General features: G+C 39.4%; 4 protein-coding genes and 1 pseudogene across 8 annotated transcripts; 2 read left to right on the top strand and 3 right to left on the bottom strand.

Annotated features, from left to right (window-relative positions):
* Window positions 1-9,121: 9,121 nt before the first annotated feature.
* On the bottom strand, window positions 9,122-17,564 carry DCSTAMP (dendrocyte expressed seven transmembrane protein; the record flags this gene model as incomplete). Its single annotated transcript, XM_079795803.1, has 3 exons — window positions 9,122-9,260; window positions 10,238-10,546; window positions 16,536-17,564. 3 exons carry the CDS (start codon window positions 17,562-17,564, stop codon window positions 9,186-9,188), a joined length of 1,413 nt encoding a protein of 470 aa, XP_079651929.1. The 3' UTR covers window positions 9,122-9,185.
* A 50,161-nt stretch (window positions 17,565-67,725) lies between these two features.
* Window positions 67,726-423,464, bottom strand: RIMS2 (regulating synaptic membrane exocytosis 2). Of its 4 annotated transcripts, XM_079795974.1 has the most exons (29): window positions 422,526-423,464; window positions 377,395-377,427; window positions 376,907-376,993; window positions 365,476-365,686; window positions 340,918-341,228; window positions 281,338-282,263; window positions 264,217-264,425; window positions 262,593-262,712; window positions 259,831-259,930; window positions 258,838-258,961; window positions 257,343-257,389; window positions 256,905-257,017; window positions 246,596-246,726; window positions 244,453-244,624; window positions 241,967-242,120; window positions 238,493-238,561; window positions 236,780-236,936; window positions 235,195-235,311; window positions 208,941-209,120; window positions 207,929-208,038; window positions 172,057-172,157; window positions 150,402-150,574; window positions 149,304-149,546; window positions 117,249-117,490; window positions 75,388-75,529; window positions 71,743-71,855; window positions 71,306-71,407; window positions 69,813-69,952; window positions 67,726-69,390 (listed from the first exon to the last, which is right to left on the bottom strand). In XM_079795974.1, exons 1-29 carry the CDS (start codon window positions 422,699-422,701, stop codon window positions 69,172-69,174), a joined length of 5,022 nt encoding a protein of 1,673 aa, XP_079652100.1. In that variant the 5' UTR covers window positions 422,702-423,464; the 3' UTR covers window positions 67,726-69,171. The 4 variants fall into 4 exon arrangements, with proteins under 4 accessions (XP_079652100.1, XP_079652099.1, XP_079652098.1 ...); XM_079795973.1 differs by lacking the exons at window positions 149,304-149,546; window positions 208,941-209,120; XM_079795972.1 differs by lacking the exons at window positions 149,304-149,546; window positions 376,907-376,993; window positions 377,395-377,427.
* LOC307114069 (ribosome biogenesis protein NSA2 homolog) lies at window positions 367,321-368,993 on the top strand (annotated as a pseudogene). Its single transcript has 3 exons — window positions 367,321-367,338; window positions 367,996-368,405; window positions 368,626-368,993. The product of its transcript is annotated as a ribosome biogenesis protein NSA2 homolog (transcript).
* Window positions 423,465-463,233: 39,769 nt separating the features above from the next.
* Window positions 463,234-486,592, bottom strand: DCAF13 (DDB1 and CUL4 associated factor 13). The gene is made up of 11 exons (XM_079795976.1): window positions 486,460-486,592; window positions 480,944-481,143; window positions 480,268-480,375; window positions 478,687-478,776; window positions 477,440-477,595; window positions 473,910-473,987; window positions 472,050-472,132; window positions 469,323-469,487; window positions 466,907-467,042; window positions 465,590-465,753; window positions 463,234-464,147 (listed from the first exon to the last, which is right to left on the bottom strand). Exons 1-11 carry the CDS (start codon window positions 486,527-486,529, stop codon window positions 464,060-464,062), a joined length of 1,338 nt encoding a protein of 445 aa, XP_079652102.1. The 5' UTR covers window positions 486,530-486,592; the 3' UTR covers window positions 463,234-464,059.
* A 126-nt stretch (window positions 486,593-486,718) lies between these two features.
* Window positions 486,719-499,353, top strand: SLC25A32 (solute carrier family 25 member 32). The gene is made up of 7 exons (XM_079796528.1): window positions 486,719-487,205; window positions 492,759-492,909; window positions 494,823-494,908; window positions 495,269-495,429; window positions 495,811-495,924; window positions 496,484-496,629; window positions 497,765-499,353. Exons 1-7 carry the CDS (start codon window positions 487,052-487,054, stop codon window positions 497,898-497,900), a joined length of 948 nt encoding a protein of 315 aa, XP_079652654.1. The 5' UTR covers window positions 486,719-487,051; the 3' UTR covers window positions 497,901-499,353.
* Window positions 499,354-510,752: the final 11,399 nt, after the last annotated feature.

Genomic DNA, 510,752 nt, shown 5'->3' with positions numbered 1-510,752 from the left:
CAATGGTCAAACCTCCGAGGATAAATGGGAATTTTCTCAGTTTGTTTCTTGGATGATAACACTTTCAGTACTTTGGGATGTGAGAAAAAAAATGGAGTTATTCCTTCCCTGACATAGGTAGCATTTCTATCCATAATGCGTTAAACACGTATGGTGAGACACTGCCTAAATATTTACAGCTCCTCCTGGAGTACAAAGGCCGGAGATCCTGATGAGAGTGTACCTGAGAGCCCCCTGACCGGGCCCCACACCACGGGACCCTCCCCTCAGGCCCAGCTAGTGAATTAAACGTGACCATCCGAGTTAATTCATCACCTGCAAGGGCAGCAGACACCTGGGGGTTGGGAGGTGATAGGTCATGGGAATTATGAATGGCCATTGTAGAATGTCTCCTGAGGAAGCTCTGAGCGAAGTGCTTTTAAAATTATTTTTGGTTTTATTTTGGAGAGAGAGTCCCAGAGCTGGGAGGCAATGGGACGCTGAAGTAGGGGTGGAAGCAGTGGTTTGGTGAGAAGTGATGGGGGCAGCCGCCACTGGAAGGGGGCGGTTAAGGGATGCGCAGCAACGGAGCGGGTTGTGTTGGCTGGAAGCAGACTGACAGAGGAAACTGACTCCCAACCTGAGAAACTCTGGAAAGTATTTGGGTTGCTGGATGTGATGGGGCATTGATCTTTGAGTTCAAGAAGGGCAAGAAAGAGGGGAGCGAGGGTGAGAAGTGACAGAGCTTGGGAGCGCCTTTAAAGGCATCGAGGTGCCACATTTTGCAGACCAAGAACTTTGAGGCCCTGAGAGGGGAAGCTATGTAACCACCGTTCCGGGGCTAGCAAAGGGCAGAGCCAAACTCAGAATCCCGTGCTGTTTCCAGATGAGAAATCAAGACCTGGGAAAGTGGGAGGGCTTAGCTCTAAGGAGGTGGATTTTGGAGAACCCCACTTCATAGCTGGGAACACACACGTTTCCCAAAGGAGACTGTCTGGGGCTCAGGGTTCGACCTCTACTCTACTTTTCAAAATGAATATCTGAATTCATCCTGAACATGTGAACAGTAGGCAAGTTCCTATAAACACCTAGGTGCCTGGCTGTTTTGGGAAAAGTCAGCTGATCTGTGAGAAAGTGAGCAAAAGCTGCCCCCGTTTCATGCTCAGGCTGGGCAGCCCCATCTACCTGGCCAGCTGCACAATTTATATGATCTACACACCCCCGTGGGCCCTGGAGTTTGCGACCCCGGGGATGGGGGGAAGGAGGGCAGAGTCCCTTAGCCTGGGGCTGAGAGTTGGGACTGTCATATCAGGGGGTGAAGTAGCCAACCAAGGAACCCCGAGACAAGCAGGGCCAGGGAGCCCAGGTCATGGAAACAAAAGTCTTGACCAAAAATTCAGGGACAGAGTTTCCATCTGTTTTCAGGTGAAGTGGCAGGATATGGAAACCGGGGGGGGAAAGAGGGGGGAGGGGGGAGGGTCAATCCTCCAGTACTGCACAGTGGTGATGACTTATGCAAAACATCCTCTTTCCTATTTTTAACGGGAGCACAGAAGCTGCGTCAGAGGCCTGGCTGCTGACTCATCCAGCTGAGGCGCCTTTCTCTGAATTGCACAGATGCCATCTACACAGGCTGCAGAGCTTTGGAGAAGCAAAGACAGCGACGCCTGCGCAGAGGGGCAATTGTGGAGCGTTCTGAGTGGGAGCGGGGTGTCCTGGGCCACGGCTTTCTGGAAGTTGTCTAGGATCTCATGGTTGGATGATGCCCATGCTCAGAGGGCAATCATTTATTTGTTTGAGCTGAATGAATGATCCCATGATGCTTTTGCCCTCTAAAGCTTAGTGAGGACTGGTTTCCAGTGTGATGACATGGAGAATTGAGACAATTTTTCAGCAAGACTGTTTTCTGGTTGTATAAATATTCCCGCACCGGGAGTAGACATTTTATTGGAGAAAAGGGATCAGATCCAAGAACAAAGGGTTCTGAATGCTTTACGGGCAAGAAGCACGTTGTGACCAGGGCGGGACTTGAGTGTCAGCAGACACCACAGTGATCAAAGCAGGCAGCCCTTCCCCGTGTGGCTGAGGGGGAAATGGAGCTGTTGCGGTCGCATGCGGCCCTGCTCCAGCCCCTGGGCCTCACCGCTTCAGTGCGCCCCTGTCTGCCAGCTGCCAGCTCCTGCATCTCTCTGCCTGGGGACGTTTTCAGAACCGAGGAAAGCCAGATGTGCCAGGGAATGAACACCACCCAGAGGCGGCAGCAGCCCACAATCAGCAACTGGCAGGAGCTGGTGTGTAAATACCCCAGCCCACACCCTAGGCATGGGTTCCACAATGATTAAGCAGAGAGCAGGCTGCTGGCTTTGATAGGCAAATATCTCCTTGCAAGTTAATGATATAATAATACTAGAGGCCCGGTGCATGAAAATTCATGCACTGGAGGGGGGTCCCTCAGCCCAGCCTGCCCCCTCTCACAGTCCAGGAGCCCTCAGGGGTGGGAGGCAACCCGGCAATCAGGGGAAGGCGATGCCCCCATCACACCTCTGCTGCTGCCATTGCCGGCAGCGCAAACCTAGGCTGGCCCTGGTTACCTGAGCCTCGGGCGGCCCTGGGTGGCTGGGCAGCCACCATCCAAGGCTTGCCTGTGCCTGGGGCCAGCCCTGGGCAGCTGGGGGGCTCAGGGGACTGGGGGACTCCGGAGGCAGGCACACGCCTGCTGCCCTGGTGGGGCTGAGAGGAGTAGGCACCGCCTTTTTGTGGCTGTGGGTGCGGCCATCTTTGAGGGCAGGGCAGTCAATTAGCATATTCCCTCCTTATTGGCTGTGGGTGCCACCATCTTTGAGGGCGGGATGGTCAATTAGCATATTCCCTCCTTTTTGGCTGTGGGCTCCACCATCTTTGCGATGGCGTGAGGGTCAATTAGCATATCCCCTCTTTATTAGATAGGATTGGTTTGTTTTCGATGTGTGTGTGTGTCACATAGTTTACATATGTCTATATAAAATGTATATACTGTCTACATAATATCTATATAAAATAGAGAAATATGCTAATTAACCAGGACACCATAACAGGTCAACCGGACAGGAGGAGGTTGTGTGCACAGCGTCGGGGGCGGGGCAGCAGGGGCCTCCGCGTGCCTGCGCTGGGGGAGGGCCGGAGAGGGAGGCAGGGCCGGACCAGTAGTGGCCGTGGCTGCTGAGGGGTCTGGGGAGCGAGGCAGGGCCAGACCAGCAACCCGAGGGTGGGCAGCGCCGTGCAATTTTGAATCGTACGCTGGGCTCCCAGTATGTGTACATGTATACATACTAAATAATGTAAATATGATGTGTATATATATATTACTTTCTATTTATGGAAAGTGATACGGTTTTTCCATTTACAATGATGTTATAAAGTTGCCTTTTAGAATGAACTTGTTTAGTAAAAATGCTGAGTTGATTACAAGAACATATAAGTAAATGGTAGAGCACGACCTATGCCGAGATGGTGAGAAATCGTGGCGCTCCGCAGGAATGACTTGCTCTGTTCCTGCTTTGTTTTGCAGAACCTCAGGTGCCTCGGGAACTGCCCCGGTGGACAAGAGGAAGGAACGCAGGCCTCCGGGCCCCCACCTGTTTCAAACAGGGCCGCTGTGTCTTTGCTGGGATGGGAATTGCTGATCTAAAGAGTGAATTGGCCCGGCCGATGTGGCTCAGTGGTTGAGCATTGACCTATGAACCAGGAGGTCACAGTTCAGTTCCCAGTCAGGGCACATGCCAGGGTTGCGGGCTCGGTCCCCAGTAGGGGGGCATGCAGGAGGCTTAATTGATGATTCTCTGTCATCATTGATGTTTTTTTCTCTCTCTCTTCTTTACTCTCTGAAATCAATAAAAATATATATTAAAGAGTAAATTGGAGGAAGGGGGTCTACAGCTAAAAAGAATAATTAGGTAATCAGTTTGAAAAATTCAAATGGGGTCCAACACTCAGTTGATCAAAAAATGGAGGCCCAGGGAGTTTAAATGACATCTCCCGGTTCCCACTCAGAGACTGTGACAGAGCCAGGACACAGCCGCATTTACAAGACTCTCAGCCATGTTCTCCCCACTGTGCTCGTTTTCTGAGGAGGCAGGACTTGGTGAGGCCTTGGAGGACGGGAGGGCGTGGACGGAGAGAGAAGATGAGGTGTGCTTTACGATTGAGCAGGGCCCGGAGAGCAAAAGTGTGAAGTGGAATGCAGATGACTCTCCTGGGGGTCAGGTGGAAACAGCCTGTTGACTAAAGGGAGGGTTCAGGCAGAGGAACAGAGAGGAATGAGGTGCGGAAATAGATTGGAGGGGAGCTGGGGAATGCGACTTTACCAGGATGTGTGGGTCCAGATCTCTGAGCTGGGAAATGACATGAGAAAACCTCGCTCTGGGAGGCAGCATGATAGAGAGTAACTACGTTCAAATGTCGCTCCCAGAACACACTGTGCACAAGTTACTTAGCCTGTCGGTGCCTCAGTTTCTTTACCTTACAACAGCAATAGCATCAGAACTCCCTTCCTGTGGTTTTGGTAAAGATTAATGGAAATAATACACCAAAAGCAGTGCCGGGTACCCAGTAAGGGCTCAATACATATGTAACAGCCATTAAGATGTTTTCTAGGAAGGACTGAATTGTGTCGAGAGAAGGAAGTGCCTTGGCTGAGCTAGTTAGTAGCAGAGCCAGAATTAGATGTCCGTTCTTCTCCGTTCTAATTCAACACTCTTTTCTTTCATTGCACCATGTTTGAGAACAACGCATTCTTATTTTCTTGTTTGTATTATTAGCATTCCCACCTGCAAGTCATAGCATGCTTATCTCAATGCAGACATACCATGTTTCCTGTGGGGACAACAATTTGGATCTATTTCTTCCCCTCCCTAATTAATACATCCCATTTAGAGTGAGTACGCTGCTCACTTCGAAAAGGCAAGACTTCGCAGTTTTCAGATCTTCAGCCTTTGACATCGCAGCCTGACTTTGAACAGTATGAAATTACCTATGGCCATAGAACTTCATAAGCATTCTGATTGTTGTTGTGGCTGTAGAGAAAATAACATTTATTTTGATGAAAATGTTATCTTTTCCTTTTTTTCATCGAATAAATCATACTTATGGCCCAAGAGTTTCTGTTGTTCTTTATGATTCATTGATCAACAATGAAAGAGCAAACAAATCAAATGCTGAAACAAATCAAATGACAGGCCGGTCTCCTAGAGTGCCGTCTCCCAAAGAATCATGGACTAAGAGATGGCGGCTTCCTCAGAGATTCTGTAACCCAGCTCCTTCCTCTTTACAGATGAGAAAATTAAGGTGAGAAAGGTAAAGTGACTTTTTTTGCAAAGTCATTCAGCTGGTTGGTGGTACAGAGGGATTTTGAACCCGTTTCTTTCCTGACTGTGAATAGAGTTCTAAAAAGTCTTCCTGTATTATTAGGCAGGCCAATCCAGGTTGACACTTGTTTTTCCAAAGAAAGTTTTATTGACACACAGTCATGTTCATTAATTTCCTTGTTGTCTCTGATTGTGTTCTCACTACAGTGGCAGAGGTGAGTACTTACAACAGAGACCACATGGCTGCAACGCCTGAAATATTTGTTATCTGTCAATTCACAGAAAAAGTTTGCCAATCCCTGGTGTGTATCAAGCCTGGTTGAAATACCATTCCCACCCCCACCCCCCCCAACTTGTTTTTGTTCTTTTTGTTAAGAGTTAAAGAAAGTGCGGTTGGGCAGGGAACAATGGGAAAGGAAGAAGAAGAAAGAGCTGCCCTAGCCAGCTTTGCTCAGTGAATAGAGCGTCAGCCTATGGTCTCAAGGGTCCTGGGTTCGATTCCGGTGAAGGGCACATGCCCGGGTTGTGGGCTCAATCCCCAATAGGGGGCATGCAGGAGGCAGCCAATTAATGATTCTCTTTCATCATTCATGTTTCTATCTCTCTCTCCCTCTCCCTTCTCTGAAATCAATAAAAATATATTTAAAAAATAATTGACTTCGAAGGTCTTTGTCACTATTACTGACTTTGGGTGGGAAAGCTAGTTCTTACTCCCTTAGGATGAGATATGTTTATTTTTTCTCTCTCAGGTAAATTAAGACAAAAATACAGAATGTGTGAAGATACCAACATATTCCATATTATAATTAGGATTGATTAGGTTCTAACAGAGAAAACAGCAGAAATAAAAGCTAAAAAAAGGAAAGACAAGGTTTAACATATTGAGTAGAATACTAAAAGAGATCTATTGCTATGAAGGCGTCTGGGATGACTGGATCTTACTGTCAGAGAGAAGCACAACTAGAACAGATATGCAGTCGACGAGGGCATCAGAATGACACCTGGAAGACCCTGACAAAATGCAGCCACCGCGTGGGGATTCCCGAGATGTGAAACAGTGGCTTAGACTTTAGTGCAATATCCTTTTATAGGCCATGAAAGTGAGAGGCGAAAGGGGAGCTCTATTTAATTACCTCGGGCAGTATCTGTCTGCCTCCCTAAGATTAACAAAGCACATTTCGCAATAGATGTCTCAAGAAATTCAACTTAACCATTCATTTAAATCTCAAGCGGATACGCTGCAATTAAATAAGCATTTTATCTCCTGAGTTAGACTGGTCCTAATAAGCGAGTCTACATCTTGTTTTCAAGATCGGAATTGCCTTTTGTGACAGCACCTCCTTGCTGCTCGTCCTTCGGATGGGGCAAGCACCTCAGCGCAAGGGCAGGCTGGCCTAACATAAAAACAAAACAGAAGTCTCCAGAAGTCTCGTGAACCCTTCCACGTCAGTCAGTGGGAAACAAAAGAGATTCTGCTACGTCAGAATAGTGGTTATCATTTAAAGGAAATCAAAACCCCTTTACCAACCCCTCGAGGGCCCCCCTCCTAGGGAAGAGGTGTAACCTGGGCATTCGTAGTAGGCGAGGGCCGGGAGGCTGGCCATGGTTCCATAAAGGCATGGCCTGCCCAGAGCTTTTGGAATTTACCAAAAGCTACTATATGTTATTTACTGTCTGAGCATCTCTCTGTCCTCCTGACTAGATTGAAAACATGCCAAAGACAGGGACTGTGGTTGAGCGTATGGGTATCACCAACACCTTCTCTGTGCCCTGTTCACATGTTCGCTGTAGATGTTGGTGATGTTGTTAGGTACTAGGTACGTTAGTTAATTCGTAGAATTTAGAAAGGCAAAAGCATCCAGTTTCCTCACAAAATTGAGCAGTTGATTCTTTGTCTCAGTTAATGTGGGGAAGATCCCTCCTCTCTAGAAGGAATAAATACAACATGAGTACAAAAATCCAGACAGGGTATTCGTTTATTAATATGTACATTTGTTTCTTTAGAAAACACAATAAAACATCAGAATATTTAAATAAGCCAAAAATATAAATGCATAGTCACCTTCTCTGATCCTGTTTTGGTTCAAAGTTATGCCAATGACTCAGCATTTTATCAGAGTATGGTCCTGAAAGATGACAATAGTTATTCCTGGGAAAACTCTTCCATGGCTCAGTAATTGGGGGAAACCCTCAGTGAAACAAGGTTAAAATAAAGCTCTCAAAGTTTTTGAATTATGCCAACATGCTTTATGAATCCTCAAGGTTAGAAGGCAGATGGTATGGATTTAGGAACATCACGTAACTCCTTTTATGGAACAACTAAGGGACTCGTGTCCTGAGGAACACACTTTGGGAAATGCTGAGTCAGATGCATTTCTAGTGTAGGCTCCTCCTGTTAGAGAAATTTGAAGACCTAAATCGAAAGACCTGCAGCTCTGTAAAACTTCCTGGGATGTTGGTTCTCCATCTGGCTGGCCTGTTAGAATCCCCAGGAGCTTTAAGCATGCCCGTGCCCAGGCCCCGCCCCAGGCCAGCTCAATCAGGGTCTCTGAGGGCAAGATTTCTGATCTATTAAATAGGGTTGTTGTGAAACCTAAATGAGATCGTATGTGTCAAATGCCTATTCAGGGGCCTGAAAAAAAATTTGGTCTTCAAAAAAAAAAGTTTCTTTCTGGGGATAGTGTCAAATTCCAATTAAGAAATGTTGAAGACACAACAATGGAAAATCACAATTGGGCCGTCGTGGTTTGCATCTCTGGATGCTACAGTCAGAGTGGAAAGGTACGATGAGAAACAGGGTGTTTGCATGGCCTCAAAGCCTTTCCCCACAATATGCTGATTGGACCAGACTAAGGAACCACGACAACTAAATGCGATGTGTGAGCCTGGATTGAATCAAGGACCAGAAGGGATATTAGTGCGACAGTTGGTAAAAAAAAAATTCAATAAATTCTATAAATCATACATTTTTCAATGTTATTTACCTGGCTTTGATCATTGTACCATGGTTATAAGATGTTAATCTTGGGGGATGATGGGTGAAGGATAAATGGAACTCTACTATTTCGCACGTCTGAAAATTTTTCAAAATGAAAATTACAAAGAGAAAAATTTAATGTTTATTTATTTCTTCTCCATTCTGGGACTTTAGAGGTACTCAGATCAATATTCCAGGAGGCTTTTCTCCTTCCTAGGTATTTAGAGTAGAGGGGAAATGGGTCCCTGTACCATAGAGTACATATGAAGCACAGTGAAGAAGAGGCCCAAGATGTGAATTTTCACAAACATTTGATACGACTTTGATAAATGTGGTCCCCAAATAAATGTGGTTACAGGATTTGTTGGAAGAGGAAAACAAAAGGATTCCAGAAAAGGAGGGGAGTAAGAGCCGAGGTGGTGATGAGAAGCAGTGAGGAGCTGCTGGAGATGGGTTTGGGAAGCAGTTCTTGAATAAGGGGGCAGGGGGAAGAGGGACAGTTATGGGGGTAGGGAGTAGCTATGAATGATAATGAGAAGGACTGAGTAGAGACAGAAAAGATTAAAGAGATGTTACTGGCATTATACATGTATGTTCTCCTTAGCATTTGCTTGTGAACCTGCAGTAGAGATGTTGATTTTTTTCTGTTGTTTTTTTTTTTCCTTTGAATATTACTCTATGTTGAGATTTATCCTCAGAGGGATTAGAAAAAAGCTGACCTAACCATTTACCTGATAGACCTCATGAAGAAAGGTAGTTTGCCCCGCAAACCAGGCCCCTGAAGGACCATGACGTATAGATCTCTGAAGCTGGGCGTGAGTGGCGACCACTGTCAGGGACCCGAGAGCTGCTGGGGAAGTGTGGCCTCGGCCTACCGTGGGGGCCGCTCATGGATTGCTTTCCCTTGCAGCGTCCACTCGTTTCTTTCTAAGCACTTTCAGGACCGGAAGCCAGAAATGAATCTGAAGAGACAAAAAGGTGGATGAATGAGCATTAGAGTCCTTTCAAATGCCTCTGACATAAACTCCTTATGGTGGGGCTCCTGGCGTCAGGAAAAATTGCAGAAGACTTTGACATGGCCAGAAAAACGTATCCTTGTGGGTTTCCTGCGTCTTTCATCATCTGTGAGCTTTCTCCTCTTGTGTACATTGTAGATAGCTGATAGCAACAACGCAAATAAATGATTCTTGTCCTGGACCTGCAAATACATCTTATCCTGTAACGTACAATTGGTTCTCCCATTGCCCTTGGGGAAGAAATCAGTCTCCCTTCTCTGAAGCAAATCCCATTTTGGTATTCCTGATGGCCTGTCTGTGTGTGTGCTTTGAATTGGTTGGAATTTTTTTTACTGTTTCCTCTTTAATGAACAACTTAAATAAAATCTTTGACAAGCGCTTATTTTATATGTATATGAAAGTCATTATGTTACCATATGTGTGTATAAACATATATGTATATCATATATATCATCATATATATGTATTTTATATATATATATATATATATATATTTTTTAATTCTGGAGAATGAGCATAGTTTTTGGAGTTTACCAAGCTGTAGTAGATATTTCCCTCTATGTTATTTATCTTTCCTTGACCTGGTAAAGTAACTTCTTGTTAGGCATTGTTCTTTAATAGCTATTACAAAGGGCCATCCCAATAGTCTCTCTACAATATGATTAAGCAAACTCACTTGAAATCAGTGTTTTGAGGACATCTTGTAGAATTCTCTAGACCAGCATTTAAAAACCACAAAGCTGGGAGCCTTGGCCACGTGTATCTGTTCATTTCTCTCCCTCCCTTCCCCCACTTCCTCTGGTGTCCCATCTATTGTTGAGAATATAACCCTAATGTGAAGTGGAAGAGTGCTTTGAAATTCCATTTTGTCCTTCAAACTCAAAATGTCCTTAATTACAGGTATACCCTCATCTTGGCCTTACCTTTGTAAAGTACAGACTCAGCTGCCTTTCTTCTTCTCCTACTGGCTGCTTTGATCTTTTCTTCAGTAGCTTTGCATGCAGGTACTGGATGCGCTCCCTCTGCACGCTTGGGTAGAAGGATGCTGACACCAGGATTTTAAGTTGCATCAGGAAGGAGGACAACAGTCCTAGCACCACGAGTATCACAAGAATAATACTGAGAGGAACCCAGGTTTTAGACAGAAGGAGCTTTGGTTTAGGGATGCAGTTGGGTTCAAATAGAGCTACATGAAAGGGGGAGTCGTGGATGATGTTTTGAGTTCCTTGCTCCTAAAAGGAAAGAATAAAATCATCAGGATCCATGCCATTTCATACTCATTCCTCATCTTTCTCAATGCTGCCCTGCAACACATATCATTTGTTTTAAAATAGTCAGGAAGCTTTGGCAGAAGGAGCTGCCATGGTTCCTTCTGTGTGCTGGCGTTGGAGAAAGGTGAAGGGGTGGGCTTTATCTGTAGCTATTGCAGCGTTTTCCAAAGTGGGTTTGTGGAAATACAGGTTTCCTTGAAAGCGGGTATTAAATAATTTGACTACCTGTCCCTTCTTTGGAGAGTCACGATGCCCATTAGACTGTTGAAGGCTCTGAGAAGAAGGCCGAGAAATCTGTTTAACTTCAGCCAGCAGTGAGCCTAACATATGTGATCACATAACCCGTTTCTATGGAGCACCTGTGTCTATACTTTAGGGCATGTGGGACTCATGAAAGATGGTTTTAGCTCAGCTGGGGGTGAAGGTTTTTGGAGTGTAGCCCCTTAAGACCCTGTCATACCCTCTCCATCAGACCACAAGATCACAAAGCTGTAGAGGCATTAAATGATGTTCTAAGTCAACATCCTAGAGCTTGGGGGTAGGGGAGATTATTCTTAGTGTAATAATACCAAGAATAGGTTTTACTGAAAGTGGCTCTAAAATCCTATTTTTAGAGGTCTCAAAATAGGACGTTTTCTTATTTCTTGGATGCTCAGGAGGGGTGCATTCCTTCCTGCTTGAAGGCAAGAGAACGAATCAGTTCCCCTCAGCCAAATGACACGAGGGCAGAAGATGACATTGAGTGACCCAGCCAAGCCACCAGCAGGAGAAGCGGGTGCTGATTCAGCTCTTCCTTTTCTCTGACCCGAGAAAGTCATTTAATCTCTCGGTGGATTTGTTTTCTAATTTGGTGAAACAGGAATTAATGGACCAGATCCTGTCCGTGAATAAACTACTCCCAGTGTAAATTAAGCACCTTGGGGATGGAGCATTAACCTAACAGACTGAAGTACTTAGTCAGTGATTATCACCCCTGTACCCCAGAGTCCTCGGGGCCAGGAAGAGGTAAATGACTTCTCAAAAAGAACCCAACCACACCCTGAGAACACCATGCACCTTGGACCTACTCTAATACCTGAATAGAACCTGGAAATCCCAAACCAGGGACCTCTATACAAACGTGAAGTGAAATCAGTAATTTCCCCAGCGCTGTGGCTAAGCAATGAAAGGTATTTGTGTCGCCTCTCCTTTTCTCTTATTAAGATAGTTTGCCTACAATTAAATGGAGTGATGTCTATCCCCAGAGCAAAGGCATGCACTCTTTTTAAAACTATTGAAGAAACAAACACACCGATTGAGTCAGTGATGAGAAATCCTGTGCAATAAGAAAGCAGCGGGTGTTCGCTCTGGGGAGAAGTTATTTCGTCTCGGAATCTAAGCGGAGACTTTGCAGTTGGGAGTCAGGGCTTCATAAAGATTGAGTCAACATTTTTGCACAGGGTTGGTGGAGGGTACTATGGAAGACAAATGAACTCTCTCAAAGTCCCGAGCAATAGACTGAATGGTACCCTGATGCTTTAACATGTGTTTACCTCTCTTAGGTAAACAATTTGCCAAGACAGCATTGAGTAATGGACAGAGAACTTACTCTGGCATCAGACAGCCCTGAAAAGTTAACCTAGACAAATGCTACGCACATAGTATGTGCTCAATGAGCAGCAGCTACGGCTATGTTTTCTTACAATGCACACCCATCCAGCTAGCTCAGTTCAGGCCATTTCCCATCCTTCTCCTTCTTTCTCCTCCCCACTCCTCCCCTCTTTCTTCTTTATCTAAAATTAGAGGCCCGTTGCACAATATTCGTGCAAGAACAGGCCTTCCTTCCCCTGGCTTCACTCCCAGCCTCCCGGGAGCCGGCAAGTCCCCACTCCCTGGCCACCTGGGGAACCTGCACGTCCCCGCTCCTGGACCACCTGGGAGACGGCACCTCCTCGTCCTGGGCCGCCTAGAGCCCACAAGTCCTCACTTCTGTCTGGGGCACCACTCCAGTAGCTCCCTCTGTGGCCCCTCTTCCCCTCATAGCAGGCTTCACTCCACTCTGTGCCTGCATATGCAAATTAACTTCCATATTTGTTGGGTTAATTTGCATACTCACTCTGATTGGCTGTGGGCGTAGCGGAGTGGTGGTTATTTTGCATGTTTCTCTTTTATTAGGTAAGAGTAAGATTGTATGAAAGTGGGAGAGACATATTGGCAAAACCTTGAGCTGTTGTCTCTCTTCCTGCTTGACTTCTCCTTGGCAAATCTGCGGCACTGGGGGGGACCAGGAGCCTCCAAGGGCTTCCTGGGGTAAGGGCAGGGCACTGCCAGTCTCAGGAAGGCGCTGGCAGCATAGTGTCCCAGGCACCACAGGAGGGAGTCTGTGGGCAGCAGCCTCGTTCTCACATCTGGTCCAGCGCCCACTGTCCTGCTGTCACTGTGAGTGGACCTGGTGGCCTCCCCCACCAGGACGTGAGCCCCTCCATGGCAGACATCAGGGTCTAGAAATCCTTGCATCCCCAGGACCCAACACCTAAGAATGTGTTTGTGAGGACCTTGTCCTTGGAGAGCTTCTGGGTCATTTTCCAAAGATAGAACTTGGATATGTGCGCCCCCCCACCACCCCCCGCCACATTCTGTCTAAAATGGTGAGAACTCACAAAACAGGCATGGGTGTTGACTGAGAGAGAAATAAATGAGAGATAAGGAAAAAGAGAAAGGAGGAGAGGGAGAACTGAGAGGAGTGGCTCAGTGGTTGAGTGTCGACTTATGAGCCAGGAGGTCACGGTTCGATTCCAGGTCAAGGGACATGCCCGGGTTGCGGGCTCAGTCCCTGGTTGGGGGCGTGCAAGAGGCAGCCAATCAATGATTCTCATCATTGATGTTTCTATCTCTCTCTCCCTCTCCCTTCCTCTCTGAAATCAATAGAAATATTTTTAAAAATAAAAAGAGGATCAGGAAGCAAATGGAGGGGGAGGGAAGGACAGAGGCTCTGACTAGCCACCCCCAGGACCAAGCCTGTCTGAAAAGCTTCATTATCCACTCTGCTGCAGATATCTGGAGCAGCAGGGTTCTCGTAATTAACTCGATTCTTCAGGGGATGCAGAGTGTTCAGAGTAATCACCTTTGAGAAGCAGCCCAGGGTGAGCGGGGGCAGGAGCCTGGATGGCCCTGCTCAGCCAGAAGTAAAGGGGTGAGAAAGTGTGGGTGCAGAAGGAGGATCCAAGCCCAGAGAGAGACATGGAAAGTGGGGCTTCAAAGAAGGGTTTGCAGGTGCCCCCCCTCCCACCCCCTCTAAGATTTCCCCAGCATCCAGCACATGTGGAAGCAGCTGTTTGGGCTAGTGCACTCCACCCCAGAGTGAATTTCCTCTCTCTGTCTCTCTCTCACACATGTGCACACACACACACACACTACACAAGCACACAAACACACACTAGACATGTGCATGTCCCACCTAGCTCAGTTTCACAAACTCTGGGTTATAAAAAAGTAAGACAAGTGTCTGACAACATGCAGATCCTCTGAAATGACCCCATTGAGAAGCCTGTGTTCCAATGTGTGGTCTCTGGACCACCTACTTTAAAACCCACATGAAGTGCTAATTAAAAGCGCTCCCTTGTTTAAAACAGAATCTCTGTCAACTGAGGCCTAAGGTGCTGCATTCACCCCAGGAAGTTCTTTTGTTGTTGTTGTTAATCCTCCCCCCACCCCCAGGTATTTTTCCATGTATTTTTAGAGAGTGGAAGGGAGGGGGAGAGACAGAGAGAGAAACATTGATGTGAGAGTGACACATCAGTTGATTGCCTCTCACACACGCCCCGACTGGGGCCAGGGATGGAGCTTGCAACCTAGGCATGTGCCCTCGGGAGCAATAGAACCCAGGACCCTTCAGACCGAGGGTCAATGTTCTGTCCACTGAGCCAAACTGGCTGGGGCACCCCAGGAAATTCTTTTTTTTAAAAATATCCTATATAATAAAGAGGGAATATGCAAATTGACCATCACTCCGTCACAAAGATGGCTGCACCCACAGCTGAGGCCAAGTTCCCATAAGGAGCCTTAACGAGCAATCAGCAGGGACCTGAGGCTGCGCCCTCCCCTGCCCCCATGGTGCTTGACAGGGGACCTCAGGCCACGCCCCCGCCCAGCGGGGCTTGACAGGGGACCTGAGGCTGTGCCCCCCTCACAGTGCTGGGCCGGGGGACCTGAGGCTATGCCCCACCCCGCCTGGTGGGGCTTGATGGGGGACCTGAGGCTGCGCCCCGCCCTGCCAGTGGGGCTTGACGGGGGACCTCAGGCCATGACCCCACCCAGCGGGGCGTGACAGGGGATCTCAGGCCATGTCCCCCACCTGGTGGGGCTTGATGGAGGACCTCAAGGCACACACCCGGCCCCAGTCTGGGCTGGGGGACCTCAGGCCATGCCCCCCGTCCTGGTGCCGGGCCAGGGGACCTGAGGCTACACCCCCTGCCTGGCAGGGCTTGACAAGGGTGGGAATGGCTGGGTCTGGATCTAGCCCAATGGGGGGGAGGCCAGCCGGGTCTGGGTCTCACATGATTTTGAGGTGCATGTGGGTGGGCGGGGACTTGACTCTGGGTCCCGTGGTGTGCCCCAGACTCTGACAGGAGGAAGGTTTTCATATACATTTTACTAATTTTCTTTCATCTCTGACATTTCTATTATAGAGAAAGGTCAAATAGCAATATTAAATTATTTCCTCTAATTAATCCCCTTTTAATGTGCACGAATTTCATGCACCGGGTCACTAGAATATATATATATATATATATATATATATATATATATATATATATATATATATATATATATATATATATATATATATATTATTGTTGATTACAGATCCCAGGAAATTCTTAACACACTCAAGGTTGAAACCACTGGCCTAAGCTGCCTAAAAAAAGAAAAGTGTAGCTGGTTCCTTTTTTTCCTTTTTCCCTAGGCACTAGCAGCAGCTGTATTTTTTGGTTAGTTAGGGGCCCTTCCTCTTAAACACGACACCGATGCATTAGGATCCCTCCTATGTTTGAGAAGGACTCAGGCTGCCAAGAAAGGCGGTCTCATTCAGAGAAGGCACGCGCAGTCTGCGTGCACAGGGAGTCTGCAGAGAGAGGAATGTAGGCCATAAATCTGACCTGTTAGGTTCATGCCAGGAATCAACTTCATGTTCCACCAGAGACCCCTGTTCCCACATTTCAGTGTCTATTGACTATCGGAAGCAGAAAATGGCCCCCCAACGACATAAGATTCTAATCCCCAAATCTGTAAATGTGGTTTATTTGGGGGAGAGGGAACTTTGTAGATGCGATCCCATTAAGGACCTTGAGGTGGAGAAATTACTCTGGATTGTCCTGGTGACCCTACTGCAATCACATGCATCCTTTGAGAAGGAAGGAGGGAGGGAGGGAGGGAGGGAGGGAGGGAGGGAGGGAGGGAGAGAGAGAGAGAGAGAGAGAGAGAGAGAGAGAGAGAGAGAGAGAGAAGGCGATGTGAAGACAGAGGGAGTGATGCAGCCACAAGCCAAGGAATGCCAGTGGCCACCAGACGCTGGAAGAAGCAAAGAGTGGAATCTCCCTCAGAGTCTGAAGGGAGTGTGCTCTGCCAATGCCTCTGGTTTCAGCCTGGGGACACTGATTTCAGACTTCTGGTCCCCAGAACTAGGAGAGAAGAAATCTGTGTTGTTTTAGCCACTCACTTTGTGGTGATTTGTTACAGCAGCCACAGGAAACTAACACCGGGACCCAAAATGTTCAGAATGATAGACTCTAACACAGGGACTTCAATTTACCCAACATCTGATGGGCTCCTTCTCCATTCGAGGCACTGTGCCAGGCGCCAGAGACCCAAAGGCGGTCAGACACTGCCCTGCCTGGGGAGGTGCGTGATCATTTTCAAACAGCCCCCCAAAGAGCCAGGATACCCCCCACCCGTGCCTGTGAGCGCCTACCTCCCTGTGCAGTTTCAAGTGCACCTCCAGCGATGGCAAGTTTTGGAAATGTCTGCTCACTGAGAAAATGAGCCGATACAGCAGAAAGTCGATGGCTGCAAACAGCACCCAGAGGTAGAGATGGGTAAGTACCGGGAGGAAAAACAGCCCCAGGTTCTTCCTTTCTTTAGGCGTCAGCCCGAAAGACGGGATGACAACGTACTTCTTCCTCTCCTTCTTACTCAGCGGGAGGACACCGGGCCTCTGCCGATGCCTCTCCCCCTCATCAAACCGAACAAATTGTCTGGTGATGTAGGTGTTTTCAAACTTCCAGCCACCGGGGTCGAGAAATCGCTTCATGAAGAGGCCGGTGCCGAGGAGCACCAGCAGCAGCCCCGCGAGGGCCAGTAGCTGCCGTCCGAGGGAGGACAACACCTCGGTCGCCGTCACCATCTGGTACAAGACCCCCACGACTTGGCCTTTCGTGTCATTGAGCTGTGCCTCCAGGGCTTGGCTGGGACTGAAAAGAGAGACTGCCAGAGTCTGGTTCCAAGACACGAGGCCATCCAGTAGGCCCAGGTGAGTGACATGGCCGTAAATCCATTGGATTGCTTCCATATACCTTTGCAAGAGTGGCAGGTGAATGGAAAAGCTCTTTGCCCTTATGTTGCAAGTCATACTGTCCAGGAGCCCTTTAAAGTTGTGGAAGACATTTCCCACGTGTCCAAGGATGACTATCCCCGTGCCGGCGGCAATCAGGGCGTTCCTGCCTTCACGCAGGCCACAGGAGAGGAAGAAGAGGACCACGAAACACCTCACGTGCTTGGAGCAGCACAGCAGAACCCAGGCGGTCATCCAGGAGATGGTGAAGACTATGAACGAGGACAGAAACCAGGAGAAGGCCACCGAGAGGAGGCCCACCGAACCGAATGCAACGAAAGAGCAAATTCCCAAATGTTGGAGGAAGTCCACCCATCCCGGGCTCCTTGGGGACACATACATCCTCCAAAGACGTAGGAAGAGATGGGTGCCCGAGTTCCAGACCCCCATGCTCGCTGTGACCCTGGAAATGAAAAAGAGACTGGGGTCAGATGTTGCTTTTGAACATCCCGAGTCCTGCCTTGTAAAGGGCATGGTGGTAAGGCCATAATTCTTTGCCCTTCTTGGTCCCTACACCCCTTGCAATGTGACTTTCCAGGTGTTCCATCAAGAGATGAGAGAAATAGCCCGGCTGGCATGGCTCAGTGGATAGAGCGCCGACCTATGAACCAGGAGGCCGTGATTTGATTCCCGGTCAGGGCACAGGCCTAGGTTGTGGGCTTGATTCCCAGTGTGGGCATGCAGGAGGCAGCCAATCAATGATTCTCTCTCATCATTGATGTTTTTCTCTCTCTCTCCCTCTCCCTTCCTCTCTGAAATCAGTAAAAAAAAAAATATTTAAATAAAAAAGAGGTGAGAGAAATAGAATCCATCAAGAAATGGTGGGCTCCATTTCTCTGAGCCTTGAGCTTGGGATGACTTGTGACATCGTTGGCCAATAGAATGTGAGGAAAGTGACAGTGTGCCAGTCCCGAGTCCTGCCTTCCTCTTAGAACCCTGCTGCTAACTTTTTGACAAGTCCAGGTGTGCTAGTCTATTGCTGCTGTGGCAAGTTACCACCAACTTAGTGGCTTATAGAAACACATGTTTATCCTCTTTCAGTTCTAGAGGTCAGCAGTCTAAACTGGGTTCAGAGTGCTCTAAGGCAGGATCCATGTCTTTGCCTTTTCCAGCTGGTAGGGGCTGCCTGCTTTCCTTGGCTCGTGGACTCTCCTGCATCTCAAAGCTAGCAACGCTGCATCTTCTTTATTCTGACCTCTGCTTCCCCCTTGTATCTTCTCTCTTTGACTCTAATCCTCCTGCCTTCCTCTCATAAGGTTCCCTGTACAGATAACGCAGGCCCACCCAGATAACACAGGAAAATCTCCCATCTCAAGATCCTTAACATAAGCACACATCTAGAGTCCCTTTGACCATGGAAGGTAACATTTTCACAGGTTCTGGGCATCCAGACACAGACATCCTTGGGGAGGAGCATTATTCAATTTGTCTTATACGGGTTGGGCTGCTGGATAACGAGGGACACATGACCAATTTATTGCATCAACTCAGCCAATAGGTAGCTAACTGCCAGTCCCCAGCCAGTCCCCAGCCAGTCCTCCGGCTGATGACAGAAATGTGTACAATAATAAATGCTTATTTATTTTAAGCTACTAAATTCTGTGCTGCTTGCTTCGCCAGTGCTTGTTCCTTGATAAAAGCAGCAATACTGTATCATGGGTCTTAAAGGTTGAAACAAAGCCTAGGCCAGTGGTCGGCAAACTGTGGCTCTCTTTGGCCCCTTGAGTTTTTAGCTAAGGCCAGCTTAGGAGTACCCTAATTAAGTTAATAACAATGTACCTACCTATATAGTTTAAGTTTTAAAAATTTGGCTCTCAAAAGAAATTTCAATCGTCGTACTGTTGATATTTGGCTCTATTGACTAATGAGTTTACCGGCCGATGGACTGGCTGAAATCAATAAATGGCACTGTGTATGGCCACTTTTTGACAGTCATCTGTTTTCTTGTGCTCTCACTTTACAGACCAGAAAGCATATCCAGGGCATCTTCAATGTGGGATTGGATCGAGGCCACCGTATCTCCACTCTGTATCATTGGGTCTCCCCCTCCGGCCCCTGCCGCTGAGCACAGTTCTCTCCCGAGACTCTTGCAAGGGAAACAAGAAGACCTTGTCACTGAGTTAATTATCTTTTCTTTTCCCCAAGACCTGGCATAATTAAAACGAAGTGCGAGGGGGCTGCTACCACCCTGTCAATCATGCAGATTTAGGTCTGTGATGAACCTGGGCTTGCTTGGAACTATACAAAATCAATTAGAGATGTTTCTTTCTTGATTGACATAAATTATCTAATGAGCATTATACCATATGTATGGGATTTGAATGAAGACATTGATCAATTTTAAAACACTCTCAAATAAATAGATTAATAAATAAATAAACAAATAAACAAACAAATAAATAAATAAATAAATCTCTTCTCCCATGAAATAGGATGGGGCTGCATTTATGGAGAATCTCAATATGTCTGAGCCAGCGACTTCCACTCAGAGTGTGAGAGGGGCGTCCCGGCATTGGCTAGAGGGCGTGAACTGAGCCCCCTTAGGTGAGGAAATGATTCCCCGTGTGGGTTCAGGCTAAATGGGGTTAATGGAGTGCAGGAAGGAGATGGGGAAAGAGGCAGGTTAGAAACAAACCCGGGGCAATTTCTCCAGCCGTAACCTAGAGGGCTTGCAGCTCCGGTCACGTCATCTGAATGGAAGTGCTCAGGTATGGGGAGAAAGTCAGTGTTGAAGAAAGGTCATTGCCACGTGGAACTGGCCTTATCAGAGATTCAAGATGCTCCAAGAGAGTGATCTTACTTGATCGGCAGGAAAGGGAATTGGAACGGTCATTAGAATGGGGACCAGCAGAGGCGTGCAGTTCTTTTTCCTGAAAGCTTGCTTCCATCCAGAATTGGGGTTGGTGTGAAGGTTGGCAGGGTTCCATGCACCCGTCCCCTCCCAGACCTCTCTGACCCTGAACTCGCTGATGGGCCCCTGTTCTCCTGACTCTTTCCCAGCATCACTGGTCCAAGCGAGACCTGCTTCACTGCATGGGTGTGTAGGAGGACCCAGCAGTCAGCAGTGAGCGGGGCAGGCAGGGCTACCCACAGCAGAGCAGGTCGGGAGGGGCTGCCTCCCCTCCTAGGTGTGTCCCTGTTCTCTCTCTTTGTCCTGGCTCTGGGTTTGACCCGAACCATGATCTGACTAACTGACACGCTAATCGGTGTCACTTGCCTCTTGTGTCCTAGGCACCTTGCCTACAGCATCTGCCTGCAGCCTCTGGAGACAGGTGCTCACACGGGGACACTGAGGCTGAGCGTGCTCACTGAAATGTGTCAGCGCTCCCACAGAGAGTGGGTGGCCGAGCGGGACTCAGACCAGACCTCTCTGACTCCTGGCCAGCTCCCTGTCCCCTGCATTGTGCCCGGATTCCACGACTCGGTTACGTGACAGGCTGCTCAGCTCACTGCGTACCTGCTGCAAACACATCCCACAACCCACCTGTGGGCCACAGCCCCACCTCTGTCCGCTCACTGTTTTCTCTCTCATCAACATAGTTGGCTCTGTAAGGATGTGTCTCAAATCAGCAGCCTTCTCTCTAAAGCAGATCTGAAGTCCAGTCCCAGCTGTTTTATTTTTCTCTCTGACCCCTTAGGAGGCACCAGTTTGCTTGCTTCCTAAAAAACTAATAATGTATAATTTTGGATTCATTTTTTCCTTCTTTCGTACAGTGTGTTCTTAATACAGATATTTCTCTGAAAGTAAGAAACAGATTTATGGACACGTTAAAAGTTGAACACTCAGCAATAAAATCTAATACCAATTAAATAGGATCGATGACTGCAATTTTGTCCTGCAAGAGGCACATGTTTTCTTAACAGGCAACAGCTCTAGTATCATCCCTTTGTTTCTGTGCGGAAAACAGCATGGCACCAAAAGACACCAACATTGATGTCTTGCGGGTCCCTTCAGATGCCTGCGGGCAGCTCCCTCTCGCTCCTGCACAGACGCATCACCCTGCTGCTCATGTCTTTCTCCACACAGCCCACTTCTCCCCTCTTCCGCTAATCAGGGAACCAGGGTTTGGACAAGGTGCTTCTTTCTTTCTTTCTCAACAACGTTTTCAAGCAGATCCCCAGATTCCTAAATTTTTGTTTTGTTGTTGTTCCGAAGGTCTAGCGTGGCAGCTGAGAGTCCGCATTCCGGGGATGCTGCTCAGCGGGGACCAGCCCAGGACAGCAGCTCTGGTACCAGCTCTGTCCCCTCGCGCTTTCTGCGACCAGGGCAATGTTCTAGGTCTGTGCTGTGCAGTAGGGTGGCCACTAACCACGCGTAATGACTGAGCACTCGACACAGGGCTAGTGCAGCTGAGGAGGTGACTTTTTAACTCTCTGTAGTTCTAATTAATTGTCATGGAAGCCGTCTCCTGTGGCTGAGGACGGACGCCTGGCCGGCTGGTTTCCACCGGCGAGGAAGTGGAACAGGCTAAGCGACTGGCCCAGCTGTCCTGGAATTGGAGGCGAGCTGGGACTGAGCCCCTAGTTCTGCACCATCAGTGACACACTTCCCAAACACATCAACGTCTCACGGCTGACTTTTCCTGAGCCCCGTTTAAAAATCCTTAACAGGGTTCCCGAGCTAAATGGAGCATAATTTCCCACACAACAAATTTACTTTCAGATTTCACAAAATACATAAGTGGAGAAGTGAACAACCTATAGCCTGTGCCTCTGTCCAAGAACTAAAGAGTAATCATCATAGACAGCAAGTTGTTGACTGAGTGCCTGGCCGCTGTTTTAACGTCTGATACACATTATTGTTAATCTTCAAAAACTCTGTACTATATCTAAATATTTTAGACTAGAGGCCCGGTGCACAAAATTCATGCATGGCGGGGGTTGTCCCTCAGCCCAAGCCTGCAGCCTCTTTAATCTGGGACCCCTCGGGGATGGGATCGGGCCTAAACCGGCAGTTGGACATCCCGCTCACAATTCGGGACTGCTGGCTCCTAACCACTCGCCTGCCTGCCTGATAGCCTCCTAACCACTCTGCCTGCCAGCCTGATAGCCCCCTATCTGCTCCCCTGCCGGCATCATCACCCCCAAATGACTTCCCCTGCAGGGCTGAGGGGACTGGGAGACTCCAGCTGGATGAGGTGGGGCTGAGGGGACTGAGCGCCACCATTTTGTGGCTGTGGGTGCCGCCATCTTTGTGAGAGCATGATGGTCAATTAGCATATTCCCTCTTTATTAGATAGGATAAGGAAAGTGAGGCTCAGAGAGGTTAAGGAACTTGCCTAAGGTCACACAGACTAAGTGGAAGAGCCAGGATTCTAACCCATGTTTAAGTGACACTGAAGATTCAAGATGGGCAGCTTCTCAGACCCTCTAACATGATCCTCAAAGAGGAGCTTCTAAATTTGGTTGAAACACATTCCCAGAATCCCAGTCACGCATGCATCCTGAAATGGGGATGCAGCAATGCCGGCAGAAGCTCTCCCTTCGCTGTCATCTGCATCCGGTGCCCTCCACCTCTCCTGCCAGCCTACTCCCTGAGCCCTCAGCTGGCTGCAGGTCTCCATCCTGGGGTCAGGCCCACCCTGGTCTCAGGTCCAGGCTGCAGAGCCTTCTTCTTAAACGAGCCGTCTGTCCCAGGGCCCGGGGATGGGAGGTGCCTACAGGGTTGGCCCCAGCTCTGTTGAGCCCTTCCTGTCCTGAAAAACCAGAGCAGTGTGGGCAGCACTGAGCATCGCAGATGCCTGCAGGGGTCACACAGGTGCCTTGGAGTGAAGGACACCAGGAGACAGGTATTTTTGGGGGGTGAGGAGTATGAGGCGATGGGCAGTGGAGAGCCTGGGCCCCAGTGTAAGATCCAGGAACAGCAGCCCCCTACCAGCAAATTTTCTTCCAGGCTGTACAGAGACAAGGTTGTACAGTTGCCAGATTTTCCAATTTATTTTTTTTAAGAAAAGCTGAAATCTAGATTTCTTTGGGTGACATCTGATTTTTTTATTATTTTTTTTTTAGTAGGCTCAAATTATTTTTAAACACTCTGGCTGACTGTGTCCACTGGTAGCCAGTTTGCAACCCGTGGTCTTTGGGGAATCCTCACATTACTTCGTCTTCTCTCTGCCTTGCCTCCCTCTGCACCTTATCCTTCCTCTTCTCCGCTGATCTGAATTGCCTTCCCCTCTTTTGCCCCTGGGACGTTTTAAAATCACGCTGCAGGCCAGTTTCCAGTCTCATGCATAAAGCCTTTTCTCTATGCCTTGGGAATATTTATTTTTGCCCCAAAAGCTCCGATTCTATTTTATTCACTTCCCTTGTGCTACTGGATTGCCCCCCCCCACCCCACCCCACCCCCCGCCTCCCTCTCCATTGCTTCTTCCAGCAGCTTCTGAAAGGCTCACCTGGTCCCTTTAACCCGCAGTTTCTCTTTATGTTGCCTCCATTACCAATCATGTTTATTGCCTGACTCAACATCCTTGTCTCCCGTGCATGGAATACCTGCTTCTTGCTTTTACCAACAGCGTATCCCAGAGTAAGTGCCACTTTCCTGCCTTGATCTCTCACCTGCACTTTGCACCACACAGCAGTCGGTGGGGTGGGGGTGCGGGGGGGACCATGCCGGAGTCCACAGGAGAGTGTCACAAGCTGAGGCCCGTCTCTCTCTCACGGGGCGAAGGCTATTCTGTGTGGCTGAGTGCAAGGGAACAAGGGAAGGGACAGGGCTGGCGATGAGGAGCCATGTGGAACCTCGCAGCCTGTCTCCAGCCTGAGTGCACACTTATCTGCTCTCACGCGGAGCTGAGCTGTTGCCATGGGAAACAGAAGCGGCCAAGCTTCTCCATCAAGCCTGCACATGCTAGCAGACAGCAGCTGCAAGGGGCATGCACAAGCTGGGAGGTGCATACACAGTGGGTTCGAGCATTTTCCCCCGGGGCGGGATGTCAGTGGCAGCAACAAAAGCCCAGGCATGGAGGGCATGGGCTCCCAGCCACCACGCCCTCCCCCAAAGTCACCCACGTGGTTAGGGAGTCAAGGGCACCAACATTCCCGAGCACCATCCTTAGAGCACCGATCAACTCTCAAGGTGCAAAGAACCCACGCTTGCCTCACACACGAGGCCCCGTCGGCAGCCGTGGCGCGTGGGCCCTGAAATAACACTCAGGACCTCCGACTGGATGGCGCACCCGGAGCCTCTAGCCTGGGGGACGCTGAAGATGCACATCACCGGGCTGCTCCAGCGCTGAACCGCAAGGACCTGGAGAGGAGGACCCCGGGAGCTGCCCTAATGCTCCCCCCGCCCACCGGAGGAGCACTCGCCTTGGCTGACAACCCGAAATGTCCACGAAGTGAGACCAACTCGTTCTGCCCCTGCGCCCATGCAGAAGCCACTGGCTTATGCTCAACAGGCCCAGAGAGTCCGCAGACACCCTGGGGAGAACACAGCCAGATGGGCACGCCCTCTATTCCGGAGGTGCTCCCTGAGGGAGCCTCGTCTGAACCCACCAGCCTCCCTCACTGTCTTCGGGGCTGGATGGGAATCATTTTAAAGGAAAGGTGGACAAAGGACAGCGTGGAACAGGAAAAGGGCATCGGCAGGGAGCCCTGTGCTCCTGTCGGCCTTCCCCCAGAGCGGGCTGTGTGACCTTGGCCAGGTCACTTCACCCCTCCAGACCTCAGCCCCCTTGGGCTGGCCGGGTTCTAAGGTTCCTGCTGCCCAACAGTCTCTGAAATGAAGGAAGGAGGAGCGGCAGAGCTGGCCCTGGGTGCTGGCATTCACAGCAGTCCCACGCCTGTAACTGGGGCAAAAGAAGAATAAAGCGTTTCTTGTCCTTTTTCTTTCTTTTTTTTTTTTCTTCTTCTTTTTTTTTAAATTCTTGCAAACTTATCATTTGATTGTGAACATACTGTTCTCGCAGCCTGCCAAAATAGCTCGAGCAGGCGCCCGTTTGAGGCGGAATGAATCCCTCAGAACTCGGTTTTAATCATCCCTGCCTTGGGAAAGCCAGCAAGCGCCCGCCTCTGAGAAAGCAGCCTTCACACAAGAAAGGGAAGATTAATGAAAGCTACCGGGCAAACAGAACGTTCACGGAACAGTTCAGTCCATCATGTGCCCGGCGAGGGGCGCTGTCCGAGACGGGCAGCCCCGGCCTCCCCACCGCCCCACCCGAGGCTGGGCCAACAGCGATTACTTCCCCCCAAGGCTGGGGAGACGCTTCAGTCACCACAAGCTACTCTGTCCAGAGGATATTCATGCCAAGCTCTTCCCTGAAATGAGGGTATTCAGATCCCCCAGCCAGCATTACAAAGACTTTCTGATCATTTTGCAGGGAGGGAAGCTGTCAGGAGCAGAGGAGGGGGATTAAAATATCCTCTGGCCTCAATTGTTGATTCTGATTTACTAATATTTAACTTTTTTTCTTGGGGGGAAAAAAAGGCAATTTCAAAAATAAGATTATTCTGAAAGTTTACTTACAGGTTCCTCACGGGCTCTTCTCTATCTGTCCTTCCCATGGGCTGTGCGTGTTGATATAGGGCAGGAAAAAGGGAACCAGGATGACAAGAGGGTCACAGCACCGTGAATCAACTGCTTTATTTCTCACACAAAGTGACTAGGTCATTTCATATTGCCAGAGGGGAGAACTGATGCAAAGGAACTACCGATTTCTTTCTGGTATTTTCCTCAGAACAGACATGATAGAGGATATTGAAATGGGCCGTTTTCAAACACGAGGAGTACATTATGAAAACTTGGATGGTCGGTCTCCTGCCCTCTTTTCTCCTCACTCTCGCACTGCCCACACCCAGCAGTGGGCAGAGGCAGCCATCACAGTCCTCACTGCATCCACAGCCGGAGAGGCAGAGTGCATGAGGGCACCACCTCTGCAGCGATGAGCCCAGACGGGTGTCAAGTCTGTCATGCCTCCCAATCTTGCATGGGCCTCACATTCTAGAAACTGAGCTGCAAGTCAGGAGGACCCGCTTGTGTGGTTTCAGGGAACTAGGAAAGTCTAGTTCCACAAAAATGGCTCTTCCCCTTTGGATTGAGACCCACCCTATAGCCGCTAGAGCTTTTCCTCTTAAAATTCGTGGATTCCTGACAAAATGCAAATATCCCCGAGAAGGGTTGATATAAAGAAAAATATAAAATAATTGTATAGATGGGACCTTGAAAGCTCAAGTCAAACATCATGGTGAAGATACGTAAACAGGTGAGGTTTAGGAGACACAGCTATCAATCAATAAACAATAGGGATCCAGTGATGGTTGTAGGCAAATTAACTTTACGAGAGAATCAGTGAGCATCACTGGAGTGGGTTGGAGTGGAGTGAGTACAGGGGCAGGAAGCTGAGTTAGGAGATAGGACCAGTGTATTGGTCAGGGTTCTCCAGAGAAACAGAACCATGGAAGAGATGATATTGCAACTTGAACCCAAAGGTGGGTAGCAGGCAGAATTCCCTTTTCCTCCGGAGACCTCAGTCCTTTTTCTCTTAAGGACTTCAGCTGATCGCAGGAGGGCCACCCACGGTTAGAGGATAATCTGCTCTACTCAAAGTCTCCTGAGTAAATGAAGAGCATGGGGGTTCGTAGGGAATGTGACTGGAGAAGTAAGGCCCCAGATAGATGTCCAGGTGGAAATATTCATCCTGTGACCAGCCGGGACCACGGGCCTGGGCTTAGAAGAAGACCTGAGGTGTAAAGACAGCTGAGCATTAGCCAGACGGGTGCCTGCAGCATAGCATCCAGGGCATTTCTGTTGAATTCAGTTGCAAATGGAAACTAGGAAACCAAGTGGATTTTCAGAGGGAGGCAGCGTGGAGAGAGAAGGGCAGAAGAGAGAACCTCGGCGTGTTGTGTACTGGGCCACGGGGTGCTTCCTGACACGCACAAGGTCAGGCTGGCTGCTGAGTCATGGAGCTCACAGAACACTCAGGGAAGGCTCAGGAGCACAGCTGCCTCCCGGAGACAGGGAGGAGCCTCTAATGTGTGTGTGTGGCGGGTGGGGGTGGGGGTGGGGGTGGGGAGGAGGTAGGCAGGGAGGCATTTCAGACAGAGGAAACAGCACATGCAAATGCATGGAGACCACGGAGACAGTTGCAAAAGCCTGGATGTGACTGAAGTGTAAGGTGCTAGGGGGCAAGTGATCACAGAGGATGCAGGCAAGCCTGCTGGGGCCACACCCCTAACCGGCCTGCGCACCGGGAGGCTGATTTAGTCCTGAAGCGGAAGAGAGCCTTTGAAACAGGTGTTTTCATTCAAACAAGAAGGTCCATGCTACAGTGTAGATCCCCCACTGGGTCATCCAGATGCAATGCTGGGGTCCCGGGAAAAGGAAGAGTCTGGGAGTGGAGAATCGAGGGCCGGTTGGAGAGTGGGAAGAAGAACGGGGCCCGGGAAATGGCCTTAGACTTTTTTTTTTAAATATATTTTATTAATTTTTTTACAGAGAGGAAGGGAGAGGGATCGAGAGTTAGAAACATCGATGAGAGAGAAACATCAATCAGCTGCCTCCTGCACACCCCCCACTGGATATATGCCCTCCACCAAGGTACATGCCCTTAACCTGAATCGAACCCGGGACCCTTCAGTCGACACTCTATCCACTGAGCCAAACCGGTTAGGGCTGGCCTTAGACTTTGGTGGTTAGGTCACTGGTGCTCTTGAAAGAGCCATCTTGGTAGGGGGCTGGGAGTGAACCGGAAGCGAGAGAGGAAGGGCAAGTCAACAGATACCTTGTAGTAATGCTGGGGGTGGAAATGGAGATAAAGATGGCAATAGCAGAGAAGCAAGGGTTTTGGTTTTGGGAAGAACAGAACATTGCCTATGAGCCTCACAAAGGAGAAGGGACAGAGGAGGAGGTAGGCGAGGAGGAAAGGAAAGCTGCTGAGGATGGTCTCAGCTCTCTCGGAGAGGAGAGGGAGCCTTCAAAAAGGGAGGGATGACAGAGGTTGTGGTTCCAGGAGAGGAACTCTGGGAGCAGCTGCTAAAAGCAGCCCTGGAGGCAAGGAGGCCCCCAGCACCCAGGGGCCACCAGGGGGTGCCCGTGAGTACGGTTTTGAAAGCCCCATGCTTTGGAGTGGGAGAAAGTGGCTAATTGGGTTTAGTTAGGCCTTGGAGACGCCAAAAAGTGGGCGCAGGTTAATGTCCAGGGGCTGGGGCGTCAGCAGGGCAGGTAGGCTTCAGCTGTTGCTGCAAGGTTTCTTTCCTGGCTTCCGGTGAACTTGGAGAATGGAAACGCCGTCCTCAGCTGGGAATTTTCACCTGATTCAGCTCCAGTGTTCCTTAATGGCTTTGAAAATCTGCAGTGAGTGGGCTGGACTCAGAGAGTGTCTGTATTCCTCAGATAAATGGCTTCTGAACAGCAGTGGTGGGGCGGGTCTGATATGCAGGAACCATCCTGATCCTAAGGCCAGGGCCCGGTGGCCACCAGCCAACTGCAGTTGGGGCCTGAACCTCCAGGGCGCCTCTGGGATGCTGCCCGAGGTGGACAGTCATGCTGACATTTGACCACAGAAGTGAGTTTCGATTTGATGAGTTAAGGAAGCATGGCTAATCCAAGGCTCACTCCTGACCGTGACTCATCCAGCCCGGGGATCCCACTGGAGAACCGAGGGTGTTTGTGAGGCTGCAAGGCCTGGCCTGGACATTTAGTAGCTTTTAACCCCTTAAACATTATTGTAATGTTTTATGAACAACCTATTAGAGGTAATAAACATATGTTGAAGGAACAATGCTAGAATTCTAGGCCGTCTCTCCTCTAAAATTCTTTCCTGTTCCTTGCAGGGTGACATTCCCAGGTCTACTTTTCTCAGATCCTCCAAGTTACAGACCTTGCCCACTTCTGCTATTTCAACAGGAAGCCTTCCAGTGCTTCCCACTCGCTTCTCTACTGAAGCCGCTTCTCCCCCCATCCCCTCACCCCTGCCTTTTTGTCCTCTCTGGTGCCTTGTCTAGCTCCATCAGCTTTGTCTCCTATTCAAGTCTATTTTTCAAACAAAACTGTGCACCAGGCCTGGGCAAGATCCCAGGGTTCCCCTGATGGCAGATGCGTGACCCCAGAAGCCCATGTCTGGCTGTTAAGACAGATGCACACGTAAGGGGGTCTACACCCAGGAACAAAGAAGTTGTCTAGAAAGGTTTGTGCAAACACTGAACCCTTTCAAGGGTAGAGGATAAAGTGAGGGAGAACCAGAGAGAAGAGTGAGGGTGAGGCCAAGTTCACTGGCTGGAGAAACTGGGAGGGGAATGAGTAAAGCCACAGGGTCCCAGACGTGCCCGGGTCTGGCCCAGGTAAATGCTCTTCCCTCCTTCTCCCCAGCCTTCCTTGCAATCAGACCATGGGTATGTGGCTCAACCCTAGCCAATGGGAAACAAAGGGAAGTCTTTGAGGAAGTTTTTAGCCTTCTTAAAAAGGCCCTCATAGGACGAAATAAGTTCATCTTCATTATACCGGGTTGTGCCTGCCTTCGCGACTTTTAGAAGAGCTGCATTTTTGTAACGTGAGGGAAGACAGAGGCAAAATATGGGAAGCATCTGGGTCCTCAGCGGCATCTGTAGCCACTGAACAAAGCCTCTCCCCTCTGGCCCCAGACACCTGGTATGAGAGACAGTAAATATCCCAATTGCTCAGCCACTTTTAAAAAATAAACCTTGTTTTTTCTTTTTCTTGTGCCAAGGGTGAACCTGAGTGGGGGCGGCTGAAAGGCTTAGGAAAGACAGACAAGAATAAAAGCTGGGTCTCAGTGGGATGCTGACCTCTCTGATGGAGAGACAGCGACGACGCCCACAAGCCGTGTCTTTATTTTATAGCCGCTGCCACGAGGCAAAGTAAGGGCGTGATCAAGATGTTTACAACATTCTCGTGGGTTTCGATCCTACTCAATCACATGCACCTGATCAAGCTTTGTTTACTTGCAGCCTATATCACTCAGGCATGTGGGGCCACACGTTCAGACCAAAGGTTCAAGCTTCAACTCCAGCTGTTGGCTATCATTGTGCGGGGAGGGCTCTGCCCTCCAGGCTGGGACTTGCACGTGGGCACAAGAGGACTGTGCCCTCTCCTCAGTCCGAGGCTTGAACCTGTCCAAACACTGTAGCTGCGCCCCACATTTCTTTTTTTTTTTTTCATCCTCACCCGAGAATATTTTTCCATTGATTTTTAGAGAGAGGGAAAAAGAGAGGGAAAGACAGAGAGAAATATCAATGTGAGAGAAACACATCGATTGGTTGCCTCCTGCACGAGCCCCGACTGGGCCAGGGAGGAGCCTGCAACTGAGGTACGTGCCTGTGCCCTTGACCGGAATGGAACCCAGGACTGGAGCTCTATCCACCGAGCCAAACCAGCTAGGGCTAAACCTTAATTTTTAGAGCTGTTACAGGTTCACAGCAAAATTGAGCAGAAGGCAGAGATTTCTCATGTATGCCCTGTCCCTCACATGCACAACCTCCCCACTATCAACATTTCCCACCAGAGTGAAAATTTGTTATGATGGATGAATCTACATTGACACATTATAATCACCCATGGTCCAAAGTTTATATCGCAAATCACTATTGGCATTGTATGTTCATTGGGTTTGGCCAAATGTGTAATGACTTGTGTCCAACATCATAGGGTACGGTATTCAGTCATTCAGAGTAATTTCATTGCCCTTGAAATCCCATGTGCTCTGCCTACTGATCCCTCTCTGCCCCGTAACTGCTGGCAACCGCTGCTCTTTTACTGTCTCCAGTTTTGCCTTTTCCAGAATGTCATATAGTAGATAGCCTTTACAGATGAGCTTCCTCCGCTTCTAATATGCACTTAAGTTCATTCCATTTCTTTTCAAGGTCAAGTCACTTGTAAATGTGCCTTTATTAAGGTGTAATACAATTACACTTATTTAAAACAGCATCACAATCAAGGTAGTGACCATGTCCCCCACCCTCAGGCCACCACCGATCTGCTTTCTGCTACAATAGATTAATTTGTATTTTCTAGAATTTCATAGATCGCACCATAGAGTATATACTCTTTTTCTCCTTTTTGTCTGGCTTTTTTCATGCAGTGTAATTATTCGAGGATTAATCCATGTTGTTTCAGGTATCAATAGTTCATTCCTTTTTATTGCTACCAGTATTCCATTGTTTGACATACTACAATTTACTGATAAACCTGCTGATGAACACTTGGGTTATGTCCACTTTGAAGACATTAAAAATAAAACTTCTAGGGACATTTGAATACAAGCCTTTGTATGGGCACATGCTTTCGTTTCTTTTGGGAAGATACCTGGGAGTGGAATGGCTGGTCATACGGTAGGTAGATGTTTATCCTTTAAGAAATGGTCAGTTTTCGAACGTGGCTGTACCGTTTTACTTCCCCTCCAGCAGAGTGTGAGTTTCACTTGCTTCATGTCCTCACCAACATTTGGTGGGGTCAGACTTTTTCATTTCACCCACTCTGAAAACAGGGTGCCGTGGTACATCATTGTGGCTTTAATTTGCATTTGTCTAGTGACTAATGATGTGGACATCTTTTCATGTAGTTATTTGCCATCCCTTTATCTTCTTCGGTGAAGTGCCCACACCTGTCTCTAATTACTAGGCGTACCGGTTACTAATGTGGATTTTTTTCAGTAGGTGGCGCTACACATATGTTGATATATATGCGATTGGATATGTATGCTATTTCGTTGTATTCAAAACTTCATATGTCAAATTTTCTGAAGTTGTTAACATCATAGATATTTTTACACTTAAAAATGTCAAATTTCGTGCCAATAAAAAGATCACTTCCGGGAAGTTTTAATTCATTAATTTATTTAGAAGAAAAGTGCTGCTGAAAGTTATCGTATACTTCCAGAAGCTTATAGTGAACATGCTCCATCTCCAGATACTTGTGAACGCTGGTTTAAACGCTTTAAAACGCTTCCATGTGAAAGACAAAGAATGTCCAGGTCAACCAAAAAAGTTTGAAAACCAACAATTACAAGCATTATTGGATGAAGATGCGTATCAAACTCAAAATCAACTTGCAGAAAGATTAAGCGTTGCTCGTTTGTTGAATCGAACCCAATTGTTTACTAATTTCTGATCGTTTACAAACAATGGGAAAAATTTTAAAGGAAGTAAAATGGGTGCCACATCAACTGAACGAGAGACAAATGGAAAACGGAAAAGTTATCAGTAAAATTTTGTTCCAACAGCACGAAAGGGAGTTTTTTTTGCATTGAATTGTGACTGGCGATGAAAAGTGGATTTATTTTGAGAATCCCAAACGCACAAAATCATGGGTTGATCCAAGTCAACCATCAACATTGACTGCAAGGCCAAATCGCTTCGGAAAGAAGATAACACTCTGCATTTGGTGGGATCAGGAAGGTGTGGCGTATTATGAGCCTCTAAAACCAGGTGAAACTGTTAATACTGATGCTACTGACCAGTTAATAATGTGGATTAGCTAATAACCGGTTAATAATGTGGATTTTGTAATCAAAGAAAAAAACAATACTTTCAAGAGTGGCTTCTTGTCCCTACTTTTGATTGTGGGTAACACTAAGGCACCAAAAGCCCGAGCCCTAAGGGCAGGGCAGGGAGACTGGGCTGCGGGGAAGTCCGGCCCCCTCACTACGCCACCCCTAGCTCAGTCTGCGAGCCTTCGGCCACTGAACTTCTCACCCGCCTTTAGAAACCACATTCTGTCAGGAGGAATAAAAGATTTACATAAAGATTGCAACATAAGATTGAAATAAAAGATTTGTTTTTCATCTAGTCTCTGTAACTCCCCCCTCCCCAACCACACCACACACAGAGTTATTCACTTGCTACTACTAGATTCTTTTTTTTTTTTTGCAAGTAAGCAGGGAGAAAAGAAATGGAAATGTCTTAATCTACTTGTTCCTCCTCTGTAGGCTCACTCCGACTGGCCTTCCTCCATGTCTTGAAAAGAGCCAGATTTAGAATAAATATTACTTCAGCTCTCAAGATGGAAAAAACATCTAGCCAGGAGGCAGAGACTCTGGAAAATCGCTAATAAATCGTTACTGCCTGCTATTTAAAGGATCCATAAGATAAGGCCAGCAATGACTGATGGAGGGCCGTGTGCTCTGAGGACTGATGGGGGAAGTGGCGCCTGCCAGCTCAGAACAGTCTCTGGCTGGGGCGGCCCTGGCCCATGCACCTCGTCAGCAGAGCCCGGCAGCTCCATTCATGGCCCGGGGATCAGCAGTTATTAATGGTGGTTATGAATAATTCAATCAAATGGCATGACTGGGCGAGTTCAGGTATCAGGGGAGTTGCCTGATTTGTGTCCGCAGCATTGAGAAGGCACCAACATGCCTCTTCTGTTACTTTAGTTGTGATGCGGTCACTGGGCAGAATTGGGGTAGGAGGTGGAGCCCGGGCATGCGGCTGGCTCAGCCTCCACTGCAGCTCATGCATCTTGTTCCTTGAGACCTTCCCTTCCCTCCGTAGGTGGCCCTGAGGGAGGCCGCCTGGGCCCCACAGCCGGATGGACGCGGGGACCAGGCTCTTCGTGGGACCGACCGCTCTTCCAGCTGGCAGACCTTCCCAGATCCGAGAAGACGAATCCTTGTCTCCAGCAGCCTGACCTTTCGTCCCCACACATCTCCGCCCATCACACTTTGTTTCTGGGTGTCGATCACGCCTGCAGAGAGGCCTGGGTGGGGTTCCAAGGTGCCCCAGGAGCCTTGTGAGGGAGCTGAAAGTTCTGCCCACTCTCCCCACCCCCACCCCCATTTTCCCATAGGATCCCCAATCCTTAGAACCACCAGAACTCCTTGAACAGTTCACATCTTTCTGCCCTCCACCCCCTCAGCACGTAGAAGTGTTTGCATTCTCAGGGATCGGCGCAGGGAATCAGCTGCCCCCGTAGACAGCGGGTGGGCTGCAAAGTGGGGGGCCAGGGCTGTGGAGTGTGGGTGGGCAGGAAACGCCAGCATCTGGACTTGCCTGAGGATGAGCCATCTTTGGGCAAAATGGCCCAACAAGCAAGTCATGGTGGCGCCCCGGTCATTTCTTCCTCACTTACTTGCCCAAATGCCCTCCGATGCCTCTCTCTTCCACTCGGGGGAGCTCTGGATTTTGCTGCTGTCTTTCCAGTGGGTGCCTAGGCTCAAGGAAACGCCCTCCCCTTCTCAGATTCAAGGTCTCCTCCCAGTAGGGCCTCGCGCCCAGGCAGCTAAGGAGCAGAGTGTGTGCATGTTCCGGGCGGCAGGGCTCCCGACGTTATTGTTTGCTCCGCTAATGACGGTGAAGGGGGCCACTGCTCTCTGCCTGTGCAGGGAGCATCCCGCGGAGTAGTTGTCCCTTGCACAAGGCCCTCAGCGCTCGAGTTCTGGAGCCCAGATCTGGCCCCAAAGTTCACTCTCTCCTCGAACCCTCAGCCCTCCTCTTCTGTGGGGGCCTGGGAAGATGGATCTCTTCCCGGGGGGCAGTGAAGGCCCCTGGATGGCGTGAGTATGCTGTAAGGGCCCAGATCTTTGACCTTTGCTGAGATTGCAGGGCAGGGACTTCAAGAAAAGCCAGGACCTGCAGAGGCTGTGGCTGGAAAATGGCCAACATCAAAGGCTCTGGCAGCTTCTCAATTCCCCCGGGGCTGTCTGTCTGGTCTGCTGGGAACAATGCTGATGTACCCTTGACCGAGCAAATTCAGCCTCAAATGCCTGCTCCCCACGTGATGGAACTAGAGCCTGAACAGAGAGAATCAGGCAGGCAAAGGTCTGGCCTCCTTAAGCGGGAGTGCGGGGCACGGCAGGCCCTAGGAGAGGTTGGGTGGACTGGCACCCATGGAAGTCTGCCCGCCCCACGGTCCCAGCCCAGCCTTCGAGACACCCACACTCCTGAGGTTCACCGGACACCCACCCTGCAGGCCAAGTGCAGCCCGCAGCCCTGGGGTGCCCGCAGACTGCCAGGCAGCATTTCCACACCGTGGAGCAACCACTAACGTGGGCGGCTGCCCATGTGGCACAAAGCCAGTGAGGGGGACGCAGAGGAGTGGCCGGCAGCTGCGTGTCCTCCTGCGTGGGGACCTCATTGGGTGGGGCAATTTATCCAAACATGCCCAGAAGCGGGTCACTTAGGCGGGCAGCAGGGCGCAGGCTCTGCTTTGATCCTGAGGCCCTTTGCCGTGGGCAGGGGCACAGAGTCGGGAGGTGGCTGGTCCCACAGGGGGGGACTGGTTTAGGAAGGAGCGCTGCCATCCACGCTTGGCCTGAAGGTGGCAGCTCCCCCTGTGTCTGGAGCGGCGGGGAATCGCCTTGCCTGCAGCCTCTAAAGTAGGCCAGCTTCTCTCCCCTGGACCGGCTCCAGCCTTTGGAGGTTATGCAACCGCCTCAACTCTGTTTTCAGAGATTCGCTGGTGGAATCATCAGCTCTACTCCACGGCCTGGAGTGGCACGGAGCGGCCCCTGGCGGAAGTCATCACCTCAAGGGGCCTGGCAGGCAAGTGTGCCCTCGGGAGGCGAGTGGATGTGGATGTGAGCCCCTGCCAGGCCACCTGCCAGCCGAGTGGCCTTGGCCCAGCGACCGAGCCCTTCTGAGGATGACAGTCAGAATTCCTGCGATTTCCTCCCTGCCTGCCCGCCCTCCTCAAACAAGCCAGGAGTCACCAGGCCAGGTGGGGTGGAGGGATAAGGAAGTACCCACTGTCCAACAGAAGCTAATATGTGGGTACCAAGCTAATATGTGGGTATTGGACCCAGCGGTGTGCCGCTGAGATGCAGGGCGCCCCCGCTGGGCATGCTGGGGACTGCAGCTCCAGCCTCGGCATCTGGGCCAGCCCAGGAGGGACGAATGACAGTAACAGTGATTACAGCCACCACCTGCTGACGCTGACTGTGTTGTGTGTCCAGCCCTCGCCCAGGCAATTTGTACCCATTGACTCATTTCATGAAAATAACGGCCCTGCATCGGTTGGTACCCAATTTCATAGATGAGAAACCGAGGCACAGAGAAGCTAAAGAACTTGCCCCAGGTCACACAGCTGGTAAGTGGCAGTTCTGAATTCAACTCCAAGGCAAGCTCAGCTCTAGGAGTGCTTTCAAAGGCTAAACTGGGGTGCCTCTTAAAGATACAGTCAGCACCGCTGTTGGCAGAGGCCAACGCAGGATCATGGAGGGACAGTTACCAGGCATGTGAGTCGTTCCGTGTACAGAGCACGGGTCTCTGTCACCTGGCCACCGGATATCGAATGGATGCTCGAGAGCCAGGTGTCAGCCGGCAGAGCTAACGGGCAGCCCGCCTCTGAGGCCGGGAAGGAAGAATCCCCAGGGGCGCTTGCTCCCAGGGTGTCGGGCCCCTCCGGTGCCCATGCCATCAACACCCAGCTCTTTAATTGTGTTCCAAACCCCGAAATAGAGCAGCACAGGCCCCCGACAAAACAGCACCCCCTGGGGAGACTGGCAGCAGAATTAGGTGGGAGCTGCAGAAACATTAGGATGGGAATTAAGTTGGAGAAGAGACGCCTCCGCGGACTTCGGAGACGGCTTTTTTCCCCATTCCATAGATTGCCTTTCACAGAGCAAATTAAACACTAACCATAAAGCAAATGTTCAAGGGAAGAGGGACTCTGCTTTCCTGCTGCCAGCCCGGACGTTCCCGGCCGGGCCTGCCAGCGCGGCCAATGTCCTAAAGCCGGGGGCTCGGCCTCCATGTCCCTGGCCACCTCCTGCAGACGCTGGGGGTGACGAGGGCACATTCCTACATAACTAACCTTCAGCAGAGGGAATGGCAGTGGGGCAGGCACCGTGCCCCAGCCAAAACTATTAGAGCCACTAATTGCTGCCTGCGACGCTCACTGGGGCTTTTATGAACCTGCAGAATTCCCGGGAGCCGCAGGGCTGCGGCATGGAGCGTCCCCCTGCAGGGAAGCAGCAGGCAGTGCACTCATCACAGTGCCCTCAACCTGCGGTCCCTCCCCCAAGCTCAGTTCAGTTCCCAGAGTCTTGCAGCCTAATTTTTCCTGGGGGGGGGGGGGGGGGGGGGAGAGGGGGTGCATGCAGAGGTTGGACTCTCATAATTATATTAAGAGCTTTTGACAGGACCAACCTTTCTGTCTTCTATTTCTGTCTTGTTGAAATTCTACTGTGCCACGTTAATGGCTGAAATAAATGTGAGGGGAAGGACCCATCAACCCTTTCTGGAAACAGGGGAGACAGTGGAGCGTGTGGTGTGCCCAGCACTCGCGTCCATGGGGAGATTTATGGCTTGTTCTTGTGACTAATAGGAAGACTGCCCAGACTTGGAGGTGGGGGGGGGGGAGGAGAGGGGCGGGTAATCCATGTTGTCTCACATTGAGTGAAATGTGCTGCATTCTGTTTTGTGCCAATATCAAATCAGGGCTGGAAGTGGCCCCCCGAGAATATCTGGCTACTCCTCTTCCTATTTCATGGGCCAGCTCTCTCCTTGCACCCCTGCTCCTGTCTTGACCTGACCCGGGGTAGTTGCCTTGTTAGGTATAAAAAGGTTGATGCTGGCAATGACAAAGCTGCCGGCCAGGACCTGCCACTGGCGTGCTGGCCAAGGTCCTGACTGCCTCCATCCCCAGCCACCTGCTTCTCTGACCCCAAGGCATGTTAACAATATAGGAGCCTAACGGTCACTATTGCAGGACTCCTGCGAAGAGCAGTGAGGTTGGAGGGAAGGTGGCCTCTCTGTGTGATAAAAGATAAGAGGTCAAGAAAAGCATCATAGACAAAGAGCCACCTGCTCTCTCCGAAGACCCTAAAATAACTCACATTATCAATTAGGTAACATGTGCCAGGTCCCGAGTCATGCATAGAACATGGCTTATCTCATTTAAGCCCCAGGACAACACTGTGAATTAAGTATATTGACACATTTTGTAGATGAAGAAAGAGAGGCTTAGAGAGTTTAAATAACTTATCCAGTGCCATATGAAGAATGTTTCATGGTTAGAGTTGTATTCATAACTGAGGTTTAAACCCAGATAATCTGAAGCCTACACTTTTTTTAAATGTATATATATTTTTATTGATTTCAGACAGGAAGGGAGAGGGAGAGAGAGATAGAAACATCAATGAGGAGAATCATTGATCAGCTGCCTCCTGCATGCCCCACATTAGGGATGGAACCCACAACCTGGGCATGTGCCCTGACCAGGAATCAAACAGTGACTTCCTGGTTCATAGGTCGACACTCAATCACTGAGTCACGCCGGCCGGGCTGAAGCCTGCATTAAATTGTCAGTTATACACCCAAATGATGCAGAGAGAATGGAGGAGCAAGGTGGGTGTTGTACAGAGTGAACATATCCCCACATTTCATGGCACTCCCTGGGAAATATCTTTTGGGGTCTCCAACACTGACTTCTGCTCTCCTTTCCATCCTTCTCAGGAAGGTTCCCACCAGGGCTTGACAGGCTCTGGAGGGTCACAGGGAGGAGCCACAGCGCCTGGCGACTTTGCTCCTGAAAGCCCATCAGCTTTAGTTCTATGCGTGCCCATACGTCTGCCCATTGCACATTTTAGTTTGGGGAAATGAGATGCCATATTACATGAGTCCCATCATTCCAAGAGTTTCATAATCTCACCCGGAGCTCTCCTCCTGATGAATGCATGCATGCATACCTTAGTGTTTAATAACCAACAGGTGCAACATGACCAGGCTCTCACAAGGCATGCTACTGCTTCACTCTCACCTACGAGGACCTGCATCAGTCAAAGGTATGCTGGGCTGCGAGTGACAGAAAACCAAACTTACAGAGGTTTAAACACAAAGGGCTGTGTCTGTCACACATACCAAGAAGTGTTTGGCTAAATAGCTGATCTCGTTGGCCCAATAGCTCGGTGGTGTCGAGGCCAGCTGCTTCTGGCCTTTCTTACAAGGCTGGGAGGTGGTCGATGATTCTCCAGGCACATGGCCCATTAAACCAAGATGTGAAGCCAACAGCATCATCCCTCTCATCAGCAAGAACAAGGGCCTCCCCATAAGCTTCTGATGGACTTCTGCTGACATCCCGCTGCCCAGAACAGTGTCGTGAGACCACACCAGGGACTGAGAAAGGCAGCTATGGCCCTTTACAATGGAGCTGCCGAGAATAAGGGAGTGGGACCAGCAGTTACAGAGACATTGCTCGTTTGCATGGCACTTATCCAGAGTAGCAGAGTTCACAAGGACCTTCCTGCCCAACACTCAAGAGTTGGTTGGTACACATGATCTCACTCATCCTCTCTAATAAAAGAGTAATATGCAAATTAACCATCACTCTGCTACATAAGCCATGCCCACCAGCCATGCCACACCCACCAGCCAATCAGGGCGAGTATGAAAATTAACCCCAACCAAGATGGCTACCAGAAGGGAGGCTTGGGTTTCCCCGGCAACAGAGGAAGCCAAGCTTTCCACACACTCTGGCGGGCCCAGGCCTCCACTCAAGGATACAAAGTTTCAATTATAGAAGGTAAACAAATCCAAACAGAAACGGCGGCAGTCACAGATCGAGCAGGAGGCTTGGTTCTGCTCCAGGCTACAAAGTTTCAATTGTAGAAGGTAAATAAATTCCAGATACCAGGGTCTCTGCTTGGGTCGCCAGGGGCGTGGCTGGCCTGCAAACCACCACACAGGCCCCTCGCCCAGGCCTCTCCACACCCCAAGGGAACCCCACCCTGATCCAGGACACCCTTCGGGGCAAACCAGCTGGTCCCCACCCATGCACCAGGCCTCTATCCTATCTAATAAAAGAGTAATATGCAGATTGACCATCACTCCAACACACAAGATCAAGATAGCTGCCCCCATGTGGTCAAAGATCCTGCCCCCATGTGGACACAAGATGGCCACCACAAGATGGCCAGCAGGGGAGGGCAGTTGGGAGGGACCAGGCCTGCAAGGGAGGGCAGTTGGAGGCGATCAACCCTGCAGAGGAGGGAAGTTAGGGGTGACCAGGCCAGCATAGGAGGGAAGTTGGGGGCAAACAGGCTGGCAGGGGAGCAGTTAGACATCAATCAGGCTGGCATGGGAGTGGTTAGGGGGTGATCAGGCTGGCAGGCAGAAGCAGTTAGGGGAAATCAGGAAGGCAGGTAGGCGAGCAGCTGGGAGCCAGCAGTCTTGGATTGTCAGAGGGATGTATGGTGGGATCTGGCCTAAATGGGCAGTTGGACATCCCTCGAGGGGTCCCAGATTGGAGAGGGTGCAAGCTGGGCTGAGGGACACCCCCCGCCCCGTGCACGAATTTCGTGCACCGGGCCTCTAGTTTATGGATAATAAAGAACATTACAAACTGTTGAACAAAAATAGAGGCAAAGAAGCACCAAACAGACTGTCAAACAACAGCAGGAAGGTAGGGGAGGGTTAGGGGGACAAGAGATCAACTGAAGGACTTGTATGCATGCATATAAGCACAACCAACAGACGCAAGACACTGGGGCGGGGGGACGAGGGCAAGTGCCGGGGGGAAGGGGAGGCCGGGGGGAGGCTAGTGTGGCGGGGGGAGGGGGGGGTGAAAGACATATGCACTACTATTTGTAATACCTTAAACAACAAATTTTTTTTAAAAAAAGAGTTGGTTGGTAGTGTGAAAATTGGAGAAATGAAGAGACGGAGGCACAAAGAGTTGTTGTACAAGGTTCCTAAAGTCGTAAGGAGGAGGCTGGAGAACGGAGTCCAGCCCAGGTCCTTGCAGTCTGCGCCCTTTATTATGCCATCTGGCTTTATTTAGTAGGTTTTGTATTCAGGCCTGGCTAAGTCACATCACCAGCCTGTGCCTCGGCTTCCGCATCAGGGGCACCATGAGCACAGGAGGTGCACTCAGGCAGTGCTCTGTCACTCCTCCCTCTGTGACCTGGGCACTTCCGGAGTCTGCTGTCCTGGCATCTGGATGGGGCAAGTACCTCGCACACAACATCGTTGCCCGGCACATAGATGCTCAACAAAGGTGTCATTACTATTATTATTATTATTATTATTATTATTATTATTCTCAAGCTCAGTCTTATTTAATAGTTCAGCTCTAACAATAGGGATGGCCCTCTTGCCCTTGATATATCTATTTATTGATCTATTTAAACATTAGATGGTTACTTAATTGAACACAAGCCTCTGGAGTTCAGGGACCTCATATTTCTCTGTGATGCCAAACCTCTGCCCTTTCCTCACCTCCACGGCACCCGCCTTGTGCACATAGATCGATTGGACCTAAATTGGGCGACAGAAGGATTGCGTGGACATGTACATTAATATGATCAGCACAAACCAATACCCCCGAGAAACCCCACAGAAAGCTGGGTGAATGCATCCTAACTCCGGAGTAGAGGAAATGAAGACGGGGCTGAAAAGACCAGCCCCCCTGGCTTTGACTGAACGGTGCACCTTGGGCTGCGTGTTTAGTCCCCGGGCGCAGCCCGCCAACAGGCCTGGGGATGAAACGGAGTCTGGGTGTGTGTGCCGTGCTCATAGGAAGCCGCGTATGACGTGGGCATTCAATTTCTGTAATCTGTTCTAAATTTAAGCATGCAAAATGTCAAGTTATCTCACTCTTTTGCTTCGGTTAAAAAAAAAAAAAAGATTTCGATTTATGGCTGGATGTTGAGAAGTGCTGTTTCATGTCAGATCCTGGCAGGCCCCTCAAAAGCAGCCAGGGACCCAGAAGTCACTTCCTGAGCTGAAGGTCAGTGTGTTGGCCCTGGAATGAACCAAACTTTCATGGGCGCAGGAAAGCGCCAAACGTTCTCTCTCTCCCGCCGTGTTGGGGTGAGGGTTCTTGAGGCTGCAACGGTTCCTGGCACCGCTCATGATCCCCAAGTCACCCCAGCCCCCTCCCCTCTATCTGTCCTACAAAGTGTTTCTGCAGAGCCCACAGGGCACCCCTTTGAGACCTGGGGTGCTGCAGCCCCTGGCCCAGTGATCGGCAAACTCATTAGTCAACAGAGCCAAATATCAACAGTACAACGATTGAAATTTCTTTTGAGAGCCAAATTTTTTAAACTTCTTCTAACGCCACTTCTTCAAAATAGACTCGCCCAGGCCGTGGTATTTTGTGGAAGAGCCACACTCGCATGTGGCTCGCGAGCTGCAGTTTGCCGACCACGGCCCTGGCCCTTGGCCCCTTGGCGAAGGTATGCCCCACCCAAAAGGGCTCTCCTAGACTCAGTGCCGGGGCCTGAGGGACAGTATCTGCCTTTGGGACCCCAAGTCACTTTTCCAATGTCCCTGTGTTTCTGGGACTCAGAGAAGGTGCCAGGGGAGGTGAACTGTGTCCTGGGGTTGTTTTCTTAGGTATCAGCCTTTCCCAACACCCACTTCCTTAGCGAAGGCCTGGGAAGAAGGCTTTGTGAAGGTTCAAAGTGCTCTAAAGGGTCAGAGGGGTGGGCCTGGGAGCCCTGTCTGCTCCTTTTCTATCCAGGCCTGGATCCATCCTCTGTCTGGTCCAGATAAGCAAACCTGTTCATTGTTGTAACTGAGCGCCAAAGTGGCAGAACCCCGTGGTGTGACTGGTGCATTCACAGCCTCGTTAATAGTGTCATTGATCACAAACTGTCCTTTCTCCCCACCGCAGGGGCTGCACCCTCGGCCTCCCAGTCTAAAGCCATCCCCGGATCAATCGCAATCTCATCTTCCTGTTACTTCTCAGCGCATTGCTCTCTGGTGTGGCGAGCCGGCTCGGCCATGGCATACTCCGCCCCAGGGCACCTTATGTGCCACGCCAGCTCAGCCAGGTTCGGTGACCCTGAGAGGGGGCGGTGAAGGATTGAGAAAAGACAGACAAGAGAATGAAAGCTGGGTCTGGGTGGGACGCTGCTCCCGGATGGGGAGACAGCACCATGGATTTATAAGCCGTGTCTTTATTTTATAGCCGATGCCACGAGGCAAAGTAAGGGCATGGTCAAGATGTTTACAACATTCTCCTGGGTTTCGATCCTACTCAATCACATGCACCTGATCAAGCTTTGTTTACTTGCAGCCTATATCACTCAGGCACGTGGGACCACGTGTTCGGACCAGAGGTTCAAGCTCACAACTACAGCTGTTGGCTATCACTGTGCGGGGAGGGCTCTGCCCTCCAGGCTGGGACTTGCACGTGGCCATGAGAGGATGAGAGGACTGTGCCCTCTCATTCGTCCAAGGCTTGAACCTGTCCAAACGCTGTAGCCGCTCTCCACACTCTGGTAGTTTCCTTGTTTATCTTCCGTCTCCAGAGCACAGGAACTCTTGGAGTCCGTCTCCATCATTTGCGTCCATGGAGCCCAGAATAGAGACGTGTTCCATCCACATCGAGGCCCTTTGCAGTGATGGCTCCTGGCACACAGGAAAGGCCAGGAGACGCTGGAGAACCCGAAGAGGAAGGGACACCGGGTTCCCGCCCAGGAGAGGAAGCCCTTTCCAGGAGAGATCCAAAGCCCGGGGGAGAGTGTGGGGGTAGGAGGGAGTGCGAGGGTGGCTTCCTCCTCTCTCCATTGCTGGATCTACAGGAATACAGGAAAAGAATTCAAGTCTGCACCAAGCTTTTTAGTCAAGCACCTCCTTCGGCGATGTGCTTGATGTGCACGTGATCCTCTTTCCCGTCTCTGTGTCCAGGAATAGTCTCTAACCAGCCCCTGGGATCCGTCCCTCCCTCTGCTCCCAACGCCCATCACAGCCGCAGCGGGCACGAAGGGCCACACTGGTCAGCTGGTGGGAACATAACACACCCTCTGTAGGTGTCCATGCCTACCTGCCTAAACTGAGACGGCTATGTGGACGTCACACACTGACTTTCAGAGATGAGACGTCAGTCAGGGAGGAGCCCACGTGGGAGAAGAGGAAGTGAGGCTTGGGGACAGTGCTGGGGAGCATTGCCAGGGAAGGGGGGGGGGGGGTGGCAGCTTTGATCTGCTCAGGCTGCAGAGCAGAATGCCACCACTCCATGGCTTAAACAACTTTTTTTTCATAATTCTGGAGGCTAGCTGTTCAAGATCAAAGTGCTGGCTGGTTTGGTTTCTTCCGAGGCCTCTGTTTTTGGTTTGCAGACGGCCACCTTCTCACTGTGTCCTCACCAAGTCTTTCCTCTGTGTGTGCACACCCCGGTGTCTCTCAGTGTGACCACCGGTCATATTGGATTACAGCAAACTCAGCCTCATTTTAACTTAGTCACCTCTCTAAAGACTCCATTCACCAAATACAGCCACATTCTGATGTGAGGGCTAGGATTTCAACATGGGAATTTTGGGAGGACACGATCCAGCCCATAGTAAAAACGGTAGCAGAATGGAGCCACGGACATCACTGACTCTGCAGGTTTGACAGGATGGGAGGTGGAAAGAAACGGTGCAGCAGTAGTTGGAACCGGCGGTGAAGTCTGGAGTGTAAAACCACTGATTAGAATTGGGATTGTGTTCTTGTTGCAGGCGGCGGCGGGAACGGCACCAGGTGTCTGACAGGTGGGTGCAGATCAAACCTGGGTTCAGCAGCCTCGGTACATGGGTTCTGGCTAGGAAAGAATTGGGAAATCACAGAGGCAGAAGGAGTAATTGCCAGAAGAAATGGGCTTAGGCAACGAGTTATGGAGGCAAAGGAAGGGACCTTAGAGCTTGGAGATGAGGAAGGTAATGGTAACGTGCCTGAGGTAGGGGGTGAGGAAAGGAAAAGGCCCGGCTGTGCTCCTGGGAGGGAGACCACACTGGGTCCTCCGTCCTAAGAGTTTTAAGGATGGAGATTTTAGGGGAGGCCCCAGGGGAAGATATCAATGGAATATTCAGCAGCTTTCCCGGTGTGTCCTCTCAGGGTTCTGGTCTCCACTGGTTGACTGGCCGGCACCAGGGCAGGGGATCATTATTCCATGCAGCTGGTCCTGACGTCAGCTGTGGCTGCTTTTGTTGCTTATTTGGGCCTGGAGCTGAAATACAACTGAGGCCTAGATGTTATCTCTAGGGAGGGTAGGTCAGAGGTTCCAAACAGAGTGACCAGCGATACACTAGGGGAGGAAATTCACCCTGGGGGCAGGTCCCACCCTACAATGGATTGTCCATTTCTAGGCACCTGGCGCTTTCCACCCGGGTGACCTTCTGTACCCGGCCCATGGTCCTTGCCCTGCTCATGTCTGTCTAACTGCCTGCAGCGGTCGCCAACTGGTGGTCCGCAGACCCCTGGTGGTCCGTGAGGTCCGAAAGGTTGGCGACCGCTGGCCTACAGCATTATGGGTTGAATTATGCTCCCCACCCACCCCCAACAACAACAACAAAAGCTGAAATCCTAATTTCCAGCACCTCAGAATGTGACCTTATTTGGAAATAGACTCTGTACATAGGGCCCATGTCATAGGCAATCAAGTTTAAATGAGGTTATTAGGATGAGTCCTAATCAAATTTGACGGTTGTCCTTATTAAAAGGGGGAATTTGGACACAGGGAGACAAACAGAGAAAAACAATGATGTGAACATAGAGGACCGGAAGGATGGATCTATAAGCCAAGAAATGCCAAAGATTGCAGGTCAACCACAGCAGCTAAGGAAGAGTGAGGGAGGACTTGCTTCCCTGCAGTTCTCAGAGGGAGCGTTCGCTCCTTCTGAGCTATTATTTTTTATGCCATCAATGCCAGACGTTTCCAAATTTAGAATTTAAAATATTTATGTACCCTTCTTTCTTAGACCTCAGACCTGTCTTCTGGAATAAGTTTTTTCTTCTCTTTCTAGTACAGCCTGTAGAATTTCCATTAGTAAGAGTTTGGAGGTCAACTTCCGCAGTGTTTATCTGAAAATGTCTTTATTGTGCCCTTGTTCTTGAGAAGCTGTTTTGCTAAGTGTATCAGTGCAGGCCGACAGTTATCTTATCTCAGGTATTTTCTCACTGTGTTCGGACTTCCGTTGTTGTTAAATCAGCTCTCAGTCGAATTGTCACTCATTTGTAGTTAGTTATCTTTCCTTTCTCACAGGCTTGTCTTAATGATCTCTTTGCCTCTGATCCTGGAGGTTTGCTATGATGTGACCAAGTACCTTCTTTTGTCTACCTTTTAAAAAAATTTATTCTGCTTGGCAGTCATATGACTTCCTGAATCTGAGGATTTGTATCTTCATAGTATTTGGGGGAATTTTTTTTGGTGCAGAGGAAGTGTGCTAATAAACTTTTCATCTTGGAACAATTTTGGGTTTACAGAAGCACAAAGATAGTGCACAGTACATACACCCACATCCAATTTCCCATATTATTAACATGTCATGTTAGTAGGGTACATTCTCATTCTTTTAAAAAATTCTTCTTCCCACCAATTCTCTCTGTCCTCTTTTTCTGTAATTTTGATTACATGTATATTGGCATTTTTACTCTATTTTAAATGTTTCTTAACTACTCTCAATTTCCATCTCTTTTGATCCTTGCCCTTCAGAGTAATTTATTTAGATCTATCTACCAGTTCACCAATTCTCTCTTCCCCTGCCTGTGCACATTCAAACTGCTCTTTAACTCACTGATTTCTTTATATTTTTATTATAGTTTTGGTTCCTATAAGTTTTATTTGAATATTTTTCAAATATAATTTGGATATTGTCACTTTGATAGACTCTTGTTCCTTACTTGCGTTTTTAATGCCAGCTTTGTTTCTTTAAACATTCTCTATTTGATAATCCCAATATTTGAAATCTCTGTAGTTCAATTGTTTATTTTTTATTCTGACTCTTATTCATGAACTATTGTTTCATTTTCTGTTTTGCAATTTTTTTCTTTATAAGTGTCTTATTTGCTGCAACTTTATCAATGAAAATTGTGTGAGGCTTGGGTTGAGAATATAACTAATTTCCCATATTATTAACATTTCACATTGGTAGGTATATTCAGTATGCAATAGGTATGCATAATTGAGGTGCCACAGACAAGAATCACCTAGATCCGTGGTTGGCAAACTGTGGCTCTTGAGCCACATGCGGCTCTTTGGCCCCTTGAGTGTGGCTTTTCCACAAAACACCACGGCCTGGGCGAGTCTATTTTGAAGAAGTGGCGTTAGAAGAAGTTTAAGTTTAAAAAATTTGGCTCTCAAAAGAAATTTCAATCGTTGTACTGTTGATATTTGGCTCTGTTGACTAATGAGTTTGCCGACCACTGACCTAGATGACAATGCTTGGTTTGGGAGAGGGGTTACTTGGCCAAGTCTAAGACAGACAGTTGCCCCTATTGTCTGTCTCTGAGTGCTGTGTTGGCTTTTGTTGTTCCAATTTCCCTTTTCTCTGTGGGTGTAACTCGTTGTAAAACCTAGGAGCACTTGTGGTAGCTTTTGATCTGCCTCCCCACTCTGACGCCATCTTTCTGGGCACTGATGCTCTACCCAGGCCAGCAGGATGCATATGGGGCCCAGGGTTTACTTGCCTTTGTACTGTGCTGACTTACCTGCCTGGATTACGGCAGCTGCTTTGCACCTGGCTACCACCACAATGTATATGCTGTGTATATTTTGTATTTATTACCAAACAGTCCCTGAAATACATAATCACCTATATTATATGCACATATTTAAATAACACAGACAGTATGTACATTGTATGAATATACTAGTATATGAATCTATATAGTTAAGCAGTTATTAATGTGATGCTAAAGAGAATATGAAATGAGAAGGAAAGAGATGAGTTCATTCACACATTTGCAAGCAACAAGCAAAATAGGAGAGAGAATAATTTGTCCAATATATTTGCACTAATGAGGCAGGACCTTGAGAGAGATACATATTTTAGCACCTTGTTAAGGTAAATAAGAAGAGAAAACTCTCATTAAGATTTCCAAATATGCCAGCAGTACATTTTGGACACCCCAGTTTCCACACAAGGGAGGGAAGAGAAAGGCTGGGGGCAGGCAGGGCAGCTTCTCGGTGCTGCAGACCTTGCTGGCCCTTGAGCCCTGAGGGGGAGTTAACAAAAAGGTGATGCTCAAAACTTCACGCCATACCAACAACCCTCCCAGACACGTCCTAGTCCAATTCTTAGTTTTCTCTCCAGTCACACTTTGCAGAAGTTGCACCTTTACCTTTCAGCTAGTTAATCTGTTACCATTGTTCCAGTCCTCTCAAAGTCACCATCCAATTCTTTTATATTTTACTAGTGTCCCGGTGCACGAAATTTGTGCACATTAAAAGGTGATTAATTAGAGGAAATATTTTAATATTGCTATTTGCCCTTTCTCTATAATAGAAGTGTCACAAATGAAAGAAAATTAGTAAAATGTATATAAAAATCTTCCTCCTGTCAGAGTCTGGGACACACCACGGGACCCAGAGTCAAGTCCCCACCCACCCACGTGCACCTCAAAATCTCACGAGACCCAGACCCAGCCAGCCCCCCCGATTGGGCTAGGTCCAGACCCAGCTGGTCCCATCCTTGTCAAGCCCTGCCAGGTGGGGGGCGCAGCCTCAGGTCCCCTGGCCCAGTGCCGGGACAGGGGGTGTACCTTGAGGTCCCCCATCAAGCCCTGCTGGATGGGGGATGCGGCCTGAGATCCCCTGTCAAGCCCTGCCAGGCGGGGGACATGGCCCCCCCACTGGGCAGGGGGGGCGCGCAGCCTCATGTCCCCTGTCAAGCTCTGCTGGGTAGGGGGGGGCGTGGCCTGAGGTCACCCGTCCCGGGGCGAGGGGAGTAGCCTGAGGTCCCCTGGCCCAGCACTGGGGCAGGTATGAGCACCTTGAGGTACCCCGTCAAGTCCCGCCGGGTGGGGGGCATGGCCTCAGGTCCCCTGGCCCAGGGCGAGGGGAGCAGCCTGAGGTCCCCCGGCCCAGCACCAGGGCAGGGTGCGTACCTTGAGGTCCCCCATCAAGCCCCACCAGGCGGGGGGTGCAGCCTCAGGTTCCCTGGCCAAGTGCTGGGGCAGGGAGTGCGGCCTCAGGTCCCCTATCAAGCCCCGCCAGGTCGGGGGCATGGCCTGAGGTCCCCCGGCCTGGTGCCAGGGTGGGGGGCACAGCCCGAGGTCCCCTGTCAAGCCCCATGGGGGAGGGGGGGTGGGGTGGCGCAGCCTCAGGTCCATGCTGATTGCTCGTTAAAGCTCATTATGGAAACTTGACCTCCGCTGTGGGTGCAGCCATCTTGTGTTATGGAAACCCCCCCTCCACCTCCCCTGTGGGTGTTGCCATCTTTGTGGCAGAGTGATGGTCAATTGCATATTCCCTCTTTATTATATAGGATTGATTTCAGAGCGGAAAGGAGAGGGAGAGAGAGATAGAAACATCAATGGTGAGAGAATCATTGGTCAGCTGCCTCCTGCATGCCCCATACTGAGGATCAATCAAGCCCACAACCCTGGTATATGCCCGGATTGGGAATCAAACCATGACCTCCTGGTCCATAGGTCAATGCTCAACCACTGAGCCATGCTGGCCAGATAATTCTTAAAATGTCTCTTCCCAGCTCCCCTAACATCCCTTTTAATATATGTAACTAGAGTCCCGATGCACAAAATTCGTGCAAGAGTAGGCCTTTCTTCCCCTGCTGCCAGCACTGGCTTCCCTCTGGCACCCGGGACCCGGGCTTTGTCCGGAAGGTCGTCTGGAAGGATGTCTGGTCTAACTAGCATATCACACTTTTATTATTATAGATTGTGTTTCTCCTACTTCCTGCTTGGGTCTGTGTGCCCAGCACACCATTGCAGCATAGGTTATGGACATGGGTACCTACTCCTGAAAGGGCGCCGGATGAGAAGAAAGCTACTAACAGGACAAGTGGGTGTGTTTAGGTCCCCATTGCCTGGGGATAGGGAGGCATCATATCTTTGTGTGTAGAGGAAATATGTGTGCTCTGAAGTCAGCTTGCCTTGAATGAGGAAGCTCTGAAACATCACCGGTACTGAAATAAACTCTTTGCTTTCCTAGGAACATTTAGCTCATCACTGCTGAGAATGCTGGATCCCTGCGCCAATCAAAGACGGTCCACTGTTGGCAGTGACTAGAAGGCTCTGTCTTGGTGACAATGATCTGTGACTGACCTTCCACTGATGGCTCCACGCTGAGGCCCTGGTCAAGTTTTCCTCTTGTTTCCAGGTCATAATGAGGAAACCTAGATGACAGCATACAGGTAAGATATCGCCAAAGGGTAAAATTCTTTACTTCTTTCTAAAAGATTTAAATCAGAGACAGTGCCTTATTTTATGAACTCACCTGAATGACATGAATTTTGCTGTGATGGAGCCAAAAACAGACTAGTGGCAATAAAAACACAAGCTTATACTAAGAGATAAAATTAAAGGTATCCCTTGCTGGCCATTTTTATTCTCCCATAAATTTTATGTTTATGCCATTTAAAAAAATCCTTTTTTTCCTTTTAGAGTACCTTAAAAAATGCTTACCTTTCTTATTGATCTCTATTTATATGGATAATATTCACATACTTGGTGGTGTGTTTTTTTTTAAATACTTTTTCTTTTTAAAAAATATCTATTTTTATTGATTTTTAGAGAGAGAGGAAGAGACAGAAACATCTATGAGAGAGAAATATCCATCAGCTGCCACCTGCACACCCCCAACCTGGGATTAGCCCACAGCCGGGCATGTGCCCTGACCCGGAATCGAACCGGCAATTTCTTAGTGCATGGGACAACACTCAACACTGAACCACATCACACTGGCACGTTTTATCTCTTTATTAAAGACGTTTTACATTTAATACACTCAAATCTGTACATCTTTTTCTTTAAGACTTCTGTTTTTTTGTTTTATCTTGTTTAGGAAGAACTTTTTTATCGCAAGATTACAAAAAGATACTCTAAATATCTACGTTTTCTTTTTACATCTCCGTCTTTAATCTACCTGGAATTTGTTTTTGTGTGTGGTATGAGATAGGGATCCAACTTTATTTTTTCCCCTTTATGACGATCCCAAGTTACTTCTTACAGGCCTGTTTACCTGCCTTGAAAAGGAATGATCAGCTGGCCAGGTAGTCCTGATGTCAGCAGTAGGATCCTGTTCTGTTCCCATTGATTCTGTGTGTGTTTTTCAAGTGGAAAAAGCGCACGTGAAACTGCTTAGTTGTGACAAACATGAACACTTTGCTGTTTTTCTTCCAGGAGATGCTCTGACCACGGCACTACCACCTCAAATGCATTTCCTTTCCATGTCAAAAGGAGTTCATATACATTTACTACACTCTACACCCTGGATACAGGGGTCCTCAAACTTTTTAAACAGGGGATCAGTTCACTGTCCCTCAGACCGTTGGAGGGCCGAACTATAGTTTAAAAAAAACTATGAACAAATTCCTATGCACACTGCACATATCTTATTTTGAAGTGAAAAAACAAAACGGCAAAAACACCTGCATATGGCCTGCGGGCCGTAGTTTGAGGACGCCTGCCTGGGAGATGCCATCACCCAACATACGCTCCATGCTCCAAGTGCTTAAAGTCTAACGAGAACACAAATTCATACATGCACATGCACACACATGCACACATATAATAAACATATACCTATATAGTTAACATGTAAATATATACACATGCGGATGAGGGGAATATACACTCTAGGGCAGCATGTGGTTATGCCCTGTGAATGAGCTAATGAGCGCCTCTCCCCCAAGTCCCCGAGAGAGTGGGACGGTGACATTGTTATCATTTACTTGGAGCAAAGTAGGGAATTGGTAAATGTTAGTTGAATGGAAATGAAATAATAGGTAGCATGGGAATTGAGAGGAGAGAGAATCTTCACAGTAAAGGTCAGAGAATGTTCCAGAAGCAGCCCTGAGCCGGCCCTAAGGGTTTGGAGAGACGGAAAGGAGGAGGGAGAGGCCGCCAGGCTCAGCTGCCCCTGAGCACTGCCTCCCCAGGAAGCAATTGCCTCTGTTCTCACATCCTCCTTCAGGTTGTCTGGGAGGGAGGGTAAAGGCTGGAAACAGGACGTTGATCTCCCTCAATCATCCGCCTCCAAAAGCTCCCAGAGCCCCCGCAGCTTTTCCAATGCATGGAAATCAATTCTCTGGGAGCAACACCCCTGCCTCTGTCCCCTCCCCGAGCCATCGGTCACAGGGCGTTAGCTCTGAGGACACGCGCTCCCCCTGCGGGGTGGGCACGCACACACGGCCCGCACCGGGCTCAGGCTGCCCTCTCCTCTCAGAGCCCTTCAGGGTCAGCCACCAAACAGCCCGGGTGGCATGCTGGCCCTGAAGATGCTGACCCCGCACGTCAGCACCGAGGGGAACAAAGAAAAGATGCCAAAGACAAAAGGACAGACCCATCCTTCCTCCTGCCCGGATCCCCCACAGGGACAGGGACAGGGACAGGGACAGGGACCACTGACTCACTCAGTACTTACTGAGCACGTTCTCCGTGTGCAGCCAGTTCCAGGAGCGGGACGCACCTCAGTGCAGGGCACAGGCAGACAGCCCTGACCGCCTGGAGCCTGGGACAGCGGGGGAGGGCAGTGGGGACAGTAAACAACTATTATGAATAACGAGAAATAAGTTAATACAAATCCATCTCTTTGCAGCTTACCCCAAATACAATGTATGTACTTGTTCCAGTCACAGTTTAATTCGACCCTACTGGCCATCATGGCCTCTCTCCCCTCCTAAGGCCACAGGGGCTGGTGATGGAGTTCTGCACAGATCAGACTATACGCTTGCTTCTCTTTTGAAAACCCACAGTGGCAGGAGAGCAGGGGAGAAAGGCCAAGCGTATACAGCATTTGACTATATTCTGCAAATCTGAAACTAGGGAGCGTGCAAGTATAAAAGGCATTACATGGCAAGCAATGAGGGTCGGTTCAAACACTTTAAAAAGAAACAGCCTGCATAATAGAAAACACTGAGAAAGAAACGACCTTAGCAGATCTCTACCCCGCAGCAAGCAATCTTTCCCAAACAGCCGAGGCTGGGTCTGTGGAGGGTTCCCTGAGGGAGAAGGCATATGCTTCTAAACGAAGGAATCCTGGGCATTGAGAAGAAAATGCCTTTCAGAACCTTCCATTTACTGTAGATACTCTCACACACACACACACACACACACACACACACACACACACACACACAGAGAGAGCCGTTTTTTATTTCCCTCCTAATCCCTATTTTCTCTGAGAAGTTGATCTTTCCATCAGAGCTCTGCCTACCATGGAACAATCTTTACTTGGCTGATGCTTCTTGTCCTCTGGGGATCAGCTTATATGCCCTCCCTCTCCCCCCAGAAGTCTTTCTGACTAGTCTAGGACCTACCCTCAGCCCACACTTGCCTTCACAAGGAAAGGAAGACCTACATATAATTGATTGAGTCTTCTCAGAACTAAATGTAATTGGAAATTATCTGTTTCACTCATTCATTTCTTTGTTCACTTGTTTATTGTATGTCTGACTCCACTTGAAGATAAGCTTCGTGGGAACAGAAAATTTATCTTGCCTGCTCTCTCTCCAGCTCCTAAAACAGTGTTTGGCAAGAGTAAATGCTTAATAAATATTTGCTGAATGGAGGAATGAAAACCTGTCAGATCATTGAGCAAAGCAGCTTTGATTTTGCTGCTACCTCAAGCAACCATCTTATTTCCGTTCATTTTCCCCCTCAGTTATATGTTCAGTCTCCACTTTAATACACACACACGCACACGCACACGCACACATACATATACACTGAGTGGCCAGATTATTATGACCACCCCATCAGTACTTCGTTGGGCCACCCTTTGCCTTCAATACTGCGGTGATTCCTCTTGGCATTGACTCCATGAGATGATGAAAGGTGATGCGAGGAATCTGACACCATGCCTGATGAATAGCACTGTCCAGTTCTGTGAGATTTGATAATTGTGGAACCAGCTGCCTGATGGCTCTTTTAACTTCGTCCCAAAAAATGCTCAATTGGATTGAGATGTGGTGATTATAGGGGCCACCTAAGTAAGGTAAAGTCTCCCTCATGTTCTTGAAACCACTCCTGATACTCGCTGCATGGCTCCGAGTGCCAACAATCATCCCATGTTCAAAGGCTGTTAAATCGCGTTGTTTACCAATATCTTCAGGAAAATAATCACTTCTACTGTCATGGTAAACAACCTGCTTCCCTATTTATAATCGTCTGGCCCTCCAGCAACTTCAGCGCGAAATTATAGCTAATTTGCCTACAAACGTCAGGTGGTCATAATAATCTGGCCACTCAGTGTATATTGATTTCAGAGAGGAAGGGAGAGGGAGAGAGAAATAGAAACAAAAATGAAAGAGAATCATTGATCCGCTGCCTCCTGTGGGGATCTAGCCCACAACCCGGGCATGTGCCCTGACCGGGAACCAAACCATGACCTCCTGGTTCGTAGGTCGATGCTCAACCACTGAGCCATGCTGGCTGGGCACAGCAGCACCTGGGCATTTGTTGGAAATGCTAATTCTTAGACCTACCAAATCAGAAACTCTGGCAATGGGCCTGAACACTTGTATTTCAACAAGGCCTTCCTGGTGATTCTGTTGCACACTCTAGTTTGAGAACCACTCACTGCTCTACATCGTGTGTTAAGACCTAAAGTCAAGAGAACTGAGTAAATTCCATTACCCCCCCCCCCAAAAAAAAATATCTTTGGGCTTCAGGTTGCTCATTTTTTTCTTAATATATTAGGCCACTTCCTGAAATGACACAGTGCGCAAGTTTGATGAAAGGGCTGGGGTCATGGTTTAATACATATTCTGAAATACAGATTATGTTACAGTTTTAATTTGTCTCTTTGGTTAAATAATCAGAGACCCACTCAAGGTAGCTTAAATAAGGGGGCAATTATTATCAGGAATCACATGAAGTGACTAGGGGAGATCTAAGAAGACAAGACCTAAAAATTGGATACGCAGTCTGTAGCTGAGGGGTGGTTCTAAATTCAAGATTTGTCAAAGCATCTGGGCAGAGCTTTGATGCTACACCACGGTTGTGATGCAATTACATCCGTTTGTGCCTGCTTTTCTTATCCTGCTGCCAATTAGCTTCCTCGTTTAATAATGTTTCTGCTCCTCCATAATTTTGGGTTGCAGGGCTATTCTTTCAATGTTTTCCTCTTGAGAAAAGAGTATGATAGATCTAGCTTATCGTTTGGGTGGCATATTATTGGTCACTTGTAGTAACAGTCAAGTATTTAACCACTGGTACAACACAGACATCAATCAGAATGGAGAATCAACTGATTAGAATAAGGTGTTGCCAATTAGGATAGGCACCGACTATACACGTCGGGCACAGCCATACCAATGTGTGCCTCCTGATTATGAGACTGAAAAAACAGCTATGTAGCTTTGTCCCTTCAGAAGGTACTTTGGCACAGCAAAGGAATCCATAGAGGCAGAAACATGCTGTTTTTGTTGAGTTTTTGTTGTTGTTGTTGTTTTCTTTCTTTTTCTTTTCTAAATATCACATCTACAGAACTCAGCATGGTGCCTAGAGCATAGTGGACACTCATTAAATATTTGACAGAACATATTATGGGAACCTATATTTCTAAATACTTGAATAATACCAATAAATACATTTTAAGTACAAGCTCTAAGTCAAATCTCATGTGATATTTCTTCCTTATAAATGTCTTTTGAGTCTTCTTGTCAAATCCCCTTGCCCTCACCCTTGCTTTACCAACATTCACATGGACCATTTCAACAACCTTCTAATTAATCTTCTTGACTCTAGAATCTTTCTTTTTTTAAAAAAAATATATTTTATTGATTTTTTACAGAGAGGAAGGGAGAGGGATAGAGAGTTAGAAACATTGATGAGAGAGAAACATCAATCAGCTGCCTCCTGCACACCCCCTACTGGGGATGTGCCTGCAACCAAGGTACATGCCCTTGACTGGAATCGAACCTGGGATCTTTCAGTCCACAGGCAAACGCTCTATCCACTGAGCCAAACTGGTTAGGGCTAGAATCTTTCTATTACAACTTCTATACTCTCTCCAAAGCATCTCTCTATTCTAAGGTTTAAGTATTTTGGTTACTTACCATTCTCCTGTTTTGAGAATATGTTCATGAATAGGAAAGGTATAAAGACATACATAAAAGTGATAAACATAAATACAAGATAGTGGTTGCCTCTAGGGGTACAAGGAGGATTTAGAGAAGTAGAGTGGACATCCTGCTGAGCTAAGGAACCAGGGGGTTCTGGGCTGCTGAAGCAGCTGGAATTTGTGGGCCAGAGTGCCTGAGAAAAGGGACCTATAGAGAGAGGTGACCTCAGAAGTCAGCATGAGAATTTACCTCAAGTTCTTGGCTGAGGGCTAGGCTATGTGCGAAAGGGCTAGACCCAGAGATCAAACATTTTGAGGGTGTGAGTGAAAGATGATGCGGAGAGATGTTGGAATTCTAGAACAGCCAGAGTAGAGACACCTCACTGAGTACTTGACACTTTCAGTTAGGACTCCAATCAGGAACAAAAGCCATGCTCTAAGAATAATGTCAAAAACTGAAATAGACCTGCCCTAACAGCGACTGAAACAAACCTGACAGGACCAAGAGAATCCACCAGCAACTTAATAGTAACTTAAATGCAAAGAGAACTATACCTAAGTACCATGTAGTCAGACTGCTGAAAAGCAAAGATGAACAGAAAAATCTTAAAGGCAGCCACATATCCTCATTAAGTTGCAAACAAGGGAAAGCAGGGTATGGGTGACGGCTGACTTCTCATCATAAATAACGGAGTCCAGGAATGGCACCTTTAAAACATACATCAAAAATTAGGGTGAAGTAAAGATTGTGGGGCGTGGCTACAGTGTTTGGACAGGTCCAAGCCTTGGACTGATGAGAGGGCACAGTCCTCTCGTGGCCACGTGCAAGTCCCAGCTTGGAGGGCAGAGCCCTCCCCGCACAATGATAGCCAACAGCTGGAGTTGTCAGCTTGAACCTGTGGTCCGAACACGTGGCCCCACGTGCCTGAGTGATACAGGCTGCAAGTAAACAAAGCTTGGTCAGGTGCATGTAATTGAGTAGGATCGAAACCCATGAGAACGTTGTAAACATCTTGGCCACGCCCTTACTTTGCCTCGTGGCATCGGCTATATTATAGCCGCTATAAAATAAAGACACGGCTTGTAGTCCGTGACGCTGCTGGGTCTCCATCAGGGAAGCAGTGAGTCCCAGTTTTCTTTCTCTTGTCTGTCTTTTCTCAATCCTTCACCGCCCCCACTCAGGGTCACTGAATCTGGCTGAGCTGGCGCGGCACATAAGGCGCCCTGGGGCTGAGTATGCCATGGCCGTGCCGGCTCCCCATAAAAGGTAGTTTCAGAACAACATAAACCTAGAGAACCTGTTGTCAGCAGGCTATAAGAAATGCTAAGGAAAATTCTTCAGGCTCAAAAAGAAATGACACTAGACATGAAGTTGGGCCTAAGGACAGAATGAGAGAGACAGAAATAGTACATATTATTGGAAAATATAAAATAAACGCTTTTTTCTTCTCTTAAATGTTTTGGAAGACAGCTGATTATTTAAAGTGAAAATAATACATTGCATTATGGTGTTTTATTACTTATGTAGACAAAATAAGCAATAACAATAGCAATTAGGATAGGCAGGCTAAATAGAATTTTGCTATTATAAGGTTCTTACATTTTATGTGAACTGGTAAAATATTAACTTTAAGTTAACAATCATAAGTTAAGGACTCATTTGTAATCTATCTAGAAGCAACCATAAAAACATCAATGCAAAACCAAGAGAGGAATTAAAATAGAATATTTAAAAAATACATAAATCCAAAATACAAGGAAAAGAACATAAACAAAAGCAGATAGGCTAACTTGGAAATAAGTACTAGCATGGTACACTTAAACCCAACTAGATAAATGGTAGTACTAAATGAAAACGAATTAAACATTTTTAATTAAGAGGAAAAAACTAGCAAACTAGATTAAAAAGCAAAAACCAACCATAGGCTGCCCGAAAGAGATAGACACAATTTAAATAAATTAATACAAATAATTTAAGTAAAAAGATAAGACACAATAAGCTTAAGAAATCCAGAATAAGTATTTCAACACAAAGTGAAATTCCAGACGGGGAGCATTATCAGTGATAGGAGGGCATGGCGTAATGATAAACAGTTTAATGCGTCAGGAAGATATAACAACCATATGTGTTATATGATTAATAACAAAGGTTCAGAACACACGAAGGGGGAAAGAAAAAGACAGAACTAAAGAGAGAAGTGACACATGTAGTTGCAGGTTTTATGACCTCTGTCCTAGGAACCGATAGAACAACCAGGCAATCAATAAAGATGTTGAACATTTTAACAATAAGTTCCACCGACTTGATCTGATGGATATTTATCAAACACTAACCTTACAGCCAACAACTGCAGATGGCATGTTCTTTTTTTAACATTTTGGGATGGTTCACCACGATAAGCAATATGCTGGACAATAAAATATGAGCCAGCCAATATCAAAAGATCAAAATCTTGCAGGTTTGTTCTCTGGCCAAAGTAGAATTGAATTAAAAAATCAATAACAAGATACCTAGAAAATGTCCCAATATTTGGAATGTGTGCACTTTTAAATAGCCCATGGATGCAAATCGTAATCGCAAGGCATAATAGAACATTTTAGCTGAATGATAATGAAACTTCCCTCTGCCCATAGGCGTGACGACAGTCTCTTCGCTGAGTGTCCTCTTAAAAGCCTTAGCGCCCTCCCCCTTCCCACTCAAGGCCCTGGGCCTACGGGAAGACCCTGCGTATCATTGCATTATGAAGCCTCCACGTGCTTCTCCTGCTCCCATTCTGTTTCTGGGGCTCACTCACGTCCCCCCACTCTCCTGCCCTGCTCTGAGCCAGGTGTGAGAAAACACACCACATTCTAGTTAAGGGCGAGGATGTTTTGAGCCCTCTTCTCCCAGGGCCCCTCGTTCCCCTTTCATACCGTGGTTTGAGGTCCAGCTTTGAACGAAGAAGAGCCCACAGCAATTACACCTGAGGATCAAAATGGATTTATTGTGACAGCAGACAAGAAGTGAGATAGGAAAGATGTATCTAGTAATATCTAGAGATGGCTATTGAAGGAAGGCCTGGTGGACTTACTTGCAAGTAAAATGATTCCTGATACTTTGGGAGCCTGCCGCTTAGGTGACTAAGGTTCGAGGCTCTGTTTGTTGTGACCTATTGCTTTTCTCTGAGGGAGCCCTTGAAGAACTAGATTTTTGACTCGTGATTTGGGATTCTTTCTAACAGTCTTTAGGCACCGGATCTGTACCTAAAGGTCGACTGGATTGCCAGCTTTGGGTGCTCAGAACTCATCAGAACTCAGAACATTCACCATGAGTCAGCCCCACCCTGCCCCTCACACCACCAAAGCAAGCACTGAGGTGGGTTTTTTTTTTTTGTTTTTTTTAGGTTGTTGTTTGGTTGGGCTTTTTAAATCCTAAACAGCTTATATAAGCTTCACGGTGTTAGTACATTAAGTTCCTTGCTACAACAAATCAAAAATAAATTTTCAATTTCTTTCCCCAGCAAGAGCTTGAGATTTGCTAAGAAAGGCTTATGGCTGTCTAAGAGCTGTTTCTCATTCCCAGGTAGGGCCCCAGGTGCTGGTGGTTCAGGGTTTGAGTCCCCCAGCATACGGTCAGGGCCTCACTGTAGCCTGCAGAGGCCCTGCTGCCCTTAGGGGGTCACCCAAGAAGTCTGTTGTTCCTCCCCCCACCCCCTACCCCCGGCAGCCCACCAGCCAGACCTGGGACAGAGGGAGCCTAGGCTCTGGAGGTGAGACCCAGAGAAGACCCTGACCTAGTTCTTGCTCAGGGAACAGGCAGAGACGCTGTGTGTAAGGAACTCAAGGATCTGCCCACAGGCTTCCGAGGTCACCCTGCTCCCATCCGTGTTATCTCTAGAAGCAGCGACTTCCTCTCCCATCGCCCACTCTCCGGGACACGCAGCGCAAGCCGAGGCCAGAGAACTCTCCCAGGGCATTCTGAAGGTCCTATCTTTTGGACGGCTGCCCGGTTCTGTCTGCCCAGCTGCTTCCTTCTGAGAAGGCCCTGAGCGGCCCGGCTGCTTGGGATTCCTCCCTGGGGTCTTCCTCTCACGCAGCCCTGACAGGGGCCTGCTGAGTGCATCGGGGGCACATTCATCTCCAGGGACGACCAGATAAGGTCTGCTCTGAGCGGGCTCAGCAGAACTACCTCCAAACCCAGCAGCTGGTGCCCGGCCGTGGCCCTGAGTGTCCAGAGGGAACTGTTTGTTCCCTCGATGAGACAGACCAGCAAAGAAAAATGGTTTTCAGGGCATTCTAATCAATTACTCGGGTCGTACCTGTTGGCATTTGTGAACACTTATTTCATACTACTCAAGGTGCTGTACGTTCTATACACATTATTTCATTTCATCCCTATGGCAACGCAAGGCAGTGGGCGTTTTACCATTCCCGGTTTGCAGCTGTGGTAGCGAGACTCAGAGAACATAAGTCACATTGTCAAGACGGAATATTGAGTAAGTGGCAGAGCCAGGAACCAGCCAATAAGGTATAATTCTTAAAAAAAAAAAAATCCTGACCCCCCCCTCCCAAAAACAAACAAACCTAGAAACTGGTTTGAGCTGGGCCTGTGTAGTTCAGTGGTTGAGCATTGCCCTATGAAGCAGGAGGTTACAGTTGGATTCCCTGTCTGGGCACATGCACAGATTGCAGGCTCGATCCCCAGTAGGGGGCATGCAGGAGGCAGCCAATCAATGATTCTCTCTCATCATTGATGTTTCTATCTCTCCCTGTCCTTTCCTTTCTTAAATCAATAAAAAAACCAAATTGATTTGTGATATAGAAGTTAGTCACTTACCCTGTTGGGATTAAGTCACCATTTCATTTTATAGTCGTGACGGTGAGAAAAGAAGATACTGGTCATCATCAGACATGTCCTGGAGTTTTCAACTGATGTATTGAAAAATTCAGAGGATATAAGGGTGAGTCTGGCAGGAGTTAGTAATGGCCAAAGAGGCAAACATCTAGGGCAAAATTATTCTAGTATTTCTCTGAGAAACAAGGCGAAGACAGGCAAAACAGAAATATGTAAAACAAATATACAGCTAAAAACAATCAACAATCTGATGACAGAGAGGCCTCACCGATGCGCTGAGGAGGAGGCCCCAAGTGAGGACAAACAGGACCAGTGCGTGTGCCTGTAGGAGGAATGGCAGGAGGCTGAAGGTTATAATACACTGAGTGTGAGGCTGGAAAATGCTTAAGATAATAAAAATGGCCCTTTTCACTTTGGGGTGGGGGTGGGAGGTAAGCGGGGGGGGGGGGGGGGGGCGTAAAGAGTTGCCAGAGAAATGGCAGGCCCACTGCTCAGAGGTAACAGTGGAAAAAATGCGAAAGCATTTCCTAATTCTCCTTTGCTTCTCTTGTCTGCAACTGAGAGAAGAATCTTCAGCTGGAAATGGCAAAATAAACACACTCAAGAACAGGAGCTGATGCCCATGGTAAGCAAAAGAGCTGGCACTAGTGAGTACCCATTTTATGCCAAGCCCATATCCATGTTCTAACCAAATCCCATAACTCAGAAAAGTAGGTATTACTATATATAACCGGCAAGCCCCACCCCACCTCACCTCACCCCCATGCGTTGTTAGCACCTAGATTGCAATAGGAGGAAAATACAAAGACGGTAGATCTATATTTCAGCAAGTCATTTGAGAAAGGCCTTAATGAATTCCCTGAGGGTAAAGTGGGGAAATGTGTGGTGGAGGATGGTACGGGGAAGAGGTTTCACAATGGATTAAATAACTTCATTTGTTGTCAGGCTCCAGGTTTGCGTCTGGATATGCCACTTACCCGTTTTCTTATCTGCAAAATAAAGGTAATTATACTACTTACCTCATAAGGTAGTCATAAGGACATTAATGTAAGTTAGATCACGTACATTAAGATCATTTTGTAAACTTATAACCTATTACATGACAATAACTACTATGGCTATTAATTAATAGCACCAGTAGAGGGTTGCAAAGCTTTGATCTTGAGCCTGTTTTAGTCCACATCTCACTAAAGATCGGAATGAAGGTAGAGGAAATAGCTTTATCAGATTTGCAGGTGACACAGGGCTGGCAGTGAAAGCTAATTTATTTGACGTGTCTTAATTATTCAGCGGTTATGCTAGCGTTAGGACAGGCGTAATGATTTTGGCAGGCTGGAATGTTTGAAAAAACAATTCACTTTTATATCTGTGCTTGGCTAAAAACAAAATTCCATAAGGACAGAACGAGGCAGCTGTCCACGGAAGAAGGGTCCGGGAGATCTGGTCAACCTCCAGCCCAGTCTGAAGGAACTATGTGAGGTGGTTACAGAAAAAGGCAGAATTATGGGTTGTGCTTCTAGAAGTAGAGGCCATAGTATTCTTCTTGGGCCAGCACCCAGCTGGAGTCGTTTGCTTACTTCTGGAGAGACTATACAGAGAAGCAAGATTTCTAATTAAGTGACAAATGGTTGAAGGGATTAGAAGTGCCGGGGAAAGAGAAGGATAAATAGTGGTGGAAACAATTACTTACTACCACCACAGCAATAGCTAATATTTATTGAGTATTTTTATATGTCTAGAATAGTCCATTATCTATGTTATCTCATCTAATCCTCTTAAGCTGAGGTTGGTAGCATTGTTTTCCTGCTTTCCCATTTTATAGTTGATAAAACAGGATAAATGGTTCACTCAAGGTTACATAGCTAGTAAATGAGAGAGCATGTATTTCCACTCAGACTTTCTTATCTAGAACAGGCACTTTCAGCCAATTTGCTATGCTGCTTTCTAAAAGTTGGAGGAAATAAGCTAACTGACAATATTTGGAGGACTGTCATGTGGAAGAGGGACCAGCCCTATGTTATACAGTTCTAGAAGGTAGTGCTAGTCGCTGGAAGTGTACAATTCGGGATGGAAGATTTAAGCTAGGCGACAGGAAGCGTCTAACTTTTAGAGACTATAGAACGGGCTATATCACAGCGTCTATTTCTCCAACCACTTGCCAAGTAGAGGTTAGATGGCCACCTCTTAGGGTTTCTCTTGATGTTATGCGATTGTCCTAGGCAGCCTCAGCAACTCTTTTAAGATCTGTCCTTGGCCAAATGTATTAATTAGGACTCATAACTTCAAGTAGCAAGAACCCAGCTGACTATAGCTAGAATGTGTGGTCTCTCTTGGAAGAGCAAGGATGCAGCTGATCCTGTCACAATGGACCCAGGACCATGAAACCTAAAGGTCTCTCCAGTTCTTATCTGTACTTGGCCTTGTTGACTGTCTTCTCTCTTATCTTAATACAACTTCCATCAGATATCAGAAAACATAGCCACTGGGAGTTCCTGTCCTCCCCCCCCCCCCATCCCCGCATCTAATAGTTTCTGCCACTAGAGATGGTATCTTTGGTATCAAGGCAAAACAAATAAATCTTCACAGACAAGGGTACAGGTTGACCCAGTTTAAGAGCCTGCAGCCTCTACACCATCAGTTGCAGCCAGGAGAATGGGACTAGTTAGACAATGGCAAGTCTCATGGGAGCAATATGGGTGGATCAGAAAAGGATGCATATTAAATAAAATGGTCCTCTGCCCCAAAGGAAAATGACAGAAGGCTGGTACTCAAAAAGCATTGAGAACAACACAGGTTGAAAGCCTTTTTGACTCAACCGTATGCAAACTAGGAACATAAACTTTAGGGTTCAGGAGTCTCCATGTTGACAACAGTAATCTTTCTGACACTATCTGAAGGGGATGCTCACTGTTAAGCTTGAGTGTTTGGCACCTATCATGTGCTCAGCACTGAGCTAGGTACTACAGACCATAGTCTCTATGTTTAAAGTCCTAACAATTGAATGGAATTGGGGACTGAATAGCATTCTGAGAGTCACTTAAAATATAATTATATAGATTAGCCCTTTACAAATAGGTCTAACATTAAGTTTAAATTAAAACTAGCTTCTCAATGAAATTCTCAATGATTTAGAAATAGCCCAGGCTGCAGAAATTTGTATTCACATTCATTCATTCATTCATTCATTCATTCATTCGCACTTCTAATGTACTCACTATTGCTGTAGACACTCTTTACAGTAATAAAAGTGGTAGTCACAGTTCCCTTCCTTCAAATTCCTTACCTGCTGTTCTCTCTGGCTGGAATATTCTTTACCTCATTCCCATCTCTCATTGGTATCCCCTCCTATTTAACTCTTGTTCATTTTTTTACATCTTTGATCCTCTTGACTTGGTTAAAACACCTATTGTATGCTCCCATAGCATTCTGGGAGCATCCCTTTTGGAAAGCTATTATCTTGTACTGCTAACCGGAAGTTCGAGCCGAGTGCCACATCCCCTCCACTACTACCCCCCTCCCCCACCCCCTGGGTCATGTCTCTCAACACCAAAGAATGAGCACCGTGGACTAGATTTAAACAAAAGCATAGTAAATTTATTACAAGCAGATTGACTCCCTGCATGGGGAGGGTTCCCAAATAGTGGATTTCCCATTGAAGCCTTGTAGTCTAGGGGTATATATTTGCTAAAAGCCTGTTCCATATCTACCTGTGTTGCCACCTGATTGATTCCCTCAATTGTTCTTGCCCAGCAACGGACCTGAACTTTCCCTGTTCCTATGCCTCAGTTCACCTTATTGTTGCAGACCCTCTCTAGTTTCACATGCCTCCTGCTCTGAGTCCAAAAACATTCTATTATTTCTGCATGGTTGGTTCCTGCAATGAGGCTGGCTCAAACTGCCGTGTCTGCCCCTGCCCATGTTCCACCTGCCTTTGTTTTCCACTGGACCCTGTCCTATCTGCCTGCTTGTCAAACTAACTCCTTTCAATACTTTTTTTTTTTTTTTTTTTACCCAATGTATGTCTTCTTTAGTAGAATCAAAGCCCCATGAGGACAGGGCTATGCTTGTTCTATTCACTACAATGCCTAGAACACTGTCACAAAAACAGCAGGGACTAGATATTCATTAATTGGGCAGATATTTACTGAGCGCCTATGTGTCCAAGCATTGTTCTTGGCGCTGAGGATACAAAAGGGGAAGAAAAAAAGATATGGCCCCTTCCTTGGTAGAGCTTCCATGTTAGTCAAAGTTTTGATTTAATGATAGACGAGTATCTTCTATCCCAGACAGAACGAAATGCTGGAGAGATTGATTTGAGTCAATGGAGCCACATGGAGAATTTGAGTGGCACCGTTAGTTGTTCTTAATTTCCTCTTACATTGCTGCTTCTCAATACACATTTCACAAAGCAAAGGCGTGTGCGTGAACTGGTTTATTCAGTCCATGAATGCCCACAGGATGCTGAGGGCATCGTGGGTTGAGTGAGTAGAGACAAATACGTGAAGAACATGACATATGTGCACAGTGGTTGGGTCAGTCCAGGCAGACGGCTTTGGTGATTTTTAACCAGTTCTTTCACAGCCCCCCAGAGTGACCACCATGTCCTCACTGTTGCTGTGGAGCCTGGGCATGTGCAGTTCCCGGGGAAATGAAGGTGTGGTGGCCATAGCATTAGGCTTAGCCAGGACCTGCTAAGAGCTCAGTGCTGAGCAGGGAGCTGCAGGAAGGGACTAGCATGGATGATGTTGAGAAGGCAGAAGGGCTCTCAGGAGATGGCTTATAAGGCAAGGGGATTATTATAATAGGAGTGTAGGAACAGCAGAGAAATAGCTCGTTAGAGTAGGAGGTGTTTGTTGAGCAATGAAAAAATATGGGATAGGTATGGGGGACTGGGTTGGAAATGAGTCCTTGGAAATGGAAGAAATGACTATTTTCATGGGTGAACGGGGTTTAGATTTCAGCTGATTTCTAACTAATCAAACCAGCTCTTAAATTCGGAACCAGGAAGGACCCCCATGGAACTCTGCTGGGGTTCCTACTCGGGGTTTGTGGAACTGCCCTGGAGGCACCTGGAGAGAATCTCTCATCATTCATGCTCACACGAGAGAAGCCAGTCTCTGGACAGGTTGTCAAACGTCAGGTTACCACACCTGTGCCCTGGACTGAAAACGCACCCCACCCCACAACGCTGGACAGACACGTCAGTGGAAACACAGACTGTCAAGCCAACGGTCACCCTCACCGTTGTCACCCGAGAACAGCAGAGCCTGCGGGTGACTCTCTGTAACTCTGCGATCCGTGGAGGCCACACTGACTCAGAAACCCCACCCATTACACTCATACAGCCTGTGAGCTGCTGAGGCATTTAATCAGCAAGCACCCCAATCCGGAACAACAACCATCAACCGTTTTTAAAATTAGCAGCTTTCAATGATGTGAGCAGAAATCCTTGGGCACTCTAAAGAACCGCCCTACTGAGGGCCGTCTGCGAAGACCAGCAGTCTGCCTGGTAGGTAGAGAGGTAGGAAAGACCCGTTCGCTGTCTGTAAACCACAGGGGCCCAAGGAATGAGCTGCAGCCGGCTTGGGGTGGGGGTGGGGAGTGGGGTGTCAGGAGAAGAGAAACCAGAGAAAAGTCATGCATACAAAGTCTGTAAAGAAAATGTTTTATTTAAAGTGTTAAATACCATCACCAGAATGAGTTTGATTTACATTAGTTGGTGTTCTTTACAGGACTAATCTGCCCTTTTTTTTAAATTTTATTTTCCAACTGGAATTCCCTTTAGTTTTAAAACATACTATGTACAGGGCAGCAATGGTCACTGGAATAGTGCTATTTACATGACTAAACCACAAGTCGAGGTGCAGACATGTGAAAATTAAAAAAAAAAATACACCAACTTTTAAATAAATACTGCACAATGACGAGTATGTACAAATATTCCATACAGTCATGTCCTTCTTATTAAAATTAGAAAGAATTTATATAGGAATATACACAAAAGATTATGTGACCGCGTCTTAGTATCAGGGAAATGGTAAACGTTTATTCTAAGGGAGAGGACAGACACTGTAGGTCTATGAAACCAATTGTTGCTGGTACACACGTGTCTAGATGACTTCAGTAAAGCTTTACTCATTCTCTGAACGACTTCACCCGGGGCCATCACAGATCTCAGAATGCCAAGACACAGTCTCGGTGTATTTCATATTGCACCACATAAAGAGAAGGCATTTTTAGTGATACTCATTTTAACTTTTGCACCATAGCAAGCATGATAAGTTTTAAATGGTCACCACTGAATTTAAAAAGAAAAAGAAAAAAGCAATTTTGGTGCATGGCTTTAGTTTAAAGAAATGATATGGACGTGGATTTCAATAGTCATTGAAAGAAATTAAATCAACCTATAAGGATGTGTTTACAGAATGTACATAAAGGAACAGGCAGGCCGGGTGGTTTATTACATTAACCGGCGACTTTTCCGCTACACAGGGGGCCTTTAAGAGAAATCTGACCGTGTAGCACCACCCAATGGCAATAACAACTGTCGGTAAAATCAAAGGCAGGGGTTTGACTTTTGGGATTTGTGTGTGGACTTTTGGTGATGGCATCAAAGAAGTATGAATAGGCAGATTGACTTCCTTTGAGTCATCTAAAAATTGGAGCTTTAAAGTTATTTGTTGCAAATTCATGTTTACTCTATTTATTTAGAAATATAATTTGTGAAAAATTGAATTTTACTACAGAAAAAAAAAAAGAATTAATAAACAGCCCTGTGTTCCAGGGCCCCAAAGTTTTAGCAGTGTTTCTATTCACATAGTAAATGGAAACTGGCTAAAGAAATCGCTTTAATTAATTAAAAAGCGAAACCCAAGACCTTCTAGAAAGAATACTTTAACCCCTGTATGAATAATGCTGGTGCTAAAAACAAATTTATTGGACATTACAATGGCCACATGATTTCAGAATTTTCCTGTAAACTAAACTTGGAAGGCGAAAATAAAATTACCATGCACTCACTGGACAACGGATTGCAAAAGTTCAAATATCTTCTTTATCAAATACATGCTGACTTACTTTAGTGCACTCCCAAGCCATGTTGCAAAATCCTTTCCAACATGCTTGAAATACAGAAAGCTCTTATATTTTTTTTTCCCCTTGAGAAATTCATAAATTCAGAAGCATCTACGGCTCTGAATCAAACCTGGGGTACAAGAGAGTATCAGGTCAAAAACTGGTCATTTTTTAGAATAATGTTCAATCTGATAGGGAGAGAGAAAATAAAAGATTAAAAGAGGGAGGAGGAGAAAAGTGAGGAGAAAGATGTGAACAATTTGCACATATCGAACTTCATTGGATTTGTATATTTAACATGGAAATAAACTGAATATTCATTTATTTGTCACAAAGAGAATTTTAAGTAACTTCTAGAAAGTATTTTCTTTTGTCATGTCTGCCAAAACACAGACTAGGATTAAATAATAAACATGGTGTGTCTTTGTATCACCCTGTTGCATTCTTGCCCCTTTTTAAAACCATGCACTAGTGAAATTTATTTTTAAAAAGAATATAAATTGTTGAAAATGGCTGAGTTTTATTTTTTTTTTGTTTTTTTTTTTGCAAGTTGCAGCCCCAAGAAAATAACGTAAGTATTCAGCTAATCTGTGTCCATGCAGAAAGGTTTCTCTAATTTCATTCAGTACAGTGTAGCCTCAGAATTTTGTTTCCCACAGTCCAACACTTCTTGGCGTGAGGGAGTGAGGGCTGCGGGGGCTCCGAGGTCTGCCCCTGTGCACGCTGGCCTGGCTGCTCCCGGCCGCTGCCCAGGGAGGGCTGACGCGCTGCCTCGGACCACTGCTCTGGTCTCCTGCTTTTCACCTGCTGCTTCCTAGACTTCACTCCTTGAACTTATCACATGGCTTAGTGGCTGGGTCGCTCACTGCATTTCTGTGGCATAGCAGGGCTTTGGGGTCAGAGAAATGGAGAGAAAGGGAACGGTAAAAATATAAAGGTGCCATTGAAAAGGGCTTTTGTTGCATGAGACTGACTGATTCTTTGAGATTAATCCATGGCTTCAGATTGGACCCAAATTTGAGTGTCGCTGAACTCCAAACCTGACAGCTCTTCACAGCGCTGCTCTCTCACCTGAGGGCCTTCTTTAGGGCACAATGTGTGCAACTTCCTCTGAGAACACAGGATCGCTTTGTATCCCTAGAAACAGGCTCAGAAGACACAACATTTAAGCATGCAGTGTTACCAGGGTTAGCGACCTGTGATTTTTTTTTTTTGTAACGCTGGTTGCTATGACAACAGTTTTACAGCTGCTATGAACGAGAGTAAGAAGGTCCCGTTGAACTTTCCAGAGATGACTGGGATGCTCTTCTTGTCAGAGGGGCCAAGGTTGGATCTACGAGGGAGGACGTGGGGAAAAGTTTGAACCATCCAATCACCATGTTGGAAAGTTCCAGTTCATCTAAAAGTATCTGGGCCACTCCCATGAAAGATTTGTGATCCATGCGGCCGTAATCCCCCCAGACAATGATCTGTTGGCAAAATAAAAAGGAGAATAACGTTGGTACAATCATGTACGCAAAAACTTGTAAACTAAAACACATTCCGTTAATGTGCTGGCATCAAACATCACGTTAAATAGTTGTATTGACTACTGGGATCGTTGTCTTTCACTACTAGAATCCAAAGGTGTATCAGGAAAACTGTATGAAGTGTGAAGACCATAAGTGGTCCAGGGAGATTTATCACATGGGACGGGGTTGGCTAGTCTGTACTTCACTTTAAAGGAAACAACAGTGTCTACAGCTTTACAGCATGGGCCCCTGCTTTGAAGTTTCCCAAGCCTTTCAGCGGTGAGGACCAGAAAAGGACGTGGTAAGTAAGGAGGCTGGCGACAAGGTCTGACTCCATGAAAGCGCTTTCTTAGGTGAGGGATAAACAGCTCAGCAAATACCTGCAAAACCTTTCCTTGGGGACTTTCTTCGAAAGATAACAGCTGCTGGTATAGGGGTTCCAGCGTTTTTCGTGCCACTTTTGTTTTCTTTTTGGCTACGCAGACTCCATTATCCAGTAGGTACACCTTTACGTATGGTGCTTGGGAGAGAAAAGACAGAGGAGAGTTAGGTGAGGCTCTGTGGTTACGAAATGCCCAACTCCTGGGTGACGTCTGCAACAGGTTAACCTTGTCAGAAGGAGCTGGCCACCCACAGTCACCCGCCTTTCCACACGAGGTCAAAATCATCAGGGAGACAGAAGGTAACCATCGGCCATTCCAGCACTTTCAGGCAATGTCGACAGCCCCTGAAATGATTACTGACTTCCCATCAACAGGTTATACAGATTTGCATTAACGAAGGTTAAATGCGTCTAGTTCCTAACAGTATTCAAGGGAGATGTCTTAATCTTTCATTTGTCAACACTTCAATCTAAGTAAACATGCTTTAATCTATATTGTTTTATTCACCCATCCCCATAAATCACTTATTTATCACTCAAAGGGGTTTTTATTTGGATAGTAAATTTGTTTAATAAACACAAAGGGTTTGTTCATTCATGGTGGTGCGGGGCGCACGACCAGGCTGAGGTTTTGTGTAATATGTCCAATTAGCTGGGAAGAGGAAAGGAATTCTGAATCTCATAGCTTGAGATGTATCTGACAGACTCTTGCTGAAAGCATTTTCACGCATGTAGAAATGATCGTATTCTTTCCAAGGCAGTGGGTCGACTAGCTCCAAGACCTGTATAAATACACCTGCCTCAATCACCACCGCAAGGCTGTACAACAGGTCATATCCATTCTAACTTGGAATTTCTGCAGGGCTGACAAAGTTAAGAGATTGAAAATCACAACCAGCCAGTGGAGGGGCTAAGGTGAGAAACCTCGATTCAGAATCCTCAGTAGCTGTTCTGTGCATCAGATCCGGACATACATCCCTGCACAGTGCAGGAGTCTGAGGCCCATGCTACAAGCAACCCGGTACACGCACGCCTTCCGTACAAAATATGTGGCATCATGAAAATTTATCACGATGCCTCGTTTCCTTTCTACACTACAGGAAGTAAGTCTTATCATGAGACTGTCCTGCATGAACAGGCTACTTGGGGGCCTGTATCTGTTTTTATTCTAATTCCAGAACCTCAAGGATTCCCGAGGAAAATTTTGAAGCTCCAGACAAATCGAAGAATGACACAAAACACCAGCTAATGAGAAAAGGAATCACTAATGGACATGCTGTACTAAGTGAACAATCTGTGTGGTGGTTTCCATTTTGCAGCGGTTTCTACTACATACGTACATACTTATCTAACAGCGTCGATTACCCCTACCAGGCCACCCTCACTGGCGCTCACTCAGAACACACACGCAAACTACTACAGATAACTGACGCATCCGAATTGCAGAATGTGGATGGTGAGCAGTAACAGAAGCACCTCTTCTGCTTTTACCTGGCAGTGTCTTGGAACCTGGTTTGACAACAAGGCCACGGGCCCGGATGATCTCCACCTCCAACTGTCCCTTTTTGTCCATCATTCCCACCTGAATGTCACCTGGTCGTATGTGAGGGAGAAACAAACAGAACTTACCATACAAATGCAGTTAAGAAAAATGCTATGCAAAGGCCTTGGCTTAACAGCATTTCATCATTTCCCACTTCCTTTCCTACATTCATATAGATTTAACATTTGATGAACAGCATCTCACTTTAAAAAGCATGTAAATGAAATGGGGGAAAAATTAGTTGAAGATTTTTTTAAATTGCTAAAATATAAAATGCTTATTCCTGCTGATAATACTGTTAAGAATCCTAGGAAAGGAAAGAATGCGATTCTCCACAATCTAAAAGAACAACAACAGAACAGAATCACGCGCCAGAAATTCTTACCCATTGCAGGTGTAGCCAGAGTCTGGCGCCCCACTAGCTGGGCAGGGCCAAGGCCATCCAGAAAATCGCTGAACTGGCTGTCAGAGGCCAAGCGGACACCAGGGAAGATCAGACTGAAAGCAGAATAACACATGGGATTAAACCCTCAACCTCGGTCTCCAACCAGGCAGCCAGGCTTCCCGGTCGCCCTTCCTGCAGGAGCCGTGGGCACCACTGTTTTGCCACTTGCACTGGTTGGATCCCATGGTCCTCCCTCCTTATTCTCCAGCGGCCCATGTGTGTCACCAGGAGCACTGCTCACACTGCACTGCAGGCTTCCGCGTACGTGTCTTTCTCTTCCTTGTCTGGAGGACGTGGACTATGGTTTCTATTAATAGCGCTCAGGACATAGCGAACACTTACTCCGTGACTGGCATTGTCATACTTGATCATCTTAGCTAACCTAGGAGACAGATTCCATTATTTAACCCATTTTATAGATGAAGAAACTTTTTTCGTATCACTCCCACCAGCACACATACCATTATTTCTTCCACTTTAAAAAAAATTCCCTCCACTAACCCCACTTGCCTCTCCAGCTACCACCCCATTTCTCTCCTGAAACTCCTCGAAAGAGTTGTCTCTCTGTGCTGTCTTCAATGTCTTTCCTCTCACTCTCCCTTGAAACTCTACCACATTTTTCCTTGCTCTCTTTCCTTGCTTTATCTCCTCCACTCCACTAAAATTTCTCCGATCAAGGTTACCTAGTAGCCGCAGTGGTAAATTGAACTGCTAATACTCTGTATTAATTAGTACTATTTAACTTAGCGTCATTTGACACAATGGATGCCTGTTTCTTCCTTGAAACCTGTTTTCCACAGACTCTCTAGTCCAGGTTTTACTTTTTGGCCGCAGTCTCCTTTGCTAGTTCTGCCTAAATATTGGGAGCTTGATCCTTTGACCTCTTATGATTTCCACATCCTCGTTCCCATGGTAATCTCATCCAGTCTCACGGTTTTAAACACCATCTATGCTGATACTGCCTAGAATGGCATCCCCAGCTTGGGACTCTCCCTTGGGCCGCAGACCTGTATTCTAACTACTTAGTCAACATATCTGCTTGGATGTCTAATAGGCAATGAAATATATAACTTGTCCCAAACCCCAAGCAAAAAAAAACACACAAACTCTGTTCCCCTCAAGAGGGTCCCCATCTTAACCCTCAACTTTACCCTTTCAATTAATCTTGGAGATGTCTTTCCTCTTTGTTACAGATTGAACCGTGTTTCCCCCTCCCCCTCCCTCTGGGAAATTCATGTATTGAAGCCTTAATCCCCAGTATGACTATTGGGAGATAGGGCCTTGAAAGAGCTAATTAAGGTTAAGTGAGGTCATAAGGGTGGGGCCTTAATCTAATATGATTGGTGTCTTTATAAGGAGAGGAAGAGACAGCAGGGACATGCACCCACAGAGAGACCACCTGAGGACTCAGTGAGAAGGAGGCCAACGGCGAGGCCAGGAGAGGGGCCTCGGGAGAAATCAACCCTGCTGACACCTTGATCTTGGATTTCCAGCCTCCAGAAGGATGAGAAAATATATTTCTGTTGTTTAAGCCACCCAGTCTGTGGTATTGTGTTATGGCAGCCCTAGCAAACCAATACGCTCTCTTTTTCTCATGTCACATCACATGCATCAATATTACTGGCTCTACTATCAAAATACATCTAGAATCTGACCCCAGGAATGCTGGCCCAAGCCCTCATCTTCTAGCTTCTGCATGACTGCAACAGCCTTCTGAGGGACCTCCCTGTTGCCACCTTTGCTCGCCACCCCCACAGCAGGCAGAGTGATGTTGGACGTCAGAGTGATGTCTGCTCAAAACCCTCCACTGACTTCTCATCCCTGAGAGTAAAAGCAAAGTCCTTACAAGGATATGTACAGACTACACAGACTGTCCACCCTACTCACCGTATCTCACTTCCTGGTCTGTTACCACCTCTGCCCTTACTCCAGTGCTGCCCTCCACTGCTGACGCCTCCCAAGCTCCTGCCTCAGGGCCCCGGCATCCCTTCAGCATAGAATGTCCCTCCCTCAAATACCCATATATTCACTACCGTCCTTCAGATCTTTACTTGGATGTGTCCTTTCCCCCGTCTACCCTACATAAAACCTTACACATACCCTGTATCATCTCTCCTCCTTTCTTTGTTTTTCACCTTAAAACGTATACCACCTAATCTACTATATATTTTAATAGTTTTTCTTCTTTAACGGCTATCTTGTCTACTATACTATAGGTCTGGTGAAGGTAGAGTTTGTTTCCTTTCTTCTATTTTGTTCATTGATACATCTCCAGCACCTAGAACTGTGCCTGGGGTATTGTAAACACTTAATGAATAATTGCTAAGCTCAATCAATTAATTAAAATGAAGCCTAGAAACTCACCCAAGTTTCTATAGTGCCAAAAAGCAGATGAGGACTTAAGCCTATATGGTTCTACAGTCCATCCACTGATTTTGGCTCCCTGGTATGGCTTATATCCCCAACTCATAGCACAGTGCCCAGAACTCCAGAAGTTCTAAGTTCTGTTTGTTGGATGAATTTATGAGTATTCATCCATTTCTCCAAAAAGACTATAAACATCTGAAGTGAGGGGCGGCAGTGTAAACTTTTGATACCCCTAACGCATCTATCTAACATTGTGCTTCGCAAAGATGAGTGCTCAGTGCACACTGACTTAGTACTCTATTCTCCCTCCCTTTTAAGGCATCCTTGATTCACATCAAATCCATGTCTTCCCCCAAACTTAGTCCCCAAATATACAGTTAATCCAAACAGTGTGATGTTTCCATAAGTATCCCACATGACCTTATTTATAAATGCAGAAGCCATATACATCTCTTCTATTTATGTAACCGTGCTAGACAAATGGTCCGTAGGGCACATCATGAAGACTTTGCCAGCAGCGCCTATGGCCTCACACAGGTGAGCTGGCCCATGTGTGTTGTCTAAACAGCTGATACTTCCGTGGGGGTGACAGAGTGAAGTCAGTAAACCCCACTCTCCTCTATCAGTGTCACTCGTGCACCCACCTGCTCATCTGCAGTTGCTAATCACTGTTGGATTGTTGGCGACAAGGCTACACCATCTCCATAAAGGCTTCCACAATATCTCAGGGGCAGCCGATTCAAGGGGAGACTGAGCGGTGACTGCGCACGGGAAAGGCCCCAATCTGCGGCATTCGGCTGCTACGTTTGTCTGCGCCGTTTGCTACTGCATGGAACTAGGCATGCAGCAGTGTCCTGTCCTTTGCAGTAATGACTCTCAGAGCAAAGGTTTTTAAAGTGAGCGTTGTTCACACAGGCGTGGCATGAGTGCTTATTATTTTTGTGTGTTTAGGTGTACTGTTTCAAGCTAGGGCAGGTTTTTAATTGCATGCATTGTGAAAGTCCCCTTTTAGCCTCTTGCCATTAAAGCCCAACATTTTATCCCCAGACCTAGGTCCCGGATATAAGAAACCAGGTATGCCAGTGGCAGGTGAGCCACGTTCTCTCCACAGCAAATCAGTGAAAACCAAGAGGGCACTGCGGAGCGCGTGGGGCGGCTTTTGTGACAGCGGAGAGAGGGGGGCCCGGAGGGCTGCGCTTGGCGGCCGGCCTCACTCACTTTCCTTCGGAGCTGTAGCTGTTCATGCTGCCGTCGGTGGACTCCCGGCTCGCCTGGCGAGTCATCCAGTTCCTCATCTCCACGGCCAGGCCTGTCTCTGTGCTTCTCTGCACCGTGCTCCGCAGCTTCTTACCGCCTGCCTCTGCACAGACAGAAAACAAAAGGGGTGACGGCTTGGTCGTCGCCACCTGGGGAGAAGAAGGATCAGCCAACACTCCGAGGTCCTCAGAGGAAAAGAACTGCGCCGACACAAAGCGCTCTTATTCAGGAAGCAGAGAGAAAAGGCGTTTCACACAATGCCTTGTTGAGTGGGATGAAGATTTTCTAAACATCTTCAAGCACAAAATGCCATGGTTTCATTTCCATTTAAAACAGTGTTCAAACTGGGAATGAAAGAAACAAAAAGTTTCAACCTAAGGGGAATATAATAAGCTTTGTTTTTATTGTAATATTTAAGTGCAACATTAACTTATACCCGTCTTTTTCTTTTTCCTTGCTCTCTGGCATAGTAAAAGAACTAGGTCTTCACATGATTTCCAAAGAGTAGGTGGTGAGCAATACTCAATGCCAGCCTTAACTTTCACATGGAACCCTGTGTTGTGCAGGATGACTGATGTTAGAAGGCAAGGAAAGCTATCCCAGGGAGAGAGCCTTGTTTGCTAATAGTTCCCCATCTGTTGGTAACTTTCAGAGAGATTCCCAAAGGAATACAACAGCCCAGCCATGTCCGGTAAAAAGAGCTTTTTAATATCTGGTCCTGGGGAAGTCATGTCCTCAAGGATCTCCAGCAGTTTGGATCAGTTTGGATATGAGGTTTACGTATAGAAGTCAATGAGAAGACCAAATAGGAAACGGAGTCAAGTACCACAGATGTGACAGAGGTGAGGAGTGCTATCTGAGAGGTCAGGGAGGAAGGAGCGTCCTCATAGAGGGAGCGGAATTTGAGCTGAGCTTGCAAAATGGGCAGACTGGGGCCCAAGAATAAGCAAGAAGACGGGAGGAGTAATGGTGGGGGTGGGTCACATGATAAAGGGCCTTGCATGCTGGCTGTGGCATTGGGAGACTACCAAATGACCTGTAATACTTGACTTCTTGTCAGGTCTAAATATTATCGACATTAACCATGCATATCATTAGCATTTTGGGGATTCAATAAGCTCTCTTTTAGTATCTGATATTAATAATTTCATTTTAGATCAATACATATTTGCTGATATTGCCAGTGACTTGATGAAATTCCTTTCACCAAACCTCTCGTAATATTTGTTCACCATTTGAAACACTGTTTTAAATTTTATCTATTCTCCACTTTCACCTTTGACGCACATCAAAATGCTTTAAAAAGTATATATAAAATAACAGTTATGACTCATTTCCAGCTCAGTTCCATAATCTAAGGTTGATATTTTAAATAATTGATAATAAACATGTTGTACTGATATGAACTTAAGATGATACAAAGTATCCGCCGTTGATGAGAGAAAGCTCTTCTTTACAGAGGAAGATGTTAGTTAAGAAATGTAAAAGGAGCCCGGCTGGTGTGGCCCAATGGTTGAGCATCAACCTATGATCCAGGAGGTCATGGTTCCATGCCCAGTCAGGGCACATGCCCAGTTGCAGGCTTAGTCCTCAGTAGGGGGCATGTAGGAGGCAGCCGATCGATGATTCTCACCATTTGTGTTACTATCTCTCTCTCTCCCTCTTCCTTCCTCTCTGAAATCAACTATATATGAAATGTAAAAGGAATACATTTTAAAATTACCAATCTGTAACCTCCAATGGAATGAATAATTCAAATAAGGCACATTGATGAATGCTAACATCACTAACTATTCATATGAGCAAAAAAAAAAAAAAAAAAAAAATCTTTCCACGGATTAGTTGACTTGCTAAAGGAAAACACACTTTAACACTGGGAGACCTGGCTATCACCATCGTAATCAAGTGGTCAAACTTAGCAGCGTTTGCAGTAATGACTCTCAGAGCAAAGGTTTTTAAAGTGAGCATTGTTCACACAGGCGTGGCATGAGTGCTTATTATTTTTGTGCGTTTAGGTGTACTGTTACACCTAATAGCAGGACAATAGCAGGACAATCATAAGTGCTTCCTGATACAACCTACACAATATCACCTATGGAGTTGTTCCGAACAAAAATATACAACCTGCTTCTCATCAGATCTTTGGAACCAACTTCTAGTTTTCAAAATTGCAGAAGATAGGGTAAAAAGATAAATGACAATTAAAAAAAAAAAGTCAGACAAACCCAGAACATGTCTCTTTCATTCAAGAGAATTGGGGCCTAATCTCTTAAAATAGCTAATATCATGAAGATAAACAAACTAACAAGGCTGAGTAAATTGTTCCAGATTTAAAATATCACAGAGATGTAACTATTAAAAGCTGTGAGTGATGGCTTTAATTTTTTTTTTTTGGGGGGGGGGAGAATAAAAAACAAGAAACCATAAAAGCAAAACACTCTAAAAGCAATTTTAGGACACATAGGGAAAATTTGAGTATAGATTGGCTCTTAAAGGAGATAAGGAAATTATTAATGTTCCTAGGTAGATAATGGCATGTCTAAAAAAAATGTCCTTATTTATTACAAGAAATATTTATACCTGAAATGTTATATTACCTGCAATTTATTTTAAAATGGTATAGCGAAAAATACATACAAGAAAGAGGTTAAAGTGTTTAAAAGGATGGCGAGGAAAAGTAGATCTGGGTATTCATCAATTTAATATGTATGACTTTATTTAGAGCAATTCCCAAATGGCCACATCAAAAGGCAATAACATTTTGTCCAGGTGTGAACTGGAATCATGGAAGGTACTGGGCTGGCGTGAGGGAGCCAGGCCCTGGGAGTCCTGGCCTCTGCATGTGGCTTTCCTGCTCTCTTCCTGCGAAGAATGTCCTGTTAACCACCACCATCAAGTGAGGTCTACAACTTCCGTTAAGTCTGAAAATGTGGAATGAGGGTATGTACGGGAACACAACTTTCAAAGCAAGGAGATTCCTAAAGGTCTCAGGACAAAGCCCTTGCAATGGCAAAGACGAACTGTGTTACGTGTGATGTCTGAGTCTTTCACGGCAACAGTGAGGAGAAAATCGGCTGCTACAGGGTGATAAGAACCAGCCATCATTTGTCAAAGAACAACAAACCGATGAGCATGCGGTCCTCTTGGTTACAGACTGCTGTTTACATGCATCCTCTTCGGAACAACTCAAGAGATCCCATCTTACAGATACAGCATCTGGGTCCCCAGAGGGTTACACAGATCCCTGAAACCGCACAGAAAATGGCAGGGCCGGGGTGCGTGCCCCGTTCCCAGACTTCACATTCTCTGCTATTCACGGACTGACTGCCAGATAACCAATGGGCAGCCTGTGCAGCTGACAATGGAGACAGCACTAAGCTAACTCTGCGCTGCGGGTGAGAGGCCCCGTTACAGCAGCTGGTGGGGGCAGGAGCAGAGCACAGCGAAGAGGTCAGGTCCTGGTGTCAAACTGTCTCTCCGACCACGTACCAGCTGGGTGATGCTGACTAAGTTACCCTCCCATGACTCAAGTTTTCTCAAACTGAAATGGCGTTGGCAATCATGATGTCTACCTCATAGAGTTCTTGTGAGGATTAAAGAAAATTATATAAAGTACTTGGGGGTAGTACCTATTATATAGAAAATCTTCAATTAATGACACTGTTATTACTACCAGGTAGGGAATCAGTTAACACGTATTCTAGCCCAATCTCTACCACTAATTAGCTGGCCCTGTGGCCTTCTCTGAGTCTCTGGTTCCTCATTTACAAAAAAGAGAGGGGAGGATGACAGATGATCTCTGATCTCTTAGCGCTGAAGTCTCCTAGTTTGTATCATTGGTGTATGACCAAGACCATGGTTAATAGCATGCATTGAGGAAGATAATGCTACTCCTTGTCACCTGATGGAATCCAAGAATTCTAGGCAATAGGCTGGGCATTTATAAGAGCTCCTTAAAATAGGTCTTTTAAATGTACTTTTATCTGATACATATATAGACTTATTTTAAAAAGTAAATTTTTTTTTCAGTACCACAAATCCTTTGCATCATGTTCATAATAAAAGTAATTTAAACCAAATATAATTCATTTAGTGTTCCAAATGCTCTGACATGTTATTCAACCTGAAAACTGAACCTATATAACACTGAAGGTTCTACATAAAGTGAGTGTGGTAGGCAGAATTCTAAGATAGCCCCCATGATTATGTTACTTTACACAGCAAAAGGGATTTTGCAGATGTGATTAAGGTTACTAATCAGTTAACCTGAAGATACGGAGATTATCTGTGTGGGCCTAACACATACACACGAGACCTTTAACCTTTTGCACTCGCATGTCGAGTATGACTCGACACGGTTAGCATTAGAATAAAGGAATCGAGAAAAAAGCAAGCGAGTGCAAAGGGTTAAAAGCAGAGGGCTTTCTCTGGAAGGTTCTGGAAAGTCAATTGGGAAGATCCGAAACACAAGAAGGATTCAGTGTACACTTATACTGGCTTGAAGATGGAGGGGACTCTGTGGAAAGGACCCGAGAGCAGCCCCCAGCTGCTGACCGCAAGCAAACAGGGGAGCTGGGTGACCCTGGAAGCAGATTTTCCTCCAGAGCCTCCAGACAAGAGCTCAGCACAGCCACCACCTTGATTTCAGCCACGTGATCCACTGAGCAGAAAACCCAGACATGCCGTGTGTGACCCACAGAACTGTGCATAATGAATGGGTGTTTCTTTAAGCTGCTAAATTTGTGGTAATCAGCAATAAGTACTTTTTTAGATAATTATTAATGGAGAGATCTATGAAAATAATTTATTATAACCATAGGAGTGGACCACCTAAAATTATTTGTAAGAGCTCAATAGCCACGATAAAAAAGTGTATATTTATATTTTAAAGTATATATACACACACATATCTTACCTACCTATAAATGCATAATGTGTGTGTGTGTGTGTGTGTGTGTGTGTAAAGATGTTTAAAAATATTCAGGTAGCAAACTATAGAACTAAGGCCCAGATTATGTTTTAGAGCCCTTAAACCACTCACTCTCCTGTTAGGTATTTTAAGCCAACGTGCATTTGGAGAAAATGCCTGCAGGTAAAAATCAAGTTCTGAACTGCAAAACATCGCAGGCAGAAAGCTGAACACAGGAGGCGCCCCGTTATTCTGCTCTGCTCAGTCTGGTGACTCATTTACTTGGCACAGGCTCCATTCAAAGAAAGCCTCTTGATTAAATGAACTACTAAAGGGCCAGTTTCCCTCACAATATCCGAAAACCAGAAAACCCCGAGTGACTGCACAACAAAAACCAAAAGGTCCTCTTTGCTACCACACGTTTGGAAACCTCCTAAGCCCCCAAAGGAGCTCCCCATGAAAGGCCAAACTTAAAGTCACAGTGACCTCTTTCCAAATCCTATCTCCGTAGGACCCCCGCTGTTTACTCTCCCCTGGAAGGTCTCATCTCCTATTGCAGACAGACTTACTTTAGAGTCAGAAATTTCTTGATGTTAATAAGCAAAATGACTTATGGGAACAGGTTAGACAGGCTCGTAGATTCTGAAACCTGACTTGAACGTTTAGCTTTGACTATAATTTATGTCCTTTGAGTCAACAAGGCACTCTTTTTGCGTTTTATTCAAAACTACCATTTTCCGGAGTGAGTATAATTTGGAGAAGCCATTTTGTATTACATTTAAATCATTTTAACAATGCATTAAAAATAGAATTTCTAAAATTATTGAATCGTAGAATTTCAGAAGCTGTCTTTGGGACCCAGTGTACCTTTGGAGTTTATGTGCTCCCTTATTGTAGCAATGAGAAAGCCGAGGTCCATGGCTAATTCCTCTGTAGTAGCTTTTCATCTTTAAAAACCAGTAATAACTTCAAATTGCGCTTGAACTCCCTTCTACCTCAAACTTGCAAGTATAAGAATTGCCTCCAGCACTCTCCCCACCTCCATGGTGGCCACTGTGGCCATAACTTCCCATCTACAGAGTTTATATCAAGACATGAAAGAGGTTGATTTATTTCCCCATTTTGTCCTGCAAGACCTCAATATGGGGACAGTATATTTGTGTATAAAAGCTGTGCACTGATATTTATGCTTGCTAGAGCTTCTAACTATAAAAAATATAATTAAAATCCCTGAAAGTCTAAACAAAATAGGGACAACTCCCTGACCACTTCTGTTGGGCTAATTCAGGATCTGCATTAACAATTAAAATAAAATAGAATTTCATAAAATTAACAGTTGATTTTCAAAATTGTTTCAGAGTTTAGCACAAATTCATTCATTCCAACAGCTTTTACAACTATTATGAAAGCTATGTAGTTAATAGCTATAATACAGTTAACTACAAGCAGAAGTCACAATTATGGTAGATATTAGGGCTGTTTAAATAGATTCACTTTTCTCCCCACCTCTGAAGCAAGGTGGGGTCATGTGACTTGCTTGGCCAGTGAAATGTGAGCAAAACTGGTCCATATAACCTCAGGGCAGAAGCTTCAACAGCTGATGTATGACTTACCAGCTCTTTGTGGACCCAGATAGCAACAGGAACCTCCGTCGGCCTGGGAAGAGCATGCCATTTTAGGACCAGATAATATGAGTTCAAGCTCTAGTTGGCCGTTTTAGACCTCTGAAGCTGAGTCTTTTGCATAAACTCAGGATCACATTTAGCCTACATGACAGAATATATGACATGTAGTGGTATTTAATGAGTACTGATGAATAAGGATCAGATACCCCAATCCGTATAAAAAGTTTGAAAACTGTAAAATGCTATACAAATTCTTATTTTAAAAATGACTGAAATAATGTAAAATTATCCTAAACGTGCAGGAAGAAAAGTGTGTATAGATAAATGGGATCTTGCCATCCAAAGGGGAAAGCCTTCTGACCAAATTGAATGAAGGGATTCCCTTCTCACCCAAACCCATTGCTTCCAAATCAAGGTGACTGCCATTGAATTGAGAGCAAAGGACACAGAGGCTAGAAACTAAAAGAACAGTAACTTGAGGCTCAAAATCTTTGTCCAGTGAGGTGTTTGACTGGAGTTACCCACACTTGAAACCAACTGGAGTCAAAAAGACTGTAAGCCTACTGAATTTTTGAAGGACCTGTATAGAAAAAAAAGTCTGTTCAACCTGTATACAAAAGTCTGTTCAACCCCTAAAGTAACTACTGAGTTTCCTAATCTGCACTAGCAAGCAGGCTATGAAAGCTACGAGGCCTCCTCTTCAATGTAAACCCCGTAGCTTCGAAGAGTAAAGGACAAAGAAACACTTTCCAGAAAACAGAACCAAAAGTGCCAAGTGAGTCAGCCAAGCAATGTATTCTGCTTTCAATATTCACCATTACTTCTGAGTGGGATTTTATCATTTCTGTGGATGATTGATTGCTTTGTGTTCCCATCCTCTCCTTTCGAAATGAGGATTTTTATTTGGTCATCCTGTTGTTATGTACCATTTAAATGGGATGTATGGAAGGCAGATGACTTGTCTTTCGGTGTACAGGTCACTGTAATGTGAAAAGCCACATCTAGGTGTGAGGGAGAGGACTGCACACCACTCAAAATCCTAGATTTTAACCTGCATGCAGTAAATGTACGACATTTTCAGGTTGTCTTTCTGGGGAGGAATTGACTCTGTTCTATATGCAAAATAAGAGCGTGCATGGATATTTGTGTGGCCAAATCTGCAGAAAATGTTAAAATTAAGAGTCACATTCTTTTCCTTAACCTTCTCCCATTGATTCCCCACCCCCCTTTCCTGTCTGCTTATGCTTATTGAGCAAAGAGGAAAATAATTAATAGCAAACTAGTATTTAAAAAAATTAAATAGGTCATTAAGATGAGCTTAATAAACCCCCTCCCCATTGGTAGTTACTTTTCATTGTTAAGTAGATATTTGTTCATGTTTTTGGCTCACCAGCATCTGAACACTCTTCCTATGTACGAGAAATGTCTTGTTCTTCAATTGTAGAAGTTAAAATTGTCAAGTTTCATTTTAGGGAAGGCGCATAGGGCCAAGGTTCTGTTAATCAGATTCCAACCACTGTCCCAAACTTGGAATCGGAAGCTACTGAAACAAAGCAGCAGAGGTACCACAGGCTTCCATTCTAAGGAGGGCAGTGGCCACAATATGTAGTTTTTGGGAGCGATCCTATGGCAGTGACTCAACATCAATGTAGACACCGGTACACGCTGTGATGTCTGTGCCCAACAGAAGTGGTAGTTCGGCAGGGCTAGTTCTGCAGTATGATGTGGGGCAACATTCCTAACGTGAAGGGCAATTAGACATGCATGTACAGTGGTAAAGGAAGAATAGAAAGGCATAGACAAAAATTTGGAGGTCAAGAGCAAGAAGGCTTAGTTTCATTGATTCACTGGGCTCCTAAGGCTGTAGAAGGAAGCTATCCTATGGAAGAACCAAATTGTTAGACTTTGAGTGCCAAGCCTAAGGAAACCGCCGAAGATTTTAGAAGAGCGGTGTCAAGATCCAGATGATGTTTAAGGGAATTGATACAGAGGCAATGAAGTTAGATAGCAGTGGGGAGATGCAGAAGGTAGAGACAGCAGATTGGGAGACTCAGATGATTTCAAAGGTGAGCTAATGTGGTCCTAAACTATCAAGGTGACCATGGGGATGAGAAAGAAGGAAAACGGAGAGAAAAAGTTGAGGAGGAAGCATTTCCTTGACAGAAGTTGCCAGCTGGTGGCACATATTTGGTCAATAGGTACACTTTGTTTGGACCAAATGATGTTAACATTTTTCATTTAGGTGCCAACACTTTAAAATTTAAATGTTTTAAGTAACATCCAGATTTACAGCTTCTCTTAGAGGAAAAAGTCAGAGTGGATTTGCCAACCCTGGGCTGCTATTCAACTTGGCATCAATTATTTAGAACTGAGCACTACCATTCCTCGATGGACGGGAGAGCTTCCGCCAGCTTCTCAGAGTCCTTGCTCTTCCCCTTTGCATGACATCTGGCCCATTTCACTGACAAATGGCGCCATCCTGGCCCCTGACTTACAGGAGTTACAAAGGAAAAACCGATGACTGAAATGGCTAAAATAAACAGTCCTTTCATTTTAGTCTCGTCAGGCAAAATCTAAATCTTAAGAAATGATACTTCAAAACTAGAGCTGATATTATCATTTTTAGGTTAGCTTTTTCTTCAATTGCTCAAATAGTATTATATATCCGTAGCGTTAAGTAAACCCCCATCTCCTCCAATCACACACCATTACAATATGAGATAGAACAAATGTATAGACTGATCTTGTGTGATCAATAATCACATGTAAGAACAGCAGAGAGCATTTACATGAAACCATAGTCTTTGGAGGCAATGGGGTGCTGCCATTACAACTTTCTAACGGGTGTTCGTCAGTCACTTCGTACAAGCTGTCTCCCTAGGGAAGGTCATCCCCATGACTAGTCTTGAATTTAGTGAACATACGGAAGGCTGAAAGCAAATTTGGGGATTAACTTGACTTTTGTAGTAGAGTTTCAAATTGCTTTAAGGGCACTGTCTGGACACTTGACAGTGAACGATTCTGAATCTTCGATTAAAAAGGTGATACATGATAAGCACTCCGAGGGAAACTGGTGTTCACTTATTTTCTTTAATTCCAAAATCTTTTGCCTCACCTTATCTGCCTAGAATGTAAATCTAACAGAAAATCATCGTATTATTGCTGAATATGGTATGGATTCATTTAGGAAATATTTTATTACACATAATCATCAACTAGCAAAAAATAATATCCCCTAGAAAAGATAACATATTTAGATTATAAATCTGTATCCATGTCCTGTCCCTATTATTGGCATTTTGAAGATGTGTAAATCTATGATCACTGAATTTCAAAAAGTCCTAATCAAGTCACATTATAATTTAAAAACAGTATAAATATAATAGATATTATGTCTACTGGAGAACAGTTATCTGGAATATACCCAAGAACAAGAAAGCAAAAAAAAAAAAAAAATCAAATTATGTGAAAAAAAACCCTGCAAGCTTAAAAAAAAAAAAAAAAAGACCAGTCAGCAATCATAAATTGTTTTGCTTATAGGAATGCCCCTTTCATCCTCACTGAAATCAGCCCCATGGAGATTTATCATCCATGGCCACGTTGTTTAACTTCTCTAAGTCTCAGTTTTCACATGCGAAAAATGATGAAAATAATAACTTCCTTGAAGAATTAACACAAAATCAAAGAAATGGGGCACAGAGAAGGTGCTCAATAAATGGTAACTATTATTATTGTACTTATTTTTTAAAGAATATAGCATATTATAAGAAAATCCAGTGTAATAATAAAGAAACAATACCCAGAGTAGTTAGGATTCTAAACCCCAGAGCCGGATCCGGGGTACAGATCCTAGCTCCACCTCTTGCTAGCTGTGGACTCTGGGCAAGTTGTCAAAGGTGTGCGGGAGGCTCGTCACTGATGCCTGAATTCATGTTTACCTCTCACTTTCCCAGGGCACCCTTCTCTAACTCCTAGATGAGGTTTTCTTATCATCTTTCATTGCACTCTGTACTTCACCTTCCTAGCACTTACAATTACTCAGTTACTCCCATTAATACCTATTTCCATGAGACTGAAAACTCTAAGAGGGTAGGGAGCATATCCAACTAATTCAGGAGCTAGCAAAGCTACTAGCACATAAAATAACCACAACCAATAATTCTGCATGAACAAATGAATGGGAAGAACATGGTCTTTCCATCAACTTCTTGGCACTTCTTCTGTAGAAAGGCAATGTCTGGATACACTGCACAAGAATGAAATGAGAATGTGGAACTGGAAGACAGAGTACGTGTGAGGTTATTTAGTTATGGCACTATTTCCGAAAAGACAAAAAATAGGCTAGCTTTACAACCAGACTGGCTTGCTGAACTGATCTACTAGAACAGCTGTCGGCAAACTGCGGCTCGCGAGCCGAGCTGCGGTTTCCCGCTCTGTTGACTAATGAGTTTGCAGAACCACTGTTGACCACCTCTCTCGATAGACAAGTTGTTCTCAAACAGTGTGAAGTTCATCTGCTGCAATGGACTTACTTTTCTTTATAAGTCAGAATGGGTTTCACAGTTATGACTATAATAACATATTCTTGTTTAGGCTCTTGAGGGTATGTTAGCCACATGAACTTCATGTATCCTCTGTGGGTTGTTTCAATAAAAAAAATTGTGAAGCAACACTGCTCCAGGCCATTGATTTCTAACTTTTACAACTCTGCAGGGTATGTTGAAATACCCTAAAAAATAAATAAATAAATAAAAAATCAGGACTTTCAAGGGTGGTAGAAATATTGAGAAATCAAAAAGCAAGTTAGGATTTCTTCTCTTGGCTGTAAAAGGTCAGTAACTCAGTGGGAAGAACTCTCATTTATAGAAAATGCCTCCTCTCCAGTTACCTGTAAAGAACTATATGTTTCATTTTTTAAATGCTGGCTTCCTTATGGAACATTTTGTCTTGGCAATTCAAGGAGCCATATTATAGGACAAAAACCTGTTCCAATTTAGCCACGTGTAGATGTAGGGATTTCCTTTGGGAGCAGTCTGCAAGGGCCAAAGTTAAACGAATGTACCTTAAATTTTGAAAATCTTCACGTTGATATAAGCTTTTTTCTTTTGGTCACAAAAAAGGCTTTTAGGATGGTACTTTGTAAAGCCAGCAATTCTGGTTACAGCTTAGCGATGATAGTTTAACTGAAGCAAACTCAAGACTGAAGACCTGGTGTAAAAAATTTTTTTTGAGAAACAAGTCTCCCAGAATGTGTTTTATTTAAATGTGATTTTCAGGCACCCCTGGGTTCCAGCTTCGCCACTACTAGGTATGTGACTGTAGCTAAGGATATGTAAATAGTAATCTAGTGTAGGCTGAAACTGAGTGCATAGCTTGTCTTGTTGATGGCCTGTGTTCAAAGGTAACTCATACCTACCATCTGGGTGAACATGGGCATGTTTCTGAACCTCTCTCTGTCTCAGTTTCCTCATTTGTGAAATGGGGATAATGAAAGCATGCACTGCTTCTTACGGTTGTCATGGGCCTAAGAGATTAAATACATGTCAAGTTCTTAGCACAGTGCCTGGCTGACAATAAACGTAGAAATTTTTAGCTACAATTATAATCATTTGCTTACCTAATTTGAGCTTCTAAATTCTTGACGTGTTTACTTTTCTGAAATTTTAAGCATGTAATTATCTATAATAATAAAAGTGTAATATGCTAATTAGACCAGATGTCCTTCTGGACGACCTTCCGGGCGAAGCCAGGGCTGTGAGGGAAGCCCGGGTCCAGGGTGCCAGAGGGAAGGAAGGCCTACTCTTGCACGAATTTCGTGCATCGGGCCTCTAGTAGAAAATAAATGAAATGTACATGTGCACACAAGAACAGCAAAGGACTACTATGAAAATTTTAAACCATGTTTAGGGAAGTACCCTGATATTAAACCTGTATTGATCAATAGCAACCTGATATTGCAACAGTAAGCTGGAAGGAACTTGGGTAGCTCTAACTAGCCAATTATTTTGAAGGCCACTTTCAGACACACTATTCCTCCTCTGTCTTTCACCTCCTGTTCCCCATTGGGCAAAATAGGGGAAAAACTATTTCTACCTCTTCTGAGAGCAGGTAGGTAGTTTCTTCCAAATCAAGCCTCACTACAGATTTCCCAATAAGAAATCATTGATGGTCTCAGAAAGAAAGCACAATAAATCCCGTTATGTACAATAGGGTTTACACGAGGATGATAACCTCTGTATTTATGGGTAAGGGTGAACACAACTTACAACTAGTATATCAATAAATCAATAAACGGTATCTCCAATGTTGGGACGCTATTATCATTCAGCCGTCAGTTCTTACTTTGATTTACAAATTATATTTTCAGTGTCAGTTAAAACTTACAGGGAAGTTCTTTATAAAGAAAACGTGTTGTGTTATCCAAAACTCTATGAAGGGCTTGAAACCACTTGGCGAAAAGCTTGAAACAGTGAGTCCCCTCACCTGTTGTTCTCATCAGCTTCATTATAAAGCCATCGCTCAAACACCAGTGGTGAGAGCCACGGTATCCTGTGCCCTAAGTTCCAAGTCTCCACAGCACAACCCGCCTCTAGTGGTGTCAGCCTTCACCTGTGCATCCTGGGACCCCTGTTTCAAAGTTTTGCTGCTACCTTTAATTTTTGAGCATTTCCGTCCTCGGGCTTAAATGCAAATACCGAGATTACGGTAAACAAAAAACAGAGCGCGGAGCACCCCGCAGGCGCCGCCTGCCTCCCACCGGGACCCATTCAACTTCCAAGCACTTGATGAGTCCACTTCACCAGCAAACTGCTGCCCCAGTCGGCGCTGGGGAGGGAGCTCTCCAAACCACCAGCGGTCAGAACTTGGCTCAGGTGGCGCGCTCCGGGGGTCCCTCGCCCCATCACAGCCCCCGAGATCGGGGGTGGGGGGGGCAGGGACCCTGCTTCTTACAGTTCTCTCCCCCGCCCACCCCCCAACCACCGACTCCCCGAGGTTCGAGAGGTAAACAAGACAGGAACCCCAACTCCAGGCTCACCTTCCTCCTCCTCCTCCAGGGAGTTCATGCAGGGAAAGTAGCCGGCCAGCGCCTCGAAGGAGGCGGAGAGGCTGCTCCGGCTCTGGGAGCGCTGCATGGAGCGCCCCGCGGCGCCGGCGCCCCCCAAGCCCTGTCGGCCCATCTTGGACGAAGCCCCGCTCTTCCCGCGGTACAGGATGCGAGGCGTCTTGGCGGCTGGGGCGCGGCGCCCGCGGCGCGTCGGGGGCCGGGATGGGGCCGCGCGCGACCCTGGGGTTCTGGCCCCCGCCTCCCCGGCGCGGCCCGGCCCAGACGTGGCTCTCCGGGCTGCCGGGACCTCCACCTGTTGGGCCGCAGCCAAGGAGAGCGGATGCAGGCGGCGGCGGCGGCGGGCGAAGACGCAGCTGCTCGCGGGGAGAGTCCGCGGGCTCGCCGGGAGGGCGCCGGGGATCCCGGAGGCGGTGGCTGCAGGAGGCTCGCTGCCCGCCGCGCGTCGGGAGGTGCTGCTGATGCTGCGGGGCCCGCCAATCAGCGGCCGGAGGGAGGCGGCCCGGCACTTCGGCCGCCCGGGAGCCCGCGCCGCAGGGTCTGGGCTGCTCGGACCGGAGTAGCTCGGGCCGTCTCCGCCCCCCTCCCCGCCCCGGCCCGCGTGGTTAGGGCCGGAGAAGGGTGATGGATTAGATGCAATTACGTTAGGCATCGCAGGTGGGTGACAGAGCAGGCACGTTTTTGAAAGTCACTTTCCCTCCCCTCCGTTTCACATACAATATTAACGCTCCTTATGCATCGATCGGAAATACTGAAATTTCCCCCAATTCATTACACAAAAGCTTCCCGGTTTTTAACAAGTTGCACGAAACCTAGAATTAAAGCTTCCACTTTCACCTTTCCTTTATGAAAAGGATAAAAAAGTCAACGGAGGGAGAAAAGTTTTGTAAGACAATCAAGAGCCGGAAAAAGCGCCAACAATAAAAAGTACTATGATGTTGATCAACTTTGCTTTAATTTCATACATTTTTAATGCTTTCTTTCTCCAAATTAAATAATCTGCTCCCTATTGTTGCCAAGAATGACAATAAACGCTGTAAGGCTTCAACATCTAAATAAAAGGTAACATCTTCTTAGTATAAACTTGGAAGCAACACAGACATACCAGATAGAAAAGAGTTTATAAGTGAAATGACATGTCCCATTCTGCACACTGCAAATCTCTACCCCAGAATGTTAAAGCAACTGCAATTCCATTTTAATAGGAGTCAGAAGACTGCCCCCTTTTTGTAACTTTAGACAAACTACTCATCCACTCTATTTCCTACCCAGGGCGGTGGCAACGTAGAGTACAATGATTCCAGTCCTAACCTGTCACAGCTGGATTGTTGGGTATGTGCAACAGGGAATTCAAAGTGCTCTATAAAAAGCAAATTATACAATCCAAAATGGTTCTTTCATACAATAAGGATTCCCTGAGTAGTATATATATATCTAAGTTCTTTGCTCAGAGATTCAAACACTTACTCAATTAATATTAATTAAGCTCCTGGTATATGCCAGGTACCTTTGTAAACACTCAGGACACAAGAGTGATCAAAGCAGAAAAAAGATTGCTGGGAGCTTACATCCTAGGAGGGGGAGAGACATAATAAATAAGTAAATTATATAGTGTTAAAAGGGGGATACATGCAAATAGGAAAAAATTAAATTAAGGGGTATGGGCAGTCTGCAATTTAAAAGGGCAGTCAGTTGCCGAAACCGGTTTGGCTCAGTGGATAGAGCGTCGGTCTGCGGACTGAAAGGTCCCAATTTCGATTCCGGTCAAGGGCATGTACATTGGTTGCGGGCACATCCCCAGTAGGGGGTGTGCAGGAGGCAGCTGATCGATGTTTCTCTCTCATCGATGTTTCTAGCTCTCTGTCCCTCTCCCTTCCTCTCTGTAAAAAAATCAATAAAATATATATATAAAAAATAAAATAAAATAAAAATAAAAGGGCAGTCAGTGGGCCTCACTGACTACATTTGAACAGAGGTTTCAGGAAGTATAGAGGAAGTCAGCCATTCAGACATGTGAGGAAGAGTGAGTTTGAGGCAAAGAGAACCAGTGCCATGGCCCGGAGGTGTGACATGATACAGCGAAGAGCAGGGTAGCTGGAGGGAGAAGGAAGGGAGATCAGAGAGAGAGGCGGGGGCTGAGATGAGGGCAGATCACACACCGTTTTTTAGGTTTGTTAACGATTTTGGCCTTGGGACATCACAATTTAGAATGTACAGAAAATGCATACAAGGTCTCACATCTTTATCAAAATTAGAAAACTTTCAGTACAAATACGATTGCCATCCCATAATAACGACGTTTGGTTGCTTACACAGAATCATCAGCTTTTTTTGCCCGTTTTTCTGACAGGCTTTGTCTTTTCTCATCAATACTCCTACAACTCTCTCAGTTCAATTTCCTGTTTATTATTCACCTTCCTGAAAAAGGAGCATTTCAATAGAACATTGATAAAGCCAGGAATGCTATGAGCACTTTTTCATACCACATTGCTTTTATTCAGAGAATAGAGACTTTCTCACTAAGTAAACATTTCGTTGTAAGAATAAAGGGAATCAAAGAACTTTGGAAATTGAAAGCTCTTTATCAGTCATCTAATTAAAAAAAACTTTTTAGTGAGTCATGAAAATAATGTATTAGGTTTTAATCAACATTTAAAAAATAAAATGAAATAAAGTGTCAGAGTGGAGCCCATGTAGTTACTCATCAATTGTAGTATTGTTTCATGATTATGCATACGTGTTTATATATATGTGTGTGTGTATGTGTACATGCATATGTGTACTGAGTTATGATCAAGAGGAAAGTATCAAAGAAGAGGGATTGGAGCAGGGATATCCTAGGAAAGTATTTGGCCAGGATTGAAAACTTTTGTTTTGGCATCCAGGGACATCATAATGATGGCTGAGAGTCACTTTGCCAGGACATATCTTGGGTTTCTATTAGTGACTGCATGTCTGAGTTGTTTGGGCCCTGCCTTCTCTGGCTTCATATGACCTGGCTTTATACACCAAGAAGAGGTTAGTCTGGAATAGTCCAGATGTATCTACTGCTCCATGAGCATCATTTCTCTCTTGCAGTTTCAGAACAAGGTTGTGCTGGGGAGCTTTTTGATATATATTTTTTTCCTATGTGAGGACCTTAGAGATCCGGAGAAGTGACAGAGAGTGGCACAAGCAGGAGTAGGGAGGACTGGAGAAGAAAGAAGAGAACCACCTTACTTCAGGAAAGAGAGCTTTAAGGAGAAAGAAGAGTGTTGGCATATAGCAGTGGTCGGCAAACTCTTTAGTCAACAGAGCCAAATATCAACAGTACAACGACTGAAATTTCTTTTGAGAGCTGAAAACCGACTTCTGCGCATGGGCCACGAAGTTTCAATCGCACTGTACATGCGCACCCTCACGTAGTATTTTGTGAAAGAGCCACACTCAAGGGGCCAAAGAGCCGCATGTGGCTCGCGAGCCACAGTTTGCTGACCACTGGCACAGAGTATCAGACAAACCACCATGATGGCCAGAGACCTCTAGTCTTGAATAACTTGCGGAATATACTGAACTTATTGAGAAAATTTACAAATATTTTTGTCCTATGCTCAACTTTTTCCCTATGTATAGTAAATAATATTTCTGGTTTATGTGTTTTAACAAGTTTATTTCTTATTCCTCATTCCATTCTAAGTGCTATCACCCCCAAAGGAATTTTAAAATTCACATGAAGATATAAGATTGGAAATGTCATTCTTCCATATGAGAATATACATTCCAATGGCTTTGGATATAGTTCTCAAATGATGCTCCACTATATAGTTTCATTATATAAAACTAAGTGTAGTTCCAGAATCATTATAATCCAGTATTCAAATTATTTTTAACTTCCTTATTCACCGGAAGGTTAGAGAAAAAAAGTGAGTCATAAATATACAAAATAAATTGCCTTCTAAAAGCAAAATATGGACTTGAAAAAAAGATTCTACCATTAAATAGAAAAATAATCTTTTTGAAGAAAAGATATCTAGAGATAGATTGCATATACTATCACAGCATTCTATTTGATAAATATGAAAATAGCACACCAATTACGCTACTTAATTCTCACCTCAATCCTGAGAATGTCATCATTATTTCTTCTTTATAAATTAGCTAATGGAGTCAATAGTATTAAATGACTAGCTTAAGCAGAACATGGAAGTGCAAGACTCAAATTCAGGTGATCTGACTTCAGGTTCAGTGCCCTGTAGACTACATCAGAGGTGTCTCATACCATACACAGTTACACAAAACATAGGTGAGAGATCTAATATGAACTATTCAGTCAATTCTTTGGTTCAGAATTAAAATACTGAAAATAAATCTTTAACACCATAATGTTCATTTAAATTATATGCTAATGTTAAATCTATATTTGCCTTTTAAAAAATCAAAACATATCAATATTACCTAGCCATACACGTATTTCAGTCCATCAGTTCTAACAGGGAAGAAAATTACATGCCATTTATGCATCAGTTTTTGTAATAGTTTCTAAAAAAAAAATCACTAAAATTTTAAGGTTAGTTTTCTGAAACAGAGGCTTGGCTCCTTACGTGAATACATAAAAAGGTCATTACATGAAGTAGTCATACAGCGTGTCAAGACCACGATTAGTTCAATCAGAAACACAGTTGTGCCTTTGGCAGTCTGGCCCTTTTCTGTGCTAGAAATGACGTAGGTGATGAAGATGAGAATGCAAACTACTAGCAAAGGGAAGAGCAGAGGAAGTAAGGCCCTCTGGGAAGTCGTGGGAAAAACACATGGGAAGGCCCTGAGGTGGAGATGCTAAAAAGAAGTAGAAAAAGTACTCTCATTGATTGCTATGCAGCCACAATTGAGTGTTTTCCAGTCAACCCAGAATGGCTGGCTGGGAAAGATAAGAATTGCTCAGGGTAGATTACAGAACCATGCTGTAGACTGGGCAGACTTCTTCCTCTTGATATACATTTTTGATATATATATGTGTATATATATATATATATATATATATATATATATATATATATATATACACACACACACACACACACATATATATATTCATATTCTTGATAATATGGGTATTGTCTCTACCTCAATCTTCACAATGATGTCAATTACCTTTGCCACTTTGGACTATTCCTCTTTGCGGTAAATAATTCTATGCTAAGTAAAAATATTTGTGGGTATATTTTGTGTTATCAAAACCAAGTCTCAGAATCCCCAAATTTACATATTTTTGCTGTTACAAAGTATCTTTGCATTTAAGTCATGAGAGATAAAACCCACATAGTCAACATTTTAATCCTGACTTCAAATTGCTAAAAGTATTTACTAGTCTTGGGCAATCACCCCTGACTTGAATATGAAATGCAAAATATACAATCTTTTCTCACATCCCCAGATTAATGTCAATATGGTGTAAATAAACTGTAAGCTTTTGTGAATTCCGTTTTCAAAAGTATTTTTGCTGTCTACACAGCAGATATTACTCCTTAGCAGTTTTTAAGCCAAACTTTCACAAAGGTTGATAAAGTCAAAAGATGTTTAGGGTATGAGAAGATAAAAAAGAAAGATTGAATGATTATTTTTGTAATGAGATTTATTGTAATTTTTGCCTTTATCTTATAACAAAAAAATGTCAATGGAAGTAAGCAAAATAATTTCTTGATTAGGCTAAAAAACGGTGGTAAGATTTGACTGAGGAATGAAGGGGGAAATCTCTAACAATCTAAGTCATGAATCCTAAAAGCAGAAGAGCTAGACAATGCCAGAAAAGAATTAATATTTGAACTCTAATATTAATTATGGCCATTTACGTAAAACACTGATAATAGCTAATGTTATAGTCTGCATATACTTTGCCTCATTCAATCTTCCTAACACCCTATAAAGTAGCTACTTCTCATTTTACAGATAAGAAAAATGATGCATATTAATTCAGTAAATATATGTTGAGTGCCTGCCACATGCCGGACACTATTCTAGTTACTGGGGATATAACAGCGAACGAAAATGAACAAATATTGCTGCCCTCATGGAGTAATACTAAATAATTTAAATGTTAAATATTATTACTATATTATCAGGTTACATCTACATAACTGTTAGGAATACACTAGACTGGATCTTGTAATTTAAAGTTTTATTTTACCTTTCATGTTCCCTCCAATAAAACCTGCCAGTTCCTGTTTGCTAGCTCTGCAGCTGGACAGAGACCTTGGTTATGCATGAGGAGAAGATGGGCTGGCTGGGTCTAGTGAAAATGGTCAGCCAGGCCCAGCTTTTATTCCTCTTCAAACCAGAGAAACTGACAGAGAGCCTTCATCAGACGCTTGCAAACATTTCAAGTTCATATGTTTGTATGTGTGTGTTTTTAAATCCTCACCTGAGGATATTTTCCCATTGATTTTTAGAGAGAGTAGAAGGGAAGAGGAGAGACAGAGAGAGATGTGAGAGACACATGGATTGGTTGACTCCCACATGCTCCCCTGCTGACCAGGGGCAGGTATGGAGCCTGCAACTGAGGTATGTGCCCTTGACCTGAATTGAACCCGAGAGCCTTCAGTCTGTGGGCCAACGTTGGCTCTATCCACTGAGCCAAACCTGCCAGGGCCATATATGCCTGTTCTTATCTTAGAGTATCATTAACTAGATATCTCTTTAACAGATATGTGGTTTTAGGCAAATCATTTACTCTCTCTGTCCCTTGATTTGTCTCTGCATTGAAGGTCACTGGGCCCCTCCCAGCATTAGTAGTTTGCAGCTTTTAACTTTCTGCTTTTTCACAAACAGCATTAAGACAGTCCCCAGTTTCCATCCCCCCTGGTGAGGGACAGGAAGTTTGGCCTCCTTACTCCGTGGGCACCTCCACACAGCCTGGTCAGATGCTGACTTACTCTTCCTGAGGAGCTGGGAAGGCACAGTGGTTAGTGGTGTGAACTCTGAAATTAGACAGGCTGGAGCATGTATCCCAGCCCCTCTACTTCCTCGCTATGTGACTTCGGGCGATGACTTCAACCCCTGATGGATCAGTTAGCTTTCTCATCCATAAATGGGAGGTAATAATAGCAATGACCTTATAGTTGTTGTGAAACTATCTCATTTAATAGTGACTACGAAGCTCAGAAATTCCAAATCATCAGCTGCACGTCCTCCCACCTCCAATTAAAGCTTGTACTCTGGGAGCATTGCTAATACCAGGCCAGTTTTAGGGTGAAAATAAACTGGTGGAATAAATTTGTCTTTCAGAGATAGATTCATTTTCAGACAATAATATCCTTAACTAATTGGTGAAATTTCTCGCAGTGTTAAAAGTGACACCTAAAAATAATCTGGAACTGGTAGACTTTCTCACGTTAAAAACAAACCTCTCCTGAGAATCTTTCCTGGCTCAGTTCTCCCGAGTCCCAGCTTTGTCCCAGCTTCTCTGTTTCCTCTAAAACTGAACCCAGATTTGTCAAAAAGGCCCAGTGGTTTTTTTAAAACCAGGTGTTCCAGAGGCGAAGGATTGAGAGGCTGAGGCCAAGTTTCTGTCAGACATTTGTATGTCAGAGAGCTATCTGCACACACATTTTCAATACATTCAAGTTTCACCAATACTGTCCATAGAAATTTAACACCAGCCTCTGCAACACTCCTCGGAGGCCGAGGGAGAACACCACACACAAATACTACACATTAATGTAACAGGATCGTGTCAGGCAAGAAAGGTTCATGATTAAGTCAAGCTTGACAAAGCAGCCACCTCAAGCTCATTAATTCCACTTTTAGGGCATACTTTTATCACCTAGATTTCATTCTTCATGATTATAATGTGAAAGTTACAAAGATAATTAAAATGTAACATGCATTTACAAAGTTCTGAATTTCCCCCTAATGATGTATATCTAGACAGGTTCACTATATAGGATACTGTACGGTACATTTATATTTATTTTATATATATTTTATTGTTAACAGTATTACAGATATCCCCTATTTCACTCCCCCCACCCTCTTCTACCAAGACTCTGCTCCACCCTGGCCTTCACCACACTATTGTCTGTGTCTATGGGCTATGCATACATGCATATAAATTCTTTGGTTAATTTCTTTGTGTCTATGTAAGTCCATTTGTGAATAACTGCTCACAGCTTTTATTTCATTCAAGTGGCTAGATGGACTAGGGATAAATTTATGTCCCCAAACGATTTTGCTCTATTGAATCTAGCATTCTCATGTGGGTGGAATGGAAGGCAAAGGGTCCATCTGCCTCAACTACTTGTGGTATTGACTGTAGAGCCACTTTGTAGGTGTAGTAAGTGTCAATTTAAAATATTCAAACTCGGCTTTGCTTCTTCCCTTACTCAACTGAGAAGTAGCTATAACCATTCTTTGTACAAGTCACCAAAGCAAAAACTTAAAAGTTTAAATGCTTTAGAAGTAATTTTTAATGGATTAATTGCTTTAATTATTTCACTTAGCATAATTAAAATGAAAAGTACAGTTTCTACTTGCATAAAAAAATAACTTTTAAAACTTGTGTCGAAAATTCAATGCATTTTTCAGTCCTAAGTTGCTCTCTTAACTTAGTTTGATGATTTAAATAGGTTTCTGCATGTCCGCCTTAATTTATCTATATATAGAAAAGCTTAAGCAACCATTATGACCGAACGACCAGAACAACTGGAATGACCAGTCGCTATGACATGCACTGACCACCAGGGGGCAGATGCTGAACACAGGAGCTGTCCCCTGGTGGTCAGTGCACTCCCATAGCCAACCTCCCGTGGTGCCTCCCTGCATCTGGCAGGCTCTGTCTGGCAGCTGGCAGCCGGCAGGCCCCGGCCGGCCTGGCCCTAATAGGCCGCGATCGCTGGCTAGGCCTAGGGACCTCACCCATGCACGAATTTCGTGCACTGGGCCTCTAGTATATATACAAGAAATGATATAACTAACAGTTTGATAAATGTACTCTTTCAAAGTCCCTTTAACATATCTTTTCTAACATAATTCTTTTCTGTATATAACAACAGCCATACACTATATATTAAAATCTGTGGTATTAAAAATGTATGCCATTTTTTTTTAATCCAAAAATTAATTTGTCTCCTGTAATAGAACTTGACAACTATATTGAGTTGCTGTTACTATCAATGTTTCTTAGTTTCTAGACCTGGTAAATCATTTTGGACTTGGGGGGGTTGGGAAGAATGACAATATCCTGAAGTTTGAACATGTCTTCAGAAGGTACTGGTATAATCTCTGTCCACAGGTACAACTTCACCTGAAGACAATCAGTCACACTTCTAAACACTTGGGAAAGGTGCCTCCCAAGCTCCTGCTCATCCAGGGTCATGAAGTCTTAAAGTGGAGACACTATTCTTTGCATCTCATCCCTTACTTGTTCCTAATAAACTGGAGAAAACTTACTGTGATGCATTATCTCATTTATGACCACTTTGTAGGTATGATGGTTGAACCGTGTTCCCTTAAAATTCATAAGCTGAAGCCCCAAGCCCTAGTAGCTGTATTTGGAGAGAAGGTGATTTAGTTAAAATGAGGCTGTTAGGAGGGGACCCTAACCCACTGTGGTTGGTGTCCTTATGAGAAGAAATCTGGACACAAAAAAAGATACCAGGGACGTGCAGTGCACGGAGAAAGGACCTTGTGAGTGGGCAGCACGGGGCTGGCCGTCTATGTCAGGGGGAGAGAGCTTCCAGCCCCCAAAGCTGTGAGAGAATAAACGTCTGCTGTTAAAGCCACCGTCTGCAGCATTTTATTATGGCAGCCCCAGTAAAGTACTGTAATGTCACGTGCTTTGAGAGGAACTAAGTCTCCTGAGGTCTTCAGCTTTACATTGCTTTCAAAAGCTTTCGTCGGTCACTTTGGTGAAAATTTAAGCAAGTTGCTTAGCATAATTTAGATCTATTCTACATTTTACAACATCTTATACAACTTTGCTGTCTCAAAAAACCATGTCTCTATTCTAAGAGTTTAGCTTTAAAGTGATTATCCATAAATCGAGTGGCATTTTCTATTTCTGCTGTTTTAAAAACTGGTGTTTCTATACCAATGGTGGGTATTATTCTTCCAGTTTAAAGAAAGGTGAATTATCTCTAAAGATAGTCTCTTAAAAAACACACTTGTCAATACATTTTAATATACATAAGACTTAAGTTTCTCAAGGGCAGAAATTTTATTTTCTGATGACATTATGAGGATTTCCAGGGCCTAACACAATAGGTCTTAGTTTGCTGCTTTGCTTCTAAGGACACTATTTTATCTGAATAAATTCTGATAAAGGAGCTGCTTATTACCACTGGCATACTTTAATTCTTATTTCATTATTCGTTAAAAGAAACTACTTTAAAATGAAAACTGCTAATACCAGCTTCCGTGGTGAATGTGAATGAATCATCTGACTACTATTACTGTGGATTGTGGCTTTTGGAATTGATTTTTCTTCATTAGCATTCTAAATCATTACTTATAGATTATATTTTTTGATATTTAAAATGCTCTACAAAATGCAATTATGGCTTATCCAATTCAACAAAGTAAATGATGTTGTGAATACATCTTTCATACCTCCAACTTATTAGAAAGCAAATCAAAATGTTTCTCACTTTTATCACCTGCAGTGTTCAGTACTAGAAGTCTAGATAATTTTTAAAGCACTGACTACATAAGAATTAACTATGTCATTTTTTAGCCACTTAATTAAATGTAATAGAAATGGAAACTCTTATATTTCTAAAATGTCTTAATTCAATATCTTCATTTAAACCTGTGATGCTGAGTTCTTTCTATTCTTTAATTGTTCACTTGATTTCATGACCATCTCCTTCTCCTAGACATCAAATTGAAATGAATGAAAGTTTATTTTGAGACTATTTTGGGAATTAACGTGACAGTTCTGGAATAATACAGAAACCCTAAGTGTTATTACTAAATGAGTGTTGGGAGTACTGATCTACCTAACAATGTAAAATTCTAAGTATGGATTTATGATCCTAAACCTATGTCAAATATTTTAAAAAAGTAAGACAAAGTACATACACTTAATTATGCTCTTAAAATTATTTCAAAAATTGATTCTTATGCTAGGATTAAAACTTTACCTCAGGGTTTGATTGAATCTGATCAATTTAATTTAATCCAGTTAATTAAATTTAAACTGATTTGATTTGATGGAATACAGCAAGCATAGGGCCATAAAGGGTGGGGGACAGGATGAATGGGTCATCAGTCTCCACCTCTCTCCTCCCCACATGGTCCACCTTGTTCACACTGTATCTCCAGCCTCTAGAGCAGTGCCTAGTGTACGTTAGGCCTAACTATCTAATTGTTGTAAATAGAATTCTCTCCAGATACAGATGACTAGAGAGAAGTTGCAATTTGTTGAAAGTCTGCAAGTCCTCCTCTCTTCCTCTTTTCTGAACAGAATTTTAAAAATAATTTGATGTTGATTCTTTTCTATTATGAGTCTTCGAGTTGAGAATCCATGGTAATGGGCCTGCTCTCTACTGGCCAACACGAGTCTTATCCTATATAATACAAGCCTAATATGCAAATCTACCGAATGGCAGAATGACCACTCACTATGATGCACACTGATCACCAGGGGGCAGATGCTCAACTCAGGAGCTTCCCCCAGCCTGCAGGCCCCAGGCCAGCCAAGGTGGGTGCCAGCGGGGGCCCCCTGATCGGCCCGCCAGTCGCCCCACAGATTGGCACTGACTGCGGTCAGGCCTAGGGACCCTCCCATGCATGGATTTCATGCACCGGTCCTCTAGTCAATAATAAAATGACTAAATATTACGACTTATAGCATAATATGTTCTACATGTATGAGCATCTAAATGGAAAACAGTATTTAAAGGGAGTTAACATGTAACAGAGACCTCTTTTATGTGCAAATCCTCCTGGATAGAGGAACACAGGTATTTCCTGGTAGAGTGGAAAGAAACTAATGGTTCCTGAGCCAACTCTATGCTAATGTGTTTAACACATTATTTAATATAATCCATATATGTCATTGCAAGGTAGAGAGTATTACATCTTATGGGTAGAAAACTGAGGCTCGGGGAAGTTGAATAACTTGCTCAAGTTCCAAAAATAAAGTGACCAATCAGGATATAAATCCAAGCCTGTCTGTTCCCAAACTTCAGGCTCTTTGTATTACACCTGACTAGGGTAGAAATTGTATTTTTAGCTCTATGAACAATTTTCCCAGTGACCTTTGGGATGATCACTTTACCTTATTCACTAAACACAAATATAAATAGCTACCAACCTCTCAGGGAGTTCAAAGAATTCATGAATGTTACAAAATACAGCACATAGCTCTACCTTGCACTCAACAAAGATTTGCTGAATTTGAATTTTGTTGAACATCTGAATTAGCTGACTCCCATGAGAAAGGAGAGAAGAGTATATGGAGCCCTGAGAGGGAAAATGGAAAAAAAAATGAAATGTAGTTGGAGGCATAAATATAGACAAAGTAGGTGAAGAGCAATAGATGATGTTGGGCTTCTAGAAAAATTAACATGAATGTTGTGTCGATGCTTTTCAAAGGACTTTTGTTTGCTTTTGTTAGCAACAGAGCCTTTCTTCAGAAATATTATTTCAGATACAGAGCTATTCTTTCTTGCTTTGAAGTTTCCATGGTGTCCCCTGAAGAACTTTCACGGAACCCCTCAGGCCAGCTCAGGGCAAGGTCTGAAACTTCCTGTTTTTATATCTGCCTCCTTCCTTAACACCCGTCTATATACTATTTACACTTAATGAAGGGTGGGTGTTCTCTTTCTCCTGATAACAGTACAGAGATCTACTCTGCATTTCCCTAGTGATGGTTATGATGCTCAAAGACTGAGGTGACTTTAAGCATGTTTTTTTTTTAATGTATTTGTTGATTTAGAAAGAGAAGAAGGGAGAGGGAAGGAGGGAGGGGAGAGAGAGGGAGAGGGAGAGGGAGAGGGAGAGGAGAGAGAGAGAGAGAGAGAGAGAGAGAGAGAGAGAGAGAGAGAGAGAGAGAGATAAGAGAGAAACATCGATCGACTGCCTCCCACACTCACCCTGACTGGGGAGTAAGGGGAGTAAGCCTGCAACCTGGGCATATGCCCTGACCGGGAATTGAATCAGTGACCTTTTGGTGCACATTCAACCAACTGAGCCACACTGGCCAGGGCTAGGGATAGTTTGATGCAGGCGTTAAACCATGGGGTCGGGAATCTGTGTCTCTCCATTTTCGATACTGCATTTTCTGTGCAGACTCCATTCTCAAGGTTCTTTCTACTTGAGGAAAAGATGGCTACCAGCAGTTTCAGGCTTATATCATCCTTAGACCCTTCACTCTCGGGAGAGTTTGAAGCTTGCTGAATAGCACCAGTCTCCTTAAAGGATCTGATTGGCTCATCATCAATCACATGCTCATCTTGATCCAACTACTATGATTGGAGCAGTGTCCACGCTAGCATCAGGGGCAGGCCAATTCCAGCAGAACACATGGATTGGCAAGAATGAGTGTGAAGGGTGATGCCCCAAAGTCAAGTCAAACTGAGCACAGGAAAACATGTTCACTCCAGTGATCAGAGAACTGATCAATGGTGAGCAAGCCCAAGACAGGGAGGTTTGAAAACCAGGCTGACTGAAGTGGTTATGTTTTTAAGAAGGTACCAGTAGAATTCAGGAGCAAAAGAAAGAAAGAGAAAAGATGAAAGATGAAAGAAATGTCCTATTAGTCGTGCGCACTTGTACTTTCACAAGGAGAAGAAAAGACTTACTTGGTCTCTGAAGGAAGGGCGAATAGATTGTGAAGCCATCCACAGGCCTACTTGTCATCAGGATGAGATGAAAAGCAGTCAACAGGAGCCTGCACGAGGATTTCGTGTGGGAACTCAGATTATAAAGTCACTGGGGAAGACTTCAAGAGACATTTTTGCAGTGATTAAGTTGCCAAGGGTGAAAGAGCAGAGAGAACGAGACTCAAGCCTTAGGAATAGAGCAATGTCTTATTTAGTTTGGACACAGCATCTAGAGAGAAAAAACCTAGAGCTGTTGGCTGGACACAAATAGCACCAAGTCAACCAAAGATAAAGACCACTTCCGTGGTAGTATGCGTAGTGGTTAGGTGCTCAGGTTCTGGAATCCAGTAGATCTAGAGTTAAACACAGGATTCTCTCCTTGGTGGTGTGATGGATTTGATTGACATGGATGTTTCTCTCTGTCTCTCCCCCTCTCTTCCACTCTCTCTAAAAACCAATGGGAAAAAATAAAAAATATTCTCAGGTGAGGATTAAAAAAAACCCCACAAAAACAAATCGGAAAACCAATGTTGCCAAAATTCATACCCTAAAACACACCATTTGAGATTGAATAACTAAGTCCTGACCATTGTGTATGTAGAGTTAAATACTGAATCTGAGATGGCCCCTAACTTATGATTAGCTCTCTTAATTTAGGACATAATTATCAAATCTAGGAGGGCATTGGTAATGACTAATTTTTTTTCTTAACTGAGCACATTTTGTTTTGGATCCCTGTTCTTTAGAAGCTTACAAGTTTTCAACGGTATACCCTAACGACCAGTTCTGAAATGCATAATTCGTTTTTAAAATCCAAAGAATACACATTGCTTACTCATGAAAATAAGAATGAGCACAATTATGGTGTACTTTTTTGGTGGGGGAAAGTGATGAAATTTTATCTAAAGCCTGGGCTTGCAGAAACAGTTGATTTTCTGCACTGTTTATTTTTTTTTTTAAGCTTTAATTAAATCTGGGTACATCCATGTGTTTAGTAAAAGCATTTCATTAGGAGAAAAAAGTTAAGAACTAGAAAGTAATTAGAATTTACTTACTTACGACTCTTTGAATGTACTGCTGTGGAGAACGTACAGCATGCTGGCTGTTACTGTTTGTTTAGGGTCTGACAAGCTGTGAAATATGTGGCAATTTGGATGTTTTTCAACACATACTTATTGCAAACCTGGCATGTCCCAGGCACTGTTTCAGATTGGAGTGGAGCAATGTACATTATCAACTAGATTTACTAGAATTGACTAAATTTGATTTAATTGGATCACCTTGAATTAATTGGATCACCTTGATTTTATTGGTTACCTTGATTTAATTGGGTCACTTTGATTTAATTGGATCACTTTGATCTAATTGGATCACTCTGATTTAATTGTATCACAATAAAAATGTGTGTTGTTTTTTTTAAAAATAAACCTTTCCGTATCATTTCAATGCCTAGTAATAAGAACTTCCGACAAAGAAGTACGTGTGATGTTGGAAGGTGTTCACTGTGAAGAGAAGCGTTTTGTATTAAGCCCGGTAAATTTTACCAAAGTAAAGGCTTAAAGAGCCTGGTTGGTCTTACTTCTACAAAATCCCACGATTCCGCCCTGGCCAGTTTTGCTAAGTGGATAGAACATCGGCCTTCGGACTGAGGGGTCTCGGGTTTGATCCTGATCAAGGGCATGTACTTTGGCTGCGGGCACATCCCCAGTAGGGGGTGTGCAGGAGGCAGCTGATCGATGTTTCTCTCTCATTGATGTTTCTAACTCTCTATCCCTCTCCCTTCCTCTCTGTAAAAATATCAATAAAATATGTTTAAAAAAATTCCACGAATCCTAAACAATAAATAATATACTTAAAATACGGTTACATTTACTTCCTTAATTATTGACAAAGTCATTTACAATAATTCAATAAAAACACCTTCAGCCAAACAAATGGATTTCATGCCTCCAAAGAAAACTTTAAGAACTACTCAACATGTTACTTTTAATGTTAAAAGCAAGAGATTTAGTTTGCAAGTAGGTACACAATCTAAATAAAAATAGGTACATTTCTATGCTAGATGTGAGCATGGTGACAGAATAAAAGACTCCAGCTTTGAAATGGTTCGGTTTCACCTACACATTTATTTTCTAGCCTCTTTGAACTCTGCATTGACGTTTCACCACAGCAGGCAACGACTGAGCTGTCGCATCACGAGGTTCCTTGAGATTTATTCTTAAACACACTATAGAGTGTCATTATTATATTGCTCATACTATAAGCACTGAATAGAAATTCGCACAGAGAAGATGACAAAGTGCCTGCATGAATTCTTTTGGAATTTACAAGAACATATATTTTCCACACTTACATTTCTGCAAAAAGTTTGCCTCATTAAGCCTGTGAAGGAAAAGGTAAGAATCATATAATAACTTTTACACAGATCGCCTTTTTCTCCAAAGGCGACCCTTTGATTTCCTCGGAGAAAGAGTATTAAAATCCTCTAACTTGAGACTTGAGACGAGTATTATGGTTTTGTTCCATGGCTCAGTATGCCAACGCTATTTCTTCCCATCCTTTTCTTTTCCCCAGACCTCCCCGTGGAAATACATTCTTTCTTTTATTTTCCTTCGAGATATTCTTTCCCCTTTGAATAATATCCTTTCCTAAACTTCGGGAACACCAGCAGAAGGCTGGAGTCCTGCTGGGCTTTCTTGGATCCTGACTTGATCCTGGAATAGGTAAAAGGCCGAGGAGATGGGATATCAAATACTCTCTAGTACGGGGCAGGAAAACAATCTGGCCTCACGTGGAGAAGCCTTCTGCACTGCAAACCAGCAGACCAAGAAAGAGTATGTAAGGCCTAAAAGAACAAGAAGATGAAGGTGGTGGAAGGCATTAAGGCCACAGGCTTACACATGCCACGAAGGGCCCTTGGAGTTCTGAGAATGGAGTAACCTTGGTGGTCAGCCCTATAGACAAAGGGAATTACTGATTCTCCCTACTTTTTCCTCACCCCTACTCCCTACCCTGGCAATGCTAGAAGTCAGACGCCTGTAAATAGAAACAGACTCATAGATACAGAGAACAGACGGATGGTTGCCAGAGGGAAAGGCGCTTGGGGGACTGGGTGAAAAAGATGAAGGGGTTAAGCAGTACAAATTAGTAGTTATAAAAACAGTCATGGGATATGAAGTACAGCATAGGAAATACAGTCAATAAGACTGTAATAACTATGTATGGTGCCAGGTGGGTACCGGAAGTCACTTTGTAAGTATAAGATTGTCCAGCCATTATGCTGTACACTTAAAACTACAACAAAAACAATATTGAATGTAAACTGTAATTGAAAACTAAAAAAAAAGAGTGGTAGAAATAATTATAACTAAGAAGATATTTAGTGAGGAAGAAAACAAAAGACTTGAACCTTTAGATGTTGACTATATCATTTCAAGTTGAAATGACAAATCTCTTTAATTTCTACTTATATTTACATAGTCAAAGGCACTTTTTTTAGTATAAGGCTTACTCTTTGCATTGGTGAATTTTGCCAGAACTTTGGGCTACAGATCACACTGATCCAGGCAAATCTAGAATGACTGGCTTTTGGCCCTTTGGAAATAATACCTATGTATTATTTAGTCATGTTGAATCGCTCTTCATTCTAATCAGAAAAGAAATGAAGACAAAACGACAGCTTTGAGATCGGGGATAATTAAAAATATATACGCAATCCACTATTACCAGGAAGAAAAACCATAAAGTTTGAATAAATTAATTTTGTTTACTATGAAATGCAATTAATTACTAAAGCAAGATTTTATGCTTTATTTTCAGGGGTTATTGAGTTGTAATTAGGTTCCTGGCATGACATGTAAATGGAACTAAATAAATATAAACACATTTTCATTTATTCATACATATAAAAAGATACAAATAAGGCAATTATACTTCATACAAACCAGGATTCACACTTAAAATATTTTACAACTCACCAGTCAGAACAGATGTAGCTAGTACTATTAGTACACACAAAAATAACAGCAGTAAAAAAAAAAAAAACCTCTTCCACAGACCATGAGTTTTCTGTTTATTTCTTCTCTGCCATATACTTTTGCTAGAATCTGACTTCTTAGCATGATATGTACATGTGTACATATATGTTAAGAGAGTTCCTAAACACAGTACTTTTCAGAGGAGGTAGATGAGTCTCAGTTAACTTTATTACTTCTACAAATCAATCTTCGATTAACTAAAGATTTATAGAAATATATCACATTACTTAGTTTTTTACTGAATCTTTTAGGATTAACCAAAATAAAATAAAAAGAAAAGTCATTCAATAGCAACTACTAATAACTACTATACATTGATTTATTTGGAAACACTTCCCAACACAGAGATTAAAAGAGAAATCGTAGAGACTTGAGACTACAGTCAGTGAGAGTTTTCTCATCTTTCATGCTATCCAATAAAAGTACTGTTTCAGATGTCATGAGGCAGGTAAAGGAGTTATAACAAATGGTGTTCTCTCTCTACAAGTTCTTAATCTATGATCACACAAAGTTAAGTGTACATACTTTAAGAATAATAATTTAAGCCCTGGCTGGTGTGGCTCAGTTGGTTGAGCATCATCCCTTGCATCAAAGGATCTCGGTTTGATTCTCAGTCAGGGCACATGTTCAGGTTGCGGGCTCAATGCCCAGTAGGGAGTGTGCAGAAGGCAGCCAATGGATATTTCTCTCTCACATTGATGTTTCTCTCTCTCTCTCTTCTTCTCCCCCCCCCCCCCCTAAAAACCCCAATTAAAACATATATAAAAAAGAAATAATAGTCTGTAGAAAAGATAAAGTCTTTGCACTTGAGAAGTGTATTTGCCACAGGTATCACTTATATTAAAGCAATTCACCTCTGGCTAGATCACTGCACCTTTATTGCCCCCCAACTTCTCTTCTCTATCATTGCATCTCTCCTCTTCCTACCACACCTCTCACCTCACTACCACCCAGCTAGTTCTGAATGGTGTCTTCATGATTCAGTTAAAGGATGGATCAGAGATACTTAAAACAATGAGGAAGACCATTTTGGTTCTTAGTCAACCCACTTAATGAAAAATGCAACTACAGATAAGCAACTAGGTATCAATGAGATATACAACTGAATAATCAGAGAAAAGCGTTTTGTCTACTTCTTCTAACTCTACGTTTTCTTAAAAGCACATGCTACAATTTATATTTGAAGATGTTTAGGTATTTTCCAAAGTATTCCAAAACATATTCACTCTAAGATATGCTTCACAGACCAAAATGACTCGGTCAAAATGATTCATGGAGACATTACAGATTGTATCTTTTTTTTGAAAAGTCACAAAGCACATAAACATAACAAACGACTTTATAAAGTCTTGCAATTTCTAAAACTCACATATTAAAAGTGTTTGACCCACATTTTCTAGACTCATTTGTCCACAAAACATCAGTTTTCTGTTTATTATCTGTTGGCATCTGAAGATCTATAGGATACACTTTGGGAAATGTTACTATAGACGAAAAAAAATTTCATTTTTATGATGTCTGATAATGTCCATTTTTAAACAGAAACACATTTGAATGAGAAAAGTTAGAATGCAAACAGGCATAGAAGCCCTTAATAAATATTGCTTCTGATCACTTTGTCCTTGTTCCTGTCACTTTGTTAATTCATTTTAAAAACTTACTTCTTCATGCTTTTGAAAATATTGATAGCTGGAAATAGATCTCAGACTGGCCAAAGACCCAATGTCATATAAATACATTAAATAGTACCATGACCTTAAAAAGCAATGAATCATGGATTAAAGTTTATGCTTCAAAGAACTACAGAGGATACAGTACAAGTGAAAACAATTTTACTTTCTCATTTGACAACATGACTTATATAATGCCTATTTTGGGTTGGGAAAAGAAAAAAAAAAATCACTGCTTCTCCTCTATCCCTTTAAAAAGAAAAGCAGAGAGTCATACTGATCCTTTTTCTAAAGTAGTAGAGAATAAGTGAAACATCATTTCAGAATATATCTCAAGTCACTGATCCAATTAATCTGTGATGGATCTGAGCTGAGACACCTTGAAAGCACCTTGCAGGAAGAGAGGAAATTATTTTCAGAAGATCCGAGTTTGCATGTAGAAAATCTAAAGGGAAAACTAAGTAGAATTAATGAGAAACAGTATTAGAATTGATCAGTAAGGTGGCCTCATACACGATTTAAAGCACTGTTTAAATCAATAATTTTAATAAATATTAAAAACAACCACTTAGAAAATGTATTAGAAAAATGATGGTATTTCCAATGGTAATATACGTTACAAAATACCTAGGAATAGGTGGGTGTTTTTTTTTTTTTAAAAAGATTGTGTCATTATTTATTACAAATAAATGGTGGTTTCACATCTGTCAAAAACGGGTCCTGTTTTTACATGTGTGTTCATGTTCTGAATGTACAAGAAAGGGTCATGTGCTTAGTTCGTCCAAGCTCACACACACATCACTAAGTACTTTAAAATTAGGACGGTCTCCTTTTGAACCAATCTGTTTGGATTCACGATTAGTAAAAGAGTATGAAACTAATGAAATACAGTGATAGAAATTAGGAAGTGTGACAGAGCCACAAGATATTTAAAAAAAATTACAAAATGTTACTGAAGGACATAGAAAGCCTAATCAATGGAGACGGCCTATGAGTCTGAATAGAATGAATCAATAGTATAAAGATGCCAATTCTCCCCAAATTAGTCTAAATTTTCATTGTACAGTTTTCCAAGAAAAGAAAATATGAGTGTAGCCAAGAGAATTTTGAAGATGAATAAGATATGGATAGTCTTGACCTATGAGTTAATAAAATAAACACCAAAACAAAATTAATATTTAAAACATGATAGTATTGTTTCAACTTCTCAAATCAATAGAACAGAATAGAAAATCCAAGAACAACAAAAATAAAAACAATTAAAATATGCAAAATATGGGATTTTATATAAATAAAGTTTGGGTTATTCAATGAATTACCTAGTTCTAACTACTTGGAAAAAATAAATTTAGATTTCTACTTTTCACCATCTACAAAAGAAATTCCAGATGCATAAAAACCTCATACACACGTCAAAATGAAAAATAAAATTTTATAGTATAAGAGAGGGGAAGGTTTTACCAAATATGACACAAAACCAGGAAAATGGGCATAGGCAAAACAAGTATTACACTGGAAAAAAGAAATTAAAATAATTAATAAACCAGTAAGAGGTGGAAATATTCTTAACCTTACCAATAATCAAAGAATGTATTCAGTGTCGAGTACTAAATAAAGTGAAAGTGAAAATCTGTACTAGACTGGCAAAGATGAGAAGAAATTAACACTAATATGGCCAAGATGGGCCAAAATAAGCTCTCTGAGAATCTCTTGGAGAGGATATGAATGGCACAGTACTTTTAGAGGGTTATTTGCAACTACTTTTCTAAATTAAAAATGAGCATGCCCTTTTAGCTATTCTACGTGCAGAAACTATTCTACAGGTAAGTCCTGTATACACTTAGATGAGGAGGGAGGGGAGGTAGAGAGATTGGAAGCTTGAGGACTTGACCGCCACTGCTGGCTTTGCAATGAGCCTAGAAGCTGTGAATGAGCCCCAGCAAAGACATGGGGACTGCCCTTCAGTCCCACAAATGGGTGAAATGGAATTCTGCCAGCAAGCAGACGAGGCCGGGAAGAGGAGCCCTCCCGAGAGCCGCCAGAAAGGAACACAGTCCTGCCAACACCTTGCTTCTGGCCGTGTGAGACTCGAAGCAGAAAACCAGCCGAGCCACACTGCGTCTGGACTTCTACCTACAGAGAGTGTGAGATCATAAATTTGGTTGTTTTGAGCCTCTACATTTGTGGTAATTTGTTACAGCAGCAATAGAAAGTCTAATCCCTCAGACTCGGGCCCATCCTCTTTCCCCCTCTGCTTCCATGTGGTAGAAACCATCATCACTAGTGTTTCTAACATGTCTTCTGGAAGCCTAGAATCAAGAAAGCAAGGCCCAACGAGAAATGCATTATGGACACACTATTGCTAACTACCACTGTGCCTCGGTCTGTCACTGCCTTATATCCACACATACAGTGTGTGTACCTTCTTTGCCTGCGTACCTGATTTGAGGAGATCATCTTTAAGCATTTAAGTTTATTTTACCTTCAGAGTCATTTATGTTAGAAAAATTTCTCAGTAGCACTTCGTCTTAGTTGACATGTAAAAGCTAGAAATTGACCGTATATTTGTGTGATCTTATTAAGTAGAGAATCAGCTTAGTTCTGAAAAAAATTAATATATTACAGGTAAGGTATATAAATTTGCTATCCTAACGTACTCCCTACAAAAATAGCTACTATATACAATATAGTTGTAAATTTAAAATAAATTTTCCTAGTACAAAGGCAGCGTGATCACATTTTAAAACAATGAACTAGGCTTTTTCTTTGCTTCATTATTACTCAAGAAAACCACTGAACATTTTTGCTTCGGTTTCACATTCATGATATGATATTACCACCTATCTTATTCCACTAGTGAGAAAAGCAATTCAAGCTTTTTTAAAAAAAAAATGTTATCTCATTTAGATGCAAATGAAATACGGTATATGATTGATCATAATTACAGTGAATTATACTTGAATATATTATTGTTGACTGATTTATAGAACCATATTTCAATATGAATTCACTGGTTGAATTTGTTGCATTTCTTCCTTATGTCAAATAACCATACTGCTTGTAAGTAAATATTTATAAAGGTTGCTCACGATAAAATAGGAGTAATATATAAAACCATGTGCTGTTTCTGCTGTTCAGATATCAGTTCTAAAGTATAAATAACTTCTAAACAGTAGTTAGAGAGAAAGGCTGGTGAAGTCAAATGACGGTCGTTCAATTATTTCTGCTTAATATTTTTCCTTAATATGAAAATTATATCATGTTTACATACTTTTTTCTTTTCTTCATTAGGGAAAGGCTTGCCTTGTGTCTCCATAGCTACAGAGATACTGTTACTATGAAAAGTGCCTATCATTTCACAGCAAGGAGAGAATAAATAAACCAATAATTCAAAGCACCAAATTAGAGCCTGGGAGAAGGAAACCATGCCCGTTCTGATCGACAGCCAGGCGAGGACTGGTGAGCAGGAACAGACTGGCAGGTACCACAGGAATGGTGATAGTGATGGTGACCGCAGGTGGGCAAGGCTCCAATCCAATCAGAGAAGCCTTCTGCACGGTTCCTGACTCACAGCTTATTACAACCAGAAGAGACATGCACAGGGAATCTGCCAATTACTTTAGTTCTTACGATGGGTTCAGAATGGAGAACAGGAAAACAAGCCAGAGCAGGAGAGCTGGAGAGGCCAGGTCATGAGTCAATAATAGCTAAGAAGCCGAAAGTAAGGCAGCACATGTTGCCGGGGCAATGCAAGATAGCACAGACGCAAGCAAGCTAGAATAGTGTATAAAACATGGGGCCAAGGGCTCTTGAGTTTGATACAACTCCTGCCTCAGATGGAACTGTGGATAGAACAACACAGGAAAGAGGGAGGGAGGGAGGGCGGGAGGGCAGGAGAGGGAGAGAGAGAGAGAGAGACTTGCCACCCTGAGAAGCTGGACTGGTTTGGAAACAGATTTTACCCTGTCCTGGGATAAAGAGGAGTGTGAGGTATGCACAAGTATGCAGCTTGGCTCTGTTCTTTGTCTCTTAGAGTGAAACAAGAGACTGGCCACCCCTAGAAACCATGCCCCAGATCTACAGAAATTACTGGGGCTGCCCAGTGATGCTTCAGACGCTGGCATTTCTTTACAGAAAGAATGTCTGCAAGGTGCGAAAGCTTTCTATGAGCAATGATGCTGCACTTTTCTCTAGTTGTGGTTTCTCCTGGTATCTCTGCTCTTGGAAACCCATCTTTGTAAATAACAAGTTTCAACAGGTTTCGGGGGATTCAATTTCTGAAAATGTGAATAGAAAAGTCTCTGTGTTTGTTACTGCAGCTTAAAGGGTACTGAAAATTCATTATGCTAAAACAAGAATATTTTAGCAGGTAACACATCTTTGGCAGCTCTTCAAAGGTGTACTTGGGTGTGGAAAAGAAAGGAGATGATATAATCATGATGGGTTTGATTTGTAGAATTTCTGTATAATTTGTATAATTTTTAATAGTCCACAGTACCTACACAACAACCTTTATTAGAAACACAGTTAATCATATTGATGGAATATATACAATTTTAATAGTTTTTAAAAATCAAAGTGTTCAGTGTTAGTTTGATAGTCCACTTAAAAGTTTAAGCATGGAATTTAAATGCCATGGAATTTCACCTGAGTTTAGTATATAAAAATATCCTCGGTTGAGGGTTAACAAAAATAAAAATAAATACACATCCAGGGAATACTAAATATGATTGAGAGGCTTAAACAGAGGAATACTACAGTATGCAGAATCTGTGAGCAAATTTTATTACAGTTGAGAATGTGTAACTCAGAATAATAAGGCTAATTCATATCTAAATATATAAAGATTATTCAAATATACACAGAATGTGAGCCACTCAGTTTCATTATTACAAAATATAAAACAAAAGAGATTTAACTGGAGGTGAAAATTAAACCCTAGAACGTGATTCAAAGAGAAGACCTGGTATAACTTTAAAACTGTGAACTGTGTGCTATATGATTTAGATTATTACACTTTGTTGAGGAAGGAAATGAACTTCAGTTTTCCATTTCAGTTAGGAATAAGAAATGGACTTTTGAACATGTACTTACTTTCCAAATGAGTAAGTCAAATTGAACACAGATTCTTAAATAACCTTTTTTTTTTTTAAAAAATCTATTTTAATATATTGAAGTATATAAGTCTAACCCACTGCTGTTTCCAGTAAGATAATTTTACAAGCGACAGGTTAAGTGAAGAGCTCAGTCTGGCTGACAGCAGGTCAGAAACCTTTGGTCATCGTCTTCCCTTTGACCCAGTTCTGATTCCAGGACAAAATGACGGCGGGCAGAGGGGGAAGAAGGCCCCCAAGGGCACGGACTTGAGCTACTTCCAATATCAATGGGACCGGAAGGGCTGTGAGAGGGGCCAGTGGCCGCTCTTCTCCTACCTCCTACCTCCTACCTTTGGAAAGGAGGGTCTGGTTGAAACTCGTAGAAGCAGAGAGGCCTCCTTTATGAGCACAGCCCCCCGCCCCTCTCACAACCCTCCACCCCGGGGTTCTCTGTGGTTTACTGCGATTATTTCCTTGTCTTTACATCTTTCTAAGTTTTCTTCTACTTCTGCATTACATGTTGCCTCGCCATCAATTTCCTCATCAGAATTTCCCCACCTCATGTCATTCTTCTCTCTTAGCTCTTGTCCCACTCTCCTTTTCTAAGCGATCATGAAGCCTCCAGTGAAAAGCAATAAATTCCTCACATACCAGAACAAAAACAGAAACAAAAACCCCACCTTTTTGGACTAAAAGCTACAGAAATCACATTCTTGTGTCAGTGCCGAACTTTTATGCCTAAGAAAAGTATCCGAGATCCACTTTCCCACTATTTCAACTTCAAGCATACATCTAGGTTAAACTAGAATCTATGGCCACTCTCCCTCATAGTGTATACCTCGTATACAAATTCAGGTCCTATTCAGTTGAATGTAAATGCCGTTTCAAAAGATCATTTGACTTTCAATTGTTTTTAACAGAAACACACACACACACACACACACACACACACACACACACACGCACGCACGCACTGACAACACAGTGTAACTATTTGTGGACTGTATGAATAAATATAGAGATCGTCAAACAACTGAACACAAAGACAGAAAGGCACCTTACAACACGTGCAATGTTTTATACCACTCTACATTGGTTACAACCCTCTTGGGTGCAAAGTATCCAACTAGAGCGAGGGTGGATGAAAAAATGAGCCAGACCAGGTTAGCATCTCCTATGCTATGCTTTCAAGTCACTTGGTACTTTTCCATCAAGGCAAGCTTTGTAATTGCAACTAATTATTACTTCATTTGTTCAGGCCTGTCACTCCTTCCCACTGGCATATTCATAGCAAATGAGAAAGGATCCCAGTTAATATGCACCCTGGTGCCGGCCACAGAGTACAAATCCAATACATATTTACTGAGTAACCGTATAATGTTATGTTGTCAAATACACCGAATAAGGTAGTGAATAAGAGTGTCAGTTAAAAAAACACACAACTTCGCCTAACAGTAAAAAGTTAGAAGAATTTGTCCACTTAGAGCAGCATCAGAGAGGAAAGATGAATTCTGCCTTAGTGTTTTTCTACAAAGTCTTTGAGACCAAATAGCTTCTTTCAAAGCCCAAGGGGACAATGAGCCAACACTCATACTTTTCCATATGTTGGAGAAATGAATGACCGTTACTCCTGGTAGAATTGTATACTGTTCCGCTAGGGCTTTATTAAATTTCCAGCAAATACCTGCTACCGTCTCTTTGGAAGTCTTCCTAGTAGGTAACTGGAACAGGACTCAATTGAATAAAAAGCAAATAGTAGCTCCATATGCCTATTCAGAGTGTATGGAGTTTTCATTAAAAATGGCCTTTCCCATCCTAGCCGGTGTGTCTAAGTGGTTAGAGCATCGCCCTTGCACCAAAGGGTCTCAGGTTCAATTTCCAGCCGAGGGCGCACACCTCGGTCAAAGGTTTGTTCCATGGACCATGGTTGGGGTGCATTCGGGAGGCAACCAGTTGATGTGTCTCTCTCCTATTGATGTTTCTCTCTGTCTCTCTCCCTTCCACCTCTCTCTAAAAAAAAAAAAAAAAAAAATCAATGGAAAAAATATTCTCAGGTATTAACAACGAAAAACGAGCCTTTACCTTAAAATTGCATTTCTGTTTATATGCCGATGCTCAAAAACCTTAAAGCATTTATTTTAATAAAGTTTAAAGACTTCTTCTGAATGTCCTACAATTAAACTCATTATGGAATCAATTATTTAAATACCACATATTCTCTTGTAGTCTTACTATTGTCTGTTTTAGGTTCGTAATTTTTAAAAATTAATAAACCTTATTTTTAGAGCAGTTTTTGATTTATAGATGTTTATAAATTTTAAAGAGAAAAGTGCAATAAATTAAGTTCTACTAGAGAAATATATTAAAAATTTCAAAGGCTAACATTTATCGTATTAGTACAACACAGTTAAAACAGTTAATTATACGTAAATATTAGCAATTAAAAATAATTTAAATATTATCTTTATGTTCATAAATCAAATTTCTATTTCTATATTAAAATGCAAAATAACATTTTGAAACACAAAATGAAAAATTCTTGTAACAATCATATTAAATATAGTGAGTTTCAACCAGGTTATAAGGAATATCATCAAATAACTATTTCAATATAATATCATTACATAAGGCTCAAATTCCAAAATCGCCATTATAGTTTGTAAGATCAAGATCAGCCGGGTCCAGGGAATAATGCATCTTTCAATTTTTTTGTGTTGCACATTTTCATCTTGACTTTTGTGTATAAGAACCCTAGTATTCAAACATAAGTGAGACTTAATCCATTTGCCTATAATTTATTTGCTGTAAAAGAAACACCACATTATATGCTTTTGTCTGTTAGTTAAGTAGAAGATATACTATTATTTCCATGATACCAGGGAGTTAATGTTTAATTATCAACATCCATTTGAAAAAAAGACATTGCTTTGACTCACGGATTTCTTAATTGCTAACAGAGGCTTTTCTGAGTAGGAGCATTGTATCTAATTTATTTTGGTAGGTGTGGCTTAGCGACTGAATTTTAAACTAGCAAAGCTTTGACTCTCTTCACTGTCAGTAGAAAATCCCGCCATCCCTGCTGCTGGAGAATGTTGCTGCTTGGAGTTTTAACGGGGAAAGAAACTGCAGTGAGGAAATGGATACCACTGGTAACGGCTGCTTCCAAACTGAAAAAAGAAGTTAGGCTGTCAGCAATAAAAATAGATTATTCGCGCAAAACGTGAGGCGTCATCTTCATCACCGTATCTTGCTGGGACTGAAGATGAGCTGGGCTGGCTCCAGCTTGAGAAAGCTACAGAAAGGCAAACAGCTCACAGGCCAGAGCATCTTTACAAAGGGTCAGCAGCTGGCCATCGGGGGGACCACGGCTCAGCTCCTCCCTGAGGAAGAAAGGCATTCAAGACATTGCAAGAACAGCGGCCACGGTTCGCGTCCAAGCAGGTTCATCACTGAAAACCAAAGTCATGGCTCCATTCTCAGGGGCGCTGACTAGTTTAAAGTGCCCCTTTCCCTCTGGCCCAGGTCGTGGTCCACATGGTACTGCAATAAAATGAGCACGAGGAAAAGGATGTGTATTTTCATGACAACTCAGAGATGAAGTCGAAAGTAACAGAAAAAGGGCCTACCCGTCTGGCTGAGCTGAGAGGCGCTGCGACTTTTCCGGGACAGACCGACAATAGCTACCATTTTGGCCCCGATGCTGGAGCGCCGCTTGTGGCCGCCGGGGCCCAGGGCGCCCACCGCCGTGTCCGACTGGCTGCCCTCGCTCTTCTCCAGCGAGCACAGGTCTCCGCTGATGCTGGTGCTCTTGGTCATGTTCTTCCCCGAGGCGCCCGCTTGTCTGCTTTGCATTTTGGACGTAAAGACACTGTAGGCCGATGGATCGTTAAAGAGTGAAGACGAGAGTAAAAGGGAAAAGACAGAAAAGGTATTTTAGAGGAAACATCTGAGATCTAATGACATGTTAAGCATTTATGGGGCATATTTTGAGGATTACAATGTTTCCAAGACCAGGGTCATGACTGGGCCTTCCTATTCAGGGCGAACCTCAACACGACTATGGAAAACGGACTTATCATTTCATGTCTGGTGTCAAAGAAGACACCAGTTTGCATGACCAGAGGAAGAAAAATTCATGGAAAATCAGTGGGCTGTCCTGCAAGTGAAAAATAAGCTTTGAGGCAGCTGTGTAGCCTAAGGAGGGCGTTTCCAAAGCATTCCCCTCCTACTGATTCACTATTGCCTTCAAAAAGAAACTCGATGGAGTGGGAAAATTTTACAAAAAATGGCAAAAATTACAGCATCCATTGCTAAGAGTGGCCCTTTAAAACAAGTTTTTTCGCTTTATGAAAAACGTAATGAAGTTTATCTAGCAATAGCGAAATTTTCTAACAGGGATTGATGTTTTCATTAGCTTTGAATGAAAAATAATTTATTTCACTTCATATAGTTTCATATTTATTGACATAAGTCAATATTTAAAAAAAAAGATTTTCCTCTTGCATTCATTTGGCAAAGAAAAATCATTATCCGTTTTCTAGACGGTGGTCAGAAAGCAATCAGTGAGTCCAGGAGGCATGTGAGCTGACTGCTGATCTGCGGGACTGACTCTGTGGATGGAAGTGATCAGAGGGAGGACCTGGATTCTCTCCTGATCACTGCCCGGGGTAGGAGGTGGAGGAAGGAGGTAAAGAACGTGGAAGTAGGCTATCCATGTAGCCCTATAAACCAGAAAGAATGTGAAGGAGGCAGCCTGACTGGCAGAAATAGGAAGACTCATTTATGTATCACCAATTTTTGGCTTAGTATGAGAAAGTTTACTTTGATTCTGATCAATCTGAGCATATAACACCTAATTATAGAAACAAAATTAAAAATAGAAAACATTAGAAGTAAACTTATACATCATTTAAAGGATGAAAATAAGAAAACTGACCCACTGAGGTGAGCTCTAATCTCTATTCAATTACTTGGTTTTAGTGAACAAAATGTTTTTTCTTTCCCCCAGAGTAAAGTCTGCTAAAAGGATAGGACAGCTTGTTAATTTTATTAATGTATGTACATTTTCTCCAAAGATTTAAGAGGGGAAAGGCTCAATACGAAATTTAAAAAAAAAATACAGTAAAGTGTATTATATTAACCATCACATTAGTTTCAACAAGAAATGAGGCATAAAGAGAAAGAGAGAGAGAAAAGCAAGCAAAGAGAACAGTGTATATGCTTCTATAAACCCCAAATCGATCATTTTCAAGCTTGTTTGATTTTGCTATTCTTTAATAAGCAACAAAAACAAAACATTTTAGAGGCATATAGACATGGGCTTGAATCCCAACTTCGCTTTTTCTGAAAGAGTTAATTGCTCTACTCTGAGCCTCCGCTTCCTCTAATTTATAAAATTAGAATTTTCCTTCCTTATTTTCAATAACAGAGATAATATGTCTGAAGTAAACATTCAATAAATGGAAATTACAGTAATTATTATTAGGGATATGGGCAATAGATAAAATAAGGCTAAACATGTATTATATAAATACATAACAGCATCGATAGAAATAATATTTGCAATTATAAACGTAAAGTGAAACGTTTTGAGATGAAAATGTGTAAAACTGTTTTCATGCAGCCAGCATTATATAAGGGAGAGTAGACTACACTAGGAGTCATGAATTCCGGTTTGTTCTTTGGCTTTAGTGACTGATCTCGGGAGAGTTGTTTCCCTTTCTGGAGTTTGGTTTCCTTGTTTAACAAGTAAGAAAACCTAAGTAAGCACTAAGCAGAATGCCAGACATATGAGCTCCCAAACTATTCTCTTCCTCTTTCTCAATAGCACCATCATCACCATCATCATCCATTAAGCATCTATTAAACATCGTGAACTGCAATATCTATAAGGTCCCCTTTAACCAGTGAATGCTTTGCTCCTCTAGATATCTCCTGTTCCAGGGACTCTGAGCAAATACACAGAATGCAACGTAAGATTTTCATAGTGTGCTACCATCAGAAAAGGCCTGGCATGGCATAGAAAGAACGAAGTTTTTGGTTGAGCAAAGGCCTTGAAAATAACGACATGGGCCCATAGAGTCAGTAACCTAGAGTTCCTGTTATGTAAGAATTTGTACCCCAAACATACATTTTCGAAAAAAACCACCTACTTATCTATCAGGGAAGTCAAAGATAGACTCACAAACTATGGCTTAATGGACCTTGTGATTTCTGCATTTTAATTTTCATGGTTGGATATAAAGGGCATAAAAAACTTTGCCAAAATCAAACAGGATACAATAAAATACTAAATGGGAATGATAAATCAGCGTGTAGTTAATCTTTTAATTACCATTCAGTTTTAAGGAAGTACACCTCTCTTCAACCTAGCAACTTGGATAATGCTTTATCTACAAGAAAGGGTTGTTAGAAGTTTTGTTAAGATGGATCTACTTTTCATCTTCCTGAAACTTCGAGATCACCAGGGATGAGTTTATAAATAGTTGCGCTGGAATGCTGTTCTGAGGGAGGAGACTGATGTGAGGGCATCACTATTGGCTTATTTTACTGTCCTCAGTGGACGTCACCTAAACCTAAAGCAAACAAGCTATCAACCACACATTTTAAAGTTTTTGGGCTCTTGGTTTACAGAATACTTCTATAACACCCAAAGACTCTGCAAACATGGGTGTCATCTGGAATGCTCATTGTGCTTAATAACGCAAAGACCCATTACATGACCAATTACTTTAAAAGACAGAATTTGAAAGGGTCTAGTAATAGAATAAATTTCCAATGTTGCTGGTGATCCAGTGATAGATTTCTGAGGGGCAATTTGGCAAATGTTTAGAAAAATAAGCCGACTTTTTAACCTACCAATTCTATTTTTAGGAAAATCTTAGCAATGGGTACAGATTTAGCAAGAATGAAATTTATTGAGAATTGATTACAATAGCAAAATAAACACACACGGGAAAACCCCATAGACATCCAACTACAGAGGGTGTCTGAATAAGCTATGTCCACCAATAAAATAGAATGTACCTTTGAAAATGCTGTTGTAAATAAATATTTATTGACACAAAATATGTTCCTGACATGGAGAAAGGAAGAGGGGAAGCAGATATTTGAGCTTTTGGCTGGCACACATACTAAATAAGGAATTACCTAACGCTCGGGGACACAGACAAATTCAACTGCCAGAGGCTCTTCAGTGGCACACACAGAGAAACAAAGAAATTCAGGTAAAAAAAAGAGAAAGAAACATCTCTTGCTAAATTAGGTAGTTTGGGAAACCTGGGTTCCTGAGATGATATAGCAGTCACCTGCGTAAGAATATGAATATGAACAGGGGATTTGAAGAAAAGTAACTTGTCTGTTGAGAAAGTTTTATATTCTTAGGGGGGGAAGTATAAATGCAAAAGATCTAGATGCAGACACTGGGAACAGTATCCTAAAAGTAGTTTTAATTTTCTCTGGTTGGTAATTATGGTTTTAAAAAATGTCCTTTTTTCCCGATTTTGTTTCCCCCAAAATGAATATAAAAGGTATTGGCAATAAGAAAAAAATGGAAAGAAAGAAACAAATGAAACAAATAAAAAGAGCAGTCAAAGACCAACACTCCTTTTCCTTTGACATAGGTAAAATCATTCAACACACACAGTTCATTCCACAGGCCAAAGGTACAGCATGGCTTTCAAGCTTATCCAGTTTACTACACAATAATATTGGGTGTTGATATAGGATACTCAGTTTCAGAAAGAGACACAGAGTTTCTACATTTCTACGTTCTGTCTTATGTACATTTTCTAATTTTTGCTTTATAAAAACAATGAAAAACTAAATATTTAGTATTCTAAAAGTAAAATATATAAAACTGCCAATGCAAGTGATCTATTTTATCACATCCTTGTAGTTATTGAAAGTTGTATCCTGAAAGATATTTTTATAATTATTTTTAAAAATATATATTTTTAATTGATTTCAGAGTGGAAAGGAAGAGGTAGAAACATGAATGATGAGAGAGAATCATGGATGGGCTGCCCCTTGCACACCCTCTACTGGGGATGTACCCTGAGCGGAATTGAACCCTGACCTCCTGGTTCATAGGCTCACGTCCAACCAATTGATAGCTATCTCAGCCAGGCTATCCTGAAAGATTTTTAAAAAAAGCAAATCCAGTTTTGTCAATCATTAGGCAAAAGGTACTGAAAGGTGAGTAAAATATTTGTAAGTATTTCCCCAAAGACTTAAATAGCATATCAGGGGTTATAGAAGTATGTCATTAAATTAAATGAAGGTTACAGGCCACAGGGCAAAAAGTTAACTAATAGATTTGAATGAACAAATCCAAGTGTTTGGTTGTTAACATAAATAGAAAAGACAAATTCTGAGTTTGTGAGTAGCATTGTAAACAAAATATATAGTCCTGTCCAAACAAGAATTTCATTATATTCTTGTTTGAGAGCTGGAAGGTGGTTCGAAGAGAACTCACCCAAGGAATTAGAGACTGAGGTGATTCAGAATTTTGTGATGAGAGATACTTGGGGCCTAGCAACTAATACAGTGGAGTATGAGAACCGCAGCACAGGAACAGAGAAGACACTTAAGGATGGGAAGGAGACAGATAATTTTAAAGTAGAAGCATTTATATCTTGGGCTAGGAAGTGGTACTAGAGAGAGATTGTAGGGCTCAAACGTTAGAAGGTGATAATAATAATGGCAGAGTAGGAAAAACCCAATGAGATTGGCCAAGCTCCCAAACATGATAGAACCTTGAAAGGCTTAATTCCTTTTTCCTTCCCTCTGCTGTGTTCCTGGAGGCAGGTGCCAAGAGCTAACTGAACACCTCTCACTACAACTCATACTTGCTTGCACCAGTTGCCAGTCATTGGGTGGATGTCTGGACTATAAAGTGCCATTTCTTTAATTCTGGCATATTTTTTGCTTCGTGTGTGTGTGTGTGTGTGTGTGTGTGTGTGTGTGTAAGAAATCCAGCTACTGTCTAAAGTTCCCCTAACTAAAATTAGATACACTTTATCTATATTAAATATTCTTCCTTTCCTAAAATGTGGAACTTTAAATCAGTATCCTAATTAGGATTGAATAAGCTTTATTTCACTTACTCAAATGATGATCTACAATTTTAAGCTACTAAGGTAGTGATAATTTATTCAACCAATGTTTATTGCACACCTACATATATGGGATACAAAATGGTATGACATAGTCTCTCTTAATTAATTTACTGGCAAACAGTATGTAAAATGCAAATATGGCTGCATAAGAGCATGGTCTTAGTTTATAATTGAAATTTCAATGACCAACTCTAATACCAAGAAACCCTAGTTGTTGTTTTTTAATGAACCTTACATTTAGTAGGAAGACATGTGGATATGTAGATACTTAAAATAGTCTTAAAATAGTTCTTTCTCAAGGCTCTTCCCTTAACTTCCTCTCCATCTCCACCACCTCCCAGTGCCAAGCCACATGTCCACTGCCTGGACTATTGCAGTCATCTTCTCACTAGAAGAAAACCTAATGGCTAAACATTCAAGAAAACATTACTCTTCCTATGTAAAATCTGGGTTTCTCATGTTAATTCTTTGATTTCTTTTGGAGAGGACAATTTTTAAAACTTAGTATTTTTTACATTACTGCAGGCACTGTATATAAATGCATTCTATCAATATACTATAATGTATTAGAATAGTATCTAAATGTATTGAAGGGTGTGTGTGTGTCTCTGCCACAAAATTGATATCCAGAGTTAAGAAGAAATAGCTAGCTAATTAATAAAGTATCTTTTTTTTGGGGGGGGGGTCAAAAGCATCTGCCTTGATTATAGTCGTTAGTAACGAAGCCATGTGTGAGGTTCTTAGGTCTTGGTCTCATGGCGGGAAGCAGTCCGGGGATGTCACTGCTTAGACAGGAATAGTTTAAGAAGCGCCAGGAAGGCCTGTCATCTCCAAAATTTATTCCCCAACAGCTTGCCAATGACTAAAATTCTACTATGTTGTCACAATTTCTAGATCCAAAACCACGTTGCTAATAGTTGACCAGCAAAGTCTCTTGTACTCGTCGGACAGCATTTTCCTAACCTAGCGTGGGAGGATGCTGAAGCTCACTGTTACGGTACTTTTAACCTCTACATTTTATGGCTTAAAATACTTGTGTTCATTTGTGCATTAGGCAAAGTTCCAGTCATCATTACTCCAGTTTGTTTTACATGTGACTCAGAAACCACCATGAACCAAGAGACAGTAACTTCCTTCGATGATTGTAAGGACAGTAATATTTTGACAAGATGGCCTTGGTCATATACCAATACACAGAGTGTTTTTTGGAACCATTTAAAGGAAGGCCTTCAGCTTGTTAGAAATCTAAACTTATTTTTTCCCCTCTCAGATTCTAAGTCCTTCAGTCCCGCAGAGACAGCGAGTCCCTGCTCCGGAACGGGGCCTCAGCAGGCACACGGCTCTTCCAAGGCCAGGAGGTCCGCGGGAATTGGCGCTAACGTCGGGAAGTTAAGTGAACCATTTTTTTAAGTCTACTGCATGGTGTTTGGGGTTTTTCCTAATATTATTATAAATGTGACAGATATAAAACAATAACAAGAAAAAAAAAGATTGGCAGATTTTTCTGAAGCTAAAATGTATCTTTCCCAATGTTAGGAATTTCTAAAGTCTTGTCTTTTTGGCCTCATTACATAAACAAAGCAAAGTACACAGTGAGAATGTTGAGATTAAAGCCATGCTTCTCTAGGTATCAATATTTTTAATTTTCTTTGGTTGGAGTAATCAATAAAATGATTGTATACTAAGGGTTTGTTTTTTTTTAAACATTGTTTGCCCCCATAAAGGTATTTTTAAAAGAGAGTTACTGATCAACATGCTTTAAAGAGAAACAAATTATATTTAAAATAGGCCTAATTCTTCATACTTGGATAATGAAATAACAGTAGTCTCCCTTATCCATAAGGGATATGTCCCAAGACCCCCTGTGGGTGCCTGAAACTGTGGGTAGTACCAAACCCTATATATACATGCTCACCTTTTCACATAAAGGAGCACTTTACCGCCTCTTTATCTAAATTGTCAGCATCACTAACTTTTGCTCTGTGGGGCCATGATTAAGTAAAATAAGGTTACTTGAATACGAGATTTCCAGGCCATGACAGTTGATCTGATTAAGGCGATGGCTATAAGCAAGTAATAGAAGGGCAGGTAGCAATATACAGCATGGATATGCTGGACAAAAGGCTGGTTCCTGTTCTGGGCAGGATAGAGCAGGAAGACACAAAGTTTCATCATGCTACTCACAATGGCACAGAATTTAAAACATATGAATTGTTTATTTCTGGAATTTTCCATTTAATATTTCAGACCGAGGTTGACTACAGGGAACAAACAGTGACAGTGAAACCATGGATAAGGAGGCCGAGGGCGGGTGGCTCCTATAATTCTTCTAGTTTTCAAATTCTCTTAGGCTTAGGGCACAGTCCCTCACAGAAAAAATTTTATATTTGATTCTTTGGTATATAAGCAGCTCAACAATGATCTATTCAAGGGAACAAAATCTGACAATTTTACCAAGAAGTAAAACCTAAATTTAGGTACTAAGTAAGTCAGACATGGGTTTCTATCCTATTTCTATCATTTAAGAGTTCATGACCTTGATAATATTTCTTTACCTGTTTCTGAGCATTAGTTTTCTCATATATTTATTATGTACCTTTCCACTTGAGTGTAAGCTTCATGGGGCAAGAACATTGTTTCTTTTGTTCACTGTGAAATCCCAGGTTTTAAAATAATGCCTGCCACATGGTAAGTGTACAGTATTTGTTGAATCAATGAGTTAATTAATCTAACAAAATAACTCTCCCAAGGTTGTGATGAGGATTAAATAAAAAAAGACACACGTAAATACAACATTTAGCACAGGCTAAATGTTAGCTCTAATTATTATATATGTTTACAATTACATGGGGACTTTGAGGCTTTAGTAAAAATAAACACTTAAACTTGCTAGATTTATTCGAAGCAGCTACTTTACATAAGCAGAGAAGTCAGTGGCCTCAAAGAAATGGTCCTTCAGACTTCATATAAGTGAATAGTTAAGATACCTTTGATCATTTCAAACTGGAAAAGATGTATTTCAATGAAAATGTTTTTAAGGTGATCCTGTTACACATATGATTAATAATTAATACTGCATATACAACTAAATTAAACAGACATTTATTATCTATAGATACTGTGGTAAGTACTGAATAAAAAAGTTATACACTTTTGGCACTAAATGATATGCTACACACAATCCAGGCAAATAAACTCACTCTTCCGTTTTGTTGGTAAATACTGAGTTCAATGGGAAGTTCTCTTTATGTTACAGATCATCCTCCTGAAAACCTCCCAAGCGTAGACTTTCCTATAAGCCCCTTTCTGACTGGAAAGACTGCCAGTTTAAGTGCTGAATTATTGCTTTAGCTAAATGTTATTAAGACTGGATAAAAATGCTCAGTGAGGTTAGAGACATAATGGTAGCCAATGAAGAGACCATCAAAAAGGAGTGGACCCTTAACCTGGACACACTGTAGCAAAAGTGTTCACATGAAACATTACAGTAATATTTTCTCAAGTTTGTGTTGAAAACTAACAGCAATAATATTCAAGGCTATTATTACTTCCATTACAATTAGCCACTTTATGAAACTAATATACTTTCATTTTCAAATGAACCTATTCTTCAAATGAAATAATAAAGATGAACAGAGAGTGAGAGAGAGAGAGAGAAAGCAATTTGTAAATATCATCTCTCAAACAGACTTCTCCTAGCATATTTACAGGCCACTTCTGTTTTTATGGATATTTATCTGTTATAAGCTCTCTTCCTTTAATAAACATAACCTGGCGCTTCTCTTAAACTCATGTTTGAAGGACTAAATAATGAATTAAATGTACAAATGCAAATATAAAAACAAGGTATTTCTTCACCTCGACATGTCTTACAGTATTCAATTATAAGCCCATGATAAACAGGTGTTGATATTGTTTTATATTGCACTAAATATTTGTATAGTAAAATTTTGATTAAAATTATTAAAAACAATGTTGCTAATTGATAGTATATGAAGATGCTAAATTTTTAATTTAAAAATGTACATTTAAGATGTAACATTTATTATATTATACACTATTAAATCCTTGTATTTTAAATTCTTATGCTCTAAAATAAAAATCATAAACCCTCAGAACTTTATGAATGATTATGCTATAGATTATTATACAATGAAACTATCAACTATTTACCATCAGTCATTTAAAGTCTAATTTATATAAATAAACACAAATATGCCATATATATATTTTATAAATAGTCACATATAAAAGTTTAATGGAAAAATGATGAGTTTGAAAGATAGAATTACCAACCAGATTGTTGTATTAAAAAAGACCAGAACTTTGTACAAATTTGATAGTCTACTTGCTTTCAAACAAAACAAAACTACTAGCGTTTCTTTCTTCTTCCCAACAAATCTGTGTCTTTCCTAACCAAGATTTCTTAAACCATACTTCTCTCAAGAGAAGTAGACAAAGAGCTTGACTCGGAGTGTTTTACTCTGTAGAATTACACTTTATGAAGTGTCTAGATCTGCAATGTCCAATACTGTAGGCACTAGCAACATGCGGTTGATGAACACCTGAAATGCGCCTCATCTAAACGGAGATGCACTGTAGGTACAATGTACACACTGGTTTAGAAGCCTTCGTATACCCTCCAAAAATAAAGATTTCATTAACCTTTTTACATACATTAATATTTGAAGTGAGAATATTTTGGATGTATTAACATAAAAAGTATATTAAATTACTCTCACTTGTTCGTTTTTATTTTTTTAATGTACCTACTAAAATATTTAAACTTATATATGTGGCTCATATTTTTTACTGGACAATGCTGCTCTATATAACTGGTGTTAAATGGCATATATAGATTACAGCAAAAATATTTGAAATAAAATGTTTTTTTCCTATGTAAATTATATTTCCCCTTGATGTTAATTATGAACTTAGTGTTGTTCCGTGAATAAAATGAACTAATGCAAAACCTCACAAAGGCAATCAAATGATAACATTGACAAACATTAAGCTTAATATTAAAAATGAAAACTATAATACACTTAACGCTCAAAACAAAATAAGTTCATTTAAAGTGATAATATAAAGCAATAAAATAATACTTAGCAAATAAATATTATAAAGACAAGTCAGACACATGTTCTAAAATGAACAACTTATTTTTCTATTTTAATGCTTATTTGGGGATATGGATTTCCACTTTGTTAAGGGCAATGACTCCTAATCTTGAACAAAGACTATTTATGATTTGTATATCTAGTAGGAAAAATAATTACCTACTGGGAAGTCAACTGAATTTAACCAGGAGACTCACATTCACGATTTAGCTGCACTACTTGAGTAATTGTTCCTCAGTTACACCATTACCTAAAATGGAGATAATATACTCCAACTTTATTCAGAGAGTTGCTACAAGGCTTTCTACTCCTTTATTTCTAGCTCATTTAATCAGGTATTCTTATCCTTCAATATTATAACTTTGATTCCCACGCTTTTTCTCAAATTATCAGCTCCTTTATCTTACATTTAAGTTAGATTTCACAGCCCATCATTTCAATCACTCTTTTGCAAACACTCTCAACATTTTAGCAACCCCTCTTCGTACACATCCAACTGGCAGAACCCTCTGGGGACTCCTATTATGTGCTTCTTCTATGCCTACATCTCAACGTTTGAGCACTGTCGGAAAAAATATCAGCAGGACAACACTGATTCCACTATAATTCCCTGTCATTGGCCTTAAAGTTACTCTACTTCCCACTCACTCCACAATAACCACTCCACTCCTTCTTCATGCTACTCACACCTCCACCTTTTGCTTTCCTCTCGGCAGGATAACTTTTCTTTTTATTTCATGGGACAAATGGAAGCTATCAGAAGATATAAACACCATATTTGTATCAATGTACACACACACACACACACACACACAACACACACACACACACACACACACACACCAACAATCTCTAAATCTAAGCTAGCTGACTACGCTTTTTTCCTAACTCCAGACTGTCTACCCTATAGCCTACTCATAATAACCACTCAGATGTCACACAGGATTAGGATTTCACAAGTTTGATATGTCCCAAACAAAACTTAATTTTTTAATCAAATACTTCCTTATAGTCTTCCCTGTTTCAGTAAAGAGTATAACTTTTCACCAAGTTGCTTAATTTGGAAATCTAAGAGATGCCCTCGACTTCTCCTTTTCCTTTATCCCCATACTCAATCTATCATTAGAGCCTCCAGATTCTAACCCTAAAATATATTTATATCTTTCCACGTCTCCCATCCAGGTGTTTACCCACCCGAGTCCATGTTACTCTTGTCTACTTTACTGCAATACATCCTCACTGCCCCTGCTCTATGTTCCATATAATAGCAGCCAGAGTCGTTTTTTTAAAAAACATAAATTATGTCCCTAGACTTCTAAAACTCTTCCATGTCTTCTCATTGTACTTGGGTAAACCCCAAAATCCATAAAATGGAAGTTATCAGAAGGATTTTTTCTTATCTCCCGACTGTCTATGAACAACTTGCTTCTGCACGCTATCCCCTCCCTTTCCCTCCATAACAAACCAACAAACGCCTCCCCTCGCAAATACCACTTCCTCCACAGGAGCTCGGGAACCCACCCTCATTCTCCAAGGTCCTGCAAGTCTGCGTGACTTGGCCCTGTCTTTCTCTTTCACCCCACCTCATTTTTCTTTACAAACTACTTCTCCGCCTCTTCTAAATTCCTCAAAAACGGCAAGCACGTTTCCACCTCAGGACCTGCACACATATTGTGCCTCATTTGAAATAATCCTCAGAACAACCTTATGAGAGAGGAACTTGCTATAGGAACAGAAGGGTAAGTGTGCCCAAGGTGCCATTGCTAGCAAGGCCTGTACGATTCAAAAACGCATGCTCTTAGGCACCACACTTGACCAGTACTGGAAACAAATTCCGCTTAGCTTAGAGCAGGGTGGACAAACTTCAGACTGCCTCAGGATAATCTGGAGGGCATATATATATATACTTTTTAAAATTGATTTCAGAGAGGAAGAGAGAGAAACATCAACGAAGAGACTCATTGATTGGCTGCCTCCTGCACACCCCCTACTGAGGATCGAGCCCACAACCCAGGTATGTGCCCTTGACTGGAATCAAACCTGGGACCCTTCCGTCTGCAGGCTGACGTTCTATCCACTGAGCCAAACTGGCTAGGGCCTATCTGGAGAGCTTATTAAATCAGCGTTCCCTGTCCCATTCCCAGAGTTTTTGATTCAGTGGGTCTGGGGTGGTGCCTGAAAATCTGCGTTTTTCACAAGATTGCAGGTGACCCTGATGCTGCAGACCCAGCGGCCAGTCTCGGAGACCCGCTGGCTGGTCGTACTCAGCAGTACAACTTTCCCATGTGGAAAGACGGGAAGCCTTCACTGGCTGTTCAGAATCACCTACATTTTTGGTATTTTCACCAGCGTAGACAACTGCCGCCAGGTGGCATCAAAATGCATCTGGTATCTGGGCAGCGGGACTCTGGTAGCGAGACTGCACACCAGCTGGGCAGCTTCCCCCAGGTCATTTCATGAACCTAACGATATGGCAACGTCACATTCGACATCATGAATGTTTGGATGCCAATTACAGTGTGTTCTCAAGGTTTTATTATGTCGCCACTATAAAAACGCTACTGCAATCGTCTGCTCTCTTCTCATAGAGCTGGGATAGTTCGCTTTGTCAGTGACTTCAGCGGCCTAGTTCCTGATACTTGGCACTAAGTGGCTTTAAGGAAAGAATTATTGAGTAAGTGAATTAAAGAAATTCACTATATGAATGAATACTCCGAGTAATGTAGGGATGATTAAATACTAATTTAATTTTAAGCTGCATCTAGTATGTTTCAAAATCAATTTGGTACTCAATAAATATGTATTTGCTGAGGAAAATAAAACTTCCATATAATTGTTTTAGAAATACATAGATATGAACCAATGAACAAATACTACTTGTACCTCTACCATGTTTAAGACACGCTAGGCTGATTAAAAATATAAGACATGATGTTTGTTCTAAAACCACTTCCAACCCAGTTTGCTAAGTAAAGTGTAAAGACAAAATAGAGTCCAAGGCAGAACTTGGTAGATGTCGATTAATCTAAAGCCTTCAAATAATAGTGATTTCAGATAATAAGTTAAGAGACGCCACTCCCATCCCCTGTGCATCTGCACCTTTCACAGCAGTCCTCCATCCCACGCAGGCCGTGTGTTGGCGGGTGCCGCCCTCGCTTTGCTCCTATGCAGATGCAGAAAGCACTGCACTCATACGGAGCGGCTCCTTCTTCCATTTAAGCTAATCCTCCCATCTCCCGTAACCACACATTATGCCTAGGTTATATCTCCAACCACAGGCAGACGGTCAAAGCGGACCGTGAGCTGCCAACAAATGCTTTTACTGATTTCTGTTATAAAATCTTATTCTGAAGTCTCAGTTCTGTCCCTACATAAAAACAATCTAGTCCAGAATGCATTGCTTTGCTGTTCAGTTGTTTGTGTTATTGTGATTAGCATACACTTAAGAATGATTTTTTTTGGGGGGGGAGTATTTTTCTCTCAGCACAGAAATGATTGTATATCATTAATGTTTCTTTTATCTTTATACACTGGCTATTTTTAAATTTTGAGAAAAATAGAATGTTACTTTTGGTACAGTTGTTGATATAATTGTACAGGTCCACTTTGGTTGATAATTCCACATAATAGATAAATCAACTTTGGAGTTTTTGCATGTGTTTATGTATAAAAACTTTATTTGGAAATTATCTCAATATACTTTATGTATTTGATTACTATTCCCCCATTTTCTTGTAAAATTTAAAATACTTTTTGACCACAGAAGATTTAAAAAATTTAGCCGTTTTGCATTTTGAGCTTTAAAAATAATTTTAAATCACTCTATCCTTGGGCCTATATATTAAAATTGGTTTAAAAAATACAAGTTAATAATCACTTGCAATTTTTTGTGTGTGTATTCCACCAATGGTTTACATTTGGTCATATCCTATTCTTACATGGAATGTATTTGAGAAATAACAGAATGATCTACTTTGTACATTAAATATGTGATTTATAAAAAATCATCCACTATTATAGCTCAGCCTACTGTCCTCCCTAGATTCAAATTATAAAAATTTAGTGTAAATAATGCCTGACATGCTCATCAATTCTTCAAAACTATTTACAACTAGCGTAAAATTTCACTCTTTGAGGTTTTGTTTTTTAAATGGGAGAAAGATTGCTTAAGTAAAATGACCTGGGTCATTCCATACTAAAATTAAGGACATTAATATTTTTTTCTGTGAACCAGACTTTTCAAAAGTATTGCCTATAGCTAGAATAAAAGCTTTTTTTAATTGTTAAACTATCATGAGATCCCTTCATTTCCTATGATTCTATATTAACTAAAATAAAAACATATACAGGTTGAATGAAACTTAGCATTATAAAATAAACATATTTTAAAAAGGTAATTAAGTATCTTCTTTCAGATGGCAAAAATCTTGACACTCCCATATTGAAATCCAATATTTTCTTTGCTTGAAAATGTTACTCCACTGCACAATAATTTATCAGACATTTTGAAGATTACCATTATACAAAAATAACATGGCAATAATGCAATGACCTTAGCAAATTGAAAATTAAGATACCAAGATATAGTGTCATTTGGTAAATGATCCATTCTTTCCTTTATTTATTTAGCAGTACAAGACACTTTATCTAGATTCACGCTTCTTGGGGTTCTGAAAGGAAGAGAGTAATGTGTTGATTGCCAAGTTCTCTTTCAGAAAGTATGCACGGTAATAGGAAAGGTAAGTGGCTGCCCTGAATACAGTTTACAATAATCTCAGGCGGTATAATTAATGCATTGCTTTTATTAAATAGTTTTAAAAACTGAAGTTAAACATGAAGCTAATATTGATTTCAATAACAATAACATGGATTGTTCTTACTTCCTTTCAGTAGACTATAAGGATGTATCGACCTAGAAATATGCATAGTCACTTTACAATGACCTTCATGCCAAGTCCCTGTCTTACTTTTAAAAATTTAAAAATCTTTTATTCTCCATCTGCTTAAAATTCATAACACTTTCAACTTCCCAGCTTGTCTTTCAACAGTCACAGTTACCAAACGTAGAAACACTGAAGTGTTCTACCTCTTCCTGCCCCTGCGCTTCAGCTGCTCGTGTAAGATCACCCCTCCATCACACAGGCCTGACGGCCAAGGCCCTAGGACTCTTAGTGCTCTGGTAGGAAACCCCGATGCCAGCAAACGCAGTCTCACCTCCATTATCAGCTTTGAGACTATCAGGACTGACCTCATTATCTATTCCCTTTATCCCTGCTCATTTCAATCACCACACTCAAAGCTCAGGCTTCTTAAATCTTCACTTACTTCCTGGATTCAAATCCTCATTCTGCTCTGCGGGCAGTAAAGCCATCTTTCCATTTCCTTGGACTCTGCCACACGCTATTGCCTTTTCCACTCGCATCTTCCCACACCCAATATATTTTACTATCAGTCTCCTCCATCAATTTTTAAGTCCCATATTTGCAGGAACTTTGTCTGTTAGTTCGATCCTACATCCCAAGCATATAGAATAGGGTCTTGCCCTTAATAAGCACTCATTAAATATTTATTGAATGAATAAAGTAATTCAACAAATCATCAAACCCTATTGATTCATTCTTTGCAATAGTCTTGGATTTTTCCCCTTTTTGTTCCTTTTTGTTCCCTCTCTAGTCCAGCACCTCTCATTCACTGCTGGTGGGAATGTAAACGGTTACAGCCACTATGGAAAAGCGTATGGAGGCTCCTCAAAAAATTAAGAATAGAGTTACCATATGACCCACCAACCCCTCTTCAGGGTACCTCCCCCATAATTTGAAAACGTTTATTCGCAAAGATATATGTGACCAAATGGATGTACCTGGACAGTATTATACTAAGTAAAATAAGTCAGATAGAGAAAGACAAATATCATATGATTTCACTTACATGTGGAATCTAAAGAACAAAATAAACAAACAAACAAATATAAACAGATTCACAAATACCCTGAACAAACTGAGGGCTGCCAGATGAAAGTGGGGGTGGGAAGGATGGGTGAAAAGGGTGAAGGGAGTAAGAATTTACAAAATAGTTGTGGGGATATAAAATACAGGGAATGTAGTCAGTAATATTGTAATAACTATGTAAGGTGTCGGGTAGGTACTATCATTATCAGGGGGATCACTTTGTATTTTATATAACGGTCTAACCACGATGCCGTACATCTGAAACAAATATAAAAGAAAAAAAAGAATGAGTTATCATTTTTTATTGACAGACAGAGAAATGACTAGCATGTCTTCACTCTCATGAAGATCAGTCGAGAAACACATCTCAAAATTACCCAGTGGAGAAACAAAACACAGATGAAAAGCTCCTAGACTGTTTTCCAAGAAACTGTCAGTAACTAACTTGAGGAATTAAATAATACTTTATATTATTGGGTTAACTGCAAAAATATTAAGCAATCATTTTTTAAGGTTATAAATTATGATCTAGCTCAGATAAAAAGTAAAATGTGGCTTAAATGTTAAAATTATGTAATGATCTAAAAATGAATTTTATAGGTGAAAGAGGCTTAAAGATAAGTTGGTTTGTTTTCTATATGATTGAGAAGCTGAAGAAATAAAAACTTGCCCCAAGTCTTACAGAGTGCTCACATCCAAATGGAATTAGAAACTATCCAATTGAGTGCTATTTATACTATGACATATGGAAATATATTAGAAAATTATTGGATATTAATTCTGCTCATCACAAAGTGCTCTATATTTGTCTAAAAATACAAGAGCTTTACTGTGCTAGAGAAAAATTAGAGCTTTGAAATAATGTTATTAAATATGACAGAAAACCTCAATCAAAATTTCTATCCATACATGCATTTGCTTTGCTGTTCAAGCAACAGATAAGGGTAGTGACATACCCTTATCTGTTGCTTGAACAGCAAAGCAAATGCATGTATGGATAGAAATATATATACTAATTGATTTCTGAGAGGAAGGGAGAGGGAGATAGAAACATCAATGATGAGAGAGAATCATTGATCTGCTGCCTCCTACACACCTTCTACTGAGGATCGAGCCCACAACCCGGGCATGTGCCCTGACTGGGAACTGAACCATGACCTTCTGGTTCATAGGTCAATGTTCAACTACTGATCCACATTGGCCGGGCAAAAACTGTATCACTTTTGCGGGCTCTAGGACACTGTAATTTTTCAGTCACCATGGGTTTTATTGGGAGTGAGACTGTAGTAATGTGACAGGCCAGAATGGCTGAGCTGCCTTTATTCAGCTTGGCCTGGGAGCACTCGCTCATAAAAATAATATTTTTATTAACATTTGGACAATTTTACTCTCGCTAATGAGTAAGTGAATATTAGGACATTTTTGAAATTATTTGCAAATTTTACTCTTCAAACTTATGGGCAAAATGTACTTTGCCAAACATTTTTCTTTAACTGAACTGCTATATATGTAGATTAAAATAAATCTGGATTTACAGCATGCCTGTACACTAACCATGAAACTTTAATTTAAAATCTTATAATTATCAACTGGAAAGAGGGAGAACTTTCTTATCAAGATTTTGTTATGACATTCTCATGGCCATCTTTCTTATAAAGTTATTTATATCTCATACTACATAAAGAATTATAAAATTTTTATATTTATCATAATCAACAGATAAGAAGGGTAAAAAAGGAAACTCCTCTATCACTGGAATAACTTCCTCAGTTATTGGAAGTATTTTTATTTCCTTCTCATAATCTATTTCCTCTGAAATTTTCAGTAGCAATGCCAATGGAAGGTCATTGCATATTCTGTCCAGAATTACTGTCCATTTCTACTTACTATGTCCTTGATATGATTCTATACAGTCTTTATAATAAAAATATAAATGCCCAAGTAAGAAATCAATTCAATGGCGTAAGAATTCCCTTAAATTATACATTTAGATATGTAAATGTATACAGATATTGGGCAGTCTGGAGGTAACCTGAAATTTGATAAGGCTATGCAGACATTTCAGAATTCAGTACAAGAAAGAAAAAGAAAAAATTTCCCAAATAGTTAAGATATTAAGTTTTGTTGATTGAAGCACAATAGTCCACATAACCAATCAATAGAAAATGTAGGTTATTTTGCTCATAATTATATTCTCTGAAAATTATTAAACATAAACTATTTCAAAATATTTCCACAGAAATTTTAAAGTTCCATTACTACCCTAAGCCTGTAAGCCTACTTGAATACATTAGATTATAAGATATCCATGAAAATACAGAATATATGCCAATACACACACTGTGTGCTCATATTTATAATTTATATAATTTAAATATTAATATGTAGAGTGTGATGAATTTTGGAAAGCTGAATTAAACTTGTACAAATAAATCTAAGTTGCTAGATCAGAAAAAAAGGTAAAGCATGAGCAGATTTCCAAAATATATTGATGTAATTTACTATACAGTGGGGGCAAAAGTAGCTTTACAGTTGTTCAAATGGAAAATAATACAAGAGCAAATAATACAAGAATAAACTATTTTGTGTACTCATAACTATAAACTTACTTTGCCCTACTTTGTATATAGAATTTTTCTAAATTCACACAATGTTTTATTATACTTAAGATAAGAAAAGCTTTTATGATTTAAACAATAAGTACAAAAAGTAAATTAGAACTACTATTTACACTTAAGTTAGACAGATAGAAAAAGGAAGGTGATTTTTAAGTCTTATCTATATTTACAAATAATGAATAATACAATAAATGCCATGCTTGTTAGGATTTAAACACTTTATCAGAGTTAAAAACAAAATGGCAAATTAAATAGTATCTCCAAAATTCCAAAACTACTAACTGAAAGTATAAAATTCAATCTAGTTCACTGTGTATCATGTAAACACTGAACCAATCAACAACAGTATTTACTTTTGATCTAAAAAAAAATAGATTTCAGAGAGAGGAAGGGAGAGGGAGAGAGAGATAGAAACATCAATGATGAGGCAGAATCGTCCATCAGCTGCCTTCTGTACAACCCCAACTGGGGATCAAGCCCAAAACCGAGGTATGTGCCCTGACTGGGAATTGAACAGTGACCTCTTGGTTCATGGTTGATGCTCAATCACAATAACCAGGCTAATTTTGAATTTTAAAGAGCTGCTTTATTAAAACTATTTTTTAGAACCAACTTAACTATTTTGTATTTTCTAGAAATTCCAATAAAACTTAATTTAAGGTCTCCTTAATCTAAATAGCCATAAAATATAGAAAACAGTTTACCAGATGGGCCACATTATATATTTATACTTATTTAACATTTCTATAATTAGCTCTACTCCTAGATATTTAAAATCCACCACAGCTCTTATTTTTGTATCTGTCAAGGACTTTATAGTATTTTACACAACAATTCCATATAACATCCTATTATTTTGCTTGTTACCTGAGGTAAATGAGGCGAAGATCCAGAGTTTAATTAGTTTCTAACATAGACACATCTCTCACTCTCTCGATAATCATTAACAAGAATATTTTTACAATATAATGTTCTAATATGTTGGTATTTACATTATTAAAGAACTAGAGACCCGATGCACGAAGATTCGTGCAAGAATGGGCCTTCCTTCCCCTGGCTGCCACACCGCCTTCGCTCTGGCCCAGAGCTGCCTTTCTGCCTTCCCACCCTGCCCAGAGGTGCGGAGCAGCTGGGGTGGTGCGGAACGCTCTGCCTCTGGCCACTCAGCGCCTGCGTAAGAAAATTAACCCACAATCTTTGTTGGGTTAATTTGCATACTCACTCCTGATTGGCTGGTGGGCGTCACGAAGGTAGGTCAATTTGCATCTTTCTCTTTTATTAGTGTAGATGTTCTAAAACATATGATCAGTTTTCTGACTTAGAACAATATAAAGAAAACTATTCCTGTTTTGATTGCTTGGAACTTTTAGTAACTCAGGGTCATTATTCCAACAATAATAATGACTATTTCGGCTGCAAACAGGTGGCCCACCTGTGGACATGGCCCACTGATACACTTTCTTTAGCCAGAAGAGTTGTTTACAAAGTTAACAGAGGAGTTAGAGATCTGACAACACTGCCTGCATTCCTGTGTGACAACCACTGGCTGAAGCTGAGCACACTTTCCCTTTCAAAGGGAGCACGTGCTCTCCTGTTGGCCACAATTCCCAACATTACCTCGTCCTCAAACCTGATTTTAATCACTTATATCACCCGCTTGGCACCAGCAGGACTCTGAGCGCGAGATGCCCAGACTAGTATTAGAACACTGTGACTGAAAGAGCCATGGAAATTAAACTTAGTAAGTCTGGAGGAAATGCTGTGAGCTGCCTTTAGAACAAGTCTCAGTTATCTTTGTGTAGGCAGTTTCTATGGTCGCTTTCCCATTTCTGGTAGAGCTTGGGAGTAAAATATGGTCCATGACTCTAGTTAGTTTGTTTCTAGTTGATCAATACCAGACACTGAGCAATTCTTTCTATATAGTTAGGAGGAATGATTAAAGATTTTACTCTAGTAAAGTTAAAAATCCTAGCCTCTTCACTCAACCATCTAAAAGATCATTACGGCATTTTTTGTATGTAATTTTCATTATAAATATGCAAATACTGGAACCACACGACTCAGTAGACATCAAGCACTAAAGAAACTTCATCTCCTTCAATAGACAACTATCCTGTCTAACAAAGTGGGAATATGCTAATTGACCTTCATGCTGTCACAAAGATGGCAGCACCCACAGCCAATAAGGAGGGAATATGCTAATTGACTGCCAGCAGTGGCAGCAGCAGAGGTCTGATGCCGGGTTGCCTCCCGCCACTGAGGGCTCCCAGACTGTCAGAGGGGGCAGGATGGGCTGAGGGACCTCCCCTCCAGTGCATGAATTTTCATGCACCGGGCCTCTAGTTACTGAAATAAAAGGAAATGAGAGGTAGCAGTTATGCCTACACAATTTATTTTGCTAAAAGTGTAAGAATTTAAACACCATTATTGTCTTTTAGGATTTATAATAAATTGAATGCAAATTAAAAGCATTCACTTCTTTGCCATTGCAGAAAAATTATTGTAAGCTATTATGTAGCAACATTCTGAGACAATGCATCTAATTATTTTTAATTCATAAAGAAATATTGACTCACAGGTGTTCTCATAGTTAATGAAGTTTAAAAATTTGCAATCCTTAATTCAAGCTTAAAAGCTATCAGGGCTGAAAGGTTTTCTTATAAATTTATGTAAATGAAAATTCTAAATGATTAAAAATATCAAAACTGAACAAAAAAAGCAATTGTTTCTATACAGTTAGGAGGAACAATTAAAGATTTTACCCTAGTTTATTAAGGAATATTGAGTTTTTAGTCTATCATTCTCCACAACAACTCTGATGATTAAGGTGTGGATATCTATTCCATCAATTCAGAAAAAAGGGAATTGTCAGATTTTTCAAAATAAATAATTTGGTTCTAGATCTTACTATGGCTAGCAGGAATATTAGCTATTTAAATTTATGAACAGGTCTCTAAGAGGTTTAAATACTCACAATGACTAGATTTTATTTTATTCAAAAGACTAATAAAATGCTTTATAGCACAATTTATATATTTCTTAAACAAAACATATTAACTAACCCCTTCAGTATCTTTTTGTTCTATTCTCCACTAGTTAACTTATATTTTTTGTTGTTCCCATAGCATTGTTAGAAACTTACAATGTTTTAAATTTGTGTTAAAGAGGTATATTTCCACTATTTTGAAGCTATTTGCAACCTTTCAATGCAAGATATATGATGTCAATGCAAGATATATGATGTATTGATTTAATATCAAATTGCATAACCTCAATAAATTGCATCTAGCAAGTGAAATGCTTATATAAATGTACTAGAGATAAAGGGAATATGTGGAAATACATACTATTTAAAATGCCAATATAAAATTTCTCCTAGGTATGTGTTGTTGTTTTCTTAAAGATAAATAATAATTTAAAAATAACAGTAAGAATATTTTAAACCCACTTGGAGAACATGAAAATTACTTTCCAGGAGAAGTCAAATTTGACATAAATTTGAAATTATAGTATCAGAACAATTTATTTGCTAAGTACATATTCATATCTTTAACAAACTAGATTATATTTATAATACTGCAGAACAGAAAACATGTAAAATAAATCATGAAATGACATTTTCCTTTCTTGCCTTAATTTTATTTTATTTTTTAAATAAATCTTTATTTTTCAGATTATTAAAATTGTTCCTCTTTTTCCCCCCCATAGCTCCCCTCCCTTAATTTTACTTTTTATGCTAATATTTCATTATTGTACATTACACTGTGGTAGACTATGAATAGTAATTTTTTTTAATCATTGAATTGCTTAAATTCCTTGTAGTGACTCTCAATAAAATTGGATAGTGGGAATTATTTTTCTATTGAAAAATATACAGAATTTGGTATCAGCACTCTAGAATTGGAGCATAAAAGCACTATGAAAAACACAAAGAAATGCATCTATTAAAGAAGAATTATCATATGTGTATATATTAATATATATATTAACACAGTGGTTATATGTTTATGTGCATTAAGTATAACTTGGTTCCATTCTGAGATGACAGTTCCTGGCACTACTCTCCCTTCAATCCTGTCTTCATGTTCTTAAACTTGTGAAATACATAAATACAAAGGAGTGTTCAATGAAAAGATAATTATAAACCCAATACCTTTATTATCACTGTCCAGATTAAGTCATAAAACTCTTAATGATGATCATTATTTTATATGTAAAAATGCTGTATGAAGTCTCACAATAGTGAGAGAAATCCTAGAAGGAAAGATAACAATTTATCCTAATATAAGGCGACAAGAGAAGATTTGACTTTGGGTGTTGGGCACACAGTGCATACAGATCTTGTAACATAAAAACCCACACCTGAAACCTATATTCATGTTGATCAATGTCAGTATGGCAGTTCCTCAACACACCCTGATCAATTTAATAAATAAATATTTTAAAAAAGGGGAAAAAGGAGATCGAAGAATACACAATTAAATGGAAAGATATTCATTATTCATGGATTGGAAGAATCAGCAGTTAAAATGGCCGTATTATCCAAATCAATATACATATTTAATGCAATCCCTATCAAAATCCCAATGTCATTTTTTAAAAAGAAATAGAACAAAAAAATCACCATTTGTATGGAACCACAAAAGACACCAAATAGCCAAAGCAATCCTGAGAAAAAAGAATGAAGTCAGAGGTATTATACTACCTGACTTCAAGTTATACTACAGAGCTATGATAACCAAAACAGCATGGTATTGGCAGAAAAACAGATGCACAGACCAATGGAACAGAATTGAGAGCCCAGAAATAAAACCACAGGTATATGAGCAAATAATTTTGACAAAGGAGCCAAAAACATATAAGAAAAGAAACCCTCTTCAATAAATGGTACTGAGAGAATTGAAAGCTACATACAAAAGAATGATACCAGATTACAGTTTGTTCCCTTGAATAAAAATTAATTCTAAATGGATCAAAGACCTAAATATGAGATATGAAACAATAAAGCACATAGAAGAAAATATAGGTATTAAACTTACAAACCTTGGTTGTAGAGAAAAATTTATTAATTTGACCCCAAAAGCAAGGGAAGTAAAGGCAAAAAATAAATGAATAGAATTATATTAAATTTAAAAAGCTTCTGCACAGCAAAGGAAACCACCAACAAAACAAAAAAGCAACCAATGGAATGAAAAATTATATTTGCAAACAACAGCTCTGACAAGGGGTTAATACCCCAAATATATAAGGAACTCATCATACAACTTTACACCAAACAAACAAACAATCCAATTTAAAAATGGCAGAGGACCAGAACAGACACCTCTCCTAAGAAGACAGACAGCCATCAGATATATGAAACGATGTCCAACTTCACTAGCTATGAGGAAAATGCAAATCAAAAGTACCATGAGATACCACCTCACACCTGTTAGAATGGCTATTATCAACAAGACAGGTAATAACAAGTGGAGAGGTTGTGGAGAAAAAAGAACCCTCATGCACGGCTGGTGGGACTGTAAACTTGTGCAACCACTATGGAAAACACTATGGGGGTTCCTCAACACACTAAGGATAGAGTTACCATATGACCCAGCAACCCCTCTTTGGGGTATCTACCTGAAAAACTGGAAAACAAAGATATATGTACCCCTATGTTCACTGCAGCATTATTCAGGGTGGCTAAGACATGAAGAAACCAAAGTGTCTCATAGAGGATTGGATAAAGAAGGTGTGGTATATACACACTATGGAATACTAGTAAGCATAAGGAAAGATGAAAAAAACTACCATTTGCAACAACATAGATGGACCTTGAGAATATTATGCTAAGTGAGATAAGTCAGTCAGAAAAAGCTAAGAACCATATGGTTTCACTCATGTGTGGGTTATAAAACTAAATAAATGTAATCGACATTTTAAATCTATCCTATCTAATAAAAGAGTAATATACAGATTGATCATCACTGCAACACACAATATAGCTGCCCCCATGTGGTCAAAGATCCTGCCCCCATGTGGACACAAGATGGCCACCACAAGATGGCCAACAGGAGAGGGCAGTTGGGAGGCACCCGGCCTGCAAGGGAGGGCAGTTGTGAGGGACCAAGCCTGCAAGGGAGGGCAGTTGAGAGGGACCAGGCTTGCAAGGGAGGGCAGTTGGAGGTGATCAACCCTGCAGGAGAGGGCAGTTAGGGGTGACCAGGCTGGCAGAGGAGGGAAGTTGGGGGCAAACAGGCTGGCAGGGGAGCAGTTAAGCATCAACCAGGCTGGCAGCGGAGTGGTTAGGGGGTGATCAGGCTGGCAGGCAGAAGCGGTTAGGGGCAATCAGGAAGGCAGGCAGGCAAGCAGTTGGGAGCCAGCAGTCCTGTATTGTGAGAGGGATGTCCGACTGCCCGTTTAGGCCCGATCCCACCAGGATCGGGCCTAAACGGGCATTCGGACATCCCTCCAGGAGTCCCAGATTGGAGAGGGTACAGGCTGGGCTGAGGGACAACCCCCCGCCGTGCACGAATTTTGTGCACCGGGCTTCTAGTATTATCATAAATTGCTATTTTATCCATAACAAAAGTGATTCATCAGTAATAATGAACCTGTATGGGCATCTCTGAATTAGACTTTCTGTGTGGTAACAGGATAGCATCATGAGTCACCACAAAAACACAAGTTAACAGAAATTGCTAATAATGACTACATTGCAAGGTCAATTACATTGTATAAATATTTTAAAATTTACGTAAGATGTGGTATTGCAGTAGAAATATTATGAGTTTGCTGAAAGGACCACCCTGAAAATGTGGTGACAGCAATAGCACAGCAAAAGCTCTATTACAAAGCTACACCCTTACTACTCATCACTCCTAACCCTCTTACTTCAATAAAACACTCACTCTGTATCTTGTCTTCACTAAAACCTGGTGCATCCCCGAACACACTGCTTCCCCCTGAAGTCCTTTCTAGTGACAAGTACCTACTCTTCTTCATAGGTTGCAATATTTCTGATTACTGGCTACTTTTTATTGAATACTAGAGGCCTGGTGCATGAAATTCATCCCCTTGGGGGATGTCTGACAGATTGCTCCCTGCTGGTTGATAGGTGCCCTCCCTGTGGGAGTGCACTGACCACCAGAGGACAGCTCCTGCATTGAGTGTCTGCCCCCGGGTGGCCAGTGCGCATCGATCAGTTGTTCCGCCATTCGGTTGATTTGCAAATTAGCCTTTTATTATATAGGATTGTTCTTCTACTTTTATTGAAAAGTGTAAATGCTTTACAACTTATGACTTCTGGCTATATCAATATATACCTCTCCTTTTTTTTGCCTGTCATCTGATGACCTCACGGTTACTGACAGATTCACCGAAGTCCTTAGAAGTCTTTAGTCTTCTTTTCAATTCTCAATCTTACCACAATTCTATGAGCTTTAAATATTCATTAAGAAGACCTAACCAGCTGCCCAATAATTCCAAAACTTATGTATCTCCAGCTACCTTCAGATTTATTCTTTTTACCCACCTTACTTATTCCAATGCTCCTATCTTAGAATTTGTCAACTAAAAGAATAGCTCCACCACAAAATCTTAAATCTCAATGCCATATTCCAACTAAAACCGCTTACACTTCCAGCACCCCAAACTTGCTTTGTTACTACAACATACAGTTTTCCAATTCTTGGATTTTCTCTATATTCTCCTAGTCTATCAATTCCTGTCTGCACTTTTCTTCCTTCTTATCTAGAATGAACATCTGCCCAAGTATCCTCAATTTCTTTCCACTGCTATTTTTCTAACAACCTCCACATTTATCAAAACTCTCACTCCCCAACAAATGCTACAAACTGACTTCTCAGTTTCTACACTTGGGTTGGCTCAGTGCTGCAAGAAATGATCACACTGCTCTTACACATTAGTGTATCTTGAAATTGCTGGTCTCCAAACTTCAGATGAATCTGCAGGACTATTCATCAGCCCTTTAATTTGTCGTTGGTCAGTACTTTATTTCCTTCAGTGATTGTTACAAACCTTCAAAACAAATCTCTAATTCAACTTCCAAACTGTTATATTCCTGTCTCTTTTGTGTTTGAGAAAATTAAGACCATCAGGCAGTAACAGCCTACCTTCCAATTCCCTGTCTAGTAACTGATCTACTTTAATATCTGCCTTTCCTCTGATTTGAGCCAACCCATCCATCTACGCTTCTGACTCTAGCTCATCCTCCATCTTTAGGTTCTTACTCGAATAGCTGTGCCTTCACATATTCTATCTTCAAATGTTCCTTCTCTTCAGACCATATACATGATCAAATCTCAAATCTCTCACTTTCAGTGATCTCATAAAAAACTGTAAAGTCACATGCACAGTCTACCACACATAGAAGATAATATGATAGAGAATCAACATTTAATCCAGTAATTTTCCTAAATTTTTATGAGAATAGCTTGCTTAATTATAAACTGAGAACACACAAGATATAGAGAGTTCACAATTTAGGCCAACTATTATATTTATGTGCAAAGGATAAATTTTGGACTGTAAAAAAAAAATCATTATGTTTTCATGAGAAAAAGGTATGTGTTTTATTCATCTTTAGCACCATGGTGATGTTAAAATGTATGTAAAATTTTTTTTAAAAAGAGAGATAAATAAATGTTTTAGGAAAAGGTAGTTCCTAAGGAGTATTGGAATAGAAGAAAAGATGCTTGACAAACTAAGCTATAAACAAAATATAATTTGCATTTTATAACACTATTCTCATATTTATTATTGGGGAAACAACACAGATTATAAATCTCCCCTTTTTTACAGAGACTTTCTTTAGAGCAATCTAAAAGATATAACTCACATACCATAAAATTCACTCTTTAAACAATAAAATGGCAATAAATACATACCTATTAATAATCACTTTAAATGTAAATGGGTTAAATTCTCCAATCAAAAAGTAGCTGAATGAATAAGAACAAAGATACATATATATATACTGTCTTCAAAAGACCTACTTTAGCTCAAAAGACATACACATCCTGAAATTAAGGCGATGAAAGAAGATATTTTATGCAAAAAGAAATGAAAAAAAGCTGTGGTAGCAATACTATAGCAGACAAAACAGACTTTAAAACAAAGGCTATAATAAGAGACAAAGAAGAACATGACATAATGATAAAGGGATCAATTCAAAAAGAGAATATAACCCTTGTAAACATTTATGCACCCAACAAAGGAGCATCTAAATATATAAAGAAAATATTAATAAACATAAAGGGAGAAATTGACAGTAATACAGTCATAGTAGGAAACTTTAACACCCCATTGACATCAATGGATAGATCTTCTAGACAAAAAGCCAAAAAGAAAACAGCAGCCTTGAATGATACATTAAACCAGATGAATTTAATTGATATTTTCAGAATTTCACCCCAAAGCAGCAGAATAAACATTTTTTTCAATTGCATATGGAACTTTTTCCAGGACAGAAAACAAATTAGGATACAAAATAAGTCTCAAAATATTTAAGAAGACTAAAATCATATTAAGCATCTTCTCCAACCATAATGGTATTAAACTAGAAATCAATTACAAGAAGAAAAAAAAAGAAAAACACATGGAGGATAAATAAAATGTTACTAAACAATGGGTGGGTAAACAATGAAATCATCAACAACAAAAACCACAAAAAATACCTTGAGACAAATAAAAATGAAAACAAAATAACCCCAAATATATGGGATGCAGCAAATGCAGCCCTAAGAGGGAAATTCATCGCAATTCAGTCCTACCTCAAGAAACAAGAAAAATCCCAAATAAGCAATCTAACCTTACACTTAAAGGAACTACAAAAAGGACAACAAAGCCCAAAATGAGTAGAAGAAAGAAAATAATTAGGATCAATGAGGGGGAAAAAAAAAAGTCTAAAAATACACAAAAGATCAATGAAACCAAGAGCTGGTTCTTTGAGAAAACATAAATAAGATTGATAAACCTTCAACCAGACTCATCAAGAAAAAGACAGAGCAGAGCAGTGCTGAGTAACACCAGGCTCCCCAGGCACCTTCACCATCACTAGGCGACCTAACGAATGAACGGCCATTCAAAAAATGAAACAAAAAGCAGACACGACCTTACCAACACCAAAGAAACATCCAAGCAATAAAGTGGAAGACTAATAACCAAGATGCGGACATTGGAATGTTTACGATTATTCTTCACGAAACAAGTACAAAACGAGAATGTCAGCCAATGTTTCCAGCGATTTTTCTCGAATGCCTGCACAGAAGACAGGAGAGCAACCTCGCCAGTTTCGGCAACCACTAGGTTTATATTTTTTTCTTGTTTTTTTTTTTTTTTTTTACTGTTTTGGTAATATAAATTGAAAGAAGAAATATTAATACCACCTGGGGAGAACCCCAACCAAAGAAATCTGAAATACATAGTAAATGCTTTTTGTTCCCTTTTCTAGTTCATTTTGGATGCTGGTGCTAAACTTCCAAGTGTCGTGATTTAAAAAGGAATTTATGCTCTTCTTATTTATTTCTAGATGAGGGGAGGATAACATTTTTGCTTTCTTATGCGACTCTGAAAATATGCAGCATGGAGTTCCTCAAAAATAAAATTTTTACCCTTAGGGATGGGGAGAGACAGGGAGGACCCCAATAAATAAAATCAGAAATGAAAAAAGGGTAAGTAACTACTGACACCACAGAAAATAGTATACAAAACAATGATATGACAGCACATTGGGCAATCTGAAAGAAATGGACAACTTCCATTTTGTTCACTGTAGTCACTATGTCAACTTTAAGTAGTAACAGTACTATAAATACTTTAACTCTAAAGTCAGAAAAAAATTTTTTTATAAAAACATGGATTATGAGTAAAAGGCATAAAACGTCAATGGTGTGTTATAGGATATGATTATATCCCAATAATGTATAAGCATATATGTTGTTGTCAGTGTTGAAGCAATGTACGATCGTTTTTATTAACTACTCAAACAAAATGACACTGGGAGCACTCAAACCTATTTCCTCTCAGAATAAAGACGGTCAGTTTTATTCTAAGAAATGAAAGCAAATGCAAGATCCTACGTTGCAATCACTAGTTAGTGACACCACCATTTTCTTAGAACAACTGCAGTTGGCACTCTTGCCACCTCATGGGATATGTGTTCCCGGGAGAGATCAGCCTGGCCTTCTTCAGTCTCAGAAACATCCTGTTGTGACTGAAGGCGAATACTGCGCCTAATGACTCGAATCGCTAGGCATGTACCACCATCTCTCCCTTTTCCCTGCAAAATACGGTGCTCTCTTGCTGCAGAACAGGATGAAGAAAATAATATTGAAAATGGGGAACTTAAGGTTACAATCTTCTCTAACCCTCTGTCCAAGCCAGGTATGCCCGAAGAGGCTTTTGGCTCTAGGCATACCTCCGTGGACTGGTGTGTTTTCACTTATACAGTACATACAAAAGAAAACACAGCAGAGACTCACATTCTGCTCTGCTTTTGGAAGAAAGAAAACTCTATCTCTTTCCAAGTAAAAACTGGAAAGCTTTTTTTTCTCTGTGAATTCATGATGAAATGATCCTATGCCCACTGAATCAGAAAAATGGTCTTTACTCATAAACTAATGTAATTATCAAAAGTTAGATAAAAGACAAACTGAAATGAATAGTTTAGACTCAAATCACAAAATTGCCTAATCAATATTCATTATCAGGTTAATGTCTGTGATACAGAAACTTTTATAGAGCAGGTATAGTTCAATATACCAAGCTGAGACAAAAAGCATCACAGACAAACCACAGAACTGTATACCCGGGGGGTAAACTTCTGTCCCGATTATCTTTCTCATTAATTATAAGTAAAGCACAAACTGAGATTGGGTTTAGATATATTAATTGCAAAAAACAAACAAAAACACTGGCTTATAATAGGGTGTCCTTATCAAGCAGACTTTGTACAAAATCAAATTCTGGACTGAATACCAGAATCCCCAATGCCTCCAAAAGGTACATGACTGGCGATCCTATCTCAGATCAATGAACTTGGAGAAATCTCCTCCGCAGGCAGCAGGCTGGCGTCTCTCTCGGACTTGTGCTGACCTCACCTTCACTGTAAAGACAGCTTCATGCTGAGTGCCTTGTGTTACGAAAAGGAAAGCGGAGTGGCTTTATGCCTTGCTGCTTGTGTTTTCCCCCTGCCTTTGCCCCCCTGTTCAAATTTCCTTCTCTGGCGCTTTCTGGACCTGAATGAGTTTTGAGAGGGACCTAACCCAGTGTGCCTTCTAATGACCCCCGGGGCATCTACCCTGGCTTTTCAGCTGTTCTGCTTTGCAGTCTTCCTCGGGACTCACATTTGATCCAGAACCCACCAGAAGACCAAGAGGCAAGAGAGCCAGAGACTGAACAGAGCTTACTTGTTGCTGTTTTTCTATTCCTTTAAAAAATTCATTTCCGGTATGTAATATTTCTTATAAAGTAGGCTTAAAAAATGTCAGGGCCTTTCATCTCTTCTACTCAAAGGTTTTGACTCCACAAATGAGAAAGATTACAGTAATTCATGCTTAACCCCCGCCCCCACCCAAAAAAAACACACACAAAAAAAACTAAAGGGAAATTTAAGTTTGGTTCAGCTCATCCTAAATAACTTGAAAACCAATGAACCAGACTCTCAGAACTAGTGGATACAAATGAAAGACTATTTAAGAAATCTGTTTGATTTGGGTATACAATTTTTACCAACATCTCAATTACTTGTATTAGAATATAAATAGATAAAACACAAGAAAATACACCACATGTAAAGGGCAAAATAGTTTTCATAGGTAGGAAAAAGGACTACATTACTAATGGGAAATGTCTACAAAAATGAGTGTATTTTACCTGTCATCATCGTGTGAGACTCGCCTCTGCAGATCCTCTTTATCCCACTGCTCTTTTTCTTTCCCTCGCTCATGTGTATCTTGTGTTTTTTCCTCGTCTCCTGATTCTCTGGTTTTCTCATTATTAGACGTTTTTGTAATCTCTTTCCCTTTCACATGCTCATTAATTCTTTCTTCCTTTACGTCATGAACTATCTCTTCATGCTTATCCCCTTCTTTCCCTCCCTCTTCTACTCCCTTTGGCCTTTGAAAGCAACACAAATTGAAGGAAGGCATGCAAATAAACACAAACAAAGGAAAGAAAAGGTAAGAAAAAAATGCATCCAAAATTAAACAGAAAGGAAATGAACACTATGAAAACACAAATAACAATGACATCTTCTAAAGGTTGAAACTTTTTTTCCAGTATACCAGAGAAGCGCTTGTGTAAGCACCACAATCATAATTGTTCTTTAAATCCTATTTTCCTGTTACAGAGTTGCATGAAAAAAAATTGTGGTCTCCTCATTATAGATTTTTTTTTTTTATACACAGGAGTAAAAACAATTTAGCTCAGGTGCCCATAAACTCTATGAATATGCTTATATAAACATAAATATTGCATTTATAAATTTTGAGAGGCTGAGGACTTTTTCCATGCACTTATAACAGTTTCAGGAGGATAAGGAGTATCCCATTAAAAAAAAGTAATATTTTTCTGAATCCCTGAAATATATTCGGCTGGGGAAAATACCTTTCAAATATTACTCTTCACATTTCTTAGAACATTAAAATATTCAAATTTTCACAAAACCGTCACTTTAACCTCAATAAATGTGTAATAGAATTACTTTTCAAAATAGAAAACATTAAAAAACAACTAATGCTATTATTTCAAGTAATCTAGTAAGAAAGTTGTTGTGCGTTCTATAAAATTTGCCTGTGCAAAAAGTTTGAAAGGCAGAGCCAAATATAATAAAAAAATAATACGTACAGAAATTCTTATTGCCAAATGACACACATTAGCCTTTAGAACAGAGGATCTTACGTTTATCCAAAGAAACATAAAGACCTTGTCATATACATTTAGGAGAGTTTCCTGCGAAAGTCCCTTACTCACCTGATTTTCTTGCTTCCTCTGGGCCGTTCTGATTGGACGGACATGTAGCTTGTGCTGCTGAAACGAGAAGCACTACTAGTCCTGGAAACCGCAGATATATCACTTACATCACTGTCCGAAGATTTAGTGGAAATATTATCTGCCCCTCTATGAGGATCCCATCCTGATCGGTACTGTTAACACAGATTGACAAATACGCAGAAGGTGTCAGTATCGCCACACAGAGCAGTTATTAGCTTCTCCTATTTCAGCACTTTATTGTCCACAGGGGATACTGCAAAACCCCCACTCAGTTGCATATAAAAACAAAAGTGAATGGCAATTATCCTAAAAGAAAAATTCAATTTGCGTGAAACCTTTGTTTTTTTAGCACAGGCAATTAGAGCATTTCCACCACACCCCAATGAAGGCCATTAAAATAGTTTCTCCACAGCAATGGCCTTGGGGAAGGACATTTAGGTAAAATCTGGGAAATATAAACATTTGGCTTCATATTAGGAAATAGAATATTTTTATTTCTGAATAAAATTTGGAAAAAACAAAAAGGTATAGTAAAGTTGCCACTTGTGACTTATAGAAACCCATTTTCTCTTTAATCCGTTAAGCTTCATTGAAAACCTAGAGATAATACAAAATCTAATGATTAAAACACTAACTTTTTCTAGAAAAGCCAAGAGAAAAGAGAAAGTTTAATGATTGAAAGATTACTGGAATTTTGATGAATCCTAGAAATACTAGAAAAAGTCATTATTATTTACAATAGTTCAAACTTCCTGGAATGAAATAATCAGTTATATGGCACAGCCAGGGTGCAGGGTGTTCAAATATTCTGGTAAATGAAAAGCCATCATCAATGCTTTATGTTAACGAAACTAGGATATAAAAAAATAGTAGACTCTGGAGTCTGGACAACCCGGAGTAAGGACAACCTCTTACTAACTGGGTAAAATCGAGCAAATACCTTAACCTTTAAAACTCTGTTTAAAGTAACTAGTGCCCCGGTGCACAGATTCGTGCACATTGAACGGAAATTAATTAGAAGGTGGCTGGCGGGGCAGGACTGGGCGAGATGGGCAGGACATGCCCTGGAGCCAACCTCCTTTGGTCCCTCCCCGGCCAGTCACACCTGGGGTGGTGCTGCGGCTCGAAGGGCATCTGTGGAGTGAGCAGGGTCTCTCTAGCAGGTGGGGTCCCTCGGACTGGTCTGCGGGGATCGGGCCGAAACCAGCTCTCTGACATCTCCCGAGGGATCCCAGATTGCGAGAGGGTGACGCACCCAGGAATCGGGCTCCCTCCTCTCTGGTTTTGGGGTGTGTCACCTGAGAACCGCAGCTGCCAAGTCACCGCAGCTCGGCAGCTCCTGCATTGAGCATCAGCTCCCCCCGCCCCCCGGTCGGCCAGTTGCTTAGCCTTATATATATATAGAATATATAGATAGGGATAATATCTTTTTTTGCAGGGTTGTTTTGAAAATTAGAAATACAGTCTATCCTTGAACAACACGGAGGTTAGAAGAGTTGACTCCCGAGCAACTGAAAATCATCATATAACTTTTGACTCCTTCAAAACTTAACTACTGGAAGCCTTATCGATTAAACAGTCAATCAATACATATTTTGTATGTTAAATGTATTATATACTGTATTTTTACAATAAAGTAAGCTAGAGAAAATAGAATGTTATTAAGAAAGTAAGGAAGAAAAAATACATTTACTGTATTTATTGAAAAAATCCGCGTATAAGTAGACCTGAACAGTTCGAACCAGTGTTGTTCAAGGGTCAAATGTTAATACATGTCTGGTATCTGAAATAATGTAAAAAAATTCAGCCAGTATTATTACTGTCCTGATGGCTATTACTGGGTTAGGAGCATATCTGCTAATAGATTTTTCTTTAATTATATGTACTTCAAACATAGACTGAAATATCTGTATCTGTCAGTTTTGCAACAGAGATTTTTCTAACCATAGAGAGTGTTCACAAAGCCTTAAAAATTTTTAAATATTGAAAAATTTTACTTTAAATGAAAATGTCCTTGGCCATAGTCAGCCATTGCCTAGAATAGCATTTCAATGGGTGGGTCAACATTAACTACCTTAGCGCGCACGCACACACACACAAACACACAGACACTTTATGTATTTGTTTCATCAAATATATTAGCAGTAAATATGATCTCAAGTTGAGACATAAATGGAAATATTTCATTTTATTTATATATTTTTGGATATCTCATTTATATGATAAATGAACATTTTAAGAAAAATTTTAAAACTATTAAACTGTTTAATGGATACTGTTCTGTATTTGGGGGGCTTTATTGTTCTTATTCTTGTTATTGGTAATAAAAAAGAGAAGCCATCTGATATTACAGCTTTTAAAATATTTTAGCATTGGCTAGATAAGCAGTTTTGGTATGACAATTTTTTCTTTGCAGTCGTTTTGGTATTATATTTTTTCTTTTACTTTTGTTCATGGGATTATAATATCATCTAAATTCATATGAAAAATCCTAAAGTTTAACTCTAGGAGGTGGTAAGGGTAATATTATAATCACTCTGAGCAATTGCTCTGGGGTGAGACTGAATCAATGGTCTGAATCCTGGCTACACAAATTACTAGGTATGTGATATTGGGGTAATTATTTCTATGAATCCATTTTGCATCTGTTATAAAATTAAAGTTACTTCCAGGTGATTTTTTCTCTGTCCTAGCCAAGTCTCTTATCAGTAACTGATTTAAATGCTGCACTGAGCAAAACCTGTTTGTCAGAGATAATTAGTAACAATCATACCCATCTCCTAGGCTTGCTGCAAGGATTAAATAAGATGATGTATGCAAAGCACTTAGAAAAATATCTCACATATAACAAGTGCTTCATAAATGACAAATGATGATGATAATGATGATGCTGATGATTAGATAGTAACTGAACACTGACTTAGTATCAGTTCTAGGAATGTCTTTATCAAAGAGATATTAGATAGAAATACCCAACAATAAATATAGTATTACTTTAAGGCTGCTCTAAGCTACAATAGAAACACAAACTATTTCTACATATATCCAATATCTTTGTTTCAGAAAATACTTTTAGAAGGCAAATTTTAAACATTAAACCAAACTTTTCCACTAACTCCTAGTATGTACTCAGGCCTCACCTTCCCCATCTGGCCAGGTTCATCCATTTCCCACCACCTTATAGGGAATTACTCAATTCCCACCTGCACAATGAGGAGTTCTATCTCAGCAGGAAAGGTATGGAGCTTCGTGGCTGACACAGCTGCTCTGTTTTTCATTTTCCTCTCTGCTACTTTATCCTGATATCCAAAACCTCCTGGAAACCTGTGCCTCCCATGTCTCCCAACTGGTTCTTTTCCGATTTGTTCTATGTCCTAACTGCTTACTTGACTTCGGAATTTCAGTCGTTAGGATCTGACTGTGCATACTCTAGCCTTAGTCTTTTTAGGCAGTCATGATTTTTGAACCTACTATGATCCATGGGTGCATACAGGCTAGCCTCAGAGGGAAGGTAGGGGAGGGTGGGGGTAAGGGGGAGAGATCAACCAAAGGACTTGTATGCATGCATATAAGCCTAACCAATGGACACAGATACCAGGGGGGTGAGGGCATGAGTGTGGAGGGGTGGGAGTGTCAATGGGGTATAAGGACACACATGTAATACCTTAATCAATAAAGAAAAAAAAGAATTTGTGTGTTTTTTAAATACACATGGTGTACATGGCACATATCTCTAATACCGCTCAGATAATCTACGTTGACTGAGCTAAAATTTTGGATGTGCAAACTTTAAGGAAAGATACGATTCTGTGTACTATAGTTTTATGCCTTTATATAATTCATCACATAATACCTCTTGTTACAGGTGGTGGTGTGTGTGTGTGTGTATGTGTGTGTGTACATGTATAATTTTCTAACCCTCTATTAGAATAAAAGTTCTTAAAGGTCAGGACAATATCTTCCTTATCTTTGTAATTCTTTTAGCACCTAAGAATCAGATATTTAATTAATTTAAACTCATGTTTAGCCTTCAAACCAGTAAGGTAAGAATAAATCCCATTTTAACGATTATTGTGAGGAGTAAGAGAAATAAGACTCAACATACCCAATAGGGTACTTAGCACATAGCAGTACCTAAAAAGTAGGTCATTAAGTAAAAAAAACTGAGTGGAAAAATTCATATAAAGGAAAATTCATAAATGAGGCAAAATCTCTAGTTTGATGGTGACTCTGCTGTCGGCTCAAGGCCTGAACCAAGTACATCTCTCTGAGCACTTCTAAGCAGCTAAGCATGTTTACCTTTGGAGTATGGCTCAGGTTTCCATTAAGAATACATACATGATCAACAGAATGAGAAATTTGGAAAGTAAGAAATAATAAGAAAAATATTTTTATAAATAAAACTTCAGAAATTATCTTAAATATATTTAGAGTATTACATCTCCATATATACAATTCACAAAAAGCCCAGAGCAAAGTAATAAATGACCTAACACTGGTGTTTACTTTTAAGATGGTTCATTTATTTTGCTTTTCCTAAATGCAGTTTTGCTTGTCTTAATGTATAATAAACAAAAGTTATATATTTTCATAGTGGGAAAGAAGCAGCTAAATATTATACCAAGGTAAAGTTATCAATGTGAATAAGTTCATTTATTTAGTTAGGAAAGAGTTGGTGTTGTCTGGCACTATAAACAATGAAGACTTAGCACGTATTAGTTTATAGCTGACAGATGAACAATAAATGATATATTCATCATTCTCTTTAATGGAAAAAAAAACAAGATTTCCTGCATAGGATTACACAACCCCAGCTGAAAATTGTGCTCTGACTGGAGATCATTAAAATCTTGTAAGAGAGTGAGGAAGCTTTTCCAGACAACATTTGATGCTTTGTCCATTACTATTAAGCAGATCATCAACTAGAAAATTTTACAGGAAATTATTATTGTTCAGGATGTTCCAGACGCTAAGGAGTCTCTAAGTGGCCGGGAGAAGTTAATGTTCTCCCAATTTACCTAAGATTAGTGAAAATCTAACAGCATATCTGCAAAGCCCTTTTGAAAGAAAAGTTTAAATTAAAATGTTGGAATAATATTCCTGAGAAAAAAGTATATTCCAATTTCTAAAATAAAATTGTTACTTTCTCCAGTATACTCACTTGACATTTTTAATTAGGTAATTTCCCAGTGATTTCTCTACAGCACCTGAGGAACTCAGCTTGTTTGAGCTTTGTACATGAACTTCTCAAGCAAAACATGTGGGTGGAATTATAAGAGTTCCCTTAAGCATTGCTAGTCTTCAATTTAATAAATCTCACCAGAAAATTGTAATCTGTTGTCTAAAACTCCAGTCCAAGAATTGATTAGCTGCAAAATACTGGGCAGTAAGAAAGCCCAAGTTTGAAGAAAAATCAAGTTGTATGCCATGGAGATGTCCTTGTAGGACTATTGATATATTTTTGGAGAGAAAACACATTGAATAGATCAAAATATGAGGAAAATGAGAGCAAACACAATATTTGGGAGAGCGAGGAGAGGCTGAAGTTCTGGGCAGGCCTTTGATATCAGTGTGTGGGGAGTGGGGAGGGGAGATATAGAGGAGATAACAACGGAGTAGAGGGAGTCTTGGCACTGTAGCCAATGAATGAATCATGTGAGCAAGAAAATGTTCTCTTTCTTGACATCCTATTTTTATTTCATATCATAATTCAAAGAGAGTAGCTGTTGTCTTTTGATAATACCGTCACTGTAGATACTCTCTCTGAGGAGTTACTTCCAGGTGATTTTTTCTCTGTCCTAGCCAACTCTCTTATCAGTGCCTGATTTAAATGCTGACTGAGCAAAACCTGTTTGTCAGAGATAATTTTGTTTAGATAGGACTCCTAAAGAGGGCAATGTGCGTTAAGGTCTCCGCTTGGGAGGGAGAAGACAGGAAAGGCACAGCAAAATGAGAGTTAATTTAAGTTGTAGCCCTATAAATAATTTTCTTCAAGTGAAATCCCAGCTAGAAAAGTCTTAATTCCTTCCAAGAGAATTACTGCCCTGAGTGTTCCTAAACGACTTTAGTCATACCTTTCTGATAGTTTTATCATATATCTTTGTCTCTCCTCTATCTATCTATCTATCTATCTATCTATCTATCTATCTATCTATATCTACCTAACTATCTATTCATTCATCTACCTATCCACCCATCCTGCTAGATTATAAGATCCCTGGGGATAATGACCATCTTACTTATTTTAGTATTACCATTATCTAGATCAGTGCCTGGCACGTAGTAGGAACTCAATGAACACTGAATGAATGAAAATGAATGAAATGCTTGTTTTATCTGGGCAATATACACTGAGTGGCCAGATTATTATGATCTCTGAATGCATAAGAATCTGGCTACTCAGTGTGTGTGTGTGTGTGTGTGTGTGTGTGTGTGTGTATTAGAGGCCTGGTGCATGGGTGGGGTCCAGCCAGCCTGTCCAGGGGGAGGGGGCATGGACAGCTGGCCGGCCTGCCTGCTGGTCGAACTCCTGGTCGAGGGGACAATTTGCATATTAGCCTTTTATTATATATGCTATACACTGAGTGGCCAGATTATTATGCGTTCAGAGATCATAATAATCTGGCCACTCAGTGTATATAGGAGTATTATCTCCAGTATAAAGTATCAAATCAGAGTATATAATACGTGATCATAACTGACTAGTTTAGTCACGTAATTCTTTCATTCTCCGTGGGGAGTACAGGCAGTGGTGTACCGGTATATGCTTAACAACCAGCTATCCAAGGGGGAAACGTTCTGATTGTTGATTTCTGAGGAATAAATGCTCCCATCACAGCTGATTTCAAGTTACATGTGGTCACTATACACAGAGTTGGTGCACACCACGAGGTGTGGGGTTTAGGAATACACGCATTGTTTGTAGGACTCACGACTCCTGAGAACACAATGAGTAAAGACAACAACCTATCAGAACTGTGAATTCGTCCTCTGTAAATCTTGTGAAAGATGGAACAGCAAGAACAGTGTGAGGTAACAACCCACAATTGTGGGAAGGGTAGCCATCAGCCCAGAGGCCAATACTTTTGTCTCTTGGTCTGAAGGGAAGTTATAAGGCTAGTTCTTTTTCCTGGAGAATTTGCAGAGAAAGAATTCTTGGTAGCAGTCCATTATGACTTTCCCAAAGGCCAGCACAATGGGAACTCTATGCCTGTTATTAGTAAGTTGCTCCTTGAGAAATGTCATCCTTTATTTATTTCTATTGATTTCTCACGATTTTCAGAGATGGGCATGCCAGTTTTGCCATGAAATCCCAGGCTCAGAGATCTCAGGCAGCTGCAGAGCTCACGCTTTTGCCTTTAACAAGTGCATTTACCACTTTCCTCCTCAGAATCCGTAACTTCTCACCCATTCAATTCTACCATTTACTGCAACTGTTCTCAAAAACAAACCAAAACCACCAATAATATCCTAATTTACCAGCCAGCAGTGTCTTTTTAGTTTTCTTCTTTCCTGATTTTGCTATTACATCTAATGTTGTTGACATCCTCTCTCTTCCTGAAACTTCATAATGCCTTCTCAGATAATGTCATTCATAGCTCCTCCTGTCTCCCCACTTATCCTTTTTAATCTCCTTTGCTTTCTCTAACTTGATTTTAAATTATATTTTCCAAAAATTTCAATCGTTAGCCCTTTTTTCTTTTCGCTATACATATTCCCCACGAGTGATCTAATCCATTATCTCTCCATTTTAACTACCATATAAGGACTACTAGATTCTTATCTTTGGCCCTCACCTCTCTCCTAAGCTTCAGACCTGTATTTCCAGATTCTAACAGGACATCTCTCATATGTTATTTTGCAGATACATCAAATTCAATGTGGCCCAAACCCAATTTATTCTCTTTCACCCAAAGCTAGATATTTTTGTATTGCCTATATTTCCTGCATTATTTAACAGGCTCAATATCCAACTAAAACCTGGAAAATTTGTAAGTTATCTTTGACTTCCCCTCCAATAATATCCATTCTAATCAGTCAAGAAATATTGCTCACTCATTTTATAGAAACAAATATCTCAACTTTTAGCTATTTGGGACTTATGAATGGGTCCTTGGTCTTTCACGTCAGTAATCAGAGTCTATTACATTTATTTATTTGTTACAGTTGCTGCTGAATGCCTTACCAATATTCTTTCTCCCCTTTTGTTCTTTACTAAAAGAATCCAGATTTACTTTGGTTGTCTAACAACAACAACAACAAAACAAAACTTCATTTTCCAGGATCCCTTGTAACCAGGGTGATCATTTGACTTGAGTCTGGCCTCTGAGATACAAGCAGGCATGGGGTTTTCGGAGTACAGTGAGCTGACTCATCTGGTATGGCCATTTGCCTTTCCCTCTTGGCTCTACTTTGGAATTGGAGCAAGAACAGGGAGCTGGAAGACAAGCTCTAAAAACAGGGAGTAGTACCAGCTAAGGGCTACTGATTGGATTCCTTGTTTTTTTGGGGAAAAAATTCCGTATTTATTCAGATAATTTTGTAAGATTTTTTGGGATGAACATCTGAATGCAAACCTGAATGTAGGCCACTCATTCTGTTCTGTGTCAGAAAAATACGTTCTGCCCTCATGGTATAAAGGGATATTCTTTCACCAGCAATATTGATGAAAACCATAATACAGTCATCTGATTTTAATGATAAGAAGCAGTATATCATGATGACCATGGACTATAAAGTTGAAGGATATAAATGTATAACTACTCCCCCACTATGTAATCCTGGGCAAGTCTCTTCTCTGAGCCCAATGTAAGCTTTTTAAAAAATATTTGTCATGATTATAATTAGGCATAGTCCATGAGGAAACTAAAGAAGCTCTAAATTGTGATACTCAATTTTCATCATCATTCGGCTACAATCTCAAACATTTTACCTTGACTTGAAAAAAAGCTATGAAACGTTTTAAGTTCCTAATTCCATATCCCACTTAAAAATAAGTCATTGTTCTTTGACAGTAAATTGGCTTATTTACTTATGGTAGGGTAACACCAAACCTAACTTGGAAATTCATGTTTTTTTATTTTTTTAAAATATATTTTATTGTTTTATTACAGAGAGGAAGGGAGAGGGATAGAGAGCTAGAAACATCGATGAGAGAGAAACATCAACCAGCTGCCTCCTGCACACCTCCTATCGGGGATGTGCCCGCAACCAATGTACATGCCTTGACCGGAATCGAACCTGGGACCTTTCAGTCCGCAGGCCGACGCTCTATCCACTGAGCCAAACCAGTTTCGGCTGTTTTTTTATTCTTAAAGCTGTTAACCTGGGTTACTTTTTATAATTATGTTTATACTTGGCATCAAGAAAAGTTAAACCAAGGAATGTAACAATTGATGACCATAACACTAATAATTATTAAAAACTGAATAATTTTTATAGCTTATAAACAACTTTCAAATATTTTCTATATAATTTTTTCCAACATCTAAGACAGCTGTTATTTTTAAATTTACAGATAATATGCATTACCACTTAGCCATTTATTAATTTAGATGTAGCCATATAACATAAATTTTTCAACAGCTTTAGTGAGTCTTAGATTCATTTTTAAAAAATTTTTATTATTTTATTTTTGTAGTTTATTTTCAGTATTATTTTGTATTGGTTTCAGGTGATAGATTCATTTTTATATCCTTGATTATTCCTGAAATTTCTGCTTCAGTCAAGAAGTGTTCTCAAAGTTTGTTCTTCCCAGACTCCTAAATGTATTAATAACAGTATCTCATTCTGATATAGCTAACATTTCATTTATATTCAAGCCCAGAGAGAATAGTCCAAACCAATGAGCCCTTCATTTCTCCAGAAGAGAGGAGTCACTGTTAAGACATTTATACCATTATTATGACTAGAAGATTCTTTAAATCTGCGGATTAGAAACTTGCAGAAACCTATCCGGAATTAAGAAATATCACAAGGAAATACTTCTTAGCCATAAGAATTCCTGATATTTAGTCTTTCTTAAATATCTTTAAATATTATATGGCTCATCACCTGATGTTTGTTTATTTTTTAGAGAATATTTATAACTTTTATTAGGATATAGATAGAGATATTATAGATATTGAGTGGCAAGCTAATATTCCAAAGTAGGAGTAAGGTCCTGGGAATCTGAAGCAGGTGGAACACAACAGAAATTAATGGATTGGGAACATCAAATATTAATACTTTAGGAAATAACAGAGGAACTCAAAGTACTTGTGTATAAGAGAATCAGGACTAAATAATAGCCTGAGTAACCACAGAGTGTTGAAAAACTTGAAATGGCCTGAGAATTACAATGACCCATTAAATTTAGGAGAGGGCAGAAATAATTACATTCTGTTGAAAATCTGGAAGAGGCCTACTACTCATTCCTTATGTGAGAAGACAGAGCAGATTCAGCTGGGCTTGCATTAAGAGCATTTGGGATGGAGCCAATACTCAAAACATGGCAGGGAATAACAATGATGTTTTGCCTAGACTAGAGCAATTGCCTCTGCATGGGACTCCTTGTCTTTAATCTCCTTTTCAAATGCATCTTAAATATACCATTAAAGTTATCTTCTAAAAGCTCAAATTTGTTCATTTGAGTGGCTCCTTCTTTAAAACCCATGAGTGTAAAATGAATATTCTACATTTTTAACTGAGTAATTTAAAGCCCTCCACAATCTTGTCCCAGCCACTTTTCCAATGTTTTCTCCTAATATGTATCCCAGTTTGCTCTATATTTCCATTCAAAGGAACCGCTAGCTAGCTGCTCCTTAAGCATGGCTTGTGCTCATCATATACTTCCATAACTTTGCTAAAGATCTCCCCACTGCTGGATATGTCCCTCACCTCACCTATTATTCTGCAATGTAGTCATAGAATTCTCCAAACAAATGAATACTTCTTATTCTTCCTTTGCAGGGATTACTTTTTTTTATATCACTTACAAAGCCTATTTTGTATGAGCACTACTTATGTATGTGTGTCTCTAATTTGATTATGAATTCCTAGATTGGAAAAATTATACCTTTCTTCCTCTCTCCCTCCTTCCTTTCTTTTCATCCTCTCTTCTTTATTTTTTCATTTCTCCCATTTTATTCCTTCCTCATTCTCTCAGTTCTTTGTTTTACTGTTATTCATTTGATTATTTCTCTGGCAATTTTTTTATTTTAATGTTTCAGAACCAGAATCTAGAATTATAGTTGATCAGCGTCAGAGACACCCCAGGTATGCAGTTCTGAGTTGCAGAAAAGAGCAAGTTACTAAATGTGCCCTGAGATTGCAAAATATATTCAGATATACGAAAGAGGATTCATATAACTACCTTTCTTTAAAAAAGCCCAGCAAAGTTATTTGGTGCTGAAACATACTTTTAGTTATTTGCTCACCACTGAGTCATTAAAATAAATAAATCACAATATCTTAAAGGTAAAAGTGATATCGCATTGGTTTCCTCATTTTATTGATAAAATTAAAAGCCAACAAAGTTAAATGAATTGACTAAAATTATACAACTTGTTAGTATAAAAGTCTATTTTTTTTTCATTTAAAAATTTCACTTTTAATGGGATACTAGACAAGCATATTTAGAATCTAAGTGATTTCTTTTTAAAATAGTCATATATTGTTTTCTTTTTTACATATATACTTTAAAATAAATATTTTATTCCTTTTCTGGAATTTTGAAATTTCTATCTAAAAAGGCATGTATAATCAGAATATAAAAACAGCATGAAAATAACACTACAATACCACTAGAGCAGTAGTTGGACAGATTTTAAACAAGTGAAACTTTAAAATGATTTAAAAAAAACCCAATATCATATAAACTAACCTTTTTACATTCAATTCAAAATTCAGGTAATCCTTTATTTATTTATTTTTGGTGTTGGGAGAAAATGGAAGTGGGCTTAGAAAGGAACATGTTCTTATATGACTGGACCCTGAAGACTGTTAGCCTCACTGTGAGTATTCCTAGTCGTGAAAATGATTTGAAAAGGCCAATAATAAATCATAGCCATTTCTTTGTTACTCAGGGAGTTGTACAGAGCTGGTGAGTTTTAGTTCATCCATCAGAATGGAATTCAGCTGTCAGGTTTGGGCTTTTTTATTACCCCTACCTCACATGTTATAATCAAGAAAAATAACTACCATTACTGGGCACCTCCATGTAGTAGGGTGAGTTCCATACCCGAATTCCATACACACAATATTTCTACTTCCTGAAGTTATCACCAGCCAACAGTTCCTTCTCTCATATGAGATATATTTCAAGATTAGCTATACTATTTCCAGATTGGAGTATCATTTTACCATCTTCAAAACTTATAAAATAGAAATAATCAAAATTCCATGTTTAGGAAAACATTAGTGAATTTATTTTGCCAATAAATAGTCTCTGTTTTCTTTCCAACTGAAGAGAAATTACAACAAAATTTTGTGCTCATGAACAAAGCTATCATATAATAAACTGTAGATATGTTCAAGTTATAATTAACCAAATTAAATAGAAATTATCAATGTAGATGGCTCCACACTGTTCTAGTTGATTAAGTGCATTAAATGATTAAAGGTCTTGATTTAAGTATTGATTCAAATTTAGCTACCAATTATTTCATGTAAAGTAATAGGCAAAAACATATATATAAATTTATTCTCTAAATCATAATTATTAAGCCAGAAGTTCATTTTAAAATGTATAGTTCAATCACCTGTGAGAATACATCTAGTAGAGAGCCTGACACTGATCAGAGATTATTGAATCAATTGATGAAACAACATTAGATGAAGGAAATGAAATACAAAAAAAACTAGCTCAAACCTAATTTTAAAGACAATGCTATGAGGTTAAATGAGTTGCTTAATTAATGATGAGATTGCCTAAAACCAAAGTGTGAATAGTGATGTTTTTCAAAGCAGTCTCCAAAGAACCATATATTTCCACAGCACTTTATAGATCACAGGGTTCCCTCAATTTGTACACAGAAAAAAGGTGGGCTGGGAAGAACTACTGGGAAATTTATCCAAAGTCTTATCCCCTAAGTGGTAGAATCAGAATTAGAACCCACATCCTCCATTTCTCAGCATTCTCTCGATTGTGATTAACTCTAGACAGAAACCTAATCATATGCCCATTAGAAAATCTGTTTTTGACTCATGCAACAACCTACGTAAACTTTCTCCTGAAGTTCCTATCTTGTTCTTACCTTGGTACAAAAATGTTTAATATTCACCTGCTCTAAACCTTTAAGCAAAATGCTTGGAGAGATGACAAATATGAATAAAATACAGTCCCTATTCTCAAAAAGTACATACTTTAACCCAAAAGACAAGAAATAAGCAAATAATTACCATATAAGATGAAATATATGTATTTTAGGAGGTGATAAGTGCCACGGGTTCGGAAGGTCTGTAAGTTTTCACATTCTTGTTATTTTCAATATTTTTATACTTGTAATTTTTTTTGTCTATACTTAATCTTTTTAGATTATATGGCATTTGAGTTAGAAGAGCATGTTTCTGCCCTATTTATCACATTTTTTCCTTCCTTATTTTCCATATCCTACTTGATTCTATAAAGCAATATCTCGCTCCTCTTGGTGACCAATAACATTCATCTCTTGTATCCCCTGCAGGGTATCCTAGTTGTTAGCAACCAGAAACTCTGGAGGGTGATGAAAGCAAAGATCAATGCATCAACTTCTTTTTTGCTGGAGGTAAAGTAAAATTGTTTCCTCTGTGTGTCCTTAGGCAATATATAGCAAAAAATTATTGCTCTTGTCAACAGCAGCTATTGTCCATAGACTGACCCTTTTACCAGCAGATGGCTGAATGCAACTTCTTTAAAATTCTTTCCTTTGTCAATGTTTAGAAACATTATATTTACTAAAAAAGAAATTAAAAATTCTCCTGCAATTTTATAGTGTCTTTAACACATAAGGTGTTGCCTTAGTCATCTCAAATGACTTCTTAATCATTAATAAAAATCTTTTCTATATTTCCTGGTGTGATGTGTAAAGAAAAATGACCAATGCTTAAATGTCCCCATAAAATTAAGAATAAGAAAACCATATTTCAAATTAAGAAAAATAATTTTAAAATTAAACTTGCAAACACAAAACTAAATATATTCCATCTGCTAGGACGCGAGAAAAATGTAGTTGGAAAAATCAAGAGAGAAATAAAAAGATTTTAAGAAATCAAAAAGTTTGAAATAATGTATTTACCGAAGAATCAATATTCATATTATAATCAAATATGCTTTCATAATGTATGAAAGTGAATATTTAAAATACCATTCATTACTTTGTAGAGATATGTTATGGGTAAACTATGTACCCCCAAATTCATAGGTTGTAGTCCTAGCTTCAGAGTGTGACTGTATTTGGAGACATGGTAAAAGCAGGTCATGTGGGTGGGCACTAATCCAATAGGACTGGTGTCCTTAGAAGAAAAGGAAATTAGGACACAGACACACAAAAGGATGACCATGTGAGGATACAGCCAGAAGGTGGCCATCTGCAAACCAAGGCGGTCTCAGAAGAAACCAAACCAGTCAACACTTTGATCTTGGATTTCTAGCCTCTATAGAACTGCAAGAAAATTCGTTTTCATTGTTTTAGCTACCCAGTCTGTGGCATTTTGTTATGGCAGCTCTAGCAAACTAACACAAAATATTAAGGGTAAAAAAAACAACAACCCTGAAGTTAGAATCTTTTAAATTCAAAGATTAATCTCATATAAAACTCTAAAATTTTTAAAATTCCATGAATATTATTTTAACTGTAGATCTTTAACATAAAGCAAGGTATATTTGTATTATTATGAGACAAAAAGGAAGTGAATAGTTGTTGCTTCCATCAGCTAAAATATGGAGGAAAGAAATTCTCCTTTGGCTCAAAGCTTTAGGGTGTGTGTGTGTGTGTGTTTGTGTGTGTGTGTGTAAATTACGTGTAAATATAATTCTCTCTCTTTCTTTAAATTAAAGTTGAAGTACTATCAGCTTGCTAGAGAGTAGAAATGGTAAGCATAATTACTTGGGGTAGATAAAAAGTTGACTAAACTGATAGAAATAAGATAACTCAAATAAATTTTTAGTCTTAAAATTATCATTAATTTTTACTTTTCTTCTCTTTCTACCCACATATTTTTAGGATTACCTTCAACATCTAATAGATTATTGATGGAAAAAAATATAGGCCTGAACCTCCAAGGGCTTTGGTGTGAGTGTGTTATCTGTTGGAAACAATTTAACAATTTTTCTTTTCTCATCATCATCATCATCATCATCATCATCATCATCATCATCTTATAGCTAACATTTAATTATTCCTTATTATATTCCAAACTCTGATTAAGAGTTATACATATATGTATATATATAAATGGATTTAACCTTGAAAACAATCCTATGAGGTAGGTACTAGGATCACCATGTCTGATAGAATAAGAAATCTAGGCACAAAGATGTTAATTAACTTGCCCAAGGTCATATAAATAGTCACAGAGGTAAGATTTGAACCCTGGCAGTTGGTGCTGGAGTCCACACTTTTAACACTACTCTGCAGTCATAATCACTGAAAATAAGCTGAAGGGTAATGAACAAAACTGCCTCTATATCTCTTACTGTCACGTAGATTTTAGAAGCTGTGCTGTGAATGTGGTTGCTGTTATGGTTACAGTAATGCCCACCAATAGCAAGAAGTTAAACTTGCAACAGCTACTCCTCCCTTGATATATTGATCATCCCTCCCTTTCGTTATCTCAAAGATAAATCAAGAAATTATATAAATTCATATGGAAAATTTTTAGTTACTTTTTAATTCTAGTTTTGTGAATTTTAATGAATAAGAAATCTACTTTGACAAACATGAATAAGAAAAAAACCACAGAAGAGAGAAAATAGGATATAAAGTCTTTTAAAATATGACCATACCTAGTTTTCATTCAATCCATGACTCGCTTTTAATTAGCACTTGTCGATTTTGTAGGTGAGACTAAAGATTTTAAAATCAGGTCATGATAAAGATTAGCACTAATATCTCTTGCACTTCTAGAATTACTGTAACTCTTAATAGTTTAATTATCTAGATTTTAAAATCTAGTTTTATTTCTCTTCATAAACACACTTGGTAAAGGAACAACCTTGGAATGATGTAAAAAAGTACACATCAGGCGACGAATTAAAGGCATGGAGGCTGGGTTCTCCTGAGATTTTGCTACAGAACATGAAGCTCTCTGATTGCAGGGTTGTGCAGAAATAAACACAACAGTAGAAAAATTTTACAAAGTAGAACTGAAGCTTAGAAATCCTGGTTCGGCCACTAAGATTAATTGGTAAGGTTTCTTGACCTGGTTTGGGCTGAAAACTATGAGTAGGTGATCTTAATTCTTATTTTAAAAAACTGAAACCTTTCTGCTGGATACCTGGCTAGACTAAGTCTAGCAGGAATTTTTTGAAAATCTGAATCCTTCCTCTGTTCATGAAACAGTAGACAACCTATTCCAAAAAAATGATGCTTCATTACTTCTAAGGGACATCTTAAGCTATTCCTGGAGGACCTGGGTTACGGAGCTCACTCCTATGAGAATTCTCCTATTCTGTTCATCAGATGGTCCGGTCTAACGCTGGCACCGTGGTGTCTGTTTTATGGGAATATCAGGGTCTCTTGGCAGCTTGAGAACTGAGGCTGCAGCAGATTTCTCTCCAGCGGCACTAGCCCAGCTCACCCAGAACGTTATAGGAAGGTGTCATATGCTACCAGCAACTCAACTTTGCTACTTAGGCAAATGTTTTTTTTCTCTCTAACATTTTATTTCAATCACTGCTATAAAATTATGGCATATCTTTCATTTCTTCACTTCTATAAATGCCTGTATTTTCGTGTGTCTTCTTAGAAATTTGTATAATCTACATTTTAAAATTTGTTTTATATAAATTTAATCTTTTGGTTTTCAGATCGGTTTATGTCCCCGCTATTAAGGAGTACTGCATTTCTTGTTAAATCCCCATACCCACATGTGTACCGGTTAACCACTTCCCAAGGGCCAGACATGTTTAATATCAACCCCAATACCATAATTACTCAATTTCAGTAATTTAGTTTGTAATTTCTCATCACACATTATGTTCCACTCTCCTTTTATTTTTTAAAATCTCCATATCCCTCGCAGATTCACAAATTCTTTCCCCTTAAATTTGATTTTTCCTTTTAGATCTACGTTGCTAGAATCTTTTTGAGACTAAAGGAAACATTCAATAATAATTGAGTTACACTGAAATCCTTTTTATTAGTTCAATTATTTCTTTACCATTTCTTTTGACCTCATCTTATTTATTTCTGGTGCCTATTTGATGTTATTATAAAATAATAATAATTACAAATATTAGCTACACCATTTATTGAGCATTCTACTAAATGCTAAACCATTGATATACATAATCTCATCTCATCCTAATCATTGCCCTATGAAATAAATCTCAAAGTCTTGTTTAATAGATTTTAAAAACCTATGTAAAGTCCTCAGGTGGAGTTTGCTTGACTCTAAGCTCCACTTTTATGTACTGCTGGGACACTTGGATGATACTGGAGTCTAAAGTACAAACAGCCACTCCTAATGAGCCCCAACCTGTCTCCATCTTCTCTCCCCTCTCTGATGTCCCTATTGGCTGTGTTTTGAAAGTCAATTTAAAGCACATAAGGTTGGCATTTAATGTGTATTCTCAGTGTTGAGAGGAGACTAAGCTCTAATAAAGGGGACAGCTAAGTTAACAGTGGCTATCTACTTGCCAAAAACACTTTGTCTTTACCTGTTTAAATTTTTTGTATATTGATATGGCCTACAATTCAATCATGTGAGTTTTATTTCTATTTACAGGATGTGTTTTTTTTAAAAAAACATGAAACTATTTGTGTGTTGTTTTATGCATATCTTAATGTAAATTAGTTTGATTGCTTTCCTTCTAACATGCCTCTGAAATTGGGGAATAGGCCCTCAAAAGACAGAAAGCCTGGGTGAAAAGGTGACAGTGCCTAGGATGAGGTATGCACCTGTCCTTCCTTTTGCTACATTGTTGTCTGATCCCACAGCAGTAACTCAATATATTAGGTTATGGGTTGAATGAATTAGTATGGACTTATGGTCCACTTTGAAAACTTCTAAGCAATTTAGGGCTATATTACTTAATTCTAGAGAGGTAAATAAGAACTCAGAAAAATAATAATCTAAGTGCTATGATTGGGGTAAGATATTTCTGTGATGATTTTGTGGGAATATTATTACCATTTTATATAGGGCATGGGTTCTACAGAGAAATAGGCTTTGAGTTCCAAATAAATACTGTACCAATGAACTGTATAGCAGTCTCTGTTGAAATGTTATGGACTGCCCTTTTAAAAATACATTCTGGGATAATTTTAAAATATTAAATATGGCTAATGTAAAAAGTAAAAATCATATTTAAATAAAATGATCAAATTCCCCATATCAATTTGCAGATATACTATCTACATGGTTTGATTTTCAATTATTGCTAATTATATTAATTAATCATTATGTAACTCCCAGAAGGGTAGTTGGTCTATGCTGAATTATAATGTCCTCTGTTAAATTTAACAAACAAATTCCATTTTTCTGAACCACTGAAGAGCAGAGAATGTTGGTTTTATAGAAAAAATAAAAGTTGATCTTTGAACATCTGCCAAGAGTAGAATAGATAAGGAGAATGCAATAGACATGAAAGGGTGCATTGCCTACACAGTTAAATTCTGTTTTGAGGGGGGAAAACCCCAAGAAATCATCCACTGATTAAACAGGAATCATATCTGCAAATGCCTTTTGCTGCTCTTATTAAATATAGACGCTCCGCTTTTCATTTTCTCATATACTTAAAATATTCTTAGGACAACAGTAACAATAGGCATTTCTCTACAGATGCTTTCATGGTGAGTTATTAAAGAGATTTTTAGAAGATTAGTGAGCGCTGCTTACAAACTATCAGTGCAGAAGCTTGCAAACTGCAGGGAGGCAATGCCATGTAAAATGTGCAGGGTGTAGTTAAAAAAGGAACTTGGCTAACGCTTGATGACATCACATCAACGCTCCTTGACAGCTTCACTGGCATTTCAGGAACACGGCTCAGGAGCACGGCATGTGCTCCACATGTCTCAGGCTTCGGAGGCCACCTCGGATATCTCACATTTAAAGCAGGTTAGCTACAAATAATGCTTCCCGTGACTTAGTGGCTATGTAAATTTGGATAGATTCCATAAACTTTCCATATCTTTGTTCCCTCATCTGTTAAATGATTTTTTTTCAAGAATTAGATATAATGTATTAGAGTACTTAGCTCAAGAGCAAGCTTTTAATTGACATTTCTTATCAAAATAAGGAAGAAAAGAATGAAAATATAAAGCTAAATATCCATAATTAAAAAGAAAAGAATGCTGTTGAGAATTTTAATCTAAGGAACTGTTAGTATGGAAATGAATAATAACTAAATCTATATGTGCTCTTGACTGATGAAGAACCCTCTATAATTATAGAGAATTACATCCTGGAAGTCCTCAGGGGATGCTGATTCTCCAGGAAAACCATTTGAAAACCACGGCCATAGAGGGTGTTTAGGAAATTATATTGCTTAGTATAATTAGTCCTTTGCCAAGACTTACACTTTGTCTAGCCTGCAATAAATAGTGTCAACGTTATATAAGTCCAAAGCCTCAGGCATTCATTTATTTATAAATTGGAATGGAATCAAAACTTGTTTTTCTGAAAAATATTTTGAGTCATGCCTATAGTATTCTTTAGTCAACGCTCCTGTAAGAAATTCCTGCCATGTATCCACAGGAATTACCATTGCGATTGCTTCTAAGGAACTTGTTTTTATTGCATTTAACTATGTAAATCATATAACCAACCCAGTCTCTCTTTCTGCCTTTGCTGCTTTTGTTAGGAAGCTCATGGTCAAAGTATAAGCTCCACATACAGCAGATATCTAAGATCTCACATTGCATTTTGCTCACAAACTTTAATTTACCTTGTTTAGTCTTGACTTCATTTTCTCTTGATACTCATTTCTTCACGGACAATACTATTGAAAGTATTATATGTATTTTTAAAAATTATCTACACTCCTGAAGTATAGTGGGGTATAAACAAGCAAATAAAATAAATTTGTGTTATCTGAAGATATGTTTACGAAAGTTTTAATATCCTATTTTATTAGGACTTCATGCCTTGGTCTTAGGATTATATGAAATCAATGAGAGGTTAGAGCATAACAGAGGCCACATAAGATCAGGTCTATCTGCATAGCCCAAGGCAGAAATATAAAAAAAAATACCTGGGAAGGCATAGCTATCACTTCTGATATCAAGTTCAAAACATTAGAGATGTATCTGAAATATACCATTAAAAAACTATTTTCTGTGAAATTCACCGAACCTATTTGAAGTTATTCACACTTTCATTTTAGAGGACCATTTCTAGAAGCTTAGAACCCAGTGAGTAAAGGCAAGGCTATTTCTGTTTGTCTTAAGTTTACCTCCCTTGGCTTCAGGTTGTGCCATGTCCAGCACACCAGAATTTTGTGATGAACTATCGTATGTTCACTGTGTCCGTATTTGGGGAAGAGATTGTGGCTTGAAAGATGATGCTGATGTAAGCATCTCTGCCTCTTCTAGGTTATATAGTGGAGAATCTAGAAACTCCTACTTATCACATGTGCACATATGTTTACTTAAGTCTTGACTTTACCAAAGAATGGAGTATAATGGAGAGAAACTGAAGGTTTAGGAGGTAAGGATAAAATATACCTAAGTATATAAAAATCCAAACTGCTTTTCTCTATCACACAGATAGATAAACCACAAATATGACATGATGGCAGTGATTACATTACTAAATCATAGAAGACATAATAACTAAATGTTATGAGTAGGGTTTGTGATTTTCATTCCTTTATTAACTCTTAAATAGGTACGTTAGAACAAGTTTTTCCATGACTTTGGCCATTAATAATATCATGAACTTTAAAATATAAAGGCAATGAAGAGCAAGAGCAGTGAAATAATACTTTTTTACTACCTTGGTAAACCTCACACCTCAACTTATTCCCAAAAAGTAGTTTAAAAAGACTCTTGCTAAAAAACCTTTTGAACTTCTTACACCACCTCATGAGTATGTATTTTTTTCTAATACCTCATTTATAAACCAGATTCAGTTAAAATACTATAAAATCAAAAAATTCTATTTGTGTGTAGGAAAACCATAAGAAGATAATAGTTCTTAAACACTTTGAGGGTGTTAGAGCCTTTATAGGTTTTATAAAATGAAAAATTCTAAAATAATTATTTTTCAGATCATCTATGAGTTTCATTCCTTTTATCTTCTATATTATATAATGGTTTTTTAAAATATAAGGCAAATTCTATACCTAAAAGTCAGTACACACATACATAATAAATTTCAGCATTTAATATCATGGGGCTATTGAATTATATGTTCATGTCTGACTGATCTGCATTCAGCTGTTTAAGAGAATCTAATGGTTTCATATGATTAATTGGTTATTTTACAACTTTTAAAAAGAAAAATGTCTTGCCTTTGAATGGTAATCTTGTTCCAGTCTGGGATCTGATCCGGCTACCTGTTTGTATTTGTTAATTTTCATTTGGCGATTTCTCTCCTCTATATCCATAGCACCTATCGAGTAGAAAAAAACCCATAAAATTAATGTTCAGTTCTTATTTGTGAGCCCTAGTTACAGGACATATAAAAGAAGAAATGCTAGGCTGATATATTACTGTATTCAAGGTAATATATACAAATTAAATGTATCATTTTTAGATATATTTAAAGTATGCAATTTTGCAAATAAAAGCATGATTATTAAATATATTAAATAATTTTAATCTGAAGAAAATGTAAATGAATTTAAACAAAAGACAAACAAATCTTCACTAGATAAAAAACACTTTCTGGTACATGTAGGTCAAGGAGTATATATTTGACAACACATAAATTTGACAATCATACTATTATAAAAACTTGGGATTATAATATATCAACACTTGATTTATTTACTGGAGAAAAGTTGTAAGTTTAATTGGTTTCAAATACAATTTTACAATTGGGCTAATAAGATTAGCCCATTTTTAAAACAGGTTGTCCTAGCACACATGTGGATGCAGTTATCAATATATTTTGAACTTGAATTTTCAAGAACTGGGATGAAGAAAGAAGCACTTAGAATAATACTACTCAGAAGAAATCATGACAGTAAAGGCACAGAGTATTACTGAAGTCATTTCAGAAAAAGAAAAAAAAAAACTAAGGAGGTGAGAGAGTGAGATGGTAAGCTTATTAAAATGAGATTAATGCTCTCTATAATAGCTGCTACCTCAAGACACATCAGTCAGGGGGTCTTTAAAAACTTTGGTTAGGACAAGAACTAAGTTCTGTTAGCAAATTTTAGCAAATATAAAGAAAGTGCTTTAAAAGTATACTTGTGATTTTTATTAAAGACATTTTATAGGAAAACTAGAGGCCCGATGCACGAAAATCGTTCAAAGGGCTCGGCCACAACCACGGCGATGGTGGCTGCCTCAGCCCCCGCCTCTATGATGGCCAGGAGCCTCTGCCGCCTCTGCCTCGGCCCCCAGCCCGCTGTGGCTTCATTCGAAAGGACATCTGGAAGGATGCCCAGAAGGACGTCAGGTCTAATTAGCATATTATGCTTTTATTATTATAGATTCCATGTCTCAAGTAAAATAACAAATAAAAACAAAATCTCAATTGTATACTACAAATTTTCAAACTGGGAAAAATAATCATAGCTTAGTAGGCTGGTAACTATAATAAAATGTTGTCAAGTAAATGCACATGCACTGAGTGTAGGTAGGAATGTAAATACACTCACACATACCCCTTGCTTAAGATCATAACTTGAAATTGCAATAAAGATATCTGGATAAAAATATGCCTGTTTAAAGGTAGGCATTTTAATATTCATTCTTAAAAAATTTATATATCTGATAGTTTTTGATAGTAACAAATTTTAAGTAGAAATCAATTAAATAATATGAGGGGGAAAAGTTTCAAAGAGGACTAAGAAAATATTAAAGTAATGTATAAAGACTTCACATTATATGACCTTTAAGTATAACAGCAAATTCAAATCAATTATTCAATAAAGTGAGGCACTCAGTTCATTTTAAGTTACATTTTAATAAAAATTTGATAATTGATTATGCTATGTGTCAAATTATAAAATAGGAATATACATATCATGTTAACATCAATTGAATGACACATAAAATCAACTGAGTGCCTCCATGACAGGAATGTGAAATATAGTCAAGTATCATATCTATTAATTGATTAAAATACAAGTTTAGAATTGTTTGTACCTAAGGAGATATTCTCAAGATATAAGATAAAAATAAGGTAAGATTTACCCCAGAGCAAGGGATGCCATCCAGGCATCGAAAAAATATGTATATTGAAAGAGTATTAGCTAAATTGAGAATTTGGGAAGTTTTTTTTAGAATGTTTCATTTTGATATTATAGTTTGAAAATAGTATTTTAAATATGAATAGCACCAATTGACAAAAGTTTAAATACATTTTATATATACATATGTACATACACATACATACAGATCCATACACACACACATACAAATATATGTCTTTTCTAATATTTAGACTATTTTCTGAACATCAACCTCTGATGAAGCTACATTAGATTCTGATTACTAGGTAGTATGATTGCATGCTGGAAGGAGCTAGCAAAGTTTTTCTGTAAAGGGCCAAACAGTAAATATCCTAGGCTTCGCATACCACATGACTTCTGTCAAAACTCTGCCACTGTAACATTAGGGCAGCTACAGACAATGCATACACAGATGAATTTGGCTGTACTCTAATGAAACTTTATTTACAAAACAGGTAGCAGGCTGGATTTGATCTGTGGGCCACAGTTTGTGGGACCCCTGTGTTGAAGTATATTGGTTTAATATTGCTTAGTAATGGTTTAGAGATTTTGTAGAATCAGGTTTTTATGATGATCTTATGGCTTACATTTAACAGATAACTGGGAGGTATGAGAGATATTAATCTGTAAATAGAGTTTGCATCTTAACCTTTTAAATGTGTTATCAACTAAATTCCAATCTCAAACACATCTCTCAACCCCGGACTCAATCATCATCTATAGATGGTCCTAAATGGAAAAATAATGTTAGAGCCTTAACCAATGAAATATCAAGGGACCACCTTAGAGAATATATAGTCAGCAAACTTGGGTAAATATACATATAACTTACAACTTAAAATTCTCCTATGATGCTAATCCTTAGGACAGTAACCCGACATGCCTGTTAGGCTCAGGTGACATTTTCCATTCCATTCCTTTTCTACATGTCATCAACCTATTCTCATAAAGAAAACACTCCACAAACAATAATATCTTTGGAGAAGAATGTATCCTATTGATAACGAGATCCATCATAAAAAATTCTTCACCAGCAAGTTCATTTTTCTTTGCTGGTCTTCTTTCCTAAGGAAAAATAACCTAGAAATAATATTTTCAATAATATTATTTTGGTTTCAACCAAACTTAAGTCTTCTTTTTTCTTTCCCTGAGGAATGAAAAAGCAATTTAGAGAAATCATTGCAAGAAAAAGAGCTGTTCATTCTCTGGCTGGGGAATAAAATACATAATTTCTAAACTTTCAACTCGGATGTCCAATGCTGTACTTACAGAAAAGGAAAATAAGTGAAATTGTTAAAGAGCAGGTTTTTGTTTACTATCCTATCTTTCAGATTTACACTGCAAATGTGCATACAAAAGGTCTTAAAAATTCTACAATAAAGAATAATCATTTGATCACAGAATCTACTCCCTCACCTAGTATCTGTTAATATCTTGCTATAATAATGACAAAAATACATTGTGGGAAGTACTGGCTTACAAGTTTAGAGGGTAAGTTTATCTAAGAATTTCTAAAATTCACATTCTTATATGTGATAACACTATATTTATTACAAAAGACATATTAGTACTTTGATTTATTTAATTTGAGCATGCTAAAAATTAAAACTAGAGGCTCAGTGCATGATTAAATCATGCACGTGTAGGGTCCCCTACACGCTTTCGCTTTCGATCGCGGGGGAGCTGGGTGCCTGTCTGCTGGTGCACCAGGCCTTTCAGAAGCCTCCGGTGCGGCGAAGGCTTCTGAAAGGCCTGGTGCCGGAGCGGACAGGCACCCAGCTCCCCCGCTTTTGATGGCCCGCGGCGGGACGTGAGCTCGCTGCCCCAGAGGCCCCTTCTGTGCCGCAGCATAGCCATGGTGCAGACGCTGAGCTCGCGCCGCCGCTGGTGACGCGAGCTCAGCGTTCTGCTGGCCCAATCGGCCACCCCGGCCACCCCGAGTCCCGCCCCCCCGCGCCTCCTGGCCAATCGTAGGCATAGCGAAGGTATGGTCAATTTGCATATTTGTCTTTAGGTAGGAAGTGATTAAGAAGTTAATGGGACAGTCACACTTCTTGTACAAACACATTTACAACAAAAGTTTGCATATATTTCTGTCTATTTGTTGAGGAAATAATCTATTTAAGTGTATTAAATTATAATATTCAAGCTGTCTGATTGGCTTTCCTAATAATGCTAATTTAAATTATAAAAGGCTTTGTTTTTTTCCACTCTAAATATTTTAAGGCCGATAACAAAAAGAAAAATCAAATGTAGATATGCTGAAATTCATAAATCTCTCAAAATGTGTTTCTCAAATTGGAAACTCTGGTCCATTCTATGTCACATAATTTTAAAAATCCAGTATTTTGTTGATTCTGATTTAATGTGTTTTCTAAAATCATATCACATATTTTGTATCTATTTACTTTGATATATATATAAGCCATTTAAGAGTTTTACTTGTTCTTAAGTCAATAAGCTTAAACCAATCAATGGTTATTTTAAACTTAAAAAAAATAGACTACTTAATGTGTCTAGAAAGTTAAAGTCATACGTATAATGTTAAAACAATCAAGTTAAAAAATTTAGTTCTAGGTGAATTTTGTGTCCAGACATGAAGTAGGAAATGGGCCGATTAACAAGCAGCGAGCCAGCGGCTGCTTAGGTCTCACGTCTCACGTGTGCCACAAAGGTCAGTGCCCCTTCAGGGAGGTGTGCAGTGCACTTCACACAGAATTCGTCTTGTTTGCTTTACCAACACACACATACGGCTTCTGCGGTCCCAAAGCAGCTTTATGCCCCGAATTCTTTGAAGTGGGGACACAGATTTGGCAGTAATTTCACAATGAGGCTGAACCGTAGTGATCACAAGATGACACTTGTGATCTTAAATGAAATGCTCAAATCTGGGGATCTCAAGAGAAAAATCTCTTAAACCTAATACCAACGCTCCAAGAAAGAACTCTAAAATTCAGAAAAATATGAGTGAACCTATAATCACAGACATCATGGAAGTCTAAGCTTATGAATCTTACTGAAATCTAGAAACTACATCAGTTAGTACCCCAAATTTTCATAGCTAATTTAGTGAGTTTTAAACATCCTCCCTCCTCCCCTGCCCATCCTTTTCTATCTCTAGGTAAATGCGTGGCGTCAGCTTAAAGAAAAAGCCTTCCTTTAACTAAGATAAAAAAAAATTTATCGTGCGAGTTTCTGAGGAAAATAACACTATCAGTAATTCCCTTTTCTTTGGTTATTTGTCTTCACAAAACTAAGATGTGCCTCTAAACAATCTGAAGTTAGAAAACAAATTTATGTTATTATAATTAAAAATAATATATCAAGAAATTGTAAAATGATCAATAAATGTTAGCATTTTATAATTGGAGTTGTTATAAATTTTAACCTTTTAAAAGATATATATTAAATTTGTTTTCCAGTTAAATTTAAAAATTAAAATCATTTGTGCAGTATTAAGTTTTAATTAATAATGAAGGATTTCCAACAAAAACTTTTGTTGAACTATTCAAACAATTGATAGCACTATAAAATGTATCCTTAGCAAATCTAATTGATTTGCATAAAACATATTTATAATAAATGTAATCTGAACATAAAACAAAATATTATCTATAGCATTTTTCTGACTGAAACTATAAAAGTATACTACTTACATAGTAGAAGCATATTTTAAAAATTAACTATTTCTTGCCAAACCATTGAGGAGAGGAAAAAATTACATTTAACTATCCTATTGAATCTTCCCCACCCCTATTTATTTTATTTTTTTCTTTATTGATTAAGGTATTACATATGTGTCTTTATCCCAACGCCCCCCCCCTCCACTCATACCCTCACCCCCCTGGTATCTGTGTCCATTGATTGGTTAGGCTTATAAGCATGCATACAAGTCCTTTGGTCGATCTCTCCCCCTAACCTCCACCCTCCCCTACCTTATTGAATCTTACTTTACAAACTTTTCTTCTAAGAAAATACAAACAACGTGGAAAAGGCACAAAACAAAACAAGATTCCAGGCAATAATAATGAGATTGACAGATATAGGATATTCCAAATGAACAGTTAAAAGGGCCAAATTCATGTATTCATGAATTAGATGAGTGCCAAATTAAATGCAATGAAGAAAAATGTAAAATCAGTGTATGCTGCTATTGGCTCATTTAGAGGTGACAGTTACACAGGAGGACGCATGGCTATGTTTATTTTCTAGATTCAGTAGGGTGGACTATAAAAACAACTTATTGATGTTTTTCCATAGTCAGAGGAATAAGAATAGAAATTGTTGGAATGACTCATTAAATAAGTGTGAATCTAATATTTTGTCATGTTATAATTTTATTTTCAAAGGCAGTGCAATTCAAAAGAAAATATTGTCCTTGATTTTATTGAATATCTTATTTTTTCAATACCTAATATCTGTAAAAAGTTATTTTTCAGATTGACAGCCATATATTAGCTTTTGACAAAAAAATTAATGGTTATTTATATTCATGTTCTCCCATGTACCTGATGTACAAAGCTAAAAAGTAAATTACTTTAAAATACAATATATCCGGTACTGTGTATCAAGAGACTTTTACAGTGGTCATATTTTTTAACCTGAAATTCTACTCCCAAGGATCTTTCCTAAATAAATAAATCAGTGTGCAAAGATGTACACACCAATACATTCATTGTACCATTGCTTGATAATAATGAAGGCTTAGGAAAAGAAACTCTAAATGTCCAATAACAGGGGATTAGTTAATTGCACTTACGGTATATCTACAGAATACTATGCAACCATGAAAAATGATGAGGGTAGTGTGCATGTACATTCACATATGGAAATTACATAAAATAAAGACATTGCAAATAATTCTAAAACAGATTAAATTACATAGTACTATTGTTTATAAAGCATACTTTAAAAAACTATTCATAAAATATATATGTACATAGCCTATGCAAAGAAAAGAGATAGAATGGAAAAGATTTAAGGCTTATCCATCAGAGTTAGCATTTATCACTGGTTATTGGAAGTAAGTATAAACACGATTGTTTTTTTATTTGGGTTAAGATAGAGCTTATAATATATCCAAAATGATTATATCTTATTGAAAAGAAAAGTGTTATTTAAAAAAAATCACAAAATGTATGTTTATGTGAAATATGACAAATTATCTAGTTTTAAAACCTTATATTTTTGTTATAACTTAATAAAAAATGCTTTGAAAATAAATGTTAAATAATTTTAAAAATGCAAATGTGCAATCATTTATTACTTAATTTACCTTAAGTACAAAAAGTAACCTGGCATGTTATAAGATTGTCCATATTAGTTTTTTTCAGATGTGGAACTTAAGAAACTACACAACAAACTGTTTAATAGTTACTTTAGCCCTAGCCGGTTTTGCTCACTGGATAGAACTTCGGCCTGGGGACTGAAGGGTCCCAGGTTCGATTCCGGTCAAGGGCATGTACCTTGGTTGCAGGCACATCCCCAGTAGGGGATGTGCAGGAGGCAGCTGATCGATGCTTCTCTCTCATCGATGTTTCTAACTCTCTATCCCTTTCCCTTCCTCTCTGTAAAAAAATCAATAAAATATATATATATTTAAAAATAGTTACTTTAAGATTATTTCTTCACAATCACTTTCCTATAATGAATTTTCTGGTATTTTACACTAAAACTTTATTATATACTAGAAGCCCGGTGCACGAAATTCGTGCACGGCGGGGGGTTGTCCCTCAGCCCAGCCTGTACCCTCTCCAATCTGGGACTCCTGGAGGGATGTCCGAAGGCCTAAACGGGCAGTTGGACATCCCTCTCACAATCCAGGACTGCTGGCTCCAACTGCTTGCCTGCCTGCCTTCCTGATTGCCCCTAACCGCTTCTGCCTGCCAGCCTGGTTGATGCTTAACTGCTCCCCTGCCAGCCTGTTTGCCCCCAACTTCCCTCCTCTGCCAGCCTGGTCACCCCTAACTGCCCTCTCCTGCAGGGTTGATCACCTCCAACTGCCCTCCCTTGCAAGCCTGGTCCCTCTGAACTGCCCTCCCTTGCAAGCCTGGTCCCTCACAACTGCCCTCCCTTGCAGGCTGGGTGCCTCCCAACTGCCCTCCCCTGCTGGCCATCTTGTAGTGGCCATCTTGTGTCCACATGGGGGCAGGATCTTTGACCACATGGGGGCAGCTATATTGTGTGTTGCAGTGATGATCAATCTGTATAGTACTCTTTTATTAGATAGGATAGAGGCCTGGTGCACAGGTGGGGGCCAGCTGGTTTGCCCTGAAGGGTGTCACAGATAAGGGTGGGGGTTCCCTTGGGGCGTGGGGCGGCCTGAGCGAGGGGCCTGTGGTGGTTTGCAGGCCGGCCACGCCCCCTGGCAACCCAAGCAGAGGCCCTGGTATCTGGAATTTATTTTCCTTCTACAATTGAAACTTTGTAGCCTGGAGCGGAGCCAAGCCTGGGGCTCTGGCAGCCATTTCTGTGGCAGTTAATTCACCTTCTACAATTGAAACTTTGTAGCCTTAAGCGGGTGGGCCCGGCCAGGGTGTGCGGAAAGCTTTGCTTCCCCTGTTGCCGCCGGCAACCCTGGCCTGCTCTCTCAAGCTCCATTCTGCCGCCATTTGTTTGAATTTGTTTACCTTCTATAATTGAAACTTTGTAGCTTGAGTGGAGGCTTAGGCCTGCAAAGGCTATGGAAAGCTTGGCTTACTCTGTTACCTGGGAAACCTTGCTCTCTCTGGCTGTAGCCATCTTGGATGGGGGTTAATTTGCATATTCGCCCTGATTGGCTGGTGGGCGTGGCTTGGCTGGTGGGCGTGGCTTGTGTAGCGGAGTGATGGTTAATTTGCATATTACCATTTTATTAGAGAGGACTAGAACTTAATAAAAAGTACACGTTGTTAAATTATTTGTTAAAAACAGACGTAATACAGAGAATAACAAATATTGGAATAAGTTAAATTGAGCAGAAGTATGGAAATAAGTTTGTGAAAAATGATAAATTATGTGCCAAATTATATCTATATTAGTACTGGAGCAAACAGAAGCATTTGCTTTTAAAGTGCAAACAACCTTGCCCTGGCCGGTTTGGCTCAGTGGATAAAGTGTCGGCCTGCGGACCAACGGATCCTGGGTTCAAGGGCAAGTACCTTGGTTGCAGGTTCCTCCCTGGCCTGGGCCCTGGCCAGGGTTTGTGCAGGAGACAACCGATGGATGTACTTCTCTCACATCAGTGTTTCTCTCTGTCTTTCCCTCCCTCTTCCCCTCTCCCTAAAAATCAATGGAAAAATATCTTCGGGTGAGGATTAACAAAATAAATAAATAATAAAGTGTGAACTAACTTAACCTTATCTATGCAATTAAGACACACAAATGTTGAGGGATACTTATTTCCAAATTGATTAATTTTGAGGAATTTTCAACTGTGATCATTAGAAACTGACATATTGGGAACAAGAGAAAATAGAATTCAAATGCAGGAAAACTGAACTTCATATGTGCACAAAGTAAAACATGAAATTAAATGAAACTTACAAAACTGTTCCACTACCTTGAGGCTCACAGTTATGAGCTACAGTCTTTTGAATTGTGTTCTAAACCTTAACAATCTATTTTAGATATTTAGGTTACCTGTTAGTCTTTATAGCTGTCTGCTGTTTCCCTGTTAACTCCCTGCCATTTTCTTTAAATAACACTTCAAAAGAGATGTTACAGGCAAATTTCATAGACTAATTTCACTAGAGTCCAAAGAAAGTGATATTCAAACTACGTTTGGGCATATATTTAGGACTACTTGGGTAATATATAAAAACAGCTCATTTTAATTTTGTGCATTTTCAATAATTTTTCAAGCCAGATTTATAAAGGCATAATTAGCATAAATCAAAAATCACAGTACTTCGGGGCAAAGTTCTATGACATCTGGCAAATGTATACAGTCCTGCAACCTCACCACAATCAGGAGACGGAGTATCTGTCAGCCTGAAATGTTCCTCGAGCTGCTCAGTTGGGAGTCCTCCCCTGCCTGCCAGCCCAGATACCCACTGATGAGCAGATTCTGCTAGCTTTCCCTTTTTCTTCCGTCATGTTTTTGGACTAGAATTTTATTGAATGAGGCATAGAAAATGAAATGTAACGAAGCTTTAAAAAGTACAGTTAAAATCTTGTGTTCTAGAATTTAGTATTAGATCCTCCTGCACAATTGAGTTCTTAAAAAGAGCTTTACATGTGTTGTGATTATGTCACTTAATCAGCAAAACTGTATGTGATGGGACTTATTTTCTCAATTATTACTTATTAGAAAATTTATTCAAAGTCATAAAATAAATGTCTGAGGTTGTCTGTCCTCCAAAACTTAGCATCTGAAATATTTCTTCATGAAATATCTCTCTTCTGTCTCTCACAGACACAGACATACACACACAGACCACAGAGAAACCACCACCACCACCACCACCACCACCACCACCACACCACACTCCACTCTCTTTAAATTTTTCTTTTTCCAGTGTCCTCCCTTTTAACATTTCCTTCTTTTCAAGTTACATCTCCTCTATGGCCAACTGTGTGTGTGTGTGTGTGTGTGTGTGTGTGTGTGTGTGTGTGTGTGTGTAATGCTTCAACTTATTTCCCTATGAGCCCAAATTTAGACTGTATTAGGGTTGTTTTTAATCTTTAACCCTTTGCACTCGGATGTCGAGTGTGACTCGACACGGTTAGCATTAGAATAAAGGAATCGAGAGAAAAAAGCAAGCGAGTGCAAAGGGTTAATATTCTTTTCAGAGATTCCTTCTGATTCTCATTCCTTTACTCTGAACTGGCCATCAACCTCCTTCACATTCTGCTTATCACCTATAATTGTATTTTCCCCATAAGTTATGCTACATAATTAATCCAATTACTTTTACTTATTAATGTTTTGCTTTTCATTAAACTGTGCATTTCACACAATTAATTCCATTCCTCATCCTTACTCTCACATCCTGCATGCCATCCCCTCAAGTCTTCATACAGGCTGATAAAAATAAACATCCTTCTCTTTAGTTAAATTACAACCTAATGTAAATTCTCTTGAAAATTATCCCTAAAGTAGCATTATTCATGCTAACTTACCCTCTTTCATATGAAACTAATTTATCTTTCATTACAACCTGTTCATGTAAATGTTTCCTTTCTTTCCTTCTTTTTGTTACTCCTCACCCAAGTTATTTTTCCCATTAATTTTTAGAGAGAGTGGAAGGGAGGGAGGGAGTGGGAGAGAGAGAGAAACATCAATGTAGGAGAGGCACATCAATTGCTTGTCTCCCACACGCATCTCTGGGCCAGGGATTGAACCTGCAACTCAGGTAAGTGCCCTTGACCTGGAATCAAATCCCCTGGGTCCCTCAGTGGGCAGACAGGCACTCTAACCACTTAGCATACTGGCCAGGGCCACAATGTTTTCTTTATAGATACTTGATTACTAACTTGACTTTTAATATATGTACCCTTTCCTTAGAGTCAAAAGATTTAAAAAATGTCTTTTTATCATAACTTAACTAGCACCCAGAGCTACACTTTATTCATTCACCTCTCTACAAATCTTCTTTTAATTGATTTTAGAGAGAGAAATTGGAGGGGAGGGGGCGGCAGGGAGAGAGAGAAAGAAAGAGATCAATTCATTGCTTCACCTATTTATGCATTCATTGGTTGGTTCTCATATGTGCTCTGACAGGATTGAACCCACAACCTATGGGGATGATGCTCTAACCAACTGAGCTACCTGGCCAGGGCCACTACAAATCTTAACTATTTAAAACTCTTATCTGTCACCAATACTTCAATGCATTTTCAGAAAAATATTTATAGCCTAAATCATTCTCCTCTTCTGAACTTTAATGCCCTATAAATCCTCAGATTTATAAACTAGAAAAAAAATATTTTTTGTTATATTAGAAGAGAATGCAAAATTAAATTAAAAATAGTAAAAATTCCCAAGGTAAGTTAGCTAAATAAAAAAGTAGCAGAGAAAAGCAGTAGAAGAGACAGACCTGCATGCCTTCTCCCGGTGGGGTCCACGTCTTCTGTGACCACATCATGTGATGACAGACATAGACAAAGGAGATGGGTGTGAGTGGATGTACTCAAAGGGTAACAGTGACTCTCAAGGAAAGAGCCCGAATCATTTTGAGAAGGAATCCTGTGCAGAATGGTAGGAAAGATATAACCAAACACAATCTATAAAAAAGGGGAAGAACTGATGATGAATTGGTTAAGCTACTATGGGTTAGTAGGATCAGAGAAGTAAAGTTAGTGTAGAGAAAAAGAGGATTCAAAAGGTTATAATTATTTGTGGACAGCCAATCCTGATCACTGGTGCTGAAGGAAGATACCGTGAATAAAAATCATGTTACTTGTGTGACCATATTGTTTAAGGCGTTACTGAGTCCATTTAAGATCAGTGAAAATGCTTTTAGGATTTTTAATTATCATGTAAAGAATAACATTTAACTGAAACATCTTCAAAGAGAGCAATAAAAATAATTCCAACAGATTTTTTGCTTTTTAAATTTCCCAAATAGATCAGTGCATGCATGAAAATAAAGTACAGTCATCAGGCCAATATTTACTAAATTACTTCATTACAGAAAAATATTATCATAAAATATGATGGAGAGTAACAAATATAAAATTCCTATAAGAAGAGTAGCTGAAATATATGGCTTTATATAAATATTAAAAATTCAAATTAACCTTCAAATTAGGCAAATTTTATTGGATTGGATTCCCTTATAATGCTTATTTATTAAGAAAGTTCTTATAGACACCACATCGATTACTGATGTTTCTCTCTTCAAATCTGCCCATCCAAATCCAACATCTACTATAACAGATATGGCACACATTTTGGAGATACTCTTTCCCCATTGGCAGTAGAGAAGTTCAAAAGACTATTTTAAACAGTGATTGAAAATAGGAAAGGTCTGCTAAATCCAGCATTCAAAAAAAAATTCTTCCAAAGATATTAGTGAATTAGTATTAGTATGATCGACACATAAACACAACATAACAAAACCGAAATCTCCTATTTCAATTACCTATTTAGTTTTAAATCAGGTACCACAAAATTCTTTTAAAAAAAAACAAAAACACCACATTCACTTCTGCAATAGTTGTATCATAGTTTATAGAAGACCATCTTGTATCAAACTGCACTTGGGAATTTTAACTCTTTAGAGCATTCTTTCCTATAACAAATTTCTCTCTTTTCCTGAATATTGAGAAAATGAAAACTTTCCACTAGGAAAACGTACATGACCAAAATGCTTTTCTTATGAAAAAAAGGAATCCTCGTATGAATTATAGAGAACTGAAAAAGATAACACATTTTGAAACTTAATAATGTAATTTTGGTTATTATACAAGCAGATCTTTGACCTATTCATAATGAGACACCAAGTCTCATCATAATTATAGTACAACCCAGACTCTGTTCATAGGAGTGACCACTAGAACAGTACTGTCCTCTGAAATGTACTCATACATTAATATGATATATGCCATATTTTTCCCATCCCCAGTCCAACCACTTCTCAAAGAAAAGGTAGAAAAATCAGAGATCTATTAATATCATAAGACAGCTGAATTGTATTATATCTTGCATTATTTCTCCTATGCAAAATTTCACTACAGACATATTTATTATACTACTAAAATAGTTTCCTCACATGTTAAAATAAAATTGGTATAAAGTGGATAAAATAATTGCTTATACATATTCCATCTCTAAGAAAACATTTTTTGGTATAAAACATAAAAACAACAAATATTTCTTTCTCTACCTACTATTTTCCTGTATCTTGGATTATTGTATAATGGCGCTGCAGCAATGTTCTCCATGTTATATGGATTCAAAACATTCAAAATTCTTCTCAAACCAATCATTAATTTTAGAGAATAACTGAGACACATAGAATTCAAGTGACTTACCCAAGGTCACAAAACAAGTTCAGTGGCAGAACCAGAAATAGACAGAGGTCTCCTGATTACAGGCCAATTTTCTTTCTACTAGATGCTATATGTCCCAACAAAAACGTGAAATAGAACGTCAAACAAGGAAAAAACAAAATAATATTCTCAGGGTGATACCTGAACTTGCCATTTTATTATACAGTATTTAATTAGAATGTTTTTAAAAAGAGGTACATGCTATAACTATGCAAGTAATTCACCAATGCTTTTCCTCTTTGAGGAATATGGTAACACTTAGCACCAATAGGTTAACATTTTAAGAAAATTATACAAAATTTTTATTACATCAAAGGATGAAAATGCAAGATTTGACAATGATCTCACTACCAACTGGAAGTGCCCATTAAATCATTTCTCCATCATTTATGTAATAGGATCCATTAATAGATCTTAACTAGTCTTATATAAAAATAATTGAACTTTAATTAGCAGATATAATATTCATTTAAATCATAAAATCTCAATGTATACCTTACAGTTATACCAAATATATTAAAAACTTTATTTGGATTTCTTGTCTTCCTGTGATTAGCTTTTATTATAAACTATTTGTATTAAAACAGCCTTTAAAAAAAAAAAGAAGAGAAACATAGTCAACTAATATTATTTGAACAGCCATATCTTATTTAAAAGGCAATAAAATATGAAGACTTATTTCACAGATGTTATTGTAATGAATCACAGACTTCAGTGAACCTTAAGAAGCTAAGTGTGCCCCTCCACTCTTCCTTAATTGTTACTTTGCCACAAACCTTAAGAAGCTAAGTGTGCCCCTCCACTTTTCCTTAATTGTTACTTTGCCACAAACATTCTACTTTTCAATGCTGTTAATGGTAGTTCTAATGGGAACTCTTTCCAATGGTTCATTTAACCAACAACCGGTTAGAGCCGTGGTCAGCAAACTGCGGCTCGCGAGCCACATGAGGCTCTTTGGCCCCTTGAGTGTGGCTCTTCCACAAAATACCACGGCCTGGGCGAGTCTATTTTGAAGAAGTGGCGTTAGAAGAAATTTAAGTTTAAAATATTTGGCTCTCAAAAGAAATTTCAATCGTTGTACTGTTGATATTTGGCTCTGTTTACTAATGAGTTTGCCGACCACTGGACCGTTAGAGTGATTAAGGACAGTAAAAGAATACCCTCTCTTAGGTGTCCATTACTGTCAGATATAACATCTATGGCAGGATATTAGTTTTAGACTTAAGAATTATAAAGACTTTATAAAGGAGAATGCCCAGTATTTTTGTTGTTGTTGTTCATTCCACCATATGAACTACAAAAGAGAAATAAAATATTTTCATATAATATATTGAAATAGATGACATTTATAAAGTATCATAAATAACTCAAGTAGTATTTCATCCCTTATAGCAAACTATTTTTGAACAAATATTTTAAAATTTAAGGTACCATCAAGGTGCAAGCTATGAAAAGAATGGGCTTTTAATCAAGTAAAGTAGTATAACATATTTTATATATAAGAAAGTCGTCTGTATTGGTCTTTCCAATAAAAACAATCTACTGAAGATAAACAGATACATAAAATAATCAGTGTCATTAAGATACTTGGTTAGCTCATGAGAATTAATATAATGTTGATTTTATATAAAATTGTGTGAACCCAAAATTTTCCCTTGTCAATATAATGTATTAAGTTCAAACAAAAATAATAATCTGTAATCAACTTAATTTAAAAAGGCACATACAAGGGGCATGTTTATCCATCAATGCCGTCTTTAACAAGGGTGTATGACACTACTTGAAACATTGTTGATTGGCTCATGTTCCCATTTATCAACATTTACAACAGACATACAATTGGTCCTACTATCAGATTTAATTGCACTTGAGTAAACATATGTCCTAAAGGACCAAGCATTTGTTGAAAAGATTCCTAACAATGAAAGAGAAGCCTCAAGACTTTAAGTGTGTATTAGCATTCACACATTATTAAAAGTTGATCATATAATGACACATTTTTAAGGTCATAGGAGTCTTATATTGTTTACGTTCGGATCAGGAACCTTTCAAAATGAAGCCTAACTAAGCCTCTACTTAGTAGGAGCCTCAAGGATACAAAGATCAGGATAGACCTAGAATATAAAACCCAAATGTTTGGCAAGTTTACTTATTTCAAACCAAAACTTCTCTACTGTGACAAAAATCTGTTGAAAAATCCCTCAATCCAAGTATTTGAATTGACTATTAAAACTAATTATAACTATCCATAATTGTCAACACCATAAAATTATTGAAAATTTATGATAAATTATACCTATTAAAATAAGCAAGGTACACAATATTTAAAAATATTTCCTTATTTTTATAAGCTTGCTAAAAAGTTTATCTTTTAAATGTCTTCTTTTCTATTCCTAAGCTGTTTTTTTTTTATTCTGTCCTTGAAGTCTGATATGCAATGCAATTTTAAACACAGCAGGAAAACAGAGCATGTATTGAGGGAGTTTAAAATAATTAATTTTCCAACTGCAGCGCACAACCTATCATATGACAGTCACTAAAGTACAAATTTGGCCTTATAAATTTATCTGTATGTTCAGAGGAAACTGAACCAACTTTAAATGAGCAATTAAACTCATAAATCATGAATTTCCCTTTACTTACAGGAAAACATGCTTGTTAACAAAGAACACTGAATTTATGTCTAAGGATGTCAGTAGATTTAGTTACAAGATTCTATCAGTTAATTTGTGTTGTACAAAATATTTACTTTGTTTTACATCAATATTTTTCCATCTAAAATAAATTTATTCTATAATAATCCAGAAATAATTAGAAATTACCAACATCCTAATATTGACCAGGGACAACCTTAATTCTTCTTTCCAGGCTAGATGGTTCATATTAGCATCTAATTAGAATACTGATTTAGACTGACATAAATCATTTTTACTTTTAAAATATATCAAACTATTCAAGAATAAAAAAATTACATCCGTTACATCAAAATACTCAAAAAAATTTAAAGCATAAAATTCACTAATAAAATGCATCTTTGAATATTTACTTTTCCTTAAGATAAATTTTAAAAGTATCATTTTAAAGGTAAAACTAAGAAAAAAAGCCCCTACCTTCTCTACAGTTATAGATTTATAAGAAATACAACATGGAAAAGTCAATTTTGAAAAAGTAATGGTTAATATAAGGTTTCCCCAAAAATGTATACACACACTTGGAATAATTATAAAGGCAATATTTATAAAATACAACTAAATTTCAAAATTGAGCTATGAGCTGTAAAATTGTATACACAGTTTTTGAAACACCCTGTATATTAAGCAAATCATATAACGCTAAACCTAGTGACTTAAGCACACAAGATGTTATAGTAAGTAGTAGAACATAGCTCATGGCTTTGAATATTTTCAATTTCTAAAATACTATACAATCAACACAGCAACTCAGCAAATTGTTTCACTGCCCTCAGTCCTCCAGATAAACATACTTTCCAGAGAAGATAAAGCAAGGTAAGTTACGCTGTCATGGCGCAGGGTAACTACAGTAAGGGTAGCTAAATTAATTCAAGATTTTCCTAAATGTAGCATATCTTACACTTAGGAAATAATAATTCAAGGTGGATTATTCTTTCAATAAATAGAAGCAGTTAATCTTCAAACAAACTAGAAATCATTTAAATTTATCTCAAAGTAGATTCTGAACTATTTAGTTCCTCTCACTTAGAGCAGTGGTCGGCAAACTGAGGCTCGCGAGCCACATGCCGCTCTTTGGCCCCTTGAGTGTGGCTCTTCCAAAAATACCATGGCCTGGGCGAGTCTATTTTGAAGAAGTGGCGTTAGAAGAAGTTTAAGTTTAAAAAATTTGGCCCTCAAAAGAAATTTCAATCGTTGTACTGTTGATATTTGGCTCTGTTGACTAATGAGTTTGCCGACCACTGACTTAGAGGAACTGAGAAACTGCATATAAAACATTCATTCAACTAACTAGAGTTAGTTTTCTTATCAGACATTTTTGTAGGATAAGTTTAGAAAAACATGAGATAAAATATTTTATGTACAAATGTGCTCTTTTCTCAGATACATTTCTAATTACTGTAAGAATAGCTAAAGTCAAAGTAAATATAATAAACTTCAATAAGATTACAGTTTGTTTTCAATGTTTAATAACATTGCATTATTATAGACCATAGGATTCTACTTTAGAATCAGATTGCTCATTGAAAAAAGTAAACAACAGATTTGCCATCCTCATGCATCCTTGATTTGCATGAAGAATGTTTTGTTACCTTTATGGTCTAACAATATCTAATCCTCATTCCACATGAGGAAGACATTTAGTGATTTACTCTAAACATTATACATAACACCGGGGGTTTAAAATCACTTGATTTTAAATAAGCCTGTATTTTATGCTTGCACCAAACATATTAACACCATTATTTTTCCCAGGAATCCTCATCTATACTGCTTCAGTCAGAGGCCCTGAAAATAAGTCACCTCTTTCACTGGTTATCTTCTTAGGACAGAGTAGTTCAGAGATGTCAAGATTTTTCTTCAAAATAAGTCCATAATACTCAAAGTCCATGCAAATATTGGTTGACTCACTTTCAAGTCAATATAATGCCCTTTAGCCCTTCAGTTTGATAGTGTTATATTTAAAATAAAAATTACAAGTGATCTTTTTACTCTTAGTATACATCATAAAAATGGTGTCAGATTACCAGGTATTCTTATTGCATAGCCTTTCATAACACAGCAAGAGAAAAATACAGCAATATATGCTATTGATACAGAGCCAACCTTGCATCTCAGGTTTGGGTTTAAGTCCTCCCAAACTTTTTCTAATACCACAAGTTCCCTACAACAATCCTCTGATGACAATCCTTTGACAATTAATAGATTCAGTGAATAAAAATTATATTTTAAACAAAGATTACAATGAATAGATTTTTAATATCATACATGTACTCAAATATAAAGTAAAGAATGCCTCCAAACAAGTCTCTGTAAAGCCAAGCTTATAAACGTTATTGAAATATAATTTGCCCACCTCACGTCCCACTATTTTCCTCTTCTTTTATCACGCCAAAGTTCCAATAATTAAGCATATTCTATACATACCTTACCTTTATTTTAGAAATAAATACAAATATTTATGAAAAACTAAAATTTCACATGGCATTTATGGCTTTAGCATATTGCATACTTACTCATGACATTAAGAGTTTGAATATCCAGGAATTTCCTAATATATAGGAAAATGCACAATTGCCAAAATAGAAAAATTTATAAACATTTTAAACCATAACATTAAGGCATTCTAATTACATTAATTTTCCTCTATTATACTCATAGTTTATATTTAACTAGAGGGCTTAAGTGATAAGAAAAATATATGCTATATACAAGAATACACAAAAAATTAACATTATAGAAAGGTGTTATTTTTTTAAAAAAATTTTTGACATTTAAAACTATTTTTGTAGCCAAACATTGCATTGTTTCATGATTTTAATGTACAATATAATTTATTTACATAGATATCTATGGCCACAAACATATCCATGTAATCAGACATGAGAGCAAACAGGACAAACAAATAAATAGTAGTTCATGACCAGGAAAAACCCACACCACACAATATAGCAAGGAGATAGTTTTAAAGTAATGATATTTGTTATATAAAGCACAACATAAAACTGATTTTATACATACTTTGTTTATTTTTAAATTACCTTAAATATACTAATATATAATATACTACTTTTTTCCAAAAAGGAGTGATTTTTATTTAAAGATTTAAAAAAAAAAACATGTAAGACATTTTCTTACAACTTTATGAATGTTAAAATTCCCAATATAAAATCCATTTCATTTTATTAAATTTTCAGTGTGTAACTGTTTTACTATAAGAGAATTTACAGATTAAGTCATTTGAACTATGGCATTTTTCCTTGCTTTTTAGACTTAGGTCATGTAATACTTTTTCTCAAAGTACCCTATTCTCCTTAATAGCTGTATCACAATTGTAGTAACTTAATCATTAGTATAATTATTTTTAGCTTGTGTATTTTTGCAGTATGTAAAATAACTCAGGGCCAACCATGATGCCTGGCACACAATAGGATAGCAACTAATATTCGTTAATAAGTTAGTTTAATTTATACATTGACAGATTTTAAAATATAGGTTTTTAGAGACCCAACAGGAAATGAGTCACCACGTTAAAACTGTTACTATAGGCACACTTTAATGCCACATAGCCCTTCAGCTCAATAGCGCTATATTTAAAATAAAAATTACAAGTGTCCATTTTAGTAATATTATTATCAAAAACTCCATTTGTTTTCTAAAATTTTGAATGAAATTTTTGATGTACTCTCACTCTCATTCAATTACTAATTAAAAGTAATACTGATTATTCAGTTGATTGTCTTTGCACTCTGCTTTTCTTCCTTTTAATCCTGGTTCAGATTTGTGTCTTCTACTAATCATCTCTCTCCAGAGAGAGGAGAGGAAAATAAAGTCACTTCATTTCAACTCATTGGTAGAATTAATGATTTGAAAAGAGTCTTTATTAAGTTAAATATTATGCTATCATTCCTTGTTGTTGGCAATATGTTTAGCATCAGAGGTTGTAAATAAATCATTACCAATACGAAGTATAATACCTCAATAGCATTTGCAATGAAAAAGAAAGAATGGCCTATAGACACAATTTAAATAATATATTGAGCTCAATATAGTATGTTTTAGGAAAGCAAGTATCCCTTCACAAAGGTACTTTGAGTCAAAACAACCAAATATATAAATGACCATTAGTGCTTACATCTATCACTTTTTTCCTAAAGAAGTAATCTTAATAATAAAATAGTTGTTCTTTTTAACTTTCTAAATAAATCTTAAGTGTCCACCACTCTAATATAAATGGGCTGTACAAACTATCAAGTTCACACCAGAATGAGAGAAATGAGGAACAAGCACACACGTATTACAAAGCATGAAATGCAATGCTTATCCTCTCATGCTTTCAGCGGTTTTCCACATCCTGACAAACCTGGCTCTGACTGCTGTTTCTTTTGCGGCAATGGTATGTCATCACTTATTGTACCATTCACCTTTTCCTGTTGGTCTTCCCATGTAACTTCTAGTATGAATAAAAAAGAATAATCAGAGCTTGTCAGAAACATTAGGTAATGTTCACAACGAGAACCTAAAAATACTTCAGGGATTTTAAAAAATGATTTACCCCCTAAGTTCTCCCATTAACTTTCAGTAATGTGTAGTTAATGTTTTAAATATACAAATGTGACATCTGAATTTTTTTAAATAGATTTTAAAAATCCAAAGCGCTAAAATTCACTTCCAAAAAAAATGAATGGGGTGAAGGTATGAAGAAAATGATGACTAAACTGATCTGACAAATATGTTTTTTCTTAGTTGATATTAATAATATTGTTTTAGAAATGAATATTTTGCTAAACATTATTTTCTGCGATGAAATGTGTATATGAAATTAAAATGCACAAATTTCATACATATCAAGAGAAATTACATTTTAATATATGATAAGATTAAATGGCTATTTATTTTACTACCATATTTAGTACTTTCATTAACTGATAGAAAACTGTATGTGCTATGGGATATGGTTTCAAACAAATTAGTAATAGTTTAGTATCACTGAATATAAGCTACCTGGCTTATTTAAGATTATTTAGGATTATTTGTAGTGTGGCCTAATATTCATTCATTCAACAATATATACTCAGCACCTATAACAATCCAGGTATGTCTAAGGCACTGGGGATATAAGAACAAATAAAAAAGACAAAAATCCATGCTCTCCTAAACTTTATATTCTAATGGAGAACCAGATTACAAACAAGATAGATGAGCATGATACTTTATGGCTTGGATATTGGTAAGTGCTAAGAAAACAAATACGAAGTAGGTAAGAGGGAACAAAATGCTCAGGGTCTGATAAAAGTTTGAACAGGGTAGTCATGGAAACCCTCACTAAGAAGGCACATTTTGATAAAGCACTTAAGGAAATAAGGGAGTTGTATGTTTATTTGGGGAGAGGGCAGTATAGGCAGAAGAACAGCACGTGCAAATATCCTCAGGTGGGAGCATGTCTGAAATGCTCTAGAAAAGCATCCTGGACTTGAAGGGGAGGCCTCCAGGGCTAAAGCAGGGCGAAAAGGAGGAAAGTGGTAGAAGAGGAGATTAAATGAAATGGCAGCGTGGGGAGTACAGATCATGCAGGGCCTTGTAGGTCACGTATCAAAAGGGCCACTGGTCGCCACTTAACCTGCCTCTCGTAGTAGCATTCGTAAACACTTAAGTATATATTGGCCTATACTTTTGTTCACACGTTTCTAAATCTACACTGTGAGTCATGTAGACAGTTAGTATCTACGTACATTTTAATCTCTGGCCATGAATAGTGGAATCCTAACATTTTATAATATTAAGCTAAAAAATATAACTAGGAAGATGAAATCACTGTTAAAAATGGGAAAATACGCTATATTGCAACATCAAATATAAGTTATTGTAGACACACTACTATTTTTGATTACTTATACTGCTAGAATTGACTGCAGTATTGTATAAGATTTACCCACTCCTAGACTTTATTAATAATTAGACATTTTATTAAATGCTATTAGTAATTAGACACTTTATAGGTCCAACATCAATCAGCTACCGAAAGAAAACAAACGTCTTGCTTTGGGAGCATTTTATAAAGTTACACCTGGGTATGTAGCTGACATCCTAATTTTTTAATTAGTAAATAATCTGATAAAGATGCAATACAGGGTTACCAAATGGTAACCCATCTGGATAAAGATGCTATATTTCAATCAACAGCTAATGGGAAGAGAAATCTTAAAACCTTTAATTTTCTGATAAGTTCCAAGACTTTAGTATTGCCTTCTTTAGTTATAAGAACAAATGACTCATATGTTCCTTAATCAAAGTTAATCTGTAGTAACACAAAAAACAACAAATTTTCCCATTGTAGGGAAAATAATAAGCTCATTAACAATAAAGTACTAGTATTGTTTTATCTGAATGAGCTGCACTTTTAGCTTCCTACCAAAAAACAGTATGAAAGATTTTACAAGCACTACAGAGTTGGTCAAAGTGAAATTTTCTAAAATCCTACATATTTGTCATTTTGAAAAGTTGTTTCTCCTTTCATCATTGGATAGTTTGTGATGTTCCAGAAATAGAAGGCATGCTCCCTGTTGAGATAAGATTGAGTATGAAGAAGCAGAAATGGCTTGTTTTGAAATGGGTCCAGCGATCTGTAAATTGGCAGAAAGCATCTTCTGAAGTGTGAGGAAACATTTCTTAAGAAATAATATTTTTAATTTTCAAAGACTTTCTTCGAGTCATTTGTCTTATGCTGACAGAGTGAAATTAACAAGTATTTGTTGAAAGTATATGCCAGTGGAAAAAAAGCCCCATAGCCATAAATTTATAGATACTAGCCATTACAACAAAGAAAGAAGACCAATATCAAGGCTATCAATGATTGATAGGAGAGGTGATATATGTTACTAGCCTGAGCCAGAAATGGTGAATTTTAGGAACATTTCTGCCTTTAACGAGGTTCATAATCTTAAGCAAGTGTCATAGCATCTCTGGCCACTAATCTGGTATATTTGAAGTGAGAAACTTGGCCTTAAAAATTTCTCTAAGGTTGTATCTGTGCTGAAATTACAGTTGCTCTTGCTTCTTACGATTCTAGATTCACGGGTCAGATTTTGTGGAAGAGGAACTATACCAGAAGATTTTCCTTAAGTCCTAAATATGGCTATTATTAAACCCTATATCAGAACCCACGTGTTTATTTTAAAACAGAATTAAAGTAATAAAAAGAACAGAATTGACTAGTGAATCATTAATTCATTTATCACCCCCAAAAACAATGTTAAAAGCTACCCATATCTAGCCTTCTCTGAATTTATGGGTCATAGAATTAAAATAAAACATTTAAAGTAATTCAAAGATGCCTAGTTTTACATAAGAAAAAAATGTTCAAATTGTTTGAAAGTTGCTTTAGTTACATTAAACAAAATAGCAAAAATATCACTGATCATGTAACACCCTAAGGATAGTGTTGTCCATGAAAGGACTATTGTGGTATTTTAAAACTAAAAGTCTTCTTAATGTTAGATAATAAAGATCTAATAATTAAAACTTAAGTAAAAAGTGCTAGCCTATGACAGTGTGTATTTACTACCGGAGGATAAAAAGTGAAAACCAGAGATATATAATGCAATTTAATTGGTATGATTACCTTGAGAAAATATGTATCAAATGCCTCAGATGCAAACGATGAATCCATCCAAGTACAGAAAGAAATTTATTCTAGGGGATATATTTTTTTACTAATACTTTTATTACTTTACAAATGCATGTAGTAAATATTCAGCTGTGAATTTAATTTGTAGATGGAAAGCTTGAAGATTGATTTAATACATATCAGGTAATTTAAAGAACAATTTTACTCATTATGCCTTAACTTTGACGTGAGCTTTTTAAGTGAAATTTTAAAAACCCACATTTCTACAAAATAACTATATACCTGGCTAGTCTTCATTACACCATGTAGCCAACACTATGATTTAAATAGTACAAATTCCTATATTAGCAAGATTATATTTATATAGCACTATATGTTTCAATGTGTTTTCGTATACAGCATCATAGTTGCTCCTATAAAACAGAAAGGACTTTCTATCAGGTGGTTTCTACAGGTAAGAAGACAGAGCCGATTAATAAGGATAAGAGCTGAATAGCCATCCTAGTTTACAAACAATTTCACAGGCTAGTTTACAAACAATTTCATTTGATTCTCAAAGTAGCATATGAAAATGAAAGAAATATGCTAAGATAGCCTCTTCTCAGATTAACTAACTTGGAATAAGGGCCTAGAGCAGTGATGGCGAACCTATGACACGCATGTCAGCACTGACACGCGTAGCCATTTCTGATGACACGCAGCCGCTGAGGCGGCCGCATGCCAAGGATGAAACATTTGCTGCTCCTGAGGATGAAACATTTGAGAAATAATGTTTTTTCCTCAAAGTGACACACTACCCGAGTTATGCTCAGTTTTTTGGCGAAGTTTGACACACCAAGCTCAAAAGGTTGCCCATCACTGGCCTAGAGTCAGGCAGTTGGTAGATTGTTAAGGCAGGCCTTGTACCAAGGTTCTAAACATGTGATTTCTCTAGTACCAATCACTTTCCTGTTGTTATTTTCAACAACAAACAGAAGATGGCTTTAGAATTGTATCTGGGAAGTCGACAATGAAATGGCTTGAACAATGGCTAACCTTTGCAGGAAGAAATGAGGAAGAGGGTTCTTTCCCAAGTCAGTCTGTTCAGATTTTAGAAGCATAGAGGAAATAAAATGAGCAGAAGAGGAGAAGAAAAGTAAAATGAGGATCTACAAATCCTACCACCCTAAATGGTATCCAACTCCTAGAATGCCTACAGAAGCAAGCATCCATTACTAAGACTGCCAAAATTATTACTTTTGGTTCCTTTGTAAACCAGTTTTCCCCCTTTTTTCACCCTTCCTTCCTCTCTTCCTTTCTTTCTTATTTATAAGATTATCTATATTTGAAATAATGTAGGCAACTGTACGTTAAGGCTTAAAGGAGCAAAATATTTCCCTTTAGGCTCATTATGCATCTTTAGCACATGACTTTTTAATAGGCAACTTGGTAGGGTTTAGTCTATAATTCCAACAGTGTTCACTCACTAACAGCAAATTAGGAGGTTGTATCTGTTAAGTTTCTAAAAGCAACCAACCAAACAACAATAACAACATAAACCATAGGTTGGAAACAAACTATTTGAGACTTTTGACATTACTAGTCCAAAAACACTCAGCTGTGTTAAAGTCCTTATGGGATATTTTACTTACAGACGAAGAAACTGAGGTCCACAGAATAAAGGCCTTGCCAGAGGCCATAAACTTCGCAGTAGAACTGAGCTCACGACCCAAGTATTGACTTCAACGTCATTCTCTAGATACTACGAAACTGGAAAAGTCCTAATGATGTAAACAGTTCTCTGAGAGAAAATTATTCTAAATAGTTTCATATTGATTTTCATACACATATTGAAACATGTACAATTAACTGTATTAGAACATTATGCAATGTCTTATATTGCCATTCAATTCAATTCATTTCCCCCTTGGAGTTGTTTCTCATGCAAGTTACTTGATCAAGAGTACTAATTTCTTAGAAACTACTAAACAACATGTATTGAATAACTGGTTCAGGGTGATGATCGTTATCAGGTTTAATTTGACTGTAAATCTAAAGTTTTCAAATTTATAGCAAGACATCACTAAGACATAATAGTAATGATAGCTAACGCTTACATAGTACTTATTATGTGACAACTATTGTTCTAAGCAATTTAAATATACCAAATTTTTTTTAAAAAAGTAAACTTACAGCATATCTACACAGCAAGCAATGTTTTTTAGAGTAAACTTGGGGCTAGATCAAGGCAGAGTCTACCGTTACCATCCCTCCAAGGTACCCAGTGTTCTACCACATTTTTTAGCATCCCTCCCCCCACATCTAACTTTCTCCACTCACAGGCTCTAACTTGCCTCCTCCCATGAAAAGGTGTAAGTGATAATAGCTCTGGTCAGTCCCCTCAGAAGTATTTACATTTCAGTATTCTGGAAAGCTTAAAGCTTTATATTATTAAAATAATTATGCCACTAGAGACTAGCAGAATATAAAGTAATATAACAAGTAGTGGGATAAATATTTTGGGGGGGAAATCTACCCAGACCTTGCTGGAAACTTACCTGTTTTTTATAAAGTTGGCTCTGAATAGATATCACAATCTTAAGATACTTTATGTAAGTGACATGCTGTATGTTTTACCAGCTCTTCTCATTATATTATTACTCCCCCAAAGCAGGGAATATATCTTATTCATCATTGCATCCTCAATTGCAACCTAGTACAATACATTGAAATCAGCAGATAATGGTTGAATTTAACTAAACCATTAGCTAACATCTAAAAATAAATGGTTGGAACCCATGCAAGGGGGATGCCATTTACTTGAAAAGACATGGTGCATAAATGCATGAGATTGGGTGTCAGGACTAGAGATCTGCTACTATGTGGGTAAGAGGGAAGTTAGCCTCTAGAATTCTGCTTTTTATCAGTAAAGGAAAGCCGTTTTATTAGCAGATTTATAAGGCTCCTTCCAAAGCTAAAGGTCTTGACTCTGATTCTAGGAGTTAGACCACAGAACACTGTGCCCTGGTAAACTACAGGCAGATGGCTCAGGGCTAGATGGCTCTACATAGTAAACTGACAGATCTCAACTTAGAAGACAAAGACTGAACAGTTTCCTTCACGTATTCTGTTCCCCTGACCTCTCTCACCTCAAATCTAAATTTTTATTTTTCTTCCTTTTATAGCCAAACTCGCACTGTCTCCATTTCTCTCCACCATTAAAAAAAAAATAAATGTTTAAGTATTTATTCATTTGAGAGAGAGAGAGAGAGAGAGAGAGAGAGAGAGAGAGACTGATTTTCTTGTCCCACTTATTCGTGCATTTATTGGTTGATTCTTGGATGTGTTCTGACCGAGGAATCCAGGATCGAACTGAGAGGATGGTGTTAAGTCCACCATTGAGACAACGCTCTGACCAACTGAGCTACTGGCCCGGGCCTCGCCACTTCTTTTAAATCCCTCTAATCGCTTTTACCTCCTCTGACTCCACCAAAACAGCTCTCAGCGCAGGTTACCACGGTGACTTCCTACTAGTGATCATTTCACATTACTGGTAATTCTCTCCTGCTTCAAGGACTTCCTTTACTTGGTTTCGCTCCTATCTCTCTCTCTCTTTGCATTTTAAATCAGAAGAGAGGATGGTGTTAAGTCCACCTCTCAACCCAATGCTTGGACATGATTATAGCTGCAATTTACAGTTACTTTTTACTCAGAATATACAGTAGAAGTAGGAACATAGTAACATCCCTTTAACCTCTGGAGTCTTACGGACTTTACTGCGAGGTTTAAAATAAACAGTAAATTTATCTCTTCCAAAAGAAAACAGCTAGAGGATATATTTATTAGATACCTTAATTATAGGTAGATAATCAAAAGATTAAACTAAATAAAAATGAAAGCATATATAAATATACAGAGTTCTCATCTTTAAAATTTTTATTCGTTACCTCCTTTCTAGGTCCAACTATGTCACAAGTAGGATTGGTCTACATTAACAATAATGATGTTTTGCAGTGGAGAGATTTTTTAAATAAATCATAAAAAATAAATTAATAATGAGTGCGTGACTGAGGTCCTAATAATCATTGTCAGTAGACCCTTTACTTGCAAGATCAAAGGAAACAGCAGAACAGTCTAGAGGTGAAAGATTTAATAGCATTCAGGGCCAACTAGATGTAAAAAAAAAAAAAAAAAAAAAGCCCGCTGAGAGTACCTCATCAGTTAAATTCATTAACTTAGTGTCTTCAGTTTTTTGTTTTTTTTCTTTTAATCTTCACCTGAGGATATTTTTCCATTGATTTTTAGAGGGAGTGGAAGGGAAGGGGAGAGACCCAGAGAGAGAAACATCGATGTAAGAGAGACACATTGATTGGCTGCCTCCCCCATGCTGGGCTGGGGATCAAACCTGCAACTGAGGTATGTGCTCTGGACCAGGATCAAACCCAGGACCCCTCAGTCTGCAGGCCGATGCTCTATCCACTGAGCCAAATGGGCCAGGGCAATGACTTCGTTTGAAGCAGAGAATAGACTGATACATTTGAATGCACTTAAAATATAAAATGGCATTAAATGTTCTTAAAGCTTGTTATGCCCTAATAATTGAACATTTAAGAATACATATTTACTCTTTCAGATCACTTTCATATATTTAAGTACATCCGAACATATCCTTTCACAGGAATAAAGTAAAAATCATAGAGGTCAAGAAATAGATAAAAATGACAAATATGTAAATATACATTGAGAGCTCATTTAAATTTTTTGTTTTAAAGAGAATATTCATATTTTATAATGCTTGATTTGATTTTACTTCTTTTGTTATATTATTCTTGCCTTTTTATAATATCCTAGCAGTTTTAAGAATTTTATACATGAAGAGGTGTTAATGAATAATTAACATTCCACAATAAGAAAAATGATTGTTATTTTAGTGCTAATTAGATCTCACATGTAACATTATAGACCTTTTTTATAAAAGATGAAAATGGGGAAGAAAAAATATATTCAAGGACATTTCAATTACATTACTGAAGGATAAAACTATTCATTTCTTGGTTTGGCCAAATGACAAGGGTAAACTGTTACAATACAGAGAAATTTTAGATGTTGATTTTTTATGTAAATACTTTAAATGCTAACATTCTAAATCAATGTGTGTAGTTATATTTTATTATCAATCACTACAAAACATACACAGTCCTACTGTTTTTGAGAAAACTTGGTTGGAGTAGTTACAGAATTAAGTCATCAATAGTAATAGGAAAACTAAATCTAAGTATTAAAATCAATCATCTATTCTACTCACCTATACAATATATTAATTCATGTGCACAGAATTGTGAAATATCTACAAATGTTATAAATATTTGTTACACTTGCCTTTTTTCCCATTATTAGGTGGACTTGGTGTTTCTCCCTCATTGTCTTTATAACATTGAAAACGGACAAGAGTGATTAATATTAATGTCATTAATGACCCAAATAAAAATCAAGCACACCACAAAAGATGACATCACATAAAGTTCATTTCCTTATCTACTTTAAAATTCTGCTTTTGAAATATTTTTAAATTAGTTTAATTTTAAAACAATTTCTGAATTTAAAAAATGTATGTTGTTTTTCTAAATACATGATAACATTATTACTATTTTCCTTAGAATCTTATTCCTTAACATTACCATCAAAGCAAAACTTCTGATTTTAATGCCATATATTTCAATAGAATTGAATTTTACTATAATCCAATAATGAGATAAGTATTTTAAGACAAATTTCATATTCAGAAATATATTGTAAAATAACAGACATTAAATATTGGATAACTTAAATTGGCACTAATACTTGTATTTATGCTTTCTTAATTTAGAAGAGCATATTCATGCACATCACAAGTCAATACTGAATGTTTAATATACAGAAAGGCACAATTAACTTCATATTACACTTGCCTTTTTCCCCATTATTAGGTGGACTTGGTGTTTCTCCCTCATTGTCTTTATAACATTGAAAACAGACAATAGTGATTAATTATTAATGTCATTAACAACCCAAATAAAAGTCAAGCACACCACAAAAGATGACAGCACACACTAGGAAGCAAATCCATGCACTAAACAGGACACCTCACTGATGAACACAAGAGTAATGTCCTTCCTATCCCATAAGAAAAGTAATACAAATACAAATAAAATGAGGAATAATGAGTCATTTTATAAAGCTAGGAAGATTATAGCTATGGTTTTATGCTAATTTAAGAATTGGTGTACCGTATTTTCCGGCATATAAGACGACTTTTTAACCCAGGAAAATCTTATACTCCCAGTCGTCTTATATGCCAGAAAATACGGTAATTCACTAACTTAATTTTGAAAAGAAAGTATAGGCAACAAACTAGTTCAACAAATGGGCTTCTTTATCTTACTGAAGTTAAAACAAGTAAAAGTGATATTAACTACTGCTAAAGTCCCCAAACTAACAATATCCTAAAAAAAATAAAATAAAATAAAAATGACTTTACTGTGGTAACTAAGTGATGAGCAGTGTGAAAGCTTTCACTATTCCTATGAACTAATATATGATATATAGGAATGAGCAATACAAAAACATGAACTGCACAGCTAAATTAAAATAAAGTTCATTCTTACAGTATTCATAAAAATGTTATTCCTATAGCATTTCAGGAAAATGAAAGAGGTGTGACTTTCTAGTAGCCAGTACACTAGAAATTCGTAACAGAGATAGTTACACATTTCCATCACCGTGCATCTAAACTTGCCTTTGCTTTCATTATCAGAGGTACTCTGCTGATTTTTCTCATCTGTACAACATTAAAAATAGTTACGATTAATTAGCAACTGCAGCTTACGAAGTCTTCTGTCTTAAACTACACACACCATTAAAAAATGTATCCATGAAAATACGTCGCATGCACAACTTGCATAATGGCACTGCTTTCACAGTGTTAAAGGACAGAACAAAAGGAACATAAAATACCCTCTACTATTCATGAATAAAAAATGGTGATGAGTTAAAAATGATAAAATTAGATCTAAAGATATTCTGCATTGTTCAAAAAAATTAGAAAATAATTTTTTTAAACAACAGTTTAGGTAAGATTAGGATTCAACTAAAATTAAAATAGTAATTACTGGATAAAAGAAATATATAAAATATTTACTGATTATATGATATTTTAAGTTTTATCATTTCAGAAAATTTCTGACAAAGAAAGTGGCAAAAATTATGATATGTAAGTATAATAGAGACTTAAAAAAACAAAATGAAGTTGTCTCCATAACCATGGAGAAGGAGGACTCTTAGGGGAGAAAATTATAATGTTTAATAAATATTCAAGTAATATTGAGCTGAGATGAAGAAAAGGTACCTACAGTTAATTTTGCTTATTTTAGGGGAGAAATTTTATGGATAAAATGATGGTAATCTCTAAAAGTTTTAATAATTAAAATTTGGAGTTTATATTCTACTCTACATTCACTTGTACTTTGCCTCCACAAAATCCAAATTCTTCTAAGAGGAGGCGAAGACTTCAATGTACTTTTACTCAGCATAACACAAGGTAAAATGTAGCATTTCAGTAGGAACTCAATTGACATTTTTAAATAAATAGATGAACTGAACGTAAAGCTGGGGTAAAAAATAAGTGCAAATCATGGTCAGAAGCATTGCCTATAATTTTATTTTGATTAAACATTAGGATAATGTTCAAATGGGTGAATTAAATATTCAGTTAAAATAACCTAGATAGCTTATATAATATCTCTCCATTTAAAATTAGGTAATTTATTTTAAAATCAGTACTGGGAAACAATCTGTTCTTTCTTATACACTTATGAATTTAAAAACGCAAAGTCAGACTTCTCAAACACCCAGTTATTTCGTTTAGACACACAGACAGACCTGCCTTGACCTTGTCACCCTGCATCTCGCCCCCCTGCTCTTCCATTTGCTCAGTTTCTTCATTAACTTCTGCTTTTGTAAAAGTAAAAAAAAAAAAAAAAAAAAGACCAGAAATGTATATTTGTTACTCTTAAGTGAAACAAAAACAAAACAAAGCAAAACATTTCAAATTATTCATAATATATTAGTGATTATTAAAAGACTAAGATTATTTTAAACAAATTTTGACATGTTATGTAAGCAAATAAGTATACCAGTAATATACTTATACAAATAAATATACCAGTAATATAAAAGTCCCCTTTTATAATCACTTTGATTTGTAAAAGAGAAATTGTGGCCCTTTAAAATATTAGCAATGGTGATAACTGTAAAAATTTGTCTACTGACTTGAAGCATTCTTATAAAAATAAAATTATATAACTTTTCTTCTAGAGAAAAAATATGAGATTATAAACTTTTATTTTTACAAAATGCCACTACATCAAAGTGAGGGGAAAGTAAAAAATATATTAGTAATGCCTTACAGTTGTTTATTACACTGTACTTTCATTATATTGTTCCTATTTTCTCTGGTTCTCAGACAAAGGGATGATTAATGCTATATCACCCTCAAGATATATATAGTTTTAAATTAATTTCATTAATAGACTGAAATATAACAACCAAAATAAAAAGAAATTAAATTAAGACTTGCTAATTCTTTAGATACTGAACAGGATTAGAAAATAAAAATGTCATTACTTTTATTCTAAAAGAATGCAATTAAATGATAACTTCTTGCCACTTTTTAGAGAGAATCCAAACATAATTTGATTTAGACTATCAACTGATACTCTATTTTCAGTTATGTCCCTTTTACTTCAGTTAGGAGTTGAAGACTTCTAAAGAGATATATATCTCCTTTAAAGTTAAAGAAAATCACACAATCATGTATCTACTGGTCTTTATATCAACATTTATAAAAACATTGTTAAAACCATTCATACTTTTAAGCAAAACAAACCAAACAAAAACCCTTTTATTTCAAACTGGAAAGAATAAGGGAGGTTTTGGCTCTCCTCTCTTATTTATAAAAATTTAAAAGCCACAATCAGGGACATTAAAGGAAAACTGTGGTTTTAAAAAATTTTATAGGGCAGAAAACAGAGAGTAAATAGAATGTTTGTTGAGAAGCTCATCAGAAATTTCCTCTGCCCTGACCAGGTAGCTCAGTTGGTTAGAGCATCCTTCCAGTACGCCAAGGTTGTGGGTTCAATCCCCAGTCAGGGCACATACAAGAAACAACCAGTGAACACATGGTAAGTGGAACAGCAAAGCCCTCTTCCCTGTTTGTTTCCCTGTTTCCTTGTTTCCTTGTTTCCTTGTTTCCTTCCTTCCTTCCTTCCTTCCTTCCTTCCTTCCTTCCTTCCTTCCTTCCTTCCTTCCTTCCTTTTCTTCCTTTTCTTCCTTCCTTTTCTTCCCTCCCTCCCTCCCTCCCTCCCTCTCTCTCTTCTTCCTTCCATTTTCTTCTTCTCTCTCTCAAGTCAATAAATGAATTAAAAAAAAATTTTTTTTTAACTTCCTCAACCCTGATTTGCAGTATCAGCTCCATGTCAGTTTTCTGGTATACTGTATTTATTATTAAAAAAAGTATAGCTATTCATATTCTAATATTTGATTGCTGTAAAAATAAATTTACCAAATAAATGTCACATAAACTATGTTTCTGGCTTCGTATGCCATCAAATAGCATCAAAATTCTATCTTGGAATGACAAAAATTCTATACATATTATAGAACTTTCCTTATGGAAAGTACTTTTAAAACGATATACCCCATTCTTATGCAAATAATTAAGAAGTAGAGAAATGCTGAAATCTTTTATCAGGCTGCATAACAGAACATTAGTCACAAAAGCATTGAGTTGTTAAAAATTATGGCACAAAGCAAACACAAATAACCACAAAATGAAAGTTGATAAGTCATCCAACTACAACAAGAACAAGTTATATAGGGCAAAAAAAGTATTACTGCCCAAGTGCAATGCAGTTGAGAATTTGTTACAAATAGGTTATGGAATATGAATATGAATATAAATATGTAGAGAATAACAAGATTATTGCAGTAATGCATTATACACTATTTGAAGTAGTTGTTCAGAAAGTCGTTCAGTTTTTATATATATATTTCATGCATTCATTCAACAAATATTGATTGAGGGACTACAATGTGCCAGGCATTATTCTATGTGCTGGAGATTATTCAGTAAATAAAACCGTTAATTCTTTAAAGTTACAAAGTCATTTTCAGAATTGTATAATTAGCAGAGAAATGTTTTATTGTCCTAGTAAATGCATGACACGTCATATATCATGACTCAGTATGTTCTCCTGAGTCATAATGTACTGTGACAATAAACCTGCAGATATTTAACTCTGCTATACTGTAAGCAGTCTTGCTACAACATGAGAAATGGTGGAAGAAATGCAAACCACAATCACTACCTAATTCAACAAAGTCCTCTTCTAGAAAGCCAAATTTAGTAATTAAAGCTCACCATAAATACAAAATGAAATGCAGGATGATAACTACGACTAGACTAGGTGTACACCCTCAATGACATAAACACAGACTGCAATTGATACCTTTGGTTAAAGTCTTGCACAAAACAGAATTCTGCTAAAAAGGCAAATTAAATTTTGTAAAAAGAGGAAATTCTATCTTGCCATTTAAAAGAAGTTAAACTCTTTGCAGTCTTACTTGACTGGATCAAAAAATTTAACTCCTGGTTATCATTTCTACGTAAAATGTCAAATATTTTACCAGAATTCACATAACAAAATAATTTTGTATAAAAGTCTATACAATGGAAGGACATCAATTGCAGTTGGGTTTATTTTTTGCTTACAAAGCCCCCCAAAAAGGCTGTCAGCACAAAACAAACCCTCCTTTATGTACAGACCTTCACAAGGTTCTATCTCCTTGACTCCATTGTCTAGGAAAAACAAAATAAATAAAAAAAAGAAGGGAACCAAAGCACAGGGGTTAAAAACAACAGAAATTTCCAAAGGTACAGAATGTATCATCAATTAAAGAAAAGTAAAATGGTGACTTAAATTTTTTTGGTACAGCACATCCAGTTACCATATAAAGGGACCATTTAAAAAAATAACAATAAAAATTATTATATTCTATCTTCCCATGCTTTTAGAGGTCCTTTAACCAAGAATTTATAGATTTTTTTGGGGGGGGAGGGAGTATGTTTACCTGTGTGTGAGCAAATAATGGTTCTTAGGCAAAAATTTGAAAGTATTAAAAAAATACGTATTTAAAATATCAGTACAACATGCATCTTTCTTTGCATATCCATGATTACCTTTTTCTGGTACTCCAGTTTTGAGAAGGATCACCATTGTTGTGCATCAGCTAACCAGTCCTTTGCAGTATGTGAAAATTGATTTGGCTAGTTACTAATAAACTTTATGTAACTATCAACAATTACATAAACTTAGCTGTAGCAAAGATATATCATCCAACTGCTTGTTAAACAAGAGCATTCCATTTACTTCTTAAAATGCATTAACTCAAATTTGCAAAAATGTGCAAGAGCAGTAATAGTAGGTTATGTTATCTGCAAATACTACACATTTTAAATGGAACATATATATAATATTTAAGCACTAGCAAATGCAGCTGAGGCATTCAGTTAACAAAAGAAGAACACTAACGAAGGTAGTACAAAAAAATCTTGATTCACCTTAGCTTTCATGTGCATTTCCTAAATGACATAATGAGAAGTAAAACTTACTTCTGTCCAGGGTTCCCTTTGGTGGAAGCTGTGGAAGTTGCCGGCCCCTTCGTCCTGCCACCGGAGTACTGGACGGGCTTGTTTGGACAGACCCAGTCCGAGGATGAGACCTACGAGATACACGTTAATATTCGCTTTCAATATAATGAGTTAAATCCTCTTAATGCATATGCTTCACATGATAGCTGTGTAAATGCAATTTTAAAAGAAGTTTAGCTGCTGATTAAAAGGTTAGGAAAAGTAAGACACAATATGGATATCTGAATGATTATCTCAACAGCCAAAGATGTTTAAACTTTTGTGTAATATGCGTACATACACAGATACATGCACAGAGAATCCTACAGTAAAAGCCATGGGGTTATTAATGTAAATTAATATTCTACCCATACGAAAGTAAGAGGAGAATTCTGCAGCTCAAAAAAAAAAAAAAAAAAGGTAATGTCTTACATTTCTTTCTACCAGATTTCAAACTCTTCACTCTAACCTCTCTCCCTTGATCCAAAGAGCTTTTTACTCAGGCTTATAATAGATAACACTTCATTAGAAAATATCTGATGAAAATATAAATAAAACCCTGCACAATTCAAAATTCAGCTAAGGAAGGTAGTGGTTAATTCATGATATTAGTATTGATAGAAAGAAACTAATAATCTACTTTTGTCACTATGATGACTATTCCAACAGTGATGTCTAATGAAGACAAACAATTTCTCATTGTGTAGGAGAACATGGCAGTCATGAGGTGCATTATGTGGGGGTTTACCCAGGACTACTGATAAATGAAAAATCACAAAACAAATGCAGTCAGGACAGTTAAACAGTTTACAATGGTAGCCACACACTATTATATCCGCTGAATATAAATAGTGTGCTTACACTGAAAAGGTTAGTATTGATTGTTACTAGTGATCAGCCAAGGATGATAGAAGAGACCAGTTAGCTGCTGGGAAAATAAAATGGTGTGCTGGTGGGGCAAAGGGGAAGTTAGTCTCATTGATTTATCTTTCACCTCGATAAGGCAGGTGAAGGAGGGGCAGATCTTCCGGTCATTAATGAAGGCATCGACCTCATGAGGTTTTTGTCAGGACGCTCAGTGGATCTGGAGCGGGCGGTGGTCCGCTCTAGGACAGGCCGCTGTTCTGTTGATCTGGATCTGTGATAGGGCTGTCTATCTGCTGCTTCACAATCCCTGAAACGTTAGTCAAAAAGCAGCTCAGTTGATCTTCAGTGCCTTTCTGCTATTTGGTTATGATGCATCAAATTGATTTTGAAAAGAAGTAATTGTTTAAAATCACTGCGTATGTAAGAAAAAAATTCTCTTCCCCAACATACTCTGAACAAATTCTCACTAAATTTTTAAGATTTCCGAAGGAACCCAAATCTGCCTTAAATAGCAATTCCCAGTGAAGGTAACAGGAGTTGGTCAGTTATATTCAAAGACAAACAAAACTGCCTGCTTTGTGAAGTGGATTCCCTTTGGAATATGTAAAATAGGTAAAGTATTCTACTTTAAAAGAATTCAGTAAATTTTTCTAACATTTTCAAAAGAGTGGGTAAAAACCATGTGAGCACTATCCTCAATAAACCCTTAAGGCTATTTATTACACCAAATAAGATATGAAAATACTTTCAACACAGTCATAGTATACTGATACACCTGAACACTCAAATAGGAGAATCCAGATGTTCTAAGAAAACAGAGCTACTTTGCAGACTGTAGCCATATTTAACCACGGTCTACAAGAAAAACACTGTATAGAAAACTGGTGAATCCGCCAATCTATGGCATCTATCTCAGTGCAATTCAGTGATGACAACCAATACAATTCAAAATGGGTATGAATTGACTGAAATAATAATGGTTCTGAAATAATGTGATCTCTTTGACCACAAATAAATCAACATCAAATCCTGATCCTTGTTGAGAGGAATCTACCATTGTTGATTTCTTTTTTAGCCCTGGAGTCTATCATAATGCTTTTATATCTAACATGTGGCAAATGAATGTTTTCTAATACAAACCCCATTATCAGTGAGACAACCCTAAAAATACTAGCTTTGACTCTAGAACTCTAAATAATACATAATCTAAAATATACTGCAAGTCAAACTATCACTTCCCCATCTAGTTGTAACCACAGAAATGGAAATGCTTATATATTTTAAATGGTAAAGCAAGAATTAATCTCCCTCATGACTAATGTGTCAAGGATGTCCTCTTTACCTATAAATTCTCTCAGTCTTATTTTTTGTAAAGAAACACAAACAATTTAAAATTAAATAAGAAAAGAAAGAACACAATTTCCCATATGTAATTAATTATATGGCATACAATTTCAGATCAATAGATTAAATGGTATTTTAGGAACTGAATACTGGGTTTATTCTACAATTTATCTTATCATTATCTGATACTTTTATTCAAGGGTTATATATAAGTCAAATAGTTTTTAAGTATTTTGAAGTCCATGTACCATAATATGATTTATTTCCTAAGATAATTTTGGTATTTTTATATAAATACATATACAATATTCAATTACTTGTCAAAAAGGGAAAAAAGGCAACTTGGTAGTTTAAAAACTCATAATTCTATTTTTATTCTTAAAAAAATAACTATTTTAGAAAAAAACACTTCTTTTAGAAGTTAATATGCTCAATAATTTGTTAGATTATTGGTGTATATATCCATGAATATATTTATCACAGTAGATAACTAGAATCAAAGGGATATACATTCTTAGATTCCTTAAAAACCTATTTTTAGACAGTATCAATATTTATATTATTTTCACATTTCCTAAGTTAATAATTGGATTATAAAACATATAGTAACAAAGCTCTGTGGAATATCTATGACTACCCAAACAGAAATTCAGGCTATTTAATTTATTTATACAAAATTTGATTTATTCTGATTCCATCAAGCAATTTTTCCAAGTGAAAAGTGAAATGGTAAGATATACACACCTTCACTTCTTTGACACTATATTTTTAATAACTGGAATATATCATTGTGAGTGAAATCCAGGGAATCATTTGAATTGTGTGGCTATGTTCTTTGTCCTTTAAATGGTACTGCTATTTATAAAGCAAATGGGTCACTCCTTAGGAAATATCCCTTAAAAAATATATCTCTTTAGTGAAAAAGTTGTTTGAAGACTATAATCAGTTTTAAATTTTACTTACATTGTCTCTTCATTTCATAAACAATATAAATTATATGATTTCCATTGTGTGAAATGGAAAGATCTGCTAAAAAGTAAAACATGAAAAGAACCACGGGTGGAGGCAGAAATTCCTGAAATGCTCCACCACAGTTAAGGGGAATGGAAAGCGGCCACATTTTAAATTTTGATTCCACAACAGAAGGTCGAGGTAACTTCTGCTCCCACGATAGGTCTTACTAGACAAGAACTCAGTAATTGCTGAAAGCATCGAAAGCAGCCAAGCCGAAGTCTCATGAAACGCCCAGTCTCATAGCAGGTCTTTAGGTGATTGAAATATAAAGCTTGACAACCTACACTTCGTCAATTTTCATTTTAAGATAATGACATAAATAATGAATTCTGAATACAGAGTAGCAACTGGAATGTGGGAAATAATGGAAAACCATTTACAATGCATAAAATATTTTAGTGCCTATTTGGGTTTCTTAACTTGGGGTCTGTATTTCAATATAAGTCATTTCCTTTGCAACCCCACTTGTGTACTTTATTTTACTTTATGCATTTTACATATTTTTATTTTTATTGATTTCAGAGAGGAGGGGAGAGGGAGAAAGAGATAGAAACATCAATGATGAGAGAGAATCATTGATTGGCTCTCTCCTCCACGTCCCCTACTAGGGATCGAGCCTGCAACCTGGGCATGTGCCCTTGACCAGAATCGAACTGGGGACCCTTCAGTCCACAGGCTGATGCTCTATCCACTGAGCCGGCTAGGGCTTACTTTATGCATTTTAAAACATTCTTCAAAAAAGGTGGCCATAGGTTTTACAAGATTGCCAAAGGTTTAGAACCACTCACATAAAAATTTAAATATTTCTTAAGTAAATAATTTGTTGTCTTTCAAAAAGCGATTTAATATGTCATTGTTCTATCCTTTAAATAAATAGGTTATATTTTCTAATGTATGTTTTAAATAGTTCACTTTTTATACATGTCATTTACCTGGAAAGATTACTGCTTTGCCCTATTTAGTGGCTGCTATTCCAAAATGCAAGCATTTGGAGAGGACACAGTTGAATAACCCTCTGCAAACAGAGCTACTTCACATTGACTGATAATATTGTAACAAGAGCCAGTAATTGTTACACTCAGCTTTGAAAGCATATAATAGCCCACGATGCTGTGAGATGAGGATTTCTAAAGAAAGAATAATTTTATAATCATCCAGTGAAATTGCCATTTTTAGTCATTTTTCCTCTCAGTATAGTTGCTCTTAAAAGATTTTTTAAAAAATTCCAAGTATCTGACACAACTTCCTGCTTATTTCACCATTTTTGCTACTTATCCTATTTTAAATCAAGTACAAGGAATTTATGCAGTATAGCAGGAAGAATAGGCCATTGAACATTCTTTTCTATAACCACTTATATCAACCATCACAATGATACAACTCTAAATCAACATAAGCTCAATGCAGAGTATCTCTCTCGATATGATAGAAGAATACTAATACTACTCAAAAATTTAAAACACCAGCACAATGCAAAGTTTCAAAGTAATACTCAGATATGCCAGTGAAAATTGTCCTAAAATATAACTCAGACCCTGAAGTCTATGCTTAAATCAGTCTTATTTCATGTTTATATTGTAAAGATGCCCTAGTAAACCTAACAGGATTGCTTAAAAATAAAACTTGTAAAAAAATAAAGCTGTTTAGAAATTAGTTTTTATTTTTATAAAGAAATTATTTCTTTCCAAAGCTGAAATCTTTAAAAAATGATGTCTCTCTGCGGGCAAGGAGTATAATCTCAGGTTTGGTGTAAGAAATGCCTGCCCTATACTCACATTGTGTAATATAATAAACTGATTCACACAACAGAAGCATTATACTTTTGATAAAATAGCTTAAATATCTAGGGATTTTCTGAACATGAGCTGCATAGTATAAGAAATAGCCGTAACCGGTTTGGCTCAGTGGATAGAGCGTTGGCCTGTGGACTGAAAGGTCCCAGGTTCGATTCCGGTCAATGGCATGTACCTTGGTTGTGGGCACATCCCCAGTGGGGGGTTTGCAGGAGGCAGCTCATTGATGTTTCTCTCTCATCAATGTTTCTAACTCTCTATCCCTCTCCCTTCCTCTCTGTAAAAAATCAACAAAATACTTTAAAAAAAAATTTCCAATCAACCTTTAAAAAAACAAGAAAGAAATACATAATAAAAATTTTAAATGAGACATTTTAGGGTAATTAATATAACATATATGTATAATGTAACAAATAATTTAAAGTAATCATATGGCTCAACTATATAATTTTCATGTTCATCATAATGTAAAAGGTAAAAGTTTAACTTTTAAAAAACCTCTAGTTTATATTAGTTTAGTATTGCTTTCAAAGTTAAAGAAATTGCAAGACACAAAACACCATGGAAATCATGGTAAATAAGTATTGTGTACAAATAGGAACATTTTATTATTTTGGTGGAAGATAGATTAATTTATCCTTGGAAATTACAGCATTTCTCCATAGGTCATTTCTGTTCAGTTAAACATAAATTATGTATTTTGTTAAAAGTAATTAAGCTTATTAAAAATAACAGCAATATCTAGAGTCAGCCACGTTAATAACAATCTAAAATGGGAAAATGTCAATAAAACATATGATGAGAGACAGCAAGACAGCTTTAATTTAGAAAAACATATTACCCATAAGCATGAATTATCATCAAAAAGAGAAGTAAAGTGTCTCATATCTAGAGAAGTATTTTTTTAAATAGCAATTATTGGAAACTGCAAGAAGAAAAGGTTAAATATCCTAATTTCCTCAAGAATAATAGGGTCAAATACAATAATGTATTATTGATATGCACACAGAGAAACATGTAAGATGTAAATATCTTGAGAATGTTTTGAGTATCTTATTAAGTATTTATAACTTTTGTTAATTTTTACTTTAAAAAAACAACCCACCAGAAACAAAACCATGAATAAGCAGGATTATTTACTTACCAACAATTAAAATGCAGCAAATTAATACATCTTTAAAATATATATATTTTCAAAATCCCGAGAGAAAATATAATTACCAACTTCTATCTATAAGATTTTTATTTTACTAAATAAATAGTTTCCATTTTCAATGGATGTTAAAGTTTAATAATATTTGTCAATTGTAAGAAATTCAAGTTATTCCACCAAGGATTTGGCCCTGTTTTCCCTTCTTAGATCCGTAAAAATTCCATAAAATACCAAACATTTTAAAGATGTAGATCAAAGGACTGAATTATGCACTGTTATTCTTTATATGAGTAAATGTGATGGGGCATGGTCCCCACATTAGAATATCTGAGTGTTATGTTCAAAAGCTTCACTGATCAACTTGGAACAATTCTTTAGCCTTCCGTTTGCTTTGCTGGCTTTACATTGACAGTGGAATGGGTATAGTGCAAGTTCCTCATACACACTACTGCCTGCTGCCCTTAGCTGCCACTTCATAATGTCAGACCAAATCACACACATAGTACACAAAAGTAGCTAACTGAGGATCGATTAACACACACACACACACACACACACACACACACACACACACACACACATTTTCAGGCAGAAATACTATCTGTGTTGGTCACTACTGATTACATGATACCTAACAGTCAACAAAAAATTACTAGACCCACCAGAAATCAAGAAAAATAAGGCACACTGTCAAGAGGCAAAGCAATCAACAGAGTCAGGCTCAGAGATGACACATGTTGCAACTAACAGATAGGGGATTTAAAATAAGCATGATTGATGTTAAAGATAGAGTAGGAAAGATGGATCACACACAAAGCTGCAGAAATTTCAGCAGAGAGATGAGACCGTAAGAGAGTCAAATGGGAAGCCTGTGGTGGAGAAGATAAGGTGCTGCAAGGTGCTGGGCCAGCGTGGGCAGTGGGTGGGATGGAGGTGACTGTAGAGCAGCACCTGGAGGACACGATGAAGAATCCATCCACTATTGGAGTTCTGTGTCCTGTGCAGAGATTCACAGGGACTCAATCTGGGCTGCAGTGGGATCCTGGGTGAAATCAGAGCCCAGCAGGCAGCTAAGCTAACCTCTGACCCCACGGATATGCCTGTGGTGTGTCTAGAATGAGATCATGGAAATATTATCATCCAGAAACGCAAAGGCATCACAGAGGCAGGGCAAAAAGTGGTCTCTTGAGGCCTCCTATCAGTTCTCAGCAGCCTCACATAGGGATCTGATGCTACCTACGCTCATTATCTGTTAAAGTTGGAGCAGTTTAGGCCAATCATTTAAAATACATTGGGCACTTTTTCATTAAGTTTAGATAAGCTGCTTTTTGACACTGTGGACTTATCAAAATATTAGTAAGAAAGGTTATGTTCTGGAGGATAGACAAAAAGATGGCGGCGGAGGTGAACGGCTGATCTGTTGCCTCGCATGGCAGTTCCGAAAAAAAAACTAAAAGATGGACTGGCAAGCGCGGCGACTCCTGCTCGCGTCTCCCCAGACCGGGCGGCGGCTCCTCTCAGCCAGCACCGCAGCCGGGGCCATGGGCTCGTGGGCGCCGCGGCAACTGCTGTGGCGGCAGCCGCGGACTCGGCGCAGCGGCTCTCGGTGAAGGAAGAGACCATCTTTCTGCGAGACGGGCCCACCCGCGTCACCGACCCGACCGAGCTCCCCACTGAGATCCTCGGGGCCCCGGAGACCGCCAACACCGACTTGGAGGATTCTTAGGACTTCCTGTCTTACACTCGGGTCCTCTGGCCATTTTGGGAGAGGAGAACCGGGAGGGCAGCAGAGTCGAGCAAGGGAATTTCGCGCACAACAACTTCAAGGTTAAACAAAGGAACTTTGCGCGCACAGAGCGTCTGCCACCCAGAACCACAGGAGAGCAGGCTGAATGGTGGATTTACAGCTAAGAGAGAAGAGGAAAGAGCGAACTCTGGAGGAGCTGAGGTGCGGAGGCGCGTGGGTCGGGGGAAGGGACTTGTGGCTTTTGTTCCAAACCTAGGGGAGATTAGCGCCCCAGACGCCTGCGGGGAGAGGCGTGACTCTCGGCCTTCGGATCGGAGAGTGGGAGTGACTTCCTTGCGGAGGCGCGCCCAGCAATCAGTGTTTGCTGCATTGGAGTGCGGAGCGAGGGGGCTTGGAAGCGTGGAGGGCAGAAGGAGCGGACTTGCAGCCAGAGCGGTTCGCCTCGCCATGGTCTGGTGGCGCCCTGAGGCCCCGCCCCGCCCTGAGACTCGCCCCGCCCTGGGACCCGCCCAGCTCATTTTGCAGCTCCGCCCCGCACGTCTTACAGGCACACCTGGGCTCCAAGCAACGGCTTTTGCATATGGGTGGCCTGCCCTGTGGCAGCTTGACCAGATAAACTGCGGTTCTAGTCGGACTGCTCTAGGGACGCTCAGACAGGAGGAGGAAACTGCAGTTTTTGCCGTAAGTCCTGCTGAGTGGTCTCAGGTAGTAGCTGACCTACACACCATTGGAGACCCAGAAACGAGGGCATCTAGTGGTCGGTATGAGATGACACCAGATTTCAACCACTCACATAAAGGACACATTCTAGAGGCAGACTCAGTGAGCGCCAAAGCCTTGCTGCACCAAGCCCCGGCCCATAAATCTGTCTCCTACACAGCAACTCTTCCTTTATAGTCACAGAGGATCCGCACAGCCAATCGGCCTGGAGGACAAATCCTCCCAGCGACACCAACAACAATCAAGACTTAACTATACAAAGGAAGACCAAGATGGAGGCATAGGGCGGAAGCCTGATTGCTGCCTACCACAACAATTTTGAGTCTACGACGGGAGAGCGGAGCAGACACCATCCAGAACCACCGGAGGGCTGACTGAGCAGACGCTCTACAACTAGAATAAAAGAGAGGGGTACTAGGGATGATGCTGATGCCGGCGACCCAAAGATCACACTTTAAGAACTACGGCTCAGACGACACAGTGGCGGCCTGGAACGTGCTCGGCGCAGTTCCCCCAGCGGTCTCCGGCTGAGGGGAAGGCCCCACTCGCTGCCGAGCACGGACAGACAAGCCCCTGGGAGTCATGGGGTGGGAGACTCCGCGCTTGCTGACCTCCGAGTCCTTCAAGAATCTCAACGCCCCGGAAGCGGCCAGGTGCGCACGCTCGGTGACTGGCCACCGCTGCAGACCCAAGGGCTGACGCAGCAACACCGGACCAGCCCGCTGCCGCGCACCGGGCACACCGGAGCTACGCCGAGCCCGCCGCCCAACGAGTTCTGCGGCGGCTGCCCTGGAGCTCTGAGAAAATGGCCGAAGGAATTACTGAGATGGAATTGACCAACAGGAAATGGGATCAAGAAGACGAAACCCCGCTGGGTCCTGGATCCGGGTGAAGCCGCGTGCCCCTGGGTCTGGGTGAGGCTGGAAACTGGGTCAGGGTGAGGCTGGGCCCCGGGTCCGGGTGAGGCCACATGCCCCTGGGTCCGGGCGAGGCCATGCGCCCCTGGAGCCGGGTGAGCCCTGGGCCCCGGGTCCGGGCGAGGCCGCGGGCCCCTGGATCCGGGTGAGCCCTGGGCCCCGGGACCGGGCGAGGCCGCGGGCCCCTGGGTACGGGCGAGGCCATGCGCCCCTGGGTCCGGGTGAGGCTAAATCCTGGGTCTGGGCGAGACCGTGCGCCCCTGGGTCCGGGTGAGGCTGAATCCTGGGTCCGGGCGAGGCCGTGCGCCCCTGGAGCCGGGTGAGCCCTGGGCCCCGGGTCCGGGCGAGGCCGCGCGCCCCTGGAGCCGGGTGAGCCCTGGGCCCCGGGTCCGGGCGAGGCCGCGGGCCCCTGGAGCCGGGTGAGCCCTGGGCCCCGGGTCCGGGCGAGGCCGCGGGCCCCTGGAGCCGGGTGAGCCCTGGGCCCCGGGTCCGGGCGAGGCCGCGGGCCCCTGGAGCCGGGTGAGCCCTGGGCCCCGGGTCCGGGCGAGGCCGCGGGCCCCTGGAGCCGGGTGAGCCCTGGGCCCCGGGTCCGGGCGAGGCCGCGGGCCCCTGGATCCGGGTGAGCCCTGGGCCCCGGGACCGGGCGAGGCCGCGGGCCCCTGGGTCCGGGCGAGACCGTGCGCCCCTGGGTCCGGGTGAGGCTGAATCCTGGGTCCGGGCGAGGCCGTGCGCCCCTGGAGCCGGGTGAGCCCTGGGCCCCGGGTCCGGGCGAGGCCGCGCGCCCCTGGAGCCGGGTGAGCCCTGGGCCCCGGGTCCGGGCGAGGCCGCGGGCCCCTGGAGCCGGGTGAGCCCTGGGCCCCGGGTCCGGGCGAGGCCGCGGGCCCCTGGAGCCGGGTGAGCCCTGGGCCCCGGGTCCGGGCGAGGCCGCGGGCCCCTGGAGCCGGGTGAGCCCTGGGCCCCGGGTCCGGGCGAGGCCGCGGGCCCCTGGAGCCGGGTGAGCCCTGGGCCCCGGGTCCGGGCGAGGCCGCGGGCCCCTGGAGCCGGGTGAGCCCTGGGCCCCGGGTCCGGGCGAGGCCGCGGGCCCCTGGATCCGGGTGAGCCCTGGGCCCCGGGACCGGGCGAGGCCGCGGGCCCCTGGGTCCGGGCGAGACCGTGCGCCCCTGGGTCCGGGTGAGGCTGAATCCTGGGTCCGGGCGAGGCCGTGCGCCCCTGGAGCCGGGTGAGCCCTGGGCCCCGGGTCCGGGCGAGGCCGCGGGCCCCTGGAGCCGGGTGAGCCCTGGGCCCCGGGTCCGGGCGAGGCCGCGGGCCCCTGGAGCCGGGTGAGCCCTGGGCCCCGGGTCCGGGCGAGGCCGCGGGCCCCTGGAGCCGGGTGAGCCCTGGGCCCCGGGTCCGGGCGAGGCCGCGGGCCCCTGGAGCCGGGTGAGCCCTGGGCCCCGGGTCCGGGCGAGGCCGCGGGCCCCTGGAGCCGGGTGAGCCCTGGGCCCCGGGTCCGGGCGAGGCCGCGGGCCCCTGGAGCCGGGTGAGCCCTGGGCCCCGGGTCCGGGCGAGGCCGCGGGCCCCTGGAGCCGGGTGAGCCCTGGGCCCCGGGTCCGGGCGAGGCCGCGGGCCCCTGGAGCCGGGTGAGCCCTGGGCCCCGGGTCCGGGCGAGGCCGCGGGCCCCTGGAGCCGGGTGAGCCCTGGGCCCCGGGTCCGGGCGAGGCCGCGGGCCCCTGGAGCCGGGTGAGCCCTGGGCCCCGGGACCGGGCGAGGCCGCGGGCCCCTGGATCCGGGTGAGCCTGGCCCCGGGTCCAGGTGAGGCCGTGGGCCCCTGGATCCGGGTGAAGCAGTGCCCCTGGGTCCAGCCGAGACCAAACCAGAGGGAGTCGGACCTGCATTACCACCATTTGTCCACCATCCAGAGCTGAGGGGTCAGTTCCGACATGTACTCATAGGGAACCGGTGGACATTGATATTGGGTCTCAAAAGAACTGTTGGTCCAGAAAGAAACTCACTACAGACTGATTCATTTGCCTGTCAGAATAACTATTATTGCTCGTCGCACATTCAATTCTTATAAGTATATCTATAGTGACACATGATTTCGCTCATCTAGGGGAAATGATGAACAACATAGACTGATGAACAAGAACAGAACCAGAAACAAGGAGGCATCGATCGGACTATCGGGCCTCAGAGGGAGGATAGGGGAGGGTCGGGGGAGGGGGGAGAGATCAACCAAAGGTCTTGTGTGCATGCATATGAGCCTAACCAATGCTTAAGTTCAACAGAGGGTTGGGGCATCCAAGGGGAGGGGTGTGGGATGGGAATGGGGGGATGAGGACAAATATGTGACACCTTAATCAATAAAGAAATTTAAAAAAAAAAAAAAAAAAAAAAAAAAAAGAAAGGTTATGTTCTGAGGCAACAGACCTAGATCACTTTGTATGAAGTGAAGGAGAAGAAGGAGAAGGAGAAGAAGGAGAAGAAAAAGGGATTAGCCCTGTTGGTATGGCTTAGTTGGTTGGAGTATCACCTGTACACTAAAAGGTCATGGGTTTGATTCCCAGTCAGGACACATATCTAGGTTATGGGCTTGATCCCTTGGTGGGGGTGCATGCAGGAGGCAGCTGATCAATATTTATCTCTCATATTGAAGTTTCTCTCCCTCTCCAAGACACAAAATGAAAGAGAGAGAGGGGAGAGACAGGGAAGGGAGAGGGAGAGGGGGAAGGAGAGGAAGAGAGAAGAGAGACAGAGGGAGAGGGAGAGGGAGAGGGAGAGGGAGAGGGAGAGGGAGAGGGAGAGGGAGAGGGAGAGGGAGAGGGAGAGGGAGAGGGAGAGGGAGAGGGAGAGGGAGAGGGAGAAGGAGAGGGACAGAGACAGCAAGAGAGAAGAGGAGAGGAGAGATCATTCTTAAGGTAACTTAAAGGAACAGCATGATAGAAAGAAGGTATTTTTTAAAAGACTTCAACAGTAATTTGAGAATAAACAAAATCATTAAAGAGAGATTAAAATGGAAGAGGAACATGCAAAAATTAATGGAGGAAAATTCCAGAGATATTAAGAGAGGTTACAGTCAAAAACTCAAACAGAAAAGTAGCAGTGACGAAAAAGAAAATATTTGTAGAAGAAAAGGAGAAGATCGGTCATAATGCAATGAAATAAGGCATAAAGGAGGGTAGTTCATGAAATGTGAGTTACTTGAATCTGATCACATTTATTAAGGGGTCTCAGTAATACTTCCCACAGAGGGCACCTGTAGGAAAACGTCTATATTCCACGCAGGAATCTCATCCTTCTGTGTCTCCATTAGCTTTGACAGAATCCTTTCTGTAATCCGGGTCCTAGCCATGGTTCCAAATACCTAGAGATAAGACCATTCAGTGCTTCTCTTCAAACTCCATGGCATCCCTCAGCACTACTCTAGGTCTGGGTCAGACCCTTCCCTTCCTCAGTCCCTGCACCAAACCAATTCCCAGTTTGGCACCAAAACAACTTATGATAACCTGAGGATATTTGGGGTAAATTACTTTTATTTAAACATCTTATCTCTGTAATTCTTAGTTATCAGGTAACGGGTAAGGGCAATTTCTCCCCTGATATCTCCCCTCTAAATTTTCCATCTCGTTTACTCTATTCTGTACCATTTTAATGTCCTCTAATTCTTTTAACTGTATTTTCAAGAATCCTTATTCATTGTTCACAAACGTCCTTATATCAACAGCTTTCTGCAGAATGGCTCCTGCATATCCCTACCTTAAATAACATTTAGTTCAAACCTGCAACCTGTAGACTCTGCTTCCAGTGTAGCTCTTATTGGCAAAGCTTATTTCCTTCACATTTCATAGTGCATGGATCCAGGAGAGGTTGGCTCCCTAGAGTCTCTCCCACCTTAATTTACATGTGCTTATTTCAATTAAGCATGACACTTAGCTGTAACACTGTAATATCCATTATTAATTCAAGTTGCTAATATTTGTCCACCTTCCAATCACTATCCCTTAGTCATTGATAACTTGGGTAATTGGTTGTCTGCCATCTGCTAGGAGATTTCAACATACATGCAGATAATCCTGTATAATAAAAGCCTAATATGCTAAGTGTCCAACTGTTCATTTGATGGTTCAACCATCGCTATGACATGCACTGACCACCAAGGGTAGACGCTCCAACCGGCAGGTTAGCTTGCTGCTGGGGTCTGGCCAATCAGGACTGGGTGAGACAGACCAGGCATGCCCTGGAGCCCTCCCGTGGTCCCTCAGCCTGGCTTGCGCCCTCTCACAATCCTCTACCCCTTGGGGGATGTTGGAGAGCTGGTTTCAGCCCGATCCCCACAGGCCAGGCCAAGGGACCCCACCAGTGCACGAATCCATGCAACAGGCCTCTAGTCGTTCAATAATCTTGAACCACAAAATATTCACACTTCAATGATCATCCTTTTTTCCATGTATCACCCAACCAACCCTCTCCCCATACACACAAATACTTCTGGGGAAAGATTACGGAACTTAGAATCCAACGAAACTATTTGAACTCAGAAATACTAAACTCCAAAAACTCAAACTCTGATTACAATAATTAATTCTGTCAGGTGTATCAGAATCTCACGCCCACTTCACTTGATCTTCATTTGATACTGTGCATTCCTTGGTCCACCTATGCTGCCAACATATATTATCCTCTTTGCCTTTGTTTCTTCATTACCCATCCAAGACTCTATGATGATCATCTAAACTGCTTATACCAACATTCAGATTTCCTTCTAACCCAAACCTTCCAAACATTCATCAGAACCTTAAAAATGGTTCAATGCCATGATCTGATTTCTCTACATCATTTTTTGTGGCTATTTCCTATTAGTAGTGAATCTAATTCTAAATTTCTCTATGTAGCCTAAACTTCTTTAAAGCTTTCAAGTTATTTATTTCACTCCCTGCTAGAGGTTTCCCTCAGCCCTCTCAATAATTCCAAAACTGAACAGTCCCTCACCTAAACTGATTCCTCTCCTAACACCTCCAACTCCACCTTTGTTAAGGTAGCACATGTACCCAGTTACCCAAGCTATGGGACTGGGAGTGTTTCTTGACCCTCTGCTCCCCCTCAACATCGAAACCTCTTTATTTACCAAGTGTTATAGATTTTAATTGATTATATCTCTTGTCTCCCTATATCTCCATCTACTATCTTACCTAGTTCAGGCCCTCAAAGAGTTTCTGTTGTCCTAGACCAGTGGTCGGCAAACTCATTAGTCAACAGAGCCAAATATCAATAGTACAACGATTGAAATTTCTTTTGAGAGCCGAAAACCGACTTCTGCGCATGGGCCATGAAGTTTCAATCGCACTGTGTGCGCGCGCCCACACGTGGTATTTTGTGGAAGAGCCACACTCAAGGGGCCAAAGAGCCACATATGGCTCGCGAACCGCGGTTTGCCGACCACTGTCCTAGACCATGGCAAATATCTCAATACATACTTTTATTTTCCATAACCTTTACTCTCAAATCAACCATCCACAGAGTCTCCAGAGTATTATTCCACAGTGAATATATTATAGCCATCCCCTAACTAAAACTCTTCAAAGTACCCGTATATGTAAGCAAGTAAAGAAATGGAGACTAACAGGGAAAGCTGAAGGGTCAGGGAAGAGTTCCTCTATTAACATAAAAGAACTGACGAGGTAGAAGTAACTCAACGAAAGAATGGAAAAGAACCCTGTGGAGTTCTGGTCCAAGAGTGGAATATTTGAATTAAGATTTCAAAGGCAGAACAATGTGAAATAATCATAAGACTCAGAGTATGGTCATGGTAGTGACTGACTGAAGCAGAATTGGAGGTAAAGTCCACTCCCTCGTATTTGAATCAGTCAAAGAAGTAAGTGGGTGCTGAATAGATCATTCAGGTGAACTCTAACCTCAAGGTGATGAAGACGACTAAGGCCAGGCGCTAAAAAATTCAGTAATTAAAATAGCATAACCAAGAGATCAACAGATGATACTAACATGGAAGGTCCATGGGTAGTTGTGCTATGCTGCATTACGTATAAAGGTGCAAAACAAGAAGCATAGAATGTTATGGTAATACATGTAGGAGAATGGGGAGATGATTAGGTAAGCTTTCATATCTTCAGTAATCCCAGAATCTCAGGGCATTAAAATGGGGTCAGAGGAATTGAGTAACTCGGAAAGTTAGCAGAGTGAAAACAAAGGATCCAAGTCCCTTTTTAAAAAAAAAAAAAAAAAACAAAGTAAGGGAATGTAAAATGAAAATTCAGTATAGCCTTTATGACTTCTGTGAAAGAGGCACACCAACGCAACAGGCAAGGAGCCTGCAGAAGATGCAAGGTGTATGAGCATATACTCTGGTTCTCAGTTTGGGGAGTAGATTCGTGGTTGCTCATTTCATTATTATGTTTTGAAATGTGCATACATTCTTTTCTATGTATCAGACTGATAATGATAAAAGGTAATACTTTAAAAAGCAACAAAAGAACTTCATTCTTACAAAATCTACCCAATTTGTCTATGCACAGACTCACAAATTTGAATCATTTAAATGACAGCAAACCTTACAGTAAGCTATTTGAAAACTTGTTTTTTAAAACTGATTTTCCTATCTGTGTTTCACTTTAATGCAAATATTAATGATATTGTGTTTCCTGACACAAACCAAATCATGGCACACAAAAAACAATTCAGAAATATATCCTTCAAAATAGGCCAGCTAGGTTGAAAATTGTTAAGTATTGTGAAATTAATAACCAACCAAGAGATTATCAAAAACTGATTCTATCCATGTTGATTTACTGAACGAATAAGTAATATGAGGCAGACAATCTATTTATTGATAATTAAAATTAGGAAAATATAGAATGTAAAAAATATGGTGCATGGTTTTAACTTACAGTGAAATGAAGATACCAGAGTAAGTGGAATAAGCCTGTAATCAGTAATGTCTCATTCATGTCACCTACCTCAAGAAAGGTCTTGGTTAATTATGAGGACAGTTATGTAACCACATTTCCATATATTTTTAAGATAAATGTATAATCATTGCAACCAAAAAATAGTCTAAATGCTACATCCAGCAATATCCTATATAATAAAAGCCTAATATGCAAATCGACCAAACAGTGAAACGACCAGCTGAATGACCAGTTGCTATGATGCACACTGACCACCAGGGGGCATATGCTCAATGCAGGAGCTGTCCCCAGCCCACAGACCCAGGCCAGCCAAGGCGGGTGCAAGCAGGCCCTCCTCCCCCAATCGCCCTGTTGGTCACCCCGCAGAGGGAGGTGACCGGCAGCAGTGGTGTCGGGGACCAGGGCTGGCAAGCAGGCGGTGCCAGGCCGGCCAAGGCGGGTGCCAGTGTGGGTTCACCAGTTGCCCCGCAGATTGACCCTGATCAACGGCCAGGCCTAGGGACCCTACCTGTGCATGAATTTTGTGCTCTGGGCCTCTAGTTAAAAATAAAAGATATAACAACAAAGTAAGAATTATCTAGTATGAAAGCAAAATAAAAGGGACTGAGAAAATGCAAAAGAAAATTAAATATAGTGATAATCACTATAATAAACTGAAAGCCATTCAATTTTAATTACATTTACTGAAAGACATCACAAAACTTGAATTATTAGGAATATATTGTTAATGGTATATTTTATGTTTCCTTCCATTTATCTACATCATTTTAATCCTTAGAAATTTAGTCATTATTTTTCAATAATTTTTATTAACTCTTAACTAAATTATTATTAACTATTTTATTAACTCTTAATTAACTAAATTAATAGGATAAAAATGGTCACACATAACTCAAATCACTTTGAAATGCTAGAGCACAGCATCTAATTCCTTATCTATACTAGCTGAACCCACCATATTATCACTGCCATTCTCTTCTCTGCCTATAGGATCTCAAATGTTGTCCTTAAACTGGCTCAAATCCCTAAAGCTACATATAGGCCTTCTTTCCCTGCTTTTTCTAGTTAATCCTCTCTTCTGTTAAATGCCATGTAATTGATATTTCCCTCCAATATAAAGGGAATGGTGGTAGATGAGAAATGAACCAAGATTTTCCCACTGACCCAGTATTCTCCATGGATCTAAAATAATCTACAAGAACCAAGGAGTAGATTACAGCCACCTTTGACAAGGTAGCCATAAGCCAATCAGTTCATCCTCGGCACTTCAGGACTGACTCCTCCACTGTTGAGGGAGGGAAGCAGGTTGTTAAGATATGTACAAATCAACCAGTGCTGTCTAAATACCTAATTACGAACTCTGTTGAGGAAGGTGGGCAGCCAGATGCAATTAAACTGTATTCGATCCTTCTAGGAAATCAAGAATTAATTGTAATTCTTGGAAAACTAAAATTTTAGAATCATCAAAGGAAGCAGTATTTTAGAATCATTTAAAGGAAGCAGTATTTTTGACATGTTACTGCAATCGAAGAGTTTATATTGCTTTATTTACTATTATTTTATAAGGATAATGTACCCATATTTCATCATAACCATATGTACATATAAAACAGAAGTAGAAGTGAATTATATCACATTAATAGACAGGCACATGCAATTCTACGAACAGACTCAATTGTAAGAAAAAGTATACCTGCCATCCCTGTGATGACGGTCAATGGTCTGACTGTATCTGGAGCGAGGTAGAGTAAGAAAGTGACTGCAAGCGTGGCAGAAACAAGAACATAAATGAGACTCAGGAAAGAAATGAAAAGGTATAGTTTCATTTAAAAAGTGAGATTAAAAAAAGATAAGCAGATAGTAAGCAAAGCAAATGAAAATTGTTACTGGAAAGCTTGCTCTTTCCACCCAATATACATATGGTATGTCAGCGATAAAGGTTAAAATATTCTAAATATTCCAAAATAAAACACAACAAAAGATAACAAACTGAGATCTAAATAAATCATATTCCAAAATAAATTCTTGTCAGTTATTACCCAAACATCTTCAACACAATCGGTAAAATGTTACACAATATAGATGCTTTCAAATTTTTTAGGAGGAAAGGTGAGAAGAGAAAAATAATAAAATAACCAGAAAGCTCAGAAGAAAATAATAAAAGAGGCAAATTTTAATACTTGTCATACTCAGGAGATTTTACAAGGCAATTATTTCTTCTTCAATCATTGATAACTTAAAAGGCTTTCTTTAAAAATTCAATTTAGTGAAGAACAAACTGATTCAAATCATTTCTGGTTTAACTGTATTTATTAAATTTATTGGATACAAGACATTTTTCCATTCATTATTTTTATTATGTTTATTGCATGCTGTTGTCTCTGCTGCATTCCATGCCTCATGTCCACCATAGCCATCAAAGCAGCACACTGACCTTGTAGTCATCTGTGATTCTCTTCTTTGCATACCACTAATTGAAAATTTTCCTATTTTCTTAAAACCTTTATTGCTATTTTCTTAAAACACTTAATTTTGGCAGATGATCATTGCCTTTCAGTAAAAAATAGAAACCAATCTTGAACTCTCTCAACTTCCATTCTTCTACCTCTAAATATAGAGCAAATATATATTTATATCTTCACTTGTCCCTTTCATCTTCAACAAAGGAAGAAATTCCTCTACTTGTAATTCCACTTCCCACATGACCTTGCTTCATTCATTATTGTCTACTAGAGCCCCGGTGCACGGGTTCATGCATGGGTGGGGTCCCTCAGCCTGGCTTTCACTCTCTCACAATCCAGTGCCGAAGTGGCAGGCGGCTGGGGAGGAGCCCCAGCTGGGGCCGGGCGCAGCTCCACTGCTGCTCATCCTGGCCCTGCTGTGCCTGCCGCAGCTGCCGTCACCGCCTCTCAGTAGCGTTGCCACAGAGGCAGGAGAGGTTCCTGCCACAACTGCGCTCGCCAGCCATGAGCCCGGCTTCTGGCTGAGCGGGCGCTCCTGCTGTGGGAGCACACTGACCAACAGGGGGCAGCTCCTGCGTGGAGTGTCTGCCCCCTGGTGGTCAGTGAGCGTCATAGCGACCGGTCGAACAGTTGCTTAGGCTTATATATATACTAGAAGCCCGGTGCACGAAATTCGTGCACGGCAGGGGGTTGTCCCTCAGCCAAGCCTGTACCCTCTCCAATCTGGGACCCCTGGAGGTATGTCCGACTGCCCGTTTAGGCCCGATCCCACCAGGAATCCAGGACTGCTGGCTCCCAACTGCTTGCCTGCCTGCCTGCCTTCCTGATTGCCCCTAACCGCTTCTGCCTGCCAGCCTGATCACCCCCTAACCACTCCGTTGCCAGCCTGGTTGATGCTTAACTGCTCCCCTGCCACCTGTTTGCCCCCAACTTCCCTCCTCTGCCAGCCTGGTCACCCCTAACTGCCCTTTCCTGCAGGGTTGATCACCTCCAACTGCCCTCCCTTGCAAGCCTGGTCCCTCTCAACTGCCCTCCCTTGCAGGCCGGGTGCCTCCCAACTGCCCTCTCCTGCTGGCCATCTTGTAGTGGCCATCTTGTGTCCACATGGGGGCAGGATCTTTGACCACATGGGGGCAGCTATATTGTGTGTTGCAGTGATGATCAATCTGCATAGTACTCTTTTATTAGATAGGATAGAGGCCTGGTGCACGGGTGGGGGCCAGCTGGTTTGCCCTGAAGGGTGTCACAGATAAGGGTGGGGGTTCCCTTGGGGTGTGGGGCGGCCTGAGCGAGGGGCCTGTGGTGGTTTGCAGGCCAGCCACGCCTCCTGGCAACCCAAGGGGAGGCCCTGGTATCTGGAATTTATTTTCCTTCTACAATTGAAACTTTGTAGCCTGGGGTGGAGCCAAGCCTGCTGCTCCCTCAGGGGTGGCAGCCATTTCTGTGGCAGTTAATTCACCTTCTACAATTGAAACTTTGTAGCCTTAAGCGGGTGAGCCCGGCCAGGGTGTGCGGAAAGCTTTGCTTCCCCTGTTGCCGCCGGCAACCCTGGCCTGCTCTCTCAAGCTCCATTCTGCCGCCATTTGTTTGAATTTGTTTACCTTCTATAATTGAAACTTTGTAGCTTGAGTGGAGGCTTAGGCCTGCAACGGCTATGGAAAGCTTGGCTTCCTCTGTTACCTGGGAAACCTTGCTCTCTGTGGCTGAAGCCATCTTGGATTGGGGTTAATTTGCATACTCGCCCTGATTGGCTGGTGGGCGTGGCTTGGCTGGTGGGCATGGCTTATGTAGCGGAGTGATGGTTAATTTGCATATTACCATTTTATTAGAGAGGATACTAGTAGCCCTGCACACGAATCCATGCACCAGTAGCTCTCTGCCACCCTCCTGTAGCTCTCCACCTGCTGCCCTGCCCTCCTGTAGCTCTCCCCACCCCTCTCCCCGTCCGCCCCCCTCATAGCTTGCCACCCTGCCTCCTCCTGTAGCTTTTCCCTGCCCGCTTGTAGTTCACTGCCCCACCCTCCTGCAGATCCGTGATCTGGTCATTATGTGGTTGGTCGTTAAGCCTCAAGGTATAACAGATAATTAGCATATTCCTCTCTTATTATATGGGATAGATTACCTACCATTCCTCAAGTGTACTTAATCCTAAAAATAAAAGCTTAATTGAACTTGCCTTCCTCACAAGCCACTGCATCTCTGTGACTTTCCTTGACTTTTGCCTCTACAATTCTCTTTAAGTTATCCTGTGAAATGTTATCTGTGAAATCCTAGAAAAATCCCTTAATCTTTTCTTAATCTTCATCATACTACATTTATCTGTGGTATTAGACATTGATTTTCAACCTCTATTTCTTGACATTCTTCTCTTGGTTTCTCAACACTATTTTTCTGGCTATAAAAACCATATCTATTTAACACCTAACTATGTGCCAAGAACTCCATTAAACTTTGTCTACTTTATCCCATTTACTTCTCATAAAAACTCTTTGAGGTGGGTGCTAGTATTCCCACCAACAGAGACACTGAGCTATGAGTGCTTGCCCATAGCCAAATAGTATGTAGCAGGACTGGGTTTCAAGCTCAGGGCTTCCTTAATTTAAAATTCAGAGTCTTAACAGTTGTACATATGGCTTGGTCTCTTGCTTCTTTATTCATTTCATCTACTAGATTCCCTTTTTCTGTATTCTTAGGTGCAGTGGTTTCTCAAGATTTAATCCTTGACCTTCCTTATATTCCAACACATTCTCCAGATAACATTACTTGTTCTTATGGTGCAAACTCTAGCTTTAGCCTAATTTTTCTTTGGGTTTTACAACACATTTCCAGCAGCCTTCTGGGCTCTTCACACGGCTGCTTGAATGTCCTGCAGACTCTTCAGAAAAACACATGCTAATTGTGAGGCTTGACCAAGTCATTTGCCTATTCGGACATCTGGTACTACATTTGTGAAATGAGAGGGCTAGAGCAGTGGTTTTCAAATTTTCTTTTAATTTTCAAACAAAATGTTAAGTTAAACCAATAGATACATATAAATGCAGTAAAATCAGAATGACTCTGGGGCTAGAGAAAATGAGAGACCTACACCCTTTCCATTCCACTTCATCCTTACCTACAACAGGCAACCTTCAGGTGCCTCTTCAGAAGCTGGGACTCCAAGACCTCTAAATGCCTACTTTCATTATAATTATTTAATCTCCCCTTTGGAGCTTAATATAATACATCAGCTATTCCTCATCTTGTAATCCCAGTTTCAACTAAGAATTTAAATATTTATTTAATAAACCACGTTTTAAAATCTCAGAATTTAACTCCTCCACCTTTATTGTCCACATTCAACTGATTTATAAACCTTGCTGGTTTCACTCAGATTTATCCCCCCTTTTCCCTTTTTCTGCCATTACTCTAAATCAGGGTTACTCTGTCTATTAAAATAACCTTCTAGTAGGTCTCCCTTCCTTCAGACCCCAACCCTCTCCTGATCCAATCCATTCTCTACCTTGTCTAGAGAAGTATATTTGCAAATTATGCTTCTGATCATGTAGGTACCTTGCTCAAAATCCTTCAATGGCTTCCCACATCATAAAACAAGTACATATTCCTTAAAATGGCATGCAAATTGAGTTCTAAACCACTCTGAATCTTCATCTCCTATTACTTCCCACCTCCCATACCACAACATTTTATTGAGGTACACCAGACTACCTGAGATTCTCTAAGTACAAGCCATGCTTTCCTGATGGCAAGATTTTGTTCATGCTCATGTCACTCTGCCAAGAATGCCCATTGTGCCCTCTGTCTCCTCTTCATTAAATTTCAAAATTCTAATCAATCGTTAAAGTCCAACTTCTTTTTAAAACGTTTCCAATAGACCCAAGCAAGTAATTTTCTTTCCAATCTGTTGCAATATTATGATTCTGCCTCACAGTCCTCTATTTTTTATAATTAGTTGGCATACTGTATATTGTATATGCCAACTAGTTGATGGTATACATTAGATGTTATAATTAGTTGGATCATCTGTTTATCTAGACTAGGATAATGTCTATTTTAAATCTTTGTACACAGTGGTTGACCCACTCAATACATTCATTTTGGCTTGAATTGAAGTAAAAACAGAATTATACCATTTTTATGGTAAAACTACACTCCAAAGACAGCAGTGGTTCACACAATCATGGGAACATTCTAGAAATGTCAACAGAAGACTATAAACCTATGTAGTATAAGAAAACAGGAAAAACATGAAAAAAATGGCATTCCTGATTTATAAAGTAGAAATAACACTTCACAATTTTGGTGTTCACATTTATTGCATTAAAAAGGAATACATTTTTTCTGAACATTACTTAAGAGTAATGCAAATGTGTGAACTTCAAAGCTTGTTAAAATTTCAAATTCACAGAATATATATATCATCCTCTAATTTCTAATAGATTCCTTGAAGAGCCTTATAATTAATTTTGACTCTATGTCAAAGGAAACATTAAGCAAGAACCACCTTCATCAAGCATCAGTTATTTTATTTTTCCTTTAGTGTTGGCTAATTTTAATGCATCAACTTAACTATCCAAGAGGTGCCAATAATGAAAAATTATTCCTGGGTGTGTCCGTAAGGGTGCTTACAGATGAGATTAGCATTTGAATTAATGGACTGAGTAGACTGCCCTCAATGTGGGTGGGCATCATGCAATCTGGTGAGGGTCTGAATAGAACAAAGGGAGGAAGAAAGAGGAATTCCTCCCTGTTTTCCTGCTTCACTTTTGAATTGGACATCTCCTATCACTCTGGCCCCCAGCATGGGGTTTATACCATCACCTCCCCGGTTATCAGACCTCAGACTTGGACTCAATTACACCACACTTTCATGTGTCTCCGCTTTCAGAGAGCAGACTGTGGAACATTTCAGCCTCCATAATCACGTGAGCCAATTCCTTACTATCTGTCTGTCTGTCTGTCTATTTATCTAGCCTACTGGTTCTGTTTTTCTAGAAAACCCTTACTGTATGCTTTTCTGTAGTCATGTTATACCTCTTAACCTAATGTTGTCATAAGATCCCCTTGAGATTCCGTAGAAAATTATAAATGCGCCTATGAATATTATACTAAATTAACCATACTGTTTCAATAAGCACCCCCAAAATCAACCCAAGATCCTGAGATGCATCCAAGGCCTTTTGCTGCATCCACTTGGTATAAATAAAAAACATTTTATTCCCACTGCTCTATTAAGCCATGCTTATTTTCCTTCGTACTGGCTCTTTCGGACGCACATGTGTGTTCTGCCCCTGTATCTCTGTTCTTGTTCTCACCTGGATAAACATGCTCATTTTTCAAGGCCCAACTCATGTCCTACATTCTCCACATAGCTTTTTAAAAACATACGAATTGACTGATTTCCCTTTTCTTCTGCTTAATTGATAAGCACATAAAATGTAAATCATTTGAAAGACAAAAGATCCTTTAAACATGCTAAGGGGTTAAGGCACATTTTCCGAGTATATACTATGCAACTGGAGGCACTGTGTCATTCAGTGGGTGCAACAACTGTGTAAAATTGGCACTACTATTATAATTATACTAGAAGCCCGTTGCACGAAGTTTCGTGCAATAGACTTTCACCTGGCTGCCAGCAGCAGTTTTCCTCTGGCCACCCGCCGATCAGAGCGCCTCCCGCCAGCGCGATCCGCTACCCCAGAGGAACTTCAATCGGGAGGCGCTCTGATGGCGGGTGGCCAGAGGAAAACTGCTGCTGGTGGAAAACTGGTGCCGGCAGCCACGCAATCGGCCACCCCCGAGTTCTGCCACCAGCGTCTTCCGCCGGCCGCATGGGTCCTTCCGCAGTGTTGGCCGTTTAGGCTGGCGGGAGGAGCTGGGCTCGGGGACTCGCGAGTCCCCGCCCCCCCCCGCTCCTACCGCCAGCCAATCGGCCACCCTGAGTCCTGCCCCCCGCGCCTCCAGCCGGCCCAATCGTGGGCATAGCGGAGTGATGCAATTTGCATATTGCCTTTTTATTATGTAGGATAAATGAGGAAATCAAATTCCAAAGAGGTTAATTTCCCCAAAGATACATGGTGAGCAAGTGTAAAGCTTAAATTCAAACCCAATGCCTTTTGGTTTCAAATACCATGACAAAGTATTCAATAAAACACTGTCCTAGTCCAATTCATCAACTCTTACTGACAAGAAAGGTTAACACACCAAGCAAAATACCTAAATTTACTTACTATTTCAAAGGAAATTTTCTTTTAGATTTTTTAATCAACCATGTGATTGCCCCAATAAAATGTTGTTGATGAATATTCACTGTAAGAGTTCTAGAGTACTTTTACCAATTAAATAATACATAAAAATTACAATGTTTTTATGTTTATTCTATTATTGAAAATATTTTAGAATATTAGGATAAACAAAAATGAAGTACCCATTATTTAATATTATGATAGAGTAGATGGATAATACTGTAGTTTTTATTCCTTGTGTTAATAAATAATGGTTGCACAGATAACTCAAAAATAATATATTAAAAATGGTTTTATAGTCCTATTTAAATGACATTCTATTTTACTTATTTCAAAAAGGACTTTAAACAGCTCATAATTAACAGTAATTATGATCTAGTAATAATATATGGCACTCTAAGAGAGTAATAAAACCACATAGATCAATTTCTCCAACCTTTAAATTACTTGAAAATTTTTGCTAAACTAGAACTCTTAAAAGTTATAAAGTGAACAAGAAAAATAATATTTCAATTTTGACTATATCAGGTAATAACCAAGGCTAAGTCAAATTTTTTGTCATTAACACTAGGGCCATTTTTCCTTAAAATATTATATGTTTGCATGATAGTGACACCTTTTGTGTGTGAGGCTAATTTTATTCCATCCTTCTTTGCAAGATTTAGACCATATTATCTTCAGAGAAAATATCAGGTCCATTTTTAATTATAAGAAAAACTTAACATAAACTTGAAGGATTTCAAGTCATTTCAGACTTATCTGTCCCTTCATTTCCTTACACTTTCAATAAACAATGAGTTTGTGAATCACTATACTGACAGTTTCCAGAAATAATCAAACACATTAAAATTTTATTAAGTGACAAAAGTAATCATTCACACACCCTCATAGGACTCCTTCCAACTCCTAATCATGACAACATAGTTTATCTTTCATTCATTCTTATTGTACTTATAAGCATAAATTTTTATAGGTAGCATACCTATAGTTACACCTAAAGACCTAAAAAACTATGAAAAAGTCAAACAAATAAAAGTAATATACTACACTAACTTTCATTCAACACTGATTAAGACATTAATTTAATAACTTCCTAATTTCTTCTTAGGTCTCAGACTCAAAAGCCAATACTTGCTTTACTCTATTAAAGAAAACATGTGCTAAAAAACAATGAAATTACAAGCATGAATTGAATATATAACCCTGTATGGAGACATAACAAATTTATGGATATTGGCAGATACAACTCATACTAGTTGATTTAAATCCCCCAAGTATTTCTACTAAAATTAGTTTAGGATGCATACAAAAGGACTTCTGAGTTCCCTTGTTATTTTATCACAACATTCTTTGAATGGTAAATTATGTTTTCTTTTCTTATTTCAAACCCATTTTATAGTTTGGGGAAAATATAGCATTTTTTATTTTATAAACAACAAACCATGAATTAGAATTAATCAATTTGCATAATTAAAAAATTAGTAGTAACTAATATATTAATTAATTCCAAGTATGTCACATTTAATAGAGCAAATTCAGAGAATTCTTCCAAATACAGCAATCAGCAGCATGAGTCTTCACGATGCTTAAAAAGTTCACGAAAGCCATGAGGAAGAACCTCTTCATGAATCAGTTTTTGTGTTTCCTAAGCAAACCAGACTTACCTCAATACTGTTATATATAAAAGTCACATTGATTTCCCTATGAATGTAACAGACTAAAACCTATTGCCTCATGGAAGTATTTTTATAGATAATAATTATAAGGTAAAAATAATAAAACACCTCATTTTCATTATAACTATCATTATAACCTCATGTGCAAATTTACTACCTTACTAATTTGATTTAACAAAGGCCCAGAATTGCAAGAGCAAGATGATTTTTTTTTTCCTTACTAAAGAAACTATTGTGTTTTGTTTTAGTTTTTTTTTTTTTTAATGATGTGGGGGTCATAAGAATGAATGAATGTAGGCATTGTGAAAACATAGGGTTTAAGAAATTTCAGAATGAAAACATTTAATAGTAACCCCTCTTTCCCGAAGGCAGCAATTATAATAAGATAGAAGAGTATCTAATCATGTTCACCTGTCTCTGTCTGGAGAATAATGATCATCCATGACACGATGTCTATCCATTCGGCTAATTGTGTTATAATGGCCAGTGGTAGAGCGTGTCCCTCGAAGTCCCTGTTCCACATTCCGACTGAAATGGCAAGACCCATTAAATATACTCAAATCATAATCATATACTATACTAACAAACGAGGTTTATTAATGAATACAGTAGAAAAAGACAAAAATTACTATCATGTCAAGTCCAAGTTTTTTGTTTTGTTTTAACTAAGTAGTTGTCCCTCTGGCTAATGGTATAAATGCCCACTGGAGGTTGACAGTGAAGTTAGGAGATTAGTTCTAGAACAGAGATATGACATAAAACTAAGAAACTATTGATAAGGATAGTGATATGATTATCAAAGCTATTAATATATGGCTCTGAGATCTCTAGTAGTGATATTCAATGATACAAAAATACCACTGGAAAAACTGATTAGTGTGGAGAAATGGAGTTCAGCATGTTGCTTATAGACAATATATTGCTAGATCCCATTTTAAAGATAATGATTGCTTTTAAAAAATCTAAACTGAAGTATTTCTAACTGATCATGATGATTTTTTAAGCTACTATCCTTGGTCTGAATCATCTATTTCCTTTTCATGATAGAATAAGCCTTCTATATAAGCTCCTAATCGTATCACTCTATTGAGAGGTCTACCACATTTAAGAAATTACTTTTCAGAAAACTCAATAATTTTAGTTTCACTGACAAACTTAGTTAACTCAACATCTTCAAACATTTTAAACTATGTTTATGAAGTCAATATGTTACATTTCCTTTTTAATTTCTTCGATGTCTAAACTTAAGTAAACATTTTAAGTACTTAATATCCTTATAAATTAAATAAGTTAAGTTTATAAATACAAACCTCAAGTTCTCTTAGATGGTTCATACCATAGATCAAATTAAGATTATGATTAAAAATTCCAAGTCTAAAATTAATTCAATTATTCATTTATAATAGGAGTTATAATGTTCAAATGTCAAAATTCAAAAATTTCAAATTTATTAAATATTCAAGTGAATTATGCACATATTTATTAATGGCAAATATATTAGTTCCATGGCTCTAACTCTATTAAGCCTTTCAGTACTTACCTGGATTGATCAGAGTTTTCCACGAGGCGTAAGACCTGGAGCTACAGATTTACTAAGCCATCCTTCCCTTTAACTCTTCGCATGATGGTTCCTAATTTTAAAGCGCCATCATATGTTTATTTTTTTCCTGTTTCTTAAGTTATCGATATCTCTACCATTTATGAGTATAATAAGTTGGTCATAACTAGATCTGCTCAATATTGATAAGTGATTTCAAGCTGGATCCTGTTTATAATTTTGAACTCTTCCAATAAAATAATACATGGGTCTTCCAAAGTCATAAAGTAGACTATCTTTTATTTTATTCTCATTATGTAGGTTATCCAATAGCATCTTTGTTTCTCCTGAAGACACTTTTTCCACAAGAATTTATTATCTTTAGAGGTTATTCATGGTATTTTACCATAAGTAGGCTTGTAACACCATCCTACGAATAAAATGTGTATGCTACCTTACCTTTGTGGAGGAGGGACACTGGGTGACCATGATTTAGTCCTTCCTATAACATCTCCTCGGTGAGGAGACCCTGATGGTGAACAATGGTTGGATGACATTACTTGTTCTGGCACTGATAATGTTGAGCTTTGAAGATCTCGGCCATTGTGTCGATAATCTAAAGGTGGAAAGATTAAGGTGACAGTTACCTACACACTAAGTCCTTTTGTAGTTCCTACTTTACTGAAAAACGTAAAATGCTGGTGAAGCTGAAGCCTTTGAATATAGTAAAGGTATAGTATAATACGAACACATAATAATACTTTGTAAACACTTAAAAAAGGATGACAAATATTCAATACATTCCTCAACGGATTATTAAATGATTCACGATATACTCTCTACATAGGCAGAAAGAAAAATGTAGAAACAAGGATGATTTTTTCTGATGTTAAAAAATAATGAACCCAGGGTAAATACTTTGAATTATTCAGGTTTTCTAAACACTAATCAGTAATAGAAAAGGAGAAAAAAATAGACAGTGTTAACCCAAATAATGAAAGATTCCTATAAAGTTCTTTTTCAAAAATACACTTTCTTTAACAGAATGGAAAAATAAAATGATCATATTTTTGCCATTCTGAAAATAGAAGATGAAAGAATTGAGATGTGCCAAAAATGGCATCAAGATGAAGAAGTTCAAAACCTGAAAGAAATTTTTTAGGATAAAGAAAACTGGAAAAATCAATTATTAAAGGAATAGAATACATTTGGGGAGAAAATTGCTATGATTCCCAAGCAAGAGACCATGGGAAATATTTTTCAAAACCATTTTATTGAGGTTTAATTCACAAACCATAAAACATGTAAATTATCTTTTCCAGTTTTAGTAAATTAATATGTTGTTCACCCTTAGTGCAAAAATAAAAACTAAAAGATAGCCATGGAATTTTTAAAAAGTAATAGGTACCTTGATAGCATGTTAACTGATGCGACTCTTAACAAAAATTGCCAAACAAAAATTCTTGTCAATAATTGGTGCAACTGTAGCATGTTTTACATGCAATAGAACTTATTTTGTTCAAGGTAAAATTAGTCATACCCTTGATATCTGTTAGGTTAATTTACCTTCAAGAAGAAGAGAAACATTTTTACAATATTAAAGAGTAAAGTGTGATATATTTTTTCCCAGAATTTATTTTTTTTAAAAATGGCTACTTACCTAAATTTTAAATCATCAGATAATTTTTAATAATACATTAGCAAATATTTTAAACTATAATGCCATAATTTCAAAAGTAGCTGCATCTGATACTTAACCAACACAACAACAATGAAAAAAAAATTCAAAATACTTATTCAAGTATTTGACATTTGGGTATGTTGATGATCACAAAAAGATTTTCTTCTCTTTCACAGTGTTAGCACAGTATGTAAAGAAGTTTTAATTATACAATAATTCCTCAAAATTATAAGAAATCCTTATTATTTAGTAGTTTAAAACAGGAAATTAATAAGAATTCACTTATCTAAAATATTTCCATATGAATATTCAATCTAACAATTGGTGCAGGTGTTCCAGCAATAAGAACTAATCAGGTTGCCAGAAGGTTCTTTTTGGTGAGATGAGGAGGCAAGTTATTTCTTTCTCATTTTATCAGTCTACTATCTATCTATTGGTAAATAATGATGAATTTACTCTTCCTTATTATAAAATATTTCTGAAATTCTTACCTGACACCACACCAATTCCATCATCACAGTCATAGTCAGAGATTTCACTGTCACTTATTCTCTTTGATCCTATAAAGCAAACAGCAATAATTAAAATTGGTAATTACTAAGGAAAAAATAATAATCTCTCACCAACCTGAAAAATCAATGGAAGGATTTTTGAATGGAACTTGAGAATAAAAAACAGAGAGAGAAGGAAAGTCACATGAGTTCACAAACATATTCTTACACATATTTCATGATGTAGGTATGTTATTCTTGTGATGTGTAAGATAAGCTCTTAAACAGTTTAAAGCTTAAAATAATATTAAATATTAAATGATATAAGTAATGTGATATCGATTGATAAGATGTATTGGAGAAAAAGCTAAGTCGAAATAGCTAAGTTAAGTCTGTTTTAGATGCTTTTAGACAAAGGCACTTGAATTTAGGTAAATTTTAAAACATAAACAACATGTTCTTCCAAAATCATTCATGTGTCTTTTTCTAATAGGGCTGTCTAATAAATTAAGTATACCCAATTATTTATTTTCCACACTCATGGAGAGAAAACATAATTTAAGACATCTCAAATATCCCTTTGTAACTATGTTTAGTTGTTTCTCTATTGCTTTGAGAAGAAAATTTGAAATAAATCACCCACAAACTGACAAATACATCTAAATTTTGAATTGTGTTATGTTTTCTAAGAAATAGGCTAAGACAGAACAGTAAAAATTATTATAAATCAGGAGCTCCATGTATATGTTTTATTGCAAAACAATCCCCTAACAAAATTTCAAAGTGTTTATCATGCTTGGCAAAAATTGCATTGATCTGAACTAAGTAGAACTTTGATGGCTAAAGCAGATCATCTTCATGTGAATTAGAAAATATATCACATATATAAACATGTTATATTTTATTTTTTAATATATACACTGAGTGGCCAGATTATCATGATCTCTGAACGCATAATAATCTGGCCACTCAGTGTATATCCTATATAATATAAGGCTAATATGCAAATTGTCCCTTCAACCAGGAGTTCGACCAGCAGGCAGGCCGGCCAACCGCCCATGTCCACTCCCCCTGGCCAGTCTGGCCGAACCCCACCCATGCACAAATTCATGCACCGGGCCTCTAATATATATATACACATACAATACACACACACACACACACACTGAGTGGCCAGATTATTATGCGTTCAGAGATCATCATAATCTGGCCACTCAGTGTATATTCCCTACATGAGTCTCAGCAATAGGCACACCTGACATGATAGAATCATTTATTAAAACATTTAATAAAAGGAGAAAACATATAATCTCTCTCTCTCTCTCTCTCTCTCTCTCTCTCTATATATATATATATATATATATATATATATATATATATATATATATGTAAATAATAGAGAAATATGCTAATTAACTGGGACGCTGTAACGGGTCGACCAGACAGGAGGTGGCTGAACATGCAGTGTCGGGGATGGGGCAGCAGGGGCCTCCGTGTGCCTGTGCTCGGGGAGGGCCTGGTCAGCAGCCGCCAAGGCTGCTTCAAGGGCTGGAGAGGGAGGCAGGGCTGCACCCGCAGCGGCCGTGGCTGCTGCAAGGCCCGGGGAGCCAGGCAGGGCCGGACCGGTGACTCCAGGGTGGGCGGTGCAGCCGAACCCAACCCCAGGCGGGTCCAGCCGCGCAGCTTGACAGGAGGCAAGTGTGGCCCGCAGGCAGCACCCAGCAAGGCCTGCTTGGCCCTCGCCGCGGCGACCCGGGAGCAGGCAAGCACGGCCCACAGGCAGCACCCAGCAGGGCCTGCTTGCCCATCGCCATAGTGTGGAGCAGGCAGGCCCCGCAGAGAGCAGAGAACCACGGGGAGCAGGCCTAAGCCGTCAGTAGGACATCCTCTGAGGGCTCCCGAATTGGAGAGGGTGCAGGTCAGGTTGAGGGAACCCCCCCCATGCATGAATTTCATGCACCAGGCCTCTAGTAATAAATAAAAACAGTGTTGCTATTTCAAAAAAATGATTTGTTTAGTCTACTTACATTTTGTTATTCATTACATAGACTAAACTCACTTATCAGAAAATAAATGCTTTCCTGTAGGTTTATAAAGCATTGAGATCTCACATTGTCTAAGATGTCTAAAGTAGCAATATTTGAACATTCTCGGAATGCCCTCCAATATTAGAAATACCCTACAAACATTTTTTCTTGTTTTGCTTGTTTTAATCCCTGCCCTCTTAGGACAGGAAGTCTTTGTTGCCAGGAACTGCATTCTTGTTTTTTTCCTTCTAATGGTTAGGTAGCAGAAAACAATGAGATCATGTGGTTTAACTGAATAAATTCACTATTTTCCTCCTAAATTCCTATGTCATTAAACTTTAGACCAAATCAAATCTGAGGCTGTTATAGCTCCAACTGACATGCAAACTAGAATCATCTGATGACATCCAACAGACTGGGCATATAAGGGTTTATACAATTAGGACATACATTCTAAACAGACTCAGAAGAGAGGAGGGATAACACAGATGAAGTTATTGAGAGATTTAAGGAGAACAGTGTAATGATGATTACTATGCCAGGTACACTACAGAGCATAAAGATTACATGCTTCTAGTATTGGTCAAGAATCAGATCTGCCCCTGATATAAGACAATAATGACACCAGTAAAAAAAATATCTAGAGGTCTGTATGTGTATATGTAATTGCCATCCAAGAGAAAAGAAATTCAATTGGGTAGAGAATTAAAAGAAATATTGGCCCCAAATCCACCCAAATAGGTGAAATCCTGAAAAACTTAATTGTGAAATCATGTCTCTTTTATCTTACACCAAGCAACAGCATCATTTTGGTTTTGTCTCAATAATTTGTTTCCATTCACTCTTCTTTGAAGACTTGTGGTCATGGGCTGAATGAAAGTATAATAGGTATGATGTTTTCTATTTTAAAAATTGAAAGGGTGATAATATTACATTTTACTAAGTAAAGAATTATTTGAGAATTTTAAGAGATGAATCTAGTTGATATGAGACAAAGAATGAAGTATCAAATTAAAGAAATCTCTACTGAACTTTTATAATTCAAATGTTATGAAAACAGTTAATATCAAATAAATTTAGAAATGATTTGTCATGTTAAAAAGATTTTTATCTTAAGATGCTACACAACTTTAACTGAAAACAATAAAGAATATAAAAAAATAAAGACTTAAACATCCAAATACACTTTTCAAACTAATGTTTCAGGAAAGTAATGAATAACATTACTCATCAATGAATCAAAAATAACTTTCATTCGGAGTCAGACTATACATACTCTACATAGGTATAACCTCATTTTAGTGTATCAAACAATTAAAAGCTTCAATAACAGCTATGAAAACACTGAAATACCTGCTAATACCCATAAAGTATCTTCAAATTCCATGTCATATATATCATTCAAGATAATTCAATAAAGATAGGATAAATTATACTGAAAACTTACTTTGCAACCTCCGTGTTGGGCTCTCTCCATGGAGCTGTCTTCGTGGCATGTAGGGAGAAGGATGGGGAAGTGGGAAGGAAGAGACATCATGGGTCTGAAGTTTGTACCAATGTGGCTCATCATCTAATAATGCTGTTTCTAATTCAATTAAAATCTACAAAGCCAAGAGACAAAAAAACTGTTATATATCAATAATACAGAAATTCTCTTAAAATGTAATAGTAATGCTATCAGATCAAAAGCAAAGTCATGTTGCAAAGTTATTCATATGTTTTGACAATAAATAAGATAAATATTTATAACTTCTTAATTATTTAAAAGTTTTAAATATCTAAGATAAATTTATTTTGACTAATCACCTACTAGAGGCTATTCAATTTGCTATTATAGAAATAACACCTATTATTAAAAGTCTATAATAATACTAATGTATTTTATAATTTAAAAAGCATTTTCATTCGTTAATTTAGCCTTTTCATAAACTCTAAATGGAGAGAGAAAATCAAATTAGAAGGGTCTAATGTGTATTAAAAACTATGTTATATGTTGTCTAAATTTTCTGGGGAAAAACAACCTACTAGTTTGGTCTTATTCAACTTTTACAGAAAAGGATATCAAGGCTAAAAAAAGGTTTAAAAGAGCTTGTCTAAGCTCACATCAGCTGGTAAGTGAGAGAGGTTTAACATGAATCAAATAAAACTCTGTTCAATATATGCTGCTAAAGATTCAAAATAGGAACATATGATTTTTAAAAATGAAACATATGCATTTTAAAATATAAATGTTTAACAAATTTTAACAGGAAACCAGTCCATAGAAATTAATAACTCTTTTTAATTTCTTTTAGGGTCAGGTGCAAATATGACAGCATTTATGCTTAGGAACATGAGATAACTGCTATTTAGTGATAAATCATTATTTACCTATGGGAGGTAACGAAGCAAAATAGCTAAGTTCTTTCATTCTTCCCAAATTTTCCCTAGTCATTTTCAAAGTTATAGGCCCTGTATTCCCAATTTTGACACATACACACACACTTATTTAATCCTCATATTAACTCCTAGTATTCCTACTTGGTTGAAGAGGAAACTGAAAGAGAAACAGATATAATAACTTGCTCAAGGACACAGGCTAGGAAGCAGATGTGCCACAAATGCAAGACCCAGACAGCTGTCCCAGATGCTGCTCCTTACAACTATGCTACCCTTCTTCCTAACTGGCTTATTACCCTGTGATTACTTCGCTACTGACATTCCGTTTGATATTTCTCTAGATGGTTGGTTTTCCCGTGAGGTTACCATTTTATTTACTCGGGAAAAGGAATCACACTGAAAAGTGCTGAAAGCAGGTAACTTAGTGTGTTAATAGCTGAAGAACTGCCTCTCATCTTGCCCCTCTCCAGTTAAGTAATTCTCCACATTGAACTAAAACATTCTTCTCAAATCCAATGCAATCAAGCCATTCTCTTTTTTAAATCTATCATTGGTTCCCATTACCCACAGGATACAATCCAAACTTTTTAATGTGACGGATTAAGGGACACTATCTGGTGGCAGTTTAACCTTCAAGTCTCATTTCTTACCACTTTCCCTTCCAGCTTCAGTGCAGTTCCCAAGACCCCCTCAACTCTAGTGTCTTACTCCCTCTTCAGAAATTTCACTTCCCTGGACTTTGCTACATTCTGCTTTCTCTGTGGAGCATTCCCTGGACCACGTGCCTCTCCTTTGCACAGCAAGTATGTACATATTCCTATTGCATTACTCTGTAACAGCATTTGCCATACTATATTATAACTGCCTATTCACTCATCTGTATCCCCAGTGGATTATGAATTCCTTGAAGGAAGTAACATGCTGTATTCACCTTGGAAGCATCAGAGCCTAGCATATTACAGGCATATGACAAAGCTTAAACAAAATCCAGGACGAAATGACTGAACTAAAAGCAGTATGATTGGTTCAGTAAACTAAAATGATATCGCACATATTATAAAACAGCAATATATATTTGTGAAACTCTTATCGTTCAACAATGAGACATGAGAATACATTAAGAATAAACATGTAAATATTGTCACAGAGTATTAGAACCACTGTTTATGACATCAATAAATTCTGTCTTAAAACAGTAGCTAAACTGAGCCAAAACCGGTTTGGCTCAGTGGATAGAGCATCGGCCTGCGGACTCAAGGGTCCCGGGTTCGATTCCGGTCAAGGGCATGTACCTTGGTTGCGGGCACATCCCCAGTGGGGTGTGTGCAGGAGGCAGCTGATCGATGTTTCTAACTCTCTATCCCTCTCTCTTCCTCTCTGTAAAAAATTGATGGAATATATTTTAAAAAAAAAAAACAGTAGCTAAACTGATTCCATTAAATAAATTATGTTTACTTTTCAGATATTCAAAATACAGATTTTTATTGACGGTCATATAAAAAAAATATTAAGGGATGACACGAACAGTTTAAGCTTTAACATAACTCCAGATACCTCTCCTAAGAATTCGCTTTCCTCCTCTCGAACTCGAGCTTGATCCCAAAGGGTAATCTCCAGCATTCGTTCGCGAAATTCTCTTCGGTGGACTGGAGAATAAATGAAGGTTTGGTTCCATTTGGGTTCCAATGTTTTCTTTACAGTTTTCGTTCTTCTTTTGTTTTTATCACTATGAGAAAATTAGAATATATGAACTTATATAAAACTTCATTTTAAATTTGCCATAAAATTATTAATGTAAAATTTCTCAGGAAAGAGGTCAAGTAAAGTTTTGCCACAAATTTATCAAAAATTGCAAATGTTGTAATCTTTAAAATTACGATTAAAATTTGTAAGTTGTATAGTTATATCACTTGTGGGTATTGACTTAATAATAGCAACATTTAAATTAAGTTTGAAATTTTTCCATGAGATAATTAAATACTTTATCTTTCTCAAAATCTAAATAAGACTACAGAATCTTATTCCGAATTGCCCAATTGGAAACCTTCCAAATGCTAGTTAACCAATGACACTTCAGATACTATTCACTTAAACTGCCAGAGTCTCATTGGACAAAAACTCTAGTAAACTGTGATGTTCACCACCTCACTGTGATAAGTTTTCTCTCACTCCGGTCCTTCTAAAATTTTAACTAATATTTTAAAGCATCTACTTATATTCCATCCATTAAAGAGTGAATTATGAAACTCTGTCAAGAGACAAAGTTCCTTCCATGAAGGACAGTAAGAAAGCATTTATTTGGTGGGAACCTTGCTATCTAATTTAGGAATGGTCTACACTGCAATCTGAAAGGGAATAGAAGAAGCAAGCCTTGACTTCCTCCTAAGGAGTGAAGAAAGCTCCCAAAGAACGGCTATTTCAGAAGGGATTTCTTCAGAAGGGAGGGAGACTGGATAATCTCTGAAGTTCTTTGCAAACCCAGCAGATATGATTGCAATTTAATAAGGCAAACTGAAGTTTAACCTAGATTTAACACTCTAGTCATGGATGTCCTCTTCCTCCATTCCAGTTCAAAGTGTCTCCCCGTCCAAAAGACAACCTAAGTTGTTAGAGAACAACTATCCCCCAGCAAACTTTGTGAAATAAAATGAGATAGCAAATAACTTCTGACCATTTTAGATCTTGTCCCCCCTTGACATATTTTTTTGAGAAATTTCTATGACAACTTTCAAAATGTGTATCCTAAAATGTAAGGCCTTTCTTAATGTCTTTCATCCTTTTCATCTTTTTCTTGGCTAAAATTGTTCTTCAGAGGATACTCTGACACCCAACACAACCTGGCTGACTTAAACTAAGTAAATGAGGACCCGAAAGTGTAGAAACATATTTAAGATCACATTGTGCCCAGTCATTTCCAACCTGAGAGAAAGGAGCAGACCTTGAGAATACCCTGCCCTGACGGCAGGATGCAGAACAGATGCGGGAAGGATAACTGGGGCCGTTACTTCTTTCTTTTTCCACGATACTATTGAATAATCTCTTTTCTCTCTCATGTGCCTGAAATTTACGGCGATGAGCACATAATTTTTTATAGTTTTCTCTCCAATCCTAATTTCTCTATTTAAATCGGGGTAGAACAATATTGTTTATGTTGATTAGCAAGGACACACAACAGGATGACCCAGGAAGAAGCTGATTCTGGGCCAAATGGTAAATTTCCTTGAGTACATGGGGTGGTGAAATAAAAAAATACACTCATTAATTTTACAGAATTTAAAGAAATAATACCTTTGCCAGAGAAAACAGAAATTATAGAGGAATACGATGAGTAATGCCTTTTAGAACCATTTCTAGCGTTTGCCTCTGCAGTGTGTTGAAAATACATTTTGTTTAAAGGAGGCAAATTTTTAGTAATTTTGATAAACAGAAACATATTATTTAAGAAATAATCCACACCACCAAAAATAAATATGCAATAAAACAGTCTATATTATAGACATTTGATATAAATTTTAAGAACTTTATATCAAAATATCTACTGTCACTATTTTGAATCCTAAGAATCATGATGCTTATGTTCAACTTCGTAAGTATCTGAAAGGTAGGAAAAAATAAGTGATACAGAATAAAAACACCCATTGCTATTAACATTTCTCACTTACTTTCAAAAACAGTTATTTTTCTTTCATATCCCTACCTTCTGTCTGGAAGAAAGTAAATTTTGACGTAAGGATTCCTTGGCCTCCCATCTTCCCTGGAAGGGAGATCCTTTGCTCCCAAAATTGTAACTATTAGTTGGTGACCAACCTTGTCAAACCATAGTTTTATCTGAAAAGCAAAAATATTCATTTATCAGCTCAAACATTTACTGCCTTAAAATAATTTTTATGTCCCCCCGTCTTCATTCACCACATTCTCTTACATTAAATACTGGCAGAGAAGATAAACTTCATTTAGTAAGCTGCATTTAGTTAAAATAAAGGGATATGCTTTAATAACTTCAATGAATAGAGCAATTAATCCAAATATGTCAGTTTGATTCATAATTACTTGGAATTTTCTTATCCTAATTTGATTGCTTATTAACATGCACATAATAATTATACTACTATAACTAAGGACTATCTACGCAATGATTGCTGAGTTTTATCTTAATTCAAGAATCACTGTAGTTCATTTTGGCTCCCCTACAACAGTAAGCTCAAATAAATGCACAAAATGAACTGAATAGATAGTAACTTGTTTATATGGCATTCATCGGGAATGTTTAAGCACATGTTTTATGTAATTCCACAGCAGAAGACATTTCAAGGATTATAAGCACCAGTAAATTACTAGTAGCTTTAGTCAATAGACTCCTTAAGTTTGCATTTAAAACGATAATAAATTAATGTTTTTAAGTTTTTCTTCGAAATAAAGTCTCTTTTTTTGTGATGTAAATGTAGTACATCCTTAGAAAATAATAAAGGTAGATGTTTTAATTTGAGATGTGGAAATGTGAATAATTTCCCTATGCCTTAATTAGGAATTGGAACTTCAGATCCAGCTGCAAAATTAATTCGATGTAACTACTGTCACCTCCCACACACGTACCTCACACCCCCACACCTAGCTAGCTGATTCTACTCTGTCAAGATCTCTTAACTGTCGCTCTGACCCACAAATTGGTTCAGAACTCACCTGATACTATCTTGAAATTGATATTGAATCAAAAATTTTAAATTTGGGAATAAAATGTATTTGTAGAATCTGTATTTTATGGTTTATATATTTTTATGGTGTATATACGTATGTTAATTATTTAATTTTTCCTTTCACTTGAATATACGTTTTGCAGTCGTTTATAAAACTTAAATATACATCTCATGTCAGTCCTTCCTTCTCTTCTCCAAAGCGGACAGTCAGGTCTGAGGCAGGCTAACAGGGCTTGTGACTCCCTCCCTTTGTATGTTAGGGAATGAGAAGCTGAGCTAGAGAAGAGGAAGACAGATGGCCCAGAAGAGTATATAAAATTATTTATATGTTTTTCTTTTTTTGTCAAATAGAATCAGCCCTCTTATAGAACTACAGAAGAAATATTTAAATTTTTAAAATTGTAATTACTACTCTCTTAGTTGTGCCAAGTCCTTATGTTTAATCTTGCTGCTGTGTCATAAAAAGTTTTCATAACAGAGCTGCTCCGTTTAAACAGACCAGCTAATCTGCGGTTCACTCCTGCATCAGGGTTATCTGGTTTATTTGTGAAGAAGCTAAAAATTCCTGTGGCCCACCTCTCACCTACTGAATCAGAATAGGGTCCAGGAATTACCATTTTAACAAAGTCCTCCAATTCCCACGGACATTACAGTTTGAGAACCATGGCCTTAGATTATGGGATCAACCTGAAAGAAAAGCCTCTAACATTTGAATGGAGGAAAAAAGTTCACATATTTGCTTGCCTAACAATATCAGAACATAGATACAGATGAGGGTAAGTGGGAAATAGACTAAGTTGTTCTGGAAAAAGACATGAAGGGAAAACAAAACAAAACGGTAAGAAATGAGTGTCTTGTGTATGACATGAAACAGATGTTTGCAGATAGCATGCATCATGGTTCCTCTAAAATGTGTGATCAAAACCAGATTAATTTCTGATATTCTCTATTGTCTATAGAAATAAATAAAGCCAATTGCTTTATTTTTCTATGATATTAAAAATTCTATATTAGACACCTTAAGGAGAAAAAAACTCTAAAAAGCTAAAAAAATTTCCCAATAAACTTTACACTTAAGAAACAAAGAAACAATGATCATTATTAGACTAAGCTCATTTCTGTGAGTTATTTTTTTTTTTTAAGGATTGAGACTAAGCACTTGAAGCCATCACCACAGTCAATACTTTTACTCCTTTGAAATCATTACAGCTAAGCATCTGAGATATATATTTCAAATGTCTGATAAAGAGTATTCTTTTTAGATTTTCTTATGCCATGGAAAGTAGGAAATAGCACTTATTAGTAATATTCATTTTTATACAAACAGATATTAGGCATATAACTTTCATATTTTTATACTATGTAAGAACTTATTGAATTAAACGTTACAAGTATATAAACGTTTAAATATATAGATATGAAACAGGCACATTTTAACTTTAATAATTTTTAATCAAAATTACACTTTTTAATAAATTCTCTTAAATTGGGCATCTGATCAATAGCTCCATTTTCATTTTATATTACAGGACTTGCATAGAAGTTTTTAATATATATCCAGTTCACACTATCAAAATATAATCATTTTATTAGCTAGATTATTTTATCTCATTTTGAAATTCTTTATCTGTGCTTTTTAAATGAATGGTTAGTATATCTGTTGATTCTCCAAAACAAAAAAAAATGTATTTCACAATTCTAAAAATGACATATGTCTTTATATTTACCTCATTTTCACTAATAAAACTCTTGGTATTATTTTAATTGTTTTAACATAATTATCATTTCAGATTTCCAGCTTAACCATGTAAACATTTTTAAATTCCCTAAGCAGAACCTGAGTAGCACAAGTAAATATTTTATACTCTATAATATTAACTAGAACAATTTTCATTTTAAATATTTAAATTAAATTAGCATTACTCAAAACCAGCAATAACAACAAAAAAATACATGCAGCAAAGCAAGGAAAGCATAATACTACCTTTTAAAAAAAACTATATTGATATTACTTTACCATATAAGGGTTTCCTAATGAAAAGAGGCAAACAACTTGTACCCAATTATTACAGAAAAATTAAATGAAATTACAGTTACAAAATGTAAACAAAATAAACCAAACACATTTTATTTGGGGATTGTGATTTTGTTCTTTCAAAGTAATATACTTTCCAAATGTTGAACCTTATACATAATAGGCATAAAATTCATATTTTCAATAAGGTACAAATTTATTTGCCAATCTCCTCAAGGAGTTATTGTTTGGAAAATGCAAACAAATGTAGATGTTAAGTGACATAATGAATGATTTAAAGAGACAGCAACCTTGCATAATAAAAGCAAATATAAACAGTTAAATAAGCTTTTTCTTTTGATGTGACATATGTAAGTAGAATCTACATTAAATGTCACTTTGAACCTATGACTTTTAGTATTCAGTTCATCATATAAAATCACTAACAAAAAATTGTCTCTTTAAATTTTTATTGTATTTTAATCCCCATGCAGAATTTTACAAGCTGGCTCATAAAATGATTGGAAAGTCAATAATATGACTTGGAGCAACATACCAAAACATGTTTTCCTACTACGCATTTTCCAAAAACATACAAATAAGGGTTAAAACACAGCTTTAGTTTCTATCAGGCAGACAAGGCCTTTACCTGAACCCTAGGAACAAAAGGCGTTGTTCTTCTACTAAGGCTTTGGCTCTGGTAAGCAAAATTAAAGAAAAAAGCAATAAAACAAAACCAAAAGGACAACACGCTGGAACTAAAAGACCAAAGTAAAAATAAACACGTACAACTACCCCTCAAATATAATTTCCCCATGGCAATATACATCTAAATTAAGTACATCAATGTAATGAATAAATTAATTTTGCCAAAATGCTAAAATATATAAAATCTTAGAATTTTAAAATCAGTTTTTTAAGTGCAATAAAAACAACAGGAATTAGGACCTAATGTAAAATAACATATTCAGTCTCATAAATTCTGAAAGAATAATTACAAACGGAACCCAATAGCCAAGAAGTTTCAGGTTTCATCCTTACACACACGATATAGGAAAAAAATCACAGTCCAAATGACATGAGATAGGAATGCATTATAGAATTATTAGTGAAAAGACATTTTTACAAGGAATTGTGACTTGTCCAAAATGGTATGTCTAACAAAAGTCTAAAAAACATTAGTCAAGTTGGCTTAGCATTAATTGTTAAAAGAATAAACACAGTCAGATAAAAGTATGCTGGAATGCACTGGATTAATTAGGTAATTCATACTTTTAAGGATTTACACCATTTTCAGACATTTATTATGTACCACTTGAGATAATCATACCTATTAATGAAAATACATATCTTACTTATTTTTATTTATATAGTTCTCTATATTTTTCCAAGCATTTACTGACAGTTTATTGCCTCCAACAACACTAGGTGGTTGTCAGTACTATCTCCAATTTGTAGATAAGGAAAGAGAAACAGAACAACACCACAAAAAAGGCTAGATACTCAAACAAAAGGTAAGATACTCTAAAGGTAGAAGATAGAGCCTACCTCCGATTAAATCACTCTATTTCATATTCTTTGAGTAAAATCAAATTTCAATTCTCTTCTGACTTATTTTGTTTTCCTTTGAAACTGTTTCCAACAAAAACACCACAACAATCAGAATTGTGTGGCTTTATTAAGGCATGCCCACAGTTAAATCAGGAACAAAATCAGATGCGTGTCTCTGGGTTTGGGAATGGATTTCAAGGCATTTAATTTTGCTTTTCACCAAAATTCCATTCCATTCCTTGCATTTCTCATGGATGTCTCTCTTGTCTAATTCCCCTGCTAGATGGAAGCAGTTAATAAGGACTAGGAGGACTGGTGCCCCATTTACCTATCATCAGACTTACACTTTGTAAGACATAAATCTAAGACCTTCAGGAAAGAAGACTTTAAAAACAGACTACCATTCAATCATGAGTCATCCTCATTCTCTCTCTCCAAGAACTAAGGAGTCCCAAATCTGAGCTGTCTTCCTTTTTGTGTGGAAACACATCCAAAGGAAGAAAGAAATGTTTAGATATGGAGTGTGTTACTGACCCTTGTCTGCACAACTCTAGATGGATAATTCTCCAGCAAATGGGGAAGGGATGTATGAAATGCATGTAGATTAACTAGGTACACTAAAGTAAAGAACTAATGCCTGACCTGGCTTGGCTCAGTGGACAGAGTATTGGCCAGAGGACTGAAGGGTCCCAGGTTCAATTCTGGTCAAGGGCATGTACCTCAGTTGCATGCGTGATCCCTGGCTTGCAGGAGACAACCAATCGATGTGTCTCTCTCACATTGATGTTTCCCTCTCTCTGTCTCTCCTTCTTCCTTCCACTCTCTCTAAACATCAATGTAAAAATATTCTCAGGTGAGGATTTAGAAAAAGAAAAGTACTAACAAGGTACATTATTTAGTAGTAGATTTTATTTTCCTTGCCCTCTCACCTGCTCTACCTGTTTTACACCAAAAATATCAAGGTAATGGAAGTAAATATTACTTCATAAACTAAAAAATTACTTTACAAGAAATAGTACTTTAAAGTAAACTAATCTTTAAGGCAAACATTGTCAACCTTCTAAAATGATCTCAAAAGGGCAACTCATGGAATTCTGAAATCAACTATTTCAATTCTATGGCAATTTAAATAATCTTCACCCATAAGTTCACACTTTAAACTTGGCTATAAAAACATACCTTGATTTATTAGTTTTTTTAAGTGAGTTGAAATTCAAATTCGACAAATCATTTTTTAAAAAATATATTTTATTGATTTGTTACAGAGAGGAAGGGAGAAGGAGAGAGAGTTAGAAACATCGATGAGAGAGAAACATCCATCAGCTGCCTCCTGCTCGCCCCCTACTGGGGATGTGCCCGCAACCAAGGTACATGCCCTTGACTGGAATCGAACCCGGGACCCTTCAGTCTGCAGGCCGACGCTCTATCCACTGAGCCACACCGGTTGGGGCTCGACAAATCATTTTAAAGTGTGTGACCCAAAGGCACTTAGTGCATTCACAATGCTGTGCAACCATCCCCTCCCTCTACTTTCAAAGCTTTTTCATCGCCCCCCCAAAATAGGGTATCATTTACCTGTTAAGTCACCACTCCCTGTGCCCCCATCATCCTAATTCCTGGCAACCGCTAAGCTGCTTCTGTCTCCTTGGATTCTGGATATTTCACACAGGAATGGTGAAGTATCATGTATTTCATTGCAACTTGTAATTAACGTTACTTCATTTATTTTAAACATGAAAATACCTGATATCTGTAACAATTCAGACTCATCCAAATAAAAAAATCTGATTTTGTACGCCACCATTTATTTTGCACTTTTCATGCCAACTTTTTCTATAGACTGTTCTGCTCTATGTAGGACATTCCTTTTAAGCAATGCTTCTGGAGTAGCAAGACTTTGACAAGAGGGGTGAAAGATAAACGCTCAGAGAAAAAAACTAGTTTGCAGAAAGTTTTAAAAAGTCTATAGAGTTTCTAAGGAGATATAAAAGATGTATCTCTATTGTTCAGTTACTTATTCCCTTTAAAAAGGGGCATATGTAATGGACAGGTACAGCATTTACAAACTCATCATTAAAAATGGAGTCAGAAAAATATTAAAACAAAGTAACTCAAGGAAACATTGCCACCATAAATCAACCACAGGCCCTAACGTAAAATAAGATTGTCAAAAAAAAGTCAGTGTATTCCTATAGTAAAAAAGAATTCTGACCCATTTCTCACTTTTAAAAGACAGTAGAGCTAAATTTTTATCTTAATTATCAAAAAGTAGTCCAAAACTGCAAATTAATTTAAAAATATTGAGAGATTATAAAAGTAATTCTCTGAAGAAGGAAACTGCTCAATATGAAAGAACCCATTTTTTTTTTTTTTAATCCACACGCGAGTGCTGACAGTGAAAAGGCTAACTTATAGTCCAGGTGTCATAAACATGAACTCACACTGATTTTCTCACCAAGTACATTAACAGCACTTTCATAGCCATGCCTAGAATAACCACAAGCAGCAGCACAATCCGAGCATGGAGAGGAAATACACTGCATAATATTTTAAAAATCATCAACAACCTTGAGCATGAAAGTTTAAACAACAATTTGCATTTATGTATATTTTATACTTGAGGATATATCAGTCCTTGAACTGACATGAATATATTAGGAAGGCCGGATCACATATTAGGCAAATTATCTTTTTTCTCAGGCATTAGCAATGTCATGATTATGTAAATGAGTTATGGGCCTGGTAAACTCTCACCAAAAGCAATAATGCCCAAAGATAAAATGCAAGGATACAGAAAGTGTGATGCTGCCTTGTGAGTTTCTAGGGGTGTTACCAAAGGGTGATATATACTTGGACACACATTTTCCAACCTCTACATCATTACAGCATACCAAAATTGCCTCCAGTTGGCAGAAACAGGATTCACACTAATAAAAGAGAAAGATTCAAATTGACCGTACCTTCGTGACACCCACCAGCCAATCAGGAGTGAGTATGCAAATTAACCCAACAAAGATGCCAGGTTAATTTGCACACACAGGTGCTGAGCGGCCAGGGGTGGGACACTTGCGTCATCGCAATTGCGATGACAAAGGTGTTCCACACCCCCCCAGCCGCTCCGGGCCTCTGGGCAGCGTGGGAAGGTAGAAAGGCAGCTCCGGGCTGGAGCAAAGGTGGGGCCGGCAGCCGGGGGAAGGAAGGCCCGTTCTTGCACGAATCTTCGTGCATCGGGCCTCTAGTTAAATATAAAAGGAAAGACTATATCCAAAGGGTATATTGCTCATGTTTTCCTGCCTGCAAAGAATAAGTATAAAATTAAGTTTCATGAGGGTAAAATTCATGTTTATCTTATTCATTGTTGTATTCCCAGCTACTAGTATTATGGCTGAACTGGAATCAGACCTTAACATATATTTCTTAAAAAGATAATTGGAGGTAATTTGGCAAAAATATTTTTTGGGGAAATTTGGGCAATAGATCTCAAGAACTCTAAAATTTTCTTTTCCTTTCATATTTCAATTTTAATTCTGGGAAGTTACCCCAACAAATATTTTGTCCTAACAAAATATGCAAGATTTATATTAAAGAATTTCCAAGGGTTTGCTATTTATAGTAACATAAATGAGAAACAAAATATCCCATTATAACAAATTAAGTTAAAAATGGAATAATAAATAGGTATTAATATAATTTTAAGCAATTTTAAGTTTAATGAAAAACTGCACAATATTAGTAAATGAAAAAGGTTTTCAAATAGTATACATGAATTTGTTAGTTTTGTATAAAAATTATATGTATATGAATAATTATCTTTTAGTGGAAGGATTATAAGTGATTTTTGTTATTTATTTATTTATCTATACTTTCTAGATTTTCCACAAAAAATATTATATTTGTAAAGATTATCTTATTGGAACATACTCATTCTAACTCATAAGAAAATGATAAAATGGTACATATTTAAAATTACAATTACATGGATTTAAACCAGCATCATTTATGAATTTAAATACTATAACTTTATAACATTATAAATATTTATAAGTAAAACTTTTATGTTTATATTTCCCCTAAATATTTAACAGTGCTTTTTACTGTATTCATTTTGAACCATGAGGAAAAATCGAAGAATCTGAAATTTGTCTAAATCTTTCCTAGTCCAATTTGTAATGGGGCCTTGGGATTTTAAATGAGGTAACAAAGTGGTACTTATCATGGAAGTATAACTTCCACTCCTTCCTCCTCCACCAACTGAAGCCAACTACACACACACACACACACACACACACACACACACACATTTATATACTGGTATCATCCAGCCTACCCAGAACATTACTTAAAGATGAACTATTTAAACACAAGCATAAAAAAGAAAAACAGCTAACATTTATTACCACTTCCTAAAATGGTGGAAAAAAAGACATATATATATTTGTAACCATAAATAACAACATCTGTACTGTCAACATATGTAAGAGAATAAGGAGAAAGATTCTACTATTGTGGAAAAAATAAAAAAGACCGTTGTCCTCAAATGAAAAATTCACTCTGTTTATGAAAGAGAAAGGAAAAGAATACAGAGAAAAATTTACTTTAGTAAGACATTTACAATCTCCTAACATTAGCTCAGTTTTTTCCTTGCATAACTATTTTTAATTGTCATCTTTTTGATCAAAATACCCCTAGAACAGACATGTCTAATGACTTGTTCAATAAACTTTAATATACTAAGTGTGCTTATACTTTCTATCTCTTTTAAATTAATAAAAATTTAGTAAAAATCAAACATCTCCCTTTCTCCTAAAAATATAAAAGAAGTTTTGTAGCTTATTTAGTAAATATTTTCCTTTTGCTCTTAAAATATTAGTCCAAGAATAGTTTAGTTTTTATTTATACTTTTTATACAAAACTCACTGTCTGAATTTTGAGTATCTAAATAGTTCTTAATATCCATAAAGTTTCAAGTTTAATAACTTAGTGACATTATTGTCAATACTAACCTTATTTTTCTAAAATATGGATGGATAAATGATAATATTTTAACATTTTAAAATGGTTTAAAAAGGGAAATAAAACTGAAGAAGTTAACAAAAAAGTGAGGGCTTACATTTGCAAAGCTCTTCTAATATAGACATAAAACACATAATTGAACTTTTAACTTTCATTATAAAAATGTTTGAATTAGGGATCATTTAATATAAAATCATCTGGTGTACACAGTAGTCAATTATATATTTACTCATGTACTTAATTTTGGCTGTTGACAAAAGCATCTCAAGTATCATTATATTCCAGAGCAATATTCTTACCCCAGTCAAAATTTCCTTAAGGTTGAAAAGCAGAGAAAAGTACATAAATATTTACTTTTATCTTAAATATACCATCTTTGTATAGTGCAGACTTTTTATTTCCCTTAAAAGTTCATGACACTTTATAGTCATTTTAGGATATGGAGCAAAAATCATAACCTTGAATTTTGGAATATTATTACTAAAGTAAAAAAAATTGTAGATATCTCCAAAAATTCTTAAGCTCATTACATTATAGGAAACCTAACTCTAATAAAGAAAGCACTATGATAAATAATTAAAATTGAATTTCAATTAATTCCTAAGAATGAGAAAATTGATGGTTAAAGGCACAATTATATTCTAAGAAGAACTTGGTTTACCAAAAACTAGCAACATATAATAAAAACACTACTTGATATTCAAAAAAGAGAAATTAATTTAGTGATTACATACTGAAAGTTGTCCAGATAAAAACTGTGGAACATCTCGCAACATGCCAGGACTCATGGGAGAGGTAACGGAAATAGAAGGACGATCCATTTTTTGAGATTCAAATGAGCTAGAACCTGAAATGGCAATCACACATAAAGAAAAACAACAATGGCTCTTCATTGGTGTTTAATCATCTTCACCATCTAGCTCTTAAATTTTATTTTTAATGTCCACAGAATGTCATTCCACTTTCCCAGCCACCATGTTCCAAAGTGATTAGAGGCTTTTACTGGAGCATAAGTGAAGGTTAGTACTCAGAAGTGACATGCATGAATGATTTGAATGGAGGGGAAGGGACAGATTGGAGAGGGAGTGAAAATGGGGCTAACGGGATACTTCATTTTCTCCTGATGAATGACATTATTAACGACATTCTCTTCTAGAATACATGAAACTTACTGGACTCCAGTTGTGCATGTGTGCTATCAGGTATTCTAGGTATATCTCTGAAATGATAGAAAAGGAAAACAAGAAATTGTTGCAACAATTAATGCAACTACTATTTTCATCATTATCAACCTATATTCTTGGTTAAGATCAATTAATTTTTAAAAATATTAAAATTCATACCCATTTATAGCAGATGTATAAAAACATATACTTTACTTTCTATATACCTCACTAAACAATTGTCCATTCTAAAAAATTTCTGCATTCAACAAGTTTTACAGATACCTTGTAAGTCTATTCCATTCTTTATTTTTATTTGATGTTGTTGTAAATCAATATTAAAATGCAAATAAAGTATCACCAAAACAAAAATTTAATTATTCAGATTTTGATGGAAACTTTTTAAATGTAATAACTCCATTTAGAAAAATGTAAACATGTTCCTTATTGGGACTTACAAAATTACTATGTAACTGCATTTACACACAAAAAATGTACATTTTCTTTTGAGACTTGCCAAAAGGGGTAGATATTAATGGTTAAGATCATTCAGAAAATTACATAAAAGGATATTTAAGACATCAAACAAAAATTTTGATTATCTTTTAATATGAAGAAATACATTTAATATACTAGGTTGAAACAGTACAGTTTTAACATAATAAAAACTTTGAAAAGACAAAATGAAAAACAGATAAATTTCATATGCCAGATTCATTACTTTTGAAAGGAACATTTCAAAAACTAAGTTACTGATATAGTCATTTTATACAGCATAAAAAGATAACAAAATAATATAGTCCAATCTTTTCCTAAATGAATGAAAACTAGGCATTATATTCTATAGCACAAAATAATTTCTACCCTAAAAAGTTTTTACCATGAAAATGAATTTAATAATTCTGTCAGTTTACAATATTTAATTGCTTTTTCTAATTATAGTATATCTTTTACATTGGCTTAGAATATAAGCTTCTATAAAGGAAAGACTACTGTGATAATGAGTAATTCTCATAACAGAGATGCAAAGGACTATATTTATTGCCAACTTTTGGAAATTGTCGATTTAATCTATAGGTAACAAACTATAAAAACAAATGAGTATTTGGCATTTGCTCATATTTTTACCTTTCTTTGTTGAAATCTTCATTTTGGAAAAAAATAAAAATCATAGAATATAGTTGATCCTCATTTTCACAATATAAAGGAACATAGTTCATGAAACTTCCTTTAAAAGTAATTGTTACTACAGTCCCCTTCTACTAATGCCATCAACCATCAACTAAGTTACTAAAATAAAAACAATAAAAAGATAAATATTTCTTCTTTTGTAATTAACTTTACAGATAGAGATGTCATGATTTTTGGTGAGGTGTTTTTAGTAAAAGAAATGTCCTCAAAATAATGTATTTTGATAAAGCAATCAGACATTTTTGGATTGCACTTCATAACTTGTTTAACGTAGTCAACTCCATACATATGGAAAGTACTCAGACCAACTTACCCAATAGGCCTTGAAACAACAAGCTCCACTTGTGGTTCAGGTTTGGATTCCAGAATGATGTTATATACTTCTTCAAAAGTGGCTCCTTGCAACAGCCTTCCGTTCCATTCTAACACTTCATCACCTATTGTGTGGATCAGTAATGTACACCTTAGAAAGAAAATCTAATCCCATACACACTCAAAACAAAGCAATCTTACGCTGCAATAACCTCCACGGAGTAAAATCACCATTATGAAATAGGAAACATACTGAGAACAGCTCCAGTGGCATAAAATTTGATGACAAGGATGATTGGTATATTTCACCCCAAAGGCCAAGGGTCAGAAAAAAAAAATTACATAACAATTATCTCTGTGATCTCCAGGATTTTCTCAGTGATGACTTGTCCATGAATCGTTGTTAGTTCTTCTTGGGAAGGGGAGCAAAGGCGGGAGTGAGCTACTTCACCATCTTGGTGACATGGAAATGTGAATTCCAATAGAAATTCTAATCGGAGAAACTATCAAGGTCAGTCGCCACTTTATAGGTTTCATGAGTCTGCATTCTAAGTTGGCTGAGCACTTTGTCTAAATTCTCTTGTAAAAAGCTTAACATTTAGTATCTTACTGAATCCTCTCCAAGGCACTCAAGGATCTCTCCTATCCGTTAGAGATAAGGAGTAACACACTTCAGGAAATATACATTTATCTATGAAATTTTTTCCTAAACTATGTTGGAATTAAAAAAAAAAAGTTAAAGCTTATGGGAAACAAAATAGGTGAATACTAGATACAGAGTAGGAATATCCATAAATAAAAATAAATAAATGAACAAACAAATCCTTTTATCTAATGTGGTTCAAGAAATAATATTACTTCCCATTAATGACTAAATTTATTTAAGTTAAATGAGCACTTTATTACTAGTCAAATCACTTCTATTTGAGGATTACTTTTCATAACCACTCAATTTTAACAGTTTAAATGTGAACAATCAAAGATAGAAACCTACCTGGCCTAAGATGTCCTACAGTATCGGCTAAACTTCCTTTTTTCACTTTGGTAATAAATGCACAGAGCCGACCTGATTCAGTCATCTTTCCTCCTACAACCTGTTTCATAAAGAAAAGGAGTAAGAGATACTTTCTCCCATGAACATGATTGAATATTCAAGTAAAAAATAATTAGACAATTTGAAACTTTAAAAAATATGTTTTTATTGATTTGAGAGAGGGAGAGAGAGAAACATCAATGTGAGAGAGAAACATGGATTGGTTGTCTCCTGCATGCATCCCAACCTGGGATCAAACCTGCAACCTGGGCATGTGCCCTTACCTGGAATCAAACCAGCGACCCTTTAATGCACACTCAACCAACTGAGCCACACAGGCCAGGGAGACAATTTGCAGCTTTTAAAACTATAACTTACTATACTTAAAATATTTTTAAAGTAATGGAGTGTTGTTATTAGGAACTGAGCACATATCCCAAGAGTAACCTTTTTACATATTCCAAATGTTTTACAACTTAATCTATTATTTGTTGAAAATGTTGCATACCTTAAAAACAACAATTTATAATTTCTTTATTACAGAATTCGTAACTTTTGTCACTTCTAAAAATGTTATTTTAGTACTATATAATTAACATATCTTGTTATAGATTTCACATATCACAATAATATAAATACTTGTTAGTTTTACTATAATTATGATAGCCTGCCTAAGTTTCATTAATAACCTTTTAGGCACATTAATAATGTGCATGATGATGATATATTTTTTCCTGAGAAAATTATTACACTTACTTAATCTCCTCAGAATTAATGTGAACTGTTGACCATTGGCATCCCATTTTTTTCTATTTTTATGTTTCTATTAATAGGATGAGGCAAAAGTAGGTTTGCAGTTGTTCGCATGGAAAAATACTACGATAAATAATAATACAAGAATAAACGGTGCTTCTTGTACTCACAATGGTAAACTTACTTTTGCCCAATCCTGAATATATATTTCAGAAAATATATGTAAATATTACCAATAATGCTGTGGAGTCAGAGATGTACCTACAAGAGTAGCCTCTTACAAAAGTAATGTTTTGATTATTATTAACTGAAATTCAATCAATATATCAACTTTATAGCAAGCCAAGCAAACAATAGTAACTAACTTCGTTGACTAAAATAGTTTTTATCCTCTTCTAAACTGAGTGAAAGATATCTGAATTAAAATACCATTCATTTGTCTTATTCCATATATTTATTCCCAAACTGCAATGAATTAAACTCAATTGCAGTACAGTTAAAACTAATTATTTATTCCTATATTTGATTCTGAAAATTAAATGTATACATATTTTGGATTATGTTAATTTTTTTTAATTTTATTTTTGAATTGACAAATTTTAATAGTAATAATATTATTGACTATATTATTGATGTGTTATCGCGTGTCAGACACTGTACTAAATGTTTATATATTTATTGCTATACTTAATCTTACTGTAACAATTCAGTAAGCATTATTATCCCCATTGTACAGATGAGGAGTCTGAGGCTAAGACCAATGTCATGTACCCAGTCATTGCTGTAACTAGAAATCAAGCCAAGACTTCCTAACCATCACACTACTCTGACACGATAATGGGCAGATCTGGATCTAAATCCCACCTTCATCTCCATCTTGTGACCATGGGCAAGTTATGACAATTCTCTAAGCTTATTTTTTATCTGTTGTGAGTGCTAAACAAAATGATAGATGTAAAGTGCTCAGATGAGTTGCCAGCCACCCAATAAATGTTAGTTGCCCAATTCCACTTACACCCAAAGTTTTCTAATATTTCTCACTATGTCCTCACTATGTTCTATGTAGCAATGGCTAACTCTAAAACATTTACTCTTTTTTTACTTCAGTTTTTAATTCACCCTACAGATGTACAAAAACACACACACACACACACACAAAAAAAAAAAAAAAAAAAAAAAACAGAACTGTATTTGGTGTAATATAAATTAGTATTTATATGAAATCTCCTAAAAAAGCATTTTTGAGCTTCCAGACTTCAAACAGTATTCTCTCACAGATACACACACACATACATACAAACAGACACATATTTTGCTATACTAATACAAAAATTATATTCCTAACTAATACATATATTACATTTCTCAAGTTTGCATATTTAGTCATTGAATAAAACTATCACTTAAACAGAATATAGCCCAGCAGGTGTGGCTCGTTGAGCTTTGACCTATGAACCAGGAGGTCACGGTTCGATTCGCAGTCAGGGCACATGCCTGGATTGAGGGCTCAATCCCCAGTAGGGGGTGTGCAGGAGGCAGCTGATCAAGGATTCTCTCTCATCATTGATGTTTCTCTCTCTCCCTCTCCCTTCCTCTCTGAGATCAATAAAAATATATTTATAAATAAATAAATAAATAAATAAATAAATAAATAGATAGATAGAATATAAACACAGATATAGATATAAAGGACAAACTATACAGGTAAAATAGGTTTTTGCACTGTATTTAGAATTCAAGTATATAACTCATTATAATTTCTAAAATTATACATACGAGTATTATTGTAGAATAATGGAAACTTCTTAAATAAAACTTGAAAAATAAGAAATGGATAGTGAGGGCAAATATTCGTGAATTCTTGAAAACAGAAAGAAAGCCACTAATTTGGTAAAGGAAGAAGGAATGTGCTTCTCTGATAAACCTGTGAAGTAACACAGAGTCAAAACCTTACATATTTCACCCCATACCTTCAAGCCAAGCATGGCTCCTGAATCTCGAGGCACACTTCCGTCTTTCAGACGCTTGTTTAATAAGATACGACCAATCAAGCGATCTCCATCTTTAGATGGCTGCCATGTCACAGGGTGCTGACATTGCATCAAAAAACAAAGAAAATTAATGCTCTCTTATCACAAGTGACCCCTTATTGCACAATCTCTCTAAATTCCAGATTGCCATCGCACTATGATTACACAAACCAGTTTGCATTCAAAACATTTGATCAAAAAAGACTTACTACATTATGCCAATAACCTGAATTTTATTATCGCAAGTTTTTTCAAAGTCAAATTACTTCAAATTCTTACAGTCTTTTGACACAATACTGAAGTTATATAGTTTTACAAAATCGAAGAAATCTTGAAAATATGTTCAAACCCTAATTTAATAACATACATGCTGAAGATTAATAAAATCATAGGTAAGAAAAATAGACTGAAATTCTATAAAAGTAAACTCATTTAAAAATGAAAATTTAATCTTGCAACACTTTTGGAAAACTTTGAGAGACCTTATTGCAATAAAAGTTTAAAAGGTCAAATGATATAAAACACAAAAGTCAAACCTCTGATGAGGGGCTTTCGTGAAATAGGTTTTTAGATTAAATTTACACATGCCCCAATAACTTTCCAATTGATTCCGGGAGAAATAGGCCTAATTCAAAGGTGGGCATAGATTACATTTTCCACTTTTTAGAGATTCATTGATTCCTTCAGGTCTTTGATCTATTTAGTAAGTTGATTTTATTGGCTAATTCCATGATATCCATTGCTAACTATAACTTTTAAAATATTAGGAGTTTATCTCTTTCTCAGGGCAGAACTAATCCTTTTCGAAATCATGACACCATTCCATTCCATTATGAATTATATGTCAAATAACAAAGTCAATGATTTGTGTAATCACGTTTCACAGTTATCTTAAAGTAACATGCACATCTTCATGCAAAATTTAGCAGGCAAAAGACAAGTTCTAGTCAGTCACATCTACACGGTAATAAGATTTTAAAAGTCTCACTACACTAAAAGCAAAAATAATAAATACCAAAGCAGACAGCAATGGTTCTGATACTAATTAATGCTACATTGAAATGCTATGACAATAAAACAAAAGAGCAAAATGACAGTGAAAGGGAAAAAAGAAAAACAACTTTTTCTGTGCAAATAGACCCAATTAGCTCCCTTTTGCCTGGGATTCAAACTATTAACAATTTTTCATCCCAAGGAAAATATACCCAAGCAATCAAATAAGCCAATCCAAGAAATTCTTTATATTTGTAGTTTATAATAACATTACATAAGTCTCTCATGCGACCATAGACAAAACATTCCTTTGTTCCTAATTTTTATTTCATTTACTTATTTTTTTTATTTTTTATTTTTGGTATGCCGTCAAACAACAAAAACAGCAAAGCAAGCAAGAAATATTTTGATTTGTTTGTTTTGGTTTTGTTTTTCTTTTCTGCACCTTAAGAAATGCTACATTGACCCTTGAAATGCCCTGTTCTTTTATTATGTTCTGTTTGAATGAGTGACAGAGAGCAAACGAAGACCAAATGAGCAGGTTAAAAGGCAGGCTCCACAATCTCAGTACCTTCTCGCTATGGCTATGCTCCTCGTTAAGGGTTGTGCTACTACAGGTATCTACCCCAGAGTCCTTAATCTGAGGCTCGGACCATTCCAAATCCTCTTCCAAAGAGTGGCCACCAAAGCACATCATTTTCTTTTGTCTCTCAGACCTGGTGTTAGAGTCCGACAAAACTGCCTGCTCACTAGTTTTTCTTTTTCCCTTTTGACTGTCCCCTACAGGTGTGGGATTAAAAAAAAAAAAAAGATACAAAAAAGAAAACATGCAAAAGTGTAAATAAAAAAGGAAAAGTGAAATGATAACAGAGATTAAATAGTAAGGCCCCACATGTCTCACCAAAGACATTGGGGATGCCTCACTGCTATGCCAAGACGTATGGTCCAACCAGTTGTAATCCATGTCTCCTGTGAGAGTCGGACAGACAAGAGAGTGCAGTAAAGGAGACGGCGAAGGAAAGGACAGACAAAGGCATTATCAACATTTTACACTGTGTGGTACTGTCTGCTTCCAAGAACTCTGTCTCTAATACTCACTACACATGTCAAGAGAAAGCTGGGGTTCCAATTGAGTAAAACTTACAGAATGTAGGATACCAAGTTTGTGATCTCTAGACAGACCCTAGAGAACAAAAGTCCTAAGAGAAGAGAAAAGGCTAATAATAAACAGAAATGAAAAAAGAAAAAAAAACATATTCTGAAAAAGAAAAAGACTATCGGTTATGACTGTTACTCATGCTACCTTTTTCATGCTGGTTTACAGACATGAATTATTCTCCAAAGCGTAAAGATCATTTTAGAAATTAAATAGTGGTTTGCCAATAACCACTATAACAAAAAGCCAAGCAATTAAATGTTGTTCCTGGAGTGAAATACAATACTATTTTTAATGCTGAAACCTCCTAAAAATATTTGGTGGATTAAAAAATAAAGAATTGCTTACACAAAAGAATAGTTGCGTATGAAAGTGACAAAAGAGATGCACTCAATTTCTATTAGTAAAAATAAAAGAAACTTTACTTTTATTATGAAATACTTACTATTGTGAAATAATTTTTCAACTTTTTCAGAAATTACCTTCTCATAAAAAGAAAAATTTTAATAATTTTGTCAGATAATTGGTGTCACTGACAACTGAGAATGAGTATCTACTTCCCATGTTTATATGCTCCTTCTTTGCCTTACATTTGAAAAAGGATTTATGTTTAGACTATGTGCACATATATCTTTTTAAACTCTATTCATACTATCACTTGTTTAAAAATATTTACCAATCCCCTTCCATTTGCTATGCATTGTGCTAAGCTCTAGTGTATGGGGTTAAAAGATGAGATACACAACAGAGTGGGGATAAACACAATAAATAAGTCCTCAGTGTCACATAGGAAATTACGAAACACTGAGAGAACATAGTCAGATCTAATTTAAATTTAGGGGTCAGTGAACACCTCTAAAGAAGTGATGTTTAAAGATGAGAACTGAAATATGTGACCTACAGGACACGTAAGAAGATAGGCAGATGCAAAGTGGAGGAAAGAACATTCCAGGAATAGCATGGTCCTCCTGTAAAAGAACTGCTGGGTGGGACACCAGTGTGAATGAACCCAAAGGAATGAGGGCAAATATAATGCTAAAGGGGACGGGTGAGGCAGCACGAACCAGCTTAGTGAGGCCTTTTTATGCCACATGACAGAACTGTGAATTTCATTCCTTGAAGGACTTTAAGTAAAATGGTGATATAAACTGATTTACATTTTTAAAAGATGCATCTAAGCACTAAATAGAGATTGAATTGGATGACGCCAAGAGTTAAAAGGCATTCGCAATAATCCAAGGGACAGGTGATTAGGGCTTTAACAAAGGTGCTGGCAATAGATGTGGTAAGAAAAGAGAAAACTGAGAGGCGCTTTGGAGGTAGAATTAAGGTTTAAGAAGGAATGACTGGAGAGTCAAGGATAGCACCCAGGTTTCTGGCATTAACAAATAAAGTAAGGAAAGACATTTAAGAGTGGGAGGAGACTGGAGGAAGAACACTGGATTAGGGAAGGAATAGGAAGGAATTACTCTGTTTCATAGAATCTAAGATGTTACTGTATATAAGATTCAGAGATTTTTGAAATAAAAACATACATCTTAGGATTTATTAAACATGGTGATAAATTGTGGATTTACTGTTTGCAATACCCATAAGCTATCCAAGTGGGCATATGAGAAATCAATCGGTTAAGCTACAATACCGCTTAGAAGGAAGGTCAGAGCTGGAGACATAGATTTGGAATTCCTAGTACTAGCACACAGACAGGAGTAAGTAGACAGATCACTTAGGACCAGAGAATAAAGATATGAAGAGGACCCAGAATGAATTCTAACATTTAGAGTTTGAGGGGAAAAAAAGCGGGGGGGGGGGGGGGGGGGGTTGAAGTAAAAATAGAAGAGAGACAGAGACACTAAGAAAAAACATTCAGAGGAAAAAACAGGAGAAGGGAGATGGACACCTCAACACGAAACAGAAGAGTTTCTTAAACAAGCGGAGAAATCCACTATACTGAATGATTTCTACACATCAGGCACAATAGTGTATTTGACTTGGCAACCTGGAGATCAAGAAAGATGTTAGGAAAAGCATTCTGGATAGAATAATAAAAATGAAAATTGAAGTAACTGAAGAGTCCAAGAGAGACAAGTAGAAAAAAATGTGTATAGATGAATGGTTCACAGAGTGAAAGCCTCAAATAACATAATCAACATCACCTGGGGCTTGTTAGAAATGCAAATTCTTGGGCACCACCTAACAATTAATCAGAAATTCTGTACACGTGGCCTAGCGATCGGTGTTTCACCAAGCCCACCAGGTATGATCTCACTGCTGTTTGAGAACCACTGGAGAGAATTACTTTAAAAAGTTTATCTATGAGGAATAATCGAGTTGAGCTAACACACACTAAATTCAATTTGTAGGGAAAAATTTCGTCAACCTGTGAAGTAGAGAAGTGCTTTCCAACCTTTTTTTATGGCAGAAAAAGACAATTATAATTTTATGGTTATCCAAAAAGCCTAGAGTATTTGTATCTCAAAAAAATCTAGAACCCTTTGAAAATAAACTATTGGTCCACAACAAAGTACTGGTAAATCTCTGAACTGAATTAAATAAAGAATGGAGACTGCAAATGAAATTTCTTGGCTGGTTTATGTGAAGGTGTAAGAATTCAGCTCAAAATCTCTCTTCTGCCCCTATATCTGCAACCTACCAAAAAAGAAAATGTAGCTTTTTCCTATATAAATAAGGGAAACTACCTATTTAACCACTTGAAGCTAAAATGAAAATATCTGACTAACAAAACAAAAAAACACACACCAAAAACTATCATATATGGTAGACAATAGGTAAACATTTGTTGAGTAAAAATTACTATTACTATAAGAATTAAATAAGGTAAATGTAAAACATATAGAAAATAGTCCTAACCTACTAGCATTAGTTTTGTAATACTTATTACTTAATATTCTTATTTTGTGTAGTTTCCAAGGGCAGAAATAAAATAAAATATCCTTCCTTTAGTAGCAGTACAAAAATGTATTTCTGGACTTTACAGTTCTAGAACAAGAAATAGAAGACACACAAAAAAAACCAACAAATATAAATTGTACAACGTTTTGAAAAATAACTAGTGGAGGGGAACAAATGGACGGGCTCAACGGCAAAATGGAGAAGACAGAAGAACTAGAGAGGACTCGAAAACAGAACAACAAAATTTACCCAATCCAGAGAGAGAGAGAGAGAGAGAGAGAGAGAGAGAGAGAGAGAGAGAGAGAGAGAATATAGACTATATATAAAAAATAAAAGAGCCTCAGGGGCTTTGAGGGATTAAAATTAAATTGAAGTAACTGAAGAGTCAAGGAGAGACAAGAAAGTAAAAAAAAAAAAATGTATGTAGATGAATGGTTCAAAACAGCATAATTAAAATACTATAACAGAAGATGGATCTCATTGTAGTACCAAAAGAAGAGAAAGAAGATAGGATTAAAAATGTATTTTAAGATATGACTGAAAATTTTCCAAATTTGCAAAACATGTAAGCCTACTGATTCAAGAAACTACATAAAGCCCAAATAAAAAAATACACACACAAATCTGTGCCAAGACATACCATAATCAAACCAAAAATTAAAAACAAACTGTGTTGAAAGCAGCAAAAAAGAAACAACATTTTACCTAAAGGGGAAGAAAAACAATTAGAATGACAGTGGATTTCTCATCAGAAACGTTGGAGGCCAGAATGAAGTGACAAAATATTCTCAAATTACTGATAATAAAAGAAATGTCAACCCTGAATTCTAAATATGACAAGATCATCTTTCAGAAAAGAATAAGCAATAAAGACATACTCGGACAATAAGAACACTAACAGAATTTGGCACCAGCAGAGAACTACCCTAAAAGAATGGCTAAAGGAAGTTCTGGAAACAAAAAAGAAAGAACCGGGAAATATGGAAAGTTAATTTAAAAACCCGGTAAGCAAAAATATGGGTAAATACAATAGGCATTCCTTCTTCTCTAAATTATGTTTGATGTTTGAAGCAAAAAGTATGCATTGTCTGATGTGCTTTTCGATATACATGGAATAAATCTTTAAAACAATTGCATCATCAACAGGAAGGGATAAAATAACTTAAAAGTGTGTAAGATCTCCATGTTTTACTCCATGTTAACAAGTAAGATGTCAACCCATAGGATGTGATAAGTTGTGCATATGTAATATGTTATCTAGAGCAACCATTAAAAAAAAAAAAAAAAAACCTTTGCAAAGAAATACACTCAAAAACACTACAGATGAATTAAAGTGCAAATTTAAAAGTTCAAATAACCCATAGGAAGGCAAGGAGAAAAAGTTAAAAGGGAAGCAAATAGCCTGGCTGGCATGGGCCCCTGGTTGAGCATCGACCTATGAACCAGGCACAAGGTCACGGTTCGATTCCTAGTCAGGGCACATGCCCGGGTTTCGGACTCTGTCCCCTCTGGGAGCATGCAGAAGGCAGCCAATCAATGATTTTCTCTCGTCACTGATGTTTCTATCTCTCTCTCCCTTTCTGAGATCAATAAAAATACATTAAAATTAAAAAAATAAGAGGAAACAAATAGAAAACAAAAAAAACTAAATGGCAAACAACAATAAATATGCAGACCAATATCCCTCATGAATGTAGACACAGAAATCCTTAACAAAATATTAGCAAATGTAAGTCAGCAACAGCATATAAAAAGAATTATACTCACTGACCACGTGGGGTTTATTGATGGCTGAATATTGAAAATCAAGGTATCATATTCACAAGTTATAAGAGAAAAATCACATGATCCTATTAATTGATAAAACATTCATGAAAAACCATCAACAACAAGAAATAGAGAACTTGACTAGGTAAGTAAAGAATATAACCTACAGCTAAGATCATACTTAATGGTCAAAGGCTGAATGCTTCATATGAAGAGAAATTTCACCAAAAAATATACCTTCATTTGTAATAGCCAAAAAGTTGAAACAACCAAAATGTCTGTCAACAGGTGAACAGATAAACTGTGGTATAACCATACCATGGAATACTACTCAGTAAGCAAAAGGAAAAAACCAATGATACATAAAACATAAATGGACCTCAAGGGCAATATGCTGAATGAATAAAATAAAAAAATGTTGCATACATACAGTATGATTTCATTCATATAACATTCTCTTCGTGATAAAATTATAGAGGTGGAGAACAAATCCATGGTTAGCAGAGGTTAGGAATGGGGGTGGGGGTGTTACCATAAAGGGGTAGCAAAAAAAGATCTTTGTGGCAATATCTTTATAATAATCTGTATTTATAATAGCAATGGTTACATGAATCCATGTATATGATAAGATGTCACAGAACTATATAAACATTGTTCCAATGTCAATTTCCAGGTTTAGATATTGTACTATAGTTACAAAAGATGTAACCATTGAAAGAAATTAGGTGAAGGGCACATGGGATTTCTTTGTAATATCTGTACAACTTCTTGCAAATCTATAATTATTTCAAAATTAAAATTCAGAAATAATGTGTTGCTGCCTTTATAGGTATTGATGGAAGAGAAGCTCAGTGCTTCAGTTAAGAAGTGACAGTAAAAATGCATTCAATCCTATCTAACTCTAATATTCACTGATTTTATTAGTGCAAGTTAAACAAATTTAAATATGAAACCTGGTAAAATAATCAAAAGATTCATATCTTAGGCTAAGATTTTTCTCCTTCAATTACCTCTGCTGTAAAATATAAACTAACCCAATAGTGTGTGTGTGTTGTATGTTCAATACATAGAGGGGAAAACCTTCAGACATTGTTTATAACATTTTTCTGCAATCATTAAATGAATAGAAGAGTTTAACTATTTTATGTCATTGTTTTTCATTACTTTAGGTTAATAAAGGTTTTGCAATTAAATCACATACTATATATACAAATGTAATCTTCAACATCCTCATTTTTAACTTAACCATGTTTATCAAGTCACAACATGTTGCAGCAGAAAGAATTTTATAGCTGGAGCCACACAAAAAACTATATTAAAGTATTGACTCCACTCATTTACTCATCTGCATAAAAAGATTAACTGTGAAATATCTTATTGTTGAGAGGTTTCAATAAGATAATGTTCATGATAAATACCATATGATTTCACTTATATGTGGAATCTAAGAAAAAAAATAAATGAACATACAAAGTAGAAACAAATTAATGGCACTAGACATGCTGAGAAAATCACTTCATAAGGTATATAAATTCTAATCATTATAATATTGTATGCTACTCGCAATTAAAAAATAAATATTTAAAAAACGTTCAAGATGGGTAAAAAAAGATAGTTATAATGAAAGTGTTTTGCAAATTATAGTCATGTCAATGTTGATGGAATCATCATCATCTTCATCATTATTAAAATCTATATATATAAAAGCCTAAGCGACCGAATAACCAAAAAACTGGTCAACTGATCACTATGACGTGCACTGACCACCAGGGGGCAGATGCTCAATGCAGGAATGTGCTCCCACAGCCAACCTCCTGTGGCCAGCCAACCTCCTGCAACCCTCCCCCCGCTGGCCAACCTCCTGTGGCCCCGATCAGCCCAATTTCCGGCCAGGCTGAGGGACCCCACCCGTGCACAAATTCGTGCACCAGGCCTCTAGTAAAATAATAACTTTCCTTCTAACGGGGAAAACTCATCTATGCCCCTTTAATTTTCCCTCTTATGTCTCTTCTTGGTATTTTATTCTCTTCTTTAACTTGTCAGGCTATATATGTTAGTATTTTCCAACAAGAAACACTGGTTTTGCAAAATGGTAAGGATGGAGTGATATAAAGGTCCTCTAATTAAATAAGTTTGGAAAACTGTGGATTAAACATAATTAAATAGGTTTCATGAGTGCAAGATTTTTCATATAGCAATGCCAATATGCTTCTTTATAGGGATTATATAACATACAGCTTCCACAAACCTAATTGGAACACTAACCTTTCTCCCAGGACCAGTGTTCCAAAAACTGTATTTTGGGATATAATCTTCCTGAAGGGACATTTTTCCTTATATGATAGCCATAAAACTGATTATAAGACTTTTCCCCTCTAAGAAAACAGAATAATCAGTATTAAAGGAGACTCAAAGCCCAAGCTTTAAAAAAAATTATATATAAGGAATATTATCTAAGGCAATGTTTTCAAACTATGTTCCATGGAGTTGCTTCAGAGACAACATTGGGGTGTGTGGAGAACTGATTCTAAGGTGGGGCCCCAAAATCCCCATCTCTTGGTGTTCAGGCCTTTGTGCACAACCTGTGACTTACTCCTAATTAAGGCGGTGGGATGTCACTTCATCCTATTGTTAACAAAACGCTGCCTCGATAGTCACTGCTAGCCTGAGGAAGTGAGCAGCACCCAAAGAACATCAGGCAATCTTGAGGAACGGTGGGTACCATCTAGAAACTTTGGGTGGCATCCTGTCAAGCCTCCAGGTAAAACCACAGCCCAGCCAACACCCTGGCTGTAGCTTGAAACCATAAGCAAAGTATTCAGCTAAACCTGCAGAGACTCCTGAACAACAAAAATTGTGAGTTAATGTGTGTGGTTTTAAGTCACTTAGTTTGTAGTAGTTTGCTTCAAGTGCACTGTCAGTTCTGAAAGCAGAAAATGTTTAAGCTAGGGACCAAACCATAAAGTTAGCAGATCCATAGGGCCAGGTATGCTTAAACCAAGTCTCAAGCTCCAAAACAAAACCAAGGCTAGCTAATATACAATAGCATTTGGAATAAGAAGATAAAGAATTATCCACAATTAGCTTATGTTTTCAATCTTGCTCCCTTGATATTAGCAATGTCATCTTCTTTAGTAACATGTGGTTGGTTAAATAACCGTATATATTACATACCTTAGAATTCATCTTAATAATTACACAGTGTGAAAATAATCCATGCTCTATGGGTATAAATAGGACCTCAAGAAACTTAAATTCCAGAGGGTAGACGGATAGGTAAAATATATAACTTAAATGATATACATCCTTGCTATCCTATTTCATTTCATCTAAATTGCTATCGATTACAATATGCACCATTATTTTACATTTCACTAGAAAGGAAAAAATGCTGCCATTATAAAATTGCAAGCATTTAATGTTAAGAAATATGTTTCCAAAATATTATGAAGTGAAAAAAATTTGCTTCTTAGGGTCAACAATTTATGACATTTCATTAAAAAAAATTGTTGGTTATTCAGAAAGGAGAAAGATTAACACTTAGTAAATGGTTCAACATAGCATTTGTAATGACTTCCGATAGATATAATATGTAGAATATTATTTTGAAAATATTTGTAAGAATGAAGACCCATGCCTGGCTGGCATGGTTCAGTGGTTGAGTGGCGATCTATGAACCTGGAGGTCATGGTTCAATTCCCAGTCAGGGCACATGCCCAGGTTACAGGCTCGATCCCCAGTGTGGGACATGCAGGAGGCAGCCAATCAATGATTCTCTCTCATCATTGATGTTTCTATCTCTCCCTCTCCCTTCCTCTCTGAAATCAAGAAAAAATAAAATAAAAAGACTTGAGGAGAAACCAAGATGGCAGCATAGGTAAACACCTAAACTGCTGCCTCGCACAATTTCAAAACTATAACTAAAAGACAAACGGACATCATCCAGAACCACAGGAAGGTTGGCTGAGTGGAAATTCTACAATTAGAAGGAAAGAGAAAAGCACACTGAGACTCACAGGAGCTGCGGAAGGCAGAGGTACGGAGGCGCACGTGGAGAGGGCTGGCAACTGAGTACACAGTTTGCTTTCTCAATCAGGAGGGAGACAAAAGCTCCCGACTGCTCTGAACTCCAGTTCCAGGTGAGACTCTGGGGACCCAGACTCATACGGGGAGAAACTGGACTGTCTGGCAGCGGGCGAAACTCGAGGGCAGCTTTCTCTCAGAGGTGCTTGCAGCGATTACTGTGGGACACTGAGACCCAGAGGCCTCTTAGGGCAGGGCTGACAGGAAGCCATTGCTGTTTGCTCTGCCCTGAGATCCCACCCCCCAAAGCCATTGCTGTTTGCTCTGCCCTGAGACTCTGCCCCATCCAAGCTGAGCCCAGAGGCTTTTGCATATGAATGGCCTGGTCCTTTGAATTCTAAATTTACCTAACAAACTGGAGCTGAGTCAGTGAGACCCAGAACATCCAAAAGAAGGCCCAAGGCCCCACAGCAGTTTGCATTGCTTCACAGCTGGGCCTCATCTGAGCACCTCCAAAACCCAAACAAAGAAGAGGAATCTGCAGATCTCTCCATAGCTCCTGCTGGGTGGCCTCAAGCAGAGGCTAAATTAGCACCTCCTTGGAGATCCAAGAGCCAGTGTACCCAGGGGTCAGAGTGAGACCATCCAGATTATAACTCCTCAGATCCATAAGGGACACACTCAGGGGGCAGACTCAGTGAGCACCAAAGCCCCAGTGAAGCAAGTCTTGTCTCATAACGGTGTCTCCAGCACAGAAGTTCTCCCATAGTAGACACAGCTGATCCTCACAGCCAATTGGCCTGGAGGTCAATTCCTCCCAGTGATACCAACAACAATCAAGGCTTAACTACAACAAGACTGTGCACACAGCCCACAAAGGGGTGCACCAAGAGTGTCCACCTCAGGTAACTGGGGAGGCTGAGCCACTGGGCCCTATAGGACACCTAGCACACAAAGCCGCTCGATCAACTCAGGGAAGCAGCCAAAATGCGGAGACAAAGAAACAGATCACAAATGAAAGAAATGGAAGAAAGCAAACGAATGGATATAGAGTTCAAAACCAAGGTTATAAGGTTTTTCAAGAATTTTCTAGAAAAGGCCAATAAATTTAGCAAGACCCTTGAGGATATGAAAAAGGACCAACTAGAAATTAAGCATAAACTGACTGAAATAAAAAATAATATATAGAGATCCAACAGCAGACTAGAGGATTGCAAGAATCAAGACAAAGATTTGAAATACAAAGAAGCAAAAACACCCAACCAGAGAAGAAAAAAGAACCTAAAAATATGAAGATAGTGTGAGGAGCCTCTGGGACAACTTCAAGCGTACCAACATCAGAATTATGGGGGTGCCAGAAGAAGAGAGAGAGCAAGATATTGAAAACCTATTTGAAGAAATAATGAAAACTTCCCCCACCTGGTGAAAGAAATAGACTTACAAGTCCAGGAAGCACAGAGAACCCCAAACAAAAGGAATCCAAAGAGGACCACACCAAGACACATCATAATTAAAATGCCAAGAGCAAAAGACAAAGAGAGAATATTAAAAGCAGCAAGAGAAAAACAGTTAGTTACCTACAAGGGAGCACCCATACGATTGTCAGCTGATTTCTCAACAGAAACTATGCAGGCCAGAAGGGAGTGGCAAGAAATATTCAAAGTGATGAATAGCAAGAACCTACAACCAACATTACTCTACCCAGCAAATCTATCATTCAGAATTGAAGGTCAGATAAAGAGCTTCACAGATAAGAAAAAGCTAAAGAAGTTCATCACCGCCAGACCAGTATTATATGAAATGCTGAAAGGTATTCTTTAAGAAGAGGAAGAAGGAAAAGGTAAAGATAAAAATTATGAACAACAAATACATATCTATCAGCAAGTTAATCTAAAAATCAAGTGAATAAAAAATCTGATGAACAGAATAAACTGGTGAATATAATAGAATCAGGGGCATAGAAAGGGAGTGGACTGACAATTCTCGGGGGGAAAGGGGTGTGGGGGGTGCGGGAAGAGACTGGACAAAAATTGTATACCTATGGATGAGGACAGTGGGGGGGGGGGGTAAGGGCAGAGAGTGGGGTGGGAACCAAGTCGAAGGGAGCTATGGGGAGAAAAAAGAGGAACAGTTGTAATAATCTGAACAATAAAGATTTATTTTTTTAAAAAACTTGAATTTGGGTCTTAAAAGGCAAAGACCTTAAAAAAAAAAAAAGGAACGAAGACCCACTACAGAGGATTAATATTTAAATTGTAAATGCCACATAAGGATTAGCAGAAGAGAAAGGAAAATTAGAATTAATCAATAATGCAAGCGCCATTAAACAGAAATAGTTACTAGGTTTCAGATAAGAGTTTGATACGAATCTGGTTTAACTGATAGAACATACAGATCTGTTTAACCCTCAGTGAAACAGACCATTGTAAACCAATAGTCTCTACTTCCAAATTCTGTTTCATACAATTTAATTTAACTCAGGATAGAAAAAGTTTATTGCATGTCTGCTATCTGCCTGATGCTGTGCTAAGTGTTATGTGTAAGATGAAACCAGCATGCTCCCTGCTTGGAAGATAAGCCTGCAAGCAAACAAGAGTACTACGATCTGATAGATAGGAAAACAGTCAAATGCAAGGCACAGATGTAGAGAAGACATGATTCCAAGAAGGCAGAGGTAATTATCATCGATGTATCCTAGAAAGGAAAACAGGCAGATTCGCACACAAGCTGGAGAAAAGGCAAGCCCAATGCATGTATAACTTTCCCGGATGAGTTAGTCAAATACAGTGCAGTCAAATATAGCAGAACAAACTGAACTACCAAGCAAAATAGAGACAGACTCATAAAGAGCAGACAGACTGCTTGGGGCAAGGTGGAGGGTAAGGGGGATGAAGGGATTGAAAAAAAGAGAGAGAACTCAACAGAACACACAACCCAGAAATAAACCCACATGTATATGGCCAATTAACATATGCCAAAGCGGCAAGAACATGCAATGGGGTAAAGACAAGTCAATTCAGCAAATGACATTGGGAAAATTGAACAGATACAGGCAAAAATTGAAACCTAGACCACCTTCTTACACCATAAACAAGAATAAACTCGAAGTGGATTAAAGATTTAAATGTAAGCCTAGATACCATAAAACTCTTAGAAAAAAACAAAGGCAGTAAAATATCTGACATTTCTCTTAGCAATATTTTTTTCTGATATATCTCCTCGGGCAAAGGAACCAAAAGAAAAAAGTAAACAAATGGGACTACATCAAACTTAAAAGGTTGGCACAGCAAAGGAAAGCATCAACAAAACAAAACAAACAAAACAAGCTACTGAATGGAAGAAGATTTTCGCCAATGATACATAGGATAAGGAAGTTAGTATCCAAAATTTATTAAGAACTCAGACAACTCAACAATAATAATTTTAAAAATCCAATTTAAAAATGGGCAGAGGACCCAGACACTTCTCCAAAGAGGACACACAGATGGCCAATAGACATGTAAAAAGATGCTCAATGTCACTAATCATCAGAGAAATGCAAATTAAAACCACAATAAACTATCACCTCACACCTGCCAGATTGGCTGATTAATAAAGCAACAAACAAGTATTGATGAGGATGTGGAGAAAAGGGAACCCCCCCCCCCATACACACACACACTGTTGGTGGGAATGCAGTCTGGTGCAGCCTTTATGGAAAACAGTATGGAGTTTCCTCAAGAAATAAAAATGTAACTGCCTTATGACTCTGTGATCCGACTTCTATGTATATATCTGAAGAAACCCAAAGCACTAATTTGAAAGACTGTATGCACCCCTATGTTCATTGCAGCATTATGTACAGTAGCCAAGAAACAGAAGGAACCCAAGTGCCCATAACAGACAAGGAGATAAAAAAGCTGTGATATATATACAATGGAATATTTCTAGGCCATAAAAAAAAAGGATGAGTCTTACCAAACAATCTATAGATTCAATGCAATCCCTATTAAAATACCAACAGCATATTTCACAGATCTAGAACAAATACCCCAAAAATTTATATGGAGCAAAACAAGACCCCAAATAGCCACAGCAATCTTGAGAAAGAAGAACAAAGTTGGAGGGATCACAATAACCAATGTGAAATTATCTACAAAGCCACTGTAATCAAAATAGCCTGATACTGGCACAAGAACAGGCATACAGATCAATGGAACAGAACAGAGAACCCAGAAATCAACCCAAGCCATTATGCTCAATTAGTATTTGACAAAGGAAGCAAGAGCATACATTGGAATAAAGACAGTCTCTTCAATACATGGTTTTGGGGAAACTGGGCAAGTACATACAAAATAATGAAAGTAGACCACCAACTTACACCATACACAAGAATAAATTCAAAGTGGATAAAAGACTTAAATGTAAGCTGTGAAACCGTAAAAATCCTAGAAGAAACCACAGATAGCAAAATCTCAGACATCTCTCATAGCAATATGTTTGCTATTACATCTCCGAGGGCAAGGAAAACAAAGAGAAAATAAACAAATGGGACTACATCAAAATTAATAGCTTCTGCACAGCAAAGAAACCATCAACAAAATGAAAAGAGAGCCCACTATATGGGAGAAAATATTTGCCAATGATACACCTGATAAAAGGTTAATTTCCAAAATATATAAGGAACTCATAACACAAGGAAGACAAACAATCCAATTAAAAATGGGCAGAGAGCCTAAATAGACACTTCTCCAAAGCTGACATACAGATAGATGGCCAAGAGACATATGAAAAAATGCTCAAAGCCACTGATCATCAGAGAGATGGAAATTAAAACAACAATGAGGTATCACCTCACACCTGTCAGAATGGCTGCCATCAACAAATCAACAAAGGACAAATGCTGGAGAGGATGTGGAGAAAAGGGAACCCTAGTACATTGCTGGTGGGAATACAGACTGGTGCAGCCATTATGGAAACAGAGTTTCCTCAAAAAATTAAATATGGAACTCCCATTTGACTCAGTGATCCCACTTCTAGAAATATATCCTAAGAAACCCAAAACACCAATCAGAAAGAATTGTATGCAACCCTATGTTTATAGCAGCACAATTTGCAATAGCTAAGATCTGGAAACAGCCCAAGTGCCCATCAGTAGATGAGTGGATAAAAAAGCTGTGGTACAATTATACCATGGAATACTATGCAGCAGTTAAAAAAAGAAAGAAAGGAAGGAAGGAAGGAAGGAAGGAAGGAAGGAAGGAAGGAAGGAAGGAAGGAAGGAAGGAAGGAAGGAAGGAAGGAAGGAAGGAAGGAAAGGAAGGAAAAAAAAAAAAGAATCTCTTACCCCTTTGAGACAGCATGGAGGGACCTGGATAGTATTATGCTAAGCGAAATAAGCCAGTCAGAGAAAGACAGATATCACATGATCTCACTCATATGTGGAATCTAATGAAAAAAATAAACTGTTGAACAAAATAGATCCAGAAACATAGAAATATGGAACAGACTGTCGAGTCTCAGAGGGAAGGTGGGGAAGGGGGGGCGGGAGAGATCAACTAAAGACCTTATATGCATTTATGCATAACCCATGGACACAGACAATAGGGTGGTGAAGGCCTGGAGAGGAGAAGCAGATACAAGAAAAGTTCCCTGCCCTCTCCCTATCTGCCTAAAAGCAGGTCATGTATTTGGAAAGGTGACCCCTCCCCCTTCTCTATCAGGAGGACAGAAGTTAACCACTGGATATAACTCCTGACCTTATAAGCACCACAGGAGTCAACATAACAAACCTTGCTAAAATTAGCCCTTATCTTCCAATAGTTCCCACAATCTGTCAGCCCTAGAAGCTGAAAGTCATTTTCCTTTGTCTTGTCCTATCTCTAAAAATGTATTGTTCTTGTGTTATATAAACCCAAATTCTAACCACCCCTGAGTGCTTCTATATATATGTGCAATGCACATGACAATAAATTTGTTTTTCTCTTGTTAATCTGTCTTTTGTCAGTCTAATTTATAGGACCCCAGCCAATGAACCTAAGATACAGAGGTGGTAAATTAAGTTCTTCCTCTTCTACACCTTCCAGTGTAATTTTAGAAATAGGAGATACTTCAATGAACCATGTAAGATGATGTCTAAAGTGTTATTAACCCCAAGAGATAATCTGAAAGGAATATGCATTTTTAGGGCATTTGGCCTTCCCAGTTAGGAACATGAAGTGAATCTCTTCCTGTGTGTTACCCAGTCATCTCTTCCTGTGTGTTACCCAGTCACGTTTTATAGCTTCCTTCATGTAGGCCCTCCTCGTTTCTTATTATTTACTCTTAAAGCACATTTTCTGTTTTTAGTTCAGAATGTAAACTCCTTCTCCTTTATATTTTCTAATTATTTTTCATACAATATTTATTTCACATCCAGCTGCCTTCTTGAATTCCTTTATTGATCTCCATTCATTCTTATAAACATGAAATCAATTATTCCTCCAACAGTGTCAGAAAACAGTGTGTGTGGAGGTGGGGGAGGACGGTACAAGGGATTCAAGTTAGATACTCACCTATCTGGTGTGTTTTGGCATACACCCAAATAAACTACAGAAAGATTAGGAAGTTTAAAATTTTAAAATTAATAATAAAGTCATGATAAATTAGAGTTAAATATTCAACTAATTTGGGGATGAGTACAGATTTTCTGGAGATAAAAGGAACAGAAAAAAACACACACCAAAGAACATAAAGACTTAGCTACATTATGTTCAATATTTCCCAGGGACCAAAGAAAATTAGTAGGTAAACATCAAAATGTGAAATGCATTTGGAACAGATGACAGTTAAATGAGCAAATAAAAAGCTCTTATAGGAAAAAAAAAAAAAAGCTCTTATAAAATCAATAAGATAAAAACAAATTAATACCCAATAGGAACATGGGCAGAGAAATAAATGGAATGATAATTCATAGAAGATATCAAACACCAATTTACATACAAAATATTCAACCGCACAATCCAATTCAAATTGAAATGAGATAGCATTTTTGTGGTGTATTCAAATAGCAAAGATATGGTGCATCTAGCCCAAAAGCTCAAACCTATTTGATGATGAAAGCATATGACAGGAATATGGAGTGTTATAACCTTTTTGGAAAGCAGGATGTTAATCTGAAAAGCTTAAAAAAAAAAAATCAAAGCACAAACATTTATTTGTGAAATACTAAGAGATATAGGCAAAAATTATGCATAAAGATGACCATTATAATATCATGTATAATAACAACTGGAAGCAACTGCAATGCCCCCAAATAAAGGAATAGTTAGTTTGTGGTATATCCTTACGAAGAATATCTAATGGCTTGAGAAAAACTAGTGATATGATATCAATTGAAAAAAATCATAACACATACATAGGAAAAAGGGAAGAAATACAACAAAATGTTAATAATGGTTATATTTGGGGGGAAAGGATTATGGATACCTTGCATTTCACTCTTTACACTCTGAGGAATTTTTCAGATGTTCTATAGCAAACATACTGTTACTTTTAAAAGGAAACACAAAAAAGGTGATGTAGCCAATAGATAAAAATACGCCATCAAGTAGTGTAAGAAAATTTTCAGAAACAAAGCTAAAAAAAACAAAACAAAACAAAACAGTTTTTAAAATCAACAGACTTACAGAGGATGTTTTTACATTTCATAACTGGAAATTTTCTTCACATGACCAACACCCTTAAAACACTTTTTAAATAAAAGGAGTACTAAATACCTAACTTTCAAATGTCTACTCCGAAGCCCAACCTAAAACCAAGAGCTCTTATCTGATCAATCGCAGGGCGCTGTGTGGCCACCCTGGAGCCGCTTACCTTTTTCACTTACACTCTCACTTTCGATCTCCACGTCATCGCAGCTGGTGTATTCGGGCGTGGAAGCGAGCTCCTCCTCCGAGCTGCTCAGTGACACCTGGCGCATCTTCCCTCCTTTCTTGGACTTGTGGGGCTTCGGCGGCGGCGGCCTCACGGACTCGGACTGGTCGGAGCTGAGGGAATCGTTCCTGAGCATCGTTTCCATCTTCTCGCGTTTGGTTTTGCGCACGGCGGAGCTGGGGTCCAAGTGGTGCTGCTTCCGGAGGGAGTCGGCGCGCCTCCCGTCTGGTCTGTCGGTGGGTATGGGGCTCCTCCGCGGGGTGGGAGGGCTGTGGTTTGTGGTCCTTGGCGGATACGAACTTGGCCCCTGGGCCTCTCGAGTTCTCTCCATGGAGTAAGAGCGCTGACTTTCCATGGCAGCTCTGCGTTCGGACACGGACCTTTGCCTCGACGGCCGCTCCATCCGGAGCGTGGAAATCCTGGAGTCCTCCAGCTCGGCGTTCGCCAGAGAAACGTCGCTGTGCCTCCGCTCGTGCCGCGCTCGGGACACTTCGGCATGGATGCGCATCTGTTCCTCGTAGGGCTGTGGCTTGACCGGGTAACGGGCCAAATTGGGGTCGCTGCGATAGCGCGCCTGGTACTCCTCCTCCCTCCTCTGCCTTTCATAGTCGTCTCTGCTTTCCGCGTCCTCGTCGTCGACGATGTATTCTTTGGAATGCCTGTGGCTTCTCCTGTTGGGGTCCCGGTAATTTATGTGATCAGACTCTTCGTAAAACTGAGGTTCGCGCTGAGACCGCCTGTCAGCATAATCGGATGGAGACCTGGGCATGGCGCTGTCTGCAGGAGCATACTGTGAATATTCCTCTCTTTCTTCCCTCTGCTCGTATCTTCTGTTCTGATCTCTGGACACTGACGGGCTTCTTTTCCTAAGTGAGCAAGGAAAAGAAATGATGAGAAGAGCAACGTTTAAATAATGTTACGTTTTATTTTTTAAAATATATTTTATTGATTTTTTACAGAGAGGAAGAGAGAGGGATAGAGAGTTAGAAACATCGATGAGAGAGAAACATCGATCAGCTGCCTCTTGCACACCTCCTACTGGGGATGTGCCCGCAACCAAGGTACATGCCCTTGACCGGAATCGAACCTGGGACCCTTCAGTCCGAAGGCCGACGCTCTACCCACTGAGCCAAACTGGTTTCGGCAAATGCTACGTTTTATTGATTCACAGACAGGTGGATGGATAAATTCAAATGGTTCTTTTGCCCCCTTTTTTAAATTTCATTTCAAAGCCATGCCAAAACAAAAGTTTTACTTATATTCATTCTATTTAGTTCAAATAGGAAATGTAAAAGGTACGTTTGATGTGGTTATTAAAACACTGATACACTACATACGAAATGTACTTATTCAGAACTTGGGTAACCATCCAATTCTGCTGCTGTAAAACAGACTTGATTCTAATGTCCTTGCCTGGCTCCAACTTCAGCTACCTTCCAACTGTTATTCAGAAACTTTAAAAAAAAATTCCATCTTCCCCACTCTCCATTCTGACACCTTGGTATGAAAGTTACTTAAAAAAATAATGAAGTCAAACTGACTTGGCTCAAGAATTGGATACTTTCTAACTAAAGCTAAGTGTTGGTCGCTAAGTGAAATAAGCCAGTCAGAGAAAGACAAGTATCATATGATCTCACGCATATGTGGAATCCAGTGAACAAAATAAACTGACAAACAAAATAGATCCAGAGACACAGAAGCATGGAACAGACTGACGGTTCTCAGAGTAAAGGCGGGCATAGGGGGGTCGGGGGTGGGAGAGATTAACCAAAGAACTTATACACATATATGCATAACCCATGGACACAGACAAGAGGGTGGTGAAGGTCTGGCAGGGGGTCAATGGAGAAAAAAAGGGGACATTTGTAATACTTCCAACAATAAAGATAAACTTTTTAAAGTTTATAGCTCCAAACCTTCCTTTTCTGCTCTAACTTGAAATAAGCAATTTAAATAAGGACCAACAATAATGACTTACTCATCACAAAACCCCTGACGTCAGAAAAGACTGCTATTCTTATTCCACCTTCATTAAGGACGATAGGCCAGCTCCATGACATTTCTCAAGCATCACATCTGACCCCTCCTATTCCTTACAGCCTCAGAGGAAGATACTATAAATTGTATCTGCCCCCTCTAACCACTGATACAGCCAGATGGACCTTGCAGTCACACTCAGTATTAAGACATCTTGTCAACAAAATATACACTTCTCTGGCACGAACTCAGAAAATGTCAACCACTAGCCCTGAGAAGCAATGGAACTGGGATGCTGACTATGACAGAAGAGGTTCAGAATAACTGCTATGAAAATTGTGTCAGAAGACATGAACCGGGGATAATGAAATAGTGGGATCACTTGAATTTGTGGGATCGCTTGAATTTAAAGATGACCAATGTTAGAGAGCACAGTTGTGAATTTCTTAGACAATATTTTTTGACCCAAAAGCAAGAAGAGAGAAAAGATACATGTGGAATGATGTAACCCAGCAACATCATCCCTGTCCTCGAAAGTCTCCTCTGTGTCCCTGGCTCCCTTTTCCCCCATATCTGCAATACAGTTTGTCAATGTATCAATGAGGGTTCATTAAGGAAAACAGAAGTCACTCTAGGTTTTCCAGGTAGGAAAGGTTTTAATCCAGGAATCAGAAGCTACAAAACTGGTATCTCATTGTAGTTCTGATGTGCATTTCCTCAACAGCTAGTGAGGTTGAGCATCTTTTCATATATCTATTGGTCATTTGCATGTCTTCTTGGGAGACGTGTGTTTGGGGTCCTCTGCCCATTTTTAAAAATATGCTTTTATTGATTTCAGAAAGTGGAAGGGAGAGTGAGAGAGGGATAGAAACACTAATGATGATAGAGAATCATTGATGGGCTGCCTCCTGCACGCTCTCCACTGGGGATCGAGCCTGCAACCCGGACATGTGCCCTGACCAGGAATCCAACTCTGATCTCCTGGTTCATGGGTCAACCACTGAGCCATGCTGGCCAGACAAGAGGCTAAATTATTTTAAAACTCTCCAATTTCTTAGGAACTATGATATTATGATATTGATACCACAACTTCATCAATATGCCTAAATGAAAGATTAAAGCATCGCAAAAAAAAAATACTGGTATACTCCTGTCAAGATGAATATATTTAGCATATTCATATCTCACTAACTGGCTAGTTATAGCTATAGACTTTACTAAAATACTGAGATAAATGAGAATTTCTCTGAAGAACTTGAAAGCATCAGTTCCTTCTCAAACTGACCATCTAACCTCCATTAGATGCAGACTTTATGCTAAGAATTCAAATACATTTTGGTATGTAAAAAAATATGTAATTTTTTTCCAATCTAAGTTAATAAACATAGACTGTCTCTAGAAATGTAACAGTCATTCATAAGCCTTACTTAATATCAAGAAATTGATACTGTTCCAAGAGTAAAATTCTAATGTTTCTCAGATTTATATGGTACATGAGGAAATAATTTTTTAAATTTTATGTAGAGGTTGTTTGATTAAATAAATTCTACTTTCTGTAAAATTCAATATGAGCTAAATAAGAAATTATGTAGCTATACATAAACATGAATGAAGTAAAAATTTTCAGAAAATGTTAAAGGGGAAATTGGAAATTCAACATAATAGTGACTTTCTTCCTCACTGAGCTTCCCTGGGTAATCTTATGCCTTTCTATCCAAGATTACCAATAATACCTCTAAAATGTTGGGTTTCATGAGGACTGGCAACCTGTATCTAAGGAGGCTGAAACATACGAGGTGCTCAACCACTGAATTAGAGAACACATGTTGAATTAAGAGAACTGATTAATTAATTCTCCCTTAAACTATCTCTACTTTTCATGGCTTGTTCTTTTTTTCTATATTGAAACCCACTGATTGCTAAAATAGTCCAGTTATTTGCTTTCCCTTTTGTGCCTCAGCAGTAAACAGCACCTCAAGTGAAAGGAACTACTTTTATTAGTAGTGTAACTCTATTATATGTTAACTAGAGGCCCGGTGCACGAAATTCGTGCATGGGAAGGGGGGTGTCCCTCAGCCCAGCCTGCAACCTCTCCAATCTGGGACCCCTTAAGTGATGTCTGACCACCCATTTAGGCCCGATCCCACTGGGGTCGGGCCTAAACAGGCAGTTGGACATCCCTCTCACAATCCAGGACTGTTGGCTCCCAACCGCTTGCCTGCCTCTACCTGATTGCTCCTAACCACTTCTGCCTGCCAGCCTGATCACCCCCTAACCACTCCCCTGCCAACCTGATCAATGCCTAACTGCTCCCCAGCAGGCCTGATTGCCCCTAACTGCCCTCCCCTGCCGACCTAGTCACCCCAACTGCCCTCCCCTGCTGGCCCGGTCACCCCTAACTGCCCTCCCCTGTTGGCCTGGTCATCCCTAACTGCCTTCCCCTGCAGGCCTGCCCCCCCCCCAACTGCCCTCCCCTGATGTCCTGGTCCCCCACAACTGCCCTCCCCTGAAGGCCTGGTCCCCTCCAACTGCCCTCCCCTGCTGGCCTGGTCTCTCCCAACTGCCCTCCACTGCAGGCCTGGTCCCCCCAAATGCCCTATCCTGCTGACCCGGCACCCCCAACAGCCCTCCCCTGAAGGCCTGGGTCCCCCCCAACTGCCCTCCCTTGCTGGCCTGGTCTCCCCCAACTGCCCTCCTCTGCTGATCTGGTCACCCCTAACTGCCCACAAATTCCCTCCCCTGCAGGCCATCTTGTGGTGGCCATCTTTGACCACATGGGGGCGGCCATCCTGTGTCTTGGAGTGATGGTAAATTTGCATATTACTCTTTTATTAGATAGGATTTGGCTCTTGTTGGGCTTCAAAAACCAACTCTTGTTTATAAAATGACTTCTTTGGCAAAATATATTTTGAGTATCAATCACTTTACAACTAAACATTTAGAACAAAACCTCTTTGCAACTTAGGGATGTCTAGTAATATATTATATTTAACATCTAGTAATATATTTAACATCTACTTATAGGACAGAAGTAGAATAAAAAATAAAAACACTTCAGTCCCTGAGGAATTACCATGAATTTTTTAAAGTAAGTAGGATATAAATAAAGTATAGTGAGCCTTTAATAACACAAGGAATATATTCCATTTTATTAATAAACTAGAGGCCCGGTGCACAAAATTTGTGCACATTGGGGGGCTCCCCTCAGCCCAGCCTGCACCCTCTCCAATCCAGGACCTCTTGGGGGATATCCGACTGCCGGTTTAGGCCCGATCCCCATCGACAGTCAGACATCCCTCTTACAATCCAGGACCGCTGGCTCCTAACTGCTCACCTGCCTGCCTGCCTGATCACCCCTAACCGCCTCTGCCTGCCAGCCTGATTGCCTGTAACTGCCCCCCCTTCCAGCCTGGTCGCCCCTAACTTCCCCCCCTGCTGGCCTGATCACCTCTAACCACCTCTGCCTGCCAGCTTATCACCCCTAACTGCCCCCCTGCCAGCCTGGTTGCCCCTAACTGCCCCCCTGTCAGCCTGGTCGCCCCCAACTGCCCCCCACTGCTGGCCTGGTCACCCCTAACTGCCTCCCCTGCCAGCCTGGTTGCCCCTAACTGCCCCCCTGTTGGCCTGGTTGCCCCTTACTGCCCCCCGCCCCCCTGCCAGCCTGGTCACCTCCAACTTCCCCCCCCCCACCTGCCTGGTCGCCCCCAACTGCCCTCCCCTGCTGGCCTGGTCGTCCCACGCAGTCTGTTGTTCGGTCGTTTGATCGCCCCTCACTGCCCCCCCTGCCGACCTGGTCACCCCATGCAGCCTGCTGTTCGGTTGTTGTGTGAGGGCGTCCCAACCAATTTGCATATTCCTCTATTATTAGTATAGATAAGAATATTTACTTAGATAATTCAGTTCCAGTAAAAAGAATATTAACAATTAGTCCTTAGCAAGTCATATACTAGTAAGTGCTTTTTAAAAATCATACCTTCAATAAATTGAATTCAATATTAAATCCAGCAATCACTTTGTCCTAGAGATTATGAAATTTGCCTGAAACATGTGAATCATACTGTAGATACTGATTTGTACTGGATTTAAGTAAAAATAGAATAGTGGTCACAATTTCTGAAATTGGGATAACTATTGTCATTGTTACTTAACATGGAATTAGGTTTCTAAAAATATGGTTAAGTTACCTTAGAGTATATTAAAGGTATGCTAGAAGTAAGGTAAGATTTTATTCTAAAGAATATTCTTACCAAACAATGAAGAATCTAATATTAGTTACTCCAAAATATTAAAATACCCTGTTAAAACAATTTTTAACAACTATATTGTGAATTACTGCATATTCTACTTCGACATATTTTTCAAGAATTGATGAAAATTCAACTACTGTATCTCTAATCTCTAGCTTCGCTACTGGTTTTTATAAACAAGCCTTAGTATTTATTATTTTCAGTTGGAAAGTATTTCATAGGTAAAATAATATAATGATAGTTTATAAACTTCCCTAAATAATCATGAAGCATTTAACAGTATTTAATCCATAAATTATAATTCAGAAAAATGGAGCAACTCATCTAAGATATTATATTTCAGTTAATCCTTCAAAGACTATGAAAAATTAAGAGGCAGAATCCAAAATTATGCCTTTCTTTAGAATAAAATATATTTGTGACATTATATAGTGCTTTAATTTTTATGCCTATACATTCTATCAATCCCAATTTATAACCAATACAGTATCAGTATATATTTATGTTCACTTTATATTAACCTAATACCTTTTCATCTTGTCTTTATTGAAACCTAGATTGTTAGAATTGTTTTCTTTTTCACTATATTATAGTCATCTTAATTGGAACAAGTTTATAGAAAATCTCATATAGAAATATACTATTTTTCTTTAATCAGAAGCATTTCTGTTCATTGTTTATAACTGTTGTAATATGGACTAACCACCAATCTACGTATTTCTAAATATTCTGGCTATGTATTCACACTTGACTGGATAGTCTGAGCAAGAAACTACCAATCAGTCTCTTTAAAATTCCATGTCTAAAAATTATACTGACTGGTGGGAAACTCTAAATGAAAAGATTCTTTCTCAATTAAAGTCACTTTCCCAATTTCCCAAAGGCAGTCTCAATGCATATACTGTACAGTAATTCATTACATTTTTACCATAGCTTCTATTTCAATATTTACAACATTTACATTCCTATGTGGTTTCTGTTATTATACCACCGGTATATATCAATACTGACCATACATATACTATAAAATAATCTAGTTTCTGAAAATATAATCCAGTAAACATGTAAAAACTTTTATAAGGACAGTGAATGATTAGATGGAAACTTAAGTCTTAATATTCATATGTTTTTAACTTTTAAGACCTATATAATTTTTTAAAATCATAAGGACACTAAAAGTAGAGTGAAGAATAAAAAATTATTAATTTCTGTAAATTCAAATTTTATATTATTACAGTTAAGTGCTATGTATATGAAAATGTCTTACTCATAATCTTTATTATAGAGCTCATTTAAAAATTGTCATTTTATAAATGAAAAAATAGGAACGACATTTAAAGAATCAATAATCTGAAAAAAAAGACCATCTTTTTTAAAGCTTTCTACTGCATGGATACTACTAAATACACTAAAATGATACCTCATTAATTCAATTACACATGCTAACCATCTAGTTTAAATATAACATTGCAATCAAATGGTGAAATCTGAAGCTGTTAAGACACATTAAATCAAGGATTTAAAAGAAGTATACGATCCTGTAAAACGTGAAATATATAGGGTCCATTCCTATAAGTTCTACAAAAAGCTTCTAACAAATCAAACCATTTATATTCATTAAAACCCATAAGACAGATTTATCTTTTATTACATATCACAATATTTAACACGTTATTACAGTTTTACCTTTTGCTCAACCAACGCACATCTGTCGAGCACGAAGCATCATGTTGACAAAAATGCATGAACACAGGGCCAGGCGGTGCTTTCACTTAATCCTTCTAGCTCTAGCAAAACCACAGGAGCCATCCTTAATCAGATGATCTGAATGTCTCTGTTTGCTTACCATCATTTTATTTCAAAAGCCAATTACTAAAAAGTTACACATAAAACAACATGCATTCACGGATGGAGTCATAAAATCCTCTAGGAACGGGCCTGTTAAGGAAAACGTTATTCTTTAAATGCTGTAACTATGTGACTGTATATAGCTCCAGGTCAAGTGAGAATGTACCCTGTAAGGAGGATTATGGTACTTAGCTGATTAGTGCCTCACAATACTGAACACCAAATGCATCCTACATCCAAGGCATTTCTAGACAAAATTCTCAAAACACACAGACTCAGAAATTTGTAAGCCATGTTCTCCTATATGAATTATAATATTTTTACAATAACAAAATTCATTGTTTGTTATTTATAAGTCTACTACACTACTTTTCCTATGAAATGTATACTGATAATGAAAGATGATGGCTTAATACGTCTATTCTATAACTTCTTTTCAATTATTCAAGAGAATGTTTCCCCAAAGGGGTTATGGGGGCAGAAAGTAGTAGTTTCTGTAGAAATTTTATAAAAAATGTGTTTCATAAACTGAAAAGTTGGTTAGACACTGAGTTTAAATCAAGCTTTGCTTATTCTAATTTATTACTTAACCTCTCAATGCCTCTAGTCAATCATTCAAAAAATAAAAATAAAAACAGAAAAATAGGTAACACCACAGATGCCCTTAATATCTAAAGCCAATTATCTAGATGTTACTATTACACTTCTGAAAATTATATTTAAGTATTCTAATAAACTTAAATAAAACTAAGAAAAGGCCAGTGTTGGAAGAGTGGGGAGAGTTGCAAAAGTACTGCACTGTTTTCTGGTCTCCTGAATTTCACATTTAAACGAGGGTCTAGGGATATGTGGCAGCACCATTCAACCATTTGTGCAGTATTCATACAGAATATTTTCCCAGAATGAAGTATAGATCTTGGAGAGATTGTGAGAGGTGTGAGGACAAATAAAGGCCTTTCTCCCCTCTGGGATTCCTAAAAATGACTTAGTAGATTCTTGAAGCAGAAATGCAATAAAAATTCAAGATAATTCATTTTCATAGGAATGTTAACCAATAATAAAATCCAACCATTTACATCCCATAGTTCATAATAAACTGAAACAAAAATCCCACAGAAGATTTTGATTCTTCCAAGCTGGTAAGTCCAGAAGATTTCAGAAACAACATTATATACAGTATCAGCCAAAACTCACACTACTTATTTTTCTTATTTGTATTTTACCATGACAAACTCACAAAATACCCAAAATACTACTCTTAAGTAAACAAGCAAAAGATGTGCCTTCAAAGCATGAGTGTTGAAAATATCATCCTCTTCACTCTCCAAAATACTGAATCTCTTTTGTGCTATTTTGTTCATTTGTAAGAGTGATTTGAGAATTTAAGTGGTTGTTTTCAGAGATGTAGAGAAAACTACATTGCTTGACAGAGGGAGAGATGAGGAATTCAAGAAAAGCTGTTTCTTAGTAACAGAACAGCAAGAATCTTTGAAAAATAGAGCTGAAGCTCTGCCAATTAGCCTGTCACTAACCTGCATGAGAATACAACTCAATCAAATTATTTCAGAGAGTGACAGGTACAAAGAAAGCACTTGCTAAACAAGATTTTTCTTGGAAGAGAATTCATGGTATCAAATCAATACAGTACTGTTTGGAGCAACTGCCATGACAAAACAAAACACATACAAAATGTATTTCATTTAAAAGTTGGAATCTTCATTATACCAGTATTTGTGGTAATAGATTATTTTCCTATGTACCCCCTCCTATATGTTTATGTGCCAATAAGTACACACATTGCATTATATATATATATATATATATACATATATATGTGTATATATATATATATATACATATATATGTATATATATATATATATAAAATTGATACAAAGCTGAAGAAACTGACATAAATAGTTTCTACATAATCTGCAATTCCTATATGGCTCAATTAAATCAATTAAAGAAACCCAACATATCTTCCAGAATGTTCTTTCTCAGGCAGAGAAAACCGCACCTGCCATCTGCATGCCAGCATGATATGCAGGTGCTCCTTAGCTCCCTACACCAGTGTCGCACTGCTTCAATGAGGCAGCAGTCAGCCCCACTGAGTGCAGTGTATTCTCTTCAAGATAGACACCCTTGATTCTTTAATACTTCCAGTCCAGTAAAATACTATAAAATGGACTCACTGGCAGACTGTCTTCAAAAGTGACTGTTTACAAAAGTGGTGTATATACACTAATATATTGGGGTGTCACTGTTTTCACTTCATTCCCAGTCTCAGAAAGTCTGCCCCAAACCCTACACACATAAAAACATTAAAACATGATGGGCATTTTAAGAAAGATTTACCGAGGTAGAGAAAATAGCATTGCCCCCCAGAGAGCAAAACTTCCACAAAACACCTCCTTTTTAAGAACCTGTTCCGTTCTTGAAACCTCTTACTAGCGTGTCCCCCACAGTCTTTTTTAAAATTTATCTTTATTGTTGAAAGTAGTACAGATGCCCCTTTTCCTTCTACATTGACGCCCTCCATTCCACACCCACCCACTCACTCCCAGGCCTTCACCACACTATTGTCTGTGTCCATAGGTTATGCATATAAATTTTTTGGTTAATCTCTCCCCACCCACTTTCAATTTCCCTCTAAGATTCATCAGTCTGTCCCATGCTTCTATGTCTCTGGATCTATTTTGTTCATCAGTTTATTTTGTTCATTAGATTCCACATGAGTAGACCACACACTCTTTTATTTAAAAAAAAACACACACAACAACAACAACAACAGTGATGCCTACTGAAGTAAGGCCCCAAATAAGTAGAACCATAATGTCTGGAAGACTCTGGCGGGGCTGAGCTTTGTTAAAGAAGGCTGTTAAATTTCACCAAGTGATTTTAAAACATGATGTTCTCTTTTAAACACCACATTACAAGAGGGATATCAATGAAGAGGCTTGTTTGAGACATCGAGGATGATGAGATACCCAGATTAGACACTGGAGCTAGGACTTCCTTTTGAATGTATCCATGTTTTTTTAATATAAATTCCCCTCCCCCAAAAAATTATTCTTTTTTTACCACTTTTATAGCAAAGTTTCTTCAGCAGTCTTAAAAATACCTGATAGAAAATAATATTCCATTGTGAACTTAATTGCTTAACCTTTAATTTATGCCTATTCTCTAAAAATGTGTTATATAACAAGCTATAAATAGGTGAATTTTTGGATTACTTAAAGTCTTCTGAATGAAGAAAATAGAAAATGTATTCTGGAAAGAACTGCAAGGAATATCTGTTGTTTGGCCCTTTACCATCTGTCTTCCTTCTTTCTTGAAAGAGGAGGAATGTCTCGTCCATCTCAGCTTTGTAGTTTGGATTGAACTGAGTACGTCCCTGCATAATAACTACCACAGTGACCAAAGCTGGGCAAGGCACAGTGACTCTTACAGACATCTGCCTGACGGCGCCGAGGCACAGATTCCCTGTGTTAGGAGTGAGGACTCAGGTGACCTCAGAGCTACTAGAAGTCAATTTAGGGTCATGAGTTGGAGGAATCCTCCCAAAATGGGAGTAAAAATCCACTTAGTGACAACTGAAAATAGAAAGAAATTTAGGTCCATGTTATATGAAATTCAGGATCAATCCTTACCCGATTCAATATGTACCCCTGGAGTTTTCAATCAGGGAGACCAATAAATTCCCTTTATGTTTTAAGCCGGTTTCAGTGGGGTTTTCTATTCCTTGCACCTGAAGTCTTCTTGACTAACACAGATTCTGTGAGACCGACTCTAAAGTCACAGGAAACTTTCCCATCAGCTGTCACGAGTTCGTGAACTCTGTTTCCACGCGCACTGAAAAGTAAGAACGCTGGGACCCTTATGTACTCCATAGTCACCGCTTCTTTAAATTATTTCCATTTTTTCCACTAAAAACATTAATTTTACAAGGTCAAAATGTTTTCTGAGATCAAAAATCACAAGATTACATGTTTAGTATTAAGTTTCATGTAATAATTATGGCTTGTTCCATTTAAGGCCAGAAAGTGCTAAAAACAAATCAACATGTCTCAAGCAACATCAACACACCGCTTTTTAAAAGTAATTTGCATTAGCCAGGCTGGTGTGGCTCGGTGATTGAGCACATGTGCACCTATGAACCAGGAGGTCAGAGTTTGATTCCTGGTCAGGGCACATCATGCCCAGTTGCAAGCTCAATCCCCAGCAGGGGGTGTGCAGGAGACAGCCGACTGATGATTCTCATCACTGATATTTCTCTCTCTCTCTCCCTTCCTCTCTGAAGTCAATAAAAATATATTTTTAAAAAAATAAAAGTAATTTGCATTAAACTAGCCCCCACCCCACTTCTGAGCTAATATGGAAATAGAGAAGATAGATGACCCATGGAATGCCACCTCTATTGCTGATAAAACTGAAATTAGAGAATCGTCCTCTATCTATGCAGAAGTGAGCATCCTATAACCAAACCTCATAATCATATAGACACTCCTATCCAGGCACAGATAACACTGGACTAAGACTATTTATTTTATACCCTGCCCCTGTAAAACTTAAGGCAAGAACTGGGGAGCCGCCTGTTCTAAAGAGAAAGAGGAAAGAAAAAGAAAATACTACTTAAGTTCACTTCCTGGTCCCCAAGGGTGGAGTAGAGCAGGGAGTTCAGGGAGGCCGGAATATTATTTCCGTGCAGCTCTCTCCACATGGAGGAAACACAGGAGTAAGGAATGAGGATCTCCTATCCAAACCCTAGAACATCGAAGTCTAGAATTGTGTTAAGTTGAAGCAGCTCTGGTGAACACAGGACTTGAAGATTGAGCATTCAAAATAATACTTTGCTTAGACTATAAATTGATGGGATTGTAATAAGGAATTAAAGCTTCATAGAATTCATAGAATTGAACCACGACCAAAGGGAAAAAGAGAATGTAGCAGACATTACTGGTTGCCTCCTGAATATCCAATCTCTTTCCTTTCTTACAAATAGAATCCTAAATTTATTCAGGGCAACAGTGTGGTTGGGGGTGGCCATGTGACATAGTTCAGACCAATGAGATTTAAGTAGAAGTTTACCAGGTACAGCTTCCACAAAAGCTACTTCTTGCTAATGAAAAGAGATAAACCCAGCTGGCATACACTTTTCACACTTTGCCCGTCCTCCTTTTTGACTGGAATGTGGTCCTGCTGCCTATGGCTCAACAACCTCTTTTAACCATGACTTTGAAAGACACACACTGCAGGTAGCAGGATGGTAAGCGAACAAAGAGCGTCCATCTCTGTGGACTTCCTTGGGCAGCTGTATCATCCTTGAACTGTCTATCTCCAAATTAGGTTTTACATGAGAAAAACATACACTCCTTCTTTTTTAAATCATTGTGGTTATGAGACACATAATCACATATGTATTGCTATAGCTAGCCGAAGGCAATAGTGAGGGCAGAGAGAGACTTGTAACCTGGCTGCTATTTCTATAAGAAATAAACAAGTAAATAAAAGGCCACCATAGGTGAAAACGGTCTAGAAACAGAAAATACATGCATGTTGGAAAATAAAGTATAAGCAAAGGGGAGAGTGATTTCAAACGAAAAAAGCAGGACAGTATAACACGGATTTCACTATTCCTTATCCAGTGGGGCTCTGGAGCCAAGAGGCAGGCTATTGTTAGCATCTATCTCCTCCTAACTCTGTGTTCAGTGATGTCACACTGATGGCTTTAAATCAGTCAGCCATGTTGGAAATATTTACATCATGAATATTTGCAAACGCTACAAATCAGGGCTTTTCCCCCTTTGGAGAAATGATCCTATATAATAAAAGCCTAATATGCAAAGTGTCAGGTCATCTGGTCGGCCATTCAACCAATCAAAGCATAATATGCTAGTGATATGCTAAGGTCGCTCAACTGCTCACTATGATGTGCACTGACTACCAGGGGGCAGAAGCTCCGACCGATATGTTAGCCTGCTGCTGGGGTCTGGCCGTTCAGGACTGAGCGAGATGGGCCGGACACACCCTGGAGCCCTCCCACAACCCCTCCCCAGCTGGCCAACCTTCCACATCCCTCCCCGGCCCTGATTGTGCACTGGTGGGGTCCCTCGGCCTGGCCGGTGCCCTCTCGCAATCCGGGACCGCTGGGGGGATGTCGGAGAGCCGGTTTCGGCCTGATCTCGCAGGGCCTGGCTGAGGGACCCCACTGGTACACAAATTTCGTGCACCGGGCCTCTAGTTGTTAAATATTTACCAGCATACAATTGCTTATACCACACTGCTCAGTCAAACTAGAGCCTGAAAAGAGTGCAATGATTAAACAGCTATCACTGACAACTGTAGAGTTAATGTTACTTTCCTAAAGAACTAAAAATAGGAAAACAAAACTACTCAGGTTTTAATTTAATGACACATGAAAAATCTTTTGAAATTCTTTGAATATGGCTTTCCACCCCCAGATCCTACACTCTTTTGTTTGAGTTGCATGTTGTGACAGAGTTTAAGTGTATTTATAAAATCAGAACATTTTAGAGCTTAAAAAACCTTGGTAAGTATGATTTTCAAAGATCCAATGGTCAGTGTCATGACAGCAGGCAGGGAAAGAGGGTGTCAAACTGTGCATTTCAAGTTCCCAAGTGAGTCAGTCACATAAAGAAAACTGAAAGTAGTTACCACTAGATGGCACTAGATTATATAACTGAATCTACACTTTGAGCTATCCACAAAAAGGTATCAAGAGGTATCCTCATGTTTTCATTTTTCTAAACTTTTATGTTATACAAAATCCTTTTTACATTATTTCATTTATTAGAATTACATCATAATCCTTTGAAGAAGTATTTCAAATGGCTGAAAACAATTAAGTAGAAACAGAAAATCAGGATCAAACTCAGAAGTGGTAGAAGAGGTCAGAAATGAAATTGGGTCAAAATTTAGAAAGGGCGCATGTACCATGCTAACCATTTCAGATTTATAGCCTACAGACAAAGTGGAGGTCATCAGATGCTTTGTGGTAGCAAGTTAACTCATGCAATAGTCTGGTGACTAACCCAAGGAGCAGGAGCTAGTGTAGTTGTAGGAAGAATAACTGGTTTATTCCAATGTTCCTGGTAAGAAATTATGAAGTCCTTAACTAAGGCAGTGGGAGGAAATAAAACGAAATATATTTAGGAGGTTAAATCTGTGAAATTTTCTGACAGTAGATATAGGTGCTAAGGAAAAAGAGCAAAGCAAAAGTTGACTTTTTTCTTGAAGGACTAAATAAATAAAATGTAGAATATAGGAAAAGGAAAAGGTTTTTAGGAAAATATATGTTCTCTAGTCCAATATTTCATAAATGACACTGAACAGTAAGAATCTGGTCATGTTTCTCCATCACTGAACAAAAGAAAAGCCAACATGAGCACCTTTGTCTACTTAGATTATATTTCTATAGTGGATATAAGTGCTTCAATACATGTGTGTGATAAAGAATATTATGAACTATTGCTTTATTGTTATTACTATTATCATTGTGGTGGTTGTCGTTTAACTAAACTGAGGACTGAATATATATATACCAGGTAGTATTCTAGGCATTTTATATGTATCCACTCATTCATCTTTCAAAATAAAGTAGGTATTGTTATCACCATCCTCGTTTTTCAGATGTGTAATCTGAGTCCAAATGTATTTACCTTGCTTAAATTACACAGCTGGAACACGACAGAGGAGGAATATAAAGCTGCCCTTACAGCTATCCGCTTGTGGATGGCCCAGTTATGCTCTGATATGCCCCTGACAAATGTAAACAATTTCACGGAATATCAACACCAGACAAGGACTCTCTGTGACCATTATGGAACAAGGCAAAAGCAATACCTCTCCATCATCAAGTCTAACCAGAGATAAAGGCAAAGAAACAGTGCAACCAAAATGACCGATCATTCTCCTCCCCAACTGCAAAAGTGATTATTGCTTCTCCTCTAGTAACAACTCTAACACTTCCATTCTTTCCACCTCCTAGATAAATATGAAGATACTCAAATTGCCCTGCTTTCTAACAGCATTCAACTCAACACAGATTCCCATTTCTTTCAGTCCTCCCCCAAATTACCTAACACCTACCTAAATCTTATTGCAAGCTTCCCTTCACCCCTTCTTGCTGAGATACCACACAATTTCACAAGGTATGTGAACTCCCTTGTTCTAAAAAAACAAAATAATAAAACCCAACTTTGTTTGACTAGAGATGTGTTCCTAGTTGTCTTTGTCTGGAGGACATCAACAGTAGGCCTTCAGGCTCCCAGGCTGATGCTCTTAAACACTGTGCTGCATGCGAACACTCCTCGTACATGAAAGGTACGTGATACAGGGAAACCGTCAATCTTAGAGCCAATTAAACAGCTGGGAAAACTAACCAGTATAAAGCAATGCATTTGGGTTTTTAAAAAAGTAAGTACTTGCAGTTAAGGCCTTAACCTATATGCCTAATTAATTATGATTATACATGGGATGTTATATACGTTACATCATTTTCTTATGTCTTCTGTCACAACGGGACTGTACTATAGTCATAGCTGCTTATCAAGAATGAAAATCTGATCACCACTTTAACGAAACATAGGCAGAGTACGTTTTAAATCTAGCTCTGTGATTAGTAAGTAGTTGTGTAACCTCAGTTTCCTGATCTATTAAGGGGAATAAGAAATGTAATAAAAACTGAGCGTTCAGTGCTTCACACAGGGTGTGGCACGCAGTTAGTGCTCAATGACGAAGGGCTTTTGGGGGGATATTTCTGCTTACTGGGAATGCATCGGCCACATAGTATAAAAAGCAAGTTTCCTTGAACTCAGGAGAAATATTAAATTTAAAAGCATTTTTCAAGTATATTTTCCCACATCTTTTTCTTTATCCTTAGTTTATTCCTAATGCACCCTTTCTCTAAGGCCCCAAATGCCTAACAAAGACAGCAGCCATTAACATTGATTGAATCCTGACCCTCTGCTAAATAGCATGCATGGTGATTTACTATACTCTCTCTTCTACCTCTCACAAACAACTCTATGAAGGAAGCTCTACTATACTTCGCTTTGCACAAATAAGGAGAGTAAGACTTAGCTTAAGTAAAAGAAAATAAGGGGATGGCAGAGCCCAGTTTGTCTTACTCCCGAACCTGTACTCTTCATTACAACACTCCATGCTTCTCTGTGCGCAGTTTAGTGAGCTGCCTCAGCTCGCCGGGGAATAAATAGTAAAATATTACTATTTTTCTCCAATCACTGCATTCAACTAAGTTCTGTTGAATGTACCTTCCCATCCCACAATGACATTAGAACAGCTCAAGGACAGCCACCTTCAACGATGTCAGCCTGACCTGTAGGAAATTCATTGCGGTAGATACTGCTAGGGTCCTGTGATACCCAATTTTCTTCCCCGATCCCACCCGGCGAGCTCTGAAGGAGAGTCTATCATGGGCCGAGGTGGTGAAAAGCCCATGCCCAAATCTCGTCTCTCTTCCTCCGCCCGCAGGCACTGGGCAGTGCAGCCTCGGGATGAAGCGCTGCTGTGGCTGAAACACATGGGAAGCACTGCTCTGGCGAGTCAGTCACCCGTACCCACGGTATCACACGATACCACACTCTACCAGAGCAAGAGTCAACGTTTTTGTTCAAGTTCTGTAGGTTAAACACTGAGACTTCAGGGTTGCTTGTTACTGCTATATAACCTTGCAATTATGAATAACAGACCTACACAGTCCACCCCACACATGGACATGCAGGCTGCTCTAAACATGCATCCCCGACCGCCACTCTCTTTCAATTACCTTTTCCTCTGTTGAAACAGGCACATGGATGGATAGATCAATAACTCTGCCAGCTAAAGAGACGACTAACCATGGAATAGGACGCTATGATCCCCTTCCTGTCACAACCTCCAATCACTACAAGCAGCTCAAAGATTCCCTTGGGGTGTTGTTTTTACAGAGAATGGAATATTCCTTCCCAACGGGATAGACAAAGGAGGGGAAGGCCACCGTATTCCCCACTAGGCTCCAGATTCATTACTCAAGTTGCTCCGCTCCCCCTCTTCCCTTTCCCCAGTCCTCTGTCCTGCTGTGGACGGCGAAGATTCCCCTAGAGGCGACAGCTACCAGCTTCTTGCTTTAGAAAGAAGTGTTGGGTCCCAGTTATTGTCAGGACTTCTGTTGAACGATTTTTGTTCACATTAGGCTCCAGGCTCTATTTCCAAAAGCAACAGGAAAAAGACACACTCCGCATCCTATTACAATATTCAGAGTCGCATGCCATCCCAACCCGTCATGTGCAGTAGTTAGTTAAGCTTATTCGATGCCGAAAATGTCTTCAAGCTACAGTGATCTATTTCAACTGTTTTTAGACAGAACCACTCAGACTGAACCCATTCATACAAATGCACGAATGACAAAAATGCCCTTCCAGGGAGCTTGTTTTCCCTTCTCTATAAGATAAAAGATTCAAACTAAAATGTAAGATCCCCTCTAATTCTACCCTACACGGATCCCATCATACTGTATACTATGCTGTTGTAAATTAGGACCCCGTAATACTATACACAGTGTTGTAGAATTTTTACCACACGTCCCAGCTAGGGGAAATAAACCAAGTTAACTTTAGTAACTTGTGTCTGACTTAAGGTGAGCCCAGCTATATTCCTTGTGCTAAGATTCTCTTTACCTTAATTCTCCTAATTTTACATGATAATCCAATGCTTTTCTGTGTCCCAACATTAAAACAAGTTGGAAAGCTCACTTTTTCACTTTAATATTTAAAATTTAAGGAGCTTTTTCCTTTATAAATGAATAAAGGTATATAGGATCCAAATATTACTACCAAATTGGATATCAAATTTTATAAATGAGTAACACAAACTTTTAAAAATTTGATTAACATTAACTAATTTATAATAACAAAAGCATAATATGCTAATTAGACAGGACAGCCGAACGACCTTCCTGACGACCTTCCTGACAAGCCAGGGCTGTGAGGGCCGAGGCAAACCGCGGTTGCAAGGGCCAGGCCCCTTGTAAGAATTGCGTGCATCGGGCCTCTAGTAATTAATAAACATAATAATGTAATCAGCAATTTTTATTTGTTCAAGGGTTCCTGAACTTCTTACTATGGGATAGGAGTTGGCAATTTTATTTTATTTTTTTTTAATCTTCATCCAAAGATATGGTTTTGGTTTGTTTTATTTTTTTTAGAGAGAGAGGGAGGGAGGGAGGGAGAGGAACATGATTCTGTTGCCTTCCGTAGGTGCCCCAACTGAGGATCGAACCTGCAACCTACATGTGTGCCATGATCAAGAATCAAACCTGCAACCTTTTGGTGTATGGGATGATGCTCCAACCAACTGAGCCATCCGGCCAGGGCAGAGGTTTGACAATTTTATAAACTAATATTCTCCTGGCTATTTCAAAATAGAGTCTTAGATATTTTTTGGTTTTCTGGAAACAAACATTATTTATACAAATAATTATATTATTTAGATTTCTCTAATGTACTCTTCAAGAGAGACAGGAAGAGTGAGAGAGAAACACAGATTTGTTGTTCCACTTATTTATGCATTCAGTGGTTGATTCCTGTATGTGCCCTGACCCAGAGTTGAACCTGAGCATTGGGATGACACTCCAACCAACAGAGCTAACCAGCCAGGGCTAAAGTTACTATATATATATTATTTCAGAGAGGAAGGGAGAGAGATAGAAACATCAATGATGAGAGAGAATCATTGATCGGCTGCCTCCTGCACGACCCACCACTGGGGATCAAGCCCACAACCCAGGCATGCGCCCTTGACCAGAATCGAACCCAGGACCCTTCGGTCTGCAGGTCGACGCTCTATCCACTGAGCCAAACTGGCTAGGGCTAAAGTTACTTTCTTAATGTTAATTTTTTAATGTATAAAATAATTTCATTAAAAAAAATAATGTATAGTCTGATCTGAGTAAAAAAATGTTACAGGTAAAATATGCCCTTAATGTTAAAAATCAAAATCAGAATGTACAGATTAAAATTGATTGTAAGCAGTGCCCAATAACTTATAGATAGCTTTTCACTCAATTTTCTTATTCCTTCATACATGTCCTCATTTCCTGTTAGCCAAAAAGAATTGTGCTAGACATGACTGGGATTAAAAATGTTAATAAAACACGTCTCTTACCAGTAATGCTTTCTTAAGGTTACCCAGGCCTAGCCAGGACAATGTCTCATGCCTGTCTTAGCAGTAACGTCCAAACATTTTTGAAGCTCATCTTTAGAAGCTAATGCAATCATCGGTTAAAACTGCATCTGGCTGCAAGTCCCAGGACATCCCTCAAAGAGCATTTGACAGGAGAGGTATTCACTGGGCTCGCACGGGAAGCCAGCCCAGGGCTGGTGCGGCACTGAGGATGCCAACAGAGCACTAGCCCCTCGGGAACGCACTGCTCCACAGTTCTGCGCTCTGGGTACTGCAGCTCGGGCACTTCCCGCAGGTGCCAGGAAGGAAAAACAGAGAAGCCAGGGAGGCTGCACTAGCAGACCACGTTCTCTTCGTCCAGAACTGAGTCACTAGGCTGCCTGGCACAGCAATGGAAAAAATGAGCTTTTCGTTTCACAGCTACGATAGCCGAGAAGAATCTATAGGAGAGGAATCGAGTGATACAAGAGAGTATAGTAGTGGGTACTTAGTGAGATCATGGAGAGAACGTACACATCTTGTGATCTGTGAACTATTGTGTGTGTTTTTTCAATTAACTCGAACTCCAAAAATAATAAATTGAATAGGGTATAATAATAATTTTACAGTAAAATTAAAAATAGTAAATATTCAGATATCTAGGCAGGAAGCTGAGGATCATCATCTACTGTGAAATGAAAACTAGAGGCCAAAATACACCATCTCACGTAAACACACATCTTAAAATAAACCCGTGTATTCCAAAGCAAAACGTCAGCTTCACTGGTAAATGAAGACCTTTAAGATAAGTATTACTTTAAAAATTAAACTAAATGTTGAAGAAAATGTTATAATAAGGTTGTGTAAGAGTAAAAGAAATATGAAAAGAAGTGAGCATGGTGATACACCATCAGTTGAAGAAGCATTTCAACAAATCCTGCCCTCTCTATTTCACAATAAGAAAATGGCTCAATAGAAGATTCTGAGGCACTAAGCCATGTCTCCTTGGTGACTTCATTAAAGGCAGCATATATTTGTAAGCTTGGATTTATATATTAACAAATGACTACTTACCTGGTTTTTTTATCTATTAACTTTGATAACAGAATCAATGCCCATGAATTCCCCTGAGTAAAATGTTATACAACAGGATTAAAGGACTCTGTTAGCTACAATCAAAGTTCTAAGAAGAGAGTCTACAGATATGGGGTGGGGTGGGGTGGAGGAGATTCAAAGTTTAATGTAATAATATTCAAGTTTCTACTTTTTATATGAATACCTTCAGGGGAAAACTCAGCTTCAACTTCTTTGAAAAGCTTTTTAAGTAGACCTGACAAAAATGGTAAAGCAAACTATTAATGGAAATATTTAATGTTTATTTATCGTAAGTAGAATTGGTGTTTTGGTTATTTAAAAATGAATGCTTTTAGACATATCCCGATAAATTGTAAAGGTTTTACAACTCTCTTCTTTTCTGGTGCCCTCTTTTACCTCTTCTTTTCAAACTCCATGAGAATTTGCTCCTAACAAATCAACCAGTTACAACAGAAAATTATTATTGTGAAGCAGACATGACAACTTCTGAATAAAACTGTCTTGGGGATGCCCTTCCAATGCAAAAGTCATAGATAAAATACAGCTTTGGATTACTGTATGAGTTAAAACTTGCGTGTAAAAATGCTTTGTAAACTGTACAATTTAAATATTACTAATATAATATTACCTGTCATCTTACTTTCAAAATTCAAATAAAGAAAACCATTTTTGTGTGTCTTCAATTGATTAATACTTATGAGTCTTTTGCTCTTCTATCCATCCTATATAATGTGTTTGTCGCTTGCTGGCTGTGTTTCCTACTTCTATTAGTACTGATTCCTCTCATGTGAACCAACTCCTATGCCATAAGGAAAAAAAATAGATCCAGTCTTGCTGGAAGTTGCAACCATGGTCTTACCGTCAAAGTACCCTCTTCACTCTCTAAGAAAATGTTTTTCGGGGAAAAGTCTTTAGTATCCTTCCTATCTTAGAAACTGCAGTGGAAGACTGCTCTAAATATCCCTTGTCTCGCAGCATCTACACAGGAGGTCTAGGGAGCTACCATCTAGATGTCTCTGATCTTTTCTTGGCTCTTTCTGGTGCTAAATCATGAAATAATTAATGATTTTCCTAAAAGTGCAATGACATTTTCATGTTTTATTTGTCCTTACAGTATAATCAATAATATATCATATGATTTCACTTGAAATCTAAACAGAACAAACAAAACTGAAACAAACTCATAAATACAGAGAACAAATTGATGGTTGCCAGATGGGAGTGGTCTTGGAGGGATGGGTGAAAAAGGGGGAGGGGTTAAGATGTACAAATTGTCAGTTATAAAAACAGGCATGGGGATGTAAACTACAGCATAAGGAATATAGTCAACAATATTGTAATAACTATGTATGGTGTCAAATGGGTACTAATTTTTGGGGGGATCACTTTGTTAGTTATATAATTGTCTAATTACTATGTTTCACACCTAAAACAAGTATAATATTGTATTTAAACTGTAGATTAATTTCTTTTTTAATTTTAATAATAATATATACAGAAAACGAAATCACAACATAAATTAAGTCCTACTTTGGACATCATTGTAAATAATTTATTTGAATTTATTTGTTTCAGATGAAAACTATGTCATCCTTTTAATTTTCACCTTTTGGGTTGCATTTGTGTGTACACATGCATCATATACACACAAGCATACACACAAATACATATGCAACTGGTCTGCAGTTAGCAATTACAAGAATAAAACTATTTTCTGAACATGCAAAAAGGAAAAAATGTATACTCAACTGCTGGTCACACGTTTGAAAGCTCATTGTTAACTATGTAGAATGCAACTTTTTTATTTACATTATTTTTAATAGGTTATTTATTCTACTCTTATTTCAAGGAACCATCCTCATAACATTATCAATTTTTTTCAGACTTTATGGACATTACAAATATTTTAAGATTATCAAAATTATAGGGCAACTTATAGATAACTAGCAAAACATATAAAGATAGCTTATAATTCTTACTAAAAATGTATTACACATACCAATAGAAAATTCACAACCATATTAAAATCAATTTTCCTGGCTCTAAAAAAAATATCAGTAAGAAAACTGACATACAACTATTTGACTGTGATTATGCATTTATTATTTTCCTTTTGATTTAACATATTACTTCATTAAGAAGAAAACTTTAAATGAATATTAAAAGAGTTGTTCTCTGAACAACCTTCATGCCTGAATATAAAAATATTCACATCAGATGTGACGGTAACCAATTTGTAATGTAAAACTATAAAGTAAAATGAGACATTAAAATTAATTTTATGAAACTCTGACAAAACAAATAAATAACTAGGATGTTCTTTAACATTTTTCTGAAAGTTACCAAAAGTTTGCCTCACTCAAAGACAACATAGATTTAATATAGAAAATTATATAACTAATATACTTTAATTATCCAGCAGTAGATACCGGATAAGAAAAAAATACAGGATTCTAAATATACTTTCAGATAAGAAGCCATGTACAACAGGGAAGATCCAGTACATTTCAATCATTCACATTAAAAATATTGACTTACCTACTAAACTCCAAGCCTACTCTCTTAGCTCTGCTCTCTTAGAGTTGTTAACAGGAAACACAGTGGAAGGTAAAATTAGAAAGTCACAGTGATGCGGAACGAGTACGTGTGTCCACAAAAGACAAAAAGACCAAAACTAGGGTGGCATCAGTTTCTTCACCCTCAATCAAAAACCAGAGCAGCTGGTCTTTGACATTCATTGGAGAACGAAGCCGGCACCAGGGAGCTACATTGGAAGATGATCCTTCCTCCAAGATAGAGTACGTAGCAGCCTCGGTAACAGGACTCCAAATGGCACGCACACCAGAGGAGACCTACTGACCTGTCAATGACGTAGGGACCCCGAGGATGATGAAATGAGAAAACTTTCCCAGATCCCTTTAACCAGCCTTATAAATCCTTCCTCCAACTGCTATGATGGGGCTGGCTGCTATAATGGCATGCACTGCCCACCCTCCCTCAGCGACTGCCCTCCTCAGATAGTATTAATATGCAACTAGATAGCTCCTGAACGCTTAAAAAGTGGTGGTCTGCATTATATGAAGTAAAGGTGCTTGTATTTTCCTGGAAAATTGTGAAGGGAGGACTCAAAAGACGTAGTGAAGAGAGTATGCTGGAATAGTTCTGCTATGTAAGAGGAAAACACTCTGGCTATGTTCCTCAGAGAATTCAGGAACTATGCCATTGACCAAGTTGGGACAAACACACTTGTGGGGAGCACGGGGGACATGAGCATAGCTGAAGAAGAAAGAAAAAGACTGAGCCTGAAGAATGAATGGGCCAGCTCAGTATGTAAGCAGAAGCTAAGAATGGAATGCTGCTGGACCTCAACCCCATTCAAGGTTGCCCTGAAAAGCAGTGATGAGGGGAAATCTTCTCAATAGGTGGAGCTTCAGGGAGTACATCTAGCTATCCATTTTGTGTGAAGAGAATACATATACATATGTGTATATATATGGATTTGTGGATAGTGGTGAATAGCTATCTGATTGATTAATTGATTGATTGATGAGGGGCCAAAAAAAATAGCACGTGTGAAAGATCAGGGACAAAGAGTTCTAATAAAGAGGAGCATGAGTGGACCTACCAGAGTGAGCTGAAGGTGTGTGGGCCTTTGCATTGCACATTTTGTGATCAGAGAACATCTGCTACAAAAGAGGCATTAAATAATGAAGTAGACCCATAGATTGGTCATGACATGCCAGCTGACCTCTGTTTCCCAACCCCGCTCACCCCCACAAGTGAAATAAATCCATGGTGGCAGATATGTAAGCTTGGATGAACTCAACAGTGCATTCTACTCTCCTCACGACTGAGAAAGCTCCTGCTCCTGATAAATGTCTGACCTGGCAGCCACAGATCCCTCCAAGATGGCGCCATCCTTCAAAGAGACCAACTGAACATTTGGTAATAAGCTGGCTACACAGAACTGCTTCCATCCTGTAAGGGTCAATAATTCATTCAAACGGGTATAGATAGGATTACAGGTATGGGTTTGCCTTTCCGGCCCAGAGTACCTCGAAGTGCCACTATGCATGTGCTCCTGGTGTCTGCTTTACCTACGTGGGATACCACATAACCAACTTCAGACCAAGCAAAGGACACATGTCCTTGTGGTGGTAATGCAGGAAGGATGTCAGTCATGGAATCCACTGATCCTACCACGCACGGTGGCGTCCAGAACCTTTCAGCCTGACAAAACAGTAGAATGTCCTGCTAGGCATGCAGCTGAGACTCCAGGTTGCAGGAGACACCCTGCAAGGAAGGGACACTATCTTTTAGGATACAGTACACTTCTTAAGTCTCTGGCTATCAGATGTCGCTGTGTCCCCAATAGGAAGGATACACAGGTCAGGAACCAAGGGGTGGAGGTAAGAGTGACCCACTAACCACCACTGGCAGTTATCCACTTGGGAAATGTATACCACGCTGCTGTGTCAGGCCCTGGAGATCCTGGCTCCCGAAGCATGGACTGCTTCTTCAGGACACAAAACTAAGCAACGGCTACAGCCTGCTCCCTCTGTGCTTCTGGTGCCAGAAAAGAATAAGCACACCGGCAGGAGTAACTGCCCCTGATCATTGTGAGGAGGTCAGATGGCTGCTACGGAGTGGGGGCAGGAGGACACACCTGACATTCAGATTATCCACAGGATGATAATCCTGGTATTTGCAAGTCACGTTGCCACTATAAACGGGAATCCATCACAAGGACATGATGACAAGGAGCTAAGACTCTGCAGGAGTGAGGGTCAGATGCTACCGACCAAGCAAGTCACTTAGACCACAGAGGTAAGAGAGAGAGAAAGGAGTTGGTAAGTACCCATGACGGCCACAGGGTCAACTGCAGTGGTAGGGGACAGAGTCCTCCTCGGGACAGTTTTGACAGACACTGTGAACACAGAATTCCGGAAGCCCTGTGCCTGGATGGAGTAAACAGAACTGTCAGAAGCAAGTGGCTCCAAATGATGCGAGGGATCCAGTCAAGGAGAGTGCACCGCCTTCCCGCCGCTGTGAGCGTTGGCTGGTAACTGCTCACTGCTAACTCTGTGCACCAAGGAAATGCCTCACATGACGGCAGCCTTCTCACCCAGGAAGTTACCCCCTCCCCAGGGGTAGACGCTAACCACTGAGGGACTGAGATAGGAGTATATAGAAGGGAGGAACGACATTGGGGAAATAGTCATGCTCGAGTCTCCCACCGCCAAGACTGGGAGTAACCTGAGGCCACATCCTTGAGGATTACAGGTATGGGTTTGCCTTTCCCTGTCACGCCTCACTCATTCCCTTACAGGCTTAACTCCTGGCAGGCTCTGGTCTAAGCAACTTGCACCAAGCTTTCTTTTTCTTTTTCTAACTCTTAGCGTAAGTTCTAGTGAAGTGGATTTTTCAAGTGCAAGGTAGCCAGAAGCAAGTAGACTTCAAGACTTAACATTAATTAAATATGAAGGTTCTGACTCCCGGTCCTCAAACTTAAAAAGCGAGTCAGTCAGCTGCAAGCGACTTCTCCATTGGGGCAGAATCAAGGGGAGACCAAAGGCCTCGTTTTAAGAATGGTTCCTCTGAACCCAAATTTTCCTGGTAGAAAGTTGACACGTCGCAGTGTAAGACCTCCACAGATGGACATCCTGATACTCTCTTCCACCAGCGCCCCACTCAGTGCCTATAAAGCACTTGGCAAATTGTAGGTACTTAACAAAAGTAGTTGAAAAATAAATTAAAAGTACTTGATAGCTGCCTTTGTTTAAAATAGGTGCTTTTTAACTTGTCACAGAAAATTATATATATACTCAGTGTATTAGAAAAGGATTTAGCCCGGCCGGTGTGGCTCAGTGGTTGAGTGTCAACCTATGAGCCAGGAGGTCAGGGTTTGATTCCCGGTCAGAGCACATGCCGGGTTGCAGTAGCGGGCATGCGTGAGGCAGCCCATCAATGATTCTCTAACATCACTGATGTTTCTCTCTCTCACTCTCTTTGCCTCTCTCTGAAATCAATGAAAAAAAATATTTTTAAAAAAGGATTTAAAGATAAATATCACATGATCTCACTCATTTGTGGAATATAAGGAACAATATCAACTGATGACCAAAAATAGATCCAGAGACAGAGAAGCATGGAACAGACTGTCAAACTTCAGAGGGGAGGCGGAGGGAGGGGAAGGGAAAGAAGAGATAAATGGAAGAGGGGGGAAAGATTTAGCAAAATTTAATCCCTACACAAGGGTCAAGGGTCTAGATTAAAATTTAAAAGATATAGCTAAGTTTTGTCTACAGTGTGCAAGTCTCAACAAATCACTGAAAATATAATGAAAGTCAACAGAAAACTAAGATTTTGCTTTATGTGCAAGATTTTATGAACCCACATAAAATGAAGCTAAGCTCTATTTCTCTAAATATCCTAATCTCAAACATGTTGGGGCCTTGTTTTTATTTATTTTTTACTTCAACTATAGCTGCACTAGAAGTAATGTTAGTATCAGATAAGTATAAGACATAAAGCTATTTCTTAATGCCAACCCTCAAATGTCTACAGATGTATAATCAAGTGTAACCACGAACAGGATTTAAACAAATTTGGTGAAAGCAGTCTGAGAATTTTAAACAGGTGCTGAGAGAGTTCTGAACCAGCTGTAAGAGTTGATGGAGGAAGATGTCTGGCTGATTGGGTTAACAAGGCTCACCTGCGTTTCTGCAGCTAGAGGCAATGAGACAGACCCCATCAGGCTGTGAGGACTGAAAATCTTACTCGGATTCACGTGCTAGCATCTTGTTGCTGATAATGGAGACTTACACCAAGAGAGAAAATTGTCAAGTCTTGTTTTCTCAGTGTTCAACAGTAAACATCGAAATGAAAGAGATAATTCATAAAGTAACATCATGTATGAGAGAGGAAAAAGGAAGTTTGTTCTTCAGAGCTAGTAAAAAAAAAAAAAAAGGCAACAATTTCAGATGTGGAAACAAGTTTTAGAGATTTTGTATTAATTATCTCCAGAGATAAAAATCAAGATGAGATTCTTTCCCTGATAGAAGTGTGTATAGGGGAGGGGAGTTTTGGTGCCTAATTCATTGAGAATAAGTAAATTCCCAAGCGACAGCTCTGAGGACCTAGATAAGCCCAGACACCAGAATTTAATACCATTACAGACAATACAGTTTTTCCTCAGCAATCTAGAGATTTTATTCACAAAAACACTAGACCCTGCATTCTTTTTTTTTAATATATATATTTTTTCATTTCAGAGAGGAAGGGAGAGAGATAGATAGAAACATCAGTGATGAGAAAGGATCATTGGTTGGCTGCCTTCTGCATGCCTAGACCCTGCATTCTTTAATGCCTATTCTATCACTGCTACTCCTATCTATATCAAAGGTCTTCCTTCATGGATGTTGAGAAGTTTCATACTTCGCAAGAAACAGAGAGAGTAGAGGTGGGAAAGAGAGGAGTAGGAGGAGAGAGGGAGGGTAGAAAAACTTCTGAGTGTATTCATTTAATACACTTATTCTACGACTGCTGCCGGATTAACAAGTGCACCTCCCAGTGGCAGCTATCGTTAAAATTGTCCAACTTTTTAAATTAATGTTTGGCTCTTGAATCATTTCATTCCCACTTATGAATTCACTGAACTTTCCAATTTGTTGGAAAACACTTTGGTGTTATCTCTTAAAATTGAACATATGAATGGAATATATCCAAGAGAAAGTCTTACATATCTACAACAGGAGATATGTTTATAGGAGCATTTTCACAATAGCAAAAATTTAGAAACAATCTGAAGACCCATAGATGGAGAGTGGATTAAAAACTATGATACAGTCAAACTATGGAATATCATACAGCAGTCAAAATAAGTAAACTAAACTGGAAATAAACAGAACAGTACACATTTCTTTTTTTTAGAAATATATAAAGAAAGAAATGTGGAACTCAATAGAATTGGCATAAACTGGAGGAGTTGGGAATATGGGATGAGATAACCAAATGGTTAGATGTAAATTATTGCTAAGGTTCCAGCTCTCGTTTGGGATGGTAGGTACATGGGTGCTTATTAGATTATTATAAACTAGAGTCCCGGTGCTTGAAATTCGTGCACGGGGTGGGGGGTGTCCCTCAGCCCAGACTGCACCCTCTCCAATCTGGGACCCCTCAGGGGATGTCCGACTGCCGGTTTAGGCCCAAACCCTGCGCAGACATCCTCTCGCAATCCAGGACCACTGGCACTTAACCACTCACCTGCCGGCCTGCCTCGCCCCCAACAGCCCTCCCCTGCAGGCCTGATCACCCCCAATCCTCTGCCAGCCTGATCTCACCCCTAACTGCTCTCCCCTGCCAGCCTGATCTCGCCCCTACTGCCTCTGCCTCGGCCCCCACCAACATGGCTTTGTCCGGAAGGAAGTCGGACATCCAGAAGATGGCCGGTTGACCTGGTCTAATTAGCATATTACCCTTTTATTAGTATAGATTAATTAACATTTTCCTGAGTAGCTAGTATAAGGTTTCCCTTCTTGCCACAAAACCAGGCAGAATTAATGAAACAGCCATTTTAAGGCACTGGACATGGTACAATGTTGAGAATCTTGAAACAGAAAATGCATATAAGGTAAGTTTCACACTAATTTTCTGGTTACAAACAATCTCCCAACCATAGCATGAGGAACTGAAGCCCAGGCAGAGAGCATCACATTTACTGAGCATAAGAAACAGCTGCTAAAAACTGTAAGATTAGAATTCATATCCAAAACAGAACAACAAAATACATGAAGCAAAAAAAATGACAGACTAATAAAAGAAACGGACAAATATTTAATCATCGTTGGAAGTTTTAACACTCTTTTTCTCAGTAAATGATGAAAAGCAAATAAAAATTCATAGAGATAAAAAAATTTGAGAACATACACACACACACAAAAATTACAGACCAATATTCCTAATGAACATACATTCAAAAATCCTCAACAAAATATTAGCAAACGGATTCAACAAACATTAAAAGTATGATATACCATGACAAAATGGGATTTATTCCAGGGATGCAAAGATGGTTCAACATCTACAAATCAATCCAAGTGATAAACCACATTAATAAAGAATAAAAATTCTATGATCAACTCAGTAAATTCAGCATTTGACAAAATACAACACCCAGTCATGATTTTAAAACTCTCAGTAAAGTGAGGGTTGAGAGAAGATACCTCAACCTAATAAAGGCCCTATGTGACAAGCCACAGCTAACATCACACTCAACAGTGAAAAAATGAAAACTTTTCCTCTATGATCAAAATAAAAAAGAGAATGCCCATTCCTACTACTTTCATTCAACATAATACTGAAGGACCCAGTCAGAGTAATTAGGCAATGAATGAATGCCAGCCAAATAAAAAAGAAAGGAGGGAAACTATCTTGTTTTTAAAATGGCATGATTTTATATATAGAAAATTCTAAATACTCCACCAAAAAATCTGTTAGAATAAACAAATTCAGTAAAGTTTAAGGATAAAAAATCAATATAAAAATATCAGTTGCATTTCTATAAACTAACTAGAGGCCCGATGCATGAAATTCATGCAAGGGACTCGGCCCTCACAGCCGCAGCGGCTTGCCTTGGCCCTCACAGCCCCGGCTTCATCCAGAAGGATGTCTGAAAGGTCGTTTGGCTGTCTGGTATAATTAGTATATTATGCTTTTATTATTATAGATAATAAACTATCAGAAAGTGAAATTAAGAAAACAATCTTATTTACAATTGCATCAAATGAATACATTTGACCAAGAAGATAAAATACCTGCACAATGAAATACATTTGACCAAGAAAATAAAATACCTGTACACTGAAAACTATAAAATATTGATGAAAAAATTTGAAGACACAACTAAGTGGGAAAATATTCCATGCTCATGGATTAGAAGAAATAATATTACTAAAATGTCTCTACTACCCAATACAATACAATCCTTATAAAAATTCAAATAGCATTTTTCATAGAACTAGAACAAACAACCCTAAAATTTATATGGAACCACAGAAGATCCCAAAAAAGCTAAAGCAATCTTGAGAGAAAAAAGAACAATGAGGAAGCATCACACGTCATGATTTCAAACTACTTAACAAAGTTATAGTAATCAGAACAGTAAGGTTTTGGCATAAAACACACACACAGATCAATGGAATAGAATAGAGAGCCCAGAAAAAAAACACTATTCGTTTATAACAACTAATTTGTAACAAAGGAGCCAAGAATATATAAGGGGGAGAGGACAGACTCCTCAGAACATGGTGTTGGGAAAACTAGGCAATCACATGCAAAAGAATGAAACTGAACCACTATATTGCACCATACCCAAAAACCAACTCACAATGGATTAAAGACTTTAACCTAAGCCCTGAAACCATAAAACTACTAAAGAAAACACATGCAGTAAGCTCCTTGACATCAGTATTGGCAATGATTTTTAATATGACAGCAAAGATAAAGGCAACAAAAGCAAATATAAACAAGTAGAACATCAAACTAAAAAGCTTCTGTACATCAATGGAGACCATCAACAAAATAAAGAGGCACCCTTTAGAGAGAAAAATATCTGCAAAATAATATACCTGATCATGGATTAATATCCAAAATATATAAAGAGGTCATATAACTCAATAACAAAAAAACAAACAAGCCAACTAAAAAATGAGCAGAGGATCTGAATAGACATCTTTTCAAAGAAGACAATAAATGGCAGACAGGCACGCAAAAAAGATTTTCAACATCATTAATCATTAGGAACATGAAAATCAAAACTACCATGAGATATCATCTCACACCTGTTAGTTAGAATAGCTATTATCAAAGAGACAAGAGATAATAAGCGTTGGCAAACATGTGGATAAAAGGAAACCCTTGTGCACTGCTGGTGGGAATGTAAATTGACTCGACCACTATGGGAAGCATCATGGAGGTTCCTCAAAAAATTAAAAATAGGCCCAGATGGGCTGGCTCAGTGGTTGAGCGTTGACCTATGAACCAGGAGGTCATGGTTCGATTCCCAGTCAGGGCACCAGGGTTGCAGGCTTGATCCCCGGTGGGAGGGCATGCAGGAGGCAGCTGTGCAATAATTCTATCTCATCATTGGTGTTTCTATCTCTCTCTCCCTCTCCCTTCCTCTCTGAAATCAACTTTAAAAACATTTTTTAAGAAAAAAAAATTAAAAATAGGACTAACATGAACCAGCAATTCGACTTCTAAAAAAAACAAAAACACTAGCTCTAAAAGATCTCTATACCCCCCATGTTCACTGTAGTATATTTACAATAGCCAAGATGTGGAAGCAAGCTAGGGGGCTGTGAATGGATAATGGATTAAGGAAATATGATTTATTATTAGATAGATGATTATAAGGCATGTATATATATTCAAATACTTGAATATTATTCAACCAAAAAATTCTTCCATTTGCAACACCATGAATGTACCTTGAAGGCATTATGCTAAAAGTTAAGTAAGTCAGACAGAGAAAGACTACTACACAAATTCATAAATATGAGAAGAAATAGATGGGTGACAGAGGGAGGTGGGGGTGGGGGTGAAATGGGTGAAGGTAAAGGTGTTCAAAAACTACAACTTCCAGTTAGAAGATAAGTAAGTCCTGGGATTAATGTCCAGTGTGTGACTATAGTTAACAATATTGTGTTATATATTCGAAAGTTGCTGGGAGAGTAAATCTTCAAAGTTATCATCACAAGATAAAAAAAATAATAATAACTGTAGTGATGAATGTTAACTAAACTCATTTTGGTAATCATTTTGCAATGTATACATGTATCAAATCATTATGTTGTAGTCCTACAACTATATGTCAATATATTTCAATTTTAAAGGAATTACTATTAAAAAAATAAATAAAATGATCCCTAGCTGGTTTGGTTCAGTGGATAGAGCGTCAGCCTGCGGACTGAAAGGTCCCGGGTTCAATTCCGGTCAAGGGCACATGCCCCAGTTGCAGGATTGGCCTCCAGTAGGGGGCGTGCAGAAGGCAGCCAACCAATGATTCTTTCTCATCATTGATGTCTCTATTTCTCTCCCCCTCTACCTTTCTCTCTGAAATCAGTAAAAATATATTTTTAAAAATAAATTAATAAAATGAGCAGAATTATGAGGTAAAAAATGCAAGAGGCCTCTAGAAGTTGAGAGTCACCAGGAAACAGGGTCCTCAGTCCACAACCCAGAGTACTGGGTTTTGCCAACAATCTTAATGAAACCTGAAATGGGTTCTTCCAGATAAGAGCCCAGGCTAGCCAGCATCTTGACTCAGCCTTGGAGACCCTAAGCAGAGTGCCCAGATGACCCCCACCTGAACTTCTGATCTACAGAAATGCAAGTTAATAAATGGGTATTGTTTTAACCACCTGCACTTGTGGTAATAGAAAACGAATATGTGATGCACTCATATTAAGTGTTTTATAAAGTAATGAATCTTCTTAACAGAATAGATATCCCAGAAAGCGAACCTCACTTATACACTTATTTGTCTATAAAGGTGACAAAACAATCCAATAGGGCACAGAAAGTCTTTAATTCTATTCAATAAATAGTGATGGAACACTGAAAATTGAGAAAAAATCTAAATCTTGAACCTCTATCTTCACACCATACACACAAAAAGTGAGAGTGTGGTATATTTGTACATGGAATACTACTCAGGAATAAATACAAATGAAAAAGCTATTCATACATGCAATGACATGGATGGATGTTTAAAATTATGCTAAGTCTTTTATGAAAGAGTATATTCTTTAAGATTTCAATTATATGAAGTTCTAGAACAGACAGACTGCATTTATAGTAGGAAAAAAACAACAACATTATTTGGGTTTAGAGGCTGAGGGAAGCTGGTATTGACTGGAAAGAAGCCTGAGGGCTAAGTGTGGAAACTCAGAGGTTAATGAACATATAATCCCTCACTCAAGAAGCTCATGGTGTAGTGACTTTACCATGTCACACAGGCAGTAAGTAGCCAACGCAAGACATGAACACGAGTCCTGACACGAGACAAGGTAAAGCTAGTATTTGTAGAAGAGTCAGGCATCAATCAATCCTTGATTGAACATGGCAGCTCTCCTTGTCATTTTCCATTACCTCTATCTCTGACATTTCAAAGGTCACACAATGAGATGGAAAATTTAAAGGAGTTAAAGAAGTCCTGAATTTGATTTAAGCAATCAGCTAAAAAATTGTGTTTCTTCGAGTCTAATGTGGGTCCCATGTCCCAATTTCTAAACCAGAGCTGTTCTACTTTTACCTGCTTTACCCATTGGGTTAGTTTTTGAAGAAAGTATTCTCTGATAAAAACAAACAAAAAGCATAGATTTAAAAACACTAGGCAAGCCCATCTGGCATCGACCTATGAACGAGGAGGTCACAGTTCAATTCCAGGTCAGGGCACATGCCTGGGTTGCAGGTTTGATCCCCAGTGTGGGGCATACAGGAGGCAGCCGATCAATGATTCTCTGTCATCACTGATGTTTCTCTCTCTCCTTTTCTCTTCCTTTCTGAAATCAATGAAAATATATTAAATAATAAGCACTAGGAAGGAAAAGAGCCTTTAAATTTGAAGACACTACCATTTTAAAGTTCAATGGCTTTTTCCATTTTGTCCAAAGCGAGTGTTCACATACATTTCTGATATACTTAAAATGCCTCAAATTCAGAAGCCAAACTCAAATCGTGAATCAGTACTAGGGATTCTTTTGCTGTGTATATGAATCTTTGTAATTTGTAAATGGATATGAAGACAGCCATAGCACATATGAAATCAATTCATTTTACTATTCAGTTAATAGTGCCAGAATTAAACAGAAAGAAGTTTACCAGTAATTGTCTTCCTTGAGCTTTCTAAGATCTTTTATGATCATATAAAAGTTTATAATGAAAAAATACAGTTAACATTTACCTGTCAGTCATCAACAAAAGCAATAACTTTATAAAAAGTTCTCTAAATAAGGAAAGTACTTAAAGATTATTTATCAGTATCAGATTAAGTATCTAGACTAATAATTGTGTATATAGCTAAGGTCCATAATAAAGAGTTGAGTAAAAATAGTAATTATATACATATATGAATTAAGTCATTTTAATTAGAAATATATACTTGTTAAGATAACCTTTTATAGTATATAATTTTTATATTTATAAGTATTATACATTTAACAAGGTTTATATACGTGCATAATACATGCATGTTGTGTGCATCTGTGCATATGTATCAGTCTACTGGGTGGCTCTATACTTCAGAATACAGATTGTTTATGAAATATGTTCCTATCATGATATATTGATTGTGTTGCACTCCTACCAACTCCAAACAATACACACTTTGAGTACAGCATTCTCAGAGCTATGAAAAGTAAGCATGCTCTTATTTCAATGTCAAAGTAGCCAATAATGTGCCATGATAAATAACAGGTGTCTGAGCCAAAAATCCTGAACACATACTGATGGCTTCATTATAAACCAAAGCGATAGTAAACACTGTGTAAATGATTAAGTATTCCTGACAAAAAAACACTACCAGGCTAAATAATTAAACGTTTATTTTATAAATTCAATAAATAACAGTTTTATATTTCTATTTTTAAGTAAAATTAAGGTTTTAGAACTGTGAAAATGTTTCAGTGGAAAAGAATCCATTTACACTAGGTGATTTCAAGCTTTCCATTTCTTTTTATAATGAGAACAGCTCCATAATTTATTGTCCAATAAACACTTTTGAGAGAGAGAAAAGTGTTACTAATAAAAAAGAGTGGAAGATAGCAGGCATAAACTAGGACTAGTTCAGACAAAACCGAACTTATGGTTAACTTACTTACAATTAAAAATACCTACTACAAATCCAAATATTCTTTAGTCTACTGAGTTTTTTTACTCTTACATTTAATATGAAAGTCTGCACATACATAGGAAAGGAGAGAAAGACTGTCTTTAATATCTAGTCCGAGTAAATCAAGTTCTATTATGCCTCTGTGTGGCCAACCAGCACAGCTAATTCACTCTCACACATAATTACATCTGGAAGAAAATACGTATTTCTTCATGGTACAAGAAAGATTACTAAAAATCAGTAAATGGGGAAACTTGGGAGGTATTAAGCACATTTTTCCAGAAATTTTATCACAAAAGATAGTCATCATCTTTTGAATAATGTTCAAAGCAATTGATTACTCAATGCAGTGAACTGTATTAAAAATATACCTCTAGCATCCCAATATTTATGTTTCCTTCCAAAGACAATATTGCAAAACTTAGATTTCATAATGCATTTAATACTTGAGGACTTTTCTACTGGCAATAAAAGCAATTATCTTTGTATCCGGATTAATTTATTTCGGGGGAAATGAGTTCACAGTAAGAAAACTTGATAACAAGAGTTTAAATTAAAGTGGCATTTCATCAAAACCTATCAAGTGGATTGCCATAGGACATAGACACTGTGTGTGGTTTTTTCTTGCTGGACCTTCCGTTGTTTCATTTTAACTGTAAAAGAACATAAGATATCCTGCCACCTCTTTTATGCCCTAAAATGACACTCAAGATCCACAATGATGAGAGAATAAGTTAAAAACTTACAATTTGAAACATAAGGGTTGTACTATATGGTTTCCAACAAAAAGTTAGCCTAAAATATTCTAATGATTTTCACTCACAAGTAAATTTCAATTATTCATTAGGTAATAAAATGCTTTAACAATCTATATTAATCTCCAGTTTAGTGATTTATGATACATAAAATATTATTGGTGTCTTTAAAATCTTTGCTCCTTTGCAAGTTGAATCTGGAAATGTTTTTGGAGCAATTATTTTGGGAGATTTTCATCTTAATCTTTTATTGCTAATGTGTCATAGAAGTAAATCTCCCTATCATCTGACAACCTGATGAAGGTTGGGCTGCAGATTTTGGGATAAGATGGGGTACCTAGAAAAAGTCTCAAGAAAACTACTTTAAAAGAGTCCTCTTTTGATAATACGTTGTCTACAACTGATACATAATACTATTCTAGTAATTTATCCTAGAAAGCAATTCAGAAGAAAATATAACCTAATTGTCCATATCCCTGATGTTATTTTCTATCAGTTTAAAGATGGAATTAATGTCACAATACAAATACTGAATATTCCATTTCGACTAGTCCAAACAAACGAGAACTATTCATGTAGTAATAACCAAACTGTTCTTCCCAGGGGTGACACTCATATAATTGATGCTTCAGATCTCAAAAGCATCATGTCCAGTCCATGAAGTTAAAAGTCTCATTACTTAGAAAAAATTTTAAGTTGTAAGATAACATCTTCTGATGGACATACTAAGTCATTATTCTTCCTTTTAATTTTTCTTCAAGGATGATTTTGTTTTAAGTCTTACTTTCTGATTCTATGCTAACTTGAAATGGTAATGCTTAGGTATTTCTGTTTTGGTTTTTTTTCATCTATGCAGAATAATAATTTTAAAAGACCATTGTGTCTGACCTGAACACAAAGTAACCAAAACATTAAAATATGTGGAGGGAGGCTTTATTAACTGTACTTTCTTATAAATTTATTTTTACTCTTCATACTTCTAAAACAATAACTATTTTTAAATTGGTTTTGACTTACGTTGTAAGTAAATTGAGTACTTGATTAGTTATGAAGATCAATAGATCTACATGTGAAAGAAAAGTCATGTTTTTAGAAGACCAAGAAGTGAAGAACATAGGAATTGGGGGTTTTTCCCCTAAAACAGAATAAATTCTTTATTAATTGTTTCAGATAATTTAGGTTAAAAAAAGTTAAATAAGACTGGTCTTACAGAATGCTTAGAAACTTCACAATTTAATATTTAATTACCGCAGCATAAAATTCCAGATTAATAATGAAAGCATTGCAATTATAAGCATGACAACTTGTGCTAAAAGAAACTTGTGGCCAAAGCAAATGTGAAGTAATAGGGGTTCACATAATTCCCTCAAAAAATAGATATTCTCATATTTTAAACCTAGTAACATTTACTTTAAAATTAATTCAATACTATGCACAATTCCTAAAATAAATATATACCCAGTCCTAATATTAACATTTTTAAACATATAAATTCTTGGCATTAAAAAGAAAAGATAAATCAAATACGGAAAATATTTATAAGGGATGAGTACATATCCTAAAACTCTAGTAGCTTTGGGTCAAGGAATTCTTAAGAAAGCCATACTTAAATCAATACAGATTATTTTTATCATAAATCATACACTTAAATATTATATTGCTAAGAAAACCCACTATCTTTCTATCTGAAACTATAGATAACCTAGCATTGCATTTCACATGCTGTTATATATTTTACATTAGTCTGAAAATAAAATATTAAAAAAATAGAATTAGTTAATTGAACAGAACTGTACTGGGGAAAGATGTGAAATTTTATTAAAAGGAGACATGCTGCTCCATATTCAATGAAAAGGTCATAGATATATTTATCATCGGTAAATATTTTAAATGCCTAGAAATTTATAAAGCCTCCTTTACATTTGTAAAATCAAAACATATATTGCTAATAGGTATTTTTTCATCTCTAAAATAGGCTGCCTCACATTGTTCAAAGACCCTAAAAGGAAGAGATCTGCAAAACCACTCAATATTCTGTGCACTATTAGTTTTCCCTCGATTTCCAGAAGGTTTCAATGCATTATCATTTCTTTCTCAGTCTTTCCCCACACGTATTTAGTTAAAATGGGCTTTTCTTTTTCTATACTAGGCATATATCATTAGAAATTCTCAAAAGACAAGCAACTTAAAGGAGGGGAAAACTGGATGACAAAACTGCATTTTAAAAGCATTCTTCAATAGGCTAGCTCTTTAACCATAAGCTAGAGAAACCATCTAAAACATATGTTCAGAATTTAACAACCTTCACCACACACACACACACACACACACACACACACACACACACACACACATCAGGTTGAAAAGCAATAGAATTTATAACAAAGCATCTTTCCAAACTAGCCAATCTAATACAAATCATTACTAGCAGTTCCATAATAGAGCCTGTTTAAAAGTGATTATTGATCCCTGCATAGAGAAATATCTCAGACCTAGAAAACATCTTCCGCATGTTTTACAAAGAGCATGCATAACTGCTAATTCACATTTTCCAGCAAATCATGCATGATTATGTAGCCCCATCCCCATATATGCAATATAATAACTGCCATGATCACAAAGAGAAAGATGTCAGGCATTTTAAGTTAATCCTTTCATTTCTTAGAAAATGAAATCATGAAACAGCCTGCATGTTTCAGAGGTCAACCTAGTTAAATTTAAGATGCTTTCTGTGCTTTAAAGTAAGCCTGTTTTCCTTCCTAAAATCAATTAAGAACACTACATAAAATTGTGTATTTCAGATAAAAAGACAACACCCTTATGATGCTAACATTTTAATACAGAACAATTTTTTACTGACATATAAGGTTAGTATTCTGAAAATACCAATACTAAAAGAAAATATAGTCTAGCTTTACTTACCTTGTATTATTATTCAGCGTTTGTCCAAAAAGCTCATTTTGCAAAATATTTGGTGGGGATGAAAAAACCCCATGAAAATGAGATAAAACAGAATTGCAGACCTGGCGCAATGTCTCAAATTGCATTTTCTTTCTTTTTTTTTTATTATTTTTCTCTCTCTCTCTCTCTTCTCTTATTTTTCCTTACCACCTGTCTTTAAAGTCATCTATTTGCACACGCTGTCAAATAAAAACATGCCAATCAAGTTCCATATTTCTCCTGAGCTCTGTAAAAACTGTGCTTAAATGAGCAGAGGTTGGTAGTTAATTGTACAGTCATTATTCTTCTAATTCAGTCGTAGAAGATTCAGTACCCGAGCAGCTTTCGGCTTTCTCCTGACTGTAGCAAGAATTCTAAACAGCAGTGAGCTTTTTGGGCTTCCCCAGCTGAAGTGTGAAGCTGAGCTGCTTTCATGTACTCTACTCATATTTCTCTAAGCCTATTAAAATCGCGCAATGAATAGATGCTGTCGTCAGGAGTTTCAGCACATCTGGCTGCCAGCAGTAAAGTCTAAGGAATAAAAATGGGGGCAAGGTATCGCCTCAATGCTACCACCAGGTAAAAGGAAGAGAAATGATGCATTCTCCGACCCTTCCCTCCGTCCCTGAAAAAGAAATAACTCCGGCAATAAGACCCAGAGTATATGGGTCTCTTCAGTGTTCAAGCTGCTGCATAGGGCCAGGGCATTCTGAAAATAAGTGGTGTCTCCTTTGATATCATTGAAGCAATAAAAAGCTGTTCGGCCATAGAGCTTTTACTGCCTGCATTAACAGTGCCATACTTCTTCTAAAGAAACATGTGGAAATCGTCTTAATTTCTTATTTAATTTTAAAATGTCTCCATTTATGTATTTTTTCTAAGAAAAGTCAGTAATGTCCCTTTTTAAAGGCTATACATAGTGACTACATGATTATTCATGTAATTTTATCAGGGGGGAGGGGGAACCCTATCAATTGAAAATCACTTAAGCAGCACACATGAATATCAACATTCCTACAATTCAAATAGCACAACTAACGCCAGTGAGACTTGATCGCCATTATTCATTGATTTCGGTAATGATGGCCACAGCTTTCTTCAGAAAAGGATGTTTGTTGGAGGCTCCAATAGTCTAAGGAGACCCCAGATCACCCTCCCCTCTCAACGAGTAGTTCTGGTTTAGATAAAATCTTGCGTTATTCTATGTCCAGGTGCATCCATCTTTCTACTAAAAAAAAAATGTTCTAGAAGTGTGTAATCCAAATTTTAAAAATCAACACACTGTACAGATGAATGTTTCTTGATCTTTAATTGCTCCTGAACCATTACATTTATTTAACGGACGCATCCCTTTTAAACCCTTCTCTTTTACCTCAACTTTTAGCCCTAACTCCCTCTCTTCCCTTCCGTACACATACCACTATCAGTAAATAGGCATGTAAATACACTAAGGAGTTTATTTTTAAATGGGTGAATTCTTTTTTGACATGAGTAAACATGTCACAAAAGAACAATACAAAATAAGCATGTAATAATACACATTTTTAAATGACACAAAAATAAATATTCTATAACATAAAATTTTAAACAACTAACTTTTTTATAAACTAAGATGTCCAATTATGGGTTTGTCCTCAATTAAAAGTGCTCCTATTTTGCTTATTTTTTAAGCAATAACTTTTATAGGCGCACACTAATCTATTTGTGAACTATATATACACACATAAAGTATTTTTTTTTGTTTACAAAGTACTTCTAAATCTATTTTTTAATATCCAGAAAACATGAGTGGGTGGTAATGTTGCTATAATTTTTTAAAATTTATTTTTAATTTTTATTGAATTTATTGGTTAATAAAATTATATAGGTTTTATGCGTACAATTCTATAATACATCATCTGCATATAGTATTGAGTGTTCATCACCTAAAGTCATCTCCTTCCATCACCACTCATCTCCCTTTTACCTTTTCTTACCTCCTCCTTCCCCCACCTTCCCTCTGTTAATCGCCATACTGTTGTCTGTGTATACAAGTTTTTGTGTGGTTTCTTTTTGCTTAATCCCTTCACCTTTTTTACCCAGCCCCCAACCTTCCTCTCCTCTGACAGCTATTGGTCTGTTTGCTGTATCCATGAGTCTGTTTCTATTTTGTTTGTTTATGTTGTTCATTAGATTTCACATATAAATAAAATCATATTGAAGCTGTAGGGGACTAGAGATCACACAGCTTATAAAAGATTTGAATGAAGGCCTTCAACTGTGGACTCCATTTCAAATGCTCCTTCCCTATCTTTCTCTCTTCTATATACATACACACATGGGCACACACATACACACATAAATACACACGTCTATTTGTGAACAGACCAGTCTCTATAGATGAACTGAAAAACCACTTGCCAATGATCAATCAAGGATATTTAGGTTAGAGCAAACATCTCAAAATTTCTCACATTTCTGAAAGATCCATTTCTATAAATTGAAACATACATTTTTAAAATTCCTAATTTCAAAGCTCATACTATCTGTGATAAAACATATAAATATATGTGTGTATTTGTGTGTCCCCCCTCGCCCCCCCCCCCCCCGTGGGTAGGTTCAATTTCTATAAATAATCAAAAGCCCTTTGGAAGCAAGTCTATTAAATAAGAGGTTGATTACACAGCCAAACATTCTTTGTTTTCAAAGAGAAAATTTCTTTTGTGTTTCAAAATGGGATCTGAAGGTAAGGTCAGGAAGAGTTTCCAAAATGGTCTAAGCAAGGGAACCATCACTGGAATGAGCATTAAATAACTCCTTGGGAAGAGCAAACAACGTAGCCACGGCCTTTCTCTAGGTCTCACTGCACAGCAGGCTCTATTGGTCAGCCCTCTGAGGACCCTCAACAACACCCTCCAGGTGCTTTCTCCAGCTTTCACCTGCTCCTCTTCGTCCCTAAGGGCTCAAATGTCACTTTCATGAGAAAACTTAAATTTTACCATTTTAAAGATGCCTGGCTTTATTTTGAATTTTTAACAGTAGCCAATCTTTTCTATTATAATGCTCCATACATGTAAACATCTAAACATAGCTGATCAATTAATGAAACCATATGGTTATATAATATGTATAATCTATGTATAACAAATCCCATAAAACGCTAAAGAAATTTTTCATCTTATTAAAATATAGATCTGTAGCGTTACCTACATAATTGAAATAACTGCACTACTCTTCCATTGCATTGTTCTTGTTCCACTATCTGTAGCATCTGACTCATTAAAATCTTGGGTTTAGCCCTAGCCAGTTTGGCTCAGTGGATAGAGCGTCAGCCTGTGGACTGAAAGGTCCCAGGTTCGATTCCGGTCAAGGGCACATGCCCGGGTTGCCGGCTCGATTCCCAGTACGGGGTGTTCAGGAGGCAGCCAATCAATGATTCTCTTGATTTTTTTCTCTCTCTCTCCCTCTCCCTTCCTCTCTGAAATCAATAAAAAAAATTTTTTTTTTTAATCTTGGGCTTAGAAGAATTATGGTCCAGGTGAATTATTACATATTTTGCAAATGAAAGTCTGGCATTATAATATTTCCCGAAGCCAAAACCACAGACCCATTCATCTCAGGGATAACAAATAAGCAAAGAAATAAAAGGCAGGTGACAAAATTTCCAAAATGGGTGAGGGAAGGGCATTCAGTAAAGACACCTATATCCATTAGCAATGGTATATAGCCGCTTCAACTCAGTGTGGGTCGCACAGTATATCCAGGTACAGAAGAGAGACTTGCCCAGACCCAAATAAGCCCACTATAAATCTAAAGATTTCAAATAAAAATCAGAAAAGTTTAGTTCAAAATACCTACAGCAGTTTTCATAACACTTTTTTTTCACAATTTTTATTTAAAATGTTTAATGTTGACATTACTGCAGGTGTCCCCCTCTTCTCCCCCTTTGCCCACCCCCACCCACCTCTGCCTCGCCCTCCCTTGGCCCTCACCACACTATTGTCCGTGTCCATGGGGTACGCATATATGTTCTCTAGCGAATCCCTTCACCTTCTTTACCCAGTCACCCCCACGCCCTCCCCTCGGACACTCTGTTCCATGTGTCCATGCTCCTGGTTCCATTTTGTTGGTCCGTTTATTTTGTTCATTAGATTGCACATATTAGTGAGATCATGCGGTATTTGTTTTAAAAGCATGTTGATGCTCGGTTGTTTTTGATGCACAAAAAATTCTGGAGTATTTCCTGGGGCTGGAACTCTGTATCTAGTTTTGACCATTGCTACAGAACAGATACCTTCCAGTTCCTACCATCTAGTTCAGAAAGGAACAGAGAAAGCTCCACAAATGTATGCAGCCACACCACCATCGTTATCCTCCGTCTCCTCTTTCTAGACCAGAAATGAGAGGGCTAATCCTCCGGGAGTTTGGGTGTGAGCTGCACTATCATGAGAGGGATTACAGGGTTGCTTCAACAGCCCCGTGCCAGAGCAACTCTTTTTTTTTTTTTAATGTATCTTTATTGTTCAAATCATTACAGATATCCCCTTATCCCCCTCCCTGCCTCCTCCCCGCTCATTCCCCAGGCCTTCACCGCACTATTGTCTGTGTCCAAGAGTTATGCATATATGCATATAAGTTCTTTGGTTAATATCTTCCTGCCCCCCCCACTTCCCTCTGAGATTCATCAGTCTGTTCCGTGCTTCCATGTCTCTATATCTCTTCTGTTCATCAGTTTATTTTGTTCGTTAGATTCCACATATGAGTGAGATCAGGTGATACTTGCCTTTCTCTGACTGGCTTATTTCGCTTAGCATCATACTCTCCGGGTCCCTCCATGCTGTCTCAAAGGGTAACTCATCCAAGCAGTTCCTATACCTACAAACCGGCAGCAGCAGGCATATCTTTCCCATTGGATGCAAGAGTTAAGGTATTGAGTACCAAACCTAGATTTAAGCTCAAGAACAAAAATGTCCGGAGTGACTATCTGACAAATATCCATGGTTTAGAGGAAAGAGAACCAAGATCTCTGAAAACACAATTTGTTAAGTCTCTCCAGTCTTGCGACTGCGAGTCCTGAGCATATGCTCCCTTGATAACTATCAAGAGAGTCACTGAAAGCAACACTACCATTTCAGGGAGCTATATGAATATGAATAAGATCCAACTCCATCTCTAATAGCTACATTCACCAAGAACCACAGCATAAGGGATATTTATAGCCTTGGGTCGCCAAGCACTCACGCCTAAGCTTGCAAAATGTCTTCACAAGGCACCTCCACTACCTAATAACTTCCAAGTGTCCCTAGTTTCTTCAGTAAAGAAATACTGACGGCACATTGTTATCTTAAGAAAATTGGAAATAATAATCATTGGCACCACTATAAACGTGTTTAGCAAAATATGGGAACAATAAAACACTATGCAATAATACTGGCCACCAAGAGTTCCCATCTGCAATTTCTTTCTTTCAAGCAATTTCCTTCTAGTCGTTACACATGAAAAAGTGGGAAAATGAAGACACTAAAAACATAGCAAAATATTATCTCACTATATGTGGAGGCAGGGAGATCAATTGGAAAGCTAACGCAGAAGTCAAAGAAAGACATTGGTTGGCTTGGATTAAAATGATCACAATAAGATGGAGATAAAGGAGCACTAAAAAAGTAGATGTTGAATCAACAAGACATAATGATTGATTTACCACAGGGGTGGGAGGGAGGTGGTGTATGGAGGTCAAGAGGGAAGTCAAAAATGACTCTCAGATTTCTCTCTTAAGTAACCAAGCATATAGTCTTCAAACCTGCTGAGACAGAGAATGCTAAAGGAGGAGCACATTGAGGGAGAAGGAAGGGGAAGATGATGAGTTGTAGAATTTAAGTAGCATGCAAGATAGCTAAAAAGACAGATGAGTATGCAATTGAGTGTGTCACTCTGGAGTTCAGAAGAGAGTTCTCAGCTGAAGATATAAATTCATGAAGCATCAGCATATTAGTAATAATTTTAACCAAGAGAGTAGATGAAATCACACACAAAAAGAAAGTTCAAAATGGGGAAGGGAGGAAGCTGTGTGTGTGTGTGGCGGGGGGGGGGGGGGGGGGCGGTGCAGGGGGGTGCATTATAAGACAAAGCACCAGGAAACTATTTCCACATAAAGCCATCAGGTAAAGAAGACATGAGTGGAGGAGAGAAAAGAGGAGCAGACACAGAAGTAGGAGGGAAATCAGGAGAGTATGGTAGCCTAGAAGCCAATAAAAGACAGCCTTTAAGAAAAATGACCCATTCCTTGTTACATATTCTGTCATCTGGAATTTGAATAATTACTGCTTATGACCCTGTGCTTCAAAACAATTCTGAAAGTTCCCAGGCTCTTTTAGCCTGAAATCCCTCATTCTATAGGACCCACGAATAAGGACTGGGAGCAGATATCTTGTAACCTTCCTTCATCAACCTTCTCCCCTTTTTAGTCTTGGTTCAGCCAAAGCAGGAGACCTTATGCAAATGAAGTCATGCAAATTTACATGTATTCTGATTCAGTCCTATCAACTTAAAATATGTAGTTAGATATGCCTGCCCCTGAAAAATGGACACAGAGCACCGGCCGGTGTGGTTCTGTGGTTAGAACATCATGATTTATCTAGAAGATATTTCTTTCTTTAATGCCCGACCACACATATCCAATCTAACAGAAGTAATTTCTATTAACTCCACCTTCTAAGTGAAGCATAAATCCACCAACATTTCCATCTTGTTACTACAATTCTAGCTCAAACTACCAACAACTCTCTCCTAGATTACTTCAATAGACTCCTCTAACTTCTCTCAGCATCAATTCTTACCCCCCACAAACCATTCTCTACACAACAGAATCCTTCCTATATAATAAAAGGGTAATATGCAGGTTGACCCTAACAGGCAGAATGACCGGGAACAACCAGTGGCTATGACGCGCACTGACCACGAGGGGGCAGACGCTCAACGCAGGAGCTGCCCCCTGGTGGTCAGTGCACTCCCACAGGGGGAGCGCTGCTCAGCCAGAAGCTCAGAAGCCCAGAAGCCGGGCTCATGGCTGGCGAGCGCAGTCGGTGGCAGGAGCTTCTCCCGCCTCCATGGCAGCGCTAAGGCTGTCAGTGGGACATCCCGCCACCCCCCACCACCACCACCACCCTAGGGCTCCATGTTAAACAATGGTATCCTAGCACATTTAGAATAGGATAGTAGCTCCTTCGTTTTGCAGAAAGGAAGTAAGATGCATTTTTTGGTCCAGGTGGTTGGTGATGGGAGTTAGAATGAGCATGCACATCTCCTTCCTCTCAGGCCAGTACTCCTTACATAATACCACCACGTCTTTGACATTCAGCAACTCCTTATGGATGCTCTCATTTAAAATGCAAACTACCTTTACAGTTTGTAAGTGTCCCAGAATGTAAAAGAGAAAGTATGCTGTGAAAATACAAATGAGAAGGTCAATGTAGACTTTGGAAATAAACATAATTTCCAAACCCCATATATGTTGAGAGAATAAACACTGGATCAAAATATATTTAGGGGAAATACTAAAATGAGAAAGATCAAACTTTTATAATCCTCCCTACTCATATGACTCTGATTCTTATTAAGCAAAGTCAACCAGAAAGAAACAGGTTTCTTACTACTTTCCAGACAAGGATTTTAATCATGCCTCAAAACTTTTAATCATGTCAAATAATTTAGATAAATGAATTTCAGATATATATCACAGAAGTTATTTTACATCACAACAATTTTGAGGCCATATATTCCATAGCCTTACCGTCTTAGCTGTATGAAAAATACAAACTTTTTCTGAGAGATATAACTAAAATTTGTCAATCTTGCTCTATCAACACAAATCAGTTCTCATGCACAGAAAAAGGAGACTATGAGGAACATTAAAGAGATTGGATAAATAGAAATTTCAAGAAGAATTTGAAAATATTACTGAGGAAAAGTAAGTTGAAAACTAGTATCTAAGAAACAGACAAACAAAAAAACTGCTCGGGTGAAATTATAATAAAAAAAAGAACTGAAAAGAAAAAAGTGGCAGGGGATTGCATCAGTAGAGAGGGGGAGAGTACCCTTAAGTTTAATTTTCCAGTTCAAGCACTGTGTAATTAGGTAAGCACAGTGAGAACTGTTCCACCAATAACCTTCAAACCAACCTTGAAAGATCTTTGCAGGCAAAATGCTCCAAATCACACCTTACAACTTCCAACTGTGTCCGATAAAACATGTGGGTATATGTCACAGAAATAAAAATACTTCACTAGAGGTAGCAACAATGTTTATTCTCTACACCATTTATTTTTGCTGCTTTTTTTTTTAATTGGAGAAGCCTTGGATTACTAAAGAAATCCGCATGACTCTATATTAATGTTCCTAACAAAAATGGTTATATATTGAGCTAGCTTGAGATATCTGAAACTAAGTCATTCTTCAGGATTTCTAGTGATAAAAGAGATCACACAAAATTAAAATAAAAACAAGAGAAAGACCCACTACTACCATTACCAAATGATGCATACATATAGACACACATAAAAATGAGTATATATCACTAAAAATAAAATGAGACAATTTCTATAAATGTCTTACAAATTTTTAAAAAAATACATTTAAAAAACTCCTCTTGAGTTTTAAATCAAATCTCTCAATGGCTACAGCACCTTTGTAGGCAAATGCTACTGTCAAAAGATGCCAGGATCATTTCAAGAAAAACCTTGTCCCAAACCACTACCTGTTCAACATTTTGCCACCTATTTCTCCTAGAAACCAAAGTTAGTAAAGATCGTTTGCTCACCATGACAAGCAGAGGAAATAAACCACATGGACAAACTCAAGGGCATACCCAGAAATCAAGGGGAAAAAAAAGCAAGGAAGCTGAGAGTTCCATATAGATTAGTCTGTCTTATATAATCCTGCCCATATACAACTAAATACTCTATTGGTGATGGAATAAGAGACTACTAAAAATTTCTAATCTGGCAATTGTAAAAAAAAAAAATGCAGTCTAGTGACCTCAGAGAGGTCACTAGAATCTGCAAGGTCAAACCTATATTCATAATAACACAAAATGCTCCTTGCCTTTTGAACTCTTATTCTCTCATGGGTATACAGCGGAGTTTTCCAGAAGTTACATCATGCATGCTATCCCAAGAAACTGAACACAGGAGATAAAAGAATCCAGCTGTCTTCCACTAGATCATACATTAAAGGGATTTGCAAAAGGAAGTAAAAGAATGCCAATTTTCTCACTAAGTTTTCCTTTCCTTTTTGAAATATGTTCTATTAGTTTCCTCTTCTTGCAAAACAAGTCACCACAATCTTGATGGCTTAAAAAAATAAAAAATACAAATACCACTTTTTATCTTACAGCTTCTGTAGTCCAAGCATGGTTTAAAGGATATAATCAAGGTGTTGGCCAGGTCACATTATTTTTCAAGCTCAAAGTGATTGTTGGCAGAATTCAGTTCCTTCTGGCTCTAAGACTGAGGTCCCGTTTACCTGCTGGCTGTCAGCCAGGAATGTTCTCGGCTCCTAGAAACGCCCCCGCAGTTTCCTGCAATATGGTTCGTTCACAGACCTTCCCAACATGGTAGCTTACTTCTTCAAAGCCAGCAGAAGCCTCTCCTGCTTCCAACCAAGACACAGACTCACACAATGTAATGCAATCACAGAAGTGACTGTCCCACCGTCTACTAGCTAGAAGCCAGTCATAGGTTCCAGACATACTTGAGGTAAGAGTAAAACTCATTGCAGGTCAACATAGAATTCTACCCACTCGATAGGATTAGTTAAAATGCACTGGGTTTATTGTTGTTTTGAAATTAATTAAGATATGTTTTAATTCTTTTCTGTTTTTATTTCTAATGTTGTAAATATCCATAAACATTATCCATATAAACAAAATCTCTATGTGGTCCTCAATCATTTTTAAGATTGCAAACTGGTCCCAAGACCAAAAAGTTTGAGAACCACTGCTCTAATCTCAGCTGCCTTTTGTATTTGCTTCCTCTTATATTTGACACATGCTGAAAGGTAAGTAATTTACTTTCTGCAAGTAGGGTTCTCATTTTTAAAACAAATAAGCAGTAGTCATGGCTCCCTGTATAGAGTGAAATTTAAAACTGAAGAAATTATTCAAGTTATTCAGCTTTCCATAACATTTAGCTTGAAATTTCAAACTATAATCATTTATATTTGTAAATGTTTAACTATTCCCCACCCAATCCCATACTTTCACAACTTCGGGGAATGGCAGGAGCTATATTCTTAAGTAGATAAAAATAGGAGGGTGCTATGCAAAGCTAGGTCAGGGAGTGCTTATCTATAGTAACAGGCAGAAAGGCAGAGACTATAAGCACAGATGCTACAGTGCAAATGAGTATAAAGGACTTCTAAGGCTCCACCATGACAAACCATTAATTCATGTTATTATGGATTGATAAATTTAGATGCCTAAATCCTTGGACAATTAAAGTTATCAAATAAGAAAATGTAACTTTATCTGCATTTGAAGCTTTGATTCCGACTCCCTGTTTTTTAATTCTAGTGAGATATGCTAAACCTTACATGAGCCTTAAAAAGACTATTCTTGCTCGTTAAGCTTCAGTACTCAACAAGACAAATCTAGTGTCTGGTCTCTTTGAGGTTCCAAAGGGCACTTCCCAACTGCTTCATCCCAGGCCTATCCTACCCCATCAGCTATAAAAGATGAAAATATGCAGTGAACAAAATGCAAGTAGGCATTTACCTCAAATCAGTTTCATTTCTTACCACTTTATCCACTTTACTAAAAAATCTAAAACACAGTTTTTACACTCACCAACCCTCACCCTTGTCCACCTCAGTATGACAGTCCAATTTTGTAGCCTTGCCCATGACATCCTTGACCAATATCAGAACTGCTTCACCTGGTATATATCGGGAGAGCCAAACGGTAAGGGGAGAGGTGGGTGAGAGACCCTAAAAGTCAGTCTGTAACATTAATATTGACATAAAAGTCAGACTAGAAGCAATATACTCCCAGAGTCCACTGTACAGACTCACACATACACTTCTGCTACCAATAAATCTGTAAGATCAGTGGGAAAGGATTAGATGAACATATATGCTAATATTAGTTAATAACCTGTTATAATTAATTAAATTTTATACTTTTAATGTATGAATGACTTGAGTTATCCAAGATGCACATTAGTGTTGGAATACATTAGGGAGTCTCAAAAATAGTAATTTCAGTGTTAACCAATGATTTTATCAGCAAAAGCTTAAAAAAGAATGCAGCTGGCTAGCAAAACCACTACCACTTGGCTAACAAATTACCCCATCTTACTGTGTTTCTAGTTTCACTTTCCTTCTAATGTTACTACTAAATTATAATTATTAATACCAAAGCACAACTATATATAGTTTTATAAGGGAATATATGACACTCAAAAGAAGCTTGTTAAAAAAAATAATTTATAGACGCCTTTAAGAAATAGTAGTAAATAGAGTCTCAGTCAGTCAAATATCACTATTAGGAGAATGGATATTGGGTTATAATATTTGAAGTATGACTGAAAAGCAACTAATGCAGGTCTTCAAATAACCTCCTTTCATTCAGTTCCTTTCACTCAACATTGTTTCACTATAGCATTGAGGAGATGCTGTAGGAACCTAACTCTTTTTTATAACAACTAGTCTATGGTAAAACTGGTTTCATTATGTTTTGTTTCCCTTAAAGTTGTAGAACGTACTGACAACATTAAGAGAGGACTTACTGTACTTCAAGTGATCAATATATTAAAGTCATACTCTAAAAGAATCAACTCCCTTAGATTTTGAATAAGAAAGACAAACCAAGAGTACAGCAGACTAAAAGGTGAAACTTCTACATATCAGGCAAAGGAAAATAACTATGATCAAATGTCTCCACATGAAAAGTAAAAAGTCACCAAATCCAGACAGAGACATAGAGGAATGGTCACTGAAATTATTTCAAAGATACAGGCAGATGATATAAAGGTGAGTTGAAATTGAAAGAAAATATAGTTCTAAGATCATGTATGGACAGTACAAAAGGTTAAACTGGAAAGAAGTATTCTATCAAACTATCTCATTCTGTCTCTAGTATGTTAAACAGAAGATAGAGCCCAGCTGGTGTGGCTCCGTGGTTGAGCACTGACCTATGAACCAGGAGATCAGAGTCTAATGCCTGGTCAGGGCACATGCCTGGGTTGCAGGCTCAATCCCCAGTAGGGGGTGTGAAGGAGGCAGCCAATCAATGATTCTCTCTCATCACTGATGTTTCTATCTCTCTCTGCCTCTCCCTTCCTCTCTGAAATAACTAAAAATATATTTTTTTTAAAAAAACACCTCCCCAAACTACCCTACTTGGTTCCATATATTTCTAAGTTATATTTTGCTATGTTAGTTTAATAGTTATGTTTATATAATTACATCATTAATCCTGACTTATCAGGTTATAGATTCTTATGACACAGAACATCTTCTATTGTCTTTGTACTTCTCTATATAAACTACTATTATTATATTACTATGTTACTATATTACGATATTATAAAGTATACACTCAACAAATATTGTAGGCTAAGTAACCAGAAGTAATATTTTCGGCAATATAGTTCCATAGAGAACTTTCCATAAGTCTAAGAATTACTATGCAGTAATTTCAGTAGATATCACATAGAAATCTTCCAAGAGAGTCAAATGTGTGCTCGTAATAATTATGCTGGGGGTGGTGAACACACAATACAATAGGCAGGTGTACTATAAAATTGTACACCTGAAACTTGTATAATTTTATTAACCAATGTCACCCCAATAAATTCAATAAAAAATATAAAAATTTTAAATAAATTTTAAAAAATAAACTAAATAATTATGCTGGGACAACAGGTATAAGCCAGGACTTGGCCCTGACAAACTGCAATATAGGTCAGTCTACCCAATAGATTGTAGAAAGTACAAAACAGCAAGGTATTAAATCAAATTCTTTGAAGTCAGACTAAAGTATGATGGGTCAAAGCAAAGAGACATAAAAGAATTTCTTTTGAAAAATGTTAAAGCACTTAAAATGCCCATCATCACTGCGGATGTCTAAAAAACAGCAGAACTCTAGAGATAAATCTTATATGTAACAACCAATAATTTAGTTCTCTTAATCTAGGAGGCAGAGAAAAATACTGTACTGGATTCTATAAATAAACTCAATTGTTGCAAACACAGCACAGTTGTAATAGGTAAAAGATAAGGGAAAGACCTGGTTATCTAATTGTCAGTTCGGTGATTCAATTTATTTCAACTCATATTCAATGAGCACTCATGGACACGGACAACAGTGTGGGGATTGCCGAAAAGAAGGGTGTGGGGGAAGGTGGCAGCGGGTGTAGAAGATAAATGGTGATGGGAAGAGACTGGACGTGGGATGTGAATACACAATACAATGTACAGGTGATGTGTCGTGTATTTGTGCACCTGAAACTTGTGAGATTTTGTTAACCAGTGTCACCCCAATAAATTCAATAAAAAGGAAAAAAAAACGTTCAATGAATACCTACTATTTCTAGAACCTAAACTAGGCATGTACGGAAACAAAGATGTAAAGGACAGTATGCCCTCCAGTTTTTCAAAATTTAGTAAGAGGGGAAGAAACATTGACAACAAGTATACTAAAAGGGCAGACAGTGGTAAATGCTGAAATATATAAATATAAATAAAGGAATTATATTCATAAAGGAATCCTTTATGAGCAAAAAATATAATTATTGCTGGAAAATAAGCTTCATGTAAGTAAAATTTAGGATCCGCCGGCATGGCTCAGTGGTTGAGCATCAACCTATGGACCTGGAGGTCATGGTTCGATTCCCGGACAGGACACATGCCTGGGTTGTGGGCTCGATCCTCAGTAGGGGCCAAGCAGGAGGCAGCTGATCAGTGATGGGAAGGCCTCAAAAGTGAGCAAATAAATGACTTCAGCATATCTATAATTAAAATCATAATTCTGGAAACAACATAGAATATGAAGAAAAGCAAATAAACTGGGAAGCAGGAAGCCGGAAAGAAAGCTAGACGTGGTTAATGCATAAACAGGGCAGTGACAATATCCACATTAAAAAGGAAGGGTGGAATACAAGAGATATAATAGAGATGGAACTGACCAAAAACTTAATTAAATACTAACTGAAACTGAATATGAAAATCAAGAGGAAGAGGATTAGAAAATAAATACCTAAGTATCTTAATTTAGGAAGCAGAACAACTGATGTTACAATCAGCAAGGCTAGGGAATGACAAAGAAGCCGCTACTTGGGAATAAATAGGTACTTCGACTCAGGATATTTTGATTTTGAAGTATTTTTGGGGGGGAGGTAAGACTGTACACCTCCAGATGTAAATATAAGTCTGGTACATGGAGATCTCGGAATCAGAGATAAACAATTGAGAATATATATCATATTTCAAGAGGAAAAGCAATGTTACACAATAAATCCTTTTTTTCACAATCTCAAATATCAACTTAATTCACTTACTGGTCTATAACCACCTCTGCAATTATATAATCACAGAATTGAATTTCTGCTTTTAGGGTGCAACTTCGCCATCTGGTGGCAAAAATAATGAATACAGGTTTATATATAATCATCATTTCAAAAGTTGAAAGGACCCCTTGTCATTTGACTGACAGTGCAGTTTCCAACAATGTATTATGGGGAAAGGGTATTTCATTCTCCCTTTCTATCATAATTACTATTTCTCTTTTCCTTTTCACTCTGGCCACTAATATATTCATGCTATAAAACTAGAAGAAGTATTGTTAAAAACAAATCTTCCCACTCACCAGGGTCTTCCCACTTCTTCAAAATGTACTCATTGCATAATCCAATACATACCACATGTAGAATGCAGTTAAATAACTATGAAATTAAATGTATTAGTAAAGTTCATGTTGCCAAATTTCTTGCTTTCAACTAATGGTTGAGTTTGCTTAAGTAACGGAAATGGGATTTTTGAAACTAGATATAAGCTTTGAACAGATTGGTCAAAAGAACAATACAGAATATCTATAAATATACCCTAACATATAATAATCAATATACATGATAAAAAATGGCATCTCAAATCAGTAGGAAGAAAAGATTGCCCACTCAATAAATATGGTGGAACAAGGGCTAAGCATGTGTAACTATAATAAATGGGAAGTAGGTAAGTAGTTTATAATAATTAAAGCATCCTATATAATAAAGAGCTAATATGCTAATTAGACCCAACAGCCGAACGACCTTCCAGACGAACCTTCCGGACGAAGCCGGGGCTTCGAGACCCAGCTGAGGCTGCGAGGGGCTGCGAGGGCACAAATTTCGTGCTACGGGCCTCTAGTATTTAAATAAGTAGATACTTAGGCATTTACTATATGTCATAATAAAGGAGCCAGATGCTTGCAGCTATATGAATGTATTCAACCTGCCACCAGGTAGCTGGTTCCACCTCTGTCCCCCACTAAATAAATGTGGCAGGACAGTAGACTCAAATGTGGAATTATGTTGCCTCTAAGAACCACAAAATTTCACTGTGTTATGCCTCTCGGGGGTAGTGCTACAGAGGTCAACTGCCACTAAGCTATGAAAGGCCAGGGGTGTTTCCCTCGCTAATGGATTTCGAGATGCCTTTGTCCTTGCTCCTAGTCTGCACTAGCAGTACTGACATCACTTAGAAGCTAGTTAGAAATACAGACTGTCGGGTCCTCCCTCAGACCTACCAAATTCAAATCTATATTTTAATCAGATCACCAGGTTATGCATGTAATTTAAAGGCTAAGAAACCACTAGGCACTCATGGTAGACATTGTAAGGGTAAGCAAATTGCACATAAAAAATGATTATTTCAAAATTATTTTGAAATAAAAAAAAACACTTGAAAATATCTAACAATATTTTGCATTTAAGTTGATAATAAACACTTGCCATTTTTATGAATAAATGAACTAAGTAAATATTCATTAACTCAAAGCTAAGGTCTTGGGTCAAGTGGGTATTTATTAACTTAATTAATTTTAACAGTCTATGAGGAAAGCACCTGTAGAACTAAAAAGTCAGAAATAGGTCCAAACTACTGTAGCAGGTAGTTAAAAATTAAAATAAAGCTTCTTAAAATTAGGAAACATAACATACTTTTCTATTTCTCAATCATAGTTCTAGGTCCATAAAGATTTAAATTTAATTGAACCAAAGCTTCTCTTTTTGAGGGCACTAAAATGGTTTTTGAATGGTACTGAAGAAACAAATTACTAGTAATACTTTAAAATGGAGTTATATTCCTTATCAGTAGCTCCATTTCACTGTTCAACTTAAATACTCCTAGAAGACCCATTCTGGTAAGAAGGAAGAGAGAGAAATGAAGACACAAAGAGAGGGAGGAAGGGAGAGATGTGGAGAGAGGAGGGGAGGAGGCAGGGAGGAGGAGGAGGAGGGAGGGGAATAAGTAAACAGGCTTAACTGAAACGATTTAAACAGTAACACAGAAAAACTGAGTAAAGAAAGGAGAAATTAAAATAACTACTGCCCAGCCAGTGTGGCTCAGTTGATTGAGCATAGTCTCATGCACCAGCAAGTCGCTAGTTAGATTCCAGGCCAGGGCACATGCCCGGGTTGCGGGCTCCATTGCCAGTGCGGGGCACGTAGGAGGTAGCCAAGGAATGATTCTCTCTCATCATTGATGTTTCCATCTCTCTCTCCCTCTCCCTTCCTCTCCTTCTAAAATCAATAAAAACTTACTTTAAAATAATAATAAATAAAATAAATAACTACTTACTCTCTAAGGCAGGAGGTGGCAAACTTTTCTGTAAAGGGTCAGAGAGTAAATATTTTAGGTTATGAGAGCTATATGGCCTCGTATAACTAATACTCAACTCTGGAGTCAACTCTGGAGTTGTAGCTGAGTCTATGTAGCCATAGACAATAAGTAAATAAATAATTGTGGCTGTGTTCCAATAAAACTTTATTTACAGAAACACAGGGGGCAAGCCAGATAGAGCCCCAGGAACATAGTTTGTAGACCCCCCTGCTCCAGGGGAAAGAATTCAAAGGATTTATGCCTAATAAACTACTATAGAATCTGCATTTAAAAATAATAAAACAAATGCTCTTTTTGTTTATAGTAAGGGGACTGAATTATTCTGAAAAACTATCTTCCAAAAGTTTATATAAATTATAACCAATTCCATTTTCTAGGCGTAACTTCCAAATTTGATATTAAACTCTAACTTCTTCCCTGACTAGAAGTATTTCTTATAAACAAGCGGAGCTATTGGTTTGGTTTATGTGAGCTTCAGAAAGAAAAAACATGGCCCAGCTGGCGTGGCTCAGTGGTTGAGCATCGACCTATGAACCAGGAGGTCACGGTTGGATTCCCGTCAGGGCACATGCCCAGGTTGCAGGCTCCATCCCCAGTGTGGGGCATGCAGGAGGCAGCCAATCAATGATTCTCTCTCATCATTGATGTTTCTAACCCTCTCTCCCTTCCTCTCTGAAATCAATAAAAATATATTTAGAAAAAGAAAGGAAGGACATAATTATAGAATACATTGAGTCATTAAAGTATGCTTCTATTAGTAATGGCAGCCAGGGGCAGTAGGCAAAAAGAAAAAAAAGTAACTACATCTTGCTTCCCCACAATGGGTCGAATTGTACTGTTTATTCAGGCTAGTACTGTGTCAAAGAAACAAGCATTAACAGATGATATTGGAGGATATATGTTTGTTCTTAATACCACATTCTTCAAAGATTAGTGATATATTTCTAGTGTCCTACAATGATGAATTAATTACTCAAAAATTTGTTGGACTTATTTTTAACATCCACAACTTCCTAATGATACGCATTGTAAAGCTTTAAAAAATATTATGTGACCCAGTATTTTAGTATTTCCTTTTATTCTTCCTAAACCTACCTTTTTTAACCTCCAAAGGAGACGATCTAGTGTAGCTATCTATTTTGAAGAATGAGCCAATGTTATCTATTTTATTAAGTCATTCATTTAAAATCCTACCGCCCTTGGTTAACATCCTTTTCTTCATCTAAGCTCATATACCTTGGCCATATGGCTGCCACTTTACAGATACTGCTACTGTCCCAACCAACACTGCTTCATCGTTCACCATTCCCTACAGAGAAACTTGTTCTTATATTTGTAATACTCGCCTGAATGCTTTCTCTGGCAACAGAAACATGCTTGGCCAGAGAGTTAACAAGCCCCGCCTCCCTCCCCAGGAACAGACCTAGGCCAATAACAATAGAGAATTGTAGATAAATAACCCAGCCTCCTAGCCCATCATGTGGAATAACTCTGGGGTCGTGATACCCTGTCTCCTAGAAGTCCCAGTAAGACTGAGGCACAATCGCCAACAGAGGTAATCTGCTCTCAAATGCACCCAGTATTGTGTTCTTTCTCTTCATTGGATCATTTTCCACTCCCCTACAGGTGGTTTCTGACATTACCACCCAAATAAACTCTCTGCCCTCAAACCTTTGTGTGCTTAAGTTCTCAATCTAAGATGATCTTCCTACCCTGAAATTCTTAGGTTCCTGAGATTCTGCACTGAGATGTGTTCATAGTACTCCAGCCATGAAATCACCATGGCCTTTTCCGAAGATAGAATTACATTGTCTGTTTTACTTTTGCAAAAAAAAACAACAAAAACTGGTGCATCATCATTTTGTTATTCTTCCAAGACATTAGCAACACAATCTGTGTGACAGCTTGAGGCACCAACTAAAGGGACTCCCACTTATCTTTCCTGTTTTAACACTGTTCAGAACCCACCACCCTATAAGTACAATTCAGATTTGTTTTTCCACAAATGCATGACTTCCTATTTGTTCACCCAGAAACGTACCTGCCATTTCTGAAAAATACATACGGTATAAACCAGATTTTCCTTTAAATTTTTAATTCGAAAATAGAAATATGGACTATAAAAATAATCTTCCCTTGCAAATCTTTTCATTCTTCTCCTTCCAAAGGTAGGAAATATAAGAACCATAAACATTATTTTTAAAAGTCTAACACTTTTGTCAAGGAAAAGGCCATAAAATTGAGCCAAAATAGTAATAACAGAGTTAGGCCATGGATACATCAAATTCATAAAACCCTTTTATCTGTATTTACCTGCTTGGAAAACCACCTCATCCTTCAGCCCAGGGTAGAGCCTTTAGAAGTAATGTTAACCTTCCCCATTCTCTTCCCCACTTCCAGCCGGTCCTATCGATCCAGCCTCTTCTTCATTCTCATTGCTCTTATCCCAGTTTCTCCCCTCTGACAATAACCTCCTATCTAAGTTCCCTGTTTTATTTCACTTCTTTTTCTGGAAAAACTGATAACCTAACACTCCCTCATCAAACCTCACATTGTTCAAACCTGTCACGGCTGAAGTCCTAAACATCACTTTCATCATTTATACAAAACATATGGACATTGACATTACATTTCGACAACTGGTTGCCTAAACATTTCATGTATTTTTATTTCTGTTTGAAATAAAGATAAAAAATAATGATGTTTACCTAAAGATGAAGCAAAATGTTTACCTGTCTGACGCTATGTCACTGGCAATTTGGTGCTTCACTCCTGACCCATTTTTAATAGAATCCTGTCTTGTGAGCCCATGAGATCGACTTTTCTCCACGGCAGGTACAGATAAGTCACCTGAGGGTCCTTGGAACTGGGCCTGCTCGTGCAGTTTTGCCTTCTTCTCCTGAGGCGCCTCCTCATTCCGCAGTCCTCGGAGAGCCTTTTGATCAGGTTGCTGTGGGGTATTAGGTCCACTATTATAGAACCAGGCTCCTGACTTAGTGAGGATTTCTTGTTGTTTTCGGCACAAATTGCATACCCACATAACCTGCACATGAATACAGAGGGAAAAGAAATTAGTGTTTCCAAAAGTTATAAACAAACAAAAAGAGAGACAATTCAACAAAAAGAGTCTATGGTGATTCTTCCTGAAGTTAAAATGTAATCCAGATTAATAGCTGCCATTAGTTAAATCACACGTCCTTTCTTTAAAGTTTGCCAGAATAATTATATTATATATAGATAGATAATGGTTACTGGCAGCAGAAATACCAAACAAATTAATAGTTGTTTATTGTAGTCTTTATTTTTTATTTAAATTAGGAGCATAGTGCAGTATATAGAAAATGGATTTTGAGGCTCCACAGATTTGGGTTTAAATACCAACTCAAATATTAGAAACTTTTCAAACTTCTAACAAGGTATTCATATCAACTAAATATTCATATCGATAAAAGTTGTTTCTTAACTGATAAAATATGGATCTAAAGATGATAATACTAACTTTCCTGTGTGGTTTTGAGGATTGAAGATTAAAAATAATTTATATAAAATGTACAGATGATGTATCATAGAATGTACACTTGAAACCTATATAATTTTATTAACCAATGTCACCACAATAAAGTTAAGAAAATAAAAAATAAATGTCTAACGCAATGCCTAATATATGTTGGACTTTCAGTAGATTACTATCCTCTCTAATAAAATGGTAATATGCAAATTAGCCATCACTCCGCTACATAAGCCACGCCCACCAGCCAAGCCATGCCCACCAGCCAATCAGGGCGAGTATGCAAATTAACCCCAATCCAAGATGGCTACAGCCACAGAGAGCAAGGTTTCCCAGGTAACAGAGTAAGCCAAGCTTTCCATAGCCGTTGCAGGCCTAAGCCTCCACTCAAGCTACAAAGTTTCAATTATAGAAGGTAAACAAATTCAAACAAATGGTGGCAGAATGGAGCTTGAGAGAGCAAGCCAGGGTCGCCGCCGGCAACAGGGGACGCAAAGCTTTCCGCACACCCTGGCCGGGCCCACCCGCTTAAGGCTACAAAGTTTCAACCGTAGAAGGTGAATTAACAGCCACAGAAATGGCTGCCGGAGCCCCAGGCTTGGCTCCGCTCCAGGCTACAAAGTTTCAATTGTAGAAGGAAAATAAATTCCAGATACCAGGGCCTCCACTTGGGTTGCCAGGGCGCGTGGCCGGCCTGCAAACCACCACAGGCCCCTCGCTCAGGCCGCCCCACACCGCAAGGGAACCCCCACCCTTATCTGTGACATTCTTCAGGGCAAACCAGCTGGCCCCCACCCCTGTACCAGGCCTCTATCCTATCTAATAAAAGAGTAATATACAGATTGATCATCACTGCAACACACAATATAGCTGCCCCCATGTGGTCAAAGATCCTGCCCCCATGTGGACACAAGATGGCCACCACAAGATGGCCAGCAGGAGAGGGCAGTTGGGAGGCACCCGGCCTGCAAGGGAGGGCAGTTGTGAGGGACCAGGCCTGCAAGGGAGGGCAGTTGAGAGGGACCAGGCTTGCAAGGGAGGGCAGTTGGAGGTGATCAACCCTGCAGGAGAGGGCAGTTAGGGGTGACCAGGCTGGCAGAGGAGGGAAGTTGGGGGCAAACAGGCTGGCAGGGGAGCAGTTAAGCATCAACCAGGCTGGCAGCAGAGTGGTTAGGGGGTGATCAGGCTGGCAGGCAGAAGCAGTTAGGGGCAATCAGGAAGGCAGGCAGGCAAGCAGTTGGGAGCCAGCAGTCCTGGATTGTGAGAGGGATGTCCGACTGCCCGTTTAGGCCCGATCCCACCAGGATCGGGCCTAAACGGGCAGTCGGACATCCCTCCAGGAGTCCCAGATTGGAGAGGGTACAGGCTGGGCTGAGGGACAACACCCTGCCGTGCACAAATTTCGTGCACCGGGCTTCTAGTATTAGTATATTAAGTTAATCTTCTATCACCAATTATATTATAGGCTTCCTAAGGAGGTTTTATTTCTTTTAAGTAGCTCCTAATCTATATATATATAAAAGCCACGTGACTGGAATGACCAGAATGACCAGTCACTATGAAGTACACTGTGGCCAGCTAACTGGCCCGACTCGGGGTGGGGCCAGCTGGCCAACCTCCCTTGGCCCCTCCCCCTGGCTGGCCAGGCTCTGATCAGCCCTGACTAGGGCAGGCCAACCAGACCCCACCCATGCACGAATTCGTGCACTGGGCCTCTAGTAGCTAAATAAAGCTAGGAACATTGTTGATCTTCAATAAAAACCTATTAATTGTTCATAGTTTCTAGTCGGGCACTTTTTAGGTGCACAGTTCAACAGTGTTAAACACATTCACACTGTTATGAAACAGATTTCCAAAACTTGTTCAGTTTGTAACACTCAAAATCTATACTGTTTTACAGCATATCTCCTTTTCTCCCAAACCCAATACCCTAATAACCACCATTCTACACTTGATTTTTTGATATAGATATGTTTTTCAGATTCCAGGAACCCAGGAATATCATAAATAACATCTGTGCGACCAGAAAATCTTCACCCTCCTCTGAAAAATAATTTTCAATTAATCAGAAAAAAATAAAATCACATGTTCATAAAATAAAAGGTCAGTTCATATTTCAAGTGAGTGACTCTGATGCTTTATTTATGTCAAATACTTAATCTTACACAACTCTCCATATTGCTAAACATTTCCTTATGATTTAAATAAATTATGATAATATAATCATTAAAAGAAAAATTCAACATAGTATTTTCAACTGATACAAGGATATTTTTGTAAAATACCATTTAAATTTTTTGTTTAATTGCCCATTATTCCAGTTCATATTGTTTGTGTAATTCCATATTACACAACATTGTATTTAATCACTTTTATTATTTTGTTCTCTCTTGAATTGTATATACATTTCTTTTTTTCCCATACTAAAACTTAAAGCTCATTGCAGGCAAGATTAATATCATCTTATGCATAATAAGACCTATAAATCATAGCATAGTAAGACCTTCTATAATTACTAACTTGAATTTATGTGAAGTCCTTCTGGTGGGTACATAATTAAATGTTTGATGCTATTACATTAAGATTTATGTTTCTTAGATACTTGAAAGAATTAGTCATCAATAATGTCAATGTATTTGACTATTTTGTTTTTTGTAACTAAATAAGAAAGTGTTTTACAGGATAATACTAAAATATCGCTCAATTTTTTAAAAAATACCTCATAGTTCAGATTTCTTTTGGTTTTAATACACATGAAATAAAAATATATCTAACCCATTAATGGTTTCAAAACACAAATTTCCACCAAAATCTTCAGCCTTTCAATGCCATCTTGTGACAAATTTAGGTACTGCAGATCTTTTTTAAAAGTGAAAGGTACATTACATATAGAGCCACAAAATAATGTTCAAATAAATTAGGTTTGGATTTCAACTTTTCTGTTTATTTTAAACAATTACTATTCATGATACAGTGATAATCCATGCTACACGATTCCGTGATATGAATTTATCTAGAATAAGTAACACTCAATATTCAAGAAAAACAACCTTTCCTGCCTGGTAATTGACAATGAAAAAGAAATGATGAAAGTTTGGGAGGCAGACAATTAGCCAATCATGATCATCTGCAGAAACAAGCTATTGCTGCTGTATTATTTATCACAAGGTAAGCAGGTAACTTAACCTCTTCTACAGCAGATTCTCAAAGAATATCCTTGGAACAGCAGCATCAGTATCACCTGGGAACTCATGAGATGTGCAAATCTACTGAATCAGAAATTTTGGGTGGGACCCAGAAATATGTTTTGGTTTTTGTTTTCTTGTTTGTTTGTTGTAGGTTTGGGAGGGGGCTTGCCAAATCCTACAGGTAATTCTGATGCTTGATGAAGTTAGAGAACCACTGGTTAGGGCAGAGATTCCCAGCTCAGTGTAAAATCAGTTACAAATGTGTTCCTCAGAGTAGCTAAATAGGCCAATGGAGGTCATGATCGGCTTTGCCAATTTACCTCAATGTGAACTAGGTAAATCTATTCCTGTGTAGTCCAAAATGAGAATAAGACCTGGAAATGCTATAAGCTTTGTTTTCCTCATTTGTTAACACCCAACGGATAGTAATCCTGTATAATAAAAGCCTAGGTGGCGTCGCGCGAGGGCATTGTCACAAGATGGCTGTCGCAACGTTATCACAAGATGGCCGCCACAAGATGGCCAGCAGGGGAGGGCAGTTGGGGGCAAGCAGGCCAGCAGGGGAGGGCAGTTAGGGGCAAACAAGCCAGCAGGGGAGGGCAGTTGGGGGCGATCAGGCCGGCAGGGGAGGGCAGTTGGGGGTGACCAAGCCTGTAGGGGAGGGCAGTTGGGGGTGATTAGGCCAGCAGGGGAGCGGTTAGGGGGCGATCTGGCTGGCATGCAGAAGCAGTTAGGGGCAGGCGGGCAGGCAGGCAGGCAGGTGAGCGGTTAGGTGCTGGCCGTCCCAGATTGTGAGAAGGATGTCCAACTGCTGGTTTAGGGATTGGACCTAAACTGGCAGTCGGACATCCCTCAAGGGGTCCCAGATTGGAGAGGGTGCAGGCCGGGTTGAGGGACACCCCCTCCCCCTGTGCACGAATTTCGTGCACTGGGCCTCTAGTGTAAAATAAATTAGTATAAGGCATGATATATGGTTTGTATTAAAGGCTCTCTACGTATTAATACTTACTCTTCCCATATGCTCTGGGCTATCCATATTGGGTGCTCTTTTCCTCATATCACCAATTACCTTTATTTTCTTCTTTCCTATCTCCTCCCACTCTTGGATTAATAGTTTGTTAACCTTTAAAGCTCAGGAAGCCTAAATCTACCCCAAGCAGTACAAGGGACTGACACTTTCACTTGAAGCCCTTATACACACAGCAACTTAACTTATAAATCAACGATACTGAACTATGTCTCACAAATACAAGCACATGCACATGCTATGAGATGACTTTTCACTAACCGGCTATGAAATAATGAATGCCTATCAGAGGTAAATTATGTGTCAACGGAACAAAATTTAACTTATGTGGGAATAAAATAGCAGGAGTTTTATTAGTGGAACTCTTTATTTACCCAATTAAATTAACCACCAAATACATCGTATGATGAGTGCTGTAAAAAATATCACTAATATGTTAATTTGCAATATCACTCAATATCAAGATGGAGGCAAGATCCCAGCTCACTACTGAAGACCTTGGTCCTGGATTGGACAACCCAGACACTGCATGAAGGCAATCACAAAAAAGTTAATAAGAAAAGGATACACGCTCAGAGGTAAAGGAAGGGGGAGAGAGAGAGGAGAAAAAAAACTACAGCAAAAACTTTTTAAAAACTCTTCCCATAAAAAAAAAAAAAAGTGGGGGGGGGGGGGCAGAGTCTAGATAGTTTCACATTTGACTCCTACCAAACACTGAAAGAACAAATAATCTCAAACGTATTCAACTAATCTGCGGGCGGGGGGGGGGGGGGGGGGGAGGAGGTGTAACCTAGAGGCGGGGGAGGAAAGTTCCCCAACCCAATTTATAAGACTGGAAAGATCTTAATGGCAAAATCAGAAAAAGGCAGTGAATTCATTTCCTATGGCTGAAGTAACCAAATTACCACAAACTGATGGTTTAAAACAACAGAAATGTATTCTCTGACAGCTATGGAGACCAGAAGTCCCGATCTGAATTCAGTATCCCTAAGCCAAAATCAAGGTGTCAACAGGGCCCCACTCCCTCAGGAGGTTCTAGGGAAAATCAGTTCCTTGCCTCTTCCGGCCATCAGCTTCCGGTGGCTACCTCCGTTCCCTGGCTCGTGGCAGCATCAATCCAAACTTCAAAAAAAGCATCTTCAAATTTCTCCATGTTACATCTTCATATCACCTTCTCCTGTGCATGCGTGTGTGCATGAGTGCGTGTGTGTGTGTGTGTGTGTGTGTGTGTGTGTAAAATCTCCCTCTGTCACCCTCTTACAAGGATACAAATAATTACAGTTAGGGCCCCCCCCCCCCCCAGTTAATCTCCCCATCTTAAGATCCTTAATAAATTACATCTGCAAGAATGCTTTTTCCCCCTCTCTCCATATAAGATTACTCACAGGTTCAGGGATTAGGACATAGATATTTTTTGAGGGGCCATTTTCAGCCTCCCATAGACAATATAAAAGTAGAATTATAGGCCAACAGCACATATAGAAATGGATGCATAGATCTTAAAATCTTAACAAATTAAATCCTACATTTCAAATATACAGTGTCCCCCCAAAAAAATATACACACTTTGAATCATGATTCATTCCCAAGGGTTAAATCTGAAAAGAAAGAAACATCAATTGAGCTATCAGCTACTGAAGTGTGTATACATTTTTGGGGGACATCGTATATGAGAAAGAAATGAACAAAAGAAAAAACCTATCATGACAAAGGGAGGATTGCAACAAATGCAAAAATAGTTTAATATTGGAAAATATATTAATGTAATTCACCACATTAATAGATTAAAATAGAAAATGTGATCATATCAATAATACAGAAGAAGTATTCAAGCATTCATAAAATGCAAGATTCATTCATGTGAAAATGAAATCTAGCAAACAAGAAACAGAAAAGTAAGGCTTAGGCCTGATAAAGGGTACCTACAAAAATTCTATATCCTATTTTATACTTAAGAATAAAAGGGAAGAGCCTTTTGCTTAAAGTCAGGAACAAAGAAAAATAAAATAAAGTCAGGAGTGAATTAAGAATCCCCTGTATCACCACTTCTATTCAACATTGTCCTGGAGACACTGGCTTAGTAAATATCCCACGTGAGACAAGAAAAAAGGTAAAACTGTCCATCCTTATCTTAATACCACTTGATAATGATAGAAAATCCAAAAAAAAATCTACAAATATTAAAAGTTATTTTCGTAAATCAAAAATAAACAGACTAGCCCGGTAAGTGTGGCTCAGTTGGTTGAGCGCAGTCCCAAGCACCAGGAGGTCGCAGATTCAATTCCTGGTCAGGGACACATGCCCAGATTGCAGGCTCAATCCCCAATAGGGGACATGCAAGAGGCAGCCAATAGATGTTTATCTCTCATTGATGTTTCCCTCTCTCCCTCTCCCTCTCCCTCTCCATCTCCCTGCCTTCCTCTCTCTGAAATCAATTTTTTTAATTTTAAAAGTAAATAAATCAATAGGCTGAAATAAACAGCATTTCTGTACACTACTAATAACCAACTACAAGTATGTAATTAAAAAATTTAAATATTTGTTACCAAGAAGCATAATATACAAGAGTCTAAAAGAAGACTAACATAAGTGGAAAGATATACTCTCTTGGGATGAGAAGACAAAATACCACAAGAACATCAGTCTGCCCAAATTAAATCTATAAAGTTCAATACGATTTTAATAAAACTCTGAATACTTTTTTTCAAGGAATTTATCAAGCTAATTCTAAAATGAATATGAAAGAGCCAAGATAAGAAAAAGAAACTCTAGATAATTCTGAAGTGAGATAACAATTTGAGGTGGACTTGCTCTACTTACTATAAAGTGGCAGAAATTAAGATATTGTGGTATTAGCAGGGAGATGGTAAATGGAACATGGAGCATTAAGAAAGGTTCTAGATACAGACTCTCACATATGTCAGTGTTAACATTACAAATCAGTGGAGAAAAATGCACTGTTGAATTAATATAACTGAGACAAATGGTTTTCCATGCTGGGTGGGGGGAAGGGGAGGGAGATTCATACCTCACACCACGTAAAAAATCCATACCAAATGTATTAAACACTAAAACATGAAAGTCAAAACTATGAATCTTTTAGAACAAATGTCAGGCAAATTTTCTGAAGTCAGAAAAACAAAAGATTTCTTAACTCAAATATAAAAAGCACAAAGTACATAAAAAGATAAATTCTACTGTATCAAGATGTTTAAACATTTGAACAGTACAATAGTAAGAGAGAATAAATAAAATGAAAAAGAGAAAACAGTCTGGGAGAGATTTTATTGGAATGTTTCAATTAACAAAGAATATGCATTCAGAATATATGCAGACCTAGCATATTTCGATTAGAAAAAACAAACATCACAGTAGAGTAATAGGTCAAAGAATGAATATACAATTCCACTGAGAAACCCAAATGTACAACAAACAAATAAAAAGGTGCTTATCATCATCAGTCAGAAAATACAAATTTAAAACAGTGAGTTACTATTCACACCCATCTGTTTGGCAACATTTTAAGTCTGACAATACCAAGCATGAGAGAGGAAGTAAAGGAACCAATACAAATATTCCTCTCAGGATTGTAAATTATTTTCAACCAGTTTGGAGAGCCATTCCACAATATCTAGTGAAACTAGAAATGGCTACCTAAATATTCTATGACCCAGAAACCTTAGAGAAATTCTCATGTAGGCACAAGAAGACATGAACAGGTATATTTACTGAGTACTATGTCCTTAGAAAACCAATTTAGATAACTTAAATCAACATGAAAATGAATGAACTATAGCATATTCATGCAGAAGAATTATATTCAGCAGTAATGAATAAAAGATATTTAGATAAATCTTAATTTTGAGATAATTCTCAAAATATAAAGAAGTTTCAGAAAAATAAATACAGTGTATTCTATAATATAAAGTCAAAAATTCTTACAAAATAATACTATATATGGTTTAGCAGCATATGTGTGTGAAGTTAAACTGCACAAATAAAAAAGTGTGGAATGATAAGTATTAAAGGTAATTGCTGTATCTCTAAAAAATATGGAAAAGTTTTAAGACTTGTATAATTGGTTGGTGTTATCCTCTAAATGTCTTGGTATATTTTAAATATTTCCAAATGAACAAGAGGGAAAGAAAAAGGGGGAGGAGATTAGAATATATAACAGGAATGCTAGACTAGTGACCAATGAAGGTTAATTAACTAGTGAAAATATTTGCTGATACTCATAATTATACTGAAAGTTAATGTATATTTAAGATAAACATATTAGTTAACTGAGAAGTAATTAGTGAATTTTCATACAAATATAATTTTTAAAATACAATATAGCATGCAAGGGAGGGGGGGCGGGTTTATGAAGAGGTGTGTGTACGGTAGCCAGGCAATCATATCAAAGGTAACTAGTTATCTGTACATATTTTGTAGTGCTGGTTTTATTTTCCTTTTCATCAAAGCATGTGATATTTTATAAACTTCCTGTTCTCAATTAAATTTTATCCAAAAAAACTAAAGTGGCTGCCAAAGTAAATCAATCATGGAAAAGAATTTAACTGTATAGGGTTATTATCAGTATAAGGAATTCATAATAAATATTTGGCTTTTAAAATCTTATTTTAATTCACAGTTGCATTTTAAGTTTAAGTGTCTCTAAGTGATTTTTAAAGAAAAGACAACTTTTAAGGCAGTAGGTCTATCCAGCAAGATTAAGGAATGTGAACATTTCTGCAGTTACCACATTTTCCCACTAGTCTGTGCTCTAGTACTTTGGTCTAACTGGGCCCAAAGGCTTTGTATTTTGTACCACTTTGTTAATCCACTTTTTTCCCTAAAAATAAATTAAATTTCAGTTAAAACTATAAGTTTAATAAAATCTTAAAATGAGTTGAAAGAGTATCATTATTCGCATTACAAAATGTGATGATATTAATTAGAATAATTAATTTCCATTGCATATTAATTGATTAAAGATTCAATATATACATACTATCACTTAACAGTTTTCTTTTTCATCATTTAAAAGAACTTAAAGTTTATGATGTATAAATTACAGAACTACAAAATGATTTAAATAAATTGAAAGTAAAATTAAGCAAGTTCAACTTTTCTTAAAACAGAAAGCATATTCACCTAGAAGATTCCATTTAAAATGAAAATCATATTCACCAGGTCGGTTTGGCTCATCAGTTAGAGCTTCGGCCTGACCGAGGGGTCAGGGATTCAGTTCTACCCACGGGCATGTACCTCGGTTGCAGGTTCATCCTGGCTCCTGCTGGGGCATGTGTGGGAGGCAACCAATTGATGTGTCTCTCTTAAGTCGATGTTTCACTCTCTCTCCCTCTCTCTCTCTATCCCCCTTATCTCCCTCCTTTCCCTAACTCTCTATTCCTAAAGATGACTTCTTATAAAAAAACAAAAGCCAGAACATAATTATAAGACAGTAAACAGGTGGTAAAGAAGATAATGCTTTATCCAAATTGAAGAGAATTGGAAGTGTAAAACTAGAAGCAACACAGAGGAAATACTACCAAAAATATGGAGATATGGAAATCACTAGAACACTCCTAGGAAAGAGGAATTTTAAAGAAGGGGTATTTTTTCAGAGAAAGGGTTCTAAGTATAGAGTTTCATTTACCTGTTTCTCTGATTCTCGTTAGTAATTATTTAAAACGTTAAGGTTAATGGACAAGACTATTTGGAAATTTCCATGGTTTCTTGCAAGTAAATTTTCAGAAGCCATGGACTCCCACATGGACTTCCTTTTGCAAACTGTTCTTCTTGCTCCTGTAGCTACTAAAAGGCAATAAAAACACCACTAACCATATACAGTAGTCTGACCTACTTTAAAGCAGGTTCAATGTAGAACAAGTCCAACTTGGCCCACCCAAGGGAGACTCACTATTCTACAAAAGTAAACTATCACGCTAACACATCATAAAATTAAAAGCACCGCATATGTCAAAGCTTCAGAGAATTTGTATTTTATTCATCTCAAGCTTAACATGACCAAAACTGAACTCCAGTCCTTCACCTTAAAACTGCGCATCCAGTCTTACTCGTAGCAGTTAAGGGCAGCTCTCCAACTTCCCAGTTTGCCTCGGGCCAAACATCATGAAATAATCTTTTTCTCCGATAATCCCACATATATTCATTCCACCAGAACTTTTTTTTTTTTTTTTTGGTTCTACTTTAAAAATATATTCACCGAGATGACATCTCACCACCTCTACCACAAACTACCCTGGCCTAAGTCACCATCATCACCTGCCTAAATTACTGCAACAACCTGGTAGGTGGTCTCCCAGGCTCCATCCTCTCTCATTCTCATTAATCTATCGCAACAAAGCAGTGACAACAAACCTTTTGAAGTGTCTTAAAATATAAGTCGCATCGTGTCACTTTTTTGGTCAGAGCCTTGAATACTCCCCATTTTGCTCAGAATAAAAGCCAGGGTCCTTACAATGACCCCAAAGGTCCTCTGCAATCTTACGCTAACCTTGTTTCTCACTCTCGTGACCCACTTGCTCTGCTCCAGCCACAATGACTTCCTTGCTCTTCTTCCAACAGGTGCAGCCTGCTCCTAACACAGGACCTCTGTATCGGCTATTACCTCAACCTGGACGGCTTTGACCCTAAATATCTGCAATGCTAACTCCCTCAACTTTCAGGTCGTAGTTCAGCTGTCACTTTTCAAGGCCATTTAAACTAACACCACTCAAAATTAAGTATTTTAATTTTCCCCAGGACACTTACACCTTCTATTATTTATTTATCTCATTTGTTATGTGCATCTCTTAATTAGAATATGTCTATTTTAGTTCTCTGCTATATTCCAAGTGCCTAGAAAAGACCAAGTTGTGTCCAAGGAATGAGTGAATTAATATAGTAACCATTAACAATAAGTATATTACAATGAATAATCATTACATAAATCTGTTTGCTTAGCAAAATTTCTACAACCCAGATACCATAAGTTTCATAAAATTATATCTAAAAGAGTAACTTTTTAAGAACTTTCCAAAGTCAAATATTATTATAAAATATATTTTTCTGATAAAAATATTTACTTAAAATTCAAAAATGCTGAAATAAATTATTTTAAGTTTGTTTTATATACACTAAAATTGCTTAAAGATTTAAATGAAAGTAAAATATGTATAGCGTATCTCAGAGGTTTCCAAACTGGTTCAATAAAGGTTCTACTTGTGATGTATCCTAATTGATTTTAGAATCTTACTAGGTCTTTTATGGGGGCGGAGGGACCCACATTTTTTTGTGTTTTAGAGGTGATAAGTATGTTGCTGCTGCCACTGCTACTAACAACAACAATAAATAGCATTTTTTAGTTCCTCCTGTTATGGGCATGCTTCTTAATTCTTGTGTATTTTATCTCATTTAATCTACACTAAATTCCTCTCAGTATATAAAGGAAGAAACTGATGACAGAGGTTAAGTCACATAGACAAGGTCTTCAGCTGAAAAGCAATGTAGCCAGAATTCAAACCTCAGTCTTTTATAACCAAGGGACATCAAGTTTTTCATATGAACTCTGTCTTAAGCCTCATGCAGCAGATGATTTTGGTACTCAGGGTCAAATCTCCTTGGCTCACATCTGATTTCAGCCATAGCTGTGCTGGACAGTGGTAGCAACAACTGAACCCAAAAGAACTTCACACCCACTAGAATGGATGTCTTTTTTTTTTTTTTTTTTTTAAGGAAAATAACAAGTGTTAGCAAGGATGTGACATCCTGTAACACTTGTACACTGATGATCGATATATCACATGGTACAATCACTGTGGAAAAGTTTGACAGTTCCTCAAAAACTTAAACATACAATTACTGTATAACCCAGCAATTCCACTACTAAGAAATACCCAAGATAACTATTTATATGGGCAACTTTCAGTGCATTCCTAGTGAACACTAACTTTTAATTATTGATGTCTCTGATTTTTCCACATCACAATGCATTCTAATATGATGCTATTAAGTTAAAATTAGCCTCACTTGGTGCCATCTGCACCTAAATAAGCATACCCTCAATCCCAAGAAGCACAATGTGCTGGCTTTCTAAAAAGGCACACGTACCGCTCAGCAAATTCTCTCGTGATAAACACCTAAAAATAAATTCCACACAAAAGCCAGCTCCCAGTGCCCGTCCTGCCTAGCAGACACCCGTCCCCGAGGAGTCACTACCTATTCACTGAAAGCCCAGGTCAGTTACTCTGGCCATGGCTAGAGCTAACCTAGAGCTATTCTTAGAAACCCAGTTTGGTCAGCCACCAGGTTAATTACACTCAGACGGGCTCTTAGATAATCCGGATGCAGGGAGTCTGTTGCAATAAAGCACTGGAGGGCTCCAGACACGAGCACACCTTTATCGTCGATGAACATTTTAATCTAGTTCCACCATCCAATAAAACAGAGCATCCCTCCCAGAAGGGGTCAGTGGGAGGAAAAAGGGGGCATAGGTAATACTTTCAACAATAAAGATTTAATTTTTTTTAAGAAACAGATTAAAAAAGGAACAGATCCTAAGGTATATGATTATGGCACCAAGACCTTGTCTGCTATATAAATAAACAGACTCTGAGCCAGGAGGCTTAAGGAAAAATATTATAGTTTGTTACTGGAGACAACCAGTCCCTGAGACGCAGATAAAGAAAACCTTTGGAATGCACAGAGGAGAGAGGAATCGATAATAAAGACATGATTGTTACTTTCTCTAACGAAACGGTTCGTCTTAATTTCTAATTTCTCATAATACTAAATGGTAGGACCGAAATTGGAAAACTGATGTTAAGAGAGGAAGAATCACCTGGTCTGATGCAGCCAGTTTTATCTAGGCTCATTTGATATGCAAGACACAAGTTTAAAATTTTTAAATAATGTTGAAGCTTAAATCAAAGTAACCAATTTAACATCTTCCCACTTCAACTTTGTTTTTATGATGTTGTTATTACAAATATTAAAATAATAAACTCACTTTATTTATTTTTTTTATTTCACCTGCTCATGTTGGGTTGAGGGCAGGGAAAATTTAGCTAATATCAAAGAATGTCTATTTCATTCAATCAGGCTTACAATAAAAGAAACGGAATAGTAGAAGTAGTTAAACTTGTGATTTTATTTTAAGAGTTGGCCCTGATAGAGCTGTTATATTCAGTTTCTAGGACAATTTTATTAAGGCCATCTACAGGTTATTATGTGATTAAATAAAAATGCAAAAGCAAATCCTCTACTGTTGTTTAGACAGTATTTACAAAAATGCAGCTCCACACAGCTACTGCCTAGATGAAATGGAACGACCAAAGATACTATAACGAAAAACTCTTTTAAGTAAATTGCAACACCACATGAGAACAGCAATGGGCAGGAACATAGGCACGGGACATGGAAGCTGGATAAGGTGCTTAAGTCAGAAAAAGCGTCAGACAGCAGTGGAAACAAAGAGCACCTTGCTCTGAATATCACCGCTGCAGCTGCAGCCCAACTTGTAGCCTTTATGCGTCTGAAACGTGAGAAATACTGCAGGACATTTATCATCCTTCCACTCCGTTTTACTTCACCAACATTACCATTAGTAACGTTATTTTTTTTTTTTTACAATAAAGGTTAATAACCTGCCAACAATGAGTGAAATTTTTATTTATTATTGTCTCAAGGGATACTGGATAAGAGAACTAATAACTGTTGTAAAAAGAGAAAAAGGAATAATTTAAGATCCTCATTAAAGTGGTCTTTTTATACAGACTAGAGGCCTGGTGCACGGGATTTGTGCACTGGTGGGAGGCGTGGCCTGCAAGGATCAGCCCAACTCTGGGAGCGTTGCTCATCCCTGTCAGCCGTTGCTCATCCCTGTCAGCCGAGCAGTGCTCCCACTGTGGGAGCGCACTGACCACCAGGGGGCAGCTCCTGCGTTGAGTGTCTCCCCCCTGGCTGTCAGTGTGCATCATAGCGACTGGGCAACTGATTGTTCTAGTTGTTTCATCGTTCAGTTGCTGGGCTTTTATTATATAGGATAATATTGTCTCTAGACAGTGAAATGAGCATCAATTTGTTCCCAAAACTATAATTTCATTATGCTCTCACTAGACATGAATAAGTCAGTATTTACTAAAAGATAAACAGCCAGCTACATGTTCTAACGTATGGCAAATAATTTGGCATGGAAATTTAGTTTATTTGTTCCACACTTCCTAAAAAGTCCAACATATCCATATGAATCTACTGTTTGTAACCGGAGTTAATTTATATGTAATATATGAGCAGGTGTGTTAAGTGACCCTAATACTTCCAACATCATATACAGGCAAAAGCAGGCGGCTGAGTATCAAGGACATGCACATCTTTACTCCTCTTCTGTATTTGTAAAGGACAACTCTAGAGGTTTGTATGGTTTCTCTGGTGAACACTGCAAATCCACCAATGTTTCCATTAAGAATGCTTTTGACTATCAGTAACAGAAAATCTGACCACTAGTGGCAGAAACGGGTTGGGTTGGGTATTTTTCTCACATTGGGGAAAGGTGTTGGATTATGTTATTGTGACTCATTCATTATTACAAATACTGGATCTTTATACTAGAAGCTTCTTTTAAAAACTCTGACCAGTACAATGATGACTTTAGGAAAATATTATAAGATTAAAAGAATTCTTAACACAATGAAAAATGCTATAAGATCTCTTAAAAATACTAAATTCTAAAGAAGCAGGCCTCTTTAAGAATCAAATAATCAATTTTTTATCTGTAACATAATAAAATGTTTTTCAGTAAAATCAGATAGCATGCTTAAAATATCTTAATGTATAGTGATTATCATGCACTACAACTTAAAAGTAATTAAATATAGCTATAAAATTAAAATTAGCAATAACAACAATAAGAAAAAAAATAATATTAGACAGAAAAAAAGACTCTAACCACTTTGTCCTCCTGGTGTGAATATCCACGAAAGCAAGTTAGAAAGGACAGAAAAGACAAAACAAAAAGAAATAATTAATTCCATTCTTAAAACAAATAAGAGTTTAAAGTTTGTTAGTGAAATAAAAATTCTAAAAAAGTCTAATTAATTTTTAACTAAAATCTAAACTTTTTAAGAGAAAAAACTTAAGAGCACACTATATACTAGAATGTATTAAAACATATAAATTAGAATAATTTCTATAAAAGCAATTAAATACCCAAACATCTGAAAAAGGAGAATGCTCTTTCCACAAATGAAATCCTAATTAAATACTCAATTAACTCAAAGAGAAACTAAAACGTGTTAAGGTAAAAGACTTTATGTACAAAACCGTATAACACTGCATCACTATTTACCTTTAATTTCATCACATATTAGCAAAAGTAGTAGACAAAGTATATTTTTATGTAAATTATGCATAATGCTTCTAAAAGTCATCTCTGTCCCATTAACTTAGGAGTCTCCTTTCTTTATAACAAAAAGAACAAATATATAAAGTCATTAAAGATAATATATTACTGATTAAAATTGATAATTCTGAGTCATAGTTTCCCAAAATTATAAATGAGAAAAATAAATCTTATAAATGTGGAAAATAAAATGATAAGACACAGGATTTGGTCAAAAGGACACTTTAGATATAATAAAATTAAACTCAATTATTGCATTTCCCTTTATCTATAACTAGAGGCCCAGTGCACAAAATTCGTGCACAGGTAGGGTCCCTAGGCCTGGCTGCTGGCCAAGGCCTTCCTTCCGGCTGCCAGCTAGGGCGTCCCTTACCCAGCTGCCAGCCGGGGCCTTCCTTCATTCCACACCACCCCCTGGTGGTCAGCGGATGTCACAGCAAGTGATCAAACTTTCAGTCTCCTGGTCAAACTCCCAAGGGGACAATTTTCATATTAGGTATATATATATATATATATATATATATATATATATATATATATATATATATAATAAAAGCATAATATGCTAATTAGACGGGACAGCCGGACGGCCAAACAGCAGAATGACTTTCCAGACAAAGCCAGGGCCGCGAGGGCCGAGGCAGCTGGGGCTGCAAGGGCCAAGTCCCCTGCTCGAATTTTGTGCACTGGGCCTCTAGTTTAAATATAACGATACCATAGTAAAAGTGATGATGTAATAATAATGACATGATATATCACAAAAACATATAAATTAAAAGTCAAAATCATGTGTTTTGAGGTTCACTTTCTCTACAATATGGGTGGCAGTATAATGCTTGTGACTAAGAGGAAAAACTCTGCAATTAAAAAGACATATCTTAAAATGCCACCTTTTAAACAGCACTCCTAGCTGTATATCTTGTGCAATCTCCTTAAGCTCTCTAAGCCTGTACTTCCTTATCTGCAAAACTTTATAGGGTTTATGAGAATTTTTTAAAAATAGCATGAAAAACCCTCAACACATTGTCTGGCATATAGCTCTATATCTCATATAGGATATTGCATAGAGATAGGACTGCATTCTTTACATTACTGTATTCTTGACTGCTTTGTTACAAATGTTAGACCTAAAGATCATATACTAACTATTGTACTAGTACACAGTCAAGGACATCTATCTATTGACAACAATTTAGTCCAACAAAAATCATTTTCAAAGCATTCATTATATATATGTATCAGGCGCTACATCAGAAGTCTCAGGTGTAAAAAATGAGTAGGACAGTTTCTGCCCTCAAGGAACTAAATGTAATGAGAGAGAAATAAATCATTGCAGAACAAAGAGATATTCGGAAAGCAAGGGAATAACAAAGCATTAGAGAAACCCAAATAAAAGAGGATATACCAGAACTTGGGGAAAGGATTAAGAGAAAGTTTCTAAGATGTAAGCAGGGCTTTAACGAGGCCCTGGCAGGGCAGCTCCATTGGTTAAAGTGTCGTCCAGATGTACCAAGGCTGTGGGTTCGATCTCAGGTGAGGACCCATACAAGAAGCAACCAATGAATGCATGAATGAATGAGTGGAACAACAAATCTCTCCCTCCCTTCTTCCCTCCCTCTAAAATAAATAAATAAATAAATAAATACGTTAGAAAGTAAATGTTTAAATAAATAAAATTAAAAAACAAAGAAGAATGAAGAGAATGTTAGCAAGACCAGTGAGGGAGAACATTTTATGCAAAGAATACGGCATATGCAAAAAGCACAAAGAAGACTGGCATGTTTGGAATATATAGCTTGGAATAACTAGATTATAAATGATATGTTGGAACTAAAATCTTTATTAACTATATTAATATCTGGCAAAATATCAGAAGCATACCACTCTGATAAAAATAACTCACATGGAAGAATTTTTTTTTAAATTGAAGTTATAAATAATAAATTTGCCAATAGTAAATTCCTTTTAACAGATTAAAACTAGTTCAATTTTAGCTTTATACATGAAAAACTTAGCTATAATATAGACATGAAATAATACTGCCATCAAAACCTTTATCTTTCACTAGAAAAATAAACATAAGACCTATAATATGATTTATAAATAAGGCTTATTAGCTACCATTTATTGAGTGTTCACTATGCTACTATGTACAAACTAATTGGAAGGAGACCAGTCTGGAAGCAGAGAGAACAACTAGGAATTGTTGCAATATTTGGGGTAAGAGACAAATATCAGAGTGGTATGAACTATAGTAGGAACAAGAGGAATGGAGAGAGTGATCAGAAGATACTGAGAAATAAGGCTCCTTAAGACTTGATTGAGGAAGAGGAAGAGGTGGAGAAGTACTTCCAGAATCTGGCTTAGGTAACTGGGAGGAGGAGAGGACAATTCCTTGGGGAGAATGAAATTGACGTGTCTGTTAGGCAGAGATTTTCGGTAGGCAGCTATATAGATTGATCTGGAGCTCAAAAATAATCCGACTAGTAAAACAGTATCTGTAAATTATCAGCCCATATGTAGTATTTGAAGCCATAAAAGTGAACAAAAATCTCTCAAGGAAATTATTAAAGGAAAAGGGAAGAATGAGGATGATGACCCTGCTCTTTGAACTGGCAAACCTTCAGAAGAAAAGAAATTCCAAACAAAAGGATGGATACGTCTTCTAATCAGTTTTTAGTAATACAATTGTCAGAAGTTTCACTGTATTTGTAAAAGTGATATTAAATTTATTAATAATCAAAGTGGAATTGAGTTGCATGAAAATGAAAGGTAATGTAGAAATATAAAATATTATCAAGGACCTTAAGACAAAGACTGATTAAAATCTCATGTAAATACAAATAATAACCTAGTGTGGAGGAATATTTTTATTTTAAAAATATGGGTAATTTGAATTTTAACTGTACTTTCTTTAAAAGTGAATTTCAACCTGAATAATCTGGATATTTCCTCCAGCTTTACATTTAGTCTCTGTGTGAAAAAAATAAATATTCAATTCAAATATTAATATTGCTTTATATAATTTACATGCATATTCATTATGGCAGATGCAGTTTAGGTATGCAGTAAGGAATACACTAACCCAATATTAAGTGTGATTAAGTACGAAAATATATGTGATAGCATCTTACATGATACCAGACATATACAATAAGTAAAAAGAAATCTAATACCATAAAAATTATTGCAAAACACTTCTGTAGCACTCGCTATGTGCCAAGTATACATCTGTTTCATATAAAATTAATTTCATCTTCACCAATAAGCTGTGAGATAGGTACTACTATTATTTCTATTTACAGATGCAGAAACTGAGGCAGAGATTAAGCATCTTGGACAAGTCACACAACTAGTAAATGCTGAAGATGGGATTCAAACTTACACTCACTTCAGAACTTGTGCTGATGCGGCTGCAGCACAAACTTACAAGGTGAAAATGTATCCCTTTATGTTCAGTGTAATACATTATTTTGCCTCCTTCCACAATACTAATATTCATTAGGAGGTATAAAGTTTTCTAAGATTCTACAGGTTGGACTGTTCCTCAGAGTCACTACATTATTCTGCACATCAATGAGAGGAAACAATTCTCTCTCTCTTCCTTTTAAATTCTACGGCTACTTTCTAATAATCTCACACATTCTAGCTTATTCAGTTTAAAGGCTTAAAATTAAGGGTCCACCTGATGAAACCTCTTACTTAATAATAGTCCTGTAAATTACATAATTCTGAGTTTTCCTAACTTTACCTGTTCCTCAAATTCCTATAAATATAGTTTCCTAAAACAGTGGTGTCCTCAACACTCCCATGTTATATAAATGTGGGAAAAGTTAAAAGCCAAAGCTCAACACACAATATGCTAGATATAGTAACATCAGAGAATTAATGAAGCTTCTTTATTACTTCTTAAAAATTGTTTAAGTGGTACATTATTTGGCTATATAAATGTACTTGTCAGGTACTTCAAGAATTCATGAGCAAACAAGTATTCATTTAAAAATAAAAAATAAAAATGTTAAACTCAAAAAAAAACAAACCCCCGTATAAATTAGTTAGATTCATGCTTTCATTTGACAGATTTTAACACAGAAGCACTAAGACATGACGTGACACATCAAACATAAGTCACACAACACCATGGCAGGAACTAAACCTGGTTCTCCTAATTTTCTCAACAAATGCCACCCTCTTCTGAAGACTGTCCAATTTTTCCCCAGTATACCAGGATGTAGAAATTCTCTGAGGTCTAAAAGAAAATTCATACGACACGCTCGCCTTTGATGCAGGGGGAATGACTGTATGTTGCACTAGCACACTAGCTACAGATTTGGGGTAAACACAGTGACTTGAAATTTTAAAAAAGGAAAGGAACTGCTTACAATATTGAAAAACTACTCTAAGCATTATTTTATCTCTCAATGCACAATTTAAATATTAGTCACTAAAACCACTCATATAAATGATACTTAATGACTCATTTATAAAGGAGCATGTCATTATTATCATTCCATTCTTACCGCCTGGTATACTGAAAACACATATACCAATATATTTAAAGGACTCACTTAAGCAGCACTTTTATAATCATTATAAAGTTATAACTCATTCTGCTTCAAATCTGATAATTCATGATAGAAAATCTCGTTACATTTATAAATTAAACAATACAATTCTGAAAATTGTATGTTCTTTATATTTCAAAATTAGATTAACGGTTAAGCAGATGGTAACATATTTTTGCACCAAAAAGTAAAGGAAACAAAAACTTAATGTTGCCACACATCAAAGCTTAAAATAATCCTCGTTTTAAATTATCATAATGAGTTTCCTACTACAGTCATCATTTTATGATTACAAAATAATTTCTCCTTTATAAAGTCATCATTTTTAAATATGACTAAATATATGGCTGTTATTAAGGGGGTATCATCTTAAAAGGAAATAAATGGAAGCATTATTCCATAAAATCTTGTACTGGAATTTCTATATGTCTCATACCCCATTTATTTCCTTTGTATCCTAAATACATTCAAAAGAATTAATTAATTTTTAAGGATGGCTCCACATCTTAAGAGCCTCAAAATTAAAACAAGATTATTTTATCTTGATTCTTAAAAGGATACTAATCTAATTTTCAAATAGCTTTATAATTACATTGTAAGCCATAAAATACTGGTATTCTCATTATTCTACTTCATTAAAATAGTGTTTAACTGGGCTTACTCCTTTAGGGCTTTGATAAATCAAAGACATGCATTCAGCACCTATTGGAAGTTGAAGCCTTCTTCTATTGCATCAGGCAGCTGAATGACGATCCAACTTGAAGACAGAAATTGAACTCAACACTCCTTTCACTCAGAATATAGACACCTTTATACCTATCACTCAAAGGAACACTATCCCGAGTAAATTACTGCACTCTTATGACAAGTTTCTTACCTTGATGAAAATGTAGAAAAACTAATTTAAAAATCCAGGTTATCTTTCTTGAGCTAAACTCTAGACTATTTTTTATGTTTTACTCCCTTGACACGTTCCTCAGATCAAAGAAAAAAATATGAGAAAAGTGGGGTGCATTCCTTCTTCTATTAACCATCTCCTTCAGACTAATGTACAACATACAGACTTTTATAGTAGATTAAATTGCAACAGATCTTCAAGGGGTATTCCAATTTTTCACTGTACTGTTTATTGACAAAAACGGTGCTCAGCATAAAGGGACCGGTGTCAGAAATCAAGAAATGTATTTTCAAGCAAACTGTAATCAGATGTCGTGAGAGACTTCTGCTTCTGACTAAATGGCGTAAAGGGCTAGATTTCTCCACCTGCTTAAAACAAACAACAGCAAAACAAAAAAAAACACGGATAAAATACATGAAAGAATGGTTTACAATACATTGGATATAAGGCAACAAAGACAGTGAAAGATGGGAAACAAGCACGATAAACTCTACAACTGTCCCAGCTTACTACTTTGAAGGACTTTTCAGGTAGCAGGACAGAGGAACTCAAGTGCAGCTTAGCAGGCATCCTGACTTGAATGGGTTAAAACTGAGAGCCTGAGGAAGGCAACACAGCCAGATGTCACAGGGCAAGTTACCAGAGAAAAGAAAGTTACACCGAGAGAGAACTCACTTGAGATACCTGCAGAGGGCCCCTTCGAGAAGTCAGCTGAGTAATGATCGGTGAGCATGCACGTGAGAAAACACCTAGCAGTGGGAATGGGGTGGACTCATTTAAGAGGATTAAAGAGAACAGTGGATGTTCCCACCAGCAAGACTGGAAAAACTCATAATTCATTGGGGCATTTATTATAGTACTCATGAAAGCCTTATCTTAGAAGAAAATAATTAGTGTTACACTGAGCACTGTTCCATATTCATCTAACAAATCATCTAACAAAAGTGTTAAATGTTTCCACAGAGCTGCATCCCAGACAAAGTTAAAGAAGAGTTATAGCAACACAAAAACATCCAGCACCCAACAAAGTAAAATTTACAATGCCTGGCATCCAACATAAGATATCAAGCATGCAGAGAGTCAGGAAAACCCACAATGTAATGAAAATAATCAAAACCAACGCAAAACTGACAGAGATGCTAGAATTAGCAAAGGAGAACATCAACAGAATTATGAAAGTATAGTCTATATGTTCAAAAAGTTAAGTAGATCATGAAAGATATAAAAAAGCCCCAACTGAAATTCTAGATATAAAAACTAAAATGTCTTAAGATGAAAAATACACTACATAGTAACATAAAATTTGGCATTGCTGGAGAAAAAGACTAGAAAACTTGAAGGCACAGCAATACAAAATTTCAGAGACGAAGGGAGAGGGAGAGGGAGAGAGAGACACATCAATGATGAGAGAGAATCATTGATTGGCTGCCTCCTGCATGCCCCCTACTGGAGATCAAGCCCAAAACCCAGGCATGTGCCTTTGACCGGAATCAAACCTGGGATCCTTCAGTCCACAGGCTGACGGTCTATCTGCTGAGCCAAACCAGCTAGGGTGCTAACATAATTCTTAATAGTGAAAGATAATGCTTTTCCCCTAAGATCAAGAACAAGACAGGATGTGTCTGTTGATGCTTCAATGTCTGTGAATCTGGAGCGGGGTGGAGGAGGTCAACAGGGGGAGAAAAGAGACATCTGTAATACTTTCAACAATAAAAGTTTTTTTTAAAAAGATACACATTTTTTAAAAATGGCAGGATATGTCTGCTCTCAACACTTCTATTCAGAATTGTACTGGCATTTCTAGCCCATACAACTAGTCAAGAAAAAGAAATATAATCAGTAACACAGAAATATAATCAGTAAATCATTATCATTTTTCAGATCAGTGAAAAATTAATAGAAATAAAACAATGAGAAAACAAAACAAAACAATGAGAAAAGGGGAGCAATGAGAAAATGGATAAAATGAAATCACACAGGGGAACAAAATTACCACTATTATATCTATATAAAGATATCAGCTTCCTATTTTAAAGCCATATAAATAAAGAACTGGTTGATAAGATACTAGTGAGGAGATAAATTTAAAAAAAAAAAAAACTGCTTTTGCTGATTTCAACAAACATTCTTTGGGTAGCATTAACATTTTTCTAAAGTGGATGGATAAACTCCAAAAATCTAGTATAAGTGTGAAAAACATCCTTAACATTTCTTCTTGAAATTCCATAGTCTAATGTTTATTTCATTAATGTTAAGACAAAAATAAAAAGGTAATGCAGCTTGAAAGTTTTCAAATTATGAAACACAGAATCTCAAAGCTAAAAGCAGCCTCTTCCTCTCAAAAGGAAGAGTGTATGTGCAAACTTTATAAACTTGTGTAGCAATGGAAAAGCTAGAGTCAGTTCTGTGGCTTTATAAAGGAACTTTTGTCTCCCTGGATCTGAGTTTTCTGTACCTGCAAAATAAAGGAATTAGATTTCTAAATTCTATTAATCATCTTAGAGAGTCTAGGATTCTACGATTCTAAACCAAATCATAATCTAAAGGACATAAAAAATGAAGCAAATATATTTTTTTACTCAAAAAAATTTAAATTTTTTTTAACTAAAACGAAGGCCCTGGCTAATCTGAATATCAATTTCAGTTGTCTTCTGCACTTGCTCACAATAAGCTTAACTGTAGGAGAATTATTAGGTATGATTTTCATTTCTGTACCTTGTTTGAGCGTAAAGACACTCGACCTCCGCAACGAGCACAGAACTTGGTTTGGCAATATGAACAGTTATGGCCACATCCATCCGCAAACTTGGTTTTGTGGCAGATACCACAGGTGGGAGCATCGCCCTTCTGTTCTTGCTGCTGCTGTGATTCTTCTCCCATCTTCTTCACCTGCTCCTTATACATTTCGAACTGCTGATGAAGTTTTCTGCAAAGAAAACAAGTGAGGAAAAATTAGTTTCCTGATGGTCTCAAAACAAAAACTACCACTACAATCTGTGGATAGAATTTCAGATCAAAAAAATCCATAGAGCTCTAGCTGGTTTTGCTCAGTGGACAGAGCATCCATCAGCCTGCGGACTGAAAGATCCTGGGTTCAATTTCGCTCAAGAGCACATGCCCAGGTTTCGGGCTCAATCCCCAGTAGGGGGCATGCAGGAGGCAGCCAATCAATGATTCTCTAACATTATTGATGTGTCTATCTCTCCCTCTCCCTTCCTCTCTGAAATCAATCAAAATTAAAAAAAAAAAAAATTTAAATCCATAGAGTGAGAATAAAAGAATAAAAATTTAATTTTCTGATAATGGAATAACATCTTATATGGCACATCATATCATAAGTGTTGCAACTAATTATTCCTTCTGATATACATATTAATGCAAGGCCCAATTAATTCAATATATATCTATGGAGATATTTCTTCTATTATAATTGTAAAGTTTCTACCTACTATTTGCAATATATTTTCAATCATACACTCTAAAATATTTACATTATTTTGTAAAGTTTAATTTCAAAATAAAGGCAGTTAATTTGACTTACACAGTGAAACCAAAACCTATGAAATTCAAATCATTCAGATAAGATCTGAATTGGAGTGATCTTAAGAATCCAGACAGAGGGGAATACACTGGATGAGTGCTCTCACTAATTGTTTAAATCTGTTCAGCCGTCTGGACATTAGTTGGCTATAAAAACACTGTGAGATATTAGGATCCTACAAAATAAGGTGGGGCAAATACAAGGCCAAGTTTTACTTTAAAAATAAAAGGAAAGAATAAGAAAAAATATATCTAGGAAAAGATATTATTTACTCCAGTTAAAAATAAATAGTGATAGCCCTCCTGGTGTGGCTCAGTGCTTGAGCGTCGGCCTATGAACCAGGCGGTCACAGTTCAATTTCCAGTAAGGGCACATGCCGGGGGGGGGGGGGGGGGGGGGGTTTCAATCCCCAGTGGGGTAGCTGACCAATGAGTCTCTCTCATCATTGATGTTTCTATCTCTCTCTCTCTCTCTCCCTCTCCCTTCCTATCTGAAATCAATAAAAATATATTTTAAAAATAAAAATAACAAATAGTGATATAACTTTCACTTCCATTGTTTTTATAAGGAAAATTGAAAATGTTTTAAAACTATAATTAGTTCCGCTTAGGGTTTACAAAACTATAACTAATGTCACTCCCATTCTAAAACTGACCAAAGGCTACAAACTCACAACTTTTCTTGAGCCCATCAGAGAGTTGAGAAGGCAAACATATAAGTTTAATTCCAAAGAGTGACAAGCCCCTCCAAAGAGTAACAAGGGCACCTTTCACCTTAGGCACAGCACAGGAGTAAGAGGTAGCCACCATCTAGGCAGGCAAGTGGAAATCAGTGAGAACTTTAACAAATTATTAATAGCCAAGTGTGGGCGAACATGTCAATTTGGAATAGTTAGGGGTAAGTTCACACTCACAAGCCCTTTGCCACAGGCTTCCGCTGGTTACTCATGAGTAACATTGGGAGCAGAGCATATTAACCAAGAATCCTTTAGGGGGTGCACATAGGTGAGTGTAGAAGAGATGATCAGTGGCTTCTTGGTGCTTCTGCATCCATCCTAATTAAGCACAAGGCAACAGTAACCCACTATTAACAGAATTTGAAGACCACGGTGCACTAAAGGTAATGATTAAAACAACAACATCCAAACCTATGTGAACTCCTGGCTTGCCTGGTGATTTAATCCCCAACATTAATGGTCTGACAGAAAAGGCATGACCACTTTAAAGCATAAATACAATTCAAACCCATGAGACTCTGGGGGAAATAACAAGGATTAAAAAACCCATTGTCAAGTGATAAAATAACCAATATAATTAGACTCAGAGATGATAAGGATGATGAAATTATCAGACACAGACATTTATATAATTAAAATTGTTAAGGTAGGCCCTGGCCGGGTGGCTCAGTTGGTTAGAGCATCCTCTTGATATGCCAAAGTTGCGGATTCAATCTCCAGTCAGGGCACATACAAGAATGAACCAATGAATGCATAAATAAGTAGAACAACAAATCCATCTCTCTCTCTCTCTATCTCTATCTATCTATCTATCTCTCTCTCATCAATGAATTTTTAAATTGTGAAGGTGAAAGATATATAGAAAAAGGTGGATAACACATAAACAGATGGGGTATTAAAGCAGAAACTGTAAGAGTCAAATGCAAATGCTAAAATATAAAACACGCCACAAAATAAGAATACTGAGTTACACCATAAACGCCGTGGATATTGTTTGGGTTACCAGGAGAAGAGAAAGAAGGAAGGTCGAGAGGCTCCGGAATGTTCAAAGGCAAAAAAGATGACTGGTCTGAAGGCTAAGCTCTACTATAAACAGCGCCATGCTGAGAAAATACAAATGAAAAAGACTACCAAGATGCATAAAGAGAGAAACACCAAACAAAAGAATGATGAAAGGACTCCACAAGGAGCACTTCCTGCCTATCTACTGGACAGAGAGAGGCTGTCCTAAGCTAAAGCACTTTCCAATATGATTAAACAAAAACAAAGAGTGGAAGCTGGAAAAGGGGAAGTCCCTCTGCCCAAAGTTCATGCTCAGGGAAAAACAGAGGTATTAAAAGTTACTCGAGTCGAAACCGGTTTGGCTCAGTGGATAGAGCGTTGGCCTGCAGACAGAAAGGTCCCGGGTTCGATTCCGGTCAAGGGCATGTACATTGGTTGTGGGCACATCCCCAGTAGGGGATGTGCAGGAGGCAGCTAATCGATGTTTCTCTCTCATCAATGTTTCTAACTCTCTATCCCTCTCTCTTCCTCTCTGTAAAAAATCAATAAAATGTATTTTTTTTAAAAAAAAAGTTACTCGAACAAGAAAGAGAAAGAAAAACGCTTGGAAGAGGATGGTTACTGAAGTGCTTTGTTGGAGATGGCTTACTCAAAACCCACCTAAATATGGAAGATTCATTAGGCCAATGGGCTTACGTTTCAAGAAGGCCCATGTAACACATCCTGAACCGAAAGCCACCTTTTGCCTGCCAATACTTAGTGTAAAGAAGAATCCATCATCCCCACTTTATACAACTTTGGGTGTTATTACCAAAGATACTGTCAACAAGGTAGGTGTACATGAGCAAGTCAGGCCTTGTGATAACAAGAGGCAGGATTATTTGAGAAAAATATGCCCAGGTTACCAACAATTCTGAAAATGCTAGATGCATAAATGCAGTCTTACTGCTTTGACAACAGTTTCATTCAAGTAGCTCCTTGTAATTATTGAAGACTATGCACCAATCAGAACTCCTGTACGGTGATGTCTCTGAGTACTATCACACAGCTTACATGTCTACAGTCATCCAGAGAACTATTTATTCTATTGTAAAGAATATTAAAATGGCCCTAGCCGGTTTTGCTCAGTGATTAAGAGTGTCGGCCCAAGGACTGAAGGGTCCCAGATTTGATTCTGGTCACAAGGGCACATACCTGGGTTGCAGGCTTGATCCCTGGCCTGAGTCGGGGTGCTTGTGGGAGACAATCAATTGATGTGTCTTTCTTGCATCAATGTTTCTCTCTCTCTCTCTCTGTCTCTCCCCTTCCCTTCAACTCTCTAAAGATCAATGACATGGCTACTTGAATTTATTGTTTGTGTGAAAAAGAAAGTATGCTTTGTGATTAAGTAGATAATAAGGGCTCATTCACAGAACTCTAGTTTTAATTTACCTACTGACTTAAGGTTAGCACTGTGAAACGAACTCCTTTAAAGTCATTTTTTTCTCTTAGGTATAATTTATGTACAGTAAAATTCACCCCTTTGAGATATACAGTTCAGGGAATTTTGCAAAACATATGCTGTATATACCTCGTGTGAGAATTAACAGAACAAAAAAAGAAAGATATTGATTCTCTACAAATCAATCTATTGATTCAGTGACATCACAAAATCTCAGCATAATTTTTTGAAGAACTTGACAAGCTAATTCTAAAATGTATATGGAAAAGCATAATTCCTAGAATAGGCAAGATATTTTGAAAGAGAAGAAGGCTAAAACAATAACTGATTTCAAGACTTACTGTCAAAGCTACACAAGTATTCAAGTCAATATGGCATTGGCAAAGGAGAAATACATATCCCAATGGAAAATAATAGAGTCTAAAAACAGTTCACTATTTAAATGGTCTTTTTTTTTTAAAGTTCCAAGGTAATAAATTAGAGAAGAAAAAAAAAAAAAACAGTCTTTTAAGCAATGGGAAATTCATGTGTAAAAAAGTGAGTTTCAACTCCTACACATCTTATATTAAAACTAACTCAATATATTACAGAACTATAATCAATGGACTACAGAAATAAATGTAATGACTGAAACTATAAAATTTCTAGAAGACTATATTGAAGAAATTTGTGCCCTTGAGTTAAATAAAGACTTCTTTAATGGGATGTAAAAAGCATGAGCCAGAAAGCAACCATTAGTAAAATATAAATTAATGAACATGGTTGTGTCGCAATAAAACATTATTTATAAACACAAATTTGAATTTCATGTCACTTTAAAGTCACAGAATATTGTCAAAAATTTTTTTCAACTATTTCAAAATACAGAAACCATTTTTAACTCTCCAGTTATTTAAAAACAAACAAAAAACAGTGAGCTAGATTTGGTCCCACGGGCAATAATTTTATTTTTTATTGATTTCAGAGAAGGAAGGCAGAGGGAGAGAAAGAGAGATAGAAACATCAATGATGAGAAAGAATCATTGATCTGCTGCCTCCTGCATGCACCTTGCCCTGACTGGGACTCAAACCATGACCTCCTGGTTCATAGGTCAACACTCAACCATTGAGCCATGCCGCCTGGGCACAAATATCCTGGTCTGCCAATCGACTGTTAATTTTGAACATTGTGTCCTTTGTTAAACAAAACTTAACAAAATTAAATCTTTAATTTTTATGTAGTCAAATACATCAATTTCTCCCTTCATGGTTTGTGATTTCAGTAGCTGGCTCTAAAAAGAATCCTTACATACCTTTAAGTCGGAAGAATTCTACAGTTTCTCCTACTAGTTTTATTGTCTTGCCTCTCACATGTAGGCTTTTAATTGATCTGATGTTTATTTTTATATGTGATATGATGTAAGAATTTCAACCTTCTTTGTATAGAGATTCCATTTTCCCAGGACCACTGAATAGTCTATCCTTTCTTCTTCTGATTTACGATGGCAATCTGTCACATACTAAGCTTCCACATGTGCCTAGGTCTACTTATGGACCCTGTATTCCATTTCATTGTTTTTGTGTTCGTTCCTACTCCAGAACAACACTGTCAGAACCAAACTCCAAACACAATGAAAGGTCTAAAAGATCTTAAGTTATGTCAACTTGAATATATAACCTTCCAGTGATGTAAATCAGAGGTCAGCTAACGTTTTCTGTAAAGGTGCAGAAATAGATATTTTCGGCCCTGTGGACACAGGGTCTCTGTCACAACTAATCAAACCTGCTGGTGGGATGTGAGGGCAGTCATAGAAAACATGCAAACAAATGAGCTTGGCTGTGTTCCAATAAACCTTTATTTATAGAAACAGGCAGCAGGCAGGACTTGAACCACAGGCCATATTCTGCAAATCAATCCTTGATATAAATAAGAGTCAAAGAGATACTCATACTTAATTTAAAACTTTTATTACAAATGAATGTTTAAAAGACATATACCAAAACAAAGAAAAAACAGAAAAATTTTAAAAATAAAAAAAACCAACCGCAATAATTTGGAAAAATGGCTTTTCCCCCTTTTTTATTTCTACATCAATGTCTCCATCATCACTAAAGCAACTCACTGAACTCAGTGTTTTCCAAAATAAATTTTCTTCACTTTCGAGTTCTTCAATCTGTTAGTTCATGGTAATCCTGCTGTTCCAGCAATTTTATACCCAGCCACATGGGTTTCTGTTGCTGTTATTTTCTCATTTATCTGATAGTTATGTGCTTTCATGATCTCCATAAACTAATAATATACATTACTACTTTCGTACAATAATCTTTAAAGGTTTGTTTACTACAACTTCCAGTACCAACCATTGAGAATTTCTAAATTGATGCTAAATTTCTTTATCTCCCTTTTCACAGATTCCATCAGGTACAGTACAAGATATACATTCCCAGTGGAGTTCTAAAACCAGATAATATCAAACCCTACATATACTAAGTTTTTGTCAATACATATCTTTGATAAAGTTTAATTTATAAACCAGACACAGTTAGAAGTTAAGAACAATAACTAATAATAAATAATCATAGCACACCGCAATAAAAGTTATATGAATATGGCCTCTCTCTCTCCTCTCTCTCTCTCTCTCTCTCTCTCTCTCTCTCTCTCTCTCTCTCCTCCAGTAATTGTTATATTTTTTGGTCGAAACCTATTCCTGAATCTGTGTTACTACCCCTTACGTACAGTAAATGGCTTGGTGTCACTCATTTCGGGGGACCCCTCACTAAAGTCTTCCCATAGGCTCAATTCTTTCTGATACAACATGGGAACGTATTTTCTTTTTCTTTCTTTTTTTAATATATTTTTATTGATTTCAGAGAGGAAGGGAGAGGGAGAAAGAGATAAAAACATCAATGATGAAAGAGAATCATTGATTGGCTGCCTCCTGCACCCCCACACCCTTACTGGGGATCGAACCTGCCACCCAAGCATGTCCCCTGACCGGAACTGGACCGGGACCTCCTGGTTCATAGGTTGATGCTCAACCACTGAGCCATGCCAGCTGGGCATGGCAACATATTTTCTGTTCATGTCTTCCACCCACAAATTTGATGAGTTTTCCATCTTAACTAGTAAACATTTATCACATATTGTAGCCAATAACTTTTTCAGTTTGAAGTGCAACAGCAAAACTAACATAAATTTCTTTTTCCTTCTTCACGAGTTCACAGATTGGTTCTTACCGTAGATCTTAGCAACCTCAGCATATGATTTTTTTTGCTTTCCTTACTATATCTAGAACTTTCACACTTTCACTTTAAAGAAGCACTTTTTGGCTTCTCTTTAGCAATCCAAATTGCCAACATACACTTTTTTTAATACGCTTTTTTAAAATTGATTTTTAGAGAGAGAGTAAGGGAGAGGGATAGACAGAAACATCGATGAGAGAAAAACATCATGGATCACCTGCCTCCTTCACACCCTCTACTAGGAATAGAGCCAGCAACCTAAACATGTGCCCTGACCGGAAATCGAACCAGGTTCCTCTTGGTTCATGGGAAGATGCTCAACCACTGTGCCACACCTGCTGGGCCAGCATCAATACTCTTGAACTTTGTTAAGTAAATAAGGGTTACTTGAACACCGGCACTGTTCTTCTGATAACTGAGATGGTCACTAAAGTGGTTAAATGGGCGGGTAACATACACAGTGTGGATACACTGGACAGAGATGATTCACATCCTGGGCAGGACAGAGTGAACTGCATGAGACTTCATCACACCACTCAAAATGGTACACAATTTAAAATTTATGACTTGTTTATTTCCAGAATTTTCCACTTAATATTTTCAGACCAGGAAGCAAAAACTTGGATAAGGGGGAACAACTGTAATCTCTATAGGTGTAGGTATGATTGTTTGAGGTTTTTCCTCTTCTCCAAGAAGTACTTTGTAAATCAAACTAAAGAAATTGAGGGTTTCTCAGAATAAGATAGATTTTATAAACACTAAAAAGAAAGCCATCCATGTCTTTTCATTACAGGGATGATTTCAGAAAAATAAAGAGCAACATATATTCCAGAATGTATAGTACTTGGGCTTTGTAACTTGTTTCCCAACTGCATTATCAACTGATTGGACCAGTCAAGCACCAATAAGAAACACGTAGCTTATAATAAAACATTTTTGTCCATATCATCCTCAATCTTCAGAAAAAGAAAGAAAAAGTAAAAATTTTTAAGTAAAATTAAATTAACGATATTCTCAAAGACCCTTCAGTTTCCATGCCATTAGCCTTCGAAGCAATAAAATCAACACTTTGAATATCCATCAACTCTCCCTTATCTTAAATAATAAAAGGGTAATATGCAGAACAACCAGTCGCTATGACACGCACTGACCATCAGGGGGCAGGCGCTGAATGCAGGAGCTGCCCCCTGGTGGTCAGTGCACTCCCCTGCTTAGCCACAAGCTGGGCTGACGGCTGGTGAGCACAGGGGTGGTGGCACTAAGGATGTCCGACTGCGGCTTAGGAGTGGGCCTAAGCCGCAGTAAGACATCCCCTGAGGGCTCCCGGACTGCTAAAGGGTTCAGGCCGGGCTGAGGGACCCCCTCCCACCCCCCAATGCACGAATGTCATGCACCGGGCCTCTAGTGAATTAATAATAGGCTTCCCATGCATTTAAAATTTTCACCTCTGATCCTAGACTCAGCTCTATTACAAGTTAACATGATTAAGTACAGAATGAAATCCATGATATAACCAGTCTTATCATCAACCGGTACAAGCAGTCTTTCCAAAACTATGATCAAAAACCTAAATATTTAGTCTTCTGGAAAAGATAGGAGAAAAAAACTGCCCAGAGTCTTAATGGAAAAGACAGCAATGCCATAATAACCATTAGCACATCAGGAAAGCCTCCAAATGTTGATCCTTAAATTCATGTTTCGCCACTAAAAAGACGCAAACAATTTTGCCTAGACTTTTGGAAATCTGCTTCATCAGGAGAGTTTAAATAGGAGTGTCTTAAGAATCCTCTAAAGCAAATGCTCTTTGGAGAGAAACAGCTAACCAATGGCTCTTGTATCAAGCAGATGGCAAACCAAAGGAGACAGCTTCCACCTAAGAACAGAAGAATGCTTTCAGATATCTCTGCTTCTCCTTTTAAAAATTATTGTTTACGGTTCCTCTTTTTTTACTGTACTCTGACATAACTGATGATCAACTAATGGTTTCTCAGTATGCCCTAAATATATTTTCATTGTTATCACATTTTTAATCTATTCATCTTTCACTGTTACCTAAGAGAATGTAGTAAGTCTCCCTGAAATCCCCGACAAAATTTAATGTGTTCCCTGAAAAAAATACAACAAATTTCCTTCCTTCTGAAAGACGCTTATGTATTCAAATGTTCTTTATATTATTAAACCTAGTCTTCCATCTTATAAAATTAGACTTTGATGCCAAGTCATTACAACAGTTTCAGTGGAAACGTCAGTACCAGGAGTTAGGGCTAATATTGGAGATACCCTTGCTATAATAGCATTCTTTTGGCAAATCTTTATCTTTTGTCATCCTGAAATTTCCATCTCATTGCAATAAATGAGAACCAAATGTGAAATAACTGTAATAGATGTTACTACTGCTCGTTATATAAAGTCGCCACTCTTCATGAGCACATGGACTTTTTAGAGGTCCTTGCAGTTATTTAAGAGCCTTGTGACAAGGTTTGGGCAATGATCTGTGAGCAAAAGTGGCTATGTCACTTCCTGCTTTATACAATTAAGAATAAGTGTGGGTACTCCAGTCTCTCTCTTTCTCTGATGCAGCAACCCTGGTGGTTGGTTATGGGTTTCAGCTGGCTTACGAACAACATGGGAAGCAGCTTAGGTCTCTGAGTTGCCACTTGAAAGAGAAGCGTTCTATATTTTACAAATAAGTCTCTGTTATTATCTATACATATAAAAGCCTAAGTGACCATTATGACCAGAGGACTGAATGACTAGACAACCAGCCGATAGTGATGATGCACACTGACCACCAGGGGGGAGACACTCAATGCAGGATCTGCCCCCTGGTGGCCAGTGCATTCTTACAGCCAACTTCCCATGGTCCCTCCCCCACCTCCGCCCCCCCCCCCCCCACTGGCCAGCCCCCATTGGGCCGGATCACCAGCCAGGCCGAGGAACCCCACCCGTGCACGAATTCATGCACCAGGCCTCTAGTTATATCATAAAAAGATAAAACATGTAAATCAGTTGTAAGGAAATATTTACTGAGTTCCTATTACATCAAGCATTCTGTTAGATACCCAGTCTGGACTTCAACTAGCTTTATATACACCAACAGTTCTGATTTTAGAACTACATAGCAACTATTAGTTTTACAACATAGTTTTACTTCACAACATAGTTTTACTTCAATTTAAACTGAAAAAGTGACATAATTTTAAATAAAATGCATACAAGGTAACATAAAATGGATGAGGAGATAACTAGACAAAAATATGTTTACCTTCTAGTTTGCACTTATATGCAAAAAGTGAATGTTTTTCTACCTATTTCATCTCCGGGCCCCTGGTAGTCATTCTCATTCTCTTCTAGAGTTCATGTCCTTTTCAATCTGCCCATTCCGACAACCAAAACATCTTCTCGGTAAACATAACTCCTACTTTAAAAAGTGCAGAGGCTGGATAGCAAGAGCATTTCTGAGTAAAATGGATGTTTTCATGGGGAGACTGGAATTTAAATGCGTGCAGTCTTTCTCACATTCTCAGAGTTACTTCCAATCCACAACATAAATAATATGACTTGTACAACATTAAAAAGATATAAGTGTGAACAACTTCTTAAAGAATAAATAAAATAAATGGAATGGGCCTTTTTTTAATGTTTCAGGTCAATGTGAGAATAAATTGCTGCTTTCCCAAATTATGGTACAACGTAATCTGAAATGTTCAATGAAAAGAGGACTCAGTAGTCAAATAAGTTAGTAAACACTGTATGTTCTAACACCTTTGGAACACATTTAAAAACTAAGACGTTACACAATAATGAAAACTGCTTAATCTTTTTTTAAAAGAATCTCTCCAAAACTATTTGACCACAGATTGCATTTGGGAATTAGTAACTCTTAATGTCCCCTCGGGGGGAAAACCTACTTTGAAATATATTGCATGATTAGAGAAAGATATTTTGTTGGATAAATATATTTTACATTTATTTATACTAAAGCTGGGGGGAGCGTTACCTCTTTGTTTTTACTTCCCTATAAATTATCCTTGTATTCTTTTTAGATTTCTATGGGATAATGAAAGGATAAAGTACCAAACTCATAACCTAACCATTTTCATCTCTATGGGATAATATTCCAAGGGCAGTCTTTTAATATATACTCTTGAGTATGTTATACTATCAGAGATAAGATTTAGTCTATGCAGATCAGCTTACTTACGTCTGGGGCTCCTTTTCATTTTGTTGTTTTTGCTGGGGCTGAAGGACGTTATTTACCAGTTCAGTGATCCCACTAAAGGGAAACCACCTGTTTAAATAAGCAAATAATGTGACTGAATAACCAAAGGAATAACAAGGTAGGCCCCATGTTTTCTTACCCATAATAATAAAAATACACAGGCACAAAAGCTGCAGCCAATGGAAATGGGAGCTCCAGCTATCACCCAGGCAGTCAGAAGGTAGGGAAATTCAGTTTGAACACTTAACCAGACCACAAGCAGGCAGCAAAAAACTACATCCAGTCGGGATGTGGATGAAGTAAGAAACTGCAGGCAGCTGTCTTACAAGCCAGAGAGTCGGGAAGCAGAAGACACACCAGCTGCAGCCTCTCCAGTATTAGTGGAAGCTAATACCATCCAGGGTGCAGGAAGCAGAAGATGGCAAAGGTACGGAAGTCAAGCCCACTGCACTCTCAATACGTTTACTTACTGTGTCGGTTGTGGTTTGTGTTCTTCTTTGACCCTAAAAAGATAAGTTTGCACAACTGAGTGCACTATGCTAGGCAGGCATTTCTATCTACAGATTTGTGGTCGTATAAAAAAAAAAAAATGAAAACTGAGGTTTGTCACATGGAAAAGCTTAGTGCTTCGCGATATATTGGAATTATCCATTTGAATTAATTTGGCACCAAAAAAAAAAACACAGAAGTTGAAGCGTTTGTTCTTAATAGAGGACTAATATTAAAACTCTGCTGCTGCTCTAATGATTTCATAATTTAGTCCTCACGTTTTCTGCATATTTTATTGATATTAATGCTTTTAAAGTAATTATTTTAAGGTACCACATTAAACAGGGTTACATTTGCTTTACTGAAGATAAATGGATTTCCTCTTTACTTTTAAAATGTCTTCATTAATGTAAATTGAAGTAAAGGCATAAAATTTTAAATAAAATGTAAGGTTCTATAAATGTATTTTTTAATGCCTTACAAATGACTGTATTTACTACTTAAAGGGGCAGTTAAAGGAACTAGAGGAGAGGGGAATGTATCCAATCTACCTAAACATAGCTACTAAAATAAGTACATATATTAAACTTAAAATATTCATAAGCTGAAGTAAATTATTCATATAACTATAACAAACTAAAAATGCATTTCAACCATAACCAACTCAGTGCTCCACTGAAATAGCACTGGGTGTCTAAAGGGGAGAAAAAGAAAGATCAGACACAAGTGCAGTGATGCCTCTGAAATATGGCTTCCCACACTCTGCTTAGGACTGGTCCTGAGAGGCAAACCTATGGCTCAGTTTTTTGGTAACTAAAACTGGACACCAATAGCTAGGACTTCCTTTAGGAAGTTATATTAATACTCTTAATTAAATTCTCTTTAAATCAAATTTATTTTCTTTTCCAGTGTGTTCTTCTTTTTAATGCTATAAGCAATAAATGAAAAGGTATACCCTTATAGATCTTTGTATCCCAATGAATAAATATAACTAGTTATTATGTATCTCTATATTGACAAAAAAAATCCTTTGTAGTCTGCATATACTTCAAAAAGTGTAACAGGTTTAGCCTAAAGCTAAAGCCATATCATTTAGTATGTACATAATTATAAAATTAATTAGTATAAAAGTTTATATTTAACACTAAATATCATATTTAGCAAACAAACACAAGCAAACTATTAACATTGGATTCTATCTAGAAAAGTTATCATTGTATTTCTTTGAGAATAAAACAAAAAATTTCTTAACGTTTTAAAACAAATGACAAAGATTATCATACCAGCTCATCAAACTAGAGAACAATTCAAGATTACCCTTCACCAAATAACATGTATGTTTAAAAAAAACACAAATATTAAAATAAATGTATAAATTAGAAATATTTATTTTTTTAAAATCTTGAGTGGTACTCTGAAAGGAATCATGTTCTTAATTAATGACAAAATGTTTTTATCATAAATAGACAATCTACAAATCAGTTTCCCATTTCAAATCTTTACTTGAAAAAAGTTTAATAGATGTAAAAATTTTAATTACCAATTCAGGAATTATTTCTGGGATTTGTAAAATATCTATATATAAGATATGTGTCGGACATTTGTATCAGCTTCCCAAATATGTATCATAATATGGCACTATAAACATTTATCCTGTCTTTAAACACAATCACAAGTATAAAATTATTCTCTGTTTTACCAACATTTTAAATAAAATCAAACCTCAAAGTATCTGACCATAGTTAAAATTCATATTGAGATAATAACTTAGGAACTGGTAATATGAAAAAGTAATTACATATTTCTTTGACATTACACTAACATTATTAGCAATGAACTTCTACATTTCTGCATTTCAAAAAAAGTATGAGATGTCCAGTTTCCAGTCTGATATATGAAGACCTTGGAAATCTTAACTTTTATCCTTAAAAGAAAAAAAAAGCTGAGCAAACTGAAAATCAGTAATTCTTAAAGCCATAGGAATGTAGGTTCACAGGGCAAAGTGCTGCCCTAAAAACTAGAGAAACAGACGAGCAGAGAATCACAACTGACCAAGAAGACGGGTCCAGGAATAGAAGCCCACTCCTGGAGCCAGTATCTGTAGGAACACTTTTAACTGTAATTGCCCAGACTCGTAAACTAGGTGGAACTATTAAAATATCAAGGTATCCCAGTCTTGGGCACTTCCATAAATTTTACCTCCAAGAGCCCTACCAGTTGCTCACAGAAAAGAGCACATAAAAATCTCCTCCCACACCCAGCAGGTGGAAGGGGGAGTAACCTCTTTGAAATACTCCCAGGGCTCTCTACTCTCCTACCAATCCTAGAGTCGAGAGAGAATATTTTACCAGAGTCTAACCAACTGGGTTTGACCAAAATCAAACCACCCAAGTAAGGTGACTACCCAATTACATATCCCTCTAACCTTCAATGTGGAAGAAGGAAAATACCAAACTACAAATGAAGTGTTATATAACTGTACACCTGAACCTATACAATTTGATTAACCAATGTCACCCCAATAAATTCAATTTATAAATAAATAAGAAAATAATACAGTAATCCTACCTAATAATAGACAAATATGCAAATTGACCATACCTTCGCTATGCCCGCGATTGGCCAGGAGGCGTGGGGGGGCGGGACTCGGGGTGGCCAAGGTGGCCGATTGGGCCGGCTGGACGCTGAGCTCGCGTCGCCAGTGGCGGCTCGAGCTCAGCGTCTGCGCCATGGCTGTGCTACGGCACAGAAGGGGCCTCTGGGGCAGTGAGCTCACGTCCCACCGCAGACCATCAAAAGCGGGGGAGCTGGGTGCCTGTCCGCTGGTGCACCAGGCCTTTCAGAAGCCTCCGGCTCGGCGAAGGCTTCTGAAAGGCCTGGTGCACCAGCGGACAGGCACCCAGCTCCCCCGCGATCAAAAGCAAAAGTGTGGGAGCTGGGTGCCTGTCCACTCAGGCACCAGGCCTTTCAGAAGCCTCCGCCGCGCTGGAGGCTTCTGAAAGGCCTGGTGCACCAGCGGACAGATACCCAGCTCCCCTGCGATCGAAAGCAAAAGCGTGTAGGGGACCCTACACGTGCATGATTCAATCATGCACTGGGCCTCTAGTTAATAAGTAATAATACAAGAATAAACTCTGTGTTTCACATACAATTATAAGCCTACTTTTGCCCCATGTTGTATATGGTGTAAGGGTGATCAAATATTTTAATAATTTATTATTGTCTACTCTGTAAAAACTGTTTATTTAAAAAATAAAACAAATGACATATTTAATGTCTGGATATAAGAAGTCCAAAAAATATGAATTGCATCAGGCATTTTTTGAACACTATTAATTTCTAGAGACAGAGAAAATATATTTCGTAAAAATATAAAAATTATTCACAAAGAAGAGGGTCATTACTTTTTACAACTGAGAAAAACAAGTAAATCATGAAACTAATTTTCCAGAGTAGCTTCCAAGAATTAACAGCTCAATGAACAAGGAAACAAAATCAATCCACCTTAGAAAGGCATCTATATCTGATTAAATAAATATATTCAATGACAGAAGCATACACATTTTGAAATTCCTTGGCATCATCACTATAAATCATATAGTCTTCAAACAGAAGAGATGTTGAGATATCTGGAGACTAGCTCTAAGTTGTTATTTTTAATGCAAAAGATTAAAAAACACATCAAAATATTATTAGTATATCTATTAGAGTGGCAAGATGTGGGTGGTTTTATTCTTCCTGTATTTTCCAAATCTTCTGTAATGTAATTACAGTTTCTCATAATTAAACTAGAGGCCGGTGCATGAAATTCATGCACGGGGAGTGGGGAGGTTGTCCCTCAGCCCAGCCTGCACCCTCTCCAATCTGGGATCCCTCTCACAATCCAGGACTGCTGGCTCCCAACCACTCACCTGCCAGCCTGCCTGCTTGCCCCTAACCACTTCAGCCTGCCAGCCTGATCACCCCCTAACCGCTACCCTGCCGGCCTGATCGACGTCTAACTACTTCCCCTACTGGCCCGATTGCCCCTAACTGCCCTCCCCTGCAGGCCTGGTCATCCCCAACTGCCCTCCCCTGCAGGCCTGATCCCCCCCAACTTCACTCCCCTGCAGGCCTATTCCCCCCCACCTGCCCTCCCCTGCAGGCCTGGGTCCCCCCCAAACTGTCCTCCCCTGCTGGCCTGATTGCCCACAACTGCCCTCCCCTGCTAGGCATATTGTGGTGGCCATCTTTGAGCATATGGGGGCAGCCATCTTGTGTGTTGGAGTGATGGTCAATTTGCATATTACTCTTTTATCAGCTAGGATATGTAAAATATTTTTAAGATACCATCTGATTTAAAAAAGAAGAAACCACCCAGTGTACTCCATGCTTATAGGCAATTTAAAGATTAAACAATCTTTCACATCCTATATAATAAAAACCTAGTATGCTAAATGTCCGGGTGTCTGGTCGGCCATTCAACCAATCAAAGCGTAATATATTAATGACAGGCTAAGGCCGCTCAAGCACTCGCTATGATGTGCCCTGGCCACCAGGGGGCAGAGAGTTGACCAGTTGACCAATTGCTATGACGTGCACTGACCACCAGGGGGCAGATGCTCTGACTGGAAGGTTAGCTTGCTGCTGGGGTCCGGCCAATCAGGACTGAGCAAGACGGGCCGGACACGCCCTGGAGCCCTCCCACAGTCCTTCCCTGGCTGGCCAACCTCCCGTGTCCCTCCCTGGCCCAATCCTGCACTGGTGGAGTCCCTTGGCCTGGCCTGTGCCCTCTCACAATCCAAGCTGAGGCCCCCGCCCCTGCCCCGAGTGCATGAATTTTGTGCACCGAGCCTCTAGTATAGATATAAAATCCATTTTCAAAGTCCCCAAAAAAGGGATTTGCAATTAGCAACACCTATTCAGCGATACAAGTTCTTTCTGTCCTCGTCACAATAACTCAGAGTTGCTCAAAGAACAGAAATAAACCTTATGTATACGTTCTCTGATCCTTTGCTATCTTTTGGCAGTTCTCTGTGGGTGTCATTAGAGGAGAAATGCTGATGACATTGGGGTATGGATCTTGTTTGAGAAACCTCATTTGTTCTATCTTCTCTTCTCGCCTACCAAAATGGAGCACTGTCCACAGGCAGCTGGCCAAGCAGCCAGGGGAACTGCTCTAGTCACGCAGGCATTTGCACACGTCTAAAACACTTTATATCCTCTCGTGATAAAATTACTCAAAACATAAAGAAAGGAAGTAGCCGCAATAAATCATGCTGGCATAGCACAGGCTATTTATTCTGAACAGGATGGTTGACAAAGGAACCTGCTGTCACAACATATGAGAGAACTCAAAATAATGAGGCTTTTGGGAAAAAAACGTACTAGTAAAAGGAATAAAGAAAGACACTGTATCCGTATTCCATCTTCAAGACACTCTCAAAGAAAATGAGGATGAGGGATTTGATTTGACATAGTGGAGGTTAAGAAAGCAACAACATGATCTCCCAATTTACCAGTAATTGTATATGGAATAGTATAGACGTTGAGGTCAAGCGGACTGGGGTTTGAATACTGCTAGCTCCAATATTCACTCTTTTGCAAGTTACTTAACCATTTTATTTCCATTTCCAGCTCACAGAGTGGTCATTAGGATTAAAGGAAGTAATGAATGAAAATACATGGCATATGTTTTATTACTCTCTGAACTTTCCTATATGTTTGGAATGTTATAAAAACACATAGTGCAATGAGTGGCACAAAATGGGCTCTCAATAAATGTTGATTCACGTCTTTGTTGCAGTCATGAATATTAAACCAGAGGTGCTTTTCTACCTTAAAAACAAAAAAGAAGAAGAAACTAGATAGAGGAGGTCACCAAATTTGGACCTCTACCTCCAGGCAGATGTATCACATTAAATAAACATAGTGCACAAGGGTATAAGAAGGAATTTTCTCAAAGCCTAAAAGGATCATAAACAGAAAAACAATGATCGAGTAAACACAGAATAGACAAAGTTAAGGCTAATTGCAAAATCAACCAGCTTCTAAGAACCCCTATATTGTAAATGGCTAAAACTTACAAAGCTGAGGTGGCTCACGCAAGCAAAACTCAGAGAAGAGGTTGTTTCACAAATCAGTGGAAGGAAAAAAAGGGGACGTGTGGTTGATGTTGTCATAGAAACTAACTCACCGTAGGGGAAAAGTGAAATTATATTCTTACTTAACATCGGGGTTCAGTATTTTTATTTCTGTCAAGGGCCATCTAATCAATATTTTATGTTTTTTCAGGCTATTTAGTCTCTGTTGCAACTATTCAACTCTGTCATTTTAGCACAAAAACAGCCAGCCATAGACAATACATAAACAAATGAACATGGCTGAGTTCCAATAGCTTTATTTATAAACACCGAAAACTGAATTTCATATCATTTTCACATATCACAAAGTATGGTTATTCTCCGCTTTTTTTTAACCATTTAAAATTATCAAACCATTTGTAGCTCACAAGCTGTACGAAAATTCGGCCAGATTTGAGACAGATATGAACTGTGGGCTGTAGTTTGACAAACCCTGTTTCACACTATAAAAAAAAAAAAAGAAAGAAAAGAAAAGAAAATCCAAAGTACTAAGTGTGAAAGATAAAACTAACATAAGAAAATAAAGAAAAACATCTTATTGACATCTTAGAATGAAGTAAGATTTCTAACATCACACTAAGGTTAAAAAATAGTGTGCATTTGACTACATTAAAATTAAAAATGTCTGTTTAATGAAAGACAACGTAGGACACCTATCATAACAGATAGGTAAGACAGTGGGAGAAGATTCTGCAAAATTAAAAAGGCTTAATGTCTAGACTATTCATAGAATTCCTACAAATCAACAAGAAAAAAAGGAATCCAATTATATTGAATACTGATGAATGCAATTTTAAATAACAATGGGAAGATTGTAGTCATATAATAGCGTAAAAGTTGACAGAATTCTTTAAGTAAAAAAGTACCTTAAAGTTTATAAAATGCTATCGCATACATTACTTCATTTAATCTTCACAACATATAAAGATGGAATTATTTCAAATAAAACCCAATCTAACATATTGAGAACTAAAGTTCATATAGTTTAAATTATATCTCCAAGATCACAGTTTTAATGAGAGATAGAATGTTTTAAAAAATAAAAAGGCAAAAAAAAACAGAGAAAGGAAGATGGCAGCATAGGTAAACGCCTGTACTCACCACCTCCCACAACCACATCAAAATTACAACTAAAATACAGAACAACCATCATCACAACCACGGGAAAGGTGGCTGAATGGAAGTCCTACAACTAGAGAAGTCAAGAAGAAAGCACACTGAGATGGGTGAGATGGGTAGGAGGTGCGGAACAGGCTGGTCTGGCACACACGTGGGATGCTCTTTTCATCCAGAGGAAGATCATCTCTGCAGAGGCCGCCCGGAGGAGCAAGGGGTCCCAGCCCCACGCCAGACGCCCAGCCCAGGGTCCCAGAGCTGGGAAAAGAAGTCCCTATGGGCAGTAAGAACTACGGGCTGTGAAAAACAGTGTGGATTGGGGCTCAGTGACACAGAGGCTGCTGGAGACCCAGCTGCTCCTCTTAAAAAGCCAGCGCACAAACTGAACTTCCAAGGTTCCTCTCAGCTCCCGCACCAGGGCGAGGCTCTGGGGGATACAGACACATACGAAGAGGAACTGGACTGTCTGGCATCTGGGATGAACTCGGGGGCGGCTTTGTCCCAGATCATTTTCACAGGGATCATTGTTCCTGTGCTGGGACCTCTCTGGTCCAAGGGCTGACAGGCAGCTTTCTGTTAGCTCCACCTGGTGATTCCCTGAGACACCCCCCCCCCCCCCCCGCCCCAGCTCATCCAATTTACAACCCCACCCAAGCTGAGTGTAGCAGCTTTTGCATATGAATGGCCTTTCCCTGCTCAAGCTAAAATGTCTCAACAAGCTGCAACTGGGTCAGGGAGCCCCAAACCTATCAATCAAAGGCCCAAGACTCAGCACCAGTACCAGCCTGCCTTGCTTCATAGCTGGGCTTCATCAGGGCACTTCCAAACCTGATACAAAGAAAAGGAATCTGAAAATCTCTCTGGAGCTCCTGCTGGGTGGCCTCAGGCAGTGGCTGACTTTGCACCTCCCTGGAGACCCAAGAGCCAGTGTACCCAGTGGTCAGTGTCAGACCATACCAGATTACAACTCTACACATCCATAAGCGACACACTCAAGGGGCATTCTCAGTGAGCACCAAAGCCCCACTGAAGCAAGTCCTGCTCCATAGGGATGTCTCCTACACAGCAGTTCTCCCACTGTAGTCACAGCTGGTCCTCACAGCCAATTGGCCTGGAGGTCAATTCCTCCCAGTGACACCAACAGCAATCAAGTCTCAACTACAACAAGACTGTGCTCACAGCCCACAAAGGGGTGTACCTACAGCTCCCAGCTCAGGTGACTGGGGAGGCTGAGCCACTGGGCCCTATAGAACACCTATTACCCAAGGACAATCTACCAACTCAAGGAGACATAGCAGCTCTACCCAATACATAGAAACAAACACAGGGAAGCAGCCAAAATGCAGAGATAAAGAAATATGTCACAAATCAAAAAAATGGAAGAAAGCAAACTACTGGATATAGAGTTCAAAACCACAGTTATAAGGTTACTCAAGAATCTTCTAGAAACCTCCAAAACAATGGAAAAGGACCAGTCAGAAATCAAGCATACACTGACTGAAATAAAGAATAATATACAGGGATTCAACAGTAGAGTAGAGGATTCTGAGAATCAAATTAACGATTTAAAATATGAGGAAGCAAAAAAACACCCAAAGAAGAGCAAAGAGAAAAAGATTCCAAAAAGATTCCAAAAATATGAAGATAGTGTAAGGAGCCTCTGGAACAACTTCAAGCATACCAACATTCACATTATGGGGGTTCCAGAAGAAGAGAGAGAGCAAGATATTGAAACCCATTTGAAGAAATAATGACAGAAAACTTCCCCTACCTGGTCAAAGAAATAGACTTACAAGTCCAGGAAGCACAGAGAGTCCCAAACAAGAGGAACCTAAAGAGGACCACACCAAGACACATCATAATTAAAATGCCAAGGGCTAAATACAAAGAGAGATACTTAACAGCAGCAAGAGAAAAGGAATGCCCATATGACTGTCAGCTGATTTCTCAACAGAAACTATGCAGTCCAGAAGGGAGTGGCAAGAAATATTCAAAGTGATGAATAGAAGGACCTATGACCAAGATTACTCTACCCAGCAAAGATATCATTTAGAATTGAATGTCAGATAAAGAGCTTCACAGATAAGAAAAGCTGAAGAGTGTTCATGAAATGTGTATATGAAATGCTGTAGAGTGTTCTTTAAGAAGAGGAAGAAGAAAAAGATCAAAAATATGAACAACAAAATGGCAACAAATACATACCTATCAACAACTGAATCTAAAAATTAAAATAAACGAATAAGAAATCTAATGAACAGAATAAAATAGAATCAGAGGCATGGAAATGGAACAGAGGGAAGGGGGGTGAGGGGGCTGGAAGAGATTAAACAAAGATCTTACTTGCGTATACATACCTATGGACACAGACAATAGGGTGGCGAAGGCCTGGGACACGGCGGGAACAGATAGAGGTGAGCAATGGGGGGGGGGGGGGGGGGGGGGAGACATCTGTAATAATCTCAACAATAAAGATTTTTTAAAAATAGTCAAACATGAGGTGCCTTTATATATATGCCGATGTAGATTTCAAATCATAATTCTATGTGTAAAGGAGTACAAAGAAGAGTAAATCGGAAGAGGGGGGATTATGAGGGCCAGAAGGTAAGCATAAATATTGAGCAGAGAAAAGGAAATGACCATTAAGTGGCCAAAGAGGCAGGAGGTGTGGGACCCACTGGGCTGACAAAGGAAGTGGAGAATGGAAGATAAACACAGCTTGAGCCAGGAAAACAAGCAGAACCTGAATCAGGAGGTTAAATGGAGCCAGAGCCAGAAGGGAAAGCAGACACGGGCACAGGAGAGGAAGCAAGGCCAACATAAAATAGCGTGCTATGCCAGAAAGGAAAAAAGACTCCTGGCTTTTGGCTGCCTCAGGCCTGAGAGCAGAAAGGCATGGAACTGTGCTAGTCCCTGTGTTCTCTGGGGCTATCAGAGAACTAGAACTTTATATGCAACTACAACTCACTAGTTTTTTTAACAAAAAAAGGGGGGGGAGGGTCTTTGTTTATTATGCTCTATGAATTGCACTTCTTTCCTACCAATTATTTTTATCTATTTATATTAAAATGCTCTACCAAGTAAATAAACATGTGTTCTTTATCTATTTGGTAATTTTCCACTGCCAGAATTTAGAATCAAATTTAATGTCTGCCACATTGTTTTCTAGGTCTTTGCAGATCCAAATGGTTTCCTAATTTCTTGCATAGGTCATGCATAAAACTATACTGTGAAAAAACGTTATTTTAGTTGAAAAATACATTAAGACATATATCACAAGAAGCTAACTTTTTAGTTACCTTTTTCCTTACCCTTTCTAATAAAAAAAAAAATTATTTCCAAGATAGCTCAATAAGTTTTTTATGCAATTACTACAAAGTGATTATCATTTGGCAATGTTTAAGCGACATCTTTGAAAAATGACTGAATGGTTTTTCTTTTCTTTTTTCTTTTTTTAGAAAAGGGTAAGATTCAGTAATTATGTAACAAATTTAAAAAGGAAAGTTCAAATTGAGGTTAGATTTAAATTTATCAGAATCAGTCAGACATTTACATATGGGATCAGAACTAATTCACCATCTAACAATTCATCACTAAAACCTATTCAATCCAGTTCATCATTAGGCAAATGTACCACCAAACGAATTTTTTAAAAGGTCTATGTGATATTAGCTATCCTATTAATTGGTGAACACCTAAATTGATTGGCAAAGTATTAGCCAAAGTTAAATTTCAGTAACAAATTAAGAGAATAAAAATACCAACTTAGGTGATTAATATTTCATTAAATTTATAAAGCACTCATACTCTACAATTTTTAAATCTAAAAACTTTCCCTAGTTAATCGGTTTATTAAAGTAAGAAATTACAAAGACTTTGGTTTTTTTTATTGCAAAATACATATAACACTGTGAAAGTTTAAGGTACACAACTTGTTGATTTTATACATTTATCGTGCAGTATGATTACAACCTTAGCATTAGCTAATACTTCTATCCCATCACATTGTCATTCCTTTTATGTGTTGAGAACACTTACCATCCAGTCTCTTAGCAACTTTAAGTATGTAATACAGTATTATTCATAATTCACTGTGCTGTGCATTAGGTCCCCAGGACTTATTCATCTTCTAGTTGCAAGGCTGTACACTTTAACACTTGCCCAATTACCCACGCCCAACCCCAGGTAACCATCATTCTACTCTGTTTCTACAAATTCAGCTTTTTTGCATTCCACACATAAATGGTATTATACAGTTTTTTTCTGTCTGATTTATCTCACTTAGCATAATGCCCTCAAGGTCCATCGATATTGTCACAAATGGCAGATTTTCCTTTTCTCAAGAGTAATACTCCACTGTGTGTGTGCGTGTGTGGGTATATGTTCATGTGTATCTTCCTTATCCAGTCATCCACTGATGGACCCACAGATTGGTCCCCTATCTTGGCTATTTGAATAATACTGCAATAAAACTGAGAGTGCATATCCTGCTTACATCCCCACTATCACTGCACAAGGTTCCCTTTTTCTGCACATCCAGGCCAACACATGCTATCTCCTGTCTTTTTTATGTTAGTCATTTTAACAGGTGTGAGGGAATGTCTCATTGTGGTTTTGATTTGCATGTCCCTGATGATTAAAGATGTTAAGCATCTTTTCATGGACCTGTTGGCCATTTGTATGCCTTCTTTGGGAAAATACCTATTTCATTCCTCTTACCCATATTTTAATGAAATTGTTTGTATTTTTGTTATTGAATTTTTAAGCCGCCTTAATCACTCCAGTTGTTCTATTCATTTGTGTTAATAAACTTGGTCTTATCTAGACTAAATTTAAAAAAAAAATTTAAGGCTAAAAAGTATTTTGAAAAGTATCTTTTGTCTTTATCTGCTTCATTTTCCTTTTTACTATCTAAGATTCTTAAGATTATTTTAAAATCAAATTTCTTTTAAAATATAGGTAAGTATGCCCGACTGGCATGGCTCATGGTTGAGTGTCAACCTAAGAAACCAGAATGTCACGGGTAGATTCCTGGTCAGGGTGCATGCCCAGGTTGGGGGCTCGATCTCCAGTGTAGGCCATGCTGGAGGCAGCCAATCGATGATTCTCATTGATGTTTCTATCCCTCTCTCCCTCTCCCTTCCTCTCTCTTAAATCAATAAAAAAAAAAATATCGAAGATTTGGGGTATTTATCATAAAGGAGAATACTGCATGATCATATTTTGTGGTAAATCCTTATCTACATTCAGGATGAGAAATTTTTAAGTGGAAATACTGAAGCAGAGAAACTGCAAAGATGTAAGGATTTTGGCTTCTCAGCCGCCTTCTTACCTAGTCTCCTTGATTCTCATTCAGTGTATTTGATATAGGTGATATAGTTTTAACTTATAAAGAGTAAGGCTGGAATTCTGGATCCTCACTGGGGTGACAGTATCATTAGAACAAGAACATATTCTACAGAGAAGCTACTTTTTTTATACCTTTTTTAAAACTTTAGAATCACCGAAATTTTTTAGAGCTGAAGAAACCTTAGAGACACTCCAATCTTACATTTTAATTTTACACATTACTGGAAGAGTGACCTGCCCAAGGCTGAGCATTCAGTTAGGGGAGAGTTACGACCAGAGCACAGATTACCCACTCTCCATACTCCTTCTACAATACCTCAAAACTGTACCTAAATTGCCTTGTGTACACTTTTATAATTGTGGCCTGTTAGGTCTGAATTATAACTAAAAAAGCGTTGAAAAAAACGAAAGCGTATGAAGCCAGATATTGTTGCAGTCATTATACAGGGAAATAGTTCATGTAGAATGTGAACACCACCAGGGGAAGAAATGATGGAGGTGTTTTATTTTATGGCTTCATTCACTGCATGTCCCGTATTTCTAGAACAGTGCTGGGACACAGTATGTGATAAAATAAATATTTGTTAAAATCATGATGTTTTAAAATATAATGTCTAACACCAATATACAATTTATGCTTCCTCTTTTCATTTTGCCCAAAGGTGGGAAAAGAAGAAGAAAATCAGAAGGAACACACATGGACATTTTTCCTGACTGAGAATGCCAAAGAGAAATAGGAATAGTAAACTCTCGGAGTTAATAGTCTACTCAGAGTTAACAGTCTGATAGTAAGTTAACAGTCTAACAGTGAATGGACTAGTTAACACAGGCAGTTAAGAGCCTTGAAAGGCTTTTGACAACACACTGGCTAGCAGTTTGGTGTTAACCTAGTTTTGTCCTAGTCAGGAGACAGAATCCTACCTAATAAAAGAGTGATATGCTAATTGACCATACCTTCGCTATGCCCACAGCCAATCAGGGCGCTATGCAAATTAGCCCAGCAAAGATGGCAGCCCCCATCGCGCGAGTCCCGCCGCCTGATCAGCCGCCGCTGAGCGGGGACCGATCGGGCCGGTGGAAGGCGCAGCTGGCAGGAGGCGCGGCCGGCGGGACTCACGAGTCCCGCCCCCCGCACCTCCTGCTGCTCCAATCGGCGGGTGGCCAGAGCCAAGGCCTGGGTCCCCAGTGCTGGAGGAAAACTGGTGCTGGCGGAAAACTGGTGCTGGCAGCCAGGTGAAGAAAGGTCTATTGCACGAATCTTCGTGCAACGAGCCTCTAGTAGAGATAATATTAAGTACTGTTTGTAATCATTAAGGATCAGAAACATGGGTGAAAGGAAGAGAGAAAAGGGCGATCACTTTTTGAGAATCTACTATCAATTACTGAGACAAGCACTGTGTTAGGTGCTTTACACATATTATTTCATTTAACCCTCACCAACCTTTTAATGTGAGGTAGCATTTCTGTCTTTATTTGTGTTTCCTGTACCCCTAATCCAAAGTGAATCTGTACACACTGTCTCCAGTTTCCAAATAGATAATATTCCAAAATTATCTTTCTTAAATTGATTGTTTGTAACCTAAAATGCATATTCCTCTAGAAGTATTTTCAGGTCCCCATGCTGACCCACAAAAGCTAAGTTATAGCTTAAAAACTATAGCTGAAATACTATAATGTTCCAATGAATGAACAAATAAGAAATCCTGCTTAAAAAATATATACATTACTTGTTGGGTTAGTTTTTTGTTTTGTTTTGTCTCACCCTGGGAACCTAACCTCTATCAACATCATTTTTTTCCTGCAGAGATATGTATCTGATGAATGAAGAAAAAAGTATTGAGAATGTGTCCAACTGCCTGGTAGTGGCTTGTCAACAACATAAAGAAAATATAACTTGGAGAATATTACTCTGAGTTTCATGGGTTACTTTATCTGGACAGAGCATATACTGGCTAAGCTAATAAATAAAATTTCCTATGAAGAAGAGAGAGGCAGATATAAACCCATAAAACACAGATCAAGTCCTGGCTCTTCCAGTATGATTCTGGATGTCAACTCTCATATTTAAATCTGTTTCCTCATCTGTAAAATAAGAATAAAATTACTTTTCCTTCTCTAGGGGACTAAAATAACCCTAATACCACATATTCTCTTAACACGAAAATTGACCACCTTGACCATAAACTTCTATGAAGTTACCTTTTTTTTTTTTTAATCCTCATCAAGGATATGTTTTTTATTGATTTTGAAAGAGAGAGAGAGAGAGGAGAGAAACATTGAGGGGTTGCCTCATGTACATGTCCTGACCAGGGATCAAACCCATAACCTTTTGGTATACGAAACGATGCTCCAACCAACTGAGCCCCCTCAGCCAGGGCTGATGTTAGATTTTTTGGCAAGTAACCAAAATATATCACATAGCCAACCAGAGTCACAGAGTTACTACTGTATTGCTAAACATCTCCCATTCCCATTGTTTGATAGAAAAAAATATGCCACAGAAGACTAACCTTTGCATTTCCTCATTAGCTGAAAGGGTAAAGAAAGAACCATGGCAAAGACCATAATCGAGCAGCAATATGAAACTACTCTGCAACTACTAAATACTACATTATTAAAAATAATTATTATTTATTTTTACTGACTGCTTGCCATTTCAGTCATGTTAAGTACTACCCTCTGAAGAAAGTACTATTATTCCCATTTTATATGACAAGACTGAAGCAAAGGAAATTAAGTAATTTAATTAAGATCAGATGCTTACAAACCAGGCTTAACATCCACATCCCAATATCTTAAATCACTGCAATAGTAGAGCAGAGAATTTGGAGAACTAATATTTAGTAAAAATATTAGACTTACCAAAACTGTCACATCCTCAAGAATATCCTAAAGTAGAACTTTGGTGAGACATCTTTTGAACTGTTCTAAGTTTTCTCATAGAAAAATCAAAGTTTCCCAATTCTGTTCAGCCTTCGTCAGGATTCAATGCCATCTGCTCTAAGGAGTTATACCCATAGCATTTTTATATCTCTCAGTTACAATTATAATCACTGTTCACTTCTCTTCTCTAGACTATGGTATTGAGTCCTATTATGTGGCCAAGTATTTTATAAGAATCTATATATATAAAAATCCAGTGACCAGAATGCCAGAACGACTAGAATGACCGCTCGCTATGACACCCACTGTAGACGGCCAACCTCCCTTGGTCCCTCCCCCAAGCCAGCCCAGCTCCCAATCGCCCCTCCCACCCGGATCGCCCCTCCCAGCCAATCACCCGCAGCCCCTCCCCCTGACTGGCCCAGCCCCAATCAGCCCGCATTGAGGAGTGCCAGCCGGACCCCACCTGTGCATGAATTTGTGCACCGGGCCTCTAGTTTAAATATATTCTCTTATTTAAAACTCATAAAAAAATCTTTTAAAGTTAAGTATTATAAACTAACTATGGATGAGAAAACTGGGATTAGAGAGATCAAGACAAAGACCATGTCTTACTCATTTTTGTATTTCCCAGTGCCAAGCAAAGATGTCACATAGTAGAAACAAAAGTTTGATGAATCAAGTGAATTAATCAATCAATTGTTATTCTGTATTTTTTTTCCCGCCTATTGACAACATTTGAGACTTTCCTTTGGTAGACTGTCTTATCTTTTCTAAACTTTACAAATCAAAAATAGACATTACTCCAAGACTAACCAGTCTATATCTGAGATCATTTCATAGTTTCTGCATTGTATTAATTTTTTCTTACTGCTTTTTCTTAGGTACATGCAGACTTTTAAGCCTCCTCTACCATAAAGCACATCTACACAAATCTACACTAATAAAAGAGAAACATGCAAATTGACCATCACTTCACTACGCCCACCAGCCAATCTGGAGGGAATATGCAAATTAGAAGGACAAAGATGGAGGCCGCCCAGCTGCTCCAGGCGTGGAGTGGCCGGGCGGGGCAGGACGCCTGCTATGAGGGGGGGGGGGTGGGCAAAGGGATCTACAGGAGCGGCATTCTGGCTGCAGCACAGAAAAAGACAGCAGATTCCGGCCTGAGTCTGCAGCGAAGACGAAGAAGGCAGACTCCAGCCGGAGCAAAGGCCTGGGTCCCGGGTGCCAGAGGGAAACCGGTGCTGGAAGCCAAGGGAAGGAAGGCCTACTGCACGAATCTCTCCGTGCAACCAGCCTCTAGTGGTGTGTGTGAGCGTGTGTGTGTGTGTGTAAACTTTAAATTTTTCTTATGTAAAATTTCTCTTCAATCCCATTCCCACCAAAGTGCTCTTGTGTGCTTCTACTATGGCAAGTCAAGAGAGCTACCTCCTAAAACTTAACAAAAATAGAGATCAGGATATTCTCTGCAGTTCCATTCCCAGGGGAAAAAAAAAAAAGTTTGGATCAAACACAATTGGTCTTCCCAATAAAACACAATTCTGATGAAACTGAAGTCAAAGGTGTCCCAAACTGCTGTTTTATTACTGGCCTTTTCTCTTTTGCGAAGGTATCTACGTGAGTCAATTGTATCCTAAGTGTCAAGTACTGAAGACAGACTGAAGACAGACGGACTTGGGCTTTTAATCTACTGCTTACTATTTTGAATTACTTGACCTCTGAGTGTCATCTATAAAACAAGCATGGCAGCACCTCACTCCCAGGTCTTCTTGGGCTAGAAGGTAACGAAATGACGCATGTCAAGCGCCGAACACAATGTCTGCTGCTCCTGACATTTTAGCCTCTTCCTGAACTTTGGTTCTGAGGCCTTTTCACATTCTCTCCTTCAATCTAAGCTTACAGTATTCAGAAGATGGTTAAAGCCCTACTCACACTGCCACATTTAGCTACATGAAAGCCTAACTCGTTGTCCCTTGCTAATGAACCAAATTGTGGCCTCACTGTTTGGCAAGAACTGAAAATGCGGAAGCCGACCAGATGGCCAAGGTTCACCACTGGCTCCTGGAGCCTCGTCAAATAATGTTGCATTCTGGCGACACTCTGCAGGTACGCAAAGTAGATCACCTCAATGATGGCGTTAAAACACTACAATATTAAAGTGCTAGGCAGGGATTTGAGCCTGATGTGCCACTCACGGAGTGAAACATCGCATTTATGAACAAGGCTCTTGGTGGTTTCTAATATCAGGGTCAGGCGTTTAGAAGATGAGTGTAGATAAGGCTTTCTAAAAGTGCAGCTCATTGCTAGACTATGTGAAATGACCAGGGTGAGCTAGTAGGCTGATAGGCTGAACATCAAGGGAAGAGAAAGCAATTCTACAATCCCTCCACACCTACTCTTACTCCCACTAGCCTGATCTCTCACAATTTGGCTAGGATAAAATGTCATTGGGAAAAAGGAGTTCTGACGCTCAGAGCTAATGAGGAAAATAGTTGTTCTAGATCTGTCCACGGTTTACAGTTGTTCCTGGCTGGTCCACACTTTGCAAATGATGCCAAAAAAAAAAAAAGATGTGATGATGCTGAAACAAACCCAGGCACTTGCCCTGACTGAGAATCGAACAGTGACCTCTTGGTGGATGGGTGAATGATCAACCACTGAGCAACACCCACCGGGCCCATAAACTTTGTCAATTTATCCAACTTAGCCTTTTCCTAGTCCATACAAATTGTTACCATCAGCAGTTTTAACCCATCGTAGCAGATTCCACTTCAGTTGTACTGAATTGGTGTTTTCTCAAATTCTTTTAAAATGTTCTTGCTTCTTGTTGTTCCACAGACTATTCATAGAAGCTTATTCTTCATCACTTCCAATTCAATACCGACTCTTCAAATGAACAACAGAGCAGTACCAAGAATCTCTCTCAACTCAGCAGGAAAACCACTCAAAGTCATTTGCCTTGTTTTTTAATTGACTATAAGATGTTGCTCCTAATGTCCTCAGCTCTTTGAGAAACAATTCTTATTGAAAGGTATAATAGTTTTAAACAAGTTTATTTTCTCTAGACACATTTTTTCAGCTGCTGCAAAATAAATGTGCTTTAATTAATTCACAAGGTGAGTGGACTGGCTAACAAATGAGCCATTTGGGAATTTTCTGTGATTAAAGTACATCTTCATATTTTTACTTTTTTGCAAAGAAATTCTACTATAATACATATTCCATTTTAAATTTTCTCCTTTTCCCTAGATGGGAATATTGTGATAGGTGCTTAGTATGGTAATGTCAACATATATTGTATTATGTTAGCACAACTATAGTGTTAGCACATAAATACAATGCATTATCATCTTATTTGACAACAGAATAATCCACACTCCAATATGCTATAAAAGCACACATTTGAAATCCACTTTTCTCTTCTCTTCTTGTTTTGACATGATGAGTATGCATTGGTAAGTAAAAACTAAATAGAACTAAATGTCACAGGACAGCGGGACACATGGCACTCAAAATGCTGTGGAGTTTTAACTGCATCAAACCATTTGTGATCAAGCATCATGCAAACAGAAAAAGCGTGCCCACACAGCTCTCCGTCCCAAATACTCAACTCTGCCATACAGCACAAAAACAGCCACAGACAAGACATAAACAGATAATCAAGACAACTCCAATGGAACATTATAAACACTGGAATCTGAATTCCATATCATTGTCATGAGTTATAAAATATTCTTTTGACTTTTTAACCACTCTTATCACACAGGTCATGCAAGAGAGAGAGAGAGAGAGAGAGAGAGAGAGAGAGAGAGAGAGCAGATTTGGCCCATGGTCAGTAATTTGCCAACTCCTACCTAAAATCCATCAAATGGAGAGAGAGATATATAAACCAGAACATCCTAGAAAACTTTTTCCTTCACTCCTGGGACCACATTTCAGACGCAGTGAATCATAACTCTGTGATGTAGTTAGTGGGAAGTAGATTTTAATGAAACAGAAAATCATATTTGTGGATAATGAAGAGGCAAAAAAATGAAAGATGATCTGCCTGGGACCATAACAAAGCTAATTCCTGGAACCACATCAAGCTGAGCATTGCACCATAACTTAATGAGGAATCATTGGAAATTAACACTAGAAGTACCTAATAGTTATAGCTGCATATTACTGTACTTTACTGTATATATTTATGCCTACATTTACATTAGCTAATTACTGAACATTGCTGAGTGTGTCATTTCTATTTCTCTTGTCTTTAGCCTCAGTTAGAGAGCCCTGCTCAGAATTGTTAAAGAGAGAATAGAAAATAAGTAATTTTTAACTGCAAATACCATGGCTATGTACTATATTGGGCATTTGATATGTTTCTTAATCAATTCTCAACATCCTACGAGGTAAATTACTTAACATTATAGTCCCTCAAGGTAAATAACTTATTAAAGGACAAACTAATAGCTGAAAGAAGAAATATCCCAATCTGACTTTGCTTCCAAAACCTAGTGTTTACCTAAATCCAATAAAGCAATCAACATTATAGTAAATATTGTTGTTCAAAGTGTGATAAACTTTTTCTTAAAGTTTTTAAATAATTTAAAGTGACATTAAATATTGACCCTAAATGTATCTTCTGTAGCAGATACAATTTTAAAGGCACAACCATAGATCAGAAAATGTTATCGTAATTAGCATAAATTGGTCATGTACTATTTAAATCCTTAAGTTTTATATTTCATTAATCATGAAAAATCTAAAGTAAAAGTCACTTGCTTCTTCATAATGCAACGAGTAAAAATTAAATGTTCTTCTAATAACAGAATTGTAGACATTAAAAGTGGGAAAAGTCAGAGATAATCCAGCCCAGACTGTTAATTTTACAAATGATGGAAGTTATGAAAGTTAAAGGCCACAGAACTGATGGAAGAGGTAGGATTGCTGCTACCTTTTGTTTTCACTTTTATTAAAGTACAAAAACTGACTTTTCAGTATGTTAGTAAATTGAGGTGGCTAACCAAAGATGACCTGAATTTCTCTTTTGTTACATTATAATAATCACTGGAGGCCCAATGCACGAAATTCATGCAAGAGGCTTGGCCCTCACAGCCCCAGCTGGCCCTCACAGCCTCGGACGGCCCTTGAAGGCCCTCACAGTTTCAGCTGGCCCTCACAGCCTCGGCCAGCCCTCGCAGCCCAGGCTTTGTCCGGAAAGTCAGCCGGACAGTCGTCTAGAAGAGTGTCCAGATGGTCATTCTGCATATTAGCTCTTTATTATATAGGATGTCTATAGGGTCTATAGTGATGTCCTCTTATCAATTCCTGATGTTGGTTAGCTGTACTGTCTCTCTCTTTTTTTATCAGCGATATCAGGTGTTTTCCAGTTGTTATTAATCTTTTCTTTATTGATATTCTCTTACTTTCATTTTCCTTTTCATTGATTTCTCTCTTGTCTTTATTATTTTCTTCCTTCTGCTTTCTTTAGGCTTAATTTTCTGGGATTTTGATCTTACTTCCTTGAGATGAATGCATTAGATCATTTTCACCCATTCTTCTTTTATGATATACTAGAGGCCTGGTGCATGAAAATTCATGCACTGGAGTGGGGGGTCCCTCAGCCCGGCCTGCCCCCTCTCACAGCCCGGGAGCCCTCAGGGGCGGGAGGCGACCCAGCGATCAGAGGAAGGCAACGTCCCCATCACACCTCTGCTGCTGCCACTGCCAGCCGTGCAAGCCTTGGCCGGCCCTGGTTACCTGAGCATCGGGCAGCCCTGGGTGGCTGGGCAGCCACCATTCGAGGGTTGCCTGCACCTCAGGACGGTCCTAAGCAGCTGGGGCTGCTGACATCTGAGGCTTGCCTGTGCCTCAGGCTGGCCCTGGGCGGCTGGGGGGCTGAGGGAGAGTCCGGCTGCACCATGCGCCTGCCGTCCCCCCGGCTGGGCTGAAAGGACTGTGGAACTCCGGTGGCAGGCGCAAGAGGGACTCCGGCAGGGCTGAGGGGACTGGGCATTGCCATCTTGTGGCTATGAGCACCGCCATCTTTGTGACAGCATGACACTCAATTTGCATATTCCCTCTTTATTAGATAGGATGGCCAGAAATCTATCAATTACCTTCAAAGGAACTTAGCTGAATCATACAAATTTTGACAAGTTGTGTTTTCATTATTATTCAGGTAAAATGATTTTTAAACTTTCTTTGTAATTTCTTCTTTAATCCTTGGGTTATTTGGAAGTGGATTTCCTGATTTCTAAATATATGAGAATTTTCTAATTATCTTACGTTACTGATTTCCAGTAGTGTTCAGAGAACATACTCTGTATATTTCTATTATCTGATTTTTGTTCAGAATTGCTTTATGATCTAGTAGTATATGGTCAATTTTGGTGTTCCAGGTGCACTTCAGAAGACCATATATTCTGCAGGTGTTGGGCACAGTACTATAGATGTCATAAGGTATAACATATTAATCATTACTAATTTTTTCTGTTTGATCCATTGAGTGTCTGAGAAATCCATTGAATCTCTTGTGAGTCTGCTGCTATGGCCTTTGTTTCACTTAAGTTTCAGTTATATGATCTTGTCTCCAGTATGTCTGGGTATTTCTGTGTGGATGTAAAACATTTTATGAAAAAAACTGTAAAAATTATTTAAGGCCTAAGATGATGTTATCTTTCTCCAGAAAGGGTTGACTTTTGCTTAAACAAGTGGCTACAGTCATTAACAATCCTGGATATCCTTAATCCAATCAATGATTCTAGACTAGGTTTTATTTATAAGCAGACCATTCTTTTTGTTTGTTTGTTGTTGTTTGTTGTTAATCCTCACCCAAGTATATTTTTCCATTGATTTTTAGGGAGGTTAGAAGAGAGAGAGAAAGACAGAGAGCAACATCGATGTGAAAGGGACACATTGATTGGATGCCTCCTGCATGAGCCCCGGTCAGGGCCTGGGCCGGAGCCTGCAACCAAGGTACCTGCCCTTAACCGGAATCAAACCCGGAACCCTTTGGTCCACAGGCCAATGCTCTATCCACTGAGCCTAACCGGCGAGGGCCATTCTATTTTTGATTCACCTACTCCTAAGGCATAGCACTTCAGGATCCCAACCCCAAGGCTAGGGGATGTAGCAGGAAATCTCCTTTCTTGGTGGACCCTGAACTCAAACTGCTGCTCCCTTAGCCACATCCCATAAGTGTGTCAAACGCTCTTTTCCGTTTCTTAGGCTCTCCACCACCTCTACTGGAAACAGAAGTTTCTCCTAAGGGAAAAAGGCCTCACGTACCCAGCTCACCTCTTTGGGTTTCCTTCTTCTCCAGGATTTTGTCCCCATAGTCTTCACTGATGGGTTATCTCTCTGAAACCTTCACACAGATGATTTTTATATGGGATCCATCTTTTCTAGTTGCTCTCAGTGGAGAGTTAGTCCAAATTGCCTAATCCACCATCACCAGAAGTGCACCTCTCAATTCCTCTTATCTGTAAAATGAGGATAATAATGACAACTTCCTCAAACATATTATTAAAAGAGATCAGAGTGCCTATTACGTATTAAGAGCTCAAGAATTTTTGGCTATGGTTTCCAGTTACCTTTTGCTCATCTAAAACTAGGCTCAGTTAATAGATTCTTGTGATTTTTGCCTGCCTAGTATCCATTGTATTTAACACCTCAAAATTCCTTTGACAAATTAGCCCTCAACTATTGAGTAATCTTGATGTAGCTGTCAATCGAGGTGTCGTGTCCTCCTCCTCTGATGAAGGATGGGAAACTAATCAAAGCTAGGGCAGATCAACCTTTCTATTGATAATGTGACCCTTAAGAAGAAAATAGTGAAACTGATCCATATAAACAGCAAGTAGCACCATAAACAGGGCATCCATTAGTTTCTTCAAACTACCAGTAGCTATCCAGAGCTATCCCAATTTCTCTCTTTTCCAGGGACTAGTTACTTCACTTTCTGACGACTATCCAATACTCTTATCATAAATATATTTTCTTCTTAACCTAACCAGGGCCCATGTTTTTGTTGCTTAAAACTAAAATACTTAATTGACACCCCAATGAAGAACTATCTCACTTTCAAAGGTTTTCTATGGGTCCCTGTATCTTAATCTTTCTGTTAACCAGAAAAAAATAAAGGGTCTTTATTTATTTTACATCACTTAGAAAGTTGCAGAAATGCTTCTTCTCTCTATTATGACTAAAGCAGCAGTATTTTGTAACGTCCTTCTGTGCTGGTTCTTTATTGGCTCTCAGGCCCATGCCTGCCCTCCCATGCTCTCCTTTTCCTTCAGAGGGAGTTAGAAGTCTAGATAGACTACATTTCCCATACTCCCTTAATAGCTGGTTTCCTTATGTTCTGCCACAGGGAAACACTGGTAAAAAGTTAGAGAGCAGGAAAAGATAACCCGCTTTATTTTCTTCCATCTGTTTCTTGTTCCTACGGAGAGAGCAGCAGTATTCCAGGAACCTCAGCAGAAGTTTGATCATGGACTCTGGCTCCAGCGGCAATAGCAGCGCCAGGTAACTATCATACAAATGCTGGCTACTGCAACAGCAGTGCAGCTCCAGCAGAGGTAGCAGTGGGTGACTACAGGCGCTAGCATCCTCGGAGATGAGTCCAACACCATGAACAAGACTATAGGCTTTTCCATCACACTGGCTCTTGAGCTCTCTGCAAAGCAGCAGCAGCTCCAGGGGCAACAGTGATAGTCCAATGCTCTTAGCATCGCTGTACTGATGGGCTCTGTTTAACACCATTTCATTTTTAGTCCTAGAAGTGGCAGTGTTTCCCTGCAGTTGGTGATCTTTCGGTAAATTCATCACCCACTTTTTGCTTCTCCAGACCAACCAATTCTTTTGGTAACTAATTCCCTATATTAAATTCCCTTTGTCTGAAATATTTAAAGTGGCTCTTGTTTTCCTAATTACACCACTTTTCAGTGTCTTGAGCCTTTTTCTATTTTTCCCATTTTTTGTGTTTCTTTTATCCACTCATTTTTTTCACTCCATTTCTCTATCCTCTCTCTTCATTTTTTTTTCTTTCTTCTTGACCTAGTTCTTAAGTATATCAATAGTATCTATGTCATTTTTTTATTATAATGACATGGCAAAAGAGGTTGGAACGTTTTCAATTTAATTAATCAGTAGTTCAAGTACAAAAATAATGTTTTCCTCAGAAACTATAATTTCATTAAAATCTATTTTTTTATAACCACAAATGTCAATATCAAAAAAATATTTTTGTAAACACTACCACAGCTCACCACTTGCGTGGCAACATCATCTTAGCCCAAAAACTCAAAGTAACAACTTTAATTAAAATGTAAATTATAATTTATAGCCTTAGTATATATTTCATGTATCATTTCAAAAGTATGATCATCTATATATGTAAAAGGCTAAGCAACTGGCTGACCGGCCGGTAGCTATGACGTGCACTGACCACCAGGGGGCAGACGCGCAACACAGGAGCTGCCAAGCAACAGCAACTTCACAGAGTGCCCTCTTGCACTCCGGGACCCCTCAGAGGATGTCAGACTTCCAGTTTCAGCCTGATCCCCGTAGGCCAGGCTGAGGGACCCACCTGCTGGAGGGACCTCACTCACTCTGCAGATGCCCTTCAAGCCCTGGCACCGCCCCAGGTGCAGCCGGCTGGGGAGGGACTGCAGTAGGTTAGCTCCAGGGCGTGTCTGACCCGTCTTGCCCAGTCCCGCCTCACCGGCCACCTTCTAATTAATTTCCTTTCAATGTGCATGAATCCATGCACCAGGCCTCTGGTTATCCCATAACAAACAAGGAAAGCTTGGTACGTGTTTTAGAAAGTAACAGTAAGACAACATCAAGATATTTTAACTCATCTAAGAGGGTTTTTTTAATCTACTAGTTGTGTCTAGAAGGCACAAATTCATCTGTTCACTTGAGATCACAAACCAAATTTAGCATTTGTTCAAAACTGAACTCTTGTTTAAACCAGAAACCTGATATCTCTCTCTTCCCCACTCAAACACTCTCCATCACCACTTCCCCCACCCCACATCAATACACTCAATCATCTCAAGGGCATGGCTCAGTGACTGAGTGTCAACCTATGAACCAGGAGGTCATGATTCGATTCCCAGTCATGGAACATGCCCAGGTTGTGGGCTCAGTCCCCAGGGAAGAGGCATGCAAGAGGCAGCCGATTAATGATTCTCTCTCATCATTGATGATTCTAGCTTTCTCCCTCTCTCTTCCTCTCTGAAATCAATAAAAATATATAGTTTTTTAAAAATACACTCAATCCTGTACCCTTAAATTGCTATGATATTTATAATAAAACTGAACTATTACAAATAGTAGTACATATGTCTCCTATTCTCCCCCATTGACCTTCCCCTGGCCTCCCCTCCCCAATGGCACATGCTCCCTCTCGCCCCTGCCCCAAGTGTCTTGCATCCTTTGCCACATCATATAAGTAAGTCCCTGCCTAATTTGGCTGGCTCCTGCCTACTGGTCCATCCTCAATTTATCTACTTTCCTTATTCAACACACAGAGATAAGGAAAATAACCACTGGTCACAGAATTATTCAATCCTAACTCATCATACACACATGTGCATGCACAAAGTCCCTTTCAGTCCTTGGGCAATACCCCCTATGAAAGTTCCCCACCACATACTTTCTTGTCTCCTGTCCTCCCTCTTCTTCCAGAGAAGTGGTTAAAATCAAAGTTAAGGTAGCAAGTGAGTTAATATTCAACACAAAATTAAAAATGGAACCTGCACTGTTTGGCATGGGATACATTAACAAAGAATGGATACTACAGATTCAAGACATGCCCCCTTTCTCCTATGTGGTGAAGAATAAACCATCTCTCATGTGCTCGCTCGCTCTCTCGCTCTCTCTCTCTCTCTCTCTCTCTCTCTCTCTCTCTCCTCACATCCTCATTTCTGGCTACACCAAAATTATTAATTCAGGTTTATCTTTAGGGTCAGCTTTTACACTATTTTTGAGGTTGTGGGGTTTTTTTTAATTTATTGGGGTGACACTGGTTAACAAAATTATACAGGTTTCAGGTGCACAATTCCACAACACACCATCTGTACACTGTATTGTGTGTTCACCACCCAAGCCAAGTCTCCTTCCATCACCATTTACCCCCTTATACCATTCTCCACCTCCTCCCCAACCCCCAATCCCCACAATGTTGTCCATGTCCATGAGTTTTTTTCTGTTTTTCTTTTCTTTTTTTTCTCAATCACTACACACACATACACACCCAGTCCCTCAAACCCACCCCCAGCTGTCATCCTGCTCTCTGTCTATGGGTCTATCTCTAGTTTGCTTGACAGAGTATTTCTAATACTATACTTAAATTCCCTGACATTGTACCCCTTCGTATCTCCATTCAGTACCTTGAAATGCTTTAAACAATGTCTTTAACTCCTTCACTAATTCATCACTGAGCACCTACTATGAGTCAGGCACTGTGCTAACCTTAAAAAGGAACAGAGAGCCGAAACCGGTTTGGCTCAGTGGATAGAGTGTTGGCCTGCGGACTGAGGGGTCCCAGGTTCGATTCCGGTCAAGGGCATGTGCCTTGGTTGCGGGCACATCCCCAGTGGGGGTTGTGCAGGAGGCGGTTGATCGATGTTTCTCTCTCATCGGTGTTTCTGGTTCTCTATCTCTCTCCCTTCCTCTCTGTTAAAAAGTCAATAAAATATATTAAAAAAAAAAAAAAAGGAACAGAGAGATACATCATCACACATAACTCCTGTCCTCAGTCTCCGCATAAACATAACTTATTAATAACTAGTTTAACCTGTAAATAAATATCTGCTCAATGGTTATAACTTTATTTGATTAGCCACTTGAAAAATTTAAAATTATTTTATTATTTGCCATTTGAGAAATAATGATTATTCTTTCTCTAATGTGCTACAGATTGAGGAAAGAAGATTAAACAATAGGAGAGTAGTGGATGCCCAAATAAGTTATTCATAAATTCGAAATTCGTGAACTCGGGGGGTCCCTCAGCCCGGCCTGCACCCTCTCGCAGCCCGGGAACCCCCGGGGGATGTCCGACTGATGGCTTAGGCCCGCTCCCCAGGGGCAGTGGGCCTAAGCCGTCAGTTGGACATCCTTAGCACTGCCGCGGAAGTCTCGGAAGAGGCTCCTGCCACTGCCGCTGCACTTGCCAGCCATGAGCCTGGCTTCTGGCTGAGCGGTGCTCCCCCTGTGGGAGTGCACTGACCATCAGGCGGCAGCTCCTGCATTGAGCGTCTGCCTCCTAGTGGTCAGTGCGTGTCATAGCAACTAGTCGTTCTGCCATTCGGTTGATTTGCATATTAGCCTTTTATTATATAGGATGGGGAAACGTATCAAGTGGCAAAACTAGGATGAATGTAAGACAGGTTCCACCAAGTTTATTACAATTTTACTGTGGCCCCACCCTCTTTAGCATCAGACCTGACATATAATAGAAACTGCACTGTCATTAGAAACATCATCTTTGGGCCACAAGAATAACAACCCTGTTTTCAAAAGATTAGTAAACCTTTATCTATTTTATTGAGACTATTATAAAGGAGCTATATCTCAAGAGGGTCTGTCAAGGAAGTGATCACTCTTCTCCATTCAAACCCCAGGAAAATATTGGTAAAATTTAATTATAATATCAACCTAGTGTTCCTTAACCTTTCTCTTAAGGAGATAGAGTAAAACTCTTGCCCATATCTTAATATTATTCAAGTGAAGTTACAGTCTGAACAAATTCCATAAAGACAACCCAAAAGCAACTAAACCAAAACTTGTGGAAAAACCTATGCAACAGAGTGGAAAAAAAGTATTTTTAACAAAAAATATTGGAGATTTTTTTTCTTTAGGATAAAACTGTACATTTAACAAAATACTGTGATAAACTACTGCAGAATGGAATGGAAGCACCAAGGGAATAGATGGAAAGAAAAAAATAAAAAAAATAGCTAACATGATATGCATAAAAATTAATAATATTGGAGAGTGGAGAAGAAATAGAGAAAAGAGAGAGCAAAAAGAAGGTAGGGCTAATGATATGCCCATAAATTCTAAGCCATGTGGGTAAAAATGTTCTGAGAATTTTTAGAATGGAAAAGTATAATTATATTTGAATTATCCACCTCATTATCATTATCTCTAAATCTCCAGAGAAATGATATTAACACGGCTGCCTACTATAAGTGAAATTTTAGAATTCAGAAAATAGGGCTGTGTCCCACATGTGGCTTGACACCAGGACAGAAATAAAAACAAAATATAGAACAAAAAAATAAATAGTGGAATGTTTAAATTTTTTTTGTTCAAGTGTTAAAAATAAGAATGGAGGAGAACCCATTTAATTGAATATGCATGACATGTGACAGGTGATGAGGTAGATGATTGAAAATATATATTCATGGAAAAAACATTCATGATATCCTTTTAAGTAAAAAGCGTTTATAATAAAGTACTAAGCAGAATACAAAATTGTATTCAGGGTAGAAAAAAGTAGATTTACAGTTGTTTGTATGGAAAATACAATAATCTATATATATATAAAAGCCCAGCAACCGGATCGGCAGAACAACCAGAACAACCAGATTGACCAATGGCTATGACGCGCACTGTGGCAGACAACCAGCCTGATCTGGGCCCCAATTGGCCCCCCTCTCACCGGCCCTGCCCCTGATCGGCCCCCAACACCCTAATCATAGGCGGGCCAGCCACCTACTGTCCATGGTCCTTCCCCCTGGCTGGCCCCACCCCCTATCTTTCCCCCCACCCTGATGGGGGGGGCAGGCCAGCTAAGCACCCGCGGCTGCTCCCCCCCCCCCCGCCAGCCCAGCTAATGGGCCCCCATCAGGGCAGGCTGGCTGGACTCCACCCATGCAGGAATTCGTGCACCAGGCCTCTAGTCCTATATAATCCCATATAATAAAAGGCTAATAGGCAAATCGACCGATGGCGCAACGACCGGTCGCTATGACGCGCACTGACCATCAGGGGGCAGATGCTCAATGCAGGAGCTGCCCCCTGGTGGTCAGTGCGCTCCCACAGGGGAGCACCACTCAGCCAGGAACCAGGCTCACAGCTCTGCAAGTACAGCAGCGGTGGCACTAAGGATGTCCGACTGCCGGCTTAGGCTCACTCCCCATCAGTCGGACATCCCCCAAGGGCTCCCAGACAGTGAGAGGACACAGCCTGGCTGAGGGACACACCCCTAGTGCACATATTTCATGCACTGAGCCTCTAGCCCTATCTAATAAAAGAGTAATATGCAAATTAACCATCACTCCGCAACAAAAATGGCGCCCCCCATAGCCACAAGATGGCGGTGCCCAGTCCCCTCAGCCCCACTGCTGGAGTGTCTGGGCCTGCCGCTGGAGGGGGCAGATCCAGCCTTCCCGCTCCACCAGTGTTGCAGCGGTTGGGCCCGTCAGCCCCACGGGGGTTCGCGCAAACCAAGCGGCGGGCAGACAGAGCCAGGACAGGCTTGCGGGAACCAAGCGGCGAGGCTTGATCTGCCTCCGGAGGGCAGATCCAGCCTTCCCACCCCACTGGTGCTGCAGCGGTTGGGCCCGTTAGCCCAACAGGGGTTCACACGGACCAATGGGCGAAGCTGGATCTGCCCCTAGACACGGCAGACAGAGCCCAGACAGCAGGCCTTGGGGCTTCTTTCGCAGGGTGATGGCTGTGAAGCCCCAGGCCTAGCAGACAGAATCCGGACAGCAGGGTTTGGGGGTTTCCTTAGTAAGGTGGTGGCGGGAACACCCCAGGCCCCGCAGACAGAGCCAGGACAACAGGGCATAGGGGCTTCCTTAGTGTGTCAGTGTCGGCGAAGCCCCCAGGCCTGGCAGACAGAGCAAACTGCAGGGCATTGGGGCTTCCTTCGCATGGGGGCAGCAGGGAGAGAGCAGACAGCAGGGCATGGGGGCTTCATCTCCATGGCTGCAGGGAAACCTCCAGGCCCTGCAGAGAGCAGAGAACCATGGGGAGTGGGCCTAAGCCATCAGTAGGACATCCCCTGAGAGCTCCTGGATTGTAGAGGGTGCAGGTTGAGTTGAGGGACCCCCGTGCACGAATTTCGTGCACCGGGCCTCTAGTTAATAAATAATGATACAAGACTAAACTCAGTAGAGAAAGTAAGATGGCAGCATAGGTAAATGCCTGTACTCACCGCTTCCCACAACCACATCAAAATTACAACTAAAATACAGAACAATGATCATCCACAACCACTGGAAAACTGGCTGAATGGAAGTCCTACAACTAGAGAAGTAGAGAAGAAAGCACACTGAGATGGGTAGGAGGTGCAGAGGTGCGGAACAGGTTGGTCCGGCACCCACATGGGCCGCTTTTTTAATAGGGAGGGAGATTGTCTCTGCAGAGGCCATCCAAGGAGTAAGAGGTCCCAGCCCCACACCAGACGCCCAGCCCAGGGTCCCAGAGCTAGGAAAAGAAGTCCCTACGAGCAGAAAGAACTACAGGCTGTAAAAACCAGTGCGGATTGGGGCACAGTGACACAGAGACTGCTGGAGACCCAGCTGCTCCTCTTAAAAGGCCGGCACCACGAACTGAACTTACAAGGCCCCGCTTCCTCTGAGCTCCAGCACCAGGGCGAGGCTCTGGGGGACACAGACACATATGAGGAGGAACTGGACTGTCTGGCATCCGGGCATGAACTCAGGGGAGACTTTCTCCTAGAAGAGGTGCTCACAGGGATCATTGTTCCTATGCTGGGACCTCCCCGCCAGTCATGGGCTGACTGGCAGCCATTTCTGCTTGCTCTGCCCTAGTGATGCCCTGAGACCCCGCCTCAGCCAATTTACAACCCTACCCAAGCTGTGCACAGCAGCTTTTGCATATGAATGGCCTTTCCCTGCTCAAGCTAAAATCTTTCAACAAGCTGCAGCTGGGTCAGGGAGCCCCAAACCTATCAATCAAAGGCCCAAGACCCAGCACCAGCACCTGTCTGCCTTGCTTCATAGCTGGGCTTCATCAGGGCACTTCCAAACCTGATACAAAGAGGAGAAATCTGCAGATCTCTCTGGAGCTCCTGCTGGGTGGCCCCAGGCAGTGGCTGACTTTGCACCTCCCTGGAGACCCAAGAGCCAGTGTACCCACCCAGTGGTCAGTGTCAGACCAGACCAGATTACAACTCTACACACTCATAAGCAACACAGTCAAGAGGCAGACTCAGTGAGCACCAAAGCCCCATTGAAGCAAGTCCTGCTCCATATGGGTGTCTCCTGCACAGGAGCTTTCCCACTGTAGTCACAGCTGGTCCCCACAGCCAATTGGCCTGGAGGTCAATTCCTCCTAGTGATACTAACAGCAATCAAGTCTCCACTACAACAAGACTGTGCTCACAGCCCACAAAGGGGTGCACCCAGAGCTCCCAGCTCAGGTGACTTGGGAGGCTGAGCCACTGGGCCCTATAGAACACCTACTACACAAGGACACTCTACCAACTCAAGGGGACATAGCAGCTCCACCCAGTACATAGAAACAAACACAGGGAAGCAGCCAAAATGCGAAGACAAAGAAACATGTCACAAATGAAAGAAATGGAAGAAAGCAAACTACTGGATATAGAGTTCAAAACTTACCCAAGAATCTTCTAGAAACCTCCAAAACAATGGAAAAGGACCAGTCAGAAATTAAGCATACACTGACTGAAATAAAGAATGTACAGGGATTCAACAGCAGAGTAGAGGATTCTGAGAATCAAAATAATGACTTAAAATATGAGGAAGCAAAAAATATCCAATCAGAAGAGCAATGAGAAAAAAGAATCCAAAAATATGAAGATAGGTTAAGGAGCCTCTGGGACAACTTTCAAGCGTACCGACATTCACATTATGGGGGTGCCAGAGAGAGCAAGATATTGAAACCCATTTGAAGAACTAATGACATAAAACTTTCCTTACCTCGTGAAAGAAATAGACTTACAAGTCCAGGAAGCAGAGAGTCCCAAACAAGAGGAACCCAAAGAGGACCACACCAAGACACATCATAATTCAAATGCCAAGGGCTAAAGACAGAGAGAGAATCTTAAAAGCAGCAAGAAAAAGGCATTTACCTATAAGGGAGCACCCATACAACTGTCAGCTGATTTCTCAACAGAAACTATGCAGTCCAGAAGGGAGTGACAAGAAATATTCAAAGTGATGAATAGAAGGACCTATAACCAAGATTACTCTACCCAGCAAAGCTATCATTTAGAATTGCAAGTCAGATAAAGAGCTTCACAGACAAGAAAAAGCTGAAGGAGTTCATCACCACCAAACCAGTATTATATGAAATGCTGAAAGGTGTTCTTTAAGAAGAGGAAGAAGAAAAAGATAAAAAATATGAACAACAACATGGCAACAAATACATACCTATCAACAATTGAATCTAAAAATCAAAATAAACAAATAAGAAATCTAATGAACAGAATAAACTGGTGAATAAAATAGAACCAGAGCCCTAACCGGTTTGGCTCAGTGGATAAAGCGTCAGCCTGTGGACTGAAAGGTTCCAGGTTCGATTCCAGTCAAGGGCATGTACCTTGGTTGCAGGCACATCCCCAGTAGGAGGTGTGCAGGAGGCAGCTGATCAATGTTTCTCTCTCATCGATGTTTCTAACTCTCTATCCCCCTCTCCCTTCCTCTCTGTAAAAAAATCAATAAAATATATATATTTTTAAAAATAGAACCAGAGACATGGAAAAGGAACAGACTGACGATTCTCAGAGTGAAGAGGGGTGAGGGGGTGGGAAGAGATTAAACAAAGATCTTATATGCATTTATGCATTACCTATAGACACAGACAATAGGGTGGTGAAGGCCTGGGACAAGGTGGGAACTGAGTATAGGGGAGTAATGGGGGGACAAAGAGGGACATCTGTAATAATCTCAACAATCAAGATTTAAAAAAACAACAAAAAACAGGAAGGGGCGGGGGGGGGGGGGGCGATCCAGCTACTTATAAAGCTACCTTAACTGATTAGATTTAGACTACAGAAATACCCCTATATTCTAACAAGACAAAAACAAGATTAATAAAAGGGAAATTTTTACTAGAACTACTATCTTACATTATTACAAAAGACAGCCCAACTCTAAATAATAATCTTTCTGACTCTAGTGACTTTAGACAAAGGTAAAAGACAAATAGCAAAGCCATAAAAAACAAGAACTGAGATTAGAGTGCTGCGTGTAGGCCTGGAATCAGGAGTTCTAAACTGAGGATTAAGCATTGCTTGTAACAGTCTAGTAAAGGGTCCAGGAAAGAGAACCAGAATAGAAATTGCCTCTAAACTGGAAAGATATACCAGAGATTATTCATGAATCACAGAAATGAATGGAAATTGTGAGTAAAAGCCAGGATATAAAACCAAGAAATGTGAACTGGAAAGGGTGGGAAATAGAGTGTTTGAAAACACTGGAAATACTGAAACATATGGTAAATAGTGAGCTATGGCATGGTTATATAAATTCCTGCTGCAAAATCTGGTGGCAGATTGGAAGCATGTGTTCCAAAACAATTCCAAAAGATTCCTATTGAAGCTGAAGAAAATGAATAATGAGAGTTTTGTATCCTTATCATTATCTGAGTCTCTTCAAAAGGTGTTTTTAGCCTAAGTTTTTATATTAAGTCACTGAATTATTTATTCCATACATATCCCCCTTCCTTACTTCAATGCTACAGAAACAGTGGAAATGTTATTACAGCTCAAAGAAAAGATTGATGAAAGAGGTGGAAGATGAAGCTGGAAAGATAGGTTGGGAAAGGACCTTGTAAGCAAAAATAAGTAGTTTGAATTTACCAAGCAACAGGAAGTCTAAATAAAGAGGCCTTTAAACCAGGGGATGGTTTAAATTTGATTTTAAGCTGGTACAAGCAATACAAGGAAAGACCAGTATAGAGACAGAAGACCACAGAATGGCAACACCAGTGGATTTCCAATGCTAACACTAATTAGACTTTTTGACACTAACTCAAAATAATTTATTGACATAATAGACCCTATCATACTCTTACTTCTAAACTTTTCACTCTAATCAAATATGCCAACAAGGTAAATTCAAATTTTTTAACCTGACATACAAACATAGGTGATTGTAAATATTTAACATAATCGTTGTGAAGTTAATATGCCAATCATTACATAACTTAACATTAAATATAAATTTCTTTATTCCCAAATGATAGATAAACGATGGAGCTGGGACCCTAACTCAGATCTCTAAATCTTGGTTTTTATCACCATCCAAGACAGAGCATGAATGAAACAACTTTTTTCTGCATAAAGGGACATTCCATATTTCATGTAGCACGTAAATATAAGTTAATGCAAAATTATAAAAATAAAGGCTGTTTGTATCTAACCCTCAAAAATATTCTTCCCTGCTGCTGAAAATTGTTTTCAACTTCATTGTGTGACCCAAAGTCAAGAGTATCACCAATTTTTATGTTGATGCTACTTTTCACTAAAATTCATAAAACTGCAAAGCAGATAAAAACAAAATTTTAAAGGGAGAATTTTAAATAACTATCCTAGGGATTGCCAAATTTTCTAATGCCAATCCTGTCGATCTTTTTTTTTTTTTAATTTATTTCTGACTCTCCCTCCAAAAATGGTAGAATTGCACTTCTCTACCCTCAGGTAGGCATAATCATGTAAGTTGATTTGGCCACTGAAATGGGAGCAGAAATTGTATACCTATTTCTGAGAGGAAATTTTAAGAGACAACTTGCTGTTTACCACAGTCCCTCTTTTCATCTGCTCTCAGTGCCCGATAGCTGCTCCATCAGCCTGTGATCCAGACTAAGGACGATGTGGAGCAGAGATCCCAAGTGAGCCGGAGAAAACAGATAGCACGAAGAAAAAATAAACCTATGTTGTTTCATGCTACTGATATTTGGGGATGGCACAGCCTACTGTAAATTTATACATGCACTGCCTCTCAGCGCCAAACCCACCCTTCTTCGTCCTGCTTTGTGACATTGGACCTGGACTATTTCCTCTTTACCAGTGGGCACCATGTTAAGCTTTGCCAGTAGAGGGAGCCAGAGGGACATTAACTGAATAAGGGGCTACTTGCTCTCTGTTTCTGGGTGCTTTGTAGCTTTTCTGGGATGCTTGGCTGCCAGGAGTTTACAGGACACCTGATGGCACTCACCCTCCCCGCAGGGTTCGCCGGCACCCCATGGGGGGCGTTTTTCCAACAGCATCAGCAGCACTCCAGCAGGCAGTATCCCAACAAGTCTCGCTGACACCCCACTGGAAGGCTTCCCAGTGAACTTCCTGAGCGCTCCAGCCAGCTTCTCGGCTAGCCCCACTGACACCCCCACAGATGATGTCCTGCTGGTTTGCCCCAGTCTGGGACAGCAATGAGCCACAGCCACACCCTCCTACAGGGGCTGAATCTCAGCCTTAGCCATGGGGGGAGGGGGCTTTCTCCCTCGGCCCTAAAAGAGGTGGCTGCTTAGTGCTATAGGTTAATCCTTTCTATTAAAATTTTTCTGTTCAAATGACTATTTTAGTTTGTCTCCTGACTGGACTCTGATGTCCAGTGTATCCTATCACATAACACTATATATTGCCTTGGACCATTTTTCTACTTTACTTCATAGCTACTTTTAATGTTTTATATACCTAAGACAATTTATGTTTTAAATACTGACATAAAGTTTAAGTCATGATACATACTACACCTTTTCATTAAGTCAGACTTCTAAGCTAATAACTATAAGAAAGAAACACGGGCACCCTTATTGTAGAGTAAGAAACGGCTCTTCAACCAAACATTCCAAGAGAAACCATATTCTTGTCAAAAGGTTAAATCCAAATCTTTATTTGCTCATCCTGCAATATACAGTACATGCTGAGTCTTCTTAAATGATAATAAAAATACTGGATTTCAAGCATTCTTCATATATTAGTCTTATGACAATATTGCTTATTCCTCCCTCTATACAAATAAATACAATTATTAACGAAAATGACTAGTTAAGAAGAGCATTGATGTGCAGACCCCAGAACAATTCACACTGCTGGTCCCCAGACTCCCAACCCGACCCCGCCTCCCCCGTTAGAACAACATTTTAATTGTTAAATAAATAAAAAGTGAAGAACGACTGGCAGTAACTTGAGGGCAATAAAGTATTATGAACCCATGGAAAAGTGCATTGCAAAATATTATTTCAAAGATGTCACTCTGGAATTTGTATCTCTGAATGCAAAATACATTTTTTAAAAATAAGAGGACAATCTCTAGTTTATTCTTTTTAAATATACTTTTACTGACTTCAGAGAGGAAGGGAAAGGGGGGGAGAGAGAGAGAGAGAGAGAAACATCAGTGATGAGAATCAATGAATGGCTGCCTCCTGCATGCCCCCTACTGGGGATTGAGCCCGAAACTTGGGCATGTGCCCAGACCAGAAATTAAACCGTGATCTCCTGGTTCATAGGTCGATGCTCAACCACTGAGCCACTGCGGCCAGGGCAACAATCTCTACTTAATAAAAAACATATACCTAAGTGGCACTCACCTGAGAAATGTACAGAGGATAATGGCTCCCTTAAAGATGTTCACATTCTAATTCCAGGAACGTGTAAATATGTATTCTTACACGGCGAAAAAGGATTCCACAGAAGTGATTAAGCGGGGAAGATTATTCTAGAATATCTAGTGGGCCCAATCTATCATATGAATCCTTAAAGGAGAAAAATCTTTCCCAGCTGTGGGCAGAGAGATGCCCACAGAAGTAGGGTCGGAGAGATGTCATCAGGAGGATTCAACACCCCACTGATATAGAGGCCACGTGCAAGCGCTAGGGAGAGGCAGGCCTCTGGGAGGTTAGAACAGCATTCAAGGAAATGGGAAATCTCAATCACATAACCTCAAAGAAGTGAATTCTTTCAACAACCTAAATGATCAAGGAGACATCCTCCCCCTCTAGCTTCCAGAGAGAAACATAGCCAATTCCTTTGATTTTACTGCAGTAAGACCCTTGTCAGACTCTGACCTACAGAGCTGTAAGATAATAAATTCATGTTGTTTTAAGGCACTAAGCTTGTTAGTAGTAGAAAACTAATACAAGAAATACTATTGGAAGATCTGGGTCTTTATTAAAGAAAGTAACAATGTCCTTTCAAGAGGCATTTAAATATTGGGGGTTCATGAAAGTATTTATTGATGATAAACTACATTGATATTCTCTATAGCCATCAATGGTATTTATTATGAACTAGGAATTCTAATGGGTTTACAAACGCAAACTCAATTAATCCTCATAACAGCTTCTGAAGTAGGTGTCATTATCCCCATTTTACAGACAAACCCACTGGGGTACACAGCTACCAAGTAACAGCTGGGATTCAAACCCACATTTGTCTGACTCAAGTCCAAGCCCTTAAGCACTAGGCTCTTAACCTTAAGTTTTCCAGAAGACTTAACAGCAATCTGATGGGGGAAAAAATGGGTTTTGGAGTTATAACGATCTAGGTACTGATCTGGGTTCTAGTACTTACAAGCTTTGTGACCTAGATCTTAACACTTGGTAGACACTGAACAAATGTTAGTTCCTTCAAGACATATATTCAAATTCGAAGAAAAGCCTGCGTGGAAAAGTCTGAAGATAAAAACGGAATACTGCTCTCAAAAAATTCCCACTTCTTTCTTCCAGTTCCACATCTTCCTTCTGAGAGCTCAGCTCAGACAGCCATGGTACCACACCAAGACTGTCTCTAGGGGAGTCACGGCTCTCATTAATATATCAACAAAAATAGAAAGGAATTCGCTGTCAGAGCACTACTAGAAAGTAAGGGGAAAATACTGTAAGAAACTAAACATGAGGTACAGGTAGAGCCAAGAATCTCTGACTTCAGGCCATCCTAGCCATAGGTTACCTCAGAAGAAACAGTTGATTACACGCACCGTCTGGTTCAATTCTTTGGCTTAACTTTGTTACCGTGTTACCTTGTTTTTGTTAACGCACTAGAAGAGTGGCACTGCCCATTATGCTAATATTCTTTATGCTAATATTCTTTATACTCTTTATTAGCTACATATCAACTGAACCTGGTCAAAGATGCTTTGTCCTCCAAGGTGCATATCCTTCTGTACTAACTGACCATTTAAATGTCTGTGCTCTCAAGTTCCCTTGATTTTAAAATTCGGGGTGTGTTTTTTCAAGCATACCTAGAAGATGATCCAATTCCACATATTCTCTCTGAAGATCCACTTGGTTTTCCACCCCTGCAATACCACCATCGCCACTGCTCAAGGAAACTGCTGTTGGTGATGGTTTCTAAAATGTTAACAACTATTTCAAACAGAAAAATACTCCACACCATAGCAAAAAAAAAAGTGGGGGGAGGGGGGGACGGACTAGCACTAGGAAAAGGTGGCTTAAACTCTCACATCCTTGAATAAATGTTTATTAAATGAAATGTTTTTTAATGGAAAAATATTTATTAAATATAGTTTGTTCTCAGTGATTTCATTTGTTGCCCACTGCTTGGTATTACTTTCATTAATAGCATACACCATAGCCAGTAGCTCTCCTGTCCAAGAGACGTAAACAATGAAACTTCTTTACAAATGTGACCCTTAAATCCCAAAGGTAATCCTTTCTTGAGATATTAGCTGCTGTCCACTCTGTTAGGCAATGCCAGATTTAATCATTCATTCAGAAAAAAAAAAAAAAAAAACACATTTATATCCACTTACAATGGACCACCCACTGGGAACACAGCCCTTCAGGATTAAATCCAAATGGAAAGAACAGCATATAAAGTACTTTAAGCTCTGATCCTTGCCTTCTCTCCAGTCTCTTCTACTGACTCGTTTCCGGTTAAACCTTCTGCTGCAGACTTTCTGAACCACTTCCAGTGAGTTTCTGGACCGCGCACTGACCCTCTTTTACACATGAAAGGTAAAGTTTGGGGGATGGAGACAGGAGTTTTACTATTAGTCTGATAACACAGATGAGGAAACACGGGGTCAGAGGGTTTAATAACATAAGCTAGAACTTAGTTATTAGTTGGTAAAATTTGAGGTCAAAGTCCATCTGGTCCATCACCCTTGCCTCGATTACGTCCCTCTTCATCACACAGTTTAATCAGTTCTTTGTCAATATGTATTGTCAACAAGAAGGTATTAATTGTCCTAGTTACTTTAAAATATAGGACATATATAAAGAATTTATTAGGTACTTTCTCAGAAAATGTCAATTAAAATCTTAGAATACATTTTGAATCCTTAAAAACTATAGGTTTTCAATCTTTGGCAATGGCCATGGTTATTTATATATATAACAATTTTTATTTAAAAGTCTGCATAATTAAATTACATCATTTATCTGACATGCCACATTGTTAAATCTTCATTTAGCGATAAGAAGAAAATACGGTAGTTCTTTTTAAATATTAGAATGAGGAAGGTCATTCTAAGTATACCACCAATCCCAAGCCATAAAACAAAAAGTAATAGATTCAAATACATTTTTTTTAAATCCTGACCAGTAAAACAAGGCACAAACAAGATTGTAAAACAAAAGACATATAAAGAGCTTCTACAGATCACTAAAAATGAGCAAGAGAAAAAGAAACAAAAAAGGCTCTACACAAATGTAAAAGGTCCTCACTGATAAGAAAACTGCAATTAAATCAACAATGGCATATTTTTCACCAAAATATTGGCAAAGGTTACCACACACTGAATTGGCAATGATGTTGGAAAGTCTCCCTAGTATATGTCACTTATGTATACTTCCTCTATGAAAGTAAATTTGGTGATGTTTATTAAAATGTAAAATATGCTGACCTTTTGACCAAATAATTCTATTTCTAAAAATTTATCCCAGTGACATATTCAGACATATGGAAAAATCATATATGTACAAAGGTATTTAACATAGTGTTTTTCCTAATGGCAAAATAATTAGAATCAACTTACCCAAAAATATGTACTAGTTAAAGAAATTACAGAACATTTGTAAAATGGGATATTATGCAGCCATTAAAATGAATGAGGCAACTACATATTAATAGGTGTGGAAATTATCTTCTAAAAGTAAACTTTCAGGACACACTTGTGTTTTTCATGTTTACACACATATATCCATACATGCATGTGCACACACATACACAAACACAAAATATTTGATATATACACATATATACTCTTCTACACAGAATTTTCTGGCAGACTATACAATATACTTGGCAACAGTAGTCGTCTCTGACTAGGGAAAATAGTTAGAAATTTCGTAAGAAACTTTGCACTATCATAATAATAAAAGGCTAATATGCAAATGGTCATCACGCCATGACACCGTAACAACCGAACAGCAGGAGGCTGCGTGCAAGGCAGGCGCAGGTGGGCGGGGACTTGCAGCATCGCTGGGCGGGGACTTGTACCAGCCTGGGACGTGAGTTTGCCTCCCAGCCCAGTGCTTGGCTGGGGACGTGAGGCTGCCTCCCAGCCCAATGCCGGGCCAAGAGTCGTGAATAGCAATATTAAAATATTTCCTCTAATTAATTCCCTTTTAATTTGCATGAATTTCATGCACTGGGCTACTAGTTTACATATATTACCTAATAAATAAAGAAGTTTACAAACTGACTTTGGAAAGCACTTTTAAAATTGAATTATTAAAAAAATGTAGAACTGCTCATCTGTTTTAAATATAAGCTAAATTATTATTATCTTCCTTTATTAGGGAAGGAAATTATCCCTTTGACATTAACAGAAAACCTAAACTGAGATCGAAGAAAAGATAATTTACACATCAAGAAACATAATTTCTAATTTGTTACAAAAACACCTCATCTGAAAGACTGTGATATGCACATAGTAGAAATTCAATAAATATTTACTGAATGAATACCTTTTTATTGATTTCAGTGGGTTTGTGTTCCTCTATTTTTTTTCTTAGTACCACACCAAAAAAAAAAAAAAAAGCCTCACTCGAAAATAGAAACTTTTAAATTATGTTTTTCTTTTTTAAAAAAATCATTCTTCATTTTCCCAACAAAATTGGTAAACTACCTCATTAACATTACCACAAGTCAAATCAGCATTACTTATTAGGTACCTACTATGCACAGGTATTTCAGGATGCTGTAAAACACAAACTCCAATAAGTTTATTCTTACCCTCAAGTTTACAGTCATGAAAAACAACTTAAAAGCCTTAAAAACATTAATCAGTAAAAGGACATTGTAGAACTTGATAGACTGAGTTATCCAAACTAAAAATATTAATGGAACTCATATGAGGGTAAAAAAAGGAAGTATTGATCTATTTAGGGATCTATAGGTATATAAAAATGCTTCCAAAATTCTAGTATCTCACTCACATGTAAAATGGTATTGTTTGATGGTGATAGAAGAACTTCCTAGGTATGTGGATGTTCAGCTAGGCTTGGAAGACATTGCTAACAATTAAATATAAATAGTTTTCATTCTTCCGGCTCCCAAGGCAAGAGATTACTATAATGCTCTCACACCCCCTCCCCCATTAAAAATATCTCAGGCCTGAACCTCTTAATATACAAATATTTATATGTAAATTATATGTATCTTAATATTGTCAATCTATATATTAACTACTAGTAAAGCTTAATTTCTTTTTTCAAATATAAATAGAAATGTAAATGTAAGTTTAAATATTTTTTCCTGTACTCCCATATATCATCTTGTAATGCACGCCCCACTTTGTATGAATACTTAACATAACATAGAAACTCACAGATCACGCAAAAATATTGTCAAATAGTTCCAATTTTTCACACATCAAATTCTTTTTCTAACATAGTTGTTAATAGATAGCAGATATGAATTTGAATTTCAGTTTATTTCTCTCTGTCCATGACCTTCTTTCAGAATAGCTGTTAACATGAAATTAAATGGATATCACTGAAGAGAAACAAAGGATATAGTATAGTCACAACCAGATATGTGTCCCTTAAAAGTTAATGGGAATAGTAGCCATTGAAGAATAGTCGTATTTTTTCTTATATACAGCATGTGAAATTTAATATCCAATATTGATAATATATTACTTAATAAATTGTCAAATTCTTGAAAATGCTTTGCCTCTTGTTATTATAATTATATATAAAGTCTATTCTTTTTCTCATTTTCCTGGCCTACTGTTATTTTGTTACAAAAGACAAAAGCACTTTTAAAGAACATATATAATTAAATTTTGAAATATATTATGTTTTAACCTCCAAATAAGTTATTGTTAAAGTGAAAACAAGAATAATTCTGAAGCCATGTAGGTCATTTTGAGTTATGACCTCTCCCAAGACTAAGTTAGGTAGAAATGCAAATATATATTTAAAATAAATATGAATATATTTTTATCAATGTAAATTCATACACTGAATACATTTAGATAATATTTGTTTCTCCCTAAATTGTACAGATATGAATGCACAATTGTATTACATGTGCGTTTATGTCTAACTACCTGAATAGCGAACCCTTTCACAACTTTTTTCTAGTATATTTTTTGAGTAATTCTTAATTTAATATTCAAAAGTTCATTTAAAGTTCTATATATTAGAAAAATAAATTAATTTGAAATTATAGTGAATTTCCCAATAAGTGCTATTATTTAGCATACTAAAATGAAATAAAAAATACATTCTACATCTAAAAATGTGGGTCAAATAAATAAAACTATTTTATTTGAGCATCATTTTGGAAATACTGATTTTATAGCAATATAGTAGAAATATATATTAATATATCTGAATGTCCAGCTCTAAGTCATCCAAAGCTTGGTATTGTCAGTATATATAGTAGAGCGAAGTTAGGAACATGCTCAAAAAGCTTTTATAAATAATGCTTTATTCTTCTATTAGTTGAAATAAGCTACTAAAATCTCTTAATCTTTTTCATTTCCAAGCCTACTAATAAACCACAGTCCCAAAAAGTAGTTCAACCCAGAAATGATCTTTGAAGAAGCAGTTCTTTATTTCAGTTAATATGTGAGAAATACATTTGCTCTTCGTCCTTAAGTATCTTTTGATAAGTAGGATTTTTCTCAAACATGTACAAATATTTGATGCATTTATCATAAATTATTTAAAGTAATATTTTCATTAAATAATGTAATTATAACAGCAGGAAATTATTTATTTGTAAGTGTATTAAAGACTACTGACGGCCTGGCGGTGTGGCTCAGTGGTTGAGCGACGACCTATGAACCAGGAGGTCACGGTTGGATTCCGGTCAGAGCACATGGCTGGGTTGCGGGCTCCATCCCCAGTGTGGGGGTGCAGGAGGTAGCAGATCAATGATTCTCTCTCATCCTTTTATGTTTCTATCTCTCTCTCCCTCTCCATTCCTTTCTGAAATCAATAAGAAATGTGTGTGTGTTTTTTAAATAAAATCATAGGGGAGAGAAAATACATTTTTTAAAAAGACTACTGAATTCAACAACCTGTTTTTTAAATGTACATAATCAGAGGCTAGTGTTTTAGTTCCTTCATAGAGGAATTCCACACTTTCCGTGGAGTGCTTCTGTGGAGACTAGGGGAAAGTAAATTTGATAACACACAAAAGAAGGGCCCCACTCCTGCATAGAAACTGTACCAAGTTCATCTTTCAGTGAAAATTCAAGTAAAAAGAGAAAAACTGAGTTCGGAAAAAAAAAAACAAACATAAAAAGGTTACACATCTTGTGCACAATCTCTTTCTCACAGTAACTGAGAAATCAAATCACCGCAAAGCATTTAAAAGCAAACCTGTAGAAACCAATCTAGCCTAACAAGCAAGCGCCTCTGGCTGGACAGCTCCTGGTGCTGAAGTTGCCGCCGCCGTCCCGCGCCCACCCGCGGCCAGACCCCGGCAGCCCGGGCTGTGCGTGTGCACAGAACTTCGCACGGTAGGAAGCATCCCAAACTGCAGTCCGGGTAGGACCTGGAGTCTCTGTGGAGTCTCTTCAGGATTAAACGGATTTACTAGTTGCAAACAGGAAGAGCAGCCGAGCGCAGGGTGTCGGAGCCCGCCGCGGGGGAGGGGTTGAAGATGGCGACGGCCGCACACCCACCCGAAGCGCCCGGAGCACAGGCCCCTCGCCCGCGCCGCCGCCGCCGCCGCCGCCGCCCTCCTGCCCTCGGCGACCGTGGGCAACTCGGCTTTTCCCAGCGCCGGGGGCAGAGCCGCCCTGCGGCAGCGCGGGACAGGGCCCAGGGCGCCCGCGTCCCCGCCCGCCTCCGCGGCTCCGGCCCGGGCACCTGTGCACGGCCATATTGGATCCGTCGCCCCAGTCCCGGGCTCGGCGCGGGGGCGGCGGCCGGGAAGGCGCGCGGAGCCGGGTTCAGCCCCTACCCGGGCCGGCCCCGCAGCCGAGCCTGCCCGCGGGGAACTCCCAAGACAGGACGCTCGGGAAAATGGCCACGTCCAAAGGCTCGCCACCCTCGCCGCCGCCGGCCTCGGCGCCCTCCCGCCCGCCCTCCCTCCCCGACACACAACCCCGCGCTAACACCCCGCAAGCAGCCCGGCCGGCGGCAGCCTCGTGGCCCGGGCGCCGCCGGCGGGAGGGAGGGCGGCGATCCCGGACGCGCAGGCGGCCGCGGGGCAGCCGCCGTGGGGGCGGAGGGCAGGGAGGGGAGGCGGGAAGATGGAGCGGGGTTCTTACTTGAGCACCGACTGCTCCTTCTCCTCTTCTTTCTTCTGCCGATCCATGACAGCCAGGATGATCTTCCTCTCCTCCTCCGTGAGGTGGCTGAGGTCGGGCATCTCGGGCTGCGGAGGCGGCTGGGAGGCCGCCGGGGTGGGAGCCGGGCGGCCCCGCGGCCCGACCGGAGCCGACATGTTTGGCGGAGCCTGACCGCCCTAGGGACGCGGGGAGGCCACTCCGCTGGCGGCGGCGGCACCCGCGCGGGCGGCTGGGGCAGCCTCCGGCGCCGGGACAAATACATACAAATCAATGGCCTTCAATCCGAGGCGACAGCCCCCCGCCCCCGAGAAAGAAAGAGCGGGGGGAGGGGAGGGGAGGGCGGGCGCAGGGGGGAGGGAGGCTGGGGAGCGCGCTCCGGGAAGCGTCTCTCCAGCCTCCGGGGGCGCAGGGCTGCAAGTGAGCGGCTCGGGTGAGAGGAGCGCGGGAGGCCGGGCCGGACGCGGCGGCGTGCGCGGGGCGGCGGGGAGGGCGAGGAGTAAGGTGGCGGGGACTGAGGGTGGGGTGACTGAAGGGGAGCGGGCGCGAGGGCGGCGCGCGAGTGTGTGTCCGGCCGCGGCGGGGGCGGGGGGCGCGCGCCCCTCGGAGGGGAAAGAGGCAGCCGCGATCCGGCAGCCCCGGGGAGTCCCCGCCACCCGCCCCGAGCGAGCGCCGGGAGGCAGCGTCCCGCGAGCCGCAGGGGCGCCCAGGCGGGAGCGGAGGGTGGAGGGGGCGCAGGGGCTGGTTTCTCGGGGGACCCTCGGGGCTAGAGCGGAGAAGCGAAAGCGCAGGAGGGACGCCCAGGGCCAGCGCCGCACAGTCCCGGGGCCAGGGCCCCTCGGCCGCCCGCGCCCGGGCCCCAGCGAACTCGGACGCTTCGCCGAGCCGCGTGCCTCTCCACCCACATCACGCGCGGCCCGAGGTCCCTCCGCTGCCGCCGCCGCCCCCTAAGTCCGTGGAGTCGGCGCCGGGGCCGCTCGCTCCCTACGCCGCCGCCGCCGCCCGCGCCGCCTCCTCCCTCCGCCTCCCTCCCGGCTCCTCCCGCGGGGCCCGCGTCACCTCCCGGCAGCCAGGCCCAGGCCCCACGGGCGCCCCGCGGGAGGCGGCCACCCCTCCCGAGCGCGATCTGGGGCTGGGGCCCGGCGGAAAGAGGCTGGGGGGGAAGGGGGTAGGGCTGAGGGCCGGGGTGTGGAGAAAGTGAAGCGGGAGGGGCCGTCGGGGGGGGGGGCGGGCGGAGAGCTGGATGGGGGCGCCCAATGGGTCAAGTCGGGAGGTAAAGGAGTGGGGACGAGGGGTTGGGGGGGGGGGGGGGCGGTGGATAGCAGATCCGGAGATGGGGTGTAACAGGGAAGTCAGGGCGCCCACAGTTTTGGAAAAGAGGGAACAATGGGGGAGGAGAGCGCCCTGGTGTCGGGCTGGAGGTTAGAGGGTGAGCTGCGCGCGTGGAGTGGCTCCTGGGGTGTCGGTCGTGGGGGGTCCTGGAGGGAGGGAGCGCGCAGTTCGGGGAGGTCCTGGATGTCAGGGTTGGAAGTTGCATGGGGTTACTTGGGTGGAGAGCAAGGCTGAGGTGTGAGCGAGCAGGAAGCCCAGGTGATGTCAAAGACCTGGTGTCCGGCTGTGTGTGGGTGGGGGGCGGGGGGTGATGAGGAAGTTCTGGAAAGCGGGGCGCGGGGGGGGGGGGGAAGATGCCCGGAGAGGTACTGAGGGGAAGACTTAGAGAGCGTGGGGAAGTGGGGAGATGAGATTGGAGCGTTAGGATTTGCCGGGGAGAGGTAGGCTGTGAGGGTACAAGGGCTGAGGATCCCCGGGGGCTGAGTGAGCTGGCGCTTGGGCCAAGGGCTTCGGTCTGTTAGGCGAGCCCAGTCTGGAGAGGAGACGGAAGCGAGGGGACCGGGTTAGAGGCTGGCTTTCAAAGCACAGAGATGCATGGGTTCCGGAAAGAGGTCCAGGGCATCTGGAAAAGCAGCTCCTGGAGAAGGTAGTGGGACCGGGTGCCGCCCCACCACCCTCTGGATGGGGCAGGGAGCAGGCTGAGAAGGGTAGAGGTGAGGCTGGGGTGGGCCTGGCTGGGGATGGGATGGGTCGCTAGGGATCACCTCCTCTCCTGGGTGCTCTCAGGAAGCGCAGTAGATGACAGAGTTGGGGGTGAAGGGTGGAGGTTAGTATATGTACACACCCCTACCCCGCCTTCCACACTCGCCTGTTATGGTGCCAGGCCAGATTATGGTCTGATGAGTAATGTAAGGCCTTTGGGGTTTATATTATATTTACCTTCTTGATGTGTAGTCAGTTCTGTCCCTCCTCCCTCTGTTCCCCAGGTACCATCTGACTAGCTCCCAATTTAAGAGAGCTGGGAACAGACAAAGCAGCCCTAGAGTCTCTTGTGATTTCTAAGCTTAAATTTCTATGTTTCTTTTCTCCCATGCCTTATAACTGGGAAGAGGGAAAAGTTTATTTAAGTGCTTATTTTATTATTACTCACTGGATTCAAATCAAATTCTTATAATCCACATAATTCCATTTTCATCTCTTTGGAGCTGAGCATATTAGATGATACCATATGAATCTCAATTTATTTAATTTTGTTTTAGAGTTAGAAATTTGTTTTTAATATTTTGTTTTCTTTTATTTTAGAGAGAAAGAAAGGCAGAGAGATGGAGAAATATCACTCAGCTGTTCTGACCAGAAATCGAACTGGCGACCTTTTAGTTCATAGGATTACAATCAACCAACTGAGCCACATCTGCCAGGGTAGAGTTAGAAAATTTTTATAAATTTCTAATCCAACCTCATTGTCCTATTGGAAATTGGGTACTAAAATCAGCCAGCTAGTAAACGGCAGCACTGCATCTAGAATCTAGATTTTTTTAAAAATATATTTGTGTTGATTTCAGAGAGGAAAGAAGAGGGAGAGAGAGAAACATCAATAATGAGAGCGAATCATCGATGGGCTGCCTCCTGCATGCCCCACACTGGGTACTGAGCCCGCAACCCAGGCATGTGCCTGGATGGAGAATTGAACCATGACCTCCTGGTTCGTAGGTTGACGCTCAACCACTAAGCCACACCAGACGGGTAGAACCTAGATGTTTTTTTACTCCAGCTTGAAACCATAGGGGTTTTCAATCCTAGCTGCACATTAAAATTACTTGAGTAAAAAAAAAAAAAAAATTTACCTGGGTCACTTTTTTAAAATACCACCTGGATCCAACCGTCGATCAAATCTCAGGTTAGGACCCTTGTGTATTCTTAAAATTTCCAAGTGACTAAAGTATAGTGAAGGCTGAGAACACCATGTGCATTGCAGAAGAGATCATGGAGGGGAAACTGGGAAGTGGAAAACAAGCACAAAGAACACTTTTAGGGAGGCTGAGCTTTTTTTTTTTTTTTTAACCTAAAATTGAAACGTTGAGTTTTCTAATAGTCACACTTTCCTTCCCACTAATCTTCAATGACAAGAACCAGTAAGTACACATACCTATGACTTTAGCCTAGGAAACCCTTCGTGCCACTAAAATATCTGAGAGCTCCTTTAAAAGGGAGGAGAGCAGAACTAAAAATAATCAAACGGATGGGTGGAATATTCTACCTTCTTCAACTCTTTCTGAGCCAGACTTAAAGTAACACCACCTCCATTCCCCAGCCAACTATCAACCCAAGCAGAAACAGAAGTCAGAATACACATCCTACTCTGAGGCTGAACCTCTGAGATGAAAATAGCATGGTTATTTTGAGTACCTAAAATGTGAACTTAAAAGTGGTTGTGCAAATTGGACAGTTTTGGCTTCCTTTACAGGAGAGAGTCACATCCTAGGCCTTGCCCTGTTTTCTGCCAGTCGCATAGCCTGGCGTGCCTGCAGCTGTCTGTCTGCACCCCTACTGGCTCTCACTTGTCTGGCGAAAGTGCCAGCATTTGAAAGGCCATGTGCATGAGCAGGTATTCTGGGACATCGGACTTCTTCTAGGACTGAGGCAGAAATGCGTAAGCTTACTACTATTACTGTGTTTCCTTTTTACATTTCTTTACTACAACTATTAGTGTCTTTCCTCTTAAAGGGAATCCTCAGGAGTAAATATATCTTAAAATCTTCATACACCTCCTCAAAATAAAAGCTTACATGTCACATAGATAGACTGTCACACAGAGTGCCGGCCTGTGTGGCTCGGTTGGAGTGCTGTCCCTGTACTGAAAGGTCTTGGGTTCAATTCCCTCTCAGGATGCATGCTTCAGTTGCCGGTTCAGTCCCTGGTTGGAGTGCATCCCAGAGGCAACCCAATCTCTGTCTCTCAAATCAATAATCATATCCTCCCTGACCAGGAATCAAGCCCAGATATTTTGGTTCATAGGTGGATGTTCAACCACCATGCCACACCGGCTGGGCCAAAATATCTGTCTTTAGATCTTAGTACAATATGGACCTGAGAGATGTATTGTTTGTTCTGGTTTGCTATTTTACCTAAAATGTTTATCGCATCTCTCTGTGTCCTGTATGGCATTATGGTTTTACTTGGGCAAGTCCCTCAAATATATGAACACATTTGAACTTAAAACTGCATTGTTCTTATTTAACTTTGTAAGTCACTGGCCATCTTCATTGAATTTTCAAGGTCTTGACAGGCCATAGACTTAATTCCAAAATACAAGTCCTTCAGTTCCTATAGGAGCACCGGCTTCTGAAGCCTGTGAGTCTGTAGACTTTCGCTTTTACAAGAGTAAGGGCTACTTACTGGTAATTTCTGAAGTAAGTTATAGGAGGCATCAATTGGAGAGAAACCAATCGATGTTTCTCTTTCTCTCTCTGTCTCCCTCTTTCTCTCTCTCCCTTCTCCCTCCCTTCCTCTCTCTCTAAAAAGCAATGGGGAAAAAAATCCTCAGGTGAGGATTAACAATTTTTTAAATAGTCACATCACCAGAACTTACTGAGGACTTGGTACTCTGCTTAGCTATCTGGCTGGCTCACAACGCTTGGGATCAGTAGCTCTTCTGCACACAAACATGCAGAGATGGTTGGCACGCCTACACTTTTTCCTAACAGATCTCTCTGCTTCTTTCCTTACAGCTCTATGGTCTTTTCCCAACACAGCATAAAGAGCTCTACTGTCTAGAACACTCTTCAATATGATATTCGCTTGGCTCACTCTTCAAATTTTTGCTCAGTTATCCATCCTATTTAATTACTCCAGACTGCCCCCACCCACTCCCTGGTGTCTCCAGTCTCCTTTACCTTACCCTCCTTTTCCTTTTCTCCATAGCACTTACCACTTACTATGTTTGTCATTGACCGTCACCTTCCCCCACTAGAATATAAGCAGGTGGGCAGAGCAGGGTTTTTACTAATGTACGCCCAAGCAACTGAAACAGAAAATATCACATAATAGGTGTTCCAACCAATACGTGTTGAATGACTTTCTGGGGAGAGGATGTGTCATCATTATTGGTTAGGCAGGAGAAAGAGAAAAAATCAGACTGGAAAGGGAAAACCGGCACAGAGAATGAAAATCTAAACTCTCATTTGGGATTCAGCTCCTGCCTACCTCTAGCCTTATCTCCAGTCCAGACTACCAACACAGCTCCCTCTTCAGCTACTGAGTGTGTGGTTTCTTATCTCTCTGATTTTCTATTCCCTCAGTTTAGATCACCTTACCTACTCTCACATAACTCCCTCAGTTAACTTCTTTGTCTTCACCATATGCTCCTCCTCCCTTTCTCCTTTTACCTGTTTGCCATAGTCACTGTACATAATTGCTTACAGATAGTACTAATCACCCAGCATTGTAGCTAATTATTTCATTGTCTCCTCAACTAGATCAAGAAATCTTTAAGTGCCCTAACCAGTTTGGCTCAGGGGATAGAGCCTCGGCCTAGGGACTAAAGCAGGCGTCCTCAAACTACGGCCCGCAGGCCACATGCGGGTGTTTTTGCCGTTTTGTTTTTTTACTTCAAAATAAGATATGTGCAGTGTGCATAGGAATTTGTTCATAGTTGTTTTTTTTTTAAACTATAGTCCAGCCCTCCAACGGTCTGAGGGACAGTGAACTGGCCCCCTGTTTAAAAAGTTTGAGGACCCCTGGAAGGGTCCCAGGTTCGATTCCAGTCAAGGGCATGTACCTTGGTTGCAGGCACATCCCCAGTAGGTGCAGGAGGCAGCTGATCGATGTTTCTCTCTCATCGATGTTTCTAACTCTCTATCCCTCTCCCTTCCTCTCTGTGAAAAATCAATAAAATATTAACAAAAAAAAATCTTTAAGGGCAGGTCAAGGAATATGGCTTTTACCCCAGTTTCCCCAGGGCCAATCAAATTGTCATATATTATAGGGACTCAATAAATATATGCTGCACAGTTACATGAGCAGTCACAAAATAATGAGAAAATGACTTATTGGAGTGTGAAGAGAGGGAGGCAGGGAGTTGTAGCAAGAAATAAAGCTGAAGAAATAGGTTGTGGCAAAATTATGTTACCACCTTATATGCTGTGCTGAAGAATTTGAACTCGTCCTGTAGTCACTAGGCAGGCAGTGGAGGTTTGCTTAGCCAGAGAACAGACATGATCAGCTGTGATATTCAGGACAATATCCTGCCTTTGGTTCCTCATCCATATTCCAAAACACCTGCTAAAGGAATTACTGAAAGGACACAGATGTGCATGGTGGAGGCTTGAAGACACAAATAGCAGAATTTTTTACTTCCTGTCTTCAGAATTCTGTTTTGCTCAGTAGGTTATAATAGCATGATAATGAGGTCAAGGTCATGGTTTAGATCCCTGGGTGAGTCACCGTGCAATGGCCACAGCTGACTGTTAATCTTTGCCAGTTGTCAGATGATAACATGTTATTTCTTAACCAGGAACTGGGTGGAAGAATATGACTGGTTCATCTAAAGTTAATCAGTGTTATTGGAAAAGCAACTCAAAGTGCTTAGCTATGGTTATAGGACCATACTGTCATTTTAAATTAAAATAACAATGTTTTATCAGTGATAACAAAAGAGCACAGCATTGGAGAAAGTATACTTTGTTTGTTCCTAGAAAATAAGCTAGAGGTTTAATTATTGGGATTTGAAGGCAAGAAGTAATGAAAAATTTAGTGGATGTTACTGTAGATAAGCTTTATTAATTACTTTTTGTGTATTTAGCAATATAAGAGGTTATTTCCTAATTATGTCATAAAAATCATAGAGCCATTTATATTAAAAGGATCTGGAAAATCATATTCTAATCATCTTTCATTTATAGCATTATAAAGTTATTTCTATTTTTGTTCCCTCCTAGCAATTAATGAGCACATCTTTAACGTGAAATAGGACAATATTAGAAGTTGGGACATATAGGCATAACTGATGTTACTAATTACATCTTCATGTTAATTACAACTCTGAACACTATGTAAGTTTAAAATAAAAAATCCCTGGCCAATGTGGCTCAGTTGTTTGGGCATAGTTTTGTGGACTAAAAGGTTTCCTGATCAGGCATAGGGCACATGCCGCGTTTCAGCTGGATCCCGGAGTGGGGGGGGGGGGGGGGGGGGGAGGTGCGGCGAGGGAAGCCTGCAGGAAGTAGCCAATCAGTGTTCTGCTCTCACATCGATATTTCTTTTTCTTTCTCTCCCTCCCTCTCTCTTTAAAAATCAATAAAAAATATTTAAAAACAAAAAGTTAATTTTATGGGATCAGAACTAAATTAAAAGCCACTAATGAACAAATGGATTAAATATCAATAAAATAGCAACAGCTGCTAATATCATAAAAGATCATCAACCGGGCATTATGTGCTTCCTGGTAGAAGAACAAAACACAACCTGTGAAGTTCTCTTGCAAAAAAAAATAAGTAAAAACTTATTTGAACATCTAGATCCACCTACCAATGTATGGGAAATACTGAGAACAGAGGACCACACCAAACTGCACCCTGGGACTGCCGTCTATGGGACAAGTCCTAATTTTTCCAACAAATACACTTTTACTTTAGTGTCTGGCATATAATAGATATCATAATATAGTTATACTATGCGGGGGCCTGATGCAGCGGGGGCCAGACATGGCGGGGAATCTCCCTTTTCCGCGTCCTGCACGGAAAGAGAGATGAACGAACCGGTTCTAAGTGGAGGCGGCCAGGGATTGAGAAATAATAGAAATAAAGAAAGAAGATGCAGAAATAGATTTAAAGCTGGGAGCTGGGTGGGATGCCATTCTTCCTCTCTGATGGAGAGGCTGCAATGACGACAACCCGAGCCATGCAGCGTGTTTATTTTTATAGGCCTAGATTTACATATCTAGTCCCGCCCCTGCCAACACCTGGGCTGCTATGAAGTCAGAACTGATTAACATGACTCCGCCTTCTTGGGGAAACATGTATCTGAGACGTGGCTCTGCCAATCACCTCAGACTTAGCTGACAATTTAAAGAAATGCCCAATGTGCCTTCCCAGGCGGCCCTCTACAATACTAGAGGCCCAGTGCACAAATTCATGCACCAGTGGGGTCCCTTGGTCTGGCCTGTGGGATCGGGCTGAAACCAGCTCTCTGACATCCCCCGAGGGGTCCTGGATTGCGAGAGGGCACAGGCCATGCTGAGGGACCCCACAGGTGCACGATCGGGGCCAGAGAGAGATGCAGGAGGTTGGCCAGCTGGGGAGGAACCGTGTGAGAGCTCCAGGGCATGTCTGGCCCGTCTCGCCCAGTCCTGATCGGCCAGACCCTCCAGCAGCAAGCTAACCTACTGGTTGGAGCATCTGCCCCCTGGTGGTCAGTGCACATCATAGCAACTGGTCGACCAGTCAACTGTCTGGCCCCTGGTGGTCAGTGCATATCCTAGCAAGCGGTTGAGTGGCCTTAGCATATTACACTTTGATTGGTTGAATGGCCGACCGGATGAATGGACACTTAGCATATTAGGCTTTTATTATATAGGATGTAACCCAATCTGCTCCCTAATAACTATCATACTTAAAATGTGAAAAAACAATTATAACAGAAACTGGTGTTCAGTTGTGTTCCAGCTTGCTTGACGCTCTCCTGTTTGCCCAGGGCAGTCATTTAATCTGTTGATCGTGTGTAATTATTAATTGCAACTCCTTTCACTCTCAAAAGTACCCCAGTTTGCACCTCAAATTTTATGGTCATGCTATTTTTAGTATAATATGAATTAGGCTCAAATGCACACTATGCAACGGGTATTGGAAATCTATAAAATTCAAATAGTATGTTCCTAGAGTAAAGGTTCATGTCATAACCATCCTGTATTACCATACTACATGCTAGACATTTAATAAATTTGGTTGAGCCCAGCCAGTGTGCCTCAGTAGTTGAGCATCAACCAGGAGGTCACAGTTCAATTTCAGGCTGGGGCACATGCCTGGCTTGTGGGTTCGATCCCTGGTGGGGAGCAACCGATCAATGATTCTCTCTCGTCATTGATGTTTCTATTTTTCTCTCCCTCTCCCTTTGTCTCTCTGAAATCAATAAAAAAAAAATTTTAAATAAATTTGGTTGAAATAGAGTTAATGAATTCTTCATTAGAAAAGAGTAAATTACTCTTTTTTTTTTTAAGAGTAAATTACTCTTGATCCCAGCTAGAATCTAGAATTAACTAAATGGAATACCAAGAATATCAAGCCCAGCCCTAAACGGTTTGGCTCAGTGGATAGAGTGTCGGCCTGCGGACTCAAGGGTCCCAGGTTTGATTCCAATCAAGGGCCTGTACCCTGGTTGCGGGCACATCCCCAGTAGGGGGTGTGCAGGAGGAGCTGATTAATGTTTCTCTCTCATCGATGTTTCTAACTCTCTCTCCCTCTCCCTTGCTCTCTGTAAAAAAATCAATAAAGTATTTAAAAAAAAAAAAAAGAATATCAAGCCCATCTTCTAGTGAAGATTCATGACAAAAATGGATCAAACTGCCTAGGATTTGTAAGAAAAGCACAATAATCAATGTAGACATTATTTACATAGGCTGACAACTTGCAAGAAGAAAAAATCATAGCAAGCTTCCCAACTGTAAGAAAAGGTAATAGTTGTTTATTTGAAAGCATGTGGGAAGTGACTGTAGAAGTCTCAGCCAAAATTCTAGTCACTTAGGAATAGCCTGCAATCCAAGATTTTGCACAGAATTGTGGCTTTCGGCAACAAAGGGTGGGCTTATCTTCTACAATGTGAACTGGCTGCTGTCTATACCTCAAACGTCTCCCTCTGCCCACGAGGATCGTTTTAGTCTTATCTAGATGGTGCCTGATCCAATTGCTTTCATCCATGTTCTTTACCCTGCCAGACAGAGTGAAATTCAAGAAACCACATCCTAGATCTGATGAAAGGAGATGCAAAGCTTGCTATCAGCTGTGTAGTGATGGTACTGCATCCCTAATTACTTCACTATCTCTGATGAGCGTCATATAACACTAAACTGAAAGGGAGATAGAAAAGAGTCCTGTCATTTCCCACGAAGGAAAAGTGAGGAAAAGATTAGCAAAAGATATCAAGAATAATTCAAATTTATTAGTCTTTACTTAATCAAAGGAGATTTAGGTCATCCAAATACCAGAGAGAGAAAAATAAGTTTATCATGTTATTGGCTGGATATTTTGTGGGGTACCTAGTATATACAGAGAAAGTGTCACCATGCTAATAATTTTGGGAAAGTCATTCAACTTTGTGGGCTTTGGTGTTCCTCTTGTAAAGTATAAATCCTCTGCAAGGTGACCAGTAAGTTTCTCTATACTTTTCAAATGTAATGATTCTGTGAATTAACTACCATTATCTAATACTCACTTCTGAAACATTCAAACAGCAAGCACGTATGGGAACTATTGAGAAGAACATAACTGTGTAAGAAATAATGTCTATCTCAAAAAAGTTCAGTCTAGTAATAGAGACATACAAATACTTATAATCCATTGTGGTACATGCTACAAGAGACGTATCTATAAAATTCAGTGGGAGTGCAAAGAGGATAAGCCTAACTCTTATGAGAAACCATAGTAAGAAAAAATATTTTAAATATATTTTTATTGATTTCAGAGAGGGAGAGAGAGAGAAACATCAATGATGAGAGAGAATCATTGATCACCTGCTTCCTGCACGCCCCCCACTGGGGATCCAGCTGGCAACCGGGGCATATTCCTTGACTGGGAATCAAACCATGGCCTCCTGAGTCATAGGTAGATGCTCAACCACTGAGCCACGCCCGGAAAGGCTCGGTCTAAATTTTCTATTTCCTTTGGATCTTCCAAAGTGTTTTCCTTCAAGTGCTATCAGAGGAAACATATTCTACTCATTTATTTCACAACTGTCCCTTAACCTATTGTTTCTCTACTAGAATCCAAGATGCTCTTGAAAACAGGACCTATTATTGACAGTCTTCATCCTTTGCAAGTGGAAGTGATGACAGACCCACCATTTTGACAAATATTTTGCTATTTCTATACAAAATATTTTATTAATGGAAACCAAACATTATGTGTTTTACTGAAATGTTGTCACCTGAAATTTGGGTATCTAATATGTATCTAATAAAGGCTTGACAGTGCAACTGTTGCTTATAAATGTGCAGCTGCCTGGCATTTTAATTTTTAATTCACATTTTTAATTCAAATATAACTGATCTGAAAAATTCTCCTTCAATCACTTCAAAAGAAGAAAGCAAGTCCAGCTGTCTAATTATGACTCAATATTTTATTTATAAATGGAGATCATTAGCACACACCTAATGCCATTTTCTCTGTTAAATGTAATAATGCTAAATGAAATGAGCTTTATAAAGTTAAATTCACCAGAGCAACATAGCAAAGTACAGAGGTAAGAATTATTAACGTGTTAAGAAAAAACTCATTTCTAAAAATTGATTCAATAAACAATAAGTATGCAAATAATCACTGCAGTTTCTCTTTTTCAAACCTTAAAAAAACATGCATTCCTAGGTAATGTTCCTAATGCTTGTTCTGTCTTCCCCACTGGATAATGAACTGCTTGAAGGTACGTGAAAAGCCCTCTTATTATTTTTCACCTATCATCTAACATAGTGCCTTCTATCCCACTGAATATCTATTGAATTGAATTTAAAATCACTCAGCCCTGCCAATAAGTCAACAATTGATAGGCAATGCTTTGACTCTAAAATCCTGACACTTGAAAGAAAAATGTGATTTTCTTCATTTAAAATGTTGAGAAATGTTTGCCCGGCCGGTTTGGGTCTGTGGTTGACCTATGAACCAGGAGATCGCCAGTTCGATTCCTGGTCAGAGCCCAACCTCAGTTGGGGACATGCAAGAGGCAGCTGATCAATGATTCTCTCTGATCATTGAAGTTTCTATCTCTCTCTCCCTCTCCCTCTCTCAATGAAAATATATTTAATAAATAAATAATGTTGAGGAATATTTGTTTCCTTTTTCTTTTAGCTTTATTGTTAACGTAAGTATTGAAACATTTTAAATATATCTGGCTAGGTGAACTAATGAAACATCACTTTTCCAAATTCTAGCTCACCATTTTAATTTTAATTTCTTTTAATTTAATTTCCTTTTTTAAAAAAATACGTTTTTATTGATTTTAGAGAGAGAAGGATAGAGAGAAACATCCATGAGAGGGAAACAAATTGATTGGCTGCCTTCTGCATGTCCCCCTTCCCTCCCCCCTCCCCCACCATTAGAGATTGAGCCTGCAACCTGGCAACCCGGGCATGTACCCTGACCAGGAATCAAACTAGTAATCTCTTGGTTCATGGTTCAACACTCAACCACTGAGCCAAATTATCTGGCCTTAATTTTATTTTTTATAGAAAAAAGTAAAAGTGATTAAACTCTTTTCTAGCTCAGAGTATAGAAGGTCATAATTTTCTGCTACAGGGTTACTAATTTTTTTCCTCCTTCATTCCATATGTGTTTCTAGGAAAGAACTACTCAATTGTTACAGTGCATGTGTTATTTTGTAATGATGATTATAATAACCCTTTATATCATTTGCCCACAGACTCAGTAAGTTGACAGTTCTATCTTCAGACAGAAATGTTTGGATAACTCATTGTGTGAATTGTAAAAATCCAATAATCCACTATGGATAAGGTAGGTATGTATCTCAGGCTAGAAGTGCATGAGAAGACTAGTTAGTCTGAGACATTTAAATTGGGCTCCTAAATCCTGGTCCAAGAATGACATGAAATGGCTCTTTTGTAATGGCAAATGAGATGCCCTGTTATATAGAGGCAGGGAGCCCTGGCCTGTTTGGCTCAGTGGATAGAGCGTTGGCCTGCGGACTGAAGGGTCCCAGGTTCGATTCCGGTCAAGGGCATGTACCTTGGTTGCGGGCACATCCCAGTAGGAGGTGTGCAGGAGGCAGCTGATTGATGTTTCTCTCTCATAGATGTTTCTAACTCTCTATCCTTCTCCCTTCCTCTCTGTAAAAAGTCAATAAAATATATTAAAAATAAAATAAAAAAGAACTAGAATATATAGAGGCAGGGAGATGAAAGGAAAGGGAACCATATTTGTAAAATTGATCTAATCTTTTAAGGTTGCTGTATGATTATAATTATCTCATCAAAAAACGTACTTTTTTGCGATGTTCTTTAATGTTTTGTTCTATCTTAATATTTAGTGAAGTTTTCAAAGTGGCCACCTATTTATTCTGTTCTAAGGAGAACCAAGGGTGGATCTATTGTTCATGTCATTTTGGACCAGAGTTTGTCACCCAGCGTAATTCAAAGTGGGAGTAAAAGTCTTCGCAAGGGAAGATGAAAATGGAGGTGAGAGAATTAGGGTCATTTACTTGGCTTTTGCTCCTAGAGATTTTCCTTCCAGAATTTTCACTGAATGAACTTCAGATGGTTTTGTGTTTCAGCTTTTATAAGAAAAGGGCATGGCGTTGTAACACAGCATATGATATTTTTACCAAGTTTATAAGATTACTCTTAAAAACGTCAACTTGTGTGGTTTCCCTAAGAGACAGAGATAGTGAAATAATGAGGAAAATCTCAGGCTCTCTGTAAAAAGACCTGGGAAGATCTTTGGCTATTTCCATCATCATCAATTTAATTACAGATCCCCATGGTGCCTGATGATTACTTCTACTCCACATTATGCTGTGCTGGGCTGGTACAAAGACAATGGTTTCAAGTATTTAGTAATAATTGGGAGTATGAGATTTAATAGAGTTGAAATGACATTGAGCGATAGAAAAAGAAGATATAAAAATTCAATTGGAAGAAAGCTTAGAGGAGTTAAAAATAAAAGAAAAATAGCATTGAGATCAGGGGGAATTGTGGGTTGGGTCTTTACAAATATAGTTGAGAAAAAAATGATATAAGAAATGGCTGGAGTGAAAAAAAATCTTAATGTATATAAAATGTTCCTGCATTTGAAGGGAAGAGAAGATTATACTCAGGAGGTACGTAAAGGATGGAGAAATACGGTTCTCATTAGCTTCAAGCAACCAATTAACTATGTTGCCCAGAGCATTTTTATCAATTCTTCTAGGCCTGTAGGCTAGAAAAAAATGAGAACTACCTTTAATTCTTTTCTCTACTGGGTGCCCTATGCTGTATCTGTACTATCCCTAAATCCTATTTTAATCATTTTCTCTACTTTCACTTTTTTCTTTCCTTCTTCACTGCTATTACCCTAATACAGGCCAATCTATATTGTATACTAGAGGCCTGATGCACAAAATTCAAGCAAGGGCTCGGCCCTCGCAGCCCCAGCTGTGTCCGGAAGGTCATTTGGACAGTCATCCAGAATGTTGTCCGGACTGTCATTTGGCTGTTCGGTCTAATTAGCATATTAGCTCTTTATTATATAGGATGGCTATCAGATTAATATTTCTAATAATTATTTTTATCATATCATTACTCAGCCTCTCAAGAATCTTCATTGCCTTGAGTATCAAGGCCAAGCTTCTCTTTCTGAGAAATAACAGCCCTCCACAGTTCAGCTCTATTCTACTTGTATAAATTTTATTTCCCAGTACTGCCTAAAACATACACTCATTTCAGACAGGGACATCTATCTAGGCATTTCTTCCACAAGCCAAGCACATTTGCTTTAATGCCTACGCAAGTGTCAGTATATTGCTGAAATGTCCTTGCTGCTTTCCTCTCTAAATTGTCTCGTATTCAGTTCAGTTCAAATCTCATCGAAAATTAGGTATTTTCCAGTTATTCTAGCTATTACAACACAGATGCCTTCTATTACTGAAATAATTTTATCCTTAAGAGTGAGTGCAGATAAAAACTATTTCATTTTTTAATGCTTTCCCATGAAGATTGTAAGCTACTTAGGTCGTAGGTGATGTTTTTAACTCCTTTTTTCTCCAATAGTGTATAAAATGAGCGAGGCCTTTGTTTATTCCTAATGCTTTGACTCATAGAAAAACTTAAATTTAAATTTGAATATAATGGGGAGCATTTGAGATCTTGCTCCCCTGGTCCATTTGGCTTAAAAAAAAACTTTTTTTTTTTTTTAATCCTCACCAGAGGATATTTTTCTAGAAAGAAAGGAAGGAAGAGAGGAGGGGAAAAGAAAGAGAAATATCAAGAGAAAGGCACATTGATTGGTTGCCTCCCACATGCACCCTGACCAATGCTGAGGAACCTGCAACCAAGGTACGTGCTCAATTTTGTTTCTGAGAAATTTATATCATGTGATTAAATAAGAGTATTACCCTGCCTAAGCAGAGGGAGGGAGTGGGAGTGAAATAAATTATACTCCAAAAGTCAAATATTTCCTCCAAAACTGTTCTTTAAAGACAGATTGTGAACAGAAATATTAAATCCTAATGTACAAAAGAGGAAAGAGAAGTGTGCAAATAACCAATCTTTTCTTAATTAAAGACCAAATTGACTTGTAATTTTTATGAAGCAATAATTTTTCATTAATAACCTACCAATTCATTATCTATATATATAAAAGCCTAATATGCAAAGTGTCCCCTCAGGTGTTCGACCAGATGCCCAATTGCTCACTATGATGTGTGCTGACCACTAGGGGGTGGTGCAGAACGAAGGGAGGCCCTGGCTGGCAGCTGGCAGCCAGCAGCCACTAGGGACCCTACCCATGCACGAATTTCATGCACTGGGCCTCTAGTTATAAATAAAGCTGAGAATTTGATGAAAATTTTCAAATGACTACACTAATTGTTATTAGTATATTTCTTTCTTAATATCTTCTCAGATTTTAACTCATTTTAAATTAAAACATTTTTGTCTTCAAAATATTAATATACTTTCCATAATCATATACCTGGAAATATAAATTTGTTGATTCTTTAAGAACCTTAAGTAGACTGAAAAACTTTTTAATGCCATATTTCCATGTGAAAATTTCCAGGTGACATATTTTTTTCAAATCATTTTATTTAGCAAATGTCACATTAAAAACAAGCATTTCCTGCCCTGGCTGTTGTGGCTCAGTTAGTTGGGCATCATCCTCTGCACCAAAAGGTTGCCGGTTGCATTCCTGGTTAGGGCACATGCCTGGGTTGGCAGCCAATCAATGTTCTGCTCTCACATCAATGTTTCCCCTCTCTCTTCCCCTCTCTCTCTATAAATCAATTAAAAAAAATTTTAAACAAGCATTTCTTTTTAAAACTAATTAATATTATAAAATTTATTTGGCTCTGTTATTCAAAAATGATGATTCCTTGAAACATCTTTTCTATAAGAGAGTTTATAAGTGAAAAAGGAAGACTTTTTAGTATTAGCCTGCTTGATGCAAATTTATTGTATGAACATTTAGATGTACTCTGTCTTCTGTGTTTTCCACCTCTTTTTTTGTGCTTAAGTCTGAATATTCTGACCCTTCTTCCAATTTGTTAAATCAAAAGTAAATAAGATATATACATATACTTTATTGTTCTAAATCGAGAATTTTATGCACTCTCAAAATAAAAATATAAATGAATACGTGAGTAAGCACTCTGTGTATAGCATACACTCGACAAATATATTAACCCCTATATAGCATCAGAGGAAAATGAAACTTGGGGAGATCAAACCATGTTCAAGGTTACACAGCTAGTGGGTGACACAGCCAGGATTTAAACTCAGAGTCCATAGCCTTACTTACGTTAATTATCATGCTACATCCGCTGCTATTGCTGGAAAGCTAGTAGGACATTGCAGATGTCTGGTGATTTACTACATTCTTAACAATGCCTTTGTTATCTCGTGGGTGTCTATGTGTATGTATATTTTAAGAACTTCATCAGAGTGGGGTTCTTTTCAACCTAATCCACCCTACCTACAGCATCCTTAATTTTGCTCAAATACCCAATTCCAAATAGAAAGCCAAATTCTCATCTGTCATTCTGTATATGCAATCAGTGGGAGCTCCCCACCCAGAAGAGATGAGTAGTGAAACTAACAGTTCCCAGGCAAGCAGCCTGTGATTCCAGAATTAACCTCACGCTGCTGCCACCCCGAGTCCTTGGGCTGAGATGTGGCTCTGGCGGAGGAAATGAATGAATCACCAGTTGGTCTTTTTAATTAGCCTTTAGCTATTTGGAGCAGCACCACTTTAAATAATTAAAGAAATTTAAAGAAAAAAAAATAAAAGAAATGGTGATTTCTTTCTTTGCTGATAAAACCAGAAGGTATTAATATTAACTAACTGAGAAAGAAGAGAGGAAAGGCTTTAGATGATTCTCCAGCAACAATTCTGCTTAACGAAAAGGCACAGATAGCAGGAAATCAGACAGCAGACTCTAAAGAAAGTATAATTATTATTTTGTTCGACCATCCACTTCCCATCCAACACATATACACAAACATTACCCTTTTTACTGTAAGTTCAATGATTTCATTCTATGCCCCTAACCGTCAGCTCTTTTTTTTTCCCCAGTATATTCTTCCCCTAAAATACCTATTCGCTCAGCTTTGATGATCAGTCACATCTACAAATCACACCTGAATTTTCATGTCTTGTGTCTTATATTTGTAACTACTTCTTAGAACTACCTGCATGCGTATCATAACTGCCATCAAATATATTTAAAAAGTAAACATAATTCCACTTCCATCTGGGATATAGAGAGCTGGAAGGAACATTATCTCCACCCTAATAAAAAGAAAAGGCAGGGTGATCAACATAATCACACTTGTCCTTAAACCCACCAGAAAGCTGCTATCACAGGGCAACAACGAACATTGGAATCCAAGGGAAGACAGAGACTTCCAAGGAGAGATGGGCTGAGAACATTGGCTCGCTCCTGGCAGAGCACAGGAGGCCGAAACTCCAGGTGCCATAGAAGCAGGTAAGAATAATACAACTAATTTTATGAAAATGAATTGCCGAATGATGAGTGTGGGCTTGTGAGAGAGTTTAGAATGACTGGACGCTGCAGACACCAGGGGAGAGAGATCACACCTACTTGCAGGCCCTTCTCCATGAATATCCACTGAGTGTGTATATCAGGTACTCAGCATAGATGTCGTGCAGAGAACATGATGTCTGAACAGGGACAGGGAACAGTTACAGGTGAACATCAGGGACATTTCATGAGGGCTACAAACAGCCTAAATATCAAGAAAGATGGAGGGGGAACAGGAGTTCTCATTCATTCGCCTTGGAGATGAAGGGTTTTAGGTATCCATCATAGTGTGGCTCTCTTTCAACAATTTCCTAATGTGAGACTTGGCAGTTGTTTATACCATGATGGGAAGATGTGGAGGAAGCAGTGTGAAATCAAGACTGGGAAACAGGCCCTAACCGGTTTGGCTCAGTGGATAGAGTATCGGCCTGCGGACTTGGGTCCCAGGTTCGGTTCCGGTCAAGGGCTTGTACCTTGGTTGCGGGCACATACCCAGTGGGGAGTGTTGCAGGAGGTAGTTGATCAATGTTTCTCTCTCATCGATGTTTCTAACTCTCTATCCCTCTGCCTTTCTCTCTGTAAAAAAAATTAATAAAATATATATATTTTAAAAAGACTGGGAAACAGTAGAGAACGAAGAAAAAGTGTGGCAGTTTTGTGTTTTGTTTTTTAATGTCTTTCATTAACCTCAGAGAGGAAGGAAGAGGGAGAGAGATAGAAACATCAGTGATGAGAAAGAACTATTGATAGGCTGCCTTCTGCATGCCCATACCAGGGATTGAGCCTGAAGCCTGGGCATGTGCCCTGACTGGGAATCGAACCGTGACTTCCTGGTTTTTAGGTTGACACTCAGCCACTGAGCCATGCCGGGTGGGCGTGGGGCAGCTTTTTAATGTGGTTGTTCCCTTCTCAAAAGAAGCCTTAATCCATCACCCCTGCCCACCCCATCTGCTCCCTCGGGCTTGTATGTGCAAATGGTTTCTGTCTAAACCCTGGTTCCAAGTGTATGTTTAGGAGATTCTCATCTTATTGCCTGCAATACGAATCATCTTTTTCTCTCATTTGTGAGTTCCTCCTTGAATTTTTATCCCACCACAGTGCATGGGGTAGGGTACTAAATAAAAAGCCCGGGATAGTATCCTCAGGTTTGTCTTATCTGGTGGATGGCTGTCCCTGAGCCAGGTGCCATCTAGTACTGACACTTGACACGGGTCTCCCATTTCTGAGATAGCACAGTGTCATATGCCCTGTTTTCATCTTTTTACTTAGAGATCTGATTCTACCACAAAGTCACTTCATTTTAATCTCTTCCACATCCCCAAGTCAAACTTTTATGCTGTCTATGAGAACCTCTGGATTTAGAAGCTTTGTTTAAATACAACAAAAACTTGAATTTCAGAGGGAAGGCAGGAGTGGGTGGGTGGGTGGGAAGAGATCAACCAAAGAACTTGTATGCATAGATGCATAACCCATGGACACTGACAATAGGGTGGTGGAGGCCTGGGATGCGGGGTAGGAGGTGGGGCAGGGATAGGCTATAAGGGGTCAATGAGAGAAAAAAGGGGACATATGTAATACAACAATAAAGATTTTTTAAAGTATTTCTGCCAATATAAAAACAACAGAACACACAAGATAAATATGTAAGGTGATGGATGTATTAATTAATTAGATGGAGGAAACCCTTTCACAATGTGTATCAAATCACCATGATATGCATTTAAGTACCTTACAATTTTGTCAATTATACCCCAATAAAGCTAAAATTTGAAAAAATAAAAACTTTATCTGTAAGGGAATGGGACAATTGTGATGGAAAGATAGAGAATAAATATTTGGTCATGTATTTCCTTGGTTTAACTTCTGACATTGGGGAAATCTGATTTGAAGGAAAATGTACTTATGTTTACTTATGCTTCATTTTTATACTGGATTTCAGTGGGGTGTTTTTTTTTAAATCTTTATTGTTGAAAGTGTTACAGGTTCTCTTCCCCCCCCCCCCCCACCCCATTAACCTCTTCCAGCCTGCTCTCATTCTCCTCCCTGCTCCAGGTCTGTGTCCATGGGTCATGCATATATGCATACAAAGTCATTGGTCGATGTCTTCCCACCCACGCTCCCCTGCCTTCCCTCTGAGGTTCAATAGTCTGTTCATGCTTCTATGACTTTGGGTCTATTTGAGATCATGTGATACTTGTCTTTCTCTGACTGGCTTATTTCGCTTAGCAAGATCACTTTCCATAGGGGCACCTAATTAAGACAGGAAGGCCCTGTCATGGGGCATAGGCTAGGGCCTGGATGTAGACATGGAAAAGTGCAGTAATTCATTAAGGCTCCAAATAGGAGATAGCTCCAAAATGTGGGGCTGAGGTCAGGAAAAGGTTAGCTCCCAAATTAAAACTAACAAAAATTGGAAAAGACTGCATCTGCAGAAATGACTCACTTTAAGTGGTTTGGAAACATGTACCAAATGGAGCCCCCATCTCTTAGTTTGATTAACAAAGTCATGGGTTTCTCAGAGAACTGTAGCCTACTCAGTGATAATGCCTCAGATTCTTGTGCTGTCATAACCCGAGTATTGGGAATCTACCTCAGACCTAAGAAAAGACAGTTAGAAAGCAAGCTGACATTCGTTTTATCCAGCTCCCCAGAGGGAAGGACACTTTGACTTCAGAGGACCAATGTCAATTATTTTGTTAGAATATACCTAGAATAGAACATGGGCAAGCTACACTTAGTTTTATAAAAATAGCCAGTAATTACATCTAACTATTTTTGTTGTCATCATTTGCACTGAGTGTTGCAGGAGGCAGAACGAACCAGGAAGAAGAGTGGATAAAAATGTCATGGATAAGGAAAATAATGTATATTTAGTGCCAGGAAGGAAAACAAATTGCTCAGTGGAAGTTTCAGGAGAGCTGCAGCTCAGGAGTGAGTGAACAGAAAGAAAGACCCGGAGAAAGGCAAGGCTGACCTGCTGATAAGAGAACGTTAGGATGAGGCATAATCACAAGGGAGTGCATTTATAGATAAATGCTGAATCTGAATGCTTGAATGAGAAGGGAAATTGGGAGAAGATGTCCCATGTACAGCTTGCCATAGTAAGCATTTTTTCCCCCTCAAATTAAGCTGATATTTTGTATTGTTAAGCAATTGATTCAGGGTAAGCATTTCTAACCAGTCAAAGTAGAAGACAGGGAATAGAATACGATTAGTTGGATGTATCAAATCAGCCATCAAGACATACTGCATAAATGCTTCTAAAACTTTGTTACTTAATATAAGATCTGAAATAAATTCAGTGTTTCCCAAATTTTAGTCTTTGGGTACTACCTTTATTAACTTTAACATATCCTCATACCACCTATACTTTTACCTTAACGTAAATTAATTCTGATCTTAATATAACTCAATGTAATTCTTTAAAATAGTTTATCATCTTTTCACACTTCAGCTTCATCGTAAGCAATAGCAAATATGACATCATGAGTTTGCTAAGCTAATTTGAGGTTTTTATAACATATTAGTAAATGTACAACCTTAAAAATAAAAGCTAACCATCTGTGTAACAGCTGAAATCAACCTGTGTATTACTGCTGACACACAGAACCCATTCTGGGAAACCCTAAGATATATATTGATTGTTTCCAGTAAAGTTTTCTTTTGTGTTTTTTTTTTTTAATCCTCACTCGAGGATATTTTTATTTGTTTGTTTGTTTTTGTTGATTTTAGAGAGAGGGAGAGAGAGAAACATTAATCAGTTGCCTCCCACACACGCCCCAACCAGGGATCAAACCTACAACCTGGGTACCCTGACCCGGAATCAAACCTTCAACCTTTTGGTGTATAGGACGATGTTCCAACCAACTGAGCCACACCAGTTAGAGCCCCAGTAATGTTGTAGTTTGGTGTATAAGAAGAAAAGTGCTAAATGCACTCACTTTTTTTTTCAGGCTCCTTCTTACTTTTTGAGAGAGAATAAAGCAGGAAAAAAATGCATCATTAACTTTCTCCTCCATGGGTGGCTCAGAGGCTTATTTTTAAGTTATTGAGACTACTGGACTACTCAAAGGGTAAGCTGGGGTAGCCATTTATGAATAGGGCTTTACATTATTAATAGAAGAGTAAGATCTTCCCTGGTATGTAAGGAACTGTTGCTGAGAAATGTAAATAGAGCAATGTTCCATATTCAGATACTCTGAATATGCTTTTATCCAGGCTACAACCTATCAAAGAGAACAGCTTATATGGAAAGAACAGTGTACCTGTTGAAAGACTTCAGGGAAAATCAACTAATATTTATATGTAAGTTCCCTGATACTGTGAGTAGAGAGGGTCAAGAAAATATCCATACTATCTAGACTTGCCACACACACTGTTACTGAATTTCTACCAAAATGCAATACCAACCACTTGTTTTCCAAAGTGGATTTACCACTAAGAGAGAGAAGTTGCAGCAAACAGCCAATGGGGGCATCAGGGCAGGTAGAAATTCTGCCCACTGTAAATTCTGAAATTGGCATCTTTTCCAAAAGCAGCCTCTTGTGCGTTAATGAGTTCCCCCTCAACTTGAACAATTTTGTAGAAAATAAAAAAAATAAATAATTTCTCAACCTGCCAATCTAAAAATCTATGGAGGCTCTGCCAAGAACATCATACATATGTGGGGCCCGGGTTGGTCAGAGGCTGTCCTGTATTTCTTTGAAACCTTAGTAAGTACAATGGGTACTAAAGACAAACTTAATCTCTAGTCCGGTTTTCCAAAGGCTGGCCCTGCATGTCGGACAGCATTATGAGGGCATCCTACTCCTCATTTCAAAGCTGTGCCTGACATCTTACTGGTGGAGGCTTTGCCTTGATACTCAGTAAAAGATATTCACACATGGAGCTGTTTAAGAAATGAATTGAATGTATGTTGTAGGTAAAATATTTTGAACCACAGCAGGGATTGGTTTGTGCTGTGTGCCTTCATTTGGTAAGAAGCTTGGCATCTTGTCACAGAACCACCTGCCTATCTTCCAAGGACTATGCTGACCTCCTTGTTGTCTTTTTCTCACTTGGCCTTCGGTGAACAATCTCTGCTAATTAGATTCTGAGAGCACAATGTAGAAGTCTAGGTAGCAGAATCCAGAAGCAACGTCTAATTATACAGTACTGAAAACAAAAAGTCTTTAGCATTGGATAAGCTCTCTCTCGAGCAGGTTAGTCCATAAGCTTTATTTCTTTTTACTTTTCTTTTCAGCAGTCATGCTGTGCTAATCACACAAATGCATTTGATGCTGACTCTTAGAAGAAAACACAGTGGTAAATCTTCATGAACTTGGACTAGCCAATGGATTTGGCACCAAAAGCATGAGCAACTAAAGAAAAAAACCAATACATTGGACTTCATCAAAATTAAAAATTTTCATGCATCTAAGGACATTATCAAAAAACTGAAAAGAGAACCCATATAACTGAGGTGAATATTTCCAAATCACATATCCAAAAGAGGACTTGTACCCAGAATATATATATATATATATATATATATATATATATATATATATATATATATATTAAAAACTCTTACAACTCAACAACAGAAAGATAAACAACCCAATTTAAAAAAATGGGCCAAGGACTTGTAGACATTTCTCCAAAAAAAGTTATGCAAATGGCAAGAAGCACATGAAAAGATGCTCAACATCATTGATCATTAAGGAAATAAAAGTCAAAAACCACAATGAGATACCACTTTATACTCACTAGGATGGCTATCTTTAAAAAAAAAAAAAAGGAAACAATTAGTGGTAAGGGTGTGAATAAATTGAAAATCTTGTACTTTGCTGGTGAGTACCTAAAATAATGCAGCTGCTGTGGAAAACAGTGTGGTAATTCCTCAAAAAACTAAACATAAAATTACCTTATGACCCAGCAATTCCACTCCAAGATGCATAGCTCAAAGAATTTAAACAGATACTGGAATATTTGTGCATAAATATCTGTAGCAACACTATTTACAATAGCCTAACGGTGGAAACAACCCAAAGGTTCATCAGTGAATTAATGGATACACAAAATGTGGCATATGAATACAATGGAATATTATTCAGTCAAAAAATAAAGTACTGCTACAAGCCATGATGGGGATGAACCTTGAAAACACTATTCTAAATGAAAGAAGCCAGACACAGAAGATCACGTATTGTATGATTCCATTTACATGAAATATCCAGAACAGGTAAATCTATTAAGGCAAAAAGCAGATTGGTGGTGGTTCTTGGCTAGAGGGAGGGAGTGGGTATAGGGATTTCTTTTGAAGTGATAACAATGTTTTGGAGCCCTGGCTGGTTTGGCTCAGTGGATAGAGCGTCGTCGGCCTGCGGACTGAAGGGTCCCGGGTTTGATTCCAGTCAAGGGCACATGCTGGGGTTGTGGGCTCGATCCCCAGTAGGGGGCATGCAGGAGGCAGCCAATCAATGATTCTCTCTCATCATTGATGTTTATATCTCCCTCTCACTTCCTCTCTGAAATCAATAAAAATATATTTTTAAAAAATATTTTGGAACTTAATCAAAGTGGTGGTTGCACAACATTATAAATATACCAAATACCACTGAACTGTATGTACCTTAAACTGGTTAATTTTATGTTATGTCAATTTAACCTCAATTTAAAACAAAAAGCAGTTGATGATTGTTATTGAATGATCTGACATGCACATTTGAAGCCAGAATCAACCAAATGCAACATTATATCAATGACTTTTGTTGATGGAAATAGTCCATCAAGTTGAAATAATTTTCCAAAGAATCATAGAAGGCTATCTTTACAGGGAAATCCTTTTTATGACTGTGAATGCTCAAAGGTTAGCTGATAGCTATTAAATAGCAGTATAAATTATTTAGTTTTGTTTCCTCATAACTGATGGAGAATGGGTTCAGAACAAGTGACATTAATTTGAACACAACGGCCTATCTGAAGTGACTGGGAGATCGTGGGGAACTTGATAGTGTCAGGTGATGGAGCTGATAGATATGTGGCATTGCAGCTGACAGCTTAGAAACTATAGAAGCACATCTACCATTCTGTGGAGTTCTAATTAGGACCGGGGAGTCGACAGGAGAAGTGCTGTACAAAAGTTGTACAACATTCTACACGAACAGATGAGTCTGCTAAGAGAGCATGTGCTATTCCCAGAGATACAGAATTTGGGTAGAAAAACTAAGAATTCTTACATGGAAGATGTGCTTTTTACTTTATGGATGTCAGTTTCATTAACTTCCACAGAAAATGCCTTAGGAGTAAAAGGGATTAACTTTAGCCCTGGCTGGCTTTGTTCAGCCGTTAGAGCAGCAGCCTGAGGACTAAGGGGTCAAGGCTTTGATTCCTGGTCAAGGGCATTACCTCGGTTATTCCATTCCCCACCCTGGTTGGGTCAGGGCAAGTGTGGGGGTCAACCAGTACTCACATCAATGCTCATTAAGGAAATAATGAGCATTATTTCTCTCTCCCCTCCGCCTTCCTCTCTTTCACTCTCTCTAAAAATCAATGGAGGATAATGATTTAAAAAAAAAAGGGGGGGGAGGGGGATTGGGGGTTTAACTTAAATTTGCTCTTTCCTGGTCTGCAATTGGCCATATTTCCCAAACTGGTTAAAAGTTATTATCACCCTAAACATGATTCTTGAACTGTGTTACATACACATCTGGATAACATGCTCATGTTTGCATCACTGCAAACTATCATCTCTCTTCCATCCTTTGGAAAAGTCCAGCTTACTTACTGAATTGAAATCGAAAGTTTATAACGATTACTACAGATGAAGCAGTCTCACCCAAAATAGACAAGAAATGAAATGGAAAGTATTCATTTATCCCTTGGCATGGGGAGTGGTTCTCAGAATGAAACTCAAACCAAGTCTTATATCACTTAGGATATTTTCTTAGCTGTAAGTATTCAGAAAATCAAACCTACAGTGTTACAGTGGCTTAAACCAATAGGGATGTATTTGTCTGATGATCAGAAGGCAGGCGACAGGAGGTAGGATGTTCTGCTGAATGATGTCATCAAAGGCCCTGGACTTTGCTATCTTTCCACTCCACCATACTTAGAAAAGGGATGGGGGCTTGTGTGGGGAGAAGGAAGTTGGTACCAACCACATCTGTCCCTTTATTATGAAAGAAAAGCTTTCCCTGAAACCTCACAGGAGACTTCTGCTTATGCCACATTAGCCAGAGCCCATACGGGTCACATGGCCACCCCTAACTGGAAGGGAGGTAGAAAGAAAAGATTTAGCATTTCTAGCCTCTCTAGTGGAGAACTGGGAATGGAGAAGAGGTTGGGGAAAGGGTTTTAGGCTTGTCATATTTCAACGATTGCCACGCTTTTCCTTGTACAAACATTAAAGAAATATCTGATTTTATGCATAATAAACAAGAACATGGGCAATGTATGACTCCTATCTTGCTAACTGATTACTATGAGTTATTATTAAATGGAAGTATGACGCTTAAGTTTTGATTTCATCTTGGAAAACAAAAAAAAACTGATATTCTACCATAAATGATTTGTGGTGTTGTGTGTTTTTTTTTAATATGTATTTTTATTGACCTCAGAGAGGAAGGGAGAGGGAGAGAGAGAGACAGAAACATCAATGATGAGAGAGAATCATCAATCGGCTGCCTCCCCCAAGTCCCACGCTGGGAATCGAGCCTGCAACCTGGGCATGTGCCCTGACTGGGAATGTAACCATGACCTGACCTTCTGGGTCGATGCCCAACCACTGAGCCATGCCGGCTGTGCTGTGGCCTTTCTTTTCTGGTTCTGATAGATCTTCATGGCATATTGACTCATTTGGCTTTACTACGTTTAAGAGAAAGACAATGGAGGCAAGGAGGAGGGGGAAGACGGACAACTAGCTACATGATCATTTACTCACCCAAATTTAGAACTTTAAGGGGTCCTGGGTCAGGATATTTAGCAAGGTACTTCTTCTCCACTATTCTTCCTCCCTTTCAATGCCTAATTAAACTCGTACACTTACACACACACATTCACACACACACTGATATAAATAGTCACCACCATCATAGGGAAAGGAAGCAATTATCTAACCCTTGTCCTGGGCAAAGGAAGGTGGTGACTCAATACCCAAAGCCAGGAAAAGAGGGAAATTGTTATTTCCCTAAGGAATACAAATCTCTTTTAAGTTATCACACCTGAAAAATTAGATTTATGCAGCAATATCAAGGAGCAGTGGTCAGATTTACGATGACATAAAATTCATCCAATTTACAAAAAATATCCAGCTTCCTCCTTGTTATCCACAGAACCTATCTTACCCAACCAGGCAAAATAAGCTTAACCTTGACAAATTTTCTCCCTGCAGCAAATGCTTGCATCAACTTGCAGATTTTTCTGGCTGTGGATTTATAATGACTTTCTTAATTTTGAAGAACAGATTAAATGACTACAGAGGGATCTGAATATCACCATCCACAAAGCTTTCTGCTAACTGATGCCCATGAGTTATTATTAAATGGTTTTTCCATGTTTCAAAGCATTTCCTGTGCTGGTGCATCCTTTGCAGTACTACACATTGCCTCTGATGAATGATTCAAAAATAAAATATGAGCTTCAAAGAAAATGAAGCCAACTATGTGGTAAAATGGATTTTAAGGAATATTTTAATAATATCAAAGAGGTAAGAACTTTATATTACATTTCCCAAGGCTAAGAGATAGTAGCGGCTTTTAAGGTTTTCAGGTAAGTGTTAAAATAAGTTTTACCAAAAGTACCGAAGTCTTTATAAAGTGCAATGTTTATAGGTTTAACATTGAGTTTTAATAACTTGTATTGCATCTGTGATAGAAATAGTCTATGAATATCACTTAAAGGCAAAATACATTCTCTTCTCCTGGGTTGAAATGGACTTCTAGTCTACTAGCCAAAGGGCATAGTTTAACCATTTCTATGGCAACCATTTCCTTCATTTATCACAGCATCTGAAGAAAGAACATGCTGTGTAAAGCTGGGTAATGCAGCTGTCCTAGACTTTAATAAATTTGCTTTTACATGCTACTTACAGATTTCTATCATATCTATGATCTTAGACATAAAGGTTGAGAGATATACAGGGTCTTCATATACTTCTTCTGCAGATCTCTGGCTATATTAATCCCCTCTAGCAAACTCTTACAGCACAATGTTTTACACTTGGAAAGTACATTCTAATCATTTCCATTTATCTTCTCAATATCCGTAGGACGGAGTAAGCTCTGGATAGAGAAAGTATTGGCTAATATTGAAGGCAGAGGAGCCTGCTGGTCTTTCATAGAGATTCTATAACAACAGTCAGAGGTTGATAAAACAGAAGATCATCTTTTCACAAATGCCATAATAAAGGAGGACAGCCAAAGAGGCAGAACTCAGAACCTAATATTGGAACCAGAGAAAGAGACCTACTAGCTTCCAAACTCAGAGAAGATAACCGCCCATAATTGGTGAGCTTGCTGTGCTGGGTGCTGAAATAAGTCTTTTACATACTTTATTGTCACCGAAATCTCACAACAGTCCTGCCATTTTCAGATAAGCAGAGGAGGATTATGAAAATTGCTCAATAAAGGTTAGGTCCCTTCTTTGCTATCCTCCACTATGATGATTCTAACAAATCATAACCACTCATTCAGTCATTTTTTATTTTCTGCTACAAATATTTAATGTACAACTATTTAGTGCTAAGTATTGTGCTAGCCATTGGGCAAACCAAAATAAATAAGAACAACATAAGCCCTATCCTCACAAGGTTAACTTTCCTAGTTTAATGTGGCACATAGTCTAAGAAATGATAATAGCATATATTTGCATAACATTTGTTATATTCCAGGTGCTATTCTAAGTTGTTGACATTTATTGATTGATTTAATTCTCCCAACAACCCTACCACTTTACAGATGAGGGAACTCAGTCAAGGACAGAAGTCAAGTAATTTACCCAAGATTACACTCCTTGTGATTTTCAAAGTCATTGGATTTGAACACATGCTATCTGGTGTGGATTTACTGCTGAAGACAGAATTTGAGTAAATATTTTTAAATGGAGAACAGTTATTAGTCAATTCCTATATTAAACTCATGTTAATATTTTCTTTATAAACACAAATCAACTTTGAGCTGGGGTCTCCTTTACTTATTGTCATCACTGCCAACATTAGCATTCTTCTATTGGAGGGGCAGTCCCTAAAGCTTCCTAAAATGGTCTTGCAAATGTTTATTTGTAAGACCACAGTTAGACTCTTGGAATATACTTTCTAACAGAACAAGTTACAAATTGTGGATAAGTTCCCAAATCAGCTCATAAGAATCATTTTAAGCCTTAATATAGCTAGAATAATGTTGAAGAGATTCATCCATTTATTCAACAAACTCAGTTGAGCATCTATGATACAACAGATTCTGCTTATACTGAGAAATCAACAATAAGCAACACAAAGTTCCTTGCAGTCTAGTTAGAAATAAAGGACTGAGGATAAAAAGTTGTGACAAGTAAGTTTTCTTTCCTCTTTTACCCATTTCATTTCTCTGCCTCAAGAGAAAACAGTAACTGGGCAGAGAATGTAGAATAGTGAAGCTTACTAGAGTAGAAATGTGATAAGCTTTCCTTCCCAGACACTGACTGCAGTATCTCCATCCTTTGTGCTCCATGGACCCCCCCCCCTCCCCTTTCTTGACCAACTGGGACTAACCAGTGGTTCAGTGGCAGAAATGTGGGAGGTGCGGGAATTGGGAGATGAGAAAAAATGGTCTTGAAAAGAGCAAGACAGGGTCACAAAGGAATAGAGAGAGGGAAATATATAGCCCCAATAGGAGAAAAAAGTCCCCATCCAAACCAGAAGAGGTGGTTCATAAGCAAGCTATCCAGATCAATAAACTGAACAGAGCTTACCATTTTGTTGTAAGGGGTCCCACTCAACTGTTTTGTTTGTTGTTGTTGTTGTTGTTTTGAAAGAAAAATAATTCCCAGAAAGGCAACATTTACTTAAGAAAACCAACAAGTGAGAATCCTTTCTAATGTAACTTCCAAAAGGTAATTTCCTAATGCATTAATTGGCCAAGAGCTATATACTTGTTCTTGAAAACAAACAAGACTATTGCTAGCTTCAGCAGAAAAGGAATTTGCTGGAAATGTATAGGATAGACCACAGATTGGATAGGAAAGCTGGACTCCACGGCTGGAAATCTGGTAGGAGCCAGGGAAGGTGAGGGAGCAGGAACCCGGCCGAAGTCCCACTGCAGGAATGGTCAGTCTGGGAAGTCACAATGGATGTGACCGCCACTGCTGTCTTTGGCTGCTGCTGGATGCACCAACATGTGTCAATTCAAAACTATCCCTGCATAATAGCTTCACTAACCGCAGATTCAAAGCACTGGGCAGGAGCATCCAATTGGCTTTCCCCACAGGGAATGGGGAGAGGGAGTGTCTGGCTATCATTTCCCCAAATCACACAGCACGGATTCCATCAAAATAGATACTAGGCAGTCAGTAAAAGGACAAACGCTCAGTGCACACTATTTATGATAATTGACTAAAGTGGTTTTTTTTAATAAAAAAGCAGAATGTCAGCCAAGGCTTTCAGAAATGTTAGGGCAGCAGAGAAACAGCCCAGGAGTTACCTCCAATGGCCAAGACAAAATAACAAATACCACCCAGTATTTGTTATTTGCTCTACCCTTAACTTTGATTCATTCTGATTTACAATTAATAAACTTAATTTCTATTATAATTGATTAACGGTCGGCCAAAGCAAGCATCTTTGTCAAGATTGCTGTTTGTCTAGGGCAGTGGTCGGCAAAATGCGGCTCACGAGCCACAGTTAGACTCTTGGAATATACTTTCTAACAGAACAAGTTACAAATTGTGGATAAGTTCCCAAATCAGCTCATAAGAATCATTTTAAGCCTTAATATAGCTAGAATAATGTTGAAGAGATTCATCCATTTATTCAACAAACTCAGTTGAGTATCTATGATACAACAGATTCTGCTTATACTGAGAAATAACAATAAGCAACACAAACCTACATCTTCATGTGAAGATGTAGGTTTACCCACTTTAATATACCCATTTTAAATAATGAGTCTCAGTGAGAATGTCACCTATTATAGGCATCATCGGTTATTATGGAATATGAACAGATTTTAAGTAATTCCTTCTGCCTTATACAAAACATGATTAGTAAAATTATTTTTAGATATATATTTATATCATCTAGAAAATATTTCACATTTTTTCCTCATAAATTGAATGATAGTAATTTGAATGGCCATGATGGATGAATAAGAAATTTCTTCATTACAATAGAAATTGAGTTTATTAATTGTAAATCAGAATGAATAATGCTATTCAAAATTTCACCTTGAATCTAATTAATAAGATTGCTTTTTATAAATTATTTTCCTGACCTAGTTCCTTATAGAATTGAGACTAGATTCAAATATATTTATTCTAGTTAATTAGTTATGATATTTGAGCTTGAAACTTGTATACTTGGGATTCTATGTACTGTGAAAGCAAGTGGACATAAATTCAAATGAATTTTTAAATTAAAATTACAAATACTGAGAAATGTATATTACCATCTTAGCAAACTCAATATTTGGGCTTATATTCCCTACAAATCCTAATTGTTTAAGAAAGCTTTTTTACAAATCTAATGTGAGGTTTTGATTAAGGAATCCTTGGGGGAATACATTTCTTCATTAGGAAGTTCAAGGTGTTAAAGCCATCAAGCAAGGCTTCCTGCAAGTGTTAGTGAAATTAATATTTCAGGGCAATATATTTTTTAATATTTCAGGACAAAATATTTTAAGAAGGCACTTGTCTTAACTAGGGATATTCTGCATTCTTAGGCTTATGGAGGAAAAGGAATTAGGAGAAAAGGATTTAAGTTATGAAAATATATAGTAAATATTCTACCAGGAGCACAGTCTGGGTTTTTCTTATGTCAACAAACATTTAATGAGCACCCACTATGTGCCAATTGCTAAGTGTTGAGCTTGGCTCCTTTCTCTCCCATGGTCACTTCCAATTCAATGATAATATCACTAAGACCAATATTAAATTAATATCACTTAAAGTGACTATCACTTAAGACCAATATTTTAAATAGCACTTCGCAAATGAAATGCACTTTCACTTACATGAAATTCAGGATAAGGAAAAAATTACTGGGCACTTATTAAATCTGTGAGATTTCCTACACAGAAATACAAAAAGACAATGAATCATAATGACAATGGGTATGAAAGTAAGTAGCTGTGGAAGCCACAGAAATGCAACTGAGATCTCCTTCAAGAGAATTGGCTGTGGGGGCATAGTTGACTAAGAACCCCAGCGTAACCCACCCCTGGGATCCCGCCAAGGCTACACTTGCCTCAGCTGTTCCCAGCCAATGACTGAACACAGAGGGCGTCTTAGAGCTGGCCCATCCTAGGATTTAGGTCTTCTCTAATAGGCAACTTTGGCTAGAGCTTTCTTAAAACTGCACTGTAGTCTCAGGCTCTTCTACCCAACCCTTCTCCTTCCCCTCTCTGCTGTCACAGGTGTCAAGCCTACGATACAGCTGGAAGACTCCCTCCTCTTTATCCTTCACAGACAATCCCCTCCAATACATCTCTTGCTTGTCTCATCCCGTTTTGGTGTGTTTCTCAGACCCAGGTGAAAATAGGAATGGTTCCAAAACAATAAATAGTCAAGTTGGCGTTTGGAGATAGGCTCGCTCACTGCCCGACTGATAAAAGATGGCCCCATCCTGAGTGGTCCCATTGCTGAAGATTTCAGTGGTGCTGACCTCAGAAGTTGTTCTGATGCTGGGAACTACCCGCAGGGCTGTGAGGATTCAAGCATGTTAAAGATTCAAGGGGCACAATGCCTAAAAAGACAGCAGAGTCGCTGGTTATTAAGCTGTACCGGTGCCCTGGAGAGGAATAACGAGAAACTGAGGGCCATTAATAATTCAAGGCCAAGTGTGAGAGCCAGGGACCAGAGTCTTTGCTGGCTTACAAAGGAGTCCTTACCTCCTTCAGTAAAAGTGCAAAGTTGAAGAACAGACATAGGATTTGATCATGAGAGTTGCAAAGCTCCTGGGACATTTAAATACTCAGCCAATGTAGGTCTGTGTTGCTCAAAACAGGGCACTGGCAGGGAAAACATCAGATTTTGAAATGTGAGGTGGGAGATCGCCAAGGATGTCCCAAGGATTTGGGAACTGCAAGCCTCTCCGTACCCCTAGAACTTGGAGAGGTGTCCCCCCCCCCCCCTCCCGCTTTCTAGTAAGAGCGAGCACCGCTCCCAATGGAAAGATAACACAAAGGCTTCGCCCTGCAAGACAGGGAGCTCTCCCCACCTCCACTCTGGGCTGCAGGGCCAGAAAACTAAAGTTAAATTCCAGCCTTTCTTGGCTGAGGTTATGTTGGGCCTGACGAGAGAGGAAAGACATTACCACAAAGGAGCTGTGAGAATTAGCTAGTCACTGGTGCATACTGGCAGGAGCCAGGTGACTGCTGGTAGAATTGAATTCTGAGGGTGCTTGATCAAGGGGGCAGGAATGTTAATACTGAAAAAAAGAGGAATGTATCCAATTGGGACACTTAGGTCATGGGATTTAGCACCCTGGCAAGCACCCTAGGGGATGGGGCAAACTCACTGCTAGGGTGACTCTTAGAAGCCTGGAGAAAGTGCTGGTCAGTGTTGAGCAAAACGGAACATACCTGTGTTGCCCTGGCAGCCTGTAGAGGAAGAAATGAAGAGCTGAGGGAAGATGGTATGCTGGGTGGATATATTATGCCAGGCCGGAAGACGACCAGATTATGGCCCATGGGAAAGCCTAAAAGAGACATCATTCACCAAGGTCAAGAGGAACATGCTAGTGAGAGGAGGGCTAACACCCAAACATTCAGTGCTGGCTTTCCTCTGGAGGCCAGAGCTAATGGTAAGGGAGCAGTCACAGAGCTGGGCTCTTTAAATTCCAGGTGATCATGCCATTGCTCCCGCTCCCAAACACATGCCAGTAATAGAAGTCATGTGGTAGTGTTTAACCCTTAGAAACTAGGAGGCTGTAATGATCAGCGAGGTTGGAGAAGCAGCTAAAGAGCCTTAGTCTTCAGGGAGTTGTGGAACTAGTTACAGCATGGTGTCCTTGAGGTAAAAGAAAATAGATGGACATCCAGTGAGGATACCCCATGACATCTACAACCGAAAAAAGGCAAGAATGGCAAGTAGGGGTCCAAGTGTAGTTACAATAAAAAGGCACAATTGCCCTGGCTGGTGCAACTCAGTGGTTAGACCACTGGTCTGTGCACTGAGGGATCTCGGGTTCAATTCCCAGTCAAGGGCACATACCTGGGTTGCAGGCTGAATCCCCAGCCCCGGGTGGGGCGAATGCGGGAGGCAACCAATCAATGTGTCACTTTCACAATAATCTCTCTCTCTCCTCTCTCCCTCCCTCGCTTCCACTCTTTCTAAAAATCAATGGAAAAATATCCTCAGGTGAGGATTAACAGAAAATAAAATCCTACCTAATAAAAGAGTAATATGCAAATTAACCATCACTCTGCCACACCCAGCAGCCACGCCCACCAGGAAACCATCCGCCAGAGGCTTTTCTGGCCTTGGGCACCAGCGGGGAGCCTGCGATGGATCGCAGGCAACTGGGGGTCCGCTCCTGTGAGGGCGTCTGATCCTGTGGTGGATTGCAGGGAGTTGGGGTCCCCTGCCCAATGGGTGGTGTCTGCAATCACAGGGAGCTGGAGGTCCCCTTCCCAGGCCTAAAGCTTTGGCCAGAGGCTTTAGGCCTGGGCAGGGCACAGCTGGTGATTGGTATGAATTATAGAGGAAACACCTTTTCTGACTGCACATTGGCTAAGCTTCCTGTATGCCACTGGTAATATTCTTCGTAACTTGGGTAATAAGAATCCAAAAAGGTGATCTAGGGTTTTTCCACCACACTTCTGGAGAAAAAAAAACGAAGGTCCGCTGCTGGAGGGGCTAAGAAATGTCATATCCTGCCCTAGGCGGTTTGGCTCAGTGGATAATGCCTAGGTTTGCCAACCGCAGGGTCCGGGTTGATTCTGATCAAGGGTATGTACCTAGGTTGCAGGCTCCTCCCTGGCCGACGCCCAGATCAGGGCTCATGCAGGAGGCAACCAATCAAAGTGTTCCTCTCACTTTGATGTTTCTCTCTGTCTTTCCCTTTCTCTTCCACATTCTCTAAAAGTCAATGGAAACATATCCTTAGGCGAGGATAAAAAAAAAAGAAAGAAAGAAATGCATATCCTATGAAAGACACATCTTGAAAATGCCTAAAGAAAGTTGTCATTTTTTCTTGGTGAAGGGACTGGAGTCGTGTTGATGAAAACACTTTGGTGGCTGTGGTGACTGGCAGTGGCTGCAGCAGCGGGGTGATGGTGCTGGTGCCTTCCCCTGACCAGCCCGGTCACCTCCCACAAAGGGAGGCCAGACTGTGGCTTAGGCCGCTTCCCGTGGGGATCGGGCCTAAGCCATCAGTAGGACATCCCCTGAGGGCTCCCAGTATGTGAGAGGGGGCAGGTTGGGCTGAGGGACCCCCTCCCACCCCCAGTGCATGAATTTCATGCACCGGGCCCCTAGTAAATAATAAAAAGGCATAATCCCTTGCTCAGTTTCCAGACCGGGGCCCAATTTTCATATGTGGGACCACTGAGTGAAGAAGTGGCTCAGACCCTAGGAGAAAGGACTTTGCAAACCCACAAGTACATGCCAAAATGGTTCCTCAATAGGACCTATGTCCACTTACTTAGGTAACTGCACTGGGGAAAGGGGACTACCCAGATATTTCAAAGGCTCTTGAACCCAGGGTCTAAGCTGACATTTGATTCCCTAATACCTGAAGAGTCATCATGACACTGTTATAATGGCAGTGTATGAGGTCATTTAATAAATGGAGATCTAAAGTCGGACTTACAGTAGGTCCATGGACGTACTCTGTTGTCATTTCCTCAGTTCCCCAATGTGTAATTGGGAATGATAAGAGTTGGTTGGAATCACCACCATACTGGGTCTTTGACCTGCAGAGTCACAGCTGTAATAGTGAGGAAAAACAAGTAAAAATCATCTAAATCCCACCCCAATCAAGATATTAAATGAAAAACAATATTGCAGTGGGGTGGATAGGATAGGGGAGATTAGTGCTGGCACTAAGGACCTAAAAGATGGGGATAGGGAGCAGATGTGTTCTCTTTCATCCCTCCATTTAATTTGCCAGTCTGACCTCTGCACAAACCAGATGGATTCTGGAGAATGACTGCCACGTAGGCCACTGTAAATGGCTGAGAGTAGGGGCCCCGATCAGTTGCTATGCTAGACCTAGTATCGTTGCTAGGCCTCAAGTACATGGCATACAGCTGCTGATTTGGCAAATGCCTTTTCTATTCTGGTTAGAAAAGGGGATCAGACACAATTCACATTTGAATGGAATGAACAATATATATTTAATTTTGCCCTAGGGCTGCTAACTCTCCTGTACTCTCTCATAGTCCAAAGAGAACTGTACTGATTGGACATCCTCCAGAACATGACATTTATCTATGACATGGATGACATCCTGCTGATTGGACAAAACAAGCAAGAGATGGTTAGTGCGCTGGAAGCACTGGTAATACACAGGTCAATCCTATGAAGGTTCAGCCATCTGCCCTTTTTCAGAGGTGCAGCGATCAGGGGCATGCCACGCTCTCTCTTCCAAAATATAGGTGCTGCATCGGAAGGAAGCCTGGTAGGCCCCTTAGAGTTCTGCAGGCAACATATTTCACACCTAGGAATACTTGTTGCTCTGCCTTGTACTGGATAATATGGAAGGCTACCAGTGCTGCTTGAGGCCCAAAGCAGGAAGTACCTCTGCAGCAGGTCCAGGCTGTGGTGCAAGCAGCCCTGCAGCTTGGGCCACAAGACCAGCAGACCTGATGGTGCAGGAAGCATCCGTGGTAGGAAAAGATGCAGTGTGGAATTTATGGCAAGCCCCAGTGGGACAATCACATCATAAGACTAGGATTCCAGAGCAAGGCCCCACCATCTGTGGCAGAGAATTATCATTTTTTAGAAATAGCATGTTACAGAGCTCTGGTAGACACAGCATGCTTGACCATGAGTACCAACCAGGTAACCATGTGTCCAGAACTGCTCATTATAAACTAAGCTTAGCCAGAGCCATCAAGACATAAAGTTGTATGTGCTCAGCAGCAGTCCATTAGAAGACAAAAATGGGACATCTGACATTGAGCCCAATCAAGACCAAGGGCACAAATAAGCTGTATGAGCAGGTAGCAGACCTTCATGCACCTACCATAGTTGCATCAGTGCCATTCCTCCCACTTGCACCTACAGCAGTAGGAGAGGAGTGGGGCGGTACAACCAGCTGAAGGAGGACAATGCCCAAGCTTAGTTTACCAATGGGTTGGTTGGCGTGGTTCAAATTGTGGGTATGAGATGCCAATGGACCGTGGTTGCATTATAGACATGTCAAGGGGCAGTCCTGAAAGGCAGTGGTGAGGGAAAAATCTTCCCAATGAGCAGATCTGTAAGCATCATTTTATGTAGAAGTGGCTTTAGGTGAGATTCCTGAGCAGCGGTCAATGGCTGGCCCTCTGGTCAGGGTGTGGAAGAAAAATGGCTACATCAGAGACAAGGTCTGGCTGGGGTAAAGGTACATGGGTGGACACGAGAGAGTGGGTAAATTTTTTTAAATAACATGCACATGTCCACCAGAAAGTGTCTACCGTAGAAGAGGCACTGTATAACCAAGTGGACCCAATGATTCCATCAATTGACATTAGCCAGCCTGGAAGACACAATGGGCACATAGATGGAATGGCTTCTGGCAGAGTAAGAGGCTGTGAATGGAGCCCAACAGATGAACTCCCCCTTACTAAAGCTGACCTACTTATTGTATCCTTGAATGTCTGACCTGTCAGCCACAGCGACTAATGCTGTGCCCACAGTATGGCACGATTCCTTAGAAGAACAGGCCATGGTGTCAACTTGACTACATTGGATCCCTTTGATTCTAGAAAGGCCAGCAATGCATCCTTCACAGGGACACCTATTCTGATATCCCCACATCCTAGAGCCACAAAGCCTCAGCAGCACCACTATATGGGTATTAATGGAATGACTAATTCACAGGCATGAATTCCACTCAGCAGTGTTCACCCAGGGGACCTACTTCATAGCAAATGAGGAGAAAGAAGGGCTCAACCAGAGGAGCCACTGATCATATTACATACATGCAATCCAAAAATATGTAGTCTCATAGATCACTAAAAGGCCTACCAAAGACCAGCTCAGATGCAACATGCTACGGGGATGCCGTGTATACACAGAATCACAAACCTTTATATCAGTCCAAGAACTCAGAGAGAGGAATGACTCCAGTTATCAACACTGCCAGTGATCGACTGAAGTACTCTGCTTTCCATTCCTAAAACTCTGGGCTCTGCAGCATTGAAAATATTTGTCACCAAAGCGGGTACACTCTTACTAGAGAACACAGCAAAAGTTCTACTGAACCACCTAGACATAAAGTTGTATGAGCTCAGCAGCAGTCCATTAGAAGACAAAAATGGAACATCTGACATTGAGGACTCAATCAAGACCGAGGGCACAAATAAGCTGTATGAGCAGCTAGCACTATCATCAAGGTACTTTGTACTTTTAAAAATATATATAATTTTATTGATTTCAGAGAAGAAGAGAGAGGGGAAGAGATAGAAACGTCAATGATGAGAATCATTGATTGGTTGCCTCCTGCACGTCTCCAACTGGGGTCAAGCCCACAACCCTGGCATGTGCCCCTGACTGGAATCAAACTTGGGACCCTTCAGTCCACAGGCTGATGCTCTATCCACTGAGCCAAACCAGCTAGGGCAAGGCACTTTGTACTTCTAATGTCCGGGGACCAGCAGGCTAGTAGAGCAGTCACCCTCCTCGCTGGGGTAATTGACTTTGATCAGTAGGAGTGGGGGGGTGGGGGGGCTGGAGAAATATGCACAGAACATAGGCGGTCCATTTGGTGCTTATTGGTGTTCCCTTGCTCCACTACAACTGTGAATAGATATAAGTAGCAACCCAGCCTGAGAAGAGTATGATTTCCAAGGGTTCAGCTACCTCAGGAGCAAAGGTTTGGGTCACACCATTAGGTAAGCCACCAAGACCTGCTAAGGAGACAGGATGATGGAAGACAGAGTCGATGAGTACTAGTTTTGGCTCTTCAGTGACAGGGGATACCATTCATCTGACCAAACTCCTTCTTCTGAGAGGTACATGGGAATCATGGAAGAGTTGCTCCCCAAACTTGTAAGAAGTGGACCTGGATGGTGCAACCATAGAAACTGTTTGCTCAGAATTCCTACAAGAGAATTGGCTGCAGAAGCAAAGCTAACTGAGTCCAGGCTGCACCCCTCTGGACTCACCACTGCATTTACTGCAAGGCCATGCTTCCCCGGGGCTGCGTCCTGCCACTGACTGAGCACAGTGAGGGTCCTGGTGCCGGCCCATTCTCGCACATCGGAATTTTGGCCCGAGGACATCCCATCAGCCTGGCACACACTTTTTTAGAACTGCACTGCAGTCTGAGGCTTTTCCAATGCAGTCCCCCTTCCTTCATGCTCTCCAGTCAAGCCTAGGATACAGACGGCAGGTCTCCATGTCTACTCCTGCTCCCTCCTCTTCATCCTTCAGTTCCCTTTAACAAATCTCTTGCATGTCTTATCTCGTTTAGGCATATTTTTAAAGGACTCAAATACACGCTCATGTTTATGGATCAGTATCTACATACATACTCATGTTTATGGATCATCATTTGCATATTTTTTGAAACCACACCCAAACTAATTCACAAGAGAACTTGGTTCACCTTAAAAGTTAAGTAATTTGAAGCCAACAATAGATCATAAGGATTAAAAGACAGATGGCTGATCTCTTAGCCTTATGAAAGATGATGAAATATTTAAGATATCCAAGGAAGCATAAAAAGTAATAGAATGAACACAGAGCTTAAGACATAAACCTTGCCACGAGTTGAAGTCTCTTGTGTATCCCACCCTAACTGCATCCTCCTCCCACTTTCCACATTTTGATCTTTACATCCCTGTGCATCCCTTCATAGTTATACTAGTAATACATGTATCCTTAAACAACATTTTTCCTTTGGATTTTTAAATGTCTTCACTTAAAATCCCCTAAAATTAGGTTTATATATATACCTATAATAGAGTTTACTAAGCTGATGATTTAAAAACACAAAAACCCAACCTATGTCACACTGAACTATTGATGTCTTAGTGAGACTAAAGAGAAATAATTTAGCAGGAATAGATCAAAGTTACAATTCTGAGAAAAAGGATGTTTTATTATTGTGACTTGACCATAATCATAATTATTATCATTTATGAAAGTTACATAAATGCAGGCTGATCTTGAAAGCTTCAAAAAGCCAAATATAAAGTACAGAAAATAAATTAAATTGAAAAATGTACTGACATAATTCTTCTACATGTTATGCAAAATCCTAGCAAGAAACGTTGCAATAATTATTCAAAGTAATAATAAAGGTAATACGGGAGATGTTTGGTCTTAAACGTAAATTTAAATGCACAGTGTCTACAATAATAGATCAGAGTGTAAAATTATATTTGCAATTTCTAACAGAAAAAATTAAGTTAGTTTGCAAATACACTGTATTCTTCCAGGAGATAAGAAAGCAGATCAAGGATCAAATGCTGCATAGTTTTATCAACCAGGCCACCTTGGACAGATAATTTTTCAGGGTAGCTAAAATGAGCAATGGTAAAAGCTCTACAAATATAACTAAACCATCTGTTTTACTAGAGCTGGTACAGCTGACCCCTTGAACAACACGGGGGTTGAGGTGCTGAACCCATGAGCAGTCCATATATAACTTTGGTCGGCTCTCCACATTCACAGATTCCCAATCTCAAGTAGAAAATACTGTTTTGATCTAAGGTTAGTTGAATGCATGGATGTACAACCCAAGAATATGAAGAAACAACTGTATGTTTATTGAAAAAAATCTGCATGTAAATGGATCCAGCCAGTTCTAACCCACGTTGTTCAAGGATTAACTGTATTTTTATTTGTAGAGTTTACAAATCAAAATGTAACAAATAATTATAAGCCAGTATTGGCAGGAATACCAAATATTATTTCACAACTGCCACTACGTGCTTCTTCTTCTCTGACACAATCGGCACAGATCCAGGCTTGCTATGCTTGAGGCGATTCACTTCCCTGAAAATAAGACAAAGTATATAAAATATAAGCAAGTTTATGAGAAACTTAAACAAATAGAACTGTCTCAGAAAAATCACAAAACATTTTCTTCCACTGGAAAACCACTTATTGAAAAAGAAAAGTTTTCACCATGGATTAGGTAAAAAATAGCTAAAAAAATAAACTTTTGTTATCCTAATTACTTGCTAGTTCTCTTATCACAAATCAGTGTCCTTTATAAGTTAAAAAAATGTGCAGAATTGTTAAAATACTTAAACTCAATCCCAGTATTTACCGAAAAACAGAAAAATAATCTTTTGTTTAGTACAATTAAAAAAAAAATAGAGCCCCATTTTAGAGTTTCTATAATACTTTTCATGAATTCAAGAACTGCAAAGAGAAGAATATTCCACGGGAAATAGTGATGAGTTCTGCATTAGAGTAAAAAAGTTAGATTCTGGATGTTATGATGAAGCATATTAGAAAAATTTTTATTATAAAACTAGAGGTCCGGTGCACGAAATTCGTGCAGCGGGGAGAGGGGGGGGGGGGAGTCCCTCAGCCCAGCCTGCACCCTCTCGCAATCCAGGACCCCTCGGATATCCCTCTCACATTCCGGGACCTCTGGCTCCTAATCACTTGCCTGCCTGCCTGCCTGATCGCCCCTAACCACTCGCCTGCCTGCCTGATTGTCCCTAACCACTCGCCTACCTGCCTGATCTCCCCGAACCACCTCTGCCTGCCTGCCTGATCACCCCTAACCATTCTGCCTGCCTCCCTGATCACCTCTAACCACTTGCCTGCCTGCCTGATCGCCCTAACCGCTCGCCTGCCTGCCTAATCGCCCCTAACTGCTCGCCTGCCTGCCTAATCGCCCCTAACGGCTCGCCTGCCTGCCTGATCACCCCTAACTGCTCACCTGCCTGCCTGATCGCCCCTAACAACTCTGCTCGCCTGCCTGCCTGATCACCCCTAACCGCCTCTGCCTCAGCCCCTGCCACCACAGCTTCGTCCAGAAGGACATCCAGAATGACATCCGGAAGGTTGTTCGGCTGTCCAGTCTAATTAGCATATTACGCTTTTATTATTATAGATATGCACTATGAGTTCTTGGCATTCTTTATCTTTGAAAATACACAATATCTCTTAATTCTAGCTTCATTACAAATCATTCTTAAAGACATTGTCTCTTTATAACTGTCCTCTAGTATGAGCAGAAGAATTTTCTTATTTTGATAAAAGTCATTTTCATTGTCTGCCCTTTAAACATATTCTCAAAAATAGGTATTAGAAATTCTCACAATCTTATATGATTATTGCTCCCCTTTTATTAGAAAAAAAAAATAAAAAATATTTCTAATGCACATGAACTAGTCCCTTGAAAGGCAGGTTTCTGTTTGTTTTTCACGATATTGGGGGTGGAGAGTGAATTAGAAAAAGTCAAATGCCCCAGAACATACTTCCGTCGGCGAGCTTCTTTCATGATGCGCTGTTCTTGAATCTGGCTGTAGATCGGTTTCGGTAGATGGCGGTGACGAGCGATACGTTTTATATGAGGATGATACCGAAATTTCTCCTTCAACTTCTGGTTATAATCTTTGGCTGCCTTTTCTCGTGATGTAAGCTGAAAAAAAATGCATTTTGATATTTTAATAAATGGTGTGTTCTTTGTTTTGCTTCAGTATAACAAAGCTGGGGGGGGGGGGGGAGGAGTCATCTAAAAATTTCCCCCAAAACTACACTTTTATGATATGCAACCAAAACTGCCATTGTAAGGTTATGATAGTAGTACCAGCTCCGCGAGCACTGAATTTCCTTTTAGGCTGCATGCCTACAATGTAGACAAATGCCACCAAATGAAAAACAGCAATGCTGAGGGGTCAGGGTTATGTGGACCACTGAGCTAGACATACAAGGAACCACTTACATTAATCATGCGGGTGTTTTTTTCCTGTAGAAACAACTTCTGAACAGAAAGGAATAAGTGTTTGATTCTGTGATAACTAGTCTTTAACAATATTAAGGATGATAAGATTTAGAGGAACATTTAATAATGAATTGAAACCTAGAGTGTAATACTTAGCAATCATTAAACCTAAAATAGAATTGTCTGTAATTATGGCTTATCATCTTGTGATTTTCCTACTAGGGCCCGGCAGAAAATAACTCACCCTTAACCTTTCCTTCTTAAACTTAATATGTTTCTGATATAAATACTCTGTATGTTTCTTAGATAAAACATGAGACATTTATAAAAGCATCAAAAACAAAACAAAAATAGCCATAACCCCATTACCCAGAGGTAGCTAGCCAATGATATTTGTTGTATTTTCATTGAATCTTTTTTAAAGTCTGAAGCTTTCTGTATTTTTTTAAAGTTATGTGTTTCACTGTGTCTTTAATGTTAAAAGACCTCAAAGGGTCCTGCAGCCTTTAATCTGCCAGGTATCTATCAGAAGAAATAGGTGTTCTAAGTTGTGAGCTTCCAGTCCCTAAATCTTCTCTCCCTACCTCAAGGGAAGCACAAAGAATCAAGAAGGCTCAAACATTATCAAACACCTGAATTGACAAAGGCCTCAGAAGATGCTTTTAACATGAAAAAAAGTAAATCTCTATACAGCCTTGTCCATTTTAGTGACAGCATTTCTTTTTATTACGATTATGCCAATTTGATCAAAATACCTACAGCATTTCAAATAAATTCTCTTTACAATATGGTATCCAATAAAATTAGAAATTAGCTTTACTTGACAATGAAAGAGAATGGGGTCTCTTACCACACCCAATTTTTCAGAAGCATTAGCTTTCCACAGACGAATGTTCATTTCATCAGATCCACACATAATGTACTTGCTGTCAGAAGTCCATTTTACACAGATAACATGTTGCATTCTCTTTGTGTGATATACTTCCCTACAGAAGAGGAATTAAGTTAAAACCCCTAGGATTTTGGTACAGATTTTCTTGAACCACTGCCTAGTAAGTATCAGAATACCATATTTGAGTCCTAAGATAATATAAGAGAAATTCAAATTCATTTGAACCAAACAAGATTCTATGCTAATGCTGGGGAATTGAAAATTTTTCCTGTCTTCAAGAAGTTACAGTGCAATAAGAAAAATATAAACGAACTAAGTAAAACTAGATGCCCAGAAAAGTTCCCAAAATAATGAAAGGCATATAACACAAATAAAATATGTTGAAGCTAAAAATTTTTTTAACAATAAGAAATGGATTGTTGTTTAAAAAGCCTCCACCCACCCTCCAAATCAGTTCTGGTCAATCATCATACTTTTATTTTTTTATTTTTCAGGAAAACAAAATAAATGCAATTGATTCAAAGAACATATCCTGCTATGTTGATCCTAATATCTGATTTATGTTTTGGTCAAATTGTTTAAAAAGCTTAATTAATTGAAGTGAGTTGATTTGACACGTGTGAAAAGGGAGGGCTATAGAAGTGTCTGATGAGTTGAGGTAAGAATAATTCAATAAACTAAGCTGTCAAATATCATACCTATTTGGAAAGTCTGTGAAACATGCTAAGTGAATTCACAGAAGATACTATATTGGGAAGTGTGAAGAAGAGCATTAAAAAGCAAAAGACAAAGTCAGAAAAAATAAAAAGATGAGACTTCTGGAGAAATAAATTTTCCACATCTGGATTAAAAATTATTCAAAATGCAGACTACTTGAGCGGAAAGAAATAAGCTCAGCAAACTGCCCAGTAAGAGAAAACATATACATGATGACCAAATCAAACAGAGTTCACATCTATAAAGGTATCCCTGAAGTACACTCACAAAACTAGTCTTTTACACTGTTTTTAACAGATAGGTTTTGAGCTCTTGAATGAACATGTACATAAACCATAATAAATTTACTTCTAAAAATGGGGAAATGGTTAGAAAGAACATCCTATTAAAATGAAAATAGACTAGATTGCTTTTTCTTCTCCTCTCAATGCTCTGCTTTTACAAGATTCAATTCTTACAGCCTCTATATTTAAAGAAACAAGTTTTTATTGATCTTAGAGAGAGGAAGGAAGAGGGGGGGGAGAGAGAGAGAGAGAGAAACATCGATCGGCTGCCAACTGCACGCCCCTTACTGGAGATCGAGCCCGCAACATAGGAATGTGCCCTGACCTGAATCAAACCAGCAACCTTTGAGTGCATAGGTCAGCACTCAATCAACTGAGCTACATCGGCTAGGGATAATCTCTACATATTTAAGAGGCCGTTTCCCCACATGCTGCCCCCCACCCAGCCACATAATGAATGTAAATATTAGGAAATTCAATCACACTTTGGTAAACATTAAAAACAACCTGTCCACCCAACCAGCATAGCTCAGTGGTTGACCATCGACCTATGAACCAGGAGGTCATGGTTCAATTCCCAGTCAGGGCACATGCCCAAGTGGCAGGCTCGATCCCCAGTGTGGGGCATGCAGGAGGCAGCTGATCAATGATTCTCTCTCATCATTGATGTTTCTGTCTCTCCCTCTCTCTTCCTCTCTTTGAATTCAATAACATCTTTAAAACATCCACAAAAACCTTAAAATGGCATCTAAGTTCTTATCTATCAAATATCTAAGTTCTTATCTAAAACTCAGAAGTTCTTTACTATTAAATTTTAAAAAATTTAGTTTAATATTTTGATATAATTATGGAGATATATCATTTTATACATTTGTTCAAACCCATACAATGTACAACACCAAGAGTAAACCCGAAGGTTAACTATAGATTTGAGGTGACTATGATGTGTCAAAGTAGGTTCACCTTGGTAACAAATGTAACATTCTGGTGAATGATGTTGATAATGGGGGAGACCATGCATATATGGGGTAAGGGGTATATGGAATATCTCTGTACCACCCTCTCAATTTTGTTATAAACCTAAAATTGCTCTAAAAAATAGTTTTTATTTGTAAAAGTTTACTATAAAACATTTAAAAATAATTCTAAAATTTTATATCAACAAATTATATAAGTAAATATCCTGTTTAATGAAAGAAACTGCCAGCAGGCTGTTTCGCCCATAGAGGATGCAGTGAAAGTTGGTACTTCAAGTCACAATACCAGGGTGTGAGCCCCATCATATAACACGACCAACCTTTCAACAAAGATAAACAATGACCAAGACAAGGAAAAAGAAAATAAAAATAGGTGGCTTATTGGTGGCAACATACCTGCTCCTACTTTTGTCCACAGGAAAGATTCGAATAGATTTATCAAAACTAGCGGACACAAACTCCTTCCCAGTGGGAGAATAATCCACGTCCAGCACCGCAGACACGTGATCCATGTGCACCATCACAGGAGTGTCCAGTGCACGCATATCAAAAGTATATAAGCTGTAAAAGGATTTTAATTATTTGGTACAAATTTCTATAAAGCGGCAGATGCAGTACTAAGAGACACTAGTGAAAGTAAGACTTCTAGCTAAATAATGCACATCTAAATAAACAGCTCAATTCTTCACACAGCAGGTAAGGCATAGGAAAAAATACCAGTTTTTATTATTCCTTAAGATTACACTTACATACTTTTATCCTTATAAACATAAATCTTGTAGAAAATTTGGAAATTTCAAAGAAGTACAGAGTACAAAACTCACTTTTAATTCTACCACCCGAGAAAGTCAGCACAGTATATTTCTAATCTTTTCACCATGCAAATTAATGTATACTTTTAATACAATTGAGATAATAATAATAAAGCTCTGTATTCTGATATTTCATGTAGCATTTATGAGCATTTATCCATTAAGCAATCTTTGAAAATATTTTAATGGCTGAAAATATTTTAATTTAAAATTAAAATAATTTATAATTTGTTTAAATTCATTTTTTAATAATTCTTAAATGAAATTCTAATATTTGAATTTTGAGACTTAATCTTTGATTGAATGAGATTATTGCAATTAAATCTGGACTGATTCCTGCAAGTAGGATTATTAAGTCCAAAGGCATGAGCATTTTTAAGGCTTTTGAGATGACATATTTCTAACAAAGTTGCACCAATTTATTCTCCAATCAGTGATACATATGAATGAGCACAGCTTTTCAAAGAGTGTACTAAAATTAGAAAACTATACTTTGTGCAAAACTGGTAAAAATAATAACTCCATGACTGTCAAAGTTTAAAAATTCTTAATGACTAGCTAAAAGAATAATGAGTACTTCAAATGAGCCAATATGTACAATGGACAATAGTCACACAGTATCACTGTGACCAAGTTCCTAGTATCAAAACACTTTAAGATGCTAAGATTAGTGAGCAAAAGTTTGAGCAGAAATAGGATATCTACATAATTATGTCTCCAAAGTTATCTCTCCAAAGATATATATTAATTACAAAATGAAAAAAGAATAACTTTATAGTGGAGAAATCTGGCAGACACCACTTTAAGTAAGTGATCAAGATAAACATCACCAGTACTAAGAAATACTGACATCATGTAACACTGATTCAATGCCCTAAGAATACCACAGTTTTGTATTCTGTACTCATCTTGCCAAAATAGCCAATTAGAACACACTTTAGAAACCTTAATAAAGTTGGGTCCACAGGGCATGCTTTCATTGCCTTTAACTAAAACCAGGCCATTTAATTTCAAAATGTCAATAAAGGCCAAAAGGGCTTCACTTAATTTGGTTTGGTATTGCTAGTTAATGAGAGTCCGAGTGAGCTTCTTTTTAGTACAGAAAGTCAAAATACATGTTTTTAGTTGGTACTAGTGAAACATCATGTAATAATTCCTACTTCTGAGCTTTCACAACTAGTGGAAAGAACAAAGAATTTAAATGCAGAAGATCTAAAGTTCAGCCCAATGACGAGCTTGCACATTCACACACACACACACACACACACACACACGTATGAAGAATCTACCATATGCATAGCACTACATACATGTCCTACCCACTTTACAGAGATACTCCAAAGATATAATAAGAGAGCCAATGTGAAATGCTTCAAGTTTTAAAGCAATATAAAAGGGATTATAAAATCCATCTAGATCAACCTTCACATGGAGTCACAGAATAATATATCTGCAAATACTAAGGTAAAGACTAAAACTGTATTTTTCCTTTTGTCTTACTGAAACAACAGTGACAGCTGATAACATGACTATATGAGGACCAGCTATCTGAAGAACTACAAATTTTGTAGGCAGATAACTTTAGTTTCTATTAAGACATGTATGGTTCAGTCATTCAGAGATCAGCCAATTTTTTCTGTAAAGGGACAGATAAACATTTTCGGCTTTGTGGGCCACACAGTCTCTGTTGCAACTACTTGACTTAGGCATGATAGCACAAAAGCAGCCATATTCAGTACATAAAGGAGTGTGGCTATCTACATATATAAAAGCCTAAGCAACCATGAGGACCAGATGACTGGTCGCTATGACGACGCACTGACCACCAGGGGGCAGACGCTCAACGCAGGAGCTGCCCCCTGCTGGTCAGTGCGTTCCCACAGCCAACCTCCTGTAGTCTCTCCCCGCCTCCCGCCACCCCTTCCCCAGCTGGCTGGCCCTGATCGGCCCCATTGGCCCCGATCACTGGCCAGGCCGAGGGACCCCACTCATGCACGAATTTGTGCACCGGGCCACTAGTATTCCTACAAAACTTTATACAAATAGGCAGCAGATAAAATTTGGTCCACAGGTCTTAGTTTACTATCCTTTTCTGCATCATTTTGAAAACTGAGAATACTTTCTACGAAGCTCTTCTCCGATTTGGGAAATATATAAATATAAATAAATAAATATATATATTAGCAAAACAAATGACAGTTTTCTAACATATATAGAGGAATACTATGTAGAAAACATATCTTATTAGTAAGACATACAAATGAGCCACTTCTGATAGAAATAAGTAAGTTTTTTAAAAAGGAAAACTTACTTGTAATCTTCATTTGCTGCAGTAAAAATGAAAGCTTCCATAGGGTTCCAACAAATTGTATTTGTTCTCATATCTAAGATGACCTGAGAAAGGAAGCATAACCTAACCTATTACTATGAAATCAATTCCCTCCAAAATGAAGACTAGCTAGTACATGTCCCAATTTCATCTCCTTCCCCTTTTTTCATTAATTTAAGCAAATATTTACATTAATTAGTAAATACCTATTATGTAGGTACTCAACTTGGTGCAATAGGAAAAGAAATCAACCAATAATTGCTTCCTGAACACACAGGCAGAGTTGTAAATATTGAAAAATATACAAACGTTTAATTAATAGTCTCTTGACCTCAAATAACTTATATTTTAATCACGAAAATGAGAAATGATTAAAGCTAACCTGTGAAGAAGAGTATATTATAGAGCTTGTCAACAGGAACATTTTGGGTAGGAAAATCTTTTGCTGTGTATGACTGCCCACTGTAGGATGTTTACCCTCTCAGGCACCTGCCCACTAAATGCCACTAGCAGTCTCTAAAATGCCCCTCCCACATTTCCAAAAATACACCTGGTGGGGGAGTACCATCTGATTGAAAACTATACATTTAGGAGAGAAAAGATGAAAGAAATACTGGGAGTCTAGTAGATAGAACAAAGAAACAATAGAAAATAGCATCTCTGCATCCATCAAGGTGACATGCATGTGACAAACCTTATTTATATGTCCTTACACTAACTGAAACGAATACATAAATGGAATACATACTGGGACCAGATTTTGGACAGTTTTGAAAGCCAGGCTACAGCTCTTGTCTTAAACCTAAAAGTAATGGAACGCCATCCAAGCATTGAGCATACAAGGGCAGAAGGGGCAGAAACTACTACCTATTTAACTAGTACTTCAAGTTAGCCTTCTGCTAACTGCTTAAAGTAGCGTGTTTTATTCTCACCAATGTGCTGTGTTGTTATCAGTATCACCATATTACAGAAGAAATACAGATGAAGTTACTGTTTAAAGTCTAAAACCCAAGTTCATGTAGGATCTTCCCACTACATGACACAAATGAGTGAAATGATTAAAGTGGTACTTTGGAAAGGTTACCACATTTATCAAGTTCAAACGTCAATGAATATACTCTACTTTTTATATTTTGACATTTACTACATGTTATAAAAATGACTGAGGAACAAAAATATTAAAAGCATTTCTTCTACCTGTGGACTATGACAATGTACTCATGGTACATCAATGATGTCTTATCCCTTCCTATATGCCCACAATTCTTATATTGGCACTCTTCTCTTCACTGACAATATTTCTCTCCCTTTCGAGTTAGCCTGAGGTTCTATTAGCTTTCGTATCTAACTCCTGGAATGACTACTAGTACTTAGCACCGTTGGGAAATCTGTCACCTTGAACAGGATAATGTTTGCCTAAATAAAATGCCAAACTAGTACCTGTCAGCCTGCAACTAAACAAATAAAGCTGATTATGTAAATTCGTTATAAAACTTTCTGGAATAAAACACTGTATGTGTCATATGGTAATCATGGGGCCTGAAATAAAGAGATGCAATACTTTCAGTTAAAGAACTTTCAATTTAATAAGTATAACTAGATGCCTAAAGTTTATTGGTATTATGGAAGACACAAAGACAACTAGGTTTCAGTCCCTAGAGGAAATAAGGCTCTCTAAAAAGTAATAGGGAGCTGAGAGAACGCCACTTTGGGTTCTAATAACATCTCAATGAAAAACAATTTTTTTTAACACTGAAGAAACATTTGCCCCTTATTTTGTCACTCAATTTACCAAGGAACGCATTAACAAATGTGTAAAGCCGAAGACAAGCTGAAACTTACCTTTTTCAGAGGAGTAGCTTGCCTCATATCATATAGTACTATATTCCTGTCAGAAGCACAACTTCCCAAGAGAAATGTCTAAAAATAAGTACAACAATCGCCAGTTAAAAGCCAGGCTTGGCAGCAAAACATGTCCATTCAGTGAACAAATCATTTAATTACACTTAATGTTTATGTTTGGGATACAAAGTTAAAACATTAAAGTCCATTTTAAGAGGATATGATGAGTCACTCATAATCTCAGCAACCTAAATATTTTCATTGTAAAAATCCATGTATATATTTTAGATGCCAGTGATAACATACAGATAATTCTGCATTCTGTTTTATAACAGAACATATTTTACTCACCCATGATTCAACTTAGACCTGTTTCTATTTTCCAGTATTATAAATGACACTTCGCTAAACGCTTTCACACACTTAGCTTTTCTAAGGATAATATTTCAGTAGCGGTATTACTGAATCAAAAAGCATTAAAAAACTTACGGCTAATCGCTTTTCAGAGAGTTGTACCAATACACACTGCAATGTGGAAATATGTCAATGTTACTGTAACTGCAGCATTAGGCAGTGTCATTTAAGAGTTAATAGCTGCATGACACTATTTTCTAATTACATAAATTATTACTTTATTAGTAGTTAAACATGTCCTCAGGTATATTAGCTCTCTGTATAAATTAGGCCTATCCTTTGTTTAATTGTTTCACAATGTTTAAAATATTCACTTGTAAGTCAGTTATAAATGTGCAAGGTCCTTACACAACGCTTGGCATTTGGTGAAAATAAGCCCTTTAGCTACCAATGGAGCCGCGACCCCACCCTTTGTAGCACCATTCCTCCTCACTCAGGGTTCCTGACACTAAGAACTCTTGGCTTCTGCCTACTAATTGCTTCATAGAGCAAGTGTTAAGAAGAACAAGACTTATTTACTAAATATCTGCAAGGCCAGCTCCTACTGCATGTGTGTACAAAGTTCAAATAAAACACATCATGACCTCCAAAACACTCCTTTTAAATCACTTCCTCTCTGAGACTTTCTCCTAGTTAGTGACTCCTCTCAACCTTTCTTGGTGTCTCATTATGTCATCTCAAGGTCTGACCAGGTTCCACTGGTAAATATAAGGACTTTGATCTGAGCAAAGCAGAAATTCTACCTGGACTGAAAACTGACTTTCACACTGTAAAATGGGGTAATGCTTAGTATAAACTTTTGGCTTTAATAGAATTCTAGGCTTCAATATTTTAACTGAGAATTAATAACTGAAGGAGACAAATACACTTCATTTGTTCACAGCAACATGCCCTTTCCATTAAGTTTAATACAGGATAAGAGGCATGCACATCATTTGCTTTTACCACTAGGTCAGTTCATGAGGTTAAAAAAAAAACCTCCCACACACAGCTGAACAGACTGTTATAGAGACAAATTTGAAAAACATGGCTGTGGTCATAGGTCATGTCTAATAATTATAATTTTAGAAGTGCCCATCAATTCTTCTGACACAGATGTTCACCAAAACACAGAAGCAAAAGATCTTCCCTCAGAGAATCAATACCTGTCTGTTCCTTTAAAAAAAAAGTTGTAACATCACCATCTGAAACTTGGATAGCACCTCTTAAAAATATTCACATACATTATCACATTTTACATTGACAACAAATCTGTGAAGTACGCTGGAAGATATATAATTAATCTTATTTTAAAAATACACAATGTAGAGAAAAACTCTGGACTGTACAAGGTCAAAGGCAGGTGCAAAGGCACGCTGGCAGTAGGTACGTCCTGGGGCAGGAAGAGGGTCTCTGACTGACTTCTCAGCAGCACCACGAGGCCAAGCTCACATCACAGGGCAGCATCTCAAACAATTTCTATGCCTTGCTATTCTGACTTGGCCTTTCTACCCTCCTTTTGTCAACTGTGGGTCTCTGAGAGTGTAAAACTTGCATATCAGGATTTTCTCTTACACTATCTACTATGATACTCTCTTAATAACTTCAAAAATCAGCTTACAAAGAAAGCAATGTCCTTTTCCTTCTATAGGAAAAAGCATCTCTACTGATGCACTTATTGTTATATATTCAGAAAAGGCTCCGTGAAAGCTCTGGAGTCCAAGGGCTAGTTTAGCCTTCAGGGTAGTCTCCTTTCCTAAATTTGGATCTGACAGTAATGACAGCCAATCTCCAACCCTTCCCTTAGACCTGGAAGGAATCAGGAATCACAATTCATATTTTTAGAAAAGAAAAATATAACTAATTATCATGCAGCACAATATCTAACATATTATTATGAAGCATTAGTGCTTAATTATTTAATTACAAATAATTAAAGAAAATAATGCTTAATTCTCCTTCTAACCTCTAAGAGAACCAATAAAAATTATCATCAACAAATCAACAAACGACAAGTGCTGGAGAGGATGCGGAGAAAAAGGAACCCTCGTGCACTGCTGGTGGGAATGCAGACTGGTGCAGCCACTGTGGAGAACAGTATGGAGTTTTCTCAAAAAATTAAAAATGGAACTCCCATTTGACCCAGTAATCCCACTTCTAGGAATATATCCCAAGAAATCAGAAACACCAATCAGAAAGGAGATATGCACCCCTATGTTCATAGCAGCACAATTTACAATAGCTAAGATTTGGAAACAGACTAAGTGCCCATCAGCAGACGAATGGATTAAAAAACTGTGATACAACTACACAATGGAATACTATGCTGCTATAAAAAAGAAGGAACTCTCACCATTTGCAACAGCATAGATGGACCTAGAGAGCATTATGCTAAGTGAAATAAGCCAGTCGGAGAAAGATAAATATCACATGATTTCACTCATTTGTGGAATACAGTGAACAACATAAACCGATGAACAAAAATAGATCCAGAGACAGAAGCATCGAACTGACTGTCAAACCTCAGAGGGAAGGTAGGGGAGGATGGGGGTATGGGGAAAAATCAATCAAAGGACTTGTATTCATGCATATAAGCCTAACCAATGGACACAGACACTAGGGGGGGTGAGGGCATGTGCTGGGGGTGTGGGGTGGGAGTGGTTGGAGAGAGGTCAATGGAGGAAAAAAGTATTTTGTAATGTACGGGCTGGGGGGGTACTTGAAATATCAGGGGACCACTCTGTAAAATATATGATTGTCTAACCACAAAAAAAATAATAAATAAAAAATAAAATAAAATAATTAACATTTTCCTAAAGGTGCAATGATGTAATCTGTGGTAGGTGAGAGTTGCAGGTCTAAGAACACTGAATTGTCACAGTACAGCACTTGCTTGAATTCGAGCCCCATGAACACACACCCTCCTCTAACGGTGCTAAATACTGTTATCTGGGACTAAGTTGAGATCTAATCAACGGTGTAGAACTCAGATATAATCTGGAAAAGTGACCAAATGCCAGAAATACAATCAAAACTCAGAAAAATGCTATATCACATGTTCAAAAGTTTCCTACACAGAGCTGAAATTGTTAATAAGGAAACAATAAGCAAAAAATATTTCAAAAAAGAAACATTACCTCAATTGGGTTAAATTTAACACTACTTATACTGTCAAATCCCCAGGTCATTGAACATATAGGACTGGTTTTCTGTTCATCCCAAATGTCTACTTGCTGTCCACATGTGGCAAAAATTCCTTCTTTCCAGTGATGATCAATTCCTGTATACACTGTCTTTAAAAGCAAAGAGATTGTTACAAATAGGTCGTGTCTACAGAATAATTTTAAAAATATATTTATTGATACTCTCATTTTTTTTTTTTTTTGAGAAAAAATCCTGTTTACAAAGAAACTTCTTTGAAGCCCTTAAAGGAGAAAACAGTACCATAAGGAGTGATGTGTCTTTATCACACATTCTGGGAATAAAGAAAAAAGTTAACATGAGATGCATTATTTAAGTTTGAAAATATATCACTGAAACAATTTTAAAATCATCATTGGGTATTGAAGGATCTAGTGAAATACAAAGGTAACTTCTAAAAAACTTCATTCCACATAAAGTACTGACTCCTAGGACAGAAACACAGATACCAACAACCAGATTAAAATTTAGAGAGAAAAATGAAATCGGTGAGGGTGGGTACTAATATTATTAAAAGCAATACAATCTCATAAATTTGATATTATCCACTTAAAATATGTGATTAATCTACTCAGGTCCAGATTAAAGTGCGCCTTTGTACTTCATGGCAAAAAATGTTTGAAAGCAAATTAGAGGGAAATATTTAGCCAATACTTTAAGCTTTTAAGAACTCTTAGCAGCATCTGCAGATTTCTAATTATTTTCTATTCATGAAAGCAAGGCCTACAAACTTTCCCACAATTTTAGAATTAATTGCCCATACCACAGAGGTAGAGGCAAGACTAAATACTTAAAAAATCTTTTGGAATTCCAATTTTGTTTCAGGTGTTATTAACAACAGTTGTGCACTGGGGGTGGGAGGTGGGGCGGCGGGGGGGTGGGGGGAAGTTAGTCCCTCAGCCCGGCCTGCGCCCTCTCATAGTCCGGGACCCTTGGGGGATGTCCACCTGCCAGCTTAGGCTCACTCCCCTCTCAGTGTACTACAATGAACACTGAAGAACTGTTCATATTCTTTAACTGCAAAAGACCACCATTGCATTAGATATTGCTTCAAATACGTTACTTATTACAGCCTAAAGTCTTTGATTTCTTATTTACATCTTTTTTGGAAATTAAAATTATAAAATAATTTGAAAAATGAAGAATTTTAATAGACAAAGTATGGGTCAACTTATTTTTGTACCTTTCCTAATATTGTATGCAATGGCTCTTCCTCTTCTCCAAAGCCTGGTCCATCCATTTTCCACTGCTTCACAGTTTTGTCATCACCAACCTAAAAATATTTATTATGGTGATGATAACGAACATTTGTAACTTTTAAACTTGCCAACATATACATCAAACTATAAACATCTCCAGTTTTAAAAATAACACATACGATATTCGGCCACTATGGTAATTATTGATGCATTTATATCTCACCTTGTTATACTAAATAAAGATTTGTAACAAACACAAATAGCACATAAAGTAAAAATAAAATAGCATGAGTAGAACAAAATAAAATGAGTAGGAACAAAGTTAGGTCACATATAATTGCAAGAATGCACAATATTGCAATAGGATGGCATTGCAAATTAGAGAGAAAAATAGATTATAATAAAATCATATTAGATATCAGGGTGACCATTTAAAAATTTGAACTAATCTGATGCCTGATATACAAAAATTTCACATACTTTATTTATTATATTTTTATTTTAAATTGTGTTTTTATTAATTTTTAGAGAGGGAGGGAGAGAGATAGAGAGATAGAAACATCGATGAGGGAGAAAACATGGATCAGCTGCCTCCAGCCCACAACCTGGGCATGTGCCCTGACCAGGAATCGATCCGGTGACTTCCTGGTTCATGGGTCGACGCTCAACCACTGAGCCACATTGCTGGGCAAATTCCAAATACTTTTAAATGTGAAAAATGAAAACACATAAAAATCTTGAGAGAAGACATTTTTGTAATCTTGGCATGAATAAAGTCCTTCTATGCCTGACACAAAACTCCGGAAACTACTGCACTGGTGGTTTTCAAACTGGATTACAGACCTCTGAAGGACCCTGAGAATTTTTCAGAGACCAATGAGGTCAAAACTATTTTCATAATGTTAGTTAAGTCATCATTTGCTTTATCACTGTGCTCATAGATGTACAGATGGTAAAGAAGGATTGATAGTAGAACTAAGACAAGAAACTATGGTAACTTAGACTTGGGTGTGTGGCAGATAATGTTCAAGATATTAGGTGAAACAAGTTATAAAACTAAATGAATATGACCTGGTTTGGGTGAAAAAATTCTGGAAATGGATAGTGGTGATTATTGCACAGTGGTGTGACATACTTAAGTACACTTAAAATGGTTACAATGGTAAACTTTATGTTATGTATATCTTACCTCCCCTCATACACAATAATTTATTTCTTCAATGATTTTCGACTGACACAATACAACTTACTCATCCCTAGTACTGAAAATCCTCCAGAATAAAATAAACTACCTTTCTAACTTCACCTTGCATTAATCCTACTTCTCAGTGTCCTAAAGGATATTAGTTAATTATTATATTAAGTAATTTATTAAAAAATCAAAAAGCATTGGGAAGGCTGGATTACATAAAGAAAACTAGTACTTTTCAAGGTTTTAGTAAGTTATTTTGCATTGTGAAACTCCAAAAGAGCCTTGGAAGAAATACATGAACTTAGAAAATACTCAATTAGATCAGTCTTATACATGTTGAAAAGAGTTAATAGCGCAATTGTATTATACTTACAGTAAAAAAAGAACTCCCACAAAAACGAGTACATATTCCTCGTACAAAACCTTCATGTGCCTGTATTGTACGGATACAGTTTCGTTTGGTCAAGTTCCAAATTCTGACCTATGATAAAGTACACCAGGAAATTTCAATAAACTGTAATTTCAATAAAATGTTCAGGCACAGGACAATTTTCCAAGAAAAAATCAATTAAATTCAACACTGAAAAAAGCTATGAATCACTCTACCAGATAGCTAAAAACAAAATCCTCCGGATTGTAATAATGCAATAATTAATAATAAGTACATGGACAGGCTGAACATTCCATCTGTTAAATACTCTGTTGATTCTAGTTTAAAGTGTTTCAAAGCTTTCTTTATCAGAGTGGAAAATAAGTGTTGAGTCATTAATAAAATCCTATTATTAATAAAACTCACACTGAAATATCTTTATTATAAACATGTTTCATTATTTACTATGAAATTAAGCCTTAAGCTACTACATTTTTAATTTCTTGGGTTTAGATAAAAAATGACTGAAATTACTAATTCATTCCTGAGAATTAAAAGAAAACAATACATAAAAATGAAATAAAAGCAATGAAAACCCACGGTAACTCAAAACTAAAGGAAGAAATTTATAACATTAATTATTTTTAGCTTAAAATATCAAGTGTAGAGTGACACTTGCCTCTCCATCACATGCCCCAGAAAGGACAGTAGCCAGGCTCTTTGGATGCTTTGCCAAGCAATTGACTCCATCTCGGTGACCATCCAGAGAAGCGAGGAATGGTTTTGCAAATACCCGTTCCAGTTTGGTAGCATTTAAAGCTCTTACGTATTCTCGTGGGACCTCAAAAGGATGTAAGGTAGGATCATAGTTTCTTGGAACTGAAATAAGAATGACTCCTCTTAATAAAACAAATCACATTTAATATTTCCGCGGTCCTCCTCAGCTAATCATTCCATTTGTTATGCAATAAGCCATTGTTAGGGACTATGCCAGGCACTGTGAAGAATACAAAAGTGGAAGACCTTTTGTCCAGAAACCTTTCCAAAACTGCCAAAAAATCATGGAATGCATATATTTTGTAAAATAATCACACCCTATATATACGCATAGTTTTCCCTTTTATATGTCCTACTACACCTTCAGCCGGTTGTAAGCTTTCAGGGGCAGGGCTTCCACTACATCCTTCACTTGTACTCTTTATTTGTACGCACAAATCAAGTGCATGATAAATGTTTGCCCGACTGAACGCTACGCAACTTGTGGGGCAGGGAACATTATTAACCTCCAGTGCTAATCACTGTAGTGTCAGGTATACACTGTTGTGATTATGATTATAGCGATTTATTGAGCACTTTCCATGTCTGTTTACCATGTGTCAGGCACTGTTGCAAATACCTTATATTAACTCATTTAATCTCCACAACACCCTATGGCTTAGGTTCTACTGCTATTTCCCACTTTATAGATAGATGGAGAAACTGAGGCGCAGAGAGATAAGTTGCCTTATGAAGTGATGGAGTCAGGATACAAACCAAGGAAGTCTGGCTCCAGAATCAATGTTCTTAACTATTATGCTATGCTGCCAAACAGGCTGTTTCAGTTAATAATTATGCTTAGGAAATCATTTGAAGCCCACATGTCTAAAAAACCCTCAGTGCCTAAAAGTGAATGATTCTTTGGGAGGGGGTAGGGAGTGAGAGAGAGGGGGAGGGGATGAGGGAAAGGAGGAGAGGGAGACAGAGAGAAAGAGAGATGTAAGAAACATCAATCAGTTGCCTCCCACAGGCAGCCACACCAGGGATCAAACCTGCAATTTGGTTACGTGCCCTGACCAGGAATTGAACCTTTTGGTGCCTGGGACAACGTTCCAACCTACTGCGCCACACTGGCCAAGGCTGCTGTCACTTCTTTTTGACTCCCTGATAATAACGGTCTGTGGATAAAAGAAAGAGATTCTACACAAGATAACCACAGGGTGACCTGGTCATAAATTCCCAAATGGACAGGTCATGGTGTGTAGTCACACCCCACACATGACTTCTTTAGTAAAAGGTTCATCTTTGCCTTAAGCAAGCCCAGTCCATTGTTTCTGTGCATCTAGGTTAACAAACCTTTGAAATGAGCATAAACTACCATCAAGAGAGCACAAAATCTTGTTCAAACTCATAAAAGAAACTGCAAAACTGTCATTCTCCGGAGCATTTGAAATTTAGCTTTCTGGCAATTGTCAGTTTGGCTCAAATAAATTCTTATAAAAATTCTCTACAGGTGTGGAAGTTTCTTACATCACCAGTACTGTACCCAACATGCAATCAAGCTTAAAGATTAGTCATTCTTACGTATTCACCTTCCACATTCGAAGATGAAGAGTGCCAAAACTTACAGTGCTACTCAAACTCTCTCGGAAATACTTCTTATTCCATCTTCCCTCTCCTCTCCTACCTCTACTAACTTAGTTTTGGCCCTTATTACTTTATACTTGAACTATTGTAATTGTTGAACTACTGTAACCACTCTATTTGGGGCAGTTTACACTATCGCCAGATTAATCATTTTAAAACACGGCCTTTTACATGTCGCTCCCATGCTCAAAACTTTCAAAGCTCCCTACAGCGGTAGTCTTCAAACTCATTAGTAACAGAGTTTGTAAGCAGATCTCCCCCCTTCAACCATATATATGTATATGGTATTTACTTAGTGAGAGCATGTGATTAAAGATGTTGTTTTTTAAAAATCTTAATCGAATACTATTCAAAGGTTTTCATTACAATGTCTGGTTTTAATTGCTACCACAGTTGTGAGAGATACAGGCAGAACTTGCTAATCGATGGTAATGTATTACTGGGACCACAGACATACCAGAACCAATTCCTCATTTTGCAGTTTTCTGGTTAACAGATGTGACTTGTGACACGTCACTGTGAGCAGGGCAAAGAGTGGGACTGGAGAGTTAACATGGTACTGTGCAAAGTGAGGGTACCTGCACTTCACAAAGCAGTTCCAAAGAGAAGGCATCCATAGTTGGCTATATTTATTTAGTATATTTAATTATAGTCCCATTCACCAGTTTTATAAAGGTTATTTTTAAAATATGTCTAGAAAATTTCCACTTACTCTGATGTCTATAGCTGTTCCTACAACTATTTGGCATTTTAATAATTTTAAGTTAAAAAAAAAAACTGAACAAGGTAGATCATTGTTTACCAATATTTACGTGTAGTAAAAAATGAATGTTTATAGAAGACACTTCAGCATTTTCAGGACCAATTTTTTTTAAATGATGGAAATAGTTCTAAATATTTTCAAAATGATCTTCCATAGCACAAGCTGTTTTTGAAAAGTAATCACAACCACAAACAGAGACATGTGTAACAGTGTCAACAATAAAAATAAAATTTAAAAAGAAAAAAAAGGAATTCCTTACTCATCACTCATCATTAAAATGGATGTTGAAGTAGCAGGTTATGTGTGTGTGTGTTTTCAAGTAAAAACTCCTACCTAGTATTCATAGCTACAGAAAAGTTCAGGAAATTTAAAAATACTTAATTCATCGTTATGTTCCCCAACTCTCCTAAGAACTTTGCCATATATTACCAAGGAACCTCTCCAGGAAAACAGATTTTCCTGCCTCCGCCCCCCCATCACTTTACAGATTATAAAGATTCCGTTATATAAAATAATGTCACCCCCAATAAATGTAAAGTGTAGTAATATGCTGCACTATTCCAAAGGTAGAAGCAAGCACACTTTTGCCAACCCCCCCAGTCTTTTCTAGGGCTACCTGAAGCACCACGTATACAACTTGTGGCTATTTAACACATAGCTGAAATGAGGATGTCAGTGTCAATGCAAATATTATCTAAATAAAGATTAATTTATTTTGTAAGGTAAGAAATATGAATTGAAGTGTTTTTTTTTTCCCTACTCCACAATGGATAGCACGGTACATTCATTTTACAGACCTCTGACCAATGGAACTGAGTCCACACTCCTTTCTGGTCTTCCACAATGAGGTCCCAACCTACTTCTCCAGCTTCAAGTACTTTCTGAAACTCAGCTCCAGCCAAACCGGTTTATTCACTGTCATCTAAAACTGCCTTGAACTTTCCCATTCTTGAGTACTTGTAGAAGTCATTTCTACCCACCAAGAATGTACTCCAACTTACATCCTAACTATCTAAACCATATGTATCCTTTAAAAATATTCAGCTTAAGTCTCATGTCTTCTATAAAATGTTTCAAACACTACAATCATTCCCACCTCTAAATTCATACATTCAGTCAACAATAAATAGTCAATAAATATATATGGAACATCTGCCCTATGTTGTAAGCACTGAGGATATCATAACTAACAAACACATGACATATATTAAGTTTTTCTCAGACATCTGTATTTTAACCAACTGTATCAGAATAACCATCGGAGTTTTAAAAATACTAAAATCTCTGATGCCCACTCCAGGTCAATGAATAAAAATACTCAAATAAGGATATGGATACTGCACAAAATTTGCAAGGGAATAACAGTTAAACAAGAATGAAAGGATAAAGAGAGGTAACAAATGTCTTCCTTATGTTTTACAGAGCTCCAATACATTTATTTTTCCATTCTGCTGTTAACACTTCCATCATAAAGTATAAAAAAAATAAGAAGATATAGTCTATATAATAAAAGCTCAATATGCTAAGTGTCTGGTCATCTGTTCAACCAATCAAAGCATAATATGCTAATGATATGCTAAGGCCGCTCAACCACTTGTTCTGACATGTACTGACCACCAGGGGGTAGACAGTCGACCAGTCAACCAGTCGCTATGATGTGCACGGACCACCAGGGGGCAGATGCTCCAACCGCTAAGTTAGCTTGCTGCTGGGGTCCGGTCGATCGGGACTGAGTGAGATGGGCCGGACACACCGTGGAGCCCTCCCACAGTCCCTCCCTGACTGGCCAACCTCCTGTATCCCTCCCCGGCCCTGATCGTGCACCAGTGGGGTCCCTCGGCCTGGCTGAGGGACCCCCCCCCCCCCCGCCCCGCCGCCCCTGAGTGCACGAATTTCGTGCACCAGGCCTCTAGTAGAAAATAAGTAAGAACTTGAACAACAAGATCAGATAACTAATCACCTCCTAACACTGAGATTCCATGACCAGCCAGTCATTCACTCATTCCTGCATTAAGATGCCTAAAATGCACTCAGACTGGCAAGAGTAAACACTAGCATAAGCTACTTGTGAGAAAGGCAAAAATAGAGAGGAAGATGAAACCGGGTTCAAGAAGTAGAGACGATGTCAAATGCAAATGACGTAACCTAATGCATACCAGAAACATCCCTGTCTTGTTCCTTAACCTGTAAGCATCTGGTGAATAGATATTTCCTTCTTAGCAATGCTCATGTGTATACTGATAGCCTCTATTTCACTATTCAATCAAAATAATGCAATATTGTTCCAGTCTCACTTTCCATCCCTTCTCCCTTACTCAAACTCTGATGACATGACCCCCAAGTTCATTTTTGCCTTAAGGCCTTTGAACTTATTATCTTCACTTATAACAGTCTGTTGACATTTGGTTGGTCCCTTGTCACTTAGATATCATGAGCAATAATATAATTCATAAGCTGTCAGCATGTTAATGGGGTAAGAGCCCAGGAAGGATAAATAAAACTCATTCATTTCATTAACCATTTCCAATTCCTGGAGTTGTTCATAAGAGAAAACTGATGGCTTTGTTTTCACCTGTATCGCCTCCTACATCCAGACGGGAGGTAGTTTTAAGTAACAAAGTGGCCAGAAGTTGGAGCAGCAGTCAGGTCTGAAGAAGCCGGTTTAACTGTTAAATCCTTCCATCCACGACTGAGGCTCATTCCAAGTTGCACTTTTCAACCACAGGAACCTGAGAACCATCTTCGAGCAACACCGGTGGGGAGGGGGGCGGGGAGGGGAGGAGCGGAAGCACTCTCCAGGTGGCTAACTTTCGCACTAACCACAGACCAAGTTCTTTTAAAAAGAACCTCAAGAGAGTTATCTGCTACCCAGTCTCACCGCCCGATCTGTAAAAAGTTCACCTTGGCGAAAGCGGGGCGGGGAGAGAAAGAGACCACCACAGCGCCGGGGTCCCCCCCCCCCCGCCCAGCCCTCCTCCGGGGAAGCGAGGCCAGACCCAGGCCGCGGGCTCCCCGCTAAGCGGCCTCACCTCTCTGTAAGTCCAGCTTGGTTTCGCGGACATAGTTGTCCGGGTTCCGGCTCAGCATCTTCACCTTCATCTTGGCTGCCAGGGCTCGCCCACTCCACGAGCCTTTCCCCTCCGGGTTCCGGGTACCGCCCCCTCCCCGAGCACATGCTACTTCCGCTTCTCCTAGACGACTTCCTGTCACGTGATTCTCGCGGCCCGGACAACGCTTCCTGGGCTGGGCCCTGCGGCGCTCCGTAGCTCCCAGCAGAGGTCGGGCAGGGGCGGGTCTGTGCGCTTCGGTCCGCGTCCTTCAGCCCCGACTGGCAGCAGCTGTGGGCGAGGCTGGGCGGGGACTCGCCCGAAGCGACGCCCCACCTCCCGCGCGCTCTCCCCCCCGGCGCGACTCGCGGCGGCGCCCCTGTCATGCTCCTTTTGCTGCCAGGTCCTCGGGCTTCGTGCGTCCGAGTCCGCGCGCCGGTCCCGGAAGTGGGCTAGCACCCCGCTGTTCCCGCTTCTGGGGCGGGGGTGTGGGCCCGTCGCCACGGTGGCGGCCACTGCATCTCGTCCCACCTCGGCGGCCCTCGGCGCCGTGGTACCTGCAGGCCCCGAGCCGATGACGGGCCAGGACCCGTCGGCGCCCGGGCCGTCGGTGTGGAGCACGGTGTTCCGCCACGTCCGGTACGAGAACCTGGTGGCGGGTGTGAGCGGCGGGGTCCTGTCCAACCTCGCGCTGCACCCGCTGGACCTGGTGAAGATCCGCTTCGCCGGTAAGAACCCGCGCCGACTCCGGGCTCCTGATCCTGGTCGTCACCCCCAACGGGATGAAAAAGGTCCAAAAAGGAGGCCGTGGTCTCCCCTGCTCCTTCCAGACGAAGAGGCGAGCCGTTGAAGTTGCTCTCAGTCCGGGCTCCACTGGGACTGGGTGGGAAGAAGGGGGCCTGGTAAAGAGAGCTGGCCGCCGTCGCCGGGGTTCCCCAAGAGGAAGGGATGGGGAGCATCGGTAGGAAAGTCAGAGAAAAGTCCCCACTGGTGTACAGTGTGGGGCTCAAAGCCTGATTTGTAAAATAAAGGGGTTGTCACATTACGGGCATAGCCCTCAACACGGGGCAAAACCTTCACAGTGGAAGGTACTTTGAAAGCACGGGGTAGCCACGTGTTTGGCGGCCCCGCGGAGAGGAAAATGCAAGTGCTTAGTGTAAGGTAATCTCCAGCAGGCGTGGTGCAAGGTCCACACTATAGGCAAGGAATAGGTAGGCAGAATCCAAGTGCTTTTTTCTTAATCCTCAGGGGGGGGTGTGTTTATTGATTTTGGATAGAGGGGAAGGGAGAGGAGACATCAGTGTGAGAGAGGAACGGAGGGTTTTTCTCCCACCTAACTGGGAGGAAAAGGGGAGGCCTCGTGGGAGTGCGGGAAGAGGTCATAGCCTTAATCCAGGAGTCATTAGATACAGGATAGCAGTGTTGTGCTTTGAGGGGGTTTCTGGTTAGGATGGCATGCCCAGCATCCAGTCAGGCTTTCCCCCTACCACTGTGGTCCTGGAGGTGTTCACTGGGGGATCACCATCCCTTCTCCTGCCATGCAAGGAATTGCCAGGAGGGGAGATGCTAATAGGAGGGGTTCAAGGCTTCGGGTTTTCATCTTTTTTTTTTTTTTTAATATATTTTATTGATTTTCCACAGAGAGGAAGGGAGAGGGATAGAGAGCTAGAAACATCAACCAGCTGCCTCCTGCACACCCCCCACCGGGGATGTGCCCACAACCAATGTATATGCCCTTGACCGGAATCGAACCTGGGACCTTTCAGTCCACAGACCGACGCTCTATCCACTGAGCCAAACCGGTTTCGGCCGGGTTTTCATCTTAAAAGAGGAGATTTCTAGGTATAACTGGATTTCCTGGTATGTGCAATCCTGGACATCTCCTTGAAGAAATTTGTCCCAAGCTAGGGTGCAGATGAGAGAGAGCTTGTTCTTTGGTTAAATTTTTGAGTGATTCTGGAGGGCAGTTTTGAAGGTCCTGTAACAAGAGTCGTAAAACTCTCCTGCCCTGGTTTCCATAAGGCTTCAGGAGATTAGTTAGAAGGTAGTTCAGGGTCCCAGCAGGGGCAGAAAAGGGATCCCTGGGAATTATTTTAGGACTAGAGGCCAGATGCACGAAAATCATGCAAGGTTAGGCCTTCCTTCCCCAGCACCTGGCACCCAGGCTTCCCTTTGGCTGCTGGCCCCGCCCCCCGCCCGCACCTGCCTTGGCCTGGCGCTGCCCGAGTCGGAGGCCAGTGGCCTGAGCCTCCCTCTGTGGGGTGGTCATGGGGCGATGGCAGGGCCCCCTCACCAATTGCATCCCACCCACCTTGGCTGGCCTGGCGCCAGTGCGTGTCATAGCGTGGTCGGTAGGTCGTTCTGCTGTTTGGCCATTCAGTCGATTTGCATATTATGATTTTATTATTATAGAAGATAGAATAAGAACTACTAGGAAGGTGAAGCGAGTGATTTAAGCAGAGATACCAGAACGTATGAAGTACCCTCAGAGCCCTGAAACACTTTAGAACGACGGATGAGCTCCTCTGGTGAATTTTATCTGTTTTGTTGGCCGCCCTTGTCTCATCCGAGAGATGTTGATCATTGTCTCGCCTGTTCTTGTGCGGGAGTATTCTTCGGTGGGGTCTGCTTTCTGGTTCGGGAGGGTGTGCTCTTTCAGGGTCGTGGTCGCCACTGGGGCTCAGTGGATAGAGTGTCGGCCTGTGGACTGAAGGGTCGGTCCCGGTTTGATTCCCGTCAAGGGCACATGCCTGGGTTGTAGGCTTGGTCCCCAGTAGAGGGCGTGCAGGAGGCAGCTGATCAATGATTCTTTCTCATCATTGATGTTTCTCTCTCTCCCCCTTCCTCTCTGAAATTAATAAAAATATACTTTTAAAGATACAGAGATTGCTGATAGCCATATGTATCTGTATCTGCAAAGGTCCCGTTAGATCTTAAGGTTCCTCCAGAAGGACTAATATTTTGAGAGTTGGGCAGGAAGTAAGGAGCCATTCTATGAAGGAAAAATCAGTGAAAATTATGGAGTATTATCCTTTGGAGAAAACCCACAGAGGCATATAATTCCCACGGAGTATATGAGGCATGCACAAATAAATTATGACATAACATTCATTGAGCAATTTACTAGGAGCAAGACAGTGAACTGTGCCTTATCTCACTGACTGCTCTGCACAGCCCTGTGAATTTATTTTCCACATTTTACAGACGAGGATAATAGAAGTTGACCAACTTGCCCAAGCCACAAGTTTGTAAAGATGGAGCTGGGATTTGAACCCAGGCAGTGTAATCTAAAACCCTGTGGCACTTAACCACTCACCATACTACTACATCTAGGAATCCCTGGTAGACAGTGGCTTGTACGTGAAGAAAAGAATTTTGGATTTGGCTAAGGGTGCTGGCCTATCTGACTTGGTGTTTACTGCAAATTTGTTGTCTAGGAACAGAAGAGATGTCGGTGGAGATAATGATTGAGGAACAGTGTGGTTTGCCTAGTGAGTTTAAGAGTGTGTGATAAGCATTCCATGCCTGAGGAAAGGGAATTCTTGGTGCCTGAGAAGATTGGTAATCTTGATGAAATGGGGAGAGTAATAGGAGACCAGTGACAGGGCAGGGGTGACAGATAAGGCCATTGAAATTGGGTGGAAGGACAAAATCAAAGATCTAGGAGACATAGCAGGGCTTTGTAATAATAAAGCCCACAGTATGGCTGTGAAATGGTGACAGAACAGAGGAAATTTTGGCAAAATGGATAAGTGAAATCAAAATAGTTGGTTGGCCATCAACATCAATACTGTAGTTTTTATGCTTTTGTAAAATTAAACCCTTATAATAAAATTATAGTATCTAGTGACTGGGGGTGTTAGTCTTGAATGTACCATTAAATCAAATCTGGACTATTTCCGTGAGTCAAATGCGAGTTAAATCTCAAAGATGTCCAGAGTAGTAGAAAAATTAGAAATTATTTCACATAAGAAATGACTAGAGGAACTAGTCTAGCTTCTAGTCTAGCTTGGTGGGAGGATGGGGGAGTGGGGGAGAGCCTGATGTATTTAGAAAACTGTCATGTGGGAAAGGGAGCTGCCTTATTATATGTTGATCTAAAGGGCAGATCAGAAGTTGGATAGAAATTACAGGGAAGCAGATTTTGGCCTGGCAAATTGGTGGTGCTCAGAAATGAAAGTGGTTCAGGGACTGGATGATAGAGGTTAGAAGATATTTTTGTATTGGGTGGGAGGCTGGGTAAGGTGATTGTTGAGACCTCTTCTAGCTTTATGATATACATTCGTCCCTCAGTATCTGCAGGGGATTAGCAGGGGATTGGTTCCAGAATCTCTCCCTCCCCTCCCACTCCCCCTACCCCATGGATACCAAAATCTCCAGATGCTCAAGTCCCTTATATAAAATGATGTAGTATTTGCATATAACTTAGGCACAGCCTCCCTAAGTCATCTCTAGGTTACTGATAGTACTAGTTGTTATACTGTATTGTTTAAGGAATAATGACAAGAAAAAGGTCTGTGCATCTTCAGTACAGATGCAACGCAACCATCATAGGCTTAATCACATAGGACATGTCAGCAACAACATAACTTTTTTTTCTTAAGTATTTTTTATCCTGGTCGGTTGAATCTATGGGTACAGAAGTTGGGATATAATTTTAAATCATCAGGAATGATGAGAGAGTCCCAACAAAGAAGAATGTAAATGAGGTATAAAAATACTAATTTTCTAAAATATCCTGAAAACCTAATCAAGGAACCGAAGTGCAGAGTTCAATAACAGGAATAGTATACGGTTGAGTTTTGATATAGTATTACAAGAGCCAGTAGCATAAATAAACTAATACTTATTGAATGACTGCTATGTGCCAGGCAGGATTTTAAGGGCTTTATATGTAATCCTGTAATTTTTAGAGTTAGGTTCTATTATTTTTCTCATTTTATAGATGAGAAAACGCAGTTACAGAGTTATCAAGTAACTTAAGGTCACACAGTAAGTGTTAGAATTGGGATTCAAACCCAGTAAGCCTGATTCCATAGCATATGCTATTACTTAGAAACCATAAGTATGGTAATTTGGTATAGCTAAAGGGTAAAATGCTAAAGGTGGAAATGAAAATGATTTTGGAAAGTTAAGAAGCTGCCAGATTGACACATCTTTTATGCCATGAAAAATGGAAGCCAGGTCTGGGGTTAGGAATAGATCAGGACTAGAGATGTAGAAACTAGCACAGGGACAGCATATGAAGCTACTTAGTAGTTGAGAGACTACCCCTGTTGAGTGGAAAGGCTGCTGATAGAAATCAGCATTTAAAAGATGGGCAGAAGACAAGGAGGCAAAGGAAATTTAGTGGCCAAAAAAGAAATAAGGAGATAAGAGGAAAAGCAGGAGAGAGTAGTGTGAAACTAGACTAAAGAAGTATTGTAGGAGGTAAAACAATGACAGGTGCGGCTGAATGGGTTAGTAAGTTTATTTTTTGAGTAATATTCTTGATCATTTGAATCCTTAATCTTGGATATCTGTACAAAGCTTGTGTTGAAACCTATTTACTTAAGAGACTTCTTGATTATTTCAGAGCTGCTACTCCAACACCTCCTACAGTATTTTTGAATGCTCAGTATGCACTCAATAAAAACATGAATTAATTCATGAATGTGGTTTTTAAAATCCTACCTAATAATAGACAAATATGCAAATTGACCATACCTTTGCTATGCCCACGATTGGCCAGGAGGCGCGGGGGGGCGGGACTCGGGGTGGCCGGGGTGGCTGATTGGGCCAGCAGGACGCTGAGCTTGCGTCGCCAGCGGTGGCGTGAGCTCAGCGTCTGCGCCATGGCTGTGCTGCGGCACAGAAGGGGCCTCTGGGGCAGCGAGCCCACGTCCCGCCTCAGACCATCAAAAGCGGGGGAGCTGGGTGCCTGTCCGCTCTGGCACCAGGCCTTTCAGAAGCCTCCCCCGCGCCGGAGGCTTCTGAAAGGCCTGGTGCACCAGTGGACAGGCCCCCAGCTCCCCCACGATCGAAAGTGAAAGTGTGGGAGCTGGGAGCCTGTCCACTCCAGCACCAGGATGGCAGGTTAGGCCTAGGGGACCCTACACGTGCATGATTTAATCATGCACTGGGCCTCTAGTATTAAATAATCCTGGAAAATAATTTCCTCTACCTAAATACGTTTTTCTTCTGAATTTATCTCCTTTATATGAATGTGTGACATCTATGTTTATATGTGATTCAGAACTTGAACTTTGCTCTTACCTGACTTTGTGTATCTTTTATTGCAGTGAGTGATGGATTGGAACTGAGACCGAAATATAAAGGAATTGTGCATTGCTTGACTACCATTTGGAAAATTGATGGATTACGGGGACTTTACCAAGGAGTCACCCCAAATGTGTGGGGTGCAGGTTTATCCTGGGGACTCTACTTTTTCTTGTGAGTAGACCTCTATCAGTTAATAAAGCAAGATGAGTCATTTAATCAATTTTTCTGAATTAGAAGGGTCAGAAAGAACAGAATGGCTTGTTTGATTCTCTGTTAGCTCTAGCTAACAGAGGCATTTGGTCTGGAAGAAAGTTCTTAATAGGAAGAAGGCAAAGAGATGAAATGGAGAAACACTCTTACAGAAGCCATTTCTGTGAGAAGAATTCAGGAAAATGGCTTACCAAAATACATATGGTTCATAATGAAGTTGGAAGAGCAGAAGAGAACAGATCTTGGGACTCCTGTTAGAACATGTACCACAGGAAAATCCCTGCTGAAAACAGAAAGCAAAAGCCAGTGCTTAGCTGAAAGAGTTTGAGGCATGTTCCTTCTTACCTCTTATTTGACCTACTTCATCATCTTCCCAGCTCATCCATTTCCTTTACCCCTAACCTGTAAGATATCGTCACATTTGAAAGAACCGCTATTGCAAGCTTACTGAAGAAGCCACAGGAAGCACCTGTGGCAGGCACAGCCAGCCTGTCGCGTGTACGAAAGCGTGGGCACAAAGCATCATCTCCCTGCAGTGGAGGAGCACGTGCTGCTTTGCTGAAAGCAAAATAAAATTCGGCGTTAGTGTTGTTTAAGTTTTTTTTTGTTTGTTTTTTCAGTTCTAAGACATACTTCGAAGAGTGAAACTACATGTATAAAATTCTTGCTATTAGGAATTTCGGAGTTGTATAGGTTCTCCAAAGAGAGTTTCTAAGAACAAGCCATATAAGGTTTATCTGTTGACACAGTATACTTGTTTCATGTTAGAATGGTATTGTTAACCCTTGGAAAGATTTATTTCGCCGAAATCTTTTTTTCAAGAGAAAGTGGAAATCGGAGTTAGAGAAAATAGGCTGACTTGACTCCCCTGCTCAGGAACACGTTAGTGGTTTATATTTTCTGCCAAATAAAGCCCAAATGTCAGCCTGCCACTCACGTGTGGCTCAGTTTTCCCTGTCTCCCCAGTCACCCTTATTATGACTTTTGCTCATGCTCATCTGTTTCCCTATTGTGACTATAGCTGTCTCCATACTCAGCCAATGCCACTTTCTACACAAAGCTTTCTGTGATCTCAGTAATAGTTTCTCAATCTCTTATGATACTGCCTGTGTTATCTTTTATTATGATTATTTATGTGCTGCCGCCTATGGTCCTTGTTGGTCTGGAAGGATCCATTAAGAGTTTATCTTTTTATCTACTAGACTTGACAACCATAGTACCTGAACATGGATGTTTAGCACATATTTGTTAGGTGCCTTTTTTGGTCTCTTTTGGCTTGTCTACCCAATCACTGTACCACCTCTGCACCTTCCCCCTCATAGTTTTCCCTGTCATTTTTATTAATTGAAAAGTGTATCATTAAAATATTTTATATATATATTGCTACTCATATATATTTGGGGAAAGGAGAGGCATAGTCTTAACAGTAAACCATTCCAGTAAATTTATTCTTGAAAAAGGTCTCAATTTGTGGCTACATTATACATTGACTTAGTTTTGAGGCATTATTGTTAAGTTACATGCCATTTTATTTTATTATTTATTATTATGATTTTGTTTTTTGTTAATCCTCACCCGAGGATATTTTTTCTATTGATTTCTAGCAGAGTAGAAGGGAGGGGGAGAGACAGAAAGAGAGAAATATCAATATGAGAGAGACACATCAATTGGTTGCCTCTCACCAGTCCCCAGGATGGAGCCTGCAACTGAGGTACATACTTTTGACTGGAATTGAACCCAGGACTCTTCAGTTCATGGGCCAATGCTCCAACCACTGAGCAAACTGACTAGGGCCACAAAGCTTTAAAACAGACTTGACTGCTTTATGACACCTACTGAAATATTTATTAATGTTTTATGTTTTATTCTTTTAGTTACAATGCCATCAAATCATACAAGACAGAAGGAAGAGCTGAAAGGTTAGAGGCAACAGAATACCTTGTCTCAGCTGCCCAAGCTGGTAAGACAGTATGAAATTTAAAATGTCATATTTATACTATTATTTTATTTGCCTTTTTACCTTGGAACACCAGAGTTTAAATGTGCTTGTCTAACTATACTAATCAGTGATCACGTGAAATTTCTTAAAAAGCAGGTATTCTTATTGATTACTCTGGATAGATTTCAGAGGTTTTACCGGGTAGTAAAATTTAGAAAAAGTATAAATTTCTAGTAGTTTAAAATGATTCGGTATAGTGTTCCTTCAATTAAAGTATAATTTCAGTTTTCAAATTATATAATTTAGTAGCCTTGTTTAATTGCCTCATGTGTGTATAATGAGTAATGTATGCTGAGTAATCATATTCTAATTTGCTTTTAGGAGCCATGACTCTCTGCATTACAAACCCATTATGGGTAGCAAAGACTCGCCTTATGTTACAGTACGAAAGTGTTGCTAATGCCCAAAAGCGGCAATATCAAGGAATGTTCGATACACTTCTGAAAATATATAAGTATGAAGGTGTGCGTGGCTTGTATAAGGTAATGAGTTATTATCAATACTTTGGTAATAATTGACCATTGCAATTTCCCTTGCCTCTGTTGTCCCCGTTCTGAATGAGCAGTAGTCAGTTCTAAAAAGAAGCCAAACTTAGGCACGAAACAATTTAATGGGAAGTGAAATATAGTTTACAGTATTGGAATTGTACTTTAAGCTGTGTGTCCCCATAAGATGTATTATCATAACATGGGTGGGTGTGAGAATGAGAACTGTCTAAAACTTTGTCGAGTAACCATTTCACATAAGTCACACATTGAGGTCACCATTCCTTACTGCCTTCCCTGGAAGCTGTGGTGTTATGGGAATTTGCTTAGTTTAGCTTTTTTTGATTGTTTTGTGTGTTTTTTTCTTTTTCATTTTAGGGGTTTGTTCCTGGGCTGTTTGGAACATCACATGGTGCCCTTCAGTTTATGGCATATGAATTGTTGAAGGTGAAATACAATCAGCATATCAATAGATTACCAGAAGCCCAGTTGGTAAGATGATTCCTAGAAAAATGTATTATTTACTTTTATGGGCATATAATAGATGGAAATGTTATCATGTTTACTTTGGAAGTATTGTTGTGATGATGAGTACTGACTCTGCCACTAATTTAACTTTTAGTTAAATATTTTACAGGCTAATGACACACAAATGTTAAATATAGAAACCCTTAGCCCTAGCCGGTTTGGCTTAGTGGATAGAGTGTTAGCCGAGGACTGAAGAGTCCCAGGTTTGATTCAGGTCAAGGACACATGCCCAGTTGCGGGCTCGATTCCTAGTAGGGGACATGCAGGATGCAGTTGATCAATGATTCTCTCATCATTGATGTTTCTATCTCTCTCTCTCCCTCTCCTTTCCTCTCTGAAAGCAATAAAAAACAATATTTAAAAATAATAGAAACCCTTAATTGCTCAAAACTTGTGTTAAGAGGGGAAATAGTATTTTTCACTTCAGATCTATTTAAATGTTTGTTTTCCTATGTAATTTGTATGTTTATATTTTTAAAGAAATCCTGTCTAAAGAAAGACATGTTTTGTGTTGTCACTTTAGAGCACAGTAGAATATATATCTGTTGCAGCACTATCCAAAATATTCGCTGTAGCAGCAACGTACCCATATCAAGTTGTGAGAGCTCGTCTTCAGGATCAGCACATGTCTTACAATGGTGTGTTGGATGTTATCACAAAGACGTGGAGGTGAGAGCATGTGGTATATCAAAATGGCTCTTAGGAGGCACCTTGCAAATCAGGCTGTCCAGTTGACATTAGTTTTATAGCAAAGGCCAGTGTGCTGTGGTGAGCACATGGCTGGTGGCCCCTGCTTCCCCACTTCCCATTTACTGCATATGGGAGCATGGATTTAATCTCTCTAAGGCTTGATTTGTAAAATTAGAACATCTAGACTGACAAGGTGATTATAAAAATCAGACGAGATCTGTGAAAGTGCTTTGACAAATTAATAAAACAAAATTTAGATGTTATAAAATATTTGAATGGCCTATATCCAAGGAAGTCTTTTAAAACTTGGTTTAATACAATTAAGAAGGCCCCATACCTGCTATAGGCACCATAACTTTTGCAAATATAACAGGTCCTCGAATAACCTTGTTTCATTATAATGTTGATGAGATGCCATAGGACCTTAATTCCTGTTTATATCAATTAGCCTATGGTAAAATTGGTTTTGTGATATGTCATTTCACTTAAAGTCTCAGAACCTATTGACTACATTAAATGAGGGCTTATTGCACTAGTCTCCATGTATGGAAGAAATGCTTGTTCTTTGGCATGGGAATAGACTGTTATAGATAGACATCCTCATATTCACCTTTACTTCTAAAAGGCCAGAGCAGAATATTTAACATGTTTAAATTAAGTTCAGTTTGGTAAATATTTATCAAGAATCTAAGTGACAAAATCCAAGGCCATATTCCTATTTTAGGCAATAAGGACATAAAGTTTTATTTTGTTATATGCTATCTTTACTGTTGTCTTGCATTTATATAATATATGAGGTTTTTAATGCCTACATTAGATCAGTTAATACTCCTGCATGTTATACCTTTAAAGACATTTGAAAGATGGTTATCGTTAAAGCACTTTTCAGTTAAGTTTTGAGGTGTCCCTGTCCTCTCTTCCTCAGTCAGCCCATAAAAGGAATGTAAGCCCCTACAAATGGCTCATAAACTACATTACTTAAGGGTGTTGAAAACATGGACTTATATCGCAGTGAGGTTTGATTGCTGGCTCCATGCCCCATGTCAGTTAAACTTTTGTGTCTGCAGCCTAGCTATATTAGAAATTAAGCGTGTATCTATTTTTCCCTCTAAAGGAAAGAAGGCATCGGTGGATTTTACAAAGGAATTGCTCCCAATTTGATTAGAGTGACTCCAGCCTGCTGTATTACCTTTGTGGTGTATGAAAATGTGTCACATTTTTTATTTGACCTTAGAGAAGAGAAGAAGTGAGCAAAAAGAAGATAAGTCCAGGACATCTGCCCAGGGCAGCAACATGCTCCTTTGTGTTTGAAATGTAAAGCTCATAAACAAAATGGGTCTGTAATCATCAGAAGTCAAAAAACCACTAAATCTTCACAATGTTTTTCTGCTTTTGCCTTCCCCATGTATGTGGGACTTGGCTACCTCTGCCTGAACTGTCAGCCATTATCACAGCAGTACAGCTGAGGGTTTCACAGATTTCTCCACTGTTCAAGTAGAAGCTGTTTTTCAGCATTTGCTAAATGGATTAGATGAATGTCCTTTTTCTGAACTCATTTGCCTGGATTAGCTTTAAAATTGACCTCTGTGATAGGAAGAAAATGGCTTCTTATAAGAATGTCCATCACTGTTTCATGGGTAGATTAACCTTTAAGGATTTGATGGGAAAGATACTGCCCAAATCCAGACCATTTCAGAATTGGGAAATTTTGCTGAGAAAAACAAAATTGCTATACATGTGCTTTAGTTTTAATTCAATTGGAATATATGAACTAGAGAAATTTGAGAAGTTACGCACTTCTCCCAATTTGAGAAATATCTGACATCTGTTGTCATTCCACCATTGATTTTATTTCCAGAGGTTCTTCTATAATTTAAAATGTAATCCTGGATCCACTATTTTTTGGCATGGGTACCTACTATATTTTAAATTTTATAAATCAACTGGAATCCAGATGTGTCAGCCCTTATTTAGCAAATAAATCACTTACTGGAGTTGCAAATAGATCAACTTATACAGATACTGGAATCACTGGGATGTGTTTGTTGACACATGGCATATAGCTGAGAAACTTTAATTTCCTACTTCAGTTTTTGTATAAATGGGTCCAGATCCCAAATAAATGACTAGTCTACATTGGTTATTTAAATTCAGGTTCAAGTACAAATTACATTAATAGTCATTATTGGTTTTACTTTATGTGTCATTGTAAATATCTATAAATATAAAGTTCTGCCCCAAAATGATGCCAGAATAATGCTAATATTTTTATTTATCATAAACACCCATGACGGCTATTGCACTACCATCTATTTGTTGTAAATAAAACATTGTAGTTTTGAAAGCCATATTTAAATAGTTCTTTGAAAATAAGTCTATTTTTTTATATTTTGAAAATGGCATTGTTTTAAAAATAAAGGTAAAATGATAAGTACCTAGTTATATTTACTATAATTTCTTGTAACATGCCCAGGAATACTTTATAAATTAAATGTGATGTATTTTTTCATACTATGATTATATTATAATTCATATGAAATCCTGACATTAGTCACTATATGGAAAGACAAGCTGCAGTTGATATTTGGAGTTTTAGAGGTAGTGTCATTATTTGAATGCCTTCTATGTACCCCAAATTAATAAAACATAGTTTCTGTCCTTTAAGATCATATATGCTTGCAGAATAAATAAATAAACAGTAAACAACTATGTTCTTAGTTAAGAACATGCAAGAAGATTTTTACAAAGCCCTATAAGAGTCTGAGACAAGAATTCATTTCCTTTCAACAAATAGTTACTGCACTCCTGCTCTGTACCAGGTATGTTACCACGCATTGAGGATATAGCAATAAATAAGCCAGACAACTTTCCTGCCCTCAGGGAACTTACATTTTATTGTTAGTGCTGAAAACACACAAATATAAGCATAATAAAATTTCAGGTATTAAATGCTTTAATAAAACTAAAGCAGGGTTATAAATAGTGTTGCTTTGTTAGGTCAGATGGTTGAGGCCAGGAAAATTCTCTTTGAGGATATAATTGAAACATCCTGTATAATAAAAGCGTAATATGCAAATCAACCAAACAGCAGAATGACCAGTCAGCAGAGCCAGCGAGCAGGTGGTGCCAGGCCAGCCAAGGTGCATGCCAGCAGGCAGAGAGGGTACGGCAATGGGGGAGGGGGGGGAGGAGGGGCAGGTCCATGCTGATCAGCCGCCCAGTCACCTTCCGAAAAGGGAGGCCAGCCGCCTCCCGCAGAGGGAGGCTAGCAGCCGTGGGGTGATGGGGGCAGCGCCATCCCCTGATTGGCCCACCTGGTCGCCTCCTGCAGAGGGAAGCCAAACTGCAGTAGGACATCCCCTGAGGGTTCCTGGACTGTGAGAAGGTGCAGACCGGGCTGCAGGACCGCTCCCCCCCACCCAAGAGGTCACAAATTTTTGTGCATTGGGCCTCTATATATATATAAAAAGCTAATATGCAAAGTGTCCCCTTGGGAGGGAGACCGGGAGTTCAATCGTTTGCTATGACGTGCACTGGCCACCATGGGGTGGCACAGAAGGAAGGGAGGCTCCAGCCAGCAGCCGGAAGGCCCCGATCAGCCCTGATCACTCTCCAGGCCTAGGGACCGTACCCGAGCATGAATTTCATGCACTGGCCTCAAGTTTTACATAGTAAGGAAGTAAGCCACAATGAGAGGAAACACACTAATAGAAAATAGGAAGTTCAAAGGCTCTGAGGCAGGAATTAACTTGGGTAGAGGGAATGAGTGGCCAGAAGACAGTGGACAGGTGGCCATTACAGTATGGTGAAAAAGTGCAGGTTCAGGAGCCAGGCTGGCTTCCAATTTCAGCTTTCCCTTAGGCCTGTGCTCAGCAAACTCATTAGTCAACAGAGCCAAATATCAGCAGTACAACGATTGAAATTTCTTTTGAGTGCCAAATTTTTTAAACTTAAACTTCTTCTAACGCCACTTCTTCAAAATAGACTCGCCCAGGCCGTGGTATTTTGTGCAAGAGCCACACTCAAGGGGCCAAAGAGCTGCATGTGGCTTGTGAGCCGTGGTTTGCCGACCACTGCCTTAAGCAAATAATTTTACTTCTGTTCGTCTCAAGTTTTCTCATCTGTAAAATGTGTCTTAGATCAGTTCCTTCATAGCAACACCTGAGCTAGGGATTCTTGGGCAGGTGACTTACTTATTGAGGGACTGCTCTTAGGGGAAATCTGTAGTGGAATAAAGAAAACGGGATCCGGTAGGGGAAGAAGAGGTTTCTGAATTCCAGCCACAGCCTGACCCCATAGTGTATTCTGCAGTATGGATTGGATCCCATAGGTTGTCCTGCCCAGAGCTGAGAGGCTGAGCTATTATGTTCCCACATGAGGTAGTCATTACTACCTGCAGTGGGGAGGAAGAGCGGGAGGGGTAGCTAGGCGCCTCTGCTCGGCTAAGGGCGATCCTCCAAATAAGGTGGAGGTAGGAGCTGTTAGCCAACACCTGCTGCTGCTGGGCTATGGGTGCACCAGCCCTGTAAAAGGGGTCTGGGTGGGCCATCAACAGAATCTGCTACAAATGAGGATATTAAAAATACATAGGCATAATTATGCTCAACTAATATTTGACAAAGGAGGCAAGAGCATACAATGGAGTAAAGACAGTCTCTTCAATAAATGGTGCTGGGAAAATTAGACAGATACATGCAAAAAAAAATGAAACTAGACCACCAACTTACACCATACACAAGAATAAACTGAAAATGGATAAACGACTTAAATGTAAGTTGTGAAACCATAAGAATCTTAGAGAAATCATATCCACCAAAATCTCAGACATCTCTTCGTAGCAATGTTTACCAATACATCTTCTAGGCCTAGGAGGGCAAAGGAAATTAAGGAGAAAATAAATAAATGGGACTATATCAAAATTAAAAGTTTCTGCACAGCAAAAGAAACCCTTAACAAAATGAAAAGAGAGCCCATTGCATGGGAGGACATATTTCCAATGATATATCTGATAAGGGGTGAATTTCCAGAATATATAAGGAACTCATACAACTTAACAAAAGGAAGACAATCCAATTTAAAAATGGGCAAAGGACGTAAATAGACACCAACGTGAATATACAGATGGCCAAGAGACATGAAAAAATGCTCAAAGTCACTAATCATCAGAGGGATGCAAATTAAAATGACAAGGAGGTATCACCTCACACCTGTCAGAATGGCTGCCATCAACAAATCAACAAGTATTGGCAAGACTGTGGAGCCAAGGGAACCCTCATGCACTGCTGGTGGGAATGCAGACTGGTGCAGCCACTGTGGAAAAGAGTATGGAGTTTCCTCAAAAAGTTACAAATGGAGCTGTCATTTGATCCAGTGATCCCACTTCTAGGACTATATCCTAAGAAACCCAAAACACCAATCAGCAATTTACAATAGCTAAGATTTGGAAATAGCCCAAGTGCCCAACAGTAGATGCCTGGATAAAAAGGCTGTGGTACATTTACTCAATGGAACACTTGAGGCAGAAAAAAAGAAGAAAAAAAAAGAAGGATCTCTTACCATTTGCAACAGCAGGGAGGAGAGTATTATGCTAAGTGAAATAAGCCAGTCAGAGAAAGACAAATATCACATGATCTCACTCATATGTGGAATCTAATGAACAAAATAAACTGTTGAACAAAATAGATTCGGAGACATAGAAGCACGGAACAGAAGCATGACGAATTTCAAAAGGAAGGCGGGGTGGGTGGGGAGAGGTAACCAGGGAATTTATATGAATATGTACATAGCCCATGGACTCAGACAATAGCGTGTTGTTAAGGCCTCGGAGGGGCGGGTGCGGGGTAGAGAGGGTCAATGGAGGGAAAAACAATACTTTCAACAATAAAGATTAAAAAAACTGGGAAAAGTACATGGGCTTAAGATTGCTGACAGGATTAAATGGATTTAACCCAAGTAAAGTGCTGGGATGGTAAACATTAGCAGGGGCCAGACCTTAAGGCCATGGTAAGGGGTTTAGGTTGCACGAGAGATCACTCTGGTGTCTGAGTGGAGAAACAATTAGGAGACTGGCAAGAAGCAGGATACTAGTTAGGCTAGCTAGGAATCTGGTGGTAGTGCGGACCTGGTTGATGGTGTTAGAGGTAGTTTATAGCCTGGACCCCTGGAGGGACGAGAATAGGGTTTATGGAGGAGAAAATATTTAAGCTGGGCCTTGAGATATTTCAAAGGGAACCTTGGAACCATGGAGAAGAAGCACAGGTGACATGTCCTGAGCAGTTGAGTTGACACCGAGGTAATGAAATGCAAGACAAAGCTGAACGATTGGGACCCGAACACGAGAACTCTCAGGGCTTTATTAAACCTGCGTGGGTTTTTTTGATGGGTAAAGAAAAGCGAGAAAAATTAATGGAACAGAGAGATGCGTCTACATCTTAGGGGTGACAAAGGAAGACCAATCAGGAGGAGCACCCTCAGAAAGAAGGGGTTGTCAACCGTGTACATGTTTCGGTAAGATGAAGATTAATGCCACTGATAACCAGGTAGATTCAAATTATAGAGGCTGAAGACACTGATGGCAGGCAGCTACACAGGTGCGGCAGACCGTACACCTTCATGTCACTGAAGACTTCTTTCTTGGGTTTCAGCAGATAAAGGGAAAGTGAAGAATTTAGCCTTAAAAGTGCTGGGAGTCTAGGAAGAGTAGAAGTGGGGAGGTTAGCAAAGGGAAAACCAGAGCATGATTGTAGGGAGCATGTGCCAAGATTTTAAGATACAGGCCAAAAAACAAACGTTTTTACTGGAGCTAGGCACCAGAGAACAAACCTAAGGTAAAAGGTGATTCAAGACCATGATGGGTGCCATGCCTTGTGAAAAGAAGATTTTTTACAGAGAGGAAGGGAGAGGGATAGAGAGTTAGAAACATCGATGAGAGAGAAACATCCATCAGCTGCCTCCCGCACACCTCCTACTGGGGATGTGCCCGCAACCAAGGTACATGCCCTTGACCAGAATCGAACCTGGGACCTTTCAGTCCGCAGGCCGACGCTCTATCCACTGAGCCAAACCGGTTAGGGCAAGAGTTTTCTTTTTTAAAATTGAATTTATTGGGGTGACATTGGTTAATAAAATTATACAGGTTTCAGGTATACAATTTTATACTACATCATCTATATATTGTATTGTGTATTTACCACCCTAAGTCAAGTCTCCTTCCATCACTATTTGTCCCCCCTTTACTTTCTTCTACATTCCCCCATACCTCTATTCCTCTTCATATTGGTTTTTAAACACCACACTAAAAAGGGATATCAACTAAAAGGTATTTTTGAGTTCACAAGGCATCAGAGAGAAATTTCTTTTGATTGTGGACACTTAACTGAATATAACATCATCCAGATAAAGTATGTATTACCACTTACATAGCAAAGTCTTTTTAGTAATTATAGAATTACTATATTATAGAAATAAAATACTGGGACACGATTTAACTTTTATGTCTGTTTTCTAAAAGCATGTTAGGTAACAGGGAGAATGTATGTGAGGTAAGTTTTGGGTTAAAGTCTTAGGTTTCTTTCTAAATGAGTAAGTAGGAAGTGAACACCTGCTGTTGGCTGCCCTGCATCTATTTCTCCTCCGAGTCACCTGTTTCTTTTCAGGACCTACCCCTCCCTCCATTCTCACCTTTGTGCTTTAGCTGGCATGGGCCTCCCCTGCCCCAGAGGAGGGCCCTGGTTAGCAGAGCCAATCTGAATGTGCCATCTCTATTCCTAACGAATGGTTTGGAATTGACAGTTACCTAAGCTGGTCCAGCCAGACGCTTAGAGGCATTACTTCCTTAGTATACTGACATAGATTTTCTCCTGGCTGTTTCCTGAATGAGGATTCATGTAACTCTCAGAGCTCCTCAAATCCAATTTAGGATAACGAATTGGGGGGGAATGTGTCCAAAATGGAGTCAACACCCAAGAAATGACAGTAAAAAATTAAAAGGAAATTAGATCCTACCTCAAATTGCGGGGTCGGGGTGGGGGGGAGGTGAAAAATACTTTTCTTTCATATAAGCTTAAGATTTAACATCTAGAAAAAGGATTTGAAAGAAAGAAAGAAGAAAGAAAAAGAAAGAAAGAAAAGAGAAGGGAAGGGAAGGGAAGGGAAGGGGAGGGGAGGGGAGGGGAGGGGAGGGGAGGGGAGGGGAGGGGAGGGGAGGGGAGGGGAGGGGAGAGGAGGGGAGGGGAGGGGAGGGGAGGGGAGGGAAAGAAAAGAAAAGAAACTCGGTCCTAAGTCACATTATATGAGATTCTGGGTCGGTTCTCACACCTAGCACATGTACCTCTGTAGTTTCAATTGGGTGAACCGTTAAATTTCCCTTTACTTTGTAAACCAGACTCAGTTGGGTTTCCCATTACTTAACACAACTGAAAGCTTCCCATGTGACAGAGAATCTGGGCAGAGACCCTATAGTCGGCCGCTTCCCCATCCATCCTGATGCTGGGGAGCTCTTGATTCTGTGGAAATTGATGTCACCTTCATTAAAAGTGAGCACTTTGGGATCCTTACACATGTTGTGTAGGTTCTTTGGAATGTTTTTAGTTTTATAGGAAAACATTATGTTACTTAATATTTATGAAAATTAAAAATTATTCAACTCACCACGAAAAGCATAAAAGAAGATTGGCCAGTAGACTTAGAAAAATAACTGAAATATGCTTATGGTAAAAAGGCCCCCAACTGTACAAAAGTCGGGTGATTGGGAAGTTCTCCCTAGGTAAGTTCTGAGATCGATATTACAGGACTGTAAGTTTATATTAAATTTTAATGTATGTTCATTATGAGATGAGGCTTGTTCTACTAAAGGCTAGGAAATGATTAAACCCATTCACATTCAACAAGCTGCTTTTGTTAAGTGACTCACATTAACCTCTTCCCCACCCAGGGTCTAAACTAATTCAGAAATAGACAAGAAGTAAGTGGAGCATGAAATATGATCGTTATTATCGATAAAGCTGAAATCAGAGAAGGAGGCTTATGTCTGTATATGAGGGGGTTCCCTTATACCAAGCCCCAGAATCACACCGACACACCCATCTAGCCACAGACAACAATGGAACACGATGATTTTACAGCCTGCTCTTGTAAAACAGGGCAGGGAGCGGGGAGGGGGGGCGGGGGGGGGGGGATTGCATGCTCTCTGTGAGCACCTTATTCCCAAGGAGAGAAGAAAAAGTGCTACTTACGCTCACTTCCTTGTCCCAAACTCACCAAGTAATCACAGCTCTAGGAATCTAGGTACAACCAGGAGCCAGAACACAGTAAGCTTAACAGGAGAAGCTGAAACAACTGTTAAATTAGGATAGATAATAGGAATATGTTCCGAGAACTCTAACTGGTACCCTAGGGCTGAGGGAGAGGACCCAAGGGAGGACAAGCATGGAAGAGCCCCCTGGCATTCAGACGCCATTGAAGAAGGTGCGCTTGCAGGCCACTGGGTGGTGAGAACGTTTGCTGGTTTGCCTGGCCAGAGCCGGTTCAGAATCACCTGCAAGGCAAGGCTGGTGAGCAGGCTGCAGAGGAAGTCAGGACTTGCTGCAGGTGCAAAGCCAGGAGCAGACCTCCTCCACATTGGAAAGGCCTCGGAACAAGCCTGTGGGAGGCTGGCAAGCTAAGGCGGGTGGAGGGGCATGCCGGGGAGTTTGAGGCACTGCTAACAGCAGGAGGCCCGCCTGCGGCAAGGTGATCACCAGGCCTCCCGGGCCAGGCTGTGAGGTAGGCGAGGGCCTGTGCCTTCTGGGTATGCAAACAGAGCAAAGCCATCAGATGTCCACATGCTGACACACACACACACACACACACACCACCGACAGTGTATGCAGCCAGAGCGAGAAGAAAATCATTTCAGGACACTGGAACCGGGAGGAGAAGCTTTTTCCTCCGGCAACACCCCTCCCGTATCCTCTACTGGATGTGCTCATTCCAAAGGAGAAACGCCGAGAGCCAGGCCATTACCCCAGAGCAGGATGAAATTTGGAGCTGATCAGACTACTCAGCTTCCACATGCACCCTTCTACAAGGTGTGAATTCCTGTACAACAACAAAGCAATGAACTATATTTTAGCCTCGCCAGATGCAACTATCCTTCTGACAGGTGACGTTCTTTCCCTTCTCCCAAAAGAGAAGGCACAAGGCCCCAACAGCCATTGAATCCATTTTGCCGGCTACATTGATTACCACTCAAACGCCGTCACGGTCCCCGTGAAGATTCTGTTAACTAAACACTATGGTACTTTGTAAAGTTGACGTCCACCAACTTTAACACATAAACTACAAATGGGAAGGAGGGGAAAGAAGAAAAGAGTGAGCATATATAAATAAACATGTCATGTAACGAGAAAATGTGCAAAGCTACCACAGGCCTGGTCTTTTTAATTGGCCAGAGTGAAAGTTGATACCTATCACCTTCACCGTCAACTCCCCATTCCATATTTTCCTGGCCCAGGGCCAGAACTCACAGCTCTGGGTGCTTTACCTGGTGGAGTGATCCAAAGCTTTCTTCTCCAGGGGTCTGAATCCTCAATCATCCTGCCCTTTTCTGGTTCCTGCAAAACCACTAACCTTTGCTGTTGGCACGAAGTTTTAGGAGAAACCTTATAAAATTTCCAGAATTTAGATCCATTTGCTGGTGCAGGCAAACCAGCAAACTCCCCTGTCACCACTCAATGGCCGGCAACCGCACCTTCCCAAACAGCATTTTCTAACATGGTCCTCGTTGCGTCCGCCATAGCAGCAACCAATTTCCCTTGGCAATTGGGGTCAATCATTCCAACCAGTAGATTAACCTGTTTTTCGCCTGTTGGTTCAGTGGTATAAGGAGTGCAGATGGCCAGGCGGCAGTCTGTGGTAGGCAGAATTCTAAGATGGACCCCAGGATTCCTGCCCCCTGGTGTACACACCCTGTATAATTTCTCCTTGTGCATTGTTGGGGCCTGCAAATATAATTGGATATCACCTCCATGGTTATGTTATATGGCAAAAGGGATTTTGCAGGTGTAATTAAGGTCCCTAATCAGTTAAATAAAATCCAAATGGAGATTATCCTGGGTGAGTCTGACTTAGTCAGGCAAGTCTTTCAAGAGTTCGTTCCCTTGCCAGTTTAGAAGAAACGCAGACCTGTTGTGAGAGGAGGGTCTACATGGCAAGGACCCGAGAGCAACCTCTAGGCGCTGAGAGTGAGAAAATAGGAACCTGAATCGCACGGCTGAAAGGAATCTAATTCTGCTAACAACCACATGAGCTGGGAATAAGATCTGGGGCCTCAGATGAGATCACAGCCCCAGCCAACACTTTGATGTCAGCCTGGTGACACCCTGAGCAGAGGACTCAGCTAACCTTTACTCCTAGCCCCTCGACCCACAGAAATCATCAGATAAATAAATTTGGGTTGTTTTCAGCTGCTAAATCTGTGGTAATTTGTGATGCAGCCAATAGAAAACGAATATGCAGTCTCACCTTCCAGTTTGGTGGAACCAATGTTGGTCCCTTGGTGGAAGCATTCTCCTTTTGGATACTAAGATCTCCAAACCATCAGAGCTCAAAGCTGCCGGGTCGGGAAGCAAAAAGCCCACAAATGGGTTATTAGGTGTAATAGTGAGAGAAGCCAGTCCCACTTCTACCACTTGTGTTCTGACTGTGGGAGAGAGAATACCATATATTGCTTTCTGATCCAAAGCCTATTGCACCCTGTAAGGCAGATCCCCAGTTCAGGATTCTGTCTACCCCCTGGTACCATATGAGTCCTCAATAAGCCATTTCACCTTTCGTAGGCCAGCCACTTCCAGGTGATGGGGCATGTGGTAAGCCAGCTAATTCCACGGGTGAGCCCCATTGCCGCACTTCTTTGCTATGAACTGACGTTTCTTGATCAGCAGCAATGCTGTGCAGAATGCCGTGACAGTGGATTAGGCGTTCTGTGAGTCTGTGGATGGTAGTGCTGGCAGAAGCATTACAGTCAGAAAAGGCAGATCTGTGTCCAGAATATATGTCCATTTCCATGAGAATAAATCTCTGCCCCTCCATTCCAATGTCATCGCCTGCCACTAGATGGCTGGCTTGTCCCCCCACCCCCATCCCAGGGAATGGTGCCATATTGAGGATTCAAGTTGGTCTCTACTCAACAGTAGCACTAGTGAGGCTAACCTTAGTAATGGATGTTCCATGTTATTGAGTCCATATGTAGCCTCCATCCTTGACACCATGGCCTCTGTTCATGGGTCCATTGAACTAGCACTGGGGTGGCTTGGGAAGGAAGCCGACTGACATCCAGAGTATTATTTCTCCACCTCATTAGTAAGAGCCTCCTCTGCAATGGATGCTCTTTGGTAGGCATTCCCATGGGACACAAATAGTTTCACAGTCTACAACTACTCAAAGAGGACTTACCTAATATTCTTGTCCCCACCCCAAATGTCCTTAATCCCAGTCTCTATTTGTCAAAAAATGGACCCATCTTGGTTAACTTCCACCTGTCTTCAACATTTTTTTTAAATCTAGATCCCCTCTCACCCATTTTTCATTTCCAGATTACTTTGAAGCAAATTCTAGACATCATATCACTTTATCTTAAATAGTTTAGTGTCTCTAAAAGATAAGCAGTATTTAAAAATAACCACAATACCATTATCACACCTAAAATCCATAATTATCTAATATTAAATATCTCATGTTTAAATATCATCAACTAACTTAAGTATCCAAATAAAATGCAAACATTGAAATGGGTTGATATATTAAGTCTTTTACTCCATATACTTTTTCTCTTTTTTTGCAATTTGTTGAAGAAACCAAGTTGTCCTTCAAGTTTCCTAGTCTGGGTTTGCTGATTATAACCCTGTCATGTCACTTAACATTTTCTCCTATGCCCTTATTTCCTAAAATTTAATGGTTATATCTGTAGGCTAAATCAGAACCAGGTTTGATTGTTTCTTGGCAAAACAACTTTTTGGGTAGTATTATGTACTTTCATTAAGAGGCATATAGTCTGGGCTTTCTTTTTGGAATGTTATCAGTCATTGATGATCACTGCTAGATACCTTAATTCATGAGGAGTTGCACGCTCATGTGCGCACACCCAACCTATCCCCCCCCCACACACACACACACACTTCTATAAGGAAAAAATTCCTTTCACCAACAATTTGGTTACCCAGAAATACAGTTCATATAGAAAAAGCAGAATAAATGCTCTGTGTGTGTGTGTGTGTGTGTGTGTGTGTGTGTGTGTGTGTTAATGTACCCATTTTCAAAAATAACAATTTAGTTTGCTGGTGCTAAGTTGATCAATGAATTTTGTTAAGAACATTATATAAAATGAACTCATGCATCTAAACATATTTGATGTGTTTTCAAACCATTGTTATTATCTTTATTAATGCTTCAATCATGTCATCTTTGCCAGTGGGAACCAATTCAAGTTGGCTCTTAGATCCTTGTGAGTTGTCTTTGTTTTCCAGTATGCCAAGATGTTCCAGGCTCATATTGTACATTTCCTGACCCAGAACTGAAATCCCCCCAAAGTCATGGAGCCTTAGTTCCTTTTAGTAGGAAATGGTATGTAGAAACCACAATCTGGGCATTACTTAATTGGTCATTATTTCTAGGCTTTTTAGTAAACAAAGCGAGAGCTTGTTATGTTTGATAACTTTATTAAGATGAAGTACTTTATGAATTCATATTGATAGTTAGATCAGGATTTACTTAACTTTATCACTCTTGTCACTGACTGGGCTTTCTTCATCATAATTCTTTCTGAACACAACTGGAATTGGTAGATCTTCCTTTGAATTATACTACCCCCTTCAACAATTTTTATGGCAATCAACATATAATCTTTCATTTATTGTTATTTTTTATGTGTATCTTATCCTCCCTACCAAATGGTAAGCAATTTGAGGCCAGAAGACACGTCTTTTTACTTTGTTCAATAAAGATAAAATTCCCAAAGTGCTAGTGTATTTCCTGACACATAAATTCTTTCTTCTTTATATCTCTCAAAATATGGAACAGTACTATACATAACTTTGTTGTTTTTATGGTATGTTCCATTTTATTTT

Source organism: Cnephaeus nilssonii, assembly GCF_951640355.1.
Source record: "Cnephaeus nilssonii genome assembly, chromosome: 18".
In the NCBI taxonomy this organism is placed as follows: domain Eukaryota; kingdom Metazoa; phylum Chordata; class Mammalia; order Chiroptera; family Vespertilionidae; genus Cnephaeus; species Cnephaeus nilssonii.
This window is presented reverse-complemented; position numbering and strand designations above follow the sequence as displayed.

Bases quoted from the DNA above. Each gene is read 5' to 3' on its own strand.
- DCAF13 (XM_079795976.1), bottom strand. From the start codon at position 486,529: ATGAAGGTGAAGATGCTGAGCCGGAACCCGGACAACTATGTCCGCGAA. The intron at 478,777-480,267 runs GTAAGTATAATA...AAATATTTTTAG, and splicing joins GTGGGAGTTCTTTTTTTACT to GTTGGTGATGACAAAACTGT. The intron at 467,043-469,322 runs GTATGTTGCCAC...CCTCTTCTGTAG, and splicing joins GTGGACAAAAGTAGGAGCAG to GGAAGTATATCACACAAAGA.
- SLC25A32 (XM_079796528.1), top strand. From the start codon at position 487,052: ATGACGGGCCAGGACCCGTCGGCGCCCGGGCCGTCGGTGTGGAGCACG. The intron at 492,910-494,822 runs GTGAGTAGACCT...TTATTCTTTTAG, and splicing joins TGGGGACTCTACTTTTTCTT to TTACAATGCCATCAAATCAT. The intron at 495,925-496,483 runs GTAAGATGATTC...TTGTCACTTTAG, and splicing joins GATTACCAGAAGCCCAGTTG to AGCACAGTAGAATATATATC.
- RIMS2 (XM_079795974.1), bottom strand. From the start codon at position 422,701: ATGTCGGCTCCGGTCGGGCCGCGGGGCCGCCCGGCTCCCACCCCGGCG. The intron at 264,426-281,337 runs GTAAGCGGCTCC...CCACACCTGTAG, and splicing joins TGAGAGTGTAAGTGAAAAAG to GGGACAGTCAAAAGGGAAAA. The intron at 117,491-149,303 runs GTAAAATACACT...ATCGGCCTACAG, and splicing joins GTCTCACACGATGATGACAG to TGTCTTTACGTCCAAAATGC.